General features: G+C 39.0%; 2 protein-coding genes across 5 annotated transcripts; one reads left to right on the top strand and one right to left on the bottom strand.

The window, feature by feature from the left end:
• Window positions 1-16,715: 16,715 nt before the first annotated feature.
• On the top strand, window positions 16,716-356,132 carry LOC136857688 (constitutive coactivator of PPAR-gamma-like protein 1 homolog). 3 transcript variants are annotated; one of them, XM_067136540.2, is made up of 20 exons: window positions 16,716-16,752; window positions 45,075-45,393; window positions 89,139-89,311; window positions 119,940-120,053; window positions 120,145-120,291; window positions 124,449-124,616; window positions 131,195-131,390; window positions 155,000-155,127; window positions 156,657-156,816; window positions 205,995-206,107; window positions 218,166-218,312; window positions 234,105-234,270; window positions 236,954-237,092; window positions 250,423-250,548; window positions 250,679-250,790; window positions 251,212-251,512; window positions 262,487-262,767; window positions 297,538-297,690; window positions 297,773-297,879; window positions 348,647-356,132. In XM_067136540.2, exons 2-20 carry the CDS (start codon window positions 45,180-45,182, stop codon window positions 348,975-348,977), a joined length of 3,276 nt encoding a protein of 1,091 aa, XP_066992641.1. In that variant the 5' UTR covers window positions 16,716-16,752; window positions 45,075-45,179; the 3' UTR covers window positions 348,978-356,132. The 3 variants fall into 3 exon arrangements, with proteins under 3 accessions (XP_066992641.1, XP_066992640.1, XP_066992642.1); XM_067136539.2 differs by having other exon boundaries at window positions 16,725-16,854; XM_067136541.2 differs by lacking the exon at window positions 16,716-16,752 and adding an exon at window positions 16,941-16,962.
• A 53,416-nt stretch (window positions 356,133-409,548) lies between these two features.
• LOC136874452 (protein MANBAL) lies at window positions 409,549-423,394 on the bottom strand. Of its 2 annotated transcripts, none has more exons than XM_068227852.1 (3): window positions 423,343-423,394; window positions 419,577-419,726; window positions 409,549-409,876 (listed from the first exon to the last, which is right to left on the bottom strand). In XM_068227852.1, exons 2-3 carry the CDS (start codon window positions 419,706-419,708, stop codon window positions 409,763-409,765), a joined length of 246 nt encoding a protein of 81 aa, XP_068083953.1. In that variant the 5' UTR covers window positions 419,709-419,726; window positions 423,343-423,394; the 3' UTR covers window positions 409,549-409,762. The 2 variants fall into 2 exon arrangements, with proteins under 2 accessions (XP_068083953.1, XP_067004185.1); XM_067148084.2 differs by having other exon boundaries at window positions 423,262-423,376.
• Window positions 423,395-487,587: the final 64,193 nt, after the last annotated feature.

The following is a 487,587-nucleotide window of genomic DNA, read 5'->3' as shown; positions in this document are numbered from 1 at the left end:
CATTGGTGATTGTTTTCCATGCCTGTTGGCATTGCGGAGTCCACTGAAACTTAACACCTTTTTTACGTAGAGCGTTTAATGGAGCTGCCACTGTAGCGAAGTGTGGAATGAACTTATTATAATAGTTCGCTTTGCCTATGAAGGACTGAAGCTGCTTGAGGTTCTGAGGTGCTGGCATGTTTACTATCGCGGAGACATTCTGTATACTAGGACGAATTCCATTCTTATCAAGTATATGTCCGAGGTAGTGAACTTGAGGCTGAAAGAAGGTACATTTAGCGAGATTCGCTCGTAGGCCATTGTCTTTCAATTTCTGGAGAAGAAGGCGGAGATTGGTTAGATGTTCCTGATGATCTTTTCCAGTAACAATAATATCATCCAGGTAGTTAGCACAACCGGGAATTGAGGCGGTGAGTTGAGCCAAATAGCGCTGAAAAATAGCCGCTGAGGATGAAACACCGAATGGGAGCCGCTGGAGCTGGAGCAGTCCGAGAGGAGTGTTGAGTGTGAGAAATTTCGTAGATTCTTCGTCTAAAAGTAGCTGGAGATATGCTTCTTTAAGATCAACTCGAGAGAAGAATTGTCCACCAGAGAGACGACGGAATAAGTCTTCTGGACGTGGAATAGGAAAGATATCGGTTTCGAGTTGTGCGTTGACTGTAGATCGAAAATCGCCACAAAGTCGAACATTACCATCAGGTTTCTTGATTACCACGAGTGGAGTAGCCCATTGACTAGAAGTAACTGGTACTACAATTCCAGTTTGTATCCATCTTTCTAATTCTTTCGTGACCTGGTCTTGAAGTGCTAGGGGTACTGGACGTGCTTTGAGGAAGCGAGGCGTAGCTCCGGATTTCAGCTGTATGTGAGCTGTATAGTCTTTTGCTGTTCCGAGCTGAGAGTCGAAGACTTCAGGAAACTGCGCTAGTAGAGCGGTAACGTCAGAAGTAGGATGCAATGTAGATACGACGTTAATGTTGTCATGTATCTGGAAACCAAATAAGTTAAATAGATCCATGCCCATAATGTTTGAGGCAGTGTAGTTGTTAACTACGAGAAGAGGAATGGCCTTCTGAATTCCTTTATAACTAGCCTGAAGCTTAATTTGACCTTTGATGTCAATTTTCTTCTTGTTAAATGTCACGAGCTGGATGTCAGCTGGAGAGCATGAAGGTGAACCTAAGTCGTGGTAGGTAGTCAGGTTAATAATAGAGACAGGTGAGCCAGTGTCTAATTGAAAATCGACAGATCGATCAGAGAATGAGAGAGGAATGATGATTTTGTGAGAATCCTTTGTGGGAAGAATAAGATTGATCTGATCAACTTCCATGTCTTGGCGGGGCTGTATATGCTTCCGGCGCGCTGCAGTAGTCTTAGCAGGGCGGAGCGAACTTTGACAGACAGTCTGAATGTGTCCAAGTTTATTACATCGTTGACAAGTAGCTTTGAAAAAACGACAGTCACGACGTTCATGATGCTTGAAACAACCTCGGCAGGAAGGCAGGAGTTTCGAGGTGCTTTTAGAATTGGGCTTCCGTGTAGCATTACGAGAGGGAACCTGGCGAGAATGCTTGGTGGAGAGCGCCTTATCCGTACGGTTCACTGTAGCAGAGGACTTGCGGGCCTGAGGCGAGACTTGTGCAACTTCGTGTGGAGAAGCTATGGCTGCGGCAGTCTTGGTAGTAAGCTCATAAACCGTAGCAATACGCTGGACGTCTTCTAAAGAAGGGTTACTGTGCTTGACAGCGTCAAAACGTATTTTGTCTTCAGGAGTATGTAAAATTATCATGTCCCGAATGAGAGAATCAGTGTAGGATGAACCACAACCGTCCTTGGAGCAGATGAACTGGCAGGGTTTAGCTAGACCACGCAATTCAGTTATCCATTCAGTATGTGTCTGATGGGGTTGCTTTCTGCTCTGAAAAAATTTATAGCGAGCAGCCACTATGTGAGGAGCTTTGGCATAGTGTTCCGTGAGACGGGCTAAGAGCTGCGTGAAGGGTACCTCAGATAAGTGTTCTTCTGGACTTAATTTACGTAGTAATTCACACGTAGCATTGCCAACCGAACTAAGAAATAGTGCGCGGCGGCGTTGATCATCTGTGACAGAATGGCAGATGAAATGCTGTTGCAAGCGGGCTAAATAAACTGACCATTCTTCCTTAGCCGGATCAAAAGCAGAGAACGGAGGAATAGCTGATGGCTGTGTAGAGACAGAAATAGCTTGAATAGCCTGAATTAATGCTGCCTGTTGTTGTTGCATAAACTGTTGTTGTTGCTGCTGTAAGGCTTGGAAGACCGTAGCGAGTTGTTCCGCAGTAGCCATTGTGAGATGCGTGCAAGCAGGAGTAAGGTAAGCTGTGTGTCAGAACTGGTTGGAGTGTCGTTGTGGTGTAGCACGTCGCCGTAGAGTTGACAACTGGGCCCGTTGAATTGTAGTGTTGGTTTCGTGTGTACCTCGTCGCTATAGAGTTGGCAACTGGGACCGAAGAATTGTAGTTTGTTGCTTTTTTACCACGTCGCCATAGAGTTGACGACTGGGGCCGATGAAGTGTAGTGTCGCTTTTTACCTCGTCGCCATAGAGTTGTGTTGTAACCAGGGTTGAAGTTTACAAAACACAACTTTTATTGCTTCACTTTATGATATTTACACAAATAACAGAAATTTATTTTGAAGCAAAAAGGAATATTGAATCTTGAGAAAAGTCTGTTTTTATACAATATGTACAGGTTTGCAGTCTTTATATACACTTCTATCTTGAAAAGATAGTCTTCGTGAATTGACACGTTGATAGTCGAGAACTATCTGGCACACTAACATAAATGTTCATGAGAGTCCTTGTTTGTGGAAGTGCCTGAATTCCTAAAAAGCAAGTTCAATTGATTGAAGAAATTCCACCTAGCGAAACTAAGGGAGCTTGCATAACTTAGGGAATGAAAATGGCTTGTAAAAGAATTACGGAACATAGGCAGCGGAAACAGGTAAGGGAGCGGTGACCAGAGGTGAAACCTCGTACTGCCAGAAATTCAGTCCACCTGGTCGAAGCACATTTTCAAGAGGAGTAGCCTCCGTGCTCGACGTAGGGTGTATTCTGGAGCTGGACACCGGGGCAAGTGGGCGAGTAAGCAGGCAGGGAGCTCCTATTTATAGTACACTCGATGGTCAGGCACGCGCACTGAGGGCTGCGCGTCGAAGCTAGCAGAATGATACACAGGCGCGCGTGCAGCTGGCTGCGGAGCGAGACAGGAGCGCCGGACATACAACACATACCACATAGTCAAACAGCTCATCTCCTTTCTCCCATGTCTTCCCAGCCCAAACTTTGCAACATTTTTGTAACGCTACTCTTTTCGAAGATTTTAAATTTCAATATGTATCCACAAGAATTTTGATTATTATGTCTTTTGTTTATATATATTTGTGATTCATTTTATAGCTGATGATGACATTATATGTGTCAAAACCAGTCCCAAGTTGAATAAAAGTTATTAGTAACATCAACACGTAATTAGTATTGAATAGGTGGAACCTAATAGATATCTCATCTCTGTGACGCTACTCACCCAGAACAAATCGAGCTGCTTTCCTCTGGATTATTTCCAGTTCTTGAATCAAGTAATCCTGGTGAGGGCCCATACACTGGAACCATACTCTAGTTGGGGTCTTACAGAGACTTATATTCCTTCTCCTTTAGGGCCTACATCTTTACTACAACCCCTAAACACCCTCATAACCATGTGCAGAGATCTGTACCCTTTATTTACGATCCCATTTATGTGATTACCCCAATGAAGATCTTTCCTTATATTAACACCTAGGTACTTACAATGATCCCCATAAGGAACTTTCACCCCAACAATGCTGTAATTAAAACAGAGAAGACTTTTCCTATTTGTGAAACTCACAACCTGACTTAACCCAGTTTATCATACCACTGTATACTGTCCATCTCACAACATTATCGAGGTTGTTTTGCAGTTGCTCACAATCTTGTAACTTATTTATTACTCTATACAGAACATCATCATCCACAAAAAGCCTTATCTCTGATTCAACTTCTGTACTCATATCATTTACATATATAAGAAAACATAAAGGTCCAATAATACTGCCTTGAGAAATTCCCCTCTTAATTTTTACAGAGTCAGATGAAGCTTTGCCTACTCTAATTCTCTGAGATCTCTTTCTAGAAATATAGCCACCCATTCAGTCCGTCTCTTGTCTAGTCCTATTGCACTCATTTTTGCCAGTAGTCTCCCATGATCCACCTGATCAAATACCTTAGACAGGTCAATCGCGATACAAATCATTTGACCTCCCAAATCCAAGATATCTGCTATATCTTGCTGGAATCCAACAAGTTGAGCTTTAATGGAATAACCTTTCCTAAACCCGAACTGCCTTCTATCGAACCAGTTAATTTCGCAAACATGTCTAATATAATCAGAAACAATGCTTTCCCAAAGCTTACGTGCAATGCATGTCAAACTGACTGGCCTGTAATTTTTAGCTTTATGTCTATCACCCTTTCCTTTATACACAGGAGCTACTATAGCAACTCTCCATTTATTTGGTATAGCTCCTTCATGTAAATAATAATCAAATAAGTATTTCAGATATAGTACTACATCTCAACCCATTTTCGTTAGTATATCCCCCAAAACCTTATCAATTCCAGCTGCTTTTCTAGTTTTTAACTTTTGTATCTTGCTGTAAATGTCATTGTTATCATGGGTAAATTTTAATACTTCTTCAGTATTAGTGACCTCCTCTATCTGGACATTATCCTTGTAACCAATAATCTTTACATACTGCTGACTGAATACTTATGCCTTTTGAAGATCCTTGCATACACACTCCCCTTGTTCATTAATGATTCCTGGAATGTCCTTCTTGGAACCTGTTTCTACCATAAAGTACCTATACATACCCTTCCATTTTTTACTACAATTTATATGAATGCCAATTATGCTTGCCATTATGTTATCCTTAGCTGACTTCTTTGCTAGATTCAATTTTCTAGTTAGTTCCTTCAATTTTCCTTACTTCCACAGCCATTTCTAACTCTCTCTTTCCAACCTGCACCTCTTTCTCAGTCTCTTTACTTCTCTGTTATAATATAGCGGATCTTTAACATTCCTTACCACCTTTAACGGTACAAACCTAGTTTCACATTCCTCAACAATTGCTGGATAACACTCTGCCCTGTTTCCCTTTCCTCCACACATTTTCCCCACTTGTATCCCCCCTGATCAGAACCTTAAACCTACCCACCTCATCTGATTCCCTCCCCTCCTGGTTAGCCCTATCTTTCCTCACTGCTGTAGAAGCTACTTTCTCCTCCCTTTTGTCCCTCCCATGACCCTGTTCCACCTGTCTTTTCCTATTCTTGTAAGCTACAAAAAAGTTAAAGATGACAAACATGAAATTCTAGGTGGAAGGCTCATTTCGAAAGATAATAGCCAACTTGATGTCTTTGGAGTGTACAAACTGGGAAAGAGTAACGTTGATGCTGATTCAGAATTATTTGACAAGATATTCAGCTATGTGGGAAACTATATGTAAAAGAACATTATTGTAGCAGGATATCTCAGTTTACCAAATGTCAACTGGGAAGATGAAGCGAACAACAGGAAACATGACCAATAAATGGCAAGTAAGTTAAAATGGGAAGGGTAACTGATTCAGAAAGTGATGGAACCAATTAGAGGGAAGAATATTCTGGATGTGGTGCTGGTAAAACCAGATGGGCACTATAGAGAAACCGAAGTAATAAATGATATTAGTGATCATGAAACTGTTTCTGTCATAGTTAAAAATAAATGTGATAGAAAGGAAGGTCTCAAAAGTAGGACTATTAGGCAGTATCATGTGGGTGAAAAAAACAGGCATGGGGGAGTTTTTAAAAAGTAACTATGATCAGCGGAAAACAGTAAATAAAAATGTAAACAGACTCTGGGATGGGTTTAAAGCAATTCTACATTTTCCTTCCCTCCTACTTCCACACTTCACAGCAACAGTTCCCTGTTCCTCTTTTTCCCTCTGTTGTTCTACCTGCAGTGACTCGTACTGATTTCTCACAGACACCTGTCCTGAATTCTGATCCCGAATAGAGCCTTTAGCCTGCAATCTCCCGCCCCTTAAAACATTAGACCATCTGTCTTCTTCAATTCCCCCCTTTCCTTTCCATTCCTCTTTTACACCTACTGTATCCTGTACATTGTTTGAGGGAGGCCCACTTTCCTTCCTGTCCTCTGAGAGAATCCTAATTATCTCCCTCAAACTCTCTAACACCTCCCTCATACTCCTTAATGCCTAGCCACACCCACAGTTCCTACACTTGCATTCCTTAGCCATGCTTTATGGAATAATGAAAAGAAAGGGAAAAATAAAATAACTTATTCTGTGCAATATAAAAATGAAAGGAAAGAAATATTGTCTAGGATAGTACACCAACATCACACGCCAATAAGGTAATTAATATAGGCTACTACTTCACTACAGTACTAATTAGTTGTACTAAATGTTTATCCTACAACACCCTAACAGGATGAAAACTGCTGTTAAGTACTGAAAACCAAAAGGAATACACAGAAATTACACAATTTTAAAATGCAGTTAAGTATACCCTAATTACTACAACAGAATTCTAGCAAGAGAGTTACTACAGACACTTCTACTATATTGCACAAATATTTCACAGTAATAAAATAAGCACACTAATTTCTAATAAGATACTACAATACACTACAATCATTTTAAACTACATTCAGACATATCCTTATTACAATAGGTTGTTACTAAGCACAAACAGAAATGGAAATTAGAATTGATAGGGAATCTGCCACCTTGGCGGCAGCCCTAAATGCACATCTACAATTCATTATTTGAAAAAGAAAACACTATCAGCACAGAGCTATTTTTATTACTGACCAGTGAGCAAACTGTGAAATATGATAACAATCACAGTGTCAACCTACTGCTGAGACATGCTCAGAGTGATGACTTTATTCTTTTCTTGATAGATAGATAGATGTCTTTATTTTCCTCAGATCTACAGCATTGAAGCCTTATTGATCTATTAAAGGAGAAAAATAATAATGCCCAACCTAGGCAGCTTAAGCTGACATACACATATAATAATTCTTGTAAAATAAACATAACTAACACCAAAACAAGGGAAAAAAAGCAATATTGATGTAAATAATAATAATCAAATGGCAATGAGGTAGAATGGTCTGTTGGCCCTAGTATAAGGCAGTATGGCAATGAGAAGCAAAACTGGTAACATATTACTGTGTAGAGTACAATGGTGTGTTGGATTGCATCTGCACTTTAAACAAAGAGTATATCACTTCCGGCCGGGTTCACACTCAGCGCATTCTTTCTTGAACACTGACCTCTCTGTTTTTCTACTTAAGTTGCAAACCTGGCTTCGTATTACCTCCACTGTAGTGCCGGTGTGCAATTTTTCACCTTATGTTTCATTACTGTTGACCACTATTTAAACTCTATTATCTCACTATATTTATTATCTTTAGAAACCAGACAACTCACCACATTAACTGAAACCATATTCACTCATAGTTAACTTGGACCCTCAACTCATATACCATCCATCTCCATATATGTATTAGCTTTATCCTTAACACCTATCCAATTTACAATCACTCTCTTCCTCATTCACTACACACTTTACCGCCTACTAATTTAACTATTTAATCACTCTTGTCATAGTTACGAATAACACACAAATTCCGCTATTCTCGTGTGTACAGCAATTTACTTTCTACTGCAGATTGCCTTTTTTGCTTCTTGTCACTATGCCTTTGTCCAATTTGTTCTTCTTACCCCATATCTCTCTTAGACTCGAACTTCTCCCTTTTGCCAGGGCACCTCTTGCTTCTTCTTCCTGCCTCCCAGCTGTATTTTCACTTCGTTTGTGTGCTCTTGTCACATCTTGTGTTTCCGCCCCCACAATTACTCCCTGTACCTTCCTTTCTTCTCTCACACAGGCCTCTGTCAGCTCCTTAATTAATGCTCTGGTCTCCTTCCTTATCTCTCTCCTCATCTCATTTGCTACCTCCCTGGCTCCTTCGTCGATCGATTTGAAAATAGCATTCACGTCTTCTTCTGTCAAGTTAATTTCTTCTTGCTGCGAGCTTGGATCCAGTGCCTTATTTTCTTTGGTTCTTTATCTCCAGGTCCGTCTTCACCCACTTTACTGTCTCTGACTTGCCTTTCTTCCCCTCTCTTCCTCACTACCCCTTCGTCCTTCCTATTCTCTTCCATTTCCCGTAATTTTTTCGCTGTCCACACTCTGGTCCATAGTCCATTGGATACTACTAATTGTTGACCCTTAATGTAGACTCTTAACCCTTGTATTTTAGCCCTGACCAAATGTTTTTTCAGAGTGTTCATATTCTTTACCCTTTCTCTTCCCATGTCTCTCTTAATCCAAATTTCTGTGTTATGTATATTGTCTGCACCTCTTATTCTTTTCTTGAACTGGCTATTTTCTCTTTTCCTGGAGTATGTGTTACATCACTGCATACAGGATGTTAACTACCAACTTCAAAATGGTAACAGTGATATTTATGTTGTTTTACAATTTGCTTTTACGTTGCACTAACACGGATAGGTCTGATGGTGATGATGATATAGGAAGGTGCTAGGAATGGGAAGGAAGTGGCTGTGGCCTTAATTAAGGTGTGAAATTGGGAAACCACAGATAACTATCTTCAGGGCTGCTGACAGAGGAATTCGAACCCCCTATCTCCTAAATGCAAGCTCACAGCTTCATACCCCTAACAGCATGGCCAACTCGCTTGGTATATTTATGTTGTGAACCACCCTTTGCCATGAAGAATCTAACCATATCAGGACTGTTTCTGGAGAAATGTCTAATGCAGTGCAGGCTAATGTTCAACCCAATATACGTCAGCTTCTAAATAAATTTGTTTTAATTAATAGAATACATCTTCCAAATATGTGCATGGTCAGTAGGGAGAACTACTCCATCACTGGAAAGGCTGACTCACTCTTATAATTGATAAAATGGATTAATATAGGCTACCAGGTTCAAGTTTGTCTGAAGTGTTACAGCAAGTATATCCAAAGATCACTGCAGTTGGTATTGGTGCCAATCCAGGGAAAAGGAACAACACATCAAGGTGAAAAGCCAGCAGCTAAGCAATCTTGCTCTGAACACCACTGTTTGAATAAGATGCAAATACATAATCCTCTACTCTGTTCTTATCCTCTTATACTCAAAATGAATAACATTTATGGAATAAAATATGCTATGAAAATAGAGTATGTATGTAAATATTGAAGTACTTTGACTTGGTTTATTTCCTGTTGCTCCTCCTGGAGCATAGGCCTTCCGAGAAACACTTCCATCTTCTCCTATTGTTGGCCAACCTCTTCACTTCGTTCCAAGTCTTTCCCACTGCTAGACATTCCTCTTTGATCGTCTTTTTCCAGGTCTACTTGGGACGTCCGCGCTTTCTACCTCCTTGGAGGTTCCAGTCGAGCGCTGTCTTTTCAATGGCTCCAGCGGGCTTCCTGAAAATATGTCCTATCCAACGCCATTTTCCCTCCCTTATCTGTATTTCAATTGGCTGGTGATTAGTTTCTTCCCATAGGTCTTCATTTGAAATAACATCCGGCCATCTTCTGTTGGTGATATGTCTTAGCAATTCACAAGGACTTGCAATTGTTTAGTCGTCTTCAGGGTAACTTCCCACGTTTCATAGCTGTAAGGCAGATCGGACTTAAAATTTGTAATAAAAAGTCATAGCTTAGTCTTTTTAGAAATGTTCTTGTTTCTCGGTATAGGATACAATTGAACAAAAGCATCATTTGCTTTCCTGATACGACTCTGCTCCTCCAGTTGTAGTAACCATACTCCCAAGATATATGAAGGAGTCTACTTGTTTTATCTCTTTATCATCTATAGACAATTTATCATCAATCTTGGAATGGATTCTCATCTCCTTGGTCTTATTAATATTTATTTTAAGTCCAGCATCCTCTGCCTTATCCTTCAACTGCTTAATCTTCTCTTCCATATCTCTGAACCGTTCAGCCAGTAAGCAGATGTCATCTGCAAAAACAAGGTCTTCTTCTTCTGATGATTGTAGTTTAAAGGGGCCTAACATCTAGGTCATTGGCCCCTAATGGTACGAAATGTAATGACAATTTAAAAGTCCAAAATCTTGCACTGACTAGAATTCAAAACTTGAGGACAAAGAATGAATGGATAGATATGAATTTAAAACAATGAGTGGATCTGCCCCGCAATGCCCCACATTCCCAGAAACTAGTGTTAAACAATAGTATTACTGACCAAAGGACTGCTTCTAAAGCACAATACTGAATCGATGATGCTTGTAGCCTAAAGGGGTCCAAAATCCAGGTCATTGGCCCCTCATAATGGTACTTATCGCTAGGAAGGTAGAACCATAGTATTTGTCATGTTACGGTACTAACCAAAAGTAGCGTAAACTCGCGGTATTCCACACATTATGGTACTACTCAGAGGCAATGCAAAGTGCACATGTAACACAGACCTATGGTGTTTCTTACATTGCGGCACCATTTACAGGCAACGAAAATCTATGGTGTTCCGCACATAAGTGTACTAAGCACAGGGACTCGTACTATCCCGTGGTGTTCCTCACATAGTGGGTACTAATCATAGGCAAGGCAGACCCATGGTGTCGCTCATATATCGGTACTAACCACAAACCTATTGCGTTTCTAACATAGTGGTACTAAGCGCAAGTAAAAGCGACGCATGGTGTTCCCTGCGTGATAATTGCAAGTAGTCTCATGGTTCTAATTCGATCATTCCTTGGTCACCCCTTTTAGTCACCTTATACGACAGGCAGGAGAATAGTGTGGGTGTATCTTCGCCTGCGTCCTCCATCCACAGAGGGTTGTGTGTTTGGTCCGCGACAGCTATTTTATTTCGCTCAAGTGCGCTGGCAAGCCGGTTAGGACTCCCCTACCTGCCACCTGGGAGTATCATCTCTCCCCCTGCTACGTAAGTGTAGCAGGTTTGTGGACAAGGTCTTCTAACCTAACTTGTAAGCTTCACTGAATCTTCCTTTTCTGACCTTGATACACTCTCCTCAGCACTCGATCCAACACATGTAGGAAAAGTGTCTGAGAAAGAATACAGCCCTGTTGAACTCCTGAGGTCACATCTATTGGCTCAGTAAGATCTTCCATATACAGTCTTGACATTTATAACCCTTGTACATATCCTTTATAAGATTCAGGATCTTTCATATTATACCACTTTCTTTAAGTGTTTGCCACATAACTCTTCTATTTACAGAGTCAAATGCCTTCTCAAAATCAATGAAAGTCAAGTAGAGGGTGTTCTGCCAATCTGTACTTTGTTCCAAGATAATTATCCGAGTGTTTATGAGATCGACACAGCTACGGTGTTTACGAAAACCAGCCGGTTCCCTTCTAAGGTGCAATTCGACAACATCCTTCACCCGCTCTAAAGTGATCCTTGAAAGCACCTTACTTGGTACCGACAAAAATGTAATTCCCCTCGATTTATCATGCAGTAATATCCCCTTTCTTTGGTATCTTAACAATCAGGCCTTTCTTCCATTCAGCTGGGAGCTTTTCTTCATTCCAGATCCTTTCCAACAGGGGTTGCAATAAATTTGCCGAGGTCTCAATATCTTCTTTAAGTATTTCTGGCACAATATTATCCATACCTGGTGCTTTTCCAGTTCTTATCTGTTTCAAAGCCTTCTCTATTTCTGAACAGGTTGGAGGATGTAAATTTATTCTTAGGTCACTATCTACTGGTTCTGTTTGTTGGTTACCATTCTGTTCTATATCTCTATTGAGCAACTCTGAGAAATGTTCCTTCAGTTTCTGTAACTCTTCTTCCTGGGTGGTCAGTAGTTCACCTCTCTTGTTTTTAAGGGGTTTATTCCTGATAAATCCTCTCGTTGACAGTTTCTTTGTGATACAATTCCTTAGCATCTCCCCTTGCTGATGCCTTTTCTGCCATTCGTGCTTGTTCATCTACCCACTGTATATGATCCTTTCTTACGCTTTTCTTCACACTCTTATCAGCTTCCACATATTCTTTTTGTGCCGCGGCTGTCTGTTGTCTTGTTTTACACATACTAATCTTTGCCTTAACTAGTTTCCTAGCTTTTTTTTTGCAAGTACCACAACAAGCTAGAATAACATAGAGGGGCTGTAAGCCTGTCATCAGCGCTCCCTGCTTGAAGCAAGTTGATAAGGGGCAGCCATGTTAATGGTTGTCAAAACAAAGCGAATTGGCGCGAGAGCATATGTTGAGGTGACAGGGAGATCGTGCATGCCAATTTAATTCCCTAAGTTTTAAGAAGTGAAAACATAGATTCTCGCTTTCAACAATACCAGCTGTAAGCTCAGCGTATGGTTTTTCTAATCGGAGTAATAAAACCAAGGATATATCATACTTTAAGTAAGTATTACTGAATTATAGCCGAGATTCCTTTTTGTAATTTTTGTTTGAAATTAAATCCATTTTATTGTTTACTTAGCGAAAGTATGGATAGCCACTGTAATTATTTGTCGAATTTTGTTTCAGATTTCGTTTAAAGAACAAGGAATCAACGGAACAATGCGTTGTGAGGGCGAAAAGAGATAAATGGTATCCCACTCAATTCAGTTGCTTATGTTCTGTACATTTCCAGCCCTATTTAATTTTCATTCACATTTACAAATAAAGGAAATGGAGCGCCCGCAACCAAGAAAACGTAACCACAAAAAACACTTATTTCATTCAAACGTACACTAAGTATGGTAAATACAGTATTTTACTGCTATTTTTGAAATGTATACAGCCTTTATTGTAGATGTCTGTTGCCTTGGTTTTTAAAACTATGCCACACTTCATAATGGACAACTTTCAAGCATACCTTTCAGCTAGTAATCCCAGTATGATATGGTAATGGAAGAAACATGATATCCCCCCTATATTATAATAAATAATTACACTAAACGATTATTGTGGTAAAGTATTCATGGGCCGCCTCTGTTGTGTACTGGTTAGCGTGAGTAGCTGCCACCCCTGGAAGCCCGGGTTCGATTCCCGGCTCCGCCACGAAATTTGAAAAGGAGCACGAGGGCTGGAACGGGATTCTATCAGCCTGGGGAGGTCAACTGAGTAGAAGTGGGTTCGACTCCCACCTCAGCCATCCTCGAAGTGATTTTCCGTGGTTTCCCACTTCTCATCCAGGCAAATGCCGGGATGGTCCCTAACTTAAGGCTACGGCCGCTTCCTTCTCCCCCCCCACAAGACCCCTGTTCAGCATAGCAGGTGCAGCCCTCCCTCACATTTGTATCCCCCGACCCAATGTCTCACGCTCCAGAACACTGTCCTTGAGGTGGTAGAGGTGGGATCCGTCGCTGAGTCCGTGGGAAAAACCAACCCGGGAGGGTAAACAGATTAAGAAAGGAACACAGTACTCATGAGGATGCAATAATTTTTAAAATATGAACAGAATGATGTTGTAACCTATTGTAGGTCCCTATGATTTTAAGTCTTCCTGTCATAAATATTTATGTCCATCGTTTTTATTCTAATTTACGCTTAACCACAACAGCCAAGCAGGGTAATACTCTTGTTCCGATTTCGAGGCCTATTCGTATGTCACTGTGCGATGATTTCGAACTACCCTACAATCAACTGATCGTGATGTTGGCCTCGTGCCGCAATATGATGAAGTGGCGGTATTCGCTTTAATGCTTTAAGCTATCGGCAACGGTCTTTAATTCTCCCCCAGTGATTCTAAAATGCGTATTTTCTACACTTTTTGTCATTTAAAGGCCATGCCCCCTTGCTTGTGTGACAACAGGAAACATGGCGGACTTTCGTTCTATTGGCTTCACCCAGGCAGCGCTTCCGCCTCTCTATGTTATTCTAGCTCGTTGAAGTACCATCAGACATCCATTCCTTCTTGAGATAATTGTGAAATCCAAGTACCGGTACTGTACCTTTTCACTAACTTCTAAATGTGTCTTTAACTTTCTTCGATGATAATTCAGCATCCATCATAAGTTTTGGTCCAACAGCAATAGCTTCAAAGTGGTTTCTTAATTCTGTCTGGAATTCTTTCCTTTTGCTTTCATCTTGCAATTTACCTAAATCAAATTTCTTGTTTCACCTTTTGAATTTCCTTCCACTTGCCACAATTTTCATTCTAAACTCTGCAACTACCAAGTGATGATCACTTCCAATATCTGCCCCTCTCTTATTTCTCATTGATCTTCTAAACTTTCTACTAATAGCGATGTGCTCTATCTGGTTTTCTGCAACATGATCTGGCAACACCCATGTAATCTTATGGCATCGTTTATAAGGGATTAAAGTGCCACCCACTACCAAATCCCAGCTAGTACAGAAATCAGTGAAAAGCTCCCCATTTTCATTGCAGTCACCAACTCCATAAACTCCCATAATTTGTTCCAGCCCCTCATTGTTAGAACCAATAATAATAATAATAATGTCCCTCTTTCCCACTCTCTTAGTAGTCTCATTTAGCTGGCAGAAAAATTCCTCCTGTTTTTTTTCAATCTCTGACACTTCTGTGGGAGCATAACACTGGATCACGGTCACATTGTGAACCCGGGTCTTGAATCGAGCTGTCATCATTCTTTGTGAGATGGGTTTCCAATCAAGAAGGCTCCTGTTTGCAGTTTCATTCAATAATAATCCTACACCTTCTCTATGTTCTGCATCCTCCCCCATTTGCCCAGAATAAAGGAATGCGCACGTATTAAGAGTCTGTATTTCTCCTAAGTCTGGCCACCGTACTTCACTTAATCCAAGGATATCCAGCCTGTATTCCTCCATCACTTTAGTCACTTGCTTCAATCTACTGCTCTCTCTCAGGGTTCTGGCATTCCAAAAACCTATTCTCGTTTTCTGTTTCATGCCAAAAGTCGTCAACTTATTACCCATCCGGTTGTGTTTCACTTTGGTTTCTTTAATAGTTTATATTTAAGGCTGTGCAAGTTATTAGCCCACAACAACCCGAGCTTGGTGTTTAGACTGCCATCTAAGCCTCCAAGCCTGCCGTTTTCTGTAGGGGTTTTCTCCCTTAGCCTTTGAAGATCCCTCTTCACCACAAGGCAGTGATTCCCCTTTTTTCTGCCCTTTTTCGTCTGCCAGCTTTGCTGTTCCAAAAGTATCTTTATCCGCCACATTTGCCATTGAAGACTTCACCACAGCCCTGTCAGCCATCACTTTTCAGGGTTCTTGTAGGGCCTTCACAGCTACTGTAGCGGTCATGGGGCACATACAGCCCCTGCAGGCAATCCCTTACTTCATGCCGTTGCCCACCTCTCACGATGTGGACGAGGTGTTGGACTTACGGGAGGCAAATATTGAAGTACCATAGGCCTACACCAAAAGACATCTTTAGCCATTCTGTAGGCCTAAGGTGCACATGAGCACAATGAAGACAACTTCTACAAAACTCCTGCCTTTTTCTTTGCACATACACCCCTCACTAAAGTCATGATAGATTTTGAGATTTCTCTCATATTTTAATTTTTTTTTTTTTTTATTTTTTTTTTTTTTTGCTAGGGGCTTTACGTCGCACCGACACAGATAGGTCTTATGGCGACGACACATTTTAATAAATACAAAACCGGAGTCAATCTAGAGCTCATTTGGAGCCAAGATTCGAATCATGGAAATCGTCATGTCCACCTCTCCTCTCTGCAATTTTCAGAGTTTAATCCATGTTGGGGAGAGGTAGGCCTACAACTCTATTATAACCTCTTTGATTAGAACTCACTAAGCAGATAAACATAATTACAGACCAATGTCATGCCACACAACTGAACGTGCTTAATTACGGCTCTTAGTTCAAGGTTTTATTGATACCCGAACCCCGACCCCGCTAGAGAAGCAGGATTATGGTTGGACATACAATCAACGTTATACTGGCATCCAATGAGAATCTGGCATCATGCATTTGCTTTCAGGAGATAAATAATAATAATAATAATAATAATAATAATAATAATAATAATTTGTCGGTTTTCGGAGACGCTCCGAGGTGCTGACATTTTGTCCCGCAAGAATTCTTAAACGTGCCAGTACATCCACCGAAACGTACAGTAGATCTACCTCTCCAAACGAAATGTGAACATTATTCATTATTTCAGTGATAATTCTATTTCGGCAGGGAAATACTGAAACGGCACTCATAGCAAAGTCAGGAAGTTGTAACTTACAACTTGTAAGGTCGTAAGCCGCAGCTATTTGGCTAAATAAACTTTTGCAACATAGACCTAATCTACAGAATCATCAAAACTAGTTTCTCCTAGTTGTATATTCCCTGTCTTGTTTCATTTATTACTATCCGCAAAAGCAAGAACAGAATACCACAAACTCACAAGTATTTGCTAATTTTCACGTCCGAAGACGATCGAGTAGTGGTCACGAATCAGAATTTTGGTACAATGATTACTCATCTCAGGATAATAAATGTTTCCGTACACAGCTTTTTCTTCTTTCGCTTGTGAACAAATTCTCAATTCCCTAGAAAAGTTTTCCCCTATTCTCTATTACCTGCCCTGTATGCCCGCTGTATAAAGTAATGAAGTTGGGCGGGAAAGTACATGCAGCGCTATCTACAATTGAATCATGTCCTTTACGTCACTCTCCGTGCTTGCCTATGGGTCAGGAAAATGGTGGATAGAATTGCATGGTGAGAAATAATGTGCAGCAGAGCATAAGTTGGTCATTGCAGTCGTGTAATGCAGGAGAGATACTTCGATACCAATGTTATTTGAATTTTTTGCTTGTAATGGTAAGATTTCATTCCTTACTGCTCAGAAATCGTATTTCGACGTTAAGTCTTTGTAGGATTGTCCGAATTTGTTGGGGCAGGCATGCCGGTGTGGAGAATGAAGTTCTGGTACTGTGCCCGAGTAAAGAATTGATTTTATATATTACTGTTTTTTTCAGATTGCTTTTGTGAGCCTTTGAAGTTAACACCGTTTACATATACTATGTATTGATTTTCAGTTCGGTTTATGAAGTCTCGGGTAATTTGTGAACTTCACAGTGGGCAGCAGAGTTTGCACGTTTGTCTTGGTAATGGAGTCGATATAGGTGAATCCGGCGATATGTTTCTCGTACTTTTGGTCGTCTGAAATGATTCCATTCAAGAGGTAACTTCGAATTTGAAGGCTACTTTCAATTTTATACTTTACATCGAGATCAAAGGGGCTGAAATTGATTTCCACGTAATTGAGCATTTGTAACAAGTTTGAAGGGCTCGGTAACCTAGGACCTTTAGTGTTGAACTATAAAAATCAGAATTTACATAGTTGTATTGGACTTTAATGCCTTTTATAATCACGGAACCACAAAGTGATATCAAACTTAGGGCTGAAAATCGTGGTGGTTTGTCAGAAACGGTTCCTTTTATAGCTGCAAGATTGGAATTTTATGCATTGTTTTGTAATATATGGATATGTATTATGGAGGTTCTCTAAATTGTCTCATTTTTTTATACACAGGACGTTTTTTGTGTGTGTTCTAAGGTAAAAATACAGTAGGCCTATCCATTTATTTGTTGGTGGTTGTGGTTTCAAGTAGCCTAGAGTTGGAGCCTATATTTCCTTGTTTGGTTATTTGATTTTTGGAAAGTTTGAAATAGCCTACTGTTTCATTTCTTTCTGTGTAAATTAGTTGACTGAACACTAAAAGTTTGACCTCGACAGAACATAGCCTACCTCTGTACACACTACAACTCCATCTTTCCTGCAATTATTATTATTTTTTCTTTTCGGTATTTTTACAGTTATTGGTATTATTAGGGTGGAGTCAAACAAAGTCGTCCCTCCATGAATTTCAAAAGCCTGCTAATAGACCAATACGATTCTCTTCTTTCAATAAGTCGCCGTTCTTACTTTGATTTGTCCTGTGGGTGGGGAGGTGGTGGCGAATATTGTTATAAGAGGAAAAAGCAGTGCACAGTTTACTGGGCAACCATCCATGTGGGTGGGAAATATTATACACCCATGGTATTCTATGGCTATTATAAATGGGTAAAAGGGGTTACTCCCTGAGGTTTCTTGACTCGAGACTGTGGGTTTAGCAGTCATGGGCTCCGTGCCTCAGTTTGGCTGTGCTTCACTTGTGCTAAGTTCCTTGCTTTCATCAACTGACTTCCCTAGATCAACTCCTGTTCTCTTCTGACCCTAGGTAGCCTTTCTTCTGCCTCTCTCATCCTTTGTTTGATTAGAGTTTAGAAGGGATTGTGATGTACTGGTTCTTTTCCTTGAAGCAATAATCACTATCTAAATTGGATTGAGATAATGAATGGAAGATGCCTAAGGTATTGAACTTTGGAAAAAGTTGCCTACTTCATTTGAAGGTTCATTCCTGTTTCACTTTGTAGGAACTTAATAATAATAATAATAATAATAATAATAATAATAATGATAATGATGATTTATTAAGGTGTTCAGTGTGCATTAAAAGAAAAATAAAGACCATTCTCCTGTACAAAACCACATCAAAGATGCTTGTCACTTCTTGCTCTTCATTACATGGTGGCATATGCAATGATTTAAACACAATTCACATAGGCACTGAGGATTCGGTTTGTGATAACTTCTGGTTGCTCTGAGCTGTTCGTGAAGTCCATGTACTGCAAGATTTGTCATATGTCTGAATTTGGAAGTCTGTTTCCATCTGTTGTGTACCGGGTGAGTTGGTCGTGTGATTAGGGTCGTGCAGCAGTGAACTTGCATCCGGGAGATAGTGGGTTTTAACCCCACTGTCAGCAGCCCTGAAGATGGTTGTCCGTGGTTTCCCATTTTCACACCAGGCAAATGCTGGGGCTGTACCTTAAGGCCACGGCCGCTTCCTTCCCACTTCTAGGCATTTCTTATCCCATCGTCGCCATAAGGCCTATCTGTGCCGGTGCGACGTAAAGCAAATTGTATCATTCTGTTGTTTAAGAACTTTGCCTCCCTCATGTAGCCTATTATTCAAAATTTGTATTATGATGTAGTTTTTTTTAAAATTTAATCTTTTGTTTGTTGTGGATGCTAGTTTCTTGTATATAATCCATTATAATTAAGGATGCTGCCCATTGTGGTAATCCTCAGGGCCCTGTTTCATAAAACTAAGTAATAATATTAGAACTCGCTCAAAAATAATTATTAGTTAACCAAATTGTATCATAAAGATTTTCACATGACTATTAAAATATCTTCACTAATAATATTAGTTCATTAGTCAGCTGATACAAATAGAGGTGAGAATCGGTCTGTTGCATAAGTTCTTGGTTTGGATTTGTTCCTAGCAGTAGGCTAATGCTTGACTACAGCAGACTATCAGTCCACATGTTCGAGAGGCTTACTTGATATTTTCGTTGTTGTGACTTTGACACATATGAAAGTGGATAAAAGAAGTGAAAATAATGTAAGAGAAGAAAGTTTCTTTGCGGAAAGTGATTGAGTTAAAGCGCCTAGTATTCGCAGCCTTTTGCGCACTATGACCCTCCTTGTTCCTTTTACTTTTTTATTGGGTGTAGTGCGCATTGGTATCACCTAAATATCACTATAAAATTTGTCACAAATGGAACATAATAATTACTTTTACACATATCAAGTGAAAAATCTTGATTAAGGCCACGTCCGCTTCCTTCCCACTCCTAGCCCTTCCCTGTCCCATCGTCGCCATAAGACCTATCTGTGTCGGTGCGACATAAAGCAACTAGCAAAAAAAAAAAAAAGTTTGAGTCAAAATTATTAGTAGATATTCCTAATAATATTAGTAAATTGTTTCATAGACAGCGTGACTAATAAAAGTTACTCATATTATTAGGATTATTTCCATGAGTGTGTTTTGACTCATAATTCATATTATTAGTGAAACCAAAGTGAGTGGTATTTTAATATTTTGGCATAAAATCATGAAGATCACTGAAATGGATGACTCAAATAGTGATAGGGAACAAGTGTAGGAATTCACCGTTCAGTAAATCTTATGTCAAAAACAGCCTGTACTGGCATGTAACAAACATATGAATACAATGGGACATTTAGGTTAGATTACAGAACTTTTAAGTATTTGCTTGATAGGATTGGTAACAGAACGTTCCACTGCAAGGAATGAAGCATAACCTTAAAATAGCAGCTTCGCCTTGCACTCCAGCGGTTGGCGGTGATACACAGTATCATCGTGTTTCTCTAGTGCAGTTCTGCTCAGACACTCCAGGTATCCTTTAAAATCTTGGCTTATATCACCAGTAAACCAAGATGATGGTGGTAATGATTATTGTTTTAAGAGGGAGTAGGCTACAACTAGGCAACCATCATCTATAATAACACTAATCAGACAGAAAAATGGAAAGGGTCTGACATTTTGAAAAATGAAGGTATCGACGAAAGAATGAGAAGGGCCACGAAGGGCGTGAAAATGAGACTCCCTCGGCCTCGCAACCTAATACTGTCAGGGTCGGAAAAGAACAAGAGTTGAACAAGGAAGGTCGGAAAGGTAGATGAAAATGAGCCTGGCACAAGTTGAAGCAATGGTAGGACTCCTCCCAGCGCCCTGTGTTCGTTCGCTTGCCCATTCTCCCAAGTTGAGAGCACTGGGACCCCTTTTAGTCGCCTCTTATAACAGGCAGGGGATACCGTGGATGTTATTTCTACCGCCCCCACCAACAGGGGGGAGTAAACAAAGATTTTGCTAGTCCATCTCAACAGAGATTTTAAGAGCACATGAAATAAAAAAGTAAAAGGAACAAGGAGGGTTTGAGTATGGCTGCGAATAGTTGACGCTTTATCTCAATCACTTATTATAGGTATATACATATATATATATACGATTCAATATAATTGAATACGTAATTATGATCTTGAAGATTTTTAGAACAGTTGACGTGAAAAGCAATAGTGCACATACGCTGACGGAGATTGAAGGAGAGATTATAGATAGTGCACTATATATATAGGTACATTTTCGTGAACTAAGCAAATACTTGATCGATAATCCATCCTTCAATTTCCGTCAGCGTATGAAACTACAGCGCTTGATGTTGTAAACATCACGCCGATCTTCTGGAGCTTGCAAATTTACTTCGGTTGAGCTGCTCGTCTTCGGCTTCTTCATGACTTTAGATCTTCATATTTGGATTGTGTTGTGACTTTGTGCCTGACGGTGTATGCAGTCTGGCTCATTTAACTGTTCTCTGCTTTTCGTGAACATTGTGAGACAATGCCAAACATTGCGTGTGCCGTGCTGATGCTCAGAAGATTACGCATTACTTCTTTTAATTGACTTACATTCCACTTCATCTGAATTTTACAGTGCCTACCCGTCATTTTTATATCGCCTCTTCAGCTGATATTGTGTGGACTTGACCGTTAACTTCTTTCTTACTTATGCATTGTTTTTCGAGTTATAATTAGCTGATGATGACCCGGACTGGGGTCGAAACCGGTACCATTTCCACTTTTAATTAAATAAGAATGTAATCTCTACATCTCTTATTTACTTGTATTGAATAGGTTGAACTACCATATTTATTATTTCAATTTAACACCCTAACCATGCAAATTAATATTTTTTTCCTAATTCCCTTTCAATAGACTTTCCATCGAAGTGATATTGCACCTAAATTGACAAATAGTTGGAAGCTAATGTTTGTGTAGGAAATTGGGCAAAGGTTCTGATAATGCAGCAGTTGTTGAGTACAGACATCTGGGTGCTATTGCACTGTCAATTGTTTCTTTCTCGCTGAATTGTTGCAGTGGACGTGAATGTGTGGTGCACCAGGCTGCCAACTCTTGACCTTAAGAACTAGTACATTGTTAGGTCCGGTGGCACTACTTTTGAACGTACAATTTAGCGAATTGGTTTGCACTGCAATCAAACAAAGGCGGTCTGCGGCCGAGGAGCAGCTGTTTAGGTCTCTAGCATCCATGCGGTGACAGCAGTGCATTCTGTGTTGGACAGTGGTGGAAAGCAAAAGGCTGAGTTATCATCTTGACTATAGTGACAAAGCTATAGGTCTTTGTTGGTTAGGTCCGGCTTGTGACCAAACCATTGGTGTGGATTGGTTAGGCATGGCTAGTGACAAAACAATTGGACTGTGATCAAGGAAAAGGGGTCTGGGGCCATAAGCCCCCAGGTTAGGGCTGCGAAGCAGCTGTTAGGCCTCTAGCATTCCGTATGGCGATAACAGCAAATACTGTGTTGGACAGTGGTGAAGAGCTGCCGCTGACAGCCGTTTGTTACATGCTGCTAATGAGAAACAAATAATTTGTTTTGTAGTGTACATTGTTTTGTTACAATTGCAGATGAAATTAGACCTGAAATAGTAAAGTATAGTGGAAAGGCAGGGATGAAATGGTTTCATAGAGTAGTAAGATTAGCATGGAGTGTTGGTAAGGTACCTTCAGATTGGACAAAAGCAGTAATTGCACCTATCTGTAAGCAAGGGAACAGGCAGGATTGCAACAACTATCGAGGTATCTCGTTGATTAGTATACCAATGTAAGTATTCACTGGCATCTCGGAAGGGAGGGTGCGATCATTGGTTGAGAGGAAGTTGGATGAAAACCAGTGTGGTTTCAGATCAGAGAGGCTGTCAAGATCAGATTTTCAGTACGTGCCAGGTAAATAAAAAATGCTATGGGAGGAATAGGCAGTTATGTTTGTTTCGTTGAGCTAGAAAAAGCATATGACAGGGTACCGAAGGAAAAGATGTTTGCCATACTGGGGGACTACGGAATTAAAGGTAGATTATTAAAATCAATCAAAGGCATTTATGTTGACAATTGGGCTTCAGTGAGAATTGATGGTAGAATGAGTTCTTGGTTCAGGGTACTTAGGGTTAGACAAGGCTGTAATCTTTCACCTTTGCTGTTCGTGGTTTACATGGATTATCTGCTGAAAGGTATAAAATGGCAGGGAGGGATTCAGTTACGTGGGAATATAGTAAGCAGTCTAGCGTCTGCAGACGACTTGGTGTTAATGGGAGATTGTGCCGAATGCCTGCAGTCTAACATCTTGGAGCTTGAAAATAAGGGCACTGAGTATGGTATGAAAATTAGCCTTTCGGAGACTGACTAAATTGGTGTCGATAGGTAAGAAATTCAACAGAATTGAATGTCAGATTGGTGATACAAAGCTATAACAAGTCGATAAATTCAAGTATTTAGGTTGTGTTCTCTCATGAGTGAGTGAGGTTGAATCGAGGTGTAGTAAAGCTAATGCAATGAGCTCGCAGTTGCGATCAGCAGTATTCTGTAAGAAGGAAACAGGTCCCAGACGAAACTCGTTATATCGGTGTGTTTTCAGGCCAACTTTGTTTACGGGAACGAAACCTGGGTGGACTCAGGATATCTTATTCCTAAGTTAGAAGTAACAGACATGAAAGTAGTGAGAATGATTGCTGGTACGAACAGGTGGGAACAATGACAGGAGGGTATACAGAATGAGGAGATAAAGGCTCATTTAGGAATGAACTCGATGGATGAAGCGGTACGCATAAACCGGCTTCGGTGGTGGGGTCATGAGGCGAATGGAACCTACGAGAATAATTGGACTCTGTTATGGAGGATAAGAGAAGTAGAGGTAGACCAAGACGACGAACGTTAGACTCATTTTCTCACAATTTAAGGATAAGAGGTTTAGAACTAGATGAGGCCACAGCTCTAGTTGCAAATAGAGGATTGTGGTAATATTTGGTAAATTCACAGAGGCTTGCAGACTGAACGCTGAAAAGCATAACAGTCTAATGATGTATGTATGGTAGGAAGCAAATAAAAATAAATGGTATAATTTGTTATTTGACGTGTGCCCACAAGATTCGAGAAATGTTGCAAATGACTGCATGTTGTGTGGATGCCAGAAGATTGATGAAATTCTGATATGTTGGTGAGACAGGAGGAATTGTACAATATTGTAAGATCATTCCTAGAGGTAAGTTGGGCCGATGACCTGGCTGTTAGGCCTTTTTAAACAACAAACACCAAGCCCGATAGCTGCAGTTAAAATTGAAATAATTGATAAAGAGATTCAACCTATTCAATACAAAAGATTAAGAAATGTAGTGAATTACATTCCCATTTAATAATGAGTAGAAATGGTACCAGTTTCGACCCTAGTCCAGGTCATCATCAGCCGATTAAAACATGAAAAACAATGCATAGGAAAAGGAAATAAAAGATCAAGTACACTTCGGATCAGTAGAAGAGGCGATATAAAAATGAACGGGGGTAGTCACTGTAAAACTCGGAAGTAAAATGCAAGTCACTCAAAAGAAAACGGTGCGCAATTCTCTGAGCGGCAGCATGGCACACGCAGCACTAGGCTAAGTCCCACAATGTTTACGAATAGCGGAGAATGGTTAAATGAGCCAGTTCAAAAACACTGTCAGGCACAAAGTCATATCACAATCGAACACATACGAAGATCCATAATCGTGCAGGAGTTGAAAACGAGTAGATCCATTGAATCAACTTGCCAGCTCCCGGTGATCAGCGCGACACATTCAACATCAGGCACTGTGGTTTCAAACGCCAAAGTAAAATGGAGAATAGCTTGAAGATCCAGTCGCTTTAGTGCGGCCAGTGTCCATTATTCAGGAGATAGTGGGTACGAACCCCACTGCCGGCAGCCCCGAAGATGGTTTTCCGTTGTTCCCCATTGTCACGCCAGGCTCCACCTTAATTAAGGCCACAGCCGCTTCTTTCTCACTCCTAGACCTTTCCTGTCCCATCAGACTTACCTGTGTCGGTGTGACATAAAACAACTTGTATCGAACAGATAAACACGAGGATAAGTTGGAAGTTTGTCTTATACAGCATGTTTTATGTAGGAAGGTGAAGTTTCTTACTGTATAATGGGTTGCAGGGTTCTAGGCTCTATTTATTTGCTTTAGTTGAAAAGATTAATCTTAAATAGTTTATTATGGGTGTCGTCTATTGATCTTGCTGAACCCCATTGGTTGACAGGGGTGTCCTCAGACAAGGTAGTTGGCTATGTTAAAAGTTATTTTTTAACATACATGGAAAACCATGTCAATTTCATCATAATTTGACTTCCAAAACCAGTAGTTGACGGGGTGTCAGCCATTGGTGTCCAAGGTGTCAGGCATTGGCTTGTTGATTTGTTTTACAGTTTTTCCTTTTTTAATCCCTAGATACTAAATGTAAAAAAAAAAAATATTCACAAGAGACCATGGCTGATGACCATGAGAAATGAGTTCTATGAAGGCAGCAGCCAAGGGAGTTCATGGGGTGACAGTATTGTATAGTCATTCGATTTCTTTGTGTGGCTGGAATTTTTAAAACTTTGAAGATGATTTCATTGCATTTTTACTCCAAAGACTGATCTCACTGCTTTCTTAATTTGAAGACTTATTCCATTGCATTTTTAAATTTAAAGTCTGGTTTCATTAATTTATTTTTACTTTTGGGACAAAGTACTAGCAACTGGTTTCCTTGACTAGCACTATTAGAAATGTTCTTCCTTGTAACGTTGATCTAGATTAAATGTTTCTATTGGGAATCTTGACTTGAGGGGTGTTGCCTATAGGGACTAATGCTAAACATGAGGATTAATTATCAATAGTCAAATTAAAATGGAAAACTGAATCCATATTCCAGCAGGGGATAGTCCAGGGCACTTCAGCTAGTTTCTTGTTCAATGAAATAGCATTATGTGTTAGCACAGTTCTCATTTTGCCATTTTTTTCTCTTAACAGTGTCATGGGTATTTCTAGATATCTTAAGGTTATATACCATAGTAGAGCCCTGCATGGATGCGGATATCCGCAAAGTCAGTGTCTTGGCGGATACAAACTGTATGGCGGTGTGGATAATTTTGCTGATAATTTCCAAATAATGACCTTTATTGATTTTTGCTCAGGTATACTTTTATTTTTGCTTGTAGTTAGGCATTCCCTGACATTGGTGTGGGAGAATGGAATCGTATAAAGAGGTTTGAGACCATAAAGCTGTAAATCCGACTTGAGCCTAAGTGGCTCATGCCCACAGTTAATGGAAGGAACAAAGGTCAGTAATTCGGTAGTTGTTGCAAGAGAAAATCCCACACAAACCTGTGACTGTAGGGGATCTAGTGCCAAGTGTTAGGTCTATTGTACTGTGTTAAACAGATCTGTTTCAACACCTTGGGTGTAATATACTGTAGTTAAATATTTACAGTATCCGCAGATAACCGTTCACGGAGATGGGGACTGTTGAAGATGAATGGAAAAGATTTAAGGAAGCACTGTTTGGATGTGCTGAAAAGGAATGTGGTAGAACATCAGGAAATGTGAAAGACGGACACACTGGTGGAATGATGGGTCAAGATTAAAGTGAGGGAAAAGAAAATGGCATGAAAAACATTTAAGACTGAATAAAGTAGAAGAAAATGTGGAGGCAAAGAATTTGACCAAGAAACTAGCGGAGGAAGAAAAGAGGAAAAGCTGGGCCTTATTCACACAGAAATTGAGAGATGATACGCAGGGCGGCAAGAAATTGCTGCATGGTATTTTAAGAAACAAAAAGAGAGATCAAGTAAACACCAGATTTGTGCAAGTTGAAGGTAGCATATTAACAAAGCCAGAAGAAATAAATAGATGGAGCGAGTATTTTTAGAAGTTGCTGAACATGAGAACTAATGACAGTCATTCAAGGATGACCAGGAAAGGCAATTAGTTGAGGAAGAAATGGATAAATAAATTACAGTGAATTAAATTGAAATGGAAGTAGGAAAGATGAAGAATGGAAAAACTGCTGGAATAGATGACATTTCAGTGGAGATTATAAAGGCAGCTGGAGCTGTAGGCCTGCAGTGGACATATAGAGTTCTCAGGATTGTCTGGGAGAATGAGGTCCCTGAGGATTGGCAAAAAGGAATAATCATCCCAATTTTCAAGAAAGATGCTAAGAAAATATTGAACTATTGGGGAATTACTCTGATATCCCATGTTGCTAAGATAATGTAGAGGAAAGTAGGATGAGGTTGAGGGATGAAAATCAGATACAGGAAAATCAGTTTGGTTTCTTAAGTGGAAGGTCAACAATAGAGTTCATTTTCATTATGAGATAACTAATGGAAAAGCAATGGGAATGATATGGTGATGACATTCATTGACATTGAAATGGCATATGACTGTCCCAGGACTAAAGTTTGGGGCAGTCTTAGTACAAAAAGGAATTGGACAGGTATTAATAAAAATGATCATGGCAATGTACAAGGAATGTTGTAGTTGCATGCAAACGCAAGTTGGTTCAAATTCACTATTGTAAACAGGACTGGCTATAGAACACCTCCCTGTCTCAGCACTGTGTGGCGTGCTTCATGAACTGCAACTGAAAAATATGTATTTGATTCTAGACTTCTTCATAACATTGAAATTTCCACACACAGTGCTCCCTAAAGTGTTTTAGTGCTTCACAAACAGCAGCTGATGGAATTATTTAAATTTCACATTTTATTTACCTGTGCATTCATTGTCTTTTATACTTATTTGTGGTTGGCTGATGATGACCAAGAATACTGGTTGAAACTGGTACCAGTTATAATTAAGTAGGAATGTAAAACTTACATTTCTTATTTTAATAGTATTGAAAGGTTGAACCATCATACATCTTTCAACTTAATAGTAATTCTTGTCTGGCGCATCCACATTGCTGGGGTGGATATCCTCCACATCAGTAGGCTGGTGTGAAGGAGAGCTAAGTTCAGGCAGGGACCCAGTCTGACGGGGTATAACGTGGAACCCATGTCCAGGGTTACGGGTGAAGACCTTAACAGCATCTTAGGCAGAGGAGACCTTCGGAATGGCGAAGATGGTGGATGAGGCAACCCATCCTCGCTGGGGAAAATTAGAAGAGGAAACCACTGCTATGTGGAGAAGAGGGATCTTCAAAGGCTAAGGGAGTAAACCCCAAAAGAAAATCCTCAGATTTATTTCCTTTTGGTACTAAGTCTGCATGAGTGTTGTTTCAGGTCATCAAGAAGGTAAAAGGGTAATCAATTTTTTACATGATGTAATTGTGGCAGGTGTACGTAGAGAACAACATTTGAGGAATTGAAGTGTGGTTTTTGATAGGCTTGGTAAAGCAGGATTTACATTGAATTGAAAGAAATGCAATTTCTTTCAAAAGATAATTTTTTTACGACATACAGATAGAGCAGGGCTACATAACCCTGAAAAGTTTGTGCAATGGTGGAATCACAGAAGTCCAGAAATGTATCTTTCAGGTAAAAGCCTTTATTGGCATGGTGAATTTATGCTAATTTGTACTGGGGTTGTCTTAAGTGTTGAATCCTCTGCATTAGATGTAAAAATCGAAAGCAGAATTTAAGTAGACTACCAAGAGTAAAAGATTCTGTTAAAAAGGTCAAGTTCTTGTTAGCATCAGAACTGAGCCTAGCTTATTTTGATCCCTGTCGTCCTCTCAAGTTGGTTTGTGGTGCGTCAAATGTTGGTTAAGCAGCAGTACTTTAGCGTGAGTATCCATTGCTATGTTAAACGTTGTCATCACTTCAGGTTATAAATTTCATTTTTTGTCCATATTGACGATCTACTTGTGATACAAATTCTTATAATTTTGTTAAATACCAACCTATTCAATACAATAATACCGTAATAAAAACTTGCATATTAATAATTGGCTGATGATGCTCACGAGAAAGAAGCGAAACATGTACCATATTAACAACTTAATAAATATGTAAGTTTTTATTATGTTAAGGTATCTCATTGATTAGTATACCAGGCAAAGTATTCACAGGCATCTTGGAAGGGAGGGTGCGATCAGTCGTTGAGAGGAAGTTGGATGAAAACCAGTGTGGTTTCAGACCACAGAGAGGCTGTCAGGATCAGATTTTCAGTATGCGCCAGGTAATTGAAAAATGCTGCGAGAGGAATAGGCAGTTGTGTTTATGTTTCGTAGATCTAGAGAAAGCATATGACAGGGTACCGAGGGGAAAGATGTTCGCTATACTGGGGGACTATGGAATTGAAGGTAGATTATTAAAATCAATCAAAGTCATTTATGTTGACAATTGGGCTTCAGTGAGAATTGATGGTAGAATGAGTTCTTGGTTCAGGGTACTTACAGGAGTTAGACAAGGCTGTAATCTTTCACCTTTGCTGTTTGTAGTTTACATGGATCATATGCTGAAAGGTATAAAATGGCAGGGAGGGATTCAGTTAGGTGGAAAAGTAGTAAGCAGCCTGGCCTATGCTGACGACTTGGTCTTAATGGCAGACTGTGCCGAAAGCCTGCAGTCTAACATCTTGGAACTTGAAAATAGGTGCAATGAGTATGGTATGTAAATTAGCCTCTCAAAGACTAAATTGATGTCAGTAGGTAAGAAATCCAACAGAATTGAATGCCAGATTGGTGATACAAAGCTAGAGCAGGTCGATAATTTCAAGTATTTAGGTTGTGTGTTTTCCCAGGATGGTAATATAGTAAGTGAGATTGAATCAAGGTGTAGTAAAGCTAATGCAGTGAGCTCGCAGTTGCGATCAGCAGTATTCTGTAAGAAGGAAGTCAGCTCCCAGACGAAACTATCTTTACATCGGTCTGTTTTCAGACCAACTTTGCTTTATGGGGGCGAAAGCTGGGTGGACTCAGGATATCTTATTCATAAGTTAGAAGTAACAGACATGAAAGTAGCAAGAATGATTGCTGGTACAAACAGGTGGGAACAATGGCAGGAGGGAACTCGGAATGAGGAGATAAAGGCTAATTTAGGAATGAACTCGATGGATGAAGCTGTACGCATAAACCGGCTTCGGTGGTGGGGTCATGTGATGCGAATGGAGGAGGATAGGTTACCTAGGAGAATAATGGACTCTGTTATGGAGGGTAAGAGAAGTAGAGGGAGACCAAGACGACGATGGTTAGACTCTGTTTCTAACGATTTAAAGATAAGAGGTATAGAACTAAATGAGGCCACAACACTAGTTGCAAATCGAGGATTGTGGCGACGTTTAGTAAATTCTCAGAGGCTTGCAGACTGAACGCTGAAAGGCATAACAGTCTATAATGATAATGTATGTATGTTTATTACGTTATTATTGTATTGAATAGGTGGTATTTAACAAAATTATAAGAATTTGTATCACATTGTCATCCCTGTACGAGAAATAAGAGTGAAAGGCCAGTATGCTTTGCTTCATGGACATTAAAGTTCACTGAGTGAAGATATCTGGCCATCCATCGGGAAGTTTAGACTATTTACTGGGCTGTAAGCAAAACTAATTCTGATCTGATCATAAGCCAGGTGTACCATCTAGCTGATGTACCCGTGCTTCGCTATGGAATTCTATATTGTATACAGTATTCTAGGTTAGGTAGTGTACACATTGTGAGCAAGATTGTATTAAATTGCGTAGCACTTAATGTTACCCTAGAAACACGACGGGGAAGTCACCAAACGATTTTTCTCATATGAAGACTGGGTTAGGGAATTTTCATTGTAAGCGTAGGCCACCTTGCCTACCATCAGTCACAATCACGTTGGGGAGTTTTCATTTTAATGACACACTCTCTCCACCTGCCTTTTTACATCCTCCATCTGCCTTTTTACATCCTCTTAGTAGTTTCCCCAATTGAAGTGAACATAGGTCATTACAATGACGTCAGTATGAATGGCGCGATTAAAAGCAATGTTTTTATATGAAATATTCGATCAAATGAAAAACCTCACATTTTCTCTGCCGATCTAACAGCCCAAAGTTCCAGAGCTGGAACGACCAAGCCGCAGAGAGCCGTGATCCGTGAACACACTTAGTCTTATCTTCGGCTGGGTGGGGGTGTCGAATAGTGGAGACTCCCAGGGCAAAAACGATGCCCTCTTACTAATTATTTAATACGAGTACCCGTTGGGTCAGAAAATCTCAATTCACTACGCCGGTGGTGGACAAATTTTTCCTCCAAGCCAGAGGACAAACCCCACCTCACTGCTAATTTGGAATAAAATGCACGTAGAATTTAATAAAAGTGAAGAGGAAGAAGCTTTCCTTAAGTAACGGCTCTTTTCAGGGTTGAATTTTGAGTTATTTCGTGAATTGTGGTGCTATAATTTGGATTAGTTCTAAATTGTAAACCTAGACCAGGTAATACTAATACTACTAAGTGAGCGTTTGCCTTAAGCGTGCACACTGCTCATTCAAAACAGTGCGTCAGAGTAGGGATCGAATAGCTGGAATACTCTGCAGAACCAGTCTGTAATGTACCAGCAGTATCAGCAAATATATGAACCAGAGGAATGGCATGCTAGAGAAGAAAGTTTTCTAACTCCCTAGCTATTTTCCGCCAATATTCAGTCAGGCTGTTGTACTCGTTACGCAGCATTAATCCCATCTATTTGAGTTCAGCAGCAGCATAAGAGACAAAGAACATTACAACAAACAATGGTCATTGTATACTCCGTACAGCTCTACTTCTAAATTGACGTTTTAACAGATTTTGGCTCTGTCTGGTGGTTATGCGCTGAAGCATAGACATGCGACCAATCCCAAGCTGCCATTCATATCGATTTATATCGGCAGAGCACGATCTCGAAACCTAGTTTCCAACTCTCATATATACATTCGCCACATGGTTAAACTACCTCGCTCAGCGTGTATGGTATTCGGTACGGTTCGCGATCTTTTGCATTTTCCTTCAATATTTAGTGTGTTTGTCATATTGTTAGAGGGTTCCAGTGACTCTGAGATCAGTAGTGTTTTCTTTGTAGGCCATAACCTCCTTTCTGTCCCAGCCATTAGCCGTTAGTGATGTGTTATTTGCTCATTGCTAATAATACATTCTCCTTTAGTGCCAGATATTGTTAGAAAGTGTAATTCTTGTGAATTTGTTTTCAATCCATATTCATTCGTTTTTCTGAGTACTGTATTACAATTTACAAGGCTGTTTACCGCGGTCATATTGCATCAGCTGTTCTCGCAGGCGTAGCGCGCTGGCGGCAGAGGGAAGGCGATGCTCATTTGTTTTGCGAAACTTCAATTTGGAAGTAAGGCCGTGCGGAGTATAATGTTGTTGTTGATCATTGTTATGCACTTTCAATATTGTTGTAGGCCTCCACATTTAGTTTTCCTCCGACTCTGAAATACCACTCTTAACATAGTTGGTACGGTAAAACTGAATAAAACATAAATGATCGGAAATTGTATTGTCAATAACTTATGTAGTACTTTTCGGTAGGACCAATAACATTGGTATTTAAAAATTACATTGCTCAGAATTTGAAAAAAATGGTATTTCTGTATCGGTCATGTCCATAGTAACAAGGAAATGCACTTTTTAATTTTCCGTAATTTCTGTATGTATGTACACGCATCACTAGAAAACGGTTGAAGAGAATTTAATGAAAATTGGTATGTAAAGTTGGGGGATGAGCCGCTACAATCTAGGCTATAAATAATTTTACTAAACTACAATTTCAACCAGGGTGAATAAAATTATTTACAACTTGGACTGTAGTTTCTTATTCCCCGACTCCATATACCGTTTTTCATTAAATTCTGTTCACCCATTTTCTCGTGGCTCGGCGTTGATGTGGACTTGGCAACACAAATACAAATTGATGAACATCTCTATTATCGAAGCCGGTACGGTAACAATGTATGACATAAATGATCGGAAATTTAATTATATATAACTTTTGTTATGTAGTATTCATCGATAGGATCACTAATAAAATAAATATTTGAGAATTAAATTTTAGGCCTTCCCCTAAACTACCATTTCACTCAGCGTGAGTAAAATTATTTATAGCCTAGATTGTAGCGGCTCATCCCCCGACTTTACATACCAATTTTCATTAAATTCTCTTCAACCGTTTTCTAGTGCTGCGTGTACATACATACAGGCAGAAATTATGGAAAATTAAAAAGTGCATTTCCTTGTTACTATGCACATGACCGATACAGAAATACCATTTTTTTCAAATTCTGAGCAATGTACAGACAAAACTCTTATATATATAGATTTTGTTCACATTTTCATCTTGGAAATTCATGTAAAGAAGTGTCATTATTAGCCTTAAGAGGCTCTCTTCAGGTTATAAAAAATTCATAAAACCACATTTCAGTTGAGAATTGTAGTGTAGATACGGTAAATTAGATAGTATCTTGTCTGCTACATTCATGTGTATCTTTTTTTGCTATGGGCTTTACGTCGCACCGACACAGATAGGTCTTATGTCGACAATGGGATAGGAAAGGCCTAGGAGTTGGAAGAAAGCGGCCATGGCCGTGGCCTGGTGTGAAAATGGGAAACCACGGAAAACCATTTTCAGAGCTGTCGATAGTGGGATTCGAACCTGCTATCTCCCGGATGCAAGCTTCACAGCCGCGCGCCTCTGCGCACACGGCCAACTCGCCCGGTTGTGTGTATCTATTATAGCACAGTAGGGTAAAATAGCACTAATAATAATCTGTCTACGCATTTAGTTTTGTTGATAATCTTTGAGTAGTTCTTGCGAATTAAAAACTTGCAATTTTCATTTCTCTGCTTAGTAATAACTAGAGCCCGGATTTCCATGCACTATCAAATCTCAAAGAATGCATGCAATCATGCACTATCATATAGCAAAACATGCACAATAAACTGGAAAATATGCACCGTTAAAATTCAGTTCCTTTTGAAACGTTGTACAGAAACTACCCTAATTTCTCCAAATTGTCTTGATTTAAGCCCATCCGTTTATCTTTCAGCACATTCTTAAGCACAGAAAATGATCTTTTTACATCGCAGGAAGTGATAGATGCATACTTCAATGAAGACATTTGGACAAAATGAGGTCAAATTGTATGTCTTTTGCATTTTCACCACAATACGTCTTCTATAAGCTTGACGAATTCAAAATGAGGATTTGAACTAATTAATTTGTTCAACTCATCTCTAGCTGTGGCAGCTACTTCTCCATGCGATGATTGCAAACACATTTGAATGTCCTCAATAACTGGTAACTATTGCCTGCTGCGATAACAAAGACGTGTGACGAGCAGAGTTCCGGGTAGGACATTCCAGGATAACGGTAGAGGGTTCAATGAAAAACCAGAATTTGTAAGCTGCTATCCCAGTAACGCGGCGCCACAGAAGTGCGATACAAGTTTTACAGACGAAAAATGAGCCGTCAATGATTAATGCACAATTTACGGTTCAATTTATAGCAATGTACAACTGTAAACCTGGGACACCTTATTCCTAAGAATTACATATCGACGTGGGGACTTCCGAAATGTCATTATTTACTCAAGCAACAGATTGGTTAATTAATTGGTTTGGTTAATTGGGTTATAGGACTTGTACCTTATGTAGGCTACTAACTTTGTCACATAGGATGCCAGGAATACATTCTCTCCGTCTCTCAGTAATAGACATACTATAGCCTATAACGTGGAAAAGTCCGAAATTCTGCACACAAACATTCAGAAATGGCACTATTATGTGTGTTAACAATTTATATGCGTCAAAATCATAATAAGTCATATTATGCAATATTAAACGTCCAAATATTTGTTATTATATCCAAAATCTTCCAAATATGCATTATGCACGAAGTGTCTCTTAAAATGGCCAAAACATGCAAACATGCATGGAAAAAGGACGGTTATTTGGAATTGTTAAGTCGTAAAACGAATATTTGCAAAGTTTGAGAAGTGTAGCTAGCTTATTGAAAAACATGCATTTGCATGGAAATCCGGGCTCTAGTAATATCATATTGTAATTAGAATACATCTGACATAGTTTAAATTATTGTAGTGTTATGGTAGTATCTTGTTAGAAATTAGCGTGCTTATTCTATATTAAAATATTTGTGTAGTATAGAAGTATTTGTGGAAACCTCTTACTAGAATTCTGTTGTAGTAATTAGGATAGGCTTAAGTGCAGTTTAGAATTGTGTAGTTCTTATGTATTCCTTTCGGTATTCAGTTATTAACAGCAGTTTTTATCCCGTTAGGGTGTTGTGTGATAACTATAGTATGACTAAATGGTATTGTAGTGTAGCAGTATATTAATTACCCTATTGCCGTGTGATTCGTGTGTACTATCCTAGACAATATTTTTTTCCTTTCATTTTTTACACAGGAAGAGTTATTTTTTCATTTTCTTTGGATTTTTCCGTAAAGAATGGCTAAGTAGTGCAAGTGTAAGAACTGTGGGTGTGGCCAGGCATTAAGGAGTATGAGGGAGGATTTGGGGAGCTTGAAGATAATTAGGATTCTCTCAGAAGACAGGAAGGAAGGTAGGCCTCCCTCAAAAAATGTAGAGGGTACAGTAGGGGTGGGAAGGAAGTGGTCTAATGTTTTAAGGGGAAGGAGATTGCAGGCTAAGAGCTCTCTTCAGGATCAGAATTCAGGACAGGTGTCTGAGAAATTGGTATGTCACTGCAGGTAGAACAGTGGGAAGATGAGGAACAGGGAACTGTTGCTGAGAAGTTTGGAAGTAGGGGGAAGGGTAAAGGTAGGAAAGGGAAATATGGAGTAAAGGATAGGAAAAAGCAAATGAAACAGGGTCATGGGAGAAGGAAGTAGCTTCTGCAGCAGTCAGGAAAGATAGGGCTTACTGGGAGGGGAGGGGATCAAATGAGTAGGGTAGGGTTGAGGCTCTGGTCATGGGGGAGTCCATTGTTAGACATGTGGGGAAAATGTGAGGAGGAAAGGGAACCAGGGTAGTGTTATCCAGGAATTAGGTTGAGGCAGATGTTGAGGAAAGTAGAAGAGGAGGGAAAGGAGAAGGTGGTAGTGTTTCACATTGGTACCAACAACGTAAGGAGTGCAGGTGTAAGTACCAACATAGTTGGGGATGTGTGGGATATGGTAAATATAGCACGGGTGAAGTTTATGCAAGCAGTGATTATCAGTGGAATACTGTGTACGAGGGATGCTGACTGGAAGGTGGTTAGGGATTTAAATGAGCCTTTGGAGTGGGTATATGGGAAACTGGGAGTGAGATTTCTAGATCCTAATGGGTGGGTAGGAGATTGGGATGTGTGCTCAGATGGCCTTCACTTAAACCACAGTGGTACATATAAGATAGGTACGATTAAATTGAAATAATGAGGTAGTTCAACCTATTCAATACAAATAAGAAATGTAGTGTTACATTCCTATTTAATTATAAGCGGAAGCGGTACCTGTTTCGAACCCAATCTGGGTCATCATCAGCTGAGTAAAACGCAAAAAAAAAACAATGGGTAGGTAAGAAAGAAATTAAGAACGAGTCCCCACAAAACAGTTGAAGAGGCAATATAAAACAGGGATGGGCACTGTAAATCCAGATGAAGTCGAAGGTAAGTCACTTAAAAGAAGCAAGGCGCAATCTTCTGAACAGCAGCATAGTACACGCAGATTTCGGCATTGTCTCAAAATGATTACGAGAAGCGGAGAACAGTTAAGTGAACCGGCTAGCATACACTATCAGGCGCGAAGTCACAACACAATCCAACAAATATGAGGATCCAAAATCGTGCAGAAGCCGAAGACGAGTCGCTTGATTGAAGTAAATTGCCAGCTCCCGAAGATCAGCGAAGATAGCGAGGTACATTCAGGAAACAGGGTGGTCTAGGGAGCAGTGATAAGGGTACAGGTATCTGGAATTCAAGTAGGAATGACATAAAACTGTTGGTGTTGAACTGTAGAAGTATTGGAAAGAAAGGAATAGAATTAAGTAATTTAATAGATATATATTTAACCAGATATTGTAATAGGAGTTCAATCATGGCTGAGAAATGATATAATGGATTTAGAAATTTTCTCACAGAACTGGAGTGTGTATTTTAGAGATAGGATGGTGGGAGGGGAGAATTCATTTCGATGAAATAATTTGTAAGCTACGAAAAAGTTAAAGATGAGAAACTTTAAATTCTAGGTGTAAGGCTCATTTCTAAAGTTAATAGGCAACTTGATGTCTTTACAGACCGGGAAAGGGTAGTGCAGACACAGATTCGGAATTACTTGATAAGCTAATTAGGTATGTGGGAAACGTCATGGAAAGGAATGTGGGAAATCTGAATTTATCAAATGTCAGTTGGGTAGGTAATGCGAACTACAGGAAGCATGAAATGGGAAATAGGTTGATATGGGAAGGGCAGCTGATTCAGAAAATGATGGAACCCACTAGAGAGAATAAATATTCTGGATGTGGTGCTGGTAAAACCAGGTGAGCTCTATAGAGAAAACCGAAGTAATAGATGGTATTAGCGATCACGAAACTGTTTTTGTCATTAAAAATAAATGTGATAGAAAGGAAGGTCTCAAAATTTGGACTATTAGGCAGTACCATATGGCTGATAAAACGGGCATAAGGGAGTTTTTAAAAGGTAACTATGATCGGTGGAAAACGGTAAATAAAAATGTAAACAGGCTCTGGGATGGGTTTAAAGCAATTGTTGAGGAATGTGAAAACAGGTTTTGTACATTTAAAGGTGGTAAGGAATGGTAAAGATCTATTATATTATAACAGAGAAGTAGAGAGACTAAGGAGGTGCAGGTTGGAAAGAAATAAGTTAGACATGGCTGTGTAGGTAAGGAGAAATTGAAGGAACTCGCTAGGAAATTGAATCTAGCAAGGAAGGTTAACATGATGGCAAGGATAATTGGTGGTCATACAAATTTTAGTGGAAAAGGGTAGGGTATGTACTTGTACTTAAATATGGCAGAAACAGGTTCCAAGGACGACATTCCAGGAATCGTTAATAAAGAAGGGGAGTGTGTATGCAAGGATCTACAAAAGGCAGAAGTATTCAATTGGCAGTATGTAAAGATTGTTGGTTACAAGTATAATGTCCAGATAGAGGAGGTGACTAATACAAGTATTAAAATTTACCTATAACAATGACTTTTACAGTAAGATACAAAGTTAACTGGAAAAGCAACTGGAATTGATAAGGTTTTGGGGGATGTACTAAAGACAATGGGTTGAGACATACAGTAAAATCTCGTTAATTCGAAGCCGTTGGGACACCGGACTTCAAATTACGTGATTTTGAATTAACCGCCGAATCGTAATTTAGAAGTGAGGAGCTTCGTTTCAAAACTTATTAAATGCAGTCAAGGTTAGAATACGTTCTGATGCGGTTTCCTGCCAATTAGGACATGCTCTTTAACGCTGTTGAGTTAGATCAGGTTATTTCATATTCTTTCCCATAGGAATTCAGTGCTGAAAAACATGATTTGGAACAAATCTTATGATGTGCACCACGGTGAACGGTTCAAAATGTATTATGTTGACGATGTCTCCCAGCCTGCATTTATCCCACTCTTTTGTTGGCTATTAGCGCTAGTTTTATATCGTACTTGGCAGTGTGGTATTGCTTGCATGCCCTTTCACATTCGATCACCATGGCGGGCTTCTTATCCGTTGTGGGAGTGTTTCTGCGGACCTGTAAGTGAAAGTGGTTCTTCCAGGATATATTCCGTACACAGTTGAACATTGGGTTTGGGACACCATCCACGGATGCTTGTAGGTACTGCGCTTGAATGCTCTTTCAGATTAAATCTGAAAAAGATGGTGATAAAAAGAACCGTTGACTAGCTGATTTGGGAGCGGATAAAATTCCCTCACTGGCGTTTCACAAATTTATGAGGGAACGACCTGGTGACACAATGTCCTGCTTTGATTTCCTACAGGTACAACCACTTCCTAAATTATCAATTGGTGAAGCGTTCTATTCACGCCAAATATCATTTTACACACTGTGTGTTAGCGATGTCAGTATTCAGAATCCAAAATTTTATGTATGGAATGAGACTGGGGTTGGAAGAGGGCCAAACGAGGTGCCATCAGCTGTTATTCCATTTTTAGATGCGGTATACTTCGATAAATCGATCACCTGTATTAGGCTGGTCGCAGACGGATGTGGAGGCCAAAACAAGAACATGCATGTTTTTCATGCTCTAATTTACTGGCTACAAACCAAAGCAACCGCTAACATTTCCATGATTGTTGTCATCTTTCCTGTCAGAGGGCATTCCTTTTTACCTGCAGACAATGTTCTTGGTGTTGTAGAAACGTTTCGTCATTGCTCTGACATCGTTACTCCCGAGGAATACCCTGAGATATATCAGTCTGTGGGGACTTTTAAAACATCTGGGAAAAGAATGAGTTATAAGGGACTACAAGATCCTCGCCAAGCATTTTAAGAAATTGGACAGGATTAAAGAAATGAGGAAGGTGATTCTGAACAAAAGCAAGAAAAGTCGTCAGTGCCACGTTACTATAAAGATGGAACCGATGTACAAGTTTGTTGACCCCTCAAAATGATTTGTAACCCTTCTGAAACGAGGCATAAGGCTGGGCCAGGTACATGGATCTCCCGTAATCGATAAACTGATAGCATTACCTGGAGCTAAAAAACTGGATGTTGAGAACCTGCTGAAAGCCAGATTTGGAGACAATGGAAGGAGTTCTGCAGTTTACAATTTTATGTTTCAGCACTAAACATCGGTTCAACATCAGATACTGGTAGGCCGACTCATGGTGATGAATGTGACTGTTTCATGAGGAAGGAGGATTTCTTGCAGGACTGTAAACATCCATATAGCATTGACAGTGTGTTAATAATAACTTAATTTACTGTACATGATGCGCTGTAGCTAACAATAAAGTCAATAAAAATCTTTGGAATCAAGTGAACGTTTCAAATCGTATTATGTGAGTAGAAGGTTGTATCAAAACGTATTTTGTTCAGTGAATTGGTACAAAATGTATTAAGTGAAATATTATAATTAGAATGACGCCTTCATGTATTGGGAAATGATTTGATTCATGACTGATTCGGGAACATGACCTCAATACCTAGATTTTGCCATTTATAATTTTGACATGCCTTACTTGGATAGGAAGTAAAACCTTTTTTTAAACTTCCTGTAAAATTATAATCTGTGCACTTAATACGATTTGAAACAATGCTCCTCAAATGCCAACCGTTGCGTCTTCACGAAGTATTCTAAGACGCGTTACTGCATGCAATTAACCTCGATTCACAGTTTAAACCTTTCAAATGCATAAAAAAAAAAAGCAATTTCCAAAATATATCCAACCGATTTCCCGGCTGGCACTTCCCTCCTTTAAAACCGTAACTCCTTTTTGGCTCGACATTAAAAAAATAAAAAATGCAGTTTCATAGGAAGTGACAATAGTGTTTGGTGCGTACAAATTACTTATATAACCCACTCTTTTAAGCCAGTGTTCGTGTATTATGTTTCTCTGCATACTGCCTGTTGTATGATATTGTGGCGTTCCTTAAAACGCTGAATACAAAAGTATAAAGATTTCACTCGAACGTTCTAGTTTGCTAGTTGCTTTACGTCGCACCAACACTGATAGGTCTTATGGCGACGATGGGGCAGGAAAGGCCTAGGAATGGGAAGGAAGCGGCCATGGCCTTAATTAAGGTAGAGCCTCAGCATTTGCCTGGTGTGAAAATGGGAAACCACGGAAAAACATCTTCAGAGCTGCCGACAGTGGGGTTCGAACCCACTATCTCCCGGATGCGAGCTCACAGCTGCGCGCTCCTAACCGAACGGCCAACTCGCCCGGTTCACTCAAACTTTAAACGTATGAAGCATACTGTAGACACACCGAAGTGAGTGAAAGTGCGGAAAGCTACCCCTGCACGTTCCTGAAGACTCATTCTTTCATGACGTGGAGAAATTTTGAATTTAAATTACTCTATAAAAATACTGTTTAAATAAAATTTAATGGCAGTTTTGAATTGAAAGTGTGAATTTGGGCAATGGGACAGCCATTGTTCTTCGAATTACGAATTATCCGTATTTCGAATTAAACAATTTAAATAACATGCTTAAATGTACCTCATGTTTCCGGGAACAAGGGCTGCTTCGGATTAGGTGAGATTTTGAATTAACCGATTTTAAATTATCAAGGTTCTAATGTAGTACCATATCTGAAGTACTTATTTATGGTTTGCATAAAGGAGCGGTCTTGTTTGTTTACATCGGGGCAATCTTGGTGCCCAGGTGTAATCGAGATGAAATTTTCATGGAATGTGAAGAGTTTGCTTATATCTGTTTGATGTTGTATTGTACAACAGCAGTGTGATTCTGAGAGAAATCACAAAGGCAAATATACATTTCACACAGTTCAGAAATAATTTGGATGAACAAGTGTTGCAGTGCGTTCAGCTCCCAGTACTATCTCCCGTTGCGAAGCCATCAACATTTGCTGAATGTCCAGTGTGTCTGCGGGCCAAATTTTGGACACATTTTATTGAAAAACTACCGGCAACTTGAAAAAGCTAGGCCATCTAGGAAATGTAATGTCTATGCAGTAGAAGGGGAAAGATCAAAGACAGTGTCAGTATAAAGAGTGTGAGGTTCCATTACATCTACAACAGTGTTTTGAAGCCTATCGCACAGGAAAATATTTGCCTGGGTGTGCTGTACGAGCCCCCTCCACCTTTTTCCATGAACCACTGTTCTCTCATAATCTTCTCCCAATCTTGTCCTCTCTCCTAGACATCTTTCTTCACCAGGTCCATCCATTTTCCTTTGGATCTGCCCACTGGTCTTTTTCCTTTTACTTTCATATTTTCTTCTTGCAGTCTTGCTTGCACTCATCCTTCTTATATGGTCAAACCACTTCGCCTTGCTTTCTAAATCCTCTGTAGTAGGGAGTCTGCTATTCCCACCTCTTCTTGGACTTTTTCGTTCCTGAACTTGTCTTTCCTTGTCTTTTGTATCATGGTGCATAGGAACTTCATTTCTGCAGCTTGGAGTTTTGAGTTGTGTCGTTAACATGTTAGTTTCCAAGTTATATGTGAGGATGGGTGTATGATTTGATTTATATAACGTCATCCTTGCTGTTAATGGTACTTATCTCACAGCAGCTGTCTTACAAATTGAGTTGCCTTGCTAACTGTCCACCTCATACTTTGCAAAGTTAGTCTTTTGATACTATACTACCCAAGTACCTAAACGTTGAAACACTGTCCAGTTTGGTGTTATTTATTCTGATTTGTGGTTTGTGATCTCCCCTCTAACTTCATCACCTTAGCCTTGTTGATATTTAAATCATAACTCTTAAACTCTTGACTCCATGTGTGCAGCTTTTTCTCCACATCCTTTTCGGTTTCACTCCAGATCACTACGTCATCTGCTAAGATGAAAGCTTGCAAGTCCTGCTGCTCCTTCCTTTTTTGAGCCTTTATTATGGCATCTGTCACAGTGACGAGGGGTGACAAAGCACTGCCTTGCTGTACTCTCTTTGTACATAGAAATCCTAATTATAACAGTGAATTAGTAGTTATACCAGTTTTATGAACTAAATATATTGTTATAAGTTTTCTTGCAGAGGACTTGAAAAATATTCAGTCTTAGCACACACAACTGTTCTAAAATTTTCACTCTATTTGGTATTTTCACACTCTATTTGGTTCAAATATTTCACAGTGGGCTTGTAAATCACCCTTTTCTCCTGATGTACCACTGCTATCTGAGAATATCTTGCTTCAACAGAAGGAAAAAAATCATGCAAGACCTTTCCCCCCCAACGTAATTCGTCAGAGAAGGATAATTCTGCTTTGAAGCGGCTACAAGCCTTAAGCTCTCTGATGACATCACACAGATTTGTGAATATGTTCGTCCATGTGACCCGCGCATTGACAACATGCTTCGAAGTCATGCGGTACATCTGTATTTCGTAATTAAGAAATTTCCGCCTCCGTAGCGTAGGCAGACTGCAGCTCTGATACGTTAAAATTGAATAATTGAAAAAGAGGTTCAACCTATTCAATACGTTTACTTTCAGTACGGATCAATGAAATTTTTATCTTTAAATGCAGCTCTGATGACGTTGCACAAATACGTGAATAGTTTGTGTCGGACCTGCGCATTGCAAGCACATATCAGTCATGTATATGTGTGTGTTCTGTAGTTAAGAATGTCCACCAGCGTGATGGTTAGCACAATTAGGTGTTCTTCTTAGGAGCCTGAGTTCAATTCCCAGTACTGTATTACCAGAGATTTACGAATGGCAGGGAGGTTGATTTGCGCTAGAAAATGGTACATGCAACCCCCACTGTCGAAAAAAGAGCTGCACCACCTCGGGATGAGTTACGAAATATTCATGGTTGTAGGCTAGGCCTATTAATATAGATAGGCGAGATCATTAACAAAGTGATCGTTGAATATATAACTCGGACCAATATAGGGTTTTTTGATAGAGAAGTGGGTTTAAAACTTGATCAAAACAATCCAATCACAATTGTTTTACTCGCCAACGTACCTAACAAATAATAATAATAATAATAATAATAATAATAATTTTTCCTGTCCCCACTTTCTTTCAACGATTTTCGGAGACTCCAGACAAAACATACTAGGGTATGTGTTAATCAAAATTGGGAGACAACAAACTTATGAAATTAAACAGTACGATAATAAAACTCATTACCGCCACACTTGTAGATATCCATAAATGTGGCAAACGTTCCTGTTATTTATATTTATTCTTTCTTTCGAACTTTTGGCACTATCCGGGTGATACCATACATAACCTAAACAATGCAATCTCTTATCTCATTTATGGCTGTTTAGGTAAATCCTGATGTAATAAATGTAGTGGACAAGCATGAAATATATTTAAAAATAAGGGTCTGGCTTTCAACAGCTGCAGTTACCAAAAGAATGCTTCCACTCACTATGTATTACGTATGGAAATACAACTTGTTAACGTATGTTAGTTATTAGCTGGTGGTTTGGCACTCTTTCAACAACGCGGCTTTATTCAGGAGTGGCTTCTGCTACATGTACACCAGCTGGGAATATCAGAGACTATCTCCAGAAACCATTTGGGAATAGCTTCACACAGTTTGGACTCTGCAGTTGGGAACGAAACTATTTTTGAAAGGTTGAAAAAGACGGGACCTCGAATGCTCTCGGTCTCTATTGTAGTGCATGGCTGACGAGATGGCAGTGAAGATGACGTGACTTGGAATGATGACATGCCGGTAGCAGGGAAGTTAGCGGCGCAAGACAAAATGAAAGCAGTGATGAGGTTTACTGTGTGGTAAGCGTACTGCTCAACTGACAAATGACTGGCCATTGAGTTATTTTGTGTCATTATTGCACATGATAATACAATACCCTTATCCGTTTTCTTTGTGGGGTAGAGTATGAAGTGAGACGAATCTTCTTAGTGAGTTTTTACGACCGTATGCCCTTCCTGACGTCTTCCTCGTCAGAGGAATTGAGATGAAATGAATGACGTGATATGAGTAACTGAAACGGATTGTATTTAATTTATATGTTGACCTAAAAATTGTGTTCCATTTATTGACTTTTTACATTTACATGTATAGTTGAAGCTCTTTATAGCCTAGAAGTCATGTTCAATGCACAAAATTTGAGGGGGGGGGGGGTCTAATATGCAAGTAAATACGGTAATATTGTTCAACAGAGATCTTCTGGATTGTCTGTGTGGAAGATCAGATCTCAACACCATTAGTTGACACAATCAGAAAATCTAGCTGCTGGTTTCAGTGAAGAATGGCCTGTGTGGTAAACTCTGAATAGGCTCGGAACAGGGGTCATAAGGTCAAATGATAATTTGCAGAATTGCGGTTACACCACATCATTAACCTTTTGTGACTGGAGTTCAACAAACTACAGAGCACTTATACCATCGTAAACTAATACTTATTAAATTAATGTCGTAATGGCAATGATCGTAAACTATGTCCTGCAAGATGTAACGTTAATGATCGGATGTCCACAAGCTCTGAAGCCATGGTGATTGCTAAATATTGGGCTAAAGTTATTTAGATCGTCATCTTGTATTTTATCTCATCTGTCTTAATTGTATATTAGTATTGTGTATTAACTGTATAATGTGATGCTTGAATGGATCTGGGGAATGATGAGATGTCTACTTCATGTGTTTTAGCAGAATGTTCTCTAGAAATATATTGTTTGGATAAATTTCTGTACCTTGTATTTTTTGTATTTTTGTGCAGAAATTTACATCATACATTAAGTTTTCTCCACCTTTTCAGGTTGAAAACTGCTTCCTATTCATTGAACTGTTCAAATTCTCAGAAGTACAAGACAATTCCATTTAACAATTGAAAAGATTAGTGAAGTTTTCTTGAAAAACAAAGATGGGAATACAAGACTTGCAGACTTTTATTGATGGGTCACAAGTACCTGGGAGCTCAGTACCTGTTGATCTCTTGAGAATTGCTCGTGGTATAGCTCAGCGCCAGGCCCGCCAGAGTCACCGTGGAGGCAATAAGGGAAATGCCAATAACAAATTGAGTTTGGTAGTGGATGGTGAATGTTGTCTGGACCGTCTCTATGGTGGATACTTCTCAGGTAACAATTCTTGATGATTTTTTGATACATATTGTAGAACATGTAAAATTGTAATGTAGTTAAGCATATTGTTTGAATGCTTATAACTGAATACTGGTATATGGCTTCTGTGTACTTTGTTTAGTTTCAGGACTTTAACCCTGAACCGTGCGCGTTACTCCGTATCGCATTACATTTCGTGCGGCGGTGTTTGGACCGCACAATGTTGTATGCCAACTTTCTCAAACATTATGTGCATTTTATCATTTTGAGTTTAAGAAAGTGTATTTAAATGATGGAAAGATGTAATGTTTATTCTAAAACTACAAAAATGTACACACTTATACACTTTACGAAATATAACATGTTTTCGAGAACATCCGAATACAAGTCGAAATTCAAACATGGGACTGCACTACATAGTTCTGAAATCAAGTAGTGGATTACTGTTCCCAATGAATTGAAGCAAATTTAGTTTTCATCTTCAGCTTCTTGACTGCACTTTTCACAGGTAACCTTATGCTGACTGATTGCGCCACACATTTCGACAACATAGATTACAGGTAACACCAGTCTTCGTATTTTTGTGCGTTCCACAAATGAAGCCGATTTTCTTTTGCGATGCACACTTTATAGTCTCCTTGGTTTCACAAAACTTTGATACGAATACCTGTAAATCACTTGGAAGAGACACAGGCTGAGCTCTTTCTCAGAGATTTACCTCCATCAAACTCGGTCCCAAATCAGTGACATATTTCCTTCTCACACAATCCTTTGATGGGCTGTTGGCAAAAAATATCTTGGACGCGTTTATCCCTGGAATATCAAGTTCACAGAGAAACACAAGAGGCCATCACCTGGATTTCGTTGCTGTTGTATGTGTAGAACACATCTGATCAACAGAATCTGTGCCACCCTTGGTCCCATTATAGTCAACGATGGCGAATGGTTTATTATTTATTTATTTATTTATTTACTTATTTATGCCTTGTATGTGGCGAAGTTAGGGCTCACGGCCCTCTCTTACACTTAACCACTACGAACAGTACATAATCGCATACTTTAGTAAAATAACATTAGCAGACCCTAGAGCTACTTAAATTTATGGAGTAATATTATAACAGATTATAATTGTTATTTTTAATGATTAATATTATCTAGCCTATCTACATATACATCACCTAACAATAGTTCTAAATCATAATTGCACTCATGCACACTAACATTCATACAAGCTGGTCACGTATTTAAGAGGAAATCTCGACAAGACCGTTTAAATGAGACTGTTGAAGTGCTATTACGTATACTGACAGGGAGTGTGTTCCATAGCCTTGCCCCAGACACTTGGAAAGAGTGGCTGTATACAGCTGAATGATTAACAGGTATCATAAGGGTAGAAGTCGATCTGGTATTATGTCCATGGAAAGATGAGAGGAAGTTAAAATGTGAGGATAGGTATTCAGGTGTAGATTCGTTCAGAAAAATTAGTGTCGCAGTATGTAAATTCCTTAGTTGATCAATTTTCAGCCAGGGTAGCTTCTCATAATAAGGGGAAATATGTGTCCTAAAGTTCAAAGAAAATATAAATCGTATGCAAGAGTTCATTGCCCTTTGAAGTTTCATAGTTTGTTCTGTAGTTGCATCGGTTAATACGACATCACAGTAATAAATTATTGGGAAAATGAGGGTTTGAATAAGTTTTATTTTCATGCTGTGTGGTAGAATGGATTGTTTCATTTTTAGGGGGTGAAGAGATGCATATACTTTTCTGCAGACACTTGTTATATGGTCATTCCAGTTTAATGTGTCATTCATGACAACACCTAGGTTTTTTACAGACTTCTGAAAAGGTATAGCTTCACTACAGAGCATGAGGTTAGGCTGCTGTATGATGTTTAGCGTATTTAAAAGTCTAGATTGTCCTATTATGATTGCTTGCGTTTTCTTCGGGTTAATTAATAGGCAGTTATCTTTAGCATACGAGCTAATTGAATATAAAGTCGAGTTCATATGGTGGATTGCTTTGTCAATGTCGGGGACCTTAAAGTGTGAGTATATCTGAAGATCGTCGGCATAAAGATGATAGTTGCAGTCGTTCAGATGAGAAGAAATGTCATTAATATAGATTAAGAATAAAAGAGGTCCAAGAATAGACCCTTGGGGAACGCCAGATAGCTTAGTCCTCCATTCTGTAGTCTTCATGTTTGATACAACTTGCTGTCGTCTGTTTTTGAGGTATGAGCCCAAGAGCTGAATAGTAGAATGAGCCATGTGAAGTTTTTGTAACTTAGCTAACAGTATGTCTATATTTACAGTATCAAACGCACTGCTAAAGTCAAGAAGGATAAGTACAGTCAGTTTTCGTTCGTCCATAGCCCGTCTAATGTCATCCGTGATTTTGATTAGTGTAGTTGCAGTACTGTGTCCTTTCTTAAAACCAGACTGTAAGGGATCAAGTACAGAATGTTTTTCCAAGTATTTAACAATTTGTTTATGCATTATCTTCTCCAGAACCTTAGAAAGTGCTGTGAGGATGCAGACAGGTCGGTAGTCAGATGCATTGCTTGCAGGAGAGATTTTTGGGACAGGCACAATGAGTGCATCTTTCCATTTAATTGGGATTTTGCCTGAAGCAAGACAGGTATTAAGTAAATGCGTAAAAATGGGCAGTATTATGTCGATTATGTAAGTCACAAATGAAATGGGAATTTCATCAGCTCCTGTAGCGTGAGATTTTATTGAATTAACTTCCCTTCTTACTTCATGTTCTGTAATGATATCAAATTTGAATGCAGAACGGACTGGGGATTGTTGCCTTAATATATTGTCAATGGTATTTTGTGGTGTCGTTGTGTCAGGAGTTAGACGTTCCGTGGAGAAATATGTATTTAGCTAATCAAGGGACACCTCGGGATCAGTATGCTTCGCAAGTGGTTTGCCAATACCCAGTGACCGAAGTTGTCGCCATGTGGAACCAGTGTTAATGTTATTGTTTAAATGCTGGAAATAATTAAATTTCTTATTACGAATTACAAGCTTAATTCGGTTTCGAAGAACACGGTACTGCTCATGTACGTCAGCTAGTTGAGTCTGCTTATAGCGTCGATGTAGTGCGTCTCGTTCTTTCATCATAGTCTTAACATCAGCAGTCAGCCAAGGGCAGGGTGGACGTGTTACTCTCACAGAACGCTTTGGTGCATGTTTGTTGTACAATTCATGTAAATTGGAATTAAATATTTCCACTTTCTCGTCAATGTCACTCTTCATCATTATGTCATTCCAGGGGCAGAGTTGTGCATCTTGTCTCAGTTGTATTAAATTCATCCTTTTAAAGTCTCTAAACGTTACATATTTCGGTCGGTACTTCGGCACGCGAAGAGAGTATGCTAAGTATATGAGGTCATGTTTAGATATGCCAGGAACAGATACTTGACCGTGGTGAAGGATTTTTTGAGGGTTATTTGTTATTACTAGGTCTATGAATGTATCAGCGGAAATAGTGGAAGTATGGACATGGTGGGTGGGTTTAAGGGGTAATATAGTCATGTCACACGATTTAAAAATATTTTGTAGTCGTGAGGCGTCGTTGTTCAGAGTTAATAAATTGATGTTAAAGTCACCAAAAAGTATCACGTGCTCGTATGATGGTAGCAGTCTCAGTAAGCTGTCTTCTAAGTCATGGAAGTCTCGCACTGCGTCAGGAGGCCTATATACTACTCCTTCAAGTACTTTTACAGAATTGACAAGCACCTCTACGAACATATATTCAGGAGCCGTTTTTACAGCAGGAGTAGACGTGTGAACAACTTTACTCTTGAGCATAGATTTACAATATAGGGCGACCCCACCACCCCGTCTGTTCGTCCGATCATGCCTGTGAATGTCATAGCCCGATATGTCAACCATGCTTGTGGGAATCGAACTACGGAGCCAACTCTCGCTTACAGCAGCGATATGAATTGGACTGTCTTCAAATATCATCTTCAGTTCGTCGAGGTGAGCAACGATGGGATCAATTTCATTTGTCGTGCGTAGTTGATAGGATAAGTCTTTTATGTCGCATAGGACACTAGTGTCATGTCAAGTTGGAATCCAAACATGCTTTAGCCAACCTGCCAAATTTGTCCAATAGAAGTTCGGGAGGTATTTCCCTTTTATTTTATTTTAGTTTTCCGATAAATGTCAACCCTTGCTCCAATAAGTATTCGGCCAATGGAATGCTTCTGTAGTAATTATCAGTGGTAACATTCGTATGCGAATTTTTTATTAGGTCAGTTAGCCTTTTGACGATGTCCATCGGATTGTTGGAACAACTGTAAGGACCTTCGGCTTGTTTGCCACAGTTGAGTTCAAAATTGAACATGTGAAATGTCCTGTCGTACAGAGCGTAGAATTTGAGCCCGTACTTTGCTGGTTTCAAAGGCATATACTAGATAAATCCACAGCGCCCACGAAAAACTACCAACATCTCGTCCATTGTTACAAACTCCTCTGGAGAGTAGGAAGCCTGACTCTTTTTTTGCTAGTTGCCTTACGTCGCACCGACACAGATAGGTCTTATGGCGACGATGGGAGAGGAATGGGCTAGGAGTGGGAAGGAAGTGGCCGTGGCCTTAAGGTACAGTCCCAGCATTTGCCTGGTGTGAAAATGGGAAACCACGGAAAACCATTTTCAGAGCTGCCGACAGTGGGGTTTGAACCTATCATCTCCTGAATAGTGGATACTGGCTGCACCTAAGCGACTGCAGCTATCGAGCTCGGTATAGCCTGACAATTAGCAACAAACTTCAAAGGAATTTCTCTAATGGCAGCTAATCTGTCGCAATTCGTACATTTTTATTATTTACGTCTTCAAAACTCTAACATCACATCAAAAACAAAGCTCCTGTAGCTAAAATTTGCTCTGAGGATTCTGATTGGAGTACCGTCCCGTGATGAAAGTTATAAAGTATCTGCACGGGTGCCTGTTTTAGTTGCAATAACAAATAATGCCCCCAAAAGTGCCATAATATCGGTACTGGAGTATACTTGTAGTCCCTTCTTTGAGATTCTGGATTCTTTGACGGACACTTTGAAACGTAAATGTTAGTGTATCTTACGATATCATCAATCAATTCAAGGAAAATTATTTGTGGTAAAGCATCAATTGGTGTTGGAGTGTTTTGTGCACGTGCTTTTGGCCCAGGAAAGGTCATCACGATCTTTTTCGAACGGGTTCTAGAATCCTTCAGAACCACAGTAGTACTTTACAGATTGTTTCACCATCTTTTCCAATATAAAATCTGAAGTTGTTGCACCCCTTGTCCTCTTCCATTGGGATATCACTTGTAATAGATCATGCCAAGTCACTAGAATGATTGTCATCCAGCATCCCTTCTTCAATATCGATGTCACTTTCAAAATCACAGTCACTATCTTCTCCCTCTTGCTCAGAATTCCATAACACTGCCGGATGTCATCAGGTTGAATATATCTTCTTTGGTCCCTGTAGCGAAAATAACAACATAATGAAGTATCACGACGGCCTGGTTGCACTGCTCTTTGCAGTGGGGGATTTCCATTTCTGGGTGCCCCCTGGAGTAGTTTTTCCTGAAGACGTTTCCATCATCAGTCGCGAAAAAAATATTCTCCAAAGTGCTACTGAACAGGGTCGAAGAACAAATAGACTCCCTTATTGGAGAATACCAAGCAGGTTTCAGGAAAGGGAGGTCATGTACAGAACAGATATTCATCCTCAAGGGTATTCTAAGGACTAGAGCATTAACACAGTGGTAATCTTCGTCAATTTCCAAAAAGCATATGACTCAATTGATAGACATTATTTAATGTCCTAGAAGAGTTTGGAATTGACAGAAAAATGAGAGAAATAATATAACAAACCCTGACAGACACCATCTCAAAAATTAAATGCGCTTGGGAAATCTCTGATCCATTCCAAATACTGTAAAGACAGGAGTCAGACAAGGAGATGGATTATCACCCATCCTGTTTAACATTGTATTGGAGAAAGTCATAAGAACCTGGGAAAACTCTCTGCAAGTAGAAAGCATACAGGGAATTCATATTGGGTGCAAGGGGAAAAACTTGGAAATTAAGTCTGGCTTTTGCTGATGCTCTCTTAGCTCAAAACAGAGAGGATGCCGAAAGGATGCTGGAGCTTTTTCATGACATTGCGAAGAAAACAGGTCTCAAGGTCTCCTACGAAAAGACGAAGTATATGGAGCACGGACTTCAGGGAGAGAAAAGCATGGAAGTGAAGTGCGGAAAGGTTAGAAGAGTAGAAAAGTTTAAGTATTTGGGAGAACTGATCCAACCCAATGGACTAGACAAGGAGGCAAACAAGGAAAGTGCTAGAAAATAAACAGGCAATATCCTACAAAGCCAAAATTAAACAATACAACGTTGTAAAACAAGATGGGCTGTACGGTTCAGAATGCTTCATCTATCTTCTATCTATATATATAAAATAAGAGTTTGTTCTGTACATTGCTCAGAATTTGAAAAGAATGGTATTTCTGTATCGGTCATGACCTCAGTAACCAGGAAATGCACTTTTTACTTTTCCGTAATTTCTGTCTGTATGTATGTACACGCATCACTAGAAAAAGGCAAAAGAGAATTTAATGAAAATCGGTATACAAAGTCGGAGAATAAGTCGCTACAATCTAGACTATAAATACTTTTATTCACTCTGATAGAAATGGTAGTTTAGGGGAAGGCCTAAAATTTAATTTTCAAATATTTGTTTTTAGTAGTCCTATCTTCATAAAAATTGGTATGCAAAGTCGAGAAATACGTCGCTACAATCCAGCCTATGAATAATTTTATTCACGCAGAGTGAAATGGTAGTTTAGGGGAAGGCGTAAAATTTAATTTTTAAATATTTACATTATTAGTGGTCCTATTTCATTGAAAATTGGTATGCAAAGTCGGAGAATGAGCCACTACAATTTAAGCTATAAGTAATTTTATTTATGCTGCGTTAAATGGTAGTTTAGGGGAAGGCCTAAATGTAATTCTCAAATATTTATATTAGTTGTCGTATCGATAAATACTACATAACCAAAGTTATAGAGAATTAAATTTTCGACCATTTATGTCTTACACATTTTTACCGTACTGGCTATGATAACACAGATATTCATGAATTTGTATTTTTGTTGCTAAGTCCATATCAACGCCGAGCCACGAGAAAATGGGTTAACAGAATTTAATGAAAATCGGTGTATAGAGTTGGGGAATAAGAAGCTACAGCCTAAGCTTCAAACAATTTTATTCATCCTGGATGAAATTGCAGTTTAGGGTAAGGTGCCTAAAATGTAATTTGTAAATACCAATGTTATTGGTCCTATCAAAAAGTACAAGAGAATACAATTTCCGATCATTTCTTTTATTCAGTTTTACCATACCGACTATGATCAGAGTAGTATTTCAGAGTCGGAAAAAACTAAATGTGAAGGCCTATAATATCGAAAGTGCATAACATTGATCAACAATGACATTACATTGACCATTGTTTATTGTGATGTTCTTTGTCTCTTATGCTGCCTATCAACTCCTATAGATGGGATTACTGCTGCGTACTGAGTATAACAGCCTGGCTGAATATTGGCGGGAAATAGCCGGGGAGTTAGGAAACTTTCTTCTTTAGCACGCCATTCCTCTGGTTCATACATTTTCTTATATAGCTGGTACGTAACAAACTGGTTCATCATACTATTTCACCTATTCGATCCCTACTCTGACGTGCTGTTTTGAATGAGCAGTGTGCATAGTTAGGCAGGGCCTCACTTAGTAGTAGTAGTAGTATGGCCTGGTCTAGAATAAAAATTTAGGCCTTTTCCAAATTATAGCACCACAATATTCACTAAACTCAAAATTTAACTCTGAAAAGAGCCGTTTTTTAAGAAAAGCTTCTTTCTCTTCACTCTTGGAGTGGTTGTTTCTCTTCTGGCTTGGAGGAAAAATTTGCCTTCAGTCAGATTTTTCCGCCGCCACTGTAGTGAATTGATATTTTCCGACTCATCAGGTACTCCTCGGAAACTGAGTAGTAATTGGGCATAGTTTTTGCCCTGGAGCCTCCACTATTCGACCCTCTCCTAGCCGAAGAAAGCCGAAGAGTGTTCACGGATCATGGCTGTCTGCGGTTTGGTCATTCCGGGTCTGGAACTTTGGACTGTGAGATAGGCAGCGTAGTCCTGTTTGTTAAAAGTGAAAAAATGTGTGGTGTTTCATTTGAACAAGTATTTCGTAATATGAAAGCATTGCTATTAATAGCGCCATTTCTATTGGCGTCATTGTATGTTCATTTCAGTTGGGGAAACTACTAAGACAGTCTTTCTGAGGACGTAAAAAGGCATTATAATGAAAACATCCTAACCTGATTGTGACTGATGGTATGAAATTGGTCTACCATTACAGTGAAAATTCCCTCAGTCTTCATATGAGAAAAGATGTTTGACCTCCCATTGCATTTCTAGGGTAACGTTAAGAGCTATACAATTTAAGACAATCTTGCTCACAACGTGTACACTAACCTAGAATTTGGTATACAATGTAGAATTCCGTAGCGAAGCACGGGTACATCAGCTAGTATTAAATAAAAAAGGGGAACTTAAAGAAATTAAGAAAGAAAGGAAAATTCTTGGACCTCAAAACGACGGATGGTACATAGAGGAAAAGGAGAAATGAGGATCTCTACAAGTATTCCGAAAAGATCACGGACACAAGAACAAGAACGAAGACAAATTTTACAGACATCTCGTCAGAATGAATGACAACCGCCTGACAAAGGATATTTAAATATATAATTGGATTGAGGACAACGAAATGGGTGGAGGAGGTTAAGAAGGACGCAGAAGAAATTAAATAACTCCAGAATTGATCCTCAACAGAAAGAAGTTCTATGGCCACAAATTTCATGAAGAGCAGCGGAAGAACAGGCCCAAATTTGTAATATCTGAGGAGCAGAGAAAATTAAGGAGTGAACGAATGAAGTAGTTCTGGGAAGAGGAAAGAAGACTGGCCAGAAAGCATTAAGTTTCACGCTTTCCACAGTTGGCCAAATTCAGAAGCAAGAAGTAGTATCCACCGCCATTAGTCACTAAAACTTTCTGGGAGGAATGTTGTTACAGTGGAAATTATGTACAACACTGCTTGGATCAGTAAACGTAAGCTCAGAAATCTACTTACATTTCTGTGCACGTTGTTGTGTTAGGACTGCTCCCAGCAAGCTGAACGGCAGATGATGTCTTCAAGACTGTTCCCACGATGAACTGCAGCATTACACCAACATACCAGTAGTGCTGTCTGATGCTTAGCAGAGTAAACAATGATTAGCAGTGCACCTAATCGGGCCAAACGCGCATTAAACAATAATACAAATCAATAAATGTGGTCCAAACTGCCTACACACTCGGTCCAGGTTTAAAAAAAATTTGTGTTGGTGAACTTTTTTCTCTTTCCATTTCTACTGAGGTCTGTCTTGTATACAGACTTATTTGAACAAAGTTGGATTTGTTGTAGCATAGTTTAGATTCTAGATAAGTTGATCAATTGATTCACTGTATTTCTGTCCTGTTGAGAGAGTTTGACTATTTAATGTTGTGGAGCATTAACGTTTTTGATTTTGTCATGCAAGGGCAGATTTAGTCTGAAAATATTCCTTGCTTAATGAAAACAATAATTATAATAATAATATATCTGGTGTGAATAACTGTCGGTAGAGCGCTAGCCTTCTGAGCTCATGTTGGCAGGTTCACTCCATGCTTGGTCTGGTGATATCTGAAGTGCTAGAGTATGTCAGCATCGTGTTTGTAGATTTACTGGCATGTGAAAAACTCGTACGACAAAATGCTTGCACCTTGGCGATTGCGGAAACATAAAAGTAGTTAATGTGATGTAAAACCACTAACATAACCTAGTGGACTTGGCTATTGCGCCCTTCCTGTGTCCAGTACGGGTCATGTAATAGAAACTCCAGCTAACTATCATCTCAGGGTAATCTATGCACATTTTTATTTTATTTGGGAACCAAGCTGATAAAATATCTCATCTGCCATTTAATAGTGATGGACGTCGCCATCTGACGTATTGTTATAACGCAGGAGTATTAATTAGCAAACACCTTAATCGTAATTTGCCTTATTGTTTACGAAGCTATGGATAACACCTCAAGTATGTCTTAACTATAATAATTTATTCAGAAGAACATAATGGATAAAGAAATAAAACCAATGAATTGAAATTATGAAATTAATTAAATCTGCTTTGACAGCTTGAATTATTGTCATTGATCACTGTTTGATCTGTTGCATATTTTACAAAGTATCAACATTGAAATGAACTAGTATTTCATTTATACATAATATTAAAAAATAACAAAAATATAATCAATGCAAATTGAAGAAACAGCTATATGCTGTTTTCATAGACTTTTCAAAAGCGTTATGACTCGATTAGCAGGAGTCTGATATTGGAATAGTTAGAAAACATCATAGGAAATCATTACATCTTGCGGATAATCAGAAGTATCTTATTAGAGAATTATGTCAGTGTGGACGAAAATTTATCAATATCAAAACCCATATTGCAGACTGTAGGAGTACTTCTAGGAGACCCTATCAGCCCTTCTTTATTTAATATAGGGACACATGATGCAGTACAAGCCAACGCCTCAGAGCAAGTCAAGATCTTAATCTACGCAGACATGGTTTTGTTATCGCCGAAACTAGGACACTTACAGGAATCCCTGGACAAACTTAGTGGTCGTAAGAGAATCAATTAACTATGAACAGAAATAAGACTTTTGTTTGTTTGCAATTTGCTTTACGTCGCACCGACACAGATATGTCTTATGGCGATGATGGGATAGGAAAGGCCTGGGAATGGGAAGGAAGCAGCCGTGGCCTTAATTAAGCTACAGCCCCAGCATTTCCCTGGTGTGAAAATGGGAAACCACGGAAAACTATCTTCAGGGCTACCGACAGTGGGGTTCGAACCCACTATCACCTGATTACTGGATACTGGCTGCACAGAAATAAGACGGTAGGTATGGTATTCAGAAGGGGAGGGAGAACCTCAGGCAAAGAAACCTTAACATGTGGAGGCATCAAAATTAACATAGTCAATAAGTGTAATTATATAGGAATAACCATGCAGACCAGAGGGATAGTGTTCACAGAACACATCAGAGAGAGAACCATAGCCGGAATATTGGCAATCAACAGTATCAAGCACTTAAACCAGATCTCTATCGACACCGCAAGGTTTTTGTTGAGGGTTAAAATAACACCTGGGTTACCTGCAGAATACAACTCAATTGGGACTATCTTAACAAACATGACTTAAAGAGCTGGAGAAGGTAAAAGCGATCTACCTAAAAAGCTTTCTATAGTATCAAAATTCATCCCATCTTGCTTAGTATATAAAATGACAAGAGAAAACTTCTTTATTGAAAATCTTCGGATTCAGATGCATCTCCCTTACACTATGAGCTGTGGAGACCTCTTGGACGAACTGGAGAGGAAGAAAGAATAAATATGGGAAGAATTCTACTCTACTGATGCGATGGCGACAGTGTGGACAGATAGCGGTTACGAATTGACATTCAGTGGTCCGCTTTGCTATTCACGGGTATCATAAGTGCTGCCAACGTAAGACGTATCGTGTACCAGATCTGTAGTGTGTGTGCTTGTTGTGTGGCAAGCGATGTGATAGATATCATGCCTCTCATTGTCAGGAAACAAATGTCCTTGACTGAACTAAGGAATAATTCATGTGTGTATACCCTGTAATAACTTTTGGTCATTCGCTGCATTAAACATTATTATTAAATTATATATTGCGTCTATCTCTGAAATATCACTGAATTTGAGCTTAAGGATAAAATAAGTTTCTTATATTTATAACAAACATGTGCTAATATTCATTTAAAATTGTAATGTCAACCATCCTTGTATCCTATATTGAATTAATCTCCAATCTAGGTCAATTATATAACATAATCAACTAGATTCTCAAATTTTTTAGAAATTTATCATGTGACCTTGTGTGATTCAAGTATATAGGGAATACCACTGTCAGAAATACCATGACTTCTATCCATTTCAAATTATTTATAGAAAGTAACAATGATTGTGTCAATTATCGCTTGCCATAGTTTATATTTGAAAACGTGTGACTTTAAAGTAGAATTATTAAGTTAAAATAGTCAATTGCACTACTCTTTTCATAAGGATTCATTTTGATGTACCCTGTTATAATATCTTCTATCACAATACGTCGTCACTATCATAGGATATAGATTATCGATCAAAGAAATGTCATAATAAACATAAATGATCCTAGTCTGCATCAATATTTTCTTCTTTCTCTTCAAATGTATCATTTACTTCCATTATATCATCGTAGCAATATATATTCTTTCAATTCTTCCATCATTATGTTCATATAACATCATAATATCTTCCTCTTTTACTATCTCATGTCATATCTCTTCTATTCCTTTCGAATATTCCACATACATAACCTATCTCGGTGCATAAATAACTTCACTTTCAATTAACCATATCATTTGATCAATAGCTTCATATTTAACATCAACATATCTTTGATTCACTGTCATACCCATATCTAACCTTAATCTGACTTCACTCAACGTATAACCTGCATATATTTACATAATATTCAGTATTTTAATAAAGATCCTAAAGTATTCTACTTCTAAACACTTCACATATTATATAGCGTGATCTGTTAATTTTTTTTTTGGTTTTATTGGAATGATATTGTCACACTACTAAATCACATTCCCTGACTGAAGTATGTCTTATTTCTGAAGAACACCTATTTCCACCAATATACGAGGACGGTTTGAAAAGTTCTCGGAATCACAGCTAGATGTCAGTGCTTGAGCAACGATGTTCCCGCGCAATAATCACACATCCTTTGTGAGTGAACACGTGGCGCGTCAGTGCTCTAGCTGCAGGAGTGTGGTAGTGATGACTCTTTGTTGTTGTTCTCACGTAGTGATTTGTGACAATGGAAAAAACTGAGATTCGACCAGTGATTAATTACTTTGTAAATAGTGTTGGCTACTGAATGCATGATTCGAAGCAGTGTATCGATTCATTCAAGTGTCCGAGTGAATCGATTCACAGGAACGGCGAGCTCACGGCACACGATTCAGCTTACTCCCAGCGGACAGTGCTGAGTGGCGCACTCACTGGACGTTGACGGGGAGCCGAGCTTCCGCCGCAGCGAGACAGTGAATCATAGCACATCGAAAGAATCGTGAACGAGCGCGGCTCAGTGAGACACATGATACACACGGTTCCTTATCGGCTCACTGGACAGCCTGTAACCGACCGAAAAATTCCAAGATGTCCAAATATTTCACTTTTTACTCCCCAAAATATCGAAATATGGAGGCAATTTTAATGACTGCGCAGACATTCTTTTTAAGGTATTGGTTGGCTAAACGGTAAGTCGTATCACAAAACGGATGGCACATTCTCGGTTTAATTTGGAGTGATCTACAACTTTAGTCCTATGACTTTTTTTTTTGTATCTCTCTCCCTTATACGTTACTTTTGGCCATATTTCTGGATTGTACCTAAATTTTGCACCTTGTACACATGTAATTGATAGTTTGGATCACTTATAGAAAAGATAGGATCGTCAAATCGTACACTATTATTGGCCAACCCAATAGCCTTATTTGTGTCAAATTCTATGTTTTGAGTTGTTACATATGTATTTGAAATGTAATTCAATGTGTGAAAAGCTTACACCATTTTCAACTTTTCTAGAAACCTCTTACTTTTAAATAGATTAATTACTTGGACATATCATAGGACCAGCCATTTAGATCGCTAAATGTGGCCAGAGGCTTCTTATCGTACAATTAGTTTTTCGATGTGATATAATGTTTAGCAGCAGTTAGTCTGTAAATGAAGGTAAACATCCACGTTCTTCCATATGACTATATTCACTGAAGTTGATTTGTAGCAATCTAGAAAGGGTTTGTCTGCCATTGTTATTAAATACAGGGAGAATAATTTAAGCGTTCAGACTTCTTCTCCCATGCCGTGGGAAATCCCGAGCGAGCGCCATATGGCTTCTGTCAACACGGCGAGATAAATGTTCACTGCAGCGTGCAGCTGTTAGCACTCTGTCCCTCAATTAGAAAACATTGGACTTTTAAGCTGTGTTGTGAGGTTATTATCTCGATGGTTAAATACGCTATAGAGCAAAGAATATTTTTGGTCGAGTGTTATTTGCATAAGAAGAAAAAACCAGTTAAAAGGTACCTTCGAAAATTCCATAGACAATTTCCCAGTGCAACAGTACCATCAAAACGTTACGTGCATCAGCTCGTTTACAAGTGGCGTAGTAGTGGTTCTGTAAGCAATAAGAAAAAGAAGCGAAGGAGAACAGCTCTCACACGGGAGAGGTTAGAAGATATACAGGTAAGACTCCAGGTCAGTCCACATAAGTCGCTTTGGAGAGTAGCTCAGGAAAGTGGTATTTCACCTTCTTCAGCACGTAATGCAACAAAATGGTTACGTTTAGGATCTTATCGGACTCATTGTGTCCATAACATACTGCCTACAGATTTCAATGCAAGAATACGATTTTGCAATTGGCTAATAGTGTCCACGACGGTATTGTGGATCCAAACTTTCTTGTTATGAGCGACGAAGCCTGGTTTCATTTGAGTGGATATGTCAATTCACGGAACAATAGAATCTGGGATATAGACAACCCGCACATATTACAGCCGATACCTTTGCACGATGTGAAGTTGTGTGTGTGGTGCGCTATCAGTGCCCGACGAATTATCGGTCTGATCTTTTTTCAGGACACGATTACTTCTGCCCGTTATATTCACAACATTCTGGAACAATTTTTTGCTGAACTGACTGAAGAAGAGAAAAGGTACGGCTATTTCCAGCACGATAGTGTAATGGCCCATACGGTGCGTAACTCTATGCGACGGTTACCGGAAATGTTCGATGATGATCAGATCATCAATATAAGCTTATGGCCCCTCGTTCGCCTGATTTAAGCACATGTGATTTTTATCTATGGGGAAATCTTAAAGGAAATGTTTACGGGAATAATCCTCGAACTGCAGAAGAATTAAAAACTGAAATTAGGAACATTGTGCGTTCTATCGGTATCCATGAACTACAAAGTGTGTTTCGAAATCTCATTGCAAGATGTGAAGCTTGCATTACAGCTGAAGGAGATCACTTTCAGCATCACCTTTAAATACTGGTGAGTTCAGTTTAATTTCCTAGTTGATTTATTTTTTTATGTATTTATTACTGGCAAGTTCAGTTTAATTTCCTAATTGATTTATTTATTTGTTTATTCATTTACTTATTTGTCCAGAACATCTATGTAGCCTGTGAGTTCAGTTTCGTTTAGTTTCTATAGGCGTATCATGCCGCTTCTTTGAGCCGACTATGCCTACTTGTCATGGCGGGCATTGCGCTCGCCGTATCTGCTTCCCAGCGCGCCTAATCCTCGGCACTCCGCTCTGCACTTTCAAATTAATCACCCTGTACTTTGCAAATCTATAGTGACTATCCGAAGGAGGGCGTCTGCTATTGTAATCAGTCCTCCCCACATAGACTTTGACTGGCAGTAAGAATGGGGTCATCCTCCAACTCCTGTGTACCATTGTCATGATTAATTCCCTTCTCAATTCGACTAGCAGAAAAGGGAGCGTGCAATTTTTTTCAAAACTCTTTTGTCCAATTCTGTTTGTCGGTAGGCAAGTGTGCCTCCCATTATAAACAAATGTACCCATCTAAAATGTGACTGACGTTAGGGATAGTGGCCTACTATTATAATGGAAACTCACCAACTCAGTGTTCGTGTTGCCGGGCTTCGATATCCGTATACACTGTAGAGTACAGTAGCGAAGCACGGGTATATTTGCTAGTATTTTCTATAAACGATTTGAACTATTGGTGTGTTTTGGCACTTGAGCGAATACAGTTCACAATTTTTTGAACTACCTGCTTAATATGCAGGTACTGAAAATATTTTGCTGCTAAATGTTCTCTGTTAAAAATATAATGTACAAGTAGAAAATGTGGAAATATGTCAGCATTTAAAAGCCCAATAAGCCCTTGTTTCGTGCCAGTCATAGTGCACCATTGCTAGCAACGCTGACAGTGTTACCGATAGGCACAGAGTTTTTCTGTAAAACACCGTCCAGGGCTTCTATAATGTCACAACCGAAAGTAGTATCCTTCAAAGTAACCAGGTCTAAAAGTTCTTCTACCACCTGCAACATGCCTCACAAATATGGCTAGTTGTGGTTTATCTTTGATGTCAGTAGACTCGTCCAGAGCCAGACTTACTGCTGAGAACTTAGATTTTTTTGTAAATTATTTAAAATATCCGCACTAATAACAGAAACTCGCCTCTCTATTGTGTGTATAGCAGCGGACATTTCGTTGATCAGTTTTTGCAGTTTCTTATTTTCGGGTTCTAAAACAGAAATAACTTGTGCTTCTTAATAAACTCCCTCTCTGTGTAAGGCTTTTTTGTTTTTGCAATGTTAAAAGCCAAGATGAAGCCAGCTTCGGTTGTCAAATCTGCTTCCTTGGTAAAAATTGACATAACCTTACTCTGACCATGAATTTTCTCCTTTAGTGATATCAGTTTGGCTTTCCTTAACTGAGAGCCAACAGGAAATGTTTATTGAAAGTTGCTGTGGTTAGTGTCATGGCGTTCTAGATTACTGGCCTTGAAGTGTGACAAAGTTATTTGACACAAAATACACATTAGCTTACCGTTTCTTTCTGCAAAAACAAATTCCTCCTCCCAGTCGGTTCTTAGACAGCATCGTAACTGTTCAGACAGCAGGCCACAACTGTACTCAAACAGCACAGAACTGCACACAGAAAAGGATCCGCACTCGCCACTTCCTACACGTGACACGACTGACTTCACCTCACGACACTGACTCGCAGACACACTCTTACTCCGAAAGCGCTATCTAACGGAAGGTCCCTGAACTATCTTCACCTCCTATCTCTCACCACTGACCTACAGCGTTAATAACGTTAAGCCGTACATCGCTGTTACTGACTGTGAAACGTTGCTAGTTTCCATTAATTATATCAATTTTACTCTAAGCTTGGTGTCAAGAGCCGCCCGAGACTGAAACAAGAGCTGCATGCGGCTCGCGAGCCTCGTTGTGGCTAGCCTGGTTATATAATAACCTTAAAATCTAATAAAACGTCTGTTTCATTTTACTGACATCTATAACTGTTGAATGGGGAACCATAAGTTCACATACATGGAAAAGAAAGGATTCCACCTGATCAATAATTTATTATACTTGTAGTTCTTACAGTACCGGTTTCGGCCTATTTGGCCATCAGCTGGCTAATGTTGTTTTGCATAGATTACATTACAGTATTTGAAGGAAGTTCCCATCTTTGATAGGCATATCTGGATATGTGTAATGGGGCATATAAGTTATGCTTTATCGTTTAAATTGTGGTACATAAGTATGAATGACCTTGCGGTTTGAGTTGTGATTGTAAAAAAAACTTAACCTAAACTTAAGAGCTAATCAGTTGTACAAACACATAAAACACATTAAAATGTACTAAAAACAAGTGTAAAGCACTGATTGTTTATGACTTATGACTTCTTGGTAAAATTTTGTGGCTATGAAGTATATCACTTGATGCTAGTGTTCGTGAGTGATATGATATAATTGGAGTCTAAAACATGGTGAGTTTAATTGTACATATCCTGCGTGTGCTTTCTTCTTGTAGTTGTGCTGTTAATCATAGATCTGCGTTGGTTGATACTGTGTTTATAAGCAATGATGGGTTTTTATGATGTATTGTATTTGGTTGGTTAATAGCTAGGTGTATTGTAATAAACTTGTTGTTAAAAGGTCCACTTTAGCTTCCTGGTAGATAAAATCTTGTTTGAGTTAGGGGCATAAGATGAAGACGTAGTCCTGTTTGGTTAAAATTCTGACAGTAGTGGTGGTTTCTTTCTTGTCTATATTGTCTGGTATTATGGTTATCTGTAAAAGATAAATATGTGTGAGTGATGGATTGTGGACTGAAGGATCAGTACGCTAATCCCAATTTCAATATAAATGATATTACAGAAAAGACCAAAATTATCCTTAACAAAGTCATTCCTGCCCTTAACACATTGCGGACCGGGTGCACTTCACCCCATGCACAGCCCTGTTCCCGGCCACTTTCTAACTACCTCTAAGCTGGAGTGCATGCATTCAAATAAACTCTCAGAACTTCACTAGCTTTTGAAGGACTACTGCGTATTTTTCTAGTGGCCTTCCTGAATAGATGTTGAAATGCAGGGTATTTCTTGAAATCTATTTCGGCTCATTGTTTTCGGAAATATGGGTTTTATTTATTAGGGGTTCGGTTGGCCAGTAATCTTCCAGACATGATTTCTTCACCTGCCCTATCAATATACACAGAGCAATATTTTTTAATTTCCCTGCTAGTGACATTAGTCCACTTTAGTGTTTTAGGGGATACGTTATAAGAATGTGAATTCTGCTCATAGTATAATTTTGTCTTTTCAGCTACATACTGAAAATATTCATCACCAATCATAAGTCCTGCTACTTGTCCTACGTTTCCAGATTCATTAGACCATACCTTTATACCAGCAGCACCTTCAAAATCCTATAGCCTAGGTTCACTGTTGCCCATAACCCAGTTGTCAGAAAACACTACATTCTTTACAATATTTTGAATATTTACACCCGGAACACAATTATCAGACTCGTTATGCGCTACGAGTGTTTCACACCTTGAAGATAAGACTATATCATCGTCATCACTTGAAACATTTCCGTTAGAAGATATTTCATCATCGAACTCTAAATATTCAGCATTACTTAGATATTCGGAGCCTGTATCAGCACATAATTCGCGAATAATTTCATCTTTGTCTAAACACGTGCGATCCCTGAGCGCTGCCATCTTGCATGGCTCTTCAAACTTTGTAAACATGTTGTCAGGAAATGCAAAGAAAATCTATGATATGAAGAATACTCGAAAAGAAATGCGACTATCGATTGTGTAGAACCATACATAACAGAGTTCTATCACCCCTGACCTCCAAATAGTTCCCGTATATCTCAAAAGATAGCACTAAAGTTCAGTCTGCTGCTAACACGAGATAACTCGGGACCGGTCCGCAACGCTCGGCAAGGCAAACACGAGTTTTCTCGGGACCGGTCCGCAATGTGTTAAAAACGACTACCTCAAAACAATCAATAAGCAGAGCACATCACGTGCCATAAAACCAAGTGACACGCCCAACCCCGCCTCTGCCCCCACAACAACCAATCCCCCTACTCCTCACAGCGGGCATAAGCCCAAGACGAACTCGCAGCAGTGCGCAGTGAGTTCCGAAATAGAGCCCTACCTAACCACAACAACAGCAGTAAGTACACTTTCTAATTGATGTTCAATGGGCATTGGTAGTTCGGATGAAATTAGCTGATGGTGCACTTAAATATGACAGACTTTCTAAGGTGATGCTTCCTATTTTATCAATGCCACATAGCAATGCAGAATGTGAAAGGGTGGGTTGCAGAATCACAAAGACAAAAATGCAGTTCAGGCCCTTGCTGTCTGAACAAACTTTGGAGAAACTTTTAACCTTAAAATCAGTTCGGTAAGGCAAGTACTTTGAGCAAGAATTTAGTTTCGTGTTTCTGAAGAGAGCTAAGTCAGCTACGGGTGTGTTGAACAATAGTCATAATGTGATCAGCATGTTGAATGATAAGTCACATGTTCCTGAAGTTCAGGTATGTCCGGTGTGTGTGTATTCATATATAAATAATGAAAAATATATATCCGTAGGGCAAATGGAGTTGTTAATATATTGAATTATAATGAATTAGTACATATTCTGCCATCAGTGATGTGTACGTAATACGTCACAGTTCGCTGCCAAATTTCTCCTGATTTTTTTACTTTGTAAAGTTGGCATGTCTGTATGAAGCAAAATCTGTCCTTTTACTGTAATTCCCAAGCAATAGGCCATTCATCACTTAACGTCACAATTATTTTGTCCCCAATATAACATTTATTCTCCACTTATGGTTGGTATAAGTTCATTCTACTTAATTATAGTAATACAATATTTTTAAAAGCGGTACAGAACTATTACTCTATATCGGAGTTTTAAAGGAGCTGTATGCAGAGTAGTAGGGTAGAAGGCAATTAGTATCCTCAACAGCTCCCTGATTAGCTGTCGTGGATAGCATAAGAATCTTTGAGGCATACTACGGAAGTGGGTAAAGTTCGTAAAGTTCCCACTGCTTTCCTTACTGGACCAAGAGTTGCTGTCACATATCACTTGATCAAGTCCACTCATGCCAACTGGCCCTTTAACGATATTTGCACACCATTGATAATGGACAGGCTGCATAAGAAATGGCATTACTAGAATTGCTCATGTCTGTCGCTTTCATATTGTCTGAACCAAAGGTGAGACTGAAGATAAGTCATTGAAGGTAACAAATTTGTTCTGGCCAGACCAGAAGATACTGTATGCTGTGAACTCAAATGTCTTGCCAGGAAAGGCATTTAAGAACTTAGGTTCAGTGATTGTGACAACATGGCACTGATTATTTCTTATACAGTAGTTAGGCTGTTTATTTCTTATAGTAAGGCAGTATTTCTTTAAAGTTTTTTAAATTTTTTTAATAAGGGATGCTGGAGGCAGAAATTCTAAGCAAGTCGAGTTCAATAATTGACAGGACTGAATTGATCAGTATTACTTGAAACTGCATTATAGTTGTCAATAAGTTTAGGATTAAATCATGAAATAGTTCGTTGTGTGATTTTTAATTTTATTTATTGCTACCTTTTTTCATGAACCGTTGATGGCAGCTAGTGGTGGCAAATATTATGAATGAACATTGTTGACATATTGCAAATTATGACCATCTTCCTTGTCAGTCAGTAGTGATTTCTACACACTTGGTGGAGAAATCTCATATCAAATGTTCCCATGATTTAATTTAATCCCAGCACCTTACTTAACATTTATTAAAGCTCTCTTTATTATATCAAGCACCTGTAAGAGTGGGAAGTGAATTTGTCAGGGCATAAATTGCTTGGAAACTACTTGGGGGTATGGGCATCGTGCAGATAGATCAAAATGCTACTACTAGCGCTACATGGTGGCCCGTGGCGTGGTGCGAGCGTCTCAGTACATGTGTGCCATTCGATCAAGTTGTGGGTTTAAAGCAATTCAATTCGGCAATCTTAAGTGAATCATCATGCAAGAAAGGAAGGAACCTTGTTGTCAGTGGCCATGAAAATGGCGTTGAAGAGTTAATTTAGAATGGTTTCAGATACATTATTACAGGAAAAGTCACCCGTTAAATACCTGTCATTTGCTGCCTTATATCGTGAAACTTGAGGTGGGCAGCGTGTAGTTAGGTAACAATTTATAAAGTTTATTTAGTGTGGATAACTTAATGCATGTTTGCTAAGTTGTACGCATTTTTATTTTGTGTTCAGGTTGACCAGAATCGTAATGTCTCTACCAGCGAATGTTCCTGTCCTGCTGGCGCCAGAGGAACTTGCATACGTATAGCTGCGTTATTGTATTATTTAAAAATAAGAGTGTTGTCTCCAAAACAAACCGCCCGCAACAGTGGGGAAAACTGAGTCCGGAAACAATGTCAGTAGAAAAACATAGACAATTCAAACGCGTAGAAGAACTGTTCGGTAAAAGGACTTTCGAGAAATTTCTTCCCCCCTTTGAATTAACCGAGGATATTTTAAAGCGCATCCCTTACAGTCTTCGTACAATGCTTCGAGCAGAAACAAGTATTGAAATCGAACAGTCGTACAGGGTCGTAGTCATCTCATTGATAGACAGGGTAGTGAATGATGTGGAGAGAGAGAAGAATGTGAGGAAATTGTGACACAGCTATTACAAGTCTCTAACGACGTGCGCTTGCCAGACAAATACACCTTTCGCACTGTGAGAGATGAAATGTTTTTTACCAGCAAAGTGCAGGTTGATACAGACCATATAATTAAAATCTCCTTGGACACTATCTCACTCAGGAAGCCCTCGATGGTTTCAAGAAAAAAAATATCTGATAGCACGAAAGCACATCGGATCAAAAATAGGCTATATAACTTTGATACTTTTAGCTCTCGCATTTGTAACTGAATCTCCAATTCGGGGAGCTGTTTTGAACGATCTTTCTTACGGAAGTGAAATGGAAAGTGAAGCAATAGAATGCTATGGAAGTTCATTTGGTGTTCGTGTTATTCCATGTGGGTTAATAATCCATAAGAAACAACCTTGGATTTGTGATCTCCAGATGGCATAGTTCTCAAAGGAAATGTAGCTGACAGAGTGTTAGAAGTTAAGTGTCCATCTTCCTGTAAAGATAAATCAATAGTAGACGAGTCAGAAAATGTGCAAGTACATTCTTTACTTTGACGAGCAAAATAATGTACAGTTAAAAAGACGAGTCATATGTATTGCACGCAAATACAAATACTGATGTACGTAACTGGCTTGGGAAAATGTGATCTATTTATATATAGCAAAGCACAACAGTTGACAATACCTATTTATCAGGACAATAAGTATGTCGAGGAATGTCTCACCAAAATGACAATGTTCTATTTCAATAATTACTTGCCAAAAATTAGCAGTATCCCTAATAAGTATTTGTCAATTCTTGCTTGTTGAACGTTGAACAGATCAAGATGTAAACAAAGAATATATAAAACAAACTTCTCACGATTATGACACCACGGCCAAATAAGTTGTTCTGATGCCAGAAAATCCTTTATCAGCCATGACCTCATCGCCAGGTTGAAGGAAAGTTAATAAACCACTGTCGGTTGTTATGAATGAGTTGCTAGTTCTTCCACCGTAACATTTAAAGGCGATCATAGCACTACTGTTGTTCAAAAGTTTCATTTCCGTATTGATAGATATTACTTTACAAAAACAATATAAATGTAAGTCACCACTTTATCAATACAAATTTATTCACATTCAGCTAGTAAATATGGTCAAGACCGGTTTCGACCCGTAGGGGGTCATCTTCAGTTGACATGCATAAAAGATATATTTTACAAAAACATCACATATAATGATTAAAACTTAAATTAAGTCCAACTGATCATAAATGTTGGTATGTATGTCTTGGTACATTTGAGCTATTGTATGTGTCAATCGTAAGTTTCCCAGCATACAGTGTCAAGGTAAGTAGTTAACTAATATAGGGCCTACATCATCCATAAAATTACATGCTATTTTTCATGTTATCACTATCTAATTTGGGTTGTACAATGTGGAATGAGATATACATACATTTGTGTAAATTAATAGTAGAAAGTTCAGTAATATACATTAAAAATTGGTTCTTAAATTACATTAATTGATTATTGATCAGCCATATGAAAATGTAGAATTATTGGTTTGGACACTTGTGATTAAAATATTAGTATGCAATACCTTGTTGGCATATATCTTAAATACTAAAGTATCAGTTTATAAAGCCTATTATTCTTATTTTATGTCTTGGAATAGGGTTGAACTTTTAGAAAACTATTTGTTTTGTTGAGCATAGGCATTGGATAATCTTGTTAAATTGGACACACAACTAAAACAGTGGTATATATATATATATATATATACACCTTGTTAAAAATACATTGCATTAACATTATTAATATGTGGTGCTATACATACATTGTTTGGGGTAAAATGGGGTTAACGAAGTTTTCACAACAGTATTTGATTAGTTATGATGTTCCGATATAATGGGTCCGTAAAAATATATAACTATATACATAATTGCTGTTAGATAAGTATTTGTATAATCTGTTTGCAATTTAGGTAATATTTGGTTGTAATGTCTGGCGATATTTTGGGCAGCTACTGTTGTTAGAGCTATTAAGAGTCTTGAATATTATTGATGGAGCATGTTCTTTTCGTGTGCTGTAATATGTTGAGTTGGTGACATTTGTAAGAACGCGTTGAATGTTATGCGTTCTGGTAGGGTGCACGTTGATTTTATCGTAGAAGCGTGTATGTTATGAAAACAAAGTATCTGGAAGTAGAAATAATGAGTGTGAAAATGGTGTGGTATGAAAGTATAATAGTAAATCGTATGTCGTTTCACTTACGTTAGGTGTTGGAACCGTGCACTCTGTGTAGCTGCCTGTTGAGATCTAATGCGTGTTGCTCTGAGATTGTAGTTGGCGACGGTAGAGGGGAGGTTTGGGGGGTTGGGGGGTGTGTTAGTAACGGGAGTGGGGTTGGAGGGGAGGAGGTCTTGGAGTGGTTGATTTGAACGTATGGATTTTTGTTTATTAATTCTTTTAAGGTAGTAATCTTTTAGTAAGGGAATTACTGCATGAAAAAGAATATTGTTTCTGTCTATGTTTTCATTTAAGTTGGAGTTCGAATTGACGTATTTGTCTAAATTTATGTAAAATTCTTCTACTATACTGAGCAAGGGACTTTTGTTCGGTCTCGTTTTAGAGTTGCTTACTCGTGTTGAACGAGGCCTAGCTCTTCCCACAGTCCACAAAATGTACTTCATTAAGTGCAAAGGGAAGGCCAACATAATGTACATTACATACTTCATTTATTCACAAAAACTATTTACACTGTACAAAATATACATTAGGACGCCGTGGTCCATGTTGTAGCGCACAAACACAATACTGTTACCCACGCTTGTCCAAGTGTCGGAACTCACTGACGCCGGTGAGGCGCGTGACTCTGTCCCCCTACCACTGGGGCTGAAGCAGTCTGATTGTGCTGACCTCTGACGAAAGAAAACACATGGTGTTCAACATACCGCCCACCTAATTTATATATACATTACAAACATAAATATTAAGAACAATAAAAATCAGCACTCGCACTGAAAAAGTCAAATGAAAAAAACAAAGTTTTAGCACATCAAAGATTACACCTTTTCACTAATTACACTTTTTCACTATATACAGTTTCAACCTCTTCTGGGAAGACACAAAGTTTTGCAATTGGCCGTTTGAAGGTCCCCTTGGGCGTGCGAATAGTGGCAACTCGCACCTAGCCGTCAGCACCTGCGTGCGTATCTACCATGATCCCTGTCTGCCATACGAGAGGTGGCAAGTTGTCTTCCTTGAGAAGAACCAGAGTTCCGGGTTGAAGGTTGACCCTTCCTGCTGACCACTTAGTCCGCTGCTGGAGTTGACATAGATAGTCCCTTGACCATCGCTTCCAGAAGTACTGTCTGCAACGCTGAAGTAGTTGCCACCTGGACAGACGAGAACCTGAAACTGTAAGTAAATCTGGCTCTGGGATGGTTGTGAGAGGTTCTCCAATCAGGAAGTGACCGGGAGTCAGGAATGAATAGTCATCAGGATTATCAGACAATTTGGTTATTGGTCTCGAATTCAGGCATGCCTCAATCTGAACTAACAACGTGGACATTTCTTCAAAAGTCAGTACAAGATTTCCTGCAAACTTCTTCAAATGGGACTTAGTAGACTTTATGCCAGCTTCCCACAGCCCACCAAAATGAGGGGCATGCGGTGGAATAAAATGCCACTGGATTCCACATTGAGATGCGAAGTCATACACCTTCCTCTGATGTACTTGAGATCTGAAAAGGGTGTGAAGCTTCCGTAGCTCGTTTCTTGCTCCCACGAAGGTACTTCCATTGTCGCTGTAGATATTCTGGCAGATACCCTGACGCGATGTAAATCTACACAGAGCAGCTAGGAACGCATCAGTAGACAGGTCAGAGACAAGTTCAAGATGGATCGCCTTGGTAGCCATGCAGATGAATAGCGCAATATAACATTTTAGCTTTGTTTTGCTCTTAAGAGTCCCTTGCTTAATGTGAAGTGGACCCCCATAGTCAACTCCGCAGTTCAAAAATGGTCTGTTGGGTTCTACCCTGTGGTGTGGGAGCTGGTCCATGAGTTGAGTTGATGTACTTGCCTTCAACTTGTAGCAAGGGACACACTTGAGTGTTATATGCCTAATGACAGACTTACCATTAGGTATCCAATATCGTTGTCTAATGGTTGCAAGCAAAAGTTGGGGTCCAGCATGCAGAAGTCGCATGTGCTCACACATTACTAACAACCTAGTCACATGATGATTAGGTGGTAGGATGATGGAATGTTTCTGGCTGTACGGAGCTTGCGATTGTTCCAATCTGCCGCCCACCCTAAGCATCTGGTTTGCATCTACAAAGGGATGAAGAGACTTCAACTTGCTGTCCTTTGCGATCGGTCTGCCAAGTCGCAGATCTTGAAGCTCCTTACCATATTCTCGTTCTTGGGCAGTACTGTGCGATGCCTCTTGAAGTTCTACTACAGTCAGACTTCCCACCTGTCTCCTTGAAGCAGCAAGCCTGAGGTTGTTTATGTATCTCAGTATGAAGGCCATGACTCTCACCAGCCGTGACCAAGAAGAAAAGCGTTGGACTAAGTCTTCAAGGAAATGACTGACAACAAGTAAGCAAACATCTGGTTTCCGTTGCTCTGGTACATCAGTGAGTTCGGAAGTTTTCTTCATGTCGCTGACAGGCCAGGTTGACTGTGGCTGGTAGAGCCAGGATGGTCCCTCTCACCATAACAGATTGTCTTGAAGATGTGGTTCAATCCCTCTCGAAATGATGTCAGCTGGATTGTCCTGTGACATCACATGGTTCCACTGTTCTACAGATGAAAGTTGTTGTATCTCAGACACTTGGTTACCAACAAATGTTTTCCAAGATGCGGGCTCTCCTGCAAGCCAAGCTAGTACTATGGTAGAATCAGTCCAATAGTAGTTTTGTTCAATTGTGAGGTTAAGTGCAGTTTTAACCTTATCCATTAATTTTACAAGGAGTAATGCACCACATAGTTCAAGTCTAGGGAGGGAAATCTGTTTCAGTGGTGCTACTCTGGATTTGGAGCTTAACAGCACTACTGTTACATTATCCTTGACATCTATACTCCGTGGGTAAACAGATGCTCCAAAGGCCCTTTCTGAAGCATCAGAGAATATGTGTAACTCGTATTGTTTAATCTCTCCGTCTCCCGTCACTCTTCGAGGGATGCGAATGTTGTTGAGTGATGGCAAATATGCATGAAACTGTTCCCAAGTAGTTAATAGCTCAGGAGGCAAACTCTGATCCCAGTCCACTTTCGCCTGCCATAAATGTTGCAAGAAAATTTTACATTTTATTATTACTGTACCTAAGAGGCCCAAAGGATCAAAAATGGATGAAATGCAGGATAACACTAAGTTTTGTCCAGGTTGTGGTCTTCTGTTTGTGACTGGTAGCTACAAACTGGAAGATGTCCTTTAGAGGATGCCACAGTAGTCCCAAGGCCTTAATGGTACCCTCTTCCTTGTCATCCAGACTCCAGGGCAGTTGTGATTCTTGGTGCTCAAGAGGTATGTGCTCTAAAAGAGTAGGATGGTTAGCACACCATTTACGAAGAGGAAAGCCTGCGCTACTGAGTAGTTCGATCAGCTCTTGTTGCAGACTGAGTGCATCTCCAATGGTATCTGCTCCACTCAGAACATCATCAACATAGAAGTCTCTTCGTAATGTCTCCGACGCTCTTGGGTATTGCAGTGCACCATCGTTGGCAAGTTGTACCAGGCATCTCGTGGCTAAAAAGGGCGCCGGCTGAGGTACCATAAGTTACAGTGGAAAGTCGATAAATCTGGATAGGTTCATTCGGAGATGAACACCATACAATGCGTTGCAGATCTTGGTCATCAGGATGAACTAGAATTTGCCTGTACATTTTTGTAACATCTGCAGTGTTCTAAATCTCAAGATGATAGAATACAAGTCTTCCTGCACCGTAGGTCCAACCATCAAGATATCGTTCAGTGAGTAGTTACTAGTAGTTTTAGCAGAGGCGTTGAAGACTACTCTGACCTTAGTGGTAGTGCTGGACTGCTTAATTACAGCATGATGTGGCAGGTAATATGTTGGCTTATTGGTTTGCGTTGTCACAAGTTCCATGTGATGAAGATCAGCATATTCTGTCATGAACTCAACATAGTCCTTCTTCAAGTCTGGTTGGCGATGTAACCGCTGTTCAATTTGACTGAGGCAACGAGTGGCGTATTTAAATGAATCTCCAAGTTCCTCATGGTGTGGTTTAATAGGCAGTCTTACAACATATCTTCCGGTGCTGTCCCTAGTAGTGTTGTTCACAAAGTGTTCTTCGCACTGACTTTCTTCCTTAGAACGCGGGGGAGACATCTTTACTTCCTCTTGTTGCCAAAATCGTTCGACCTGTACGTGCAGTTCATTGCCGCGCACAAAAGACAAGACATTACTTTCTTGCTGGTAGACTTGAGAGAGTGTGGTGGTATCTTGCCTGATAAGATCCAACCAAATTCAGTGTCCTGTAGTACAGGATGATTTTCTCTCGTGAGTTGACCACGACGCAGTATGTCAAAAAACACAGAAGCCCCCAGTAGTAAATCGACTTCACCTGGTGTACTAAATTGAGGATCCGCCAAGGAAATGTCCTGTGGTAGCTGCCAGTCAGACGTGTCAAGCTGTACTGTAGGGAGCTGACCATTTATGTGAGGAAGTACAGTACAAATCATAGGGGTAGTGTAGTCTGTGACCCTAGATGTAACATGGATTTGACAAATATGTGATGATTCAGTTGCCTTAGTATCACTAATTCCCCTTATAGGCATTGAGTGCCGACTCAGTTCAATCCCTAAGCGATCTGCCAAACGCCTGGACATGAAATGCATTTGAGACGCACTATCAAGTAGAGCTCGGCACTGATGTGCATTCCCACGTTTGTCTGTGACCACTACGAGAGCTGTTGACAATAGAACTTCTACATGAGTATAGTTGCTCTTCACAGCACAGTAGGTTTGCTGCTGAGTCTGGTTGGTTTCTGATGTAGTAGAAGCATTGTAGGATGTACTCTGCTCCTTGTGCAACAGAGTATGATGTCTATTATTGCAGATTCGACAATTTCCTGAACTACACTCCTGTATGATTAGCACCCAGACAGTTAAAGCAAAGTTTACACTTCTTAGTGAAATCAATTCTATTTCCAACGCTGGCTTCACGAAACTTAGGGCATTTTGTTAGGGTGTGAGAAGCCTTACAAAACTCACAATGAGTTGCTGATGTGACAAAGGACTTCTTACTGCTCTTATCACCACCATGTTTGGATACGACCTGTTGCTTGTCGCTTTGGTGTTTTTCGGGGTTGATTAGCTCCAGAGTTTGACAACTATTCTCCAAGAAAGCTACTAAATCCTTTAAGCGAGGGAACTTATCTGAAGATTTAACTTCCCACTGTTTTCTTAGACCGAGGCTGATTCGATCTAGCACTAAGCGAGATAACAAAATTTCATGCAGAGGCACATCTATTTCCATTACTTCAATAGCGCTCAGGTTGCTCAGCAGTTGATTTAGCAACAATCTTAAGTCCTTAGCTGACTCTGTTTTAACTGACGGAAGATCTAGCAGTTGCTTAACGTGTAGGTCTACAATCAATTTGGGGTTATTATATCTCTGAAAGATTAATTCCCAAGCTACCTTGAAATTGCTTTCAGTGACAGGCAAGCTTTCAATTAATTTATGAGGTTCTCCCGATAAGCATGATAGTAGGTAATAGTACCTCTGTATGTCTGTTAAGGCATGATTATTAATTACTAGGCTCTGGAAGGTATCTCGAAAATGAAATTCAGAAATAATTCCTGTAAATTTTGGCAGTGAAATTGTAGGGAGTCTTATTTCATGTATGCTACTGGTATTTGAAGAACTAGATGTTGCGGGGGAAGTTGCATTCGAATTTGCATTCAGCAGAGTTTCCATCTTAGATTCTATTTCTAGGATGAGTTCTTCAGTGGATTCCCTATCTGCATCATGAACCTCTTCGGTATCGCTAATTTCTAACTGGATTTGAACATCGTTGTATTCCTCCTTACTTGAACATAGCAGCCTTTGCCTAAATCGAATATCATTCAGATTTGAGCCTTCATTAAATGTACTGACAAAACTAGCTATATGCTTTATACGAGACTTAATAACTGCTCTCTTTTTTTATGAGACCTTTTCGCTGGACAGGATCCATGGTGAAGGATAACAAGAAATAACGGATATATTATAAAGGACTGGGAATGCCAGATTACTTACAGTTCAGGAGAATGTATCCTTCCACACCAGGGCTGAAAACCAAAGAGCACTGCGCGGCTGGGCTGCACTCTGGTGGCCACTTCTCGAACTACTGCTACGGATCTGGATTACTACTCCTTGGACTTTCCATCAATTGGGTTGGCAAGACTGTATTCATCCGCGCAAGATGGCGGCAACACTCGCTCCAATCTCGAAGTTTAAAATGAATGAGAACTGTATTAGAACTCAGTTAATCACATCACAAGTCACAGTGTTTCATGTAGAAAATGGTTGTGAATCACATACACGGCACGTTAGTTGAAGTCACTCATTTGTACCTTACTGCGCAATACTTAGCACGTGGGTGGTTGTAAGTTTGGCGGTAAAACGAACACATTCATACTTCACAATGTAAACACTTGTAAATAAACTGTTATCACTAATAGACCTAAATGCGCAGATTATAAGATGTAATATCGTCACTGAATCACATCGGGCACTGGAGGACCAAAATGTTCCGTCTCGTTTTAGAGTTGCTTACTCGTGTTGAACGAGGCCTAGCTCTTCCCACAGTCCACGAAATGAATGTACTTCATTAAGTGCAAAGGGAAGGCGAACATAATGTACTTTACATACTTCATTTATTCACAAAACTATTTACGCTGTACAAAATATACATTAGGACGCCATGGTCCATGTTGTAGCGCACAAACACAATACTGTTACCCACGCTTCTCCAAGTGTCGGAACTCACTGACGCCGGTGAGGCGCGTGACTCTGTCCCCCTTCCACTGGGGCTGAAGCAGTCTGATTGTGCTGACCTCTGACGAAAGAAAACACATGGCGTTCAACAACTTTTTGGATTCATATTGAGGATTTGCATGTCACTATTAATGTCCGTGAAATTGTGTTTCTGATCGTCAATGTGCTGACCCATAGCTGAGAAGTGTCTGTGTTTGACGGCATTTACATGTCGCCAACTACAATCTCAGAGCAACACGCATTAGATCTCAACAGGCAGCTACACAGAGTGCACGGTTCCAACACCTAACATAAGTGAAACGACATACGATTTACTATTACACTTCCATACCACACCATTTTCACACTCATTATTTCTACTTCCAGATACTTTGTTTTCACAACATATACGCTTCTACGATAAAATCAACGTGCACCCCACCAGGACGCATAACATTCAACGCGTTCTTACAAATGTCACCAACTCAACATATTACGGCACACGAAAAGAACATGCTCCATCAATAATATTCAAGACTCTTAATAGCTCTAACAACAGTAGCTGCCCAAAATATCGCCAGACATTACAACCAAATATTTCCTAAATTGCAAGCAGATTATACAAATACTTACCTAACCGCAATTATGTATATAGTTATATATTTTTACGGACCCATTATATCGGAACATCATAAGTAATCAAATACTGTTGTGAAAACTTCATTAACCCCATTTTACCCCAAACAGTGTATATATAGCACCACATATTAATAATGTTAATGCAATGTATTTTTAACAAGGTATATATATACCACTGTTTTAGTTATGTGTCCAATTTAACAAGATTATCCAATGCCTATGCTCAACAAAACAAATAGTTTTCTAAAAGTTCAACCCTATTCCAAGACATAAAATAAGAATAATAGGCTTTATAAACTGATACTTTAGTATTTAAGATATATGCCAACAAGGTATTGCATACTAATATTTTAATCACAAGTGTCCAAACCAATAATTCTACATTTTCATATGGCTGATCAATAATCAATTAATGTAATTTAAGAACCAATTTTTAATGTATATTACTGAACTTTCTACTATTAATTTACACAAATGTATGTATATCTCATTCCACATTGTACAACCCAAATTAGATAGTGATAACATGAAAAATAGCATGTAATTTTATGGATGATGTAGAAATACACTCTGTTCTACTTGGAGGCTGTTCAACCCTAAATTCTGTGCAGTCAGTAATGACTCAACAGTTACCGTAATTTCTCTTCATCATTGGAGGCATTTTTTCTTGAACACTTCCCTTACTATGCCAGAATATGAAATGTTTCGTATGCAGTGCCAGTTGCATATGCACGGTCGTAAAAATACGTGAAATTGTTGTCCTCTGAACACCGAATAGCACTCTCTAAGAAGAATAGGACAGTCCGGTTTTCGTTTTCACTAGGAAAATCAATAATCTGGTTTCTTTACATAATTTTAAAACTTTACAGTTTGGTAATAACGCAAGCAGCAAGGCAAAGACGTTGAAGTTCACACCTGTTCAATCACGCATTTGTGTATTATGGAACTGTAGCCTTGGAAACCTGGATCCTTATTGTCTGCACGATCGTCTTCCGTTCTACACATTTTATCATGTTTCGTAATGTCCCCTCCCAGACCTAAATTAAGTTGAATACGTGCTTGTGTATTTACGTTTTCATTTATTGAACAAGAAAACATGTAGTCTGAACAATGAACAATGAAAATCAGACGCATCTGTTCCTGTGCATGAATCCTTGGTTATGTTACTTGGGCAAACTGCACTTAAAAATTTTCCGTCTGATTCTTCCTTTTAAAATCGCTTGAGTTGTGTGTGAAAGCGCCGTAAGCTGGGTCCCGGTGACATATTCCTCTTCTTGTATTCATCCGGAAATATTGTGGGAACATAGGCTGGATTTAGTGGGTGACCAGATCTTCTGTTTCCGATGAAGTGTGCACTACATATTCTTAAGTCGTAGGCTGCCAAAATGATCCATTGGTGCTAAAAATTAAAAACCAAAATTAAATTAAATCAGATCAATTGGACTTATTGCAAACGTGCAGTACGTATTGAACCCGAGTGACTTAGGCCCAAAGCCAATCATGATTTGATTTATGAAGGGAAATAGTACATTTATTGAAATACAGAAGTGTAATTGAAAATATTTCATCTGTGTAATGTCGAAATCATTAGCCGGAACATGACAGACTGGAGCCTGACGGATTAGCTCGACACAACATCATTTAGCTACTTCACAGCCGGAGACCCCATTAGTGGCGACCAGGAAAAATACAAGTCCACAAATAAGTCTTGGTCAGAAAGAGAAGGGGGCAGTTTGACACAAAGGAATCTTGCAACATGAGTAGTGCGCTGGGATATTTTTGGCGGACGGAAATTTCCGTGACGTCATGGAAAGGTACAGTAGTTGCGAGGACATTCGCTAGCCTAGGTTATCGCAGGTGGAAACTTAAATCACGTGACCACTTGCAGGCCAATCGCTAAAATTTGATGGAAGACCCAGGGATACCATCTTAAGGAATGATGGATGAGATATTCTCGTAACTTCAAAAGTAATTAGTAATAAATTATTGTGAGTACACGGATCGATGTAATGAACTTATTAGATGTCACATATAGAAAAATAATCAATAATTATTGGCAAATTAAATAAATTGAAGGCTGGATTTCTTGGAAACCAGACAGCTTGAATGTCATTGGCTGGACGAAAACCACGTTGTAAGGGGCGCCTACAAAGGCGCGAAATGTGAGGAGCTAAATCCACCCGTATCTCCTAAATCTATGATCATTAGGAGTTCATATTTAATCCAGCAAACATGCTAGCGGAGTGTATTAATTTGATATAAATTTTAACGTCCAATTCGGAGTGCAAGTGCCGATATTAAAAATCCACCCCCTCCCTCAGGGGTATGACGTCAATGAATCCGCGAGGGAAAGCTTCATCCATATATACGGGACAAGGGGTACTCGCCACCACACTTGAAATGAATCTCTGGAGCTGAACCGTCGTTCGCGGCTGACTTCAAATCCGTCGGGCGTACAGTAACTCAACATTTAATGGCGCGAGCATCCGCCAGTGTTTATAAAATGTGATCGCGCTCAAGCAACATGAACTGGAAGTAGTTAACGTAGGGCAGTGTTTGCCAGTTATAAATATCATAGTGAAGTAAATTGCACTGTAAGAGTGTAATATGAATTGCACCGCAATAAGTACGTAAATAACATACTGTGTGACGAACAGTACTTTGAGGGAATAATAGCCTGTACTTTGGAATATCGAACCGCTATCATGAACACTTCAAGAGGGCTGTATGAAACAGACGTATCGCGTCGGACGACATAAATCGCGACGGGCGTAAAGTTTGACACCTCGTCGTACGTGTCCATGTCCATTATGCGGTAATTGGATGAAGATTAAAACAGTGTAAAATATAAAATTTTGGGTCTAGGATATTAATTTGTTTTATAAAAGTAAAGTGTTCAGTGTTAACATTGTCAATGGTGGAGATTGTGATAATTAAGGTATTAGTGTAAAATGGTAATGTGCCAGGATATCATTTGTGGAACTACGCCATCAAGAATGGGGGAGTAATATGGCAGAGAGGGGCCGAAAGGAGCCTCTCATCTGCCAAGCTGCAATGGATTTCCGATAACTAAGATGAGTACAAATGTAGATAATATTTGGGAAATGTTAGTGTGATTGGAAAAATGGGAATAATTTGAGTATACTTGGTTACCTTCTGTAACAAGATGAGTCGCTTAACGACCCCATCCTAAATTTGTAGCACGGATAGTATTAAATAATGACGATGTAAATAATCGGGTCTTTTTAGGTATTCAGTTTGTTGTAGATGTAAATTTTGTAGATATAGGGTAGTACGTTAAGTCATGCATGCATTCATATTTCTTTGTAGTCAAGAATAATTTTCTTTACATTTGATTTTGGATATTATAGTCAAATAGACCCGATATGTGCTTTTCTGTTTGTCATTTTAACGAGTTATGTAATGACATTGAAGGAAAATCCAGCCTTGTCATACCAAAGTGAAGTTGTTAAATTTGTGAGAAGCGATAATAATAATAATAATAATAATAATAATAATAATAATTCATGAGATATTGGAATTTTTAGTGAGCAGTGCGTAATAATAAAATTTAAGTGATCAGGTGTTGAGTTTGTCGGGAATCATTTAATGACGGGATGTCGTCTTTAATTCGGAATTAAAGTGTGTGGTAATTTAACTTGATAAATTAATAATATTGAAATGTAGATCGGTGCTAATAATCCGTACATGTTAATGAACGTGTGGTTTAAATTACGGTCCAAATTTTATCTTTACGGATAAATGTCGTGTCTCAAAGTTGCAATTCATTAGCCGGAACACGTAGGACTAATATTATGAAACCATGATTGTCAAATTTTGGTAAATATAATCTCAAAATGTTAAGATTATTTGTGGAGAATGAATTAAGGCGTAGATCCAAATGAGATAGAAAAATGTTAAAGTATCTGCAGTCAGATAATAAAAGGTCGTACGATGTCAGAAGTGAATAAATAAGTCAGTTGATAATTCTGTGAGAAATAAATGAATCAAGGAATATTGAGATAAAAATTGATATAAATTCCGTACGAGAGACACTTAGGATATTGAAATGAGTGTAAAATGTACGGGCAGTGTCACAGAGAAATACTGAGTTACGTAGCGGGTAGAATTCGAACCCGTGACAGCACGTACGAAATAAATAGACTGCGTAGCTATTCGTTGAGATACAACGGATCTAAGGATAATGAAAGTTCAGATTCCACATAAATGATCGTATATTGTAAGCATAATAATGACGAGTGATGACAATCATGATGGCGTGATAATGATAATAATAAATATTGCAGATAAAGGATTGGACCGCCTTAATTAAATGAGCGTTGATAAAGATGTTAAACGGGAATCTAAATGATAATATGCAACCGATAATAATAATAATAATAATAATAATAATAATAATAACAACAATGTTAGGATGATATTAAATCATCGCGGTCAGATTAATAATAATTGTCATAATAATAACAGTAATGATGTCGTTGGTTGATCAGCGAAATAATTGTAATTGCGACCGATATCTTAATATATTTTGGCGGAAGTGACCGGTTCATTAATAATAATAATAATAATAATAATAATCTTGAGTGACATTATTAATAATAATAATAATAATAATAATAATAATAACTAATAACCATTTGTGTTTGCGTCCCGCATAATAATGATGATATTAATCAAACGTGACAGTGCCAGGAACCGTTGACTAATAATAGTAATAGTAATAATAATAATAATAATAATAATAATTATTATTATTTCAAGGATGATATTTTCGGGGATAAATGAATATTCTGACGATTGTGAATTAATTGGTGAAAACATCCATCTACTCGTATGTTTAAATAATATGAATAATAAATATTATAGTCATTTGTTACCTTGTTATTGTACGGTTTCCGCACGGGACGAGTTACAGTAATATTTGGTGTGTTTTACTTCGCTGGCGATGCGAGGGGAGGTCATCGGCACGGTATTTCCCACCGCTTCTCGTTATCTCATTTGTGGCAGTAGTCTACTGAGGCTACTTTGTAACATTCAAATCATGTGTAAATAAAATATAAATGCTAATTCAGTGGTATGGCATCAGCTGGACATCGTAAGATAGGAACTGTCCGTGTAATCCATTTTTCGTAATTCACGAGAAACATTATCCAGTCCGAGTACCGGTCTCGGAAAAATGTATATAGCCGGGGTACATCATCTTAGTTAAATCGAGAAGTCGACCGTAACATGGGTTATGCTCGGGCTCCCGATAGAAGGAAGCTATATCCGTGAACAACGGTTCGATTCAAATGGAATCGATCCGTAAGTTAATTGTAATTTCTTTCAGAAGCAACCCAGCAATATATTGATACCACTTGCGGTGTAGCAAGTGATTTATTTATGTAACATGTGGGGAAATTTAAATATCATTGCCAAATGTATCGAAGTTTCGTACGTCGGATGGCGTAATAAACTGCTCCTTCTGGCAATTATTTCAAAGGAAACCATTTTCATAATCTTTTTTATTGTAGTTAGATGATACCCTTTTTAAAGTTAACTGCATCTTCCTAGTCCTATCATGGAGTCCTTAAATTCAAGTTTACAATCGATCTTTCCCCATTTTAATTTTAATTGCTCCGTTCATTCCCGTGTTCTATTATGCCTCTATATTTATATATTCGTGGACTTAAAATAATGAACCGACACCCCTGAGATAAATGCTAGTCTGGGACTCGGGAGGTGGACGGGTGCAGTATGTGTAGGCCTACTTACTTCGTTCGGTTAACTGCTTGTATCCATCGCCTTCTTCGGTCCACTTCTATCGCTCATTTTGGAAAATATTAAAATTGTACTTCACTTCCCGTATTTGCGTAAGTACTGGAACATCCGACAACACAATTGCGTTGACTTGATATCCTTTTCTGTGCCATTATCATCGGAGTAACTACACGCTCAGTCATAACAGAACAGTTACTGCGAGTCTGGAGTCTGCCTCACGTGTTGTTCTCCGCCAGCTGCTAGAGCGATATGCGCGGTGCTTATAGAAGAAACATTGTATCATTGTTTGAGTCTGCAGAGATAAGACTAGATGTACTGGGAATTGAGGCAAGGAAAGGAAATTAAGGCAGGAGTTTTTGTATAGTTTCAAAAGAGGAAGTCATGAGTGCAGAATGTTATTGTTAATGTGAGTTATCAAAGCATAATGTGTGTAGATTTACACATATAAATTAGTAATATATTTGGTGTTTCGAGGATCAGAACTAGTAAGATGTACAGTATGAAGTTTGTTTCAACAGACGATGAATTACTGTAATTGCGAATCAACAGAAATTGTACTTGGTTAATACAGTGTTCTGATTTTATGAGGAAAGTTTGGATTATTCTGCTGCTGGCCAACTTTTGGTTCTCTCAGCTGCATTGTGGAAGCCAGGTGACAAAACATCAGAGCAGTTAGTTGCTTCACCTCCCTCTGTGTTTTCCCTGCCTGTCATAAGAGAAGACTAAAGGAGACAATCTAGGTGCAGAATTGGATTATGGCATTGGAATCTTGAACTGGACCCCCTGCCCTTCTGTGTGTGGGAGGGCTTTAAAACATCCGCTGGTAATCCCTGCCTGTCATAGGTGACTGAAACTGTCATCGGTCCCCTCCTAAGGGTTTGTTGTAGACCAATCAAAATTTGTGTGCTGTTTAGGGAAGGACCTCTTATGTGTGCAATTATACTCCAAAATACAGATGATGTCCACAACCTGTTCGATGGCAGTGTCATATACCCTGCAGCAGTACTTGCTAGACGACATAAGTACCCGCACAGCCGAATGCCAGAGTATATTATTAATTTATTTTATATTATTAAACTTTCTTTGTTACGGGGTTCATGCCTATCTGGATGACTTGGGGACAAGAGCTCTGGTGCTCGGTGACTCATGTTGACTTGTTGTCCAATGAAGCTTGCCACCAATATGGGCAATTTATGGGAGCCTATAGTGACAAGGTTGGGCGAGGAGATGTGAACCAGGCCTTTAGAGAGAAATATATCAGCCAAAAGTCTCTGTGGTGAGCAGTAATGGGATAGCACTGAGGAGTGGAAGCTGAGTGTTAGTCTGTCCTAGGCATCGTTCAACGTCGAGCCCGTGCAATACCTGCTTTGACCAGGTGGGTATTGGCTTGGCTTTGTGGTCAGCTACAGAGGTCCCTGTTTGGAATGGGTGGCATTAGGGGACAATGTTTTTGGATATGGGTGATAAATGTTGAAAGGCTGTCCTGGGTAGTCCCCCTTCCAAGTCTTCAACTTTTGATTCTCTGCGCGGTGCAACCCCATGGGAACATGCGCAAGGTAAAATTAAGGCATCCAGCTTCCCTAGATTACTGGTTGCCACCAGAACTGATGGGCATGGCTTCAAGTTGTTATTGATCCTTTTCAGTTGACACATTGATGGTACCGGTATCTACGCCGAACTTAAAGTTATTACGTAATTACGCAATGGTATTTCGATTCTCAAGACTTGTACATCAGCTCAGACGAAATTATCAGAGCACAAATCATTGAATCTATCTTGTGGGGTTATCTTCCACTGCGACCTGATCTTGAACACTGACGAGCAGATGGAAGGCATTTAAAAACCGCGGTGATACATCCGGCACATTAAACGCAAAGTCAATGATGAAGGCATTCCTGTCAGTGCTTTCGTTGTTTCCTTTTGTTGTCACTGTTAATGGAGAAAGACAAGGTAACACTCTATCATTGTGAGGCTGTATTCAGTCTCTCATACGATGCTATAACTGCCAACGCTTTGGACACGTGGTATCTCATTTGAAATGGGCTGTGTCGTCAGCTTTAACTAGTTTTTAGAGTAATTCTTCCAATAAATCCACTTCTGTCTGGATATACTTTTGGTGGTTGAACAGGCCAATTCTAGTATGGAATAAGCGTCCTCACAGATGGCACAGAAATGTTGGAGGAGGGCGTGATTGTGTTGCGTGCAGTTTTCATGCTTCCCTCCTGGTCTCTTCACATCTGCGCCGTTCCCCTCAAAAGAGTGCGATTATGCTAACCAGGCTTAATGTGGCATTAGTAACTTCACTCATTCTAATATTTACAGCTGAACAGCTCTACTTGAAGACGGAACGAGTTTCATCAAATGTTCGTACTTGCGAAACTTGTACGTTATGTCCAGGGTTAGATGTTTATTTTTTACTTTTTTTGAGCTGTCGAAATGTTGTGGACACTCTGCTTTGATTTCCGAGGATTCTCTAAGCAATACCACCTGAATGCGATGCTAAGATGCTCCCTTATGCAAGTTCACCGCCGAACGCTTTTTCGATACAGTACCGGTACTTCCTCAAATTACCACAATGACAGGACGTTAACACCAAGATCCGTAAGTATGTCGTAGTGTACTTTCGTGAGACACAGTCTCGAATAACGCGTTGATGGGGCTGAAATTTCTGGACGGTTGATCCGGGAAATCGTTTCTTTGAGGAACGGATAATGTGGGATTTTTACAATGATTTAAATAGGATGCACGCGGGACCACGTAATTTGAACGAATAATACGGGAGAATGTAATTTCCGGTAACGTATAATCGAGGTTCTACTGTACATGCATTTGTCAAATGTGAAATGGTTGTTGTTAACCACCAATTTTAGGACCTGCATGTAATCTTGGATCTCAGGTTTACTTAGCCCACTACAGTATGTGCACTTAGGTTGTTATGGGTAATGAGAAAGGTTTTTTTTAGTGTTAATGCTGGGATACATATTGTTGATATCGAATGAATGAATGGTGAGAAATGGTAGAATTTTCCAATTTTTAAAATTAATTCAACCATGTTATTTATGGATTCATTTGACTGGAATTTATAATTTTTACTAAGGAATTTCTGAATGAATTGGGTGAATTTGTATAATGGGCTAGGTCTATAATTAATGATGGGGCGCATGGGGACGTTGGTCTTACGGATTTTGGGGAAAGCTTTTGCTGTAAGTAGACCGGGATTCATATTAAGTAATTGTTTCTTCCTTGTTCTGTAAAAAGGAATGATGTGTTTTTTTAAGTTTGTTTTAGGAGACGTTGAATTTTCTAGGTCAGACTTTTTTATATTGATTGATGCCTGCCTGGCCATCAGATAATACAGATGTTGATTCCCATAGGGAATTTAAAATTTAAAATTGGAAATGAGACATAGCTCTCATAGTGCATTGGCACTGCTGGTGGCTTCAAGTAGCCTATGCAGTGGCCTCCACGGTATGCACTAGCCTTGCGTCTTGGGTGGTGTGCTAAGTCCCAACTGATGAGCCTAACTTAGCACACGAGGGCGAAACGCAGGCAACCAAGAATGACTTAGCTGAAAAATTTATAATGTCCAATAACGGACCATTATAGTGGTATTCCTGGAACAACGCGATAGCGATGCATGTCAACTCGAGCTGCTGCTTTATTTTTGCCAACAATGACTGTGTCATCGGCGAACCCAATAATACTAAGAGGGGGCAATTCTGCAGAAACTGATTTGCCATATGCTTGTACTAGGTTTTCTTCTGTTATCTCATCAAAAATGAAATCTGTGGCCAGGTTATATTAGGTTTGATATTCATTTTCAAAGCTAACATGATCGGCTTTATACCACGGTTCCAGTTTGGTAACAATAGACTTACGACATAAGTGACCCTAGCCTCCTTTGAACGAACGAACTGTAATACCTTCAACCTAATGTTCATCCATATTGTTGGTGTAACCCCAATTCACGCTGTGATCTGGTCAATATGAACACATTTGCATAAACTTTCTTCCATACAGTAGCAAAAATCCATATTACATTTTGAACGTTATCTGGTCATTGAAAAATAAAATAATTTAGTTGCTTCCTTCTTCACAAATTCTGGCTTTTAATTAATGTGCGTATTGTAAACTATGTAAATACCAACTTTTGTAAAATATTTTTAGCATAAGACCATTGTATTTAGTATTAAGTTTCAACAATTAACAGATTTAAGACGACCTTAAAATTAGTATTAGGCTGAAACTACCCCAATTAGGGCGAAACATCTTCCTAACTAGTGTTTATAATTCATATAGGATTTAATCACTACAAAATATAATTGTATTGAATAGGTGGACACAGTAATATTATTCTTGAAAGAATTTTACTTATTGTATTGCCCTTGTTGGATTTTGTAATAATAAGTTCATGATCTTTAATTTTCTTCTTGAACTTGACGTGTTCTCGTTCAGTGAAAGTTTCTTTGTATATGTTGCTATTGGTAGGTGTTCTTTTGTTTTTTAGATTCTGGATTTTGTTTAGTTTCCTGTTGAGGTCCAGTCTAACCTCTTCTTTCTTTTTAGGCTTCACTATCTATATTGAGGTGAGAACTTTAATTTCAACCTCATTCAACCACCCAACTCAAGGTGTACTGGCTAAAAACAAATATCAGATGGCCTTGCCAACCATACAGTATGCTGGACCTTTACCTATATTTTTGTTGATATTAACAGGAGTGTGGACATTTAATTTTATTTCATCATATCAAGATTTTTACTCTCACAAACCTTTGTTATGCAACACCAATGTACCATACTAGACTGTTTTATTTAGTTCTAAATGTAAAATTGTAACCATTTGTACTTTAATTGCATGTATCTTGTACACAGTAATATGTTATGTATCCTGCCCATTTTGTGACTTCAAGCTGAAGATGATGCTACCATGCTACTTAAACTTTAAACTAATAAATAACATGTTGTATACGTCATACGACATACTGAGTATTGAATAGTTGAACTTTTCCTCAATTCCAATTGTGAATCTCAGTTCAATACGGAAAATTGAAGTTTTTAACTTATAATGAAAATTTAATGTAACAAACCTAAAAATTTGTATATTGAGCCGAAATTTCAAATTTTCACTGATAGTGTGTCAAATTACGTAAGTTGCAATTTAAAAAATCGTATAAAATGTAGTTGTATTGACTAAGTGGACAATTCTTATACCATAGTAAACTGTCAATACGGAGTTATGATTACTTTTGTCACATGTAGAAAAAAAGTGACTGAAAAAGTGCTCGCCGGGCATTTCAGAAAACTCGTTCCTATACAGCTAATACTCATAACGCATGGTAAAACTAGCCAATTACAAATATCATGGGAAGATAAGCAAACCGCACAACAGTATGATTGGCGGGTTACCTAGACCCAGCAGCATGCAAAGATTGTGATGATGCGTTTCCTAAAATAAAATAAATTATTTACTGTGTTTGGGTTTGGAGGGCATTACATAGGATTAGTTTCTTGTAAATGAAACACCAAATGAAGTCAATTTTAAATAATTCTCTTAAGATTACGGTTCATGGGTTATTTGCAAAGACACGGTATTCTTGTTTCTGTTCGACTCATTGACTGAATTGTCAGCGTTGAGACCTTCGGTTCAGAGGGTTCTGGGTTTGATTCCCAGCCAGGTCGGGGATATTAATCCCCTCTGATTCTTCTGGTCCGGGGACTGGGTGTTTGTGTTTGGCCCAACACTTTTCTCTTCATATTCACACAACACACTACACTACCAACCACCACAGAAACACGCAATAGTGATTACATCCCTCCACATAGGGTTGACGTCAGGAAGGGCATCCGGCCGTAAAACAGGGCCAAGTCCACATGTGCGACACAGTTTGCATCCGCGACCCCACATGTGTGGGAAAAGTGGCAGAAGATACAGTATTCTTCTTTCTGCAAGCTGGTAGTAGTACCTGAAGCAAAGTAATTTTCTTCAAACTGTTTTCAATTAGCTCCAAAGAAATGATATATCCATTGTTATGGATCAATTGAGTTCTACTTGAGGAAACTTAACCCGCTTTCAGACTGTAAAACGCTTTGCCATTGGTTGATAACTTGAAGTGCATTTTTCTCTATTTTGCTAGTACTGCACATTGCACTCGGACACTGAAAACTTCGTTATGCAGTTATTCATATTTGTCCCTTAGTTAAGAGTTTTATGAAATTAAATTATCTTGCTCTATGATCACTTGTATTTTCTGGTACTTTTAATAAGCTGCCTATTTAGCCTTGTAACCGTTTACTCCATCATCCTTTTCCGTTACAGATTTTGAAACTACAAAACGTTTTTTTTCCTGTTTTATTGAGGTTAAGATGATAGTTCCTTACCATTTGGATTTTATAGATTTGCCTTATTCAATGATTTCAGACTGGGTTTGCGGTGGCCAGTGGAATCGTATGGTGCAGTTTCTAGCTGTTCTCATTCAAACAATACAGACAAGTCATATAGATCTTGCTGTCTTTTTCAATGGATGTTTGGAGCAGCAGCGAATGTCAGAGTGGGTTGCAGGACAGTTACGTACCAGGCAACGCATTAATCAGGCAAGTATTATGTTTAAGTACTATATGTACTGGAGATTATTTTAACCCATCAAGGCAATTAGAAATGCTTTCTGTGTTCTTAGTAAAGTCAAATCATTGGATTTCAGTTACATCATAAATTCATGGTTTGAAAACCAGCTGCTTAGTGTGGAGTCATTAAGTGTAAAATCACAAAGCCTCACAACCTATCCCTCTCAGATTTTAATAATGTCATGAATTGTATTCGTTGAAAAAGATTCTGATGCTTTTTAACACTTCAGTGGAACAATCGCTTACTTATAACTACTGTATTTGCATCTAAAGATTACAAACTGATACGTGGTGGGATCACATTACACTTGTGTGGCTCTCTGCTGTTCATAGATAATCTCTGATTTGGATCTCATACTTGCGCTGCTTTACCCAGAACACAGGAAGTGAACTTTGGACACGACTGTGTAGATTAGTGCCTGGAGCGCTACTTCTCAGTACACGTCCCCTCTTAAGTTCACTGGCTGTCCAGGTTTTATCTTCAGGAGGAGAAGGGGAGGAAGCCCACACCCTCTCCGTGGCGATAACACGCTACATCGGCTCTGACAAGTTATTTCTTAGAAGAGACTGCAGAGGGGGTTGGGAAGTAGTGATACTAAAGGAAGTGTTGTACCTGTTCCCATGTCAAGGTGCATCCACACCAAGACTTTTTTTGTTAACTTTGTTAATGAACACTGTTAACAATGTTCATGAACATTTTTGGATGTTAATAAACAAAATAGCATGTTTATTAACTTTCGAGCATGTTGATAAACAGAACTTCTGTAACTTCTGTGAATGAAACTTTTCATTAACTTCTTGCGTTTTGTTAACATTTCAGTTCGCACGTGCGCAAGGACGCACTTAGTGCCCGCAAATTTCGTTGCGCGGAATATGATGATTTATTTCTTCTAAAAATTGACTATCAAATTGCATACCAATATAAATGGTCCGTTATTGGACATAATACATTTTCCAGCTAACTCATTCCTGGTTGCCAGCGTTTCGCCCCCATGTGCTAGGCTGGGCTCGTCAGTTGGTACCTAGCACACCTACCAAGACGCGTGGCTAGAGCCTACTGTGGAGGCCACTGCATAGGTTAATTGTAGCCACCGGCAGTGCCAATGCACTATTAGAGAGACTCTGTCTCATTACCAAAAATTGATGCCTGCTTGGCCAGCAGATGATATACAGTAAAACCTCGTTAATTCGAAGTCGTTGGGACTCAAAAATCGGACTTCGAATTACGTGATTTCGAATTAACCGCCAATTCGCAATTCAGAAGTACGAACCCTTGCCGCATTACGAAATATTCTAAGGCCCGTTACTGCCTGCAGTTAACCTTGATTCACAGTTTATACCTTTCAAATGCCATGAAAAAAGAACTATTTCCAAAATGTATCCAAAAAGGTGCATTTACAGTATTCAAATAATGCACTTGCATATCTCACTGGCAAATATAACCTCACGCAACGAAAAAAGAAAAAAAAGCTCGATTCAAAGACGAGGTCTATGCTGGCTCTCATGTGCAAGTGCGTTATTCATTGGAGTACTATACTGTATACATTTTAGATGCCTTGTATTTACACAGAAAGGACCCGATGCCCTTAAAATCAAACTTTCCTATGACTCTATCCTTGTACGATTTCCCGCCATGGCACTTCTCTCGTACTTCAGAAATGTAAACACTTGCCGCTTCACAAAGTATTCTGAAACCCATTAATACATGCAATCACCTCGATTCACATTTTAAACCTTTCCAATGCCATGGAAAAACTATTTCCGAAATGTATCCAACAAGGTGCATATACAATGTTGCACTATTTTCTTTATTTTGTACCTTTATCAATTCTTTGATATGGTTGTATAAAGCTTCAGACACCTCAGACACCATAACTGAAATTGCTTGTTTTGATATTCTAGACAAATAGGTATATATCAGTATGTGAAATGTCTGAGTCACCAGTTGCTAGGAATCTTCAAGTTTTACCTATAAAACAAATAGCCTGTCATTACTGGAGCTGGCTTTTTGATAATCTATATCATTACTTGCAATTTCAGACCCAGTTGCTGTCAATAACAACTGTAAGTCATACCAATATAATATAAATGGTCCGTTATTGGACATTATAAATTTTCCAGCTAGCTCATTCTTGGTTGCCAGCGTTTCGCCCTCGTGTGCTAGGGTGGGCTCATCAGTTGGTACCTAGCACACCTACCAATACGCTGGCTAGTGCATACCGTGGAGGCCACTGCGTAGGCTAACTGGAGCCACCGGCAGTGCCAATGCACTAAGAGACTTTGTCTCATCACTAAAAATTTTTGATGCCTGCTTGGCCATCAGATGATATAGATGTTGATTCCCATAGGGAATCTGAAATATTTGTCCTGAATGAGCAAATTTATAATACCATTATAAATTTTCCAGCTAGCTCATTCTTGGTTGCCAGCGTTTCGCCCTCGTGTGCTAGGGTGGGCTCATCAGTTGGTACCTAGCACACCTACCAATACGCTGGCTAGTGCATACCGTGGAGGCCACGTGGTATTATAAATTTGCTCATTCAGGACAAATATTTCAGATTCCCTATGGGAATCAACAACTATATCAACTGTAAGTCATGCGAGGGCATTCTCAAGAAAATTTTGAAAGCCTGCTGCATCGTGAATTAAAAGTTCTGACCTAAATGTTGTCTCCAAACTTAATTCTACTTGCCTTTCCAATATTTTTCTTTGCCACACTTCGCGTCTGTACTTTTCTCTAATTGCACTCACTAAAATAATGAAAGCTGCTGCTATAAGTATTCTCTTCTTTGTAACCCTACATTGTAACATCACAGACAACTATTTTGGTGTGGACACAATGTTGAAGTTTAACAAAAGTTTATTAATATGTTGAGAAATGTTTTCATTAACAACTTTATTAACTTTGCTGTGGACTAACCATCAGACATGCTACCAAGTAGATATGGTATTAGCAGACGTGCCAAGTCTCCCGATTTTTCATCGTTCCTCCCGATCGCTGGGTCCGATCTCCCGATTTTCAGAGCAATGTCCGTAATTTTCGTATTTTAAACTCCCGCGGATTTCCTCGTTCCTTCGATATATGGCTGAGTATGGCTGGTCGATAGTAGTTCTAATAACGATAACAGACGGCAGTACGGGGCACGGTGCCCAGTCACGGGCTGCTCTTTGGTCTATGATACAGTCATTTTCTTTGCAAGCGAGTCAAGCGAGTAACATTCTCTTTGGAGTAACCTAACCTCAGAAACATAGTCGTCTACCTGGGGCAAGACCTGCAGAAGTGCTTGTGTTGTGCCTTAATATTTGTTTTGGCCAAAATGTCAAAAAAAAATAATACAGTGTTTAAAAGTGCTTATAGGAAAGAGTTTCCGTGTTTGAGTGAATCCAGAAAGGGACCAACGTTCACATATGTAGGTGCGATTTTTCAGTTGCACATGGCGGGAAATGCGATATACTCAGGCACATGCAAACAAAAAAACATAACTAGAGTGTTCAGTGTGTAGAAGGAAACTAGAAACTGAACTTTTCATGTAAAAACCGAGATATAAATCCTGTGACGAATGCCGAGGCGTTATTTATGTCATTTATAGTAGAACATAACCTGCCTATAAATTGTGCCGATCATGCCGGACCTTTGTTTCGCAAAATGTTTCTGATTTAAATCTAAGAATTTCATTTTTGTCCGTATTGAACTGAGAATGGAAGATAGGAAACTTGAAAGGGTCCACCTTTTCAATACAAAAATGTTACAGTTTATTTAAAACATATAATTACACTTGGAACTAGTTGCGACGCTGTTTGGGTGTGCTGGAACGAAAACAGCGGCTATCATTACAGAAATGTGCATGGAAGAAAGGGCGAAAGTTGTATCACATGTGGAGGTGAATGCATTTTCTGTTGCTACTGATGGTAGCAATAAATGCGACTTGAAGATACATCCCGTTGTTGTAACATTTTTTAGGCCTGAACTCAATGAAATTCAGAGTTGTCTACTCTCTGTGCCTAACTTAGAAGGGGATGCTACTGGAGCTAACATTGCCAATCTTTTGCTCTCAACTTTTCGGGAATTCTGCATTCCATTAAAAAACTGCTTAGCTCTTCGTGCTGATAATGCTCCAGTAATGATACGATTAATGAATCGTGAGGCGGGATGTTTGAAACGGGAAAATAGTAACATAATCATCGTAGACTTCTCTTGTCTCCTAATTAATCTTGCTGCCGGGAAGGGTGCTGCATACTTGCTCGTAAATGTAGATGAAATTATAATTGATATATTTTATTATCTGGAAAGGAGTGCAAAGAGGAAAGAAAAGTGCAGAGAATTTCAGACTTTACACAACACAGGGATCAGGAAAATTCTGAAGCATGTGCCTACTTGATGGTTATCACTAAGAAGGTGTTTAGATAGGATTTTGCTTCATTGGGACCCTTTGGTTACATTATTCAGGAGCGAAATTGTGAGTAAGGATTCTCAGATGGGAAGTTTGATGACTTACAAAATTCCTAAGCACACTTCAACTGCAGATGTCTTGTTTGTCTGAATTTAAGGATTGTCATAACCTTTCACCTCACTCCTCAGTTAAAAGGTAAACCCAGTCATCAGTTCCACAAAAAAAAAAAAAAAAAAAAAAAAAATACTTATGGCACTAAGAGCTGTGCATTGTCACGTGAAGAATGACTTTTCATGTTTTTTCATCAATTTTACATAAATCTTTTTGCCTTTTTCTCTCAAGTTTTATTGATAATTTTGAGAATCCAAACTTACCTCTTCAGTCAAGTATGCCGCACATCCACTTATTGAGGTCAGTTTTGGAGGAACTGTTGAATGTGATGGCACGTTTTGTGAAACCAGACGTTATTAAAAGATCATCCTCTTTCCTTGATGTAGATTATCATACTCCAGCAAATTAAAAGTATGATTGTGATCTGATGATGGGGAACTTTTGTTTGTTTTAGTGAACACCTTGAAGTTTGAGGAAAAGTGCATATTCTATAAGTCTGTTAGATATTGTTTCTCTTCGTGTGACTACATGGTACACAAATTTCCATTCAAAGATGAAGTTTTAATTAATGCAGAAGTTGCAAATATTTCTGCTATAAGTAAGGCATCATTTTCTAGCCTCAGATTTTTCATAAACAAGTGTCCGAACATTTTGACTTATGAAACGGAACATTTGGATGAAGAAACTGATATTCTGCACTCCCAGTTCTGTAACCTTCAGCTCGAAGAAACCGACCTGGCAAAAGGAAGAATTGTTGTTCAATGGGCATTGGTAGGTCAGATGAAATCATCTGATGGTGTACTTAAATATAACAGACTCTCTAAGGTGATACTATTTTATCAATTCCACATAGCAATGCAGAATGTAAAAGAATTTTTAGTAGAGTCACAAAGACAAAAACACAGTTCAGATCCTTGTTGTCTGAACAAACTTTGGAGAAACTTTTAGCCTTGAAATCAGTTCAGCAAGGCAAGTGCTTCGAGCAAAAATTTAGTTCAGAGTTTCTGAAGAAGGCTAAGTCAGCTACTGGTGTGTTGAGCAAAAATTAGTCGTTATGTGATCACCAAGTTGAAGGATGAGAAGTCACATGTTCTTACAGTTCAGGTATGTTCAGTATTTAGTATTCACATGTAAACGATGGAAAATATATATATGGACAAATAGGATTGTTAATGTATTGAATTATAATGAATTTGTACATGTTCTGCCATTAGTGATGTGTCGTAATACGTCGCGATTCGCTGCAAAATTTCTCCTGATTTTTCACTTTTAAAAGTTGGCATGTCTGTATTAGGTTGCACGGTACTGGCAGCTTGTGGTAAGGGCAGGGGTAGAAATACAAAGATTCCTGCAGTTAAAACCTGGCAAGTTCTCCATATCACATGGAAGGATGTGGGCTGGAGAAGTCCAGGTGTAATGTTACTTTGGAATATACATCACGCACAAGTCATTTAACAAATTGCAAGTGCATAAGCCAAACACGGATCTTGAAGGGAAAGAACTTTGGCCGAAGACTAAACACGGGTGTGGGTTGCTGATGGTATGGGGTTGTATGGCGACTTGGGATGTGGGAAAACTCCATTTCATAGATAGTACTATGGATCACAATGTGTATTTGGACATATGAAGGAAATACAGTAAAATTTTCGTTAATTCGAAGTCATTGGGACTAAAAATCGGACTTTGAATTACGTGATTTCGAATTAACCGACAATTCGTAATTCAGAAGTGCCAAGTCTTACGGCATTACAAAATATTCTAAGGCCCGTTACTGCATGCAGTTAACCTTGATTCACAGTTTAAACCTTTCAAATGCCATGAAAAAAACCTATTTCCAACATGTGTCCAAGAATGTGCATTTACAGTATTGAAATAATGCACTTGGATAACTCACTGACAAACATAACCTCACGCAACAGAAGAAAGGAAGAAAACATTATTCAAGGTCGAGGAGAAATCTATGCTGGCTGCCATGTGCAAGTGCTTTATTCATTGAATTCCTGTACTGTAAGGTGGAGGAGGATAAGTGTGCACACTTAATGTTTAAGTCCTTATAACATTGTTTCCTGTAACTATGTTTGTGACTTTAATAGATGTTTCAGTAGAAGGGAACATGAATATATATTGTTAAAATAATATACAGTGATAATGATTTATTCTGACACATGAGTTTACACAAGTTTACGTATGCGAACACTTAGACGACATATGCGGGTAATTGTGCGCAGGCTGTAGTCCAAGTGTGCGTATTTGTTTTCTCATTACATTTCCTTTCATTTCACTCGGTCACAATAAATTATAACAACTTTTTAACAATGATCACAAACAAATCCTCCATGTCCTTCATATGATGTACACAACTCATGCCACCAATCACCACATTCACTGCATTGTACCCAATCATCGTCTTCTCAAGATTCTTGACACCCAGGACAGATGTAGATATCCGGAGATTTTTTTCCTCTGGATATGCTAGGTCCAAATGTTAGCTTTCGTGAAGTTGAACGTTTTGGATAGGCCCTTTTGTATTGTTTCTCATTTTTTGACATTTGAGAATGTCTTTTTGCAAGCTGTTTTTCAGTTTTTGCTTTCATCCTTTCTTGTTTCTTCCTTTCTTCCTGTTCCTTAACATTGTTTCTCCACAAGACTACTCTTATAAGGAAACTATGTTAAAATCTCAGATTTCTGACCATTCCTTTTCCTTTTGATGTTATTTTCACACTTAGGTAGGGGGTGATTGTTTTTGGTTGGTATTTGGGGTAAGGCAGTGGGGCTGACTCCTTGAATTACTTTATTACTTTGTGACTCCTGTTTGTATCTTTGTCGTTTGTTACTACTTCCTCTCCTTGTTTGTCTCCATCTTTGTCCTGCTGATCACTGCTTATTGACTGATCAAGTTGTTCAACAATTGGCAAGTCTATCGTGGTTACTTCAGAATTCAAGAAATCATCTTCGGTGATCACATGAGGATTATATGGATGAATTCCTGTGTCTCGAAAAGCAGCTACAGCTTTTCCAGCTGTTGCCATTCTCTCAAAGGCCATGCGAATTAGACCAGACACTTCCATTTGTGTCACAGCTCTCCCTGGATTACTGCAAATCCATTTTTCTACTTCCCGAGAATAGAATTTCTTCAAAGGGGCAAATATTACTTTATCTAATGGCTGCAGCATATGATTAGCATGGGGTGGCAAAGTCAGTAGGACAATATTGTTTTGTCTGCAGAATTCTATTGCCGAAAGCGAGCAGTGTGATATGTGATTGTCCAGGATTAATAAAACTGGTTCATCCACTGTCAGCTTGACATGTTTGGCAAAGTGTTGCAGCCAGACTACGAAAAGCTTGGAATTCATGTAACCAGATTCACTCGTGTGTCCAAGAGTACCTGTGGGAGCATTATTGTAGAGCTCTGGCTTATTACGTTTATGGGGGAAAATCAAAGCTGGTAGTATGAAATGTCCTGTTGGATTCACACAACAAACAGCAGTACTATTTGACCTCTCTCTGCAGATTTTATTTTCTTCACCGATCTCTTCCCCTTTGTAACAACTTTGCAAGTCTTTTCAGGAACAGTCGAGCCGGCAGTCTCGTCCATGTTGAACAATCTGTGAGAAGGGAATTTGTACTTCTCCAAGCATTCCATAGGGTTCTGAAAATACCTGTCAACTTTCACCTTGTTGAAACCCATTGCGTGTTCTAAGCTACACTGCTCAGGTGTTCTTAAAGAAAGACCCGAATCCGCAAGAAATCGATACACCCAGTCTTTGCCGCCAACTTTTAGCTCATTATTAAACTGATGCTGCAATCCATTCTGCACAGCAAACTCATAAGCCACTTTCATTCACGTCTTGCGAGTCATTCCATAAAATTTGGCTTCCAGATCTTGAACATGTTTCAATAGCTGCGCTTCCATCTCTTCACTGAACACCTTGCTGTGCCTTCCCATTGAATTAGGTATGGTGCCCTAAAATTGAAAAAATGTACAATCAGTCTATTTGTCCACTGTAGTGGACGATTTCTTTCCGATGGTTTAATGACTTTCTAAAAGTTGGGAAAAGTAGAGGTCATAGTGTACACTGAGGTGGACATGGCATTCTATGACATAGTCTGATTCATCTACTGACTAAATTTGTAACTGCTGGTAATATCAATATGTTACCTGGCAGTGGTTGCCAGAGTTACCAATCTAGGGTGTGTTCACACATTCACACAGTTGTCCAGATAACTGAGAATGTAGGTTGGTATTTTTTTCTGTTTGGGAGTGTTTCTATTAGTCATGAAATATTGGCATTCATGGGTTGGCATAACTGATTTTCACGTAGCTTTTGTTAAAAAATCGTCAACCACAGTGGACATGACTAGCATTGAATGTTTGTATTCTTAGACCCTGTGGTAGTCATAACCTGACAGTTGTTTGGTGTGCATTACTGTCAGTTTTAGGTTTCTTATTTATGTAGTGTACTGATAATTGACGTAAAATGTTCAGGAATAATAGACCAAAGTATAGTGCTGAAGATATTTTAAACCTCCTGGAAAATGGTGATCTATCTGAAATTGAAGAACTAGGAGAAAATGAAGACTTCCATGCAGAAACAGAGACTGATGAATTCGTCTCACTCGTTGATTACTTGCAGCAAGAAGGTGCAGGCACATTTCACAGTTAATCTAATGATTGTCACATTGATGGCCACATTCCTGAAGAAAATAATCCTTCAAAAAGTAATGAAGGTAATGAACATTTACTGAAACATACATGCATGACAATTGATGAATTATCAAGGACATACTTTATTGATCAGGAACTGACACAGAAGAAGGGTATCTCTTGGCGTCCTGGGACCTATGTTTCACCTCCCATAAGTTTCTACCAACCTCCAGTGAGTAACGCATACCAGTTGCCCAGTCCAGCTTTTTACTTTGAAAAGTATTGCAATCAAAATTTACTTGAGGAAATAGTTGAAAATACGAACTTGTATGCAGTGCAGAACACAGCTAACTTTCCACCTACAACAGTACAAGAAGTAAAAACTTTCATTAGAATTCATTTACTTATGGGAAGCTTGAACTATCCACGAGTTCGTTTGTATTGGGAACCTAAATTGTGTGCCTCTGATATCCGAAAACGTGACATTGAACAGATTTTTTAAATTGCGCCAAAATGTGCACTTTTTAGATAACAGAAACAAAGATCCCAACAACACAGATCGTTTTAGGAAAGTCAGTCCTTTGTTTGATGCAATAAAATCTAGATGTAAAGAGTTAGAACTGGAAGGTAAAATCTGCATAGATGAACAAATGATACCTTTCCAGGGCCAGATCGTCAGACAATATGTTCAGAACAAACCTACTAAGTGCGGCTTGAAGGTATTTATTTTGTGTGGAGAGTGTGGCATGATGTACGACTTCCTCCTTTTTCAAGGTGCTTCAACGCCAATAAATGCAGAGTACAAACAATTTGGGCTTGGAGCTACTGTTGTTATGCAGCTTTCCAAGCACATAAATGTGCCATTCCCTCAGTTGTATTTTGACAACTATTCTAGCACGTATTGGCTATTTCAGTGGTTACAGAATAAAGGTATTTGTTCTACTAGCTCAGTTCGTGTAAACCGGTTTCTTAGCCCACCTCTTCGTGCTGATGCAGATGTACAAAAATATTAAGTTCGAGGATTCATGCAAGAGGTAATCGGTAATGATGGCGCTGTAATCCTTACGAAGTGGTTCGACAACACTTCCGTGATCATGGGATCTAACTTCCAAGGAATTGGGAATGCTGACAAGAAAAAAAAAGAATTCCTCAATGTTCCGAGACCTGAAGTTGTGAGACACTAAATCACTTGCATGGGTGGTGTCGATAAATTTGACTTTCTGATTTAAATTTACTGTACCTTCATACGCTCAAGAAAGTGGACACAACGACTATTTACACATGCCCTGGACATGGCCATAACCAATTCATGGTTAGTATGTGCGTGAAGCAAAGGTCCTTGGCCTTCCTGCAAATAAAACATTGGATTTGATACACTTTCGCCAGCATGTAGCACAAGCATGGATTATGGCTGGTAAACCCATTGCAAAGAAGAGGGGCCGACCGTCAATTGAATCCGTGCCATCAGTTGTACCGGCCAAGAGAAGAAATGAGCTGAAACCAGTAGAGCATGTGCGGTTTGATTCAGTCGGCCACTTACCTTGCTTTGACGAACAACAGTCAGCGTCAAGGTGCAAAAACCCGGGGTGCAAAGCAAAAACGCACGTGAAGTGTGCCAAGTGTAGATTACACCTGTGCATTGCAAGAGACAGAAACTGCTTTCAACAGTTTCATACAAAGTAACTGACTATGAATTGTGACGTCCCGTGGCCTCCACCGCTCTATTCACGCTGACGCTCCTCCAGGGTCGCCCCGGCCTTTGTAGAAGGTCCGGATGCGTGTTCAAAGAATAAATGAACTGTTTCTGCTCACCAATTTAAGTCTTTTTCTAAGCGTTGCTTCACTACATCCTATTTTGTTACCAGCAGCCCTCTGACTAGCTCCCGCATTGTCTTTTTGCTTCATGAAACTGCTTGTGTGAGACATGATTTGTCAGTTTTCTGTCTGTATTTTCCCATATTTTATTTAAACTGCAAGAAATAAACACAAATAGTTACCTCCATCATACATCAAATGATCTCGTAAGGTCGAAATACTGTAATTACAAGATAAGGCACCGTAAACTCAGCATCTCATATCAGCAGCTGTGTGGTGGACATGTGTACGCACACTTGAATTAGGCGCGCACATTTGCCCGGCTGTTCAAATGTTTTGTTTGATTCACAGTAGATGGCACTAGTGGTACCATTTGTAAGTGCGAACAACGGAATCCTAACTACCATTAACAGCATTCTTCGCAGTATTTAAGGCAGACAGGTGCCGTTATTCTGGACAACTCAGGGGCTTCTTACTTCATTAAAACATTATAGTACATATGGTTAAAAGTAATTTCTTACCTTTTCTGAATTCTGATAGTTCAGATAATGCATCCAAGCTGCTGAAACCACCTTGCATGGAACACATCACCACACTAGACACTCAGCTGCCGACGAGTGATGTCAACAGCTGAAAAAATTGACTGTGTATACTTAGCCGCCTGCGTACACTTACACTTCGCCACCTTATGCATTTTAGACGCTTTGTAATTACACAGAAAGTACCTGATGCCCTTAAAATATTGTAGCTAATCAAACTTTTCACACAATTCAAAGACAAGGATAAATTGGACGGTGTTATGCATGACTTGACCAAGCGCCAAATTGTTATTTCGAGATATTGACGTGAACGCGTTTATTAGCATAAAAATTCGAGTCGTGAATGGATTGGCAGATTTCTTTCACCATAAGAAGAACTAAGGTCCTTGTACGATTTCTCGCCATGGCACTTCTCTCGTAGTTCAGAAATGTAAACAGTTGCCGCTTCACAAAGTATCTTAAGACCCATTAATGGATACAATCACCTTGATTCGCGGTTTAAACGTTTCAGATGCCATGGAAAAAACGATTTCCAAAATGTATCTAACAAGGTGCATTTACAGTGTTCAAATAATGCACTTGGATAAATCACTACAAACATAACCTCACGCAACAAAAGACTACGAAATCACACAATTCAAAGACAAGGATAAATTGGACGGTGTTATGCATGACTTGACCAAGCGCCAAATTGTTATTTCGAGATATTGACGTGAACGCGTTTATTAGCATAAAAATTCGAGTCGTGAATGGATTGGCAGATTTCTTTCACCATAAGAAGAACTAAGGTCAGTTCTATTTGCAGACCAATCACCAACTGCATAGCAAGTCATTAAGTGTCTGATTTTCCATAAAATGTCGCTTAGTCAATTTCAAATTTCTGAAGTAATTCATTCTTTCTGTTTCGCATCAACTGACCAAGTGACAATTTTGTCGGTTGGTCATGTGATGCATATTAATGTTATGCTTTTATTTATGTTTTACATTGGGGATTGTTACTACGAAAGGGTAATAATCTAGGTAAACAGACGTATAAATAGTTTTATGAGTAATGTTGAACAAAACTTCTGTTTATTATTCTACAATACCGTTAGCATACATACAAAGAAACATATTATCCACAGTACTACATACTGATATTTTACAGATGGTTTCACTTATGCTGGTGTATCTACTTGATATCACTAATAACAGAAATTGAAATAAACTTCAGAATGTTCAGTCTGACACAGGAATGGGAAGTATCATCAGCTTCATCTAAGTTTCCTCTTCAACAATGAAATGAAGTTCCTGGCAATCGAATCCATCAATATCGTCTTCAATACCCGGATGACTGCAGAGTTTACGATAAAAATCAGTGGCATCTTTTGGAATAAGTGACATCAAAGAGCGTATGTCGTTGAGCTTTGCTTCTGAAATGGATTTTCCATTCGGCCACAGAGGTGTTAACACATTGCTAAAATAGTGGGTCACGCCATTTTGTGAAGGACGACCAACAGCTTTCTTCTTCTGAATGTTTATTTCAACTGGCTGTCCTTTATATATCTGCTTGAAGATGCTAAATGGTTTGTCTTTATGTAACTCTATCTCTTTTACTTTCAGCCAGTTTATCTTCTCTCTCAAATTATTTGTCTTCCGGTTCACGATTTGTTTCTCAAATAAATCTGTACTTTTAAAATCCTCAGACTTCATTCTGTGAACAACTAAGGGATTCCTCTTCCTACAAATTTTCATCACATTGATGTAGTCCTCTGCTGTATACAACCTTTGCTGAAGTTTCAGTGCACATTCTATGTCCCCGAAATCACTGTCATTGGGGAGAAAGCTGTGTCCTGGAACAAGGAAATGTTGAGCGACTTTTTTCACTGTGGGATGCTGTTCTAAGATAGCTTTTAACATCAAAACCGTTTTTATGTTTCGGTTCTGTCCTCCACAGGAATCTGACCAAAAGATTACTTCTTCAACAGCTGGTAGCTCTTCCATTAAATATTTCATCAGGCATGAGGATACCTCCTGTGATCCTCAGCCTGCCTCACCCTCTAACCAGACATAGCAGTGTCCTCTTTCATCCTTACCGCTGCGTATTCCTACGTTATAAAGCCATAACTGCCTTTTATAAAAGACTGTATTTGTAGGAATTCTAGGCAATGACAAGGTTGTCTCTAGGTCAAAACAAAGAACTTCCAGGGCGCCATCTTGTTTTGCCTTCGACATGTCCGATGATCTCATGTCCTGCACAATTTTGGTTTGTTCAAGATGATTATCTTGTTTTGATTTAAAATTCCTCATCTTCTTATAACTTGCTTTTGATACAGGATTTGAAACCTCGTCCTTGTACATATCATACATGACATTGCCCGTTATTTCAGGGGCAAGAAATTCTGCTTGTGTATCGCTTCTCCTATAGTGAGATTTGTAACGTGGAAACTTCTTTACGTGGTTTATGACTTCTCTCAGTTTATTTTCAGGGAGTTTATTTCTTCCACCAGCCAATCCACGATGATCCACAACGCCCCTTGGTGATTGTACCTTCTTAATTGCCAGATGGACCTTTCCACTGGAGATCCTAAATGTTTGCAAGAAGAAGCTTTTGCATACTTTGACACCGCGGATGGTGTAAGTTCTTGTGGCTGTTCTTTTGTTGGAGTCCTTCACTCTTCCGTTTGACATCTTTTGTTGTTACCATGGCACAAATAAGAGCTGTTTGTGCATCGTGTGATGTAGTACTATAGGAGTTTTTAAACTCTTCTTTCACTGCATCAATTCCTATCTTGTTCAGAAATTTACATGAACAAATGTATTCTCTAAATTCTTTGGGTTCTTTAAGATATCCCCGCTGTGTGATATAGGTTTCATTTTGAACACATTTCATCTTCCTAATTCTTTGATTCTGAAATGGATGTTTTCTTTTCCGACCTTTTCTTGGTCTCCCTTCTCCCAGAGAATCATTATTTTGAGCTTCCAATATCTGAGATGCTTCATTCATCGGCTGAGGAGTTGAATAATGTGTCTGGTTAGACGCATAATTAGAGATGCTGGAGTCTAAAACATGTTCATTAGTAGCATTACTATCATCGAAACTAACGTCTGTATGGGAATGAGAGAAGTGATGTTCGTCCAATAATACAGGAACGGACTGCTGCTGATCTTCAGACCGTGTATTTTCCTGTAAAACAGAAACACTATATTGTGGAGTAAGAATGTATTTCTTCCTAGAAAAACCTTACCAGACTCTGATCTACAGTATCTGCCTGGCAATGCTATAGGATATGATAGTGTTGTTGCGTCCATTCTTCCCTGAACAAAGTTTAAATCACTAGAGCATCTCAGTTTTAAATCTGAATAATCACCCTGAATATTGCTAGTCGTGGCTGTATTACACCTCAGAACAGTACTCTGGGTAGCATGACAGCATTTCATTGGACTCGGCTCTGTCATTCGGCTGGAAAAAATGACATCTTTTGGGGATTCGTAAACGGGTGTCGCAATAGCTGGTGTCTGTGGATGTAAATCAGGCTCATCTTCCTGCATAATGAGAAAGGAATATAGAATGGTGAAACTGTAAGTAACATGTATTTGCCATGTATGCTAGTGGTACTGTGATATAGACTGCACAACTAACCTGTAATAATGTTTGCAAGTAGATTTCCTTCCTTGCTAACTCGACAATTCGATGGGCTCTTGAGGAAGACCTAAAATGATCCATGCCAAAACAGAAGTGAATAGTGTTATTAAGCACTCTCTAAATAATTTTGTTGATATGAATACGGTAGACAATCACGGAGAAACTTCACTGTTGTCACGGGAATAAAAAGGCGGGAAAGAGCAATATGCATAACATAACCAAGCGACTGGCAAATTTCGTTTAGTCAGGTGATGCAAAATTCAATTGCATGAGAGTTTCTTTGGTCAGTTGATGCAGAAATATCTTCAGGCGATATTTAGATTGGCGCATGGTCCTAATCGATTTATTTTTTATATAAATGTTGTTCGAGAGTACGAATATTTTTTTTCCATGTAGTTTGAAGCCTCGGCTACCAGGTGGTGTAGATATCTCGAAAATTGAGAATTGGCGCTTGGTCAAGTGATGCATAACACAGTCAGATTATGCTGGTTCCGCTATGCAAATGCATTATTTTTTGGATTACTGTACTGTTGGTGTTTTTAGATGCCTTGTACTTGCACAGAAAGTGCCAGACACCCTTAAAACATTGTGGCTTATCGAACTTTCCTATGACGAGGGAATAAAGTTTCTCGCTTCCGTGTGCATTGCAACACACTACAATGACCCCCAACCTTTCTACGATTTTCCGGCTGGCACTTTCTCCTTTAAAACCATAAGACTGTTTGGGGTTGGCATTAAAAGAAAGCAATGCAGTTTCATCGGCAAGGACAATATTGTTCGGTGCCTACGAATTGATTATATGAGTGATGCTTTTTCGTCAAGTGTCGGCATCGCTATTGTTTGTGGATTCTGCTTTTCCACACACTGTCTGCTGCGTGATATTACGGCGTTCGTTAAAAGGTTCAATACAAAAGAATTCAGATTTCATTCAACTTAGCAGTTATGAAGCACACTGTTGACGCTCCGGAGTGAGTGCAAGTGCGGCAAGCGGAGAGCTACCCCTCCATGTTCCAGAACACTTGTTCTATCATGACGCGGATAAATTTTGAATTCAAATTACTCTAACATACTGTTGTTTCAAAATGTAAAGGCAATTTCGAATTAAAAGTTTGAATTCCGTAATGGGGCTGACATTGTACTTCAAATTACGAATTATCCGTATTTCGAATTAAACAATTTAAATAACACACAAGACCGTATGTCATGTTTCCGGGAACGAGAGCTTCTTTGAATTAGGTGGGATTTTGAATTAACTGATATCAAATTATCTAGGTTCTACTGTAATTGACACAGAGTGCAGAGAAATTAGGCTTGTAGAATTGTTCCACTTCCTCCCATGGCGGCTGCCTGAAACATAAGACCTATAAGATAGTCGTGTAGTTACTCGATAGGCCTAATTGTCCCTATAAACTCGATATCCCTCTACAGTCTCCAGACAATGTCATTAAAAATTTGTAGAATATATTAAAAGAAAACATACGCAAACATCCCATATCTCTTCAGAATGACCTCAAAATTGCCCTTCAGACGGAATGGGAAAAGATTGAGCCCTCTTATTATGAAAGATTGGTTTGATCTATGCCAGATAGGCTTAAGGGGATGAAAATAGTGGATGTCACACTAGGTACTAACTGTCCACATGTCCTTCGCTGAAAATATACAGACTACTATTTTCATTGTTGTTTAAAACTTGACCTAAAAATGTATATCTGTGTTGTAAATGTGTATATTATATCTATATATATAAATTAAGAGTTTTGTCTGTACATTGCTCAGAATTTAACAAGGATGGTATTTCTGTATTGGTCGTATCCATAGTAGCAAGGAAATGCACTTTTTAATTTTACGTAATTTCTGTATGTATGTACAGGCATCACAAGAAAACGGCTGAAGAGAATGTAATGAAAATCGCTATGTAGTGTCCGGGAATAAGTCGCTATAATCTAGGCCATAAATAATCTTATTCACGCTGTGAGAAATGATAGTTTAGGGGAAGGCCTAAAATTTAATTCTCAAATATTTATTAGTTGTCCTATCTTATTGAAAATCGGTATGCAAAGTCGGGAAGTAAGTTGCTACAATCTAGACCATAAATAATTTTATTCACGCTGAGTGGAATGGTAGTTTTGGGGGAGGCATAACATTTAAATATAAAATATTTGTGTTATTAATGGTCCTATCGACAAATACTACATTACTTAAGTTATGTAGTATCAAATTTCCGATCATTTATGACTCGTACATTTTTACCATACCGGCTATGGTAACAGAGATATTCATTCATGAATTTGGATTTTTGTTGCTAAGTCCATATCACCGCCTAGTCACGAGAAAATGGGTAAACAGTATTTTATGAAAATCGTTATGTAAAGTCGGGGAATAAGAAACTACAGTCTTCGCTATAAATAATTTCGTAAGACGCCCTAATATCACAGAGTCGAAAGAAAACTAAATGTGAAGGCCTACAATGCAGAAAGCTCATAACAATGAATAACAATAACATTACATTGACAATTGTTTGTTGTGATTTCCTTTGTGTCTTCTGTTGCCAGTTATGTCTGCAAGATGGGATTTCTGCTGTATACAGAGTATTTTTTAAAAATTTGCTTTACGTCGCACCGACACAGATAGGTATTGTGGCGACGATGGGATAGGGAAGGGCTAATAGTGGAAAGGAAGCGGCCCTGGCTTTAATTACGGTACAGCCCCAGCATTTGCTTGGTGTGAAAATGGAGAACACAGAAAACCATCTTCAGGGCTGTTGACAGTGGTTTTCAAACTCGCTACCCCTCGAATGCAAACTCACAGCTGCGCGCCCCTAACCACACGGCCAACTCACCCGGTCGTACCAAGTAAAACAGCCTGCCTGAACATTGGTGGGAAGTAGCTGCGGAGTTCGATAACTTTCTTCTCAAGCATGCTATTCCTCTGTTTATAAATTTTCTGATACTACTGGTACGTAACAAACTGCTTCATCATAGCATTCGAGCTATTCAGTTCCTACCCAGGCACTGATTGGAATAAGCAGTGTGTATATTTAACGGAACAATGGCAGAGGAGTGTTCACGGCATTCTGCGGCCTGGTCATTCCTGCACTGGAACTTTGGATTATTAGATCTGCATCGTAGTATTGTTGTACCAGTATAAATGGTCTTTATAAATTTTCCAGCTAACTCATTCCTGGTTGCCAGCGTTTCGCCCCCGTGTGCTAGGCTGGCCACATCAGTTGGTACCTAGCACACCTACCAAGATGCTGGCTAGTGCATACCGTGGAGGCCACTGCGTAGGCTAATTTTTAGCCACCGGCAGTGCCAATGCACTATGAGAGACTTAGTCTCGTTACCAAAAATTGATGTCTGCTTGGCCATCTGATGATATAGATGTTGATTCCCATAGGGAATTTTTGGTAACGAGACAGTCTCTCATAGTGCATTGGCACTGCCGGTGGCTACAATTAGCCTACGCAGTGGCCTCCAGCGTCTTGGTGGGTGTGCTAGGTACCAACTGATGAACCTAGCCTAGCACACGGAGGCGAAACGCTGGCAACCAGGAATGAGTTAGCTGGATAATTTATAATATCCAACAACGGACCATTTATATTGGTATTATAAATTTACTCATTCGGAACAAATATTTCATATTCCCCATGGGAATCAACATCTATATCGTGGTACTGTTCGTTAAAAGTGAGAAAATATGCGGGTTTTCATTGGAGCGAATATTTTATGATAACATTGCTTTTAATCCCTACATTCCTACTGACGTTTTTGTAATGGCCTAAGTTCACTGTAGTTAGGTAAACCACAAAGACGGTCTTTCTGAGAATCCCGTAGCGAAGCATGGGTACAGCAGCTAGTTGTGAATATAATTGCCTTTTGTATCTGTTATATGATTGAATAGAATAGATTTATTTATCAACAGGTTATTTTCCCAATTAAAGATGATTCAATAAAACATAATATACAACAAATACACCTTAAGTAAATAACACTAATTTCCTAAAATAATAACCAATTTCAAACTAAATCTAGAGACCATTTTTATATGCATATTTACAAAACCTTAAATAAATAAAATAAATAAATAAATAAATAAATAAAACTCAATCTCCTTAAATAATTGACATTATTAAACTACATGTAGTAACATTTACATATTTACATATCTTACATATAGGGCCTTACATTCATGAGGTCATTAGGGCATGTCCTATTTTAGATGGGGGTGAGTGAAAAAGGTCCACTGATTCACCCACCTCATTCAGTGATGTTAGTGCCCTCACAAGCCATGCGTTAGCCCGGGCCACAGTTCTCACTTTAGGCAGATGAGAAACGTACCCTTGTGCCTAGTATTGCGACGAGGAACATGTAATGGAATCAGCTCCAGTAATGTTGAGGAATCCACTCTGTTCGTCAGACACTTATAAAGAAAGAGGGCATTGGCACATCTGCAGCGTGAGTGCAATGTCCTCATGCTCATAGTCTCACAAAAAGACTCGTAATTGGACGAAGAGAGAGAAATACCCAAACCCTTGTAGCTGATCCATTTCAAGAACCTTATTTGGACTCTTTCCAAGTTTTGTATTAAATACTGCTGTGAAGGCAACCGCACCTCTCAACAGTATTCTTACGATGGCCTGATTAGAGTGCAAAACAAAGTTATTAGAGTTCTAGGAGAAACAAATTTGGCACAATTTCTTTTCAGAAAGCCAAGTAATTTAAACCCTTTCCTAGAAATCTTGTCTAAATGTTTCTCGAAGGAAAGACCGTAGCAGTTTGAAAGTGACACACCAAGATCATTTATTTCATTCACACAAGCTATTTGGTTATTGCATAAATGGTAAGGGTAATTTACTGGTTCCAACTTGCGTGAAAATGTAATTGCGTTGCATTTTGAAGTATTCAAACCAAGCAGCCACTTTTTACTCAGTAGGTTTAAGTCAGACTGTAACAACTTACAGTCCAACTCGCTATTGATTACCGTAAAGATCTTTAGATCGACAGCACAGAGAAGGCAATTACTGTGTTGTATAACTGATGTTATATCATTTATGAATATGACAAAAGAGGGCCCAGTAAAGAGCCTTGGGGGATACCTGAAGTAGGGTGGTACAGATTTGACATAATACTATCAGCTTTTACTACGCAAACTCTATTAGTGAGATAGCTTCCAATCCACTCCAAAGCACTTCCTCCTATCCCATATACTGAGTAGAGCATCATGTTGAACTGAATCAAAGGCTTTGGAGAAGTCCATATAAACAACGTCCACTTGTTGCCTCCTATCGAGAGATTCAGAAATGAAATTGATATACGCCACCATATTGGACACAGTAGAGCGTTTCTGTACAAAACCGTGTTGCGCTATATTAATATACCGTGAAACTGAACTGTACAGTCTCTTATACACGATCTTCTCTGCCACCTTTGAAATTAGGGACAATAACACAACGGGCCTATAGTTGTCAAACATTTTGTCTCCTTCCTTGAACACTGGTATGATCTAACCTTTCTTCCACTCACACGGAAAATACCCTGACGAGAATGACATATTTATGATGCTCAGTGGCCTACCTAGCTCAGATGCGCATTCTTTCAATACTACTGCGGGTATGTCATCTGGACCACATGATTTGGAGGTATCCAAAGAAGCAAGAATTGAATATACCTCTGCTGGAGAGATCACTATTGAAGTTAGGCCTATATCGCACATGGACGAAGCAATAGGTATCTGCAAAACTGTCCAAGATGCTCCTCTTTTCCTGTAATTCTTCCCTGTCCTGAAGCATAGTAGATGGCAGGCGAGATGACCTCCGTTTGTTGTTTACAAAATTCCAGAACACTTCGGGTTGGCAGCTAATTTATTTTCCATCGAAGTTACATAGTTTCTGTATTTTTTGAGCTGAAGACGCCTAAATTCACTGCGTGTGGTCGAAAATTGCACATAATCACTATTATGGCCTGTTTTTTAAAACTTCCTTCTTGTAAAGACATTTATATGTACACTCAAATTTCATATCCATGAGACTTGTAGGTGTACCACTTTCGCTGTGAGAGTTTTTTACCGTATTTACCCGAATAATCCCCGCCGTCGAATAATGCCCGCGCCCTCATTTTAGGAAGGCTCATTTAAAAAAAATGACATTAACTAAAATTCCTTCCATCAAAAGAGTAACGTAGGCATAAACAAACATTAAGTATCGCTCTGCGGGGTCCATGTGGTCTTTACACAAATATGAACATGTAAATTTATGGATATAGCTGCTTTGCCTGAGTTGTTAAAAATACATTATTACTGCTATGAAATATACCGTATTTTCCATAGGTATTTCATTAATCTGAATTTACAATAGGCTTTATTCCCTGTAGATGGAAAGATTCGTTGTTTCTTGTATCACTAGAATCCTCTCCTAAATTACTTACAAGTTTGTCACACTTCATGTCTAAAACACTTGTCACATGTGGTCTCTTTTTACTGGACAGTAACACGACCGATGGTGAATAATTCTTTTCGTGCAATGTAAACATAAGTAGACACACCGGTGAAATCTGATGTTAGTTTTGCGATACAGTAAAACCTTGTTAATTCAAAGTCTTTGTAATACAGAAATCGAATTTCCAATTATGTTATTTATAGCCATCGTGTAATTCAGAAATGCCAATAGGTACTATTTTACAAAAATCTAAAATCAGTTTAGAATCAAAAGTCTGAATTGTTTTCCGTTTAAGTATGATATATGGGGACAGTTTTCTTCCATCTATGGTTGCACAAAGCATAACTGTACACTCAGCATCGAAAACCAGGTGAGCCAGGAGCGCGTTGGCAACCTTGACGCAAATAAAACCCGCACCCCAATTTCGTGCCTCAAATTTAAAAAAAAATATGCGGGGATTATTCGTGTAAATATGGTACTTCGTCTGGGCAAGTGTCTTCCCATTCTGTATCTGTTACCAGACTGTGCATGTTTGAATGCTGCATTGATATTTGTCCACCGAGCTCGATAGCTGCAGTCGCTTAAGTGCGGCCAGTATCCAGTATTCGGGAGATAGTAGGTTCGAACCCCACTGTCGGCAGCCCTGAAAATGGTTTTCCGTGGTTTCCCATTTTCACACCAGGCAAATGCTGGGGCTGTGCCTTAATTAAGGCCACGGCTGCTTCCTTCCCACAACTAGCCCTTTCCTGTCCCACCGTCGCCATAAGACCTATCTGTGTCGGTGCGACGTAAAGCAAAAAAAAAAAAAAAAAAAAAAAAAAAAAAAAAAAAAAGGTTGTCCAATTGGCTATGTCACTAAATAGTTTTTTCTTCTCCTAACATATGTAAAAAAATAATCTTTCTCATGATCCACTTTCTAAATTATGGGCAGATCCAACATCACCCATATACAGAAGGTCGTTTGGGATTTCTGGGGACGATGTTTGAAAGGTAATTAACTTATGAGAAGACATGTCTCCACCAACAATCATGCTCAGATTGAAAGTGATCAGTTCTAGCTTTATTCAGACATCATTTCCATTGCAGCAGACTTTTTCACAGAGCTAGCATGTCTGTCTTAACTCACTCCTCCAGAAGTCTTTCCAGAGGCCATTGATATTGCGTGGACGTCTATTTCCTAAGTCCCTGTTTAGGAGTCCAAATATACAGACTTCTATGGATGACCCATAGGGTGCCTTCACCGGAATGTCAGAAGGAATTGCGCGGATTCCAGTTTACATCTCCATTCTTTAAGAACAGAACAGTCGAACGAGAGGTGTGGCTGGATGCTTTACCTTAATGTACCCATGCATAATTTTTTGCCCTGCTATACAATGCTGGGTTATGTTTTGTTAATGGGTGTTAAAACCTGCTCCTAATAGTATGTAGAGTTCACCTTCACATTATTAGTCACACGGTGAATGGTTAACTTGCCATTGTAGAATTATCCAGCGTTGATCATGAAAGTCCTTGGAAAGCTTTCCTGGTGTTCCTTATACAATGTTTGATAAAAAAAATTCTTCTCTAGAGCGGTAATAAATTGAGCGGGATTTGTTACAATCAGTAAGGTACACATTCTTTGCCTAATGTCACCCCATTTTTCCATCTGTCCCCTGCCAGATAGCCCTCATAGAGCTTGCATTAATGCGACATTCTGAAATGTGACGAGGCTGCAGCTTGTGAACTTGGTGCTTATGCCACTTTTCTAATCGCACGTCATTGTTGATTATGGTGTTAACTGTTAAAACAGACATCCCAAATTTATGTGCAATCGTCCTTTGGGGACAAGGGTTACCATTAGAGACAAGGGTCTGAACTTTTCCTCATCCTCGTTCTTCCTGGAGTTAAGTCCAGTCAGCCTTTGCCTTTCTCATTCAATACAGCAGTGATCCCGTTCTTTGATATCAAGAAATCACGCATATTGCAGAATAGGTATATTTAGCATCGGAAAGGGCTGTTCCGTAGCCCTCCCAGTAAGGGTCAGTCTTATTTTGGCATTGTTCCAGCTAATGTCTCAAAACCACACATACTCAGTACTGACGTGAATCATCACTCGCCATTCTGACGTGCCCAAGTTGATAACAGCTCCACCAGCGGCCTTCAAACTCTTCACCAGGGATCCCGAACGACCTGTAATCATTCGGAGCAATAAAGTAAAATGTTTGTGTTACCTGAATTGCTGGCGCATCGCCATGAGGTCGGATTTCTTTCTATTTTTGCTTGTATCACTGTTAACTTTTACTGTATTTTTTTACATAATTAATGCCCTTGCATAATTTACGCATCCCAATGCTTCTGGGTCCAAACTGGAGAAAAGAAATGTTCAAGTTTTCTTTGAACAACCATCATGCAGCTCTGGAGGAGTTTCGTAATTAAGATGTCAACTATTCAAGTAGCAGCCTTCCTATTACCAAAGCAGGCATTCCAAATACAGGGCAACGTGCTGTTATTAGCCGTTAGGAATCCCCACTGCACTGGTGCAGTGAGAGAATCGGTCCAGAAGTGACTAGTGATGCTCTATTCCAGTCTGATACATATTTTAAGAGTGTTTCGGGTACAGGACATTCTTTGATGTCAAAATTGTTTTAGTCCACAGTGAGCAAGTATTCAGTTTCCCAATGCATCGTGCGGTACCGCAGTAATACAGAAATGCACTTCAAGCGACCAACAAGTCTTGCAAGGCATTTCATGGACCAAAGAGCGGCAAGTTTCCGCAAGTAGAGTAGAGTCTCCTTATGATTTCGTTACTCAACGTTGGATAAGCAGTTTCTCATGAAATGCTGTATTTTAAAGGAGAAATAGCCGCTGCACATGGAATCAGTGTCTCGGATTTGAAGGTTATCCACGGCTGGATGATTAATTTTACGAAGAGAAATGAACTTTCTCTTTGAAGTACGTTATGCCAAAAAGTGGAGAATGATTTCAACCAAAAAGTAATTGATTTTCATCGCTTTGTGATTGAGAAGCGTAAAGTGAAGGAATATTTGATCGCCGCAATAGGAACCGCATGTCAGACGCCAATCAGTTTCCATATGTCACAAAGTCGAACAATCAATAACAAAGGGACATCCCGTGTTATCGTACGCGCTACCGGAAGCAAAAAACTTTGTACTGCATTGCTTGCCGTAACAGCTGATGGCAGACAGCTTGCACCTTACGTTGTTCTAAAACGAACGATGCCTAAAGTAAAATTTCTGCATGGGTAAGAAGCTACAGATTTAATTAACATAACATATAGTTCCTAACTATGTTTGGCTGCCCATAATTATGGATTTTGCCTCTGTATTGAGAAATTACGGTAAAGCAAAATTATCACAAAAGTATTCTGTGTCAGTGGTGCTTGTTTTGTGTGCACAGTAGTTTACCAGCATATGTATTTGAATAACACTTCCATTTGCCAAAGAAGCTGGGAACTTATTCCTGAGTTTCTGAACACTAGCCCATACGTTTATGAACATATTAGGACCTGGCGAGCTTACACCGGTTTCAAGAATAAGGTCCCTGATGAACATGCGCGTTAGTTTGAGGAGTGAATGGCTGATGGCTTGCTGTGAGCAATGTAGTTCATTTCTGTTGGTTGTAGTGGCTGTGTATGATGGGATTACTAATAACCCACTTCACAGATTGGCATTTTGATACGTTCTAGCTTACAAACATACTTGAGCGTCACTCTTATGTACCATGTCCCACTAAATTTAATGCAGGGAAAACTGGAATACCCTAGGCTAAACAGACTTCCATTAATAGTGGGGCACCTTGTCTATGCTTGTATATTGATTTTAAAAAGGACTTTCATTTGCAAATTAAAAAAAATAATATATTTTACCCAAAACTAAATTTTTCAATACATTTTTCAAAAATCATTTTTGAATGATTTAAAGAGCTTTCTTTAGCATAGTTGCAACAAAGTTGTGCAGTGGTAAAAATTCTCAGATATCAGAATATTTGTTCTCTGTTCCCAATCATTTTCAAATGTTTGGAGAGCTGACGGGAGAAAAAAAGGAGAAAAAGGAAAAAAAAAAGTTTGCCACAAGACTCTGGAGTGAATTTTTAAGAATGAAACACTGTTCATACTATTGGAATTAGAACATACCGTGCTATTCAGTAAGCCACTGTTTGGAAAACATCCATTAAAAGAGATTGCTGTTTCATCCAGATTTTCATGTATTTTTGTGCGAGTTTGGTATCTTTCCTGACTTATGGAAAATATTATCTTATAAGAACAAAAGTGGTTTAGGTTAAAATTACCCGTAGAATCTAATCTCACAGGTTTTAGTGAGTTGAGTTTAGTTGAAAAAATTGTGGGTTTGTCTTTTAAGCCTGAATGATTTGTGTTTAAATGTCTCTCCAAATGCACAGGCCTCATCGAATCGTTCCTCAGAGCACAGTGGAAGATAACGCATTGAGGCTGTTGTATTCTGTTCCGTTCAACGACTGTGAGGCCATATTTAATAGTCATTGTACAGTCTCTTCTTGGACATCGTTATCAATTTAAAAAAAAGTCACAATGTTAAATAACACAGTTCACACAGTCGCACTGTTACAGCGAAGCATACACAATACTCACAATAAACAACTTGACGGACACGTCTACTGCAAAAGTATACGAGGCACAGAATCAACAGTCGAAGGGCTTGGCCACTGAGCGTCTATCAGCGATGTGTAGTCATGGTTATTACTGCACCATCTCTGATAGGACAGTTGTACTCTCGCCAATTTGACTGCAAGGGAAGAATAAGAATGTGTAGGGGTGGGAACAGAGCATTCAGGGACGAGCTACCCACAAAACGAGTGTATATGCTGCAGAGTGAGAGAGGAGGAACTTCCACTTCATTTGTTGCTTCTAAAACTCCGATATTCTTTGTTCTTTAGAGTTAATGTTGACTCCTGACTGTAGTAACTTACTGCCAGTTAATATCTTTGGTGAGATAATGCCACTGTTTCATTAATTGCTGTGGTTGAATATTAATTAGTTGTAGCCCAAAATACCAGTAGGCCTGCATAGAATTTCATGCTAGCCATGAAAGCCTAACATGTTATATTTTAAAAATTTATTATAATTTAGCCTACTATTATTGCCTTCCTTTTCTCGCTACTAGATCAATTTGATATAATACAGACATTTATACGAGTACCTCCTTCATGTAATATATGTTGTTTATCGAAAAAAACTTGTACAATATGTAATAATACTGGAAAATGAAAGCAACTACTACATCATTGACAAGTTAAAATAAGTCTCGTATGGTCATAGTTTATTTTCACGCAAGTAGGTCCATAAAGTGTGCAGTTAAACGTGCGTTTAGTGGTCTTGTTCCCGCACCTGCTCTCAGGCTTCATTTTGCTCCTCACAACACAGCAAATTCTTTACTTCACCTCGAACCTCGCGGTTCCCCAGAGGTTTGTGCAGACAGTTGGCAACTACCAGTGCTTTTGAACGATTGACTTGACGCGACAATCCTTGGAGAGATTCAAAAAACGTTTATTACACAAAATTGTAATACAGAATCCACCAGAAAAATGTGTACACTCTTTGTTAGACGATATCGGGATATGGACATTGTGAACTGTTATCATTGTTTTTAAATGTTGTAGTATGGTCTGTCGCTCAACAGATGTCGGTACTTGCATCACGATAGTGGGAAAACAATATGGCTGGAGCACGCTTGACGTTCGAGCAACGAAAGTACATTCTGAAGTGGTTTATCAGGTTTGATAATGCCGTTGAAGTGCAACATCAGTTGAGGGGGGAGTTTGAAACAGAACCCTCAACACGCCTAACAATTAAACGCACTACTGGGAAGTTTGAGAGGCCTGGACCGATTTGTGATATTCACAAGGGAAAATCGGGAAGAACGCGCACAGCTACCAGTCCTACTTCATTGGCTCATGTGTTGGGAAGTTTTGCTAATTCTCCACAGAAGTCTGCTATGCAATGTGCACGGGAAGTGGGGATTAGCAGTACACGTGTACGACGAATTTTGAAAACAGCTAAGTGGAAATTTTACATCCCACGATTATGGCATACGCTTAAATGAGGACGATCCCGATCGTCGAATGCAATGTTGAGAATTGTATCAGCAAATGGTAACCCAAGATGAACAATTTCTGATGAAGTAAGTGTGGTCTGATGAAGCCCAGTTTAAACTTAATTGAACAGTGAATCGACATAATTGTGTCTACTGGGCTCCGGAAAATCCGCATATTCATGTGGACAAGGCGGTCAATCTACCAGGGGTTGATGTCTGGTGTGGACTGTCGTCAAGTGGCTTACTAGGATACTTTTTCTTTGATGGCACTGTCACTGGAGCAGTGTACTTGGAAGTGTTACGCACATTAATTTCACAAGCTGTACGTGTGCTTTATGGAGCCGGTGATGAGGTCTTCTGCCAACAGGACGGGGCGCCACCATACTACCATGTAGAAGTACAAGCTTTCCTGGATGACAATCTGCCGGGACATTGGATTGGACGACGAGGGCCCATTGAGATCCCCCCCACGGTCGCCAGATCTTACCTCTATGGGCTTTTACTTGTGAGAGAGCCGTGAAAAATCAAATCTATTGACGTAAGCCACGCACACTGGAGGCCCTTCGCCAGGAGATTACAGCGGCATGTGCAGAGATCCCCATTCAAACATTGATGGACGTATTTGCAGCTACGGCTCGTCGTTCTGCTATGTGTCTGGCAGCCAACAGTGAACATTTTGAACATTCCATGTAACCATATGTTTAACTGAAGAGTACTACATGTGTAATCAAAATTTAAATGTAAAGAAACCACACAACAAATAGTTTTTGTTCCGTAAGGAGTGTATACATTTATCTGGCGGACCCTGTATTAGAGTTTGAAAAGTATTAATTCGGAAATCACTTCTCGCCCTCCCTGATAAAGCCCCAGGCCCCCCAGGTTGAGAACCCCTGGTGCAAAGGAACAAATTTGTTAGGGTGTACCCAAGCATGCTTTAATTATTTAATTAAGTCTACCAATCTGAGCCAAAGCTAGTTATGGTGCAATACAGATTTCTTGCTTAGATAGTACGGACAGGTTAACACAAGAGTAATCTTCAACACAAACAGTACAAAGTTGTAAGTACAGTAGATATCTCCTTGTTTTATTGCTGTCACTCTGAAAATAATGTTTAATGGTACAATTTAATATAGGTAAAGATTTCTGCAAAAGGTGCACTTCCTACTGTAACCTTGATTTAAGGTTATCAGGTCCCTTCTAAAACCACTAAATTGGGGTTCTAGTGCTTTTTTCCCTTTCATTTTGGGGAACTGTATTAAGAAAGGTCTTACTTCAAGATGAGGTACGTCCGTCCCTTTGAAGGATTTTACATTCTTTCAAGTTCTTCTCTGAGAAAATTCTGGAGTCATGCTCTCTCGTTCCAGTTAATAACTTCCCAACAATTGATATATCAGCATTCATTACTCTCATGGCTCAAGTACTTTGGAAGTCAAAGGAAACAACTTTGGCAAATGGTTTCTTTAACCCTAGAACTGCGGGCTGTCTTTCTGGAAGCCGGTGCACTCTTTCGTCAAGTGCGATTGTCTTTCTGACAGATGGTGTCGTTATTCCGCCATAGATTTATAACAGGATGCCAGATTATAATATGTACTAGCTGAATAATACTTTTATCTTCACTTTTGAAGAACAATCAACGTTCTGGAGACGTTTATTTAACTGTAGAAATGAAAGTACTTTGTTATTAGAATCAAGATGGCAGCCTGCGCTGTTGATGATTCTGAAATCAAGCGCTTGATTTTTGAAGATCTTATTGGCCGTATTGATGGTGAAAGTGATTGTGTTAATTCCGAGGAGGAAATTATTCCTGAAAGTAACGAAAGTGACAGCGAAGTACAAGGTGCCTCGGAAGTAATGGGAAATTCCGATATCTGGAATGATTTTCAAGTCTGTGCATATTGTTATTATTGGCTGTACTCCATCATTTGAAGAAACCAATGAAGGGATAAGTGTGAACTGTTGACATTTTTGTAGATTGTTATAAGAAATATGATCATGTCACATGAAGAAATGAAACTGACCTAAGAAAACTAAGATAATCTGTAGTTTCAAAATTCGTGAAAAAGACTCAAAATCCGTTTCGAGAAAAAAATTGCGTTTTACTTAACATTCTAAATGAAAAGTGAAGAACTGTGGGGGAATACATAACATACTTGTGTTTTTTCAGAATATTATGTTTTAGGAATAAATTATCTATCAGAAATTGCTTTCTTAGAGCAAAACATTTCAACAATTCCCTTTGTTAAAAGAATAATTATTTTATGATAGAAATCGTAGTGATGTTCATTATTTCTGTCACCTTTGTGTAGATCAGTGTTTCAGCTTTCTATTCATGTATAATATGGATTTATTAGGACTAATATGTGATTACAGGCATGGTTTAATTTTCATAGTGGGTATTCAGGAACATAACTGCAGCATTTGATAGATAAACCCACAGCAGTTCTCGGGTTAATACTCCCAAGTGGTATGAGTCATTAGTAATGGTAGTAGATACTTAATAATGATAGTTAATATAGACTCGTATCATTTCGAGGGTTAATACTTCGTGGGTAAAAGCATCACAAGTTGACCACGTCTTCGGGTATAATGTACCAGCCCTTCGGAATTATGTATGACCAGATTCATAAATTCTGTACTGTATCATATCTATACTATTATTATATATTACTATTAGGGTCCACTATTCATATTGTCATAGACTATTTTTAAAATAATAAAAGGGAAAATGTACTTCATTTACTCATGACTAATGTGGAATTGAGCAAAGTCCTGAGAATATTTAGTACTAAAAATATTAAAACTAAGGTCACTTGTGAAAAAAATGACTTGAGTGCATATGTTCTGTGTCTTCCAAACTTTTCATTTTTGGGCCTTCCAGTGTTTAATCTGACAGTAGTTTACGTGTGGTGACGAACTTCACGTAATATAATGCATGATCATTATTCTAGATTTGTATTTCCTGTACTTCCAGGTTTTGAAGCATATAAATACCAAAGGCCATCCACCACCGAAAGTTTGGTGGACCCCTCCAGTATGCTTACGGACTTGTTTGCGAATGGCACTGCGTCATCTTAGCGTGAGTGTGGTGAGTAATTTCAGGATTTAAAAAAATTTTGGCTTGCGATGGTACTATTTTATTAATCCGTATCCATATTTTAAACTGATTGTGTTTACAGCTTTGTACAATGGATGATCACCATCAGGAAGTAATAGCTTACTGTAGAGAAAATGGATTCCATGGATTAATGGCAGATGATGGAGAATATGCTGTGTTTGATCCTCCTCGATATTTTTCATCAGAACATCTGAAGCTGACATACAAGGTGGAGTAATTTTTAACAGTGATTACATCCATTCTTTACTAAAGTTATGTAGTTCCTGCTACTTCTCTATTTACTTTACAGCTGGGCTTATGCCTATCCTCTTCTGACTACACAAGTATGTCTCTTTTCTTTCTTGTGTATTCTCGCTCTCAAGAGTTCTCTTCGTTATTTATATTATATTATTATTATATTATTTATATTTATAGGGACCTACAGTTTTTGCATTTGCAGTAACATGATTTTTCAGTGCAAGTTTTATATTTTTTATGAAGTAATTTGAAACCCTTGTCATTAAATGCGCTGAAAGGCAGAATATTCTCCAGAAGGATTTCCTCCACTCACCTATGTGCTCTAAGGTTCCCATGCTCCACGAAGACCAAATCTGACCTTGCAGGAATATTGATTCTTCCTCACACCATCAAAGAACCACCCTGAAAAGGCATCCTGGATGAAAATGTGCAAGGGCAATACCTTTCCCCAGGCCTTCTCTAGACTCTTCCTGTATAGTCTGGCGATCGAAGGCCAAATTGAGACTCGTCAGTGAACAGTGCTTGCTCCCATTGTATTGTCCAGCTGTGATGTTCCCTTGTGAAACTGTTGAGCTTTGCGATGCTGTTAGGTGAGTTCTGGTGGTCCTTTAGCAGGTCCTCAGGATTGAAGATTGGCTTCTTTGGACAGTTCTCTCTCTCTCTATCATTGACCCTTCAAACTTGGAGGATTCAGTTTTTTTGCATACGGTGGTGGTGTGATGGTGGCGACTTTATGCCATAAGAAGTAATCTTCTCTTGCCTTATTCTGGTCTCCTTGAATAGTCAATATACGGTCGTGGAAATTGTAGACAGTGCATTTTCAACACTTTTGCAATGTTATGCATATTGCGACCATCTATAATGGCAATAGCTTGTGCAACATCTTCAGGAATTAACTGGATGTGCACTCCAGAAAACTGATTATGATGGAAACCTTTATGAAGAACTACCAGAACACTGGACAACAGCCCTCATTCATCCACTGCACAAAAAAGGAGACAAAACCGACCCTAATAACTACAGGGGAATCTTGCTCCTAGACATAACATACAAAATATTTTCAATAATCATCCTTAATAGGATAATAGATAATAGGTTATGATTGCATCCATAGAGAATCTCTGTTTAAAATTTTAAGACACCTTGGACTACACCCCAAATTAATAAACATGATAAAATTGACTCTCATCCACACCAAATCAAAAGTGAAGTTTAGGGGTGAAACGTCAGAGACATTTGAAATTAAAACTGGACTAGGCAGGGAGATGGGCTCTCACCACTATTATTTAACTGTGCTCTAGAAATGGTGATGAGGGAATGGTTTAGGAAATGTCCCCCCAAAATAAAGATTGGCCGAAAAATCAAAACAAATTGCCTGGGTTTTGCTGATGATTTAGCATTACTAGCAGTGGATATAAAAGAAGCAAAAACCCAGATATCAGAACTTCAAAACATTGCAAATAAAATTGGCCTCAAAAATATAATTTGAAAAAACAGAAATTATGCCCCAAAAATCAACACAGCTAAAAGAAGTCACCATAAATGGTAATAAAATCAAAATAGTAACTCAATTTAAATATCTTGGAGAACTAATAACACATAACCTAAACGAAAAAATCTCGATCCAAATAAGTACAAATAGATTAGTTAAAGCACAAAAATTAACATGGGATATCTACAAAAAGAAATGTCTATCAATAAATACAAAAATAAAACACTACAACACAGTTATAAAACCGGAAGCTACATATTGCAGCAGGAACACTCTTTTACCTGAATAAACAATCAAAGACTGACAGACTTCAGAAAATTGAAAGGAGGATTGGAAGAACCTGCATCAACAAAAAAATACCAGAAAAATTTACAGTGGCAGTTAATACCTAACAAAGTCATGTACAAAGAGCTAGAACCCATTACAGATACTATGTGTAAGAGGAGACTGGCATTCTTTGGACATATCATGAGGATGCAGGATTCGAGACTTCTGAAAGAACTAGTACAACACGATCTCGTCTCAAAAAATACCACAACAGGATGTAAATGGATCAGAGAAGTAAGAGAGGATCTGAAGGAAATAGTTGGTACAACAGAAGATACCACAAATAAGATAAAATTGAATACAAAATTCAAGAATACAAACCTTCGCTTTACCCTTACACAAAACAAACACGCACATTTTCAACTGAGGAAAGGGCACGAGGATCGGAGCGCCTGAAGAAGTACTGGGAGGACCGCAAAGCCCGCACAATCCCTTCAAAGAGACCTGAACGACGGACTGACTAAAGTGATCCTATGTGGTCATAGAAGAAGAAGAAGAAAGGGATACAACAGAACAATAAGTACTTGAAGAGCGGGAAAACGTTACCCAAATACAGTGATTTAATTTTCAGATTGCGTGAGCAAGAAATGAAGGCTAGTGCAATAAACAATCCACATTTCATTGTTTGCTCACAAAGCTAACGTCCCTTGTCTAAAAGTATAGAATAAAGTTTGAAACTTAGATTAACCCTCAAACACATATGCCGGGGTGAAATGCACCCCAGCTGAGTTAGATCCTTTGACGCATAGGGAGAAACTTACCTGACAAGAAAATGGATAATTTCAATACAGAAGAGGACAGAATAAGATCAAGTTCATTTGATTCTGTTGACGACGAAGATTCTCTTGGCAGCTACTTCAGCGACGGTGAAGAGAATAATTTAAATGAAAGTGAGCATGACTCGGAAACTGAACAGGGGGTGAAAGTGGCGAATTAGGTATTGAAAGTGACGGAGATGACGATTTGCCGTTAGCACATATGTTAGACATTTACAAAGGAAAGGATGGCACCGTTTAGAAAAAGAATCCTCCGCCAGGAAATGTAAGAACTAGGGCAAGAAACATAGTTTCCATACATCTCCCTACTGTGAAAACTGCAGCTAAAAAGGCGAATACTTCTCATGATGCTTGGTTGTGGAACACGGCTTCACTTATTGCGAAGGGTGCGTTCCGGATAAAGGCAAGTGTCCCCCTCCCACTTCCCCCGGAACTTCCTGTAAATTACGTGTTTGCAACAGCTGATTGATACTGTATATTTTTAGTGTTAACTACGTGTTTGACAGTTAACCTTATATTTTGCATTCCATTCCTTGTATGACTCGCTAATTTCTCTGTGTTGAAGGAATTTTACAAGCCAGATTTTGTGCTGTTAGGCCTATTTCTAAACATTTTCTCAAATAAGTGTGTGTTGAAACTTTAGATTTCATGATTTATTACTCCTTTTGCTTAACACAAACAAAATAGATTGATGTTCTCAAAGAATTTGTCTGTTTTTTTTTCTTTCTGTAATTGGTGTAAACTTAGGAAAATCCTTCTGGAAAAAGTGCGTATATTAAATTATGCTTCGTACTGATGTCCATCGATCAGTTGTGTAATAAAAGTAGTGATAGAAGATCAGCCAAAGAGTTGTTTTATGTCAATAAATTACAGAAATCAAAATCACTATCATAATTTTTGAAATATGTTGTTTTAAATGGTGGGGTGTTTAAGAGACCGCATGTATGTTTGAGTCCTAAAATTTGGTACGTGTGCTTAAGGGTTAATATATAATTACAAATCATTTCTTTAGCATATTTTATTTTTCATGCCATACGAGTGTAATGCTTAAGCTTTGAACACTGTCATGTTAAGAATTGCCCTGGTTATGTAAACACCATTTAGTGTGACTTGAAATTATTATTATTATTATTATTATTATTATTACTATTACTACTATAAACAACATTTGTTAGTTACTCTATAGGCTTTTGGGCTTTTGCCGTGTCAAGAAAATAGGTGAAATTCTTAACGTTTCGCAGGGAACTGTGCTCTGCATCCTCACAAGAAATCTCGACTGTCCACAAGAAAGGCTTCTTAAAGTATATGCAAAGTATATATAAAGTATATGCAAATCTGTGAAGATAACATGTTCACACATTCCTTTAGAATTTGTAGAAAAGAAAAATGAACAAGAGAAAGGAACTTCTTGTGTTGGTTTTGGAAGGACTATGCATATTATGAATATAAATGGATATTTAAATTTTTAAATGGTAATCTAATTGTATACTCTACTAAGAAGTGGTGTAGATGTCTTATTCTGGATGTTTACAGGGTTCTCTGGAGACTAAGGAGTATATCTTAAGTGAAGTGGCCAAGGGTCTTGGTCTAAGTTCTGATAGGTTCTGTGTACTGGCAGCTCTGTTGGGGAACTATCTACTTACTGAGCAGGACCTGGCAGAATTTTATTCTAAACTAGGAATGGTGCAGACTCCTGGAAAGGTGAGTACTGTTTAAAATGTGTGAAAGGTGGCAAATTTTCGACATACTTTACTTTCTTGACAGCACACTTGCAGGTTGCACTGATCTTATCAGTGACATTTTTAATACTTATTTTCTGCATTCTATGGCGTTCATATTATATTTGGGTACTGAGTGGCAAGCTTTGTGAAGACTGTTAAGACATCAAATCTTTTGACTTGTCCAGTGTTGTACAATTAGGGAGTGTAACTTTACAATAACCTTATGTGCTGGAGAGAAATATCGAAGGTCCAGGTGATAACAAGGTTTTAGAGCAAAGGGTTGTGGCTTACCTACCATAGAGAACGGTTGATAATTCCAGAACTACTCTCTCTTTTCAATATAAATAAAAATAATTTTATGACTATCTTTAATTATAAAAACACTAACAATATTTCTTCTGTAACAACTGTTGTATTATCATCCCTTCATGCTGCACCCCCTCTGCGTACATTTCACCTGCCCAAGGAATCTGTCGCTCCTCCTCCTCACGACTCACCCCACCTCTACGTATACATAAGTACAACACCAGAAGCAGTAAAAAGGCTACTCACCAGTTTGCTTCACGCAGCCAACGCTAGCGGACACGTCATACCAGTCCCAGTGGGGGTAAGCTGCCTCTTTCAATTTTATTTTCCTTTTCATCTTCCATTGTCAACATAACTTAATTTCCCCTTTTTTTCTTTTATTTCAAACTCCCATGATGTGCCATAATCAGCTCTCTTTCACCTAAGGACTACTAGAACTCTACCTATATTAAAGATCGTCATTACTCTTTGACAAGTCCATTATTTGGTGTTCTATGTTTCATACAATTTTCTAGTTTTTTTGCTAGCACGTGAATATTGACTAGCTTAACTTGTACTTTCTTTCTGGCATAAAGATTGTGTCTCTCCTATGAAATTTGCAACTATTGGAGTTCACGTCATACATCAACCTTAGTTTGTTCGTTATGTGCCTTTTGACTGGTTCAACTTGACTCGCGATAATTCATTGAACTCTTACTTTAACTCTTGTTTTTACGTAATTCAAAGGAACTCTCATTCTCGCAATAATTAATCCATGCTTCACGCATTGCTGTATATTTTAATGTCCACCATGTCTATTGTCAAACTTCAACAACCCCACGATATTTTTTAATTTCACAGATTGCCATCGTTAATGCATTTCACAACAAATACTTGTTTTTAACTTGCACATGTTTTTTACAATCTCAATTCCAATGTTATATTGTGTTGATGGTTGATTATCACTTCCTTACGACATGGTTATTCTTTTGATATGAGGATACTGTTTCGATCATTTTTAAGCTCAGGGTCCTGACCTAGTCTTCGTGCATTAATGGCTGATAATGTTGGCTATGCCGAACGAAACATATCTCATTGTTTAAGACACTTCATGATTATACTATAATTCAGTGAGTGTATTGTAATGTATTGAGTAGGTGGTTGTAAATAAAAGAATTTTATAATTTTAATATATTAGGGTTGAAAATCTCCAGGACAATGAAATTAGACGGAAGTACATGGATATGATTAGCGAGAAGTTTCAAACAGACACTAAACAGGTTCAGGATATAGAAAGAGAATGGGTGGCATACAAGGATGCTATAGTAGAAACAGCAAGGGAATGCCTAGGAATAACTGTGTGTAGATGGGAAGAGGCGAACTTCGTGGTGGAATGATGAAATGAGAGCAGCTTGTAAATGTAAAAAGAAGTCTTATCAGAAATGGCTCCAAACAAGGGCCAAGCCATACAGGGATTTGTACGTAGATGAAAGAAACAAATAGTTGTTGAATTCAAAAAGAAGTTTTGGGAAGGTTTTTATAATAATCTGGAGAGGCTAGGTCAAGCAGCAGGGGAACCTTTTTGGACAGTAATAAAGAAGGAAGGGGGGGAAAAAGAAAATGAACAGTTTAATTCAGGTGAACTCATAATAGATCCCAGGGAATCACTGGAGAGGTGGAGGGAGTGTAAAAGAAAATCCTCCTGGTGGTGTTGCGAACAGCCCAGCTCATGGGGAGGAGGGAAATGTTGGTGAAATTAACGCTTGAGGAAGTGGAAAGGATGGTAAATAAACTTCATTGTCATAAAGCAGCAGGAATAGATGAAATTAGTCCTGAAATGGTGAAGTATAATGGGAAGGCAGGGGTGAAATGGCTTCATAGAGTAGTAAGATTAGCATGGAATGTTGGTAAGGTACCTTCAGATTGGACAAAAGCAGTAATTGCACCTATCTATAAGCAAGGGAACAGGAAGGATTACAACTATCGAGGTATCTCATTAGTATACCAGGCAAAGTATTCACTGGCATCTTGGAAGGGAGGGTGCAATCAGTCGTTAAGAGCAAGTTGGATGAAAACCAGTGTGGTTTCAGACCACACAGAGGCTGTCAGGATCAGATTTTCAGTATGTGCCAGGTAATTGAAAAATGCTATGAGAGGAATAGGCAGTTGTTTGTTCGTAGATCCAGAGAAAGCATATGAGAGGGTACTGAGGGAAAAGATGTTTGCCATACTGAGGGACTATGGAATTAAAGGTAGATTCCTAAAATCAATCGAAGGCATTTATGTTGACAATTGGGCTTCAGTGAGAATTGGTGCTAGAATGAGTTCTTGGTTCAGGGTACTTACAGGGGTTAGACAAGGCTGTAATCTTTCACCTTTGCTGTTTGTAGTTTACATGGATCATATGCTGAAAGGTATAAAATGGCAGGGAGGGATTCAGTTGGGTGGAAATGTAGTAAGCAGTCTGGCCTATGCTGAAGACTCTGTTAATGGCAGATTGTGCCGAAAGCCTGCAGTCTAATATCCTGGAACTTGATAATAGGTGTAATGAGTTTGGTATGAAAATTAGCCTTTCAAAGACTAAATTGATGTCAGTAGGTAAGAAGTTCAACAGAATTGAATGTCAGATTGATGATACAAAGCTAGAACAGGTTGATAATTTCAAGTATTTAGGTTGTGTGTTCTCCCAGGATGGTAACATAGTGAGATTGAATCAAGGTGTAGTAAAGCTAATGCATTGAGCTCGCAGTTGCGATCAGCGGTATGCTGTAAGAAGGAAGTCAGCTCCCAGACGAAACTATCATTACATCGGTCTGTTTTCAGTCCAACTTTGCTTTAACTGAGCGAAAGCTTATTCATAAGTTAGAAGTAACAGACATGAAAGTAGCGAGAATGATTGCCGGTACGAACAGGTGGGAACAATGGCTGGAGGGTACTCGGAGTGAGGGGATAGTCTAATTTAGGAATTAACTCGATGGATGAAGCTGTATGCATAATGTGGCTTCATTGGTGGGGTCATGTGAGGCGAATGTAGGAGGAAAAGTTACCTAGGAGAATAATGGACTCTGTTATGGAGGGTAAGAGAAGTAGAGGTAGACTAAGACGACGATGGTTAGAGTCTGTTTCCCACAATCTAAAGATAAGAGGTGTAGAACTAAATGAGGCCACAGCACTAATTGCAAATAGAGGATTGTGGCGATGTTTAGTAAATTCACTGAGGCTTGCAGACTGAATGCTGAAAGGCATAACAGTCTATAATGATGTATTTATCTATGAATATCATCTTCAATATGGCTCCATTACAAGATTAATTACATGTAGGATAGTATTTATCAGTTTGCTTAGTTTTTGTGCCTGCTTGCGATTTTACATTGAGACCTACCATTGTTGTTGTTCGTCGTCTCCATTAATGACTGAGCTTTTTGAAATATGGCATTATGTTACGCTATGATTTGGTACTCATGTTCGTCCGTGCGAGGCGATATGAATATATCACGCCGCGTGCGTATGGTGTTTTTTGTAGTGATTGTAGTTTGCGTAGTCTTGTTTCCTTGTGGCAACCCAATATTACGATCTGTGGTGTCTGAATCAAGCTCGTGAGTCCATGAAATTGCATGTCATGCTATGCAGATTGTTTCCATAATGGGCATTGACGCACCAACCTATCATTTTGTCTATCTATTGCGTGTGCATGTGTTCGTGCCGTCCGCTTGTGTGATTTATGGTATTCTCCGCATCTCAGGGTGTTATTTTCATTTAACTTTCATTTCTCTTTTATTTTAGCTTTCGGCTATTTGTGGGTCTGACTATTTTGTGATTTTCCTTTAGTTTTATCTATTTGATTATTGATATAGTTTACCCGTCCTGTAACTATGCCAACCATTCCTTTAACGTTTTCTTTTTTTCCTTGTGAGGCTGCTTTTGGTACAGATGGTGATTGTTGTGTGTTTGCGTCTCGGGTGATGCTCGCTTGGAGCTAGGATGATTCACTATCGATCGGGATCTGCGAATCCCTGTACAGTTTATTTTGATTTTCTCCCGCACCTGTCCAGCTTCTCAATTTTATGTTTGAAGTATTTTACGTCTTGAAATTATGTATTTTCGAGGCAAGTTGATATTCTGAGGTGTGGTTGTTATTTTTGAAGGGACAATTGTGGCTACTCTCATCAATACTTATTCAGGCTCTTGGTGTTGCTTAACACCTGTCTACGTGTAACATACACTAAACATCTTTATGTGTAAGTAACTATCCCATGCTTTACCATTTTTTGTTCAGCAGTTTATTCATCTAATTTTCGTGTGTGTTAATAAATCCCTGATGTTTATACCCATTCTTTCATTTGGGTAGTGGTATGGGTTTTATGTTTTCCTGGCTTCCTGTCATTATTTGCCTACGTACAAGTCTAGCTCCAGACTGTTTTAGTCTGTTCCGACCGGTCCACGAGGTGAGTATCGACGTGTCTGTTGATATATACTTGGTAGTAGAAGGTCCTCTGGTGAGTATTGCGTGTCGTGTGTAGGTGGCTGACTGCTGTTGTTAATTTTCACCCGCTAACTTACCATTAAAAGCATCCAGATCTAGCAGGAAAACCGCTGAATTGGCAACACTGGGCCCATACACAACTACACACGTTTTCCATCATAGCAACCCCGTTCAGGTTCGTATATATTCATAATAGTTCATATATTTACTTCCTTTCAATTGCTAGGAGTTTATCTCCTCATTAGCGGTGAACTAATGCCAACATCACACTCTTAGGTTATTCAGGAGCATGTTGCGAACCTTCAGGCAAATGAAACCTGTACCAATATTTATCTCAATTTTCAAAAAATATATGGGGATTATTCACATAAATAGGCAATACTAATCAGTTTCATCATCTTATTAATACTTTTTGAGAAAACAGCGATAGGTGTTTAAATGAATTGAGAAAATATCACTTATTCACACTTTTTTTGTTTCGGTAAACCAAATACTCCTACCACAAATCAGATTGTAGGAAATTTAAGGCACCTGATAATAAATGGACAGAGCATAGAAGTATTGGTCATATCAGTTATTGCCTGTCACTATGCAGTAATCAGAGAATGGAAGGGAATGAAGCAAGCATTTCAGAAGCTAATGTTACATATAGAACTCTGGTGTTCTCACTATTGCCTTGCGGCCACGTCTTTTTTTCTTCCTGGCTGGTGTGTGTTGCACCAGATGATCCATCCTGTTGTACCTCGCAGAATCTGATATCAGACTGTCTTGGGACTAGGTCGGCGAAATGGACGGTCTTCCAGGTACCTTTCATACTACCCGTGTGTCTGGTGGTGCACTCTAGTTGCTTCTCTTCTGAATTACAATTGGGACATTTTCTGATTGTTGGTTTTGTTGTACAAAATCCCATAATGGCTATGTCGAACATCCATGTAGTTACTGGCCAGTACAATTTTTTCTCCTCGAATTGTAGTCTGGTAACAACTCTCATTCTGAATCATCCGATCAGTGCTGCCAATGTATGAATTGTAGTTTGCTATCATTTTTGGAATAATTTTCTCTTGTGCTTTTAGAAAAACTTTTTACAACGGTAATTTCTGAAAATCATGGTACCAGCAGCATTATCCATCAACCTCACATACATATGACAGTCATTCTTCGCCATTGCAGTTTTGAAACATCCTTACTCTTTCTTCAGAAACATTGCTTATTTGTCATGGAATATTTTTTGGAATTCTGTTTTCCCGAACTCTTACTATGGCTGAGTACCCACGAAACATTAGAAAAGTATTGCACCAGAAAGAAAGTTGTCCATAAAGTGAGTACTTCAGATTTTTTTACATCAGGCAGTTAATCATTTAATAGTAGTGCAGATGATGACAATCTGTAGAAACCTCTCTTTGCATGGCCAGTGAAACAGTTGCTTTTTAATGTGCTTCTTAGACACAATAATTTAGTTTAGGTGGAAGGCTATTATAACCACTATATATATTATATAAAGGAATGAAATGGAGTTTTTCATCTGCAGTTACCTTGGGATCCGCACAATTCAGAAATATAGCATACCTCCTTGTTTCCTCCACGAAGTGGTCGATTAATTCATTCTTAATAAACTGCTTGAAATTTCGTCTATAGACAAATTTCTGTACGTAGACTAATCTGAATTTGCTTGAAAGGGAATTTCTTGATTTTTGATGTTATGATGCCTCTTTAACTTGCAATCTTGTGGTGTTGCTTGATAAGTCCATGAATAGTTTTCATTCGTTCATTCAGTTCTCTATTTGTCTTAGATACCAGTGGATACACTTGTGAAGAATGTTGCCAATTTTGTGAAAAGTCTACCATCCATCGATAACCTTGATGCAGTGGCAGTGCAGGTGTTTGGTTCTGCATCTGACAAACGTGCAAATAAATTAAAAGAAAGTGTACAGTATTATTTAAATGGTACTAAGGATGGGTTCTTACGCTACAGACCACAGCCAACAGGTGAGATAAATTTACTTATCTTTTAGAAATTCCTCCCTCAGAATTTTATTCCGGTAATGTGTGTAATTTTAACGTTTATGCTGAAGTACAGGACAATGTAGGAAAGGCTTGTTAATGGATGAAAACAAAAACGGTACAAGTGACACTTTAAAAAAGAATGAGTTAAGTGCAGGATGTAACTCCGGGAGGATGTATCCTTTCACCTGCAAAGAGATACAAGTGATAGCGGTAATATTCTGTGCTCTAGTGATGGGTGGTATAAATAAAAATAGCATGCGTTATGAGTTTTAAGATGTTTGAATGCCTTTTTCTCTGAATGACCAAAATGTTACTTATACTGTTATGGTTTTCATCCATTCATATTATCAAGTGTACACCCTTTATTTACGATTGTAAATGTGAAATTGATTTTCAAAGGTGTACTTTTTTGTTTGTACTTCATATACAATGGAACCTCTTATTTGTTCCCGGAAACAATTTTCCTGGATTATTTGCTTAAATTCTGGGCCCTGCAAACATCCTAATTGAATTCTTGTTTTAAAAATACTGCAGTATCCGTTCCTCGAAGATATTTCTTGCATTAGCTGTCCGGAAATTTTGGCCCCATCAGCACTAAATCCTTGATCAAGCGATTTTCAACAGTGGCAAAATCTAGTATATGTCCAAGACTGGAAAAGTGATCAGCGGTGATATTGCTGATAGTGAATTGTTTCGGGAAACCATGGAAGTCGCAGAGCAGAGTGGGCGTGACAGACGGAAGGAGAGACAGCGTATTCAGAGAGCTCTGCTTGAAGACTGAATGGGTTTAGTGTTTATTTTCATACTAGTAAAAATAAGTTTTGTCCAGGGTTAGAAGTTTTTCGACAGACTTTTTCTGTTTGCATCGTCGTACAGGTTTTTGACACTTTTCTTGGCAGTATTTACTGGGCTTTCAGGAAGGAATCGTATCTCAAGAGTTTACAATATGCTCAGAAGATATCCTGTCTCATGATTTGAGGTAATCATACCACTGTGGTTGGCCATGGTGAACCTCTAGGTGGGACAAGGTCTTAACAAAATGTAGTTTCTTTGCACTCCCGAGGACATGCAGCTCTCTCTGTATGAATGATGTACTGATGATGGCTTCCTCCCGGGTAAAATATTCCGGAGGTAAACTAGTCCCCCATTCGGATCTCCGGGTGGGGACTACACAAGAGGAGGTGATCATCAGGAAGATGGATACCGACATTCTGCGAGTCGGAGCGTGGATTGTTAGAAGTTTGAATCATTGTGGTAGGTTAGAGAATCTGAAAAGGGAGATGGGTAGACTAAAGTTAGGTGTAGTTGGTATAAGTGAAGTACGTTGGCAGGAAGAGCAGGATTTTTGGTCAGGCGACTACCGAATTATCAACACAAAATCAAACAGGGATAATGCTGCAGGAGTTGATTTAATAATGAATACGAAAATAGGGCAGAGGGTAAGCTACTACGACCAGCGTAGTGAAAGAATTATTGTCGTCAAGATAGACACTAAACCAATGCCCACCACAATAGTGCAGGTCTATATGCCTACTAGTTTAGCGGGTGATGAGGAAATCGAAAAAAATATATGAAGAGATGGAGAATTTAATGCAATATGTAAAAGGTGACAAGAATCTAATTGTGATGGGAGCGTGGAATGTGGTGGTAGGCCAAGGAAGAGGAGGTAATACAGTAGGAGAATTCAGGCTGGAAGAAGACTGGAAATTGAAAGTTGTGGAAGTCAAACACCAGTTTCAAGAGGAAATCATAGGTAAAATACCAATAACAGACAGAGGAATGGAATGATTTTAAGGCAAGTCTGGTTGGTAGTGCAGATAAAATACGTGGAAGAACAAGCTGAAGAGTGATAGAGAAAAGAACATCTTGGTGGAATGATAGTGAAAGAAGCCATAATGAAAAGGAATAAAGCCAAAAAAGTTCTTGATGTGGCTAAGTCTGACAGAAGAATCAACAGCGACTGAATAGACAACAATAAATTGGAAGAGATGGCAAAGGAATATAGATACAGATAGTTGGAAGTCAAGAGAATTGTACGGGAAGAGAAAGAGGAAAGTTGGGAAGAATTTACAACTAAACTGGAAGAAGAGTGTAAAGGGAATTTGAAAATGATATATGGAATAGTAAAAAGTAAAAGATCAAATAAAGGAGCAATTACAGCTCTGGAGACAGCAGGTGGGAATATAGTTCGCAATATGAAAGATATCACGGATACAATGGGGCAGTATTTTGACAAGCTCCTAAGTGGCCCTAAAGAGATCTCTGTTGAGGATGTAGCACAGAAAACAATAGAGGAAGATATCCCAATTACATGGACAGAAGTAGAGGAAGCTCTCCATAGGATGAGAGATAGTAAGTCATCAGGAGCTGATGAAATTACAGCTGACGTGATAAAAAGCTGCTGGTCTGCCAGGAATACAGTGGCTGTATAGAGTTCTCAGAACAATATGGAAGGTTAACGAAATACCTGAAGATGGGACAAAAGGGGTGTTAGTTCCTATCTTTAAGAAAGGGAGTACAAGGAAAAGTGAAAATTTTGGAGGCATTACCTTCTTATCACACGGCTTTAAAATTATGGAGAAGATCATTGAAGCCAGAGCAAGGGATATACTAGAGCCTATCTTAGAAGAGGAACAACATGGCTTTAGGACAGGAAGAAGCACAACAGATCTGATATTTGCTTTGAGGATGTTGGCAGAGAAACACTGGGAAAGAGGAAAAGACCTAATTATTCTGCTTATGGATTTGAAAAGGTGTATGATAATGGTCCTATATCAACTATTTGCAAAAGTCTTAGAAGACTTGGTGTATCGGAGTATCTTACTAGGAAGACCCAAATGCTATATACTAATTATAAAAGCTGTGTCCGAATTGGAGATGGACACTTTGAATGGTTCAATACAACCAAAGGAGTACAACAGGGAAGTGCCTTATCACCTCTTCTATTCATAGCAGTTATAGATACCATTTTAAAGGAACTAAAAGGAAAAGGTAATAAAGATCTTCAGGCTCTGGTGTTTGCAGACGATGTGGCAATATGGGATGAAACAGAGAAGGGAGTGCAAAATAATCTGAATTCATGGTGTAAGAAGTTTGATGATTATGGAATGAAATTGAACCCATCAAAAACAGTAGCATTGAAAATCAGCAGACTTAATACAGAATGCAACATAAAAATACAGGACCACCAAGTTGAAGTAGTACACCAATTCAGTTATTTAGGAAGCGTAATTGCTAGTAATAACAGAGCTAGGCTTTAACTTTTACAGTATCGTTAGACACCTACTATGGGATGAGAAGGTCCCACAAAGAAGAAAAATGACAGTGTTAAAGTCTTATTTCATTCCCATCCTTACATATTCTCTGGAAACCTGCACACTAACATCAAAGGATTGTAGTAGGATTCAAGATTGTGAAATTAAATTTCTTAGAACTGCCCTCCAAAAGACCCGACTTGATCATGTGAAAAATGATGAGATCCGATCTAACCTAGGTCTAAATGAATCGATGGAGGAAAGACTTGGGTAATCTAGACTTAAATGGTTTGGGCATGTTAAACGAATGAATAGGACAAGGTTACCATGTCAGTGTTCTCCTCAGAAATTTTTGTCAGCTGGGTGGCAGGAATAAGTAGCCAGGTGGGGTAATACTACTTCAAAAATGAATAATAAAATTTCAATACATAAATTTTTTATTCCCCTCTGGTTGATATAGGCGGTGCACATGCTTGGATTAACAGTAATATCAGAGAGGTAAACATAAACTGCAAAATTGATTTCACTGTTATCACGAACAAGACAAAATAAGATATCTTTTTCTACCATAAAAAAAATTGAAATTTACGTTTAGCATGACATTCTTTGAGGCCCAGTTGTCTGCAGCTCTTACATAATTGAATTCTGTTGAGTCTGGTCCCTCTAGTGAAATCAGCATCAAATTGTTGAGTGTGCTCTACTTCATACGATTCCTCAAACAGGTTTTAACTCTCTTCAAAGCCGAAAATCACCTTTCACATTCAGCTGTGCTCACAGGTATGGACAGTCCAATAGCAGCTAGTCTTGCTAAATTTGGAAAAGATTCCTTAAGCTCCCATGTTGATGCAAACTTCATCATTTTTTTAGGTCTTAATCCAATGTAGGACTCTCCTTGGAACATTTTTGATGCAACAGACCATTCCAGTTTAGTGCTATTGTAATTTATGACTAGAGGGCTTCCCATTTTAGAGTAGAAATCAAGAAGCAACTCAGAAGCTAACAGAACATAACAGTATCTATGTACTTGTTATAAATTTTTGTCTTGAAGGTCACAACATTGACATCTGAATAAGTGATGTGGAAGTCTGACCATTCACCAGCAAGATGGTGCTTGAGACTTTGAAAATGATTTCCTGGAGTGTCTTTAATTGTAAAACGCTGAGTTTTGTGGCTTCTAAGATTGGCTCAATTTCTGTCAAGTCAATATCTTGCGTTTGCCAAGCTCTAGTTAATGTGCACGGAAGAGGTTAGATATCTGAAAGCATCATAATTGCAGCTAAGAAATTGTATGTCTTCATGCACTTGCTTATGCCTTCAGCTGTAATATCATTCCTTTCGGTGGCCTCTCTTTCAAGTGCAGCAACAACACTCACCATAGATCTTCTTACAGACTGTACAACAGTCTTGAGACAGTCATCTAGTATCACTGGCCATTTTTATTTTAATTTGAGGGCTGTCCACGAGATTCTGGATTACAGTTAAACCAGCCATCCTGACTTGAGGAATTTTGAAAAAAAGAAAGAGAGTCGTCTTAAAATGTAATTTAACTTCACTAAATAAGGTAGGTACTTCAGCTGCTGCCTGGGCACTAGCAAGTGCCAATCTGTGGTTAATGCAGTGACAGTTTAATGTGAGTCCATTTGTTTTCTCTCTTAGCAGTGTTGCTACTCCCTTTTGCTTACCAATCCTGACAGCTGCCCCATCAGATCCTAGACTTCTACCTAATTACAAGTTTTTAACCCTAATTTATCAAGGATTTCAGTTAGTTTTTTTTGTTATGGTCTCAGCTTTACTATCAATGATGTTGCAGGTTGACACAAAACTAACGTTAACCTCTTTTTAAAGTTGGTTGACATATTTTATGTACACAATAAGTTGCTTTAGTACAGAAATGTCTGTAGTTTCATCACACAGAACACTGAAATAATCTGCTGAATGTATGTTCTTTAATATTTCACATCTAATTTCTGAAGCTATAACATCAAGTAACTCCTGCATTATTCTTTCTGTAGTTAACATTATCACCAATATTAAGATGCTTTAGATATGTACAACCCATAGCCTCACAGTGTTTGAGCAATTTTCCGTATAATGTAGTGTGTGGTAGCTAATTTTTTGCCAACCAATACATTGATCTTAGGGCTCCGAGAAAAGCATCTCTCTGTAAATTGTTTAAAATAGAAACTGTGTTTTTCTATTTGCCCAAATCCAGTTTCTTCAAATGCACGTCTTTCACTTAAGTTTGAAGAAGAATCGGTATGCAGCTTGCTTTGTTCATGTTCAGCTAAACTCTCCTTTGCCGTCTCGCACACTGTATAGTCACCTAAATCACTTCCTTCTTTGTCGGTTTCTTCAATGAACATTTTATACATGTGGAACATAACATGCCATTTTCTTTCACAACTAACCATGTAAATTGCTTAAGCCAGTCATTGCTGATGCCCGATAAGCGGTGTTTAGAAGAATGTTTCACTTGTGGTTTTTCATTTTGAATACTTTCCACTTCACCAGATGAGCCGACCTCAGCAGTGTATTCTTCGGAAATCTCTCCTGGTGTTGAATTATTACTTTTACTAGGTTCTTTCTTAAAGAAACTTAGAAGAGTAGATGTTTGACTAGATTTCCTGCTCATTTTGAGAACACAAGACTTGGCGTCAAAAACACGAAGAAATGAAATGGGCAGTTCATTTAGGTTATTCCCTCCTAGAGATTGAAAATAATTCGTGATGAATTAGAAAGTAAAGCACAAATGGATAACACTGACATTTACAATAGTTAAAATGTAATTAAATCGGAACTATAAATCAACTGAACTCCATTGTTAGCAGTAGTAATATTTGCTTCGAAAATAACAAAGTTGGTGACACTGAACTCTAACACACACACTATCGATTCGTGTGTTTCATATTCGATTGTAGATCGATATTTTCCGTCAAAATAGCTACCGTAGCAAATGCGTAATACCAAATATTGTATTGAAGTATTTGGTAAAACGTTGTGATGAGCTAGCAATGGTGTGGAGTCCAGAAAATCTATCTCGAGTTGAGTTCTATGCCTGGAAATGGACACTGCCCCAGAAACTAGTACATGGGAATACGCGTCGGTATCTCTGACCGTTCGTAAAATTACTTGTAACAACGAAACTAGCGGGAATGAAATCGTGATATAACGAAGGAAGTGTGTTTAAAATAACACTTAAAGACTCCAAGACAATGATATGGTTCAATATGCGAAAAATATACTTTTGAAATCAAGAATAAAATAATGAACAAAACCCCAAACTCGGTTAAATGTTAACTTTAATCTCCGATATTAGTGTGGTATTCGCCTTACCACCTCATGAAATTAAGTATTGAAGGACTGAATGTCAGTAATTTCTCTGTAGCTGCTAGTGATGTTGTTGCCCGGCCGAGCGGTTCAGACTGTTGAGGAGCTGGCCTCCTGACCCCAACTTGGCAGGTTCGATCCTGGCTCAGTCCGGTAGTATTTGAATGTGCTCAAATATGTCAGCCTCAGTAGATTTACTGGCACGTAAAAGAACTCCTGCGGGACACAATTCCGTCACCTAGGAGTCTCCGAAAACCGTCCAAAGTAGTTACGGGTACGTAAAGACAACATTATTATTATCAGTATAACACTGTTATTGACTACACCAAGGTGACTGGGAGGATGCCGGTACCAGGCATCACATTGGGATGCATCACGTTAATAATGCTGCTGCAACAGACAATCCTCTCCAACTGATTCGTAAATGTATTTCTATATTGAGAGAATGTAGTTCGAATTTTATGTTTTAGAACGCTAGTAATATATCACAATCAATCACTATCTCGTTCTTATAATGGTCTCTAACAATCCTGGCCAATATTATACGGCGTATTTCTTCAATTTGTATTGCATCATGCTTAGCCACTCCGTTACTGTGGAATGCCGTGCGGGTTCGCGACATACGGAATCGAGACGAGTGCTCGCATGCTATTCCACGGTGATCCAAGAGCCGCTTACGCACATCGCTACGTGATAGTGAAGCAAAACAAACTCCAATGTAATTATGCTGACAACAATAAATTTTTATAATTTAAATAAACAATTTCAGAGTATTTATATTTTATTTCGAAACAACCAATGATTCAACTGTGTTCATATTATGTAACTAGCACACATCTAGGTTATGTTAGCCAGGCGGTCCTGGGGAGAACACTGCATGTGCTTATTTGGAAAAAAGAATAACAGGTAGAAGACCCGCTGGAAGACCATGAAGAAGATGGATGGACCAACAGAGGGAAGATGTGGAGAGAAGAGGATCGAAATGGGAATCTGTTTTGGACAACAAAATGTTTTTGAATAGGCAACTTTGGAAGACGCTAGTTTTCAAACAACCTACCCGGCTCGCTGGAAGGGCAAACCGATGATGATGATGATGATGATGAATTCGCGCTGGGACAAAGGAACGAAAGAGGAAATCGGCTGGTTGAATTCTGCACAGATCATAATTTAGTCCTTACCAATACTTGGTTCACACTGCAAACTACAGCTGTTTACGTGGATGAGACCTAGAGACACTGGAAGGTATCAAATAGACTTCATTATGGTTAGGCAGAGATTTAGAAACCAGGTGTTGGATTGCAAAACTTTCCCAGGAGCAAACATTGACTCTGACCACAACTTGTTGGTCATGAAATGCCATCTGAAGTTGAAGAAATTGAAGAAAGGAAAGCATGCATAAAGATGGGATATAGACAGGTTGAAAGAAAAGAGTGTGAGGGATTGTTTCAAGGAACATGTTGCAGAAGGACTAAATGAAAAGTTTGAAAGAAGCACAATAGACGAAGAGTGGATAGTCATGAAAAATGAAATCAGCAGGGCTGCTGAGAAATGTTAGGAAGGAAGAAAAGATCAACTAAGAGTCAGTGGATAACTCAGGAGATACTAAACCAGATTGATGAACGACGAAAATACAAGAATGCTAGAAATGAAGAGGGCAGAAAAGAATACAGGCGATTAAAGAATGAAGTGGGTAGAAAATGCAAGGTAGCTAAGGAAGAATGGCTGACGGGGAAGTGCAAGGATGTCGAAGATTGTATGGTCGTAGGAAAGGCAGATGCTGCATACGGGAAAATTAAGGAAACCTTTGGAGAAGGGAAATCTAGGTGTATGAATATTAAAAGCTCAGATGGAAAGCCACTTCTAGGGAAAGATGATAAAGCAGAGAGATAGCAGGAACATATCCAACAGTTGTATTAAGGTAGAGCTGTATCTAATTTGGTTCTGGAACAAGAAGAGGCTGTTGAAGTTGATGAAATGGGAGACCCAATTTTGAGGTCAGAGTTTGACAGAGCTGTGAGCGACCTAAATAGGAGCAAGGCACCTGGAATTGATGACATTCCCTCTGAATTACTGACTGCCTTAGGACAAACCTGGAATCCAAGTTTATTCCATTTAGTATGTAAAATGTATGAGACAGGAGAAGTCCCATCCTGTTTTTGGCAGATCGTTTTTATACCTATTTCCAAGAAAGCCGGTGCTGACAGGTCTCAAAACTACCACACCATTAGTTTAGTATCTTATGCCTGCAAAATTTTAACACATATTATTTACAAAAGAATGAAAAGACAAGTTGGGAGAAGATCAATTTGGCTTCAGAAGTAATGTAGGAACACGTGAAGCAATCCTGACTTTACGTGCGATCTTAGAGGATCGAATCTAGTAGAACAAGTCCATTTACATGGCATTTGTAGATCTAGAAAAGGCAATCGATAATGTTGATTAGACCAAGCTATTTAAGATTCTGAAGGTGATTGGGATCAGATATCGAGAACGAAGAATTATCTACAATCTGTATAAAAACCAGTCTGCAGAATTGAGGGCTTTGAAAAAGAAGCAGCAATCGAGAAAGGAGCGAAGCAAGGCTGCAGTTTGTCTCCCCTCCTTTTCAATGTTTACGTACATAGAACAGGCATTTAAGGAAATCAAAGAGGAATTTGGAAAGGGAATCACAATCCAAGGAGAGGAAATCAAAACCTTGAGATTTGCCGTTGATGGTTATTTTATCTGAGACTGCAGAAGATCTTGAAGCTGCTGAATGGTATGGACGAAGTCTTAGGTAAGGAGTAAAAGATGAAAATCAATAAGTCCAAAACAAAAGTAATGGAGTGCAGTCGAACGAAGGTAGGTGATGCAGGAAATGTTAGATTAAGAAATGAAGTCTTAAAGGAAGTAGATGAATATTGTTACTTGGGTAGTAAAATAACTAACGATGGCAGAAGTAAGGAGGACATAAAATGCAGACTAGCGCAAGCAAGGAAGAGCTTTCTTAAGAAAAGAAATTTGCTCACTTCAAACATTGATATAGGAATTAGAAAGATGTTTTTGAAGACTTTCGTGTGGTGCATGGCCTTGTATGGAAGTGAAACATGGATAACTAGCTCGGAAAGAAAGAGAATAGAAGCTTTTGAAATGTGGTGTTACAGAAGAGTGCTGAAGGTGAGATGGATAGATCAAACCACGAATGAAGTGGTACCGAATCGAATTGGTGAGAGGAGATTTATTTGGCTAAATTTGATGAGAAGAAGATAGAATGATGGGACACATCTTAAGACACCCAGGACTTGTTCAGTTGGATTTGAAGGAAGTGTAGATGGTAAGAACGATAGGGGTAGACCAAGGTATGAATATGTAGGAAGCAATAGTTACATAGAAATGAAAAGGTTAGCATAGGATAGGGTGGCAGGGAGTGCTGCATCAAACCAGTCTGTGGACTGATGACTCAAACATCATCTAAGGTGTACATTTCACTGTTACGACAATTTTCAGAGGTGCACTTGAAATTCTGGCACTGACAGTGTGAATCCCTGATCCAGTTTAAAGCAATTTTATGTTTGTAAATGCATATTTCAGCTGTTTTCATTGTTTCGGTCATATTTTTATGATAGCATACAAGAACATACTGTATTTGCTAATATTCTGAACAGTTCTGTATAAATTGAGGCATTGTTTATAATAATGTGCATGTTATCTGTTTCGATTTCCAAATGCTGTAGTATACATACTTTTCTTTCTTTACCTGGAGCAGTCATGTAGCAGGTTTAGAAGGCCTGGTTCCAAGAAAGAACTGCTTTATGGACATTTCATTGAGGATTATGTCACTTAAGTTGATATATTTAGCTCAGAAACATCAGTTCTGTATTATATTTCAGTGTTGTAGCAATTTTGAAATAAAAATAGAAGTGAGATCAAATTATACATAACATTTCTATTGTTCACATTGTTTTTCAGGTGATACGGATGTACAGTAGTTGATAGTGTTGCTAACTTTAATTACCGAATCATCTTTGAAAATTTCGATAAATTTGAAGTATGTAGTTAGAATGAAGTGTGATATTGTATAGTCCACTCTAATGCTTCTTAATGTAATCATTTTGGAGTTTCGCAAGTGGACTACAGAAATTCCAACATTTTGCAAGAGCATTGTGGTGGACTTAATTTTCCCCACAATTTGCAATTTCTTGGTACAGTTAGCCTTTAAGATTTATTATTTTAGATTACAATCCATGTTATCTTTGACGTTTGATGGGTCTGTCTGTTGTGTCCTAAGACATTTGGTAGACAAGAGTGTTGATTTCCCCATATTTTGGATAAAAATAAGAATTGTTGTATTTTGTGAAATTATTGGTTGTATTGCTTCTTATATGAAATGAGGTCAATTCATGTCTGAGATTCTGCCCAAATGAACCTTTTTCTAATTTATTTTCAGTATACAGCGAGTCACAATGAAACTATTACATGATCGTAATATGTTTAGTTATGAACGGAAGGTTGGGTGATTATATTTATCATTATGTGCAATTATAGGTGTTGTCGTTACAAGTCAGTGGAAAATCTATTGATACATGTTTAATATCTTATATTACAGTTTAATACAGTTTCACTATTTAGACTGTATTATGGTTTTTATTATTCATGTGGGTACTGAGTTTTTCAGTGTTTCTTGCAATCTGGGTACAATGTACAATGTTCTCGAACACAAAACACAAATGGCTTGTGCTCCTCATCTACAGTCAGTAGTCATGCCAACCTTGCATTAATTTAACACCTCTTTCAACACAGTCGTTCATAGCTTCTAACTCCATAACTATCCTTTGAGCTTCTAAATATGAAGTAAACTAGTATCCATCTTCAGGCAAGAGAACAGATCTCTGCTTTTGGTTGACATGAAGTCGTGTACCAGGCCTCTTCGGAGGCCACACACGATTATTATTAAACGAGCAAATGCACCACTGAGTTGCTACGCTATTCTACAATGTATACGGATTTCTCGGTAACTGACTGTAAAGCCAGTGTGTAAGATTATATTGAATTGCACATCTCTTCGTGATATCAGAGAAACGAAATGGGAGGACGCCATACCTTAATTTTCCAATGTAAGGTAGGCATTGGGGAAGTTTTGTTGATAATGCCAGGCCACACACATCCTACTGCCAATCACAATCGTGTTCGGGGGTTCCTACTATAACTGCGGCCTCACTTGGCAACTGCTGTTCACTTGGCAACTGCTGTTCACAGTAGAGATGGTGAGTTTTCATTGTAAAGACAGGCCCCTTTTCCTATTGCCAGTCACAATCAAGTTGGAGATGCTTGATCATAATCTAAAAGGGCAGGATCAAAGTTGTAGATCTCTCCAAATTGAACGGCAATTGTGCTATCTGTTTTGTGATACGACTTATCGTTTAGCCACCAATTATCCTGAACCGAACGTGTGCAGAATCATTAAAATTGCATCCATATTTCAGTATTTTCCGGGGCCAAAAGATACATTTCAGCAGCTTTGAGTTTTTCCTCAACGAAAAATGTGTCCAGGTTTTGGGGTTAGCACTCACATGTGGAGTAATTAAGGCAAGGCTCTAGAAATAAAGGTATTTTTACCTAATGCATGGATTTTCATGAAACTTCATGGGAATGTCACCCACATAAAAGTAGAGATAACACGAAGATTTCATTCATTTTTTCCAAAACATTTTTGAAATTTTTAATTTGATTTTTTTCATGGAATTTAATTAACATATTAATGTAAATTTGTAATTAGATAGATAAGTCCTTTAAAAGTACTACATATCGATTTTTTGGTACATAATTTAAATAAGGAAATATATCATACTAAAGTTTGTCATTTTTACGTTCTAAAATTTAGGACTTACAAATCTCTATTACTTGAAAAAATTCTGGAATAACAAATTCCATACGCAGGTTTCTTAATATAGATGTAATACATATACCATACAAATTTTGTTACAATTGGCTGAATATTATGGGAGAAAATGGGATTTTAAGTGTAAAAATTACAATTTGCGGAAAATTAAATCAAAGTTTAGGTGAAGTTTTCTTCCCGATTCATTACATAAATTCACCAGAACCATGTTTTCCTTCCCTTCCTTTCTTAGCAGCTTCTGTACGAATACTAGTAACTCTGGAAGCTTCTCTTCTCCTTCTCCAAAGAACAGAAAATGATTCACCTGCATTTTGTTTTTCACAATGCTACCTTTCCTGCGTCGAAGTTATGGGGATTGTAGTTTCGGTCATGTCATGATTGTTGGGTATAGGGGCAGGACGTACATGGCTTGAAGTTGATGCGACACTTTCCTGATGAGAACAATATGATTCCGATAACATTTCATGACCTTTTGTCCCTAGTTTCTTCAGTGGAAACTCCTTCCTGGTAATAGCTGATCCCCATCTCTTTCCTATCAAAAGTTCAGCAATACGTCGCTTAGCTAAGGCTGATTTATGTGTACGCATATTGTTTATTCCCTTGAATATAGGCTATCAATTATTACAGCACAGTGTCCTTCAATAATAACAGTATCTTGATACGCAACTACAAGACGTTACTTGTGTGTGTACTTCACAAAAGTAAATAGACTGGCTACCACCACATAACCCACAAAAAAGATTAAACGTACGAGAATAACAAAACTTACAGTTGTCAGCACTGTTGTAGTAAAGTTAAAGAATAATACTAGATTATAAATTCCACCTATTCAATACAATAAATTTAAGAAATAGGTCTTAACATTAATGTTTCCCCCATAATGAGGGCATCATCAGCCTAAAAATATCCTACCTGAAAGAAGAAAAATCAGGATCCTGATTGTTTTTATTCGTGGTTCAACCACAGCATTTTTGATGTTTCATTTAGCTTCAAGTTTGTATGTGTTGTTCGGACTTCATCGGTGTTCTGAATTAAGATTGCAAATTGTAGCATACCAAAGTGTTATGTGTGCATATGTCTTCCAATTGTAGCAAGGCTGAAGATGACCCAATATAGTCCTATATGGGGTCGAAACTAGTCCCAGTTGTATAAGACAGTATACAAGTTTATGGTATTGAATAGGTGGACCCTTCTCTACCCTTTGATAGTGATCAGTTATCAACACGGACCATAATGAAATCTCTAACTTATTTCTTTTTCCAAACATTCACTCTGCGTGGAACTGACAGATCACTCTACCTTGATAAGAAGGCCGCTTACACTTTATTCAGATTGTGAATGTCCTGTTTGAATATAACAGTAAATTGTTTGTAGTATGCCTTAGTTAATAAACATAAATTGTGGATTAACACATCCACCACTTATAAGACCAACGCCTAATATCAAGATGGTAAAATCACTGTCAGTTATTTAAAATGGAAGTGTGAACGTAATAAACATGTTAAAATGTATACGGTTGGTATATCTGAAAGTAGAAAAGAAAATGGAACTTCTTGTGGAGGTGTTGCTAATAATAAAACGTATTTCAAAGCTAGTGGATGTCAGTAATTATGTAATTCCGTTTTAAATAACTTCACAGTGATTTTACCATCTTGGATTCGAACTATGGGAATTGAAGAAACATCCCCATATGATGATTGTGTTTACACTCAAGGCCATTACAGTCTTAATGATATTATAAAAAAAAGATCCATTTTAGTTTTAAACTCTCAAAATTCATGTTTAACCACGTTTTAATCTTCAAAAACAGTTAATTTACTCTCTTTTAACATACTTTCGTGCATTATCGTTGTTTTAGATGTTACTGTATAATGTTTTACGAAATCACTTTTCAACATTTTACCCTATAATTTATAAGATTAGAATGACTCCATATGTATTATTTTTAAGATTGATATAGGCTGATGATGCCCGTAAAGGAGGGTGAAACATGTACCATTGACTTTTATGTATTATGTATAAAATTTTGACCATATGAAATAGTGGATCATATTGTATTGTATTGAACAGGTGGACTTAAAATATTGTAATAATATTTGAGACATACGTCAACTTCAATACGGAACCAAAATGAGAATAGTTACTTGTATACTTGTATACTTGTATTCTTTTATTGAAAATTTAAAACAATCATTCACTTACTTATTTTATAGTGGATAGAAAGCAGAGTATCACGTAGTGAAACGCGCAACAAACGGAAACAAAACTCCACATGACAATAAACCGCACGAAAAATCATCAAAAGAAATGTCACTGTTGAATCACATGGATAAGCTGTCACACAATAACACAATCTCCCCCAATTATTTCAGCAGATTTTATCATAGTATCAAGATTATTATTATAATAATATTTTGTCTCCCTTCAGAATTAGGTTTAAGACCCTCGCATTATTTGCAGATAATAGCAATAAATCACCATGACATGCGATTAATGACCAAACTAGGACGAATAAAATAAAACAACCACCACCACCACCACCACCACCACCATCAGTTAGGGATACATCGAAGAATGCACTGATATAACCTCATGGAAAAAATGATTGAATCTTTACACAATATAAGTTGTTATTAATATTCCCTGAATAATTAACCGTATCACCATAAATCACAATATCCTTACGGCTAACATGTACCCTGTCGGGCTGAGTGGCTCAGACGGTTAAAGCGCTGGCCTTCTGACCCCAACTTGGCAGGTTCGATCCTGGCTCAGTGCGGTGGTATTTGAAGGTACTCAAATACGTCAGTCTTGTGTCGGTAGATTTACTGTCACGTAAAAGAACTCCTGCGGGACTAAATTCCGGCATCTCCGAAAACTGTAAAAGAGTAGTTAGTGGGACGTAAAACGAATATTATTATTATTATTATTATTATTATTATTATTATTATTATTATTATTATTATTATTAACATGTACCCTAGTGGTCATCATGTTTATTATCATGAAAATCATCACAATCGTCGCTCACATTTAACTCTCAACAAGTGTAAATTTGTCCGACTCATTATTATATCCATGATTATTATTCCTAAACGCATCATCTCGACGAGCTGCCTACTGTCCACAGCTATCGCCTTCCCTTCTGAGGTCACAATTACGTCACAAGTCATTCTCTACCAATGCTTTGATTGAATCATTGCTTTAGTATAATCCGATAATTTATCATTATAGTCATGATTTTTACCGAAGTCGCACATCATCCTTATCATTAGCCTTCATTCCCCCGTAATCCATTTCGAAGACCTTAATTACACGTAACCTCGCGAAATTCACTAAGAAGTGGGGTTATCAACCACTGAGTCAACACAGCAATACTCCAAGAAATCAACAAAATGAAATCGTATCAACAAATCAATGACTACTCTACCATCACCACAATTTAAATACATCTCTAACTAATCTAGTTTCATTATATAAGAATACAATCCAACTAGCAAACTACCGAAAGAGAGGAAAATGTGACAAGAGTACTTATTATGATGTAAATCTCCGGCATCTTGAATATAGGTGTAGATGTAGTTTCCTCCTCTGGATTATGGCGGATTGTAGATGAACAAATTCATCGTGCTGGCTCTCACACACATCGGCTTAACACATCAGGATTCCTGTGCAGTCAAATAGCGTAGAATCACTCCTGCGGATTTCCTTCTTGGTCGGTCCATGATGACTGGCCTTCGTCGATTTTGCTGAAACTAAAACATTATATTAAAATTTGATCCACACTCGTTGCAGACTAACAGTTTCTTACAATGTGAAAAAGGCTCATTCCACTTTTTAAATTTTAACTGTACACCTTTCTATATTTAATTTTAATGATAAAAACCCTTGTACATATGTACAGTAATTCAGTTCGACATATATTTTAAATATCAAGTATTGATATTAATTTTAAGAAATGTAATGTACTCCATGTCCAATGTCTTTGTCTTACTTCCTTGGCTGATGGCATACCCTATTGCTGAAACCAGTCCCAAATAAAATCAATATGTGATGACCATATAATTATCACTATTTCTTGTATTGAATAGGTGGATCCCCATGCATAACAATTTTGAGTATAAATCTTGATTCAATACGGAACCTAAAAATGAATTTTTTGACACTAGAAAACACAAATGCAAAAAAATAGAGGGCAGAAAAGAATACAGGCATTAAAGAATGAAGTGGATAGAAATTGCAGGGCAGCTAAGGAAGAATGGCTGAAAGAAAAGTGCAGGGATGTTGAAGGTTGTATGGTCCTACTAAAGGTAGATGCTGCATACAAGAAAATCAAGAAAACCTTTGGAGAAAGGAAAATTAGGTGTATGCATATCAAGAGCTCAGATGGAAAACCACTTATAGAGAGCGAGTAAAAAGAAAAAAAAAACCCAGAAAGTTTGCAGGAACATATCCAACAGTTCTATCAAGGTAAAGACTCGGATCTGATTCTGGAACAAAAAGGGGCTGTTGATGCTGATAAAATTGGAGACCCAATTTTGAGGTCAGAATTTGACAGAGCTCTGAGAGGCCTGAATAGGAACAAGGCATCTGGAATTGGTAACATTACCTCTGAATTATTGAGTGCTTTAGGACAAACCAGCATGGCAAAGTTTTTCCATTTAGTGTGTAAGAAGTGACGGAAGTGGGCCCTTTTTGACAAAATGCTGTTATACCTATTCCAAAGAAAGGCAGACAAGTGTGAAAACTACTGCACCATTAGTGTGTCATGTGTTCAAAATTTTAATACTTGTTATTTACAGGAGAACGGAAAAGTTGAAACAGAGTTGGCAGAAGACCAATTTGGCTTCAGAAGCAATCCTGACCGTCTTATCTTAGAGGATCAAATTAAGGACGACAAACTCATCTACACGGTGTTCGTAGATCTAGAAAAGACTTTCAGTAATGTTAATTGGACCAATGTATTTGAGATTCTTAAGGTGATCAGGATGATACTGAGAACGAATCGTCTACAGTTTGTATTAATCATTCTGCAGTGGAAAGAACTGAGGGCTTTGAAAAAGAACCAGCAATTCAGAACGGAGCGAGGAAAGCTGCAGTTTGCCCTCCTGTTTTCATTGTTTATATAGCACAGGCATTAAAGGAAAGCAAAGAGTAATTTGGGAAGGGAATCACAATCCAAGGAGAGGAAAGCAAAATTTGGAGATTTGGTGGTGATTGTTATTTTATCTGAGACTGCAGAAGATCCGGAGAAATTGGTGAATGATATGGACGTTGGTGGGTAAGGAGTACAAGATGAAAATAAGTCCAAAACAAAAGTAATTGAATGCAGTCAAACTAAGTCAGACTATGCAGGTAATATTAGATTAGGAAGTCTTCAAAGGGAGTAGATGAATATTGTTACTTCTGTAATAAAATAACTAAGGATGGCAAAAGTGAGGACATAAAATGCTGACTAGCACAAGCTAGGAAGGCCTTTTTTTTTTTTTAGGAAAATAAATTTGCTCACTTCGAACCTTGATATAGGAATTAAAAAGATGTTTTTGAAGGCTTTTGTTTGGAGCGTGGCATTGTATAGAAGTGAAACATGTATAACTAATTCAGAAAGCAAGAGAATAGAAGCTTTTAAAATGTATTATTACAGAAGTATGCTGAAGGTGAAATGGATAGATTGAATTGCGAATGAAGAGATACTGAATCAATTTTTGCAAGAGGAGATAAATTTGAATTCCATCTTGGTCCATGCTGGAATTATTATATACGTCTACATTTGATGGGAAGATGAGGTAGAATGTTATGACTCATGACTTGTTTTTGAGGAAAGTATAGGCGGGTAAGAACCGTCGGAGTAGATGAAGGTATGAAAATGGCGAGCAGATTAGAGCAGATGTAGGATGCAGCAGTTTTCTTGAAATGAAAAAATTAGCACAGAATAGGTTGGCATGGAGGGCTGCATAAAACCAGTCTATGGACTGATGACTCAAACAATTAGTAGTTTATTTATTCTGGCAAAGTTATGTACTCCCCTTCTTACTTTACCAGTGTTAACCTTGAATACTCTTAATAACTACTGCTGTACTTGTAATTGTTAAAAAAAATGACAGTAAGATGAAAAACATTATGAATAACAACAATAATAGTATTAATAAAATATCATATATATAAAAGAACAAATTATATCACATGTACAAAAGAACATATGATATAGACACACAAAATACATTGTATGTACATAAAATATGAGTAATTACGATATACTAATTAAAATAACATTTCAAAAAGATATAAATATTTCAAGATAACCGAAATATTGCTTTCAATTGAGAGGTGAAGAGAAGGAATAGGAAGACAGTGTTTCAGATAAAGACTACATGATTCATGTTTACCTAGTATTTCAACACAGGCATGTTTAAAAGCTGAGTTGCTTTATATGCTTTCAACATCCACTGGTGGGAGATTCCATTGGCGGGCTGTGGTTATGGTGAACAGTGAATGATTTCATATAGAATGTTGTTCTGTGTACAGGAAGGGATATACATGGTGCTGCAGGATCAGGTATTTTTTAAAATGGTCTATAGAGGAGTTTGATGTGATTACGGAAATAGGCTGGTTGAGAATTTTTTAGAATATTATGCAAAAAGCATAGTTTGAAGTGTACAGTGCTCTTGCAAGCTAAGCCTCCTGAGGGACGTGCAAGGTGGTGTAACATGGTCAGTGTAACTAAGCCCACAGATAAATCTCACACAAGCATTCTTAGCACACTGTAATTTCCTTCCCCATTCTACTCCTTTGGTGTTGGAAACTATATCGCAATAATTGAAATGAGGTAATGCAAGTGATTCAACAAGAATTTTATTTGGTTTAAAAGTGAATTTAAATTTGCTGTGCTGAGACTATGTAGCATTCAGTATATTTTGCTCCACACAGATGTAGTTTGGGAAAACCAGGGCAGATGTTCATCAAATATTATACCAGGATTTCTTACGTTTAGTTATACTGTATGAGAGTGCCATTTATGGACAAGTGTGGTAATGCTGTTCGATCGAGTTTGTGAACTAATTTAGCTTACCCTATAATTATTGTCTGAGATTATAATATTTCCTTACGCTAAATGTGGATTTTGCTCCAATGTAAATTATGTTGAACCCAAAATTGCATTGCTCTTATGGAATAATTTTTGGGACATGATATTTCTAATTAAAATTAAAAGTACAACAGTTCCACCTTTTCAGTACAAATTCAAGTAAAGCGGATTATTTTACAGAAGAAACATTTATTAGGTACTATTTTCGAACTGTTATCAAGGTCATCATCAGCCAAAAGCAAGAGTTGCACAATGCATCAAATAGTCTACAGGAAAAAAAAAAAAAATAGTGGATTTGACACTATACGAGGGGCGTTTGAAAAGTCCGTGCAAAAATAAAACTACTTATGTGTTTGGGGTAATCCTTTTTTATTTTTCGACAGTCTCCTTTTAGGCTTATACACTTTGGCCAACGATGTTCTAGTTTGTTGATTCCTTCCGAATAATAGGATTTGTCCAAGTCTGCAAAATATCCATTAGTGTTTGCAATTACCTCCTCGTTTGAATAAAATCTTTGTCCCACCAGCCATTTCTTCAAATTGGGGAACAAATAGTAGTCCGAGGGAGCCAAGTGTGGTGAATAGGGGGGGATGTGAAACGAGTTGGAATCCTATTTCCATTAATTTTGCGACCACAACTGCTTAGGTGTGTGTGGGTTCGTTGTCGTGATGGAAAAGGGCATTCTTGTGGGCCAATCACGGGCGTTTTTCTTGCAGCTCGGTTTTCAAACGGTCCAATAACAATGAATAATATGCACCTGTAATAGTTTTACTCTTTTCCAGATATTCGATGAGGATTATCCCTTGCGAATCCCTAATCCTTTTTGGGTCAAGCGTAAGCAATCGCGGCACCCATCTTGCGGATAGCTTTCTCTCCAAATGTTTATGGAAAATATTATGTACCCGTTTAATCGAGATGCCCACAGCACTAGCAATCTCACTCACCTTAAATCTTTTGTCATCCATCATGGATTTGATCTATCATGGATTGATCTATTTGATCTATCATGGATTTGATCAATGATTTCTGGATTTGTAACCTCCACAGGCCGCCCAGAACGTTCAGCGTCACTTGTGCCCATATGGCCAGTCCGAAAATTTTGAAACCACTTATAAACTGTTCTAATCGAAGGTGCAGAGTCACCATAATATTTATCAAGCTTCTCTTTAGTCTCCTGAGGTGTTTTGCCTTTCATAAAGTAATGTTTAATCACCACACAAAATTATTTTTCGTCCATTTCTTGAAAATCGCTCAACTTCCTTGATTCACACGAATGCCAAACACAAAGAAATAGACTAACATGGCTGAAACTTGGTGTGCGATCATTCAAGAGATGCTGGTAACTAAACATGACCTCGATATGTGCCGGTGGTGCCATCTCTCGGACTTTGCACGGACTTTCAAACCACCTTCATAAAGATGAAGAAGGAAGTCAAAATTGCAATGTAATCTACTGTTTATAAGACAACACAACTCACTCGATTCACTAATGAATACAGCAATAATATAAATTTTCTAAACCTCTTAACAGTGGCAATGGAGAGCAATATACAGTAAAACCTCGTTAATTCGAAGTCGTTGGGACTCAAAAATCGGACTTCGAATTACGTGATTTCGAATTAACCGCCAATTCGCAATTCAGAAGTGCCAACCCTTGCCGCATTACAAAATATTCTATGGCCTGTTACTGCATGCAGTTAACCTTGATTCACAGTTTATACCCTTCAAATGCCATGAAAAAGGAACTATTCCCAAAATGTATCCAAGAAGGTGCATTTACAGTATTCAAGTAATTCACTCGGATATCTCACTGGCAAACATAACCTCACGCAACGGAGAGAGAAGGGGGAAAAAAAAAAAAAGCACGATTCAAAGACGAGGAGAAATCTATGCTGGCTCCCATCTGCACGTGCTTTATTAATTGGATTACTATACTTACTGCATTTTAGATGCCTTGTATTTACAAAGGAAGTACCCGATGCCCTTAAAATCGAACTTTTCTACGACTCCATCCTTGTACGATTTCCCGCCAACTTCTTTCGTACTTCAGAAATGTAAACACTTGCCGTGTCACAAAGTATTCTAAGACCCATTAATACATGCAATCACCTCGATTCACAGTTTAAACCTTTCAAATGCCATGGAAAAAACTATTTCCGACATGTATCCAACAAGGTGCATTTACAATGTTCAAATAATGCACTTGGATAAATCACTGACCAACATAACCTCACGCAACGAAAGAAAAAAAATATCGCACAATTCAAAGACGAGGATAAATTATGCCGGTCCCCGTGTGCATATGCATTTTTTTTTTTGATTTCTGTACTGTTCGCATTTTTATATGCTTTGTACTAGCATGGAAAGTGCCCGACGCCCTTGAAACATTGTGGTTTATCGAACTTTCCTATGACGAGGGGATAAAGTTTCTCGCTTCCATCCCATGAGCATTGCAACGTACTACTATGCCCCATTTAAAACCATAAGACCGTTTGGGCTTGCATTAAAATAATGCAGTGCAGTTTCACCGGCAATGACAATATTGTTCGGTGCCTACGCTTTTTCGTCAACTGTCGGCATCGCCAGTGTTCGCGGATTCTGTTTTTCCACACACTGCCTGTTGAGTGATATTACGGCGTTCATTAAAAGGTTGAATACAAAAGAATTCAGATTTCATTCAATTTAGCAATCATGAAGCGCACTGTAGACCCACCGAAGTGAGTGTAAGTGCGGAAAGCTACCCTTCCACGTTAAGGAACGCGCGTTCTATTATGACGCGGAGCGGATAAATTTCGAGTAGAAATTACTCTGTAACATACTATTGTTTTAAAATGTAAAGGCAGATTCGAATTAAAAGTCTGAATTTCGGTAATGGGGCCGACATTGTACTTCGAATTACGGATTATCCGTATTTCGAATTGAACAATTTAAATAACATGCAAAACTGTATCTCATGTTTCCGGGTACGAGAGCTTCTTCGAAGTAGGCGGGATTTTGAATTAACCGATTTCGAATTATCGAGGTTCTACTGTAAATACAAATGTAACATACAGTAACGACAAGTCTCGTTGGCTGGAGACTCTGGCAATTGTGCTGCCACTGGTGGAAGAACCGCCACTGTCTTCAGTAGGCTTATGAGTGAAAGGAGAAGATCGTACACTTTGTCTTGTGTATGGTATGGTATAACGTGGAAATTATAGGAATTATATGGAACAGAATTATGAAAACTGCTTGCCCTTTCCAATTGGTAGTTTCATCACTTTGAATTATCAGTTATCTATTTCTCACAGCTTCTTTCACTTCCTCTTCATATTCTGTGTTAACAAATGGGATGAATTTTGATGGCGTGTATTTGCTTGTGGAAGGCCACCAGCACCTGTAGGAAAAAAGTATGGTTTTTGATGGTTTAATTTTAATCCATGGATTTTGGCCCGTATGTCTGGTTATCAAGTCTTAATTCAGATGAAGTGTTTCTGAGTGTTCGTTATTTACTGGCTGTATATATATGGGCAAGTCATCTGCGTATAAGTATTTACTGTGTCTTAATCCTGATAGTACCCCATTTATATACAAATAGAAAAATAGGGGGCCTAGTACACATCCTTGTTTTAATCCCACTTCAACCGTGCACCAATTTGAATATTCATTGTTATTAAGTACACACTGCTGCAGTTCGTGAGATATTAATTAATCCACTAGAGTGGAGTGCACTCGTGGAGAAATGTAAACTACTTATTTTGGATGTACGTATGTCTATCAACAGTGTTGAAAGCGTTACGGAGAAGCAAACCATGAGGTTATTTGTTCATTTGCCTTTCCCTCAGTCAGTATGGGCCTGTTCATGTGTCTTGAAGGGCATAGGAATTTCTTGTAAAAGTGATTCACAGAACAAATTTTACTGTGTTACAGTAATCATATTTAGATATCATGCTTACAGTTATTGAAAATTACAAGTTGTAAACACATTCATTTTGTACGTGGCAGTATGACTACTCTGCTTATTTGAATTTATTTCCAACTAATAGATCACGCCCGACTGTTGTTACAGCTCGACGTACAGATGCAAGTCACCATGTGAATCAGAAGTCTTCCATCCAGAACAACAAGAGCAAAGCTCAGCAAGAAACGCTCGTGCCGGACAGCCTAAGATTTGCATCTGAAACTGCAGAGAGTGAAGTATGTGATTTTTAATATTAATAATAATAATAATAATAATAATAATAATAATATTAATAATAATAATAATAATAATAATTCTCAACAATTTATTTCTGTTCCTTATGGTTATGGGACATTAAGAACCTATGGAAAAAGACATAAGGTTGCTAAGGATGATATAAGCCCAAAGAGGAATAATAAGTGCAGGCACTCGGGGCTGAAAGTAGATGTCAGACTGTGATACACATCTGACACAATCGCTGTAGTACAGTAGAAGAGAACCCTGTTGTAATGACAGTATTATGCCCTCCAAAATTTAATCTGCACAATATCCTTAGGTTTCAATGACGACTCTCTTACTGATTCATCCGTTGTTACGGACAGATTCGGGGGTGTTAGTTTCTCAGTTATATTCATACACTACTCCAGAATTTATACTGAACGTGATCAATCATCTTCCATATTGATTCCTTGCTACATGCAAGAGAGAGTTCTCCCCAACATTAAAATATGCTGTCTTTCTCGTGATCCTCGCTGTCGACATCAATTAACCCTCCGTCGGTCGCAACTGATCTGACAGGCACAGTCTTCAGTCATCGGTCGCTACTGGTCCAGCGCGCAGACCGATCATTCTCATCCTCTCACTACCCTCACTCCTTGCCATGTTCGGCAGTCACGTGACAGGTAGTCTGTATTCAGTCACTATATTAATTGCAACATCAGTGACACTACTGTACAGTCATGTCATCCCTAAGTGATGCAGCTCTTCTCAGGCACGCCCCCAGTAGAAGTGAACTGCATGCACCATTTTACTGAATACTAAGCTTCCTGTCATTCTTAAATAAATACCTGGCGGTACTGAAAGTCTAACTTGGGCCAATTGTGCTAACCATTACACTGCGGAGGTGGACCTAACTACAAAATATGGACATATTGCATGACTGATGCATTCTTGCAGTGCATGGATCGGGCATACGAAAAAGTTCACCTTGTTGTTTGATGTTATCAGAGCTGTAGTATGCTAAGGAGGTGGACAATTCTTAACTACAAAACACGTACCGCGTGATTTTAATGCGTGCTTGCGTTGCACAAGTCAGACACACAAAACTATTCACCTATTTGTGTGATGTCATCAAAGCTGCAGCACGGCCTGTATCCACTACAAAGTGGAATTATATTTGTTCTCTCACGAATTACGTCGGGAGGAGCTTAAATGCCATCTTTAAATTTTTTCATTTTGTCTCAAAAAGTCACGGTAGTCTAATATATTATTAACAAAGTGTAGGCATTACTAACCACAAGTAAAATATCTCTGTAATTGGTACAGAGCTTTGAAGTAAATTATTTGAACTGAATGGAATTCGGATTATTCTGTAATTGGGTAACTGGGAATATTTAGTTCAATCGTCAAACATATGATATAGTAGTGCATGACAGATTTTGTAATCCATTGGGATGCTTGTTTAAATTACTCTAAATATGAAAGTTTGAAAGTAGATCATTTTTTTTTTGAGATTTCAGAAGTATTGTGTGTGGTTAATTTGCAGCGGGATAGTTTGGCAGCATATAAAGAGGCAACAGCCAATTCAAGTACACCACAGATTGTAATAGAGCCTCCCACGGGTACAAAACTTCTGCAGAGTGAAAGTGCTGCCGTTCTGGGTAAAGCCAGCGATGAGGATGAACTTCATAATGCAACTGAAACAAGTGAGTAAATATTTATTGAACTAATTATAATTGGGGGGGCAGATTTTTGTATGCTAAAAAAAGAAAGTGTTTATGTGCTAAAAACCTAAAAAAAATTGATAAAACATTTAAGATATTCTGCTTTAAATATGACATAACCACTTGCGTTGAAAAGGTAAATAAGAAGTTTTGTATTAAAATATGGTGCTATCAAACGAGCTCCTTAAGGCAAATGGATGTCTTTATATGGAAAAGTACAGAACGGTATATTAATTTTTGAGATGCTTGACTAGATATTATGGTATTTACATAAATGGTAATGTTTCGTTTGACCATAGCAAAAACAACCTATCAACTTCGAAAAAATTGTACCAGTTCGTACTCGCCAATCATACACAGGAATATTATTCTTCCATAGTTTTTGATGGTGTTTGGGCATTGTCATTGACAGAGAAGTGAAAGTAATGGTTTTTTTCCCATCTGCTTTTTTAGCATGCCTGGAGAGAGCTGCTTGCGATTGTTGGTTGTGTTCGCTAATATTGATTATAGAGAAAAAATTGCGACAGATGAAAAATCATCAAAAGCCAACTTCCATTTGTATGGAAATTGAACATTCCTCTATCTACACTGAACACCATATTGAACGTGAGGAAAGAAATTGTACAAACTTACGAAGGATAGAGTGGCAAAATAAAGTGAGTGTAAGAGGGCAGGTTTCCCAAGCTGTAAGGCTATTTTATTCACCTTCTACCTGATAAAACCTTGGCTCTTATGGGCAAGAAATGTCAGTGTGGGAAGTTGTGTTGAGAAAGACTGGTAGTCCATTATGTTGCAATGAAAGTGGAAGAGAAAAAGTTGATTCCTGGAGTAAATTGGAAAGCAAAGAGCCGTTGCGCTAATAACTTGCAGACATTTGCAGGCAAGTACACTTCAGATCCGAAAGCTTGAATAACAGCCACGGTATCTGAGCAATATTTACATGCACTGGATGCCCAGAAAGGTTCTTAAAACTGGATAATCCTTTTACATACCTTCCAACTCTCCCAATTTATGTGGGAGACTTAATTCTTGAAATTCTTATATTACCTCCTGATCAATTGTTTCTCCCGATTTTAAGTCGCTGATTGCTGAACTTAAGATATTTTGAAACTCGGGTGCCATTTCAGGATGTTGCTTTTTTAGCTGAAGGTAATTTTCGTAATTGGTCTCTGTAAGTACCGATAGTCCTTCTCTTACTGGTTGGTGTGAATGGCTGAAGGTTAGTGTCTTATTCGCTTCATAGGGTGGGAAGTTCTGTTCTCATTTGTGGCTTCAAAATTTATTTATTTCGTGTGGCTATTTCTAGCAGAGTGCAGCCCTTGTAAGGCAGACCCTCCAATGAGGGTGGGCAGCATCTGTCATGTGTAGGTAACTGTGTTATTGTTTGTGGTGGAGGATAGTGTTGTGTGTGGTGTGTGAGTTGCAGGGATGTTGGGAGAGCACAAATACCCAGCCCCCGGGCCATTGGAATTAACCAATGAAGGTTAAATTCCCCGAGCCGGCCGGGAATCGAACCCGGGCTCTCTGAACCGAAGGCCAGTACGCTGACCATTCAGCCAACAAGTTGGACAGCTTAAAAATGAAAAGTGAAATTGCAATAATCAAATCTGGTGTCCTCTCTCGTCTTGCATAGTTGTGTTTGTGTGCTGTGGTCCTGTTTTAGGTTACACTAGGTTGATCCATATGGGTTGAACAAGTTTGTGTTCGGTTGTTTATGCAGTTTGATATGTGTAGCACCACTACGTGATGAACATCGAGGATCTCTGCATTGCCTGTGGTTAGTACCACTATGTGAAGAACACCACAGGTTTGTGCATTGCCAGTGATTGGTACCACAATGCAAGGAACATCTTGGGTCTGTGTTGCCCGTGGGTGGTACCATGATGTGCGATACACTGTAGGTCTGCATTGCCGATGATTAGTACTGCTATGTGAGCAACACCATGAGTATATGTGGCCTGTGTTTCGTGCCACTATGTGAGGAACACCTCAGTTCTAGCCAGTGCCTGTGATTTGTTCCACAATGTGAGGAACACCATGGGTATATGTTGAGGAGTACCCTTATGTGACAAAATCCATTGGTCTGTTACTTGTGATAGGTGCCATTGTGTGTAACGTACAATGCAAGGAACAGCAGAGTCTGCTTTACCCGTGATCATTACCCTTATGAGGGGCCAGTGATCTAGATTTTGGACCCCTTTATATAATCCCAGTAATTGAGGATTTGTGAATTTTTACGCTATCATTTTTTTATCATTCATTTCTAAACTCCATTGGTCTGTTACTTGTGATAGGTGCCATTGTGTGTAACGTACAATGCAAGGAACAGCAGAGTCTGCTTTACCAGTGATCATTACCATTATGAGGGGCCGGTGATCTGGATTTTGGACCCCTTTATATAATCCCAGTAATTGAGGGTTTGTGAATTTTTACGCTATCATTTTTTTATGATTCATTTCTAGTCGGATACATTTTGAAGTTTTATTTTTTATTTCATTCACCTCGTACATTATGGGTTGATAACCTTGTAACTGTTCCCTCTCGTCATAACACTTGGGGAGATGAAAGTTATTATCTTGGGACACATTAATATCAAACTATTTGTGGCTTGCCCGCAAATTGCCATGCAAATAGAAACAATTAACATTCCATGGTTCCCCATTTCTCTATGTAATGTTTGGGCGCCATGGTTACAGTTTTAAATAAAACTGTAAAACAAAATGTATATTTACTAGCATAGAGACTTATACTTAAATCACAGGGGTAGGATTTTAAATAATTAACCAAAGAAAGAAAATTAATGCAATATAAAATACAAATGAATTTATTATACAAAAAAAATGAGATGAATCGGAAAAGTTTCCTTAAAGCGTGGAGGCATTTATAATTTACTGAATTTACTATTGCTTGCTTTATCTAATTGAAGCTCACCAATTGCAGCTTCCGTTGAAGTCATGTGGTTTCCGTGGTTACTCGTTCTCTTCTTCTCGATGTAGACTTTGCTCCATGGACATCCTTCCTTCCTTCTCTGATATGGTATGGGCTATCTGGACTAGCACTCCCTGCTTGCCTAGTCTTGAAATTAGACATTGGCCCTGTACTTGTAAAAACTGATCAGCGTTGATCGTATGAGGAGAAAATTCAGAGATATGAATTTTTCCATATTAGTAGAAATCTCAATCCAACTGAGCTATACAATTTATACGGTACAGACTTGTACCAAATTTCCGTAGACTTGAACTAAACATAGTTCTTCGTCCACAGCCATAAGCTTGTTTCGTTTCTCGTAGATCCGATAACATAACCGAAGCGACAACACATTGTACAAAAGTAACTATGTCGCTGAGCGACCACACACTATCAAAAATCAAATCACGTCGTTCAAAGTAGATGTTCATAGTAGAATTAGTAGTGATGGAGTATCTCGTAAGGTCGTAAGGTCCCGTTCTCGTGTTAAGAATCAGTATATATCCGGGCTCACCCCCACTCTTGGTAACAGTTCAATCTCAAAACTCACGACGACGTATCTGATTCGATAGATCGAAGCATCAACTCCCCTTTCCTTCTTCCTCGACAAGTCCAGAAGGCGTGGCGATGATATAGCTGACCAGCTTGCAAGCCTCGCGCACGGGTCGCTGTTTACTAGCCTTGGTCATAAAATAAACCCATGACTCACGCAAAATCCCAAGCTTCAAGAATAACCCTCCGTATACACAAATGAGATGAAATGAAAACAACTATGTCTCAACATATTGACCGTATTTACAACATAATGAATTCTTATCCTACATAATATAATAATTAAAATACTAAAACGATGTTATCATATATACAATGTGTTTCCAAAAGGCCTTGATTACAAATGATTGACGTTGAATAAATATGTTATTACAAATAATTGCCGATGGCGGATAAACTTGATATCAAATGATATCGCGTAACATGTTATTATATTAAATTAGTAGGGCTGGAGAAGCCTGGGCGGTTACATATGCCCTCCTGTTATTTACAGATATAACATATATGAAAATAACACACTACACCAAAACGGTTGATATATACATCATTACATCTGACAAACAATAAAAAACATACATAATCAAATCTTGTATCTCACTGTAGAGTGTCTGTTTCAACGATACCAGATAACATTAGTAATAAATCCTGCCAATTTTCTTGTGAAAGTTTGTCAGCTACACTCACAATATTTACAACAACAGGTAAATAACTCTATCTTTGCACTTCACCATCAAAGTGTTCGGCAGTTCCAGGTTATTATAATATATACACCACACACACACGTAATCACACGTGGATTACCTCTCTTAGATGGCCGCAAGCAATTTCTTGTTTTCATTGCAAAAAATATTACTACTTAGAAAATTATTGCATTAATTTCCTTCTGCAGTTTCAAAAAAAATCCCAAGTTACTCATGGCTTCTACAGTGGTGTCAGGTCAAGGTTCACAACCTATACATGAATTCACGTTTTCTAACTCAAGTACATTTAATGTTGTCAAAACAACATCGGGGAGACATTACACTTAATTCGCAGAAATATATCGTCTCAGTGAACGAATATTATAAGTGCCCAACATGACACGATTACCATCTTTCAATCTGTATGCACAAGGACCTACCCGACAATGAATCTGGAATGGACCCTGATACAACAAAAATAATTTCTTCGTCACCTTCTCTTCACTGGACGAGAGCATGGGAACACGTAACAGAACAGAATCTCCTACCTGAAATTCGTCTAACACCTGACGTTTCTGCTGTTGGCTACGCTTCTCAGCCGCTTTAATCAAATTCTCTCTCGCTAACCTGACATATATCTGAGAGTCCTGCTGAGGTTCCTGTGTAATACCTAGTACTTTTGTCAGCTCATTCCTTGGATTGCTGCCAAAATGAACCTCTAATGGGGTGAATTTCGTACTATCATGCTGAACCATATTAATCCATTTCTCAATCAACGCTAAAGAACCAACCTACGCAGTGTGCTTGTCATGAACTAAAGATCGAAACATCCTACCTAATTCCTTCATCGTGCGTTCACACATATTCCCTTGCGGATTCCTAATTGAGGAAAAAACTTGTGTGATACTTAACTCTGTCATCACAGCCTTCCACTTCTTCGATGTAAATTGAGATCCACTATCAGATAATAACCTCCTAGGCGTACCTAATTCCTGAACATACTTGTCACTAATAATCTTACTGCAACTAAGACCTGTCGCTTTTCTCATCGGATACAATCTGACTAACTTGGAGAAAGCATCAATCACCACAAAAACTTATTGATAGCCATATTTACCACGAACTACGGGTCCAAATAAGTCAATATAAACAAGATCACCAGTTTTCTCAGTAATGACTGCTAGCCTAGGTCCTTCGAGATATCTATTGGGAGCTTTACTCCGTTGACATAAATCACAAGAGGAAATAGTTTTCCTAATTTCCCTTCCCATCTTATCCCATACAAAACTTCTCTGAATCTCATACAACACTTTACTTGCACCAAAATGTCCCAACTCCTTATGAATGAACCAAATTAATTCCGTTCTCAAAGACTTAGGTGCACATATACGCCAACGATCGTCACCACAATTCTTCGTTAAATATTGATCAACCATTCTATAGGTGTGTCTACCTTTCTTCACACTTTCCTGATCTCCGTTCTCAAGTTCTCTTATCACATCTTTACATTCATTGTCCTGAGATTGTTCAAAACGTATCTTATTTAATCTATTGAAAGCTTCCTTATCGTCTTTATGAAGACATGCACAGATTAAAATGCCTTCCTGGGTCTTAATAACACTACCTTCATTACACAAATCTCGGTCTCTGGATAGCAAATCGGCTAACACATTGTTCTTGCCTTTAATGTGTACCACTTTAAAATCATACTCTTGTATAGCTAAAATCCATCTACTGACTCTGTTATATGACAATTTGCAAGTAGAAATAAAAGATAGCGCATGATGGTCGGTCCAGATCTCAAATTTAGTACCCAACACATACATCCTGAACTTACTTAGAGAATATATAATCGCTAAGAACTCTAATTCAGTAATCGTGTAGCATTTCTCAGCTGCACTAAGCCCTCTCGAAGCCAACGAAACAATCCCTAAGTTGTTCTCTTCCTCCTGACATAGAACTCCAGCAATTCCACATTGTGATGCATCAGTCATTATAACATACTTATCTCCTCTAGGATATTTCAGAATCACAGCTTTCCTAAAACCATCTTTTAGCTCTTCAAATGCCTTCTCATGGTATTCTGCCCACTTCCATTTATTGCCAGCTTTCAGCAAATTTCTAAACGGCTCTAATAAGTAGGAAAATCTTAAAACAAATTTTCTAAAAAAGTTATACTCCAATGTATGATCTCAATTCTTTTATATTCCTGGGCCTTTTTGCATTCAATATTTTCTCTATTCTCGTGCTTTCTGGAGTCACACCTACTGCAGATACACGGTGTCCTAAAAAGATGACTTCGGGCTGACCAAAAATGCATTTCTCCAGTTTAAGAATGAAACCTGCCTGTTCTAACTTGGTAAATACCCTGTCGAGATGTTCTAAATGCTCTTCAAGACTGCAAGACGAAATTACTAAATCATCAATATAAATAGTGGCATAGTGGTCGGCTTTGTTCCCCAGAGCAATATTCAAAGCACGACTTAAAGCAGAAGAACTAGTACGAGTACCATATGGGACACGACAAAATTGATACAGATTACTCTTGTGACTGAAAGCTCTTTAAGGTCTATCCTCCTTCCTTAACGGAATCTGCTAGAAACTACTACGTAAATCAACAGTAGAAAACCAAACTTTCCCATCAAAATCCTGTATCAGCTCCTCTACATTTAACGATTTTAATTGATCAGCAGCAATACGTCTGTTCATCTCCCTCCCATCAATGCACAAACGGACAGAACCGTCGTTCTTAGGCACAACCAATAAAGGATTGACACACTGACTACTCGAAACTTCAATAATACCATCCTCTAACATAGCTTCAATTTGATTGTCTACCGCTTTAGCATATTTATGTGGTATCGGATATCTCGGTCCAGCGAATATACTTTTATCCAGCACTGAAAATGAGTGTTCATACACATGTTTTGCCAGGTTTCGATGAAAATACTTCCTTGTGTTCTCTCAACACATACAACAATCTGTCCCTCTGACCTTCTTCCAAATTGCTACTATCTACCGCTTCTCTCAAAGCATCATCGTGGTTCTCCTCTAACCACACTTCACACAACTTAAAATCTGCTCTCTCTTCTTCATCTTTTAAAACCTCATTAACAGACTACATGTTACAAACCTCCACTTTCGTCTGAACTTCGGCATCCCACGTGACTTTAACATCCTCATTATCCCACCTTAAATATACTATCGCATCATTGTAATCTAGCCGAGCTGAGTATAAACTTAGCCAGTCAGATCCCAAGATAACATCAAATATAAGATTCGGAATAACAAGACAGATCTGAATTTTCGACTTCCTGTTAATACAAATAGGTATAGCAACTTGTTTACAGATTTGCTTGGATCTTTTACCTACAGCAGTGACGATATATGTGGATTTCACAGGCATTTCTTCAATCTCAATATTCTCCTTCTTTCTGTCCTCGTACCACTTCGAACTTACACATGATCTTTGACTGCCTGAATCCAATAAAGCCTGATACTGCGCCCTCCATATAACGATCGTAACAACGGGGTTCTCACTTTTACTACCAACTTCGACTTGATTCACTTCCACCTTCCGTAATAACTCATCTCTGACATCGAGATCTTAATTCATGTGCGTCATTACACAATTTCTCGCAACATGTACTGAAGACTGATAATCTGATCTCTCATTACAGTCTATCAGTTTAAATTACTGTGTCTCCTTGTATCCTGATTTCTGCTTGTACTTTCCTCTACATTTCGTTCCCTCTGAACATTTCTATTTTGCTGGTGTGACTGATTACCTACAGGTTGTTTCGGTTGAAACTGACCACGGTGATTGTGTTCTTGTCTTCTGGGTGGTGTTTGATAGTTTGTGTGCTCTCGTGTACTACTACTACTATTTCCTAACGCATCGAAACTTGCTTGCAATCTTTCCATTCCCTGAATAGACTCTATCTGTTGCATACAGCTAGCTTCACGGATTTTGTTGGGAAAATGTCTGAGTAATAACTTAACAATATCTTTCTCCGCTGACATCCCATCTACGTTTTTACAAATCATAACGTGGGCTAAAAAATATTCAGTCATAGAAACTCCCTCGTGTGGCCTAAATTTCCCAAAGACAATGCGTTCTCTTTCCCTGCTTTGTATAGCTTGACTCCAAAATTTTTCCGTGAAATATTTCTGGAATTCCACCATACTGGTCATGCTGCTCTTATACACCGCAAACCATGATTTCGTTTCCCCAATAAAAGCTTTACCAATTATCTCTAACGCTTCTTCCCATTCAATGATTCCTTCTTCTATTCGCTTTTCAAACCGTTTCTTAACAGTGTTTAAAAAATCTAAAGGGTTTGTCTGCCTCCCATTTAATTTACGTAAATCAGTTTCATATATGAAATTTGTACCATGGCAATGACTTCCTATATTACCTTGCTTTTCTGATTTCTTTACGTATTTGTGCCTCCGACCTAGCAATATGTTCATTAATTCTTTTCTCTCTAGTTTCTACGTCATTCACCAACATTTCATTACATATCTTAGCATTAGTCTCTACCTTATCACACAGATCATCGTATTGTTGTTGTACTTGTTCTCTAACTTTAGTAACTTCTCCTACTTGTTCCTGCATTTTACAATTAATTGCTGTGATCTGCTGGTCTACTTCGCTCCTAACTTTACAATTTTCTTTCTCTACCAACTCCATGACTTCACTTCTATGTTCAGTTAACTTTCTTTCTACCACCTTCTCATGTTGGCTACGTCTCATCTCCTGTTCCGCTAACTGATTCTCAAAAAGTTTCTGTTGCTCTAGTGCTTCATCTATGATCTAAAGCATCCATCCTAGCATTAACTTCTCTGATAATTTCGGTTTTCGTCTGTTCTATTTCTCTGCTAATTTTGGTTTTCGTTCTCTCTACTTCCTTCTTAATTTCATCTATCCCTTTCGTTTCCTTCCTAATCTCATCCATCCCTTTCGTTTGCTCTAATATCCCTTGCATCATTAAAAACAGTTGTCGAATATTCATTTCACTATTCGTATTACCTTTCTCGCCCTCCATCCTAGCTACATCAGATTCTGTGCTATTTTCCATGCTCCCACCACTCTCTACCGTTTTATCTACTTCAATGCTTTCATCTACAACATTCGTAGAATTCAGCGTCTCGCCTCCATTTACTAAGTTTCCGCTACGTAACTTCATGTCCTTTTCACCTTGTGCAGCCATGATTCCCCCAAAATCACACATACAAATTATATGGACACTCACTTAACCCCCACCAACACACTCTACTTTACTGCTTTCTTTCCACGAATACTTAATGGTTTTCGAGCTCCACGTTGGTGCGACAAATGTAACTGTTCCCTCTCGTCATAACACTTGGGGAGATGAGTTATTATCTTGGGACACATGAATATCAAATAAACTATTTGTGGCTTGCCCGCAAATTGCCACGCAAATAGAAACAATTAACATTCCATGGTTCCCCATTTCTCTATGTAATGTTTGGGCGCCATGGTTACAGTTTTAAATAAAACTGTAAACCAAAATTTATATTTACTAGCATAGAGACTTATATTTAAATCACAGGGGTAGGATTTTAAATAATTAACCATTAAGTATCGCTTCAGAAAGAAAATTAATGCAATATAAAATACAAATGAATTTATTATACAAAAAAAATGAGATGAATCGGAAAAGTTTCCTTAAAGCGTGGAGGCATTTATAATTTACTGAATTTACTATTGCTTGCTTTATCTAATTGAAGCTCACCAATTGCAGCTTCCGTTGAAGTCGTGTGGTTTCCGTGGTTACTCGTTCTCTTCTTCTCGATGTAGACTTTGCTCCATGGACATCCTTCCTTCCTTCTCTGATATGGTATGGGCTATCTGGAGTAGCACTCCCTGCTTGCCTAGTCTTGAAATTAGACATTGGCCCTGTACTTGTAAAAACTGATCAGCGTTGATCGTATGAGGAGAAAATTCAGAGATATGAATTTTTCCATATTAGTAGAAATCTCAGTCCAACCGAGCTATACAATTTATTCGGTACAGACTTGTACCAAATTTCCGTAGACTTGAACTAAACATAGTTCTTCGTCCACAATATTTACTGAATATAACACAAGCCATAAGCTTGTTTCGTTTCTCGTAGATCCGATAACATAACCGAAGCGACAACACATTGTACAAAAGTAACTATGTCGCTGAGCGACCACACACTCAAAAATCAAGTCACGTCGTTCAAAGTAGATGTTCACAGTAGAATTAGTAGTGATGGAGTATCTCGTTAGGTTGTAAGGTCGTAAGGTCCCGTTCTCGTGTTGAGAATCAGTATATATCCGGGCTCACCCCCACTCTTGGTAACAGTTCCATCTCAAAACTCACATACGACGTATCTGATTCGATAGATCGAAGCATCAACTCCCCTTTCCTTCTTCCTCGACAAGTCCAGAAGGCGTGGCGATGATATAGCTGACCAGCTTGCAAGCCTCGCGCACGGGTCGCTGTTTACTAGCCTTGGTCATAAAATAAACCCATGACTCGCGCAAAATCCCAAGCTTCAAGAATAACCCTCCGTATACACAAATATGAGATGAAATGAAAACAACTATGTCTCATCATATTGACCGTATTTACAACAATGAATTCCTATTCTACATAATATAATAACTTAAATACTAAAACGATGTTATCATATATACAATATGATTCCAAAAGGCCTTGATTACAAATGATCGACGTTGAATAAATATATTACAAATAATTGCCGATGGCGACGTTGAATAAATATGTTATTACAAATAATTGCCGATGGCGGATAAACTTGATATCAAATGATATCGCGTAACATGTTATTATATTAAATTAGTAGGGCTGGAGAAGCCTGGACGGTTACAACCCGGCTGTTGGGCCCCTTTAAACATAATTATCATGTTTGGTTTTTAGGGAGTTGGTATTGTTTGTTCATGTGATAGAGCCATAGACAGTGTTATTTCTCTTGTAAGAGTTAGTATTGGTTATCATTATGATACAGCATGGTGTGTTCAAGGTTGTATGTTTTATTATGGCAAAGTAATATAATTCTTCTTTTTCTGAGACAATTTTTGGAACAGTTTCCATATATTACTGAATTAAGGAAATGTTCATAATTTGTATTTTCTGTTTGTCGGTGTGACATAATTTTTTTTGCATCACATGGTGAGAAGAGCTGTTTATACCATTTCCCAGTTTTTTTTGTTTTTGAATGTTGGCAGCTATGTTTTTTTGGTTGTGTTTTTCTGTCTGTGTGTCACATCCTACCAAGACTAGTATGATGTGTGAAGCAAAAGTGTAACCTTCTCTTTATTCCACAATGAGGAAGGTAAACATCTTGGAGGCAGTGTGTTTAGTAAAATTTTCTTGGGGTTCTGTTTTCTACGTGAAGCGCTATTTTCATAAAGCCGGTTCTACGAAGGCAGATCATGTATAAATGGGAGTTATTTTTTAAAATTGATTGCACCAACCAAAAAAAATGCACATCAGATCACTTTTCTACATAGTGTCCTGCCTTCGATACACATTTTCTCCATCAGATTGGTAAGTTTTTGATGCCGTTCTGATACAAAGAGGAGGGACATGTGCGGAACCAGTTGCGCACAAACTCTTTTACACTTGCATCATCGAACTGCTGTCCTAGGTGTTGTTTGTGTGGTCCAAACAAATGGTAGTTCCAGGACAATAAATTTGGACAGTATGGAAGGTGTTCCAGAAGTGTCCAGTGAATTTCCTCCAGTTTTTCCTGCGTTAAAGCGGTAGTATGCAGCCTTGCACTGTCATGAAGGAAAATGTTGTTTTGGACTGGTTGCCGGCGTCACTTGTTGCGATACGCAGCATTTACTTAATCCAAAAAGAGTAATAGGCTGCATTATTTGTCCTTTTTTGTGAAGAAATTCCACCAGCAAAAAGCCCACGGAGTCTCTGAAAACGGTTGCAAGCTACCTTTCCGGCAGATGGAAGTGTTTTGGCCTTGACTGGCCCTGCTTTGTCTATTCGCCGACACTTGCTTGCTAGCTTGCTTGCTTCGACTCTGGGGTGTAATGATGCACCCAAGTTTCATCAAGTCACAATACGATGCAAGAAATCCTCTCCTTCCTCTTCGTAGCAACGCAGGAGTCTGACAAACTTCCTGGTGTAAAGTTTTTTGTTCCGGGTGGAGAAGACGAGGAACCCACCTGGCAGACAATTTTCTGTAATGGTTTCATCTTGGATGATGGTTTGAACACTTCCTTAACTTATTCCTGCGCCTAAAACAATTTGCAAAATTTTTATTTGCAGATCTTCACCAAAAATATCACGAATGGCAGTGATGTTGTCTGCATTGATGCTTGACTGTGGTCTCCTTTCATGAGATTTGTTTTCCACAGCTTCTCTGCTAGTCACAAATTTTTTAGCCCACTCGCACAATCTAGTCTGTGAAACAGTTTCTTTCCCAAACTGTGCGCAGAGCCGTCTGAAGATTTCGGAAGGGTTGGTACCCTCTTTTGCGAGAAATTTGATAAGGATGCATTGATTCACAACTAAGCATTTTTTTTATTTTGCACCTTGTTGGTACATTAGATGTTAAAGGCAACTTATTGGTTAAAAATTGTACATGTTTTGCATATTATTAAAATCTTCAGCCACATAACACTGTTTAGATTAAAAATTTATGTACAGTGAAACTCGGTTAAGAAGTTCCCGCATAAGTTTTCCCACCTATATTCTTGGTCCCTTGATCAGTTACGTTAAGATATGTGTATATTTATCTCGCTTAAAGTGTTCTGTTGTAAATATATTTCCCGCTTAAACAGTACAAAGTTTAGAGCCCCTTGAGACAGAAAATGCCCGTTCAAAGCAGCTTATGGTTAGAACCCTCCAGTCCCCGTGCAAGTTGAACCCTGTGTTAGACCGTTTGCGCCTGTCATGAAGCCTCTCCGGGTTTGCCAAGGCCATATGACGTCATGCTATGACAACACCAACACCAGATGATCACTCTCAACTTGTGGAATCGAATCGAACCCATGAGTCGTAATTTCCACTCCACCGTTTACATCAAGCTGAATAGAATCAAATGGGATTCTACGCGGGAAACACAAAGCACACAATGGATGGTTTGATAAAACATTAATGCAGTAAGTTGCAGGCCGCGACAGGGTGAAGTCATTAATTGAGGTGGCCTCAACATTAATTAAAAACAGAAAAATGTATTTGTCCACAACACAGCAGCTTCTTATGCATTACCGTACTGTTTGTTAGGAATACATGAACGACAAGTGTAGGGAACGCAACTTGCAAAATTGTTCACGGTAAATACTGTAAGTTCCAAGCCATGTCAATTATTGTACTGACCTATCGTACTGTATGTGGACTCCAACATAATACGATTCTGAAATAAGGTCGACAATAATTGCGAAATAAATTACCGTATAGGCCTAATCTACCACAAAATTGAATATTCTTACCTGTTTGATTTTTCATTCCCTTGCTTATTTCCTTCCAGACATTCTCTCTTACGTTGTTATTGCAATAATGCTTTTGGGTCTTGTCATAAAGGAAATTACGGTTTGGAACTAAACCGATAAGATTTTCCGTGTCCATAATTAGTTAGGTGAATAAACTGTTACGAAACAAAGAAACATCCCGACTCTATGCAGGAAACAGCCGACTTGCCAGCTGATATGTTATGCCGCCAAACAGCCGGCTGAAAGATCCCGATCGTCCACGAAGTTGAACGAATGTTGATAACCAGCTGGGTGTTGGTGAGAGGGGGTCTGATGCACGCACAGGCATTGCGATACCACGTGTTTGCATAAAATTGAAAGTTATTTTTATTTTTACCTTTATACGAGCTAAACATTGTATTATCATGTCACTCGTAATTATTACATCGCATTATTAGAACGTAGCACAAGGATGAGGAGACATGAAATAAAATTCTCGCGGGAAAAGAAACTGTTTACGTTTAGATGTTCTAGTGTTGCTACTGTGCCTTTATCACTCACACGTAATATTCCAATACTTTCCCATGCACTCATTTCTGCAACTTTGAACCTGCTTTTCTTTTTTCTTTTCTTTGGATTAAAGCAGGAAAATAAACTCAATATCGGCTTGTCCATGTGGTACTTGCGAAACAGCCAGAAACTACGCCTGTGGCCGTGACAACCAGTTGGAATGCAGGGGCGATATACACCTATGAATAGGTTCTAAGGATCTAAGAATAAGTCGCTGATGTCCCATGTCGGGGTGGGGGGTGAAAAACTGACGCGGTTTATGGAAGGTTCAGTCAGTGTGCCTCAGAACACATGGAAGGCGATGTGGGAAATGGAGAGGTTTATAGTTCAAGAAAGCAGTAAAAACCTAAAACAGTAAACCCTGGACAATTTCTTTTCCAAGCAGGAGCCTAGACTTTTGTGTTTGGAAATGTATTTAATGTCTAATGCAGTGTGCAATTCACATAATGTACGGTTACCATCTACCGTTTTAATGTTCTTAGTATTTCTTTTATCCCTTGTGCAAGGTTTTATATAATATGTTCCCTTCTCTTATCAAGAATTTTTATAATACAGTATGTTCAATTACAGTATTTTACTTTATCTCTAAAAATACATGTCATGATGATCTAATATTTATATTGTGGCTTTCTTTTAGCAGCTCTTATATATCAGCCTATTTTGGTATTGTTCATAAACGAGGAAATCTGTTGGCTGTGTGTTTCACATGTATTTCAAAGTACAGAATAAGTTTTTGGGCATTACCCCTTTTAAGAAGTTTCCTGCTTAAGAAGTTTTTTTTTTTTGTCCCTTGTAAAACTTCTTAAGAGTTTCACTGTATTGACAAAGTATCAGTGCTTTAAGATACACTTTCATCTAAACAGCGTTATGTGGCTGAAGATGTAAATAATATATGAAACATGTACCACTTTCAACCAATAAGTTGCCTTTAGCAACTAATGTATCGACAAGGTGGAAAATGTAAAATACCTAGTTGTGAATCTGTAAAGTGTGATACGGGCCATGAAGTTAATTTTATGTAATGATGCATTGCGTGACAGACGCGTGCACCTCTTGCTCACTCATTGCGCACTGAAGCAGCCCTGCTTTCCGCTGCCGCTGGGTGCGCGCCCAAACCACTTCTCCAGACACCCCCACCGACATCCTGGCCAAGCCGAGCTCCAGAATTATTACCAAAGGCAGCGGTACATTCAAATTCCCATTTATTTTGATCTGCCTTCGTAGTTGTCTTGTCATGGCCACAAGTGAAAGTAGATTGGTGGTAGTGGAGGAGTTGCACAATGTAATCATCACTGACTACACAGTATGACACCAGTGTTATGGTTCATCAGTCTATGATGATAAAATCCTAGATCAGCGTACATCCGAGAAGCTGAAGTGACGGGAATTATGGTAAGGATGGAGCGGAATAAACACTGGTGCCTACGCTGTCAAATGTCTTGGAAGCAATTTATTTTAGACGATTTCTCTGTTTATTTTTAATGATTTTATAAGTTTATATTAACGAAGATGGATTCAGTTATATATAAAATGGGACAAAAATGGATAATGCAGTCTATGCCAGTTATGTATTTGTGTGAAATATAGTTAAATCTGTGAAAAATATTTTTTCACCTCACCAGCCTCAACACACAATGAATGGTAAATTTTGCTTTTTTTATATTAGTATGTTTTTCTGCATATTACATTTATATTTGTTGGTCCCTTTAAAAAGCATGCTGAAGAGATTGCACAGTTTCATCATACTTGGGTTTGACATGTTCATTAATGTTTCAGTAACGTAGGTAAAATACTTATTCTTGACTTAAAATGTTAGTTCCAGATCTTCAGTCCTGTAGTAAATTTTGATTGCATACATATTCAGTTAAATTCACTTTTCACTTAGAATTTCCTGCCTGTGAAAAGCTTAGTCCAACTAGTATCTTCATTTTGTCTTTGCCCGTTTGTCTACAACAGAGTTGTGTTCTAGTTTCTTTAAACGGTGGAACGTTTGTGAATCTTCTTTACCAATGAATGTCTTCATATAAGGGGAGTTGAAAGAAAAAAAACCTATGTTATCAGTTATTTAAATCAATATATACGGGCAAATATTCCTAACTTTCTTTTCTTCATAATGGCAGTGGAGACTTCGTGTGCGGGTATATTTTTTTCAGGGTTGATACAGTACTCCTAACATATAGAAATTTCGAAGCTGGTATTTTTATACCTACTCTGTTGCCACATTTGTTTCCACCGAAAGCTAGAAATGTGCCACATACATATCGTGTCATTTGCGTGGTGTCAATTTAAGTACTACAGTAGAAGTCCGTTATAGCAAGTACGACATAAAACGAGAACCCCATTATAACGGCAGTTTTTGGCTGTTTGAAATTCCTATATTAAACTGTGTATTATCCTTCGGTTACAGCGAGAGCCCCATCACTGATGCATCCGTTATTACGAGCGATTAAGCGCGCGCTATTTTTTTCAGTTACCATTATTTTTTCATGCAGCTATTAGCTATATTGCATGCAATCAAGCAATCATCTTCGGTGTAGTTTCCTCGCTATGTCCACTAGCGAGCTCTCTCTCGTGGACATTCGAAGGCAATGTCGGAGTCGATTAGTAATAACCATACCTGCCAACTTTCCCGATTAAGGCGGGAGACTCCTGATTTTAGCTTATTTTTTTGTGAACTTCAAACATTTGTTTTCAAATCCCGCCATTTCAGCTTTTTTACGCCAGTGGCCGGAAGCCCTTTGCACATTGGCCGCTTTCAAACAACATATAGAAGTTTATTAATGCGAGAAATGTGCGCGAATGTGCGATGTTTATTGAAACCTGTATACCATGACGCGTATATCGATTGTCAATCTCTCGTTCTCGCGTGCTATGTTTGTTTGTTCACATCAATCTAGTCGATTCCATTCTCTTTGTTCGATTCTAGAGACTAGTCGCTAGATATTGAGTCTTTCTTAGTAATTGACAGAATTTTAGTGATAATGACTAGTGACTTTTCTAGAGATTTTAGGAGCCATTTGCAGACAATTCTGACTAATTTTAATTTATCTCGATATAAATAAAATGAGTTTTGTCTGTACATTGCTCAGAATTTAAAAAGAATGATATTTCCGTACCCGTCGTGACCATAGTAACAAGGGAAATGCACGTTTTAATTTTCCGTAATTTCGGTGTCTGTGTGTGTGTGTGTGTGTGTGTGTGTGTGTGTGTCGCGCGCACGCTCATGAGAAAACGGCTGAAGAGAATTTAATGAAAATCAGCATACTGTATAACGTCCGGGAATAAGTTGCTACACCCTAGGCCTTAAATAATTTTATTCACGCTGAGTGAAATGGCAGTTTAGGGGAAGGCCTAAAATAGAATTTTCAAATATTTGTGATTATTGGCCCTATCAATAAATATTACGTAACTAGTTATAAATGATAGGAAATTTAATAATATGTCATACATTTTTACCGTACTGGCTATAACAGATATATTCTTGAATTTTTTTGTTTTTTGCCAAGTCCATATCAGCACTGAGGTTCGAGAAAATGGGCGAACAGAATTTAATGTAAAGACGGGGAATAAGGAACTACCGTCTACGTTATAAATAATTTTATTCACTCTGTTCGAAATGGGTGTTTTAAGGGAAGTTGCCAAAAATTTAATGTTTTTTTTACCTATCTTACTGGTCATATTGAAAAGTACTACATAACAAAAGTTATAGAGAATACAATTTCCGATTATGTCTTATTCTGTTTTAGCATACTGACTATAATACTGTTGGTGGTGATGATTAAATTTTGAAGATGTATTTTAAGAATGAGGAAAAAGTCATGAAGGAACGATCGCTTGAATAATAACATGAAGTCATGAAAGAAAGGGCAACTCGCTTTACATTAGATGCTCTAATATCACAGATTCGGAAGAAAACTAAATGTGAAGGCCTCCAATATAGAAAGCTCATAAAATTGATCAACAATAACATTACATTGACCATTGTTGTGATGTGCTTTGTGTATTCTGCTGCCATTTGTCTCTTATAGATACGATTACTGCTGCGTATAGAGTATAACTGCCTGCCTGAATATTGGCGGGAAGTAACTCGGGAGTGGGGAGTTGGATACTTTTCTTCTTTAGCGTGCCATTTTTCTGGTTCATAAATTTTCTGATACTACTGGTACGTAACACACTGGATCATCATAGTATTCCAGCTATTTGATCCCTACTCTGAGGCAGTGATTGGAATGAGCAGTGTGCACTCTTAAACGGAATAATTACACAGGAGTGTTTGCGGCTCTCTGAAGCCTGGTCATTGTAACGGACCGTTTATATTGATATTACCGTAGTTAATACTTTTCGCTAAAAGTGAGAAATGACCGCATCGATTTTAATCGAGTCATTCATACTGGCGTCATTGTAATAACCCATGTTGACTTCAGTCGGGAAAACTATAAGGACAGTCTTTCTGAGAATTCCGTAGCAAAGCACGGGTACATGGGCTAGTTATTTGATCCAAATAGCATTGCGCTTCCCTTAATCGCACGGGCGCTTGATGCCATATATTAATCTATGCGTTTGCTAAGTAATGGCATCTTAGTGCACGACTGATTCACACATGTGGAGCACGAGTTCTGTTGCGGTACATTGGTATAAATTAAATATGAGTATGTATTTCCAAGTACTTGCAGCAACCGCTAGGCAAATGTCAACGAAAGTTCGATATGGAGGAAGCGAAAGACTCCCAGTAATATGTGCTGGTATGCCGCACAGAGAACTTAGCAAAGCAGAGCGCAGGGAAACATGTAGAATGGAGTAATGGCACTATTCAAATGTCATGCTTCGAATAACCACAATCAGTGCAGATCACATCGCAAGTCATGTGCCGATTACGATTATGGGCCTTTTCCCAAGGGGAATTTCCGCGGTAGGTACATACTAAGCAAAACGAAAGAGAACACAGAAATGAGAACTCCCAAAAGCACAGGTTTAGAAAAGATGAACATATATATATTGAAACAACTTCAAAAGAGATAACAAATGTTTTCACAACAGAGAGTAAAATTGGACCATTTAACACACCATAGAAAAAGGGAATCATACAAGTTATTGACAGGTCTTATTTTGGTTCATACAGGCACTAAAAGGGGTAACCACGCAAATCACAATAAATCTTTGGGTATACTCAGGTACGAGATAAGGGCTATAGGAATAAATTAATGTTCTCATTACATTCAAGTTCCAATATGACAACGTTCACATGAATGCTGCGCAAAAAACAGCAAGAAATTTTGAAAAGGAACAAGTAAAAATTATACAAGTTAAAGGGAACTTTTCCAGTACCTAAAATGGTACGCAATAAAACATCATATCCCCCAAAAATCTAACACACACTTGTTTAAGACAGGAAGATGCTAGAACATTCGAAATGTAAACAGCAGACGCAGTGCGAAATTGGCAGAGCACAATGTTACCAAATTTCATTAGCAAATTATGAGAAAATACGAATGGGAGACGAAAAGGAGAATGGAAAGAGGAACGGGAAAAGAAAACCAAGAAACAAACAGCAGGGAAAGGGAAAATGATTAGGCTGTCAAGTCCCACTTCAAAACGAGGGAAGGCAAAGTTCATGCACAACACTTTAGAAGTTGAAGGTCACCATAATATCGCTAGTCCAGCACACTTCTTCCTTCACATTTCCACCACAAGTCTAAAGCCAATAGTTTGGCACAGCGTAATTTCGTAGAGTCCTGAAGGGACTAGAGTTCGAAATCCAAGCATTAGCCAAGTCCATATGGAGAAAGAGAGGGCAAAATGAATGGATGACAATAATAATAATAATAATAATAATAATAATAATAATAATAATAATAATAAAAGTCTGCTCACCCAGTACGTAAAGAAGAATGAAGTAAAATTGAAATGCACACGGTCCAGCCGCGTACACTGCTCAAGCTCTCACTGCCGATTACAATATATCAATCACACCTGATCGCCGGACAAGAAAAAGCGGTGAGTATATATACGGAAGCGAAGCGAGCTCGAGAAAACACTGGAACCGGGTGACGTCACGGTGATTGCGCGTGAAGGGGCAACAGTCAAAGCAGTGGTGAGACAGACTTGTAAGCTGAAAGTTCGTGAAGCAGCGCAATATAATGTGCACTAAATTGGAGCGGAGAAGTATGCATAAGGTAAGCGAAGTTGAGCTCGTAACAGTTCATACTATTTTCGGTGGGCTTATCAGAGACGGATCATCTCACTCACATACTTTCTCTGAGGGAATAGAGATCGTGTAATTTTTAGCCTTACAGCCTCGAATAGCAGGTCGGGCTTTGAGACAATGTGTTATAAATATATCATAGTACTGCGTTGTGCAAGACACGCAGAATAAGCAGTTTTGATCAATTGTATCTCCTGATTTTCATATCAAAATCTCTCTGATTTTTGGTTTTGTAAAGTTGGCAGGTATGAATACCAGTTGACTGCTGTTCTGTAAACAAAAAATGAAAATAAAAGAGAGCATGTTTTCGTAATGAATGTGTCCGAGAGCATTTAACTTTTTAAAAATAAGGGCTGAAGTAAATGGTGGTTTGATTTTAATGTTATATATTGCAAATTAAGTAAGAATGGGATACACCTCAAGATACGGCAGAGTGCATCATTGATTTCAGAGGTTAGTTCTACATTTTCTCGCGTCCTGTTGAATTTGGAAATATTATTTAAATTTATAGCGGGAAATTTTATCATTTCTCTATTGGTGCTTGAAATGTTTTCATGGTACGTAGTAGGGTTAAGTAAGATTAGGTGACTGTTTGAATAACAAAATTAAAACGTTTGTCACCAAATGCGATCGATCGTCTTCGGTACGGTGCTGTTTTCTCGCTATGTGCACTTGCAAGCTCTCTTGTTGACATTGAGGCGATGTTGGAGTCAGTGAGTTGTACCTGTGAACTGCTGTTCCATGAAAACAATTAGACATGAAAGAGGAGAACATGTTTTCTTAACAAATGTGTAAATATCATGGTCGATAGCAATTGTTAACTCGTTAAAAATAAAGGCTAAGTAAACGATCACTGAATTTTAATACTCCTCACTGAAGATAAGTAAGAATGCAAAACACCTCACGATATGGCAGAGCGCAACACTGATTTCAGAGTTTAGTTTATATTTTCTTGCTGCGTCTGGTTAAATATCAGTGAGACTATTCTCATGTAAATTTATAGCGAGTGTTATGAAGAGACTTTTCATTTTTGTAAAATTATTTCATTAATTGAAGTTTGCACTTTCTAAGCCTATTTCCAATTGGTCAGATGATTTTGTATTGTTGAAAATGGTTACGCATGCAACAGTCATGTCCGTCATCAAGTTGTGATATCGTATCATTAAGAAATATCAAATGCAATAAAGTATAGAAGGCACCAAGTTCCTTTACTTCAAAATCAAACACAAACATTGGCGCCCAACAGCACGGCTCTCAATAACCTGAGATGTTCAATACAAGCAAGATCATGAAAAGTGAAATCCAGAAGTGAAAACAATGCGTCGCAATTGAGGTTAAGCATCGGAGCAAAAATACAACACATCTCGAATTCGTGGAATCATTCACGGATATTGCATTCTCGTTCATAACGAAGATCAGACCGCTGAGGCCAACAACTTCAACGGATTGCAGCATAAATCAGTAATCAGGCAAGTAAGATTCGAGTTTTCGTACTTAGTACATCCAAAGAAGTAGCGACAAGATTTTTGAAGTTTTACATTCTCTTAGACGCTCAAGGCAAGAATCTCCGTGAGAGCGTGAGTCTCTTTGACTTATACACCATCCTTGCTATACATACGGTACTCTTAGATTCTAGCCTTTCTCTTAGCGCATGTTTTCGTAACTAACATGCACATGCACCGATCAACATAATAATAATAAAAAATAAAAATAAAAATTCAAGCCCATTGATCCTCCTGTTGTCATAAATATAAAAGATCCATATTCTTTTGTCATATAACCTCAATTCAGCAACACGATTCCTTTAAATTCATACATAACCTTCACGCAATCCCTTCGAACTTTCACAGCATAACCTTAATTTAAATATGTCGCAACTAACGAAATTGAAACAATCGCGTAGTCGAGTAAAGGGCACGTTAACAAGAATAATAAATTCGATTACAGATGACACGTCAAAATCAGAGGCAAAGGTTAGAATTAAAAAATGTGAAGAGCTATGGAATTCTTTTGAAGAAGTACAGATGAAAATAGAGGAAACAGAGATCACTGATGAAACAGCTGCACTACAGTTTCAAGAGGAATGTGAGGGAGAGCGAGAGCTTTTTGAATCTATTTATTTCCGCGCAGTTACACAACTGCAAACGATATTAGATGAAGCAGAGGATGTTCAAAATAATTTACTAGCTCAAATGAACACGGCAGTAAACAACGCCGTTCACCAACGGGAAGTTCCACAACGTCATAACAGAAGAATACATAAATTACCAGAAATTGAATTACCGGAATTTAACGGCGAATTCACAAAATGGTTGCTTTTTAAGAACAGTTTTGAGTCAACCATTCATAATGATACTCAACTAACAAACATCCAAAAATATCAGTATCTGATCGGTCTTCTGCAGGGCGAGGCACGCAAAGTCATTCAAGGTTTTACCATTTCAGAAGAAAACTACACAAGTGCGTGGAACTTGCTTGTAGATACATATGATAATCAAATGATGATAATCGAGACACATCTAAATGAACTTTTCAAGTTTCCTACAGTTTTTAAGGAGAACAAATCTGAATCACTCAAGCAATTACAATTTCATATTCAAACTCACATGGCTTCATTAAAAGCAATGAAGCAACCTGTACAATATTGGGACACATTGGTTATTCATCTAGCAAAGAAGCAGCTGGATTTCATTGAGCAAAGAGACTGGCAGGAAAGGGTGAAAGGCAACACTCCAGAGAAGATGCCAACATTGGATGATTTCTTGAAATTTTTAACTGAGCGTTCCCAATCATACATGCTTTTAAATCATAACAAAACCAAGGCATTGAACACAAAGGCAAATCCGAAGGACAAACAACCTAGCAAGAAAGTTGTTATGACGACGACTCAGGGAAGCTGTAATCTGTGTGGTGGAAGTCACCCCATTTTTACATGTGAAGAATTAATTAAACGATCAGTTGAAGACAGAAGAAAACTGCTTCGAGAAAAAGGACAGTGTCATAACTGTTTGAAACCAGGACATATTGCAAAAAATTGCAGAGGATCGAAATGCAAGAAATGCGGACTTCCTCACAACACACTTTTACATGCTGAGGAAGATGACAAACAGAAACAAAATCTCAAAGATCAAGTGCCCATAAACCTGTGTGTCGAATCTCAGCATTCACTTGCTTCACTCAATGTGAACTTGGTGAAAGGAATAACATCACAAATACTTTTGTCAACAGCTTTAATTGATGTGAAAGATGTTCACGGAAGAAGAATGACATGCCGAGCCTTACTGGATCCGGGGTCTCAGTCGAATCTAATAAAGGAAGGCCTGTATAAAAAACTTGGTTTACCGAATGTCAAGACAAACACACAGATCATTGGAGTAGATTGTTCCAAAGTGGAAACAAAAAGGATCACGAGAGTACATCTTGCTTCAAGGAATGACGGATTTGAGGTGGAAGCAGAATTTCTAGCTTTGCCAACTATAACAGGACGATTGCCACAGTTGGAGATCAAGAAGGACAAGATTATTATTCCAAAGGATATTCGCTTGGCAGACCCCACATTCAACAAGCCTGGAGACATCGACATGTTAATTGGTGCTGGACTTTATTGGAAAATAGTCATAGGTCCACCCAAGAATGAAGCTGAAGGACAACCAGCTCTGCAAAACACCCGATTAGGCTGGATTATAGGTGGTGAAGTTTTTGAGAACAAACAAGGATCAACAACATGCATGAAAATTAGCAGTCAACAATTATCAGATCAGATGGAGAAATTTTGGAAACAAGAAGCAATTCCGGAGATTCAACATTACACATCAGAAGAAAGAATATGTGAAAGACAGTTCACGGACACCGCTTCGAGAGATACAACAGGTAGATTCATCGTAAGGCTCCCTATCAAGCCAGATGTCATCCTCGGAGAATCAAGAAAACACGCACTAAACAGACTAGAATCATTAGTCAAGAGATTAAGCAGACACCCTGAACTCAAGACAGCTTATGCAGATTTCATGGATGAATATGAAAAACTAGGGCATATGAGCTTGATTGAAACAAACCAAAATCAAGATGTACCAAATTCATACTTCATACCCCATCAACCAGTGGTACGTCCAGATAGTGACACCACAAAGGTCAGAGTGGTATTTGATGCCTCGGCAAAAACATCACTCGGGACATCACTCAATGACAAGCTCATGACAGGACCTAATTTACAGCGAGATCTTTTTCACATTGTACTTAGATTTCGCAGCCATAAGTACGTCATGACGGCAGATGTGGAAAAGATGTTTCGGCAAATCCTCATCCATCCTGAAGATCGAGCATTCCAGCAGATTTTGTGGAAAGAGGAATCTTCAGCCCCTGTGAGGATCTATCAGTTGAATACAGTAACATATGGAACAGCATCAACACCTTACCATGCCATGAGGTGCCTAAATGAATTGGCTACTCTTCATGAAAATGAATTTCCAGCAGCAGCAAAGGCTATTCGTGATGATTTTTATATGGATGACTGCTTAAGTGGTGGAGACATTCTAGAAGACGTGATCGGGCTACGGCGGCAAATACAAAATATACTCAAGAGTGGTGGAATGCATTTGAGGAAATGGAGGTCCAACAGCAAAGAGATCTTGCAGGATTTGGAGAGCAAAAGCGACGAAGGGACTTTACTGGTTTTAGACAAAGGTGAAGCTAGTAAGACTCTTGGACTGCTCTGGGACTCAGCACAAGATTGCCTTCAGTTTCGAGTTGAGCTGACAAAGCAGTCACCAAGATCCAAAAGAGAAGTCGCCTCCAAAATCGCACAGATTTTTGATCCACTAGGACTCGTGGGTCCAGTACTGATCAAAGGGAAGTTGTTGATGCAACACTTATGGGTAGATGGATTTGAATGGGATCAGCCATCGTCTCGAGAGCACCTTCAGATTTGGAACGAGTACTATACGTCATTAGAAAGACTGAACAACATCAGAATTATGAGAAACATAAATCCTGGGAATTGCTCTGGCTCTTTTGATTTGTTTGGATTTAGTGATGCTTCAGAGAAGGCTTTTGGAGCATGCATTTATGCAGTTTGTCAAACGCAAAGTGGTCTCTACATTTCCAATTTACTTTGTGCGAAGACAAAAGTCGCTCCTTTAAAAACCATTTCGTTGCCAAGACTCGAATTGGAGGCAGCCCTTCTTCTTGCACAACTTGTCAAAACAACAGTGAGTGCTTTGAAAGAAAAAATTGGTCAGATCAGATTATGGAGTGACAGTACAATTGTTTTGGGATGGATCAACACTGAGCCAAGGCTGCTGAAGACATTTGTGGCAAACAGGATTGCAAAGATTCAAGAAGCCACTGATGCAACCACCTGGAAGCATGTTCCTTCGACTGAAAATCCAGCTGATCTTCTCTCAAGAGGAATTACTTCAGCAGAACTCGAAGATAAAAGGCTGTGGTGGAGGGGACCTTCTTGGCTTCGCACACAACGTCAACAACCAGAGCATTCAGAAGAATTTGAAACAGAACTACCAGAGCTGAAGGTCACAGCAGTTACGTTGACAGCAACATCAACCAGCATTCTACTGAATAAATTCTCGTCATTTCCGAAATTATGCCGTATAGTAGCATATTGTCAAAGATTCATTTATAACTGCAAACTCAAACCATCGGAAAGGAAAAAAGGTTCACTAGAAATACAAGAAACTTGTAAAGCAGAGAAGCAGGTAGTCAAATGGACACAATTAGAAGCATTCCCTCAAGTACTACATTGCTTAATTAATAATCAAGACCTCCCAAAGAAGAGTTTTCTAAAGTCATTCAGTCCGTTTCTGGATAGTGACAGATTGATTAAGGTTGGAGGAAGGCTTCGTTTTTCTGAGCTAACATCAGAACAGAGACATCCTGTGCTTCTACCAGCAAATCATCACATCACCAGAATGATCATGGAAAATGAACATCGTCGTCTGAAGCATTGTCCCCCAGAGCAACTGCTACATGCAACTCGACAACGATATTGGCCTATCAGCGGCAGAAGAGAAGCGAAAAGGATTGTCAAGAGGTGTCTGAAGTGCTTTTGTTACCATCCTACAGTTCCAGAGGTACGCATGGCAGATTTACCAAAAGAAAGGGTTACGTTAGTTGTTCGACCCTTTGTTACCACAGGAGTGGACTATGCAGGTCCAATATCTGTAAGAGAAAGCCACAGAAGGGGCCGCATTCATACTTACAAGAGTTACGTAGCTGTGTTTACATGCTTCAGTACCAAGGCAGTGCATTTGCAGTTGGTGTCGGAGCTAACGACCGAAGCTTTGTTAGCTACATTGCAACGCTTCACGGCGAGAAGAGGTTTGTGCAAGCAGCTTTTCTCTGATAATGGGAAGAATTTCATTGGAGCAGCGAACGCACTACAAGATATCCAATCCCTTTTGGAAAAGGGGTCAACGACCATTACCTCCTCACTCGCACAGCAGCAGATACAGTGGAGTTTCATTCCTCCCCGGTCACCCCACTTTGGGGGATTGTGGGAAGCAGCTGTAAAGATGATGAAAAGACATTTGCTGACTGAAACACAGGGATGTGTGCTAACTTTCGAAGAAACCTACACTATTCTTTGCGATATAGAGGCGGTATTAAATTCACGTCCCCTTACTCCCTTGCCAAATGATCCAAATTATTTAGAAGTCTTAACACCAGCACATTTTCTTCTTAGTGACTCGATCGTGCAACCCGTGCAAAGGGATTTGTTGAGAGAACCCGATAACCGCTTGTCACGTTGGCAGCACTTGCAGAAAATTCGGCAGCGGTTGTGGCAGAGATGGCAGCGAGAATACTTGCAGGAATTGCAAAAACGCGTCGAGTGGCATGATACTAATCGACGTATTGATGTTGATTCTTTGGTGCTATTAATTGAGGACAACATCCCTCCTCTAGAGTGGCCCAGAGGTAGGATAGTTCAAGTTCACCCTGGACAAGATGGTGAGGTGAGGGTTGTCACCGTTCGGACGGCTGGTGGAACTTTTACCCGAAGCATCAAGAAAATATGCCCTCTTCCCATTGACGGGGATGACAAGGAGAACTGAATTCAAGATTTCCTGTGATATCTTTAACTTTGTGTTATTTTTCATCGAAGATATAATTTCAATATTATTTTCTTTTAATGATAAAAATATGTATGTATAGAGTTTTGTATTAATGCATATGTTCAGAATAAGTGTTTTTACAATAGGTATAAGATTACAATGTTACAATAGTTTAGTTGAAAGAACTCCTTTCAAGGGGGGCAAGATGTTATGAAGAGACTTTTCATTTTTGTAAAATTATTTCATTAATTGAAGTTGGCACTTTCTAAGCCTATTTCCAATTGGTCAGATGATTTTGTATTGTTGAAAATGGTTACGCATGCAACAGTCATGTCCGTCATCAAGTTGTGATATCGTATCATTAAGAAATATCAAATGCAATAAAGTATAGAAGGCACCAAGTTCCTCTACTTCAAAATCAAACACAAACAGCGAGAATGTTATAATTTCTCTACTGGCGCTTGGAATATGTTTCCATGATGCATAGAGTATGGGTTAAGTTAGGTTTAGGTGACGCTGTTTGAAAACTGAAACATTTGCAAAAAATGTGATCGATCTTCGGTACAGTTTTCTTGCTATTTTCTGTACACTTGTGAGCTCTGTTTGAAATTCGAAGGCGATGCCGGATTGGATTAGTAATACCTGTCGACTGCTGTTTCATAAAAAATATTCAAAATGAAAAAGGATAACACTTTTTTGTAATAAAGCGTAAATAACGTGCCTGATAGCAGTTAACTCTTTGAAGTAGAGGCTGAAGTAAACAATCGCTTAATTTTAATGTTAGGTTAGGTGACGCTGTTTGAAGATGAAAACTAGAACCTTTGCCACAGTGGCCTGTGGAGTGATATAATATCAGTTTTAAAAAACAAGTAAGCTGTAGTGTGGGTATCATTGGTGATAATTAAAGTCTTCAACAAATTGTAGATATTTCATACCAATTTTAACCCATTCCAGTCTGAGCCTTTATATCCCTAACAAACGTTCTGGACTGGGCATTTTTAAGGATATTTAAAATATTATATCTCTGTACCTATAGGAGGTATTTTCACGATTCTTTTTTCTTTGTGTTTGTTTGAGCATCTAGTTTTGAAAAACACTGTTCGTATAATGTCAACTTTCACTTGAGATTTTAAAATTGTTTATATATTATACCATGTTTTGCGAATGGAAAAAAGGTCTGACGGATAACTATGTGCAGTTTTCTGAAATACTGTTATATTTACCCATACCTGCCAACCCTTCCGATTTACCCGGAAACTTTCCTGTTTTTAACTCGTCTTCCGATTTTCCGATTTATTTTTACTTCTTCCGATTTTTCACTAATATAACCTCTAGTACCGCCAATACTCTTCCCCTTAGATAAAGGATAAATTCTTACCTACTTGTATAATTTACGAAACCTTATTTTCAAGCGTATTTATTTGTTGCTTTATTTCGTGAGTGTTTCATCCGTCGCCTTCGTGTATCGTGTTTCCCGCTCACCACAACAGCGTGTGCGCTTTATGCAGCTGGGGATTCGGGGCGGCAATCGTCCTGCAAGCAAGAGGCTAGCGCGCGCTCGCGACTCAGTTAATCGGGACGAAAGAATGAGTTTGTGTTGTTCGCGCGCTGTTGACAGCGTTTCTGTGCGCAGTTTCGTCGGAGTGGTAGGCCACGTGTTTTTTCCTCTCTGTCAAAGTCGTTTGTTGATAATGTATGGGACATATTGAATTGTTCTGCATGTGATAGTTTCGCGTATTTAAGTGCATAATTGTAATTAATTGAATGTTTTTAAGGGGGTTCTTGTCGGTAACAGTTTCTGGCATTTTCTTTTCTCGTTATGGCCAAAAAATATAACAAACGTTATCTCCAAGTGTTCAGAGATACCTATAAATTTCCGTTCATTTTACCGTCTAAGGGAAACTACCGTGCCGTATTTTTCGCGTAATTAACGCCCTTGCATAATTTACGTATCCCAATAATTTTGAGTCCAAAGTGGAGAAAAATGTTCACGTATTTGACACACCCACAACTTCGAACATCCATCACTCAGCTCCGGATGCGTTTTGAAATAAAGATGTCAACTATACTCAAGTAGCAGGCTTCCTATCGCGAAAAAGGCATTTCACACACAGGGCAACGTGCTGTTATTAGCCGTCAGGAAATCCCACTGCACTAGTTTTACGAGTGTTTCCGGTACGGGACATTCTGTGATCTCAAACTTGTCAGTCCACAGTATTCCAGTAATACTGCATCATACAAACTCGCGGTGATCATTTACGTCGAGACATACAGCAATAGAGCAGCGGGCAGCAAGTATTCAGTGTCCAAATGAAACGCGTGCTACCGCGGTAACAGAAGTGCACTTCAAGCGGCTAACAAGTCTCGCAAAGCATTTCTCGGACAAAAAGCGGCAAGTTTCCGCAAGTAGAGGATTATCTGCTTAAATATATGATTTTGTTGCGCAATGTTGCATAAGCCGTTTCTCACAAAATGTGCTGTGTTTAAAAGACTGAGAAATAGCCGCGGCACATGGAATCGGTATCTCGGATTTGAAGGTTAGCCGAGGCTTGATTAATTTTCTGACGAGAAATGAACTTTCTCTTCGACGAAGAACACCATTATGCCAAAAAATGACGAATGATTTCAACCATTGTCCGCTTTGTGATTGGAGAAGCGTGAAATGAAGGAATATTTGATCTCCCTTTATAGGAACCGCACGTCAGACGCCAATCGGTTTCCGTACGCGTTATCGGAAGCCAAAAACAACGATGTACTGCAATGCTTGCTGATGGCAGAATGCCTAAAGCGAAATTTCCGCGAGTGATCCACGTTCGTATTCAACAGAAAAGGTGGATGGACACGTCACTCGTACAAGATTGGATACGAACGGTTTGGGGTAATGTAGCAGGGTCCATCCTTCGATGCCCGGCCCTTCTCGTGTTGGATAGTTTTCTTTTCTTTTTTTTTTCTTTTCGGTATTCCATTCAGGTCGTATTTTCAGCTCGTAATGAGAAGAATATTTTCTAGTGTCGGTACTTCAAACCCACGTGTCTAACTTATCTAATGTACCCTATTTGACTTTTCAGGAAAAAATCTCACGCTGGAATTTTACGCTGTGTGACGATAATTGCAAATGAGTTGAACCAATTGTCTTTATATTATATTTGATGTATCTTTTAAATGTAAATGAATTATAAATAATTTGTAAAGATCTGAATTCCTTGAATAATGTACGCATCCGCAGTTGTCGCCTGTATTTTTCGTCGAAAAAGTGCGTTAATTACGTGAGAGAATATGGTATCGATTTTGTTGTGTGTGTCGGGGTGACATAAATATTATTATTCGTATGTAAGTGTCATAAATGAGTGATTAGGTACATTTTCTTGTAACCATTTTTATGTTTTCTTTAGTTTAAGATTTTAAATTTAATGATCAATTCGCATTGTAACTGTAGATATGTATGCCTTTTATCCTGACCTATTTTCACGTAGACTGTGGTGAAATATACGTGATGAAATCCAAGAATTAAAAAATCTTCCTATTTTTGGGTTCTAAAAGTTGGCAGGTATGTTTACCCTATTTTGCTAATATAAAATGTGCATTGCAATTACAAAACGAGTATAATATGAAAATAATAATATTTCAATAATAATTACAATAATGAAAATGGGAGCTCTTACGAAATTTCATTTTAATTGATAAATTTTGTCAAATGTTACTCTAATATAAACATATTGTTCCATTTACCACGAAGGACTTCTGAGAAAGAGAAAATACAGTTTTCTAAACAGACAACTTTACTATTACGTATTCACACAAATTTGAATACGCGGGAACATGCGCTAGGCCGTAAAGCGAACTCCGATCATAATGAAATACAAGAAGTTGTTTTGAATTCATGTCAGTAATATGTTCATTTGCGCATAAACTTATAATATATCATAAAATATCGAAAATATCACTTTCGTCAAGCACATGTTTGCCGCGAGAAGCCATGTCCTAGAGTTCACTGAGTGATCGAAAATATCGTAAATTCTCTGACTTAGACATATAATACTGCCATCTGCTTAAATATTCTCGTAACTAATACATGAAGAAACACGATGTAACCACCAGAATTCGTGCATGGCTTGTTCTCGATTTTTTAGTGAATTGTCAAAGCTTGCTACGGGCTATGCCCGCAGCGCGGCCTGAGCGTAATTTCGGCCGCTGCGAGCTATACTCGTAGTTGGACTGGAAAGAGTTAATATGTATAGGGATTTTCCTGACTTTTACATTACAAAAAATCTGATATAACGACAATCCGTTATAGCGAGTAAATTTTTCGCCGTTACGTTTTCTGGCTATAACGGACTATTACTGTATTAGGATGGCAGGTCTGAGTTGTTCTCAAAGGTCTTTCGTGGCTAAAGAAAAGCTCAATATTGTTGACGAGGCAGAATAAATAGGTAGCCCCGCTTTTGAAAGTAAGTATTATGTGGATGAGTGCATGCAGGCATTTTCTACCAATATGCAAACCAATGTCATGCCGTAATTTTAATTAACAACACTAGCGAACTTCCTAATTATCCTGTATGGTTGCAAGGAACAAAAGAACCTGTGCAAAGACACTTCCTTGCTGCACATCCTTTCAGTGTGTCTGGTAACATCATGGAGGACTGGTGTAGTCGTCACACAGTCTGGCTGCCGTACTGTCCATACTGTGTAGACTTGATACAGAGTTTCGTTTGACACTTCTAATAGTTTTTGTGCTCTTGGGTTTATATACATTATCTTTCTTTAGTTGTAATCCTCTAATAAGGCCCAGACAGGAGATCTACTGAAAGGATCACCTGGTCAAATTGATGAATGTGATGTATGACGGGAGTGCTTACACAAGTGAGAAGTTGTGTAGGAAGGACAGCAAGCTTCCTAGTTAGTTGATTTACACTAGATGTCAGCCCTCAGTCCATACATATTTAATATGGTTATGGATGTGAATGTGCGAACTGTGAAGATTTCATCAACTTGGTGCATGCTGTCTGCTGATAATGTAATGGTATGTGAAGCAAGACAAGATCAATTTGAACGGATGCTTGGGGAATGGAGAAAAGCCCTAGAAGAGAGAAGCATGAGAATTAATCGAGTGAAGAGATCGTAATTGCGCCTAGAAAAATCGCTATGTGATAATACTTCAGCTTAGAACTCGGACCAGAAAGGTTCTGTCATCTAACGTTCAGTATGGCATGAACTGTATCAACAAATTTTTGTTCTAAGCGATATATGTGCTGCAGGTCACTTATCCTGTCAATATAGTGGTACTTCGATGCGCAACGACGAAGTACTACTGGCCTTTGGGTTGCACTCCAAGATGTGCAATTGCCAGCATTATCCAAATTAAAATACCTGGGGTCAGTGCTACAAAGAGATAGTGAGGTGGAGGATGAAATACAGCACAGGATAAAATGTGGCTGGTTCAAGTGGAGAAGGTTGAGTAGAGTACTCTGACAGGAAGGTGAAACTGCAGACCGAAAGGGAAGGTGTACAAGTCATTGGTTCACCCGGCTATGATATACAGCGTGGAAACATGGCCCATTACTGAGGCTGAAGAAAAGAAGTTAGAAGTGGCAGAAATGCGGATGTTACGTTGGATGTGTGCGGTCACCAGAGAGCTTTAACGTGCTGCTCATAGTGTGTTAAACTTCTCCCAGATTGGCTAACATGGCTGGCGTCACACTGAGCGCAATTGAAGACATGGATGGAAGAAGGGCTTAAGTCAGGTTGTGGCGTTATTCAGTAAATTGCATATATACGTTCCTTGGAGGCTCTTCTAGATACTACCTAAATGGCTTATCGGTAGTGTCAATAGATGGCGTGTGATGTGCTATATTGAGTTGCGCCGTTCTTCCAAATATTACTCATGTCTGACTTAAAATACGCTCCAATGCTGACTTAGGGCGAGCCAGCAATCATCACTCATCAGACTCGAAACAGCTGACGCAGGAGTAATGTCAGGAGGAGAAACATCTGATATTTCAGCAGATGAGAGTGAATATTTACCAAATGAAACCTCAGATGATTCGGATACTAAATCCTTACTATCAGAATGATCTGCCGTTCTCAGCCCATTGTCATTTCCAACACCACAAACAAAAGGACTTCAGTTTTCAATTCCAAAGTATGTCATATTATGTCACTCTCCTGAAGGAACTGTATCAGGAAGCCAGAATTATAATATTACGTTTCATGACAAGTTCCAGTTATTGAAGGATATATGGTCTGTAAGATAATTTGGATAGCTTTCCAGTCCCTCGTGTAGGTATTGAACCCAGAAAATTAAAAGTTGTTAAAGATTTAGTAAGCTTTCTATGCGCAGGTGCACGTGCATGGTTTGAAAATATTTTCCGGGGAGCTGAATCTGTGGGAGTAGGAAATTCTCGATATAGTGACTCTCCTAATAATATGTTGTGCCCTGTCAAATGTTCTAACCTGTAAAACTTGTCTACAGGCTTCCAACAATGTAAAAAACATTAATTTTCAATGAAAATGTTTCTTGAAAATGGAATAAGGGCGTAACTCCAAAATACAAAATTGACAACAAACCAAAAAATGTATAAATATTTTTGGTGTACATATTATGAAATAATCAAGAATGTAGTTAAGTATAATATACCACAATTTTGTATTTCTGAGAAAAGTGTTTGATGTTGTAATTCTTTAAACTCATTTATCTCAAAAGAGTGTTTTTTGAGTTACGCCCTTCTTCCATCCATGTCTTCAATTCAGGTTGTAAACCCCCAAATTCGGAAATGTTATTTTTATTAATAACATGTGTATTGTAAAGTAACTTAGAATTTGGATTGTTAGGTATGAAAGAGACAGTAAAACTTGTCCAATGTGCACGAAAGGTGCGGTTCCGGCGCACTGGATGTGGCTTTGCAGGGTATTTGTTGTATAAAGCGGAATCTGTTTGAAGCGGTAATGGAAAGAAATTATGAAAATAATTACGGTATAATGCGGAAATTATGCTTTAACTGTGAAATTTATTTAGGCATACCCGGTACTGCAGATACATATATGTGTCACCAGGGAAGAGTCAGGTGTTCACAGACCGTAACACACTGCTCTGATGATGTCCGGGCTTCCCAAATTCCTGGTAGAATGGGATTTAAATCTCCATAATTACCTGACTCTTGCTGTGGTTCATAGGAAGCTTACCTGCCAACTTTTACCGTTTATCCGTAAAATTTACAGAAATTGCAGCATGATATGGTTTTACGGATGGACGGCGTCGTTTTATGACTTTGCAGGCAAAAATTTGAAACGTTAACATTCGATAATCACTTCACTTCTATACAGTCGATTGTTTGTGTGCGTCGAAGGCAAGTCCACAATAGTTAATAACTCATTCTTTGATATGATTGGTATTTTTAACTGTGTGATGTTTGTGTCATTGGAATTGAATTTAGAGCTGGAATAACAGTTCCTGCATGTGAATCTTACGTGTTGACAGGCTCTGCTCCTCAAATTCTTTGTTCAGTTCTGTTCGCTTGTTATGATTTAACCTGTATTCTTTGATCATGTGTGTGTGTTGTTCTTTGTTCACAAAGTGGGCGTTCCTTAAATGTTTTGGCCTTTCAAGGTTATGGCATATTTTAACTGTTCGAGATTTTGTGTTATAACTTCATGCTTCGCAGTTTCCTGTATTCGTTGGACTAATTACATTCGTTCCAGAAGCTGGGTATACCGCTATTAGCGAAGCCCATTGAATTATAAAGAATAAGAAGAATTGTTTGTTCCACGTGTGTCTGTTTTTTTTACCATATGCATAGTCTTTTTTCATGAGGTTGGCTTCGTGTTCATTTAATGGTTTAAGACTTCGTGTGCTTTGACACGTGTTAATGATGTGTTTGACTGCCTTGAGTGTTTGTTATAATTTTGTGTTGATCAGTGATCCTGGTTCCTTCCGATGTTTCAGTAGATATCAAGACATTTGTTAACTTCATATGCTATATTTCTATTGTAGATCATGAATAAATCCAACAAGAAACAGTACTTAATTTAAAATCAAAGAAGTGATGATGAGTTAGTTATTGGCATTCAGACTTCGAATACAGTGAATGATCTCCAGGATACAGATAAATCCCTTTTCTGTACATCACTGAGAAAGTACTCTTGTACTGCCTATGACTACATCATGAACAACTTTCCCTTTCAATGACGATGTGTTTAAGCATGCTTAAGGTGCTAGGTTAGACAAAATTCAAGATGCACAGTTTTCTTCCATTCGTTTTTTCCTTGGAAAAGTTTCCCATCATATTATTCAAGAAAGAGAATGAAACTACAGATGAGGTGGTGAATGAGCTTCAGAAGCACTTCATAGCTCTTCCGGTAAATGACACTTTGGTTACAAATCAGGATGATGAAAGTGATTCCAGTTGGGCACAAATATCAAGAATTCGTGGAGCCGATGGACTTCTGAAGTATAACTGATTTTTCTCACCATACCTCATAGCAGTGAAGAATGTGAACATGTTTTCAGCCTTGTGAAGAACAATAGAATAGAGTTCAGATCATCCATGTCCAATGAATCTCTGGAGTCTTTCTATTTTGAAGACTAGGAGTTCTGGTCCCTGTTATGACAAAACAGTTAATCATTTTTTTTATTTTTTTTAATTTTATTTTTTTGCAGGAAGCTAGAAAGGCCACAACTATGACTTTAAAGTCATACTAGCGTGTGATTTGCAGTGTCTTGTTATATCATTTCTTGTCTGTGTTACGGTAAACAAGTTTTATTGTGTAAAGCCTTTTTCAATTATTGCATATCCGCTTAATTTATCAAGGAAGTCCTGTCATGTATGTTCCAAAATAATATTCCACCATGCCTGCTGATGTTTTACATGGATTTCTTCATGATATGTTAATTTACAAATCATTGGCCTGTGATGTAAGTAGATAAGATTTCGTTGAAGTATCCTGTTTAAAGCATGGATTATTGTGTTTTGTAGCCCAGAAGTTTTATTATTTTCGTCAAGCTGGGGTATTACACGTTATAATTCTCATTTTGTTCCATATTGAATTGTACATTAAAGTCAAAGAAAATATTAATGTTTATTAAATTTTACCTCTTCAATACACAAAGAGCAATTTTAATTATGAATTAAAACTTTTGAAGTAAATTATAGGGACGTGTTTTCCCCGTTTTTCAAGGGCATTTTCAGCCATAATCTCAAACCTGATAGTAAATCAGGATCCTGATTGCTCTTAATTGTAGTTTAAGAAAAATTACAATTTATAAATGTGAAGATGATGTAGGTACATGCGTAAAAAAAAATGAGCAAGAAGGATTACAGTAGTTAAAATATTCTTATAATGAAGCCTTTATAAAGGCTTACGAACAGTCCTAATTTATATATTATTTTGAATGTCCTCGTCTAAAAATGTAGTAACAAGTTGCATATTAGTAGTTCTATAAGAACACAATTATTGCTGTGTTGAATTGAACCTTGTTTAAAGGTGCCCTGAATTGGTTGAGGGCGTAAGAAATAAATTTAGAGCTTAAACGGTTTAATCTTTAGAATAATGATGAATAATATTTTTGATCCCTCCAAGTGAGGTTTAAAATAAAATTTAAAGTTGCTAGTTTGTTGTTAATCTCGTGTGATAAGCCTGCAGTCTTCTTAAAGCACGTTGTACCAGCGAGGAATAGTGCTCGATGGTAAGTAGCTGTACTTATATTAGCTAGAAGGTGCGACTGCGGCTTGTACAGTAGAACCTCGTTAATTCGAAGTCGTTGGGACTCAAAAATCGGACTTCGAAATACGTGATTTTGAATTAACCGCCAATTCGCAATTCAGAAGTACCAACCCTTGCCGCGTTACAAAATATTCTGAGGCTCGTTGCTGCATGCAGTTAACCTTGATTCACAGTTTATACCTTTCAAATGCCATGAAAAAAGAACTATTTCCAAAATGTATCCAACAAGGTGCATTTACAATGTTCAAATAATGCACTTGGATAAATCACTGACCAACATAACCTCACGCAACGAAAGAAAAGAATCTCTCAATTCAAAGACAAGGATAAATTATGCCGGTTCCCCTGTTCAAATGCATTATTTTTTGGATTTCTGTACCGTTTGCATTTTTAGATGCTCTGTACTGGCATGGAAAGTGCCCGACGCCCTTAAAACATTGTACCCTTAAAGTATCTCGCATCCATGCGCATTGCAATGCACTACTATGACAACCGTCCCTTACCCTTGTACGATTTCCCGGCTGGCAATTTATCCTTTAAAACCATAGACCGTTTGGGCTCGCATTAAAATAAAGCAATGCAGTTTCACCGGCAATGACAATATTTTTCGGTGCTTACGAATTTATTATATGAGCCACGTTTTTTCATCAACTGTCGACATCGCCAGTGTTCGCGGATTCTGTTTTCCCGTACACTGCTTGTTGCGTGATATTACGGCGTTCCTTACAAGGTTCAATACAAAAGAATTCAGATTTCATTCAACTTAGCAATCATGAAGTGCACTGTAGACGCACCGAAGTGAGTGTAAGTGCAGAAAGCTACCCCTCCATGTTCCAGAACGCGCGTTCTATTATGATGCGGAGAAGATAAATTTCGGGTTGAAATTATGCTGTAGCATACTATTGCTTTAAAATGTAAAGCCATTTTTGAATTAAGTCTGAATTTCGGTAATGGGGCTGACATTGTACTTCGAATGATGAATTATCCGTATTTCGAATTAAACAATTGAAATAACAAGCAAAACTGTACCTCACGTTTCTGGGAACGAGAGCTTCTTCGAATTAGGTAGGATTTTGAATTAACCGATTTGGAATTATCGAGGTTCTACTGTATATAGAGTCGAAAGGGAAATGTGTTTTAAAGTCTGTAACAGGAGGAGAGATACGTATTAAGGAATGAAATTGAAGGAAAGGCGAGTTCAAAGACAATGTGTGTAAATTCACATACCCCTTTGTCGATTATGATAATTGGTTAAAGTAAAGGTGAGTTAAAGAATAACGTATGTAGTTTTATTTATCTTTTTGGCTGTTATAGTGTTAATCAGTTGCTATGGTAGCATTGAAATGACTGACACTTGTGCTTCTGGTGTTGTATCAATGTGTTGTTAGGGGGGTAGGTGTGGTGGAAGGGGGGTGTTGGCTGGGCGTTAAGTTTGTGTAATTGGTTGCGGTGGGTATGTGGAGGCGGACAGGAAGGGAGTTGTGTTTTTTAAAATACTGTATTTACGCGAATAATATCTGCATATGTAAAAAAAAAAAAGGTACGAAATTGGGGCGTGGGTTTAATTTGTGTCGATATTGGCCTTTTTTTTTTTCATTTTCAAAATCAGCCTTCCTAAAGTTAGGGTGCAGGGATTATTCGCGTAAATACGTAGTACGGGTTCTGGAAGATGATACAGAAGAAGTCAGATAGTCCGGCAAGATCAGGACCAGCCCGGTGCCGGATTACCGAGAATGCCGTACTATCGGGCAGTACCTCTTACGATATAGGATAAAGCGTAGAGTGAAAACAGCTGTAACACGGCGTTTTGCAGTAAAAAATTGATCAGCAGAATCATTAGTTTAATAACACACTCCTCTTTTCAATCGTGTTGTTTCTTATTGCCATTCCATAATAATGCCGAAGTTCATCGATGTTTTTATATGTAAGTCTTCCTTTACAATTTAGTCTTTCCATCTACAATTTCTCTTCTTCCTTCTGTTGGCTTCAATTTTTGAAGGCATGTTCCCATCCGTTTTTGAACATGGCCAATACATTAAATTTTTGAAATCTGTTTTTTTTAATCATATGGTTGGCTTTCCAGTACTCAGTGTAGCACACAGCCTTCCAGACTGAATATTTCCAGAGGTCAGTCAATGCGTAACAACTAGATTGTGTCAGATACATATGCACTATTTACTTCGAAATAATAAAAAATACATGCATGAAATTGTTCAGGAGAGATCATTATTAAGAGATAACATTAAATATCCTGTAATGGTGCCGGACAATCGGACGTTCTGGACTGTTGGATGCCGGACTAATGGAATTCTACTGTAATTTATGATTTAGAATGTTGTTTTATTTATTTACATAGTTTACGCCCACATTGGAGTACTTACATCAAACCCAAATACATTCATGTTAACAAAGAATTAACTGAAGATTTAGCTTGCATCATCTTCCTTTCCCAAGACCTCTTCATTCTGGCTGACCTGGCTGCCCTTTCTTGATCATATATTGTTGTACAGTTTTTAATGACAATCTTATTTGTTTGTTCTTGAGAATTCTTTTTTCTTCTGTATTTTCAATTTGCTTCATTGTAATATTCAGCTCTTCTAAATCATTCTGAACTCCTTTAAACCAATTTTTATTTTTTATTTTTACTTTTCCAAAAGTAATTAAATAGATGTTTTATTATCCTATTATCATTTAATCTAGAAAGATGACAGAAAAAGGCAATTCTTCTTTTTCTCATCGTATCTATTATAGATTCACTTTCCCTATAAACCACTGCATTAGGCAATAATCTCCATTGTCCATCCACCTGATGTTTTTTTATTAATGATTGTTCTGAGTATCCTTCTGTCAACCTTTTGCAGTGTATCAGTTGTTGCTTTGGTGTTCAATTTAAATAGTGTTTCACAAGCATAAGTTGCTTCAGGTTTAATGACGGAACAGTAATGTTGAAGTTTAGCATTTATTGAAAGAGTTTTTTTCTTGTACGTTGGCCATGTAGTTTGTTGTGCATTTTTTAAACTTAAATATTTGATGATGATTTTTCATTGGAATTCCAAGTTATAATTTCACCAAGACATTTAAACTTATTCACAATTTATTTGGTATTGGCTAAGGTAATGGTTGATGCTGTAACAGGGAATGTTGGCATTATTTCTGTTTTTTCATATGAAATTTGCAATCCAACTTTTCTTGCTATGTTATAAAGTTCTTCTATTTGCAGTTTAGCTTCTTCCATATCATTAGCAAGTAGTGCAAGATCATCAGTGAATGCTAAACAATTGAGTCTTATTTTTCTGCCAATCTTGATGTTAGGTTGACACATCTTATTCCATTCCTGCATGATTTTTTCCAACACAAACAATAATGGTGAGAGTCCATCTCCCTACCGAAGTCCAGTATTAATGTCAAATGGCATTGAGAGTTCATTTCTAAATCTGACTTTAGATTTAGTGTTCTTAAGGGTAATTCCAATAAGGCGAATAAGTTTTGGATGTAAACCAAATTCTTTTAGGGTATTCAATAATGACTCACGATGGATACTATCATACGCCTTTTTAAAATCAACAAAAGTGATAACTAACTTTTTGTTTCTAACCCTATGATGCTTCATAATCCACTTTAAGCTGATAATTTGATCTGGACAACTTCTCCCTGGACGAAAGCCTCCTTGGTATTCTCCAAGTTCACAGTCAAGTTGTTCTTGAATTCTCATGTATAATAACTTTGAAATTTTTTTGTAAGTGATATCCAGCAATGATATCCCCCGATAATTGTTGGGATCTGATCTATCGCCTTTTTTATGTAAAAGGTGTATTATCGCCATATTCCACTCTTCGGGCATTTTTTCAGTATTCCAAATGTCTAAATTTTGAATGGTTTGTGTATTAGCATTCTTCCATATTTCTGCAGTTAGTTGATTCTCCCTTAAAGCTTTGTAATTTTTAAGTAAATCGATGGCTTTCAACACTTCATTGTAATCTGGTGGTATAACATTTTCCAGAGGTACCTACTACTACGAATTGTCCTTAATTATTACGGATTTCACCTCACGATTACGGTATTATGGTCAAAGGGGAAATTATTACAGAAAAGCTGACATCAAGGAAAACATTTTCTGTAGTGAAAAAGAAAAGGACAAATGTTCAATCCTTTCTAGCATTTATGCTAAACCTTCCTCATTTCATTGTTTTTGAGTTTGTAACGATAATTATGCGATTGTCACTTCCTTTTGTTACCCATAAGCGTTGTGAAAATCGTGATGATAGAAATACTGAGACAGAATTGAGGCCTGCATTAAGCACATCCATACTGAAGTCTGTTATGGTTCAGAAGATGAAAATGTCATCGCAGTGAGAAGGATGCTTCAAGAAAACGTACACTGAAAAAGCAGACGCTGGGTGCGAAACAAGAGGGGGGAAAAAGGGTGTTATTGTCGAGAAGGGAGGAACATGTTTTGCACTTGACTGGGAAATTTCGGAGGGGGGGGCTGTTTGAGAGTGATTACTGATAATCCACTTCAAAAGTTGGCACCTCTGCTTTTCTAATGGTGTTTTATTTTTTGAATGAAGGTCATACTCTAGGTATTGTGCAGGTTCTTCACTATTAAGTAATTCTTGAAAGTATTGAGCTAAAATTTTTGCATTCTCTTGGTTACTATGTGCCAGTTTTCCATTTGTATTTCTCATCGTAAGTGTTGGTGGTGTATAGTTTATTTGGTATTGTCGAAACGTTTTATAAAAATCCCTCGACTTATGTTGTATGAATGCTTCATCTACGGCATTTAATGATTCTTTGTGATAATTTCTCTTAACCCTTCCGATTTCTTTGGCTGTTTGTTTTCTGGCATTATTTAGTTCTTCACAGGACTATTCTGTTCTCTTTTGTTGATTATTCAACCATGTTTTGTGCCTGTTTTGAATCGCTGTGTCACACTCCACGCAGCATGTTCTCTCCCCCCCCCCCCCCCCCGCTTTTTAACAGAAGCAATTTCTTCAGTTATGGTTTTTAATTTTTCAATTGCCGTCCCCAGATAGTCGCTTAGAGGAGTTTTAGACCTTTCAAAATACAGTTCATTATTAATTAAATAATTAGGGTCATACTTCTTCCTCCTATGGGATTTGGATATTTTGTTCTTTTTTGCGTTAATTTTATTTTAATCTTGGAAATATAGTATCTGGATCTATGTCTACCCCACGGAGTACTTTCACATTATAAATTTCTTTGTGATAATTCTTGTCCATGGCCACAGGGTCAATCTGGAACTCCCCCAATTTAATATTAGGGCCTTTCCAAGTCATTAGTTTGTGTGGTCTTCTTTTAAACCTTGTAGTTTCCAAAATTAATCCATGATCTATACAAAGATTAATTAATCTTTGACCATTTTTATTTGTAAATATATGCGCCAGCCATTTACCCACTTCTGTATGAAATCGTTTTTCTTTTCCTATTTTAACATTAAAGTCGCCAAGTAAAATTTTAATGTGTGTATCAGAGATACCTGATATCAACTGGTCCAATTCTTCCCAAAATTTTTCTGTTTCTTCATTTTCTTTGTTATTTTTGTCATTCGTTGGGGCACGGACATTATCAATGTGTGTGTTTTATTCTCTACTTTAACTTTAACTTCTATCTGCTCATCTGCCCTTCTAGGAGGCCGTTGGCACTTGATAGAGGGGGGGGTCTCCTTATACCGGGAGATACTCGGTCCCTTCATTCGTTAGCCGCGTGTACATTATCTATATATACAGCCGTTGCCCCATCTCTACCACGCGGAGTTGAACGTCAGAATTTCACCATAATTGAAACTGGGACCAAAAGGCATTTCCCAATTTCTCCGGTTCTTTAGAGAGAGAATGTTGTTTTGTTTTAAATTTAGTGATTGCAATAATTTTGGTATTATTTCATATAATGGGTTTTTCACTTCAATTATATCATTGAGGTTGAGATTTTTCGTATAGTATTGGTCTAAAAATATGTAGATCTTTGTAATTCATTCATCAATTTCCCTTTACCTACTTTTTTAAAATAATTGTGAGGTCTTGATGTATAGTACTTTACAGCTATGAGTTCCCATTTGAAAGAAACAGGACATGATTTCACTACTATGTACAGTGGAACCTCGATTATCCGTTCCCGGAAACTACGTTTTCCCGCAAATATGCATTCAAATTAAGTGGTCGCACGAGCATCGTAATTAAATCACGTTGTAAAAATCCCACATTATCCGTTCCTCGAAGAAACTATTTCCCGAATCAACCGCCCAGAAATTGCAGTCCCATCAACGCTAAATCCTCGAGCAATCGGTTTTTAATAAACTCTCACCAAAAGCACGGCTATGGCATACTTGTGGATCTTGGCGTTAACGCCCCGTCATTGCGATACTTATAGAGCAATTACTGCACTGGAAAAGCAATCGGCGATGAACTTGCATAAGGGACCATCTTAGCATCGCATTCGGGTGGTATTGTTGAGAGAATCTCGGAAATGATAAAGCAGTGTGTGGCCACAACAATTGTGAGATGAGAGCACATTTCGACGTCTCTGCTTGAAGACTGAAAGAGTGTCGTCAAATGTTCGGAAGTAATTTCGTCAAATGTTCAGACTTGCAAAATGCCCACATTATGTCCAGGGTTAGATTTTTATATTTTTACATTTTTTCGATCGTACTGCCAAACAGGTTTTCGGCACTTTCCTCAGGGCATTGTAGAGTAACTGGGCTTTCAGGCAGGAATCGAAACTGCTCCTTATTAACACAAATTTAGTATTTTAATATCGTACACGATTATGTTAGCGAGACCAGAAGAGATGTTGCACCTTACATTTAAAAAAAAGCTATGGACGTCTTGGGATTGCCTATTACTGTTTTGGTCCTAATGTAAGACTGGAAATTTTACGTTTTCGTTTTAAAATGCCAAAGACCGCAGTTGTTTTATTTGCGAACGTTACATTTAAATGGTTTGTATAATTTCCAACTTGTACTGATGTGCCGCAAGCGCGATTTCCATGACCTCAAGTCACGAATAACTGTAATTTCTGAGGTTTTGATATCTTTTTCTCTTTCCAATTTGATTGCATTAGTGATGGTCAGAATTGAATATAATGTGCTCGAGAACTTTTGAGAATCAGTACTTCATTCAAAACCATGTTTTAGAGTTCAACATAACCTTTAAAAGTCGATGTAGGCCTAATTTACACGGTATGAGATTTCCAGAAACTGACTACGAACAGTATACTGGAGACCAACTTACAATAAAAGATTAAGAAAAGAAGGAATTTCACCATCATGTTGGGCACTTTTGTATCTAATGTGCTTCATTTTATTAGATATGATAGTTAAAAACAACTTGTAGCCGATCGTTGTTTGGCTTGGCATTATTAGGTTTTTCGAAGAGTTTGGCTAATTATAGTTGCTGAACTGAAAGAAGTTTTCACGGGAAAGTGACGAAGATTCCCCTTTTAAATTGAATATGAAGTATCGAGATTTTGAACTCTCGTACTGGTAATTAATGCGGTTTCACGGTCTAACATGCCTGCCTCCCATCCAGAGGGCCCGGGTTTGATTCCGACCAGGTCAGGCAATTTTACCTGGATATAAGGGCTGGTTCCAGGTCCACCCACCCTACGTGATTACCTTTAATTGAGGAGCTATCTAATGGTGAGATGGCGACCCCAATCTAGAGAGCCAGGAATGTCAGCCGAGAGGATTCGACACACTGACCATACGTCACCTCGTAATCTGCAGGCCTTCGGGCTGAGAAGCGGTTGCTTGGCAGGCAAAGTCCCATTGTGGCTGTAGTTTGGTTTAGTTTAAGAGTTTTTGTAAGATTATAATTATACATATTTCATTTTTGTGGTGTTTAGCCAAATTTTTGATGGTTTCCTTTCATTCCCGGATTTTCTTTTCCCGTGTTGTACGTTTTATTTTCACGGTTCCTCAAAATATGGAGAATTGAGGTTTCACTGTACCTACTTCATCATCCTCACATTTATAATTTGTAATTTTTGTTAAAAACTACAATTAAGAGCAGTCAGGATCCTAATTTATTATCTTTCAGGTTTGAGATTAAGGCTGAAGATGCCCTTAAGAAAAGGGCGAAACATGTCCCTATAATTTACTTCACGAGTTTTAATTCGTAATTAAAATGACTCTTGATGTATTGAAAAGGTGGAATTTAATAATCATTAATATTTTCTTTGACTTTAATGATGGGGTATGTTGTGAATATTTAGATTTTTTGTCGTGCATGAGTTTTACTGTTAGCCCTTTTCAAAAGTTGGCAGGTATGGTGAGGGAATGGTTCGTCAGTGCCTATTCGAGAAACCTTCCGGTTAGTGGACCTTTGGTACAGAATGAGGCTCCTGCCGTTGTTAAAAAACTTGGCAACACTGCCTTTAAAGCATCAATTGGGCGGCTGGAGGAAGAGTTTCAAAACAAGACACAATATTGTATGGAATGAAGTGTGGCGAGTCCAAAGATGTGGATGGAAATATAGTATCAAGTTGAAATTGAAGCTGCAAATTTTAATTTCTGGCTATGAACCTAAAGACATTTTCAACGCCGACGATACAGGATTATTTTTTTTCGAGCCTTGCTTTCGAATTCACTTGCGCTTTGTGGGGAAAAGTGTGGAGGGGATGAAATGTCGAAAGGAGGACTTACAATACTGTGGTGCGGTAACATGGAGGGGAAAATGGGAAAGTCCCTAGTAATCGGGAAATCAGCCAAACCAAGGTGTTATTTTATAAACTTGGACTTGTGCAAGCTTCCGGTAACATACAGGAGCAATGGAAAAGTCTGGATAACCAGTGCTCTAACGGAAGAATGGCTGAGCAAATTTAACTGTAGGATGAATGAAAATCGCTAAGTTATTCTTTTTTGTGACAATGCCACTTGTCACCCACATGTATTGCTTTCCATTGTCAAGCTAGCCCAGTTTCCACCTAACACAACCAGCGTTGTTCAACTTATGGACGAAGGAGTGATTTACACCTTCAAATCTCACTACAGGTGTCTATTGATGCAGTCACTGATCAAGAATGCTCATACAGCTGACAACACCTACTCCCTTGCACGTTCAGTTTTCGTACTGGATGCTGTCAACTGAATCAAGAATCTTTATTTGCCATTGACCATATACAATGAAATAGGCTTCGTCAACTGATGGTAATTTAGTATTCAATATTACTAAGGCTAAATGAACATACACCTGTTATTAAAACTTAATACTAACATTATGCGCTTCTAAGAATTCAGAGGTATTTTAAAATGGATTTTCTGGAGAATCAAAGCATCATTATAGTCAAATTTTGCCCTGCATACTCAAGAGATGAATGCATTACAGTGCCTCAGTTTGCGTGATAATGGGTTCCTCGATACCTTGAGGTAGCCGATGACGACTAGTGGACAGAAGGTGCTCAACAGACCCAACCAGTCTATTCTTCTCCCTGGCTATCTGCCAGTGATAAGCCCAGTTGCATTATCCCTTTCCATTTTAAAGATCGGGAGTTTCCATGAAGCATCTGCTTCACAATGTCAACAAATCTCAATTGCAGATGCTTCAAGTTGTACGTGTTCACACACGCTCGAGCCACTTCTGCCATGTATGGCTCTGATTCGCTTACTCTCCGGTCAGGAGCAGATCTGCACTTACTTGTGTGCCACAGAAAATATTTACCGGGGAGTGTCGGTCATTTGAGTAAGCTATGTTTGAGTGTGTTAACCAGTAGTACAACGTTACGTAGCTATCCTTTTAAACCTGAAAATGACTGGTATGTGCAAGTAGTGCTTAAATATATTAAAGTTTTAAGCAACACCATTACTGCTGACAATAAAGAATAATTTCTTTTTCTTTTCAGGACAATTCCTTCAGTATTCCTGCACGATTTGGTATGCAACCTATATGGTTTCAGATAAAAGCCATACTCGCCTTAATGGTTACATCAACCGGGAAAAAACTTTTTTAAAGGTTTTGAACAGCCTAAAGTCGTTACACTTGAACCACGATAATTCTAAATCGGTTAATTCAAAATGCTGCCAAATTCGAAGAATCTTTCATTCCCGGAAACATGAGGTACAGTTTTGCATGTTATTTAAATTGCTTAATTAGACGTACAGATAATTCATGATTTGAAGAGCGACGTGAGTCCCATTCGAAATTCAGACTTTTAATTCAGAAACTTTTTCATATTACAAACTGTATTTTACAGTCTAATTTAAATTCATAATTTCTCTGCGTCACAATAGAACATTTCTTCTGGAACGTGCTGGGGTAGCTTTCTGTACTTTCACTTTGGTCTGCCGACAGTGTGCTTGTGTGTATTTTTTTGTATTCTTACAGTTACTCATTTTACTTAAATTTTAGTGTACAGTTACAGACTTTGTAGTTTTATTAATACTGTATTTTAGTTTGCTGTTAGTCTTTGTCCATCGAGATGGCTAAATGTCAGTATTCTTCCAAGACTCAGAGCTACAAGATAAAAATTATAAAGAAGGTTGACAAAGGATTAAATACAAAAACTGAAATACCTAAAGAATTTGGAATTCCTGCAAATACTGCAAAGTGAATACACATTCGAGGAGCTAAACACTTCCAATTTGGAAGTGGAATTGTTTGAGTTTTTTCGGCGTGTTTCCGCAAACAATATTCCCATTGATGTCGCGGTGGTTATGGGGAATGTGAACTAACTGGCGTTAAACATAGAACTGGAGGTTTTGTTCCGATGCATGGCTTCAGCGTTTTACGAAACGCCTCAATATCGCGTAGAAGCAGAATATGAGAACTCTGGCGACACGACTTTTGGTGAGAAAGATTGGCTTGTACTCTCAATTCATATTGATCAAACAATTGCCCCTGCCAATGAACCTCTTTTTTAAATGCCCAGCCCAAATGGACTTACGGTTTTAAATGAGACGTACCATGGCGGGAAATTGTATAAGAATAAGGCTGCTGTCCTGTGTTGCAATGCAGACGGAAACAAGGTACTTCCTCCTCATCATAGGAAGTTTTCCCGTGCTCGTTCAATGCTTCTAAAAATGCGTACAGTACAGTAATCCAGTGAATACAGCACTTGCACAGAGGAGACATCGTAGATTTCTCCTAGTCTTTTAATTGTGGTCCTTCTTTCTTTTATTTTTTTCCTCTCCTTTCCAAGCATGGGGTTATGTATGCCAGTGAGTTATCCAAATGCATTATTTGAATTAAATAATCCTTGTTAGATACGTTTCAGAAATAGATTTTTTATATCATTTGATAGGCCTAAACCGTGAATCAAGGAAATTACCTCCATTAATGGGTCATAGAATATTTTCCTTTGCATCAAGGGTTGCCATTTCTGAATTAAAAGTTGGTGGCGGTTAGTTCCAAATCATGTAATTCGAAGTCTAATTTTTGTGTCTCAACGACTTGAAGAATTAATGAGGTTTTACTGTATTTGGCAACAGTGCCCTGTATTTTTCCATTGCCCGCAAGAGCTTATTTTGCAGTGCGCTTGGTTCTGGAGAAGCCTCATGGAAGGAACATCTTGCTTTCTTTGACCTGGAAAAGGGAATTTTGTCTATTTTGCACCAGCTGTGATGGTGTATATTGCATATTGGCATGTCGGAGTTGGTCGTTGACTGTATCCTGATGCTTCTAGTAGTGAGGTGTGCTCCTGTCTATTTTCACGGATTCTATTTTTATTTGTAGTTGGATGCATTTTTATTGTGGGTTCTTTCTGATAAGCATTGTGGGCTATTTTTATCTCGTACTATAGTTGAAGAATTTTTGTTATGAGAACGTATGGTGTAAAATGCAGGTAAACCATAAATGTTTCTATTGATGTTCATTTCTATGACATTTAACTTGTTTAATGTTGCTGTATTTTTGTAGGTACCATTTTTGATGTTTTTTTTTTTCTCCCCTTTATCATGCGCTGAAGGTGGTGATATTTGTGTAGAAATCTCACATTCTTTAATTTTAGGTACTCCAGAAACTCAAGTTATGAATGGAGGAAGTCATACGCAGCTTCTCATTAGTTCATCAAGCTCCAGCAGCAGCTCAAGTGCCACTTCACCTAGCAGACTTACGCCAGAGGTAATTATCTTCTCAGTGTGTACATTCTTTTATGATGAATAAACTTGGTTTGAAATTTATACAAAATTCCTAATTACCATATTTCTCCAAATCCAAGATGAAGTTTTCCCCCAGTATCTCCTGTGAAAACTCGAGGGTAGTCTTGCATTCGCGACCTAACAGTAATGAACATCACTGGCAGCTACCCCGGAAATCATTCCGCTTGTTTTCAGCCCCCCCCCCCGAGCGCACGCATACAGCTCATTGTCAATCAACATCCGCCTCTTTATTATGCATTGCTAGCTGCTGTAACTGGTTGTACTTCCCTCTGTGTAATGTCACTGGATCTCGGACATAGTGAGGAGAGGATGATATTCTATTACCCTTTACAAAAAAGTTTCTCAAATCCGCAGAATGACATGAAAACATGCGAGCCTTCGAAAGGCTATGGCTACTCAGTGGCAGAGCTATAACACGTCTACTATACCTGATGCTTTGTAAAATAAAGTTTTGTAGACAGCAGGAATATTTTCGTAATGGATCGCCATGTTGCAAAGATACTTGGAACAGGTATTGCTGGCAAATTTTCAACGGATATTCTTCGATATTATGAGGGTGAGCCAGAAGATAAAGCACACATTTTTTTCTCTGCCCCCAACAATGGTACGAATGCGAAACTTTAAAGGAATTCTTCGAAATTTTCAGAGTGTGCATGTAAAGTCTGTTTCTTTTGACACAGCGTACTTGCAGCAATGGTTCAACATGTTGTCTGTAAGTGATGTAGGTTATAATCAGCATGTCATCTTTGAATTTCTCACTGCAGAACAAGGAACAGTTGGGAACATTCACAAACGTTTCTGTGCAGTTCATGGGGCATCAGCAGTCTACAGAAGTACAGTTAGTCGCTGGGCACAGAGGGAGAGGCCATCTGAAGGCGGTTCAGCAGAGCTCAGATTTGCCGCTGTCGGGGATGCCACCCACGGTTGTAACACCTGGCAGGATGCGGCATGCTGATGTGCTCATTCGCGAGGACTGGCGCTAAACGACTCAGCAGTGGGTGCGGGAGCTGTCAGTCAGGAAAGGAAGTGTTTGTTTAATCATCAGTGCTCTTGGTTATGCAAAAAGAGTGTTCACGATGGGTTCCACGCTGTCTTGCGGAGGAACGCAAAACTCTCGGAAAAAACACTTCCGAGTTACTGCAACGATTTGAAGCTGATGGGGAAGCCTTCTTTGTGACTGGTGATGAAACCTGGGTTCACCATTTTGAGCCCGAAACTAAATGGGAATAGATGGAATGGCGTCATCCTGACTCTCCACACAGAGGAAAAATTTCAAAGCAAGTGCTTCCGCTGGTAAGGTCATGATCACTGTGTTTTGGGGCTGTAATGGTGTCGTACTCATTGATGTGATGCAGAGAGGCACCACCATTAATTCTGAGGCATATGTGAATACATTAACCAAACTCAAGAAGCACTTCCAGCAATTTGGACATCATAACAACCCAGGTGATTGTTTCCTTTAACATAACGCGCACGCCCTCACAAGTTTAAGGACGTTGAATTACATCACAAAACAGAGTTGGACGGTGTTACCCCATCCATTCCATAGCCCTTACCTAGCTCCCTCAGACTTTCAATTGTTTGGGCCATTGAAGAAAGCCATTCATGGGAGACATTTTGAGGATGACAAAGAGGTGATTCGCACCGTGAATAAATGGCTTCGTGAAACAGAACAAGTAGTGGTACTGCCAGGGCATACATGCTCTTGTCTCGTTGGAGGAAAGCCTTATAAGGGGAGGGAGATTACATGGAAAAATAGGGAGTATAGAAGAAAAATCATTCTTTCTTGTGTATAAGTTTCATTGTGTTCAATACAAAGGGCAGGGCACTAGGAAAGTTTTGCAAGGCGAGCAAACACTTTAGAGTTTTTCAAATTAATTTCCACCACACTCAATACACTTCTCCATACATTGAATCCAGTCACTGAACCAACTTGGCCACTTTTCTTCGGTTACATTTTCGCACTCTTGATCCCATGCTGCCAGAAGCTCCTCGTCGGATGCAAAACGCCGCCCTTTCAGCTTCATCTTTACTTCTGGGAAGAGTGCGAAGTCACATTGGGCAAGATCAGGGCTGTATGGAGGGTGGTCAAGCTGATCTGGCAAGAAAATTCATTGTTACATTAGCACGATGTGCTGGAGCATTGTCATGATGCAAGAGCGAAGTGTTTGAGCCATGTCCTTGGACGGAGCTGCGTGAGAGCCTGGATGACAAGCCTCACTGTACCACTTAGCAGAAACTGTCCTTTGTGTTTCTAGCACAACCCGGGTCAGGATGCCCCGTTTAGTGAAGAATACTGCAATCGCCCTTTTCTTCACTGACCTTGACTTTCACACAGTCACAGGAGTACCCTCATCTACAAACAGCCACACCTTGTTCTGGGATTTTGTTGGGACATCGTAATAATAAAGCCAAGTTTCGTCACCTGTAACGATGCTATTGACGTTACGTGAAGTCCCATTTTCAAACTGTTCTAGCATTTTTCGACACCATTTCGCTTGATGTGGCCTTTGTTCTTCTGAAAGTGAATGGGGCACCCAAAGGGAACAAACCTTTCTAACATGGAGATGGCCGTGTAGAATTGAATGATTAGCTGGTGCAGGGATGTAGAGGGTCTCCTCTACCTGCCTATATGTCAACTGCCTCTCCTGCTGCAACATTTTCCTCACAGCTTCAATGTTTCGCTCGGTCACTGATTCAGACTCGCCCAGAACGAGGATAGTCTTCAACCCCAAAATTTCCCCTCTGGAATTCTTTGTACCAGCGGAACCGATGTGGACAGTCTTTCCCCAGCACAGGAGTCATTTCCTCCAGGCACTGGTCAACAGTTATTCCACGAGCAAAATTGTAGCGGATAATTGTGTGATATTTACCTTTAGACCACACTGACATCTTAACTTGCTTTCAATCCAACTGCTTGGTAACAACTGGTGTGGTGTCTTCTATACCGGTTTTCATCCCTCACCATAACAGGGGTGTCCAGCCTACCATTTTCGCATATTGCAAAACTTTCCTAGTGCCCTTTGTAATTGATTGTTGAAGAAAAAAAAATGTGGTGCATTTGTTTGTGGGTTATCTTCGTATGATGCAACTTTTAAATTAATGGTTATTAAACACCCGGAAGTGAAGAATAATTGTGCAGCCGCAAGAAAATACGGCATATGCCTAACTAAGGTCATTATTCAACGTTAGCGTCAAGACGAAAATAGCTTAAAAAATACACACTGTACAAAAAAATTAATTCAGTGGCCCGCAATAAGGACACTTCAAAGAAGTCGAAGATGGAATTGTGAGTGTGTGCAAAAAACGCCGGGTTGGAATGGCCGTACCATGGCGCATCAAAAAACTTCAAAGTCAATATTATTTTTGGCCTGTACGTCGCTAGCTGCTAATTTTGGCCGAACCCGGCATGTGAGACGTGCGTATATTGGCAGCCGGTTGTACCTGACGTTTAGTAAAACTAACCGTTTTATAGACAGCAGGAACATTATCCTGATGGATCATTGTATTGTAGACACACGTGGAACAGGTATTACCGGCAGATTTTAAATGGGTTCTCTCTTTGTTATCATGATGCCAATTTTAAGTTAAAGGTTACTAAACGCGCGGAAATAAAGAACAAATGTGCAACCGCAGGAAGAAAAAAAAAGCACTATAACTAATGCCAATGCTCTGCGTTGGCGTGAAGAAAGGTATGATTTTACAGGTTGCTTTTTAAGCCTGATTTCATTTTTTGAGGGAGAAATTGGGGGTCGTCTTGGATTCAGGCAAATCCGGTAATTTTATGAAATGTCATGGCAATACTCTCATTTTAGTGTTTACCTGATTTCTTTCAAGAAATAACTATTGCTTATCACATTTGTCGGGTGTTAATTCTACAGTGGTATGTACGTATTGTACAGTATACAAGAAATATATAAAATAAATATCTTCCATTGTTGTTGTTGTTGCTGCTGAAAGGGGGTAGGATGGTGGGTTATGATTACATGGTCATGCCAGCATATTGCAAACAGGAAAATGTATTCAATAAAACATATGCTAGTCCTGTTGTGCTGTAGGGTGCAGAATGTTTTGCCACCGCATGCAAGACGTAGAACATCAACTGAGCATGATTAAGTTTAAAATGAAGACTCTGTTGTGGTGAACTTTATTTTATTTAGTGTATGGCTCTTGGTGCTAGGAGTGCCCTTGGACATGTTTGGCTCGCTTTGTACACCCATGGGTGACCTTCACTTCAAAGTGTGAGGTGGTGGTGTTAATGATGATGATAATGATGATGATAATAATAATAATAATAATAATAATAATAATCGTATGGCCTCAGCTACCGTGTGAAGACACTTAAATTTGATGCCATCTGGCTGTCTGCTAGTCAATTTCGACGTTCTGTTTTACTCTAGGCGTATTAGATGGCAGACCGAGTAAATCGAAACTCTTTTGGGCGTCCGTGGCTGAGATTTAATAAATTTTGTCGGGTAAACACCAAATGTATTGCCAGAGATCTTTTAAATGCCAACATTGTAAGACATGGAGTGTCGAATAGACTTATTTCCACCCTTCGAAAATCAGACTATATCTGCCGGGTTTGAACCTGCTATCTTGGGATCCGGAGACCGATACTCTCACTGATCCACAGAGGCAGGTGGTGGTGATGAGGATTAGGTAGGGAGAAGGTGAAATCTGACATCACCACAGAGCCTAATTCTATTGAATTCATTCATTCATTTATTTATCTTTCATAGACTGTAGTTACATATTTTGAAATATGCGAAGAGTATAGGAATTGTCGAGTGATTTCGTAATATTAACAGTAATATATGCACAATAATGAACATTTTGAAAAAGGAAGAAAGAAACAAGAATACCAAATACCTCAATGTTAGGATAGCACATCCTAATTTTTAAAAATAATATTAATAATATTTACAAGGTGGCCATGACTATCATTACATACATGAGGAGCTCTGTATTAGTACTATTATAATTGTGGTTTTCTGAATTGATATAGAATTGTTGCTGTTGTTATGAAACTTAAGTCATCTTTGAAATATACTCACTGGTGTCCTGAATTTTATAGTAGTTTCTTCAAAATACGAGAATTGTGGTGCTGTGAAGGATTAGTGATAGGTGCTATGGTTATTATAAACATATTATTTATATACAGTGAATATTTTAAAATTGCAAAATTCTATACTTTTTATATACATTTTATATGTATTTCATCGATACCATGAAATACTTAACACATTAACCTTTTTCTCATTTTACTGATAACATCCAACATTTACTTTATGTGGAATACATATCCTCTCCTGCCCAAATGCTAACCTCATCTTCCCAGGATGAACAAACCTGTTTCCACAGGTGAGGCTCTGTTGATAGTTACAGCAGTGTAGCCGTTACATCAGTTACTGAGGAACAGTGTTGCCAACGTATATTTTCAAGATCCGCTAAATACTACTAAAAATTCGCTAAAATCCCGCCAAGAAATTCGATCTCAAATAATGAGCAATAAAAACAAGCAATAATAATGATAATAATAATAATAATAATAATAATAATAATAATAATAATAATAATAATAATAATAATAATACAAGTAAATATCTGCATTCACTTGATCTGTGAGTTTCACTGGGATTAACCCCCTGCCTGCGAGCCGGCGAGCTAAAACTTGTAGGTGTTTTATTAGTGCCGGGTGCAAACTAGAAAGGGCCACACACGGAACAGGCCAGTTCATTAAACGGTCTTCCTTCATGACTTACTTGACTTAATTCCTGTTGTTCCTTGTGGAACATAGGGCATCAACAAAGCATCTCCATCTGATCCTGTTGCCAGCCAACCTCTTCACCTCTCTCCAGGTCTTGCCTTCTTCCGTTGCCTCCATGTGTACAGATCTTCGCCACGTTTGTTTGGGCCTTCCTCTCCTCCTTTTACCCTGCGGGTTCCAATCCAGTGCCTCTCTCTCAATGGCTTCATTCCCTTTCCTCAACGTATGCTCTATCCATTTCCATTTCCGCCGATTTATCTGTATGGCCATCTCGGTTTCACCCGCCCTTCTCCATAGTTCATGATTGGAGATTACTTCCGGCCAGTACATGTTTAAAATCTTCCTTAAACATCAGTTGACAAAGGTCTGCAACTTGGAGGTAATCACTTTAGTCACCTTCCAGGTCTCGGACCCATATGTTAGAACAGCCTTGACATTACTTCGGAAAATGCGAAGTTTGGTCCTGATAGATATTTTGTTGTTCCTCCATACCGGATAGAGCCGCTGCTCCTCCATCTTTGGTAACTACACTGCCCAAGTAGGTGTATCACTGAAGACAAATGGGTCTAGTTTGTTGGTGTTCATCCTTAGGGCCTTGGTCTTCTGTGAGTTAATCCTTAGTCCCACCTTTTCTCCTTCTTTTACCAAGTCTTCAATGTTTGATTGCATTTCACTGTGCCTCAGACAGGAGACACACATCGTCAGCGAAGTCTAGGTCTTCTAACCTATTAGCCAATCCCCACTGGATACCGCATTTCACATTTCGCGTTACATTCCGCATTACTGCATCAATCACCACCAGGAACATGGTTGGCGAGAGGATACAACCTTGACATACTCCTGAACGTACAGATATAGGCTCAGATACACGGCCCTCGTGTATGACTCTGCATGTATAACCACAGTATGTTTCCTGAATGAGGTTGGTAATTTGTGATGGCACTCCATACCGCTTCACTTCCTTGCACATAGCTTCTCTGTTGATCGAATCAAAACTTTTTCGAAATCGATGAACACTGCATAGAGGCGAGATGACCATTCATCTATCCTGTCCGACCTCCCTTGGTCAATTCTTGTTCTTTTCCGACCCCGATGCTATTAGGTTTGCGAGGGCTAGGGAGTCTTTCATTTTCACGCCCTTCGTGGCCCTTGTCTTCCTTTAACCGATATCTTCATTTTTCGAAGTGTCGGTTCTTTTTCTTTTTTCTTCGAATTAGTATTATATTAAGGATTGTTGCCCAATTGTATTTCCTCTAATAACAATAACAACCACCACCACCACCACCACCACCACCACCACCATCACCACCCTCTAATTAACGTCCCCCTTTCTCTATTTATCATTTCTTTATCAATTACTACGGCAAGTTGTTTTGAGTTGAACCTCGTATTTCTTTCATTATTTCTTCCTATTTTTTAAAATATATTTTTTATTTGGCTTTATTCTTTTTTAACGTTTTAAATTATTTTAAAAAACCTATATATCCACTTTGAAATTTGACGAAATTAAATCCTACACTGTTTTCCTAGGACTTCATTCACGTCACCTTTTGCTCTTCGGCCGGAGAAACAAATGCCTACAAGACCTGCCTAGCAACGACTTTACATAAGCGAATATTTGACCTGCTTACGAACTTCAGCTATATTTGTTTTCGGCGCAAGATAGTGATGTTCTGTTTACTCTCTTGACTGTGATTATTGTGTTTTGAACATTTACTGAATTGCTACGTTATGATACAATGTTAATTTTTTGCCTGTATTCAATGTGCTAATTGTTTTAAGATCTTCGCAAATTGGCTGATGATGACACTTAAAATGTGTTGAAACCGGTCCCATTAAACAGGTTGTAACTACTTTTTACCATCTTATTACGGAGTATTGAAAGGTGGATCCTAACCTATAATATTGTACATCTTATGACCATTCAGCACACTGCTCCAGAATTATCCTCAAGGTGTTTATTTGGTCTACACACGAGCGATTCGATCGAAAGCCTGCCTGTTCCCGTCGGAGCCTCAAGTTGATATACTCCTTAATTCTGTTCAACAGAACCCTGGTGAAGACTTTGCTAGGGATTAAAAGAAGCGTTATGCCCCTCCAGTTGTTACAGTTTGACGTATCGCCCTTCTTTGGCAACTTCACCAGCAACCCACATTTCCAATCTGTCGGCATTTCTCCATTAAGCCATATCTTCTCAAATGGTGGCTGCAACATATTGGCAGTGGTATCCATATCAACCTTCATATTGTCAACACCTGCTGCCTTACCAATTTGTAACTCTCTCAATGCCCGCTTGATTTCCTCTGCTGTTGGAATGCAGACTTTAATCCTTGGGTCAGGCTGGCTTTCTTCTTCTCCTTCTTCTCCTGCATCTACTTGCTCCTCCAAGGAGTGGTTTAACACCGCAGAGAAATGTTCCTGCCATTGCTTCAGTTGATCCTCAGAGTTTGTTAGGAGGACAGCATCTTTGTTTCTGACTGGACGGTTTTTCTGCATCTGCTTCCTTGCCAGAACTCTGGTGATGGTATAGAGTTCTCTAAGATTTCCCTTTCTGGCTGCCTCCTCTGCTTGTTGAGATAGGTCATCTATCCATTTCCTTTGATCTCTCCTCACACTTCCCTTTACTTCCTTATCCTTCGCAGCATATTTGGATTGCAATTCTGCCTTCCTTGCTTGTGTCTTACATGCATTCATTACTTCCTTTATCTCTTTCCTTTGATAATTTCCCATGTCTGGTCAGTCATCCAGTTTTTTCCTCCTGTCCTTAAAACCCAGGATATTTTCACTTACTTCAGTAAATACAGATATAGTCTTCACCCATTTTTCCTCAATAGTTTCATCCTCCATGTCAGTGAGTGCTTGGAATCGATTCTTTAGTTCTATCCTGAAGGCTTCTTTCACATTTGTCATCTCTTAGCTTTCCAACATCGTATCGCTTCCTTATTTGCTCTATCCTTCTCTTTTGTGCCTGTATCTTCAATCTAAAGGTAGCCACAACAAGATGATCGCTACCAATATCCGCATCTCTCTTATTCCTCACATCCAACAATGAACTCCTCCACCTTTGTCCAATAGCCACATGATCTATCTGGTTTTCTGTCCTATGATCCGGTGATACCCATGTCACCTTATGGCATACTTTATGTGGAAATATAGTACCACCAATAACCAAATCGTGGCTTGCACAGAAGTCCACAAACAGTTGTCCATTCTCATTTCGTTCCCCTAAACCATGCCTTCCCATAATATGTTCAAGTCCTTCATTGTCCTGCCCCACTTTTGCATTCAAATCTCCTCCAACTAGGATGATATCCTTCCTTTTCTGTTTCTTAACCGTTTTATTAAGATGTCCATAGAACGCCTGTTTGTCTTCCTCCTCCGCCGACTCTGTAGGTGCATAGCATACTATCAACACAATGTTTCTAATAGTGGTCTTCAAATGTGCCACTATTATCCTTTCCGTCACTGGGTACTACTCCATAAGGCTCCTCTTGGCCTCCTTATCCGTTAATATACCCACACCTCCATAACTCGCTCCGTCGCCCTTGGGTCTTCCAGAGTATACAAATGTAGCTCCATCATGGGTTGCCAATTCCCCAAACTCACTCCATTTTACTTCACTCAAACCTAGGATGTTCAGGCCATAACTCCTCATACATGCCACTGCCTGCCGTAGCCTTCCACTTTCCCGCAGTCTCCTCGCATTCCATAGCCTAATTTTCATTAGCCTTTTCAAGCCAAAGGTCGTCATCTTTGGATCAGTCCGGTTTCTCATTGTTGATGTTTCTGTAATAAGGTAATTTAAGGTTGTGCGAGTTATTGGCCCACAGCACCCGAGCTTGGTGGTGGGGCTGCCACCTACGCCTCCAAGCCTGCTGTTTTCTGTTGGGCTAGTCTCCCTTAGCCTTTGAAAATCCCTCTTCACAACAAGGCAGTGGATTTCCTCTTTATTTACCCCAAGAGGAAGGGTTGCCTCCTCTGCCAACTTTACCGTACCAAAGGTCTCCTTCTCCGCCTTAGTTGCCGTTAAGGACTTCACCAGGGTCCCGTTAGCTGTTACTTTTCAGGGTTCCTGTAAGGCCTTCACAGCTACCATAGCGGTCCTGGGGCACACAAGGTCCCCGCTGTACTTCACCCTTACAGGCTATCCCCTACTTCGTACCGTTGCCCGTCCCCCACGACGTGGACGAGGGGTTGGACTTATGGGGGACGGTCTTCCTTCATAGCATGGATATAAATGCTACTCTCTCACAGTTTAATTATGTGTCGTCATTCGTCAACTAAGAGATAAGTACCCTTTCCCCACGCATTACAGATTTATGATACCATGATCACATAACATCAAATCCAAATAGCAAGATTTCATCATGTGACTGCTGGCTTCTGACAAGAAATACAGAATAGCTTATAGACAGACTGGAGTACAAATTTTAAAAAAATGTAAAATGGATAAAACACTAAATTCTGCTATAATAAATCTAGAATTCCACCAGAAAATCCGCTGTCCGCTAAATGATATATTTCTCCGCCGACAGTCTAATTCCACCAAATTTAGCTGAAAATCCGCTAAGTTGGCAACACTGCTGAGGAAATGCTGAAATTTCAGGTAGTCCATTAGCTGAGAGGTGGCAGCCCCACCAGTCGTCCCTCTACTGGGGCATAAACACCTATGACCATCAGACGGTCTCAGGATAGCTTTTGCCTTATCAAAATAATTCTTTCATTCCAGAAAGTGTAGTAATCTGTTCTCGATCTTAGTCTTTTATGTATCATGATCATGACTGCTGCCTGGCCTCTATTCTCTTGGTTGACCTCACTATAGGTGTTAATGCCCAAGTAGAGGGACGATTAGTAGACAATGATAGATTCTATAACAGTTTACAGTAAGTTATAATTGCCAAAAAGTAGAGGAATTGTATTAAGTGCTTAAGAATGGAAAGAAAAGATAAATTCCAAATATAAGGAATTGGAAAAAAATAGGGAGGGGGGAAAAGGGGCAAAAAAGTTGATTTGAAACTTCAAGAGCAGCAGGCATCAAATTGGTGCTATATTCTTAAAGGAAAAGGCATGTAAAGAGGCAAACATTCTTGGCATTGTAAATTCAGCATGTTTAATGGCTGTACTGACAGAGGAAAAGGCTTAACATAAGCTAATATTGTTTGTGGAGAAATCAAATGCAGTTAGCGATGAAACTGTGGAAGAATGAATCAATATATGACTGCAGGAGCTGCCCAAAAACTATAAACTGAGGAACATTTTAAACCCAGATATGTCACTTGTGTAGGAGGAGGGGGGTTAAAAATGTTCATAACCTTCATGACCTTGCAAATCACATAGACGACATTAGAAATATGTGTAAACAGAGATTGATTCCAGACTATTTTGACAGGAAGTGGTGATTCTTAAGTTTCTCATCTGAAATATGTGTGTTAACACCTTCGCTGTCTATCCGAATACTTACTCAGGCTCCCCATTAATGCCTCATCGAGTCTGCCCGAACATATACTTGGGCTTCTGCAGTTTTGCCATAATTGCTTTGATTGCAGACGAAAATGAATGCAAATACTGTATGTTGCATGTTGTTGGAATCGCAAAGATATTCTCTTTGCAATGGTGCTGCTCTATGTATTTACGCTTCTTAGTGTGGCGTAAGTGGTGGGCAGGGAGCAAAAAATGTTGCAAACATAAATTTGGCGATTTTAATACATTGTGAGCTTAAGAAATCAGAGGAGACCAACAAAAAATGTTGTAAACAATGGAGAAACATTGGATATTGGAACATAAAAGCGGGGTAATACTGTTCATACAGTATTTGATTTGACATTTGTCTGTTCCTTGCCAGTACTTTACCTTAGAATACAGACATGTTTATTTCACTATTCTACCAACAGTGGCTGTGCTACATGTGATTAACGTGGGAGTTTGCCAACACACCATTAGCAAAACAAATAATAACTAGTACTATTATCTTATACTATCCAGATCTTCAGTTGCTGTATTTAGTAGAGTCTTTCATGCTCTTATCGACTACTGGATGCTTCAAAATTTAAAGCCTAAAATAAAAATAAACATTCTCTAATGAGTGGAAAGCATACTTGGGTACCTCTGAAGTCTAAATTCACACAGATTAAATGGGTGGAACTGATACAAACTTACTCGGCAGTACACTGTTTCTTTCAGATCTTCTCTGTTGCAAAATGATTAGAAAGTTGGCCCAAACCTGCCCTTCATAGAGGCATTCTCATTCCAGAACTGCAAACAGACTCGGAGTTCTGAAGATGTTGGTGAACCAAAATTAAATCGTCTTCCCACTATTCCTCCTGAGGTCATGAGAACAGCCAGTGAAAGACATCAAAAGGGATTGATGTCTCCTTTCATCTATCAAATTTTAACTCAGGTGAGTTTTTTTTTAAATTTTAATTTTTGGCATATTAAAATATTACCTTCATTTACTCTGTGGAATTATAAAATTGGCAGTGCTTTTTTGCTAATGTTCTTTTTAACTTTGTGCGTTCAAAAGCATTGAAGTATCTTTGACTGTAGGCAAATACTGGAATTGTACTTTACTGAAAACTAAGGCTTACATGGTCCTGCTCAACTTGACATGGTGGTGTTAATATGGCATAGAGGGTACTAACAAGTGTGCAAGTTTAGATTAATAACGTGATCAGTCTTTGAACGAGTATACAAGTTTTCTACTTGTCTGCTTGTGGTTTATTATAATAATTTTTTCCTTGTTAAGAATGTTATCTGGCCAGTGTAATTTGTTTCGAAACATTGTATTAAGTAACATCAGGAGCTTGAGAGAGAACAACCTGTCTCATGCTCTGAAATGATGTGCTCAGCCAGACATTTCTTTGCCAGTTGCTACATAACTTTGGCAACAGTGTAATTTCTCTGACCCGCTTAATTTGGTGGCCACAACAATAGTTAAATTCTCCTTATGTTTTGCTGTGTTTGTGTTGAACTATTTGAAATCTTTTCTCACTCCCTATAGTTTTCTCACACGCTCCACAGTACAGTGCCCTGTTATCTGTAGATATTAAGTCACCTGAAAACTCCTGTAAATTAGTTAATCTACAGCCCGAAGTTGCTCTTATTTTTGGCATTTAAAGAACTTTTTAATGGACACTTCATACGCGAAACATTGTTTAGTCACAACCAGTTCACAACACCGTTACACGACTCAATGGACAGCTAGTCGACAACTAAGCACAAAACGTGAGGGTAGATGATTAAGCAAGGGATTCACTGCGTGAAGTCTTAACTCTTCACCACATGACAAGTTGCGTCATCATGCACAACATTACTGCCAACATCAACCAGGTGCAAAAAGGTGATTAAAAATACTGTAAAAACCATTAAACTGATTAAAATATGCCATATAGGTGCTAAAATATTAAAATATGATGCTTTTATCAAAATCACAAATATGCAGTTATATTCACCTTCAAAGCATGTTCAAATGACTGAAAATTCCATAATTCGTGCACGTAATGTGTAAGCATACATTTTTAACCCCTGAAAAAACATTCAAATCCATGAACTTCAGAGCCCTAGTTATAAAACATTATTTTCTGGTCACATTCTTACAGGGGAGTTAACACAATTTGGGATCGCAATTGCAAAACTTTCTGGTTTGCATTTAGGTGTTTTACATGTACATTACAAATATGAGCACAATATTTGCCATTGACAATTACGCTGCACTTTACAATCATGCGCATGTTCAGGCTCAGAGTTCAAAATATGGGTTGTTCCTAGCTCTTGGCAAAAGATTACGAGGATGAGCATGTTCACAGAGTATAAAGTGCCGAAAACAGAGTGGTTATCGCAGTAGGAACACTTCATGAATGCTTGCAATAAGCCGTCTTCTGAGTCATACGGCGTTTGAGCATAAAAAATGCGTTCGGATGATGATTGAAACCTCTCGGGTCTGAAGTCCTCATCTCCAGCTACAGTCCAGGAGTACCGAACAAAGTCAGCAAAGACTGGAGAACAGAACTGATTGTATAGAATGCACATCAGCAACGAAATGGATTTCCTCAACGATGGTGTGAACTGATAGTTGTTAAGGATAATGTGATCTTCAATCCGCCTCAGCACCGCCTTGAACTGTCGGAAGAATAGCCCATCAAGTGGCTGAATGTAAGGTGTCCACCCAGGAAGAATGGTCTTAAGTGTATACACCATATTTTGAGGTTGGATAGCATCGATATGCGTTCTGTCATGATATGTCTCGAGGGAATCAACAAGAAGAAGAGACTCCTGTGCTGCATATGGGAAGTAGACATCTCGAAAGAATTGCGGCATGATTAGGCTGGACTTCGAAGCAACTTGAACAAGATTTTGTTGTTTCAGCATGTGTTGCGCTACTCACACTCCAAGCTGACCATTAGGTTCCTGGTAAATAACCAGCAACATTGGAAACACGTATCCACTTGCCAAAGTAACGTGTTGGATGGTGTAAGAATGAGTTGTTGCGTGATCACTCCGCATCGAACTTCTTACCGACTTCCTCTTGTAATGCCGGGTTTATGAGGAGTGAAGTTCTTTTCGTATACCACTTAGATCGGTATTATAAATCTGTATACGTTCCATGGTATTCATTAAGGACATTACCTCTTTGCGAAACTCATCACATTATTCCTTCACGTCACCACCTGTATTCCAGGTTTTAGTGGTTACACATTTTATTATCCGTGAATCAAGATGGTGTCTCGGTTTACACTGTGCAGCCCATCCATGGATAGATCCAGTGATACCAATATAAATGGTCCGTTATTGGACATTATAAATTTTCCAGCTAGCTCATTCTTGGTTGCCAGCGTTTCGCCCTCATGTGCTAGGGTGGGCTCATCAGTTGGTACCTAGCACACTTACCAATACGCTGGCTAGTGCATACCGTGGAGGCCACTGCGTAGGCTAACTGGAGCCACCGGCAGTGCCAATGCACTACGAGACTTTGTCTCATCACTAAAAATTGATGCCTGCTTGGCCATCAGATGATATAGATGTTGATTCCCATAGGGAATCTGAAATATTATAGTCGGTCGAAGCAGATACAACACAGGCGGAGGTCCCTATTATACTAGCTTCCTTGCTCTTATGCGGAATGTCTGTCTGGTTCCGCTAGATGTCGCATCGGCTACTGTGTCGGGTGACCTTGGACGTGTTATAATAGTTTCCTTTACTCAGAAAACTTATGAAAATATAATATTTCATAAATTGATATGGTGTATTAGGACACGGTACTTCTTTGAATTGTAAAAACAAAAGATTGTGTAATGTTGTTTTATTCTTTGATTTGACCACTGATGAAGGGAATGATTTAAGTACCGAAACATGTTTGGTTGGGTAAATAATTTTTTCATTAATAATTGTATTGACAAGGCTGATTCAAATATAACTATTTGAGATATTTCTGTACTACATTCTATAAACTTAAGACGACAAAGGATGGCCGGTACTGAGGAAAAAAGTAGTTTTAGAGTTGTCAGAAGAAGGATTTCTACGAAGATTTTGAATTTCCCAAGCCATAATGAACAAGGTACTAAAGTTAAAAATAGGTTGGGGTTTCCCAAAGACAGGGACTTATTGGCGACTCCAATGCAGGAGTTGCCTTTTCCAGATAATTGTAGCCGGTCGTGCGAGCTAGGCAAGAGTGTGGAATTGTGCAAAGTTTGTGCAAGGTATTACACTGTTTCCCCTGCAGTAAAAGAATGCCCGAAAATTCTTCATGACTTATATCATTTATCACCTTTTCCCGCCATTGTAGGAGCCCTAGATGAGTCCATATATAAATATATTGAATATTGTGGCATAAATGTCCATTCTATTATTTTTGAAGCACACTCGCATACTTTAAAATCAAATCTTGTAACAATTGTATCATTGTAATGCTTTTGTTGCATCTTACTCGTTTTCACATTTAAAATTCTCCACTCACCATAACCTATAACAACATCAACCAAATGTAACAAACTAAAATTTCCAATATACAGTGGAACCTCGATTGTCCGTTCCCGGAAAATGCGTTTTCCCGGAATATGCGTTCAAATGACGTGGTCCCGCGAGCATCGTAATTAAATCACGTTGTAAAAGTCCCGCATTATCCGTTCCTTGAAGAAACGCTTTCCCGGATCAATCGTCCAGAAATTCCAGTCCCATCAATGCTAAATCCTCGATCAATCGTTTTTTAATAAACTGTATCTCACGAAAGGACGGCTATGGCATATTTATGGATCTTGGCGTTAACTCCCCGTCTCTGCAATAATTAAAGAAAGTACTGTACCGGAACTAGAAAAGCGATCGGCGAACTTGCATAAGAGACCATCTTAGCATCGCATTCGGGTGGTATTGTTTAGAGAATCTCGGAAAATCATAAAGCAGAGGGTGCCCACAACAATTGCAAGGAGACACGGCGCATTTCGACAGCTCTGCATGAAGACGGAACGAGTTTCGTCATATGTTCGCACTTATAAAACGTCCATATTATGTCCAGGGTTAGATGTTTATATTTTTACATTTTTTCGATCATACTGCCGAAGAGGTTTTCGGCACTTTTGCTCAGGGCACTGCAGAGTAACTGGGCTTTCAGGCAGGAATCGAAACTGCTCCTTCTTAACACAAATTCAGTACCTTTTGATATTATCGTGCATGATATGTTAGCGAGACCAAAACAGATGTTGCACCCTACATTTAAAAAAAAAAAAAAAAAAAAAAGCCATGGGAGGTCTTGGGATTGCCTATTACTGTTTAGGTCCTGATGTAAGACTGGGAATGTTACGTTTTCGTGTTAAAATACCAAAAACTGCAGTGTTTTTATTTGCGCATGTTACATTTTAAATAGTTGGTATCATTTCAAACTCGTACTGACATGTGCAGCGAGCGCGCTTTCCAGATGACCTCAAGGTCACAAATAACTGTAATTTCTGAAGTTTTTACATTTCTTTTATCTTTCCAATTTGATTGGATTTGTGACGCGCAGAATTGAATATAATGCATTCGAGAACTTTTAAGAATCGATACTTCCATATGAAACCATGTTTTCGAGTTCAACATAACCTTTAAAAGTCGATGTAGGCTTAATTTGCGCGGTACGAGATTTCCAGAAACGGACTACGAACAGTATACCGGAGACCAAATTACAATGAAATTAAGAAATGAACAGATTTTGCCATCATTTTGGGTGCTTTTGTATCTAATGTGCTTTATTTTATTAGATGAGAGAATTAAAAACTACTTGTGGTCAATTGTCGTTTGGCTTGGCGTTATTAGATTTTTCGAAGTTTGGCTAGCCTAATCAAAGTTGCTGAACTGACAGAAGTTTTCATGGGAAACTGACTAAGATTCCCCTGTAAAATTGAATGTAAAGTACCGAGATTTTGAACTCGCGTACCAGTAATTAATGCGGTTTCGCGGTCTAACATGCCCGCCTGTCATCCAGAGGGCCCGGGTGTGATTGCGACCAGGTCGGGCAATTTTACCTGGATATAAGTCTGGTTCCAGGTCCACTCAGCTTACGTGAATACCTTTAATTGTGGAGCTATCTAATGGTGAGATGGCGACCCCGATCTACAGAGCCAGGAATATTTGCCGAGAGGATTCGTCGCACTGACCATGCGCACCTCGTAATCTGCAGGCCTTCGGGCTGAGCAGCGGTCGCTTGGCAGGCGAAGTCCCACTGGGGCTGTAGTTTGGTTTGGTTTAGGAGTTTTTGTAAGATTATAATTATACATATTTAATTTTTGTGATGTTTAGCCAAATTGTTGATGGTTTTCATTCATTCCCGGATTTTCCGTTTTCCCGTGTTGTACGTTTTATTTTTATGGTCCGTCGAAAAACGGAGAATCGAGGTTTCACTGTACTGATGAGCGCATTATGTAAGGAAATAAGGCACCCACTGTTCAGAAATCTCATGGAAATGGGATAATTTGTCTCTGACATTGTTAAATAGGGGACTTGTAACCAAAGTGTTTAATTGATAACATTGTTAGTTAATATTATATTTGCCGAGTTAAATTTCCAGTAAAACAGTTCAAGAAACTGGACAATAGAGTACCAAATGATATCGGGAGTGGTGTTCGAGTTGAGAGGCTTGTGCAATATGTAGAATAGACAGAGGTCCTAAAATGATCTGGACAAATAATAAAGGTGGGTTAAGGGAGAATACCAAGAGTGAAGTTCCAGAAATGAGACCATCACACGACCTTCAGGTTGACGAAGGAGACTATAGAAGGGTGCAGTGATGGGGAGCGTAAAGATATGGGTTTTAATGTATGCAATATAATGCATGAATTTAATGTCTTTCATAAATCTAGGAAAAGCATCAGATTGCATCTCTGGAGATTAGCCTGTGAAATCCGAGGAGGTACTGCATTAATAGGTTTTAATGTGGTTATACTGAGTATTTACCTTAGCAGGAAGAGCTCTGTTCAAACCAGTGTTGGAACAAGTGCAGAGTACAGTGGAGGGAGATACAGGGTTGAGGCAAGAGAATGTGTTGTCCTTGCTTCTGTTGTTCATGGTAATAGATCGGGTGCAGAAAATATTGTATGAAAGAACTGTACCAAAAGTGAATGCACTGGAGATAGATTGTCTTGTTACGCTACCTGACTCGGGGAACTGGAAAAGGATGGCTATGATGAATTAGCCAATGCTATTTTATAAAAAAAACCAACACAAGTCCATAACACATTTCCTTTCATTATCTTACCCTGCAAGAGTACATCCAGCAGTTTCACATTGAGCCAGAAAGAAAAATTTTCAAATGTCTTATTTGCTGTTGATATATAGCTCTTGCTGTAGCAGTAACATTGAAACAATTTATCAAGACAAAATTACATAGATAACTTGTGTAACCGTATGTTTCGGACAACGTGTGCACAAAATAATGAATTGAATAATAATAATAATAATAATAATAATAATAATAATAATAAATGTTAATAAAATGTGAATGAGGAAATAGTAAATAATAATATAGACCAGGACCTCTCAAACGCCCCAAATCTCACGCGTGCAAATGGAGGCACAAGAGCTCCGTGCACTGTGCATCGCTCGGCTCGACTCGGACCAACGCTTCGTCTCTGGGCTACTCGGCTAAGCTCGGCTCAACTCGGCTCAGATTTGGAACGCTACGGAGCAAGTGAGGAAGAGGGAGACAGGGAGAGCGAGCGAGACAGGGGTGGGGAAAGAGAGAGACAGCGCTATTGCTCCAAATCGAAGAGTGGGGGGCTGCACTCTGGTCAACCAAGCGCAGTCGTCTTTTGCACCGTGCACAGTGTATGCACCCTGAGAGGCCCTGATATAGACACTTAATAATATGAATAAGGAAATAGTACAGTGACACCACGGCAGAGAATTCACATCAGAACATGGAAACGTGATAAGTATCTTTCGATATGCAATATTATAGCTAATACAAGGGAACACAACTAAGAGAGGAGAGTGGAAGGTGTTGGAAGCCCTACGAGGTCCATGGGAATGTATGACGTGATGGGGGAGAAAACTTACAATCATACACCCAACAGACAAATTATTATTGAGAAAATGAACATACAATTTTAAATGAATGAATAAATAAATGAACTGCGGATTAACTGATACTTGAGATACAAAACAAAAGATGTGTAAGGGAAACAATTAAGCTCTTTGGTCACGAGCAAACTTTGACATAGAGATTCACATTAAAAGTTAAATTTACAGAATGAAAGGAGGCAACCTCGAATGAAACAAAATTAATTACACTATTCCAGAAAGTGTTTCAGTTACTTCCAATCACAACTAGACTTAGAAAAGAAGGTCTGCCTCTGAAAAAAAACATGTCGCGGACTAGCATAATCGCCAAGTCATATAAATGTTCTATTTTGGAAAATTGAATAATAATTGAAGATATTGTACATAATACTGAAGTTACATTAAGTGGGAATAGTCCGAAACACAAGAATGCATTTAAATAACATAAGGCAAAACAGCGCTTACCTTGGCCAGCTGAAGACCCATTGCGGGACGGGCGCAAAACTCATCCGCCCACTGTAGTGCTCCAAATTCAAAAACGCGGACCAAGTAACTCGCACACGCGAGGAACCACAAACAGGAAATAGTGATTACAAATAACCAGTAGCAACACTCCAGTTTGCCACATTCACCAATTAAAAATCCTAATACACTGGCCAATAAAAACACTTGAATTTTGGCCAATGATAATCTTCTGGAATAATCCTTTCTGCTGACTCACTAGTCGTGTATAAAAATTACACATCCCTTTCTATACCTAACAAAATAACAGAATTTAAATCAGGAAATGTAAAAGAACATAAATCTTCATAGGCCTAAATATTTAATAATTTTTGAATAAGAAAGCTTCATACAATAATTTGCTTGGCATAAACACTTCAGTTCTTTAAATGTTTTTGTTTAGCCAACATGTTGCCAAGACAAAATTTATATCACAAGGACTTCTGTTGCTTTACCGATTTCTGTTCACTGCTGTTCAATAACGGCCACATCTTCCCCCCCCCCCCCCCCCTTAAACTCGAGCAACGCTCGAAACAGTTACTTTTTAACTCTTACTGAGGGGGTTGTGGCCACACAACCTATCCAACACTTGACAGTACAACACTTCGTTCACTTCAGGAACGTCCATACAGGCCGAAGAGTCCCCAGGTGACCACCGATATCGCTGACTAATGAAGGCGCAGATCGCGGCTGATGCCCACGACCTCCACACACGTTCACTCCCACTGAGGTCACCAGCGAAGCTTCTTTTCAGCTCACTCGAGCCATGAACTGACTTATAACAGGCAGGGAATGTGGTGCTGTACTGCTGTAAGAACACCAGCCCACTCCATCATCGGATCTTAGTGGCCAACAGACACATAACAGCCTCCAAAGAGGCACCATCATTTAAAGAAGGACCATGGTATCGCAGCTACTGCAACAGAAACCAATCGGGAGCAGAAAACAGAAGACATCGGAAGCGCCATCTTCTGACCGTCCAGAAGAGCTTTTAAAATTATGAAGGGCTGAAGGTTGGATTTTTAGTTTTTCATCTTTAATTAACTAAATCATAAGCACCAAACCGGTGACTCCACAAAGCTCTTCAGGGAAGTTCCCTCTCACAGTAACACAGCGATTCCCCAGCACCCCAGGCAAGCGCTATTTAAAATTTCAAAAGGACGTTACAAGACTAAAAGAAAATCTGCCGGAGTTTACTCTAGTACCCAAAACTTTTACAAAAATCCCTAACTAAGCATATGAATAAAATTCTAATCGTACCCCTAAAATGCATTACATTAAATTATACATCACATGGTCACAGCTACCATGCTTATTACAACTAATATTCTTAAATAACCTATAAAATTGCCAATGTCTCCGGCCGGATGTTCACCCCCAAAACAAAATTTTATGTATAACAAAATCCTTATAACTACTGAATTAAATTACCGTGTGCATCTTAATCACCCAGCATTTAGAAAAGAACCACCAAATAAAAGGAAAAATTTAGAATGATGCAAAGGAACTCAAAACAGGGAAATGAGTACTAAATTCGCTTGCAACCACCTTCAGTGAATTGAGGTTAGTAAGTCACTATTCATTTACCATGTCATGTACTCATAAAATTTTTGCGTAAACTCACATTACGTATTACGTGTCACACCAGTCAAATTAAGGCGCAATTAGGCCAGGAATACCAAATCGAAATCGCATTACTTTACCAACAGGTTCTCAAAAATGAAAAACGAAAGCGATGCAAGAGTGCACATGCAGACATGCAACTCCCTGATATGAAAAATAAAAAGGTACAAGTACAACCTTCATACCAGAGATTACCAGATAACCGCACGACACACCAGACTACCAAGCTTATCTGTTCTCCGACATCACACAGGCGATAAGATATCTATTAGGTTCAACCTTTTCAATACTAATTAGGTAGGTGTTTGCTACAAACACCTTTTCAACTTTGGGACCGGTTTCGACATATATAATGTCATCATCAGCCGTAAAAAGATCACAATATATAAGCAAAGACAATCTGTAACTGACTATTCACACCATGTGTCATAACAGAAGAGTAACGGCTTAATAATTAAATCTGGCGCCGTGACACATTGAAGTAAACATAAAGTCTCTCATTATTCAAGGAATAAAAGAAGGTTCTTCGATATTTAGTCTTTGTGCATGTCGAAACCGGTCCCGAAGTTGAATAAAAGATATTTGTAACATAAACACGTACCTAATTAGTATTGAAAAGGTTGAACCTAATAGATATCTTATCATTAATCTCAATTCAATACGGAAACATTAATGAAGTTCATATCTTTAAATACACACAGGCAACATCAAACCACTAAAACAAGTGCGACGATCCCTGAATCATTACAAGATATTAGAATCATTCCGTATTGACGGTTTTCACTTTACAATGGCGAAAAATGAAAGTATCCTCCTATTCAATACATCCCTGAATCAGCATAACCAACCAATGGTAAAAGGTACGGACGACCTCAATACCGACTCCATCTCACATTACATGTTACAATCCTCATGTTAGGTCCGTATTGAAACGTACATAAATACAAAGTATGTTACAAGTGTTTATTTATATATCCACCTATTCAATACAAAGAGATCTTTTTAGAAATTAAATATTATTATAAAATGTTAAGGGACATGTTTCGCACATATTAAGGGCATCATCAGCCTCAAATTCAAACCTGTATGGTGAAAAATCAGGATCCTGATTGCTCTTACAAGCCATAAAAAGATGATATCATTATAGGTGTCAGTCTAAACATACAAAATATTAGAATGTCCTTGGCTAAAATTGCAGTATCAAGCTGCATGTCATAAGTTCACATGAATATGTATTCTAATGTACCAACAAAGGAAACTGTAAATATTATCAAAGACAACCTCGCAAAACACAGCAACCTCAGCAAGCTTAAGTTAGAAGAATTCATAAAAATCCTAAATTTTGTGCTAAAAAACAACTATTTCACCTTTAATGGTAAAATTTACCACCAAGATGGCCTAGCTATGGGTGATCCCTTATCAGGCATCTTAGCTGACATCTATTTAGATTCTTTAGAACATCATAAAATAATAAAATAAAAGGCCTTATGGCTTAGGTATGTAGACGACACATTCGTAATAATCAATAAAGATCTCAATAACAGTACCGATATTTTAAATTATTTAAACAACCTGGACCAAAATATTGAATTCACCAAGGAAGATGAAGTCAGTGGATCCTTAAATTTCCTAGATCTCACAGTAACTCATATTAATGGCAACCTCTATTTTAAAATTTACAGAAAACCTACTCACACCCCATTAACAATCAAAAATACATCTTTACATCCTAACTCCCATAAATTGGCCACATTTCACAGTTTAATTTACAGAGCTTTAAAAATCCTTCTAACACCCAAGAACCTTCAAACAGAACTAAATTATATAAAGGATTTAGCAAAAATCAATGGATATAAACCTGAAATGATTAACCATTTAATAAATAAGGTCAAATTCAAATTAACAACAAACCTCATCCCCGACAAACCCAAAAAATCCAAATTCGTTACCTTCACCTACAACAATCCAAACGTTCACCAGATCTTGAACCCAATAAAAAACAAAAATACCAGTATAGCTTTTAGAACAACAAACACTAACCAAAAATTATTTTTTAATCACAACACAGTCATTTCAAGCAAAAACATTTACTCAGGATCAGGCATATACAGGCTCACAAGCACGCAACGCCTCTTATATTGGTCAAACAGGCCGGAGTTTTCAAACTAGGTACTTAGAACACTATAATGCCATTAAGCACAATAAATTTTCAGCAATGAGCTCCCATATGAAAGACACAGGACATCACTTCACAACAATAGAAAGAGACCTCACAATTATTAAAAGAACAAAAGAAAGTTGATGAATGGACTTGAAACCATCTATATATTTTTGGACCAACACTACAACAAAAATCTAAACCTCAATGATTTAATTGAAGTCAAGAATCCATTATACGAAAGTTTACCCAAGTTATTGCAAACTCTAAATTCAAAACATAACTACATTCTATCTTAAGTTAACATCCTCTAGAACCTCCACTACTTTAACTAACTTGACTCCCTTCATGCCCGCCCCCACAGTTCTCCCGCAACCCAACACGACTCTCTCCCTGTCCGACCATGTAAATCTCTCGCAACCAACAACACACAAACTTAACGCTCCGCCTACCCCCTCCCCTCAACCATACCCTCCTCCGCCAATCTCACATCGATACAATACCAGAAGTACAAGTGTCAGTCATTCAACGCTACCATAGCAACTGCATTAACAGTCAAAGAAATAAATGAACCTACACATAACGTTATTTTTCTTCAACTAACCTTTCCATAACTGATATACATCTTCACAGACGAAAGGGTAAGCGTTTTTATATATTTTTTCCATGTTTTACCTTTCTTTAAACCCACATTCTCTTCAAAAATAGCTTCCTAAGCATTCACTCTCCTCTTGTTAAAGACTTCACACCAAAGAGCTCTATCAACGTCGATAAACCTTCGACTTTCGTCCTTCAAATAAATACATCTATAGACAACCGAATGCTTTTTCCTTGCTCCCACAATTACGTAAGGAAGACTGTTATCTTATCATAACACATTCGACTTTCACTCCTTCAGCCAGTTAAATAGACTATAAGCAGCTGAACAGCCATTTAAGAGATCTGTTGTCTTATCACAACATACGATATTGACATCTGTAACAGTGTATCAGCTTTGCTTTTTCTTATCTTCAAGGAGGCACATTTCTGTTTCATTATAAAGACTGAGCTGTCTACTGCCCTATCCCAACAAGTTTTTCAACGCTCCGGAAAGTATATTCATGTGAACTTATGACATGCAGTTTGATACTGCAATTTTAGCCAAGGACATTCTAATATTTTGTATGTTTAGACCAGGGCCTCTCAAACGCCCAAAATCTCACGCGTGCAGAGCGAGGCGCAAGAGCTCCGTGCACTGTGCATCGGTGCCGCTCGGTATGGCTCGGATCAACGCTTCGTCTCTGGGCTACTCGGCTATGCTCGGCTCTACTCGGCTATACTCGGCTCAACTCAGCCCGGATTTGGAGCGCTACGGCGCAAGTGGGTAAGAGGGAGACAGGCGGAGCGAGCGAGAGAGGCGTAAGGAAAGAGAGAGTAAGCGCTATTGCTCCAAATCGAGGAGTGGGGGTCTGCACTCTGGTCAACCAAGCCAAGTCGTCTTTTGCACCGTGCACAGTGCATGCACCACGCGCATGCACCCTGAGAGGCCCTGGTTTAGACTGACACCTATAATGATATCCTCTTTTGATGGGTTGTAAGAGCAATCAGGATCCTGATTTTTCACCATACAGGTTTGAATTTGAGGCTGATGATGCCCTTAATCTGGGCGAAACATGTCCCTTAACATTTTATAATAATATTTAATTTCTGAAAAGATCTCTTTGTATTGAATAGGTGGATATATAAATAAACACTTGTAACATACTTTGTATTTCCATCTCACATCACAAGAACACAGTACACATGCACGCACACACATACAAACACTTGTGCAATGACACATCAAGAAGTACCCAGAATAGAAAAGGACAAGACCTCAAGTACACTTGAACTTATCACACGACAATGAGACTCTTCGGGTCAATATCGTACTCCCAGAAGAGGAATGGCCTCTCAGCACCTTAAGCCCTAAGTCTCAGTACACACACACATATACCTTACCCAAGACACCCAAGACAAACACACAATTATATGCGAAAATGGTAGGACAGATACAGCATGGCTACCCAAATTTTGGACCGTACTCAGTCCAGAGAATCCCATACTTCTTCAAATTGAGTACATAAATTTTGAAGACGCAAACCCATAATGCAAGAAATTTTTAACATCGATAAAAGCAAACAAGACAAAACAAGCAGGAAAATTGACTAGCTTAGCTAAATAGCGATACCATCAAAATTTCACCAGTGACAAATTTAAAATAACTGAAACGGAAATCTTGACAATTTGCAGACCCACTATGAATTTAACAACATTAATAGCTCAGCGTAAAGACACCGAAATGAACATTTGCAGAAAATCTTCCTAGTATTTATTCTTACAAAGAGACATAATTGTCCATCTAAAGCCATCCAATACCAAGAAAAAGATTACGAGGAATCTCATACCAGATACACTAGATTTCAATCATGTCAAGAGCACAAGTGCAGATCCATAACCCGTCAAATTTGCCCAGAATGAGCCTCAGCCTAGCTGGTCCATTAATATGGTGATCATGTTTCGCCCTACAAGACTATCACAGTCAAAGTAGTACCCTTCCTAGGAAGTATAGGAACACACGGGTTAATAAATATACGTGACAAGGAAGTAGACACACGATGGAAAAGCACCAAACAAACTAGGAAACTGTCGAATTTAGCAGCTGGCCCGGAAACTGTCCCCAAAATAGCCCCATACCTACTCAGAAACGAACCCAGACCCAGCAAAAGACCAAAAACAACACATGACCAGAAATTTAAGTTCATACCGAGCTAAAACATGACACCAAAATAATTTCAAAAGATCACACCCGTGGAATACTGCCAAATAAAATACAACAAGCGATTAAAAAAAACAAAATTTTGAACGTACTTTGCTAAAACACGAGATTTACGAACGGAAAAACACTCAAAGAAATAGACAAAAATTTACAAACTTTAACCTCAAAATTGTTAATACCAATATAAATGGTCCGTTATTGGACATTTATATTGGTATTATAAATTTGCTCATTCAGGACAAATATTTCAGATTCCCTATGGGAATCAACATCTATATCACCTCAAAATTGTTGCCGAAAATTTACCAAAACAGAAATTACAGAAACTAAGGAAACTCCGTGCTAAAATTTAACCAGAACACAATGATCACTCTGACAATTCACACTTGATTCACACTACAATTTACGTAGTCTGGAAGAAACACAAGATTACGACACGAGTAAATGTGAAAGATTGAAAATGCGCGTGCAGACTCGAGGTATAGGTCAGTAATCGGGTATCTCTAACAGATAATCACATCAGCTGTTCAAAAGATAACATGCGGTGAGACAAGGAAGTACAATACTTAGCACGATTTCACGACGTAGTTTAAAGCAACAAATAATCACTCGGGTGTTAAGATCAAAACACACGTATCGAAGAAAACTTGACTAAAACATTGAAATTTATCAAAGAAGACTTTCGGAATGTGAACACAGCACACGAAATGTGAAGATATCACTTTACTACAAAATACGTGGTCAAGCGAAATCTTGCCACACAGTAAAATTTATTAAAATTAACGGAACTAAAAAAAACTTGTTAGAAATAGTGATGCACCATTTCCTCCAAACATTAATTACAAGATGAAACACAGCAACACAAGACTGCACGTCGCGGAACGAAAAACGTGGTGCATAAAACTCGCGCAAGAATCGTGATGAACGAGAACCAGGAATTAAGAATACACACATAACACAACCTATTTTCAAACTTAAAATTTAAAATTAATTTTAGAAAAGTTAACCGAGAATGATTATTGTAAATCTTAGCTCTTTCATAACACACACTCTGGTAACAATGTAGCGGTGTTTCAGGCGCGTACACAAATAAATAATAAATAGAATAATAATGATAATAATGCAAAAACAATAATAATAATAATAATAATAATAATAATGAATGTAATAAAAATAAATGAGGAAATGCAAAAGAACATAAATCTTCTTCATAGGCCTAAATATTTAATAATTTTTAAATAAGAAATCTTCATACAATAATTTGCTTGGCATAAACACTTCGGTTCTTTAAATGTTTTTGTTTACCCAACATGTTGCCAAGACAAAATTAAATGATAACAAGACAAAATTTATATCACAAGGACTTCTGTTGCTTTACTGATTTCTGTTCACTGCTGTTCAACAACGGCCATAACTTGCAAGGGAATATAAATATGATAATACATTCGAAGAAGGTCTGGTTTTGATTGTGTATTAACTAGCAGCTCAGGTCAAACAGGTTTATAGTATACTGTATATTTGGTCTCATACTGTGAAGGAATAGTTAAAAACTGTTATAAACTAATATAAATGTGTATTTTCTTTATTAGGGAGAAGTTAAATTTCCAGTACTAATGGAAGATGAGAATCATAAGGAATTACCAAGTATACATACGTTGTACAGGCCAGTCCGTCAGATGGTCTATGCTATTCTTTTCAATTTGCATCATCAAATGTATTTAGCATCGAAGAATAAGGAGAAAGGAGGTAAGAAAGGTATGTATCAAAGTTTGTCATTTCCTACATGTTGTTAACTGCATGTGCAGACTGCTAGTGAGGAAGTTGAAATCCTGGAAAAATCTGTATTTTGTACCTCAACTATTAACGAGTTGCAGTACCGGGCGAGTTGACCGTGCGGTTAGGGGTGTGCAGCTGTGAGCTTGCATCCGGGAGATAGTGGGTTCGAACCCAACTGTCGGCAGACCTGAAGATGGTTTTTCGTGGTTTCCCAATTTTCACACCAGGCAAATGCAGGGGCTGTACCACAGCCGTTCCTTCTCATTCGTAGGCCTTTCCTATCTCATCGTTGCCATAAGACCTCTCTATTGGTGCAGAAAGAAATGTTGCAGTATAGATTATTAGATGCTACTACAAAAAAGAAAATTACGTCTAGAGTACTAAGTGAATCTTGATAGTTTTTCATGCTTATGAACTCCTCGTTCGTAAGTACAGTGGACGTGTACTATAACGAGAATTCAGAACAGCATTCAATTTATTAAAGCAGATAGACCACAATTATTAATGACGAATATCATACTGTTTCCATATTGACTTCCAATAATATAATAACTATTCCTTTAAATGAAACAGTAATTCCACCCTTGAATACTAACAGTCAAAACTGGTTAGGACATCTCTGTGGGGACCGAAAAAGAAGTGATAAACAGACAACATGCTTAAAAAATGAAAAAAGAATTTCACTGTTAAATTTAATGTTCGGTTGGAACATAAAAACTAATTACAATGAAAACTAAAAATAATTATGGTGAAAATAAGGAAACAAGTGTTGACAATTACAGTAGGAGTCTGTTAGAGTGGAAATTCATAATGGCGAAAAATTTGCTCGCTATAGCGGATTGTCGTTATATCCTTTTTTTTTTTTTTTTTTTTTTTTTTTTGTAAAAGTCGGTAAAAACTCACGCTAAAGTCTGTATGTAACGGCAATCAGTTTGTTCAAAACTTTCCATACTGCTAAGACTATTAATAAGAGTGAGTGATAAGTCCAATGACAATCTCATGAATACTCCTCAGGAGTCAGAACTCCAGACAAACGCTGCTGAAACATTAGGACGTACATTATATTTGACGAATGAAATTAACTCCATTCTTTTCCACAGACGTCTACATCTTCAAGTGGCATTTCAGTTTTCAGGAGATTGTCATTGGACCTATCACTTATGAATAGTCTTAGCAACGATTTTGGCCAATGCTCCAATGTCCACTAGCACTTCTCATCATACTATGGTTTTTACCCATCATATCAACATATCTTAATCCGAATCATCTTCAACTCGTATGTTTTAAAAAAACAGATCTCGACTTCAACATATGCATTTTTATAATATGATTCCTATCCATTGAAGCCTTGGGTTCAATTCTGGTCCCCAAGCGTTACATATTGTTCAAGCTTTTTACGAATAGGACCCATTTGAGTCAGACATGAATTCATTTTAAGAAATGATGCAAAATTCTTTTAGACGAACATTTTAATTTTCTAAGTGGTTTTAGTGTGTGTACATGTTTTATCTAATATCTTTCTAATGTAAATTTAATGAATCCACAGTGTCAATACTGTTAAGAGTTCGTCAATACGATTTATGTTAATTTGATAAGGTCTTAAGACCAAAATTTGTTATTAGGATTAAATAATGCTGATGATGCCCTATAAAAGAGGGGCGAAACATGTACCTTAAAAATCTGGTAGTTTCTATGTTCATTTCACCATGCAACAGTGGAATGAATTGTATTGAATAGGTGGTGTAATAAAATACTCCTTGTGTAAGCTTAATGATATAGCTGTTTTCAGTATGGAACAATGACGAGAATAATGGTTTGTTAAGCCGGGATATGTCGAATTTTGTTAGATTTTTTGTCGCGCTTGAGTTTTACTGCCTTTTCGAAACGTGGCAGATACTGTATGCCAATGCCTGCATTTGGTAGCTGAGAATATAGAGGATTAGTAGTACGGTGGCTAATTTTGTAAAGTTACACTTAAATAGCAATTTGATATATTTTCTTAATTTTCTTCCAGTGTTTGTACAAAATGCTGTGACGTTCCACCAAGTGATTAGACATGCTGTATTTCAGAAGACAAAATTTAGTTTTGTGTATGGATGTAGATAGAAAAGTTAAATTGTGCACTTACAATTCTCGAGTACCAAGTTAGTTAAGGTTTGTACATTATGGATATAAACTATGAACAATTGAACACAGTGTGCAAAGAAGTATACAATTTTTGTAACTCGGCACTTGGGAGTTATGAGGTGGATTTCATGCCATTATACTGTAGTTTTCAAACTTGAACTAGGCTGAAAGTTCTGATATGTACTGTTTGGATTTTAAATTGAGATTTCACACATTTTCAATGGGATTGTTTGAGCGTACAGTGGTAATCTTCATACTTCTCTTGATGCAATATCGCTGAAAACTGATGTATGTTTGTCTCACATTAAACTTCTGACAAGAGTCTTGGAAGTAACCTATCCTGTACACACCACAGCGAATGAATGATATTAATGCTTGCACAATGGAATGACGTTAGTGGAATATTCAAGTTGACAAACTTACGTACGTAAATGGCATTTTTGAAGGTCGGTAAATTTCTGCTGTAATAAGTGTTTTTAATGTCCTATTCATTTGTAACCTAAAATTAAATTTTATATAATACACTGTTTTGCAGAACCCGAACAGTTGGAGATTCCAGAGTTGAAAATCAAGGAATGGGTGTGGTCAAAAAACAACCCCTATCAGACTCCTGACTTGGTTAAGGCAGAGCAAATTGGCTGGGCTGTCCCTACAATTCAGAGATTATGGTTTGGGTAAGTGACAATTTTCTGTGTGTTCGTATACTGTACTCCTATCTAGAATACCGGTGGATGGATAAAGGAAGATTGAAAGGTGCAAGTAACATCCCAAATAGCAAGAACTGGGAAGTGACATTCTTCATGATTTTTGCATGGACACAATTCAGTTGATAGTCGCTTAACTTGGTGGCGAATTACAGAATCATTCCATATTCCAGTATGTTGGACCAAAAGCAAGCATATGGAACTGTTCCGTTCTGCCTTACAAATGCCAGTACTTCAAATTATCATAAAAAATAGCTCTTACGGCACATATAGATTATTCCTTGAACTTCAAGGAATCTTGTAAATGAAATCCAACCTATGAGTTTGTGGAATAATGTTTTTAAAAAATGCGATCTCCCTTAGGAAACAAACATGGCTAGTAACGATGAAGTGGCAACAAGGTGAAAGTGATACTTCTTACGAAGATAATATGTTGTGTACCTGCCAAGTATTCCAGTTTTTCTGTAAAATGTACAGATTTTGAGTGTGTTTTATGGTTGTACGGATGAATGTTATTATTACATGTAATATTACATGTAATAAATATCATTTTTGGTCCGTATTGATGATATTTGATTGAGATAATAACATAACATTAAGTGGTCTAATAAATAACTTAATGTTATTATTTCAATGAATGTTGTTATACGGATTTTGAATATCCGCGCTTGGTTTCGCTTTCTGCGGTCAATAGGGATCATGCATGATCTGGGGTTTTAATTTAAACTGTGCTAATCTAATTAAAAATTTCATGCAGAATTCAAAAATTTTATCAAAATGTGGAAATAACTCCATGTGTGATAAAAATCCAAATTTAAGTAATAAAATGTCACGGGACGCAAGTACGCGATCTCGTTGGTCTGACATCTTACAGCTTCGCCATATTAGCAGACGAAATAACACAGTGTGTGCTGTGAGAAACGGGATACACTTCACGTGTTTCTACTTTATGTTAGTGTGTGGTATAGTTAAATTCGATGCCTATGCATTGTATAATAATTTGAGTGTTATAATTTGGTCTTCAAACGGATCCTGCGCATACAGTGAGGCAGAAAAGTTATAGTGTATAGTTCCGATGTGCACTAATACGTCGCATACCACGGGAAAAATATATATTGTGGCAAAGGGCTGTAAAACACGGAAGAAATAGATTTTGACGAGCCGGAGAAATGCCGGTGATAGAAGGAAAAGTATACAGTTTAATGCTGTGAAGACCATTTTATTGTAAGATGAATTTGTTTGAACTTTTAATCACCTTTCCATGATTGCTATTCCAATGGTAAAACTTTAAAGTTAAATCTATGATGCTTTAATTAAATGCATCAGTTACATCTTAGAATCTGAAAGTAATAAACGGTGCATAAGTTAATGCTGATTATGAAAGTATTCTCCAAACCTAACCCAAGTTTTGGGTGAACCATATCAAAGTAATAAATAAAAGGGTTTTTGAACCAAATTGACAGCTCTAATTATACACATTTATCTTGGCATGCGACAGTTATTTTATTTCTTTATTTAAAAGCTTACATTTGTTAACAAACATTAGGCTACAGCTAAATATCTATAATACAACAAAAAGTAGGTGTGTTGGCGTACATCATGAAGTATACAATAATAAAGTTTTATTATGAATCCACCTGTTCAATACATTATAATGTTGTTACATTAAAATAACTTCATTAGTTCATTTTAATGTAACAACATTATAATGTATTGAACAGGTGGATTCATAATAAAACTTTATTATTGTATACTAACAGATTTCAATACGGATTAAAACATGAGATTAGTCACTTGCAAGTACATCATGAAAGAAAACAACGTGAATTTAACAAATGTATATCTTTGCAAAACCAATTCTTGTCAGCTGGGGTGGTGTCAGTTTTGTAAGTTAACTATGCTGTAATAATAATTATAATATTAATGAAATAAATAACATAATTGCATATTGGAGTGAAAATACATTACTGGTACTGCTAATAATAGTGATGTTGGTGTTTAAAATGTAGTCCAAACTGAGCCTAAGTATTTAGTTATACATGCCAAATCAATAAACCGAAGGGTAAAAATCACAGCACCCAGAGCATTCCTATACTCAGTGAGTAAAATGTAACCAAGACACTGTACTTGTTTGATATGCTCAACTTGTGGAAAACTAAATGTAATTAATGTTACTGGCTTTGCGTCCCCCTAACTACTTTTACGCTTTTGGGAGATGCTGAGGTGATAGGATGTAGTCCCGCAGGACTATCGACGGGGGGCTGATACATTTGAGCACCTTCAAGTACCACCGGACTGAGCCAGGATCGAATTTGCCAAGCTGGGGTCAGTAGGCCAGCGCCTCAACCGTCTGAGCCACTCAGCCCAGTTTGTAACAAACTGGATGAAGTTATATTAATCTTTATCGTATAGCTTTTTCTCCAAAGGGGCTAGGCCTACTCATTAGAAAAAGATTTTTAAAGTTTTTTGGCCTAGATGTAGTGTTTGCTAAGTTCATTTACTCACCAGAAGATGCAGCACATTCATGACATTCTACATTCTGTGCAGCACTCATCTAGAATTTGTATGACTGTATATATTTTTTATCTGCCCTTGTGCTCATGACCTATTTTGCATTTGACTATGCATTTTCCACTTCATCGCTTCACTTGAACGTAACCTAAAGCACTGTCACCATAATTTTATCTGCCAGCACTCTAGCATGCATATAGGCTAGTGTATTGTTCAATATGTAGAAAAATGAACTAGACATTTAATGTTTCTTTTTCATGGGTCTCGAACGTGGGAGGTAAGTTGGCCCAACCATAAATCTATATTTTTCTGGAATGATAAGTTATAGAACTATAATACTGTAATGCTAGCTATTTTTATGTTAGTGCTGAAGTCCGATTTGTTACTTTAGTGATGGTGAAAGCCCAAAAATGTAATGTTATTCTCTAATATGGGATTCAATGTAGAAGCAAATGGCAAAGGTGATTTAAGTGATTTCTATACATGCTCATTGTTATCCTAATATTATGAGTTACAGTACATTGCACATGTATAAAAGATGCCACTTATTAATTTGCTTTTTATCTGCGTATTTCTGCAGCCACAGAAGTCACTATTTTTCAAGAATGATGGCATCTACACATGGTAGATTGTCTGACTGTGCTTTTTTGAACCCTTCTTATGTTATTTTGAAGTTTTTTGGGATCACGAATAATAAACATTCGGCTTTTAGTAACAGCTGATGCACAATGGCTAGTAGAACTGGATGCTGTATTGGATCGTGACGTCACAGCCAGCCGCTTACGTCAGAGGACGTTTCTCTCTCCTTGCGGAAAGAGACTTTTAAATATATTTTTACTGGTGGAAAACGAGGCAATTTACCACAATGTATTATGTTTACATACTATTTCATTGTTGTACTTTTCAAAAAGAAATATTTTGATAATTACGCATGTTCCCTATTGAAATTTTGTTCCGTATTGAACTGGGTTTACAGTAAAATGAAAATGTTAATGGTCCACCTTTTCAATACCATGAATGTTTATTGATGTGAATATATATCACATAACGTTTAAAGAAGATTGGTACTAGTTTCGACGCTCATTGCGTGTCATCTGCCAACAAATCAATTGAGCAAAGTACAACTTATCAAATAGCAATATATAACACATGATAGCACCTACAAGAAAAATGTTAAACTAGGCAAAACTATGCATGTTATTTAAATTGTTTAATTCGAAATACAGATAATTTGTAATTCAAAGTACAATGTCGGCCCCATTACCAAAATTTCGACTTTTAATTCGAAACTGCCCTTACATTAGAAAACAATAGTACGGGTATATTATAGAGTAATTTCTACTCAAAATTTATCCGTGTCATAATAGAACGCGTGTTCCTGAACGTGGAGCGGTAGCTTTCCGCACTTACTCACTTCGGTGGGTCTACAGTGCGCTTCCTGATTGCTAAGTGGAATGAAATTGGAATTCTTTTTTATTCAACCTTTTAAGGAATGCTGTGATATCATGCAGCAGGCAGTGTGTGGAAAAACAGAATCCGCTAACACTGGCGATGCCAACAGTTGACGAAAAAAACGTGGCTCATATATTAAATTCGTAGGCACCGAACAACATTGTCATTGCCGATGAAACTGCATTGCTTAATTTTAATGCGAGCCCAAACGGGCTTATGGTTTTAAAGGAGAAAGTGCCAGCCAGGGAATGGTCCAAGCGTGGGGGATGGGGGTCATTGTAGTGCGTTGCAATGCACATGGAAGCGAGAAATTTTATCCCCTCATCATAGAAAAGTTTGATAAGCCACAATGTTTTAAGGACGTCGGGCACTTTCCATGCCAGTACAACGCATCTTAAAATGCAAAGAGTACAGAAATCCAAAAGTTAATGCATTTGCACAGGGGAACCAGTATAATTTATCCTAGTCTTTGAATTGTGTGATATTTTTTCTTTCGTTGCGCAAGGTTATGTTTGTCAGTGATATATCCAAGTGCATTATTTGAACGTTGTAAATGCACCTTGTTGGATACATTTCGGAAATAGTTTTTTTTTTTTTTTTCCGTGGCATTTGAAAGGTTTAAACTGTGAATCGAGGTGATTGCATGTATTAATGGGTCTTAGAATACTTTGTGACACGGCAAGTGTTTACATTTCTGACGTACGAGAGAAGTGCCATGGCGGGAAATCGTACAAGGATAGAGGCATAGGACAGTTCGATTTTAAGGGCATCGCATACCTGCCAACTCTTCCGATTTACCCGGAAAGGTTCCAATTTTTAACTTGTCTTCCGGTTTTCCAATTTATTTTTATTTCTTCCTATTTTTGACCAATATAACCTCCAGTACGGTCAGTACTCTTCCCCTAGGTCGAATTCTTATGTGCTTGTGTAATTTATGCAACCTCATTTTTAAGCATATTTACCGGTATTTGATGCTTTATTTGGCGGGCGGATCATCCGTCGCCTTCGTGTATCGTATTTCCCGCTCACTACAGCAGCGTGTGTGCTGTTCAGGTGGGAATTCGGGACGGCAATCGTTCTACGAGTCAGAGGTCATGCGCACTAGCGACCGCTAGGGACCCGGTTGATCGGGACGAAAGAGTGATGTGTGGTTCGCGCGCTCGTTTCTGTGCGTAGTTTCGTTGGTGTTTTAGACTACATGTTTTTTCTTGCGGTTCTGTGCTTTTCCCCCTGTCGAAGTCGTATGTTAATAATGCAAGAGACATATTGAATTGTTTTGTATGTGGTAGTTTCGCATATTTCAGTGCTTTTGTGTTGATCAGAGTTCATAATTTTAATGAGTTCAATGTATTTCAGAGAGTTGTGTCGGTGACGGTTTGTGGTATTTTCTCTTCACATGATGACTACAAAACATAACACACGTTATTTCCAAGTGTTCAGGGATACCTATAAAACTCAATTTCCGTTCATTTTACAGTCTAATAAAGGAAACTATTACGCATTATGTTCAGTGTGTCGGTGTGATGTTATCTTGCATGGAGGGAAAACAGATATTGTAGCTCACAGTGTCAAACAGAAACACAAAGATAGTGCTAGCAGTCACGAGAGGAACAAAAAATTAATTTTTTTGTAGGTGGGAAGGAAGATGAGGCAGTCACTGGAGCAGAATGTTTGTTCACGGCGTTCATTGTCGAACATAACCTTGCATTGTCTTGTTCTGATCACGCAGGGCCATTATTCAGAAAGATGTTCCCAGATTCAGACATTGCGAAGAAATATGCGTGTGCTAGAACAGAAACATCTGCCATAATTAATGAAATGGCCCGTGATGCAGATAGTAAGGTGATTCAAACTTTAAAGACTGAACCTTTTTTTCAACTGATGGTAGCAATGATAAAGATAGTAAGCTCTATCCTATCGTCTCGTTTTTCAACAAAGAATTGAAAAAGATTGAAAATCGTTTGCTATCCATGGAAAATTTGGAAGGCAATTCTACTGGTATTAATATTGCTAATTTGCTCCTGGATGTTCTGAAAAGATATGACGTTCCGATGGCAAACTGTATTGCTTCAGCGCAGATAATGCTCCTGTTATGATGGGAAGAAAAAACAGTGTTGCTGCTAAACTAAGAGAGCAGTGCAAAAACATTATTATGGGATGCCCATGTCATTTGATTAATTTGGCTGCCATGAAGGGTGCAGACTCCCTTCCAGTCAAAATTGATTGAGATGCGAATTGATATTTATTATTTACACAAAAGCTCGAAGAGAAAAGATCATCTCAAAATGTATCAAGCTTTGTACCAAACTGATGTTAGGAAAATTTTAAAGTATGTGTGTACACGCTGGTTATCCTTGAGGCAATGTTTGGAAAGATTGATTTCAGAGTGGGAGCCACTTCAGTTTTTTTTTTTTTTTTTTAAGGATGAGGTAAAGCGGTCCAATGGCACAGACACATCTCTGAAGTGTTTCCAAATTCCCAAGCTAAAGGCACATGAAGATATAGAAATGGAACGTGGTCCTTGTGTCAGTAGAATACAAGACCAAGCTTCTGTTATTTCTGGAAAAAGGAAGGCGGAGAGTAGTCATCTCCATCTGTGAAGAAAATAAAGGAGTCTAGTTGCACTGCCAGTATTTCATGAGAGGAGAGACTATTTCTTTTTGTCTTCAAACTTTAATAAAGCATTTTGCTCATTTCTGGCATTTATCATCCCTACATTTGAGGAAACTAATAAAGTTCTTCAGTCGCAAGCACCTCACATTCATGTCATAAGATCAATGCTGACGGAAATGGTGAAGGACATTCTGTGTAGGTTTGTTAAGCCAGTGGTTATAAAAAAATATCCTACAGTTTTAGAAGGGGTCTATCACACGAGAGAGAATCAGAAAGCTGATGATGATTTAGTAATTGGCTGTTCAACATCTCGTCTTGTAGAAAATCTGGCACGTGAGGAGAAGAAAAACTTTTATTTGCACGCCAGGAACTTTTACAGTTTGTGACTATATTATTCATAAATTTAATTTGAACAGTGTTGTTTTTATTAATGCTCAAATAGCTCAGATAAATTCTTTGCAGACTTCTTCCTTCAATGCCATGAAGTATTTTTTTTTTCAAAGTTTCCTGTTATATTGCCAGTGAAAGATGGTGAAGATGACCAAGAAGCAATGGATGCATTACAGTGTCAGTTTTGTGCTCTCTATTGTCTGTTGTTCAAGAAGAAAGAGTAGATTGTACTTGCACTGCTATAGGGGATGTACGAGGTGCAGATGGGTGTTTCAAATATGATAGAATCGCAAAAGTAATGCTCTCAATATTGACAATTCCACACAGCAGTGCCAAGTGTGAAAGATTGTTCAGCCAGGTAAAGACGAGGACACAATTCCGATCATCTCTGAATGATGAAAATCTCAGTAAACTATTGGTGGTAAAATCAAGTCTAAGTGAAAATGTTATGAGCAGCAGTATGACAGTGCATTGTTGAAGAGGGCAAAGTTAGCTGCCAGTTCAATGCTAAACAAATAAACACAGCAGTCTCTATCACCTACATGTGTATATTCTTCACCATTTGGTAAGTTGTAGTCAGTTCTTGACTCATCTGTCTAAATGTTACTATTCATATGTATGTGTCATAAATGAGAATGATTATTAGGTACGTTTTCTAGCAATTCTTTTTGTTTTCTTGCTTTAAGATTTTAAATGTAATTGTTAATTCACATTGTAACTGTAGATATGTATGCTTTTTATCTTGTCCTCTTTTTACCGAGTCCGTGGCGCAATACACTTGATTAAATCCAAGAATTTAAAAATCTTCCTATTTTTGTTTTCTTAAGGTTGGCAGGTTAGGCATCAGGTACTTTCTGTGTAAATACAAGGCATCTAAAAGGCATACAGTATATAGTAATCCAATGAATAAAGCACTTGCACATGGGAACCAGCATAGATTTCTCCTCAACTTTGAATCCTGCTATTTTTTTCTTTCTTTCGTTGCGTGAGGTTATGTTTGCCAATGAGATATCCAAGTGCATTATTTGAATACTGTAAATGCACTTTCTTGGATACATATTTGAAATAGTTCTTTTTTCATGGCATTTGAAAGGTATAAACTGTGAATTAAGATTAACTGCATGCAGTAACGGGCCTTAGAATATTTTGTAACGTGGCAAGGGTTCATACTTCTGATTTGCGGATTGGCGGTTAATTCGAAATCACGTAATTCAAAGTCCGATTTTTTTAGTCCCAACCACTTCGAATTAACAAGGTTTTACTGTACATGCTAAGAGTATTGAGCAGTCTCCCTAAATTCAAACGACGTTTTTTTTTTTTTTTTTTTCTTCTTGCGTATGATCGATCAGTGCAGGAAAATTGTGACGAGGACAAATTTTCAGACGATCGATGCGATAAAACAATAGTTCAAGAAACGATAGATGCGGGGAAATTTAACATTGGTTTATAGGGAAAATGGTTGGGACCAAATAAATTCAACTATGAATACGGGAAAACGACAGTTCTGGGAATGATGCATCAAGGTTCTTTTGTATTTGACTTGTATTAGTATTGTTTATAATCTTGCTGAGCTCGATAGCTGCAGTCGCTTAAGTGTGGCCAGTATCCAGTATTCGGGAGATAGTGGGTTCGAACCCCACTGTCGGCAACCATGAGGTTGGTTTTCCGTGGTTTCCCATTTTCACACCAGGCAAATGCTCGGGCTGTACCTTAATTAAGGCCACGGACGCTTCATTCCCACTCCTAGCCCTTTCCTGTCCCATCGTCGCCATAAGACCTATCTGTGTCGATGCAACGTAAAGCAACTTGCTTGTTTATAATCTCGCACCCTCCTCTGTCATCCTTTTTCATTATGTCTCAAGACTGTTACGCATGCGTGTCTTGTTTAAAAAAAAATTCTACTTAACCCTCTTAGTGCCAAACCACTTTCTGAAATTCTGGCTATGAATGTCAAGCTCTTTTTAGTGGTTCTGCAGACTTCCAGAAAAATATTCATTACAAATTTATTTTGAAAAATGTATGATATAAAATATACTTCTGACTTTACCAAGAAATGCTTATAAATTTGAAAAACATCTCCAATTTTTAAATTGGCAACAATCTAACAATTGTTAATTTTTATTTTTAACTTTTAGTCTAATTTTGGAAATACAGTTTGTGACATTGCCTAAATCCAAGAACATGGGTAAAATACACACACAAAATTCTAAACAAAACGCTATTAAAAATTTGATTAATTTAATTACAACCATCCCCAAAATTTTTTTTGTAAATCTCCACTCACCATTTTCCTCACTGAAATTTTTGTTCCACTGTCAATCGTACTTGGCATTGAACAATAATTTAATGCACAACCCTTTTGGAGTACACAATAATTATTAGTGAAAACTGTAACAATTATCATATTTCAACAATATACACCCTTAAAAATTACAATCAGAAATGCTTTCATTTCCAATACGGAAGTAGCCCGACAAACTTTAACCCTTGTTTGTGGTGAAAAGGCATATATTGACATGAATTGTTGGGCATACCTATTTGTTTCATTTAACATCAAATTTGGCATTGAAGTAGTGAAGAACTGAAAATAATCTATTAAAGGGGCATTACGTGGAGGCACATATTTAGGCCCAGCAAGTTCCATCTAAATGACAGGAGTGGTAGGCCTATCGGACTGGTTCGAAAAAATTTCTCGGAAACAAACATTAGCATTCACATTGCCTTCATTGTTATTGTCATTATCACTCGCATTTTCCATTGCTCCGTCGTCATTACTGTCACTTTCTGAATCGCTCAGAACTGGCAGTGAATTCTTAGTCGGCTCCACATACTGCAGTCGAGTACTAACCTGAACACCCAATGTACTGGGGGCCAGAATAGCACTTCCTTTTCGGTACTGGTGATAATTCATCTATTACATAACTTTCCTCTAGATAGGCTATTAGCTTGTCGTCATCCACGCTGGCAACCGAACTATCTGTACTACAGCTCACCATGTTGTCAACAACTCAGAGCTTGTGAACATCACAGATTATTAACTCCCTCCGTTCATGTCAGATATCTCCAAGGCCAAAACTATGCCACTCTTGCGGAAGCTTGAAATCTCAGCTTTCTAAGGGAACGAAACACCCGGAGGCATCTATTAGCAGAAGCCATTAAACACTAGGAAATCATCGCGCCAATTCACTCGGCTCTGGCACTTTTTGCGCAAGGAGCGAAAGCCGATTTGATCGACGCGTGGCACTCGGGTGGCTAAGGATCTTCCGGATTTCTCTTTTTGAAAGTTGGCAGGTATGATGTTGATAGTTTTAGGGAAAAGTTATTCTACTTCCAGGCCCTGCAAAGTGTGCAAAACTCATAAAGTAAGGTTAGAAGTCAGGTGTGTGAATAATGTGGTGTGTCAATTCATCTGAAGAGCTGCTTTAAAAAAATATCACTACAATTCACTACTGAAGATTGGAAAACTGTTAACGAACATTTAAGCTCTGATCTTTGATGAATACAGCTTTCTAAAACTGTAAGTTTATGACATTCTCAATGAACAGAGTTACTGCATAATGCAGGTGAAACTATTATTCAGGTTCCAATGGGTTGATTCCACCCTTGACACTAAATGCTGACTCTGTACAAGATATTCAAATCCATGAATACCAATGATATCTTGCTTACATTTTCAAAGGCAAAATGACATTTTTAGAATTATTTCATATAACTGTCAGCCAGTGTTCTTTGCGAAGGAATTATCTTGGGGAATGAAGACCAATGTGGGACAGTGTCGTATCATAAGGGACGATGCCTAGAATGGTGCAGCAACGAATAAAGAAAGATTGTTGTTTGAGCAACACAAGGCCGTAATGAAGTGGTACTGGAAGTACAAAAACATGGAGGTATAATGGCTATAGCATAATTTGTACGGAACTCAGTCACCAACACCCACGACAATTTATCATATTCAGGATAAATTTGAAGCAGACTGTACTGTTCAGGTTGTACATAAGAAAAGGTATGGCCGATCAAAAACATCAAGTCCAGTTTAGAGTGCTGCTGTGTCGCAAACTTTTACTACGTCACCTCAAAAATCTGTGAATCCGGGTGCATGTGGAATCGGAGTATGTTGATCAACCGCGCGACGAATTCTGGAGACTGCAAAGCGGAAGGTGTACATTCCAACATCGCTGCATGCTATGAACGTTGACGACCCGCATCAAAGGATGGAGTACTGAGAGTGGTGTGAAGGTATGCTTCACAAGGATGAACGGTTTGCAGGGATGGTTATCTGGTCTGACGAGGCGCAAACTGAACGGTACTGTAAACCGCCACAACTGTGTGTACTGGGCTCCTGAAAATCCTCACGTTCACGTGGAGAAACGTATTAATCTATCTGTCATCGCATGGTTCGATTGGCCCATTCTTTTTGGAAGGTACCTTAAATGGTGAGGTGTATCTTCATATGCTGCAAACATTGATTTTACCTGCCATCCGAGAGGTGTTTGGAAATTAAAGATTTCACCTACAACAAGATGGTGCTCTCTCACTACCACAGAGTTGTCAGAGCCTACTTTAATGAAAATCTACCTGGACAGTGGATAGGTCGAAGGAGAGCTGTTGAGTACCCACCACGGTGTCCAGACCTTACACCTCTTGGCTTCTACCTATTGAAAAATGAAGTTCCTCGACAGAAGTCAGCTACGCTGAACGGGCTACGAGAAACCATCGAGGCGTCTTGTGCGGCTATCACACCGGCAATACTGACAGCCGTATTTTTGTCAGCTGTTCTGCAGTATTGATGTTGCTTGGCTGCTAATGGGGGTCAGTTTGAACAAAAAATAACCTCATCCCTGTGCAAGAATTGTGACGGTATATCATTCTGTTCCGTTAATATTGACAATCAAAGCGTATACATTTTTTTGGATCCCTCTGTATATAAAAGCCACTATATCTCCAGATCCAAAAGACCAAGAAAGCTGATATTAGGTTCATCTTCTGCCTTAGACGTGCATTAAGAAAGGATTTTTCAAAATTCAGCTTATTTCAGGCCTTTTGTTGAATAGCGTAAACTAATGTAGGCGAAGATCAATTTTTTTTAAATACAAGGGAGAGACAAAGCGTATTTTTTGTCCTACGACGCGAGAACGAATCTTGGTAGGTCCCTACAGGACAGAACCACATTTTAAGCCCCTAAAACCAACCCTTTACCAGATATTTGCACCACTCTGCCACTGCTCTTCACTCTAATTCCTGGAGAACACATGTTTACAGGCTCATGAGCGAGATGAGCATTATAACTTCGGTTGGATAGATTGTGTTGGACATGCAGAATGCTTGCAGGAAGATTATGATATACGGTGCTAACTGTCAGTTGTCTCATATGCAGAAATAGGGTCAGGCGTGATTGTGTGTGCTACTGTCTCATTTGTACCTAACCTCTTTCCAGAACATCTGCATATATCTTCATTATAAACCATTATGCCGGTAAGCATTCAGTCTGCAAGTCTCTGTGATTTTAACAAATGCTGCCACAATCCTCTGTTTGTAACTAGTTCTGTGCCCTTGTATAGTTTCACACCTGTTATCTTTAAATCATTAGAAACCAGCAATCGCTCTTGCTGCTTTCATATCTGTTACTTCTAACTTATGTATAAGATATCCTGAGTCCACCCAACTTTCACTCCCCTGAAGCAACGTTGGTCTGAAAACAGACCTACGTAAATATAATTTCGTACAGAGTACTGTTGATTGCAACTGCAAGCTCAATGCATCAGCTTTACTGCACCTCGATTCAATCTCGCTTACTATACTACCACCTCGGGATTCATATCCTAAATACTTGAAATTATCTCCCTGTTCGATCTTTGTATCCCCAATCTGACATTCAGTTCTCTTGGATTTCTTACCTATTGACAGCAAAACTTAAGGTTTAGGTTGAAGAAAGAATACCAAATTTGCTTTTTACAGCTAGTCCTACGTAATCACACACACATTCCAGCTTAAAATCTAGTTAAATGATTAAAGAAGTACGTTTCATTCCTGATTTGGAACGTCTTCAGCTAAAAAAATGTGTAAAAATCCAAAAATTGGCATATATGAAATAAAAAGCATGATGTTGAGATAAAATGTTTCTTCATGCTGAGCTAAAACACTCAAGTCAATGTTCAAATTTGTGATAAAATCTGTATGTAAGGGATCCTAGAAAGTGATGTAATGTCTTTCTCAACTGCAACCACTGCTCCAGGCTATCTCTAGCTTCTGGGCACTGTTATTGATGGTATGGGGGGGGATGTATTGTATAACTACAGTATTTAATTTATTTGATGGATGTCTCATTCCTTGGTAGATCAACTATCGATGACAAACGCCGGAGATTGAGGGCATTCCTGACATGTATGAGATCTGACACTCCACTGATGCTGAATCCTGCATATGTTCCACAACATCTTCTAGTTATGGCATCCGTTCTCAGGTTGGTATAATTCCTGTTTTGTGTGCATATTAGTGGTGGGTTGAAGAAACTTACGCCAGAAGTTTTATTGTTAAATTTAATGTGCTGTCACTATATTTTCAGACTTTTTTTTTTTTTTTTTTTTTTGCAGGTACATCATGTCCACCGATAAGAAAATTCTGCGAAAACCAGAACTAGATGCCTTCATTGCACAAGCCTTCTCCCCTGAACTGATGAATGCTCATTATTTGCAGGAGCTTCAGGTAAAGCAGCTTAGGCCTTGATTGAATGCATTTTTCCGACTGGGTGAAGTACAGGGACTACAAGGTTTTAGTTCATGTGTCTGGGAGAATCTAGGATGTAAGATGTCGGTTGTTTTCAAAACTTGTTTGACTGTGCCATGTATCATGTTGATGTCCTTAGACATTTTTGCTCTGACTGCTGTTAATGTTCAGTGCTATCTTTTGTAAGTTAATATGATCACATTTGAATATTGTTTAATGTTTCTTGTTCATATTTTCATATTTAATTTTCATGGTGATTAAATGACGTAACAGGTGACTGAATTACCCTGTAGCATTTAATTTCAGACTGAAACTTGTGTCCCTATTTTTTGGACAATGGAAAGGGAAAAAATGGAATGCTCTCAGATAGTATAGAAGTAAAATTTTGTTTGTTTTGCAGTTGTCATTGGTCAGCAGTCGTGGTGTACAACTAGCTGCACTATTCATGCAAGGGGTAGAGACTGCATTACTGGCCAATGATGCTTGTGGTGCACCTATACCATGGCTTATGTGTTGTCCTTGGCTGTTCTTCGATGGTAAACTGTTCTACCACAAACTAGCACGCACAGCTGTTGTCAAGAATCTCCTTGAACTCTGCGATCACCACATAGAGCATGTGGTCAAAGTTGAACGTATGCGCAAGGCAGTCTTGGAGGGACTCAATGTTCAGTTCGCCCGTCCTCCATTGCCTCAGATGACAGGTATGTTTTAGTAATTATGATAAATCAGTGTGGTAAGATATTCTGTATGTACAGTAGAACCTCGATTATACATTCCCGGAAACTGTTTTCACAGATTATTCATTCAAATTACGTGGTCCCGTGAGCATCCTCATTAAATCGCATTGTAAAGATCCCGCATTATCCGCTCCTCAAAGAAACTATTTCCCGAATCAACCTTCCTGAAATTTCAGTCCCATCAATGCTAAATCCTCAACGGAGCGTTTTTCAAGACACTGCATCTCACAGAAGGGCAGCTACGGCATACTTATGGATCTTAGTGTTAACGTCCCATCATTACAATAATTAGAGCAAGTACTGTACTGGAAAAGCGATCAGCACTGAACTTGCATAAGTGACGATCGCATTCGGGTGTTACTGTTTAGAGAATCCTCGGAAGTCGTAAAGCAGACAGTGGCTACAATAATTGGAAGGAGACAGAGCGCATTTCGACAGCTCTACTTGAAGACGAACAAGTTTTGCCAAATGTTCGTACTTGTAAAATGTCTACATTATGTCCAGTGTTAGATGTTCATGCACAGCAAAGCAGTTAGTCGTTTTTTTTTTTTTTTTTTTTTAATTTTCTCCCCACAGCCAGATTTACACTTCAGTGCCAGTGTTCTGTCCAGAAGGACAATGTAAAAAAAAGTTTAGTCTTGTCCGCATTATGTCATGCGGCCTTGTACACCTTCAGTAGCAAAGTCAGTCTCTCGAACCACAGCTCTTTACCTTCCACGTCCACAGAAAAATTTTCCCCGGAAATCTTCTTGAAGACTAGTCCATGTCGTAATTTAAATCAAGCGAACCTTCATTCCATACAGTAAAATTATCAGTTTTCAACTATCTTCTTGGGTTTTTCCTGTAATGTAGTTCGACGTACAGGGATACTGGAAGCCCTTGCTTGCTGGTACCAAGTGAAAAGGATATTCTCCAGCTGAGCAAATGTACATTATGAACTATCATTCACTCTCGTCTCGTTCTTCTTGGCAATTATAGGAATTATGCACTTCAAAGTTGAAGACCCTGACCCATTTCATTCTCGGTGGTCCTGTGCTGTCTTGGTTGTGTGTGGCGATTACAATTTTGTCTATCGTTCGTAATTGCGTTGTTTTCTCATTTCAGTTGCTGTTTATTATTGTTATTCATGACATCACGTCCCGTGAAAGAAGTAAGAACTCTCAAAGAATGATTGAAAATTGAAAATTATTGAAGTTGAATCTAATCCATTCGAAACAAGAGTAGATACCACTAAACAGCGTGTCCCAGACAACTGTCGCGGATTTTCTATAAAAGTGGTTTCAGCTATGCGCGGCGGAAATAGATTCCGCTGAAAAGCCCTGTGCTGGTGGAGATCGTAATTACAATGATGCCTTTAATGAAGATTGGGGACAGTTAACTGGTGAAAGTGATGCTGTCCCCGTTGATTTTGAAGGCTGTGGTGATCGATTCTCATGTAGTCTCATTTGGAGTGGAAGCAGTTGAAATGAAATAGCACGGCTTGGCTCTTTGAGCAGAAGCCTTGGCGCCAAGAGGCTCGTGGATGAGTTTATATACAGTAGAACCTTGATTATACGTTCCCGGAAACTACGTTTTCCCGTATTGTTAGTTCAAATTACGTGGTCCCGCAAGCATCACAAATCACGTTGTAAAAATCCCGCATTGTCCGTTTCTCGAAGAAACTATTTCCCGGATCAACCCTCCAGAAATTTCAGTCCCATCAACGGAAAATCCTCGATCAGGCGTTTTCCAAGAAACTGTATCTTACGAAAGGACGGCTGCGGCATACTTACGGATCTTGGTGTTGACGTCCCGTCATTGTGGTTAATTAGAAGAAGTACTGTACTGGAAAAGCGATCGGCGGTGAACTTGCATAAGGGATCATCTTAGCATCGCATTCACGTTTTTTTTTTTTTTTTTTTACAGAATCCTCGGAAATCATAAAGCAGAGAGTGCCCACGACAATTGGAAGGAGACAGAGCACATTTCGACAGCTCTATTGAAAGACTAAACGAGTTCTGTCAAATGTTCGTACTTGCAAAAGGTCTACATTATGTCCAGGGTTCGATTTTTATTTTTTTGCTTTTTTCGAGTGTGAGGCGAACAGGTTTTCAGCATTTCCCTCAGGGCATTGTATAGTCACTGGGCTTTCAGGCAGGAATTGAAACTGCTCCTTCTTAAGTAACACAAATTTACTATTTTAATATCGCATACGATTATGTTATCAAGACCAGAACAGATGATGCACCTTACATGCATAAAGCATTGGGAGGTTTCGGGATTGCCTATTACTGTTTTCGTCCTAATATAAGACTGTGAATTTCAGGTTTTTGTGTTAAAATGTTATACAAGCCCCAGTCGTTTTATTTGCGAACGTTACATTTAAAATCTTTGTATAATTTCGGACTCGTTACCGACTTGTACAGTGAACACGCTTTCCAGCTGAGCTCAAGGTCACAAATAAGCGTAATTTCGGAAGTGTTAATGATATTTTTTCTCTTTCCAATTTGATTGTGATTAGTGATGGGCAGAACTAAATATAATGCACTAGAGAACTTGAGGATTGATACTTTCGAAACCATATTCTCGAGTTCAACATAACCTGTAAAAGTCGCTGTAGGCCTAATTTACGCGGTACAAGATTTCCCTAATGACTAGGGACAGTATACCGGTGACCAAATTACAATGGCAGATTTTAAAAAACAGGATTTTGCCAACAAGTTGGACGCTTTTGTATCTAATGCGCTTTATTTTATTAGATTAGAGAATGAAAAACTACTTGTGGTCGATTGTCGAAGAGTTTGGCTAATCAAAAGTTGCTGAACTGAAAGAAGTTTTCATAGTATATGACGAAGTTTTCAGAGGAAACTGACGATGTTTGCCCAGTAAAACTGAATGTAAGGTTTCGATATTTTTAAGTCGTGTACCGGTAATTAACGTTTGAGCCTGCCCTGCTGTCTGGCTTGCCCGCTTCTCACCCAGGGGGCCCTGGTTCGATTACTGGCCAGGTCGGGCATTTTTACCTGGATACGAGGGCTGGTTCCAAGTTCAGTCATTCTTCGATTACCTGAAATTGAGGAGCTATTTAATGGTGATTGGCGGCCGCGGCCTAGAGAGCCAGGAATAATGGCCGAGATGATTCGTCACACTGACCATGCGTCACCTCGTAATCTGCAGGCCTTCGGACCGAGCAGCGGTCGCTTGGTAGGTGGAAGGCACATTGGGGCTGTAGTTGGTTTGGTTTAGGTGCGTTTGTAAGATTATAAGTATACATATTTCATTTTTGTGATGTTTAGCCAAATTGTTGATGGTTCATTCATTCCCGGATTTTCCGTTTTCCCATGTTGTACGTTTTTTATTCAGGGTCCCTGCAAAGACGGAGAATCGAGGTTCCACGTAAATAATCTGCGCACTACAGTCCAGCTTACACGAACCTTGTTAGGTGCTTACAGTACAGCTGCTTGAAACATTTTATCACCCCTAGATCATTAAACTGCAACGCGCTGATACAGTGCAGGGAGAAACGCATAACTTTCACATTACAGAGAAACGATGTATCCCGTGGATGAGCAGCACAATTTCCACAAAGAGCACGATTTTCTTTCCTGTGCATCCATAGAAACATCAAATGACCTTAAAAATTGTGAAAAAATGTCAGTGGTCATTCAAGCTTCTTTGTTTGCTACATATATCATCAGTAGTTTTTTCCTGTACTTAAAACAACCTGGTTTTAATAACTTTCCCCACTATGACTGGCACACTTGCCACGAAAATGAACGTCGCCCTGTCCTCTCTAGCATTGATTATAGTTTGTCAGCTGGGAGCTGACTCATGTTCATGATTACAGTTTAAATGTTCATGATTAAGTGATCTATTTTCCATAAATTGGTGAAACAATTCATGCATGGTGAATGGAGAACGTATACCACATTTCTAACCATGTATGTACAATAAAGAACAAAATGACAGAGCAAAGTGGTCGTGCTTTGAGAGTCGCGCAGCTGTGAGCTTGCCTGCGGGAGAGAATGGGTTTAATTCGCACAGTCAGCGGCCTTAAAGATGGTTTCCCATTTTCACAATGGGGGCAAATTTTGGGACTGTATCTTAACGACACGGCTGATACCCATCTAATCCTAGCCCTTTCCATCCTTCTGTCACTGAAAACCTTCAGATGTGTTAGTGCAACGTTAAAGCAGTAGGAGGAAAAAGGGAACAAAACGAAGTCTGAACTTTCTACCTATATTCCAAATAATGAAAAATTACACATTCTTTGAAATCATTCGTTTTTTTGTTGAAAATGCAGGTTATTGCCGTAATACGCAATTTGCAGTAAGAAAACTGACATTAATGGTTTTGAATTATTATGCAATGTAAAGAAAAGTGAAAAGGAACGGCTAAAAATTATGCTTATTTCCGTCGCTTATATCGAGGTTAAAATATTTTGATGCCTCTAAGGTTTACGTAAAGTAATGTGTCCAAATACAAGAACCGTATTTTATTTTGCTTTCCCCCAGTTCTTTTATGTCTCGCATCCATTGTAACTTCCCCCTCCCCCTTGCAAAATGATGCATTGAGGTTTTACTATATACACTGCCCTGAAAAAAGTTTGGTCACATCTTTACATGTTCTTAAGTACATGGTACGAATAGGCTGTCACGGCTATAACATGTCTCTAAGTTGTGGCTGATCTTGCAGACTGAGGTACGCAACGGGGCAAGCAGTTGTCTTTGAATGAAGCCACTCTTCAGCTTGCACTACTTGAAGAAAGGTATTCACAGAGGTATATTGCCAAAATGCTAGGGGTTACTCTGAATACGATTTGGTATCCATGGAAATATTCAGAGGACTGAGCAAGTGGCCACGTGGTTTGGGTCACGTAGCTATCAGCTTGCAGTTGGAAGATGGCGAGTTCAAACCCCGCCACCTGAACCCCGCAGCCCTGAAGAGGGTTTTCCATTTTAACACGAGGCAAATGCTGGCTCTGTACCTTAGGCCATGGTCGTTTCTTTCCCAAACTATTCTTAACCCTTTCCTATCGTCGCCGTAGGACCTACCTGTGTTAGTGCGACGTGTAGCAAATTGTAAAAAAAATGTTCAGAGGAGAATAGAAGTGGGCTGCCAAAGGAAAACAACCTGAAAACAACTAATTGTATATCAACACTACGAACAATACAGGTGGATTTGTTAAGAAGGAAGCCATACTTTCCAGTGTAGATTCAGTTTAAGGTCCCGATGGCCTGCTCAACTACCTGAACAGGCATATCCTGCATTTGACAGGAGACAGCAGTTTTCCAGACAACTTATGCACAGACATCCTGTGCTGTTTTTGTAGGAATCTAGTTTTGCAATATATCATTCAGATAGTCGTCTGCAAGTCTGGAGAAGGGGGGGTGTTAGGATTATTTTCATTTGACGGCTGTACAGTCTACCTTCTTATGGAGATATATCTGTTGTGGTGTGGGCAGGCTTAAGACATAATACAAAAATTGATCAACTGATCTGATAATTTGCTATGGATCCTTAACCTACAATCTTTCGCGCTTTTAGGATAAAGTCTAACTGGTATATTTCTAGTAGTAACTGGTGTATTTATACACCAGTCTTGTCAGCATATATTATTGGTTCAAGATGCAACAGGAAGTCATTAGGCTGTCAACAGGCATATTTTCAAACACCCGCGCAGCTTGTTACTCTACCACAGGAGTGATGGTGTAAGGTTCCACTCACATTGCTAAGATAGCAACAATCACAGTCTGGTGTCAGTTGAAGTTGGTCTGTGCTGTGTAAAGTTATTTTTTCTTATGAGTGTGATATTAGGGGTCTGGTCAGGAGCATTCCTGCTACTGTATGTGCAGTAGACTGTACAAACCTCCACTGTCTGGTCAAGCGTCAGGCGCCTAGTACCAAACCTGACAAACTATGGAAGAACCAACAGCTTAGGCAGAAGAGTTCTTCCTGAGGAGGCTTGATGAAGCCTTTGTTTAGGAAATGACACATAAATGCATCAAAGTGCTGCTGCCTTGACAGAAAATCCTCTGCAGTGTTAGGCTTAGCAAGTCAACTGCACTGAGGTAAATGAATGTTGCTTTCAAAACTAAAACAAGTCTCGGATGTAAAGGTGTCGAAATTACCGGACATGATGGCTCTTCAAGCAGCTTACGAAATTATGACTGTGAACAATATATATGTTATCTTGGAGTGGGAACATGAGTGAACCCAAAAATGGAGTTGGTTCTCCTCCTTCATAAAGTTGTAGACGTTGAGACAGATGTCACCTATGTCAATGATAGAATAATTCAGATGAGATTACAAGATGGAAACGTGCATCACACTTTGTTTCAAGTATATACGCCCCAAACACGATGTACCACAGATGAAAAAGTATAGGCTCGCTCCCACCTAGTGGAATCGAATCGAACAGCCAAAATTTCCACTCAACCGCTCACATCTAGCGGAACAGAATCGAACGGGATTCTATGGGAAACTTCAGGCTTGCAATGGGCAGTCTGATAGGTGTCTCTGATTTACCTAAATGTGTGACCTCAACCATAGCCCAGTATGCTTATAACACTGTAATGTACGGGGATATGCAATGTGCAGGTGACTGTCTGAAGTTACAGTCGGACTTGGACACCATAGCGGCGTGGTGTTATGTCAACGGTCTCAACATTAATGCTGACAAATGTAAATACGTTAGGTTAAGTAGGTCTCGACCCCCATTAGATTGTATATATAACATTTATAATGTACGTATTGAGCGAGTTAAAACCATGGATTTGTTGGGAATAACCATTTCTGAACAACTAAAATGGAAAACACAAACAGAGGAAGTTGCCAGGGTGCTCGGTTTTATGTACAGAAGCCTCTGTGGATGCAAATGGAATGCTACATGGACGGCTCACCTAACACTAGTGAGACCTATACTAATGTGTGGTCTACCTGCCTGGCACCCTACCACTGCAGCCAACGTTCACAAACTAGAAGGAATCCAACATCAGAATCTAGCTTCCTGCCTGCCCTCCTGTCTATCTCCTCCTTGTGTAAACAAAGCGACCATTCACCTGTCACCATTCCCTCCCACCTTTTGTTCATTCTTGCTTCATAATTTTAATGAGTTGAAAGTATTTCAAGAAGTTATGTTGGTGACAGTTTCTGGTATATTCTCTTTCGTTATGGTCAAAAAACATAAACATTATCTCAAAGTGTTCAGAGATACCTATAAAATTAAATTTCCGTTCATTTTACAGTCTTATAGAGGAAACTATTAGAGTTTTGTTGCGTGGTTGGTGTGATATAAATACAGTGGAACCTCTGTATCTTGAATCACCTCGGGAGATAAATTTTATTTTAAGTTATTGATATTTCGAGATACAGAGAATACAGTTTTTCAGCATGTAGAGCACATACAGTGAAACCTCGATTCTCCGTTTTTCGAGGGACCATGAAAATAAAACGTACAACACGGGAAAACAGAAAATCCGGGAATGAATGAAAACCATCAACAATTTGGCTAAACATCACAAAAATTGAATATGTATAATTATAATCTTACAAAAACTCCTAAACCAAACCAAACTACAGCCCCAGTGGGACTTTGCCTGCCAAGCGACAGCTGCTCAGCCCGAAGGCCTGCAGATTACGAGGTGCGCATGGTCAGTGCGACGAATCCTCTCGGCAAATATTCCTGGCTCTGGAGATCGGGGTCGCCATCTCACCATTAGATAGCTCCACAATTAAAGGTATTCACGTAGGCTGAGTGGACCTGGAACCAGACTTATATCCAAGTAAAATTGCCTGACCTGGTCGCAATTGAACCCGGGCCCTCTGGATGAGAGGCGGGCATGTTAGACCGCGAAACCGCATTAATTACCGGTACGCGAGTTCAAAATCTCAGTACTTTATATTCAATTTTACAGGGGAATCTTCGTCAGTTTCCCGTGAAAACTTCTTTCAGTTCAGCAACTTTGATTAGGCTAGCCAAACTTCGAAAAATCTAATAACGCCAAGCCAAACGACAATCGACTACAAGTAGTTTTTAATTCTTTCATCTAATAAAATAAAGCACATTAGATACAAAAGCACCCAAAATGATGGCGAAATCCGTTCATTTCTTAATCTTTCATTGTAATTTGGTCTCCGGTATACTGTTCGTAGTCAGTTTCTGGAAATCTCGTACCGCGCAAATTAGGCCTACATCGACTTTTAAAGGTTATGTTGTACTCGAAAACATGGTTTCGAATGTAAGTATCTATTCTTAAAAGTTCTCGAATGCATTATATTCAATTCTGCGCGTCACAAATCCAATCAAATTGGAAAGATAAAAGAAATGTAAAAACTTCAGAAATTACGGTTATTCGTGACCTTGAGGTCATCTGGAAAGCGCGCTCGCTGCACATGTCAGTACGAGTTTGAAATGATACCAACCATTTAAAATGTAACGTGCGCAAATAAAACGACTGCAGTTTTTGGTATTTTAACACGAAAACGTAACTTCCCAGTCTTACATCAGGACCTAAACAGTAATAGGCAATCCCAAGACCTCCCATTGCTTCTTTTTTTTTTTTTTTAATGTGGGGTGCAACATCTGTTTTGGTCTCGCTAACATATCATGTACGATAATATCAAAAGGTACTGAATTTGTGTTAAGGAGGAGCAGTTTTGATTCGTGCCTGAAAGCCCAGTTACTCTGCAGTGCCCTGAGCAAAGTGCCGAAAACCTCTTCGGCAGTATGATCGAAAAAAATGTAAAAATATACCTGGACATAATATGGACGTTATATAAGTGTGAACATATGACGAAACTCGTTCCGTCTTCAAGCAGAGCTGTCGAAATGCGCCGTGTCTCCTTGCAATTGTTGTGGGCACCCTCTGCTTTATGATTTTCCGAGATTCTCTAAACAATACCACCCGAATGCGATGCTAAGATGGTCTCTTATGCAAGTTCACCGCCGATCGCTTTTCTAGTACCGGTACAGTACTTGCTTTAATTATCGCAGTGACAGGGCGTTAACGCCAAGATCCATAAATATGCCATAGCCGTCCTTTCGTGAGATACAGTTTATTAAAAAACGATTGATCGAGGATTTAGCATTGATGGGACTGGAATTTCTGGACGGTTGATCCGGGAAAGCGTTTCTTCGAGGAACGGATAATGCGGGACTTTTACAACGTGATTTAATTACGATGCTCTCGGGACCACGTAATTTGAACGCATATTCCGGGAAAACGTATTTTCGGGGAACGGATAATCGAGGTTCCACTGTAATTGAATCACATGTATCTACGAGCTTTTACTGAACACAATATTTTTAACAGTATTTAACAATATACAAAGAAACTATTTTACGCCATGACTTTAATAACATTTATTATAGTAACTTTTTAGAAACTGAGCTCGATAGCTGCAGCCGTTTAAGTGCGGCAAGTATCCAGTATCGGAAGATAGTGGATTCGAACCCCACTGTCGGCAGCCCTGATGATGGTTTTCCGTGGTTTCCCATTTTCACACCAGGCAAATGCTGGGGCTGTACCTTAAGGCTACAGCTGCTTCCTTAGGCCTTCCCTATCCCATGGTCGCCATAAGACCTATCTGTGTCGATGGGACGTAAAGCAAATAGTAAGAAAAAGAAAATTTTATAAGACAGGATACATTGCATACAGTAGTGAAACGAGAAACATAGCTCCGTTAACACCTTTGGAAACAATTAGTCTCTTCTGTTTTTTGCGGTTAACCTTTCCTCCCTTCACGGTGAAACTTCTCGTCAATACCACGCAGCCGAGTTTCGTAAATGGAGTTTGTCATCCGCGACTTCTGGGCTTGCTTTCGTAAGTGACCGGTAATTGACACCCAAGAAACAGCAAGGCTTTGCCGATTTTCCGATCACTAGAAATTTGAGTTTTTTGGTTCCTCTCATATTAGTTCCCAGCTTCACTGTAACCCTTTCTTTACTTCATAACTGTTTCTCACAAACCACAATGCCATATTGCACAGTTAATGTTGCACAAAATTCGAGTTAGAGTATTTTTTGCTTCAACGGGGGAAATGTTTGCATCGAGAAATTCGTGTAACCGAATTTTGTGTAATAGAGAAATGAATACACATGAATAGGACAAACGGCCAGAAAATTTAAGGCACTTAGAGATACTGAAAATTCGAGTGATGGATGTTAGAGATATCGAGGTTCGACAGTTATTATTATTCGTATGTGTCATAAATGAGTGATTAGGTGCTTTTTCTTGTAAACATTTTTGTTTCTTTAGTTCAAGATTTTAAATGTAATGGCCAGTTCACATTGTAACTGTAGATATGTATGCCTTTTATCCTGTCCTTTTTTCAGTTAGACCGTGGCACAATGTATATGATGAAATCCAAGAATTAAAATATCTTCCTATTTTGTATTTCTAGAAGTTGGCAGCTATGACCACATAGAGAGAGAGAGAGAGAGAGAGAGAGAGAGAGCGTGTCTGGGTTGTTTTTCCCCCTTGCATCATTTTGTGGGTGAACTTATCCTTCTTATAACCAGAACACAAAATTGATACATGGATATTGGAAAGAAATCGTTACAGTTTTTCAAATCTTTTGTGTCTTTACATCACTAGAGAAACATTTTGTAATTTGAAAATGAATGGCTTAGCTGCAAATGTCATGACATTTTGTTTTCTATGTTGTAACATCCTTGCTTCTGTTCTTTGCTGGTAATGAATTAAAATAAAGTATTTGATTGAAATTAAAATGCAAGAAAGACAGCACTCGATGTAGCCACATCATGTACTCCAGACGTATGTGCATTAGCATTTCCAGATTGTTGGACATTTCTCTATAAAATGTTCTAATTAACTGGATGAGCCTGAATCTAATTAGTCATTTCTTGCTGCATGTTGTTTGTGATCCATGTCTGTAAATTAAGTAATATACCCTCACAAGAACAGCTTTATTTATAGCATTTGTTGTTTCACTCAGGTGTTCGTTTAGCTGGCGGAATGGCACCACCTAATGTGATGCCTGCTGGAGGCCCTCTGGTATCTTCTCGTAGTATCCCAGTAGGCAGAGGGAATATGTACAGCGGTACTTCTCGTGGATTACTCCGGCGAGCAGTTCCTACTCGTGGAGGTCAGCTTGAGATAGCTGGAGTTGTGGTTGGCAGCTGGGGTCCAAACTATGGCAGTAGAGTGGGCACTGTTACACCCCATCAAAGCCAAGTAATTGCAGCCCATCGTGGCTCTCGCCTTGTTCCTCCACAGGTAATTTCTATATCATGAAGATCGTGCATAAAAAGCATGTTCCTTAACGGTAGTTGTGTTGGCTTACTTTTTACTGAAAGCTGTTATCATCCAGTTGCCTAGCATCATGTACTTGAAACGTAGTAGAGAAACCATGATACACTATTAGGATCTTTTAATAACCTTACTCAAGAAATTAAAGAACCAATGCATAAATATTATAGAGGATTTGTTTCAATGATGTTTACCAAGCTCTACCAGGCAAATTGGCCGTGCGGGTAGGGGCGTGCAGCTGAGCTTGCATCTGGGAGATGGTGGGTTTGAGCCCCACTATTGGCAGCCCCGAAGGGGATTTTCCGTGATTTACCATTTTTACACTAGGCAAATGCTAGGGCTGTAACTTAATTAAGGCCACTGCCGCTTTCTTCCCACTCCTAGGCCTTTCCCATCCCTCGTGACCGTAAGACCTATCTGTCAGTGTGACTTAGGAAACAAATTGTAATTGATACCACGCTACATTCAAAACTGTCATAGCAGTACCGATATTTGCTCTCAGATTGTGCATAAATGATTGACTAGTAAATAAAGGAGACTGTGGTAAACAGTTCAGGATTCGAATATCATACTAGTAGCTTACAAAGTCAGTTCGTAGGCAGAGTAGTAAACTTCTTGCATGGGCCATGCAGCTGTCAATGAAAAGTATTTTTCTTCACACATTCTTTTGTCCAGAGCATTAAGCCACTTACAAGACAGTTTATCATACTGCATTGGTAAGATTTTCACTGTTTCAAGCACATTGGTTTTCTGCTTTTCCTTTAATTAATGGAAATAATTTTTCATATCCCTTCATATTCCATCGCACTAAAATCACCCTCTACTTACTGTTTCTTCCTCTGCTACATTATTCCCTTTGGAATGTAAATGTTTTGTTTGGCAAATACTCATCTGTCCTGTGGTTAGTAATTACTTTTAATAAAGCTTATGCAATGTTCACTCTTACTCCATACATCCTTGCAACTTTATTCCCCTTTTTCCTGTATGTACCACACTTAAAATATTACAATTTACACCCTAGGATGACAGTGGTTGACTGGCATATGAAACAGAAAAAGAATACATTTTCGTAATCAAAATTTCATTGCGTTCATGGCAAATCTGAACATGCTTGGCCTTTTCTTTGAAAGGGATCTTAATTGCTTCTTGCTTACTTGTTCCATCCTGCGACACCTTGAGGTAGTATACTGAGAGTCAACTCGACCTAAGCGGTTCCTTTGATGTTAGTCAGACTTCTGGTCGGCGAAAAGGCTTCCACAGCGCTGAATAGTTCCCTAGGTTCTTTACTTGTTCCTGAAGTGAAGAGTTTCCTTCAGTTTGGTTAGATATTCTGGTGAACTGACTTGACGAGTTAAAAAATTTTGCCCTGTATAAATGTGGAAAATATATCACAGGTTGTATGTTATTCGGGTTCGTTACCAACTCTTATATTTCATACTTAGATGGCTATGAATAGTTATTGTTCTCAGTGGTGTATGTAGCAAAATAATTATTAATATGAGATTGATATGTTATTGCACTGTGTACTTAGTAAACTTCGTTCGAGTTCATTCCATTGCTGGTAAGTTTGCATAATATTTGCGACGTTGAAGATGGATCCAAGAAAACTGTTGACAATACTGGCTGCAATAGCATGTTCAGTATTCATAATGGCTGCCAGCTGTGAGCAACATGTGTGTGATGCTGTGACGCTTGAGTCCCCTGTGAAGTACTTTAAAGCTAACAGAAGTGGAGAAAAATTAAGTAGTAAATCTAAACAATTTGTTTTAAATGTTTACAGTAGCCTACGACATGAGAATCCGCTGTGGACTGTGGAAGACGTGTTGAAAAATACAGCGCAGCTGACCGGCGTTTCTGTGTACAGTTTAAACGCCGCTCGCATGGAATTTAAACTCCACGGAAAATCCAAGTCTCCAGCGAAAGGTCGACCTGCGGCCAAAGGGAAGAGAGTTCATGTGTCACAATATTCTGGTTTTAAGTGGCATTCGGAGAAAAGTGCATAGTTTTTTCTTAAGAACATAATTCAGACTGTCAAGAAAGTGAGAACTGCAGTAAATAGGGATGATGAGTTACCTAATTTCAGTGAGAGTACAATTTGGAGGTTGATGACTGATTTAGGATTTGTGTTTAAGAGGCAGAATAGAGCTTTTACTGGAACAAGCGGATTTAATTCAGTGGCATCACAAGTACCTATGGTCAATCAAGGATTATCGTATACAGAAGCGCATGGTTTATTACCTTGATGAAACTTGGTTTAACGCTGGACATACACCATCTAAGGTATGGCAGGACAGTACGGTTAAAAGCAAATGCCAGGCTTTCATTCGTGATGTCAGTACCGGGTTTAAAGCCCCAAGTGGAAAAGGGGGTTGCGTAATCGTAGTACATCGTGGGAACAAGAACGTAAATAAAACAGGAAGGGCCTTACACGGTATGGGAATAGGATCCTTGACATATTCGATGGTGGTGATAATTTGTACTTTATATTCGTAACCACCCTCAACCTGCAGAAATGTTGGCATGAGGGGATCATGAGTTCGTTTTTACCTTCCGAATGACGAGACTACAATATTACAACATTACTGGAAACATTGTATTTTGCAATCCCACTCACAGGTGGGTTTTTGAGCTTGTTGAACTGTGAGAAACTGCCACTGACAGTCGTTGCATGAGAGCGGAATCGTATACTTGTGTTGCAAGTCCCCATGTGGCTCACACAAATTGCATTATGAAATAAAAATAAACCTTACTTCTCTTGCCTTGGTATTTGTCAGTAATCTGTAGGTTATGGTCAATAAAGGAATAAATAGGTATGGTACATAATCAAATTACAGCTATATGAAAGGAAGTGATTTCTTTTGATGCTTCACTATTTGAGAATGAAGTACTTGTCAGACGCACGACGTTACTAATATGCTGGTTGGGCGGAGATGGAGAATGGTGACGGGAAAGCAGAACAGGGGACGGCTCGCGTGTGGAAGGATGTTTTTCCTAAACTCTTGAGTTGACTTTCAGTATAGCATGTCTTTAAACTTCCAGTCCATTGTCACAAAATTGTGATGCCACCAGGTGTTTACTATTTCTTGCGATGTGTTAAAAACTTCATATTCCCAGCTCTTGTGACAATTCCATAGTGTAATTCAGTCGACGACTGAAATGAGTAGGCTTAGTACTCATAATACTTTGAGATACAGGAAGTGGTCGGCTGATAATTTCAAAATTTCCGTACACAAGCACAACTAAAATGAAGCAGCACACAATGGTCATTTCTTGGCTTGTTAATCTGATCTCTCCTCTATTAGAAATCAGTTTTGCCAGGCTGTGTGGCCGAGAAGGTTGAGGCACTGGCCTTCCGACCCCAACTCGGCAGGTTCGATCCTGGCTCAATCCGGTGGTATTTGAAGGTGCTCGAATACTCCAGCCTCGTGTTGGTATATATACTCGCACGTAAAGGAACTCCTGTGGGACAAAATTCTGGCACGTCGGCGTCTCCAAAGACCATTAAAGTAGTTAGTGTGATATATAGCAAGTATTATTATTAGAAATCAGATTTAAATCGTCCTCAACTCGAGTAAGCCACCCGGTCAGAACTACCGTGCACCACTCTGAAATTAATGCCGTAAATGGAACAGCAAACCAGATTGTCGTGCATAATTTTCAGTAATGCGGTCAAAATCATTGTACTCAACAACGATAGAACGAAGGTTTTTGTGGTAAATCTCTAATCCTCTTAGTGCCAGGCCCTGGTGCTCACACTATGCCAAGAGTGCCAGACCGATTTAGAGGATTTTGCAGGTTCTCATTCTCTGGGCCATATAATTCACAAATATTATCACTATGACTTGAAATTTTTAGTAAATGGTAACAAATGCTGCAAACTAAATCATAATACTAAAGTGCTCTTGGGTATTTTGAAAAAAATATTTTCCGAACAATTTTACAACACCAAAAATTAAAAATCAGAAACAAATTAGCAAATATCAGAAAATTCAACTCCCCGATAAATATTGATGTCTTCTTTGAAATGTCCTATTTCAGATGGATAAACATGTTAAATTTCACATTTTTATCTTGAGTAGTTTACGAGTTATTTACAATACTGCTACACATGACGCACAGAAAAAAAAATTTTACAAAATGACCCGCCTCCTCGATTGCATGTTCTCTGCCACTAACAGTCATGGCTTGTGATGCACAGCCCATGGCGTCCTTTACCACAGTTTTGACATGCTGTATGGGATCTTCGGACAGGGCCCCCATCTTTCCTACTCCAAACCACACAAACTTTTTCCCTTCGTCCAGGCAGTTTCCGGATTCCTTTCTCAGAAGGTACAGATACTGATAGTGCGGCTTGACAGGAATTTCCATTTTTCTCCATCAACCCCTCTTTTTCAATATCTTCAATTATAGAGGATGTGAACTTGAGACGGGTCATCTGGTTACCGGTAGTGTTTTCCCTATATAACAAATATGCATTCAGGACCATCCGTGTAAATATAGAAAAAAGTTACTTTTTTCCAGTATTTGAGTGTTCATCTCTCATCAAGGTAAGTCTACACCCGCTATAAAGTCATTGTAGTTATGGACAATAAGTGGTTTTACTTTTTCATTCTCTTGTCGGTGTATTGTGATCGGTTTTGTTTTATTTGCAGCGATGGCATCAGTTGACAACAATAAAACTGGTTTGTTTTAAATTGCTTTTCCCTGAACCCACTAATCTTGCTTCTGTAGTGTTTGGCCTCTCCAACATTGTACTTCCCACTAAAGCACTTGGAATGCCTTTCCTGTTCTTACAAAGTGTTCCTGTAATGTAGGTCGATTTGTCGATAAGATAACGCGCCAGGGATATACTTCTAAAGAAGTTTTATATAAAGACATGGTATCCCTTCATCGTATAGTTGCCCAAAGTTAGTAATTTTGTTACGACAACATGACCACGGCCATATTTCTTTGTCATCCTTTTCTTCCCTACTTCTAGCTCCTCCATAACAGTAAAAACCTAAACAGTAATGGATTACTGAATCGCACAGCATCCAAAACTTGATTCCCCATTTATGGTGTTTGTTACGAGGCAAATACTTAGTTAGTGCTGAGTGACTTTTGGTGCCAATCAAAGATTCATCTACACTAAGTTATTGGTGTGGGGTGTAATGGTATCGGAATACACGATTGGCATGCTCAACAATGGAATCGAACCTGGCACATAGGTTGTAGTCAGGGTGACCCGGTGGTGAAAGATTTTCATTGTTCACAAGATGAAAAAACCTCAAGATCAGTTGGAATCTGTTTCTTGAGAACAAATTTCCAAACCATGAAATATAACAAGAGTTTTTGACCCAATAAGAAAATACTCTCGGCCTTCTAGTTATACCCATTTCCAACAAAACGGCAACGAAAGCCTTCATTTCTGTCAATGTAACTGGGCACCACTGCTGTGTTCTGGCATGTGGTGACAAGACATGACCTCTCAAAAACTGATTAGCATATCTGTTTGTCTCTGTAGTTATGATGTTCCATAATTGAGCCGTGAAAAACAAATAAAAATACACAATAGGTTTTGCATCTGAGGAAGGGGCGTGTCTTGGGCCAGGAGTCTCATAATAGCCAGGTGAGGGTTGGTATTTTACATCTTGACCTACCTGAATTTCACGAAAAACAGGAATTTGTTGCTGTTGGACGTTGTTAGAGCTGTCATTATCATCAGTACTGTCATTACCACTTTCGCTACCACTATCACTTCCACTGTTTACACTCGGACAACGAACACATGGTCGGGTGTTTACAGAAAAATCGTCGTTAACACTCTCGATAACACTTTCACTTCCCTCTTCCTCACTTGTTGGAGGAATGAATTCCTCATCCGAGTCATCATCCTCTTCTTCACTTGTATTATTAAGATATACAGCCAGTTTGTCATCGTCAACAAAGTCACTTCTCCCTCTAGTCGCCATTTTACTCACACGGCATGGAGATCATACGTCATAGATGAGCACGGATTTCAGAAATTCGCTGCATGAAAACGCACCATCTACCGGCGTAGTAAAAAACTGACATTTCTCTATAGACTCGACGCACAAGATGTTGCCATCTGATGGCCGAAGCTGTACTAACTCGTATAGAAAAGTGTGCTAACCAGACGACGATATATCGTAGTTGGCACTTTACGTGTATATGCGGAACAACGATATATCGTCTTGCTCTCTACGGGTTAAACATTCGGTTATATGTAGAGGCAATTCTTACTACTAATTGTCTCTCAAAAAATTGAGATCTCAACACATTTGTCTTCGCTCAATATAATTGGATGCGAGGCTTACGAACCTGGGACATCATAATGCAGAGGTTAAAGTAGGCCTTAATTTCATGCCCACTAGCGTCAAACCACCTTTCACAGTCTTTTTTCGCGTGGGTCTGATAATTGTTCCATAGCATAAATATTTGTTGCCCGTGCGTTGTAGGAAACTACTGGTCCATAACTTCCATGAATACAGACAACTCGGATACAGAATTATCTAAATATTTGTCTCTAATTTCTCCTGATACCCCTGGAGACCCTGTAAAGTGATGAATAATTGGTTAGTTATATCTATTACTAACCCATACCCAGTCACTCTTTTTGGTTTCGTGTGCAGAACTTGGGTACAATTTCACTGCCACTCGTATCTAAAATTATTGTAGTGTATTATATATAGTATCTGTGGTATCTGTAGTAGTAGAATTCTGTTGTAGTAATTAGGGTAGACTTAACTGCAGTTTAGAATTGTGTAACTCTTGTGTATTATTCTGTTTCCAGTAATTAACAATTTTCACCCTGTTAGGGTGTTATAGGAATAAAAAAATCATAAACTAAGTAGTATTGTAGTGTAGTTGTAGCCTATATTAATTACCTTATTGTCGTGTGATCTTTGTGAACTATCCTAGACAATATTTCTTTCGTTTCATTTTTATTTTGCACAGAATAAGTTCATTTTTCCTTTTCTTTTCATTATTCAGTACAGAATGGCTAAAGAGTGCAAGTGTAGTAACTGTGGGTGTGGCCAGGCATTAAGGAGTATGAGGGAGGAGTTTGAGGGAGATAATTAGGATTCTCTCAGAGGACAGGAAGGAAGGTAGGCCTCCCTCAAACAATGTACAGGATACAATAGGTATAAAAGAGGAATGGGAAGGAAAGGGGGGAATTGTGGAAGACAGGTGGTCTAATGTTTTAAGGGGAAGGAGATTGCAGGCTAAGGGCTCCATTCAGGATCAGAATTCAGGACAGGTGTCTATGGGGAATCTGTACGAGTCACTGCAGGTAGAATAACCGAGGGAAGATAAGGAAGGAAAGGTAAGTATGGAGTAGTGAATAGGAAAAGTCAGGTGGAACAGGGTCATGGGATGGAGAAAAGAGAGGAGGAAGTAGCTTCTGCAGATGTCTGGAAAGATAGGACTGACCAGGAGGGGAGGGGTTAAATGAGGTGGGTGGAGTTGAGGCTCTGGTCATGCAGGATTCCATTGTTAGACATTTTTAGGAAGGTGTATGGAGGAAAGGGTACCAGGGTAGTGTGTTATCTAGGAATTAGGTTACGGCAGATGTGTAGGAAAGGAGGTGGTAGTGTTTCGCATTGTTACTAAAATCGTAAGACAAGCAGGTATAAGTACCAACATAGTTGGGGGTGTGTGGGACCTGGTACATGCAGCACAGCTGATGTTTAAGGAAGCGGAGATTATCAGTGGAATATTGTGTAGGAGGGATACTAACTGGAAGGTGATTGGGGATTTAAATGAGACTGTGGAGTGGGTATGTGGGAAAACTCGGAGTAAGATTTCTAGTTTCTAATGGGTGGGTAGGGATCTGCACTCAGATGGCCTTCATTTAAACCACAGTGATACATATGTTAGGACAACTAATCCAGCCAGGAAGACTGCAAAAGCTATTGGGTCATTGATCCTCAGCATACACCTAAGGACGTATCTCCTACAGAACTGCTCCAGCTTGAGAAGAATGCCCTATTTCTTTAGAGATGAGCCGTACACCAAGAATTTATCATCTTTAACTTTTTCGTAGTTTCCAAATTCTTCTTTCACCAGAATGAATACTCCCCCTTCTACCATTCCTATCCTATCTCTACGATACACATTCCAGTTCCGTGAGAAAATTTCTGCATGCATTATATCATTTCTCAGCTATGATTCAACTCTTGTTACAATTACTTAATTCTATTAATTTCTTTACAATACTTCTGCAGTTGAGCACTAACATTGTCATCCCTACTTGATTTCCAGTTCCCTGTTCCCTTATCACGGCTCTGTAGCCCATCCTGTTTCGCTATAACCCTTCTAAACACTGACTTTACTAGAGCGGACTGGGCAACACACGTGAGCTTGGACCTAACCAATTATCTGCACCTTATGGGGAAGCTGTTCAAAGTTCTCCTGGATTGTCTGGTTGAATACTCCACCATTGCCTAATAGCTTGAGTTTTACCTCCAGGTCATCTATACTAAGGCCTATGAGAGCAGAGATGCCAACTATTACGATTTAATCATAATAATTACAAATTACCCATCATAATTACGCCTTTACGAATCCCACACCACAAATTACGATTTTTGTTGATTTTAAATCTAAGTGTATGAAATGTTCAAAAGGATACACAGAGAATGCCATACAGCTTTAATTCTCAGAATATTATTTTCAGATTTCTCAGTAATCATTTATACCCCTTTCCTGTCCCTCGTTTAAGGATATTTTGAGTTTTCACGTGGCGAACGCAGGGTGTGCTTCCAGTACCGGAAAAACAGACACCTGTGAAGTGGTATATCTTGCGGAGTTGTCTTTGTTCGTCACATGATCAGACTTCCATGCAAGTATGCGAGTTGTTTTGTCTTTTTGGCGGCAAAGTGAGGGCATACTCTGTTTCATTGTGAATACTGTGTACGTGACTGTTGAAGAATTATTTTTTGTGATTTTGGTTGCCAAATTGACATATATATATATATATGCTAATCGTGTGTTATGAAATGCGAAAGGTTTGAAATAATGAACTGATTTCTTGTGCAGGAAAATACGTTGTGATGACGTTACTGTAACAAGTGACGCCAGTAATAAACTAAAAATAGTTCAAAAATTTAGCGAGGAATACTTGAAAGAATGGCCGTGTTTACTGCGTTCCTCAAAATCTCGTTCACACATGTTTTGTAGTGTGTGTGTGTAGGAGCGATTTTTCAGACGTGCGTGGTGAGGAAGAACACGACTGAATTCCATGCTAATATGAACTGCGAACTTTAAGTGCTCTGATAGTGCAGAAAAAGCATGTAGCCAGTGAATGTTAACCAAACAGGAACTACAAGCTGCTAAGGTAGCAACTACAGTACTCAACAGAAGATATGATCCTTCAACCTTCACTCAAATATGTACTGCAGATCACCTGTTGCCTGTTACTTTAGTAGGTAAGAATCATACACTCTTTATATGCCAGTCTTCGATTAAGTTATATCTGGTTGAATTGTATGTTGTTCATTGAATTTTCAATGATATGTAAGTTAGCAAGATCTCTGGAAAAGAATGCTACGACCGCCGCCGCCGGCTCTCCCGCCCCACCCCCGTGCCCTAATGGCTGCTTTACGAATTGCCTTTCTTGAAAGTTGGCATCTCTGTGAGAGTTGGAGTCTGACATTTAGTGCCACCAGCGAGAACGAATATGGTCTTTTGATATGGGAACAATAACGGCGATGCCACATTTAAGGAAGCTATCGCCACGCGGGTTGGCTTGCCCTCAGTCGCTTTTGTGATATTCGGAGTGGGACTGTGTTGACTGTGTTAGTTGTTGCTGCTTTATATATTTGTTTTTTTATGAATATTAATTGTTAGTTTTAAGTTACACTGGCTAGTTGTACTGTTGTATTCTATATTGAACCATATGCATTTGTTGAAGTTATTATCTGAAACATGATTTTTATTATTGATCATGAAATCTCACATTTATTGACAATGATGTGTTCTGTCTTAAATGGTGGATTTTTTTTTTTTTTTTTTTTTTGGCTAGGGGCTTTACGTCGCACTGACACAGATAGGTCTTAATGGCGATGATGGGTTAGGAAAGGGCTAGGAGTTGGAAGGAAGCGGCCGTGGCCTTAAGTAAGGTACAGTCCTAGCATTTACCTGGTGTGAAAATGGAAACCACGGAAGACCATCTTCAGGGCTGCAGATAGTGGGATTTGAACCCACTATTTCCTGGATGTGAGCTCACAGTCGCGCGCCTCTACGCGCATGGCCAACTCGCCTGGTGGTGGAATTATTAGGGTGAGCTTAGGAACGGGTCAAAGTTTATTCAATTGCATTAGGCCTAGATGTTGAGTAAAACACTCAGCCCGTATGGAAGGATGATGTGCTGCTGGTGAAGTTAACTAGGACAGCAATGTGTACTTCCTAGTTACTGCTTTTGCCACTCAAATGTCAGACTCTCAATTCTTGTGGGCCCAACTATAGCTTCCCAGCGAGTACATGAATTGTTGGGTACTTAGATCCCTCCAAGAAATTATGCAGGTCCATAAGAAAGGCACCAGCAATAGAAACATACTCACTCCGTAGGCTTCTGAGGGATGTGAAGTTCCCGTGCCGATCTCACAATCCTTTTCGATCTTGAGCCTGCTCTTCCCAGTTATCAGTTTGGAGGGTCTGGCATACCTTGTTGATCTTCTCCTTCCAGGTGCTGAAGGTCATTTCCCATTAAAAGATCCCTTTTGTAGATCTACTGGTGCTCTGTCATCCTGCATGCTCAGTACATGTCCAGCCCAGCGCATACACTGCTTGTAATTTTATAATTTGTATACTTGAAGTAAATGCTTGTTGGAAAAATTTGACACCAGAATTTGAATCTTGCAGTGCTTAGTAAAATGCTGTCTTCGACATGTGTGGCCATATGTTGCAGCCTTAAACCAGAAATTCTACCTTGTACACACAAGCAATGGGAAAGTTAGAATTTCATGCTCTTGTTTTGTGTTTTCATATTACTTTCTCAGAAATGCAGTGTACTTCCTTTTTTCTTTTTCGCGTATTTAGAAAGGCATTCTTTGTCTTTACTATAGACATGTTCAATTCGTCCAGCTCATTTTCAAATATGAGCCCAGCACTGGATATGACCTATTTCTTCAATCAGTCGTAGACATTTTGTCACGTAGTGTGCAGAGTCCGGAATTACTGCCACTACATGCTCCCGTTCAATTTCGTAGGAATTCAAAGTGTCTAATATAGTATTGACACAATTAGCGCTATTGGTATACAGTATTTCACGGCATAATCGTCGCACTTTTTATACCAAAATTTTCGAAATAAATTGTAGGGTGCGACCATTATACGATGAATATTTAACACCAGTATTTGTATTACTCAAAAAATGTATTTATAACTAAATTGTATTTGATACAAATTTAAGATGCACGTAATACTCGCGTTTATACATCAAAATAATTAAAATAGTCTAAAACAAAATTCATAATTTTTCGCAACAATTCGGCGAACGTTTTTCCAACCTGAAAATAAAAATGAACGTATTAAGTTAATTTGTCATTAATTTGAGTATTAAAGTTAAAATATTACACTTGCAAAAAATTATCGCTTTGTTGTGAAATGCGGACTTACCGGTACGCAATTTATTCCAAATCTTCGGTGTCGCTATCGCAGGTTTCGCTATCTGATGCGCCGTCCTCGCCTCTGTTAATACCAGTATCAGATTCTTCGTCTCCCTGCCACACTGCGTCATCTTCGGAACCGTCTAGTGCATTCGAAATCCCAGTCCTTTTGAAGCTCTTGGTGGTATAAGATCCCAACTCTTCTTCACCCACGAGCATAACAAGTCCAAGGGTGGACGCCTGATATTTCCGGCGGGCGTCAATTGCTGATCGCCGCTCATCATCCACTCGTTGTAAAATCGACGTAAGTGGTCTTTAAAGGGTTTATTAACACATACGTCTAGTGGCTGCAAAGCAGATGTTAGGCCACCAGGAATGACTATCTGTCCTGTCTTATTTGTAGTGAGAATTTGCTTCACTTCGTTCACGAGGTGACCTCGGAAACTATCTAAAACAAGCAGAGCTGGTTGTTTTAGTAGTGCACCAGGTCTTCTATTCCACACAGTTTTAACCCAGTCCAGCATGAGTTCTACGTCCATCCAACCCTTTGGTTGCACTCGTACATGAATTCCACGGGGAAACTGTATATTCTTAGGCATCGTTTTCCTCTTGAAAATGATGTAAGGCGGAAACTTTCTCCCGTCAGCTGTAATGGCTAGCATTGCCGTGCATCGCAACTTCTCACTACCGCTGGTTTTCATTAATACACTCCGTGATCCTTTTAGCGCAATAGTGCTGTTGCGAGGCATATCAAAAAAGATTGGAGTCCGATCGGCATTACCGATTTGAGAAAGCAAGTACGAAGTTTCCTTGCGCAAACGTATGACAAATCGCTGAAAATTTACAATCTTGTCCGTGTAATCAGCAGGCAACTTTTGGCTTAGTGTTGTTCTCCTTCGGACTGACAGATTGTGTTGTCGCATGAACCCCTTAATCCACCCACGAGTCGCCTTAAACTGAGTTACCGGTATGTTGTGTTTGCGCGCTACCCCCTGTCCCTTAATTTGTAACACTGTTACGTATTTCACTGACGTACCTAAACAGTTCTTCGTCTATTATAGGAAACTTCCCTGTTTTAGGACCTCTAAACGCGCGTCTAGAAGGGTTTGTGCTTTTTAGCTTGTTTTTTTACTTTCCGCCAGTCACGCACCAACTTTTTACTCGCAGAAAATTTTCTTTCTGCAGCTCTGTTCCCGTGCTGTTCAGCGAAGGCAATTATGCTTAGCTTGAAGCCCGCAGAATAGTTTCTATATTTACCCATAATCGCTTCACACGTTAATGTTTTGCGATATAAATGACTTTCCGTAATTGTTCACTATTAAAACAAATTATTTCTGCAAACACCCAAAACACAAATTAAAAACTTAAATTCTCACGCACACATGTCTACAGTAATCACGTAAATCTGAAACAAATAAATGCATCTGTGATCTGTCCATTCCAGAGCAGCCAATACTGTTAGGCAGCAAGGAAGCATGCAACAATTTATCAGTTTAGCTCGTTGGTTGGGTGTCCGGACATTTCGTACCACGGACATTCCGTACCACTTGATTTTTGAGGACATTTCGTACCACCCAGGTCGTTATCTACCTGTCAACGGTTTTCCCGTAATCTCCAAATATTTGCGCCCGGACAATCCGTACCACTTACCACTTGATGTCAAATTGGAATTCCATTTCCACGCCAGCGGGCGTAATGAGCCTGTCAGGCACACTTAAGAAATCAGAAACAAAACTAATTTACAACATTTGCTGAAGAAAACATCTATATAATTTTAATAATTGCCTTTTAAACTATACTTATCAGTCATGTTTACGTAAATGTTATTATAAGAAAGTCGATTTTTTAAAGAAATCCTCAACAAAACAATACATAGAAATATACATCCAGGAGTGCGCGGCTGTGAGCTTGCATCCGGGAGATAGTGGGTTCGAATTCCACTGTCGGCAGCCCTGAAGATGGTTTTCCATGGTTTCCCATTTTCACACCAGGCAAATGCTTGGGCTGTACCTTAGTTAAGGCCACGGCCGCTTCCTTCCAACTCCTAGGCCTTTCCTCTCCCATCGTCGCCATAAGACCTATCTGTGTCGGTGCGACATAAAGCCACTAGCAAAGAAATATAGCTTACATCGTGCTCGGGCGCAATGTGCCTGGTGAGCATAAGGATGGATAATATTACAGTACTATTATTGTGAATATTCATAAACTACTGCATTGTTTCAGTATCAAGTAAGTAAAATAAAATATTCTGATGAACTGGCCGATATGGACTTGAAGGTCACGCGGAAACAGGACATTACTGAAAGGTGGAAGTAGTTAGGTCTCCGCGAATGACGAATACGAGATAAGAATTAACACGTGTGCCTATCAGATCAGTTGCGCCCGACGGAAGGTTAACATCAGTAGTGGTCACACCGTGCGGAGGCTTTTGCGGCACTAGTGGACAATGAATATACAAATGAATATTTTCATTAGGATACCGTTTTTACTTCGCAATACTTCTCACTCTCTCAAGTGATACGGAATGTCCTCTCCTAAATATTTTAAAGTCATTAGCTGACACTTCGGAGGTAATCAGCCGGTCAAGTGGTACGAAATGTCCGGTGGTACGAAATGTCCGTGGTACGAAATGTCCTAGAACCCGTTGGTTGCGACACACTACTGCGCTTGCGCAAAGCTCGCAAACCGGAGCTCTAGCTGGCGCGGTGTAAATCTACTGTATAGTTGACTGTATTCCGAGACGTCAGTAACAAACATTCATTTTTTTCAATTTCTTTTAAACATACGGTAATTGGGTTAATATTTCTTCCCAGTTATTGATGATTTTACATTACATTACTGACGAGTTTATAAAATAAAACTTTAATAGCATTGGATAATAATTATCTTGACTGCTTGGTTAAAAGTTTTCATCCCATGCCCGGACACTTATGACGTAGTAGTAAGATAAGAGTCTAGCGATGACAACTGAGACATCGTAAATAATTCGGCTGAATAATTCCGTGGAAATCTGCGTTATCGTCTTGGATTTCACTTCGTGCGCAATAACACAGGAGCCGGCCCCATGGTGTAGGGGTAGCGTGCTTGCCTCTTACACGGAGGCCTCGGGTTCAATTCACGGCCGGGTCAGGGAATTTTACCTGTATCTGAGGGCTGGTTCGAGGTCCATTCAACCTACCTAGCCGGTATTTCCTGGCGACGTTGCCGATAAACGATAACTTACAGCCTTACGTATTTCAAATGGGAACTCATAATATGTAGGTGGTGAATAAATAGTACACTGTCTCGCGACCACGTTGTCAAACTGCCGATAGTCTACCGGTAAGCCATGCGTCGTACATATACCGGTATTATTTATTTATATGTTGTGCAACATGTCTCAAACGTGACTGTGTTGCCAAATTGCCCATAAACCATACACGTATTTAAATTGCGCATTCATGTGCAACTTACGTTGCAGTTCCATTTACCTTTTAATCAGATTAGTGAACAAAATTTGGACGTGCGACGATTATGTAATTAAAGGTTTAAAGTCCGATTTTTGTATTGAAAATAAAGGATGCGACGATTACGCGGTGGCGACGATTATGCCGTGAAATACGGTAATCTAGAACAGAGGCAACCAGATTGGTGCTCATTTCAGTTGGTGGTACTGATAGACAAAGTATAATGTTAAAAACACACCTACCATTCTTCTGAGTTTTTTGTCACCTGACAGAAACAAGTCTTTGCTCTTTTAGCTCTTCCATAATTTCCTCTCTCCTTTCACCGATCATGGGGATGTATTTCTGACCTGATTTGCTGATGGTAAATCTCCCCTTCCGCAAATCTACTTATTAAGCCAAGTACAGATAGGACTGTCTAGTTTTTCTACTGGTGTGTTAGCTTTCACAAACATAGTAGTAATGTCCAAAATAAAAATAAACTACTCTTTTTCAATCCTTCACGTGACTAGCATTTGATAATGTTCCTTTCATTGTGGCCACTCTAGGAACACCAAGTTAAAGACATTGTTTCTCAGCATTTTGATGCTTTTCCAATTTGTAGTTTGTCAGAAGCATTTTTCCTGCAATAATCAAACAGACAATCACAATACTTGCACATAAGAATGCCACAATAAATTGTAAATCCTTCATTCTTATATTCTTTAAGACTGTCCGTGGCAGAAACTGCTACCTTCAGCATTTTTAAACCCAATTTTGCGGTGTGCAGTAACACACACTATCACACAGTTCATCGTAGTCGCACGCCAGTATAAAGTCGTAACCACACGTAAAATTTATTTTTGAATTCCTTCCATAATATTTAAATTAGGTTGAGTCTTCTCATCTTTGCTTACTGCCAAGTTAGTAATTACCAAGGATGAAAACTTAGTCGCCAACTGATTCACATAACACACTAACTTTGATAACGCTCAATTTATGCACTTTTTATTAAATTACGGTATTTAGAATTATTTACTACGAACTACACTTGCTGCCGATGCAACAGGAGGCAAACGTTCCCAGTTTGAACAAAAAAAAAAAAAAATCGCTTAACATTCGTGAGATTGTCAGCCAAATGATTTATGCCACTAGATAACAGCTGTTAACCACCGGCCACTCCGCTAATATCCAAGACAGTCGCCATGCAACGGGACTATCGACAATATATCGTAGTATCGATTGCCCCTCGAGAAAGGATACAATCAATCTCTCTTGAATTTACAGTAAACAATTCAAATACAGTGAAACCTCATTAAGACGTTTCCGCAGAGGACAAGGAAAAAGGTGTTAAGCGAGAAAACATATTTATGAACATGCGAATAAAAACTATCCAACCGCGATATGGAAATACTAGATAAGATTTTTCTCCAACCTGAGGTCATTTTGCGTCGTGTTTCCGCGGGTACAGTGAAAACAAGTACACTGAAAGGTATGAAAAACACCAGATAACAAATATTATATAGTGTGCACAGAGCCAGCAAAAATATTGTATTATTGCAAATCACACTTTCTAAAAGAAATTTTAGTAGAAGCCTTTTATTTTGGACCAGTGGGTTATTTAACATTATTTTCTGGTCATACTCGTAGACAGTGGATTGGAAGTTACATTCCACCATGTGCAACTATAGGGAATTTTGGCCGCCATTTTGAATCAAACAAAACTTTGTCTGTCTTCCTTATTAAAGAATTTCCCAAAGCCTCCGTGGCTCAGGTGGCAACGCACCGGCCTCTCACCGCTGGGATCTGTGGTTCAAATCCCGGTGTTTCCATATGAGATTTGTGCTGGACAAAGCGGAGGCGGGACAGGGTTTTCTCTGGGTACTCTGGTTTTCCTGTCATGTTTCGTTCCAGCAACACTCTCCATTATCATTTCTTTTCGTCTGTCATTCATTAATGATTGCCCCAGAGGAGTGCAACAGGCCTCGGCAGCTGGCACAATTCCTATCCTTGCCGCTAGATGGGGGCTTCATTCATTCCATTCCTGTTCCTGTTGTTGAGTCGCCAATCCATAGACTGGTTTGATGCAGCTCTCCATGCCACCTTGTCCTGTGCTAACCTTTTCATTTCTACGTAACTATTGCATCCTACATCTGCTCTAATCTGCTTGTCATATTCATACCTTGGTCTTCCCCTACCGTTCGTACCACCTACACTTCCTTCTAAAAACCAACTGAACAAATCCTGGGTGTCTTAAGATGTGTCCTGTCATTCTGTCTCTTCTCGTCAGCTTTAGCCAGATAAATCTCCTCTAACCAATTTCATTCAGTATCTCTTCATTCATGATTCAATCTATCCATCTCACCTTCAACATTCTTCTGTAACACCACATTTCAAAAGCTTCTATTCTCTTTCATTCTAAGCTAATTATCCGTTTCACTTCCATACCATGGTACGCTCCACATGAAAGTTTTCAGAAACATCTTTCTAATTCATATATCAATGTTAGATGTGAGCAAATTTCTTTTCTTAAGAAAGCTCTTCCTTGCTTGTGCTAGTCTGCATTTTATGTCCTTACTTCTGCCATCGTTACTTATTTTACTGCCCAAGTAACAGTATTCATCTACTCTTAAGACTTCATTTCCTAATCTAATATTTCCTGCATCACCTGCCTTCGTTTGACTGCACTCCATTACTTTAGTTTTGGACTTCCTTATTTTCATATTGTACTTCTTACCCAAGACTTCGTCCATACTATTCAGCAGCTTCAAGATCTTCTGCAGTGTCAGATAAAATAACAATATCGTCGGCAAATCTCAGGGTTTTGATTTCCTTTCCTTGGATTTTGATTCCCTTTCCAATGTCCTCTTTGATTTCCTTTACCGCCTGTTCTATGTAAGCATTGAAAAGGAGGGGGACAAACTGCAGCCTTGCCTCACTCCTTTATGGATTGCTGCTGCTTTTTCAAAGCCCTTGATTCTTATCACTGCAGACTGATTTTTATACAAATTGTAGATAATTATTCTTTCCCAGCATCTGATCCCAATCACCTTCAGAATATTGAATAGCTTGGTCCAATCAACATATCGAATGCCTTTTCTAGATCTACGAATGCCATGTACGTGGGCTTGTCTTTAATTCGATCCTCTAAGATCAGACGTAAAGTCAGGATTTTTCACAATTTCCTACATTTCTTCTGAAGCTAAATTGATCTTTTCCCAACTTGTCTTTTCATTGTTCTGTAAATAAAACGTGTTAAAATTTTGCAGGCATGAGATACTAAACTATGGTGCGGTAGTTTCACATTTGTCAGTACCGGCTTTCTTGGGAAAAGGTATAACAACATTCTGCCGAAAATCGGATGGCACTTCTCCTGTTTCATACATTTTACACACTAAATGGAATAACCTTGCCATGCTGGTTTTTCCTAAGGCAGTCAGTAATTCAGAGGGAATGTTAGGAATTCCAGGTGCCTTGTTTCTATTTAGGTCTCTCATAGCTCTGTCAAATTCTGACCTCAAAATTGGGTCTCCCATGTCATCGGCATCAACAGCCTGTTGTTCCAGAACCAAATCGTCTACATACAACTGTTGGATATGTTCCTGCCATCTCTCTGTCTTCTTTCCCTAAAAGTGGGTTTCCGTCTGAGCTCTTAATATTCATACACATAGATTTCCTTTCTCCAAAGGTTTCCTTGATTTTCCTGTATGCAGCGTATAACTTTCCTAGGACCATAAAACCTTCGACACCCTTGGACTTCTCTTTCAGCCATTCTTCCTTAGCTACCTTGCACTCTCTATCCACGTCATTCTTTAATCACCTGTATTCTTTTCTGCCCTCTTTATTTCTAGCATTTTCACCGGGCGAGTTGGCCGTGCGCGTAGAGGCGCGCAGCTGTGAGCTTGCATCCGGGAGATAGTAGGTTCGAATCCCACTATCGGCAGCCCTGAAGATGGTTTTCCGTGGTTTCCCATTTTCACACCAGGCAAATGCTGGGGCTGTACCTTAATCAAGGCCACGGCCGCTTCCTTCCAACTCCTAGGCCTTACCTCTCCCATCGTCGCCATAAGACCTATCTGTGTCGGTGCGACGTAAAGCCCGTAGCAAAAAAAAAAATTCTAGCATTCTTGTATTTTTGTCGTTCATCAATCCGGTCTAGTATCTCCTGAGTTATCCACTGATTCTTAGTTGATCTTTTCTTCCTTCCTAACATTTCTTCAGCAGACTTACTGACTTCATTTTTCAATACTATCCACTCTTCCTCTATTTTCTTTCAGACTTTTCATTTGGTCCTTGTGCAACATGTTTCTTGAAACAATCCCTCACACTCTTTTCTTTCAACTTGTCTAGATCCCATCCTTTGGCATTCTTTCCTTTGTTCAGTTTCTTCAGCTTCTGATGGCATTTCATGACCAAGTTGTGGTCAGTCAGCGTCCGCTCCCGGGGAAAGTTTTGCAATCCCACACCTGGTTTCTGAATGATCATAATGAAGTCTATTTGAAACCTTCCAGTGTCTCCAGGTCTCGTCCATATATACAGTCATCGTTTGTAGTGTTTGAACCAAGTATTGGCAAGGACTGAATTATGATCAGTGCAGAATTCATCCAGCCGACTTCGTCTTTTGTTCCTTTGTCCCAATCCGAATTCTCCTACTGTGTTGCCTTCTCTTCCTTGGTTTACTACTGCATTCCAGTCTCATCACAATTAGATTCTCGTCACCTTTTACATATTGTATTAAATCTTCTATCTCTTCATATGTTCTTTCGATTTCCTCATCACCCGCTGAACTAGTAAGCACTGTTGTGGTGGGCATTGGTTTGGTGTTTATCTTGACGACAATAATTCTTTCACTATGCTGGTCATAGTAGCTTACCCGCTGCCCTATTTTCTTATTATTAAACCAACTCCTGCATTTCCCCTGTTTGATTTTGTGTTGATAATTCGGTAGTCACCTTACCAAAAATCCTGTTCTTCCTGCCAACGTTCTTGTACCAACTACATCTAACTTTAGTATATCCATCTCCCTTTTCAGATTCTCTAACCTACCACAACGATTCAAACTTCTAACATCTCGCGCTCTGACTCGCAGAATGTCTGTATCCATCTTCCTTATGATCGCTCCCTCTCGTGTAGTCCCCACCCGGAGATCCGAATGGGGGACTAGTTTACCTCCAGAATATTTTACTCGTGAGGAAGCCATTATCAGTACATCATTCATACAGAGAGCTGCATGTCCTCGGGAGTTAGTTACGGCTGTAGTTTCCCATCGATTTCAGCCGTGTAGCAGTATCAAGACAGCTAAACCTTGTTGAGTATATTACAAGGCCATATCAATCATATAGACTGCCGCCCTTGCAACTTCTGAAAGGCTGCTACCCCCCTTTCGTTGAACCGTTCCTTAGTCTGGTCTCTCAACAGATACCCATCACATATGGGTGCACATGTGGCTCGGCTATCTGCTTCATTGGGACACGGCAAGCCTCCCCGCCGCGACAAGGTCACCTGACCCGAGCAAAATGACTGGAAGCAGGCCGTGGATTTTCATATTAACTCTTTCCGGTCTAACTGCGAGCTATGCTCACAGTGGCCGAAATTACGTTCAGGCCGCGCTGCAGGCATAAAAATCGAGAACGAGCTATGCACGCCTTGTGGTAGTTACATCGTGTTTCTTAATGTATTAGTTACGAGAGTATTTAAGCAGATGGCAGTATTATATATGTAAGTCAGAGGAGTTATGATATTTTCGATCAGCATGCATCAGTAGATGTTCTCACTCAATGAGCTCTTAAGACATGGCTTCTCGCGGCAAACATGTGCTTGACGAAAGTGATATTTTCGATATTTTATGATGTAAGTTTACGCGCAAATGAACATATTGACATATAAATTCGAAACAGCTTCTTACATTTCATTATGATTAGAGTTCGTTTTACGGCCTTGCGCATGTTCCTGCGTATTTCATATTTGCGTGAATACGTGAGATTGTCTACATACAGTAGAGTCTCGCTCAACCGACCTTCGCTTATCCGACATTCCGTGTTATCCGACACCGGTAGACTTAATTTTGAACTTTTGGTGGAGACTAAAGGACCTGCCTATATCTGGCCCCATTCTGCAAGAAAAGGCGGTGTATTACCAGAAGGAGTTTAATGAAGGGGACCCTAAATTTACTACCAGTGCTGGGTGGCTTCATCGGTGGAAGAAACGGTACGGCATTAGGCAGCTTAATATCTGTGGAGAAAATTTGTCAGCTAAATCCGATGAGGTTGTGAAGTTTAAAAAGGAATGTCAAGTAATAATGCTGAAGGATTAACCGGTTATCAGATTTTTAATTATGATGAGACTGGGCGAAATTTCAAGATGGTGCCATCAAAAACTCTCGCAGCCCAAGCCGAGACGTCTGCACCTGGCTACAAGCGTAGTAAGGAAAGATTTACTGTTCTTCCCTGCAGTAATGTTACTGGGTACTTAAAAAGGAAAATTGCTTATGATTGGTAAAGCAAAGAAGCCTACGGCATTTATAAAAATATTTCTGTTAATGCTCTTCCAGTCCATTACACGAATCAGAAGGCTGCCTGGATGTCTGCTGACATCTTTAAAGACTGTTTTGTTACACAGTTTGTTCCAGATGTAGAAACATTTCTAGCTTCAGACACACTCCCTAGAAAACCTCTTCTTCAACTAGACAACGCTCCATCGCACCCAAATGAACAACAGCTTAGAAGTGGTGACATCAAATTCATGTTCCTCCCTCCTAACGTGACGTCATTTTGCCAGCCAGTGGACCAAGGTGTGCTGGAAACACTCAAGAGGAAATATCGGCGGAAACTCCTTTCATCCTTGATTGTTGGCAAGTTTCTTCTCGTAAGATACTTGGAATGTTTTCGTTCAATACTGCATGTACTGTACAATTGAACTGATAATTCAATAAATAGTGTGCTGTAAAACATGTTATTGTTTTAGTAATACAGTATGGCTTTCCTGTTTGTTTTAGTTAATTTTCAAAGTAATTCTGTATTATCCAACATTTTCACTGATCCGACATACTCCAGGTCCCGTTTGGGTCGGATAATCGAGACTCTACTGTATTAGTGAAGTTGTCTATTTAGAAGACTGTATTTTCTCTTTCTCAGAAGTCTTTTGTGGTAAATGGAACAATAATTTTACATTTGAGAAACTTTTGACAAAAATTATCAATTAAAATAAAATTTCATAAGAGCTCCCATTTTCATTATTGTAATTATTGCTATTACATACCTGCCAACTTTCCCGATTTAGGCGGGAGACTCCCGATTTTCGACAGTTTTTCCCGCCTCCCGATTATTCTATTATTTCTCCCGATTTTCGCTTATATCTTGGTGGACTTAAAACATTTGTTTTCAAATCCCGCCATTTCACCTTTTTTACGCGAGTGGCTGGAAGTCCTTCGCTCATTGGCTGCTTTCAAACGAAATATCCACGTTTATTAATGCAAGAAATTTGCGTGAATGTGCACTGTTTATTGAAACCTGTATATCGCGACGCGTATATTGATCGTCAATCTCTCGTTCTCGCGTACTATGTTCGTGTTCGTTCACATCACTCTACTCGATTCTAGAGACTAGGCGCTAGATATGGAGTCCTTTTTAGTAATTTAGTGATAGAATTTCAATGATAACGACTAGTGACTTTTCTAGAGATTTTACGAGCCTTTTGGAGACAATTCTGAATAATTTTAATTTATCTCAATATATCTTAAAAAAGATTGTCTGTACATTGCTCAGAATTTATAAAGAATGATATTTCTGTACCGGTCGTGACCACAGTAACAAGGAGAAATGCACGTTTTAATTTTCCGCAATGTCTGTCTGTATGTATATAAGTATGTACGCGCATCACGACAAAACGGCTGAGGATAATTTAATGAAAATCGGTATGTAACGTCGGGCAATAAGGAACTACAGTCCACGCTACAAATAATTTTATTCACCCTTTTCGAAATGGTAGTTTAGGGGAAGGTGACAAAATTTATTTTTTAATTATCTATCTAATTGGTCATATCAAAAAGTACTACATAACAACAGTTATAGAGAGTACAATTTCTGTTTACAGTATTTATGTCTTATTCAGTTTTACCATACCGACTATAATAATATTGTGAAGATGATTATAAGAATGAGAAAAAAGTCATGAAGGAACGATCGCTTGAATAATAACACAAAAGGGAGTCATAAAAGAAAGGAGGACTCACTTGACATCAGATGCTCTAATATCACAGAGTCGGAAGAAAACTAAATGTGAAGGCCTACAATATATTGTTTGTTGTGACTTGCTTTGTGTATTCTGCTGCTATTTATCTCCAATAGATGAGATTATTGCTGCCTACCTAGTATAATAGCCTGCTTGAATATTGGTGGAAAGTAGCTGGGGAGTTAGATCGATCTCTCTCTCTCACTCTCTCTCTCTCTCTCTCTCTCTCTCTCTCTCTCTCTCTCTCTCTTGGCATGCGATTCCTCTGGTTCATAAATTTTCGGATACTACTGGTACGTAATTCACTGGTTCGCCATAGAATTCCAGCTATTCAATCCCTACTCTGAGACAGTGATTGGAATGAGTAGTGTGCACACTTAAATGGAATAACCACGAACCTACTACGTTGGCGTAGCAGGGAGAGAGGTAATATTACAACGTAGCGCGTTCCAGGTGGGGGATAGGGGGGTCCTAACCGGCTTGCCGGCGGACGTGAGCGAAATAAAATAGCTCTCGTGGACCAAACCCACCCCCCTGTGTACGCAGCCGAAGAATACACCCACGGTATCCCCTGCATGTCGTAATAGGCGACTAAAAGGGGCAACCTACGGATGTTTGAATTAGAACCATGAGACTACTTATAATTAGTACCACCACGCTGGGTCGCTTCTATTTGCGCGTAGTACCACTATGTTAGGTACATAATATATTTGTGATTAGTAGCAACAGCGTGTGAATCAGGGTGAGTTTTACAGTACCTGTGATTAGTACCACTCTATGAGCGACACCATGCGTGTGCCTTGCCTATGGTTAGTTGCTACTATGTGAGGAACAGCACGTTTTGAATTCTGGTCAGTGGATGATTTTGGACTTTTAAATTGTCAGTACATTTCGTCGCATTTTGTACCATTAGGGGCCGATGACCTAGATTTTAGATCCCTTTAAACAACAAGCATCATCATAAGTGGAATAATGACACAGGAGTGTTAGTGGCTGTCTGCGGCCTGGTCATTCTAGCTCTGAAACTTTGAATGTTATTTCGAAACTGTGGTGCTTTACTTTAAAAGTGAGAAAATGTGCTGTTTTTCATGTTATCAAACATTTCATAAGACAACATTACTTTTAATCATGACATTCATACTGACATCATTGTAACGACATATGTTGACTTCAGTTGGGAAAACTATAAGGACAGTCTTTCTCAAAATTCCATAGCGAAGGATGGGTACAACAGCTAGCTATTTGATACAAATAGCATTGTGCTTCGCATAATCGCGCGGGCACTTGATGTAATATATTAATCTATGCATTTGCTAAGTAATGGCATTTAAGTGCATGACCGATACATACGTGTGGAGCATGAGTTCATACTATTTTCGGAAGGCTTATTAGAGACTGATAATCTCACTCACATACTTCCTGTGAGGGAATAGAGTTGTGTTATTTTCAGCCTTGTAGCCTCGTATAGCAACAGTCGGGTTTTGAGACTGTAAGTGTTGTATCATAGTATTGTATTGCGCAAGACATGTAGATTAAGCCATTTTGACCAATTGTATCTCCCGATTTCTCTCTATTTTTCCTGATTTTCATATCAAAATCTCCTGATTTTTGGTTTTTAAAAGTTGGCAGGTATGCTATTACTATTGAAAAATTATTATTTTTATACCGTACCCACTATTTTTGTTGTTTTGTAGTTGCAATGCACATTTCATATTAGCAAAATAGGGTAAATATAACAGTATTTCAGTAAACTGTACTTGCTTAGTTATCCGTCAGACCTTTCCTCCATTCGCAAAACATGGTGTAATATATAAACAATTTTAAAATCTCAAGTGATAGTTGACATGATACAAACAGAGTTTTCCAAAATTAGATGCTCAAACAAGCACACACACACACACACACACACAAAAAAAGAATCATTCAAATGTCTCCTACAGGTACAGAGATATGTTTTAAAAATCCTTAAAAATGCCCAGTCCAGAACGTTTGTTAGGGATATTAAGGCCCAGACTGGAATGGGTTAAGGAATTTTGCAATATTTTCCCTATCCATAACTGGGCTATCGCAAGACAAATAAGCACCACATTAGTCATTCACACTATTGTGTTCCCAACCCAGATATATTCTACTGTATCACACAACAGATATTAAAACACACTTCACTGTACTTACTTACTCCTGGACGCTACAGCCCGTGGAGGGCCTTGGTCTCTCAAACTATCGTAGCCCACTTCTCTCGGTCGGTCACCTTGCTTCTCCATCTTCTTACACCCATCTTCCTAAGGTCTTTCTCCACGTCATCCAGCCATCTCTTTCTTGGTCTTCCTTTCAGTCATCTCCCGCCTGGTTTACCCTGATATACTTTCTTAACTGCTCTCTCTTCAGACATCCGTTCCACATATCCTAGCCTTCTCAGTCTACTACCCTTGATATCCGTCACAATATCTGGTTGTTCATATAATATCTTTATTTCCTCATTCCTCCTTATCCTCCATACACCATTATCATATACGGGTCCATATATTTTCCTTAATATCTTTCGTTCCCACCTCTGGAGGAGTTCTTCATCTGTGCCAGTAAGAGTCCATGTCTCTGATCCACAAGTCACCGCTAGTTTAACTGCGGTTCTATACACTTTAATCTTCAAATTCCTACTAAGTGTTCTTGTTCTAAAAACCTTGACTAATGAAAAATAGCTTCGGTTGCCTGATGTTATTCTTGCTTTTATCTCCTCTCTTATATCATTGTCTGAAGTAACCAGTGCAGAGATGCCAACTATTACGATTCAATCGTAATAATTACGAATTACCCACCATAATTACGCCTTTACGAATCGCACACCACAAATTACGATTCTCTGTTGATTTTAAAATCTAAGTGTCTGAAGTGTTCAAAAGAATGCACAAGGAATGCCATTACAGCTTGAATTCTCAGAATATTATTTTCGGATTTCTCAGTAAACATTTATACCCCTTTCCTGTCCCTTGTTTGAGAATATTTCGAGTTTTCACGCGCCGAGCGCAGTGTAGGCTTCCAGTAGGGCTCTACCGGAAATATAGGCACCCGTGAAGTGGTATATCTTGCGGAATTGTTGTCTTCGTTCGTCACATGATCAGACTTCCATGCAAGTATGAGAGTTCTTTTGTGTTTGTTTTGGTGGCAGAGTGGTGACAAACTCCGTTTAATTGTGAATACTGTGTGTGTGACTGTTGAAGAAGTATTTATTGTGATTTTGATTGCCAAATTTACATATATTGCTCTTCTAGGATATATGCTAATCGTGTGTTACGAAATGCGAAGTAATGAAGCGATTTCTTGTGCAGGAAAATACGTGTGCTTACGTTACCGCGATTAGTGACGCTAGTAATAAATATAGTTGAAAAATTTAGGGAAGTATACTCGGAAGAATGGCCTTGTTTAATGCATTCCTCAAAATCTCGTTCACACGTGTTTTGTAGTGTGTGTAGCCCCGATGTTTCGGATGCGCATGATGAAGAAGAACAAGACTGAATTTCGTGCTAATATGAACTCTGAACTGTTAAGTGCTCTGTTAGTGCAGAGGATGCACATGATATGAAAAGAAAAAGCATGTCACCAGTGTACGTTTACCAAACAGGAACTACAAGCTTTAAATTAAATGATACGTAAGTTAGTAAGATTACGGGGGGGGGGGGGGGGGGGGTAATCTGCGACACACACACACCCCGCCCGCCCTAACGGCTGCATTACGAATTACCTTTCTTGAAAGTTGGCATCTCTGTAATTGTTCTGCTGTATTATGCAATACCTCTTTTATAATCTTCCATTTCCCCTCAATATTTTCTTTTTGTCACTCTGTTTCCTTACCTTGAAATTGTTCAGTTATCTTTGACTTATATCTCTTTTACTATTTCATCCGTTGTAAGTTTTCTACTGTCATACCTCTTCTGGATTTTGTCTACCTGTGTTCTTCTATAATTAGCTATTCTCTGCCTTCACTTTATCCGTACCATATAATGGTCTGATTCACATTCTGCTCCTCGGCAGCTTTCCACCTGCATTATATCTGAAGCATGTCTTCTGTCAATCAGCACATGATCTATCTGATTCTGTGTGATACCATCTGGTGAACGCCAAGTAGCCTTCCTCACATCTTTCCGTTTTAGCCAGGTACTCCTAACCTCCATTTCATTACTTATGGCAAAATCTATCAACCTCAATCCTATCATTGGAATGCTCATGAAGGCTCTGTTTCCCATTTGTCCCTCTAAAGGCTTCTTCACGTCCTACTTTAGCATTAAGATTTCCTAAGACAACAAGCAACAACTTTTTCTCTTTCAATGGAAAGTTTTACCAACAAAAAGGCTTAGCGATAGGCGACCCTCTTTCTGGCATCTTAGCAGACATTTATATGGACACAATAGAACACACAAAAATTATAACACAAATAAAAGGCGTATGTTTATGGCTGAGATTTGTAGACGATACTTTCATAATTTTCGACAAAAATGTCACTAATAGTGACGAGATCTTGGAGTCCCTAAACAAAATTGACCCCAATGTTAAATTTACTAAAGAGGATGAGGTTAGGAACTCATTAAACTTTTTGGACTTAACTATTACACGCGGACATAATACCTTCGATTTTCGAATAGACAGGAAACCTACACACTCTCCCTTAACTATTATGAATTCATCCCTACACCCCAAGTCCCCAAAACAAGCCTCTTTCTATAATTTAATTTATAGAGCTTTAAAAATTCTTCTTTCTCCCAACAATTTAAAAATTGAACTGAAGTACATAAGGAATCTTGCTCAACTCAACGGGTTTAAAATAGATATGGTCAACCGTTTGATTAATAAAATCAAAATTAAATTGTCCACTAACCTCGTCCCAGAAAAACCTAAAAAAACTAGTTTCGCCACATTTACATATAACAACCCAGCCGTCCATCAGATCGCAAATACTTTAAAGAAGCACAATATCAATATAGCCTTCAGGACAGTTGACACCAATCGAAACATATTTTTTAACCACAACAAGGTGAATCACAATAGCAACCATTATTCAAGGTCCGGCATATATAAACTAACATGTACACAATGTGATTTTTCTTATATCGGACAGACTGGCCGGATCTTTAACACGAGATATCTGGAACATTATAACGCTCAAAAACACAATAAGTACTCAGCGATGAGCCAGCATATGACAGAATCGGGCCATCAATTTACATCCATAGAGAAAGATCTTACCATCATTAGAAGCATAGGTAAAGGGAAATTAATGAATGAACTGGAAAACCTACACATCTTTTTGGACCAAACCTACAATAAAAATAAAAATCTCAATGAAATTAAAAATCCTTTGTATGAATTAACACCTAGGTTAATTAATATCGTGAATTCAGATCAAAACAAAATCCCTCAATTATTTAAATCTCCACACTCAAATGCTTCATCCACCATGCCAAAAGTTAAACCCGCCCATATTGCTTCTAGAAACTCCCCTCCAGCAACAGCACACACGCCCATAGACCAGCCTACCCCCACTCTCCCTCCACGCCCCGCCCCTCCATTACCGCACCAGTACAACACCAGGAGTAGAAATGGTGATAAGACAGGCGCTGCCGGAACAGACAGGTCCATCTAGTATTAATTGAACAAGCAAGTCATTTTACAGTTAAGAGGTGTTAATTTAATACATTTTATCACAACGCGTGCTCTAAATTTTTAATTCAAAATTATTTTTCTACTTCATTACAGATATTCTTAAGATCCCTCCCAAAGACCAAGCAACACATCAACGGGAACAATTTTCACACAAGACTGTATCAAGTGTCTAGGAGTTTCTTCTCAATTAAGCAGCAGCCTAAAACTATGAAACAGCTTAATATTGTACTCTTGTCAATTCCTTGACGTTACAAGAGACCCAAAGTCAAGACGCTAACAGTTTCATTCACAACGTTCTTGACCAGTCTACCTACAACAATCGGCTTTTAAATCTCCACTTGTGCATGACAACACATTTAAATATTAGTTACGTCAAGAACATGAAAATGAAAATCGTGGGTCAAATAAGCCCCAGTTTTAATATCACCCTTTCTCAAGACTTATGATTTTAAAAAAAGAAGATACGTATCATTTTATTTTTATTTTTGAACATTTTAAGTTAACCAGAATAGAACTGCCAAGTTAAAACACATTTAATTTAAATTTATATTTTCAATCTTGACCAACCTACAAGCAACAATCAGTTCAAATCTCCACTTATTGTTGACGACACATCCTGTCACCAGACATGGTACGTCAAGAACTTAATATGATATAGGGGTCACATAAACCCCGATATGCAATCCTCTTTACCGAAAAGATCCATTTTAGTTTTGGACATTTTTCATATCAGATAGATTAGGACCAAAAAAAAACTTCACTGTATTAACTTATGTTTGTATATATTGTATATAGTGTATATATTGGTATGTTTATATTGGTTAAAAAGGTCCCAAACCTTGACCTAAAGGTTGTTTACAGGCTGAAGATGCCCAAAATAATGGGTGAAACATGTACGTGACCAAATAAGTCTACAGAAAATCATGTAGAGAACAACCACATTAAACGTGGAAAGTATTGAATAGGTGGTTTTTTATTAAATTATCCTTGATATCTATGCCTAACGTCATCTTCAATACGGAACAATAATGAGAGTTGTTACTTGTAATAAGATCAGCTCTTGACGAAGACACATCGTATGTCGTACGCACCTTGAGTAGTGGTGGCATGATATATTTTTGCTCGTAATTCATCACACATCTTTTGGTGATTTTTTACGATTGTGGCAATAGTGGGCTGCATGTTATAACTTTGAATTATATTGAAATTGTTTTTATCGTTAGTGTGTGATGACTGATTATCTTGTTGATTGGTCCGGCAGTGATGATGAGTTTGCGAGTGAAGGAAGTGCTGATTCTGAAACGCAAAGTTCGAAAAGTGATGACGAACTGGAACTCAACCCAGCCTGGACAAATTGAACATTCGGCTTGAATATACCATTTAGCAAAGAAAACAAACTGCAAGTGCCGATACCGGGAGAAAACAAGCCAATTGCGTGGTTTCTGTTGTTGCTTGATAACAATTTTTTGGAATTTGTTTATCGTGAGACAAACAGTTATGCGTTTGAGTTGTTTTGTGGGCCAAGCACAAACGAAAAATCGCACATTACGAGATGGAAGGAAGTCAATGTCAATGAACTAAAGACATTTTTGGGTTTGCTAATTCATACAGGAACATTACGAATGAGCAGACTCAAAGATTATTTGGAAAACTTGCAGCCTTTTCAACGTTCCTGTGTTTCAACAGTATATGAGCCAGGATTGTTTTCTAAGTATATTACGATGCCTGCACTTTTCCCCAGCTAGACCTATCAATGATCCCAAACCCCAGTCATTAGACAGACTGGAGAAAGTGAGGCACACATTGATTTTTTTCAACAATAAAATGTCTAGCCTTTATTATCCTTTACGGGAGCTGTCCATTGATGAAGCTATGGTACTTTGGTGAGGTCGCTTGGTTTTCAAGCAATATATGAAGGGGAAAGGGCATAACTATTGGCATAAAACTTTATGCTCTAAATGAACTTTCAAATTTATTGTGTATGCCGGAGCCAACCACCAGTTCTCTGGGAAAGGTCACACTACAAAAGTGGTCATGCATCTTTTGGAGCAACTTCTGAATAATGACTATGCTGTGTTCATGGACAATTATTATAATAGTTTTGCCCTAGCATCTAAGATGCTGTCAGAAAACACATACAGTACAGGAACACCCCGAGCTGACCAGCAGCACAACCCTCCAATTGTGAAGACGGCAATACTGCCTAAAAGTGGAACCATCGCTTAGTACGCTGAGGGAATTATGGTGGGCAAATGGAGCAAGTGGTACAATACATTTCCTCGCAATTCGAGAATACAGTGGTCACTCTTACAAATAAGAGGGGCCAAGAAACAGAAAAACCTTTGCCAATAGTGCAATACAATGCACATGTGAAAGGGACTGATCAGTGTGACCAACTCAAGGTATACTATCCTTTCGAAAGGAAAACTCTTAGCTGGTACAAAATAATTTTTGTCCACATTCAGTTGATGATCATCAATGCTTTCCACTTATACAACATGCACAATACCAGGCTTGGAAATCTGAAAATGGTTTTATACAACTTCCACCTGCAAATAGTGGAATCACTTTTGCCATCCCGTGAAGCGGAGATAGTGCGCACTCCTCTAAGAAAGAACAACTTACATCGGTTGGTGAAAAATGATGAGCAAGACTCCAAAGGAGGAACCAAACGCAAAAAGTGCCAGGTCTGCTATAAAGCAGGACGTAAGAAACAATCAGCCTGTTCTGACTGTCCAGATTTGCTGGGGCTTTGCCCGGTTGTTTACTTTGACAAGTACCACAAAGACATGCAAGTGGACCTAACAGTGGATGGTGGATGTATGTATGTATGTTTCAGTCCGTTAGTAATGCCGCTGGTGGGATCCTCAACAGCTCTACCATCGGCTGTCGTAGATAGCCCCCTCACTGAAGATGCGTACTGGGGAAATGAGGAGTGAGGTAGTTTCCCATTGCTTTCCTCACCGAGCCGGAGTTGCTATTACATATCAGTTGCCAAGCCCACTGAAATGCATCCACCAACCGACCCTATGAGCAACATTATCACACCATTCATAGCAGGGACTGGCTGCATAAGGATTGGCATTACTAGCATCGCTCATACCTCAGTCACTTTCATATTGTCAAAGCCAAGGATAAGATGACAGATCTATGAAAGTAACAAAATTGCTCTAGCCTATACTAGAAGACATAGTGCACTGTAAACACTAGGTCCTGCCAGCAAAGGCATATGGTGGATGGAGCTGTAAATTATTGTACATAGTGAAAAAACAACATTAATAAAACTAAATGTGGTTTCCAGTTTTCCAATTTATAACATGTCATAAACAGTAATTATTGTAATTTCATTATAACATAAGATTTTCAACAAAATAGCAGTCAGTGGTGTAACGCACGGTGCTGAGGGGCCGAATCCGACTCAGACGTAGACGTTTTCAGAAATTTTAATTTAGGCATGTATCATTATGTCACATATTTGGATTTTTGACAACATTTAGTAAGTTTTATATCTTTTTTTTTCGTTTTCAGTTTTTGGGTGGAAATGTGTAATCTGCATAGCAGCAAACGTGTTACGATGTTTCTGCAGGGGACAAAGAGAACATGTCAAGCGAGAAGAAAACATACTATTGAATACATCCATAAAATCTACCCACTTGATGTGTCTTTTTTGACATGCGTGCATTTTATATACTGTATGTGTGGGTACATTGAAAGGAGGAAACCAGGACAAAAGAACAAATACCATTTTTCACTGGGACTTATTAAATAGGTGTATTAGAAGGTGTATAAAACACCAGGACTAAAAGTATGAAAGCATTTGCACTGGGGCCCATAAAGGTATGAACGTATTATTGCAGATATTATTCTTTCCAAAACAAATATTAGCTGAAACATATTTTGGACCAGTGGGTTATTAAGCATCATTTTCTGGTCGCATTCTTCGAGCAAAAATTAGAGATTAAACTCAGCCATGTGCGAGAGAATGACTTTGACTGCAATCTGTAATCAACAAATTAATTTAAAAACCACCTACTCGATACATAATTTTTTTGCCTGGGGCAAAATTAAAAATACATTTGCTCACACAGAACATGTTTCGATCACTTAGTGGTCATCTTCAGCTGTAATTTGCCCAAGGCAAAAAAAATGAAGTATCAGTTAGGTGGTTTTTAAATTAATTTGTCGATTGTGCTCATCGATATGGTCATGAAGTGGACGGCTTGCAATGCAATTTGTAAGGCGACCACTTCGATTTGCTTCAATTTACTTATTCGGAACAAATATTTCAGGTTCCCTATGGAAATCAACATCATCATTCTGAATGTAATGCGAAATAAAAGCACAAATAGGCTTACTACGTTGTTAAGCAGTATCACTGAAAACCAGCAAGCAAAATTGAACTTACCTGAGGCTAACAGCTCCTGCAGGTGTAATTTACCCTTGTAAAGTTTAGGAATTTTAGGCCATTGTCCATTTTTGTGCAATTTTTCCCAACCTGCCTCCTCAGGCGAGGGCTGGTGTGTGTTGGAAATCATGTTCCTTTCATACGGAATGACAAAATACATTTTCAAGACTAGGAAATATGTGATCCTAATAAGCGGTAATAGCAAAAATTTGTGACTCTAAGCGAGGTATTTTTTTGTATGGATTGAATTTTACTTGAGTTGGGACTTTCGTCTTCATCAAAGATTTCTATTGTATGAATATGTGCTCCTTTATCATTTTCTAAAGGAGTGGTGTTTTTTATTCTTTAATTGCAAGTATACTTCCAGCAGTTCGTGAATATGAATTTTCCCAACTTCATATAAAACCATTACTGTCTCTCAATTGCTCCTCAGCAAAGTTACATAGACATGACAAGGCGCTGTAGACTCTCATTCTGTAGTCATTAAAAATGGAGAACCTGAAGTCTTCACTTATCTTAAATTAACAATTTGTTTCAAAGGTGCTGGGAGCAGCAAGCAGAATGTGTGATTAGTCAACAAGATATTAAACTAAAAGTTGTGTTGCAGTGTGAGAGACCACATATGATTAATGTAACAAAAGGCAAATTATGAGCTTAAGCTCTTTGATAGTAAATTTAACAAATTTTGTGAATTCTTCCTTAATAAAAATAAAAATAACAGGCTAATGAGTGAAATAGTAATCTCGGTGCAATTTCAGAGTAACTCAGTATACGGTATGACAACATAGTATTCTAGACTTCATATTGAAGGAAATGTCCAAGGTCATTTCTGATACTGGTACACGTGTGCACAGAAATGGTGTCCCAACATAAACAATCAACATTCCCCCACTCTAGTACTGAAAAGGAGGGGATGGAATGAAGGGGTGGTGTTGGAGGCCATTCCAGTACCATAAAAGAGGGGAAGGGAGTGAACAGATATTTCTGAAGGCGCGGTGTGTGTATTGCTATACATCGCCACTGTGCCCATTTCAATCACAACAGTCTTGTAGCAGGATGTTTACCTGCAACAGTACATTAAGCGAGGTGTTGGGGGGATGCCATGCTTTGTTTATATCGGGCACCATTTTTGTGCACGCGTGTACCAGAGCAATTGTCCATTTTAATGTTTTATAAGAAATAAAACCTGATTTTTTTGGGAGTAAGTTGATCTAACTGCACCTTTATTCAACTGTTACTGTTTGTTGTGAGAGTGACAGTTTGCACATGGTGCAACATCAAATGGAATTACAGAATTTTCTGCACATCCATCATGCTGGTGGATGTGGAATGAAGCATATTTCCAACATTATTCATATTTAGTTCCTACCAAAAAAATTGTCCAAGTGTAAGTTAACACTTTATTATTTTTCAGATTACTTCTGTTGGGGGTCTTAAGAACTATAGACAGAGCAATACTGTTTCTGGCTATCATTTGGGAGGAGTAACTGCTGCTAACCGTCCTACATATCATACACGCGGTGGAGGAGCGAAGTCGGTCAGCACGGGACGTGGCAAACGCGGGCAGGTAGGTTGAATTTCAAATTCTTTTTGAGCACTCTTTGAAAAATTTTTGTTGTATATACTTAAAATGAATTGCTTTCTTTCAGGGAAGTAGCAAGAAAAAGTCATCAGGCAGCAAAAAGATAATTCATCGTGATTCAGAAAAGCGTGAAACAAAAGGTCGTGGAATGACTGTCGAAGGCTTGGACACGAGGTGAGTTTGTAGGTTTTTGTGGAAAATTCTTTTTTCTTTTACATGTCTGTCCATTGCTGAACAGATGGTTAATATGGGCACCAGGTCACACGTTTCAGTTTAAAGAGCCTAGTGTATGAAATGGCTGTACATCAATGAACCATTAAATATGACCACTTGACTCGGGAACATTATAGTTCATCTGGAATGGGGGAGAGTAACACGTGATGTGGTGGTAGCATGGCATATATAGGGCAGGTCTAAAGGCATGTTGTTAGTAGTGTCTCCAGCATCAGAATGGGAAAAGCAGCCTATCCCTCAGTGTTTGTTAGAGGCAAATTGTGATGGCACGGTGCCTTCCAGCTGAACTGAAATTATGTGGCTTGTGGGCTTCTCTAGTGCCGCTATTGTGCGCACATATCAAAAGTGGTGCAACGATGGCCAAATGATTATGTATCATCAATCAGTCATTAATGATCTGTATTTCTGGCTTTCGCCTAGGTGCCAGATTTCTTAACAATTGTTTACCTACCTTTTCCTTTAACAGTTTCAAAGAACTTGGAAATTTATCAAACATTTCCCTTGATAATTTCTTCCAATCCCGTACTCCTTGTCCTATAAATGAATATTTCCCCAGTTTGTCCTCTTCAATTCAAACGGGTGACGGACGTGGGTGAGTGAGGCTCCACAGTAATCAAGTGATTTGAAGGTGTTATATAGCAGTGAAAGTGACAAAAATTTGCGGAAGTGTTACATTTGTATTTACCAATCAGTATACACACAAGTTTTGTTGGTATTGATCTTCTTTTTCTTCCAAATTCACATTGTAAAGAAAATGGGTCGTGGAAACAATGGAGTTGGAAGCCCAGCCATTAAGAGTGCTGCCAACGTAGACCGCCTCGTGAAGTGCGCACTGGACGATTTCATTAACTCGGACAGCTTCCTTGAAAAAATTGTGCAGGCCATTTCGACCCGCACAACAGAAGTGGTCATAAAAGAACTTAAAAAAAATATTTAAAATTTAATATCGAAGCGTTGTCAGAGTTAACTGAAAAACTTGATAAGAAGGAGGCGGAAATCCGCAAGCTGAAGGAGGATATGGACGCTAAGTGTGATTCATTGGAGCAATATAGCAGGCGAAATAATGTAAGAATTTTCGGCATTCCTGAAAGTTCGAACGAAAACTGCGATGAACTAGTGCTCAACGTGTGCAAAGCAGTAGGTGCAGATGTGAGACTTAATGACATGGATAGGTGTCGCAGAGTAGGACCTCGATCTCCAGGAAAAACACGACCTATCCTAGTGAAATTTGTGTCTTATCGCTCACGGCAGGACGTCTTCACGAAAAAAAAGGAAACTAAAAGGATCATCTACAACAATCCGTGAAGATCTTACGGCTGTCAGAATGTCCATCTTGAAGACAGCAATCGAGCGTTGTGGACTTATAAACACTTGGCCTGATTCAGGAGACATCATAATCAAGAAGGCGGACGGGATGAAATTAAGAGTTTGCCAGTTAAAGGAACTTCCTATGGCATAAGGTTCTGTTGCAGTGCTGCTTTATCACTGGACAATGTGAGTCTACTCCCATCCTTTACCGTAAGTCACAGCCGAGAAGCTATCTTTTTATTTAGTTTAAGAAAATCTATCTGTCTATCTCTATCCATCTATTTACCGTATTCATTGATCTAAATATCAATTAGCTTATCTGTCTTATCTACCATCTGTCGATTGACTTACTCTTTAATCACTTTCCTAACTGGTTCTAATTTTAATCAGGCCCCGTATTTACGTCTACATAGATATAACATCTACACGACGTAGAATAAGCTCCTACTCGAGTTATTCTGTACGCATAATCTGCTGTTGCACGTTGTTATTATTATTATTATTATTATTATTATTATTATTATTATAGACAATTTAGCTATCTAAAATACGTAAATTGCTAAATTGCTGATTATTCATTGGATGTATTCGCATGCTGTGTTCTACTTCTAGTTAGTTTTCATTTTAGCAATTGGCAATGCATACCACTAACAGCAGTAATCCCTCTGACCATTGCAATACTTTCCTTGTCACACTTCCCCTTCTCCGCCCATCCCTTCAACCTGTCCACCTGCTAGTCCATTGACCCGAACCCCACCCCTTGAAGCTACAACACACATTCTCCAGTCAGCCCTAAATAGACATAAAAGCGCACTTCACATGTCACCTTAATGCCCAGAGTTTAGTTTCTCAAACTCGTATAGATGTACTAAAAGCGATTTTCATTCCACTGTCCTTTGATATCTTATTCAGTCAAAGTTGGTTGAAAGTCAAACATCAAGCTAAGAATCTTGATTTACCTGGCTACTGCCTTCTGAGGGATGACACGCTTGGCAAAGGGGGAGGTGGGGTCTGTGCTTTTGTTTCTTCGCGCTTGAAACCTCAAATTATCTGTCAGTCGCCTCAACAGTACGAGCGTAAACCTGAGTACATGTTCATAGAGATACAGGTCGCTACTGTGAAATGCTTGGTAGGTGTAGTATACAAACCGCCTAAAGCTCGCCGTCTGAATGACTTAGAGACTGATATTAACAGACTGTTACCTATGTACGAACATTTTATAATGATGGGAGATTTTAATACAAACCTTCTAGATCCAGATTCTTCCGAAGCCACCCATTTATTGAATACGTTTCAGGCATGCAGCATGGCGGTCCTCCCACTTTCTCCCACTCACCACACTAAAACTTCACACACACTACTGGACCTAATAGTAATGAACAACCCTGACAGAGTATTACATCACAGCCAGACATCTGCTCCCGGACTCTCAGCCCATGACATCATCATTATGTCTTACGCACTGCAATGCCCTAAACATAAACCTAAGTACGTGACTTACCGAGACTATAGCCGTATTAACAACGAAAAATTATTGGAAGACGCTTTTTCGATGCCGTGGCAGGAGATAACTCATAAAACTAATATTGACGACATGTTCACCACTTTCAATAACATGATACTACATATTTTTGACAATCGTGCCCCTACACGAACAGCACGCGTCTGTAAAAGACTCTCCCCGTGGCTAAATGATGATATTAGAGCAATGATGGCTAAGCGGGATGCAGCTCATAGGAAATATAAATATTACCCGACAGAGGAAAACTTTATCTATTACAAACGACTACGTAATAAAACGACTCAGACAGTAAGAAACACTAGACTACGGTACGCCCATGACCTTATAAAACCTGACGTAAGACCCGCTACTTCATGGAAGTCAATCTGCCATTTTGGACTAAATAAACCGGACAAGGTAGACGATTTAGAAGTTTCTCTTGATGAATTGAATAATCACTTCGTATCCTCCCATGTACAATTAAATGAAGAAGCAAAAGAAAATCTTTTGTGTGCAAATTACAACACACCACCCGTAGGCAGAGACAAATTTTATTTTAGTCATGTCTCACCCCTTCAAGTGAAAGCGGCTATCATGCGAATTAAAACTAAATCCACAGGGGTGGACAATATATGTATTATAACGCTAAAGAAAATAATCGACGCTATTTTTCCAGTATTGACATTCATATACAATTTCTCCCTTCAAAATAGTGTATTTCCAACTGTCTGGAAAATGGCCCTGGTGCATCCTTTACCAAAGACAAAATCTCCTAGACTAATCAGTGACTACAGACCTATAAATATACTGTCAATAGTAGCCAAGGGACTCGAACACATTGTGCATAATCAAATCACCAACTATCTCAACGACCACGACATATTAGACCCACACCAGTCAGGTTTCTGACGCAATCACAGTACATGTACTGCCTTACTAAGCGTGACTGACCGTATAAGACAGGCTATTGATGAGCAAAAACTATCCTAGTATTATTGGACTTCAGCAAAGCATTTGACTCGGTATACCATGAGTTGCTCCTATCCAAACTTTATCACCTAGGGTTCTCCTACAGTACTCTGAGATGGTTGGGAGCTTATTTACACGAACGTCAACAACGTGTCATCAATCAAGGTGCATTTTCTTCGTGGCAAATGTAAAAAAGAGGTGTCCCACAAGGGTCAACCCTTGCTCCTTTGCTATTTTCTGTCTATATCAACGACCTAGCTAAACAGCTGACACATTGTAAACGTCACATCTATGCTGACGACGTACAATTGTACATCCATGCAAAACCAACAGACGTTTTGACAGCAATCGAGAAAATTAACATGGATCTAGAGGCCATAAGTAAATGGTCTTACCAGCGTGGACTTAGTTTGAACCCAAAAAAGTCCCAAACTATAGTAATTGCCCACCCAAGACTTATTTCCGACAATTTTCGCATGTCCATCCCCGACGTACAACTTCAAAATCAAGTTTTGCCCTTTTGCAAGAGCGTAAAAATTCTCGGAGGAACCATTGACCAGCACCTCTCGTGGATGGATCAGATAATATCTGTGAGTAGACGAGTTTTTGCTACGTTGCACACATTAAACAATTTCAAATTTACTTTTCCGTTCAGTTTAAAGAAGAAACTAGTTGAAACCCTCGTTCTTCCAATATTCTATTATTGTGACGTAGTTTACAAAGATGTGAAAACCGAGCTTCAAGATAAACTACAACGTGCACAGAATGCCTGTGTAAGATTTATATGTAATCTGAAATTGTCAGATCATGTTACCCAGTCTTACGTCGACCTCGGATGGCTACGCCTTGAAGACAGACGGAAGCTGCATACCCTGACTTCATTGCAACGAATCCTTACCTTACAATCCCCATCTTACCTGTATGAACGATTTCATAGCCTTTCTGAACACCATGATAAAAACACCAGAGCGCTGAGCTCGACATTGCTCGCTATTCCTAAGCATAAATCCTCAACCTACAACAATTCCTTCACTGTTGTGGCCAGCCGTGAATGGAACTTACTTCCGCAGGAGGTCAGAGGGATATCAAACCACGGAAGATTTAAACGTATGTGTTAAAAATATCTCTATGAAACGAGCTCGTAGTGAGACAGTCTTCTTCTTCTTCTTCTTCTTCTTCTTCTTCTTCTTCTTCTTCTTCTCCTCGTGGTCCTTCTTCCTCTTCTGCTTATTATTATCATTATTAGACTATTATTATTCATCAATAGTGTTAGAAAGTACTCAGCTGTGGTTTCCTGCATTCCCTATCCACATTTTGCAATGTTTTTCACCCACATTAAACACATGAAAACTCTAACATTCGTCAATGTGATATATTTCTGGAACTGGATAAATTAATTGTAAATATTAGTAGGTTTATCTATATTATTATTATTATTATTATTATTATTATTATTATTATTATTGAAATTGTAATTCGTTCTTTGTTGTATATTAATTTCTTCGTAGGAAGCAAAATGTTAATTTATATTGTGTATTATAATAGTTATTTTTTTGTACAGCAGGTTAGCATAGTACCGTAGTAATTTGTTTCAGTCTCTTTTTTTCATTCAGTATGTCATTTTTATGTTAATTATGTATTCCACTGGTTAAGTGTAAGACAGGGACACATGTCCCTAACTTTGCCAGTTAAAATAAATCATATCTATCTATCTAACAGTGGCTTATTGATGCCAGAGGCTATTGTACATTGTTCAGAGTGACTGCGGGGCCACAGTTTGAGAAATTACCAACAGGACAAAGGTGATGACCAAGCCAGATTTTCCCAGCACACTGGATTGCTGCTGCGTATGGGACTGTGGAGTCAATGACCCAGTTGTACCCTAATGTTGACTGCACTGAATCCAGATTACTGCCAGTTCGTCACTTTGCCATTGGAGCATGTGTGCCAAATTCCATTGAAGGCTGTGAGACATGGTTGGGCAGGGGCAAGTTGATGGAAGAGGTGTGATGACCTGGGCGGTGTTTTCATGAGACTCGCTGGGCCCCATTATTCTGATAAACCAATCCCTATCTGGATATCTGGACATTACTTCCAACAGGATAATATGTTGCGCCACACTGCCAGGATTGTGAAGGACTGTTTCAAGGAACGTAGTAGTGAGTTTGCTTCAATGCTGTGGCCCCCAAATAGCCCCATTATGAACATTGAACATACGTGGTTGTACTTTGAGAGGCAGGTTCGTGCTAAATCACTGCCCATCCGTTATGTCAACTGGAGGACCTGCTGTTGCGCTTGTGGTATCACATAACCCAGGATGCTTTCTGCCTCCTTGCTGAATCATTACCTCGCCAAGTGGCCACCATTCTCTGGGCAGAAGGTGGGTCCTACACCATATTAGGTATTTGGCCGTTCATGCAATGGCTCCTTAGTGTATAAAAGGGTACCAAAAATAAGGGTGTGAGGAATTTGTTTGTCAGGGGTATTTGTTTAATTTTATTTAGAAATCATATTCATGATTTCGAGTGACTGACCGTTTTCAGATTTCTCGGAACTGTTCTCTTTTTAAACATTTCATTGTTGGAGCAAAACCTTGCAATTTCTTTTTTATGTTTTCTACTAGCATTTGTTCATGTTACATTAGCTTTTGTTCAATAGCAATGGAAATGTTATCTGGTGGGGATGACTGGCAACAGAAGATAGTTTGTGATAGACAGTAGTCAGTCAGCACAATGTTATTGTTGATTATGAGCTAAGGAACCTTGGATTATTCAAAATTTTGTTGGTTGAATTGGCTCTATCGTCAATGCAGTCTTGAAATAAAATGTTCAGAATTAAAAAGAAAAGAAATTTTGTTTTAAATATTTCTGAGCAAAGCTGATGGTTTTCAAAATATTAGCAACGAACTATTTCAACCCACCTTTAGCCCCCCTTCCTCCTGCTAATTAGCCAACATCTTTGACACATCATCATCCTAAACCATCTCCAGTTTTCCGGGTGTGGTATATCAGCCTCCTCCATCTCATCCTGTCCTTGTACCATTCCTCCTCCACCAACTTGTCCCAATCATGACCTCTCAGCAGTACATTGTTCTTAACTAAATCTGTCCATTTCCTTTATGGCCTTCCCACAGGTCGTCTTCCTTCTACTTTTCTGTTAAATTCCTTCCTTGCAGTTCTGTTAGCTGGCATCCTCTTCATGCGACCAAACCACTTCAGTCTTGATATCTGAATCTTACTGAGGAGAGAATCATCTATTCCTACTTCTTCTCTAATTTTCTCATTCCTAATCTTGTCTTTCCTGGTTTTCTGGATCATAGTGCGTAGGAATTTCGTTTCAGCTGCCTGGAGTTTTGAATTATCTCTATTGGTCAGTGTTGTGGTTTCAAGACTGTATGTAAGAATTGGTGTATAATAGAACTTGTACAATGTCATTTTTGTTTTCATAGGTACAGTATGCACCAAAATATACAGTACTGGAAATTTTGTTAGTCTCATTGTCATTACCTTACTTATCGAGATGATAGTGTAAATGTTCAAAATGTGCTCCATTGCGCTGTAGGCAGTGTTCATAGTGATCACGCACATTTTCCAACATGTTCTGGAATGTAGGTTGCTGCAGAGTTCCAAAGAACAAGACTATCTTCTGACGTAATGCAAACACAGTTTTGGGTGGATCTGGACAATTGAAAATTTGCTCCTTTAACATCTCCCACACGTAAGCATCAAGTGGTGTGAGATTGGGGGAATGTGATGGATAGGGGAACTCAGCCCCGCGGGAAATTACTCGTCCTGGAAAGGTTTCTTGCAGTATAGCCATAGTCTGTCGAGCGGTGTGGCAGGTCGCCCCGTCTTATTGGAATCGCCGTCTATTCATCTGCATGTTCCTGGCACGGCAAAACCTTCTTAGATCCTGAATAAATGGCCTGATCACCATGTTCCTGTAGCATTCCTGGTTAACAGTAAGAGGTGCACCATCATCATTCTCTATGAAATACGGACCTCGCACACAGTTTCCTGGCATGCACACCAAATCGTCGCACTATGTTGCGTTTTCTGGACTATAGTTTCTGGCCTCTCGAAACCAAGAAAGAGAGTTGTTTGGCGATTGATAAAACCGTCCAAGTGAATGTGACTTTCGTCGAAGAACCACACGTTGAACAAGAAATCTGGATCCTCATACACCATTGCCAAAAATTGTGCACAATATTCCACTCGGACATGCGTATTGTGCTGTCAATTGTTGCCCAACCTGTATTCGGCACGGAAATCCACCTATGTCTTCAAACAATCGTCGAAGTAACGTAGGGCTGATGTTTAATTTCAGGGCTGTTCGCCGAAGACTTCGCTTTGGAGACTGCAACACCTGATTGAGGACATGTCCATGATTTTCATTTGTGGACACAGTTACTGGCCTACCAGACCTTTCCTTGCATTGACACAGTACACTACCCATACGACAAAAATTTTTAACAATAGATATTGTTGCTAGGCGCTGGCTTATTGAAATGTTCACGATATTGTTCCGCCACTAACTTTAAACTCGGCCCACCTTGATAACAGTTTCCGTACGAGTGAAAATAATACTCCAATATAAACACTTTTTCCTCTGTCGCGAAACCCATTGTCACTTTCAATCATAGAGCACAACGTTCTTTACACAACTAACAATTCATCAAGGTGATGTAACACGCAGACGCTCAGGCGCGCACTGCGAGAAAATGAGTACTGTATATTTTGGCACATACCGTATTTGCTCATCCCCCAGCAGGTGTCTTACCTGGTGGAATTGTGTTTTATTGATTCGATTGTTCACCTCATGTTTTGCTAGATTGTCATTTGATAGTACAGTATTTGAAAACTGGAACTCTGTCTAGTTGGGCTTCATTTAACATAACTATTGGTTCTGCTCCTTCCCCACACACTTTCAACACCAACCGTCTTGGTCTTACTGATGTTTAAACCATATTTCTTAAACTCCTCATTGCAGCTTTGCAGTTCCTCTTCTGAGTCACTCCAGATTGCAACATCATCTGCAAATGTGAAGGCTTTGATATCTCCATGTTCTTTCCTTTTAATAGATTTCATTACTACATCCATCACAATAAGAAATAGAAGTAGTGACAATGAGCTGCCCTGCTGCACTCCTCTCTTTGTTTCAAACCGGCACTTGAATAAAACTTCTATTTCCACTATACAACATTTTCACTTTGTCTATGAGGCTGTCTCACACTAGAAGTTCTTTCATGCATTGCCAAATTATTTCCCTTGGTACATTGTCATAGACTTTCTCAATGTCACAGTATTTTTCCATTAGCATCCTAATTACAAATATAAGGTCTGTAGTTGACCTTCCTGGTCTGAAGCCATACTGCTCTTCTTCCAGAATTGGTTCAACAATATCTCTTGATTCTGGTCTCTATTATTTTTTCCAAGGCCCCGCACCGCTGGCTGCGCTGAAGCGTGTGACTGGGGAAGACATGTCCATGCGTGTACCGCCATGTTGCGGACGCTCCTCAGCTTGACCCGGAGATTTATTTATTTATTGATTTATTTATTTATTTACATAGTTTACGCCCACATTGGAGCACTTAAATAGAGTAAATTTACGTTAACAAAGAATTAACTGAAGATTTAGCTTGCATCTTCTTCCTTTCCCAAAACCTCTTCATTCTGGCTGACCTGGCTGCCCTTTCTTCATCATATATTGTGGTACAGTTTTTAATGACACTCTTATTTGTTTGTTCTTGAGAATTCTTTTTTCTTCTGTATTTTCAATTTGCTTCATTGTAATATTCAGCTCTTCTAAATCATTCTGAACTTCTTTAAACCAATTATTTTTTGTTTTACTTTTCCAAAAGTAATTAAATAGTTGTTTTATTATCCTATTATCATTTAATCTAGAAAGATGACAGGAAAAGGCAATTCTTCTTTTTCTCATCGCATCTATTATAGATTCACTTTCCCTATAAACCACTGCATTAGGCAATAATCTCCATTGTCCATCCACCTGATGTTTTTTATTAATGATTGTTCTGAGTATCCTTCTGTCAACCTTTTGCAGTGTATCAGTTGTTGCTTTGGTGTTCAATTTAAATAGTGTTTCACAAGCATAAGTCGCTTCAGGTTTAATGACGGAACAGTAATGTTGAAGTTTAGCATTTATTGAAAGAGATTTTTTCTTGTACGTTGTCATGTAATTCGTTGTGCTTTTTTGAAACTTAAATGTTCTGCTTTCTATTGATGATTTTTCATTGGTGTTCCACGTTATAATTTCACCAAGATATTTAAACTTATTCACAATTTTAATTTGTTTGGTATTGGCTAAGGTAACGGTTGGTGCTGTAACAGGGAAGGTTGGCATTATTTCTGATTTTTCATATGAAATTTTCAATCCAACTTTTCTTGCTATATTATCAAGTTCTTCTATTTGCAATTTAGCTTCTTCCATATCATTAGCAAGTAGTGCAAGATCATCAGCGAATGCTAAACAATTGAGTCTTATTTTTCTGCCAATCTTGATGTTAGGTTGACTCATCTTATTCCATTCCTGCATGATTTTTTCCAACATACAATTAAGCAATAATGGTGAGAGTCCATCTCCCTGCCGAAGTCCAGTATTTATTTATTAATTATAGAATGTCCCAGTGAGCTAGTGGCTCAAGGAGGGACTGCCCTTTACAATCACAGCTTGGCAGCTATAGTATGGAATTCGTGCTTTAACTTACATTTCACACACATGAAAACATTCGCCTTATAAATTTAATGACAGCCTACGCAGACTACCATGTACACACGCAATAAATATACATAATATCAATCAAGACTGTGGTAATATTAACATACACTTCAGTATAAAAACTGAACAATCTACACAAATCCTTTGGATAGCCTATAGGTGGCAAACCAAACCAAAAAAAAAAAAAAAAACCTTAAACAGACTGAATAAGAACACTGAAAAATACACTGGTGGTACCTCAAAAATGATCATGTCGCTCACTTTAATGTAAGGGTCATGTTTGTAACTGATGCGTTTGAACATTGTTCGTATGGCAAGGCCAGACTTAAAGGACGAGAATCACGTGGCAATCTGTCTCTTGAGAAACCTAGGATCAACAGTTATTTAGCTTTATTGAAAATATGAAGACATGTTCAAAAAGCGGTCTACAACTTACGTGTTATTACATATCGTGAGATAAAAATGACCTGTCACTCAGCAGATTGGAGAACACACAAATTAAATATTTACAAACTCCTGTACCGATAATAATAATAATCTACATTATCAACAAAAAAGGAAACCTGTGAAATAAAATCTTTCTATGATTCCTCTCAGATAAGTCATTACAGCAAATTTCACTCAATTATCTGAACAGATTGTTTAAAAAGTACATGACTGCAGACATCTTTCTAAAACAATCAGATACATGTTTTATGAAATGCCGGTTCTGCGGTGTAGGAGTAGCGTGTCTACTTCTTACCTGGAGGCTCAGGGCGGGCCAGAGATTTGTACCTGGATCTGAGTGCTGGTTTGAGGTTCACTCAGCATACGTGATTACAATTGCGGAGCTATCTGACGGTGACGTAACGGCTGAGAGGATTCGCCGTGCTGACCACATGCCACCTTGTAATCTGCAGGCCTTCAAGCTGAGCAACGGTAGCTTGGTAGGCGTGTCAGGCCTGTTGTGCCATGGGGTTTGGTTTAGATATGAAATAACGTAATTGGATGAGTAGAAGTTAAATTATCATGTTTGTGTGATTCGGATGTAGGTAAATGCTGCCTGACATTCGTTACACTAATGCTATTCTTCTATTGTGTATTTCTTAAAATGAAATTAATGTCTAGGGTTAGTTCGAGTTTCTCTGCGTGGTTTAGGCTTAAGTTTTATTTTTTTACAATTTGCTTTACGTCGCACCGGCACAGATAGGTCTTATGGCGACGATGGGATAGGAAAGGCCTAGGAATGGGAAGGAAGAGCCCGTGGTTTTAATTAAAAGTACAGCCCCAGCATTTGCCTGGTGTGAAAATGGGAAACCACGGAAAACCATCTTCAGGGCTGCTGACAGTGGGGTTCGAACCCACTACATCCCGGAATGCAAGCTCACAGCTACACGGTCCTACCCGCTGCTTTTACAAACTCATTCTGAATTAACATTATCTGAGCACATAAAAATTGAAAGTGTGTTCTAATTTTTCTCTAATATGAGCACCATGATTTACACCAGAAATAAAATGAAACTGAAAGTTAAGCTCTTGCAAACAAAAAAGATTAATATCATAGTGAAAAGTTGATTTGTTTAGCGTTTTCTAATGTAGACTAGGATTGACAAAATTGTAATGAGCTTTGTTTAGACTTTATACTGTCAGATTTTTCTGGAATGGCGTATTAACAATGGTATTCTTTTATTATAAAGCAAGTGGAAAAAATTGGAGAATTTAAGACATACGATACTAATAAATAATTTTTCAGATATTTGATAATTTAAAGCAGTACATTACCCTAATATAAGAAGGTTTTATCAAGTTGTATCAATCATATCTTACGGATTCTAGGCCCAGGTTTATCAAATTTGTAATACCGCTACACAGTTTGTATGAAAAATATGTAATCCTTTTCAGAACGGCTTTTCAGTTCTAAACAATCATCCCCGGTGAATTGGAAAAAAGAAAACAAAAAGAATCCTAAATATTCTGAATTTCATGTCCATGCGTTCTCTGAATCAACCATCCTACAACCTGTTTAGTTCTCGATTATGGTAAACGAAAGTTAATTTTTAACAGTTCAATTTCTACTCACATGTGAAAAGAAATACCAGATCCCTTCTGATAGCAGTCTGTACAATTGAAGGCTACACACGAATTTACCCTCGTGAATATCTTTCCATTCCACAGGTAATGCCTAATTTTAGGCTTAATATTGCCAATCAATTTTAACAAATGTAATGTATCAGCTCCCACATTCCATAAAAATATTTGACAATATATTATCACTCCGTCGCACATAATACCAAACCAGATCCACTAACAGGCATGATTCAAATGGAAAACATGCAAGGGTCTGTAAACATTACCGCGTGCTAGCCATGCATTTGAAGCTGAAGCGCCCACAACATGGCAATGCGCGAAAGTGTTCAATATTCCGCTTAGCATCAGCGCGCGCGCTTTGTGAGTCTAGATGAGTAATATTAACGTCTTTGATTTTTTCAAATATTTTCAGGACATGAGACAGTAGTGTAATAATACGATAATTAGTACATTTTCATTGGTTCCCTTTCTTGAACAGAGGTGCAATGATGTCCATCTTCCAATCCTCAGGAATACATACCTGCCAACCTTTCCGATTTATTTTTACTTCCGATTTTTTACTAACTTCTAGTACAGCCAATACTCTTCCCCTAGGATAAAGGATAAAGAAACCTCATTCTCAAGCGTATTTATTTGATACTTTATTTCGTGAGTGTTTCGTCCGTCGCCTTCGTGTATATCGTGTTTCCCGTTCACCACAGCAGCGTGTGAGCTTGATACAGCTGGGGATTCGGGGTGGCGATCGTCCTGCGAGCAAGAGGCTAGCGCGCACTAACGACTCAGTTAATCGGGACGAAAGTATGAGCTTGTTATTGTGTTGTTCGTGCGCTGTTAATATCGTTTCTGTGCGTAGTTTCATCGGAGTTGTAGGCCACGTGTTTTTTCTTGCATTTCTATGCTCTCCCCCCTCTGTCAAAGTCGTATGTTAATAATGTATGGGACATATTGAATTGTTTCGTATGTGGTAGTTTCGCGTATTTAAGTGCATAATTTTAATGAGTTGAATGTTTTTTTAAATGGTGTTGTGTCGGTGACAGTTTCTGGCATTTTCTTTTCTCGTTAGGGCCACAAAATGTAACAAACGTTATCTCCAAGTGTTCAGGGATACCTATAAATTTCCATTCATTTTACCGTCTGATAAAGGAAACTGCCGCATTTTCTCGCGTAATTAACGCCCTTGCATAATTAACGCATCCCAGTATTTTTTGGTCCAAGGTGGAGAAAAAGAAATGTTCGCGTATTTCACGCACCCACAACTTCGAACATCCATCCCTCAGCTCCGGATGCGTTTCGAAATAAAGGTGTCAACTACTCGAGTAGCAGGCTTCCTATTGCGAAAGCGGGCATTCGAAACACAGGGAAACGTGTTATTAGCCGTCTGCACTAATCCCACTGCACTAATTTTACGACAACTGTTTCGGGTACGGGACATTCTGTGATCCCAAAATTGTCAGTGTACAGTATTGGAGTACTACTGCATCGCACAAACTCGCGGTGATCATTTACATCGATACATACGGGAATAGAGCAGCGGGCAGTAAATATTCAGTGTCCAAATCAAACGTGCGCTACCGCGGTAACAGAAGTGCACTTCAAGCGGCCAACAAGTCTCGCAAAGCATTTCGCGGACCAAAAAGCGGCAGGTTTCCGCAAGTACACAATGTTGGATAAGCCGTTTCTCACTAAATGCTGTATTTTAAAGAATGAGAAATAGCAGCGGCACATGGAATCAGTGTCTCGGATTTGAAGATTAGTCGAGGCTTGATTAATTTTATGAAGAGAAATGGACTTTCTCTTCGAAGAACAACGTTATCCTAAAAATTGATGAATGATTTCAACCATTTTCATCGTTTTGCGATTGAGAAGCGTAAAGTGAAGGAATATTTGATCTCCCTTATAGGAACCACAGGTCAGACGCCAGCCAGTTTCCATAATCACAAAGTCGAACAATTTTTAAGAAAGTGTTATCGTACGCGCTACAGGAAGCAAAAAGGAACGATGTACCGGTACTGCAATGCTTGCTGTAACAGCTGATGGCAGATAGCTTCCACCTTACATTGTTCTAAAACGAAAAACAATGCCTAAAGCAAAATTTCTGCGAGTGATCCACGTTCGTATTCAAGAAAAAGGGTGGATGGACACGTCACTCGTACAAGATTGCATACGAACGGTTTGCGGTAATGTAGCAGGGTCCCTCCTTCGATGCCCGGCCCTTCTAGTGTTGGACAGTTTTTTTTTTTTTTTTTTTTTTTTTTTTTCCCCCAGTATGTCATTCAGGTCGTATTGTCAGCTCGTAATGAAAAGAATATTTTCTAGTGTCGGTGCTTCAAACACACGTGTCTTAACTTACCTGATGTACCCAATTTGACTTTTCAGAAAAAATCTTGCGTCGGAATTTTACTCCAAATGACGATAACCGCAAATGAGCTGAACCAATTGTGTTTGCATTATATTTGATTATCTTTTAAATCTAAATGAATTGTAAATACAGTAGAAGTCCGCTATAGCGAGTATGGCATATAACGAGAACTCCGTTATAGCGACGACTTCTTTCTGTCCCTTCAAAATTCCCATATTAAACTGTGTATCGTCCTTCGGTTACAGCGAGAACCCTATCACTGGCGCATCCGTTATTACGAGCGATTAAGCGTGCGTGCATTTTCCATTACCGATATTTATGCACCACAGCGATGATATTGCATGCGATCGATTACCTTCGGCATCGTTTCCTCGCTATGTGCACTAGCGATTTCTCTCGTCGACGTTCGAAGGCGATGTCAGAGTCGATTAGTAATACCCGCCGACAGCTGTTCCATAAAGAAAATTCCAAATGAAAGAAAACATATTTTCGTAATAAATGCGTAAACAACGTGTCCGATAACGGTTGTTAAATCGTTAAAAATTAAGACTGACTAAACGACCGCTTAATTTTGAGGCTAAATACTGCACTTAAGTAAGAATGGGATACCTCGAGATATGGCAGAGTGCTTAATTGATTTCTGAGGTTAGTTTATATTTTGTCACGTCTGGTTAAATAACGGAAAGGCTATTGTGAAAATTTATAGCGAGAAAGTTATAATTTCTCTACTGGCGCTTGAAGTGTGTTTTCATCATACGTATAGTACAATTAAGTTAGGATACGTGACTCTGTTTGAATAAGAAAACTGAAACATTTACAACAAAATGCGATCGATCATCTTCGGTACGGTATAGTTTTTTTTCACTTTGTGGATTTACGAGCTCTCTCGTTGACATTCAAAGGCGATGGAGTTGATTAGTAATACCCATCGACTGCTGTTCTCTAAAGAAAACTCGAAATGAAAGAGGATAACATGTTTTCGTAATAAATGCGTAAATAACATGGCCGATAGCAGTCGTTAACTCGTTAAAAATAAAGACTGAAGTAAATGATATCTTAATTTTAATGTTATATGCGGAAATTAAGTAAGAATGTGATACACCTCAAGATATGGCAGAGTACATCACTGATTTCAGAGGATATTTCATATCTTCTCTAGTTTAGTTACGGCTATTTACATGTAAATTTTTCGCGAGGAGGTTATTTCTCTACATGCATTTCAAATATGTTTTTATGGTAGGCTACATATACGGTTATGTTAAGTGACACTGTTTGAAGAAGAAAGCTGAGGTGTTTGCCACATAAATCTCGGGAGTGATACCGTATTTTTCCGAATCCAAGACTTTTTTCTCAGAATCGCATGCGAAAACTCAAGGGTTGTTGCATTCGCTGCCTAACAGTAAGTTAATGGATACCCCTAGCAACTACCGCGGTAACCACGCTGCTTCTTTTCACATGCGCAGAACTCGTTGACAATAAACGACCGCCTCTTTACTACACATCGCTAGCCGCGACAGTCGGTTGTGCAGTGCCTGAGTGTTTCTCAAATCTGCAGAATGGCATCAAAACATGCGACCCGTCGAATTCTTAGAAAAGCCATGGCTACTCGGTGGCAGAGTATTGTACTATTGTACTTGACGCTGCACCATCCTGCGGGGAATAATTTTCTTGCACCATCATGGGCGACCTATCAAGTGCTCCGGCTATTTTCCCCTCCTCCGACTATCATCTCTTCGGATCAGTAGAATGGATCAATGCATTTATGAAAACGATGCTTAGTGTCGGTAGCTATACTTGCTGCTGTAAATGAATAAATCAGTGACCGCGCCATTAAAAAAAAATTAAGCAACGCCGCAATCTTCATTTCACATGTCACATTTGTCATCAAAATAGTTCCTAAATTGCCACGCGACACCTTTCAGGGATAATTAAAATGCATCTGTGAATAGTATTTTTTACGTGAGGTCAACTGGGAAACCGCATTTCCTTTTAATAAATTACCAGCGATACCCTCCATCTGTCGGAATCGATGTTAAGTTGTCCATGTCCATTCATTCGAGAAAGAAAAAAATATTTTTTTAATTACTTCAAAATCATCTTATCTACCATAATTATATCAGCCTATTTTCAATAATAACTTCTAAATTGTATAAATCTACCATTTTATTCATGATTCTAGAATCATAAAAGAAAATGATAACAGTCATTTACATCAATCACCTTTCTCTTCTTTCTGTTGAAAAATATAAACCTAAACTATCAACGATCTGATTCAATTAATCCTCTTGCTAAATACTTGTTATCCGCATCATAAAAACAAAGAAAAATTCTCATAATCACATAAATCGTAGGTAGGTCATATTTGATGAGGATGTAGTCAAATATTCTTTGAAATTAAGTATCTCATATTAATAACGATAATCAATTGGTAAGCAGATAAATTAATATTGGTTAAAAAATATAAGTCCCTAAGCTTTAGAAAAATGCATGATAAACATGCTTAATTAGAGTCCCTCGGCTCTTGTTTTTTTTTTTTTTAAATGCTTATTTTCGTTGATATTGAATTCATATTTTGTCACTAAACAAATGCATATCTTCCAAAATCGTAACGTCAGCAGTTGCAAGTAAGTTCCAAGTATATAATAGCTCAAAATGGCTATTTCGAACATATATCGATCATTAAATGAAAAATATTGATCAGTTTGACCATGTCATTTGGTAAAAATAATCATATTACATCCTAAAATTAAATGTAGGTATCGTATAATGATCAGTTATTATCGTAGTTCTATCAGAAATTATACCTATCATGATTTATGGTTGCACGTATGTCCCATCAAGTACCATAAAATTCGTAGGAATGTATTTAGTAACATTATTTATTTAATTGTGGTAGAGATTCAGATTATTAAGTCGCTTTATCCATTAAAATATATCCTTGAGACCAAACATCAAATAACATTCATTACAACGTTGACATATTCTCCATGAAGACAACAAGTTTACCCTTATTTATTCCTTATATGGATATTTAATCTGAATACAATTTACGGTAACTAACATACGAATTCTGCGACGTATTTCATTGTATACATGTATCATTAACCCATATTTTAATAATGAATTTAGAAAGTTTTATTCTTGCTTAATTGTTTACTTTTTATATGTTTTACATGTGAATTTTTGTGATTATAGATTTATGTTGACTTAGCAATTTTTTCTCTTCACTTAGCAGGAGTATCAGTTAACAATACTACCTGTAATACTCTTACAACATATCTTGCATTACTATTTCAAAATCATGCCGCATACGTTAAATAACATTATTGGTTAGTACCACATCGTATTTACTACCAAAAATTCATAAGTATATTTATCTCTCCATATACCAATATTAAATATTATAATACCGCGTCATTCATTACCATAAATATATCTCAACGAATAATTATACGTATAACCACATCAACAAGTCGCTCAAATCCTTACTTCCCTACAAAAACATTAGTCATTCCCATCTAGGCGGCAAATCACCTTAACATATCGTTAATATACTACAGCGGTGCATTTCTGGATTAAGTTTCACTTGTAATACACATGATCACCTTATTCTGTAAAGGAAACACATGCATAAACAAAATAAGTTAATATTTACTCACATGTAGTCGCGTCGTAATAGTAACCAAGTCTAAACAATTCAGAAATTAATTATCTTCTTTAAAACGTTGCGTCTGGAATATATCACATTGTGTACGTCATTTCATTTCCATAATGGTTGAAAACATCATTTGAAATCTCTCCTTGTTTAACTTTAAGCATTCCTATATCATGACATTGATTATATACACTCGAAGAATACCTACTCCCATAATGATAAATCAACTAGGATAACCTCATTGCAAAGATAGTATAGATTGAGATTTCATGAAGAACTTCATAACAAGCTACATACCAATGTTTACTGCCAATATTTATATACTACGTCTACTACACATAAATTTCAAGATTATAAAATAATTCTTTGGAACTTAACTTGCGACTGCCGATGTTAGATGACTGGGTTAGGCTCCGATGTTGTCATCTTAGGGCTGCATAGATAGTCTCCAACATCCGTTACGTCATCATCAGGCGGTAGTCTCAAGACTTGGGCTAGCAGGAACAGCGGGGCGGTCTACGTTGGAAAGTCGGCCCCATCTCCGATTTAGCCTCTCATGTTGTAGCCGTTCGTCATATGTGAAAGAAACATTTCCAGCATCGTAATTAATGTCACGACCATAGCCTTCAAAATGTACTACAAAGAAGCTAGATTATAGTTTTGTATCAGGTTATTATAGCAGAAATTCAATGTCAATTTCCCGTAACAGACTTTAACAAGTAAATTATCGAATTAGCTCTTAATTTTTCATTCAGACAATCAGCACATGAGAAGTCTAATTTGTTTTGGTATTTCGCGACGACCTTCAGTTTGTATTCAGACTACTGTCCAAATATTATTTAATTTCTTCTGCTTTTCCGCCTCGATTTTAGGTCAGATATCGGCGTAACTTTAAAAATTCTTCAATGTGCTGGATCTTTAGCTCTTGCTTTTTTATATATCTCCCTTCTTCCCGCGAGGACTATTTTCTTCGTGGATGAACTTGCTTCGAAGTCTTGCGTGAACATTTTTTTATTGTTCACTCACTTCTTTTTTTAACAATTTTTAAAAACTTTCTATAATTTTTTTATCACGGCCGCATGGATCCTTTATATCTTTATGTCTAATTTCGTGACCTAGCCATACTTGATTCGCCAAATGAACATCTTTGACGTCACATTCATGGCCTCCTTGATTTTATGCGTCCGTATTATATATATTCTGAAATCACGGCCTATTTAACTTAATGCATTCGTTCTTTTTAGATGTATGGCTCAATTACATAATCTCTGTGATCTCATTACCGTGCATGGCAAATTTTAATGCCGTATGACATCATTTATTCCGTTATCAGGGCGATGAAAACGGTACAACGCTTAGTAAAATGAAGGTTTATACACAGCAGGAATATTTTCGTGATGGATGGTCGTATTGTAAAGATACGTGGAAAAGGTATGCCGGCAAATTTTCAACGGGTTCTAGTCGATATTATGATGCCAATTTTAAGTTAATGTTTATTAAACACTCGGAAATGTAGAATAATTATTGTGCAGCCGCAAGAAAATACGGCATAGGCCTAACTAAAGCCAATATTTGACGTTAGCGTGAAGACAAAGAGCTAAAAAAAAATGCGTACTGCACAAAAAATGCATTCAGTGGTCCGCAACAAGGGCGCTTTAAAGAAGTCGAAGGTGAAATTGTGAGGTATGTGCACGAAAAACGCAAGGGCGGAATGGCCATACCGTAGAGCAATAAACTCGTTTGTTGACTTTCAACGTTCGCGATTAGGCCTGTACATCGCTAGCCACTGAATTTGGCCGAACCCGATAAGCGAGACGTGCGTGTAGCGGTAGCCGGTTATATCTGACGCTGCATAAAAGTAACAGTTTTATAGATAGCAAGAATAATTTCCTGATGGATCGTTGTATTGTAGAGGCACATGGAATAGGTATTGCCGGAAAATTTTCAACGAGTTCTCTTCGGTATTATGATGCCAGTGTTAAGTTAATGGCCCTTAAACCCACGGAAATAAGGAATAAATGTGCAGCAGCAAAAAAAAAAAAAAAAAAACGTGACGAAAGTCAATGTTCGGCATTTAAAAATAGTCTAAAAATGCGTAGGCCTACTGTACAACAAGGCATTAATATGATTTTACACACTTCTTTTTGAGCCTGATTTAAATTTTTGAAGGGAAAAGTGGGGTTCATCTTGGATTCGGAGAAATACGCTACTATATTTTTTTCAGAAATAAATTACACACACTTTCACCTAGTATCGGATTACGAAAAATAACAAACACTTAAGCCGTTGTGTGGATATCATCTGCGGAAACACAAGTTTTGAACAAACTGATTGCCGTTTCATACCGATTTTAATGTGCATGAAGGGTTTTCCGACTTTTATACAAAAAACGGATATAAAGACAATCCGTTATAGCGAGTGAATTTTTTGCTGTTGTGAATTCTCGGTATAACGGACTTCTACTGTAATTTGTGAAGATCTGAATTCCTTGAATAATTTACGCATTCAATGTTTTCGCCTGTATTTTTCATCAAAAAGTGCGTTGATTACGCAAGAAAATACGGTATTATGCATGTTGTTGTGTGTGTCGGTGTGACTTAAATATTATTATTCGTATGTGTCATAAATGAGTGATTTGGTGGTACATTTTCTTGAAACCATTTTTATATTTTCTTAGTTGAAGATTTTAAATTTAATGGTCAATTCGCATTGTAACTGTAGATATGTATGCCTTTTATCCTGACCTTTTTTCACGTAGACTGTGGTGGAATATATGTGATGAAATCCTTGAATTTAAAAAATCTTACTATTTTTGGTTTCTAAAAGTTGGCAGGTATGGGAATAGTATTTTCCTATATCTTGTTGACCAGTCTGTAGAGCCATTTGATTCCTGGAATGCCCACTGCTTTTCCTTTTTTCATGCTCTTGAGGGCATTTTCAACCTCAAGCCATGTAATTGCTGGTTCAGTTGTGGTTCCTCGACTTGGTTGTCCTCTATCCATTGTTATGTTTTCTGTATCTCCATTCAGCAACTGTTTGAAAAAGATCTTGAGTTCCTGTTTAATTTCTTCCTCTTGTGCCAGAGTTCCATCATGTTCTATTGCTTTTATGGTCCCTTGATCCCTTTGCTTGTTTTTGACTACTATGTATAGCAATTTCATATTTCCTCTACTGTCCTCTTCCAGTTTGTCTGCGAACTCATTCCATTTCTTCTCTTTTTCTTCCTTTACAATGTTCTTTACAGCAAGTTTATTGTTCCTGTATACTCCTTGGGAGTCTTTGTATTTCTTGTTCATTGCGTTCTTGTCCCGGTTTCTGTTTTTCCTTGTCCAGTGCCTTCTTTATGTAGTTTCTTTCTTTCACCGCTGTTTTCACTCTATGATTCCACCACAGTGTCTCCTTTATTCTTTTGGTGGAACTTTTAACTCCACATAGGTTTTTGGCTTCTCCCACAAAGGTGTCTTCGAAAATTTTCCACTCTTCATTAACCCGTTAAGTGGGGAGCGAGCTCTTCCTCTTTATACACTACGGGGGGAGGTGTTTTCATCATTTTTTTAAAAAATACTTGTATTTATGCAACCCGACATGTATCTGTCTAATATTACTTGTATGTTGTGATAATAAGACACATTAATTTCGATACTGCACCGCATATTCACGATAAAGAATGATTTTTAAGCACAACGTTTTTTAGTGCAACAAACGCATAAGTCTCATATTTCCCGTTTTTTCTCTTATGGGCATTGTAATAGTTACTTTCCGAAACTTGTACATAAGCAGTAAACATTTACGAATCAAACTGTCATTGTAGTCCCACAAGCACTATAATATATTGTTATACTGCACTATTATTATACTGTTGTTGAAGAATATAAAAAATTATCAGAGAAAAATGTACTCACCGAATACCTACTTTCTTGTCTTGTTTTGGATATGAAACTGCCGAGTCACTAATTTCACTCAGAAATGTTCACTATATATATCCACACACGCAATGGCGGTGACAATGGGGGTGGGGGTTAGCGGTTAGGGGTAGTGCTCCTCCACATTTTGGGGAAAAATAACATTTTTATTGCATTTTAGCTGTTCAAAAAAGAAATTAAATTCGCAGTTCAAATGTAGGTCCTACCATTTTGTTTCTGATTTCTTTATCCCCCAGTTGCCATCACTGTTTACGCGCGCGCGCGCACACACACACACGAATTTACACAATTAGGAACACTATCCATAATACACGTGCAGTGGACGCCTCTCAGTTCACACTTTAGCGGTGTGGTACACTCCGAAACAAGGAGCCGGGCACAGTGCTACATCGCAGATTTTGCAGCAGTGCTGTGTCTTCTTTCTTTTATTATTTGCATTGCAAACAACATATCTCTTGCTTGCAATGGGTTTCGTCTTTGAGGAGGCATTGAAATCCGGGAAGTGCCTTCCCGAGAATCGATCCGAAGGGTCATTTGACAGTGACACTACTGATCTGACTGGCTGGGCTTCAGCAGGGGTTGATTTATCATACTTGTCAAAAAGCTTCTGGATAACGTGCATACGCAATTGTAAGCGAGTGAATTTTCCTCCATGTTTTTGATAAATAACGAAGGAATTGAACATTATGTCCAACAAGTGCCTGAAAATCTTTTGGTATAATTTCTTGATTCGCTTTCGGGCTGTACTGTACGGGACCATACACTGATCAGATAAATCGACCCCACCCATTGAGTCATTGTAATCTGTACACATGACAGACTTTTCTACTGTGTCCCCTTTCCTGTTTTTCACAGTGCGCATTTTGGCATCATGTATGCTACTTAGCATACACACATCCCTCTCGTCTCTTCACTTGAGAGCAATGAGTTTGTTACGATAAGCAAACGCAACTTCCCCCTTTTTTAGTTCCTTCCCCATAACATCTTTTGGGAGATTGTTTCTGTTTGGTCTTACGGTGCCTACAGCATCTGTCTGAAGGTCATTGAGCAGGTTAAATAGCTCCGGACTACTGTAGTAATTATCCACAGCTATTAGATAACCTTTATTCAGCAGACCTTCGGCCAGTGTAAATACAACTTTGGAAGGCTTAGTGTATTCAGAAATATCTATTCCACAAACTTCGTTTACCAGATCAGTTTCCTTCCCCGTATACCATAGGAGGTTCCACACATACCCAGATTTAGCTTCACGTAACTTACAAGATTCCATAGCAAAGCGCGACCGTTTCTTCGGTATGTATACCTTTCATCCCAGTCTACCTTTCCACAACAACAGGCTCTCATCGATAGATAGGCGATCGTCTGGAGTATATGCGGAATTTTGGCTTAATACCCTGCAGTAATAAGATTCCTAAAAATAGTTTTTTTCATTTTTGTTAGTGGGTACCCAGTCTCTCTCACGACTTCTTCTTTTCACTTTTGCCATCAACGAATTCGAGGTAATTGTTTGCTGAGCATACAGATTTGTTTGCTGTGCAATAAGATCACAAAGTCCATCATCTATAAAAAATTCATAAATTTCTTCGGGCTGTTTCTTATCTAAAAGTTCACCCTGGATTCCAGCATTGTGTTTTTTTTTTTGCTAGGGGCTTTACGTCGCACCGACACAGATAGGTCTTATGGCGACTGCATTGTAATGTATTCACCCTGTACAGCAGCAGGATTACCGTCATTCGCAGATTCAGTTTCACTGCTTTCACTGGAACTCGAACTCCGCACCGATTGAACCGGTCTTGGAACACTACTAGAAAAGCTACTTCCCGGAATATTTACTAATAACGGAGATTCGTCACTTTCCGAGCTGAAGTCGCTGCAACTTTCATCTTCGCTATTTTCAAGAATATCACGAATAGTACAATCACTTGGAATATCCCTCGCCCTTTTAAACATACTGTAATACGATATAAAACAAAATAAAACTCGTAACACATTTCAAAAACGCAAAAGGAACACACTGAAGCTTCTATTTATCGCAAACTTAGTACAGCGCAGGGCCAGTCATGCGGCCTACTGACGAATGCATGGGCTGAATGTGATACGGCGCTTAAGCAATTTTTGCACTGAACAAATACGAACAAAACAGAAAGGGGATTCCCTGTCGCAATACCGTTCTTACTACGTAGTTTAAAAAAAATCTTAGAGATGGCAGCACCTTTCAAAGCATGTGAGGAAAGTTTCAAGGCTCGCGCCTAATATTGAAGATAAGAAAAAAATAGAAACAGTCGCGCGTCTGGAGCCGCATCGCCCACCCTAGCGCAGAGTTTGAAGTGCGGCTGGAGCCGCAAGCCCCGCTGTATGGGTTAACATTGGTTACTTCACCCTTTGGCAGACTCTGTTGAATCCTTAGTTTGTATTCTTCCTTTATTTGGACTTCTTGCAACTTCCACGTTTTAACCCTTGGTTTTTTTCATAATTTTCGGCGTTTCATTAGTCTTACGTTTGAAGTCTACTACTAGCAATCTGTGGTCTCTGTCCATGCTTTCACTAGGGATGACCTTTACATCTGTGATGTATCTACCACTATCTTTATTTGTGATTACGTAGTCAATCAATGTTCTATACTGGCCATCCCAGCTGTACCTTGTTACTCTGTGACTCTCTCTTTTTTGGAAGAATGTATTTTTGATTATAAGGTCATTTCTTCTGCACAGATCTAATAGTTGTTCTTCTGTGTTCCTTTGTCCAAATCCATGTGGACTAATGATGTTCTCGTACCCCAGTCTGTCTACCCGAACTTGCGCGTTTAGATCTATAATAATAATAATAATAATAATAATAATAATAATAATAATAATAATAATGTTTTCCTCATTCACTGTATCTTCCAGGTCTTGCCAAAATGTTTGTCTTCCTCACTGCAGCCTGTCTGTGGGGCATACACTTGTATGACAGTGTACTTAGTATTCTCCAGTTTCGTGAACATTTTAATGATTCTATCATTTTTGCAGATAACTTCAGCTGTAGCATTAGACCCTTCGTTAATTAAGAATCCAACACCATTTTTTGCTACCTTCTCCTGTCCACTCCAGTATTTGTGTCCACGAAGTGTCTTACTTCCAATCCCTTTCCATTTGGTCTCACTTCATCCCAATATTGATATTCTTCTATCTATCATATCTAGGAGTTCTACCTTTCCAGTTAATGATAGAATGTTTATAGTTCCAATTCGGTATTTGAATCTCTTATTTATTTTGGGTGTCCTTTCAGAACATTGTATATCGTCAGCCTTACGGTCATCATACTTTACAATTGTCTGAGAGGACGTGTCAGTCTGGTCTATAATCTTCTTTCAGAGGCTTTTTTTTCTTATTGAAAGTGACTGTACTCAATACTCTCATGCTGACTTGCTAGGCCTAACGCATAAGAGGATTTTCTTTCAGGGTTTACTCTCTTAGCCTTTGAGGATTGCTTCCTCTTCCTACAAGACAGTAGGTTCCAACTGTACACCCCCAGAAGGGTGGTTTGCTTCTTCTGCCATCTCCACTGTACCGAAGTCCATCTTCTCTGCCATAGATGCCATTGAGGTCTTCACCCTTAACCCAGGGCAAGGGTCCTCCATATTTATGACCCTTGGAAAGAGGGTGTCCCAGTATTCTAAAGCCCCCAGGAATTGGGCTACCTGTTGGTCTGCGTGTTGTATATGTTATTTCAAACCAGCCCTACATACTGTAGGGGCCCCCTATCCGCCACCTGGCTATACGCTCTGTAGGGGTCAGGATCCCCTGGTTACTTATTGAAAGTTAATCCCACCCAGGAGGTTATTTGCAGACACAGTTGTACCATATGAGGAAAAACAAATGATGCTGAAATGTCATGTAATTGCATTGGTAAAGAGTGTGTTCAAAATGTGTATCATCACTTGCCACACGTTGTTCATAACATTTCTGAAGATTATTGAACACCTTGCATAATTCAGGAAGATTCATTTATAGGTTATCTATCTTGAAAACTGATTCTTTCATTCTACTCCATATGTAGTCATCTGGGGTCATGAAATCCAGGAAGCAGGAGGTGAATGCCATGAGAAATGACTTTCCCAAGCATCATTGTGGAAGGCTAAGAGACTCCCTAACGATTTGGGCTATAGCTGCATCTGCTGCATCCATTGATGTTGAAGGTGTAAGTGTCTGGCGTGTGAAAAATGGCAAAAATTCCACATAAATATGGTAAAATATTCTCTGGACTACCTGGTCCACTGTTGTTGGACTTCGTAAGGGTCCAAAATTCCATGGCTGGACACAATGCACCAATTAGTCACCCGCACACCGTGTAGTGGTTTGTGTATAGAGTAAAACCCTGTTAATTCAAAGTTGTTGGGAAATCTTAGACTTCGAATTACGTGATTTTGAATTAACCGCCACCAACCAGTAATTCAGTGATGCCAACCCTTGCATCACAAGATATTCTTAAGACCCATTACTACATGCAATCACCTTCGTTCACAGTTAAGCCTTTCAAATGCCATGGGGAAAAAAAAACAACAAAAAAAATCCGAAAAATATCCAACAAGGTGCCCTCTTTTTTTTTTAATAATGCACTTTGGTAACTCTGGAGACAGTGCCTTACATTGGCATACATAACCTCACACCCGGAGGGGGGTCCGGGGTGCATGTTAGGAAAAAGACAAGGAAAAATCTATGCATGATGTAATATAACTAATATTGAAAGAAGAATCCCACCTTCCAATACTTAATGTCCTTCTTTTCTTTTTCTTTTTTTTTTTTTCAGATCTTAATGTTTTTACAGCTAGTTCATGAAAATACCAATATAATCCAGCTTGGTCTAATTAACCAACACACTTCTGGTGAGAATGAGGTTGGAAATTTTTTGTTATGCTAAAACACACAAAATATGTCTATTCAAGTTCATAATCAAATCTAAGTCCATGAGTGAGACGTGTTTGTACAAAATGATCTTCCTTTCTTCGAAAATGCTGGTACTACATAAAATCAGCTTCATGGTCTGTATCGCACTTCAATAGATTCACAATTAAGTATTTATTTATTTTCCACCTAGTCGATACAATGATTGCTTAAGGCAATTTTTAATGGTCAAAAGTGGTACATGTTTCGTATATTATCAACATCTTCAGCCATCTAAACAGTGTTATGTGGCTGAAGATCTTGATAATATACGAAACATGTACCACTTTTGACCATTAAAAATTGCCTTAAGCAATCATTGTATCGACTAGGTGGAAAATAAATAAATACTTAATTGTGAATGCTGGTACTGTTACTGTTGTTGCTTTATTTAAACTATACATAACTAAAAGCTGACATTAGTGGACTTAAAATTTAAATATTTATACTAGGACTGGGGGAACTCCTTGAGAAACCAAAGTTGAGGTTAGGTCTTCAGAAAACTTGTTGGTAAAGTGCTGTAAATGAGTTTGTAAATGGAAAGGAAAGAAAATTAAAAGAGAAAACTTTCAGGGTGTGCGATGTGTATCGAAAAACATTTATACCGCTTACCTCCCTGCTGGTCTTGCTACGCTTTCTTTCCTTGTGCCGTCAGCTGACCTGAGTGTGTATATCATGCTGTTGGCCTGTGAGAGTGAGAAGAGGGGATGGGGAGTGAAACCAATGGGAGAGAGACGTACAAAATGTATATCTGGACCATTCTTGGAAACTTTTCTTCTTAAATACAGAATAGAAACCTCTTCCAATGGTATATTTATATTTTTAGTAATCTTGTTTATATTCAGATTAAGATTCTGTTCTTGGTCAATCTCTGTATAAATTATTTCCAGAATGTTAATCAGTTTGCCTTAGTTCAGAGTGCGTGGGATGGTAAAGTCTTTTTCTATTGTAGCGAAACTATGATTATGCTCAGTCATATGTAAGCTCATGGCAGAATATCTATTGTACTTCTCTGCATTGATTTCTCAGTAGCTTACTGAAAAATTCCTCCCTTATGCTTATGCTTTTCTGAATAGTCCATATAAATTTTGACCTGGATGTCTGAATCAGGGGCCACCATTGGGAGATCTTTTTGTTTATATACCAAGAAGGTGGGATTCTTCATTCAGCCTTAATTCAGTTGAAGCCAATACGGAATCAAAACAATTATATTTATAAGTTGCATTATAAATATAGTAAATAAGTACAGTAAAAATTTGCTACGAGAATGGCATATAACGAGAACCCCGTTTTGGTTACAGTCGCTCATGCATCTGTTATTATGAGCGATTACACGTGCACGATTTTTTCCAGTACCAATATTTATGCACCAAGTCATTATATAGCATGCGATCGATCAACTTCAATATAGTTTCCTCACTATGTCCACTAGCGAGCTCTCTCATCGACATTTGAGGGCCATGGAGTCGGTTTGTAGTACATGTAGACTGCTGTTCTGTAAACCAAAATCGAAATGTAAGAGAACAGGTTTCTTAATAAATGCGTAAATGTGTTCGGTAGCAGTTGTCAGCTCATTGAAAATAAAGGCTGAACTAAACTATCGCTTAATTTTAATGCTAAATACTGCGATTAAGTAAGAATGTGATACACCTCAAGATTATGGCAGAGTGCATTATTGATTTTGGCGTTTAGTTTACATTCTCTCGTGCCTGGTTAAATTGCGGAAAGTCTATTATGTAAATTTATGGCGAGAGGGTTATCATTTCTCTACTGGTGCTCTAAATATGTTTTCATAATACATATGGTATGGTTAGGTTAGGTCACGTTGTTTGAATAAGAAAACTGGAACATTTGCCACTAAATGCGACCTTCAGTATTGTTTTCTCACTGTGTGCACTTGCGAGCTCTCTCGTCGACATTTCAAGGCAATGTCTGAGTCGATTAGTAATACCCGTCGACTGCTGTTCCGTAAAGAAAATAAGAAATGAGAGGGAAGATATTTTCGTAAGAAATACGTAAATGACGTGCTCGGTAGCAGTTGTTAACTCGTTAGAAATAAAGGCTTAGTAAGCAGTTGCTTAATTTTAATACCTTACACTGAAATTATGTAAGAATGCAATACACCTCAAGATATGCAGTGCGCATCACTGATTTAAGAGGTAGGCTTATATTTTCTCGCGTCTGGTAACATTTCGAAGAGGCTATTCCCAATTAAATTTATAGCGGGATGTTATCAATTCTCTACTGGTGCTTGGAATATGTTTTCATGATACATATAGTACAGTCAGGTTAGGTGATGCCGTTTGAATAAGAAAACTGAAACATTTGCCACAAAATGCGATCGATCATCAAACAGTATAATTTTATTAAAATCTAACAGGTTCCACCTTTTTCAGTACAAAATACAATGTTGTTGGATGGTTTTTACAACATATATTTTATTACAGGACTAGTTTCTGTGTTCATTTAGACACTATCCTCACTGCATAGTAAGTGAAAAAAATTTGGCGATATAAACAATGAACAACATATTGCTATACTTAACTCCTTAATATCTATATTATGCTAGGTTTAAAAACTCTAATTTATAATTTTCAACAAGAAAACCCTTGCAAGTCAAAATATAAAATCTCATCTCTGAGCAATGAGTTGTCTTCAAATTCCATAATGGCTATTATTCTATACACTCGTAAATGTCGGGTTCATATACAATCTTAAAATTGAGGAATTAAAGTTGCAGCTCTTTAATGTTAAAATGTTCATTTCATATATACGTTGTTAGCCATTTGTTGGATAAAAACTCGGTGTGTACAATAAAATGATTAAACTGTGCTGTCTTAACTTTGTTGGTGTGTAGAAACTTAGTTTTTATGAAACAAAAGCACAGAAGTTATGTATGCTTTATGAGTAGACTAATAGATAAGTGAAATTTAAAATCCACCTTTTCAATACTTCAATACAAGTTATAACATTTACTTGGAACTAGTTTCGACGCTGGTGAGAGTTATCTTCAGCCAAATATGAGAACAACCTTAAATAAAAGTATCTGGAGAAAACTTCAAATGATCACAATTTCAAAATCCTGAAGTCACGATTAGAACGGCACTTAACACAACATAATTCTTTTCACTCAGGTTAAAGCTTTGAAAGTATTGGAGTTCAACTTATAACCGTAAGATTATCTTACGGGCATCATACTGTAAGTCCCATATTAAGAGTGTTTATATATTTATATGTGCATTGATATAATTATAGTATAATGATAGTGGTCGATTGTTGTTTGGCTTGGCATTATGTTACGGGTATTAGATTTTTCGAAGAAATTGGCTGATCAAAGTTGCTGAACTGAAAGAAATTTTCATAGGAAAACTGACGAAGTTTTCCTGGTAAAACTGTGTGTAAAGTTTTTAAGTCGCGTTCTTTGAACCAGGGCCTTCCTGTATTTCACAAAATGAATAATGCCATGGTCCAAAGGCTGCAGGGGACTGGTGCAGTTAGGAGGAAAGAAAACCACTTTGATATTCCGAGGGAAAGATGTATCTGAAGGATGAGCTGGACATCTGCTTATCACCTGCACTATCTTCCTTCCTGCCGATCCCATCTTAGCATCCAAGCTTCGTAAAAATTTTAGAAATAGCTCCGATGTCATCCGTGCACTTTCGTTAAAATCCTATGTACATGGGAGTGTATGAGTGTTTTTGAAGTGTCTTTGCTTCTTAAATTCCCAATTTTTTGTGGGGGTGGGGTAATTTTTCACTCTCCTCGTTAACACAACGCTGTCAGTCTTTCTTTACTTTTCTTGCCTCCAAGGCATTTTTCTCTGCGAACAGCATGTCTTGGATGGGAGCAAATTGTAAAACATTCCCGTTCATCGGCATTAAAAATATCCTTAGCATCATATCCTTCAAGAAGTCGAGGTAACTTATTCTTTTTCCAGTACACAACTGTATCGTCATTAACTTCCACGCTCTTGCCGCACACGGTTTGGAATAAAAGATTGTGCTGTTTTTTTAACATGACCAAACCAGCCATTAGAAGCATGGAAATTGACCAAACCCAGCTGAAGTGCAACTTCTTGAGCTTTTTGTTGAAGTACTGTACTCTTCATTAGTTATGAACACAATTATCAAACAAATCATGGAAATAGAAAATGAAGATCTCAATGTTTTTGTTTTTGCTGATCACATCACCATTCGGGGAGAGACTGAAATGGGAGTTCAGAAGAGACTGGATTACTGGAATATAAAATTTAAAGAATTCTAACTGACTGTGAATAAGAGCAAGTTGGTGGCATTGTGGATGAGCAGGACGCCCACACCTTGTAAGATACTGGAGGGAGAGAAGGCTGAAAGTGTGAAAACTTTCACGGTAGTGTCATATCATGTGATGGAAGTGCCAAACTAAAAGTATTAAACAGAGTACCAAAAGGCTCCAGCTTCTTCCACCAAGTACGAAATCTAATCTGGGACATGGGAGTCCCTCTAAGAGCTAAGCAGACAATGTATAAGACCTATCATGACTTATAATCTGGATACCTGTGTCATAAATAAGAGAGAAGCGAGTCATATGCAAGCATGTGAAATTAAGTTCCTTAGGTCAGCTCTACAAAAAACCAGGAGAGACAGTCAAGAATGAATATGTAAAGGGAGACCTGCAGGTGAACTTGACCATGGGGAAAATGATAGGTGCTGCGAGACTGAAGTGGCTAGGTCGTGTGAAGCGATTTCACCCAACTCGAACTTCACGCCAGTATCTGGGGATGGAGGTGCCCAGAAGAAGACCTGTTGGACTGCCTAGAAAGAGTCGACAGACCGGGTTAATGAAGATCTCAAAAGAAGAGGAGTAACATGGGATGCAGTGGAGAGGGGATAAAAGATACCAGGAGAGAATTCAGTGGAGGTATATCGTTTACAAAGTTCATACCCGGTTTGCTGGAAGGAAATTCTGATGATGATTATGACTATATGTTCCCGGCAATTGGAACGTTCTCACTCGTTTTTCCCTCCAACCATTTCATTAATTACCTGCTTCCTCCCGCAAGTCAGTGCTTGTTCTACATCACACATTGTATATACTGTGCATTTCACTATAGAAATTTACTTATTTGCCTGAGGACCTAAGTCAGCTTAGAGAAATCATTTATTATGACATGGAGATCATAACCATAATTTTTGTTATATGTATTTTAATGTTATAATTGAATGGTTGGGTGAAAGAAGGGCATAACTCACAGTTTTGAGATTATCAACGAAACCTACCTATACCTTTTATCTGTTACTGGAATGTAACAATATTCATGCATGTCTTAGAGATACACTTCCTTGTATGATTACAGTGAGTTTTATGGGCAATGTTTCAATAACTCGCAAGACCAGAGCCTTAAGTACGGTATTTCTTGTGGAGGTACAATACTGCATAATACTTATGATGACAAGCATTACAAAACATATGTACATTATGTTTACTAGAAACCTGCAATGCAAGAAATATTCACAATATCACAATAACATGAATTATTCCTGGCAAATGTTTTTGTTAAACCTGCCTAGAACAACATTCTGGGTCAGCAGTCACTCATCACTGTTTGCTGAATCATCTGTAGATACCATACTATGGGTGTCGAATTCCATTAAAATGTTACGAAACCAACATTTTGCATCATTCATGTATTTCAGGAGCTCCTGCACATCTTGAACTTTCACAGGTTTTATACCCGCTATCTTTACCCTTCGGAGGACTGGTTCACTCTTGATAACCTATACCGTGGATTTTAAAACAGTGAAATCAGAGCTATTTATTTTATTGTATGTTGTTGAAGCTGTGATGTTTCCATTTGCATAAAACATAATAATACAATATTTTTGGATTTTTGGTTTTTGGCATGAAAAATGTGAGAAGTGTTAGGTAGGAAGCCCAATCTTGTATTATGTCTGAACTATCTATTACTTTGAATGGAGAGGGATTCTTCCTACAACTTTTCAGTATGTTTTCATAGCCATCTGCTGTATGTATTTCTTCAACACGTTTAAGGAGTGAACCATAAAGTCCAAAATTTCTGTTACATTGACAATATGAATGACCATGGGCAGGAAATATATGCTCAACCTCTACCTGGTACTTCCATGCAAGCCAGGAGCAAAATTTTACAAATGTTCTATTTTTATTTTGCTCACCACATGAATCTGAAAAGAATACTAACTTGGTTATCCTTTGGTTTTCCATGTAGCTAGCCAGAAAGTGATACACAAATGATGCAACTGTGTTGGGATATTTCTTTGAAGTGTTCAATAAACCAGTAAAAAGCACTATTGGAGTCACTATGGCAATGAATGTTAAATATGTACATCCAAATCAAACGCTTGTAAAACTGTGATGTTACAGTTAGTTTAGGCAGAGGCAAATTTTGTGCATAATCAAATTCACGCACTAATAATGATGGATCTGTTTTACATTGTCAGTATTTTAGTTTTGATACATTTATAGCCCTCATATCTCTTTTTGTGAAGTATGAAGCAATTCTTACATGGATCATTTTGGTCCTTATCTAAATTTTGCATTCCGCACAAAAGTCACAGGTATCTTTGCTGGGATGTCGGATAGAAAACACACTGTTTTGCACCTGAAGTACCCCACTTTTGAGAACAATCTTAGTTGTTTCAAAATAATATTGCTGAAATGACTGGAAAAGCAATTTTACAGTTAGGTACAGATTACCAAAATATTTCCTCTGAGAACCTGTATAATGTAAAGTGGTACTAGGTATGAGGTTTGAGTGTTCCAAATCATATCATATATACAATATCTGGAATCTTGTGAGGTGTGTTGGTATGTGTACCCCTCATGTCTTTCATTATGATATCCCCCACCTTCATTTTACCTTGCACAGTTCTGAGACTTTTTCAGATATGTGAAACAATGATAGAATAAAGGACTTGCATACCCTTATTAGTTTTGATACTGTCTCGATTCTTTGTTGTTACACTCGTTCGGCATTGCTTGATGTTCCTCTTCTCCATGTATCCCATAAGAAGTGCATCCTTTTGTTCTTAGCTTCCACTTCCCCAAAATCCTGCATGAAGGATTTCCTGGTCTTCAGTAGACATCTCATAGCATCTCTTCATGCAGCATTGTTCAACAGGTTTAAATGTTTCCTTGTTAACCTGCAGGAAAATATTTAGATCTAGTATTTAAGTGCTTACCTAGATCTAATGTACGGTATATTACAGTATAAGCCTGCATTAGTAGTACCCTCAAATCATTCACCAGTGCATTATTAACAAGTCGGCTATTATACTCACCATCTTTCCTGAAGTACTTGTATATGCTTTTCCAGAATTTCGTCAGCGCTTAATGACCTCTTTCTTCCATAAGTTCTTAAAACTTTTTCGTTTTCTACCCTTGTTCTTCGTTTTCTTATAAAATAAATAATTTTCACTACTATTTCCTTTGTCAGAACAGTTGCATTCACTTTCATCAGAACTTGCGTATGGTGACATAGCAGCCATTGTGATTACCTACGTCCGTCTTGCCCAAGACAGTCGCAATCTGGAAAACAGGCGCAACTCAGCAATGTATGAGAAATGACTCCACTGCCATCTATGGGAGCTAGTGTAAAGCCGCTTTCACTGGTTCCTGCAGACACCACTAGAGAGCATATAGTCATTTTACGGATAAAGGCCGTAATTCGAGTTACGCCCTTCTTCCACCCAACCCTTCAATTATTCCTGCAACATTGTCTTTGCATACCTGCCAACTTTTACAGTTTATCAGTAAAATTTATGGAAATTGCAGCATTTTACGGCTTTACGGATGCACGGTGTCATTTTACGATTTTGTGGACAAAAGTTTGAAACAGCATTCGATAATCGCTCCGCATCCATACAATGGATTGTTTGCGTGGGTCGAAGCACGCTCGGTCTTGGTCGAAGGCAAGTCCACGATAGTTGATAACTCATTCTTTGATATGATCGGTATTTTTAACCATGTGATGTTTGTTACATAAAATCAGCTTCATGGTCCGTATCGCACTTCAGTAGATTCGTTTCGTGTGTGTGTGTGTGTGCGCGCGTTTTTTATCATGTGCATATTCCTTGTTTACGAGGTTGATGTGTTAATTTTATTGTTTAAGACTTTGTGTGCTTTGACATGTTTTAATGAAGTGTTTTACTGCCTTGAGTGTTTGTTATAATTTTGTGACGTTCAGTGGTCCAGGTTACTTTCGATGTTTCAGTTTCTCGGACATTTTCATACGCTATATTCCTATTGTAGATTATCATGAATAAATCCAGCAAGAAACAGTACTTTCAGACATTTAAAGAATCATTTTCTGTTGATTTTACGTGCATACTAAAATGAAGAAAGGGAGAAAAATTTGCCTTTTGCACAGTATATGGGTCTGATATTAGTATTGCACATGATAGATGCAACGTTTTAAGTGATGATGAGTTAGTTATTGGCATTCAGACTTCCAACATAGTGAATGATCTCCAGGATACAGATAAATCCCTTTTCTTTCCATCAGTGAGAAACTACTTTTGTACTGTCTGTGACTAAATCATCAACAAGTTTCCACTCAAGGATGATGTGATAAAGCATGCTAAAGTTGCTAGGTTAGACAAAATTTAAGATGCACAGTTTTATTCCATTCGTTTTGCATGTCATGCAAGGGAGAGAATGAAACTACAGATGAGGTGGTGAATGAGGTCGGGTTGACACTTTGGTTGCAAATCACGATGCTGCAAGAGATTCCAGTTGGGCACAAATATGAAGAATTCATGGAGCTGATGGACTTTTTAAGTATAACCGAATTTCTTGAGCAATGCAGAATGTGAACCTGATTTCAGTCTTGTGAAGAAAAATAGAACAGAGTTCAGATCATCCGTGTCCAATGAATCTCTGGAGTCTATTTCTATTTGGAAGACCAGGAGTTCTGGTCCTTGTTATGACAAAAGATTTTCTCAAGACTTTTTGCAGGAAGGTAAAAAGGCCACAACTATGGCTTTGAAGTCGAACTAGCATTTGATTTGCAGTGTGTATCATATTATTTCTTGCCTGTGTTACGTTAAACTAGTTTTATTGTGTAAAGCCTTTCTTAGTTTTCACGTATGTGCTTAATTTATCATGGAAGTTCTGTTATGTATGCCCCAAACTAATATTCACCACGCCTGCTGTTTAGAATGGATTTCTTCTTAATTGTTATATTCATCTACAAATCATTTGCCTATTATGTAAATAGATATGATTTCTTTCAAGTATCCCGTTTAAAGCATGAATTCTTGTATTTTGTAGCCCAGAAGTATTATTATTTTTGTCAAGCCGGAGTATGTCGAAAGTCGTTAGGCTTTTGTGGCGCATGAGTTTTATTGATAGCCCTTTTCAGAAGTTGTCAGGTATGTCTTTGCCTGGTATACGTATATTTTAGTTATCACATAATTGTTTAACTTGTATTTGGCTAAAAATGGCCACTAAGTGACTGAAATTAGTCCCTAGACTGATGTAATATTATTTACTTGAGATATTGTATTGAAAAGGTTGTCAATTTATTTCTTATCATTTCATTAAAATGTCTTCAAGTTCCTTGTAGGGCGAAGAACTAATATTCTGCCGTATTTTTGTCCCAGAACTGCACTCCACTTCCGCGGTCAGAATCGCTTCCTTCTGTTTCATGATGCCAAACAGCGTAGAGGGTGCCAAGTCTTTTTTTGCCATCTGTGACAAAGATTGGCTATCCCTTTCAACATCACTAATGTGTCGATCTTTTGTTGAAGAGTCAGCTTCTTACGTTTAGCAGCCAAAGCCTAATGAACGTAGTCCACTCTAACTTGCAGTACAATTCTTATCACAGACACACATGTAATTTGTAGCACAACTTGAAACACAGGAACAAAAACAGTGAATGAAGCTGGCAATATTTGCACCCTCCGTGTGATTCCTACGCAGCTATTTGTGCCACGAGACGGAAATGCCTAGCCGTGTAACAGCGCTGCGGCTATAGGTTAAGGCAGCTGACCTCACTAAAGGCATAACCATTGAACTATTGTTAGTGAAGATCCTCAGTTTTCAGATAATGACTGGAGATAGGATATTAAATTTCATTATGGGATTATTTCTACATTTTAAAATGTATTATTTTTATGGATGCTGTAAAATGACAGTAGAAATGTCGCAGGCTTGATGTACGATATGAAATTGATCATTTTTATGGATATTTTAAGGTCAACTAGCGCCCCACCCCGACTAAAACGGCCCTAACTCCCGAACTGTTCATGCTTTCAATGCTTAATGAGTCCTAGAGGAGGTTAAACACTTTGAAGAAAATCTCTATTGATTTATTTGAAAAGTGTTATTTGTTTACCACAGACTGTGAACTAAAATCTCTCGTAAAGGGCAATTGGTTGGAGATAAGTATATGCTCTCGTCGACTTCTACATTTTGTACGCTAATACTTGGATCTATCGATGACTGTTTAGGCAGCGTAAGCCACGGAAGGCACTTAGTAATTTTTTCTAGAATACATTTTCATTTTGTTCAATATTGACAGCCTTTTCAGTTTCTGCTTGCTTTTAATCTTCTGAAATATAGGTCACTGTAAATCACGTGAAATTTGCAAGAGACCTTCCGCCTGAACGTTTATATTTTGTGAAGTTACTTGTGTCTTACGACATGTACGCGTACGTCAGTCATGCCTCTAGGCCATACAACTAGTCTCGTCGGAAACCGCACTTCGCTCCCATACAGTCCTATACCTGCAGTTCAATGGACATAACCAACCAATAGCATCTAGCATGACAGTGACTGCTGCTTGCCTTTAACAGTGATTTCCAAAGGCCGCACCAATTCATCATGGTTCCACACATCATTAAAGGAGCACTTTTGTACCACATAAACTTTGGACTGAGATTACATGAAAACTGAAGTTAATTAACATTTAAAACAAGTTTATACCCTATGTCAAATAACCTTGGAGATAAGGTAAACACGAAAAACACATGATAAATGTGGTGGTACTGTCTATCTTTTAGTAAGGCATTAAAAATACTTTTCATGGGTTAGGTAATGTTATTTATGTGTAAAAGTTATGTACGTCATCTAAATCAGTTCATTTTCACTTTTAAAAAGCTGTTTAGTTCCAATTTATAATTTATAGTAGTTCATTAAGGTGCCTTTTGAGAGGGGTGATATGTCAACAGCAGAACAGCCATTGCAGTTTTCAGTAGCGGTTCATTTAGCTAACATATAACCCATGTGCTTTCTGTTTACTGCTGTGTTCCAGGTGTTATTAGTGCGCTATTAAGAGTTTCTTTCGTGCTAATATTTAGTAATGTTGTTAATTAAGGTGGTAGTCAGTCTTTGTCTTGGTGTTTAGGATTTAGTTAACAATTTTAATTTATGTTTGCATAACCTTTGTTAAATTTCCCTGTGGAGTGAAAATGGATGAGCCCGGTCATTCTCACGTAAAGCATAAGAAGGGAAAAGCATTGAGAAGTGGAGAAAAAGTGTGCTCTCAACGTTTTTAAAAAGTTTAGTGACGCAAATCTTGGTAGTACTCTTAAATGTGATGAGGTTAGTAGCTGCTTCTCAATGCTATCCCACACCATATTAAGGACTCGTGTGGCGCATATCGAGTAGATATAGCATTGCAATTGGGAAGGCAAGTTTTAAGGTGACCTCCATACCATTATTCTTTAAATCCAATTGGGAACATGCATAATTTTCAAAAATATATTTTTTGAAAAGTACACCAATGAAATAGTACGTAAACGTATTACATTGTGGTATGTTGCCTTGTTTTCTACCATTAAAAAAATGTTTAATAGTGCCTTTCCGCAAGGCGAGTGAAACGGCCTCTGACGTAAGCGGCGCGCTGTGACGTCACGATCCAGTACCGCATGGAGCTCTACCAGCCGTTGTGCATCAGCCGTTGCTAAAAGCCGATTGTTTATTATTCATGATCGCGAGTAACTTCGAAATGACAGAAGAAAGGTTCGAAACAGCACAATCAGACAATCTACCATGTGTAGATGTCATGTGACTTTTGTGGCCGCAGAAATTCGCGGATAACAAGCAAGTTTGTAAGTGGCGTCTTTTATATACGTGCAATGTACTGTAACCCATAGTATTAGGATAACAACGAACCTGGATAGATATCACATCACTTTCAACATTTCCTTCTAGACTGATTCCCCTATTAAAGAATAACATTACATTTTCGGTCTTTCAGCATTAGTAAAGTAAGAAATCGGATTTCAGCACTAACATAAACATATAGGTAGCATTATAGTACTAGTCCGCTTCTGTGGTGTAGTGGTTAATGTGTGCCACTCCCGGAGGCCCGGTTTCGATTCCCGGCTCTGCCATGAAAGTTGAAAACAAATAGTACGAGGACTGGAACGGGGTCTACTCAGCCTCGGGAGGTCAACTGAGTAGAAGGGTTTCGAATCCCACCTCAGCCATCCTCGAAGTGGTTTTTCGTATTTTCCTACTTCTCCTCCAGGCACCTAAGGCCACGGCCGTTTCCTTTCCTCTTCCTTGTCTATCCCTTCCGAGCCTCCCATCCTCCAACAAGGCCCCTGTTGAGCATAACAGGTGAGGCCGCCTGGGCGAGGTAATGGCCCTCCTCACCAGTTTCATCACCATACTCAAAGTCCCAACGTTCCAGGACACTGCCCTTGAAGTGGTAGAGGTGAAATCCCTCGCTGAGTCCGAGAGAAAACCAACCCTGAAGGATAAACTGATTAAGAAAGAAAGAAAGAAGGAAAGAAAGAAAGATCATAGTAATATAGGGCTATAATCTATCATTCCCAAAAAAAAATATATTTATGGTTGGGACAACTGGCCTACCCACTTCCGGGGCCCATGAAAGAGAATTAAATATCTTTGTGGAGGGAAAAAGTTAAACATGATAAAGATAAATATGACTTCATCTAGTTTTCACAAGTCGGGCTGAGTGGTTCAGACTGTTGAGGTGCTGGCCTTCTGACCCCAACTTGGCAGGTTCGATCCTGGTTCAGTCCGGTGGTAGTTGAAGGTGCTCAAATACGTCAGCCTCGTGTCGGTAGATTTACTGGCACGTAAAAGAACTCCTGCAGGACTAAATTCCTGCACATCGGCGTCTCCGAAAATCGTAGAAGTAGTTAGCGGGGCGTGAAGCCAATAACATTAATTACATTTGGCTTTTAACAAGCTGCGCATGTCAAGAAAGAAAAGTGTCCTGGTGACATTTTAGTCGCTCAATACAGGAATGTCTTTGGGTGCTGTGACTTTTACTTTTTTTTTTTTTTTTTTTTTTGCTTTACGTCACACCGTCACATATAGGTCTTATGGCGACGATGGGACAGGAAAGGCATAGGAATGGGAACAAAGCGGCCGTGGCCTTAGGTACAGCCTCAGCATTTGCCTGGTGTGAAAATGGGAAACCACGGAAAACCATCTTCAGGGCTGCCGGCAGTGGGGTTCAAAACCCACTATCTCCCGGATGCGAGCTCACAGCTGCGCGCTCCTAACCGCACGGCCAACTCGCGCGGTATTTTTACCCTTCGGTTTATTGACTTGGCTTGTATAACCTAAAACTTAGGCTAAATTGGATAATATTTTAAACACCTACATCACTATTTTCACCTGTGTGCAATTATGTTATTTATTTCATTAATATTATGATAATTATTATAATTGAGCATTGTTAACTTATAAGACCCCAACAGACAAGCATTGGTTTTGTGTAGAGTTATACATTTGTTAAATTCACGTTGTTTCCTTTCATGATGTACACGCCTATTCTTTGTTACATTATAGAGTATTTAGATATAGCCTAAATTTCTTTACCAATTAAGCTCTTCAATAAAGACATACATAACTGTCCCATGCCAAGATATATTGGTAGAATTAGAGCTGTCAAATGGTTCATAACCCCTTTGATTTATTATCTTGACACGGATCACCCAAAACATAGGTTAGGTTTGGAGAATACTTTAATAATCAGCATTATTTAATGCACTGTTTATTACTTTCATATTCCAAGATGTAATTGAAGCATTTAAATAAAGCATCATACATTAAAATTTAAAGTTTTACCACTAGAACAGCTGACACGGAAAAGTGATTTGAAAATTCAAACAAATTCATCTTACGTTAAAATATTCAAAAAAAAATAAACTGTAGACTTTTCCAATATATCACCAGCATTTCTCCGGCTCGCCAAAATCCATTTCTTCCTAGTTTTAGCGTCTTTGGAACATTTATAAACAATTTGTTTGGTATGGTATGCGATGTGCTATTGCACATCGGAACTCTACACCATTTATACTGTAAGTTTTCTGCCTCACTGTCTGCGCAGGATTCATTTTAAGTCTAAAATATACCACTCAGATTATTATCCAATGTATAGACCTCGAATTTAACCATACTAGACACTAACGTAAAGTAGAAATACGCGAAGTGTATCCTGCTTCTCACAGCACACTACGTGTTATTTCGTCTGCTAATTCAGTCAACCTGTACGATGACGTCAGACCAATGAGATCGCGTGCTTGCGTGACGTGACATTTTCGTAGATTTTTATCACGTTTGGAGTTATTATTTGTACATTCTGATCACATTTTTGAATTCTGCATGAAATTTTGAATCAGATTAGCATATTTTTAATTAAAACCCCGGATCATGCATGTTCCCTATTGAAAGTGTGTGGAACCAAGTTAAGGGCCATGTGGCTTGGAACAATGAAACTTTCACCCTTGCAGAAGTAAGTAAACTGCTGCAGGAAGGGATTGAACTAGTGACCCCTCAATGTTGGGAAATGTGTGTAAAACATGTCATTGTGACGGAAGAAAAACTGTTAGCTCGGCAGTGTAGTGTTGTTGTTGAAAGTGAGAAAATGTGTGGTTTTTAATATGATCCATTATTTCATATGATATTTCTTTTAATTGCATCATTCCTACTGTCGTGATTATAATGACCTATGTTGATTTCAGTTGGGAAAACCACTAAGGCAGTGTTTTGGAGGATGTAAAAAGGCAGGTGGAGAGTGAGAATCTGCCGTTATAATGAAAACTCCCCAACTTGATTGTGACTGATAGTAATTGCCTACCATTACAAGGAAAACTCCCTAAGCCATTCTTCACATGAGAAAAGACATTTGATGATTTACCTGTTGCATTTCTGGGGCAACGTTAAGAGCTCTGCAATTTAATACAATCTGATTCACAATGCGTACACTGCCTAACCCAGAATTCTGTATACAATGTAGAATTCCGATGCAAAGCACGGGTACATCAGCTGGTAATCCATGTAATCATTCAGAAGTAACGAAACGTTTGTGTTACCTGAAATGCCGCAACATAGCCATCAGGTCCAATTTCGCAATATCAGTTTTCACTTATATCATTGTTATCACTAAAATTATTTTTGTTTATATGTTATTCACTCACTAAAAATTCACCTCCATCCCTACTCAAGGATTCTGTCACTTTCTTCGCCTATTTTCAGCTCGGTTTCAATATCCGCAGTATTCAATCCCATCATGTTTACGAACAAAACAGCCGACCCGCTCTCGCGGAAGTTCAAGACCATTGCCTAGGCAAGGTCAAAACAGATTATTGCTCTTCCTTTATTTCCTAAGCCTTGTAGATCGTACTGCGTGTTCATAAACGCCTTATAAACACTTAACTGCCGAAAAAATACAAAACTATCGCATAGATGGCAGAGGTGTGCAGATAATACAGCCAGGCGCTAAGGACTGGAAGGCAAAGTGAGCAGTCTGGTGCTAAGGGCGGGAAGGAGTTAATATGCTTTTTTGTTTGAATGTAACTAGGGTGCAGTTTTATGTGCTAAAAATTGTATAAAATAAGCAGGCAAAAAGGCAGTAAAAATTTGAGGAATAAGGATGCAAGTCCTTCAAGCTTCTTTCTTCTTCATCCATTCCCTTTTCCAGATTCTCTCTGGATAGGGTAGTGTACCAAAGCTCTCCACCTTACTTGATCTTTCCACCACTCTTCTTCCAGTACTTTATTGCTATCGACTCCTCTATTTGCAATACAGTCTACAACAGAGCTCCTCCATCTCATTCTAGGTCGTCCCCTAGGCCTCTTTGTAGTCTCCGTATCCATGAAAGTTCTTTGGTATTCTCTCTCCTGACATTCTCATCATGTGTCCAGACCATTTTAGCTTTGCTATAACAATCTCTTCTCAAAGTTTACACACTCCCATGCTTCTCCTTATTACCTCTTTTCGTATTCTATCCCGTCTTGTCTTTCCCTGTATGCTCCTCAAGAACCTCATTTCAGCTGCATGTATCTTACTTTGGTTCCGCTTAGTCAACGTCCAGGCTGCTGAAGCATAGGTCAATATAGGTTTATAATAGGACAGGTATAAAACCTTTCGTGCACTTCATTGGCACATTTGTTGTATACAATGTGTCTTGCACTCTGGTAGAAACTTGCAGACTGCTGTATTCTTAAATCAGTTTCCCCATCCAAATTTCCAACTTGACATGGTGCCCAAATATTTAAAAATTTTCACTACTTACTAGAGGGTGTTAAATTTATATCATACTATGACATAATTTCCTTCTTCGCAATCTCCAGAGTACGGAAAATGACACTTTACGTTATTGTAATTGCTTTCCACACTGTTTTATTGGAAATCTTCCTCCAAGTGGTTGAACTCTGCTTCAGAGTAATGTAAACACAGATGAGAGAGATTATGAATAAAGGAATGCCATACTTAACCTCGTAGAATTTTTTCTCCACCTGATAGCAGCTCTCAGGTTCTGTATACGCCTACATAAAAAATGGTGTGTCTACATTCCCAGCTCAAGTAACCCATTGCCATCACCATACTAATGTATACGTTGTTCCATTTCCAACATATAAATATTGCATATATCACAGTATATCATCAAGTTTGTATTACCTTCATTAATCCAGGACCAGACTGGCAGTTTAGTGGATTGTTCACTGCTTCAAAAAACATTACTGTTGATATATTATTACAAAATAATCTCAAGGAAACGTTATTCACCATTGTGTGATATAAAATATTGAACGCTGAAAATGGTTTTCCGTGGTTTCCCATTTTCACACCAGGCAAATGCTGGGGCTGTACCTTAATTAAGGCCACAGCCGCTTCCTTCCAACTCCTAGGCCTTCCTTATCCCATCGTCGCCATAAGACCTTTCTGTGTCGGTGCGACGTAAAGCCCATAGCAAAAAAAAATATATATATATATTGAACGCAACAGCCACTCGTTTCAAAATTCAACCTCGCCTGTGGCTCGGGCATAAAACATCTCACTCGTAAAGTATCACTTTCCATGGCTGTTGCATAAATTACTGTTCCATTTTCTAGTACACTTGCGCTACTCCATGTGAGAATGAATGATATTGTCCCTAGAAAAACAAAGTATCAAGCAACTAAATACAAATTTTTCAGGAGATGGTGAAAATGATTACAGTTTATGCAGTTTGGTTTTTATTCCACTGCAGAAATGAATTAGTTATTGTCGATTGGGCTACGTATTTATTCAACTCTAGCGGAATGGAACTTATAGTTATGAATGTTGCTTAAGATTGTTTGCTGGTCACTAGAATGTATTGTTTTAACAATGCCCTCTTACGATTGCTTTTGCACTGCATATGATATTTTGTAGGGATTGATTTGGAGGAATGTAAGGTTTGAGAATGGAAGCTTGCAGGATACACAGCCACCTTTTAGATCTTTCATTAAGCCATTTGTGTTAATGACAATTCGAGCATACTCCTTCATAAATTAATATTTCATTTTAAAACTTTTGCCATCCGAGAGAAATGGCGTCACTCCGTTTCTTAGTGTTCAGTCTCCATAATCTCTATATCTTCTATTTATCTTATATATAAAATTGAATGTTGGTATATTTGATGTTAATAGACTCAAAAACTACTGGACCGATTTTGCTGAAATTTTCACAGTTTATTACATCTGATAGGGATTATGAAGTGGTTTGAACGAAATCTGATGGTAGTTTGGCACTGGGGATGAGAAGGGGTGAAAAAGAAAATAGGGGAAGATAATCAAACCGCAAGACAGGTCTCATCAGCGGGTTGCCTACCCAACAGTATGTGAAGATTATGATGTGTTTCTTAAAACTTATTTCTGCTTTTATCTTCTATATAATTATATAAAAATGAAAAATTCCAAGTTCTGTTCCCATGGCACTGGGGGGTGAGAAGGTGAGAAAATTATGCAAATTACAGAGATTATGGGTGAATGTGTGTATGTTCCAGCATAGCTCTCAACCAAATTTGATACTCGTATAACTTACTATCTGGAAGAATTACTGTAGGGGCAAAAAACCCCTAGCACCCCTAAAGGAAGGGGGTGAAACTTAAAATTCCGAAAATGATTATATTAGTGAGGAATTCATAGTCTTTGGAGTAGCTGAGATGAACTGTGACACTAAATGCCATTTAAGTCAAAGTTCATTCCCAATCAGTATGGTAAACATATTATGACTTACTGTTTGGGAAAGAAAACTGGAGGATAAGACACACATACGGGCGGGATCGTACAGTATATAAAGTTACTGTCATGACTGACTGATTCATCATCGCCGAGCCAAAACTACTGGACATAAAGAAATGAAATTTTGGATGTTAAATTGACATTACGCTGTAGGTGCGTGCTAAGGGAGGATTTTTTTATATTCCGCCGCTAAGGGGGTGAACAGGGGAACGAATTTTTAGAATGAGTATCTATGTATCAAAAACTTAACAGTTTAAAGACGTGAACATTAGTATTTGGAATCTCCTTTAAAAATAAGGAAACGCATATATTTTTGTTTCCGGAAATTCCTTTTAAGGGGTTGCAGTGAAAAGAGGTTAGAAAGAGGTTGAATACTTTTTATGAGGGTACTTATATCTTAAAAACTGAACGTGTTACAGGCATGAAAATTGGTATTTTGGTTTAAACACATTTTTTGTTGTAAAATCCAGTTGAATAGGGGTGAGCGGGATTGACAAAGGGGGTGAGTTTTTTAAAAGACTATATATCTACAGTATTTCTCAGAAAGGTAACATTTTACACACATGAAAATTGTTATTTGGAATCGCCTTTAAAAATGAAGGATTATGGTTATTTTTTTAGTAAAATCTACTGAGGTGGATTGGAGGTGGGGGTAGGGCTAATAAAGGGGATGTATTATTTTTATGGGGATATTTATATCTCAAAAACTGAAGATGTTACTGACGTGGAAATGTGTTTGGAATTTCCTTTTTTTTTGAGTTGAGAGAAGACTATTTATCACACCTACAGTTCTAAGTTGCATATTAGCCCCAAAAGGCAATAGAACAAATGTGGTGTACAAAGACTTTCTGGGGTAAATGAAACTCAATTCTTCGGTGAGTTTTTATAGTCTAGGGATATTCAGGTATTGTCTTAGTACAGTACCGAGGAACGGTTACTTTTATCAGATGACGAAATCCACGCCAGCGAAGACACGGGTAACTGCTAGTAAGCTATAAATTTCATTTGGATTGCAAGACTTTCCCAAAAGCAGATGTGGACTCTGACCACAACCTGTTGGTCATGAAATGCCATCTGAAATTGAAGGAAAGAAGGAATGCAAGGAGATGGAATCTAGACAAGTTGAAAGAAAAGATTGTGAGGGATTGTTTCAAGGAACAAGTAACATTATGACTAAATGAAGAGGCTGAAGGGAACATAGTAGAGGAAGAATGGACAGTCATGAAGAATGAGATCAGTAAAGCTGCTGAAAAAAAGTTAAGAAAGGAAAGATCAACTAAGAAACAATGGATAACTCGAGATACTAGACCTGATTGACAAACTACGAACACACAAGAATGCGAAAAATGAGGAGGGCAGAAAAGAATACAGGCAAATAAAGAATGTAGTAGGCAGAAAGTGCAGGACAGCCAAGGAAGAATGGCTGAAAGAGAAGTGCAAGGATGTTGAAGGTTGTATGGTCCTAGGAAAGGTAGATCCTGCATATAGGAAAATCGAGGAGACCTTTGGAGATAGGAAAACTACGTGTATATTAAAAGCTTGGATGGAAAACCACTTCTAGGGAAAGAAGACAAGTCGGAAAGATGGCAGGAATATATCCAACAATTGTATGAAGTTAAAGAAGTAGATGCTGGGGTTCTGGAACAAGAAAGGGCTGTTGATGCTCATGACATGGGAGACCCAATTCTGAGGTCAGAATTTGACAGAGCTTTGAGAGACCTAAGTAGGAATAAGGTGCTGGGAATTGATGACATACCCTCAGAATTACTGACTGCCTTAGGAGAAACCTGTATGGAGAGGTTATTCCGTAGTGTGTGTATGATGTATGATACAGGACAAGTGCCATCAGATATTCGGCAAAATGTTGTTGTACCTATTCCCAAGAAAGCCGGTGCTGACAAGTGTGAAAACTACCACACCCTGCAAAATTTTAACATGTTATTTACAGAAGAATGGGGCAACAAGTTGAAACCGAGTTGGGAGAAGGTCAATTTGGCTTCAGAGGAAATGTTGGAACACATGAAGCAATCCCGACTTTGATCTTGGAGGACCGAATTAACCCTCTTAGTGCCAAGCCCTTTTCTGAAATTCTGGCTAAGAATGCCAAGCTATTTTTAGTGGTTCTGCAGACTTTCAGAGAAATATTAATTAAAAATTTATTTTGTTAAATATATGCATTATTCTTGCAGCATTATATAAAATATACTTCTGACTTTACCAAGAAATGCTTATAAATTTGAAAAACATCTTCAGTGTATTTTTAAATTGGCAACAATTTAACAATTGTTAATTTTCATTTTTATTTTTAAGTTTTGGTCTAATTTTGGAAATACAGTTTGTAACATTGCCTAAATCCAAGAACTTAGGTTAAAAACACATACAATTCTAAACAAAACAGGGTAATTAAAAATTTGATTAATTTACCTACAACCACCCCAAAACGTATTTTTTAAAAATCTGCCCTCACCATTTTCCTCACTGAAATTTTTGTTCCACTGTCAATCGTACCTGGCATTGAGCAATAATTTAATGCACAACCCTTTTGGAGTACACAATAATTATTAGTGAAAACTTAACAATGATCATATTTCAACAATATACACCCTTAAAAATTACAATCAGAAATGCTTTCATTTCCAATACAGAAGTAGCCCGCCAAACTTTAACCCTTGATTGTGGTGAAAACGCATATATTGAGATGAATTGTTGGGCATACGTATTTGTTTCATTTACCATCAAATTTATCAATGAATTAGTGAAGAACTGAAAATAATCTATTAGAGGGGAATTATGTGGAGGCGCATATTTAGGCCCAGCGATTTCCATGTAAATGACGGAAGTGGTAGGCCTATCGAACTGGTTCGGAACAATTTCTCGGAAACAAACATTAGCATTCACATTGCTTTCATTATTATTGTCATTATCACTCGCATCATCCATAGCTCCATCATTATTGTCACTTTCTGAATCACTCAGAACTGGCAGTGAATTTTTAATTGGTTCCATGGACTGCAATTGAGTACCTACTAACCTGAACATCCGATGTACTGGGGCCAGAATAGCACTTCCTTTTCGGTACTGGTGATAATGGCCGTGTTCCTGGTATCACATCACTATCAAAATCACTTTCCGATTCTAATTCATCTGCTATTATATCATTTTTCTCTAAATATGCTATTAGCTTATCGTCATCCACGCCGGCAACCAAACTATCTCTACTACAGCTCGCCATGTTGTCAACAACTCGGAGCTTGTGAACATCACAGATTATTAACTCCCTCCGTTCGTGTCAAAGATCACCAAGGCCAAAACTATGCCACTCTCGTGAAAGCTTGAGACCTCAGCTTTCTAACGGAATAAAACACCCAGAGGCATCTGTTAGCAGAACAGTAAATTCCACGTTTTTGATACTTACATTTGCATTAAACAAATCAATCATATACAGTACATATTTCATTCCATTTGGAATCACAACGCTTAGGTGAAATTACGAAGTATTTATCTTAAGAACATCTTAATTAAGTCCCTTCTTTTACTGAAAATCTATATCAGTTGAAAAAATTGAAATAAATTAGAATCAATGTGGATGGTTGATGATTGGGGTGGTGAAATGGGAGGGAAATGGGTTTTCATATTTTAGCCTATTTTAAAACTATATCTGTTCATTGGAACAGATGTTAAAAAAATGTTTTTTTAAAAATAATTTCCCTTTGTCACTGTTCTATATTTTATAAAAGTGTCTCTTGAATTACATTAATTTTAGGATCCCTGAAGCTGATTTCTGTCTTACTATGAGTTAGTGGGGCATAAAACCAGTAACATTAACATTATTATCTGCTAATAACTTATATTTCTGAATATATTTCGAAGCTCGTGAAATAATACAGTAAAATAGAAAGAAACAGACAAAATGGTCGGTCAGTCACTTGCTTTCTTGGCTTGCGCTGCCTGAACCGTCAACGATAGACCCCAAGTGTAAGCGTACAAATTGTAGAGCATAGAAACCTCTACAAAAAAAAATGTCTGGGATGGTATATACCTATTTCCAACCAGTTGCCCTCTAGAAGCGATTTTGTGTTATAGTCCGTGGTAAAAATAACCTCCGTAAAATTAAATATTTTGATATCCTCGAACTCATCGAAATAAATTTACCTCCTCCACTATTTCATAAGGATTACAATAACCTTGTCAGGGCATTATTTGCATGAATGATTCAGAAGTTCTGACCATTTTAGACTGTAGTGGTAATATGTTCCCTGTGGTCTGCTAGCAAGTTGCCTCTACCTCGCCGCCAGAGGTACTAGTGTCGCTCCAGCTGTCAAATGGATTAACCTTCCTCTTATTGGAGCTTTGCGACTGTATTAGACTGAGGTATTATTTCTAATTGATTTGTTGAGTGTATTCAGTTAAAAGAACCTATTTATAGCTGTTGGTTGTCTCTTTCTGTCAAGCTTGTGATCGAAGATATTCCAAGCAATATGACTATTGAATTGTATAACAATGATTGTTAACAAATAAGAATTGTATTTGTGTAAATTTCTATGTAAATAAGTGTACTTAAAGCATTAAAAGTTTAATAATTAATTGTTCATTATTTTCATCTGTAATAGGTGTACAATATTGGTTAACATGTAATAACACCACCAACTTTCCTAACACCAAAATCACGTTAAAAAAAAAAATTATTAAAAGTGATACCACTTTGATGGATCTCTACCGATCATTCTTCTTAAAACAACAATCCTCCTAATGTGTTATTGTTTCCTTGTTGTAGTCCACTTCCAACATCAACAGTGATCAACAGTGAGGTTAACAAGAAACAGCCTTCGCCTGTTGATGGAAGTGGAGATGCTCCTAAGGTCCTTCCTGTTGTTGGTCAGTTTGAAGATGCTCCTGCATTACCTGTGTCATCAGAGACTGAACTAAAGAACTGCAATATGATGGCATCTAATGGGCCTGCAAATGCTACTAAAACTAGTAGCAGTGGAAATACTGAAGTGACAGTGACCATAATAGATGGTGTGATTGGTGGAGTGCGTAAGGGAGATGGTGATGGACCAGGTTCTACCCTTCTGGCAGGGGTATTGACTGCCAGTGACAATTGAATTTAGGGATGTGAGGGGAGGGAGGTAAGCAGAACTGTGATAGGTGCTTTAGCCTTTCCGTATGTTTCATGCAGTGTTAAAGGCCCTTAAGATACATTTTAAAGTTTTTCTGTGATTCTTGCCCACTGGTTTTGAATATTTACATGCTTTCTTGATGATTTCTTTTACCTCTTTCTGAGAATTATAAAGATAAAATAAAGCCAATATACCCAGGGAGTATGTTAAATGTAGCAAACCGAATGTGTAGTTCTTGTCTTGTTCTTGAGTATATTTTAAAAGCAATTGAAATAGGGTCATTGTTTTTTTATTAACCTTATACATACAGGATGGTCTTATTCATAAATTGCTATGAACATGTTTTCTTCCCTGGAAATATTGGAGCCTATATATAGCATTAAAAATTGATACTTCTGGTCTGCATTCTTTGTTCCACTGATCCTGAATTCTTCATAACACTGTATGACAACAAAACCTCTGCTTTTAGACAAGATTTTCTCCCATTGAACAAAATATATAAAATAGTATTTCACTACAGAGAGGAAATGAAAGGCAGCATTTTACAAGTTACCAATGTATTGGAAAGATAGCAATTGGAAATTTAATCCTAACATTTTCAAAACTCAAAATAACAGCCAGAAGTTTTAGCTTATCCTTGCTGTGCACTGTGCTGTAATTCTTTATTGTGTAGTATGTTCACTTGCCATGTCATCTGACCTATTCATGAAGCTTGATTATTTTTATTTTAAACATATTTTGCTCTTGACATTTTAAGTAGATAAGGCAGTATTGACTACTGTTGGGACATTTTGAGTGCATATTGCGTTTAACATTGCTATTCCAAATTTGGTCAGTAGGATTCATACTAGTCTACTCTTTTCCCATTGACTGGTTCCATTGCTGTGACATTTGCTCCCATTTTGTCTTGTTTGTCTGCTTTTTCGGTTTTCCAGTTTCTGTTCCGTGACATAATTGACGTATTTCATACTATAATACCTGGACAAGCTTTGCATGTTTAAACAAGATTTTCCTGGTCTGATATTTCAAGGCAGGACTGTTCTCCTGTACATCTACTTACAAGGTAGTTCCTCACCACTACGGTTTCAAGTTTTTAGTGATTTCCCTCTCAGAAACATAGGCTCATAACGTGAAGGAGAATATCTTAACAGCTTTAGCATAGCGATTCCAGTACCACAGTCAGTTCCACGAATTCTCTCCTTCATAATATATTTTGATTTTATCAGTAGTTAACTGATATTTAGCCACTGCTCTGTATATTACAACACTTCCAGTGCATTACTCCCATTACTTGCAGTACAGTGCATTTATCCTTGAATGAGCAGAATGTCACTTCATTGCTTATGGCTAAGTTCTTTGCTGATAGGAGACCTAGTGCTTATTCTAATAATTTGATTCTAAATGGCTGGTATATTCTAAAATGGTATGTATTAATATTTTCTATTGCTTTACATTTTGTTTCGCTTGTGTTGTTCAGAAGTTTATTTGATCTCATTGTTTTATAGAATCTTTCGTGAATTGCATGACTTAAACTGCATACTCGATAAGAATCAGTAGGTATGCTCTGGATTGACTAAAAGTTTTTATTTATGATTTGTTCGGAATATTCTTCTGACATTACAGAACAATATCCTTTGGTTTTTTTTACATATATTGCTTCATTCAGCCATAATTTCAAAGCAACTTCACAAATGCTGCCTGTGACTGACCTTAAAACTGAGAGACACATTTTTGCTTTATTTTTTCGTTGTTCCATCTTCTGGCATAAGAATTTAGCCAGTTTCTTTAAAAGAAGGATGGAACTAAGTATAACCTCAGTCCAAACTCTTGTTTTTGTGTTTCTTCCTTTTTGCATGGGCAGCTTCTCTATTTGCCACTGAATGTAACTATTTTATAGGAAGACATAACATCGTTGTTAAACACTTATAGTGGAACTATTATATCCCTGATAAATGATTCTGTGGATCATGTTAGCCCAGTAATAGACTGATGAATGGATTTTCCTATTTTTTTCTTATTTTTTTAAGGTTAAATATAGGATTTGTTATAGTTTAAGTGTAAACTAATTTAACGCGAGAAGGAAATCGAGTGTATAATCACGACTGTTGCGTGTGCTTGGATGTTTTTGAGCTTTCTTCCACATAGTGAAACATGACTTGCAATGTGTTGGTAGTGAGCCAGTCTTTGAAACAACGGCATGCCACAGAAGTGACTGACAGAACAGTTGTGCGTACAAAGTTATTTATGATTAGTGCAAGGAGAAGGAAGAAGAAGAAATGAAGACAAGGACAAGATGTCTATTTTTCTATCTTTGTTATGTTGTTATACAATTGTATTGATATGTCACATATATTACTAAATATATATATAAATAATACCAGGGTAATGATTTGGTAATTGCCAGTTGTCATTAACAGGCACTCAGGGAAGCCTTGACCTTTTCTGTTAATCTGTACAATGCAACATACTGCCTCTCATTTATGAAGACTAGTGTCATGCAGGTCTTACAGCTAGACTCTTGCTTTCAATGAAGGAGTCTCCTTATGTGGTGCACATATTTAAGTAGACTATATTTGGTATCTTTTTGGATTTAGATAAATTTTAAGTTTGTTTTATCACGGATTTCAAAATTTCAATAATACTATGTTCTGTTTTACATTGTTACTTAAAATTTTTCCTGCATGGTACTTCGGAATATTAACGGGTTGGATTTATCATTCTCATTGGTCTACATTTTGAGAATTCATGTTCTGTTAGTAAATATTGAAAATACTAAAACTTAGGATAACTTGCAGTTTGTTAATGATGCTGGCAGTTACAGAGGAAGTTAGAAGTTCCTGGCATTGAAAAGGATGTACATCACAATGGATGATTTGTTTGGTTAATTGCTTTTATCATGTGAAATTGAGGATTGGATTAGCCATGGTTTTGTAATCTAGACATGAAAGTATCCAGCACTCTTGTTTTAATGGCAAAACTACATGCAGTATAGGTTGTATGTATTTGGATGATTTTGCCAACATAGGGGGATAAAATATTTAAAAGGAACTTTGACATGGATTGTTCAATTTTATGTATCTTGTGAGATACAAGCAGTCTCTGCTAAGTTATCATTATTATTGGACAGAATGAAAAGAAAATAACATTTTTATAGAGTTGAAACTTATTGATGAATTTTTTGGTAAATTAAATGTAAAATTTTTACCATTGAAATGAACCGGACTTTGCTACATGGTTATAAGTTAAAGAAGCAGCGAACATCTAGTATGAACCAAGAATACTTCCAAAGTTCTTCATGATAGAGATAAATTACCTTTGTGACTGAAACTTCATAAAGTTTCTTCAGAAACTATCAGAATTTTTGAATGGAATGCACAATACACTTATACAACATTCAGTAATATTGACGAATGCAACTTTTCCCCTGGTTTTAAGTTTTGTCTATGTATGTACTGTCAGGATGTCAGCAGTGGCAGGGAGATTTCAAACCCAGCATATCGACATGTATCTTGGCATCATGCATAAAGGCAAAAACAAATGGAATCTTCATGTATCCTCTTTAGCCAATCAAGATGATGACATTGTAAGAAGGAAAAGTCTTTTGTTTTCCTGTATATAATTACTGTTGGACAAAAAGCCTATGGATAAATAGGCCATTTGGGACTATAAAGGAGAATAACCTTCCCAAGGAATACCCACATTAAAAAGAGAACTAGTTAATTATAACATTTAAGATTAAAAATGAACAAGTATGTATATCTTCAGCTGATATAATTTCTTAACCTTAATGAAATAGGGGCCCACTAGTATACATTTGTCTCTTTGGTAATACTATGAAACGAAACTGGTTATCTGTGCTTAGGTTTAAGAAACTTAGATTTTATTATTCAATTCATTATACCTATATTATAGCAGAATTTTGACAAAGAAATGCAGAATTTGCTGAAACTGTTCATCACTGTTACATGCTACAGGGTTGGAATAGAATGATCTTTCTTTGCAACAAATGCATGAACAAAATAATCTTAATCAAGTGGAGAGACCTCAGTTGGTCTCAGATATGTCACAATCTGTTAATAAAAATAAAAAAGTGAGGATGTTCTGAGAGTTTTGAAATTGTGGTGGACTATAACAAAGAATTTAACAAAACTTCCAGTGTTTATTAGGATGTAGAAACCCAATATATTTGGCACTGTAAAATTCAGTTAGTATTCAAAGAGATGCAATAATGACTTTTGGTAAGATATTAAATTTTCCCTTTGTTGGGTAACAGTGCAACCTGCAAAATCTGTTTTATGGATGGTGTTGTCTCTCTTTGAATCATATACTCTGGTTAATTACATGTCTGTACATTCTTGTAGGGATAATGAAGAATTTTCACTTCAGTGTTATAGAAAATCATGGTAATGATCTTAAATGTATAATTTTCCTTAATGCGTTTCTGGTAAGGGACTTGTAGTTTTGAATCTTGCCACTTTTGTAGAATATTTTTATTGAAGTGACTTGTTTAGTTTGTGGCTAAGCTTCGCTATTGATTTAAGATATGTATTGTTTCTGGGTGTTACTTTTTTAATTTTGAGTAAATGTGCAGAATGTGTTGTCAATTGAATTGTGCGAAGATTCATCACATTAAACTGTTGGTGTAAAACTAATTGCACAGTAATTTTCTTTTAGCATGAATAAAAATATATATATTTTTCCTTTAATGATATCTTGAATTTGTTTGCTGTCAGTAATGTTGAAATAAATATATTATAAATAAAAAATAGAAGCAAAAAAAATAGAAGTACATCATAATCTTATTTAACAGCTGTTAGTAACGTAAGATATACAACCACAGTAAATTGAACAAATCGTCATCTCCAGAATGTGAATAAATTTACATAAATGTTTTATCAAGTTTTCCAATCGTGAACTTGCAGTCTTCAATGACTAATATTAATACTTCTATGAATATGTGGTTGTAATTTAGCAATTGTGGAAGGAGGTTTCTTGTTCTGTCTTCAACAAAACAGGAAGTTTCTTATTCAATTACAAAAGTTTTGAAGGAAAATATTTTCCTCAAGTACCTACCAACTTGTCTCTTGCCTGAGCCGAGACAGTAATTCTTTCAGAGAAGGGATTGTGCTTTTAACCTTGGTAGCTTCACTGACTCGGGGAATTTTTTCTTTGGCTATTCAGATTCGCTTTTAGAAGTTAAAAAAACTGGATGACGGATGTTAACACTGAATTTCAGTTTTTAAAAATGGTGTATTTTTTCAAGGTATTGAGTATTGAAAATATTTTGATAAGTTGAGAAGTTTGTGTTCTTAAAATCCATGGCTAGTTAAGTTGGCAGGTATATAAATTTAATTCATGTTTATCTTGACAAAATATTTTTATCCTGTAAACATGTCAGATAAATAGTTCTATATAATGTAAGAATATAATTATCATACATGTTTAAACACATGTAAATAAAAATCCATTTCAAAATAACTTAAGGAGTGGGCCCCTCCCCTTGTAACTCCATATATTTCTTGTGGCTTTATGAACTACATTGTATGAATATGAAGATGATGCATTTGTTACTATATAAAATAGTTTTCCATTCTTTTGTTGTGTTCTAAAATTAATGATAATATAATGTATATCTTAGGCATTGAGTACCAGAAAACTGAAAAAAGGTTATGGAGAAATTAAATTTATGTAAAGAAGTTAAGAACATGTAATAAATTTAGGTTTTTCTATTTTATTTACTCATATAGCCTAATTGTAGTATGAATATGAATAGGGAAATTTGAGGATTTTGTGCTTCATGGAACTAAAGGGGGTGTATCAACCAAGTAAATAAATTCTAACTAGGCCATAATTTTTTTGAAGTGGAAATGTTCTTGAATACTTCATTCTATAGTGTGTCCTAAGACTTAAAGTCCAGGCAAACACTCTGTAGTTCAAGTGTTGGGTTATGCGAGTAAGTAAAGTATGTAAAGCCTTTTATTTGAAGTCTTCTTGAATGTTCTCAAAGTTTAATGATTACTCAATTATTTGGCCTCCATATTCAAACAAGTTGACAAAGCGTTAACTCGGTTAGGAAACTGAGTTAATTTAATTCTCCATTTGCCTTTTTTTTAAATATTATATAACCAACCTGTCTATAAGTGTTGGTGACCCCAGCATTTTATGTCTTATAAAAATATTTAAAGTGGAAGGTTGTTTGGATTATATCTTAACGATAAATAGATGTAGCATGGCTTATCTTGAAGGAGAAAGAAGATTGAAAAAGTTTTAAAAATACTATAAAAAATCTCATCTCAGTGTGCGTTCCTCAGTGTTGAAAACAGTAGCTTTGTAATTTTATTGAGGAAGAAAAAAATGTAATTATCATCCTGGAAACTTGCTTTCTTTTTGTCATAATTTTAAATCAAGACCATTGCATAATTTTAAAGAAATTATAATGGCGCACAGTTTCTTTAAAGATAAATTCTTTCCCCTGAATTTTTGCAGTGATCTGGCAAATATAATACGATGGTCAGTCAAGATTAAGGTCTCCTTGGCATATCAGATTTCACATTTTATTCTTAGAAACCTCACTCAGCTTGTGAAAAACATTTCTCCCAGTGCACACAGTTAAAAATGTGAACTCAAACTACATACTTATTCAGATAGTTACAGAAATGATTGCTTTCTTATTTAATTACATCTAGAATGGAAATGAATTGTAATAAATTTGCTGATTGATAACTCTCCAGAATACCAGTGTGTCCCTTTTTAATAATGTTCCAGGCTGTTCATTTATTTCAGTTCAGTCATTGTCTTCAGTGTAGAAATGTGTGCATTCTTCACTCACACATTTAAATCTGTTTCTTTTGCGTGTCAGTTTCATATAATTTTTCCAAACAAATACATTTCACAATTTATCATTGAAATCTCTTCAAAATGATAGGACGATTCAAAATGAACGAAAATGCCATTTCTCAGAAATTATTTCAGTTAACTAACTACTGGGTATGTATTCATCACCATATTGTTTTTAAAAATGCTTCTTAATCCTTTAATTACTTTTCTGATTTTGTCAAGGAGATACTGAATTGTAGAAGTTGATACATATATTTAAAAAATTCTACTGTGTTTGTGATGTAATAAATTCAAGAATGGTAACTTCTTGGCATGTGTGGTTTTTTTTTTCCTGCATGGATTCCCTTTCCTCCTTTAACTTGAGCAGTTACAGAAATACATTTTCAGTAGAACAGTGCAGGATATAGTGAGATCAAGGCTATGGCAGTCAAATTGATAATGCTAAACATATGGTTAAAATGAGTAATGTTACTCTAACACTCTTGAGTGCAATTCTCATGGTCCAGGAACAGTTATTGCTTTCTGTGCCATAGGGAATGTGATGTATCATATCACTGGTTTTAATTTGACCAGCAAACTGTAGGAATAACAGTAAAACTGATAACACCCAGTTGATATCTTGGCTGCCTTCTGGCAGCAAGAGACCTGCTCAGTTTTCATTTGTGTGCAGTTGTGTTAAGAATATTGTCTAAATTACAGTATTTAGATGTGAACACGAAATTAGAACTTGTAAGGTTGTGTGAGGGCAGTGGAGATTTTAGAGTGAGATAGGGAGGCATATGGATTGACTTTATCGAGTTTTTTACAATTTTAAAAAGAAAGCAAAGAAATAAAATATATCTGCTGTTTTCTGTGCTAACAAACAATTGCAGCAAAAGTGCCTATGCAGTTCCAAGATTACAGGCGGGTGTACTAGAATTTTAATCATTGTACAGTCTTAGGCTTGGCTTGAAGTAAATTTGTCAGCAGCTGATTTTTCTAATCATGGGGAACGCTCTCGCTCGATACTCTCGAGACTGACGTCACGGATCTAGGGACTCGCGAGACTCTCAAGACCGATTCTCCTGTGTTGCGATCTGTTCCATGTCCTAGTAACTAAGAGTGTAAACTTTATAGTATACCTTAAGCAGTTATTGCGTGAAATAACGTTTTCATATGGAAAACATGTGAGCTGTTAAATTTTGTCAATAGCCTGGAAAAGTACATGTTCAGCAATGGCCCCCTTAATACCATTAACGGAAGTGAAAATAGAATGTCAATATCTTAAACTGTTCACGACTTATTTGAGGTGGATATCTCAGCTGAATAATCCTGTATAATTTGTGAATAACTGCAGATAGTTTGTACACCTATCCAGCGGATACTAGAGGTGCGCATTATTCGAACTTGAGACGGGGCAAGATGTGCATGGCTGCATATGCAACCACCATTACACATGAGTGGAATGTGTAATATAAAATGCCAGATTTGCTCCAATTTTTTTCGATAGGGGTAATGGGCAACGCCGTCGAGACCGATTCTTCTGTCCTGCGAGCTGTGCGACGTCCCAGCGACTACTAACGTAAGCTTGATTTTATATCAGTTCTCATTTGGAAACGTGTGTGCCGATAAATGTTGTCAAAAGCCTGGAAAAGTACTGCATGTTGAACTATGAGCCCCTTAATACCATTAACGAAAGTGAAAACAATGTCGGTATATTAAAGGTTCCAAGGGTTATTTCAGGTGGACATCTTAGCTGAATGAATAACCCTTACGTTATAATTTAATAACTGTAGATAGGACGTACACCAGCATGGACACCTCGCAGTTGTCTGCAGAGAGCTTCTTGTGGTGCAGACTAGTGATGGGCAACGCTCTCTCTCGAGACTGACGTCGCAGATCTCAGGACTCTCGCGAGAATCTCGGGACCGATCCTTCTGTAGTGCAAGCTGTGCTACGTACCAGTAACTACGACTCTAAACTTGATAGTAATCATTGGCAGTTATAGCGTGAAGTTCTCATATGAAAACGTGTGAGCCAATACATTTTGTCAAAACACCGAAAAAGTACTGCATATTCAACTATGAACCCCTTAATACCATTAACGAAAGTGAAAACCGAATGTCAGTACGGTATCTTAAACTGTTTACGGCTCATTTGAGGTGGACATCTTAGCTGAATAACCCTGCATAATTTGTGAATAACTGTAGATAGGATGTACACCTACTTGGATACTAGGGGCGTGCATATTCGGACTTGAGGCGGGAAGATGTGCTTTGCTACATATGCAGCCCCCATTACACATGAGTGGAACGTGTAATCTAATATGCCCGACTTTGCTCCAATTATTTCAGCAGGGGTTATGGACAACGCTCTCGAGACGGATTCTCGTGTGCTGCGAGCTGTGCGACGTCCCAGTAACTACGAGTGTAAGCTTGATAGTTATCATCAGCAGTTCTCATATGAAAACTTGTGTCACGATAAATTTTGTCAAAAGCCTAGGAAAGCACTGCATGTTGAACTAGGAGCTCCTTAATACCATTAATGAAAGTGAAACTGTTCACGAGTTATTTCAGGCGGACTTCTTAGCTGAATAACCCGTATAATTTGTTGATAACTATTATTAGGATGTAAACCTACGTAGATGCCTCAAAGTCGTCGGCAGGGTAGCTTCTTGTGATTCACACTGGGCCGGAGGTGTTCTGTGACTATTCCTCTTCATTTATATTATGTGTTTTTAAGTGTCGGATCATCCCAGAAGTATTTTACTTCTTTTGGATAAACAACACAGCGGGTTGTGCTATGTGGCATCTCTTCAAAATAACCGACATCCACGACTACGTTGCATTTCGGACATCGTTTTCAAGTTGTCGCGTACAACTAGACACAATTACACATTGCACTGTCATATACCGAAGTACCTAATTATTATTTTTATTAACAAATACATCGCAAATGGGAAATATCCCGGTGGAAACGGTCACTTACAGTAGTGTAATAATAACTAGCTTACTGATATGGGCAAGTTTTCCTTCGTAAACAGGACCATAAGGGATTGGAATAAATTACCTGCAGTAGTCTTTGATAGATTCTCTTCCGGTATCAAATCGTTTTTGCCTGCTGCCATTTCTTGATGGACACAGTACTTTTGTATCTATCTCTTGGCACAGGCCAGAGTAAAGTGTAGCTTCCACCGAAGTCCCAGTCTCATCCATGGCTGTGACAATATGGAAGCTGCTGGGGTATGGGTGGTGCTGAGTAATGACATTCAGACCGACTAGTGCATCTGAGTGTTATGAAAGATGTTGCTCATAGGGTCAGTCGTGCTGCAATAGCACTTTCTGACCCAGTGAGGAAAGCAATGACAAACTACCTCCTCGTCTTGCCTAATACGCCTCATTTTGGTGCTGCCATTGGTTTTTGCGGTTTCCTTATAGCCGCATAACCTTTGGTGGTGCTATTTGAGGATCCAACCAGCCTCTGGGTTGACGACCTAACAGACAGACATCAAATCGTTTAAGATGATGATTAGTGCTAGTGCAAAGTGAAAAGTAAAAGCTGTAAACGACGGACACTGAATTTGTGATTTTCTGCTGGATTTAGAATGTTAAACTAGTAGTATTTCTTCTAATATTTTCTCTTCATGTAATTGCTTGTTGTTCTCGTGTTGTTGTTGGGTAGTTATGGTGTAACTTTAATATCACTTGTAGTGATAAGCTATTAATAAGTTCAACCTGTCTTATATTATTGTAAGCCATAGTGTTAAGTAATGGAAATACTTGTGTGTGAATTTGTATATAATGATGCTAGATTTAGAAAGTTAAACTAGTAGCATTTCTCGTCATATATTCTTTCGTTATCGTTATAGTTGTAGGGTAATGATGGTTTAACTTCACTTTATTATCACTTGTAATGTTGAGCCAGCAGAAAGTATTGTAAGCGGCAGTGTTAAGCACTGGAAATACTGAATTTGTTTGATGCTGGAATTAGAATGTTAAATTAGTAGTACTTGTAATATTTCCTTTCTATGGAATTGCTTGTTGTACTCCTGTTGTTGTTGGGTAATTATGCTAACTTTACATATGACGCGAATACTCTATAACATTGTAAGGAATTATTTCCCTCGTCACCAAAATATCAGTAAACACAAGCAGTGGTCATATGTTATTGAATGTGGGGTCTGATAACGATGTACACCTATCTGTCGAAAAAATTGGAGCAAACTCTTTTAGATTACACATTCCACTCATGCGTAATGGTGGTTGCATATGCAGCAAGGTGCATCTTGCCTCGTCTCGAGTTAGAATAATGCACGCCTCCAGTATCCGGGCACATGTACCTACAGTAGCCGTCAGGTTCTGTACTAAACTACTCATTCGTGTACCTACCAGTGCATACAATGCCAGAATGCGTATCCTTTATAATTATGTTATATTGCGTCAAAATAGACCTCTGTAGAAATGAACTCCCTAGTCGCTTGTTGACACGTATTTACGAAATGGAGAAGGCCCGTGGTTGGCTGTTGGCATACTCGGCACAAACAACATTCAGCTCCGACTACCTGTAAGCCTACGACACGCTGCTCGCCACACAATGCGGGGACAACGCAACGAAATAGTGCCTGCGCTAATCTCGAGAAGTCTCGAGACCTAGTCTCAGACTGCCCATCACTAGTGCAGACCTAGCTGGGCATGTTCTGTGACAATTGGTCGTTGTGGTGATTATTTTTTAAGAGGAAGTACAACTAGGTAACCATCCTCTACAACACTAATCAGAGAGAAAGAATGGAAGGGATACGACACTTCGAAAAATGAAGGTGACGGCCAAAGGAAGACGTGGGCCACGAAGGGCGTGAAAATGAAGAAAAGCCCGAGGTCTCGTGTGCTGTAATACCGTCGGGGTCGAAAAAGAACAAACGTTGACCAAGAGAGGTCTGATAGGATAGATGAAAGCGAGGAGCCGAGGGCCACGTGGTCGCCAACTCATGCTCCCAAGTTAAGAGCCACTTTTAGTCGCCTCATTTCTGTGACGATTCCCCTTCGTAGATATGTTTTTTGAAGCAGTAGTGGCGATTGGCAATTAGAAGTGAGGGGGCAAAAAACTGCACAGACAGCAAAAAGTAACCGGGATTGTAGGGGATTGTACGATAATGTATATGGGGGGGGGGGGGATGTATACATGAAAGTGAAAAAGAAATCTACAAAATGGTAAGTTTATGAAGCTCTCTCAGCAAATGCCGACAGAGGGGTAACACTAGTGATGGGCAGTCTGAGACTAGGTCTCGAGATTTTTCGGGATTTCTCGAGAGCGTTGTCCCCGCATTTTGCGGCGACCAGCGTGTCGTAGGCCTACAGGTAGTCGGAGCTGAAAGCTGTTTGTGCCGAGTATGTGAATAGCCAACCACGGGTCTTCTCCATTTCATAAATATGTGTCAGCAAGCGACTAGGGCGTTCATTTCTACCAACGTCTATTTTGACGCAGTATAACATAATTATAAAGGATACGCATTCTGGCATTGTATGCACTAGTAGGTACAGGAATGAGTGGTTTAAGTACAGAACCTGACGGCTATTGTAGGTACACGTACCTGGATACTAAGAGGCGTGCATTATTCGAACTCGAGACGATTCAAGATGCGCCTTGTTGCATATGCAACCACCATTATGTAGGAGTGGAATGTGTCGTCTAAAATGCTTCAGTGTGCTCCAATAATTCTTTCGACAGGGAGGTGTACATCGTTATCAGACCCCACATTCAATAACATATGACCACTGCTTGCGTTTACCGATATTTTGGTGACGGGGGAAATAATTCCTTACAATGTTATAGAGTATTCGCGTCATGTGTAAAGTTAGCATAATTATCCAACAATAACAACAAGCAATTCCATAGAAAGAAAAATATTACAAGAAGTACTATTAATTTAACATTCTAAATCCAGCATCATCATACACAAATTCAGTATTTCCAGTGCGTAACACTACCGCTTACAATACTATATGTTGAGCTTTCTACTAGCTTAACAAGTTATAATAAAGTGAAGTTAAACCATCATTACCGTACAACCATAACGACAACAACGAAATGTAACTTTCTAAATCCAGGAAAAAATCACAAATTCAGTGTCCGTCGTTTACAGCTTTTGCTTTTCACTTTACACGAGCACTAATCATCATCTTAAACGATTTGTTACCGGATGAGAACCTATCAAAGACTGCTGCCGATAATTTATTCCAATCCCTTATGGTCCTGTTTACGAAGGAAAACTTGCCCACATCAGCATGCTGATTATTATTGCACTACTGCTAGTGACCATTGCCACCGGGATATTTCCCACTTGCAATGTATCTGTTAATAATAATAAGAGTAATTAGGTACTTCGGTATATGACAGTTCAATGTGTAAATTGTGTCTAGTTGTACGCGACAATTTGAAGACGATGTCCGAAATGCAACGCAAGTCGTGGATGTCGGTTATTTTGAAGAGATGCCACATAGCACAGCCCGCAGTGTTGCTTATTCAAAAGAAGTAAAATACGTCGGCAGAAATATTTTTGGGATGATCCAGCACTTACAAACGCGTAATATCAATGAAGAGGAATCGTCACAGAACACCTCCGGCCCGGTCTGAATCACAGGAAGCTACCCTGCCGACAACGATTGTGAGGCATCCAGGTAGGTTTACATCCTAATAACAGTTATTAACAAATTATACTGGTTATTCAACTAAGAATTCCACCTGAAATAACCCGTGAACAGTTTAAGATAGGCCCTACTATAATTCTGTCTTCACTTTCGTTAATGGTATTAAGGAGCTCATAGTTCAACATGCAGTGCTTTCCTAGGCTTTTGACAAAATTTATCGTCATACACGTTTCCATATGAGAACTGCTGATGATAACTATCAAGCTGACACTCGTAGTTACTGGGACGTCGCACAGCTCGCAGCACACGAGAATCAATCTCGAGAGCGTTGCCCATCACCCCTGCTGAAAGAATTGGAGCAAAGTCGGGCATTTTAGATTACACGTTCCACTCGTGTGTAATGCGGGTTGCATATGTAGCAAAGCACTTCTTCCCCGTCTCAAGTTATAATAATGCACGCCTCTAGCATCCAAGTAGGTGTACACAAATTATGCTGGGTTATTCAGCTAAGATGTACACCCCAAATATGTCGTGAACAGTTTAAGATACCGTATTGACATTCGGTTTTCACTTTCGTTAATGGTATTAAGGGGTTCATAGTTGAATATGCAGTACTTTTTCGGTGTTTTGACAAAATGTATTGGCTCACATGTTTTCATATGAGAACGTTATTTCACGCAATAACTGCCAATGATATTCTATCAAGTTTACAGTCGTAGTTACTGGTACGTCGCACAGCTTGCACTACAGGAGGATCGGTCTCGAAATTCTCGCGAGATCTGCGACGTCAGTCTCAAGAGTCTCGAGTGAGGGCGTTGCCCATCAATAGCCTACTGTACAGGTAGTCGGAGCTGAATGTTGTTTGTGCCGAGTATGCCTTCTCCATTTCGTAAATACGTGTCAACAAGCGACTATGGCGTTCATTTTTACCGAGTTCTATTTTGACGCAGTATAACATAATTATAAAGTATACGCATTCTGGCATTGTACGCAGTGGTAAGTACACGAATGAATAAGCTAAATACAGAAACTGACGGCTACTGTAGGTACAGCTACTTGGATACTAGAGGTGTGCATTATTCGAACTCGAGACGAGGCAAGATGCGCCTTGCTGCGTATGCAACCACCATTACGCATGAGTGGAATGTGTAATCTAAAGTACTTCAGTTTGTTCCAATTCTTTCGACAGATAGGTGTACATCGATATCAGACCCCACATTCAATAACATATGACCACTGCTTGTGTTTACCGATATTTTGGTGACGAAGGAAATAATTCCTTACAATGTTATAGATTTAGATTTATTGAACCTCACAGGTTTCCACCCAATACATGGTTCAAATTTGGTATAGCCTAAACGACATACAATTAAAAAACCATCCAAATAAAAGAAACTAACAATAAAGGGCAATCATTCCCCATATGCACTGCCATATGGCCTTGAACAACCCTTATTAGTGATCGATAGACCCTGGCGTGCAATGGGCATAAACGATAAAAAACAGGGTAAATAAACAAAATAATCAAGGAAAGGAAACATGATTTTCTTTGGGCATACTATGAGGTCCTTCGGATACTCCGGAAACGTGACCCCCAAGGTGCAGGTCATCACAGTAGTCATCTTCCGCCCCTCATGGTATGTCCAATGTCAGCGATCTTCTTTTCCCTCCTGTCTCGTCACGCAAACCTTTGCACATTTCATTCCTCGCTTGACCCAGTCTGTCTAGCTGATTCAAGACTTACATCACCAGCCGCTTATGTTGCAATTTAATCTGCCATTACGTATTCCACCACTTCTCCATAAACACTCCAACGTATTCCCTTCATACAGATAACATTTTATTACTAACATACTCTCTCCAACATTTTCCGACTCAATAACATATACCTCCCGCTCCACCTCATCCTCGTTCTCTCTCTCTCACACACACACACACACACAATGACACACCTCCAAGACACATTTCACCAATACTTTCACCTGGCAACAATTTCATCATACTTCCTAAGCACATACATATTTTTACCAAAAACCACCAATCACTTACCAAATACAGCTTACTCAAAATACCAACACCTACCTCCATATACCAACAGTTCCACCTCATTCTCATCCTCTCTCTAATCATACACATTTCACCAACAATTTCATCATATCCATTATACACAAAATACAAACATCTGCCTCCATAAACCATCAGCTCCACCTCATTCTCATCCTCTCTAACCATAAACACATCTCCAGAACACGTTTCACCGTCAGTTTCATCATATCCACTATACTCAATCTCTACATACATTGACCGACTAAATAATATATACCTCCAGCTACGCCTCTTCCTCACGCCCCTCCCAACTACACCTCCAGAACTCATTACACCAACAATTTCATCATAATCACTCCTCCAAAACATATTCCCTCCATACTAATATCGTCGATTCACCATTACTTCCACATCACAATTACCATCCACGTGCCACTCTAAACACATCTCCAGAGCACATTTCACCAACAAATTATCATCACCTCATCCTACATTCACCATAAACCACAGATCACTTACATACCAAATACACCTTACCCACTATAGTCACACCATTATATCCACTGTAATTTCTCCTCCAAACATATTAACTACAACTACTTTCTAACATTATTAGAGTTTTTGCTTCTTGTTACAATGCTTCTTTTTATTCCCCATAGGTCCCTAAAGCTCTTGTTCCTTCCTAAGCCCGACTTGCTTCCTCTGCTCACACACAGTTCAGTTCTCTGCCTGGGTACCTCTGCGTTGTCTTTTTCACTCTGCACATCCCTTACTTCACTGCATTCACTTCTCTGATTTACCTCTTCACTTGCTGTGCCCGTAGCTGTGTCCCAAAACCTTCGTATTCTCATCCCATTGTCTACCGCTCTTCCACTATTCACGATCACACGTTCACTATACTCCACTCTCTATCTTTCTTCATTCACCTTCCTTTTTTCCTTGGTATTTTCCTTATCACCTTGTCCGTCTTCTCCAACATTGCTGTGTATAACTTGCCTTTCTGCCACTCTCTTCCCCATACTTATCTCCTTATCTTCCTCCTGTGTCATCTTTTCCTCCAGGTCCAGTAAGTTGGTCACGCTCCAAATCCTTTTCCAGCAGCCATTTGTCACTACAAGTTCCTGTCCCCTGACAGAAGATCCCAAACCTTGGAGTTTGGCCCGAATCATATGCTTCTTAAGAATTTTGGCATTCCTGATCCCTTCACTTCCCATGTCTCTCCTGATCCATATTCTTTCCCTCTGTATATTACCCGCATTTCCCATCACTATATCGGCCATCAAAGTGGAGAACAGTTGCACTTTAACCGGCCTATTTCCTTTTACTTTCCCTATTCTCACCACATCGTCTATGCCTACTTCACTGAAATTAATTTTCATTTTCCCCTGAATTAGGTCCACCACTTTATAAATTGTAAGCAGTTTGTCCTCCCTCTTCTCCTCAGGCACACCACATATAAATAGGCATTTCTTTCTCTGATTTTGTGTACTGATTTCTTCTTCTGATTTCAGCTTCAGCGTTTCCTCTTCTAGTCTTATGTTCTCCCTTAACGATGCCACTTTTTCGGTGTTGTTTCTCACAAGTCATCTGCCCTTTCTCGAAACCATTTCTTCATTTTCTCGAACTCCTTCGTTTGCTCTTGAATCACATTTTTAAGTTGCTCAAATGGGCACACTTCTTCAACCACATCTTCTACAACTGTTTTGATTAGCTCCACGTCTTCCCAACTCATACTTCCGCTGGAGTTCGGCTCGGGGTTCAATTCAACTCCTCCAGTACATAAAATTACAATAATAGGCGCAGTCAGCATCATCTCGCCCTTCATTCCCATTACCATTCTACTCCCTCCTAATTTCACTTCTTTCTCCCCAGCCATCTTCCTATTACTGCCCTATATTGTTCAACACCAATTATCTTAATACTCCTCACTTCTTTCTTACATTCCCCTCCGGCACTCCCCTCCTTCACTACAGGGACCGTCTGCTCAATACGTCCTCGCTTGTCGAGCGCTTAGGCTATACTGTACGAGTATTTGCGTCATAATGAGGTACTTCGATATATGGTGCTGCCATGTGCAATTGACTAGAGTTGTACGCGACAACTTGAAGACGATGTCCGAAACGCAACGTAAGTCATGAATGTCGGTTATTTTGAAGAGATGCCACATAGAACAGCCCTCAGTGTTGTTTATTCAAAAGAAGTAAAGTACCGGTACATCGACAGAAATACTTCTGGGATGATCCGACATTTAAAAACACATAATATAAATGAAGAGGAATAGTCAAAGAACATCTCCGGCCCGGTCTGAATCACAAGAAGCTTCCCTGTCAACAACGATTTTGAGGAATCCAGGCAGGTTTACATCCTAATAACAGTTATTAACAAATTATACGAGTTATTCAGCTAAGAAGTCCACCTAAAATAACTCGTGAACAGTTAAGATACTGGCATTCTGTCTTCACTTTCACAAATGGTATTAAGGAGTTCATAGTTCAACATGCAGAGCTTTCCTAGGCTTTTGACAAAAGTTATCGTCACACACATTTCCATATGAGAACTGCTGACGATAACTACCAAGCTTACACTCGTAGTTACTGGGACGTCGCGTCGCAAAGCTCGCAGCACACGATAATCGGTCTCGAGAGCGTTGCCCGGCATCCCTGCTGAAAGAATTGGAGTAAAGTCGGGCATTTTAGATTACACGTTCCACTCATATGTAATGTGGGTTGCATATGCAGCAAACCACACCTTCCCTGCATCAAGTTCGAACAATGCACGCCTCTAGTATCCAAGTAGGTGCACACTATCTACAGTTACTCACAAATTATGCAGGGTTATTCAGCTAAGATGTCCACCTCAAATGAGCCGTGAACAGTTTCAGATACTGACATTCCGTTATCACTTTCGTTAATGGTATTAAGGGGTTAATAGTTAAACATGCAGTTCTTTTCCAGGCTTTTGACATAGTGTATTGGCTCACACGTTTTCATATGAGAACGATAAGTTTACAGTCGTAGTTACTGGTACGTCGCACGCTTGCACTACACTACTCGAGACTCGAGCGAGAGCGTTGCCCATCACTAGGTAACACTTCAGTGCGGTAATAAGTTTTTGTTGTTGAGATTTTGATTCAATACTATACAGTAAATCTTTCGTCAAAGGAACAAGTAAACATGTTACAATTTAATAGAAGTAAGGCGTGATTACACAATTAAAATAATTTATTGACTACATACTAAGAAACTAACACACTAGACTGTCAGACCGACGAATGTGCACGGCAAGCAGGTGAATCATACATCAGTGTCCGTAACTTTGGCAAGTAAGACTGCCACCCTTCCTCACAGCAAATGCACTTGAACTTGCTGTGGCGCTATACAAATAGGTTAGCCGCGACAAACGACATTTTGTGCGTATTTCTGCCAAAATGTTTGTAATAACTTAAGAAAACAGGGTAAGAGCTGAAAAGACAACAGGGCTTGAATAAATTGCTTTAAAATAATAATTACCAGTTTCAGCCGGCTGAAATGTAATACAAATTGCAATGTTTTCTCCACAAAGTGGGGGGGGGGGCAACTGCCTATCGCCGCTACTGTTTTTAAGTGCCAGATCATCCCAGAAGTATTTCTGCTGGCGTATTTTGCTTCTTTTGAATAAGCAACACAGCTGGCTGTGCTACGTGGCATCTCTTCAAAATAACGTACATCCATCACTTACGCTGCATTTCGGACATCATCTTAAAGTTGTCGCGTACAGTTAGACACTATTACGCATTGCACCGCCATATACCGAAGTAGCCTACCTAATTATGACTCAAATTCTCTGACATTGTGAGGAATTATTTCCTTCGTCACCAAAATATCGATAAGCACTAGTAGTGGTCATATGTTATTTAATGTGGGGTCTGATCAGTAGCGGCGATTAGGAATTAAAAGTGGGGGGGCAAAAATGTACAGAGAACAAAAAGTACATGGGTTAGCGTGATATAGCGGGCGGGTGGGGAGGGAGGAAGACGGCGTGGTGTATGCATATAAACTGAAACAAAAAACCCTCCAAAGTAGGAATTATTTATGCTCTCTGAGCTAATTTCCACAGAGAGGTAAATGTTTTACCAACTCAAGTGTGGCAATAATGTGAGATTCTGATTCAATAATAGACTATACAATAAAAATTTCATCAAAGAACAATATATACATCCATTACAATTTTTTTTTTTGATATGTGCTTTACGTCGCGCCGACACAGATAGGTCTTATGGCGGGAATGGGCTAGGAGTGGGAAGGAAACGGCCGTGGCCTTAATTAAGGTACAGCCCCAGCATTTGCCTGGTGTGAAAATGGGAAACCACGGAAAACCATTTTCAGGGCTGCCGACAGTGGGGTTCGAACCTACTATCTCCCGAATACTGGATACTGGCCGCAATTAAGCGACTGCAGCTATCGAGCTCGGTCCATTACAATTAAATAAAAGTACGGCGTGATTATGCAATTAAAATCATTTAGTATTTGACTAGGCCTATACACTAAGAAACTAATAGACAGTAAAGAGACTGCTAGACGGACGAATGTGCGCGGCAATTCGGTAAATCATACCTCAGTGTCCATGATCTTGACAAAATTTATACCCCTGGTACCCTTTCTCAGCATATGCAAAGTCCCCACTACTGTACTTGCTGTGGCGCTATACAAATCAGTTAACCGCGACGAGCGACATTTTGTGCGTATTTTCGCTAATAATTAACGAAAATCAAGTAAAGAATTCGCTGATAAGAAAGCAGGGCTTTTACAAAGTGCTTTTATAAAAAAATACTCCTATATTCCTAGTTTCAGACGGCTAAAATGGAACAATTTTTCTCCACAAAGTGGGGGTGGGAACTGCCCCCCTCGCCCCCTTTTGTCGCCGCTACTGGGTCTGATAACGATGTGCACTTATCTGTCGAAAGAATTTGAGCAAACTGGAGCATTTTAAATTACACATTCCACTCATGCGTAATGGTGGTTGCATATGAAGCAAGGCTCATCTTGCCTCGTCTCGAGTTCGAATAATGCACGCCTCTAGTATTCAGGTACGTGTACCTACAGCAGCCGTCAGGTTCTTTACTTAAACCACTCATTCGTGTACCTACCAGTGCATACAGTGCCAGAATGCGTATCCTTTATAATTATGTTATACTGCGTCAAAATAGACCTCGGTAGAAATGAACGCCCTAGTCGCTTGTTGACACGTATTTACGAAATGGAGAAGGCCAGTGGTTGGCTGTTTGCATACTCGGCACAAACAACATTCAGCTCCGACAAACCTCTAGGCCTACGACACGCTGCTCACCGCACAATGCGAGGACAACGCTCTCGAGATCTCTCGAAATTTCTCGCGAGAAATATTGCCTGCGCTAGTCTAGAGAAATCTCGAGACCTAGTCTCAGACTGCCCATCACTAATTACACGTTCCACTCATGCGTAACGGTGGTTGCATATGCAGCAAGGCGCATCTTGTCCCGTCTCGAGTTCGAATAATGCACGTCTCTAGTATCCACGTAGGGGTACCTACAGTAGCCCTCACTTTCTGTACTTAGCCTGCTCATTCGTGTACTCACTGCTGAATACAATGCCAGAATGCGTATCCTTTATAATTATGTTATACTGCGTCGAAGGAGACCTCTGTAGAAATGAAACAAATGAACGCCCTAGCCGCTTTTTGACACGTAGGCCTATTGACGGCATGGAGAAGGCCCGTGGTTGGCTATTCGCATACTCGGCGCAAACGACATTAAGCTTACGCTACCTGTAGGCCTACGACACGCTGCTCTCCACACAATGCGGGGACAACGCTCTCGAAATTTCTCGCGAGAAACAGTGTCTGCGCTAGTCTCGAAATTTCGAGACCTCGTCCCGGATGCCCATCACTAGTCTTTTCTGTGCGTGTGTAGGTAAGGTATAGCTAATGATATTGGATATCTTCTTACAACACTTGCAGGCTGCTACAAGGACAAAGAGTACCTTAACAAATATATATTATTTCAAAAACCTTTTTTTAATGCTTGAATGAAAGTAGGGTTACTTGATAATAATGATCATGATGCTTGTTTAAAGGAGCATAACATCTAGGTCATCGGCCCCAGGGTAACTAAGGTGGGTGTAAAGTTCTATGGGCAAGGTTTCTGAAGATGCCTATCGACCCCCTTAATGCGGCTGTCCAGTAGTGGCTAATGACAAAATTTCCAGGCGGTTCACAACATTCTTTGTTCATGTCTCAAATATATGAAAGTAGAACGCAAATCTGAACAAGATTAACATGCATACATCATTTCACTAACAGTACCTTGTACGGTTCCTTCACTCATGACATGGTAGAATCCCTATAGCGGAAGATGCATTTTTCAGAGATTAATCTGAGTGTACAACAAAACTAAAATTACTACTACAATTTTTTTTTAAATTTACATTCTGTACTCCTACGGGCTGCCTGCTGTCATTTCTTGATGGATACAGTACTTTTGCATCCATCTCTTGGCACAGGCCAGAGTAAAGTGTACCTTCCACCGAAGTCCCAGTCTCATCCATGGCTGTGACAATATGGAAGTTGCTGGGGTATGGGTAGTGCTGAGTAATGACATTCAGAGCATGACTAGTGCATCTGAGTGTTACGAAAGGTGCTGCTCATAGGGTCAGTCGTGCTGCAATAGTACTTTCTGACCCAGTGAGGAAAGCAATGGCAAACTACCTCACTCCTCATCTTGCCTAGTATGCCTCATTTTGGTGCTGCCATTGGTTTTTGGGGTTTCCTTATAACCGCATAACCTTTGGTGGTGCTATTTGAGGATCCAACCAGCCTCTGGGCTGATGACCTAACAGACAGACAGACTCCTACGGGATACGGTGGGCTTACTAGAGGGTAACGCCTGATCTCAGGCGAGGAGATGTGTTGCAGTGATTCGAAGTGCGGAGAAGGTGAGAGGGGGAGTACCTGTGGTCTACAACCCCCTATAATCAAGGATACATTTTTCTGAGACTAATATGTAAGGGTACAACAAGACCATAATTATTACAAGAAAAAAGTTTTCATTCCGGACAGTGATAGAGTACGGTGGGCCTCCTAGAGGAAAACGCCCTCAGGCCAGGGGATGTGTTGAGGTGATATGAAGTGCAGAGAAGGTGGAAGGGGAGTGCCTGTGGCCTATAAAAGGAACTGTTCCAGCATTCACCTTAGCGAGAATGGAAAACCATTGTTGGGACAACCAGCGGTGGGGCCAGCCCACTGCCTCCTGAATGCAGACCTGAAAAGCCACGGTAAAACCGTTATCACTGTTGGCCGAAGCCATACAGCTCGGTGAAAGTTGAACTCAACGAAGACCCAGTGCGATGAATTTGGTCAAAACTAGCAAAAACTGCCAGGAACAAACATATAAGAGACGCAAAGAAATAAAAATGTAACTGTAATAAGGGCAAGAACTTTATTATGGAGAGAAAATCAAAAAGGTTGCATAGGCAAAACAAGGAGGCCAAAAATCAAATAGGTAATATTAATAATATGTGGCCCATAATCAAAAAACACAAGATTAATTGATTATAGCACCTTCATAAAAGACGTGATGAAAAGTTTGGTATAAGGACTTGGCATCTATCATAATTAATTGAAGAATATGAATTCAGAAAGTGGTCCATCTTAAAGAGACGGGGTGTCTCCAACATCAAAACACACAGAAACAGGCCAATCGCGTTGTTATTTTGTATTCATACAACACCTATTTTGGTGGACATGAAATATACAGAACATGCGATAAAGTAATACAACATGAGCTCAAGCGCTATGTTAATGAAGCGACATGAGTGAAAGGTCTCGGCCAGCACACGGCAAACAATCACACACACACATATACATGAATTCGTGTCACCTTCTGTTCTCAAAACAAACATAGTGGATCGGTAAATGAAAATACCGAAAGAAGCGTGTAAAAGTAAAGTTAACACACAAATAAATTAGAAACACATGTAATGAGGGGAAATCTTTCGAACCCAATCATTGTGAGCACAAAACGAAGCAATAATAAAACCAAGAGAAGATTAAAGAAAACTAAATACCTCAATTACATAAGCAATTCACATTCTCGAAAGGCCGAGATATGTACAAAGACATCTAGAATCTGTTAAAATATATTTTATATGCCACAAAGGCGACTTGGAAATCCAATCCTTCCATCTTCTCAAGTCAAAACTCCCCACACAACCCAAAAGAAAGATAACCCAACAAGATGGGGCAGAAAAGAAATGCTTTGACCTATGCTAACGTATGAGATGCCATGTATCGGAATAAGGAAAGATTACGTAGTGGTAACAACACTTGATGGGAAAGAGTAACAGTTCATAGATACAAGTGTTCGCTAGGAACGTGAAGAATTCAGAAAAGGCAAACGTACCATAAAATGATATGGTGCGGTTGAAATATTCTAAGTGCCCCCTCGAAAATGAATTTTGTCTTGCTGATCAGACAAGAAGAATTCGTTTTACTTGAAGGCTGAAACTTTACTAAATGTGCGCGCACGACTGCAACTAAACTTAATAATGTTATTTGTTTTACGTCCCACTAACTACTCTTTTACGGTTTTCGGAGACGCCGAGGTGCCGGAATTTAGTCCCGCAGGAGTTCTTTTACGTGCCAGTAAATCTACCGACACGAGGCTGACGTATTTGAGCACCTTCAAATGCCACCGGACTGAGCCAGGATCGAACTTGCCAAGTTGGGGCCAGAAGGCCAGCGCCTTAACCGTCTGAGCCACTCAGCCCGGCACAACTAAACTTAATGCTAAGGTAATGCCGGGTCGGTAGATGCAGAGTGGGTTGTTGTCCCATATGCTCTGTACTCTGACCGGCCAACCGAGCAGAGGAAAGTTGGCCACGGCTCTACCGTACCTCTACGCCTCTGCATTCGGGAGACGGGTCTGGGGCACAGTGCCGGACTTCACACCTGGCCCCACGCGTCGGCTGTCCTGAGAATGGTTTTCCGTGGTTTTCCATTCTCCTGCACTAAGGCGAATGCCGAGACAGTTCGTAGTATAGGCCACGGCCGCCCACCTCCTCACCCTCTCCGCACATCTCCTTCACTGTAACAAATCTCCCGGCCTGAGAGACGGCGCCACCGTCTGGGAGGCCCGCCTTCCCCTTCAGGGGAGGAATGAAAACGTTTTTAGTAGTAGTAGTAGTAGGTAATACCGGTACATGAGTACATTACAACGGTGGGTACATATTTGAGAACGTACGTTTTCCTTCAGAAACACGTGTAGACGTAAGTGTCCCATCACTAAGGTCAACACAAGGAAACGATGAAGCGCAGAGTCGTTTAAGACCCGAAGTGTGTCGCAGTCCAGTAAAGCGTATAAACAAGTGCAATACGATCATACTTCATTTTCTCCATATATTACGATTCGACTCCTGGCTTTCCTTTTCCCGTTATTAATCTGTGTTATTCATCTGATTTCTTAAAGAAGATAACAGTTTTCTATTCGTGAAACAGAAAGAGGTCTGAGTATACCGTTTTCTCGCTAAGATATAATCCAAGTTTGCATGGTATATGCAGAAAACAATATAACTCAGTAAAAATGAAGTAAAATGTATGTTAGGCTACGGTTTCCTTGGGTAATATGGTTTTAATAAGGATACATGGGCTTTGAAGAAGTCATGCGTAGCGACGTACTCCAGCTCGACCGTCACGGGTCCCAGGAATTTAACGATCCTTTTTGGCTCAGACCATTTCTGACATATTTTCCCGCTCCGAGTCGGAACTGACAGGACATTTCTTGATTAAAACTAATTCTCCAACACTGAAAGGGACCGGTTTCCTCCCCTTGTTATACCTCAGAGCCGCCTTGTTCTTCGCTTTTATCAGATGATCGGAAGCTATTTTCCATTTTTCTTCCACACTCAGGCGACGGGAAGGAGCGGATAGATATTCGATAATCCACTGCAACATAAGCGGATCGTTTGGGATTTTGCCCCGAAACAGTTCGGCTGGCGTGAATTGGCTGGATATATGTATAGCGGTGTTGAAACCTAGGCTGAAAAAAGACAAACAGGAGTCCCAGCGGGACTGGTTATTATGGTGAAAGGCAGATAAACATGTTTTGAGGTTACGATGGAATCTCTCGATTAGAGACGGTTGAGGGTGGTGAGGGCTAAGACGGATATGCTTAATACCCCACGAAAAACACATATTCTGAAAACTAGTGCAGGTGAAGACAGAGGAATTGTCTGACACTAATGTCTTGGGAGGTCCAAAAATGGCAAAAATTTGATTGGATAACAATTTAGTGGTGACGGCAGAGTTAATTTTCCGGACAGGGAACAGCCAAACAAACTTAGAAAAACCATTATTGAATGATAGTATGCCGATATGTCCGTTCCGGGATCTTACTAGAGGTCCGAAAAATCAATAAATAGTTTCTCTCCAGGAGCATTAGCCACATCGGCAGAATGAAATCCGACTTGACTATTATGAGCGGGCTTGCACTTTTGACAAACGTCACAGGTTCTTGACATACTCACAGATATCTTTCTTTAGGCTCGGCCAATAGTAATTTCGAGCGATTTTATGAAATATTTTTAGCTGTCCAAAGTGCACTCCCAAATATGTGTCATAGTAGTAATTCAGAATCATAGTCCTCAAAGCACAGGGAATAAACACTTTCGAGGACACTTATGGTTCAAGAGACCCTTCTTAATTTCGAAAGACTCGTAGCTGTGTTCATTCTTGGAAATCCCTTCCATTATCTTAACATACTAATCGTCTTGCCTTTGGAATTCACATATATTCGTAAAGCTCCAGGGGTAATTTTGAAGAACGTTGACCGAAAGATTAGAACCAGAACTGCATTCAACGTTATCGTTGGGATTTTCCACGCCATCAAACATGCGCGACAGACAGTCAGCCAGCCACATAGTTATCCTTGCCTCTCACATGCACAACAGTAAATTTATAAGATGACAAGAGAAGTATCCAGCGGGCCCTTCTCCCTAACATTTTTACGCTTTCGCTCATCCAAGATAAGGACTGATTATCGGTGTGAATCATGAAATGACGGTGTTCTAGGTAGGAGTGAAACTTTCCAACACCGAGAACGACAGCCAAGCATTCTTTCTCATAAATAGAATAGTTTAATTCTGAACCATGTAGCATCTTGCTGAAGTATGCAATAGGGGCCAGACTATCATTCTCTAACCTCTGGTTCAAGACGGCAGAGACTGCAATGTCACTAGCATCGCACTGAAGGACGAAGTCATTGTCGAAATTGGGACTGTGCAGGACCGGAGCCTGACAGATGGCATCCTTGAGTTTGCTGAAAGCTTGTTCTTGAGCATCACCCCAACAGAAACGAGTATTCTTTATTTCAACATGTTCAAAGGGGCAGAAATGTCAGTGAAGTTTGGGATGAACCTACAATAGAACCCGACAATACCAAAAAATCTACGGATACCACGGACATTCCTAGGTCTAGGAAACTCGCGGATACATTTCACCCTGTCGGAATTTACAGAGATGGCAGAATCGGAGATGACGTGTCCCAAGAACTTGGAGCCTTCTAGTACATAAGGATACTTTCTCCGGATTGACCGTAAAACCCTCTTTAGCCTTGTGAGAAATTCACGGAGATGGGCAATGTGTTCTTCAAAGGTGTTAGAAAAGATCACGACATCATCGAGATACGAAAACAGACAGGAGAACTTTAAGTCACTGAAGACCTTGTCAAGTATGCGGCTTAGAGCTTGACCACCAATGGAGATCCCATAGGCAACTTATTAAACTGATACAGGCCGAAAGGAGTTGCGAAAGCTGTAAATTCGCGACAACTAGGATCCAAGGGAATCTGAAAGTAAGCTGAATTGAAGTCGAAGACTGAATAAAACTTGGCCTTCCCGAAGGACTGCAAGGCGGACTCATCGTAAGAAGAGGAAAACTGTCGAAGATTACCTTACGGTTCAGGGCCCTGTAATCAATGACCAGACGCGCTTGACCGTCTTTCTTGGGGATTAGAAAGGCAGGACTGCTATAAGGCGACTTCGACGGGCTTATGACACCCATATCCAGCAAATCATTGACGTACTTCCTCATGGAAAAGAACAAGGAAAAGGAGGGAGTCTAACAGGCATGTCACCTTTCAGTGTAATACGATATAAACACTCCTTAGCACATCCTATTAACATGAAAGTTTGATTTTTAGACAGATCACTTAGGCCGATGTAAGATTTGTTGTCAGATAAGGAACACAGGAGCTTGTTTCTGAAGGGACTCTCAAAGGGGAAACTTTCGTTCGATCTAAAACGGAAAGCGAAGGACCGACTGATGAAGTCAATCGACAGTCCAGTAGCTAACATGAAGTCAGTACCTAGGATGAGAGGAACGAGCAAGTCTGGGAAAACATTGAAGTTCCAGTCCCAAGAAAGGTTATGGATTTTCACGTGGGTTCGGATGCGTTTCACAGGAAATACGCGGCGACCGTTCGCATACACATAATTTTCCATACAACCAGAATTACGAAGGTATTTTAATATCATACCATCGACAAAAGATTGATTTATGAAAGAACTACACGATCCAGTGTCTAAGAAAGCATACATGGCGCGTGAGCCGCAAAGAACCTTGGCGCAGGGTGAAGATGAAGGAAGTCCCCAAATTTTGCGATTAGGATAGTTATTCGGCACGAGCGGTGGGCCATCGCGTTGGTGCGAAGCTAGTTTCCCTGGTTAGAATTGCATCGAGGGCATATGTTGCGATTGACCCCAGTAAAACCACATTGACTGCACTTTACAGAAGACTTTAATCTACAGTTACGAGAAACATGTGCATCTTTTCCACAATTCCAGTATTTGACGGGATTCGCAGCTTTACGGCGAGATACATCTTGGCTCAAGAGAGCATTGGTTATACGGCCCGAAGAATGAGGCGATTCAAAACGATCAGTAGACCTGTTAGAATGTCGGACACAGAAACAGTTTTAGGCGAGGTGCGACAAGCCGTATCGGGAAAAGAGCAATCAGCAGGAGTAGGAAGGGGTTGATACATGTTGTTCAGTTGCAGTGTCGACTCAAATTCGCGACCAAGACTGATGATGTCGTCGACACAATTTACTTCCGACCTCTTTATAAACAATGAAAATGAAATGAAATGAAATGTCGTATGGCTTTTAGTGCCGGGATATCCCAGGACGGGTTCGGCTCGCCAGGTGCAGGTCTTTCTACTTGACGCCCGTAGGCGACCTGCGCGTCGTGATGAGGATGAAATGATGATAAAGACAACACATAACCCAGCCCCCGTGCCATAGGAATCAACCAATTAAGGTTAAAATCCCCGACCCGGCCGGGAATCGAACCTGGGACCCTCTGAACCGAAGGCCAGTACGCTGACCGTTCTGCCAACGAGTCGGACTTCATAAACAATTTATATTGAAGAGCTAGGTTGCGGTAGAAGGTATCGAAAATTTCTGACTCATGAATTCTAATATCCAAACGATTAAATAGGGTAAGGATACCAGTGGCATATTCATCGATGGGTTCATTCCGACCTTGAGTCCTCCTAAGTATCTCTTGCTTTAATACGAAGTCCATATCAGATAACACGAACCTAACTTTAAGCTCTTTGACGAAATCAGACCAACATTGGATTTTGTATTTACATAATCTATACCATTTGCTGGAACTACCTTCCAACATACCGGGAATGACGGGTACAAATAGGTCTAAAGGCATCGAGGTGCATGCCACTATATCCTCGACCTTTTCTAAAAACTCAATAACAGAGAGTCCTTTTTCTTCCCCGGAGAATTTCAAGTTCCATTTATCAAGTGCAGGGCTAAAATAGGGGGACCTGTCGTTAATGGAATGAGGAATATGATCCATAACTCTAATGTTCGTGCCAGGAATACGGTCATGACCACTATCACCAACCCTGATATCCACATCGCTACAATTCGTCTAGCACGAGGAGAAGCACCATAATTAGTTTCATTATTACTTTTGTCTAGTTCGATACCCGGAGAGTCATCGGGTACCCTCTCGCTATCACTACAAGCATGCTTACCCATATCGTTGTCTATAGTTTACAGATACAATACGCAAGACCAAATAAAGGAATAGTTCAAAAGATATCGTAAATCAGGAATGAAAGTACAACAACACTGCACAAGATACAATCAAATGTGCGTACGTAGAAAACAATGTCGGTAGTGGAAGGACATGTATCGCACATAATAACATACAGTCACATCATGACGTATTTTCAGGGGATTTGACGAGTCCGGCTCTGCTTCACCAAAAATCACCCTTCTGGTGAAACACTTTGACCAAACCACGCTCTGCCTACCAATTGCACTGACACTAAGAACACAACGAAGACCCAGTGCGATGGATTAGGTCAATACTAGCAAAAACTGCCAGGAACTGGACCCGGGACTTTTACAGATAACAGACATATAAGAGACGCAAAGAAATAAAAATATAACAGTAATAAGGGCAAGAACTTAAATTTACTATGGAGAGAAAATCAAAAAGGTTGCATAGGCAAAACAAGGGGGCCTAAAATAAAATAGGTAATATTAATAATATGTGGCCCATAATCAAAATACACAAGATTAATTGATTATAGCACCTTCACACACGCTTACCTTCATAAAAGACGTGATGAAAAATTTGGAATAAGGACTTGGCATCTATCATAATTAATTGAAGAATATGAAGTCAGGTGGGTACAAAGCGTTTCTTTGTAGCACATCAGGTCTAAACAACCATAAATTTAGTGAGTAACAGCACCTACTCATAACATTCTCCCTTTCAATACCACAGATAAGACATAAAACTCACAACAATAAAAATCACGTCCCCCGAGAATACAAGATAATTAAGTAAAAGAGCTTAAAACGGAAGAAGAGGAAAGGGTGCACCGAGCTCATAAAGTTAAAGCAGAGAGAAAAAGGGGAAGTTATCATGGTTTTACGCCAAACAACTAAGATAAAAGAGGAGGCGTCCAGCAAAGAATAAAACAAATCAAAGTAGAAAACAGGTAACGAAAGCCAATGACGGCAATGTGAAACGAACAATAAATAAGTCAATTAGACACAAAAGGTATCACGGACCCAAGCGTCAGAACCACCCACGCTCACACAGAGACAATGGGTAAGGTCGCCGAATAGAGGGACGTATAAGAACATCAACGCACAGCACATAACAAAATAAACAACCGCTTTTGAGCTCAGTCAGTATGAACCAGAAAGTGGTCCATCTTAAAGAGACGGAATGTCTCCAACACCAAAACACACAGAAACAGGTCAATCGCGTTGTTGGTTTGTATTCATAAAACACCTATTTTGGTGAACATGAAATATATAGAACACGCGATAAAATAATACCACACGAGCTCAAGCGGTTTGTTAATGGAGCGACATGAGTGAAAGGTCTCGGCCAGCACACAGCAAACAATCACACACACACACATGAATCCGTGTCACCTTCTGTTCTCAAAACAAACATAGTGGATCGGTAAATGAAAATACCGAAAGAAGCGTGTAAAAGTAAAGTTAACACACAAATAAATTAGAAACATATTTAATAAGGGAAACCTTTGTGAGCACAAAACGAAGCAATAATAAAACCAAGAGAAGATTAAAGAAAACTAAATACCTCAATTTCAGAAGCAATTCACATTCTCGAAAGGCCGAGATATGTACAAAGACATCTAGAATCTGTTAAAATATATTTTATATGCCACAAAGGCGACTTGGAAATCCAATCCTTCCATCTTCTCAAGTCAATACTCCCCACACAACCCACCAGAAAGATAACCCAACAAGATGGGGCAGAAAAGAAATGCTTTGACCTATGCTAACGTATGAGATGCCATATATCGGAATAAGGAAAGATTACGTAGTGGTAACAACACATGATGGGAAAGAGTAACAGTTCATAGATACAAGTGTTCGCTAGGAACGCGAAGACTTCAGAAAAAGCAAACTTAGCATAAAATGATATGGTGCGATTGAAAATAAAATTCACGGCAACTATGCTAAAATGCTGTATTGTAGCGAGTATTACAGGATGAAACAACCGTTCTCAATTTAACATGGCACAAAGTTCATGTAGGTATGACAAGCGTAAAAATAGTGTGTTCCGGTAATCAACTTAATTTCACTTCAAAGAATTCTTCATCCAAAACGTACAGAAAACTTCTTCCCGTGGTTACGAGCACCTGTTCACAATTACTTACTTGCAAAATCTTCCGGCTGTAATGCAATAGTAACTTCTGGGAGGCTGAGGCAAACGTTAACAGGGCAGATGGTAGGCACTCATGGTCATCTGTAATACTGTCTGGTTTGAGTGGTTGTAGACGGAAGGACACATTCCTTACTATGCTCTCGCTTATGTAGTTAGCACGTTCCCTCTCTCTCTCTCTCTCTCTGCATAAACCATGTCATCTATATGCGCATGCATCTAGTCTTCAGGCTCATAGTACAATCTCCAGTGTGCTCCCTGCATTGTCAGTCGAAGCAAACAGTTGTCAGTGCAACGGAGCTTTGATACAAGTCGAATGCTTCTGATCGATTGATGAAATCAGGTCAAAACAAAGGAAACTACTTTGAATTATTCATGAATGCGTGAATATGCATTAGAACCGGGTGTTCACGTCCTAATGTGCTCTTGAGAGCCCTCCGGCACTGTGGCTGTCATGATTGAGCGGAGAAGGTCAGAACTTGGTCCAAATCTTTTCAAGAAGTACATGATTAGACGGGGAATGGTCCCTCGAGCACTGATCATGCGGTCAGTGATGCTTATGGACTCGAGCTTTATCCCGTACCAAACAGGCAGATGTCAGTCCCATTAGTGGACTTTTAACCTTTTGAAATATCCAGAAATGTATCTGTTTGCCTATGAGTGCTAGTATAAGCATGTGGCTGCCTGTTGCATTGCTGCATGGCAAGTTTTTTCTTTTATTTAGCCTGGAGCCAATTTTTCTTCCCTGCATAAAAGCGTTTGAGCTTTAAGTCCCACTAACTAATTTTACAGTTTTCGGATTGCAAGCGTTTTCGAAGGCAGCATTTGAAAATTTTGATGAGACTCATCACAGTTTTAAATTTGATCCCCAAATAAACCCTCATTTTCATCTGTCGAAAATTTCCTTCAATTTCTTAATTGTTTCCAAGTCGGCAGATTGTTTTTCATCACAAACGTTTTAACTGTCTGATGCCATAGCACTTCTTCCACCTGTTGAGCCCGCCAACACTAGCAGTAACTTAAATCTACGTTCCCCTTCTTGAAATTCCTCATAGAATTTGAGGGCTATCTCTTGAAAAATAGGTCCTGAAATGGACACTTCTCTTTCCCTTTGCAGCCTAACACGTTCACTGCCACTGATGCTTTAAAGCATCAAGGTGATGTATGCTGCAATCCGCTGCCATTTTAAAGCGTCCAGAGCCCTATGTTTCTAAAGCTACATAGGAACGCTCTGGCTTGGCGATTGATGCTTGTGGTTATGCTGGCACTGTAGGAAGGTTACCTTTAGTACAATCTGCTGTGCACAGTTCCATTGTTGAGCAATTAGGTGACAATTCGTATTACTTCGAAATGGAGAAGAACAGGTCAGACCCCAGTCTGTTTCATCTTAAGAAGAAGAAGAAGAAGTATGAGAGACAATTTTATACTAATGAATATTTAATTAAAATGTTAGAGGTTTCTGACAGCAAATCTGATATATTGTCAGGCAGTGAGGACGATGAGTGGAGGAAATTCGATAGTGAAAGTGACAACAGTGCGCTGAATGGAGACGACAGTGTTCATGAAAATGTGCAATCAACAACGTGGATTCTGTCACAATTTGGAATAAACGGATGCTTATTTACAATAATGTGCTCTCTGATCCGTCACGTTGTGCATTGTTATACATTGTTACTACAAAAGAAAAGTATTGTTTGACGCTTTAAAGCGTCAAAAAATAAATATTGTTTTAAATGCGTAATATTTACTTTTTAACTTGATGGGCACATTTTTGATAAAATTTAGTGCCATTTATTAGAATTGACAGATACTGCCAAAACAGCTCCTGAGGAAGATATTTTAGAAAATGGTTGCAACGAACGTGCTAAACAACACGTTTGCCACCTTTCATTTAAACTATTAGTACATGCTCTTTTCACACACCAAAGCTTGATTCTGGACCTCTTCTTTTTATTACAGTAGTTCATTCAACACCTAAATCCATGGTTGAAACTTCCCCCTTACTCATTCGGGACAAATATTTCAGGTTCCCTCTGGGAATCAACATCTATATCAACATCCCCCTTTGTCCAGTGTCTGAGTAAGGCATCCAATTCCTCCATTTCCCTTGTCATGTTAATTTGTTTTCATTCAACATTTTCAATTGCACAGACAACACAACACAAAATTTACACACCACTTGTATTTATTTATTTATTTATTTATTATGCCTTTATAGGAGGCGAAGTTAGGGCTCTTGGCTCTCTCTTACACTTAACCACTGTCGTGATACATCATTGAGAGCAGAGTTTGAGTACATAATATTATTTAGTAAATAATAACCTACACAAAAATACATTACACTTTTCTAACTAACATTCATTCGATCTTCCAGTCATATAACTTAGTCAGCTGCATTCAGCAGGTAGTCTCGGAAAGCAGTCTTAAATTTAAGTAATGAGGTGTAATTTCGGATACTGACAGCCAAGGAATTCCAACGTCTAGAACCCGCCACAACAAAGGAATTGTTGTACATAGAGGATCGGTGAACAGGAATAGAAAGGGAGGAAACCAGAGCGGGTATTACTGCTGTGAAAGGAGGACAAATACTTAGGCTTGGATGAAATGTATAGTGGTCTGTCTGCAGAGAGCAGTCTGTATATCTGTATCAGTATGTGATACGTTCGTCGTTTGTCACGTTTCAGCCATGAAATAGTGTGATAGTATGGGGTGACATGTGTATCATAACTCAGACTGTATATAAATCTAAGACAACAATTAAGCGCTCGCTGAAGTTTCGAAGTATGCTCTTTTGTTGCGTCTACCAGAATGACGTCATAGTAGTCGAGGACGGGAAGCACTAGCGTTTGTATGAGTTTGACTCTCACATTACAAGGTAAATATCGCTGTTTCTTTTAACCGAATGAAGTATCGAGAATATTTTTTACACACATTCTTAATATATTCAGACCAATTTAAAGTTTCGTCCATTGTCACTCCAAGATTTCTCATAGTTTGGCTGAATGGAATAACTCTACCATTCAGTATAACTGGAGGAATAGTTTCGTATCTTAGTGTGGCCAACAATTTTTGAGAGCCAATAATGATTGCTTGTGTCTTGGAGGGGTTAAGAAGGAGGGAATTTTTCAAGGAGTAAGCATTAAGTCACTGAAGGACAGCATTGATACCTGTTATGGCATGAGGCAAATCAGAGGTCTTACAATGACAGTAAATTTGTAAGTCGTCCGCATAAAGATGGTAGCTACAATTCTTTAAATTAGATGAAATGTAGTTTATATACAAGATAAAGAGCAATGAGCCTAAAACGCTACCCTGCGGCGTGTCTTCCTTCCTGGTTAGCCAATGAGAGGTTTGATCAAGGGTTATAATTCTCTGCGGGCGATTTTTGAGGTACGATGAAAAGAAATTAATAGTTCGTTGATCGAAGTAGTAAGATTGCATCTTGTTTAATAGAGTCTGCATGTTTATAGTGTCAAATGCGCTACTGAAATCGAGGAGAGTAAGTATTGTCACCAGTCTTTGGTCCATTGCGTGCCGTATGCCATCAGTCAATTTGACCAGGGCAGTTGCTATGCTGTGTCCCTTCTTGAAGCCAGATTGCAATGGGTCTAGGAGAGAATGTTTTTTTAAAGTATTCCAACACCTGCTCATGAACCGGACGCTCGAGTGCTTTGGAAATCGCTGGTAAGATAGAAATTAGTCTGTAGTCGGATGGTAGGGAGGGGTCAGGTTTCTTAGGCACAGGGATAACATTAGCTAGTTCCCATAGTGAAGGAAAGGTTCCGTTTCTAAGGCAGTAGTTGAAAATATGGGTAATAATTGGTAAAACAGCACCAATAATGTTGTGTAAGAAAGTTATAGGGATATCATCCACTCTTCTGGCTTTTGATTTAATAGAATATAATACTTTTTAAAACTTTATTAGCAGTAACAGGGTGGAATGTAAAATGTTGTTGGTCAGGTAAAGGGTTAATAACGGAGTTGGGTACTGAGGTTATGGGGAATTTAGTACGGTACATTAGGTGGTGTTCTTTCTTCGGTAAAAAAACTCATTTAACTTACCGAGTGGTATGTCTGGCACACGAGGTTGTTGCCGAGGTTTCCCTATGCCTAAAGAACGAAGCGTGTTCCAAGCACTGCTAGAATTCATATTTGCAGTCATGTTTTGCAAGTATGTAAATTTACGGTTTATAACGAGCTGTTTAACTCTATTTCTAAGGACCCGATAATTTTCGAAGTCACTTTGGTCACGAGTTCGTTTAAAGCGTCGGTAAAGTGCATTGCGGTGGGCCATCATGTTTCTAATTTCATCATTTAGCAGGGACAAGATGGGCGAGTAACTTTTATCTGTCGCTTAGGAGCGTGTTTATCGTACAGAGTGATTACAAGGGAGTTAAACTTGTCTACTTTCGCGTCTATATCGTCCAATAGGAGTATGTCATTCCAGGGTAGATTGTAAGCGTCATGTCTTAACTCGTCCATATCCATGCCTTTTGTGTTTCTGGAAATAACATACTTAGGTTTATATTTTGGCATTCGGAGGGAGTAGGATAGGTAGATAAGGTCATGGGTGGAGATGGCTGGGACTGGAATCTGGCCGTGAGTTATACCTTTGTTTGGGTTATTTGTCACAATGTGGTCAATGCGCGTGTGTGTTTCGTAGTTTTCAGTGTAAGTGTGATTAGTAAGCTCTAAACTGGAGGTAAACTGAGAAACTGTACTGACAATGAACTAAAAATTTACCTTACAATAGAAAAATCTTTTCAGCCAACCCCACTTATGGCTAACAAGAATAGAATGGAACGTGAGTGATGTTTGACAGGGTCTACCTACCTTTCACCAGCAACTTCTGAAAAGGGGAATGAGGTATATTGCAATTTCCATGAAAAGAGCAGAACCTGTCACGAATTTAATTAGTTCCATGAATTAGCGTAAGAAAGGGAAAGGGATACAAACTGAATACGGTACCCTGCATAAGAGCTGAAACAGACACAAAAAATTTAGACTGTGTTCTCACACACAACCACGTGGAAAATATCGAAGAGCAGTACGTAACTTAGTTCTCGAAAATCTGCTTCACTCGACGACTACCAGAAGATAAGAGATAAGAGAGCATTTATTCCTAAAACACAGGTATTTAAGCATTTACACCGGGTGGGTGTGTCTCTATGTCGTCTCGTAATTGGACATTGTACTTCCACCTGATAGGTTCACATAATTCTAGATATTACTGTCTCCAGAATATTCCACACGCGCTGCTAATTAGAGCGGCCTTGAAAGTTTCCCAGTTGGTCACATGACTCAGCTGTCCGGTCGATAGAAAAATCAATACTGTGTCCCCTGCCTGTCCAAACCGGTTCTGTATAAGACACGACTGTGTTGGCATAAACTTGTAATATATCACCCTTTATGAAAGAATGGTAATATCCCATTTCCACACACAATAAAATGTTCATTGTAGGCCAAATTTGAAAGGAACAGTACATTTCCGACCAGCGGGGATAACAATTTCAGGAAAAATAAATATCCTATGTGAGTTTATCTTTCACAAAGTTAGGTAATTACATACAAAGGGTGATGAAAACAACTTTAGTCAACGCAGTTGAACTAAGACCCTATATCTATTATCTGCGCACTTTTTAGTGATAGATTTTTGTACTCGTTGGAGAAGTAAGAAGGGTTCCGTTAATACTGCCAACTGAATGGAAATGAAATCTGAATTGAATCGATAATATGATCGATCGATATGAATTTTATAAACCTTTATTATTTTAAGCAAACAACTGCGTCACACACACAATATATAATACTATATAACATTTCCCATTGCGAAACGTGTTCCTAGCATGAATTCTATAGTTTGGCTTTACTGTGTAAACAACAACAGTACGAGTACTTAAAGTGTACGCCAGATGTCGCACAGCGATGATAAGCGATTCTTAGTTTGTGTTTCAAAGGTTGCCAATACGAATCTCGAAGATAACCGAAGTCGACCACTTCAGCACTAGGGTGTAAATCTATCACTAAAAAGTGCGCAGATAATACATACATCAATGTGACATTTTGCATGGAGTAATGTGGTAGGAGAATATGATTGAAGAAAAAATAAGTGCTATACAAATTTAGGTAAGCAAAATAAGCCTATTTAACGTGATTAACAATGAAATTCATCAAACATTGCTAGACAAATTATGAAATAGATGCTAAGGTTGTTCAATTCTTACACAAGTATCCTAAGGTTCTATAATACTGTGATTGATAGTAACTATTTCAACAAAATATAGGATGAGCTAGGGAAATGGAGAAGGTGAAATAAGCCTAGAGACACGACCAGAAAATTTAATAGGTGAATGAAGCAAATAGTCCAAAATACGCAAGGATGTTAGAACAGTTCGAGTGCACCAAAATGGGAATGTGACCCCTAAAGTCATTCAAAGTCCGTAGCTCTTTGACACAGAAAAGGAAAAGCATACTGCCCTATACTTTGATGAATTCATCAACTCCATCAATAACGAAGAATATGATAAATAAAGACATCTCACATTATTTGCTCTCTATGTCTCACCTGGAAAAATGTTACAGTCCATGGAGCAGAGAACTAGTTCTCTGCAAGATCATGTGCTCGTACATCCACCAGAGAACAGGCTCTCGTTCAAACTGCCGGGTTGGGCCCGGTGGCGAGTATTTATATGAATTTGCGTTCATTCTAGAAGTTAGAAGAAGTAGAACTGACGTCAGGGGAACGGGAGACCCTGACTAAAGTGCCGAGGATTCCTAAAATCTGTGGATTGGAAGTGATCTCAACATATCTTGTATGTATGTAGGTAGGTCCCTTCCATTGATCACACCTAAAACATAAAAAAAGCCAAATTAAAGTCAAACCTATGAGTGCAATCTCTGCACCGCCACTAATATTTCACAATATTGGAATTTACTTACACTGGTTTGCCTCGAGGAAAGCAGAAGAAAGAGTTTATTCTACTGACGGAGGGCCTATAACACATTTTTGTTACTGGAGTAACAAATTGATTACACTCACTACATACGAAATTGTCCATTGTGCAAGCACAAAAAGTTCACTACAATGCGCAATAAACCACATAATGCACGTAACTAATTCACTGTTTCATGAAGTGGACTTCCAAATACTGCAGAAGTCTATTAACACAGTCTGAACACAGCAGCACGATTTAAAAGCAATACTGGCTTCGCGAAAAGCTGCAACCAACAACAAACAAAACAGAGCTTCTTCTTCTCCTTGCCCCACACGTGGCGCGCAATAGCTAGGTAGGCGGTACTAAACGCCGAGGTTTCTCGAGCAGTCACGAGCAAAGCCGATGATGGCTGCTCGTTCGACATTCCCTAGACTCAAGTGGGGAGGCCTCACCGCCATCTAGCACCACGTGTGACGTCACGCAAAGCCGAACATAGCCGACTCCGCTCCGACCCGGAACAGTCTCTTACTGTAGCACCCGACAGGGGCCAGCGGGTTCGCGCGCACTGTGACTCGCATTAATGTAATAATTTCAGAAAATACTGAAATATACACTTCCACTGTAGTACTCATGATGACATGAGATCTTCTCCAGTAGTCATTATTAAAAGTAACTATAAGTATATTTTAAAATTCGAAGTTCTTTTCCTTTCCAGAAATATAAATACAAAGTACACAATAAATTTGATATTAAATATCACTTCTGTCAGAAACATAATGCTGCTTATTCGTTTAGATACCAGTTCTCAATAAATAATACAACTGTACAAAGATAAGATACACAATTTTATTCATGAGTAGCTAGTTATCTCCCTAAAAATGATGTCTTTAGTTAATCTCCGTTTCAACGCAAACCTCGTAATTATCTCTGTTTCTGTTTATATCTCCATGACAGTGAAAAGGTGGTGGTGGTGATTATTGTTTTAAGAGAAATTACAACTGGGCATCTATCAACGCTTAATAAATTGATAACAGGAAGAGGTCCGACACTTCGACAAATGAATGAATCTGCCAAAGAAAGACAAGGGGCACACAAGGCGTGAAAATGAAAGATCCATTCGCAGATCTAATACCGCCGGGGTCGGAAAGCTCCCAAATTGAAAGCCCCGGGGACCCCGTTTAGCAGCCTCTTACGACAAGCAGGGGATACCGTGGATATATTCTACAGACCCTGCAACCTCAGAGGGTACCGAGCGAGTTGGCCGTGCGGTTAGGGGCGCGCAGCTGTGAGCCTGCATCCGGGAGATAGTGGGTTCGAACCCCACTGTCGGCAGCCCTGAAGATGGTTTTCCGTGGTTTCCCATTTTCCAACCAGACTAATGCTGGGACTGTACCTTAATTAAGGCCACGGCCGCTTCCCTCCCATTGTCGCCATAAGACCTATCTATGTCGGTGTGACGTAAAGCAAGTTGTAAAAAAACATCAAAGTGCTCCATGAAAGCCGTTATATATTACGAACAAAAAGCCTACACAGTACCTCAGTTAAACTTTAATATTAAAGAATTTCTAGATTGGCTACTAATTCTGAATATTTAAAAATAATATGCATAGCTAAGTTATAACAAATAAAAATGTTTATTTAACAGATATTATCCTACGCTGCTATTAGCTCCGTAGCTTCTGGCCAGCATCAAGACCTCCATTTCAGAGCGTCATAGGTTCGATTCCCGGCCGGGTAGCTTTATAACTGCGACTAGTTAATTTAACTCGGGGACGGGATGTTTTCTTTTTTGCTAATGGTTTAACGTCTTATTAACGCATTTTTGGGATTCAAGCCCACCATCTGCCGCATGCAAGCTAACAGCTGCGTGGTCCTAACCGCATGGCCAATTAACTCGGTACTCGTAATACTGAATACATCCCTCCACATATATTTGGCGTTAAGAAGGGCATCCGATCGTAAAGCAGGCTCCAGTCACATGTGCTGCACAGTTGGCACCCGACTTCACAAGGATGTGGGACAAACGGAAGAAGAATTGGAAAATCCCATGGCACTATTGCTTTCCTATTGCATCTGTTATAGCTATGTACATTATTTTTAAAAATTCAGAATTGTTTGTTTTTTGTTTGTTGTTTAAAGGGGCCTAACAGCTAGGTCATCGGCCAAATTCAGAATTAGTATCCAATTTAGAAATCTTTAATATTAAAGTTTCATTGAAGTACTGTATAGGCTTATTGTTGGTAATATGTAACGGCTTTCATGGAGCCCTCTGAGGTTGCGGGGTCTGTAGAATATAATATCCACGGTATCCCCTGCTTGCCGAAAGAGGTGGCTAAAAGGGGTCCCAGGGGCTTTCAGCTTGGGAGCGTGGGTTGGTGACCACGAGGTCCTTAGCTGAGTCCTGTCATTGCTTCCACTTAGTAGTGCCAGGCTCCACACTTTCATCAGTCCTGTCCAACCTCTCTTGGTCAACTATTGTTCAGTTCCGACCCCGGTGGTATTAGATCTGCGAATGCTACAAAGTCTTTCATTTTCACACCCTTTGTGATCCTTGTCTTTCTTTGGCCGATACCTTCATTTGTCGAAGTGTCAGACTTCTTCCTGTAATCAGTGTTAAGCGTTGATGGTTGCCCAGTTGTATTTTCTCTTAAAACAATAATCACCACCACCTTCTCACTGTCATGGAGATATAAACAGAAATAGAGATAATTACGAGGTTTGGGTTGAAACGGAGATTAACTAAAGACATAATTTCTAGGGAGATAACTACTATTCACGAATAAAAACTGTGTATATTTTCTTTGTATAATTTTATTATTTATTGAGAACTGGTAACTAATCGAATCTTTGTTTTACTTTAATATTAAAGTTACACTGAATTTTAAACACATCGTTTGCCGTCATGAAAATATTCCTTTTATAACAGTAAATATTCTTTATTTACAGAGAGTTTTCCAAGGATTCTGTCTGAAGACAAAAATCTAACAGAACAGTTCTGAATAAAATTATTTTATGGTATATTCCTATCCCGCTGAAGTTCGGCATTATGTTTCTTTTTTTTTGCTAGTTGCTTTACGTCGCACCGACTCAGATAGGTCTTATGGCGACGATGGGACAGGAAATGGCTAGGAGTGGGAAGGAAACGGCCGTGGCCTTAATTAAGGTACAGCCCCAGCATTTGCCTGGTGTGAAAATGGGAAACCACGGAAAACCATTTTCAGAGCTGCCGATAGTGGGGTTCGAACCTACTATCTCCCGAATACTGGACACTGGCCGCAATTAAGCGACTGCAGCTATCGAGCTCGGTCATTATGTTTCTGACAAAGTGATATTTAATATAAAATGTATTGTGTAGGCGTACTTTGTATTTATATTTCTGAAAAAACTTCAAGTTTTAAAATATACCTCCAGTTATTTTCAATAATTATTACTACTGGGGATGATCTCATGTATAAAATGCGTACTACAGAAAGTGTATATTTCAGTATTTTCTTAAATTATGACATTAATACGAGTCCCATTAAACGCGCAGCCGCTGGCCACTATCGTATGCTGGAGTAAGATACTGTTTGGGGTCGGAGCGGAGTCGGCTATGTTCGGCTTTGCGTGACGTCACGCGTGGTGCTAGATGGCGGTGAATCTCAAGGCCCGCTCCCACCTAGTGGAATGGAATCGAATCGAACCGAACAGAATTTTTTTTAACATGTGTTTAAATGGGAGGTAGAGATGGCGATCGCCACGAGTCGAATCGAATCGAACCGAACGGAACAGGATTCTCTGCCAAGAATATTTTTCGACTAGCGGAGCGGAATCGAACAGAATTATCAACATTCGTGTAACTTCGTAAACGATCGGCATCTTTCGGACGGGGATTTGGCGGCAAATGTGTATCAGGTGGAAGTCAGCTGTTTCCTACAGATTGAACAGACGTTTTTGTTTTGCGATAGTTAATTTGCTTTATTTATAATAATGGACACAGAAAAGCTGATCAGTTTAGTTCAGAAATACAGTTTTCTCTATGACAAGTCCCACAAGCACTACTGTAACAATAACGTAAGAGACAATGCCTGGGAGGAAATAAGCAAAGAAATGAAAAATCAAACAGATTAGAAAGATAATATACAAGTTATTTCATAATTGTTGTTGACCTTACTATAAAATTGTATCATGTTGAAGTACACGTATAGTATACTAGTATGATAATTGACAACACTTAGGCCTATATTTATTATATTTACAGTAAAAGAAATATTTACAGTATTTACAATAAAAAATTACCATATATTTACATTGAACAATTTCATAAGTGCTACACTTTGCTGCGGACAACAAACACTTCACTTTAATTTGTGTTCAGTCTACCTCTATTAATGATGTCGTTTTGCCATAGTACGCAACCTACTGCATTAAAATAAGTTTTAAATTCATCACGTACTCCCATTGCAACAGAAGTAGCATTTCCTCCTGTAAAATGCAACCGCTGCAGAGCTGCTGAAGTTGAATTTAATGATTCCTCTTCAACGAACGAAATTACATCGTCTCTCAAGAAATTGTGCAGTACACAAGTTGTGAAAACTATGTTCTTTACATGTTGAGGAGTTTGCTGCAAACGTCTTTGATACAGTCTAAACTTTTGAGCCATTATTCCGAATGTGTTCTCCACTACATTTCGCGCTCTACTGAGTCTGTAATTGAATATTTTCTTTTCTTTGTTGCCATTTAATTGAGCTTTGGAGTAAGGTCGCATCAAATAAGTCTTTAAGGGGAATGCTTCATCCCCTACAATAACATGGGGTAAATGGATATCTGTACCAGGTAGATTCTTCTTTTCCGGAATATTCAAGTTTTTCGTTTCCAGCGCTTTTCCCAAATTTGAATTTTGAAAAATTCCTCCATCACTATTAGAACCAAATGCTCCAATATCCACGGCTATGAATTTATAGTTCGAGTCCACCAATGCCAAAAGAACAATAGAAAATGTGCCCTTGTAATTATAGAACAAAGAACTACTTTTATTTGGTGCTTGTATGATGACATGTTTCCCATCAATGGAACCTATACAGTTTGGGAACTGCCATCGTTCTTGAAATCCCTTCTCAACACTTTTCCATTTTTCTTCAGTCGGTTTTGGCATGTATATAGGATGAAGAATGTTCGATAAAATTTCACATGTTTCATTAACAATTTTGACGACTGTGGAATGTCCTAACCTGTAGCTGAACGAAATTGTTCGCAAGCTGTCCCCTGTAGCAAGGAACCTGCAACAAAATAGAGAACAGTTCACTATATTTTGCCTTATATAGTATTTATGTTACAAATTTCAATTATGGTACTTATGGGCCTGTTTTCTTTTCCAGCGACTGAATGTAAAGAATCCTGGAAGCGTTTGAGGGAATGCTACAGGAAATCTCTGATCAAGAAAGAAAAAAGTGGAAGTCAGGGAGGGGTAAAAAAAGACTGGAGATTTCAGAATGAGCTGTCATTCTTGAAGCCATACCTTGCACCAATTTCCCCACAGTTATCCAATATTTCCACAGAAAACACATCCCAGAATTTAATAATAGAACCAACCCAATATTTTCTTTTGAATGACAATGACACCATTATATCAACCGAACCTGTAACACCTGAGTCTGTAGTGTATATTGAGCCAGAAACCACTGAAGGAACTTGTGCTGCAGATCCTAACCAGTTCACACAAGAAATTCCATCTACTTCACAGGCAACAATCTCACCATCAACAAAAACAGTGCATTCTGGTATTAAAAGGAAACGATTCCAGACACCTCCATCCACATCTGTAGCTACAGTTTTGTCTAATTATCTGGAAAAGGTGAACCCTCTTGAAACAAACAAAACTGATGCGATAACATACTTCTTTTTAAGTATGGCAGAGACTGTAAAATCTTTGCCTCTGGACCTTCAAATTGCTACGAAGAGAAGGGTACTAGAAGCTGTGACAGATGCTGAGATGGAAGCAGTCAACCGACAGGGTTATCAATGAAGTGTACAAAAAGTACATTATTTTGTTTTTGTTCTGTTCACTGCTATAAGTTGTAATAAAATAGATTATGTTAAGATTCAATTACAGTTTTTATGAAATTTAAAATTATTGCAGCTTACCTCAAGTAATTATTCTCAGAAACTTCAAAACTGGGTAAACATTTTTTTAAAAAATATACATTAGTCCCTCATATTATGGTGTATTCCAAGAAACCTTCCTATATATCACATGTGTTATAAATGAATGCTACTTTTAATCTCTCTATAGTGGTATCAACCTTCAACCTGTTACGAGTTATTCAAAATTAATATCAACTGCTTCCTATAACTCATATGATCTGGTCCCAATGAATCAAGAAATTAGAAAATATCTTACTGACAGGTTGTAAAAAGTTTGCTAAGCGACCTGCCTGTATGTTTATTACAAGATCTCCCATTAATAATGTTTTAACATAGGTACTGGAGACAAATCTACTTTCATCAACCATGTTAATACTACTGGTACAAATATCATTCAAATTAGGTTAACAATTAGTAGGCCAACTTATTGGGAACAACCTCAAACAAGAACTAAAAACAAAATAAAATTTGTTTTAGTTCCAATAAGAACTTGGGGCACCTTCATTATCAGGTACAACCAGAGTGCAATTAAAAATTAGTAGCCCTAGTTATTCAGTGAAAATTTAAATTTAAGTAATTCAAGTTTTGAGTTTTAGGCCTAAATTCTAATTAGGCCTACAGCCTATATTGCAATAAAATCTTGATCATGACCTTTTAAAGCATTATAAAACCTTTCATTTGTTATTCTGGCTACTGACACCCTACAGCTATACTGTTTGACCTTTGATTTTCCACAGGACAGCAAATTTAAATTTAATAATGTTCAATAAAGCTGCTGTCAAGCCTAATGCTATAAACTTAGAGGATTTAAATTATTATTCTAATGAGGATTCTGTGCAGGACTATTCCTATCTGTATACCAATAGGCCTAGTATGAAATGAACAATTTTCTCTAATTCAACTTTTTCTGATATTCTGGGGGTAATTCAGTTGTTGGTGTTGAGAGTATTTTACGTTCCTTATTCTTTTTTTTAAGTTTGAACATATTTCCTTTGATATTTTTATGAGAGCTCAAGTTCCACTCTTACAATCTATAGTCCTAATTTTACAGAACATAATAGCCCACTAATACTTGGAAAGCACTAAACTAATTTAAATTTGCTGTCCTGTAGGGATTCAAAAAAGTAGAACAGAATAGCTATAGGTTGTCAGTAGCCAGAATAACAAATGCAAAGTTTTATAATGCTCTAAAAGGTCATGATCAAGATTTTATTTCGATATAGGCTGTTATTAGAATTTAGGCCTAAAACTCAAAGTTTGAATGCAGCAGAAAAACGTATTTATAGCCATTAATAACGAATATATGAATAAGGATAAGTCATTTATCTTATAAGTTCACACCGAGTAGCTTTCTAACTTCACAAAACTCTTATTCGACAGGGAATAGAACAAATAAGTAAAATTAGAAGATCACGGCGGGATTAAGCCAACTTGCTCTTTCCAGTAAATTTCTACAAGGTACCGGTAGAGATGCATGCGATGGTTATTTCACGGTGAAGTGATGGAGCTAGTTTGCATTTCTACTGCAGTAATTATATAACAATTATTGCTTTTATTTACTTCCATTGCTAACAAATTTCCCAGTCAGCTGACGACTGGTTAGGCTTTACGTTCGAGTTGACGTTAAATATCGGTACTGCTATGGAGAAATTAACATTCTCCGTAACAGTTCGCTAGAATTTCATCAATAATTTGTAATAAAACTTGCCCCCAACAAGCTCACTTGCCGGAAACACTCAACAGGATTGATAACGAAATGTCCAAACATAGGCCTACCCACATAATTGTCATTACTCTACTCATATATTATGATTGTTTTTTTTTTTTTTTTCGGTTTTGGCTTCAAATTTTTACAACTTACCTCAAGCAGACGATCATTCTCAGAAGAGGAGGTACTGGTGCACGAAATCTTGTGAATTGTTTCGTTAAATGTGGTTCTGCCATCTGAAATAGTTGTTGAAATTTCAACACACTCATTCTGAAGTACTGCCGAAACTTAGCTTCATCGCGCAATAAATATTCAAATAAAGTTGCAAACTCTCCTTTCGGCTCTCTTGTTAAATTAATTTCATGTACCCAGAATCTTCTCCGATCTCTTTTCCTCTCATTATCTTCATTTTCCGCCTCTTCACACAAAAGTGCTAGCGCTATTAAACTGTCCATTGCGTGCCTTATATTTCCCGCGTAGAATCCCGTTCGATTCTATTCCGCTGCTGGCTGCTAGATGTGAGCGGCCGAGCGGAAATTTCGACTGTTCGGTTCGATTCGATTCCACTAGGTGGGAGCGGACCTTGAGCGGCCGAGCGGAAATTTCGACTGTTCGGTTCGATTCGATTCCACTAGGTGGGAGCGGACCTTTAGGCCTCCCGACTCAAGTGGGAGAGTAAGCTGATTGAGCAAGATGGCAGCCAGTATGTGAAGAACAAGGGTGGAAGAAGGTAGTTTTAAAATGAATGTGCAAAATAAGTCTGGAGTATTTGCATCACAGTACAGTAGAATAGTTCATAATGTCATCAAAGAGGATGGAGCAAGAATTATATCTTTCAGACAAGCTACAAGAAATGCATCAGCTATGCTTAACATTCGTAAGAATCAGCGTGCAGAATAAGGACAACAGTATAAAGAGCAAAGTACAGAAATAAGAACCCCATATTAAAGAGGATCACAGGATATTAAATAGATTTATACAAAATGGTTAAGTGCATGATTAGGCAACTTTCAAAAAGTCATATTCCATACTTTGTGGGATTAGTTAAATCCCTGTCAAAGAATGACTTTTAAGTTGGAAGGTTCTAAGGAAACTTCAAGAAGAATGCTAAAACTGATAGGATTTTTGTTCAAGCAATGTAACTGTAACAATAACCGAACCTCCTTATGATAGCATCCTGGCATTGTTTCTAAATGAGCAGTCTACCTATTGCAACCACACCACCCATCCACTTCCCTATAGAACCATACGACAGCATCATTGCTCCCAAAACCGGGCTACCGCCATAAAGCACCATACGCCAAGACGTTCGATGATATAGGACCTTTTCAGTCTTGAGTCAAATGCCACCTCGTCTAGAAAGCGAAGAAAAGTAAACTTTAATGTGATGGGTGAACAAAAGCTCTTTCGACCGTGCAAGGGTCAACTGCACTTCCTCCCTTCCATGGAATCAAACCTCCGGCCTCCCAGGGCTACGGTACTTTCGTGGCATAACATCTAAATACAACACTAAACTAACCTAAAAGCATAAATGAATGGAGGAAATCTAGGATGCATTCTTACGGCAAATGATAAGCAAAGACCTATTTAATATACCTTGATAAACACAAATATAATTCAACCATGGGCGCCCGCAGGATCTTTTCCAGGGGGGGGGGGGGGCACATTAACAATGTTCTTGACTATAAAACCAATATAACGTCAGCAACATTAAATTGTTTACAGAAATCTCCAGTTATAACAGATGCTAGATGACTGTCAGTAAGTTCAGTTTATGAAATAATCTGGTATGATATTAAACAATTGAACATCAACATTTTTAGAATTCCAGGGGGGGGGCTGCCCCCCCCCCCCCCCTTGCGGGCGCCCATGAATTCAACATAACCCTGAATAATACTACAATAAAATGTACCAATGTCTGATGACTAAATACAAATTCGGAGATTCTCCGTTCATATATTTTCCTTCCTTGTCATTTTTCATAGCTTGCTCTCTTTCTGGAGATTTCTCCAGCTGTGACGGACTCGTGTTTGCACCACCAAGTCGGAGGTGTTGTGCAATCTCATGCAACTTGACGATGACATGGACAAAAGAGCTTGACAAAAGTTTCCACTACATCAACCAGTTTATAATTAATGATGTGTATGACCGATATGGTCACACTATGATTTATGAGGCTTTATTTTAAACTTTACGTCACACTAGCACAGGTAGGTCTTACACGGGCAAAGGGATTGGAAAGGGCTAAGAGTGGGAAGTGGCCATGGCCTTAATTAAGGTACAGACCTAGGATTTGCCTGGTGTGAAAATGGGAAACCATAGAAACAGTGCCAATAGTGGGGTTCAAACCCACTATCTCCCGAATGCAACTTCATGGCTGTGCAAATCTTAACCACACAGCCAACTTGGTTGGTGAGGAAAAATTAAAGATAAGAACCTTTTTATTGGTGGTGCACCTAGACAAAACATGGACAGACCTGCATTACACCATTCACATGAGCTGGCAGAATGTTAATTTATTATTTTATTTACCATATGGCAATATTATGTACAAAATATTTACATTGACAAGAAAATAAGCTTTTCTCAAATCTAATGTGCTAATCCATTCTGGGCTGAAGGTGTTGCCAGCTAAATATCAGACAAGCCTTCATGATATGCCACTGTTGTGCATTTGGATACAATATGCTGAATAGTCTGTAGGGGAACCCCACAGTCACACTGAGGAAATGGAATTTTGGCCCACTTATAAAGATTTAGCACAGATTCCATGATTCATCTGACTGCTGTTCGACTTCATTTCAGGCGTGTGGACAGTAGATCACCGTCATACTCATAAAGGCCTGCATAACTTTTGCCTTGGATTACAGGACGTGTATTCTCCAGTTACACGATATGACACTAGATGCCCGTGTAGTCCTTGCTAGCTTCTCGCGGTCCCTTGTCAGTGATCCCTGAAAGTTCATAAGTGCATGGGCGCCCGCAGGATCCTTTCCAGGGGGGCACATTAATAATGTTCTAGAATATAAAAATTGACATAACGTCAGCAGCATTAAATTGTTTACAGAAATGTTTGGTTATAACAGATGCTAGACAACTGTCAGTAAGTTCAGTTTATGAAATAATCTTGTATATTAAACCAATTGAACATGAACATTTTTATAATTCCAAGGGGGGGTCAAGTGCCCCCCTTGCGGGCGCCCATGCACAAGTGCTTGTTTGTTGGTACATTGCTCTGCTCCTTATGAGCTTCTTATCTGACCAAATATTATCAATCTCAATGCTGGTAACTTAGGTATTATATATATACATGCCCATACTTATTCAAGTTTTCATTAAACTGCACCTTATCAGTTTCTTATCTGACAGAATGTTATAAACTAGTATTATTATTTTTCCTTGCTTTACCATAGGTGTATTATTCTCACTTCCATTAATCTGACAGATATTTATTCACTTCTTGAGATAGGTGATAAATCAGAAGAAGAATGGGAACAACAATGATGACAAGACTAACTGGAAGAGCAATCTGATGATCTAGACAATGTCAATTTTGAACCTGAATACATTCAAGAAAATGAACACTACAGCAACTCTGAGGAAGAATTAGATGACTCATTACATGACCTGGATGACAATGAGCTTCAGGACAATGAGGAAAACTGGCAGAACCAGGTAGGGTATTGGAATGTTTCACTGGAAAGAATAATATGATATGGGCCAACAAACCTTTCACAAATATCGAAGACTAAGACAAAAAACATCATAAAAACTCTTCTTGGCCTCAAGGGGCAAGCTAGGAACTGTAAAACAAAGCTCAAATGTTTTCTACAAGTCATTATGACAAATTAATTTCTTTTTTGTTCTGTACTGAATTTACTTATTTGCATCTAAAAAGTTGATATAAAACCAGCCTATTGTAATGAGACAAAAGGTGAGCAAACACTCCAATGTAGTATGTATTGAGTAACAAAATGGTAGTGTGAATAGTTCTCTCACTTTCCTGTTTAATGATCAGCGACTCGAACGTTACCACCCTCCTGCCAGTAAACTGATTTATCAGATCATGTCAGTGTTTTCCAAACTTGTAGGCCATGGTCCAGGAGCATGTGGTAATCCCGACGTTTATCCAAAATCTGCGTTCGGAATTATTTGCTGATTTGCAAAATATCAACTGATCAACAACACTTGAAGGTGTACTGGTATGCTTCAAGGCAGGAAGATAAGATAATCAATTGCTAATATAAATTTGTATTTTTCAATTAATATTAATCATAATTGTTCCATATTGAAGAACCAGCAGTAGTATTACACAATGATGGTTATATTTCACCATAACAAAGGAACATGTCAGCTTTGATTCTTCAAACTGACTTCAATAGCAGCAAAGCTCACAGTGGAATGGAGTGGTGTTGCAATTCCACCTCATCATATAGTTCAGGGTACGGTGTGCTACTTGCCTATTGGTCCGCCATGCTTGAGGGGCGTTCAACAATTGGCTGTTCTTTGGCCAATGATTGAAGCATTAAGGAGTCTAATGTACGTCTACCTGCCTTGGCGGAGACAGGCAACTGACCACCCGTTGCTTTTTATGGTCTGCCACGGCCATCGTGTCTTCCAGGATTTATGGTTTTCAGGACTGGAAACTATGCTTTGTTACCCATTCATATTCTCCTTGCATTTGAAGGTGTTGGTGTGCTTCAGAATTTCAACGGCTTTCCTTTGCAGCCGGGCGCGATAAGATACAGTAGTTGACAGTACTGCCATATATTGGGAAGACAGCTGACAGAATAGGGAGGCTACTGGAGTCCCATGGGGTAAAAGCCATAAATAGGCCAACAAAGAAAATCCAGGAGCTACTTCACGGTTCACACTTTAATTTGGTACGGTACTGATTTCCCTGACTTTCCATGACTGAATAGACAATATTTCCCTGACTCTCGACTCATTAAACGACAGGTAGGGTATCAATCATTTTCTTATTTTTTTAAAAATCGGCCTCTACCATGCTCATAGCCATCCATTGCTTACCTTTTTATTCTTACAATACTCTTTGATTACATAATAAAATTTTACAAATTGAATACAATGTCATACTCAGTCTAGTGCTTTAAAGTACTGTAATCAACTAAAGATATTCTACAATATTAATGAGAGAAACATTTTAAGATATGCTAAAAATTAATACAGTATGCCATAATATAAATGTGTAAATTTGTACCATTACACCTCTAGTAAAATGAATTACATTTCCAATAACACTAAGCACCGTCTTTCTTTTGACACCGTCATTGGTTGGATGTCAAAATGGCCAAATGTTGATTTTGTCCATTCTAAATACATAAAAATCAACAAGGCTATGCTTATTTTGCCTTCTCCAACGATAGTATTTTTGATGTGATGTTTTCTTCTTCCCTCAAAGCTTCAAGTTTCTTTACTTTTCTAATATCTTCAAGTTTCTTAATTTCCAAGGATATCTTTCATTTTTCTGCTCTATTCTTTTTTCTTCTTTTTGAGCTTTTTTTTTTTTTTTTGACTGTTGGAGGCTTTTCTGATATCTTCTGTGGGCAGCTCTGACATTGTTCCACAGTGCTTGCGTTATTGGTATTTTCTGGATGTTTTCACAGAATTCTATTGCATTTTGAACTGCACATTGTGCAACCAAGCTGTGTTCATGTAGATTTTGAACAAGTAAATTTTTATTTATTGAAAAACCACTCTCAACAGTAGCATTTCCATTAGACCAAGTTTAATAACTTGTCACAGTTCCTGATATTTTATGTTCCTCGTTAATAAGCCTGATTAAAAGTCATAGTACATAAGTTGCATTTTATATTTGCTTTTCAAATGTTTTAGGCAGCTTTAATTTTAGCACTTATCAATTAAAATACCATTTTTATTTTTCTAAATTGATAACTCTAAATGCATACAAGTAATAAGGCAATAACATATTACAGTAATACCATATTTCACATACACAATGGTTCACCACATTTTTGAGTTTTTATCTCTAAATAATTAAAACATTGAATTACAAGTACGTTACTGCCCATAATTTGATGCACAGTAAATCACTAGAGCTTTTTCTCGATTTTCTGTTATGAAACTACACCGCTTGTCTGACAACACTACCTTGTAGGCTGAGAAAGTACGCTCAACGTCAACAGAGGTTACAGGACTGTATTTGAATTTTGGTACAAGACATGGGGAGATGTCACATTCAACGTTAGTTTTGCCAATCAAAACATCAGCCACAGCACGAAGCGTTGACAGTCCCGAGTTCTTCTGTAGTACTTTATTAAGCTTGTCCTGAATTCTATCCCCAGCGAGGCCTGGAGCTAAGCTGATTTTTTCTTTCACCTCTTCTAACAAATCCAGTTGTTCATAAACAGGTTTCCCGGAAGGCTCAAGTGCAGGAATAACAGAGACCAAAAAAGTATAATGGGACCTGATGTAGGCAATTTCTTGAGAAATGGTTACATCCTGTAGAACATTTTTGGCCGAAGTGATGCACATGGCATCTTCATTTGGGGCAAGAACAAAACTTCTGATTGCATCAAAATGGTCGCCGTAGTACACAATGGCCTGAAGCCAAGCCCCCAGCGCGGAAGGATGGGTTCTGGTGGCAGTGGAAGTAATTCATTGCAGAACAACTGGATTTGTGTGGGAGCCTTTACAAAAATTTTCTTAGTGGAGGAGATCATTTTGTTGACTCGAGGAAATTTGGCACATATCTACTCAGCCACGCGATTCATAGCATGAGCAAGACAAGTGACGTGAATCAAAGCAGGGTAAAATACTTTCAGCAGCAATCAGGTAGGTGGCTGCATCAGTAAATATAAGAAGCACCTTATTTTCGTCCATGTTATTGGGGAAAAGCACCTTGAGACCTTTCTTTATAAACTGAGCAACTGTCTCCTGATTGGTTTTAGCTAACTGTCTGCTGCAGATCAAATATGGCAAACACGGCGTGTCGGGATCTAATTTTCCGACTATCAAGTGGGCAATATAACGACCTAGAGTGTAAGTAGTCTCATCGACAGACATCCAGATGTATGAGTCTCCTATATCTTTCCTTATCCGCCTGACTGTGTCTTCATAAAGAGTGTCCAGGTAGTTTTTTCTTAAAGTTGATTCGGATGGAATGTTCCGATGACAATATTTTTGTAAAAAACTTTTGAAGGAAGGATTTTCAAATGAGTTGAAAGGAATATTTGCCGACAAGAGCTCTGCATAAGTCCGCATGGAATTCGTCTTTGCTTCCCTTATTTAGTGATTCCATTGATAATGATCTTTGTTTAAGATTTTATTTTCTTTGCAGATTTTCCTGATGTTTAATCCCCTGGACATGTTTACTAAGATGCGGTCGCCTTTCACTGGACATCTAGAAACAATGACAACTATAAATAGTCACAAATATTGTGTAAACCGTGCAAGTATATAGGCCGGATGAAAATGTGTACAGAAGACTATTCAAATTCATAGGGCCTTGTAGCGCTTCCCGATCCCTCCAGTAGACATGCACCCTGGACCTTTAAGTGATGCAGTAGAGGTAATAATTTCATGTGACTATTCCTATCCTGGTCCAGCCTTCATAAGACAGACCCTCCAACGAGGCTGGGCGGCATCTGCCGTGTACAGGAAACTGCGTGCTTTTGTAGTGGACGATAGTATTGTATGTGCGTTTTAGGAATGTTTCGGACAGTACAAGTACACAGTCCTCGAGCCAGGAAAAATTACCATTGAAGGTTTAAATCTCCGATCTGGCCAGGAATCGAACCCGGGGCCCTCTGAACTGAAGGCGACTATGCTGACCATTCAACCAAGGAGCCGAACATAGTAGAGATGAATTTAATTCATTTCTTTTCCTGTTTTGTTATGTTCGGTTAGATTATGTTGGCCAACATTTTTGTTACTACCGGTACTGATGCCCGCGCATGGCTCAATTCCGTGTTTTTTCCTCCATACATTTACTGTATGCTTATCAAAAAAAATCATTGCTGTACATATTTACGATGTGTATAATCTGTCATACACTTCCTACAACTGATAAAAGTGCATATCTAATTTTCTTACAATTTCCACCTCGTATTTTTAGGTTCCCTACGGCAGCATGATATTTTCATTTTTCAATAAGTTTGTACTATTATTTCTCTTCTGAAACCTGCTTGAAAATTTGCCTTTCTCCAAAATAAACAGACCTAACAGTACCATACAAACATGGTCAGTTTTTAAAGGTTCTATAAACAAAAAATCGAGGGATCGGAATGTGCTACAATCGCCAATTCATATTTACTGTTATTCTTCATTTAGTGTATGTATGCTGGATTGATGTATAAAATGTAATACAACAGAGAGATAGAACGCCTACATATTGAGTACGACTCTCATACCAAAGTACGTACTTCAGAGTGAAATATGAAATAAATTTCACTTACCTCTTTGCTGCAAACGTCGCAGAATATAATTTTTCCATCCGACGTGAAATGGGGAAACTCCTGCAACCGCTGTTTAATTAAGAATGTCTTGGAAGCTGCCACTTTCGGCATAATGCACACACTGAGCAAACGGACGCACTGAAAGTTTCTCACAGAATGGAATGAAGAGTTTCGTTTCCAGCAGGTCAATGGACACTGTCCCCCACCCCGTGACACACAGACTAAGGGACAAAGGGAGTATTCACAGCGGGAGGTTCTTAAGGACTTCTGGAGAGTGGTAATTTGTTTGCAGGTTCAAATTTTGTCTGAAAAGAATTTGTATTCAAGATACTGAAAACGAGTTGGCAAATATTTAAATTTCTCCGACTAAATTAAAAGCGGTTTTAATCGATTTAGGGATAAAATCTAGCAATTATAGGAATATAGGCAAAAATAGGTTCTAATGCCAATTTAGGCATTTTTAGGCACTATAGGACCACCGTTTCTAACCTTACAAATACATGAAACATGTAAATACAACTTCATTTTAAGTTATCTCTTGAGGAACAAAATAGGTTTCTGCCTAAAATCCGAGGTCTAGTAATCATCTCTACACGTCTCTATGGCTGTGAAACGTAGACCTTATACCACCGTGACACCGAAAAGCTGGAACGCTTTCACCAGTAAAAACTATGCTCCATCATGAACATCAAGTGGGAAAACTGTCTCTAATCTTGACGTTCTCGAGAAAGCATGTGCTAAGATTGTAGAAGCATTGGTCATTGCCATCGCCTCAGGTTGGCAGGACATGTGTGCCGTATGAATGACACTAGACTACCACGACAGATCCTCTCTGGTGAACTTGGCTCCGGTTCAAGACCACGGGGTGCCCCCTGAGACATATCAAAGACTAACTGAAACAAACTTTGAAGATGGCAGACTAAATAAACCCACAAGCCTGGGAAACACTTGCCAAGGACCGTTTACTTTGGCAGCAAAGTGTGTGTGCCTCATTTCAACACTTTGAACAAGAACGCTGTAGACATGAAGATATTAAGCAAAAGGGACGCAAACTTCGCCAAACCCAGCCAAGATATCTCCCGTCCCTCAGCTGCGTGATGTGAGGGCGTATGTTCTATGCAAGAATTGGCCTGTACAGTCACCGGAAGTTTAAACACAAACTGCTGTGAATTGAAGTGAGCTATTAGCCGGGAAATGCCGGCCCCGTGGTGTAGGGGTAGCGTGCTTGCCTCTTACCCGGAGGCCCCGGGTTCGATTCCTGGCCAGGTCAGGGAATTTTACCTGGACCTGAGGGCTGCTTCGAGGTCCACTCAGCCTACGTGATAAGAATTGAGGAGCTATCTGATGGTGAGATAGCGGCCCCGGTCTAGAAAACCAAGAATAATGGCCGAGGGGATTCGTCGTGCTGACCACACGACACCTCGTTATCTGCAGGCCTTTGGGCTGAGCAGCGGTCGCTTGATAGGCCAAGGACCTTCAAGGACTGTAGTGCCATGGGGTTTGGCCCATGGGGTTATAAGCCAGGAAATCTGTAAACTCGGAAACATGTAACTGCCGACGACGATGACATGCCGCAAATGTATGCCTATTTATTTATTCACAATTGTTATATTGTAGTTTTGCTTATCAGTATATTTCTTGCCTCTACCTCTCCACTATGCAGCTTCATTGTCATCCTTGCCGCACGTTCTGTATACAGGCTTTTCCTAAAATTGCTACAAAACTTGACTTGTCTTTTATTACAGTGTTTTAGTATTTGTCCGACTCATTGGCTGAATGGTCAGCATTGAGGCCTTTGGTACAAAGGGTCCTGGGTTCGATTCCCGGCCGGGTCGGGGATTTTAATCTCATGTGATTAATTCTTCTGGCTTGGGGACTGAGCTTTTGTGTTTGTCCCAACACTTTGCTCTTCATATTCAGACAACACACCACACTACTGTACTAACCACCACAGAAATACGCAGTAATACTGGTTACATCTCTCCATGTAGGGTTGGCTTCAGGAAGGGCATCCAACCTCAACAGCTCAACCATCAACCGTTAGGTGGCCCAGGCGTCACTGAACAGGCATACTACAGAAATGAGAAGTAAGGTAGTTTCCTGTTGCGTTTCTCACTGAGCCAGAAGTTGCTATTACATCTCAGTCTGCCAGGCCTACTGCAATGCCTCCATCAACCTAACCTATGAGCAACATTTTAACACCATTCATAACAGGGACTGGCTGCATAAGGAATGGAATTACTAGCATCACTCATACCTTGGTCACTTTCATGTTGTGAAAACCGAGGATGAGATTGAGACAGGTCCATGAAGGTAGTAAATTTGTTCTAGCCTACACCAGAAGACACAGTGGACTGTATACACTAGATTTTGCCAGGTCATGAATGTAGAGTGTAAAAAAATGCAGAAAGAAAAAGGAAGGGTAGTTCCTGTAGTGTGTTCCAATAGGTACAGAAATACTACTAATGTGATATTCTTTACCTAAGAGGATAACTGAGGCAGAAAGGTGGCAAAAGTGGATTTAAGCAGTGAATTGTAAAAAGATGCCTAGGGGACGGCCTAGAATGAGATGGAGGAGCTCTGTTGTGGACTGTATTGCAAATAGAGGAGTCGATAGCAATAAAGTACTAGAAGAGGAGTGGTGGAAAGATCTAGTAAGGTTGAGGGCTTTGGTACACTACCCTACCCAGAGAGAATCTAAAAAGGGAATGGAAGAAGAAGGAGAGGAATGTATGGCTTTCTTTTCAATACAGTAGAAACACTGTATAACTCCTAACCCTTTTCTAAGAAGCTTACCATCCCAAGGTAAAAGTTTAGGATTCAGCAACGCTTGAGACCAAATTTACAGTATACTGTACATGATCTATTTTTAGATCCAGAGGTCTCTCATCAAGCAGATTTTGTAAGTACATCCCCAATATGACCTAAACTCAAAATCAAGTCAACATTTTTTTATTTTTTTTTTGTAATTAGAACAATTCGGGACTGAAGGGGAAGGGACGAGTAACCTTCAAATCTTATTGATTCAATTAATTCATCATCATTATTACAGTATCTTTTACAGCTGGGTGCCAGACCAGCCAACCCTCCTCCTTCCTCATTCCAGACTTGGGACCAGACAATGGTCGAGTTTTGCAGCATGTAATAAAGAATAAACAAATGTCATGTTATTTTGTCCATGCTGCAGCAAAGAATGAAATACAAGCAAATGAATCCCAGCAACTGTGATAAAATAAAAATAATAACACTCTGACAATTAATACAATATACAGGGTGGCGCACGAATAGTCGACACATTTGAAAAGCAAATATAAAATGCAACTTATGTACTATGCTGTTAAAATTTTGCACACACCTTCCCTGTTTCATGGAAATATCTGTAGAGGTGACACTGCTGCTTTGTCTCCAAATGCCTGCATTTCAGTGAGCTTTCTGTCTGACTCATTGGCTGAATGGTCAGCGTACTGGCCTTCGGTTCAGAGGGTCCCAGGTTCGATTCCCAGCCGGGTCAGGGATTTTAACCTTCATTGGTTAACTCCATTGGCCCGGCGGCTGGGTGTTTGTGCTGTCCTCAACATCCCTGCAACTCACACACCACACATAACACTATCCTCCACCACACTAACACGCAGTTCCCTACACATGGCAGATGTCGCTCATCCTCATTGGAGGGTCTGCTTTACAAGGGCTGCACTCGGCTAGAAATAGCCACATGAAATTTTAAAAAAAAGTGAGCTTTCTGCCCCGGCCGACCATGGCTGACTCTCCGTTCAGCAGCGAGCCAAAACAGTTATCATTTATTGCAAATTAAAATGTGTTATGGCAACACAAAGGAAATTTTGAGCTGTATTTCAGACTAGGTGGGCACCAGCAAGAAACAACATCTTTCGCTTATATAGAAACTTTGAAGAATAAGGCAGTGTGAAGGAAGAAAAGCGACCACAAGCACCAGCAGATCGGTCTCCTGAAAACATCGCTGTGCTGAGGGTCGCCATGCAGCGCAGCCTACAAGTCAACACGGCGAGCTTCAAGAGAAAGTGGAATATCGCGCCATTCAGTTCAAAGAAATGTTACACGGTGACCTTCTATTGTACCTGTACAAAATGACTGTACTACACAAGCTAACAGATCTTCACAGGCAAAAGAGTTTGCAGTATGCCTTATGGACTTGAGATAAAGATGAAGTACTGTTTAACCCTTGGTTCTCTGACGAAGCCTATTTTCATCTCAACGGGGCAATTAATAAATAAAATGTGCAGTTTTGGGCTACAGACCAGACATTATTAAAAAAAAAAAAAAACATATGGGGAAAAAGTGAGTCTGTGGGTAGCTCTGTCAAGTCAGGGGTTAATTGGACGATTTTTCTTCAGTCAGACAGTTAATGCATAGCAATACAAGGACATGCTGGGGAATTAATTAATGCCTCAAATTCTTGCTATCCCTATTCATACGCAGTGGTTTATGCAAGATGGTGCAACACCTCACACAGCTAACCATGTTCTTGAGTTTTTGAAGGGAGTATTTAGTGATTGTGTAATGTCTCATCGTTACCCACAGTACACAATAATGGCAGATTCTTCTGGCGTCATTAAAGCCCAGATTTAAATCCTTTTGATTTCTTTTTATGGGGCTATTTGAAAGAAAAACTTTTCGCTTCAAGACCTCAAAGCCAAATAGAAATGCGTGCTTGGATTGTGCAGCTATGCAGTGAAATTCAGGAAGACCTGTGCTGAAAAGTCATCAGAAACATGTATAGGCCTACTTGTCTTGAAGAGGATGTCCGCCACAGTGGAGGCTACACTGAATATGTGATACAGTGAAATGTATTTCCAGGGTCCAAGCTGCCTGTGTTTAAAATTTCATTACTCTTCTATGAAAAATAAAGTTGTTATTCTAAAATTAAATGTGTCAACTATTCGTGCACCACCCTGTATAAAAGTTCATGTAATACCTTTCACCTTTCACAATGGTTGTCAAACACTTCTCTAAACATACAATGGTGAAAACCACATCAAAATTCGGTTGGTTATTGAGATTAGCCCTCATAAACACAGACAGACACCTACTGGGACTTCATTTTATAACATGCAGGTTCGTCACATCACCTTCCCACTAAAATATTTAATTTAATTGTACTTCCTGCAATGATAGGCTGCCTAAATCTGACAAAGTATACCGTAACACTTAAGTACTGAATACATGTTTAACCATGAAAAGTTTTCTGGATTTAATCCTTTTCATATGCAGTACTACAGAGGTAATTTCTGACAATTTGGACTGAGCCTTTAATGGCCAAGATGGCTAAATCACAGTATATATTCTTGGAAATGCCCACACTTTTGAAAAACTAAGAATTTTGATATGGTTTCTCTTGCTCTGATGAAAAGTCCTACAAACCTCATACAGGAGATGATGTATGATTCTTTAAAGTATGCTTTATTTCCCACCATAATTTGAAGTCATTCCAGCTCTATGTTTGGGTGTTTAGTTTCTTTATAAAATTTGTAATTAGGCAAGAAAGGGGTTTAGAAAAATAGGAAAGGGCCCATAAGAATAGAGCATGCAGTATTTCAATTATATTTATGGTAACCAAATCATGTGCAACAGCTTAACCATTTATTATCAAATTGATAAAATACTTCAGCTACACAACTTGCTCAGGATTTATAAATTTCAGTTTTGATTTTAAAAAAAACCATAAATGCCTCAAATCTTAAAAAAATAATACTGGCAAAGAGAGAAGAGTCAGTTTTCTCATATTTCAGAAAAACTTTAAAAGCTAACAGAATCATAGAAAAATTATCACAAATGAATTATCTACGTTTCTTCTTCTCTTGTTTCCGGGGTCGATGATGAATGTGTGGGCGACGAGGTGTAGCTTGAGGAGTGCTGTGGTCAGAACCCTCATCATCACTTGGTTCAAAATCCTGCAACATAAATTATTAATTCAAATGATTGAACCAATTTCTAACATTAATATAATAAAACATAAAAACTTAGAATTTCATGATCACTAAATGACATAATAGTAGTCTATGTTGGCGATATTAAGTTGTGTCATAATTATTACAAGCTGACCTATTTCAATCTTACAACCAGGATCGTCTTCAGAGCAACAACAATGAAACTTATCACTGGCATGGCATATGACTTGCATGGTTTGGTTTCTAAGAAATTTGATGGTAGTTTAGGCCAGTGGTCCTCAAAGTGGGGGGCACAGTGATAAAGGGGGGCGCCGGCTCTGACTGAAATTATTTATATTTCATATTCTGTAACAAATATTGCTATCCTCAGATTCTCACATCCATGAAACTAGGTAGGAAGCTCTCCACCGTCATTCAAGAATAATAAACTTGTACTTTTGCTGTCTTCTTTCACAAGAACTGACCAGTAGATCCTGCCAGCATGTATTCTGAGAAGAGGTGGGAGTAACAATTTCCCACACAGCACCCTTTCACCCGCCACTCACAGCGGTATCACCTTACCAAACACTTAACAACCACTAATGCCAATAAGCCTCTTGAGCATGACAATGTGACCGCCACTTCCTTATAAGAATATTCTTCTATATCTGCCATTGTTGACTCGATTTCAGCCAGGCCTTTGCAGTCAGTTCAAAGACATAAGTGAACAGGTGAATTCTAGTGTGTGTTTAGTGGAAGTGGTTAGCCTGATTTACAATAAACTGATATAAGTATCACCATACCCATGGATGAGTGGCTTATTAGCAGTGGTGAAAAGAGACCCCTTGGAAGTCACTTATTGAGCTTGCCCTCTTTTGAAAATATTCAGTCCTAATAAAGAACACGATTTGAATAATCAGAGTACATTATTCTTCCGCTTCCACTTCTCCTCCCACCAGCAGCATTAATTCTACACCAAAAAAGCAAAGTGCGTAAATATCAAGATGATTATCTGTCATTAGGTTTTACCAGCATTCTTTTGAATAATCAGGAATGACCTCAATGCATTCTTTGTTTGGAGATTTTAGCGAATGACAGTTTGAAGCCTGTGAAACTTAAGAGACACTTGCAGACAAAATATCCAGACTTTTGAAGTAAACCTATAGAATTTTTTAAGCGTTATGACCAACAAATAAAAGGACATGCCTGATTCCTTGGAAAGCACACAATATTTCCTTAAAAAAAAAGAGAGAGAGAGAGAGAGAAAGAAAAGAGAGGCGCTATGAGCATCCTTTGCGGTATCCTATTTAATTGCAAACTCCAAATCACCACATATCAATTCCAATAACTGCACATGCAGCCATTGTTTTTTATAAGCAAGTAGAGTGAGTAGTAATAGTTAACTTTCGACACCTTGGACTAATATAAATGCATGCATTTTTTAAATAAAAATTTGTTGAACTCTGATGTGCTCTAAGAATAGTAAATTGTGTGTTGTTGTTGTTATTGTAACTGGCAGTTGCAGTAATTAGACAGAAACAAATACTGCAGATCTTCTGATCCGTTTTTGTGTGAAGTAGCCTATGAGAAGTGCTTAAGAAAGGAAAGAAGAATAAGGGGGTGCGGGCTCTAGATATTTCATGTTGCAGAACGGGGGCGTGACAGAAAAAGTTTCAGAACCCTTGGTTTAGGCCATTCGGATTACTGTAGTCACATGCGTACTAACAGATATCTTCATGGGTCCTCTGACCACCATCCTTGCCAAAAGCATGTTGCGCAAGATTGGGTGAAACACATTAGTCTGAAATAATTATAACATGACCTAACATCCCCAACATACCATCATGTCTAACGAATGAGATAATGGGTTCGATCCCCACTGTCGGCACCCCCCGAACATGGTTTTCCGTGGTTTCCCATTTTCACACCAGGCAAATGCTGGGGCTATACCTTAATTAAGGACATGGCTGCTTTTTTCCACTCCTAGCCCTTTACTATTCCATTGTTGCCATAAGACTTATCGCAACATAAAGCAATGTGGGGAAAAAAAAAGGACACCTCTTGAATGTCTTCCCAATGAAACAAACTCTAACAGTATGCCTAGAGTAAAAGGGAACATTGAAACTGATGAGCAGACAGCCAGAAGGCGACAAATTAAAATGTCAATTAAATCAACAATGAAGTTTATAAATTGAAATTAAAATGTCTGCAGATGGTAATTATATATATTTTTTTTGCGATTTGCTTTACGTCGCACCGACACAGATAGGTCTTATGGCGACGATGGGACAGGAAAGGCCTAGGAGTGTGAAGGAAGCGGCCGTGGCCTAAATTTAGGTACAGCCCCAACATTTGCCTGGTGTGAAAATGGGAAACCATGGAAAACCACCTTCAGGGCTGCCGACAATGGGGTTCGAACCCACTATCTCCCAGATGCAAGCTCACAGCTGCGCGACCCTAACTGCACGGCCAACTTGCCTGGTCAGGTGGTAACTGAGGCCATATGATTATGATGATTATTATTACTATACCATACTGAAAGTAAGAAAGTGCTTTTAATACAGCATTCCATATTGACCTTGGTTCCAATGTGATGGAAGCAAGCTGTTTTTCCTTTATTTTTTGGATAGGATTACCTTGCACAAAAGTATTCATTTCTTTCATTCAGCGCATTATGCCACTATGAGGGGAAACTAATGCCGTTTTGGCTTGTAACAAATATCAAACTGACAAAGCATTTCCACTTATTTAATACTTTGCTTTATTTGCCCTGCATTTACATACGACTAATTCAGGTAAAAATTGACATCTCGTTACAACACATTTCTAACATTAAAGGGAAGTAGAATAGAAATTAATGAAAACTTGGAATGAGTGTCAGAGGAGAGATGTATTCATACCGATGTCCAGGAACCCACTGACCCACATCTAGAAGTACATTTACTTTTATAACCTAACTAGCTGTTACCCAAGGCTTCACAAAAACTCACCAAAAAATTGCATTTTATTTACCCCAGAACCTCTTCGTAAACCACGTTTGTGGCATTGCCTTTTGGGGCTACAATGACCAGGCTACTGGCAGAACTAAATCTGGAACATGCGATATGGAACTCTACATGTTAGAAACAGTTTTCTTTTAAGTAAAAAAAAAAAAAAAAAAATTCTTTATTTCTAAAGGAGATTCCAAATACCAATTACCACGTCTGTGACATGTTAAGTTTATGAGATATACTGTAGATATACTCATTTTAAAAACTGCCCCACTCCTTGGCTGAGTGGTCAGCGTTGAGGCCTTTGGTTCACAGGGTTCCGGGTTCGACTCCGGGCTGGGTTGGGGATTTTAATCGCGTATGATATCCAGCCGTAAAACAGAGTCAAATCCACATGTGCAAGATAGTTCGCACCCGCGACCCTACAGGTGTGGGAAAAGCGGTAGAAGAAGAAGAAGATACTCATTTTAAAAATTCACCTGCCTTTTATTCTTTTCACCCCCTTAAGTGGATTTTCAAAAAAAAAAAAAAGTGTGTTCATTTATTTTTAAAGGAGATTCCAAGTACCAGTTTTAACGTCTGTAACATCTTCAGTTTCTGAGATATATGTATCTTCATATAAAGAATTCCAACTCCTTCCTCACTTCTTTTCACCCCCTGCCCTCACCCCTTAAGTGGATTTTCTGAAAACAAAAATTTCTTTTATTTTTGAAGGAGATTCCAAATACCAGTTTTCATGTCTGTAACATGTTAGGTTTTTGTGATATATTGTATATAATCTCGCTCCTGCAAGAATACTGGAGCTGACGTTGCCATGGTTACGGCAGTTCATTTCTTTATCAGATTCCTAGAGCAGGGGTAGTGTGGTGTCAATATCTCTATAACAGTTGGTTTTAGGGCCCATATGGCTTACCAAGTTTTGTTCTTTGCGTCAAGGGGCCTAAATTGAGCTTTGTCTTGTCCTTTGATATTTCGCCTATACTAGCCTAGTATTTTTATATCTCCCCTTCGTGCCCCCACCCCCTCAAATTTTTGAAAATAAAGTACAGCCCATGTCCCTCAGGGATAATGAATATTTACATTTGTAAAATAATTTTTAGGATCGGTCCAGTCATTCCTGAGATTAGCCATTACATGGTACTGCACACCATTTTCCATTGCTGCAGTAGCTTACTTGCATTCCTATTGGCCAACGTAAAGTGGCATAAGACGTCATTCCCGTCAGTCATGATAATGAGATTCCGTTACCAACCCCGGTAGAATAAAAGCACAAGTAAATGGAACATGTGAAGGAAACAATGTACAATACAGAGCAGCGATAATGTTATATGAAACTTACCTACCTTAATGTAGTGTGGACAATCTCTGTCGGGAAGAAAGTACGGAAAGAACTTGTTGTAATTCATCTTCCCACAAGTTGCTATTCACCTTTTCACCACTAGCCCACATAGAATGCACTGATATTGCCTCCAGCCCCTACCCTAACCTATCCATACCAATAGTCTTGTCCAGCCCCTACGCTAACCAATCCAGACCAATGAAATTGTCCAGCCCCTACGCTAACCAATCCAGACCAATGATCTTGTCCAGCCCCTAACCTAACGAATCCAGACCAATGACCTTGTCCAGCCCCTAACCTAACCAATTCAGACCAATGATCTTGTCCAACCCCTAACCTAACTAATCCAGACCAATTGTCTTCTCCAGGTCCTACCCTAACCAGTCCAGACCAACGTTGTTTGCACAGGAAACTAGAGGCCTAAGGCTGCTTCGCGGCTCTAACCTTATGGCCGCAGACCCCCCTTTGCTTGCCCACTTATCATTTGTCTTGTCCAGGCCCTACCCTAATCTATCCAGTAATTCACCTTTCCACCACTAGCCCCTAGTTTCTAAGTAGACAGGTTGGCAGCCTTGTGCACCACCCAACTGTGTCCTCCGCACTTACTTCTATGAGGTGAAATTTTTTTAATGAGGGAGCACGTATTGATCTAATTCATTGTGTTATTTCTTTTTGAAAAAGGCTATTTGTTCGTGGCGTTCAATTCTAAAGATCTTTTGCCACTACTTGCACCATATGTTATGAACCTGTGTGTAATTGTAATGCCGGAAGTGTAAAGTGTTAAATGTGAGGAAAGGAACGTTAAGGACGACACAAACACCCAGTCCCCAGGCCAGGGATATTAATCATTTACGATTAAAAACCCTTGACCCGGCCGGGAATCAAACCCGCGGCCGCTGGGTGACAGGCGGACGGACGCGTTGCCTCTTACACCATGGGGCCGGACAATTAATTGTGTTACATTTTGACATGTTTTGTCTTGACATCGTTAGCAAATAAATTATTTAAAATTAACAGAGACATTAAATCCTATACATAATACATTACAATTTTTAAAAACATTTATGTGACTATTATTTTCTTGTGGTTTGCAATGACTCTACTTCTTCTTCTTCTTTTAGTTTAAAAAGTTGTTACATTCGTCACAACTGTCATAAATATTATGCTGAAATCCCTTTTTAATGTTTAAAAGGATTTTATAGTGCGAGCTACTATTGCTTAATCAATATCTTAAGGGACATTGTAGTAGCCGAGGACACTCCTCTCAATTTGCTCCTTATCTTCTGATACGATGTTATCAGTTATGGAGTCGAAAAAGAGAAGAAAAGAAAAATAGAGAATAGTTTATTCTCAATTAAAGAAACCTTGTTAGTGTGTGTGGAATTTGAAATAAGTCAAGTACTCACCTCCCTGCTAGTCTCATTAGCTCTTGTGTAGCGGGCTGATGCTTGACTGTTTGTGTCAAGCAGCTGGTGAGTTGGACGTGTGAAGAGGGGAATGAAGAGAGCAATAGGGGTAGTGTTATGGTAGGCGGAGCTTCTATCTAGAGGGGAGTTAAAATACATTTTAGTGTCTTTATCGTTACTTTTTTATTTGAAGTTATTTTAAAGCTTTCGTCTAAAAGTATGTTTATATTCTCTGTGATTTTGTTTATATTGTAATTGGGATTTTGTTTTTGATCTTTTTCTATATAAATTTACTAAAATATTCATCAGGCTACCTTTCCATATAGTTCACAACATTGCAAGATCCTGTTGTTGAATTGAGTTGTGCGTTTTCAATGCTATTACAAAATTCTAATGTATTTTTAATGGAAGTTTCTGCTTGAAGGACATAGTGTTTTTTAAGAAAGTTTTGGATTAATTGCGCCAATTTATAGGTAGGGCTGGGTCTAAAATTAATTATTGGTTTCATGGGTGTGTTTTCTTTATGGATTTCAGGGAGTGCCCTTGCTGTTGGAAGCTTGGGGTTCATATTTGTTAATTTACTGGAATCTTGTTCGCTGAGTATAAATGAAGTGTTCTTAAGTATGTTTCAGATTTTTCTGTATTCTATGGGTGTGGTCTTTTCTTATTGTTCTGTAATTTCCTTCTTGAAAAAATTTGTGGTTTTGCTAACATATTCTTCCTTGTCCAAGATAACAGTAGTATTTCCTTTGTCCGCTTGTGTAAATATGAGATTGTTAGTTCTTTCTCTTTTAGTTGTTTGAATTGTTGGCATCAGGTAGAGTTACTGTTTGGTTTATTTTTCTGGTTGTTTGTTAGTTTGATTAATCTTTTTTTTTTTTTTTGGTCTCATATTTAATTTCTTCCTGCTGTTGTGTGGGGTATTTACTGATGGTGTGTTCCATTTTGGTGACTAGGGTATTTAATTCTTCGTATCTGGAGTGTGGATCCCAATTAAATTTGGGATTATAAATTATGATAACTCTCATTAACATGTGATCAGGTCTGGGTGACATAATAACTGCTATTTTCTGAATTGCTGATAGAATTTCCTCTTTTGAAATGATGTACTGATATGCATCATCTAGAGTTTCCATTCATGCTCCTATATATACAAGGGCCATTCAATATATAAGGCAAAATTTTATTTTTCGGCCAATATCGGTTTTAAAAAATTGGAATTTTGTTTGGGACATCTTTGAATATTCCCGCTTCTAGATGTTGATTTCCATAGGGAACATGAAATATTTGTCCTGAATGAGTAAATTTATAATACCAAATAATGGTCCGTTATTGGACATTATAAATTTTCCAGCTAACTCATTCTTGGTTGCCTGCGTTTTGCCCTCGTGTGCTAAGTTGGGCTCATGAGTTGGTACTTAGCACACCTACCAAGACGCAAGGCTAGTGCATACCGTGGAGGCCACTGCGTAGGCTACTTGAAGCCACCAGCAGTGCTATATCATCTGATGGCCAGGCAGGCATCAATTTTTGGAAATGAGACATAGTCTCTCATAGTGCATTGGCACTGCTGGTGGCTTCAAGTAGCCTACGCAGTGGCCTCCACGGTATGCACTAGCCTTGCGTCTTGGTAGGTGTGCTAAGTATCAACTGATGAGCCCAACTTAGCACACGAGGGCAAAACGCAGGCTACCAAGAATGAGTTAGCAGGAAAATTTATAATGTCCAATAACGGACCATTATATTGGTATTATTATTCCCACTTCGTCTCACAGAGTTTCATTAATTTCCGATAGGTGGCAGCGCTATAACTAGCAGGGGCGGCCGTACCTTATGTGCTGAAGTGCTGCAGCACATTGCCTATTTGAAAAGCAATTGCTCAAAGCAAACAGGAAAACAAAATACTGTAGAGCTGTTCCCGCCAGGTCTTTTAATACCAAAGAGGATAGAATACTACCAACTTGCCTATTCCATAGCCACATTTGTAAATCGATTAACTATAAAAATTGTACTTTTTATGTTGTCAAAATAAGGACATGATATTGTGATTTTCTTTAATTCAAAATGTCTAGTTTTTTAAATGTCGCTATTAAAACATAATATGTAATTTTGCATTACGACGTTCCTGGTCTTATTTCAATGATGTTGGTAACATTGTGAAGTTCTGTTTTTGAGCGCTCACACCAAGTGTTTGAGTTTGTGAATATTTTGCCATTGCAGGTGTTATTGTGTGTTTAATATAGTTTTATAGTTTTTTATGAGGAATGTGTATATGTGTTCGGGTTGTTTGCGTGTTTGTTCAGTGTGGAAAACTCAGTGGAGAGCCTCTTGAAAAACGCATACCGGTATGTTTCTAAATATTTTTATTTTTTGGAGGGGGGGATGGGTTACAGCACACAACTGATATTCTGCACCATCCACCACTGATAACTAGCCTTCAAATGGCGCCTGTAATGGAGGTGCGTACCAAACACAAAGCAGTTATTTCTTTTGGCGGAAAACCAGGGCATCGCAGATATTCATAGGCGCTTGCAGAATGTCTACGGAGACCTGGCAGTAGACAAAATCATGGTGAGCCTTCTCCACGACAACGCAGGACCTCACATAAGTCTGCGCACCTGACAGGAACTCTCAAAAACTTCAGTGGACTGTTCTTCCTCATCCAACCTTCAGCCCGGATCTCGCGACTTCTAACATCCATGTCTGGCCCAATGAAGGATGCACTCTATGGGAAGCACTATGTGGATGATGGGGACGTTATCGATGCAGCATGACGTTGGCTCTGACATTGATCAGTCGAGTGGTAGGCATGCACTCACATTACGATGGTGTAAGGCCGTAGCATTGAACGGAGATTATTTTTAAAAATAGGGTATTATAGCAAAAGGATTGGGGAAGAACATGGTGTATTTGAATCCTCAATAAAACCGATCTGATTTTAGAAAAAAATGTGTTGCATTATATACTGAACTCCCTTCGTATGTTTTTTTTTCAGCTAATCCCTGTTATTTCTGGGGTTGCTGGAGCCACCAAGGCTTATTTTGATTTTGGTCAAGGTTTTAAACCTGAATACCCTTCCTGACACCACATAATTTTTGAGATGAAAATCTCAACAAAGGATCGACTGCGATTAGAACCTCAGCCTTCTGGATGAGAAGCCCGCAGCTAACGCAATGAGCTACATGCCCACTCATGTTCTCATCTCTATATGACTTTATTAAATACATCACTCATAGTATGCACCTGATTTGTACACAAATGTTCAATGATTATTGCTTTAAGGGGCCTAATTCTGTGGTCATTAGTCCAATAATTAATGTGCCACCTGGTTTTGCAATCAATGGAATAACCTACCGGTGGTTAAAGCGTCAAGTCTTTATGACCCGACTCCGTGGTTAGCTGGTTTGAGTCTCATTGGTGGAAAATGTTGGCCGGCAGAGTAGCAGAGATGGCGGTATACAATTTCTAAACATTATATTACATGCCAAAAGCGTGGGTTCAATTCCAAATCTCTCTGCAGTGTTCATATAGTGTGAGGGCATATGATACTGTTCATGGTGATTCTTCCTTCAGATGGAATCGTTAAGCCTTGAACAGACCCCTCGGTGTTATTCAACAGGAGTAGGTTATGTTTCGACACTCCATTTCACCCTCTCCCTACTTCACCACCTCCAGAACCACACACCCAGGCAAATAGGTCATCCATGGTCATCAACTAGAAAGACCCACACCAGGGCTCTCTGGAGTCCATATGCAAACAAACAAATAAACCTACTTTTTATAAAATTCGTAGTTGAGAACAAAGTTCTAGATGAATGAGCGAGGTTTGGGACTAGTGGCTGCGGACTTCATATAATATCGCAGAAATTTACAAGAGAGGAAAATAACCACACTATGCAACTGTTATACAGCAGAGCACAGGATATAACACACTTAGCAATTAAAAGTGCCCTCAAATTTCTTTAACACTGGAACAGAAGACAGATTACCTTATTGCAACTTAAATTAGAATCACTCATTCTATCTGGAACAACTACAGCAGCTGCAATGCATATCAACTGGAATATTGCTCCGAAGTACAAGCCGCATCGCAGTATGGAATCAACAAAGTCTTCACTCATGTTGGAAACTATGAAACCCTGAAAGAGCAAAATTAAGGCTATAAGCCTGAAGTTTTAAAACTACACAGATGAAACCTAGAAAAAGAATCCAGACATTACTAAGAAACCTACAACCATATTCATCTCTCCGATCTAAAGCTACTATTTTTGTTATATTTTACTTAAAATGCATATAAGGTATGTCAATAATGTTGATCAATAATTAGAAATTCAGAATAAATACCGTTTAATTAATTCAAACTAGTTTCTACCAAACTGAGAGTTTATATTTTTGTATGAGGAATTATATTCCTACCAACCACAAAGCTTATTTCCTTTGATACAAGGCAGGTTCAACACCTGGAACATTGAACTACAGATTGATTTCCTTGAAAACATCCTGCACAAGAATTGGCTACGTATGTCAAACGGGAGGTGCCCACTCTCCCACCCCACTGGCAAGTCCAGTCTTCATTGTACGGTTGTGCTGCGAAGATCTGTCTGCCATTGTTTATGAAGTGGTAGCGAGAGTGGTTAGTTTAATTTATGGCTTCCAGACTTTCGAGGCTATGAAAATTAAATGGACAGCTTCTTTGCAGATAACATGCCTATTGACAAATTTTTACCTACCAAAAGGGGTAGAAGTTTCTGACCTTCTGTGTCTTACACTAATTTTCTGTGTGACAAATCACAACATATACCGGTATTTACAATGTTATGTTAAAAAAAAAAAAATTAGATTTCCATAGCTATATACAAACTGCTGAACAAAATTCAGCTAAACATGGTACCCCATTTGAGTTAGAAAAATATTACTGCAAAATAGGCTGCATGTAATTTTAATATATATGTCTGTTGGGTATTCAGCCTGAAGGCTGGTTTGATCCTCCACAGCTATGCCAAAAGCTGTTACAGATGGCCTAGGCATCATTGAAGAGGCGTACTAGGGAAATGAGGAGTGAGGTAGTTTCCCATTGCTTTCCTCACTGAGCCAGAAGTTGCTCACATATCAGTCTGCCAAGCCCACTGAAATGCACGCACCAACTGACCCTGTGAGTGATATTTTCATACCATTCATAACAGGGACTGGCTGCATGAGGAATGGTATTATAGTTAAGTAGTTTAGGGGAAAGAAAATAAAAAATCTCAGGTATCTCCATTAATATTAAAGCTACTGCAAAACTGACATGACAAAAGAAGTACAAAACATTTATTCCTACCAAGAGAACCTGTCGGTGACAAGTAGCGACAGCTAGTAAGATATATTATTTACTCTCATTTTACAAATTTTTTTACTAATTTCACTTGATACCAAATGGACTAACTAAATACTACAAATGTGGGTTTCTCTTGGATTTTCTTGCTTCTATCAGTGGTAATGGAGATTGTTATTATGCAACATTTGGTTAGAGAATAATTCAGGAGTAAGACAAGAACAGTCTATGTTCCCACTCCTTACGTGCACAACCATTTCTGCTTTCAACTTACACTCCCAGGACATAAGACGTAGGACGTTTACAAGAAAACTAAGTTATAGGAAAGTTACTGTACTCTCATTAGTTCTGTTATCAATGATTTTCTTCAAATTGAGCTGAATAGTTCATAGATTTATGAAATATTAAAGCTATTATAAGTTAATGGTTCAATTTTAGAATTAGGCTTATATCTGAATGTACCTAAAACCATGAACCGATATTTTGCTAACATCTAGTCACCACCATTTGTGGGACATAATCTGTAACTAATGGTTTTAAACATTTTAATTGCTTCCTTGAATTCAAGGCAGTCTCTCGACAAAGCTTACCAAGGAAATACAAAATGAATAACATGTACACAAACAAACGATAAGTCATCTAAAATAAAAAGAGAACAATCGATATAGGAAAATAAAAGGGTGAAGAATGAAAACGGTAAAAGGGTAATAATTATGACAGATACATAGACCTCTACAATATTACATAGAAGAAATAACCTACAGAGAAAACTTCAGAAGCTTTTGGATGGACTGAAAATATTCCAGTGATACCATGAAATGAATTATTAAAGCATGTTTATTTAAGGCTCCACAAGTACTAACTAAAAGACTAACACTCAAGTTAAGTGATAAGCTTAGCGTAGGCCTACGACTTGACCTGATGATGACGATGCTGCTGCTTGTTTTTTAAAGGGGCCTAACATCCAGGTTATCGGCCCCTAATACTACAAAATGAGACAAAATGGAATGACAAATTAAAAGTCCAAAATCCTCCACTGACTAGAATTCAAAACGTGAAGACGAAGAATGAATGGATGGATATGAATTTAAAACAATCAGTGGATCCGTTTTTTTTTTTTGCTACTTGCTTTACGTCGCACCGACACAGATATGTCTTATGGCGACGATGGGATAGGAAAGGCCTAGGAAGTGGAAGGAAGCGGCTGTGGCCTTAATTAAGGTAGAGCCCCGGCATTTGCCTGGTGTGAAAATGGGAAACCACGGAAAACCATCTCAGGGCTGCCGACAGTGGGGCTCGAACCCACTATCTCCCGATTACTGGATACTGGCCGCACTTAAGCGACTGCAGCTATCGAGCTCGGTATCAGTGGATCAGACACGCAATGTCTCGCATTCACAGAAACTGGCGTGAAACAATAGTATTACTGAGTGGGATAGGAAAGGCCTAGGAAGTGGAAGGAAGCGGCTGTGGCCTTAATTAAGGTACAGCCCCGGCATTTGCCTGGTGTGAAAATGGAAACCACAGAAAACCATCTTCAGGGCTGCCGACAGTGGGGCTCGAACCCACTATCTCCCGATTACTGGATACTGGCCGCATTTAAGCGACTGCAGCTATCGAGCTCGGTATCAGTGGATCCGACATGCAATGTCTCGCATTCACAGAAACTGACGTGAAATAATAGTATTACTGATCAAGGGACTGCGTCTATAGCACAAACTGAATCGATGATGCTCTTAGTCCAAAGGAGTCCAAAATCCCAAGTCATCGGCCCCTCATAATGGTACATGTCGCTAGGAAAGTAGAACCATGGTATTTGTCATGCTGCGGTAGGTACTAATCAAAAGTAGCGTAGACTCGCGGTATTCCACACATTATGGTACTACTCACAGGTAATGAAAATCGCACATGTAATACAGATCTACGAGGTTTCGCACACTGCGGCGCCATTTACAGGCAACGCAAACCTATGATGCACTTGACCTGAGTGTTAGTATCAAACAAAAAATTATTAAAGAATTAAAAACAGTCATGAAGTTTTTTGTTTGCAACCATAAAACAATCTAGAATATAACTGAATGGTCTGCACAACTATTTATTAAGAAAATACGTGTATTCATATAGGTAACCACAAATACACTCTTGGTCAAAGAAAAGATTCGTGTTTCTCCGCCTTACTTAGAATCCACCACTTTCCACTCTCATTATGTTGACTATAATCAGGTTTTACCGGCTATTCATCCAATATACATGTGAACACTTATAAATGATTCGGAAAATCAATAAATGTGGGTACAAATTAAACAATCAAAACGTTACTACTCTTTGTAATGAAATGTAATGGAATCTATCATGCATACTTGTTCCCAGCGAAGTTTTAAGTATTCAATTGCACGAGTGATTGAACCATACAAAAAAACAACACCAGTAGTGACACTCACGACTTTGGCACTGACAGCTGAGGCCGACAGTGACCGCGGCTGGTGACAGCATCTGTAACAAAAGAAGACGCAAGGTTAGTACCAACGTTGCTCAATACTCACCAAAGCCTGACAAAATGAATTTCCCCCAACGAGCTAGAAAGAAGACTACCCATAGTCCCATACCATGGGCGCCCATATGACAGTTTCTAGAGGGGGGCCAGACCTGGGGGGTATGTAGTTTAATATTTTGGAAGATAAATGGTGATTTGTATTCTGCGGTATAATAACCCACGGTATCCGCTGCCTGTTGGTGGTGGACGGTACTACCAATTTTACGTAATACTGACTTTTAAATCATTTTCTTGAAAGGAAAACACGTGACTACACTAGATTTTTGCCTTTCCCTGACAGCTAGAGGGGGGCCGCGGCCCCACCTTGCCCCCGGGTATGGACGCCCTTGTCCCATACAGTAACTATACAAAGAGAATGAGTGGTAACTATAGTCCAGGCATGACGAATATATTCGTCATGGTCCAGGCATGGAACGAGGGGCGCCGGGTTTTGAAAATTAGTGGGGGTGATCTAATTCACAGTCCAACCCAAGGTTGTTAGAGTAAGGCGGAGCGCACACTAATTGGACAAGGGGCACGACACATGGGATGCGACAAAAAGGATATGTTCCAAGTGGATGCAGCACGTGCAACCAAGAGGAGGCCCACACACTTATCGGTCAAGGGCATGGACTGTTCGATGTGTCAGCGGGCATGTCCCGTCGAGGTATCGCCTGTTGCATTTCGTAGGACGTGTCCCATCACTTCGCGCGTGAGTTTGGTGTAGTGATTTAAATACAGTATGTGCAGCTCAATAGGGGCAACTACTATAAATGTTATAGTGGAAGTGGAGAAACATGAAGTGCTGTATAATTACAGATTAAAGGATTTTTCAAATAGGTCCATATGTGAACATATCTGGCGAGAAATAGGCGAAGCATTCAGCATGAGTGTACCATATGAAGTAACTCTTGAAACGTCTCCCAGTTCATTCTATAAAATATATGAAATTGTGAAGGATCTTCATTTTCTTTTCTTAGCCAACACGAAAGCACCATTCTCTTGGCAGTCCACGTTATACGAGTTGACCCAAAATCTCCCTTTTCCCCTAGTCACCCGTTTTCTTCGTAATTCCTGAAGTACTGTAACAACAAGCCTTCCAAATCACTAGAGGACATCTTAACTAATGACCAACAGGTGCATTTTTTTTTTATTTTTTTTTTTTTTTATGCCATTTGCTTTACGTCGCACATACACAGATAGGTCTTATGGCGACGATAGGTGTGCATGTACGTGGCCCATGGGGCACGGCACAGGACAAGTTACTTTAGTCGTCTCTCCTGCCTCATGCCGCATGTCCAAGAAGTGTGCGCTCTGACGGTTCTAGGACATTTCGTACTACGGACATTTCGTGCCTCTGGACATTTCGTACCACTTGACCGGCTGATTACCTGCCAAGTGTCAGTTAATGTCTTTAAAATATTTAGGAGAGGCCATTCCGTACCTCTTGAAAGAGTGGGAATTATTGCGAAGTAAAAACGAATTCCTAATGAACGTATTAATTTGTATATCCATTATCCACTACTGGTACAGAAGCCTGTCCCTTACTAAATATTTAACTCTTTTTGGTGTCCACTATTGATACATTTTCAGCTTCAAGAATAAATTTGATTTAAATATTTATTCCATTGTGCAGTTGTGATTAAAAACCAAGAAATGAATAAAGAATGGTTCTGTCTATAAGAACACTTATCTTTTCAAGTTATATAATATACAAATAAGAGCACAGTAAAAAAAGACTTTAAAAATAGAGTGTGTTCAAACGGTTGTTCCAGCCCTCGACAGAATTTGCTGTCCTATGACGCCTTAGGTGGCAGTTTGACATTTCAATCCGGGTTCTCCAGCCAATTCTCAACGAAGTAATGTAAAAACAGACTTAACTTGGCAGATTCTGGGGGCTTCAGAGTGAATCTCCTTCCAGTCATCTTGGACATCCCCTGGTTTTAAGAAAGCCAGGGCTGCACAAATTCGGATGTGGAGACGTATTGTCGTTTTCACAGTACTCATTTGAGAGCTCTGTTGCATCAAAGACATATTTTCATATGAAGAAAACATCCATTTAACCGTGCTGACTCGCAGCCATGGTCGCCATTTCATAATCCACGTTCACCGTTTCTGATTCCAGTCTGGAATAGCTTGACGGATTAATTGAAACAATCGAATGTAGGTTTCTTTCTTCCTGTTGGGCAACAGGGCAAAAACAACGGGATTGACGTTAGTTTTTTCATCCGCACTCCCAAAATTCGCATGAACGCTGTATGTCTGTGAAAACGATATACTAGAGCACTTGAAGGTAGCATCCAGCTTATAAATTAGCTTTACGCCCCACTAACAGTTGTTAAAACATTTAAACCCTCTTTGCCCCTGTCACTATTGAAAACTATAATTCTGTCCTCTTCTCCATCGTCGGCCAGCAGAACATAACATCCGTCTGCCATCTTTAGGATTTCTTCATAGAAAACCACGTATTTGAAATTTTTCGGCTCTCTGGTGTTCCCATGCGCATTATATCTCTGCCGACGTAAGATTCTTGTAATAGACTGCTGAGTGGGCATTTTCGCAACGAAGTCGTACACTGTAATTAATAATAATAATAATAATAATAATAATAATAATAATAATAATAATAATAATAATAATGTCCGGCTCCATGGCTAAATGGTTAGCGTGCTGGCCTTTGGCCACAGGGGTCCCGGGTTCGATTCCCGGCAGGGTCGGGAATTTTAACCTTAATTGGTTAATTTCGCTGGCACGGGGGCTGGGTGTGTGTCGTCTTCATCATCATTTCATCCTCATCAAGACGCGCAGGTCTCCTACGGGAGTCAAATCAAAAGACCTGCACCTGGCGAGCCGAACATGTCTTCGGACACTCTCGGCACTAAAAGCCATACGCCATTTCATTTCAATAATAACAATAATAATAACAATAATCTATATATAAAATAGCATGTCCTGACTGACTAACTGATTCATCATCGCCGAGCCAAAACTACTGGACATAAAGAAATTACATTTTTGGGCTACATTTATATTAGGGTGTAGGTGTTCACTAAGGGAGGATTTTTGAATATTCCTTCGCTACGGGAGATGCATTTTTAAAACGAGGGTATATATCTCAAAGATTTAAAAGTTTACAGACGTAAAAATTGGTATTTGGGATCTGCTTTAAAAATAAAGAAAGACGTATTTCTTTTTGTTTTCAGAAAATCCCATTAAGGGGGGTGAAAAGGAGGAAAAGGGGTTGAACACCTTTTATGAGGAGACTTATATCCCAAAAACTGAAGATATTACAGGCATGACAATTGGTAGGCCCTATTTGGAATCTCCTTTGAAAATAAAGAAACACGCATTTTTGTGTTTTTGGATAATCCGAAGAATACGGGGTGAACAGGAGTGACAAACGGGGTGAATTTAAAAAGACTATATATTCAAATTATCTCAGACATAACATATTACAGATTTGAAAACTGATATTTGGAATTTCTTGTAAAGAATCATCATTTTTTCGGAAAATCCACTTAAGGCGAACTGAAAAAGGGGGGTGAAATTTTATAATTAGCATATCTACAGTATGTCTCAAAACCTAAAAATGTTTCAGACGTGAAAATTGGTATTTGGAATCTCCTTTAAAAATAAGGACACACGTATCCCTTTGTTTTAAAAAACCCTTAACGGGGGTGGGGGGGGTGGGGGAGGGTTCAAGACTTGAAAAATTAGTATAATTATTTGTATGAGAATATATATACCAAAAATCTAAAGATGTTACAAACGTGAAAACTAGTATTTGGAATCTCCTTTAAAAATAAAGAAACACGCATTTTTTTGGGGGGGGGGATCAACTTGGTAGGGGGCGGGAAATGAAAACGCAGATGAATTCCTTTCACGAGGACACACACATCTCAAAAACTGAAGATTTTACAGTCGTGATAATTCGCATTTAGAAGCTCTTTTAATGAAACGGATACTGTTTGTTTTCAGAAAATTCGCTTAAGTGGGGAGTGTGAAAAGAAGTGAAAATAATTTAATACTTTTTCTAGGGAAACTTATATCTCAAAACTGAAGGTTAGAGACGTGGAAACTGGTATTTGGAATCTCCTTTAAAAATGAAGAAACACGCCTTTTTTGGATGGGGTAAAACCAACTTAATGGGTGGGGGTGGAGTGAAAAAGGAATTATTTTAATGAGGATACTTATATCTCAAAAACTAAAGATGTTACAAACGTGAATATTAGTATTTGGAATCTCTTTTAAAAATAAAGAAACACGCATTTTTGGAGGGGGGGGGGGGAGAATCAACTTAGGGCGGGGCGGTGAAAAAGGAGTTTAATTCCTTTTTATGAGGATAGTTATATCTCAAAACTGAAGATGTTACAGTCGTGATAATTGGCATTCGGAAGCTCCTTTATAAATAAACAAGTATTTTTGGGTTTTGGAAAATTCACTTAAGGGGGAGGGTGAAAGGAAGTGAAAAAATTAATTATTTTTTTATGGAGAAACTTATATATCAAAAGCTTAATGTTACACACGTGATAATTTGTATTTGAAATCTCCTTTAAAAATAAAGAAACACGCATTTTTGGAGGGAGGGAGGAATCAACTTAACGGGCTGGGGTGAAAAATGAGTTGAATTATTTTTATGAGGATACTTATATCTCAAAAATTGATGATGTCACAGACGTGAAAATTAGTATTTGAAATCTCCTTTAAAAATAAAGAAACAAGCATTTGTTTTTTCGGAAAATCTACGTGAGGGGCGTGGGGTTAAAAATAAGTAAATAAGGAGTTGAAAGATATTTTTGAGGGTATTTTATCTTAAAAACTGAAGCTGTTACAGACGTGAAAGCTGGCATTTTGAGTTTCCTTTCAAAATAATGAAACGCGTATTTTTTGTTTTCGGAAAGTCCACTTAAGGCAGGGGAGGGGTGGAAAGAAGTGAAGGAGAAGAAGTTGAATTATTTTTATGAGTATACATTTATCTAAAAAACTAAAGGTGTTACAGACGCACAGACATGAAAACTGATATTTGGAACCTCCTTTAATAATAATGAAACACGTTTTTGTTTGTTTTCGGAGAATCCAATTAAGGGGCTGAAGAGAATTGGAAAAGCGGGTGAATTTTTAAAATGAGTACCGGTATATCTATATTATGTGTAAAAAACTTAACATGTTAAAGAACATATACTGTTTTGTTTTCGGAGAAGGCACTTAATGGGGGGCGAAAAGAAGTGAAAATGGTTTAATTAGTTTTTATGAGGACACGTATCTTAAAAACTGAAGATGTTACAGACGTGAAAATTGGTATTTGTAATCTCCTTTAAAAATGAAGGAACACGCATTTTTCTTCTCGGAAAATACACTTAGATAGGGGTGGGATGGTGGAAGGACTGATTAAGGGGTTGAATTCCTTTTATGGGGATGCTCATGTATATCTCAAAAACTGAAAATGTTACAGATGTGGAAATAGGTATTTGGAATCTCCTTTAAAAATAAAGACACATGTATTTATTTTTTCGAATTGAGAGAAGACTGTTTCTCACATGTACAGTTCTATGTCGCATGGACGTCTTAGCCCCAAAAGTAATACCACAAACATGGTTTACAAAGAATTTCTGGGGTAAATGAAACTCAATTTTTGGGTGAGTTTTTATACTTTCGGAATTTTCAGATAATGTCTTAGTACAACGCCGAGGAACGATTACTTTAATCAAATTACAAAATCCACGCGAGCGAAGCCGCGGGTAATTGCTAGTCTATATACAGGGTGTTAGGTGTATACGTGCAGATATTTATTGTAGCAATAGAGAACGATGTGACGAACCACTATATATCAAACTTTTAGTAATCTTCGGAAGTTATTTTCGAGAGCAAAGGGGTACGATGTTTTTAGAATAGGTAGTATGCCTTGTTCTTGTGAATGAATAGATTTCCTTTGATAACAGGCAAGTCACGCGCCATCCCTGCCAAACTGGTTTCCGTTCTGTTTATGTTTAAGAGCAAATGGACTACTGTGACAGCTGAGCGCTCCCTATTCAATGCCACGAGATGTTACGTAATATACTTGCCAAACTGGTTTTATGTTTACGAGCAACTGACCTACGGTAACAGCTGAAGGCTACCAGTCTACAACATGTTACGTTACATTATCGCCAGACTGGTTTGATGTTGTTAGTATTTAGTTTCCGTCTTAGGGGTTTCAGACAACACTAGTTATCGGTTTCGGACCCTGGAGATGTATTGAATTCTCAGCGTTAATACTGGTTCATTTGCTGTTACGTCCTTTAGGGGATAGGGATATCTGTGGTCGTCAGCCCTGTGGTCTAGTGAGTATGGAAATGACCTGAAAACCTGTATCGGTGCGCAACCTGTACGAGCGTGTGATATAATTATTGGTTGGGATACGCACGCCGGGACGTGAAATGCGGTACGATCCCCGTTGTGCATTGCGTAAAGGTAGAAGAAGGAAGACAGTTCCTTGCGCCAACGAACAAATGCATGGCATAGGATATCCATATGAGTAGAATCAGTATTGAATTATCGAAGCACATCGAACGTTTTGTTTCAAACGAAAAATGGACATATTATACAACTAAGTAAATTAAACGTACCTACATTTCGTGCTTCCTGCCTGGTTGAGTGGCTAAAACGGTTGAGGTGCCAGCCTTTTGACTCCAACTTGGCATGTTCGAACCTGGCCCCGTGCAGTGGTATTTGAAGGTGCTCAAATACGTCAGCCTCGTGTCGGTACATTTACTGGTACACCGAGCTCGATAGCTGCAGTCGCTTAAGTGCTACCAGTATCCAGTATTCGGGAGATAGTGGGTTCGTACCCCACTGTCGGTAGCCCTGAAGATGGTTTTCCGTGGTTTCCCATTTTCACACGAGGCAAATGCTGGGGCTGTATCTTAATTAAGGCCATGGTTGCTTCCTTCTCACTCCTAACCCTTACCTGCCCCGTCATCGCTATAATACCTATCTGTGTCGCTGCGACGTAAAGCAACGTGTCATTCGAGCCAAGACACCACTGTGGTTCAGAATATCCTCTGGTACTTAAACATACGTTCACGGAGGTCATCCGAAGTGGTTACCTCAGTTCGGTATACTTTGTTTCTCATGCCCCCCCAGGCATAACAATCCACTGGAATAAGGGCTGGCCAATTGATAGTTCCACATCGTCCTGTCTACCGTTGAGGAAATGTCTGCACCATCGTGTAAAATCCACGTGGTTCGGCGTAGTCGAAGCGACACGTCCTCTGAAAGCTCCAGTAACGTACTGTATCTACTGTACAGGAACAAGATAACATTAATAAAAATATGTAACCGACCTCCAACTACACCCATCCTGATATTAATTAGAACCGGTGCTGGGAACTGCCTTGTCCTATTGAATGGGGATATTCCACAGCTCATGAGTGGGATATAGTGGGTTCCAACCCCTCTGTCGGCAGCCCTAAAGGTGGTTTACCGTGGTTTTCCATGTTCACACCAGGAAAATGCTGGGGCTGTAACGTCATGAATGCCACGATCGCTTCCTTTCCGATACTAGCCCTTTCCCGTCCCATCGTCACCATAAGAAAAGCTACACCGATCAAATTTATGCAAGTAAGGTGATTGGTACCGGTCTGAGTGTCTGAGACCGTTGAGGTCCTTATCTTCCGACCTCCAACTTGGCAGGTTCAATCTTGGCTCAGTCTGATGATATTTGATGGGGCACACATACGTCAGTCTCGTGTCGTAGAAATACTGGCACGTAAATGAACTCCTGCGATATGAAATGTCGTCACCTCAGCGTCTCAGAAAACGGTATAAATAGTATGTGGGACGTAAAGCAAAATAACGCTAATAAAAAGACGATTGGTCAAAGAGACAGACTTCTCACTGCATCCATCCAGATATTAATTGAGAGCCGGTGCTAGAGGTTGCCTTGGTATACTAAATATTAAACACTCCTTCTATAAAAATTGCCTTATGTGTCACTAATACACTTGACAGAAATTCTGGATTGAGTGCTTGATCAATTAACCAGTGGCAGAAATCCACTCTTAAATCATCACCGAGCTTGATAGTAGCAGTCGCTAAAGTTCGAACAGTATCCAATATTCGGGATGTACTGGCTTCGAATCCCTCTGTCGGCAGCTTTAAAGATGATTTTCCGTGGTTTTTCATGTTCACACCAGGCAAATGCTAGGGCTGTACCTTAATTAAGACCACGGTTGCTTCCTTCCCGATCCTAGTCCTTAGTTATATCTGTCGCCATAAAACCTATCTGTGTCGGTGCGACGCACCGATACAGATAGGTCTTATAGGACGATGGGATAGCAAAGACCTAGGTGTTGGAAGGAGGCGGCCGTGGCCTTAATTTAGGTACAGCCCTAGCATTTGCCTGGTGTGAAAATGGGAAACCACGGAAAACCATCTTCTGGGCTGCCGACAGTGGGATTCGAACCCATTATCTCCGGGATGCAAGCTCTCAGCCAAGCGTCTCTAACCGCACGGCCAACTCGCCCGGTAATAATAATAATAATAATAATAATAATAATAATAATAATAATAATAATAATAATAATAATAATAATAATAATTTTTGCTGCCGGGCAGAGTGGCTCAGACGGTTGAGGCGCTGGCCTTCTGACCCCAACTTGGCAGGCTCGATCTTGGCTCAGTCCGATGGTATTCGAAGATGCTCAAATAAGTCAGCCTCGTGTCGGTAGATTTACTGGCGCATAAAAAGAACTCCTGCGAGACTAAATTACAGCACCTCAGCGCCTCCAGAAACAGTAAGAGTAGTTAGTGAGACGTAAAGCAAATAACATTACCGGTATTATCAGGTCATTAGGAGCTGAAAGGCAGGGAAGAAAATAGTAAAATATGCGTGGTGTAGGAGGAAACAAGATAAAATGTACTTCACCCGTGCCTACATCGCTCGCAGTAGTTTACTACAGGATATATGCGTAAGACCAGAACCAGGTCTCTTTGCGATGAGTCAGGTGTATCTTCCTATTGTGGTTAGCACTAGAGGACAAAGTGTGACAAACAGGTTTTGTGTATAAACATCAAACATGCACACCAACAGACACACACACGCAATGTACCCAAACCAGTACAGTGTAGAATGAAGAACTGCCATGCTGTGTTCAAGGTCAATATCTAGCGTTTTAACAAGCACGTCTTCCGTGTGTTGTGTTCAGCTTGCGCCACGTACAAGGCAATCGCGAACTGAAACTCTAGATTTATAATTTTTGTTACCGGTACTTCAATTTTTCTGCTCGGATTTATGAGAATATCGAACTATCGAGACTCAAAATACTACATCGATTGAGAACTGAACTCCCAACTCGATACGCTGCAGAAATGGTGTAACATCTGACATACCAATGTGAAACACGTAGCAATTGTTCAAGTGACCTCCCTGGACTACTCTGCAGGCTTCACTTCTCCGTACCCGGCGAGTTGGCCATGCGGTTAGGAGCGCACAGCTGTGAGCTCGCATCAGGGAGATTGGGGCTTCGAACCCCAATGTCGGCAGCCCTGAAGATGGTCTTCCGTGGTTTCCCAAGTTCACACCAGGCATTGCGGGGCTTGAACCTTAATTAAGGCCACGACCACTTTCTTACCATTCCTAGGCCTTTCTTGTCCGATTGTCGCCATAAGACCTCTCTGTGTTGGTGCGACGTAAAGCAACTAACAAAAGAAAATCACTTCTCCGAATCCAGTCTTCCGTAATATCCATTGGAGATCTGGCGGGCCAATTGATGGGTCCATGTCGTCCTATTCGCCATAGACCAAAGGACTGATCCAAATGATCACGCAGTAAGCGGCTTATATCAGGTGGTGGACCATCGTGTAAAAACCACATGTTTCGGCGTAGTCGAAACGGAGCGTCCTCTGAAAGCTCTAATAACGTACCTATGAGGAACTCCAGGTAAGATACCCCTATGAACTGTGCAGGTAAGATGATGATAATAATGTCATTGGCTTTACGTCCCACTAACTACTTTTCACGGTTTTCGGGGACGCGGATTTGCAGGAATTTAGTACGATAGGAGTTCTTCACGTACCAGTAAATCTACTGACACAAGGCTGACGTATTTGAGCACCTTGTCAAGACTGGACTCAGAAGGCCAGTGCCTCAACCATCTGAGCCACTCAGCCCGGCAAGATGATTGGTGCAGCACTGCGTCAAGTGCTGGCCTTCTGAACCCAACTTGGGAGGCTTGGTCTTGGCTCAGTCCGGTGGTATTTGAAGGTGCTCACATACGTCAGTCTCGTGTCTGTAGATTTATTTGCATTAAAAAATACTGCGATAAAAAATTCTGGCATTTCAGCGTCTCCGAAAACCGTGAAAATTAGTTAGTGGAACGTAAAGATATTATTATTATTATTATTATTATTATTATTATTATTATTATTATTATTAGTAGTAGTAGTAGTAGTAGTAGTAATATTATTTTTACGGAAGTTCTAATTAAACGGGTCCATTACAGTCATCATTTTACCTATCGGTACTTACTGTTCAGTAATAAGCCTTCCGTCCGCCTCTGTGGTGCAGTGGTTAGTGTGATTAGCTGCCACCCCCGAAGCTCGGGTTCGATTTCCAGCTCTGACAAGAAATTTGAAAAGTGGTACGAGGGCTGGAACGGGGTCCACTTAGCCTCGGGAGGTCAAATGAGTAGAGGTGGTCCGATTCCCACCTCAGCCATCCTGAAGGTTGTTTCCCGTAGTTCCCCCCTTCTCCAGGCAAATGCCGGGATTGTACCTAACTTAAGGCCACGGCCGCTTCCTTCCCTCTTCCTTGTCTATCCTTTCCAATCTTCCCATACCCCCGCAAGGCCCCTGTTCAGCATAGCAGGTGAGGCCGCCTGGGTGAAGTACTGGTCATTCTCCCCAGTTGTATCCCCGATCCAATGTCTCACGCTCCAGGACACTACCCTTGAGGCGGTAGAGGTGGGATCCCTTGCTGAGTCCCATGAAAAACCAACCCTGGAGGGTAAACAGATTAGGAAAAAGAAGAATAATCCTTCTATTAGAAATGCCCGGCGGCAATTCCACAGTAGGTCTTTTTCCTTCGAGCAATGTTCACGATGGATGCAACTACGGTTTTTGAAATTTGTCTCATTAATAACAATTTCACTGAATACTTATAGCCTTTTCTTTCAGTGTCCACCGTCCTTTCAATGACCTAAAAAGTTTATGAATAAGCATAGACAACCCGCATTGTCTATTGTCAGAAATTCATCGTAGACTGTCGCAATAACAGCACAGAAATGTTGCGCCCATATTTCATTTACTTATTAACCATTTCCTTTCATTTTGTCAGCTTGGATCACTGAGTAATGCCATTGACGTCTTAAAATTCGCACACAAATACACAACACTTGATTCGCACGTATGTGCTTGTACGGATCTTCGACGTCACTGTAAGGATTCTGTGTACTTTTCACACAGAGTACCCTACACCGGTTTTCGAGTACAGCAAGTGACCTGGCACGTGAGTCATCCTCTTCTACTTGCCAAGCCTTTAGGGGAAGTGCACAACAACATGTGTTGGCCTGTGATAAGAAACAGGTTCAACAAGCCCTATACTCGGCTACTGTACTTCCGCTACGCGTGGACAGAATGACATCACCGGCGTATCCTGCTACGGCCGTTCAAAACACATTAGGTCCTGAAATATTTGGCTCAGTTATGGGCAAACTAATAGGACAAGGTAAAAATTACATAGCATATATTATGAGATGTATTTTTCTTAGCCGACTAGCTTAATATCTGCACGTATACACCTAACACCCTGTATATAAAGTAGCTTGTCCTGACTGACTGACTGACTGACTGACTGATTCATCATCGCCGAGCCAAAACTACTGGACATAAAGAAATGAAATTTTGGGGATATGTTCATATTATAATGTAGGTGCTCGCTAAGAGAGGATTTTTGGATATTCAGTCGCTAAGGGGGTGAAAAGGGGGGTGAAATTTTAAAATGAGTGTGTCTATATCTCAAAACTTTAAAAGTTTACAGATGTGAAAATTGGTATTTAGAATCTTCTTTAAAAATAAGGAAACACGTATTTTTTTTGTTTTCAGACAATCCCAATAGGAGGGTGAAAAAGGGTGAAAAAGGGGTTGAATGCCTTTAATCAGGATACCGCTATTTATATCTCAGAAACTGAAGATATTATAGACCTCAAAATTGGTACTTTCGATCGCTGTCAAAAATAAAGAAACACATATTTTTTGTTTTTGGAAAATCCAATTAATGCGAGGGTGAAAGGGGGGTTAATTTTTAAAATGAGTGCATCTATATCTCAAAAGTTTTAAAGTTTAGAGATGTAAACATTGGTATTTAGAATCATCATTAAAAATAAAGGAACACGTATTTTTTGTTTTCGGAAAATCCCAATACATACATACATACATTTATTGAACATAACAGGCGACTTCGCCCCTATACATGTTCACATGCAATAATAATAATAATAATAATAATAATAATAATAATAATAATAATAATAATAATAATAATAATAATAATAATAATAATAATAATAATAGTAATAATAATAATAATAATAATAATAATAATAATAATAATAACGATAAAATGAATAATAAATAATAATAATAAAATGGATAATAATAATAATAATAATAATAATAATAATAATAATAATAATAATAATAATAATAATAATAAGAATAATTAGCAGTCATTAGCTGAAGCAGTTCACTCACTCAGTGTTCATCCAGTGTCCTTATTATGCTCTGTACTTGCGTCACATTCTTGTTACTGACCTACACCTGATCAATAATCAAATAACAACACTCAGCATTTCAGCACTTGCATTCCAGCTAACTTTAAAACAAACAGACCATGCAATCCTGTCCTCTTACCCAACTCCACCTAGCTAAGTACTCAGTCCCTATATTCCCTAATCCATTAGAATTTTAACATACTATCCCCTTCCCTTATACAGATAACTATTCCACCCCCCTATTCCCCTGCCCACCCTCTAACTCACTCTCCTTCATTTTACTCTCGCAGGCCTTTTTTGTCGCACAAAAATACCTGTTCAATTCACCCCCTTTTTCCCATTGTTTAATAATCCATCTCAGTATTGCGTTCTCATCCCCTCTCCCCAATATTTCCCGATGCTCGGCACTCAATAATCCATGTCTTAACCCCCTCGTTACCTCACAGTCTCTTAGCAAGTGAAACTCATCATTCACATCTCCACAAAGTACACACCTTGTCTTATCCCTCCCCTGTAACCAGCCTGTATTCCTTGGCAAACCTAAAAGCCACCACATCATCCCATATCGTTTTGACCTATCGACGTATCTAATATTCAACCCTGCTATCTCCTCTATTTTTGTCAAAACAGTCAGCGAATTTCTTAGTCTGCTTTCCCCCAATAATTTCTGCCTATGGATATCTCTAATTCTCCTTTCCAGTATATTCATCCCTCTCACTTCTGTCTTTGACCAAACCTCCCCCCACAGGTGTCCTAATCCTATCCTCTCCAAATATCCCTTTATTTTTTCTAACCATCCACCCTTATACATGCTCTTAAATTGCTGTACATATGCTGCCTGTAATACTCTCCCACCTTCCTGTCTTTTTAAATTCATCCAGTATCTAACTATTCTTTTCACACCCTCTGATTCCAAATCCTCCCCACACATTAATTCCGCCCCTACATTTGCTGTACACCTCGGTAAGCCCATCACTAACTTAGCAAAACTACTAACAATCCTTCTTAGTTCCTCTCTTTTCTCATCCAGCCCCCAAACTTCTGCTCCGTATAATACCCTCCCAACGATTACCGACCTGAACACGAGTCTCAGTGTTTTATAACTGATCCCCGGGTACTTGAGTAGCAAATTTCTGACTGAGGCTAAGGCTGCCAATCCTCTATATTTCACTCTTTTGATCTGGTCACTCCAAGTTCCTTTATCATTAAAAATAACTCCTAGATATTCCAACTTCCTTACCTGTTCCAATCTTTCTCCCTGAATTACCCAATTCCCTTCTATCTTTCTTCTTTTGTCCACCTGTACTACCAATATTTTAGACTTATTTCCATTAATTTTCAATCCCCATTTCCTCGCAAATAGCATCACTGCCTCTAAGGCCCTATTCATCGCCCCTGAAGTTAGCGTCATCAATAACACATCATCCGCAAATATCAGTCCTGGTACTTCCAAACCATTAATTACTGGTACAGCCCAATTTTCTGCCCCAAACCCCTCTAAAATATCGTTGATAAATAAAATAAACAGTATTGGCGATAACTTGCATCCTTGTTTTAAACCCACCTTGGACTCTAATGGTCCACTCATTCTCCCTTCTCCCAATTTTACACAAAACCTGACGTCCCTATATATTCCTTCCACTGCCCTCAACATCTTCTCCGAAATCCCTAACCTACCTAATTTCTCTAGTAGGGCCTCTCTATTCACCTTGTCAAAAGCTTTCTCAAAATCTATTGCTGCTACATAAACCGTACTTCTAGCCATATTCTTATACTTTTCTAAAATAGTCTTTACTATCATTATATTATCCACTGTTCTTTTCTTTTTCCTAAATCCCCCTTGGTAATCTGTCAAAATTTCATTTTCTTCCGCCCACCCGCTTATTCTGTTCGCTAGCACCCCAGTATATATTTTACTCAAAGAATCCAGCAGAGATATACCTCTATAACTGTTCACATTGTTCCTACTACCCTTCCCCTTGTATATAGGGCATATAATTCCTGTTTCCCATTCCTTAGGATAATTTCCTCCCTCAAATATCCTATTGAATAGTTTAACCATGCCCTCTATCATTATCTCATTTTTACTAATTTCCTTCCAAAACTTGTTATTTATACCATTACACCCCCCGGCCGACTTCGCTCTGGCTCTGCTTATCACTCTCCGGATTTCCTCTCTTGTGATTTCTTTATCCAGGTCATAAATTGCCACTCCCCTATTCCTCCAAATTACTTCTTCTCCCGAACCTCTCCATCTATCACCCCCCTTTTTTCCTAGTAATTCATCAAAGTGCCTGACCCATTGCACTTCCTCAATACTCGTTCTCTCTATATTCCTTCCGCCCTTAATAATTCTATTAATCTTATCCCAAACTCTCTCAAAATTGTTTGTCTTGCAGTCATTATTTATGGCTTCCATTTGTTCCTCTAACCACGTCTTTTTTGTCTCAGAGATTTTCTTTTTATACTCCTTCCTCAATCTACAGAAAAACTCCCTTTCTTGGCTCCCACCTTTCCTTCTATATTCTCCTAACGCGCCCATCACCTTCCTCCGCAATCCTTCACACTCCCTATTAAACCATTCTTCTCCCTCTTTCTTATTTCCTTTTCTAGCTTTCACCTTCTGCGCTATCATCTTTATTGGATGTAGCAACAATTCCAAGGCTTTATCAGTATTATTCTCTTCTAACGCCCCTTCCCACCCATATTTCAGAAGATGTAGCTCCTCCTTTACTACCCTATTCCAATCCCGGCCAACCTTCTCTGTCCATTTATACTTATTATAACCACTCCCTCGTTTATCATTTGTCTCATCTTCCTTCATTGTACACTTCTCTTCCTCCCTTTTCAGCATAACCCTCACCGGGAAATGGTGTGATTCAATCCAATCTCCTATTTCCATACTTACAACTTCCTCAATCATCCCTTCCGAACTTAAAACCATATCTATCACACTACCCCCCTTCTCCGTAACATATGTCAATTTCCCCGTCCTGTCACCCTCTATCCACCCATTCAGAATATACAAATTTCCCACAGCACACATCTCTAGGAGCTTCTCTCCATAACTATTTGTAATTTTGTCCTCACTCCTTCTACTTTCCAACAAACACATTCCATCCTCCCTACTATAAACTGGGCTCTGTTCTCCTATTCTCGCGTTCCAATCCCCAAATAACAACATATCCTCCTCACCTGGATACATTCCCCTTATCCTACCAATATCCACCAATAACTCTTCAAAAAATATTTATTTGCATATGCTGAATTACTAGGGTGGCAGTAAACAAAAGCTAGATTTATTTTCTTCCTCCTTCCCTCACTCCCTCCCAAATTCAATCTCAGCCATATGGTTTCCATCATATCGGTCTCTATATCCTCTACTCTTTCACTAATTTCTTCCCTAATTAGAACTATCATCCCTCCTGGTGCTCGTCCCTTATTCCTCTCTTTTCTTCTATATTTATATTTTATCTCAAACCCCTTCCATGAAATCTCCCTCCCTGTTTCCAACCACGTCTCCAAGAGTGCCACAACATCACAACTTTCAATTACTTCCCGAACTTTCTTGTTTCCTAATTTGTTCCTTAGTCCCTCAATATTCACACATCCTATCTTCCAATATAGTTATAACTTTCCCTCCCTCCCTTCTAGGTCTCCCCCTCTATTCTTACTTCTAGTATTTATCGACCTCTCTTCCTCTGTATCCTCCATCCCTTTACGTACTTTTCCCCATATGTCTTTTAAGCTCTTACTTCTGACTTTACTCATAATTTTTTTACCTTCTTGTCGATCTGTCTCCTCTTGACCTTTCTTGTTCACTACACCACTGCACCCTGCTCTCACCCCTTCTTGCTGCTCACCCCCACTCACCCCCTCACTATTTTGGACTTCTGAATCCATCTTCCTTTGTCCTTTCTTGCTCACTGCACCTCTACACTCTACTCTCCCAGTTTCTTGCTGCTCACTCTCACCGTCCACTTCACTATCTTGATCTTCAGTCTCCCGGCTGCACTGCCCATTCTCTTCCGAGATGCTCTGCTCTCCTGCCACGTCCCTCCTCCTCTTCTTTTCTTCTTTCTTCTTCCCATCTTGCCTTGTCCTCTCACCACCCTCAACCCTCTCGTTTTCGTCCATTTCCTTTAGCTTCGTCACTGAATGTACTCTAACCCATCGCCCGTTTGTCACCTCCAACCTCAGACCTCTTATTCGGGCCTTTAGCCCCTGGTTCCTCGCTCTCCATAGGTGCCTATTCAAGATCTTCATATTTTCACTTCCTTCTCTTCCCATGTCTCCTTTCACCCCTATTTTCAGCCCTTGTAAATTCTTGCTGTTACCTAACACAGTTTCTGCCATTAAGGTTTGGAACAATTTAACCCTAATTGGCCTCCGACCTTTGATTTTACCAACTCTCTCTACATCATCTATGTCTATCTCACTAAAGTTTATCTTCATTGCATCACGTATAACTTCCACCACCTTATATATCAGCTCAATCTTGCTCTCTCTCGCCCCTTCCTCAACTCCATATATAAATATGGCTTTTTTCAATCTCTCCTGCCTGTACCCCTCCGCTTCTTTCTTCATCTTCATCACCTCCTCTTTCAGATGTTTCACTTCCCCTCTCAATAACTCGATTTCTTTCTCGTTATTGACCACTCTCCTGCTCGATTCCTCTGTCTTCGTTTCAAGCCATTTCTTCATGTTCCCTATCTCCTTTCTCTGCTCCTCCATCACGTCCTTTATTTCTTGCACCTTATCCCATTGACACTTTTCCTGCATAACTTCACTTACAACCACCCTGAGTGCGGCCAAATCCTCCGTACTATATTTTCCACTGGTATTTGGGCCTGGGTTTACTTCCACCCCCCCAATAACCAGTAGCACTGCTATCACTGTCACCACCAGCACCGCTTCACTCATTTTCAATCCGTCCGTACTTATCACCAATCCACTCCTGGTCTCCTTCTTCTGCCTTGCCTGCCATTTCCCAATAGCGGCCCGGTACTGTTCAATGCCGACCATGTTTACAGCACGCACTTCACTACGCAACCTCTCTCCTCGACCGCTCGAGCTAGACTGGAAAATCCCAATAGGAGGGGTGAAAAGGGGTGAAAAATGGGTTGAATGCATTTAAAGAGAACACTTATATCTCAGAAACTGAAGATATTACAGACCTCAAAATTGGCACTTTTGATCGCTTTCAAAAATAAAGTAACACGTATTTTTTGTTTTTGGAAAATCCAATTAATGCGGGGGTGAAAAGGGGGGTGAATTTTTAAAATGAGTGCATCTATATCTCAAAAGTTTTAAAGTTTAGAGATGTAAAAATTGGTATTTAGAATCTTCATTAAAAATAAAGGAACACGTAGTTTTTTGTTTTCGGAAAATCCCAATAGGAGGGGTGAAAAGGGGTGAAAAATGGGTTGAATGCCTTTAAAGAGAATACTTATATCTTAGAAACTGAATACATTACAGACCTGAAAATTGGTATTTGGGATCTACTTTAAAAATAAAGAAACAGGTATTTTTTCGTTTTGGGAAAATCCAAATAATGGGGGGGGGTGAAAAGGGGGATGAAATTTTTAAACTGAGTGTATCTATATCTCAAAACTTTTAAAGTTTATAGATGTAGAATTTGGTATTTAGAATCTCCTTTAAAAATAAAGAAACACGTATTTTTTGTTTTCGGAAAATCCTAATAGGAAGGGTGGAAAAGGGTGAAAAAGAGGTTGAATGCCTTTAATGAGACTACTTATATTTCAGAACCAGAAGATATTACAGACCTGAAAATTGGTATTTGTGATCTACTTTAAAATAAAGAAACAGGTATTCTTTCGTTTTTGGAAAATCCAAATAATGGGGGGCGAAAGGGGGGGTGAATTTTTAAAATGAGTGTGTCTATATCTTAAAACTTTAAACGTTTACAGATGTAAAAATTGGTGTTTAGAATCTCCCTTAAAAATAAAGGGGCACGTATTTCTTTGTTTTCTCTAAATCCCAATAGGAGGGGCGTAAAAGGGCGAATAATGGGTTGAATGCCTTTAATGAGGATACATATATCTCAGAAACTGAAGATGTTACAGAACTGAAAATTTGTAAATGGGATCTCCTTTAAAAATAAAGAAACACGTATATTTTTGATTTTGGAAAATTCAATTAATAACGGTTAAACAGGAGTGGCAAATTGGGGTGAATTTTTTGAAAGACTATATCTACAGAATATCTGAGAAGCGTAAAATGTTACAGACGTAAAAAGTGGGTATTTGGAACCTCCTGTAAGTGTAAAGAAACATAGGTGATTTGTCTTTGGAAACTCCACTTAAGGGGAACTAAAAAGTGGTGACATTTTAAAATGAGAATTTCTACAGTATATCTCAAAAAACTTAACATGTTACAGACGTGAAAAATGGTATTATTTAATTCTATTAAAAATAAAGAAACGTGTATTTTTAGTTTTCGGAAATACCACTTGGGTAGTGGGGGGGGGGGGGGGCATAAAAGTGACTGAAAATGGTGTTGAATTCTTTTAATTATGCTACTGATATCTCAAAAATGAAGATGTTACACACGTGAAGTTTGATTTTTGGAATCTGCTTTAAAAGTAAACAAACATGTATTCTCGGAAAATCCAATGAAGGGGGTTTGGGGGGTTAAAGGATTGAAAAAATTAATTGACTTAATTGTATGAGAATACATACATCTAATAAAAACTAAAGTTGTTACAGACGTGAAAATTGGTATTTTGATCTCTTTTAAAAACAAATAAAAGCGCGTTTTGGGGGGGAAACAATCTTGGGGGGGGGGCGGGAGTGAAATGGAGCTGAATTCCTTTCATGAGGACACATAAATCAAAAACTAAAGAGGTTAGAGTGGTGATAATTGGTATTTAGAAGATCCTTTACCATTCAAGCATTTTTTGCCTTAATATCACTTTGTGATGGGGGGGGGGGGGGAGTGTGAAAGGAAGTTAAAAAAGTGAATTTTTTTAAGGGGATACTTATATCTCAAAACTGAAGGTAATAAACGTGAACATTGGTATTTGGAATCTCCTTTAAACATAAAGAAACACACCTTCTTTTAATTTTTTGGGGGGTGGGGGTAAATAAACTTAACGGCGGTGGGGTGTAAAAGGCGGTGAGACCAACTGATTTTACTGTTCATAATGTACTTATAATGAGCCTCCGTTGCTCAGGCGGCAGCGCGCCGGCCTCTCACAGCTGGGTTCCGTGTTTCAAATCCCGGTCACTCCATGTGACATTCGTGCTGGAAAAAATGGAGGCGGGACAGGTTTTTCTCCGGATACTCCGGCTTTCCCTCTCATCATTCATTCCAGCAACACTGTCCAATATTTAATTTCATTTGTCACTCATCGATCATTGCCCCAGAGGAGAGCTTCGGCAGCCGGCACAATTCATATTATCGCCGCTAGATGGGGCTTTATTCATTCCATCCCTGATCCTGTCGAATGATAGGAAACAGGCTGTAGACTTTCGATGTACTTATTCTGATCATAAACCGATCATTTTTAATCTTTCCTGGGTTCTTTTTCAACAGCAATCTTTTCCTTCGGAGAACGTTCTTAGATTACAGTAGATTCTCCTGGCATATAAATAAAAATGTAAACACATTTGAAATAAACGATAGGAATGATATTGAGCGTCAAATTGTTCACCTCAATAATAAGGTCAATAATACACGGAGGTATGTCATTCGTATCGCCAGAAATCCCGCACACTTGCCTACGCGCGACAATGGTGCTGGTCACATTGTCAACAATGACAATGGCAGCAGATGTAATTTACCGCCAAGTAGCGGTCTTGCATATTGCTGAGGGGTCCAGAATATATAATAATAATAATAATAGTAATAATAATAATAATAATAATAATAATGTTCTGGACCGTCGTCACATGTGTGGACCACGCTGGAAACGGGTCCTGGACGGCTAATGACTAAGAATGCAGTCCGGCCGCGGGTTCAGTAGGCTACCGCCAAGGCACCCAAGACGACACCACGACAGATCCCCTGAAGGATTTGATCCATATTAAAAATGCTTATAGGAAAAGATGGCAAAGATTTAGGGACCCAACTAACTGGGTGGAATATCTGGAAGTACGAAATCGATTGCTGGAAAGAAAGATTGAAAAATGGGAGGAAACTTGCCGTAATCCTTTAGAAAACGAGTCAGATCGCGAATTTTGACGGATTCTCGCAGAAAACTATTCAGATCGCGAATTTCGGCGGATTATATATCTAAAACAATAAGCATTCAATTATAAATTTCAGTATAATACCGTAGCGAAGCACGGGTATATTGCTAGTATTAATAATAAAGTTATAAAGGAAACCACAACATAACAATTATTATGAAAAATTAATGTTTCGAACACTCAGATTTGACGCTGAAAAGCTTTTTCTTTTAAATATTGAAACGATACGACAAAGATTTTAAAACTGGTAATCGCCAATTAGGTCATCCGGTGATTTGCTTACAACGAATAAACTCCCCTATAAACTTTTCACTAACACAGATTATACACAGAGTGCTTTACTAGTGTATACGTCTTTTGGGCTTAGTCTAGTTATAGTGTAAATACAGCATCGGTATAAATATGTGATATAATTTAACTCTCAACAGTTGCTCTAGTTGAATGAGTCTTACAAAAGGTTATGTAATAGTCTACTTAATTTTATACTTATTTTTATGTAATGTTTCGCTATATAACGAATTTTAAATGTAATTAGTTGTAGAATGATACCTACTCGTAAGGGAGTATTGTGTTGTAAAATAAAATAAAATAAAATAAAATAAAATAAAATAAAATAAAAATAAAATAAAACATTTTGGTGATCATTTCTGTAAGAAGCTACAGAATGAAAAACTACACTAAACTTTGTTGTGAAGATCGCCGGGATCCTGGGTGTGAATTTTTTAAATAGGTGTTTCTTCTTCCCGCACCCTTTTCTTCGCCAATTGCGTCTGTTGATTGACTTCTAGCTGTGCATATTTCGGAACTCCACACACGTGACTCCTTGAAGGGCCACTAATAACTTTATTTCCTCATGATTTTACAATCACACAACACTTGTTCGATTGCTGCTTTACACATATCCAAGTAACAGTATCGTCCTTCGCCTGACGCTTCTTACTATATGCGTATCTCTCGAAATGTGCGCACAAACCTCCCTTAGTCGTAGTACACAACTCTATGTTAAAATTCCAAAATTTTAAAAGCCGCAACGTGTGACCATTACTGATCTTAACCTTCCATCGGGCGCAATTTCGTGTGACCTTCAAGCCCAAATCGGCCAGTTCATCAGAATCATTTATTTTACTTACTTGATAATGAAATAATGCGGTAATTTATAAATATTCACAATAATAATAATATTATACATCCTTGTGCTTATCAGGCACATTGCGCCCGAATGCGATGTATATTTCTATCGTATCGCTTTGTTTCAAAATTTGTACTTTTAAAATTGTTCTTATGATAATGTTTACGTAAACATAAGCGATAAGTATAGTTTAAAGGGCTATTATTAAAATGATATAGAAGTTTTCTTCAGCAAATGTAAATGAATTTTGTTTCTGATATCTAATTTCTGATTTCTAAAGCATGCCTGTCGGGCTCATTACGCCCGCTGGTGCAATAAGTGCAAATATAATTCCCGTCTGACATTAAGTGATACGGATTGTCATGCCATAAATATTTAGGGATTAAGAGAAAACCGTTCGCAGGTAGATAACGACCTACGTTGTACGAAATGTCCTAAAAAAAAACAAGTGGTACGGAACGGCCGTGGTATGAAATGTCCGGACGCCGCTCTGACTGAAAGGTAGAGAACACGTGCAGGTCTCTCCACCACGCTTGGCCGTCGGTGACGTCATCGAGAACCCTCAGCGCTTTGTCTTCTGTATGAGGTAATACGCAGCTGTCGTAAGATAACTTCATTGATATTTTAACATCACCTTAGAACTTCACTATTACAAATAATATGAGATAAAATACAGTGTGAATCAAGCAGCGTTCCTGAAGTATTTCGATCTATATAAAAGATTGTAACAATACTAAGACTGTGATCGCGGTGGAATGGCCATTCCATACGTTCATGTTCTCAACACCTATGATAACAATAAGACTCGAACATTAAAGCGTGATGAGTACAAGAAGTATGTCCGTTGTTACAAACAATATCAGGAAACTATATACACTGTGAACAACACAAACAGCAAATGTTAGGAAACTGTAACTGTCCACAACACAAACAGTAGGGTACAGTAAATGTTCTTCAAGTGCCAGGACCTGACAAATTCCACGTTAACATTAGATAGGCTATTTAAATTAATGAGCCAGTATATGAACATTCTTAGCACTGGTTTCATATACAAAATAATAAACTGCCTTTCATAAAAATTAAAACATACTAAGTTATCCACTACTGATATTAAAAAAGTATTATCAAACACACTTACCTATAGCGCCAGTGGAATGTATTCGCTTTTCTTCTTTCTTTATCGGTATTGTATTAACTGAAACCCGGTCTCCTGAAAGTCTTGCTTTTGTTTAAATCGTTCATTCAAATAAAAGAACGGCTTCTCATGAAGCAACTTGCAAACTCATAGGTACATTTCGGGGAATTTCTTCTTCAAGATATCCATAAGGTTTGTAATGATGTTAGAACCCTCCTTCAGTTTTTTCCCGTGCTAAATTTTTAACTCTTTTTCCATCTTCACTACCGTGGTGTACCATTTTTCTGTAGGCTGCATCAAACTGTCTCCAGACGTCTTTGAAATCTTATTTCCACCTCTTGTAGGTTGACCTGTTTTCTTTCCATAATCGCTTTCGATAACGAGGTTCTTCTTCTTTACCCTAAAAGCTATATAGCCAGTGAAGTCTTCAAGCAGCTCATCACGATCCTTGGTTTCGCGACTGTCCTCGAGCAGCTCCACTATCTCTTCAAGGGCTTTAACGAACCCTTTTTCATCCTCCGTTAAAGAATAGGATGTTGTGGGCTCAACGCTGGCCTTAGACTGGCAAACGATATCCGAGTTTTGATCGACTTCATCAGTAGCACATTACTTAATTGGACGTAATGTTCCATAATCCTCCAGAGAACAGTTGGAATTTCTTATCGCCTCGGAAGCATTGAGGCTGAGAAGCAATGATTTCACCCTTTACGTCACAGCTCTCGGAAAAGGATGGTCATAAAATCTTCCGAATCCTAGAAGCTGAGAAAGATAGCTTTCAATAATGTCTTGATTACTTCTTACTCAGGGGCGTATTCTCCTTGAATGCAAGGCATTCATTGCATGCGTTATGATAACACAAAGAACTGTCTGATTTACGATTTTAGGTTGTTTCAGGTCAAATATTAACGATTTCATCTCTCAGAAGTTCAAAAGGTCCGCGCAACTGTACTAGTTCCGTTGCTTGATTACGTGTGGTGCTGGTGTAGTCTCGCCGTCTACTCCACTCTCGGAAGAAAGAGACAGCAAATGTAGGAGTTACGGACGTAAGGCATTCAATCTTAAAATTGCATTCAGTGGCAGACGTAGTTCTGAAACCCTCCGAACGATTTCGCTGCAATTGAAACTTGGTCAGAATTTGTCACCCCATACCCGTGCTACCCTCTGCCATCTGTTAGCAACTTGGAGAAGTCGACATGTTTACAGCGAACGGGACACACAGATTACCCCCCAGCGAGAACCCAACGTGACGAAACTGACCAATGCCACTGGGGTGACTTACCTCCAGTGCTTGAGTTGTGGCTAACTAGTGAGTTAATTCATTGTGTGTTTTGCTGATTAGTGAGTTCATTCTGTGTGTGCTGTTCCTGTGCTATTCGTCGTTTTCGGTGTGTTATTATATTTTGCGCACATGTGGTATTAACGATGGATGAGTCTAAAACGGATATAATTGTAAATCAGTTTGAAAAGCCATTTACTGGCCGTTCGTTTGATGAAAAGATGCAAATAGTTAAAACCGCGAGACCTCTACCTTCCCTCGTAAATTTCTTCTTCTTCTTCTTCTTAATCTGCTTACCCTCCAGGATTGGCTATTCCCTCGGACTCAGCGAGGGATCCCTCCTCTACCGCCTCAAGGGCATTGTCCTGGAGCTTCAGACTCTGGGTCGGGGGATACAACTGGGGAGGATGACCAGTACCTCGCCCAGGCTGCCTCACCTGCTATGCTGAACAGGGGCCTTGCGGGGGATGGGAAGATTGGAAGGGATAGACAAGGAAGAGGGAAGGAAGCGGCCGTGGCCTGAAGTTAGGTACCATCGCGGCATTTGCCTAGAGGAGAAGTGGGAAACCACGGAAAACCACTTCGAGGATGGCTGAGGTGGGAATCGAACCCACCTCTACTCAGTTGACCTCCCGAGGCTGAGTGGACCCCGTTCCAGCCCTTATACCAATTTTCAAATTTCGTGGCAGAGCCGGGAAGCGAACCTGGGCCTCCGGGGGTGGCAGCTAATTACACTAACTACTACACCACAGAGGCGGACCCTCGTAAATTTAAAAACAGAAAACAAGAATTGTGTACGCACGTTCAATCCAGAAACTTACAGTAAAACTCTTTGGCTCGAGTTCACCTACATGTAATTAGGGTGAGTAGAATTGAAATTTACTTAATACATTGTGTTAACTGCATGGTTACTAGTTGCATGTCTCAGTGGAGATTCCAGGATACGCCACTGTTCTTACTGGCACCATTTATTTAAGTCAGTGGCTTTAGGGAATACATGAAAGTGTATGTTTCGGAGTAATTAGGATTTATGGGACATGCATGTGGACTCTCGGGTCGAAGAAAGCCTCCATACAGCCTGAATATCACGAAGGATGCGCTCTGAATAACTGGAAATAATATTACGATTCAGTTTTTGGAAGCTTGATATGTCGAACTTGTTTCTAAGGAAACGCACAATTTATTATTGCCACAAAATCGTATTAATGTATGAGGAAATGGCAGCTTGTAATATATGAGATGCATAGTAATCATTGTTCATTGAGCGCAATGCACCATCTACAGGATTGAGGTAGTAACACTATTAGTGTATCTGATATCCTAGGAGTATGTGTCCAGAGTAGAATGCGAGAGCAGGAGTTTCACAGCCCAATTCAACAATCATCCCATAGGAAACAATATAATATACGAGAGAAACTCGGTTATTTTTTCTTACGACCTTATTCCATAGTGTAACATAATTTTAAGATCTGGTAGGAAATAATGAGATTGGAAGAAGCCTTCATTCTGCTCTATAGTCACAAAACATTCGGTGCATAGTCAACACCAAGACACGACAGAAACATACTATTGTTGAACAGGTCGCTTACTGTGCAGTCCGCATTCAGTTTATATAAGGGCAAGAAAGGTTTTTCGCTATTCCTCGTTCACCTAGCACGCGTCCGTAAGGATTCCTGGGGCGATCAAGCGTGCTGACTCTCTGGATGGTTGCCACGGGTGTTGGCGGGGAGGAGCTATGACTACGGGGAAGCTTGCTGCGATCGCAGCTGGTACTCCCCCACTGTAAAAAAGGGGCCCCAGGGGCTCTGAACTTTGGAGCGTGGGTTGGCGACCACGGGGCCCTTAGCTGAGTCCTGGCATTGCTTCCACTTACTTGTGCCAGGCTCCTCACTTTCATCTATCCTATCCGACCACTCTTGGTCAACTCTTGTTCTTTTCCGACCCCGACGCTATTAGGTTTGCGAGGGCTAGGGAGTCTTTCATTTTCACGCCCTTCGTGGCCCTTGTCTTCCTTTGGCCGATATCTTCATTCTTCGAAGTGTCGGATCCCTTCCATTTTTCCCTCTGATTAGTGTTATATAGAGGATGGTTGCCTAGTTGTACTTTCTCTTAAAACAATAATCACCACCACCACCACCACCACTCCCCCACTGTACTTGTTAATATCGTCGGGGTTACAGCGGAACTCGTCATGAGGTCACTGCTCCTCAGAACAGCGTTTTTCTCTGTTTGGGGATTCAGTCCTGATTGTCGGGAACGACTGAAACTTCGAGGATATTAGCAAATACGCGGGATGAGGTGCGCGTCCGAAAGGATTCCGGAGGCGACAAAGCGCATCGACTTACTGGATGGTCGCCACGGGTGATGGCGGGGAGGGGCCATCACCTCTACGAAAGCTTCCTGCGTTAGGTCAAGGAAGCAAGATACCCTCATAGTATTTGGTGGTGTTCTTGGGGTGACAGCCGAACTCCAGATTAGGTCAAGGGCTGTTGATCTGTTTTGAGGATCACTTTGCGACCGAGTCGCGGGGACGACTGAAGCCTCGTAGGCATCAGCAAGTAAGTGTTGGGTACAGTGCGCGTCCGAAAGTAGACAAAGCCCCCCACACCACAAACTTTCTGAATGGTAGCCACCACTGCAACTTGCTGCATTAGCCAGTTACGTCAAGACTGAACGAATTTTCCTTGGTTGATTGGTTATGTCCTCACAACATAACTTCCTTTGGCTGTGAGACCGCTGGTGTCTTCCAGCTTCCTCCTAACTTCCAAATTGACGTTCGAAAATATTCCTAAAAAACAGCAGCTCTGAATCTCTAGATCATCTCCACCATAATGGCGTGAACCACCATCACCATGAAGACATATCAGAGTAACCTTCTCTGATATTTCAGATCTGCTGAATGGTGTTGTGCAAGTTTCTTCAATGATTTTCTCTGCTGTAGTTGTTGATGCTGCTGCTCTTCGCGGATTTACCACATACTACAGACACGACAGATTGACCTAGAAGAAGGTCTTCCCTCTATCTGACAAGAGAGAAGAAACTTACGGTGAATCGACAAAATGCATGTTCAGTTGCTGTGAAGAGCTTCAATTGTAAATATTGGTATAAATGGATGTTCATAAAATCGATGAATGGATAGTTTCGTCTATCCCTGTGAAATTCGCTAAATAAAATTTAACATCACTGTTCATAACTGCAGACGTAGATAAAGAAAAAAACAGGATATATATACATGAGCAATACCCTACTTCTGGGTGCTAGAGGGACCATCCCCAATAATTTTGTCGAATGGTGGCAATCGTACAGACTGGAAAGAAATATTCAAGACAAAATTGTTAGCACGATTATAAAATTTTCAGTGGCAATAATGCGGAACCATTTGTGTGGAAAACATAGTATTTAATTTCCTCCTGGCAACATAAAAAAGTGCATATTCTTGAGTGCATTAATATTTCTTTTACGAAACCAACAATCTATATGTAATACCAGTTTTGTCTGTACATTGCTCAGAATTTAAAAAGGATGGCATTTCTTTATCGGTCATGTCCACAGTAACAAGAACATGCACTTTTTAATTTTCTGTAATTTCTGTCTGTCAATATGTACGCGCATCACGAGAAAACGGCTGGATAGAATTTTATGAAAATCGGTATGCAATGTCGGGGAATAAGTCGCTACAATCTAGGACATAATTTTATTCACGCTGAGAGAAATGGCAATTTAGGGGAAGGCCTAAAATTGAATTCTGAAATATTTATGTTTTTAGTGGTACTATCTTAATGAAATCCGTATGCATAGTCGGGAAATAAGCTGCAATATAGGCCATAAGTAATTTTATGCACACTGAGTGAAACTGTAGTTTAGGGGAAGGCCTAACATTTAATTCTGAAATATTTTGTTGTTAGTGGTCCTATCGATAAATACTCCATAACTAAAGTTATATAGTATTGCATTTCCGATCATTTATGTCTTATACTGGATATGATAACAGAGATATTAATGAATTTGGATTTTTGTTGCTATGTCCATATCAGCGCCGAGTCACGAGAATGGTACACAGAATTTAATGAAAATCGGTATGTAAAGTTGGAAAAGAAAACTAAATGCGAAGGTCTAAAATATAGAAAGCTCATAAAATTGGTCAACAATAACATTACATTGACCATTGTTTGTTGTGATGTGCTTTGTGACTTCTGTAGCCACTTATCTCCGATAGATGGGATTACTGCTGGTACCGAGTATGTTAAAAAATGCTTTACTTCGCACCGACAGAGATAGATCTTATGGTGACGATGGGGTATCAAAAAGGGCTAGGAGTTGGAAGGAAGCGGTCGTGGCCTTATTTAAGGTACAGCTCCAGCATTTGCCTGGTGTGAAAATGGGAAATATTCAGTTCTACCGACAGTGGGGTTCGAAACTATCTCCCGGATGCAGTATAACAGCCTGCCTGAATATTGGCGGGAAGTATCTGAGGAGTTAGATAACTTTCTTCTTTAGCATGCCATTCCTCTGGTTCATCATTTTCTGGTACTACTGGTACGTAACACACTGGTTCATCATAGCGTTCGAGCTATTCAATACATACTCTGTAACACTGACTGGAATGAACAATGTGCACATTTAACGAAATAATGGCAAAGAAGTGTTCACGGTGTCTGCGGCCTGATCATTTCAGCACTGGAAGTTTGGATTGTTAGGTCGGAACCGTAGTACTGTTCGTTAAAAGCGAGAAAATGTGCGGTTTTTCATTTGATCGAGTATTTTATATGATGACATTGCTTTTAATCGCTACATTCCTACTGACATTTTTGTATATATCTAAGTTAACTTCAGTTTGGGAAACCACAAAGACAGTCCTCCTGAGAATCCCGTAGCGAAGCACGGGTACATCAGCTAGTTCAATTATATTTTCAAAGAACCTGTAAGCTGCTCTGTGTCCTTTCGCAAACATGTATTGGTGTCAGAATGAATAAATAAAAAGTAAACAAATTAAATTTAGAAGGCTAAATATATTACACTATCTGTACTACCCGTAGCTGATGGGTTATAGAGAAACTCGCAACCACAAGGTTGGGAGGAGGTTAAAGATAAGATAATACCCATCTCCCATAATCTCGGAAACCATAGATCCGGGAGAGGGTACTGATTACTTTAATATTTTTTATTAAGTTAGTTTAGAGTCACTTTAACCCTAAGGTCTTATCGTGACTTCTAATTGTAGAATTTACATCAAACTACAGTAAAGTGAAGAATGAGAAGAATATAAACGATTTCGGTATTTTCAATTGAGCAGTTAAATTTTTGAATACAGACCAGTGTCTTTGAAGAACTTGATAATTTGTTTGCGCAGTGAAGGAGATGAGAGTGCCTCCTTAATACCCGTCGGTATACCGTGGTACTGGCGCCATTTGTCGTACAGTGAACAGTCTGTAATGATGTGCTTCACAGTCAACACACTATTGCATGTTGTGCAGATGGGATGCAGTTTCTTCTCAAGGGGGTAGCTGTGACTTATCTTGGAGTGTCCGATCCGTATTCTAGATATTAGGACTTGATCTTGCCTGTAAAGGATGTGAAGATAGTGTTGTACCTTAGATTCCGTTGTTACTTCATGGAGTGTGCTGTTGAAGTTTGAAGCCATTTCATCTTCCACTGTTGGTATAATTTTGATTTTAGCATAGGCAATAATGTCAGTGTGAGGGGTAGCTATTGTTAGATCTTCGGCAAAAAGGCAAGCCTTTACTGGTAGGTGAATGGTGGAGACAATGCCATTTATTGCGATGGGGAATAATGTAGCGTCTTTGGCTGCCTGATCAGCAGATTCATTGCCTTGAATACCTCTGTGTGAGGGCACCCACACAAGGATGACTTGGCCTTCTTTCATGATGTTGTTAAACAACAGTTGTATTTCTTGTACAAGGACGTGTTTCGATGATGGACTTTCTATTGCATTTAAAGCACTTTTTGAATCAGAAAAAATCACGAAGGAGTTATTGCAGGTGCTGGTTTTCAAAATATATAGCATAGCGTGCTTTATTGCATACAGCTCATTAGAGAAGACTGTATAGTACTCAGGCAATCGGTATATCATGGTACGTTCAGGATATATAATCCCACACCTATTTCTTTCCTCACATTTTGATCCGTCAGTATAGATTGGAGTGTGTCTTGGGTATTTATTAGAAATTTCAAGAAATAATTGATGGTAGTGAGATCTGTCAATTTCGTCTTTGACACTGAAATTTATTCCAAAGTTAATTGTTGGAAGGGTAATAGTCCATAATGAGACATTAAGAGAGTGGTGTGAGAGGAGTATTGAAGGGATATTTAAATTTAATTCTTCAAGGAACTTAACTATTCTGACATTGAAGGGCTGTGGTTGTGATCCTGATTTAATGTGTTTACCTTGATGCTTGTTAGGAAAAGCATACAACTTAATTCTTGATTCACTCATAGTTGCTACCTCGAGCGCGTAAGTCAAACTTAGTTGGCTACGTTTAATTGCGAGTGGTGGTTCATTTGCTTCTATTTGAATGCTGGCTACTGGACTGATGCGGAAGGCTCCTAGAGCAATTCGAAGAGCTCTGGACTGGATGGAATCAAGGATTTTGAGTGAAGACATTCTTGCGGAATTGTATACAATGCTGCCATAGTCTAATTTAGCCCTAATAATGGCTTTTTATGTGTTCATTAGGACTTGGTAGCCTGCCCCCAAGTTCTTTGCTGCCAGGATCTTCAATATGTTCAGCCTTCGCAAGCAGCCATCTTTAAGTTCTTTTGGGTGAGGTATCCAACTTAACGCAGTGTCGAATAAGACTCCTAAGATCTAAGGTCTTGTACAGTATGTTTACATTTGGAGAAGAGTATGCATTTGGTTTTAGTTTTGGAAAACTTGAACCCGGTAACTTTAGCCCATTTTTGGATATTATCAATTGATTATTGAAGTAATTGTTGAGTAGTCAATTTATTTCTTCCTGCACTTAATATAGCCAAATTGTCGGCAAAAGGGCAAGTCTTTACTGGTAGGCGAATGTTGCAGACAATTATTGCGACGAGGAATAATGTGACACTGATGACTGATCCTTTGGGAAATCCATTATCAATGGTTACTTCACGTGAAAGAATTCCATTTGTCCTGACTTGAATTCGGCGATATTTAAGGAAATTATAAATGAAGTAGGCATGTTTCCTGAAATATTATGTTTCATCAAGCCGTTTTAAAAATTCATATGGAATGGTATCAGGGCCAGGACTAGATTTGCCGCATTTGTTGAGTTCTGTAACAATTTCTTGCAACTGCAAAGTACCGGTATCATTATAAGCATAGTTCGATCTAGGTACAGTTTCACTTAGTCTATTGTATCTCGAGTTGTTTTCATGTGAAGAAATTCAGGTTCATAACTGTTATCGCTAGAGATTTCTGAAAATAATTTAGCCAGTTGATCAGCTATTTTTTGAGGTTCATTTTGTAATTGAACCAGCGACTGGATCTCTTAGAGGAGAAATACAGACTTTATTGTATTTGCCACTTATTCTTTGGATTTTATTCCACATAACCTTTTGTGAAATTTGGGAGGTTAAGGAGGAGACGAATGTTAACCCGGAGGTTTTCTTTCTTAATTTTATTTTATATCTTGCTATTGTTCGATATTTCTGAAAATTACTTTTGTTTTCAGGCGTAGGATTTCTTTTGTAGAGGTAGTACGCAAGATTTTTAATATTTGATAGCCTCTTCACTGGAGTCATTCCACTAGGGAACCGTTTTCTTGAAGGGCACAGGAGTTGTTTTTGGGATACTCTGGTCAGCAGATTTAATTATTACTTCAGTGAAGTCTTGAAAAATATTATTGATATGATTAGAAAGAAATTTATTTGTTGGAGTTAGATGATTTAAATAGTTATTTACCGTCTTTCTAAATGATTCTCAATTTATTTAAATTCCATTTACAGTATTGGGGGTTTGATGTGTTGTCTGGAGAACTTTGATCATTGTTAATTATGATGGGAAAGTGGTCACTTCCTTGTAGAGTTGAATAAATGGACCAGTTAAACAGTGCAGCTCTGTCTGGCGTACATATAGTTAAATCTGTGCCACTGTATGTTCCGTGTGCTATATCAAAACGGGTTGGAACAGTTGGGTTCAATAATACTAGAGTAAATTCATCTAGTATCTTCTCTATTTCTTTCCCCCTTGCATCAGTATTGCGACTACCCCATAAACTGCTGTGGCTATTAAAATCACCTATCAAAATAAAGGGTTTGGGGAGTTGGTGTATTCGGTTTCTTAAATCATCAGCGTGAGACGTACTATTCTTAGGAAAATAAACATTACATACGCATATAGCTTGCGGTAGGTATAATAAAATTGCGACTACTTCTAAATCAGTAGTTAAAGGAACCTCTTGATGGTGTAAATTATTTTTAACACTGGTAGCTACGCCTCCACTTGCATGATTTGGATTAATTCGGTTTTTACAATGTACGTTGAACTGTCTTAAATGGGAAACAAAGTTGTCTTGAAAGTTAATTTCTTGTAGACAGACAACTGAAGACTGATGTTTATTTAGTAGAAGTTGTAAATACTCTCGCTGTGATCAAAAACTCTTGAGGTTCCATCGAAGCAATGTTATGACAAACAGGTGTTGTAGAGGGAATGTCATCATCATTTTAAAAATGAGGGAAGTAGAGTCATCGCTGGAGTAATCTGGAACTAAACTGTTAATTGCTTCATTTCGGTTTTCACTGCTAGCCTTAAGCAGTTTCTTGACTATTCGAGTACTCCTGTTCTTTATGGATTTTTCAGTGTAGTATGGATATAGTTTTTGAAGGGCTTGGGCTAAACCCTCTAGATCTTGGGTGTAATTGGAAGCTAATTTTGTTATGTCATTAACTCCAACACTGTTATATAAAAAAAAGGATTGGAGTTTGAAAGTAACTGAGGGCAAAGGACTGAGGGTTGGCTTCTAGAACTTGCTTAATTGGCTTAAGCATATCACTTTCTTTTTCTGTCTTTGGTTTCTTATAATTTTGTTTTGTCTTATGTTTTCCGGCCTGTTCACTTGTAGGTTCAGTTGTTAGGGGGGAGGTTACTTAAAATCAAGGTCTTTTCTGTCTGTAGTTTCACTGCTATATAGTGATGTTGGCTCTTTGATCCAGAAAGATGAACACATGAGGAGTTTTAAGGAAATTCCAAAGGAAAGGCTATAGAGTCGTTTCGACTGAGAGTAAAGGACCACAGTTTGGCTCTGGGAACACTGATGCATTTTAGATGTAGCAGTTGTCTGTGGAGTAGTTTGTGAGGGAATACAGGTAATATTTTCTTGGCAGTTTGTTTTCATATTTTGTGCTTCCTCTACTAGTTGTGGAAATGCCGTTAGATTGATCTTAACACGAGAATGACTGTTTTGATCGCGTGAGGAATCTTCATTTATTATTTCATCATTATCAGGACAGTTTCTAGCTAAGTGCCCCTCAGTTTTACAAAGGAAGCAGGTGGGTGTGTCGGAGGATAAAAAAATCCAGTAATTCGTACTCTCATATTCGATTTGGAGTGAGTCTGGAAGTTAAAGTCTTCATTTTGAACATAAATCTGTCTCCAAAAACTGAGAATGTGAGAAAATCTAGGGATTGTTAGACCTGCTCTAATAGGTGATATCTTTCACATTGGTTTAATGCCGAGTTTGAGAAATTCTTCTTCACTAACAGTACTGGGGATCACAGGGCAAACATTAGATAGAATAACTCGTTTTAGTTAGGAGAGGTCTTATTTCTAAAGAAACACTATTTATGAGAATCTTGGGGTGTTTTGAAATTAATTCTTCAACACACTTCTGACTTGTAAGGAAGGTACCCGGTACATATTCTTCCATTAGATATCATTGAGACAAATCGGATGTTACTAGGACTAGTCAGTTTTCCAATTGCTAGGATATAATCTTGGATACTAATACCATCACAAGATTCAATAACAATAGCTTGATCTTTGGTAGGATAGGATTGCATTGCTGCAGAGTAAATTAACCTTGGATTGTTAGGAGATTGATTAAGTGTTTTAGGAACAGAAACAGAGGTTGTCATGAGGTTACTTGGTTCACCGGTTAGGGTGAGAATTGTGCTTTCTTTATCCTGTTGATTCATGAGGTTACTTGAAACTTGTTGATTTTCATGATTTAGATTCAGTGAGTTAGAAAAATCTTGCCGACTTCCATCAACAGAGGCGGCCATTATCGGTTAAATAAGAGGATGAGGTTAGGTATGAAATTGATCTTTTAATGAACACTACTCTCTACAATGCAGATTTAAAACCAAACTCACTTGCAAAAATACTTAGCAGCTTCACTCTGGTGCTTCAGACGGTAAAATAGAGCTTAGAATTACCGATTATTCAATAGTTCTTAGCGACAATATTACACGCGAACTTCATGTACCGGGTAAGTCACTGCCATCTTGAAAAATCACCTACTTTAATCTTACTTTTCAATACATGCAGTTTTAAAAACTGAATATAGCATAACTGAAAGTCATGCAGTAAAAACACAAATAAAGTGTCCGGAAAATATCATGAATCAAAATGTAACATTTGTAAGTGATTTGGAAATTGAACAGAGAAAGAATGGCCTGAAAAGTGTGTTAGAAACATTATTGTAAGAAATGAAACTTCTCGGACATGCTATGGAGTAGAGGCGGAAAACTATCGATAGTGCTATCGATAGTTATCGATAGCGACCACTATCGTCCCACATCGATAGTCAGTTGCCTATTATCGATAGTGAACGATAATCCCCCTTCTGGCTTATTTTTCGTGCTAACAGAAATTGTACAGCAGTTTGCAGTTAACTGGTGATGAGTAAATAGAGTGGCTAACATGGCTGCTACAGTGCTCTGGGTGGTGCCAAGGCGAAATAGCGACTCCATAGTTTAAGCGCCATTCATATAATTTCTCCGCATACGGTGCGATACTTCTAATAGATTAGATCGAAGAAAATATGCTCTCTACGTGTGTGGCATGCAATTGCATACATTGTAGAGAAAACACGAAGAATAAATATATTTTAGATAAGATTCTTTTTTTACTAAAGTACACAGTTTTGGGCGATTAGCAGAATTACGTTGCCTGTGTAGCACAATCCAGCACGTGTACATTAGGCCTACTTTTATTTTCTTGTATTTGGTATTTGAAGGTGCTCAGATAGGTTACCTTTGTGTCAGTAGATTTACCGGCCCGTAAGGGAACTCCACCGGGGCATATCTCCGGCACTTCAGCTTCTCCGAAAACCGTACTAAGTAGTCGGTAGGACGAAAAACCAATACCACTATTTATTATTACATTGTATCCTACAGAGCACATTTCCCCAGCATTTTGAAAATAAATATAAAGTGAACAACGATGTTACAAGACGCCTGCTGTCCAACGCCACACCTACAATATTTAGAATTTCCTAGTCACCTCATCCCCTTTGCCAACGATACGGAGTAATGAGGACTTTCAGTCCTACATCACCACTACTACTGAGCGAGTTGGCTACGTGGTTCGCGGTATATAGCTCTTAGCTTGCATTCGGGATATAGTGAGTTCTAATCCCACTGCCGACAGCACTGATAGCTGGTTTTCCGTGGTTCCCACTTTCACATCAGGCAAATACGGGGGCTGCTGTGCCTTAATGCCACTGACACTTCCTTCGCAGTCCTAGCCTTTTCCTATCCCATCGTAGCTATAAGGCGTGTCTGAGTGGGTGCTACATAAGGCAAATAAAAAATCGGCGTTACCATAACCTTCTTCCAAAGATAATCGAAGTGAATTATTCAGGAAAGTTAACTTATGTGATTTAAGATCATTATCACAAGAAGAACTGTTCTCTTTTTTAGCAATTATTTCAAATTGTTTATCCTACAAATTCTTGTTATTATGATTATTATTATTATTATTATTATTATTATTATTATTATTATTATTATTATTATTATTATTATTATTATTATTATTATTATTATTATTATTAAGGGATACTTTATTACACCATTGTTCACTTCAAACCTTGTACCCCACGGCTCTAGAATACTTATTTTTCGTAAATTATTATTAGTTTTACGCCCTACTAACTACTTTTTCGGATAAGCCGAGGTGCCGGAATGTTGTCCCGCAGGAGTTCTGAGGGATTTGAGCACCTAAATACTATCGTACTGAGCCAGGATCTAACCTGCCAAGTTGTTTAGTGTCCGGCTTCTTGTCTGAATGATCAGCATGCTGGCCTTTGGTTCAGAGGGCACCAGATTCGACCGGGTTGAGAATTTTAACCGGGTAGTCGACAGTTAATTCCTTTGGATCCGGGACTGGATAACCTTTTTCATCTACACACAACAGAACATTCTACAAACCACTACAGAAGCACGCAATAGTAAATACATCACTCCACCTAGGGTTGGCGTCGTCAGGAAGGGCATCCGGTCGTAAAATTAGGCTAAATCCATACAAAATGCCAATTCCAGGTAAATGGAAAGATATCAGAATTATTATTATTATTATTATTATTATTATTATTATTATTATTATTATTATTATTATTATTATTATTATTATTATTATTATTATTATTATTAAAGTTATATGAATTATTTCTCGATGTTGTTATATTGCTTTGCTCAAGGTTTTCTGTTCTATATTTTCATTCCCTGTAAGTGGGTCTAAATTTTTGGCAATGTCTTGTGATTTGTTTTGTAATTCGGACTAGTGGAAATGCGCTAATTTTCTTTCTTTATACAATATGTAAGTAAGTAGCCTGTATCTTGTATTTTTTAATGTCCTTTTAAACAGACATTGCGCATCTTTGAGTGCTTCCCTAATAAAGAAAACTGTGAAACGGTATTGATTCCCGCAGCCTCTGTACTTGCTTCATCACAAGCCCACTCGATTTGGTCGCTTACAATATGGCGGACGTGGCTTTCAAGTAGATTCAAATATGGCGGTCCAATAGCCACTCTATAGTCCTCTTTCTAGCTCGTTGGTTTGTTCCAATTGATAGGTTTGCATTTAAGTATCTCTGTGTATCTACGACTTCAGTGCCTAACGTTAGTTGAGTTGATGCCAATACGGGAGAAAAAATTATATTTATAAGTTGTCAGAGATTGTATGTAGGCGGGAGAAGATAAGGCACATTTGAAGTCAAAGACTTCATGAAAGCAACTGAAAACTCTCCTGCCATCTGTTGAGAATGCTGTAAAACGTTTTTACAAAGATATTGCATACCCGAGAATATGTCGGGCGATCGCAAAATGAACACTGCAGCTGAACGGGAATTTCTTGAGCGGTCACGTTATGGGCAAGAGCGTGCAGCCTGAGAATGTCTCGGACGTGCCACTGAAGAGATTTATGAGTGATTCCGATTTGAAATTCAGAAATTATATAGCATGAAATAGTTGTGCTTTCTACTAATTTTTTGTGGATTGTGTTCAATAAATGTTCTACTGTATTTTCAGGCATAATGATATGATTCGTTCGACTTTTTAGAAACTGTCGATTACTATCGATGGTAGAGCTCATAATATTGGAAAATATCGATGACGATTACTATCGATAGTTTGCTGCCTCTACTATGGAGGCTCATCAGATACCCCAGAAACACAACCCCCCAAAGAGGTCACACAATAGTCATCCTCAGTCCCTCCATATCTTGTCCAACTCATGAAATGAATATTAATAATGACTATCGAAAGGAAAACAAAACACATGCAGACTAACAAAACTACGGCGATAAAATAATTATATGCTATAACTATAATCTACGTATCTAACTGCTCTAAACTTCTACGAAGTAATATTTTCTTGGTTGCCTTAGGCACAATTCTGTTACCAAGTAGCATGTATCATATCCTCCTCATGTATAAATTTCTCTCTTATTTCCCTTGTCCCTAAACAATAGTTTATAAGGTGTACCCATCTCATTTTCGTTACATAGTAAACATTTATTTTCACCTCTATTCTGTCTTTATGCTTTATTTTTGTGTGCCCCCATTAACCACCATATTATGCCCCTCATTTCCTTATTTGTTATATTATCTATATTTATCCTCATTCTCCCAATTACATTATAAAACTCCTCTAGTGATCTCATATTTTTACACTGTGAAGCAATTTGTTGCTTTTCAATATCATTCAATCTTAGAACTATTTTTTTTTACATAATAGCTTCTCTATACAATCCTTTTCCCCGTAGTATCCCAATCCTATCGTATCCAAAATGTTCCGTACCCCATCCACCCAGTATTCTTGGTTCTGGTATTTCATTTGGCTTTGGTAGGCTATCTGTAACACTTTGCCACCTGATCCCAACTTCAGTCTTAGCCAATTATTTTTAACAATACGAGATATGACTCCAGACTCAGATCAATGCGCATCATTCTTACTCCAGAGTTAGATGTACAACTGGGTAGTCCCATAATTATTTTAGCAAATCTACTCGTAATTGCATCAAGTGTATAAAATTACCCTTCAACTCACCAGATCTCTGTTCCGTATAACACCCTAGATTTAAGTCATGCAGGGCCATCCACACAGCGCTCCCCGAACGCTAGCGCTCTGGCCGCGCTCTAAGCCAGTGCTCCGAGCGCTTTGGTGGAAGGTAGTTTCGGTGGTGGAGAGAGGAGCTTGGCTGGCTGAGCCCGCGGTCTTTCTTTTAAAATGCTATAGAGATCTTTTGCCCCTACTTACACCATATGATATGAAACTGCGTGTAATCGGAATTGCGGAAGTGTAGAGTGTTGAATGTGCGGTAAGGAACGTTAAGGACGACACAAACACCCAGTTTCCGTGCCAGGGATATTAATAATTTACGATTAAAAACCCCTGACCTAGCCGGGAATCCAACTCGGTGCTCCGGTGACAGGCGGACGCGTTACCCCCCTACACCGCGGGGCCGGACGAGCGCGCGGTCTAAGTGCCGCGCCGAAGTGAGCAGCTGATCCCATCAGTCGCTAGTCTAGTCCAATGCGCTTTGTTGATAGCGTGTAACTAAATCTATTTGGCAGTTGTCATGACTGAACATCATATATATAAGAGAAGGAGTGGTGAAGCAGCAGCCTTTAACGCTGAGTGGAAAATTTAATTTTTCTATACAGCGTATAAAGGGCATGCCAAATTTTTAATGTGCCACTGAGATTTAATGTGTTAAAAAAACGCAATTAGGAACGGCACTGCAGTGCCAACCACAGGGATGATTATAGTGATTTGACAGACGCCAGTCGCCAATCGAAGTTGGAAGAATTGAAAGAAAATATCAAGCAACACTATTCTGTAAGATTATTGTTTTAATTTTAAAATGCTTGTTTACAAACAGGAATGGAGGGATGACTTAATTATCTGAAGAACACTAAAATCGTGACTTGCCGTTTTTTGTCTTACGGGAAGTAGTATAAGTGGAGAGTTCTGCCGCCACCACAGCCGCAGGCCCACCGCAGAGGGCTCCACCGCCACCACCGCCACCACCGCCACCACCGCCACCACCGCCACCACCGCCACCGGCCATCCGCAGAGGCCTCCACCACCCGCGGGAAATTTGAATTTTGGCGGGAGATTTTAATTTTGGCGCGAGATTTGAATTTGTAAACAAAGCCACGTGCTTTTTGACAGCTGTCATTGACAACAATGCATCGCTAACCTCACTGCTGCCATCCTGACGGGCCTAAACCACAGTACTGCCAACTAAACCTTACTAGCGCGAGATTTGAATTGTTAAACAATGCCACGTGCTATTTGACAGCTATCTTTAAACAACAACGCATCGCTAACCTCAGTGCTGCCATCTTGACGGGCCTAAACCTCAGTGCTGCCAACTAAACCTTACTAGCGCGAGATTTGAATTGGTAAACAAAGCCACGTGCTTTTTTGAGGGCCACGTGCTTTTTGACAGCTATCTTTAAACAACAACGCATCGCTGACCTCAGTGCTGCCATATTGACGGGCCTAAACTGCAGTGCTCCCAACTAAACCTCACTAGCGCGAGATTTGAATTGGTAAACAAAGCCACGTGCTTTTTTGGCAGCTGTGATCCGCCATCTTGCATCACAAACCTCAGTACTGCACTCTTTATCTACCTACCTTTGAAATGTGGTGGCGGTAATTTTTACGTGCTCTTGTTTGGAAACAAACCCACGTGCTTTTTTGATAGCTGACAACAGCCATCTTTAATCAACAGTGCATCGTGCTGCCCTCTTTAGCTACTTACCTTTGAAATGTAGTGGCGGCAATTGGAAGAATTCCACGTGCTTTTTTGACAAGCAGCCATCTTTAGTCAACAGAGCACCGTGCTGCCCTCTTTAGCTACTTACCTTTGAAATGTGGTGGCGGTAATTTCTGCTGTCATCTTAAAGGTACAAAACCTCAACAACAACGCATTGCTAACGCCAGTGCTATCATCTTAACGGCACTAAACCTTATAGGCGCGTGGTGGCGGGCAATTTCCACGTGACAGCTGTCATCCGCCATCTTGCATCGCTAACGTTAGTGTTGCCCTCTTTACGGCACTGCGGGTAATTTATAAAATTCCGTCAGCTGTCATCCACCATCTTGCATCGCTAACCTTAGTGCTGCCCTCTTTACGGCACTACCTTTGAAACGTGGTGGCGGCAATTTGAAAAATTCACATGCTTTTTGACAGCAGCCATCTTTAATCAACAGAGCGCCGTGCTGCCCTCTTTAGCTACTTACCTTTGAAATGTGGTGGCGGCAATTTCCACGTGCTCTTGTTTGGAAACAAACCTATGTGCTTTCTTGACAGGTGTCATCCACCATCTTTAATCAACAGAGCACCGTGCTGCTATCTTTATCCTAGTGTCGGGGAATTCTACATGCAGCTGTAACCATCTTTAATCAACAGAGCATCGTGCTGGTATCTTTAGCTACCTACCTGCTATCTTTAGCTACATACCTTTGAAATGTGGTGGTAGGTAATTCTACAGCGACCATCAACAAAGTGCTAGCTAAATCCACATGCTTGCAACTTTACGCAGGCAATTTGTTAGGCGCTACTTTTTTTTGGTTGGCGGACCCTATCCAACGGATCTGTTTTAGGATTCGAGTTAAAGCATGCAGAAGCAACTACAGCCTTAGGCAAATGTTGCTCAGCACGATTTGCATCTGACATGTTCTTGTGAAAGCAAAACGGAAGTGACTTAGCAAAACTAAATCCCGGTCCTGTTACGTCAGGAAGGGAAACTGGTCGAATCCCGGTCCTTCGGCGTCAGGAAGGGCATCCAGCCGTAAACAATGGTTTATGATGTAAGACAATAGATACTGCGATTTAAAATCCCAGTTCTCGCGTCAAGAAGGCCATCCGGCTGTAAAACAGATTCTTGCGATTTAAAATCTTGCATCAAGAAGGGCAACCGGCTGTAAAACACATTCTTGTGATTTAAAATCCTGCGTCAGGAAGGGCATCCGGCTCTAAAACAGATTTTTGCGACTTAAAATCTTGCGTCAAGAACGGCATCCGGTTGGAAAACAAGACTAGGAGCGGGGAAGCAGCTAGCCGCTCCCTAGTGTAGTTCGGGCGTTATGCCTTGCGAGTAGGTATGTACCAGCACCGGGTTTCGAATAAGCAGACTCTAGAGTTCCCGAGCAAGAAATATATCGGGGATGTGTTTTACTAAATTGTTGTATTAGAGTGAGCTTGAAACCAAACCCACACACAAGCTAAATCAAGTCGGCCAGCACATAGACACTGCTGGAATGTGATGCTTCAGCGAGTTTCGCCTAGTACAAAATTCACTACTCGCTTACAGGCCGTGTCAAAAGTTGCGGCGACAGCCTGCTCTCTCTTGCCGGGCTGGGCTGAGTAGCTTAGAAGCGCTAGCATTATAACATAACAGATTCGATTCTGGCTTAGTCTGGTATACGTCATGTCGGTAGAACTTTTGAGGGACTATGTCTTGCACTTTGGCGTCTCCGAGTTCGATCCTAGCTTAGTCTGGTAGTGCTAGGCCGAACTTCTGAGGGACTTTATCGTCTCTAGGTTTAATCCTAGCTCAGTCTGAAGGTGCTCGGAAGAACTTTTGAAGGACTAAATTTTAGCACCTTGGCGTCTCCAAGTTCGATCCTGCCTCAGTCTAAAGGTGCTTAGTAGAACTTCGGAGGGACAAAATTCTAGCACTCGGCGTCTCCAGGTTCGATCTCAGCTCAGTTTGAAGGTTAGTAGAATTTCTGAGAGACAAAATTCTAGCACCTTGGCGTCTCCAGGTTCGACCCTGGCTCAGTCTAAAGGTGCTTAGTAGAACTTGTGAGGGACAAAACTCTAGCACTTCGGCGTCTCCAAGTTTGATTTTAGCTCAGTTTGAAGGCGCTTAGTAGAATTTCTAAGGGAAAAAGTTCTAGCACCTCGGCGTCTCCAGGCCCGATCTTAGCTTAGTCTGAAGGTGCTTCGTAGAACTTCTGAGAGACAAAATTCTAGCACCTTGGCGTCTCTAGGTTCAATCCTAGCTCAGTATGGTCATGCACGACAGAACTTCTAAGGAACAAAATTCCGGCACTTCGGCGTCTCCGGGTTCGATCCTAGCTCAGTCTGAAGGTGCTCGGTAGAAATTTCAAAGGTAGTGCCGTAAAGAGGGCAGCACTAAGGTTAGCGATGCAAGATGGTGGATGACAGCTAACAGAATTTTTTTTTTTTGCTAGGGGCTTTACGTCGCGCCGACACAGATAGGTCTTATGGCGACGATGGGAAAGGCCTAGGAGTTGGAAGGAAGCGGCCGTGGCCTTAATTAAGGTACAGCCCCAGCATTTGCCTGGTGTGAAAATGGGAAACCACGGAAAACCATCTTCAGGGCTGCCGATAGTGGGATTCGAACCTACTATCTCCCGGATGCAAGCTCACAGCCGCGCGCCTCTACGCGCACGGCTAACTCGCCCGGTTACCAGAATTTTTTTTTAAAATTACCCGCAATGCCGTAAAGAGGGCAGCACTAACGTTAGCGATGCAAGATGGCGGATAACAGCTGTCACGTGGAAATTGCCCGCCACCACGCTCCTATACGGTTTAGTGCCGTTAAGATGGTAGCACTGAGGTTAGCGATGCGTTGTTGTTTAAAGATAGCTGTAGTTGAGGTTTTGTACCGTTAAGATGGCAGCAGGAATTACCGCCACCACATTTCAAAGGTAAGTAGCCAAAGAGGGCAGCACGATGCTCTGTTGTCAAAAAAGCACGTGGAATTTTTCAAATTGCCGCCACTACATTTCAAAGGTAAGTAGCTAAAGAGGGCAGCACGATGCTCTGTTGATTAAAGATGACTGTTGTCAGCTGTCAAAAAAGCACGTGGGTTTGTTTCCAAACAAGAGCACGTAGAAATTACCGCCACCACATTTCAAAGGTAGGTAGATAAAGAGTGCAGCACTGAGGTTTGTGATGCAAGATGGCGGATGACCGCTGTCAAAAAAGCACGTGGCTTTGTTTACCAATTCAAATCTCGCGTTAGTGAGGTTTAGTTGGCAGCACTGAGGTTTAGGCTCTACACGATGGCAGCACTGAGGTTAGCGATGCGTTGTTGTTTAAGAATGGTTGTCAAAAACACGTGGCTATCAGAAAAGCACGTGGCTTTGTTTACCAATTCAAATCTCGCGCTAGTAAGGTTTAGTTGGCAGCACTGAGGTTTAGGCCCGTCAAGATGGCAGCAGTGAGGTTAGCGATGCGTTGTCGTCGATGACAGCTGTCAAAAAGCACGTGGCTTTGTTTACAAATTCTAATCTCCCGCCAAAATTCAAATTTCCCGCGGGTGGTGAAGGCCTCTGCGGATGGCCTGGCGGTGGTGGCGGTGGGGCCCTCTGCGGTGGGCCTGCGGCGGTGGTGGCGGCAGAACTCTCCACTTAGACTACTACAGGAGACTGAGGAGAGTTCGTTCGGCGGGCCAATTTTACGGGCAAGCTACAAATGTTCGATGCGAATTGCCGAAGCTGGGAAACCCTTCGCGGAAGGGAATTTATTGGACGCGGCGGCATGTATTTGTCCTGCGGAGCTAGTTGATATATTTGACACAATTTCTCTTTCTCCTCAAGCTGCATCTCGCAGAATAGACGATATGGCCGTTGTTATGGAACAGCAGTTAATGGACAAGGCAGCAAATTTTGTATCATTTTCCATCACCCTCGACTAATCAACCGACACTGCGGACCAGCTCAGTCCGTTATTTTCATTCGAGGGGTGGATGACGATCTCGGGTCACCGAGGATTCCTTAGAGTTGGTAGCTCTCAAAGACACCACTACCGGTTTTGATATTTTCCAAGCTGTGGAGGGTGTTTTTGAGTCGATGGGATTAAAATGGGAGCGGTTGACTAGTGTTACCGACGGGTGGAGATTCAGCCGCCTCCTCCTCCTCAGTCCCTCCGCAGAGGCCCCCTCCTCCCGCGGGAAATTTGAATTTTGGCGCGAGATTTGAATTTGTAAACAAAGCCACGTGCTTTTTGACAGCTGTCATCCGCCATCTTTAAACAACAACGCATCGCTAACCTCAGTGCTGCCATCTTGACTGGCCTAAATCTCAGTGCTGCCATCTTTACGGCACTAAACCTGACTAGCGCGAGATTTGAATGTGTAAACAAAGCCACATGTTTTTTGACAGCTGCTATCCGCCATCTTGCATCGCTATCCTCAGTGTTGCCATCTTAACGGCACAAAACCTCAACAACAATGCATCGCTAACCTCAGTTCTACCATCTTAACGGCACTAACCCTTACAACCACATGGTGGCGGGCAATTTCCACGCGCTTTTTTGACAGCTGTCATCCGCCATCTTGTATCGCTAACCTTAGTGCTGCACTCTTTACGGCACTGCGGGCAATTTGAAAGATTCCACGTGCTTTTTTAACAGCAGCCATCTTTAATCAACAGAGCATCGTGCTGCCATCTTTAGCTACTTACCTTTGAAATGCTTGGTCCTCACTTCAGCTCTAGTGTACTGGATTTGTTTACCAGTCTGAGTGAAATATCCGTATCTGTGACGAAGGCAGGGTTGCTGTGATTTAAAACAATGCACTTACCATCTAATTAGCAGTAATTCAACCGGCGAGGTGAATGGACGTAATGTGCTGATAGAGAACTAAGTGTGTGTGTGTGTATGCATGTATGTATGTATGTATGTATGTATGTATGTATGTATGTATGAACTACATTAATATGGGCGTATCTACCGAGCAATACCAGTGTGTTATAGGGAGGTGGCATTGCAGGATCCGAAACAAATACAGTATATCCAAAATGCCAACAGTCCCTTTGCTATAGCGCAAGTGGTACCTGGCATCAGTGATGGTTATGGTTCTTCTTGTTATTGATGGCGTTTGAAATGAACCCTGGCCCTGAACTATCTTGGGAGGACATCGAAATGCTAAAGGAGGTAATGAAGGAGTATGTGCCGAGTCAAATCATGGAAATATTACTAGATCAGAGTAAGGAGTTAAAGGATATGAAAAGTTATCAACAATCGGAGTTGAGCGACATAAAGTGAGCTTGACTAAAATAAGTCCGACCAGAGAATAAGAATCTGGTGATGGACTTAGAAGAAAGGGTTAAGATACTGGATCACTCACAAGTAAGGGAGGATATGAAGAGAAACGAATGGACTGGAAGACTCCAGTACGGAGAATTTTAATGAGATGATGAACAAAGTAATCTCGCTGATTAGGGAAAAATAAAAGTAGACTGTAGTGAGAGCGATATTGACAAGGCTTTTAGAATAAGAACGAACACGGGAAGGAGACCTCTAAAAGTATGTATGGTATCGAGTCTAAAGGCGCGAAGAGTTTTGGAAAATGTGAGGAACTTGAAATGAACTAAAATATGGATCAAGCAAAAACCGGACTCGGAAGAGATGGAAGACATGAGAACGCAACGCATTCACTTAGGCAGATTCAGAATTCAAAGCTTTCATTCGTGGTAATAAACTAATGGTAGTAGGTCTTTCGTGGAGCAGATCTTGGTTCTCAAAACAGCTAAAGGCCATCGGAGAGCGTTCTGATGTATCAGCAGTGAATGAGGTGGTCAGCTCCAGGGCAACCAGACCATCGGGTGATGATCGAGCATAAACAACTAAGCAACCAGGAAGTATCAAATTTGACATGCGTGGAGCATCAACCTTGCTACATCAGCAGTGCAGAGCAAAGCGAAGAAGCGGTTTCCCGAATGCACGACAGCACAGCAAGGAGAGAAGGATACAAACGCAATGAACCATTCAATTTCAAAGAAATTTGGGGTAGAAAAGGGATGAGGAGTGCACGTAAAGTTAAGGATACAGAGGACGACATAACTCTGCAACTAGAAAAACACGAGCCAGAGCCGTGAATATTGTGGATATTCGAACAAGTAATAACGAGTATGGAACATAGGCTGTGTAAATACAGCGGATGTGTTGAAGAAGCTGGGAAATGATGAGGGAATTAATGTCTGACAATGAGATTACAGGAATGATAGAAACGTGGCTCCCAGTAGGATGTTACAACATCTGGAATGAAAGAAAACAGAAGAGAATACTTTAAGGTTGTTTTTGTGAGGGATATCTGTGTTTGTAAGGAAGCACTATGGAAAGGGATAGAACTATTGGAATTGGCTCTCGATGAAGTAGTCTGGGTCAGGATAGTTAAGAAGGAAGGGAGAGAGAGAATTACTATAGGATTTTTCCACAACCATCCCGAGGGATTACTCTGTTCAAAGAAAAATTATTTGATGACCTAATTGGGAAAATAAATCAGATAACATTAAAGAATGAAGAAGTAGGGATAATTATAATGGGAGATTTTAATGCAAAGGTGGGTGATAAAAATTCAGTGTACGATAGAGAAACAAACGAGGTGTTAACGAAGGGAAGGAAAAGCGAAAACAAAGAATGTGATAAGAATGGAGAGAAGCTGTTGGAAATGTGTGCAATAGAGGAAGTATACTAAATGATTGGTGGGTGTCCGGCGGATGCAACAGGAAATTCATCTTATATTGAAAAAGGAGGAAAGACTATAGATCTAGCTATAGCTTCTAAAGAGGCACTGAACTATATTAAATACATAAAGGTAAAAAACTGGGCAGTACATCAACATTTTCCAGTTGTTATTAAGTTGCACAGAATTTGATGAAAACGAAAGGAAAAACAAGATAAACATAGAAACGAATTTAAGTATAATTTCAGGGAGAAAACGCTCGAAATTTTGAAGACAGGTGTTGAAAATATGATAAAGCATAATAATATTGATGAAACAATAACAACGTTGTAAAGACCAATAGTAGCTGGTAGCAAAATGGTTGTGGAAAAGAGAGGGGATTTTTTAAAAACAAATTGGTATTACGATTAATGTAAAACGAACGGAAAACTGAAGTGACAAGGTACAGAAATGAGGGATCACAGGTATCGGTGGTAGAATTGTGCAGAAACGGAGGAAGTATAACGACGAACTAAGTGAAATTAAAAATAATTAGTATGCCAAATAAGTGCAGTTGTTGAATAGATACAAACAAAATGAAACTAGGAAAGCATGGAAGAGAATAAACTAAATTTCTAAAGATAATAACAATAATAACTAAGTAATCATACGCAATTATGAATGAATAAAGTATTTCAAAGGTTTATTCAGGTTAAATAGAAAGCTAAAAATAATGAGATTGGTAGGCCTATACATAGACATACCGGAGACCACTCTGCCCTTATTACGACGTATGTACAGTGATATAGTTAAATATAATAATATCACCACCGCTCTGACTACACTTATATATAACGTATTTTTTATATATAGCGTATTTTCACTTAGCACAATTACAATAACGTTTAAATTATATATATATAATTTACAATCTATCTGCGAAGCAGTGTCATAATGTTACGCCTGATCTACGATAGCTCCCTATATCAACAACTGAGTGTCAACACATCACTATATTAAACCATCATGGATGTGCAGTAACGGTATCAATAACACAGAATACATAACAACTCACTCTTCTTCAACAACACTGACAATCCGCTACCACCGCAGTATCAAAACAGCTGAATACGATAACATCACAAACTGACTTGCACCTCTGTACAATTCCCTTACAGTATATATACTGGCTAGGATTCCAGATAATCCTGCTTTTGTCGATATCTCTTCATTTTTAGCTCATAACAACAGTTTAGGGAAACAAATTTTACGACAAAAACACCAGCTTCGTCACACACATCTTTTATTGCGAACAGTTGCCGACAACTACAAATCACACACAGCTAGCAGTTCAAAGAATTAAAAGCATGGTAGACAAATCGGCTCAATTTCTTCAAGGAATAATACACCTGAGTTACCACCACATAACCTTAATGTAGATATCTTATTTATGAGAAAATCACAGCATTCCAACAGCTTTCTTACGACATAGTATTACTATAAGATGCCCGGAAGATTCTTTAATACCATCGGAAATTCCTTCATAAGTTCCTGTTCTAGAATTTTCTTGAAACAACTTTGCCACTGTGACATGTAACTGAACAAGGGCGCCCATACCCGGGAGCAAGGTGGGGCCGCGACTCCCCTCTAACTTTCAGGAAAAGGCAAAAATCTAGTGCAGTCACGTGTTTTCCTTTCAAGAAAATGATTTAAACGTCAATATTACGTAAAAGCGGTAGTACCGCCCCCCACCAACAGGCAGGGGATACCGTGGGTTATTCTAACGCAAAATACAAATCGCCATTTATCTTTCAAAATATGAAAATTACAACGTACCCCCAGGTCTGGGCCCCCCTCTAGAAACTGTCATATGGGTGCCCATGTAACTGAATAATATCTACAAACATCTAGAATATTATACAACCTGTACTTAGTACATGACGATTCCAGAGCTCACATTAACACACACATACCTGGCGGTTTTCCTTAGCAACATGGAAACGCAGACGGTTATTTATAAGTGAAAAACTTGCTGTAACCTTAATCCAACTTCCCTTGACTAAGATACATATAACCAGAAGTTTCTAGAATGACTAAACAGATCACGGGTAATGGAAAATATAGCCTAACTTATAATACACGTGCTATATGCACATGATTAAACCTAAATAGGCCTACATAACCTAGCCTATTACACATGAAAACTTGTTTTCCTTTATACATATAACATAACCTGCGTCAGTTATTCCCCTATAACTTACAACATTTTTTCATTTCATTTCGATACTTACTAGGACGCAAATTATATCTTGGATCGGTACTTTCGCCCTTCGTGGCTCCAAAGTCCATTTCTCTCTTCGGTTCGGTGAGCTCGGTTTCCTCCTCGTCATGACCAAACTGCTCAGTGTCTAGGGTCGTAGGTACCACACTGTCATCTGCCTCCAGTCCAGCTGGAACTGATTCCCTCGCTGCACCTGACTCTCCCTAAAATCGTAGGGGTTGTTCACCGCTCGTAACTGTGCTACGTGGACCTTGATTGGACAGGTGGTCCTCACTGCCGCTTCCTCGCTCATTGTCTGTGGTTCACGCGTGCTATACAATTTAGAAAGAGTCGAACCCGAGCAACATACCGAGCATAATTTGCAATACGGAAGTGAAAGCTGTGTGGACTCAAGATATCTTATTCATAGGTCAGAAGTAACAGACATGAAAGTAGAGAGAATGACCGCTGGTACAAACAGGTGGGAACAATCGCAGGGGGTACTCGAAATGACGAGATAAATGCTAAGTTAGGAATGAATTCAATTGATGAAACTGTACGCATAGACCGGTTTCGGTGGTGGAATCATGTGATGTGAATGGAGGAGGATAGGTTATCTGGATTCCGGCATGGAGGGTAAGAAAGGTAGAGGGAGACCAAGATGATGACGGTTAGACTCAGTTTCTTATGACTTAAAGATAAGTGGCATGGAACAAAACGAGGCCACATAGCTAGCTATAAATAGAGGATTGTGGAGGGGTTTAGTAAATTCACAAAAGGTTGCACACTGAACGCTGAAGCCATAGCAGTCCATAACGAAGATTTATTGAATCCTTTCTGGCCTGGGATTCAATGCCACCTCTTTAGCTAAAGCCAAGTGGATCCTTGACAAAACATGTCGCAAAGCCCAATGCCTGTGCGGAATTCGAACGCACACTTCTCCGCCCCACGATCTTGATTACCGGCTTTCCTGGGGGTGTGGCACATTCGGGTCTAGAAAACTTATATCTAGCTTACATGCTGAAAGAGGCGGGGGAATATTCGGGATGCTCTAATTTCCGACAAATGAAGTCCTTCAAAATATGCAAATTAACTTTTAATGACCTTGGTGATAAATAAAATGAGGAAACAGTTATCAAATTAAATTTTACGTATATTTCGCATCGGTCAGTAGGACCATCATACGGAGTACATGACCCCCGGCACGAAATTGACATCGCTAGATCATTTCGAGCTATTTTCAGACGAGTACGTTCCCATTGGTAAACTAGAAAACTATCGTAACTATCAAGGCGTTAGCGAACCCAAAATCTTACTCTCCCATCGACACTAAGAACAAAGATATACATAAACAAAAATAATAATTGAAGCTTTTTGAGTGGTTAATACCTACCTTCGCGGGCAAGTAAGTAAGTATCTGCAATAATTTTTATAATTTCTTACAAAAAGTTACACAATTTTTATTGATATAATTTTTCAACAAAGTCACCCTCCTTTTCAATGCACATGTCCCACCTTTTCAAAAGCTTTCTGATACCCTCTGTAAAAAGGTTTTTGGTTGGGCAGCAGGCCATGCATGCGCCGCTTCCTTCACCTTTTTATCGGAGTTGAATCGACGACACCTTAGAGCATTTCTAAGTGGACCAAACAGATGGTAATTCGAAGGACGAGATCAGGACTGTACGTAGGATGCTCCAACACGTCGAAACGCAGCACCTGAAGAGTTTGAGCGGCGTGAGCGGAGGTATGTGGACGCACATTGTCATGCAACAGAAGAGCTCCTTTCGATAATCGACCTCTTCGTTTGTTGCGAATTGCAGGTTTCAGCTTGTTTACCAGCATATCACTGTAGTGTTCGCTGTTTACTCTTTCCCCCTTTTCCTAGTAATGTTCCAGGATTGGCCCTTGAGAGTCCCAAAACTCTGTGAGCATCACTTTTCCTGCAGAAGGTTGACTCTTGCATTTCCTTTTGACTGAGGATCCAGGATGCTTCCTTTCCATGCTCTGACGTTTGCTCTCTGGTTCGAAGTGTTGGACCCATGTTTCATCTCCAGTAATGATCGGTTTCAGGAACGTTTCACCTTCGTTAGCTTGACGGTCCAGTAGGTGTTGACAGATTCTCACACGATTGCGCTTCTGCTCTTCATTGAGTTGTTTTGAAACTCATCTCGAACCGACTTTGTGAAAGTTAAGTCTGTTATGCATGATTTCACATACAGAACCATGGCTAACGTGCATATGGTTTGCCACGTCATCAATAGTCACTCGTCTGTTATTCAGGATCACATCACGCACTTGTTCAATATTGGCATCAGTTACGGCTGCATATGGACGCCCGGATCTTTCCCCATCCTTCACGCTTGTGCGACTCCTTTTGACATGTTCGATCCACTGGTAAACACTTAGCTGTGGCAAGACATTGTCCCCATACTGAAAGTCTTCTATTAATTTCCGCTCCTGGTACACACTCAGACCACAAAAACGGATTACGGAACGCCATTCTTCCTTGGTGCAAACAGAGAGTGGTGCGGCCATCTTTATGTCGCAACAGAGCAAGTTGTACTGATCCGATAAACGCTGAAACCTACCCCAGACTTAGACAACGGTGCCATCTAGCGGCTGGTGAGCACACAACGCCATAGAGTTAACCTAAAGAAATTTAGAGCAAAATTGCAGGTACTTATTGACTTAACTATTGTTAGTACCGTAGGAAGAAAATAAAAGAACATAATACACTTCAATCAATTGTGCAAAGTCCTTGGGTCACGGAACAACGAATCCAGGATCTTTACACAATTGTGAGACCAAAACTCGCTCACAAAACCAACATATCATATCACAAGAACAATGTACAACACACTAGAACCAAAACAAAATCAAAGCACTGGCTGGATGTACGTCTCTGGCCGAGTAAACCAACCTCCACATTGGTTTGGCGGGGATTCGAATCATTGAACTTCTACCATAATGGCGGTTCGCTGAAAAGGAAAACCCTACATACTTCATTTCGAGAGGAAAAGGGGTTCCTGCCACATACAGCACATTAATTATGACACAAATATCCTGGTTTTTAGACATTAAGGGAGGCTGGCACTGAGTTTTTGGTGAACAAAGTAAAAATGATCGATTTTTCAATTTGTGCATATTATTGTACACCGGACTCCTTCGGATCATTTGGCGGTGGTATTTTTCGGGTTCCGCCATTTTAAAGTACTAGCGTGACATTTAAATGTCCGTTTGAGTCCCCATCCACTAGCTTTTACTTACAAAAATGTTTCTTTCCTTTTCATATATACATTTTCAGGTATTTAAAATGTTCCAGCTGAACCAATTTGGTTTCAAATTCCAAGAGAATTTCACGGGTTGTTAACACCTGTATTGTCTTGATATTAACAGAAGGAACTTTTTATAATGTTGATACTTTAAAAGATAGTAGCCTTCAAAGTGGTATTTTTTAGCATAATTTGAGAAAAACATAAACACACAAAACACATATTTTCCCCACATTCATGGACCACATATGCAGACTTTCTCTCTGTTAAAATTCTTTTCATACCTTGAAGTGCCTGTACACCAGTTTTGAATGTGATATTTGATGTAACAGTTCAGCTGGAGCATTTTTAATGCTTATCGATTTTTTAAAAATTTTAAATTGTAAGTGTTAATTTCTCAGAAAGTTCTATTGGTATTTTCCTGAAAATTGGTATATGGCCTTATTCCACGATTAGGAGACCAAAAAACAAAATTTCATTAAATTTTATCAATAATTACTATTTTTTATAAATTCAGTCCTAACTTCCCTTAAAATATTAAGATTCCTCTTGACAATAACTTCGAGTGACACGTTTTAGCTCCCCTCGTCTGTATTTTCCTTAGAGGACCAATCATTAGATACTGACAGCCATGGCTTAAACATAAACAAACGGGCCCGCCTCTTCAGGGCCTTGGCCTGTTTCCTTGACCCTAGAGACCCCTTTGAAAACAACTCTGAATGAAGTCCTTATACAATACTTTTAACATTTCTTTATACTGAGAACTTTATTTCTTAAATCCCACCTCACACAAATGTCACTGCCAATCCTACTGGCAGGATATACATCATGCCCTCTCATGATTACGGCTCTAATAGGAATATTATCTCGTCGTCCAATCCACGCTGACGAAATCTCGTAATATATAGTCCTGGTTTCAAAATCCATGCACACATAAGGAAACCAAATCTTTTAAACTTTGAAACCTATCATTATTTTTAGAAAAAGACTACTCTAAATGCAGGGGACAAAAAGAAATGAAAATAAGATGTGCTTCCGTTTGGAGGGCGCTTGTCTAAATGGTTCGAATCGCGGCGGCGTCATAGTACACCACACAGCATATCTCCATCCAAATAACCTATGCTAGGAATCTTTTACCAATTACATTACAAATTGAGCGCTACAGGTTTTCTAAAGCATACATAAATACAACTCTATTATATGCAGTCTACGCTATTTTCCCAAATTCACTGTTCTTTAAACTCAGTTACTCTCAAAAATCTAGATGCTCCTAATCTTGAACTTCCCATCCAGTACATTCTTGAATATTGAACTACAAGATGAATATCATGTGATAATTAGAATATGTTACTTAAATCCCAACTTATGATTTCTATATAACTGAACTAAATTAACACAAATTGATTCCTACACTAGCTCCCCTTGATAGGGTAAATATTACATCCTATTCTAATAATTATTTATTTACAAGTTACGAATTCATAACTTGCCTACTTAGACTGGGATAATGTACTCGTCTGATTATTGCATTGTGATTTCCATCCAAGCCTCGGGAAGACCCATGCTGAGAAATCTTGTAAATCCACTACGACGGCAATTGTCCTGGTTAGGTTGCCGTCTGCTGCTCCTTGGTTCAAGCCTGGTTCTCCATTAATGAAAGCTGTTGCATCAACACAGAATGTTAGCCACACGTTCCAGTAGTTTCACACCACCACTACCATACAGAGATATAAAGATTCTCATCCCAGTCTGAATGTACGCACAGTTATATGTTCTGGCGTGGTTTTAACTGTTTGAAGAACTGCGGTACGTATTTACTTGACTTTCAATAGTTTGCTAACCCCCACTGCAACCCTTTCCTTTCTGTGGTCGGCACTATTTCCACCCCTCGTGGCACTCAAACTTACAACAACAACAACAACAACAACATCAACAACAACAACAACAACAACAATAATAATAATAATAATAATAATAATAATAATAATAATAATAATAATAACACTAGTGGTTTGTTAAGTAGGCCTAGGTAGTTTACTACCCCCTGTTTTGGAGATAAAAAAATTGCCGATCAGTTCTTAAATCTCTTTAATAGTACACGTAGCTTCCTTATTAACTTTTACACTGTTTTTAATGCACTTATATCTATGTCATTAAATTTACTTTTACTTCCACTGCTGTGTTAAGCATGTGGCTACCTACCTTTAACTGTGAACATTTGATAGAGCATAAATCATGTTCAGGGTAAACTATGCTGTGTACTGTAGGTTCGCTGCGTGTATGCATTTCAGTAGTATATTAAATTCAAATGAGAAATTTGCTTTTATTTCTTTAGAACATGTTTTGCAGAGCTCAGCTTACCCTGTCTGCTGGCTGGCTCTCAGAAAGATCTCGTCAGTTTTGACAGGGGTGAAGCGAGGTTCTCATTTTCCTCCTGTAAACCCATCTCTCGATTAACAGTACGCACGTGGACAGGACTACCCCTAGGGAGATCCACGCAATGATTGGAGCAATACGTCGTGTATCAATCGTTACAGGTGGCACAGGTGTCGACGGTGGGGTTGAGTACCATTTCCTGTGGAGATGGTCCAATAGGCCGGACTCTCGCATTTTCCTCAGGCTGAAATAAAATAATATTCGTATTGCATAATTTGCAGGTACATTATTTACTGCTTAGTAATACTTGTTTTAAAAGGGTTCATGTTCATTGATAAATTGGATTGGAACACTTACTGATGACTGCTATACACCATCAAATATTTTATTCAGTTCAATAGGTACTGTACCGGTTACGACCAGTACATGAGTTTTTTTTGAGTATAAATGATATTTAATTATCACGCGTGATGTTCTGAGCACGCCTGGTTTGTTTACCGTCAGCGGGGCAAGCAAGCGAGTGAAGGACAGCTGTGAGCTGTGACGTAGCCACAGGGGCTAGCTAGACCGCCCGCACGTCACACCACTGTTCCCAGCCTGGACTCGTTTATTCTAGATTCCACGTCACATCTTCCAGATTGTTCGACGGGGAAAATTTTGTAACTCCCGTAATAATTATGCTAGCGGCTTGAGCAATATGTCATCTTGTTTGGGATCACCTGAACGTCGCAATGCTCAAGTTTCAAGTAAATCCATCGAGGGATTCAGGAGATATTCAGTCAAGCCGTATTGTGACGTAGACGTCCCGGATCGAATAAAAGGAGGGCCCACTGTAGCCTGTTCACTCAGTTACAGCTGAGTAGTCAGCGTGGACACTCTCGCTGCTACTATTGTCGTGTAGTGATAGTCCCGACGAGGAACTCTGTAATTTTCTAAGTATTCATAAAGTGAACTTGTATTTTCTTCGAGTGTGGGAGAACGAATTCTTCCAAGTATTCTCAAGTGGACTTGCAATATTTCGAGTGTTAAAGAACATTTTCTAAGTCTTCATAATTGAACTTACAATATTTACGGGTGTTCGAGACTGGAATTTTTCCAATTATTCATGAAATGGACTTGTATTATTTACGTGTGTTAAACTCATAATTGGACTTGTATTATTTACGTATGTTAAAGAACGAATTCTTCATAAATTGAACCTGCAATACTTGCGAGTGTTAAGAGACTCATTCCTCTAATAAACAGTGATTTACAAACTTTGCTAGTGATGATCACTGAATGTGCTCAAAGTTCCGGTAAGCATAAATTTGTGATTTTGCCGGTACTGGTTCAAAGACTTATAAACTTTGCCGGTGATGAACTCTAACTTCATTCAACGTCTTTAAAACATAAATTTAGGATTTCACCTGTGTTTATTCAAAGACTTGGATACCTTGCCAGTGATAGACTGTAAATTTATTCATGCGGATGGACTTGTGTTTTTCGTACATGTTCACTCAAAGACTTGTACATTCACCAGTGTTGATTCAAAACTTTATAAATTTCGTCAGTGATGAACTTTTAATCTATTCAGATTTTCATGTGGATGGACTTATGTTTTTCGTCCGTGTTCATTCAAAGACTTGTACCTTCGCCAGTGGTGAACTTTAAATTTGGTCATAGTTTCATGAGAAGGGACTTGTGTTTTCTTGCCAGTATTTATTCAGAGACGAAGGCTTTTGCTAGTGGTGAACTCTGAAATTGTTTTCCTCGTATACAGAGACATATCATTTTTACGAGTGTTAAATTTTGAAAGTCTTGATGAATAATAACCAGTGACTTCGCTAATAGGTTAATCACCCAAGGTTTTTATGAACTCAGATTTATCAGTACTGCGAGTGACCTTGGAGGCATCAACCCTCTCAGTCATATTGGACTGAGGTAGCAAATGATTATTTGCAACATCACCAGGATCATCGGGGTTCAACCTGGGCCTCGAAAGTTCGAGGCATCTCTACCTTCTACCAACCCAGACAGTCCAGCTGCTTCTATACGGAGTCCCTGGAATCTTCTGGAACGTGTTCCAACCTGCTCGGCTTGGTGAACTGGAGAATCCGAGCCATATTATAGGACTATGTGGAAGACAACTTATATCTACCTGGAGGTGATGTGCAATTTCATGTCTTATATGAATAAACTCATGTTCAGTCAGAGTCAAAGTTTTCTTGTAGATAGGACCCGAGCCCTAGCTACTAGTCACCCAGTTTTTGCCCTGAGAACTATATACTTGCTTACTTTAAAATATAATCTGAGAGTCGGGCTCTTTTACCGGTACAGTACTTCACAACAAAAGTTGTCAAATAGTGTCAAAGATTGTTCAATAGTGTTGAAGGTTGAAGATAAAGATTTGGCAAGGTTTGATAACATTTTGTTTCAACATGGAGGAAAGGCCAAGAGCAGTTGTGGTTCTTGGACTAGCAGTGGGATACATTCTTAAAAAGAAGAGAAACGAGTAATAAACCATCATTTACATGTGGAAAATATTAATGCGATTATCTTCAACATCGTTTTTACAATGTATTTACTGCCATAACATAATTTGCAGAGGTTATGTCATATTGCAATTACTCCTATTAATTAAATAAAAATGATAACAATGCAACGGAAATGTATATCTTATAACATGAAAACATGTTAGGAATATAAGTAACTCCATAATAATAATAATAATAATAATAATAATAATAATAATAATAATAATAATAATAATAATAATAATATGCGGAGATAAGTCATAAGTCGGTCATTGCTTACAGCATTTACTTACAGGTTACCGTACGGTTATAAACATAAAAGCTGTCCACTTCAATGAGAGATTTATCTCCTCGTACGCTGCCGTTTTATTCATTTTATTTTGGTACTCTATGGAATCCACTGAATATGAGCAGTGATATGCCTCATACTTAGCAATTAATGCACACACAGGAAAAAGCTGACACGTCGTGTCCACATGTTTTTTGAAATTATAAGGAAGTAGAAATTAATAAAATGTTACTTGAAATAAGTGTCAGAGGAGAGATGTATTAGTTGCGATGTCCAGGAACCCACCATCCCACTCCCAGAAGTACATTTACTTTGATAACATAATAAAGGGCATTACAGGTCATTTTCCATTGCTGCAGTATATTATTATTAACAAATACATCGCAGTTGGGAAATATCCCGGAGGCAATGATCACTTACAGTATTGTGATAATAAAGTAAAGTTAAAAAAAATACCCAACAACAAACAACAACAAGAACAACAAGAGTACAAAGGGCAATTCCATGGAAAGAAGATATTACAAGAAATATTAACAGTTTAACATTCAAAATCCAGCATCATCATATACAAATACACACACAATTTAAGGATTTCCAGTGCTTAGCACTATGCTTACAATACGATAGGTTGAGCTTACTACTTGCTTAACTTTACAATACAGTCATATACAAATTCCCACGTAGGTATCTTAAGTATTTCAAAATGTTACACTATGACTTACGGTAGACTGAGCGGTCCAGCTATTATTATCTTGGCATTGTAAATACAGGACGTTCATTATGCACATTTACATATCCTAAATAATTCAGATGCCTTAATACTACAATTTACAGTGGGTTGAGCATTGCATTAAAATATGACACCATCACACAGAAATTTACACACTATTTACAGAATGCTGGAGTCTATTCTTGAAGCATCTTATATTTTTGGGAAAATGCTCTAAGATAGCTGCAGGTAACACATTCCAGTCATCAGTTCCCCGATTTACAAACGAACGGGCAGTAGCTTCTTGCATTTCTATTCGCTGACGTAAAGTGGCATGTGCCATCATTGTAATCAATCATGATAATGAAATTCTGTTACCAACGCTGGTACAATAAAAGCACATGTGAAGGAAACAATATAGAATACAGAAGAGCAATAATGCTATAAACAACTTACCTTAATGTGGGTACAGCGTAGCCGCCACCTTAAGGAACTCATGCACCCGAGCGTTTAAGGGGAAGGAGCCCTTGAACAGGAATTTGGAAAATACCCGAGGAAAAATTGTTTCGTCCTACCCTAACCTATCCAGACCAATGGTCTTGTCCCAGGGCCTACCCTAACCAGTCTAGACCAATGGCCTTGTCTAGGACCCATCCTAACCAGTCCAGACCAACGGCGTTTCCGCAGGAAACTAGAAAGTTAAGGACGCTTCGTGGTGCTAAGGGAACAGGGAACTGGAAATCAAGTAGGGATGGCATAAAAATGTTAGTACTCAACTGTAGAAGCATTGTAAACAAAGGAGTCGAATTAAGTAATTTAATAGATATATACATATTGTAATAGGAGTTGAATCATGGCTGAGAAATGATATAATGGATGCAAAAATATTCTCACGGAACTGGAGTGTGTATCGTAGAGATAGGATAGGAATGGTAGGAGGTGGAGTATTCATTCTGGCGAAAGAAGAATTTGTAAGCTACGAAAATGTTAAGGATGCAAAGCATGAAATTCTGTGTGTAAGGCTCATGTCTAAAGATAATAGGCAACTTGATGTCTTTGGAGTGTACAGACCGAGAAAGGGTGGCACTGACGCTGATTCAGAATATTTGATAAGATAATCAGCTATGTGGGAAACGATAAGGAAAGGAACGTGATTGTAGCGGGTGATCTCAATTTACCAAATGTCAATTGGGAAGGTAATGTGAACGACAGGAAGCATGAATAAGAAATGGCAGATAAGTTAATATGGGAAGGGTACCTGATTCAGAAAGTGATGGAACCAACTAGAGGGGATGTGGTGCTGATAAAACCAGATGAGCTCTATAGAGAAACCGAAGTAATATATGGTATTAGTGATCACGAAGCTGTTTTTGTCGTAGTTAAAAATGAATGTGAAAGAAAAGAAGGTATTAAAATTAGGACTATTAGGCAGTACCATATGGCTGATAAAACAGGCATGAGGGAGTTTAAAAAAAGTAACTGATCGCTGGAAAATGGTAAATAAAAATGTAAACAGACTCTGGGATGGGTTTAAAGCAATTGTTGAGGAATGTGAAAAGCGGTTTGTACCTTTAAAGGTGGTAAGGAATGGTAAAGATCCACTATATTATAACAGAGAAGTAAAGAGACTAAGAAGGAGGTGCAGGTTGGTACGAAATAGAGTTAGAAATGGTTATGGAAGTAACGAGAAATTGAAGGAACTTACTAGGAAATTGAATCTAGCAAAGAAGTCAGCTAAGGATAACATGATGGCAAGCATAATTAGTGGCAATGCAAATTTTAGTGAAAATGGAGGGGTATGTGAAAAAAATGAAAACCTACAACCTGTTTTCCAGTCATTGACCGGGTCAGGAATGTAATGAAAGAAGCATATATAGGCTGTTAGTACGATGGGGTCGCCACTCCCAAAGTGATATATTAATGACTGATAGATGCTATGAAATGAGAATGGAGAGTGTTGCTGGAATGAAAGATGACAGGGAAAACCGGAGTACCCGGAGAAAAACCTCTCTCGCCTCCGCTTTGTCCAGCACAAATCTCACATGGAGTGACCGGGATTTGAACCACGGTATCCAGCGGCGAGAGGGCTACGCACTGACTTCTGAGCCACGGAGGCTCTGGAATGGTATGTATGTATGTATGTATGTATGTATGTATGTATGTATGTATGTATATATGTATGTATGTATGTATGTATGTATGTATGTATGTATGTATGTATGTATAGGTACTTTAAGGCAGAAACAGGTTCAAAGAAGTATATTCCAGGAATCATTAATGAACCAGGGGAGTGTGTATGCCAGGATCTTCAAAAGGCAGAAGTATTCAGTCATCAGTATGTAAAGATTGTTGGTTACAATGATAATGTCCAGATAGGGGAGGTGATTAATACTAAAGAAGTATTAAAATTTATCTATGCTAACAATGACATTTACAGTAAGATCCAAAAGTTGAAAACTAGAAAAGCAGCTGGAATTGATAAGATTTCTGGGGATATACTAAAGGCAATGGGTTGGGATATAGTACCATATCTGAAATACTTATTTGATTATTGTTTGGTTGAAGGAGCTTTACCAAATGAATGGAGAGTTGCTATAGTAGCCCCTGTGTATAAAGTAAAGCGTGATAGACATAAAGCTGAAATTTACAGGCCAGTCAGTTTTACATGCATAGCATGTAGGCTTTGGCAATGCATTCTTTCTGGTTATATTAGACATGTTTGCAAAATTAATAACTGGTTTGACAGAAGGCAGTTTGGGTTTAGGAAAGGTTATTCCACCGAAGCTCGGCTTGTAGGATTTCAGCAAGATATAGCAGATATCCTGGATTCAGGAGGCCAAATAGACTGTATTGCGATTGACCTATCTAAGGCATTTGATAGGGTAGATCATGGAAGACTACGGGCAAAAATGAGTGCTATTAGACTAGAAAAAAGAGCGACTGAATGGGTGGCTATATTTCTAGAAAATAGAACTCAGAGAATTAGAGTAGGCGAAGCTTTATATGACCCTGTAATAATTAAGAGAGGAATTCCTCAGGGCAGTATTATTGGACCTTTATGTTTTCTTATATATATATATCAATGATATGTGTAAAGAAGTGGAATCGGAGATAAGGCTGTTTGCAGATGATGTTATTTTGTACAGAGTAATAAATGTTACAAGATTGTGCGCGGCTGCAGGGTGACCTCGATAATGTTGTGAGATGGACGGTGAGCAATGGTATGATGATAAGCGGGGATAAAAGTAGGTTGTGAGTTTCACAAATAGGAAAAGTCCTTACTGCGTTGATGGGGTGAACGTTCCTTTTGGGGATCATTGTAAGTACCTAGGTGTTAATATAAGAAAAGACCTTCATTGGGGTAATCACATAAATATGATTGTTAATAAAGGGTTATTCTATGATAATGTCCAGATCTCTGCACATGGTTATGAGGGTAGTTAGGGGTTGTAGTAAGGATGTAAAGGAGAGGGCATATAAGTCTCTGGTAAGACCCCAACTAGAGTATGGTTCCAGTGTATGGGACCCTCACCAGGTTTACTTGATTCAAGAATTGGAAAATATCCAAAGAAAAGCAGCTCGATTTGTTCTGGGTGATTTCCAACAAAAGAGTAGCGTTACAAAAATGTTGTAAAGTTTGGGCTGGGAAGACTTGGAAGAAAGGAGACGAGCTGCTCGATTAAGTGGTATGTTGCGAGCTGTCAGTGGAGAGATGGCGTGGGAGGACATCAGTAGACGAAAAAGTTTGAGTGGTGTTTTTAAAAGTAGGAAAGATCACAATATGAAGATAAAGTTAGAATTCAAGAGGACAAATTGGGGCAAATATTCGTTTATATTAAGGGGAGTTAGGGATTGGAATAACTTGCCAAGGGAAATGTTCAATAATTTTCCAATTTCTTTGCGATCATTTAAGAAAATGCTAGGAAAACAACAGATAGGGTATCTGTCACCTGGGCGACTGCCCTAAATGCAGATCAGTAGTTATTGTATATTGTATATTGGGTCTAACCTGGGGGCTTATGCTCCCTCATCCCCTTTGCTTGTCGCCAAATCACTGGTCTTGTTTAGGCCCTACCCTAACCAGTCCAGACCAATGGTGTTGTCCAGTCCAGAACAACTATCTTGTCCAGGCTTCGCGGCTCTAACCTGGGGTTTTAGTCTCTAAGTGAACAGGTTGGCAGCCTTGTACACTGCCCGAATATGTCCTCCGTGAGAAGGCCGCAAGGAGTAAACAAAGGATAGTCGTTCCGCGTGGTGAAAGTTTGGTTGCGAGAGAGCAACTATCGATCACAGACGACATCTCTCGGTAATGAAGACGGAGCCATTTTTGTTGTTTTGATTTCCGTCCTGGCAATTCCAGCATGCCTAGCGGCATAGCGCGCACCGTTAATACTCGAATTCCATTGGCCATTTGTCAAATACTTGGCAAGACTTGTGAAGTATTGAACATTCTTGTGAAGACTTGTATTTGACAAAAATTGATCGTGTAAAACAGGTTTTATCATCAGGGCTACCAGACGTACTCATTTTTGGAGTGCCTACTTTTGTACCCTCGTTTTGTTATTCAGTAGAGTAGTCTCTTCTTACACCCAGTAACCCAATTAACCGACAATTTAAAAATTAAAGGAATATACGGCAGATATATAAGGTACTGTAGATGCATTAGCCAGTCATTCTCCTGTGCGTGAGAGTGGTAGAATACATGCATTGTAACCCCTGCTTGTCGTAAAAGATGACTTAAAAGGTGCCAGGTGCTCTCAACTTGGGAGCGTGGGTGGTGGCAACAGTTCCCCTAGCTGAGTTTAACAATCCTCCCACTTATTCATGTCAGGCTCTTCACTTCTTTCTTAGCCGACTTTCGTTTGTTTATCTTCAGACCCTAGGTTTCGGACTCCTCTCCGCACCTTTAGCGGCCATTCCCTCTTTTTTGCCTATACCTTCATTTTTGAAGTGCTGGATCTCTTCCTTTTTCATTTCTGTCAAGTATTAAGGGAGGATAGTCGTCCAGTTGTACTTTCTCTTTAATCAATAATCACCACCACCACCGTTAGTCAATCCCAACACAAAGTCACCGCAGTTACCAATAGCGTGCCATTTATGTACAGCTCGTCTCATTGGTTGCTAATCATATTAATTTAAATACTGAGAAGTCTGTAGAATGAATACAGAAAGAAATAAGTTATTACTCATTAGTAATGACTGAGGTGTACCTCTAGTTTGATTAATTTTCAAATATAAAAACGTTCCTGAGAGGAAAGGAGAATGTTTAAAGAATTCAGTGAACCATTGTCTAATTAAAAGTGGGTGAGCTATTTCAGTGCTACTGAAATACCACTTTGTTCTTTCTGAAAGTA

The sequence above is a fragment of the Anabrus simplex genome, chromosome 1, assembly GCF_040414725.1.
Source record: "Anabrus simplex isolate iqAnaSimp1 chromosome 1, ASM4041472v1, whole genome shotgun sequence".
Lineage (NCBI taxonomy): Eukaryota > Metazoa > Arthropoda > Insecta > Orthoptera > Tettigoniidae > Anabrus > Anabrus simplex.
The sequence above is the reverse complement of the archived record's forward strand: the minus strand, read 5'-3'. Positions and strand labels throughout refer to the sequence as shown.

Excerpts from the sequence above, each read along its gene's own strand:
- LOC136857688 (XM_067136540.2), top strand. The coding sequence starts at position 45,180 with ATGGGAATACAAGACTTGCAGACTTTTATTGATGGGTCACAAGTACCT. Across the intron at positions 206,108-218,165 it reads CTAGCAGACTTACGCCAGAG|AACTGCAAACAGACTCGGAG; the intron begins GTAATTATCTTC and ends TTCTCATTCCAG. Across the intron at positions 218,313-234,104 it reads TCTATCAAATTTTAACTCAG|GGAGAAGTTAAATTTCCAGT; the intron begins GTGAGTTTTTTT and ends TTTCTTTATTAG.
- LOC136874452 (XM_068227852.1), bottom strand. The coding sequence starts at position 419,708 with ATGAGTGAAGACTTTGTTGATTCCATACTGCGATGCGGCTTGTACTTC. Across the intron at positions 409,877-419,576 it reads CTAATTTAAGTTGCAATAAG|GATTTTGAACCAAGTGATGA; the intron begins GTAATCTGTCTT and ends TTTATGTTGCAG.